This window comes from Trachypithecus francoisi, unplaced genomic scaffold (genome assembly GCF_009764315.1).
Source record: "Trachypithecus francoisi isolate TF-2019V2 unplaced genomic scaffold, Tfra_2.0 Lachesis_group4, whole genome shotgun sequence".
Lineage (NCBI taxonomy): Eukaryota > Metazoa > Chordata > Mammalia > Primates > Cercopithecidae > Trachypithecus > Trachypithecus francoisi.
In genome coordinates this window covers 145,228,169-145,804,884 of record NW_022681469.1, presented here as the reverse complement: position 1 = coordinate 145,804,884, position 576,716 = coordinate 145,228,169, and the positions used below count along the sequence as shown (strand labels likewise).

At 43.0% G+C, this 576,716-nt stretch overlaps 1 protein-coding gene, 2 long non-coding RNA genes and 2 pseudogenes across 11 annotated transcripts; 3 read left to right on the top strand and 2 right to left on the bottom strand.

Moving 5' to 3' along the window:
• Positions 1–46,134: 46,134 nt before the first annotated feature.
• Positions 46,135–47,992, bottom strand: LOC117073456 (annotated as a pseudogene).
• A 126,553-nt stretch (positions 47,993–174,545) lies between these two features.
• Positions 174,546–180,231, bottom strand: LOC117073455. Its single transcript, XR_004433240.1, has 4 exons — positions 180,109–180,231; positions 176,573–176,630; positions 175,234–175,321; positions 174,546–174,581 (listed from the first exon to the last, which is right to left on the bottom strand). It is a non-coding gene; the product is annotated as an uncharacterized LOC117073455 (long non-coding RNA).
• COBL (cordon-bleu WH2 repeat protein) lies at positions 180,216–503,490 on the top strand. Of its 9 annotated transcripts, none has more exons than XM_033194340.1 (16): positions 180,216–180,723; positions 286,067–286,270; positions 309,329–309,539; positions 311,823–312,051; positions 314,954–314,998; positions 325,061–325,158; positions 336,703–336,777; positions 379,653–379,826; positions 432,628–432,766; positions 434,680–434,850; positions 474,263–474,572; positions 488,044–488,141; positions 489,390–491,269; positions 492,364–492,483; positions 493,645–493,908; positions 502,112–503,490. In XM_033194340.1, exons 1-16 carry the CDS (start codon positions 180,683–180,685, stop codon positions 502,127–502,129), a joined length of 4,077 nt encoding a protein of 1,358 aa, XP_033050231.1. In that variant the 5' UTR covers positions 180,216–180,682; the 3' UTR covers positions 502,130–503,490. The 9 variants fall into 9 exon arrangements, with proteins under 9 accessions (XP_033050231.1, XP_033050232.1, XP_033050235.1 ...); XM_033194343.1 differs by lacking the exon at positions 180,216–180,723 and adding an exon at positions 220,484–220,645; XM_033194342.1 differs by lacking the exon at positions 180,216–180,723 and adding an exon at positions 225,178–225,234.
• On the top strand, positions 239,673–240,436 carry LOC117073454 (annotated as a pseudogene).
• Positions 503,491–535,612: 32,122 nt separating the features above from the next.
• On the top strand, positions 535,613–543,258 carry LOC117072457. Its single transcript, XR_004432802.1, has 3 exons — positions 535,613–535,623; positions 538,509–538,514; positions 543,140–543,258. It is a non-coding gene; the product is annotated as an uncharacterized LOC117072457 (long non-coding RNA).
• Positions 543,259–576,716: the final 33,458 nt, after the last annotated feature.

Genomic DNA, 576,716 nt, shown 5'->3' with positions numbered 1-576,716 from the left:
GCAGTCTATACTCAAAATGTTTCACAAATACTTGCACAAAAAAATAAATAAATTGAAGTCACTGTGGAAAGAACTCTCAACTAATGAGCTTGACATCAATTAATTCAGTCCATCATGTTCTTTCACCCACCATCCCCTGCCCTTTCCCTACTTTTTTTTTTTAATTTTTTAATTTTTTTTAACTTAGTCTTGCTCTGTCGCTCAGGCTGGAGTGCAGCGATGTGATCTCAACTCGCTGCAACCTCCGCCTCTCAGGTTCAAGCAATTCTTCTGCCTCGGCCTCCCTAGGAGCTAGGACTACAGGTGTGCGCCACCACGCCTGGCTAATTATTGTATTTTTCATAGAGATAGGGTTTCACCATATTGGCCAGATTGGTCTCGAACTCCTGACCTCACGATCTGCCCACCTCAGCCTCCCAAAGTGCTGGGATTGCAGGTGTGAGCCACCATGCCTGGCCTTATCTACATCTTTTTTAGTTTATCCTTAACCCCTGAAATAGCTGAAAGTCAGGGAATTTACAAACTAAATGCACTGCTTTAACTTAAGATGCTCTCATTAGGCAACTAACCTTTATAAGCAGGGCAGGGGCTGTGGAGGATGCAAATGTGAGCACATCACCACTGCCGGGAAAGGGCTTCCAGGTTGCTGTGTGGAGCGGTCCCATCTGCAGAAATGAGGGAAAGATTGTAGTGTGCCCTGAGCAATCTTAGAAATAGATCCTCATTTTCCTATCTCAAATTTGAAAATTTTTCATTTGAGACTCACGGCAGGGAGGGAGTTAAATTTGTACTTCCCAGCAATCTTTCTCTTGCAAAGAACGTGGAATGAACCTGGGAAGTTGGCAAGAATCATATTCATCCTATCAGAGTATGTTCTAACAAGTCCCTGAGAGGAAATGGTATTTTTCAGCAGATGAGCAGCAAATGAAATGTGGTTGACAGAAGGTCAGGAAAAGCTTCAGCATGGGGTGTCTCTCAGAAGGGCTGGAGCTGGGCGTGGTATTCGGGTAGTGAGGGCATGGACACTGCTGGAAAAGATGGGAGAAGAGCCCCCAGGGCCACTGAGCCTCCACCAAGGGAAATGGTACCACTGCCAAAGGCCGTTCCTACTGCATTTGCCAAAAAGTGTGGAGTGATGGAATGTTAGCAGCTCTGGAAGAAAAAGTAGAGACAATCTTGTCTAATTCTCTGCTTTGCAAACCAGAGAAGTGGCTTATTGCAGAGTACCCAGAAAGTTGACAGCTGATATGTGGCTAAAATCCAGGTTTATGGCTTTCCAGCCAATGATCCATCCACAAAAGCAGCAAAGAACTGCTCAGACACACCTCTCCTCAGCTTTGCAGCTGCTCCACAACAAATCTGCTGGGCCTTGGTAGCTTTGATCCCTACAAAGGGACCAAACTATCCGAGCTAGAAACTGACATAGAAACTCCCAAATACTGTTTTGATTAATGACCATTAAAAACAAACATAGAGTTCGTAAAGTGATGAAGATTACTGTGTAACCCATTAAGTGAGATCAGTAAAATTAGTATCAGAACCATGAGAAAAAATAATATTAATAATAACAAATCATCTAACCAACCTCTTTGAAAATGAGAAACCACTAACGCTGTAGGTTGACTCTTTCACTGTGTGGGTTAAACTGTCACCTACACCAAGTCCTTTGTGAAATTAATACATCCCCTACCAGCTTAGGATCTCCTCTTGTCCAGTCAGCTCCAGTGACTCCTTGACCCTGCACATCAAGAAACACATCTCAAATACTCACGTAACTTTTCCAAATTGCACAGAGGAAATAATCTCAAACTCCTAGAGTATAGAAAGCAATAATTCATGAAATTTCTTATTACTTATTTTATTGTTCTTTTATAAGCTTTTAGCAGAAATCCATGCAAGTAAATACTAAAATATTAAGTAAAAGCTCACAGCAAGTGGAAATGCAACAGAAAGTCCAGAGAAGAATGAAATAATACATTGCAGAAATAAAGCCCATTTGAGCCTGTGCCACTGGTACAGATGAGCCACTAGATTGGCTCTGAGGTTCCTAGTGGCCAAAGCAGAAACAGAAAGAGAGACAGAAAGATAGAGAGTGGGAGAGAGGGATACAGTATTAACTCTTACAATGAATGAGGTACTCTATATCTGTTTAAAATTTTTCATCAGCTCTGCTAGGGAAAACTATCATATCCCTTATCTCAAATGAGGAAGCAGGTTTAAGGAGTTAAGCTATTTATCTAAACTCAAAAACCTAAGGGGGTTGAAAGCTTTGATTCCAGCCTAGATCAGCCCAACCCCAAAGCCCATGATTGTGACACACACAGGGGTGGAGACAGAGCTGACTCCTGATCCTGTTATGTCATATTGAGAGCAAATAGAATGACTTCTTTATTGTGGTGTTCAAAGTCGTCTAAACAATGTGGACCCTGTGCCACAGGTCTGCTGTGTCCCAAAATTTTGTCCTGGCATGCAGTCCTGTGTAGACAAGTCTCACAGGTGGCATTACTGGAAACAAGGTAATGTGAATGAGTACAGGATTTGGAGACCCACAGCCTTGGGTTAGAATCTTGGCCTCATCTCTTGGGTAAGGCATGACCTCCAGTTCCCTCATCTATCAAGCAATAATATTGTAAGGAAGAAAAGAGATTTTCTCTACCTTATATTCTTTGACTAGGGCCTGGAAATTAAACTGACAAAAGCCAGGAGAAAAGTCAAACAAATTTTAGCTGATGTTAATATTTTAATTTTTATGTGCACAAAGGCCTTCAGAGGAAAGAAGTGAAGACCCTAAAGAAGTAGTGAAATTTGGTGGATTCATATACAATTTCAACAAAGAGTGATAAATTATGGAAAAGTAACAAGATAAAGGAAAAACGGCTTGGATTTCTAGGGGTGGTAAATTGTGAAAAGGTACATATATAAGAAAAACTAACAGAAAACAAGGGTGACTGCAGTTAGGTTTGTTTACACAAACCCATCTCCATGCTAACCTTCTCTCTCCAATGATAGATAATGGTTGTTTTTCCCCCTGCTGGTATGGAGTAGGAGGAGGGGAAGACCTTCACAAAGGAAAATTTATGTACTGCTTTTAGGAAGATACATGGAGAGTGTGCTGCTTCTTAATTGCCTTCAGCTCAAAACAACCCCCGTGCTAAAGTGGTATACTTCAAGGTGGCATGTTCCCACTCTCTCCAATATCAGCCCTGCTGATCAGAAATTCGGATTATAAGTGATTGTGTGTACAATATCTAATAAAGGGCAAGTGCTCATTTAATGCTGATGATGTCACTGTAGCCTCACCAGTTCTGCCATTCACTGTCAGAAATTGGTTTTTTTTTTTAAATATTGACATAGTTGCTAGAGGAAAATTATAGAATGTCCTCATAGGGTTTTCAGGTATTCTCTCACCAAATTCAATGTTAACCTCTTATTCAAATCATAACCCACAGTCTTGCTAAGTTTTGCTTAGAAATGAAAGACAGCCTGTGCCTCCCTGGAGGTGTACCTTCTCTTTTTTGTTCTGGCCTTGCCCTGAATCAAGCATGCTTGAATCGCCAATCTCTTCTCGCTCTCTTGTCATCTCAGCAGAGGCAGGCCAAGTCCCCAGCAAGACAACTTCTTTTTGCAAAAGTTCCACTCCTCAGGAAAACCTGGTTTCAAAAGAAAGCCATTTTCCAGTCCCCCAGAGGACATTTATAGACACAAACCTTCAAGAAATACATGAGAGGGAAAGGAGTCCTGCCTGGCACTTCCAAATCAAATGCTTATGCTCTTAAAGAGCAGTTGAAAGAAAACAGAGACTGCTGTCATTCCCATACCATATCTTGGATTCAACAAAAAAGTTGTATCTGATGAGTCAACAAAGGTGAGAAATTGGCCAAGAGGAGAGGAGATGAAACCTCTCAAACCTTAACCCAGCCCAGCTGAGGAGTGAGCACACAATGCAGCTGTCAGGTCCCATTCAGAACACATTCCAACACCCTTGTCAGCACAGTCCTCCAGGCCTCCCTCTGCTCTGCAACAGGGGCCAGGACCACAACAGGGCCATATCCAGGGATGCACTGAACAACCACAGCTGCACCACGCTCTGGCACAAACAAACAGAACGTGAAATAATTTTGGCTCAAGACTCAATTTAGTTCTCTCTCTCTCTCCATATATATATATATACACACACACACACACACACACATATATATACACACACACATATTTATATGTGTATCTCCATATGTATGTATATATATTTATATGAGATATGTGTATCTTCCCATATATATATATAATAATATACATATGTGTGTGTGTATATATATTTGTATCACAACATTAGCTCCACATCAGGCTCCAAAATACCCTTGAGTTCAAAAACATTTCCATGGAGAAAATTCCATCAGGAGAAAAACAAGGCAGTACAAGGCTTCTTCCTGCCTTGATTCAGAGGTCATATCTGTCAGAAATTGATATAGACCTAGTCTGTCACCCCAGTCACCATCTGTCCCTCACCCAACCTCCAATCATTCAGCTCAATGTTTGCATTCTAAGGCATTTGTTTGGAAAATCTCATGTTCTCTTAACAGATTTTAGTTGGTGGTAGCAGGTTGAAATTCCAATACTTGTGGTATAATGTTGGTGCATCATTTCCCCACACTCAAATATAGTCAAACAATTTTTTGAGGGAAAATGGCAGATAAGAGGCAGGACAAACTAGCAGCTCCCACTCAGATGGACAGAGCAGCATGTGGAGACCCATATCATTAACTTTTGCTCCAACACCTACCACAGGAACATGCCAGGAAAGTTGAGAGAATCCGTAGGCCCTTTGAAGTATGTGAATTGCTGCTTCAAGCTCTGTGGGACAGCTGAGGAACTGTTGAGTCAGCTTACTTTCTCAGCTGGGAGTCTGGTAGCCTGAGGCAAGTTCTCAGCCCTGCTCACTGGCTGCCTGGAAATAAACTTGGTGCTGTTGAGGGGCCACAGTGGGAGTAAGACTGGCTTTTCAGGCTGTGGGCTGTGTGGGAGCTGGGTGAGGCCCCTGTCTGCTGGTTTTCCCCCACTTCCCTCACGACCTGTGTGATACAGCAGAGGCAGTCTTAACCCTCCTGGGAACATAACTCCACTGGCCTGGAAACCACACCCCCATCCCCACAGCAGCCATAGCAAGCCCTGCCCAAGAGGAGTCTGAGCTCAGACATGCCTAACCCTGCTCCCACCTGGTGGTCTTTCTCTAGACCTGGTAGCTGAAGACAAAGGACATAATCTTTTGGGAGCTCTATGGCCCTGCCCACTGCCTGAGAAATTTAAATATCTAACCAGCCAACCCTAGGGCAAGTTTGCACCCTCCCTATAGAATTGCAGCTGATACACTCTTGAAAGTGCCACCTCCTGGCTGGAGGCCAACGAACACAAAACCAGCACACTAAACAAAAATACAACTAAAGATACTCACAGAGTCTATTTTACTCCCCTGCTACCTACACCAGAGCAAATGCTGGTATCCATCACTGGAAGATCTGAAGATAGATCACATCACAGGACTCTTTGCACACACTCCACAGTACCATCCTGGAGCCAGGTAGCGCCACTGGGTGGCTAGATCCAGAAAAAAACAAAAACAAAAACAATCACTGCAGTTCAGCTCTCAGGAAGCCCCATCCCTAGCGGAAAGGGGAGAGCACCATATCAAGGGAGCACCCTGTGGGACAAAAGAATCTGAACAGCAACCTTGAGTCCCAGAGCTTCCCTCTAACATAGTCTACTCAGATGAGAAGGAACCAGAAAAACAATTCTGGTACTATAACAAAACAAGATGATTTAATACTCCCAAAATATCACACTAGCTCACCAGCAATGGATCCAAACCAAGAAGAAATGTCTGAATTGTCAGAAAAAGAATTCAGAAGATTGGCTATTAAGCCAATCAACGAGGTACCAGAGAAAGTTGAAGTCCAACACAGAGAAATGAAATATATAATACAGGATACAAATGGAAAATTCTTCAGTGAAATAGACAGCGTGAATAAAAAACAATCACAACTTCCAGAAATGAAGAACACTTAGAGAATTGCAAAGTACATGGAAAGTCTCAGCAATAGAATTGAACAAGCAGAAGAAAGAATTTCAGAGATCAAAGATAAGGCTTTTAAATTAACCCAAGCTAACAAAGAAAAAGAATTTTTAAAAAATGAACAAAGCCTCTAAGAAGTTTGGGATTATGTTAAACAACCAAACCTAAGAATAATTGCTGTTGGCCGGATGCGGTGGCTCACGCCTGTAATCCCAGCACTTTGGGAGGCCGAGGCGGGCAGATCACGAGGTCAGGAGATCAAGACCATCCCATTCTGGCTCACACAGTGAAACCCCATCTCTACCAAAAATACAAAAAACTAGCCAGGCGTGGTGGCGGGAGCCTGTAGTCCCAGCTACTCTGGAGGCTGAAGCAGGAGAATGGCGTGAACCCGGGGGGCGGAGCTTGCAGTGAGCCGAGATCGCACCACTGTACTCCAGCCTGGGCGACAGAGCGAGACTCCGTCTCAAAAAAAAAAAAAGAACAATTGCTGTTCTCAAGGAGGAAGAGAAATCTAAAAGTTTGGAAAACATATTTGAGGGAATAACTGAGGACAACTTCCCCAGCCTTGCTAGAGATCTAGACGGTCATATACAAGAAGCTCAAAGAACACCTGGGAAATTCATCACAAAGAAAGATCATCACCTAGACATATAGTCATTAGATTTTCTAAAATCAAGACAAAGGAAAGGATTTAAAGAGCTGTGAGGCAAAAGCATCAGGTAACCTAAAAAGGAAAACCTATCACATTAACAGCAGATTTCTCAACAGAAACCCTACAAGATAGAAGGAATTGGAGTCCTATCTTTAGCCTCTTTAAACAAAACAACTAACAACCAAGAATTTTGTATCCAGTGAAACTAAACTTCATAAATAAAGGAAAGATACAGTCTTTTTCAAACAAATGTTGAGAGAATTTTCCAGTACCAAGCCAGCAGTACAACTACTGCTAAAAGGAGTTCTAAATCTTGAAACAGATCCTCATAATAGACGAAAATAGAATCTCCTTAAAGCATAAATCTCACAGGACCTATAAAATAATAACACAATGAAAAAAACACAAAGTATTCAGGCAACAAATACCATGATGAATAGAATAGTAACTCACATATCAATACTAACACTGAATATAAATGGCCTAAATGTTCCACTTAAAAGACACAGAATGGCAGAAAGGATAAGAATTCACCAATCAAGAATCTGCTGTCTTCAAGAGGCTCACATGACACATAAAGACTTACATAAACTTACAGTAAAAGCATGGGAAAATATACTCCAGCAAATGGAAACAATAAGTGAGCAGGAACAGCTATTCTTATATCAGACAAAACAAACTTTAAGGCACCTACAGTTAGAAAAGACAAAGAGGGACATTATACAATTACAAAATGACAGTCCAACAACAACAAAAAAATCACAATCCTAAATATACATGCACCTAACACTGGAGATCCCAAATTTATAAAACAATTACTACTAGACTTAAAAAATGAGATAGACAGCAACACAATAATAGTGGGGGACTGCAATACTCCACTGACAGCACTAGACAGGTCATCAAGATAGAAAGTCGACAAAGAAAAGGCCAAGCACGGTGGCTTCTGCCTGTAATCCAAACACTTTGGGAGGCCGAGTGGGGCAGATCGCAAGGTCAGGAGATAAAGACCATCCTGGCTAACACGGTGAAACCCTGTCTCTACTAAAAAGACAAAAAAATTAGCTGGGCGTGGTGGCGGCTGCTTGTAGTCCCAGCTACTTAGGAGGCTGAGGCAGGAGAACGGCATGAACCCAGGAGGCAGAGCTTGCAGTGGGCTGAGATCATGCCACTGCACTCAAGCCTGGGTGACAGAGCGAGACTCCATCTCAAAAAAAAAAAAAAGAAAGTCAACAAAGAAACAATGGATTTAAACTATACCCTGGAACACATGGACGGATTTAACAGGTATTTACAGAACATTCTACCCAACAACTACAGAATATACATTCAATTCATTAGGGCATGAAACTTTCTCCAAAACAGACCATATCCTAGGCCACAAAATAAGTCTCAATAAATTTAAGAACATTGAAAATTTAAAAATTTTTTGAACTGAATGACAATAGTGACACAACCTATCAAAACCTCTGGGATACAGCATAGGCGGTGCTAAGAGGAAAGTTTATAGCCCAAATGCCTACATCAAAAAGTCTAAAAGAGCACAAATAGACAATCTAAGGTCACACCTCAAAGAACTAGAAAGTTTATAGCCCTAAATGCCTACATCAAAAAGATGGAAAGAGCACAAAAGATAATCTAGGGTCACACCTCAAAGAACTAGAGAAACAAGAACAAACCAAACCCAAACTCAGCAGAAGAAAGCAAAAACCAAGATCAGAGCAGAACTAAATAAAATTGAAACAAAAAAATACAAAAGATAAATGAAACAAAAAGCTGGTTCTTTGAAAAGATAAATAAGATTGATAGACCAGTAGCAAGAGTAACCAAGGAAGAAAAAAAAGAGAAAATCCAAATAAGCCCAATTAAAAACAAAATGGGAAATACTACAACTGACACCACAGAAATACAAAAGATCATTCAAGACTACTATAAACACCTTTACTTGCATAAACTAGAAAATCTGGAAGAGATGGGAAAACCCCTGGAAAGATACAATCCTCCTACTTTAAATCAGGAAGAATTAGATACCTTGGACAGACCAATAACAAGCACTGAGATAGAAATGGTAATAAAAAAAATTACCAACAGAAAAAGTCCAGGACCAGATGGATTCACACCTGAATTCTATCAGACATTGAAAGAAGAACTGGTACCAATACCTTTGACACTATTCCACACGATAGAGACAGAGGAACTCTCCTTAAATCATTCCATGAAGCCAGTATCACCCTAATACCAAAACCAGGAAAGGACATCACACACACACACACACACACAAAAAAAAAAACTACATGTCAATCCTCAAGAAAATACTAGCTAACTAAATCCAACAGCATATCAAAATGATAATCCACCATGATCAAGTTGGTTTTATACCAGGTAAGCAAGGACAGTTTAACATCTACAAGTCAATAAACGTGATACACCACATAAACAGAATTAAAAACAAAAGTAACATGATCATCTCAATAGATGTAGTAAAAGCATTTGACAAAATCCAACATCCCTTTATGATTAAAACCCTCAGCAAAATCGGCATACAAGGGACATAATTCAAGGTAATCAAAGCCATCTATGACAACCAATAAAAGCCATCTACAGCCAACATTATGCTGAATGGGCAAAAGTTAAAAGCATTCCCCCTGAGAACTGGAACAAGACAAGGATGCCCATTTTCACTACTTATATTCAACATAGTACTGGAAGTCTTAGCCAGGGCAATCAGACAAGAGAAAAAACTCAAGGGTATCCAAATGAGAAAAGAGAAAGTCGAACTGTCAGTGTTTGCTGATGATATGATTGTATACCTAGAAAACTCTAAAGATTCATCCAGAAAACTCCTAGAACTGTTAAATAATTTCAGCAGTTTCAGAAAACAAAATTAACGTACACAAATCAGTAGATCTTCTATACTAACAGCCACCAAGTGTAGAACCAAATCAAGAACTCAATCCCTTTTACAATAGCTACAAAAAACAAAACAAACAAACAAAAAAAAAACCTTTAGGAATCTATTCAACCAAAAAGGTGAAAGACCTCTACAGGGAAAACTACAAAACACTGGTGAAACAAATTATAGATGATACAGACAAATGGAAACACATCCCAGGCTCATAGATAGGTAGAATCAATATTGTGAACATGATCATACTGCCAAAAGCAATCTAGAAATTCAATGCAATTCCCATCAAAATGTCATCATCATTCTTCACAGAACTAGAAAAAGAATTCTAAAATCCACATAAACTGAACCACAAAAGAGCCCACATAACCAAAGCAAGACTAAGCAAAAAGAATAAATCTGGAGGCATTACATTACCCAACTTCAAAATATACTATAAGGCCATAGTCACCAAAATGTACAGCATGGTTCTGGTATACAAATAGGCACGTAGACCAATAGAATAGAATAGAGAACCTAGAAATAATTTCGAATACTTACAGCTAGCTGATCTTCAACAAAGCAAACAAAAACATAAAGTGGGGAGAGGACACCCTATTCGACAAATGGTGCTAGGATAATTGGCAAGCCACATATGAAACTAGATCCTCATCTCTCACCTGATACAAAAAAAAAAAACTCAGTATGGATCAAAGACTTAAATCTAAAACCTGAACCCATAAAAAATCTAGGAGATAACATTGGAAAAACCCTGCAGACATTGGCTTAGGCAAAGACTTCATGACCAAGAACCCAAAAGCAAAGTCAACAAAAACAAAGACAAGTAGATATGAATTAATTAACCAAAAAGCTTATGCCAGCAAAAGAAATAATCAGCAGAGTAAACAGACAATCTACAGAGTGGGAGAAAATCTTCACAATCTATACTTTTGACAAAGGACTCATATCCAGAATCTACAATGAACACAAACAACTCAGCAAAAGAAAAAAAAAAACAATCCCATCAAAAAGTGGGCTAAGGACATGAATAGACAATTCTCAAAAGAAGATATGCAAATGACCAAAAAACATAAGAAAAAATGCTCAACTTCACTAATGATCAGGGAAATGAACATGAAAACCACAATGCACTATCACCTTACTCCTGCAAGAATGGCCATAGTAAAAAAAAAAATCCAAAAATAATAGATGTTGGTGTGGATGTTGGTGGGAATGTAAACTAGTACAACCACTATGGAAAATGATGTTGAGATTCCTTAAAGAACTAAAAGTAGATCTAATATTTGATCCAGCAATACCACTCCTGGGTATCTACCCAGAGAAAAATAAGTCATTATACAAAAAAGACATGTGCACTTGCATGTTGATATAGTGGTACAATTTGCAATTGCAAAAATATGGAACCAACCCAAATGCCCATCAAGCAAAAAGTGGATAAAGAAAACGTGGTATATATATACACACACATACATACTATGGAATACTACTCAGCCATAAAAATAAATGAAAAAATGGCATTTGCAGCAACCTAGGTGAAATTGGAGACCATTACTCTAAGTGAAGTAACTCAGGAATGGAAAACCAAACATTGTATATTCTTATTCATAAGTGGGAGCTAAGCTATGAGGATGCAGAGGAATAAGAATTACACAATGGACTTTGGGGACACAGGGGAAAGGGTAAGAGGGATATGAGGGATAAAAGACTGTACATTGGGAGCAATGTACACTGCACAGGTGACTGATGCACCAAAACCTCAGAAATCACCACTAAAGAACTTATTAATGTAACCAAACACCACCTGTTCCCCAAAAACCTATTGAAATAGATAAAAAATAAATAAAAATAATTTAAAAAAACAAATACAGTCATACATCACTTAACAACTAAGATGTGCTCTGAGAAATGTATCATTATGTGATTTAGTCATTGTGTGACACCATAGAGTGGACTTACACAAATCTAGGTGGTGTAGCCTACTACACGACTAGGTTACATGGTATAGCCTACTGCTCCTAGCCTAAAACATGTACAGCATATCACTGACTGAATACTATAGGCAGCTGTAATACAATGGTAAGCTTTTTTATATCTAAACATATCTAACCATAGAAAAGGCAGAATAAAATACAGTAATATCATCTTAGAGGACCACCATTATATATGCAGTTGGTTCGTCCTTGACTGAAATGTCATTATGTGGCAAATGACTATAATTTTACTGTCCATGTCTACATCAACTGTTCTTAAACTGTGTTGCTGAGAATACCAGTTTCAATAGATACTTCACAGAAAGGTACAGGGAGGGACAGAGAGATGAAAAGGAGGAGAGTTAGAATAGGAAGGAATTATATTCTATTTCTCAGAAATTCAATTTAACATTTGCATGGTAAAGGCACTGAGAAATCCTGTGCTAAAGAAATCTGTTTAACTCATCCGTACCTGATTATATTACACCAAAATACCCTTTTTTGTTTTCATACCACTCCCAAATATAGGAGCAACCACATACCAACTAAAACCAGGAAGTCAAGAGGGCTGGCAAGATGGCTGAATATGAACAGCTCCGGTCTGCAGCTCCCTGTGAGACCAACACAGAAGGTGGGTGATTTCTGTATTTCCATCTGAGGTACCCGGTTCATCTCATTGGGACTGGTTAGACAGTGGGTGCAGCCCACAGAGGGCGAGCAGAAGCAGGGTGGGACGTCACCTCATCTGGGAAGAACAAGGGGTCAGGAACTCCCTCCCCTAACCAAGGGAAGCTGTGAAGGACTGTGCCAAGAGGCGCTATGCCATGAGGGATGATGTTATCTAGCCCAGGTACTACACTTTTCCAATGGTCTTTGCAACCCACAGGCCAGGAGATCCCCTCAGGTGCCTACACCACCAGGCCCCTGAGTTTCAAGCACAAAACTGGGCAGCTGTTTGGGCAGACACTGAGCTAGCTGCAGGAGGTCTTTTTTCATACCCTAGTGGCACCTGGAACACCAGCATGACAGAACTGTTCATTCTCCCGGAAAGGGGGCTGAAGCCAGGGAGCCAAGTTGTCTTGCTCAGTGGATCCCACCCCCACAGAGCCCAACAAGCTAAGATCCACTGGCTTGATATCCTCACTGCCAGCACAGCAGTCTGAAGTCACCTGGGAAGCTGGAGCTTGGTTGGGGGAGGGGCATCTGCCATTATTGAGGTTTGAGTAGGCCGTTTTCTCCTCACAGTGTAACCAAAGCTGCTGGGAAGTTCAAACTGGGTATGGAAACCATCTCAGGGCTACAAAGCCGCTATAACCCGTCTGTCTCTCTGGGCAGGGCATCTCTGAAAGAAAGGCAGCAGCCCCATTCAGGAGATTATAGATAAAACTCCCATCTCCCTGAGACAGAGTACCTGGGGGAAGGGGCAGCTGTGGGTGCAACTTCAGCAGACTTAAATGTTCCTGCCTGCCAGCTCTGAAGATAGCAGCAGATCTCCCAGCACAGCACGTGAGCTCTGCTAAGGGACAGACTGCCTCCTCAAGTGTGTCCCTGACCCCCATGCCTCCTGACAGGGAGACACCTCTCAGCAGGGGTTGACAGACACTTAATACAGGAAAAATCCGGCTGGCATCTAGCAGGTGCCCCTTGGGGATGAAGCTTCCAGAGGAAGGAGCAGGCACAAATCATTGCTGTTCTGCAGTCTCCAGTGGTGATACCCAGGCAAACAGGGTCTGGAGTGGACCCCCAGCAAACTCCAGTAGACCTGCAGAAGAGGGCCCTAACTGTTAGAAGGAAAATTAACAAACAGAAAGCAATAGCATCAATGTCAACAAAAAGGACAGCCATACAAAAACTCCATCCGAAGGTCACCAATGGCAGAGACCAAAGGTAGATAAATCTATGAAGATGAGGAAAAACCAGTACAAAAAGGCTGAACATTCCAAAAAGCAGAACGCCCCTTCTCCTCCAAGGGATCACAACTCCTTACCACCAAGGGAACAAAACTGGATGGAGAATGAGTTTGATGAGTTGACAGAAGTAGGTTTCAGAAGGTGGGTAATAAGAAACTCCCATTAGCTGAAGGAGCATGTTCTAACCCAATGCATGGAAGCTAAAAACCTTCAAAAAAAGTTGGAGGAATTGCTAACTAGAATAACCAGTTTAGAGAAGAACGTAAATGAGCTGATGAAAGTGAAAAACATAGCAAGAGAACTTCATGAAGCATACACAAGTATCAGTAGCCGAATCAATCAAGCAGAAGAAAGGATATCAGAGATTGAAGATCAACTTAATGAAATAAAGCATGAAGATAAGATTAGAGAAAAAAGAAAGAAAAGGAACAAAAAAAGCCTCCAAGAAATATGGGACTATATGAAAAGACCAAACCTACATTTGATTGGTGTACATGAAAGTGATGGGGAGAATGGAACCAAGTTGGAAAACACTCTGCAGGATATTATCCAGGAGAACTTCCCCAACCTAGCAAGACAGGCCAACATTCAAATTCAGGAAATACAGAGAACACTAAGATACTCCTTGAGAAGAGCAATCCCAAGACACATAATTATCAGATTCACCAAGGTTGAAATGAAAGAAAAAATGTTAAGTGCAGCCAGAGAGAAAGGTCGGGTTACCCACAAAGGGAAGCCCATCAAACTAACAGTGGATCTCTGTGCAGAAACCTCACAAGGCAGAAGAGAGTGGGGGCCAATATTCAATATTCTTAAAGAAAACAATTTCCAACCCAGAATTTCATATCCAGCCAAACTAAGCTTCATAAGCGAAGGAGAAATAAAATCCTTTACAGACCAGCAAATGCTGAGGGATTTTGTCACCACCCGGCCTGCCTTACAAGAGCTCCTGAAGGCAGCACTAAACATGGAAAGGAACAACTGTACCAGCCACTGCAAAACCATACCAAAATGTAAAGACCATCAACACTGTGAAGAAACTGCATCAACTAACGGGCAAAATAACCAGCTACCATCATAATGACAGGATCAAATTCACACATATCAATACTAACCTTAAATGTAAATGGGCTAAAGGCCCCAGTTAAAAGACACAGACTGGCAAATTGTATAGAGTCAAGACCCATCTGTGTGCTGTATTTAGGAGACCCATCTCACGTGCAAAGACACACATAGGCTCAAAGTAAAGGGATGGAGAAATAATTACCAAGCAAATAGAAAGCAAAAATAAGCAGAGGTTGCAATCCTAGTTTCTGATAAAACAGACTTTAAACCAACAAAGATCAAAAAAGACAAAGAAGGGCATTATAAAATGATAAAGAGAACAATGCAACAAGAAGAGCTAACTATCCTAAATATATATGCACCCAATACATATGTACCCAGATTCATAAAGCAAGTTCTTAGAGACCTACAAATATTAGACAGATCAATGAGACAGAAAATTAACAAGGATATTCAGGACTTGAACTCAGCTCTGGACCAAGAAGACCTAATAGACATCTATGGAACTCTCCACTCCAAATCAACAGAATATACATTATTCTCAGCACCACATAGCACTTATTCTAAAACAGACCACATAATTGGAAGTAAAACACTCCTCAGCAAATGCACAAGAATGGAAACCATAACAAACAGCCTCTCAGACCACCGTGCAAACAAATTAGAACTCAGGATTAAGAAACTCACTCAAACTGCATAACTACATGGAAGCTGAACAACCTGCTCCTGAATTCTACTGGGTAAATAACAAAATTAAGGCAGAAATAAATAAGTTATTTGAAACAAATGAGAACAAAGATACAATGTACCAGAATCTCTGGGACACAACTAAAGCAGTGTTAAGAGGGAAATTTATAGCACTAAATGCCCACAGGAGAAAGCAGGGAAGATCTAAAATCGACACCCTAACATCAGAATTTAAAAAAAAAAAAAAAAAACTAGAGAAGCAAGAGCAAACAAATTCAAAAGCTAGAAGACAAGAAATAACTAAGATCAGAGCAGAACTGAAGGAGCTAGAGATATGAAAAACCCGTCAAAAAAATCAATGCATCCAGGAGCTGATTTTTTCTAAAGATCAACAAAATAGATAGGCCACTAGCCAGACTAATAAAGAAGAAAAGAGAGAAGAGTCAAATAGATGCAATTAAAAAATGATAAAGGGGATATATCATCACTAATCCCACAGAATACAAACTACCATCAGAGAATACTATAAACACTTCTGTGCAAATAAACTAGAAAATCTAGAAGAAATGGATAAATTCCTGGACACATACACCCTCCCAAGACTAAACTAGGAAGAAGTCGAACCCCTGAACAGGTCAATAACAAGTTCTGAAATTGAGGCAGTAATTAATAACCTACCAACAAAAAACGCTGCAGGACCAGATGGATTCACAGGAGAATTCTACCAGAGGCACAAAGAGGAGCTGGTCCATTCTTTCTGAAACTATTCCAAACAATAGAAAAAGAGGGACTCCTCCCGAACTCTTTTTTTATGAGGCCAGCATTATCCTGATACCAAAACCTGGCAGAGACACAATAAAAAAAGAAAATATCAGGCCAATATCCCTGATGAACGCTGATACAAAAATCCTCAATAAAATACTGGCAAACCGAATCCAGCAACACATTAAAAAACTTATCCACCGTCACCTGAGGTCAGGAGTTTGAGACCAGCCTGAACAATATGGTGAAATTCTGTCTCTACTAAAAATTACAAAATTAGCCAGGCATGGTGGTGGGTGCCTGTAGGCCCAGCTACTCAGGAGGCTGAGACAGAAGAATTGCTTGAACCTGGGAAGTGGAAGTTGCAGTGAGCTGAGATGGTGCCACTGCACTCCAGCTTGGGTGACAGAGCAAGACCCAGTCAAAAAAAAAAAAAAAAAAAAAAAGCATAAAATAAAAGGGAAAGAAAATAAAAGAAAAAGAAAAAAACAGCTTATCCATCACCATCAAGTCAGCTGCATCTCTGGGATGCAAGGCTGGTTCAACATTTGTGAATCAATAAATATAATCCATCACATAATAGAACCAATGACAAAAACCATATGATTATCTCAATAGATGCAGAAAAGGCCTTCAATAAAATTCAACACCTCCTCATGCTAAAAACACTCAATAAACTAGGTATTGATGGAATGTATCTCAAAATATTAAGAGCTATTTATGACAAACCCACAGTCAATATCATACTGAATGGGCAAAAACTGGAAGCATTCCCTTTGAAAACCAGCACAAGACAAAAATGCCTTCTCTCACCATGCCTATTCAACACAGTATTGGAAGTTCTGGCCAGGGCAATCAGACAAGAGAAAGAAATAAAGGGTATTCAAATAGGAAAATAGGAAATCAAATTGTCTCTGTTTGCAGATAACATGATTGTATATTTAGAAAACCCCATTGTCTCAGTCCAAAATCTCCTTAAACTGATAAGCAACTTCAGCAAAGTCTCAGGATACAAAATCAATGTGCAAAAATCACAAGCATTCCTATACACCAATAATAGACAAACAGAGAGTCAAATCATGAGTGAACTCCCACTCACAATTGCCACTAAGAGAATAAAATACCTAGTAATACAACTTACAAGGGATGTGAAGGACCTCTTCAAGGAGAACTACAAACCACTGCTTAAGGAAATAAAAGAGGACACAAACAAATGGAAGAATATTCCACACTCATGGATAGGAAGAATCAATATTGTGAAAATGGCCACACTGCCCAAAGTTATTTATAGATTCAATGCCATTCCCATCAAGCTACCAGTGACTTTCTTCACAGAATTGGAAAAAAAACTACTTTGAAGTCCATATGGAATCAAAAAAGAGCCCACATTGCCAAGACAATCCTAAGCAAAAAGAACAAAGCTGGAGACATCATGCTACCTGACTTCAAACTATACGACAAGGCTACAGTAACCAAAACAGCATGGTACTGGTACCACAACAGAGATATAGACCAATGGAACAGAACAGAGGACTCAGAAATAACACCACACATCTACAACTATCTGATCTTTGACAAACCTGACAAAAACAACAATGGGGAAAGGATTCCCTATTTAATAAATGGTGCTGGGAAAACTAGCCAGGCATATGTAGAAAATTGAAACTGAACCCCTTCCTTACACAAAAATTAACTCAAGAGGGATTAAAGACTTAAACATAAGACCTAAAACCATAAAAACCCTAAAAGAAAACCTAGGCAATGCGATTCAGGACATAGGCATGGGCAAAGACTTCATGACTAAAACACCAAAAGCAATGGCAACAAAAGCCAAAATTGACAAATGGGATCTAATTAAACTAAAGAGCTTCTGCACAGCAAAGGAAACTATCATCAGAGTGAATAGGCAACCTACAGAATGGGAGAAAAATTTTGCAATCTATCCATCTGACAAAGGGCCAATATCCAGAATCTACAAGGAACTTAGACAAAATTCACAAGAACAAAACAAACAACCTCATCAAAAAGTGGGCAAAGAATATAAACAGATACTTCTCAAAAGAAGACATTTATGCGGCCAACAAACATATTTTAAAAAGCTCATCATCACTGGTCATTAGAGAAATGCAAATCAAAATGACAATGAGATACCATCTCATGCCAGTTAGAATGGCAATCATTAAAAAGTCAGGAAGCAATAGATGCTGGGGAGAATGTGGAGAAATAGGAACACTTTTTACCTGTTAGTGGAAGTGTAAGGAGCTCTGGCCTGGGGGCAGCAGCCAAGTGAATTCCGGACCGGCAGGGGCTGAAAGCAGTGGAGAAGCTGCAGGAAACAGCAACAGTGCCTAGGAGATGAATGAGGAGGTGCTATGGAACCTAGTGCCAAAGGAATGCTGCACTGTGGAGGATGAAGGGTGGATCACATGCCAGTTAATATCTTGTGGAACTGGTGTTTCAAAGAAAGTACATTGGTAAACACCTACAAACTCACATATTAGGGCCTTTATGAAAGTGAGGTAGGATATAAAAATTTCTTTCTTCTGCTTGGTGTTAGAAACTCAAGTTCAAAGTAGGGACATAATATTTCCTGCTCCCTCTTCTCATTCTCTCTTTTTCCCCCTAGTTTCCTCCTTCAGGCAAAAAGAAGTAATTAGTTCATCTTTGCGAATTATAAAGCCAGTGAGATTTTCAGCATCTGGATACGACACATTTCTGATGTAAATCTGGGACTGTCCTCCTATTGTCCTCAGCAAAGGTTCTGGCTTGAGACATTCGCTTGAAGACCTCTTCTCTGCATCAAACACAAAGGCTGTGGCCTGAGTCCTGACTCCTCATGTATTCAATGAATGCTCTTTGCTTTAAAACAACCATCTTATCATGGCCTACTCTCCTTCCATTCTTATCCCACTAGCCCCAGATCTTAACCTTGGCTCTGCCTCCCAGCAATAAAAACACACCACTTCCTCTCCTAGATGACTCTGCTATCAAAACTCCATCTTCCTCCAACAAGCAAGATACTAGTTGCCCATGAACTAAACTCACAGGATCCCCACATGAGCAGACCCCACAACACATGCCAGTTGTAGGAGCCCATGCTGGGACTGGGATTGGGCCAGAACCCCCCAACCCAACCCCTCTTGAGAGAACGCCTTTCCAGAAAGCTAGAACTGAGCCCATCGTGCATTGGCAACACCTGGATTTCTCAAATGTTCTCTACTGTGCCGTGTACAAAAAGAGATGGTTCACTTCAAACCAATATTGACCCACTCATTAATTTGTCCAGCCGATACTTACAGCATGCTTTCTGGGGTCAGGCCCTGGGCATAGAGCAGTGAATAAAGGGGTGAACCCTGCCCACAGAGAGTGAACAAATAGGGAGGCACAATGCCGTGAGCCAAGGCTGACTGCAGTAGTCCATCTGGTGACAGATTTTTTGATAAAGAAGGCTAAAATCAAATATGTAAATGAAGCATCACGGTTATAATTAATTACAAATAACCTCTACTGAGAAAAAGGTACAGCTTGTTTTAGTTGACAGTCCTAAGTTCAAAGGCTGCCCACCGCATCACATAGTGTAATAATCAGGTTATTTACAAAAAATAGACACAGTCATCCTTCATTCAAAAAAACTGGTACAAACAGAAATAAGTCTTTACGATATATTTTCAAGTAATAAAAAATGAAAGAAAATTACCATATCTAAACCATTATGGTAATAATTGACCTAAGCAAAAAGCATTAACTGAAACTAAATCAAAATGAATGGGTAAAAGTTCAATGAGGAGAAGGATGTTTACATAATCTCAAAATACTTTTACCAATTAATTATATTTTTAACTTTATTTTTTATTGAGGTAAAATAATACTTATGAAATTTACCAGCTTTACCATTTTAAGTGTACAGTTCAGTGGTAATAAATACATTTATATTCTTTTTTTTCCCTTCATCCACCCCCACCTCTCCACCCTCCCCAGCCTTGGATAACTACCAATCTACTCTCTATCTTCATGAGATCCACTTTTTAAGCTCCTACATATGAGTGAGGACATACGACATTTGTCTTTTTGTGCTTGGCTTATTTCACTTAACATAATGACCTCCAGTTTCAGTAATGTTGCTGCAAATGACAGGATTCCATTCTTTTTATTACTGAACAATATTCCACTGTGTATATGCCACATTTTCCTTATCTATTTGTCTGTTGGTAGGCACTTAGGTTGATTTCATATTTTGGCTATTGTGAACAGTGCTCCAATGAACGTGAGAGCACGGTTGTCTTTTCCATAGATTAATTTCCTTTCTGTTGGGAATATATCCAACAGTGGGATTGCGGGATCATATGGTAGCTCTATTTTTAGTCTTTGGAGGAACCTCCAAACTGTTCTCCATAGTGGCCGCATTAATTTACATTCCCACTAACAGTATGCGAGGGCTGCTTTTCCTCCATATCCTCTCCAGCATCTGCTATTGCCTGTCTTTTTGATAAAAACCATTTTAACTGGGATGATATCTCATTAGCTCATCGTGGTTTTGATTTGCATTTCTAAAATCGGTAGTGATGTTGAGCAATTTTTAATATACCTGTTGGCCATTCGTATGTTCTGTTGAGAAATGTTCAGATCTTCTGCTCATTTTTTAATGGGATTATTATTATTGTTATTTTTGAGTTGTTTGAGCTCTTTATACATTCTGCTTATTTATTCCTTTTCAGATAGATAGTTTGCAAATATTTTCTCCCATTCTGTAGGCTGTCTCTTCACTTTGCTGATTACTATGCAGTAGCTTTTCAGATTGGTGTCATCCCATTTGTCTATTTTTGCTTTGATTACCTGTGCTTTTAAGGTCTTACACAAAAAATCTGTCCAGAGTAATGTCCTAGAGCATTCCCCTGACATTTTCTTTCAATGTTTTCATATAATCAGATCTTAGATTTATGTCTTTAATCTATTTTGATCTGATATTTGTATATGATGAGAGATGTGGGTCTAGTTTCATTCTTCTGGATATAGTTATCCAGTTTTCCCAGCACCATTTACTGTCCTTTCTCCATTGTATTTTCTTGGTGTCTTTGTTGAAGATGAGTTGGCTGTAAATGCGTGAATTTATATCTTGGATCTTTATGCTGTTCCATTGGTCTATGTGTCTGCTTGTATGGCAGCACCATGCCATACATATGATTTTTGTTCTTGTTTCTGTTAATGTATCACGTTGATTGATTTGCATATGTTGAACCATTCTTCATCCCTGGGATAAATCCCACTTGATGGGTAATGATATTTTTAATGCATTGTTGAATTTGGTTTGCCGGTATTCTGTTCAGGATTTTTGACTTTTTAGTATCTTTTGAAGTCAGGTAGCATGATGCCTCCAGCTTCCTTCTTTTAGCTCAGGATTGCTTTGAGTATCGGGAGTCTTTTTTGGCTACAAATAAATTTTAGAATGCTTTTGCTGTTTCTGAAAAAAATCACTGATATTTTCATAGGGATTGCATTACATCTATGAAGTGCTTTGAGTAGTATTGTCATTTTAAAAATATGAATTATTCCCATTTGTAAGCATGTAATATCTTTTCATTTCTTGTGTCTTCTTCAATTTCTTTTATCTGCATTTTATAGTTTTCCTTGTATTGACCTTTCATCTTTTGGTTTGATTAATTTCTAGGTATTTTGCATTTTTTAAGTTACTATAAATGGGATTACTTTGTTGATTTCTTTTTTTTTTTTTTGAGATGGAGTCTCGCTCTGTCGCCCAGGCTGGAGTGCAGTGGCCAGATCTCAGCTCACTGCAAGCTCCGCCTCCCGGGTTTATGCCATTCTCCTGCCTCAGCCTCCCGAGTAGCTGGGACTACAGGCACCCACCACCGGGCCTGGATAATTTTTTGTATTTTTTTAGTAGAGACGGGATTTCACCATGTTAGCCAGGATGGTCTCAATCTCCTGACCTCGTGATCTGCCCATCTTGGCCTCCCAAAGTGCTGGGATTACAGGCTTGAGCCACCGCGCCTGGCCACTGATATCTTTTTCAGATTGTTGGTATATACAAATGCTACTGATTTCATATGGTGATTTTACATTCTACAATTTTATGGAATTTATTTGTCGGTTCTAACAGTTTTTTGGTGGAGTCTTTAGGTTTTTCCGGGCATAAAATCATGTAGTCTGTGAATAACACTAATCTGACTTCTTCCTTTCCAATTAGGATGCACTTTATTTTTTTCTCTTGACTAATTCTTTGGCCAGAAATTCCAGCGTCATGTTAAATAAAAGTTGTGAAAGCGGGCATCTTTGTCCTCTTGCAGACCTTCAGTTTTTTCCCATTCAGTATGATGTTAGCTGTGGGTTTGTCATATATGGCCTTTATTATTTTGAGGTATGCTCCTTCTGTGCCCATTTTGATGAGAGTTTTATCATAAAGGTATGTCGAATTTTATCAAATGATTTTTAGGCATCTATTGAAATAATCATATGATTTTTGTTCTTGTTTCTGTTAATGTATCACGTTGATTGATTTGCGTATGTTGAACCATTCTTGCATCCCTGGGATACATCCCACTTTATTATGGGTAATGATATTTTTAATGTGTTGTTGAATTTGGTTTGCTAGTATTCTGTTCAGGATTTTTGCATCTATGTTTATCAGTAATGTTGACCTACACTTTTCCTTTTTTATTGTGTTCCTGTCTTGTTTTCATATCAGGGTAATGCTGGCCTCATGGAATGAGTTTGGATGTATTTTTTCCTCCTCAATTTTTTGAATAATTTGAAGAGGAATGATATTAGTTATTCTTTAAATTTTTGGTAGAATTTAGTAGTGAAGTCATCTGATCCAGGGCTCTTCTTTGATGAGATACTGTGTTATGGCTTTGATCTCATTACTCATGATCGGTTTTACCATTTAATTATTTTTAAAAAATAGTGACTTTAGAGTGGGGAAAAGGGATCAAAATTAACATCACCAATATTGGAAGTAACCACCTTCATGTGCCGCTTGATACTAAGAAGAACACAACATGGCTTACGAAATAATGCTGCCCAAACCTGCATTATCTGAGACATCAGACAAACCCAAACTGAGAGGATGCGCTAGAACGTAACTGGCCTGTAATGTTAATGATATAAAAGACAAAGGGCCAAGAGTCTTCTCCAGATGACAGAAGGCTAAAGAAACATGATTATAAAATGCAATGTGTGCAGCAGGACCAGACCCTAGACCAGAAGCTAAATAGCTATGAAAGACATTTCTGGAAACTAGAAAATTGAAATAAGAATTGTGATTTTGATCATCACACTGCATCAAGGTTAAAGTTCCTGAATTTGGTAACTATACTGTGGTTATGATAGAAAATGTTCTTGTTCTTAGAAAATACACACTGAAGAATCACAAAGTAAATGATAGAATATATGCAATTGACACTAAAAAGGGGTAGAAAACATTTGATATATAAAGGGAGAAAGAAAAAATGGCAAAATATTAACAATGGTGAATCTGTACGAAAAGTGTATAAGAGCTCTTTATTCATTCTTGCAACTTGTCTACAAGCAAAATTATTTCAAAATTTAAAAGGGGAAAAATAAAATATTATATGTCAAGACAGTACAGAATTGAAAAATAAAATTCAATATTTTTTCTTTCTATTCCAAGTCTCAGTTTCTTCATAAGCACAATGGGAAAATAATAATACCCCTCTCATAGGCTGCTAAGGAACATTAAATAAAATGTGAAAACTTCAATTACAGAACCTCACACATAATAATGGGCATTCAATGAATGCAAGTTCACTCTAAAATGTTGAGTAATTATCCTCAAAAAATAGATACAGGAAAACTGGTGGAGTACATGCTCCTTACCCTTTGTTTCTAAAAATAAATAATATTGTGCACTGAAACTGTGCTAACTGAAGTCAGTTATATACCTATTTGCTTTCCCTTGGTCAAGATGTTTTCTAACTTTGTTCAATTTTATTCTATGTGCAAATATGTTTCTGTACCTAATATTGACTCTACAATGTTTTCAGTATGTGAGCAGCCTCCGAATTAAAATTTTTTAAAAAACAGATTCATGTGCTGGGCTTGACACTTAATAATATCTGAATGAAAGCAGCAGCAGCAACCTAAACACCAGTGTCCTCACTAGATTTCGGTACCAATGTCTGGATAACATTTTTCACCTGGAAGGATTGAGAAAATTAAATGGAAAATGAGACATAATTTTTTCAAATTTGAAGGGGATCAAGTTCAACAAACACTAGCATTAACATGAGCCAATACAGGCAGAAGGAGTAAATGGGAAAGAAAATTACCTTAGAGAGTTTTGAATCCAGTGCTCTGAGAGTAACAACCATTTGCCTTGTATGTGTGAGGCACAGTGGATGCCCATCCTGTAAGTTACATATTATTATTCCCATTTTCTAGATGAGGAAAGTAAGGTCAAAGAGTTACGTATTTGCTCAAATCGCTATTCACTTAAATGGAGATCTCCTGGATCCTAGAAGAGTTTTCCTTTCTGGCCTCCAGATGAAGCCAGTAAAGGCAACATTCTATTTGCCTCTGAGCTCACACAGCCCCATCTCCTCCCACTGTGTCCCTTGACCCTCCTATGATGCTTTTTTATGCATATACTTCTGCTCCAAGGGAAAAGCAGAGGTTAGGAAGAATTATGGATCTATCTAATCCAGGTTGCTTTATTTACCCCCAGCAGCATCTCTAGGTTTTCCTGGAGGCAAAGACCCAAGGTAGTAAAAACAAGACTACAAAGAAATTAGGAAATTCGAGTTTAGCCCCAGCTGGTCCACCATACAGGGTTGCTTAATTCCTTTGACTTTGTTCCCCCTGAAGCATTGAGAAATTAAGTCCTATCATTAAGTCCTCCAGCTCAGCACTCCTGAGAGGTACACACTAGGGATCAGTCATACTAAGGATCCCCCAAATGCATGGTTCTGAGAAACCCTCTGAGAGGCAAGAAATCAAAAGGAGAATGGTCCTGGACCACGTGATCATGAGACAGACTAGAACGCCAGAGTCCAGCACCAGGCCCCTGAAGATTTCTCAGTTATCTGGGTGGCATTATCAGTTCTCATGAGATGTGGGGCTCTCAGCAGTGGACAGCGAGGGCTGGGCATAAAACAGATGGAGAATAGAAAATTAGCCCATGGAAAATACTGATTTGAATGTTTTGTCTTTTTTAACATTCAGCTTTTACCTATTTTTAGAGCTTAAAAAAACTTCAAAAACATTCAGGTGGATAAAGAACATGGTAGACACACATCTGTCTTCCTGAACAACACAACCCGCACAGCATGTTGCAGGTGTGCAAGAGCTTGATTAGACGTGGGCACACACGGTACTCCCAACAGGTAGAAAGGATTTCCTTTCGTGAGACAGCTCAGGTTAGAAGATCACACTCCAGGCCACCCAGCTAGCAAGCCAAAGCCTGTTTTCTGAGTCTATGTCTACTGCTTTCTCCAATATTCCATACTCCCTGGTTCTCTTCAAAGTACTTTTAACAAAGTCAAACTCAGTATCATTACAACATAATTTGTCCCCAAGGTTGCCTTCATGTTAAATCAAGACACACCTTAGGTTGCGGTTTACACACAGCAAGACGCTGCGGGGCTGCACACAGGCACACCACTCCCTCCCTCCCCAGGGAGGGTGGCAGGATCTGCTGAGAAACCTTGTCTCCCCTCCCTCCCACAACACCGTACATGGAAAACCTGATTACTCCTATACTCCTGTTCATTTAAATCCCCTGTGGCATCAAAGATTTTTTTTTTCTTTTTTTTTTTTACTGACAATGATTGCCCTTTCCATGATAAAGTAGCAGCCAGGAGGGAGGCAGTCCCATGTGTGTGCTCCTCGTGACTAATTAGCCGCTAGCAGAAGAGAGCAGCCCCACACAAGTGACTGATTTCCATGTGCTCCTCAAATGTGATTGAATGCAGAAGCGCATCTTTGAAATATCCATCTTGTTGTCAAAATGGTAATCATGACACAGGGCTGCTTTATTACACAGAACCAGAGTCAGGCAGTTACAGACGCAGCCAATGATGGGCTCTACAGATGCTCTCTAAAAATAAAAAGTAAAAGTCCACCTGCCAGCCCCACTTAGAGCCTGTTTCTAAATGTTCCTACAGTCTTCTCAAGACAAGTGGAATAAACTTTCTGAAGCAGTTATGCGACTCTGATTCTCAAACTCAGCTCCCAAATTCCAGATCCAGTGGTAAATTTGACAGCCATTTTCCTGACATAACACCACCTCTATCACCAACTCAAAGCATCAGGGAGTAAATGTTTAGAAGTTTTAGTTAAACAGAACTTAGTATTTCCCAATAGATGGAGAAAAGTCAGCTTGGTTCAACAGGCCACTGTCAGTGGAAGTCAACTAAGCAGCTACTGTGCAGCAACTTTTGCCCATCACATTCATGCCCTTTCCTCAGGGCTCCCTTAGCCCTGGAAAACCACAGCTGCCCAGTGAACTGCAGTGACCTAGCTGAAGGTCAGGACCTTAGCAGGAAGGACCTGAGGGTGGAGAGCAGTGTGGCATGCACAGGGCACGTGCCTCACACAGAAGGTGCCCCAAGCATGCGAGTGAGGAGGTTGGCAGGGTCACTCACAGCAGTGGTTCAGGCAGAGCATGTTACCACTCATCCAGCAATGGGGTTTTATCCAAAGGAAGAGGCACTCCTTAATTACCTGCCCAGCTCCAGAGATACAAAGCCTCCAGGTGAATATAGAAGCTCACGGTCAGCCCAAAATTGAAAGGAATACAAATGAAAAACAAGAAAGGGGGATGACCAAGGAGGTAGTTGGTGATGTTGTACTAGGAATGGAGACAGATGAGCCTGGAGTTTGGCCTGTAATCAACGTGCTACATTTTACATAAGAGAAAGCTGCTCTTATGCAAAGAGCTATGAGCTATGAAAATGAGCTAGGTCCTATGTAGTAGCCGATCTCCAAGAGCCTCCCCATGATCCCCACCTCCTGGCATTCAAAATCTTATGCAGCCCCTCCCACAATCAAGCATGGCAGAAGTGATCTCGTGCCACAGATTATAAAGACACTCCCCACGGCTTCTGTCTTGGGCACACCTTTGCTTGTGTGATGCTCTGTCTGGAACCACCTGCTCTGGGAAAGGCCATGTTGTGAGTAGCCCGATGGAAAGATCCATGGGGTAAAAACAGAAGCCTCCGCCCACAGCCACGTGAATGTATCCTCCAGCCCCAACCAATGTCCAGAGACTGCAGTGGCACCTGACAGCTAGCCTGCAGCCTCACAAGAGACCCAGAGCTAAAGCCATGCAGCCAAGCCACCTCTGGATTCCCGACCCTCAGAGTCGGAGTGAGATAACACATGCATGTTGTCTCCTGCCGAGTTTCAGGATAATCGTTGCACAGTGATAGGTAACCAACACAGCTGACAAGGAAGTGACAACTCTGCCAATGAAAACAACCCAGCAGGGGGGCGGAGCAAGATGGCCGAATAGGAACAGCTCCAGTCTCCAACTCCCAGCGCGAGCGACACAGAAGACCGGTGATTTCTGCATTTTCAACTGAGGCACTGGGGTCATCTCACTAGGGAGTGCCGGACAATCGGTGCTGGTCAGCTGCTGCAGCCTGACCAGCGAGAGCTGAAGCAGGGCGAAGCATCGCCTCACCTGGAAGTGCAAGGGGGAAGGAAATCCGTTTTCCTAGCCCGGGGAACTGAGACACACAACACCTGGAAAATCGGGTAACTCCCACCCCAATACTGCACTTTAAGGAAACAGGCACACCAGGAGAATATATCCCACACCTGGCCGGGAGGGTCCCACGTCCACGGAGCCTCCCTCACTGCTAACAGAGCAGTCTGCCGCAATCTATCCGCAAGGCAGCAGCGAGGCTGGGGGAGGGGCGCCCGCCATTGCTGAGGCTTAAGTAGGTAAACAAAGCCGCTGGGAAGCTCGAACTGGGTGGAGCTCACAGCAGCTCAAGGAAGCCTGCCTGTCTCTGTAGACTCCACCTCTGGGGAGAGCGCACAGCTGAAGTCCAATAGGGGAAGCAGCGGGGGCAGGTGCAGACGTGAATGACTCTGTCTGACAGCTTTGGGGAGAGCCGTGGATTTCCCAACGCAGAGGTTGAGATCTGAGAACGGACACACTGCCTGCTCAGGTGGGTCCCTGACCCCTGAGTAGCCTAGCTGGGAGACACCCCCCACTAGGGGCAGTCTGACACCCCACACCTCACAGGGTGGAGTCACCCCTGAGAGGAAACTTCCAAAGGAAGAATCAGACAGGTACACTCGCTGTTCAGCAATATTCTATCTTCGGCAACCTCTGCTGCTGATACCCAGGCAAACAGTCTGGAGTGGACCTCAAGCAATCTCCAACAGACCAACAGACAGTCCTTCTGACTGTCAGACGGAAAACTATCAAACAGGAAGGACACCTATACCAAAACCCCATCAGTACGTCACCATCATCAAAGACCAGAGACAGATAAAACCACAAAGATGGGGAAGAAGCAGGGCAGAAAAGCTGGAAATTCAAAAAATAAGAGCGCATCTCCCCCTGCAAAGGAGCGCAGCCATCGCCAGCAACGGATCAAAGCTGGTCAGAGAATGACTTTGATGAGATGAGAGAAGAAGGCTTCAGTCCATCAAACTTCTCAGAGCTAAAGGAGGAATTACGTACCCAGCGCAAAGAAACTAAAAATCTTGAAAAAAGAGTGGAAGAATTGACAGCTAGACTAATTAATGCAGAGAAGATCATAAACGAAAAGACAGAGATGAAAACCATGACATGAGAAATACGTGACAAATGCACAAGCTTCAGTAACCGACTCGATCAACTGGAAGAAAGAGTATCAGCGATTGAGGATCAAATGAATGAAATGAAGCGAGAAGAGAAACCAAAAGAAAAAGAAGAAAAAGAAATGAACAAAGCCTGCAAGAAGTATGGGATTATGTAAAAAGACCAAATCTACGTCTGATTGGGGTGCCTGAAAGTGAGGGGGAAAATGGAACCAAGTTGGAAAACACTCTTCAGGATATCATCCAGGAGAACTTCCCCAACCTAGTAGGGCAGGCCAACATTCAAATTCAGGAAAACAGAGAATGCCACAAAGATACTCCTCCAGAAGAGCAACTCCAGGACACATAATTGCCAGATTCACCAAAGTTGAAATGAAGGAAAAAATCTTAAGGGCAGCCAGAGAGAAAGGTCGGGTTACCCACAAAGGGAAGCCCATCAGACTAACAGCAGATCTCTCGGCAGAAACTCTACAAGCCAGAAGAGAGTGGGGGCCAATATTCAATGTTCTTAAAGAAAAGAATTTTCAACCCAGAATTTCATATCCAGCCAAACTAAGTTTCATCAGTGAAGGAGAAATAAAATCCTTTACAGATAAGCAAATGCTTAGAGATTTTGTCACCACCAGGCCTGCCTTACAAGAGACCCTGAAGGAAGCCCTAAACATGGAAAGGAACAACCGGTACCAGCCATTGCAAAAACATGCCAAAATGTAAAGACCATGGAGGCTAGGAAGAAACTGCATCAACTAACGAGCAAAATAACCAGTTAATATCATAATGGCAGGATCAAGTTCACACATAACAATATTAACCTTCAATGTCAATGGACTAAATGCTCCAATTAAAAGACACAGACTGGCAAACTGGATAAAGAGTCAAGACCCATCAGTCTGCTGTATTCAGGAGACCCATCTCACATGCAGAGACATACATAGGCTCAAAATAAAGGGGTGGAGGAAGATCTACCAAGCAAATGGAAAACAAAAAAAAGCAGGGGTTGCAATCCTAGTCTCTGATAAAACAGACTTTAAACCATCAAAGATCAAAAGAGACAAAGAAGGCCATTACATAATGGTAAAGGGATCAATTCAACAGGAAGAGCTAACTCTCCTAAATATATATGCACCCAATACAGGAGCACCCAGATTCATAAAGAAAGTCCTTAGAGACCTACAAAGAGACTTAGACTCCCATACAATAATAATGGGAGACTTCAAACCTCCACTGTCAACATTAGACAGATCAACGACACAGAAAGTTAACAAGGATATCCAGGAATTGAACTCATCTCTGCACCAAGCGGACCTAATAGACATCTATAGAACTCTCCACCCCAAATCAACAGAATATACATTCTTCTCAGCACCACATTGCACTTATTCCAAAATTGACCACATAATTGGAAGTAAAGCACTCCTCAGCAAATGTCAAAGAACAGAAATTATAACAAACTGTCTCTCAGACCACAGTGCAATCAAACTAGAACTCAGGACTAAGAAACTCAATCAAAACTGCTCAACTACATGGAAACTGAAAACCTGCTCCTCAATGACTACTGGGTACATAACGAAAAATGAAAGCAGAAATAAAGATGTTCTTTGAAACCAATGAGAACAAAGATACAACATACCAGAATCTCTGGGACACATTTAAAGCAGTGTGTAGAGGGAAATTTATAGCACTAAATGCCCACAAGAGAAAGCAGGAAAGATCTAAAATTGACACTTTAACATCACAATTAAAAGAACTAGAGAGGCAAGAGCAAACACATTCAAAAGCTAGCAGAAGGCAAGAAATAACTAAGATCAGAGCAGAACTGAAGGAGATAGAGTCACAAAAAACCCTCCAAAAAATCAATGAATCCAGGAGTTGGTTTTTTGAAAAGATCAACAAAATTGACAGACCACTAGCAAGACTAATAAAGAAGAAAAGAGAGAGGAATCAAATAGACGCAATAAAAAATGATAAAGGGGATATCACCACCGACCCCACAGAAATACAAACTACCATCAGAGAATACTATAAACGCCTCTATGCAAATCAACTAGAAAATCTAGAAGAAATGGATAATTTCCTGGACACTTACACTCTCCCAAGACTAAACCAGGAAGAAGTTGAATCCCTGAATAGACCAATAGCAGGCTCTGAAATTGAAGCAACAATTAATAGCCTACCCACCAAAAAAAGTCCAGGACCAGATGGATTCACAGCTGAATTCTACCAGAGGTACAAGGGGGAGCTGGTACCAGTCCTTCTGAAACTATTCCAATCAATAGAAAAAGAGGGAATCCTCCCTAACTCATTTTATGAGGCCAACATCATCCTGATACCAAAACCTGGCAGAGACACAACAAAAAAAGAGAATTTTAGACCATATCCCTGATGAACATCGATGCAAAAATTCTCAATAAAATACTGGCAAACCGGATTCAGCAGCACATCAAAAAGCTTATCCACCATGATCAAGTGGGCTTCATCCCTGGGATGAGCAAGGCTGGTTCAACATTCGCAAATCAATAAACATAATCCAGCATATAAACAGAACCAAAGACAAGAACCACATGATTATCTCAATAGATGCAGAAAAGGCTTTTGACAAAATTCAACAGCCCTTCATGCTAAAAACGCTCAATAAATTCGGTATTGATGGAACGTACCTCAAAATAATAAGAGCTATTTATGACAAACCCACAGCTAATATCATACTGAATGGGCAAAAACTGGAAAAATTCCCTTTGAAAACTGGCACAAGACAGGGATGCCCTCTCTCACCACTCCTATTCAATATAGTGTTGGAAGTTCTGGCTAGGGCAATCAGGCAAGAGAAAGAAATCAAGGGTATCCAGTTAGGAAAAGAAGAAGTCAAATTGTCCCTGTTTGCAGATGACATGATTGTATATTTAGAAAACCCCATCGTCCCAGCCCAAAATCTCCTTAAGCTGATAAGCAACTTCAGCAAAGTCTCAGGATACAAAATTAATGTGCAAAAATCACAAGCATTCTTATACACCAGTAACAGACAAGCAGAGAGCCAAATCAGGAATGAACTTCCATTCACAATTGCTTCAAAGAGAATAAAATACCTAGGAATCCAGCTTACAAGGGATGTAAAGGACCTCTTCAAGGAGAACTACAAACCACTGCTCAGTGAAATCAAAGAGGACACAAACAAATGGAAGAACATACCATGCTCATGGATAGGAAGAATCAATATCGTGAAAATGGCCATACTGCCCAAGGTGATTTATAGATTCAATGCCATCCCCATCAAGCTACCAATGACTTTCTTCACAGAATTGAAAAAAAACGGCTTTAAAGTTCATATGGAACCAAAAAAGAGCCCGCATTGCCAAGACAATCCTAAGTCAAAAGGACAAAGCTGGAGGTGTCACGCTACCTGACTTCAAACTATACTACAAGGCTACAGTAACCAAAACAGCATGGTACTGGTACCACAACAGAGATATAGACCAATGGAACAGAACAGAGTCCTCAGAAATAATACCACACACCTACAGCCATCTGATCTTTGACAAACCTGAGAGAAACAAGAAATGGGGAAAGGATTCCCTATTTAATAAATGGTGCTGGGAAAATTGGCTAGCCATAAGTAGAAAGCTGAAACTGGATCCTTTCCTTACCCCTTATATGAAGATTAATTCAAGATGGATTAGAGACTTAAATGTTAGACCTAATACCATGAAAACCCTAGAAGAAAATCTAGGTAGTATCATTCAGGACATAGGCATGGGCAAGGACTTCATGTCTAAAACACCAAAAGCAACGGCAGCAAAAGCCAAAATTGACAAATGGGATCTAATTAAACTAAAGAGCTTTTGCACAGCAAAAGAAACTACCATCAGAGTGAACAGGCAACCTACAGAATGGGAGAACATTTTTGCAACCTACTCATCTGACAAAGGGCTAATATCCAGAATCTACAAAGAACTCAAACAAATATACAAGAAAAAAACAAACAACCCCATCAAAAAGTGGGGAAAGGATATGAACAGACATTTCTCAAAAGAAGACATTCATACAGCCAACAGACACATGAAAAAATGCTCATCATCACTCGCCATCAGAGAAATGCAAATCAAAACCACAATGAGATACCATCTCACACCAGTTAGAATGGCAATCATTAAGAAGTCAGGAAACAACAGGTGTTGGAGAGGATGTGGAGAAATAGGAACACTTTTACACTGTTGGTGGGATTGTAAACTAGTTCAACCATTATGGAAAACAGTATGGCGATTCCTCAAGGATCTAGAACTAGATGTACCATATCACCCAGCCATCCCACTACTGGGTATATACCCAAAGGATTATAAATTACTCTACTACAAAGACACATGCACACGTATGTTTTTGCGGCACTATTCACAATAGCAAAGACTTGGAATCAACCCAAATGTCCATCAGTGACAGACTGGATTAAGAAAATGTGGCACATATACACCATGGAATACTATGCAGCCATAAAAAAGGATGAGTTTGCGCCCTTTGTAGGGACATGGATGCAGCTGGAAACCATCATTCTTAGCAAACTATCACAGGAACAGAAAACCAAACACCGCATGTTCTCACTCATAGGTGGGAACTGAACAATGAGATCACTTGGACTCGGGAAGGGGAACATCACACACTGGGGCCTATCATGGGGAGGGGGGAGGAGGGAGGGATTGCACTGGGGAGTTATACATGATATAAATGATGAATTGATGGGTGCTGACGAGTTGATGGGTGCAGCACACCAACATGGCATAAGTATACATATGTAACAAACCTGCACGTTATGCACATGTACCCTAGAACTTAAAGTATAATAAAAAGAAAGAAAAAAAAAAAAAAGAAAACAACCCAGCAGAGTGCGGCTGAGTCAGCAGTGTGGAGGAGATGCTTGCAGTGAAACTTTAAAAGTTTTCATTGAACAGGGGTGGAGGGAACAGCATTAGAGATGCCTCCCTATTAGTCTGCTGGGGCGCCATAGCAAAGTACCAAAAGCTGTGAGGCTTAAACCACAGAAATGTACTTGCTCCCAGTTCTGGAGGCTGGAAGTCTGAGATCGTGGTGCTGCACAGCCCTCCTTCTGAGAGGAGGCTGAGAGGGAAAGACATGCTCCAGGCCTCTCCTGGGCTTGTAGATGGTGTGTTCTTCCTGTGTGTTTACATCATCTTCCGTATGTGCATGTCTGTGTCCAAATGTTCCCTTGTAAGAACAACAGTCCTGTTGGATTGAGGCCCAACTTAATGACCTCATTTTAACTTGATTACCTCTGTAAAGATCCTGTCTCTGTGTAAGGTCACATTCTAGGTACTTGGGGATAGGGCTTCAACACAGGAATTTTGCGGAACACAATTCATCTCCTAACACGTCCTCATTCTGTAACCTCCAAAGCACCTGCCTCATTACTACGTGAGAAACAGGAGTCCCAGTTAGCAGGCAGCATTTCTTAGGAAGATAACTCACATCCAGTGTTTTGTTTTGTTTTTTTTTCACATGGAGTTTTGTTCTTGTTGACCCGGCTAGAGTGCAGTGGTGTGATCTCGGCCCACTGTAACCTCCACCTCCCGGGTTCAAGCAATTCTCCGGCCTCAGCCTACTGAGTAGCTGGAATTGCAGGCATGCACCACTATGCCCAGCTAATTTTTGTATTTTTAGTAGAGGATAGGGTTTCACCATGTTGGCTGGGCTGATCTTGAACTCCTGACCTCATGTGATCCACCCACCTTGGTCTCCCAAATTGCTGGGATTACAGGCATGAGCCACTGTGCCCAGTCGAGAACCTCCATTCAGTGTTCTAAATCCACAGCTCAAAGCCACCATGCTCAAAAAGGGCCTGCACAGGTGTTCTTTGTGACTTTGCCCAGCAAGAGGGAAAAACAGTAAAAATGAAGACAGTCTTTCTATTGTAATTTCTCCAGAGTTGCTTTTTAAACTAATGCCCTGTCAGCCACATAGAGGTGACATTCAAAACTGAAGTCAGTACTAGAGAGTGATCTATATGTATATGAAGCCGTTTTCCTGTTGTTGGTTAAAATGAAATCTGTAATACTCTTTCTTGTATCATTATTGCTCTTCTAAATGTGTACCCAGAGGCTATTCTGTGATGGCCACCTACAAAATTTAGAACAAATGTGTTTCTGTAGCTGTCACAATTATTCAAATGTAAGAGAAATGTACACTTTCCTGAAAGATTAAATTTGAAGTAGTTTTGTTTTAGTATTCAAAATTCACCTTTGAATGACAATAAAAGATACAAGTCTTTCCTTTCCCTAATGTCTAAGAGAAGTATGAAACTCTTTAATGCCTGTCATGATTAACTTTCTCTGCAGGTTGCCAGGATACCCTGAGAGTGTGTGCTTTACTGCCAGTGGTAAATGACCGTGTCCACCAATACTTGAGATTTAATATGCAGAGCTAGAGATGGAATAAGAAAGACGACGCCTCTGTCATTTTTCTGCATCCTTCCCACTGATGTGACTGGCAATGTGGGACTGGAATTAGAGGACAGTGAGATTAATTTCAAGCACTTTTAAGGAGCATGTAAAAACTGTTTCTTTATAAGAGGATATGATTGTTAACATAAATCTCAGAATAAATGATGTAGACCCTTCAAAAATCACAAGATTTGAAGTAACAAGTAAAACTCTAGTACAAATCAGAAAACACGCACTAGCAAAAAAAAAATGACTTATTGTAAACATAACTTATCCTAGCTAGGTTTCCAAAACCTAGACTAGAACTTAGGAAGAAGTGAGAATTAAGTCCCTTCTGGTTCTGGTACCTACTGGATGCTGAAACCTCTCTCCAACACACCTGAGCCCTGCTTTCATCCTCTGTAAGAGAGACATTTAAATTTTGTGTAAAAGGCATGTGTTGAGAACTAGAAATAAAACAATAAATGGCCATCTATCATTAAAGAAATTATAGATCAAAAAGATAAACATAAATTCAAACAAATTTAATAAATATTAAGTCAAATCTTGTTCTAGTCATTGGAATACATGGGGGAACAAAATGAAGATCTCATGAAGCTCATAAATGAATGTAATGCAGAATGAGCAGAGGGAAAGGCTCCAGAAGACCAGAGAATGGGCCCTGAAATGAGACTGGGAGCTGGAGATAGCCAGGCCATTTCTTCCTTTAACACATTGTACTGTGCCAGAATGCCTCATATATGTCCGAAATTCTGCCAAGTACCAGTGATATAATGAAGCGTAAGAAAGGCCCTGTTTCTGCCTTCTGGAATTTAAATTCTAGTTGGGAATACAGACAATTCAACAAGCAATTTAAACGCAGTACAATCACAATTAACTTTAGTTCTCATGTAAGAAGTCATGATTATGATACTTAAATTACAGGACAAAGTGCCTAGCACAGAGTAGGCACTCAAAAAATGCTTGGTATTTTTACAAACTAAACAGTTTACTTGCATGCAGAGAGAAGTTATAAACAATAGTACATTGTAACGATTTCAGGAGCAAAGAAGGTTAACACAGGAAGTTTTGATGGATCATATAACCTTGAATTAAGTGCAAGGTCTTTGTTCCCCATTTCTGTGGACTCCTATTTGTCCAGCCCAGACTAATTTTTCTCTCCTAATTTCACTGTCTAGGAGAGCTCATTAAGAGATTTATCTGATCAGACTAAACGTTTCTTTCCTTAATCCATCTCATTACACTTCCAACACCCCTGGTACTGGCCTAAACATTTGAATTTCATAGCTCCATTAATGCAAATAGAATCTCATCAAGGTCTAAAGATTCCTAGGAGAGCAGGCATTGAATGTCTTCATTTGAATGCATAAGGTAGCAGCATCCCCTTGCATATTTCCCTTGTTTACAATGATTCCTTTGGTCAGAGGTGAGATCATCAGTGCTATGCAAAGCGAATGAATACATTTCAGATTCTCTAAGTGCCTGAATGAACCCAGATCCCCTTATTCAATTTCAGACACATCCAATAAAGTGTTCGTGATCAGATGAAGTAGGATTGAGCAGCGACCTGTACAGAATTATTAACATTCAAAAGCAATTGATACTTATGACAAAATGAAGAACCACGAAAGACAAAAAAATAATAATAATAATAAAGGAGAGGTCACTGTCAAAGTATGCAACCAGTAAGAAACCGCTGCTGCTCTCTCAGAGGACCTGCACGATCTCGGCTCACTGCAACCACCACCTCCTGGGTTCAAGAAATTCTCCTGCCTCAGCCTCCCAAGTAGCTGGAAAGAGCAAATGTGAATTTGAATCTTTACCTCAGTTCTACCAGTTAAGAGACCTTGATGAAGTCAATAAACTGTCTTCGCCTACCTTCTCCATCTGAAAACAGGGATAATAATCTTCATCTCAGAGCTGCACTGAGGACTCAGACAACAGCAGAATAGAGGAATGATTTACATAGTACTTGGAAAATAGATAATGTACAAAGAACCAGAGATACAATAGGGATTAATTTCTTCAAAAGTCTATGTATACACACTTAAACACTCACACAAACATACAAGGAATCAGGAAAGAGTTCATTTCTTTCTTATTCAAACTAAAATAAGAGATTTTTCTAAAGGCTAAAAAACACCCAACTCATTATTTGGCTATTATGAGCTTGATATCAGAATTTAAAAAGGATAGTACAAGAGAACATAATTAGAAATCACTCTCATTAAGGAAAGTAAGCAATATTATATAAAAATACCTAGAAATTATTTTCCACAGGGTATAAGAATGCATAAAAACACAAAGATATTGCAACCTCAAAAATCAATGTTTTTCCTTTCTTGTTATTTATTTATTTAGAGACAGTGTCACTCCATTGCCCAGGCTGGAGTGCAGTAGCACGATCTCAGCTCACTGCAACCACCACCTCCTGGGTTCAAGAAATTCTCCTGCCTCAGCCTCCCAAGTAGCTGGGATTACAAGCGTGCACCAATATACTCGGCTAATTTTTGTATTTTTAGTAGAGACGGAGTTTCACCGTGTGGGCCAGGGTGGTCTTGAACTCCTGATCTTAAGTGATCTGCCCATCTCAGTCTCCCAAAGTTCTGTGATTATAGGCATGAGCAACCACGCCTGGCCAGAAATCAATTTTAATAATGTAAAATAATTATTTTAATAATGAAAATAATAAATCCATTTTCACAGAGCAATGAAAAAATGACCATTTTGAAATAGTAAAATTGAATATTTATGATTAAAAATACACTTAGCAAGCTGGAATAAAAGGGATTTTCATACTCTGATAAACAATAGCTTACAGGAATCCAGAGCAAACACGATAACTAATGCAGAAACAAAACAAGAAACAAAAACATATTACCACCTCCTTTTAACATTGTACAGAAGATCCTAGCCAGTGCAACAAGAAAAATGTCTTTAAAAGTTAAGACAAAAAGAAATAAATAAAAGTCTCTGTTCAAACAATATATTGAAAATAGTATGGCATCTCCAATAGCGTCAGTAATGATTCTACTAAAACTTTTTTATTTAAAAAAAAAAAAAAAAACTGCAAGGAGAGACATCAGCAAGATGACTGGCTAGAGGTGTGTAATGTTCACCCCTACAACAAAAAAGGATCAGAATAAGCAACAAAAATAAACTACATTTCAACTAGAGTGCCTAAAGAAGACACTGGAACACAGCAAAGGATGACAGAAACCCTGTGAAGCAGGGAAACTAGGGTGGCCCCATAAAGAGAGGAGTGATGTTTTCTGCCTCTGCAAAACCATGTTCCCAGCCAGGATCAGCTCAGAGCCAGCAGGGACTTCTCATTGTGGGAGAAAGGTAAGCAAAGGATTCCCAGAAGCCCCCATTAGCACTACAGACTCCTGCAGTCCTTGCTACAGGGGAGTTCACAATTCTCACAGGCCCTGAGTCTAGTTTACAGGTCTGCCTGGAGTCCACATGGCTGCATTGCTCTAAAGAAGGAACCCACGTGAACCAAGTTGTTTCAGAATAGCACTTCATGAACCAAACTGCTTCAAAACAGCACCATCTTGAGATGGAAGTCACTACAAGACTGCATTCTGCTCCAGGGTCCATCTGGAGGCAGGATGGGCCCTGCTGTTACTCCACCATGCTCACACAACTGGCTGCTACATCACAAACCTGGCTACTCAAAGCCTAGACCCAGCAGACCAGCCATGTCACTAACACGCAAGCCCAAGTGGACCTTTGCAACCCAAAGAACAGGAAATTCTTCACAGCAGGGTGGCTGCCCCTGTGACCAGCAGAATCACCATATTGTGTATCTCCTTAGGGACTGAGGCCTCCTCAGTGACCTCACTCCCAATACTGTCAACCCTGCAACTGGCAGAATCACTTAGCTTTGTGCTTGCCCTGCAAGGCCTCAGGACCAGCTTACCCAGCAGCACCACAACCAGCCAAACCTTGCCACTGGCTCCACAAATACTTGCAGCCTAAGCCACTGAGGCACTCAGAGAGACCGCTGACACTGATTATAGCTGAAGAAATTACATGAAGACTGCAATAATGTACCTACCTAGAAGCAAAGCCAAAATAGACTACCCAAACAACATTCTAGGACCCGTCTACCGAAAAAAGGTATTTCCTTACAAATCTACTCCACAAAATTGGAAGAGTCAATTGTCCCACCAAGATACAAAGATATCAGTATAGGAATATGAGAAACATGACAAAGCAAAAAAGCATGACCCCTTCAAAGGAAAACAATAATTCTCCAGTAACAGACCCTCTCAGAAGAGGAAATCTGTGAAATGCCTGACAAGAAATGAAAAATAATGATCTTAAGAAAACTCAATGAAATATAATACATATTAAAAGCTCAATAAAATCAGAAAAGTAACTCGTGGCTTTTAATGAGAAATTCGACAAAGATAAATATTATAAAAACTAAACCAAGCAAAAATGCTGGGGCTGAAGAACTCAATGAGCAGAATTAAAAACTATATTGAGTGTTTCAACAACAGACTAGATCAAGCAAAATAAATAATTTTTGAACTTGAAGTTGTTTGTTGTTTATTTTTTATTACAGAAGGAGTTTCCCTCTTATCACCCATGATGTTGTGCAATGGCATGATTTTGGCTCACTGTAACCTCCACCTCCCGGGTTCAAGTGATTCTCCTGCCTTAGCCTCCAGAGTAGCTCGGATTACAGGCGCCACCACCACACCCACTGATTTTTGTATTTTTAGTAGAGACAGGGTTTCACTATATTGGCCAGGCTAGTCCTCCTGACCTGAGGTGATCTGCCCACCTTGGTCTCCCAAAGTGCTGGGATTACAGGCGTGAGCCACCACACCTGGCTACATCTTTTGAAATAACTTAATCAGACAAGAAATGAGAAAAAAAAGAATAAAGAAAGTCTATGGGACTGATGGGGCACCATAAAGTGAACAAATGTTTGCATTATGGGACTATTAGAAAGAGAAGAAGCAAGAAAAAACCAATATATAACAAACACATAGTAAACATTATACTTATCAGAGAAAAACAGAAAGTTTTTTTCTAAGATCCAGAACAAGACAAGGATGCTCACTATTGCCATTTCCACCCAACATAGTACTAGAAGTTCTAGCCTGACGGATCAGGCAAGAGAAAGAAATAGAAGGCCTCCAGATTGAAAAAGAGAAAGTCAAATTGTCTCTCTTTGCAGATGACATGATACAGAAAACCCTAAGGACTACACACACACACACACACACACACACACACAAACTGTTAGTACTAATAAACAAACTCTGTAAAGTTGCAGGATACAAAATAAACATACAAAAATCAACAGTGTTTCTATATGCCAATAGCAAGCTGTTTGAAAAAGACATCAAGAAAGCAAGTCCAGTTACAATAGCTACGAATGATAAAATACTGAGGAATAAATTCAGCTGAGAAGGTAAAAGATCTTCACAACAAAAGCTATAAAATATTGATAAAATAAATTGAGGACACAAATAAATGGAATGATATTTATGTCTGTGGACTGAAAGAATTAACATTGTTTAAATGTTCACATTACACAAAGCAATCGACAGATTGAATGCAATCCATATGAAAATATCAGTGGCATTCTTCACAGAAATAGAAGAAGACAATCCTAAAATGTATTTGGAACGACAAACATTGCTGAAAGTCAAAGCAATCTTCAGCAAAAAGAACAAAGCTGGAAGCATCACTCTACCTGACTTCAAAATTTACTACAAAGATGTAGTAAATAAAACAACATGGTATTAGCATAAAAGTAGACACATAGGCCAATGGTACATAATAAAAACCCATAAATAAATCCATGCACTTACACCCAATTGTTTTTTACAAAGGCACTAAGAACATATATTGAGGAAAAAAAATAGTCTCTTCAATAAAGGGTGCTGGAAAACCTATATATCCATATGCAAAAAAAACTAGACACCTATCTCTCACCACATACAAAAATGAATTCAAAATGGATTAAAAATGTAAATGTAAGATTCAAAATTATAAAATTACTAAAAGAAAACATAGGGGAGGCCGGGCATGGTGGTTCATGCCTGCAACTCCAGCACTTTGGGAGGCCGAGGCAAGTGGATCACCTGAGGTCAGGAGTTCAAGACCAGCCTGACCAACATGATGAAGCTCCCTCTCTACTAAAAATATGAAAATTAGCCAGGTGTGGTGGCACACGCCTGTAATCCCAGCTACTTGGGAGGCTGAGGCAGGAGAATTGCTTGAACCCTGGAGGTGGAGGTTGCAGTGAGCTGAGATTGTGCCACTGCACTCCAGCCTGGGTGACACAGTGAGACTCCATCTCAAAAAAAAAAGAAAAGAAAAGAAAAAGAAAACATAGGGGAAATGCTTCCTAACATTGGTCTGTGCATGAATCATTTGGATAGGAACTCAAAAGCACGAGCAACAAAAGCAAATACAGACAAATGGATTATATCAAACTAAAATGCTTTTTTACAACAAAGGAAGTAACAAAGTGAAAAGACAACCTACAGTTTAGGAGGAAATATTTGCAAACTGCATCTGACAAGGGGTCAATATCCAGAATAATAAGTCACTCAAACAATGCAATAACAAAAAAGCAATAATCCAATTAAAAAATGGGCAAAGGATTGAAATAGATTTTTCTCAACATACAAAGAGGAGGAGACAGAGCAAGAGGACCAAAGAGAAGCCTCCACCAATCATCCTCACCACAAGAACACCAAACTTGACAACTATCTACACACACAAAAAGCACCTTCATAAGAACTAAAAACCAGGTAAGCGGCCGGGCGCGGTGGCTCAAGCCTGTAATCCCAGCACTTTGGGAGGCCGAGTCGGGCAGATCACAAGGTCAGGAGATCGAGACCATCCTGGCTAACACGGTGAAACCCCGTCTCTACTAAAAAATACAAAAAAAAACTAGCCGGGCGAGGTGGCGGGCACCTGTAGTCCCAGCTACTCGGGAGGCTGAGGCAGGAGAATGGCGTAAACCTGGGAGGCGGAGCTTGCAGTGAGCTGAGATCCGGCCACTGCACTCCAGCCTGGGTGACAGAGCCAGACTCCGTCTCAAAAAAAAAAAAAAAAAAACAGGTAAGCAATCACAGAACCTAGTTTTAACCTCATATCACCAAAAGAGGCACTGAAGAGGATAGGAAACAGTCTTGCATTGCTGACACCACCCCTCCCTCATCCCCCAACAGCACCTACATGGTGCATAGAGAGAATCTGTGAAATTCGGGGAGGGACAGTGCAGCAATTGTATGACATTGCATTGGAATGCAGTGCTGCAAACATCAGGCAAAACACAGCCAACACCCATGGAGGAAGCATTTAGACCAGACTTAGCTAGAGGAGAATCACCCATCCCAGTGGCTGGAAACTGAGTTTCAGCAAGCCTTCCCACTTTGGACTAATGTACTTTGGGATCCTAAATAAACTTGAAAGGCAGTCTAAGCCGAAAGGACTGCAAATCCTAGGCAAGTTCTGGTGCTGTGCTGAACTTGCAACAAGTGCACATGGGGAGCACATGATCTAGTGAAACACCAGCCAGTGCGGCTAAGGGAGTGACTTCCCCCAACCCCAAGCAACACATCTCACAGCTCCTAAAGAGGCTCATTCCTTCTGCTGAGGGGAGGAAAGGAGAAAGGAAAGAATACTTGGTCTTGCAAAGTGAATACTATTTAAGCCACAGGAGGATAGGGTACCAGGCAGATTCATGGAGCCCCATTCCAGGCTCTAGCTCCCAGATGACATTTCTAGACACACTCTGGGCTGGAAGGGAACCTGCTGCCTTGAAGGGAAGGACTTAGCACTGGTGAATTCATTACCTTCTGACTAAAGAGCCCTTGGGCCTTGAGTAATCTACAGCAGTGTCCAGGTAGTACATGCTATGGGCCTTGGGTGAGACTCTGAGACATGCTGGCTTAGGTTGTGACCCAGCATATTCACAACTGTGATGACTATGAGGAGAGACTCCTTCTATTTGAAAAAAGGAGAGGGAAAACAAAGGCAACTTTGTCTTGTGGCTTAGGTACCAGCTCAGTCACAGTGTAGAAGAGTACCAAGCAGGCTCTTAGGGTCCCCGATTCCAGGCCTTGGCTCTTGGACAGCGTTTCTGGACCTACCCTGGGCCATAAGGGAGCCCACTTTCCTGAATAATAAAATCCAGGCCTGGCAGCATTCACAAGCTGACTGAAGAGACTTCAAGCCTTAAGTGAACAGCAGCAGTAGTCTGACAGTACTCTTCTTAGGCCTGTGGTGGTGGTGGCCATGGGGAGAGGCTCCTCTGCCTGTGTAAAGGGGAGGGAAGAGTGGGAAGGACTGTGTCTCAAGGTCTGAGGGCCAGCTCAGCCTCTGCCAGTCTAGATTCTAAGGTTTCTAAGGTAGATTTCTAAGGTTTTTGTCTCTAGTACCTGGCTCCCAGGTGGCATCTCCTAACCCACCTGGGGCCTGGGGGAACTCACAACCCTAAATGGAAGGAAGCAAACATGGCTGGCTTTACCACCTGCTTAAGATCTTGTAGAGCCCCAAGGTCTTGAGCAAACATAGGCGGTAGCCAGGTAGTGATTTTAACATACCTTGAGCAAGACCCAGTGCTGTACTGGCTTAAACCTGACCCAGTGCAATTCCAGTGATGGTGGCCACAGGGGTTCTTGTGCGTCTTACCCCAAGCTCCAGGTGGCTCAGCACGGACAGAGAGACTTCATTTCTTTGGGAGAAAGTAAAGGAAAAGAACAGGCAGAGAGCGGTAATCCAGAAAATTTTTCTGGATCTTATCCAAGATCACCAATGCAGTACCTCTATGAATCTGCAAGATTCACAGCATGACTGAGTCTTGGGTGCCCCTTAATGCAGATATGGCTTAGATCACAGCACCCAAGTCCTTTCAAACACCTGGAGAGCCTTCCAAACAAGGACAGGTGCAAATAAGCCCAGACTGTGAAGACTACAATAAATACCTAATTCGTCAATGCCCAGACACTGACAAATATCAACAAGCATCATTACCATCCAGGAAAACATGACCTTACCAAAAGAACTAAGTATGGCACTGGGAAACAATGTTGAAGAAAGAGAGATAGATATGTGATTGTCAGATAGAGAATTCAAAATAGCTATGTTGAGGAACAAGTTCAAGATAACACAGAGAAAGAGTTGTGAATTATATCAGATAAATTTAACAAAGAGATTGGAATAATTAAAAAGAATCAAGCAGAAGTTCTAGAGTTAAAGAATGCAACTGGCATACTGAAAAATCTTTTGAAAGCAGAGTCTTTAAAAATCAGAGTCTTTTAAAAGCAGAAGTGATTAAGCAGAAGAAAGAATTAGTGAGTTTGAAGACAGGCTATTAGAAAATACACAGACAAGAGGAGATTAAAAAATAATAATAAAATGAAGGACACCTACAAGGTCTAGAAAACAGTCTCAAAAGGGCACATCTAAAAGGTTTCAGCCTGTAAGAGGAGGTAGAGAGAGAGATAGGGGTGGAAAGTTTATTCAAAGGGATAATAACAAAGAACTTTCCAAACCTAAAGAAAGATATCAATCCAAGTACAAGAAGGTTATAGAACACTAAGCAGATTTAAGCCAAAGAAGACTACCTCAGGCATTTAATAATCAAACTCCCAAAGGCCAAAGATAAAAAAGGATTCTAAAAGCAGCAAGAGAGAGGAAATAAATAACATTCAATGGAACTACGGTATGTTTAGAAGCAGACTTTTCAGTGGAAACTTTACAGACCAGAAGAGTGGCGTAACATATTTAAAGTGCTGAAGCAAAAACCTTGTACCCTAGAATAGTATATCTGGTGAAAATATCCTTCAAACATGAAGGAGAAATGAAGACATTTTAGGCAAACAAAAGCTGAAGAATTTCATCGACACTGAACCTGACCCACAAGAAATGTTAAAGGGAGTACTTCAATCAAAAAGAAAAGAAACTTAATCAGCTATCAGAAATCATCTGAAGATATAAAACTCACTGGCAATAGCGAGAACATAGAAGAACACAGAATATCATAACACTATAAGTGTGATGTGTAAACTACTATTATCTTATGTAGGAAGATTAAAAGGTGAACCACTCAAAAGCAGTAACTACAATAATTTTTAAAGACATAGTAAAATAAAACATAAAGAGAAACAACAAAAAGTTAAAAAGTTGTGGGATAAAGTTGAGGTGTAGAGTTTTCATTACTTTTTTTTTTTTTGCTTGTTTTTTAGTTTGTTTATGCAAACAGTGTTAACTTGTTGTCAACTTAATGGGTTACAAGATAGAATTTGCAAGCCACATGGTAATCTCAAATCAAAAAACCTACAATGGTACACAAAAAAAACAAAAAGTGAGAAGTTAAATTATACCATCAGAGAAAATTATCTTCAGTAAGAGAGAAAGGAAGGAAATAAGAAAGAAAAGATTTTTTTTTTCAGATTTGTTCTCTTTTATTCTTCTTTATTCAGCAGATTAGGGGCTGGGCATGGTGGCTCAGGCCTGTAATCCCAGCACTGTAGGAGGCCGAGTTGGGTGGATCACCTGAGGTCAGGAGTTCGAGACCAGCCAGGCCAATATGGTGAAACACCATCTCTACTAAAAATACAAAAATTAGCCAGGTGTGGTGGTGCATGCCTATAGTCCCAGCTACTCAGGAGGCTTAGGCAGGAGAATCTCTTGAACCCAGGAGGCGGAGGTTGCAGTAAGGTGAGACCATGCCACTGCACTCTAGTCTGAGTGACAGAGTGAGACTCCATCTCAAGGAAAAGAAAAAGGAATACAAAAGAGAAGGAGAAAGCAGTCAACAGTAGTATAATTTAAGAAGCTGACCCCAGAATATATTCCGTATTCCATGTTTCTTCTATGGGGTTTTATTTCCTTTCAGCAACTTCTTCAAAGAGGCAGTTTATTCTGCAGTACACTAGTTAAGTCTCCTCTGAACACCCTAGAAAGGTTTTTCCATCAGAGCCTCTATCCAACTGGTTCCGTTCATTAGTTTAGTGGTGGCAATGACGTATTCTGTACCTCCATCTTCCAACTAGGAGAGAAATCACAAGGCAGAATTTTCAGCAAAGGTTACGCCCCCGAGGAAAAATATCAGAGTCACTCGGTTTTCTCCCTGTTGACGTTTCTTCTGCAGTCCTGTAGAGAGTGGCTGCCGCTCCTCAAGGTGGGGCCCTGGGAGGATGCGGAGGACCTCATCAATGCTCCACCAGCCAGGCCGGGAAAGCAGCTGGACCAGCTGCACACTGAGCGGGGCATACCCACTGTACATATAGGATATGTCCGTGGGGTTTTGCTCCTTAACATCGTCTATCCAGAGGGCTAATGTTTTCCGTATAGTTGGGTAATTGTTTCTGCCCCCCATCTGCGGTTTCAGCAGGCCGGCCTTCTCCAGGTTGTGTAAGGTCAATAAGTGCTCATAGCCGTACGTTGGAGAATCTCTCTTTTGTATTAATCCAAAACTTTTTGTTTGAACCCACTATTACACACGGATTGGAGGCAAACTGGTCTTAACACCTTGATCAATGAGTGCTTTTGGGCGATACAATCCTCAATGTAATTGTTGACCTTATCAGTGTCTATTCCAGACATAAACTCCTGTTCCACGGTTAATTTATCAAAAAAGTCTTCAGAAGTAGTGACATCTCTGATCAATTCTGCAATTGAGGTATGGTTTGCAAGCGAGCCCCTTGCTGCCTGCATGTGGGGCAACTGGCAAACAAACTACTTGATCTCTCCCACGGTCTTAGCATTGTGTCTTTCCTCCAATGCTGCCAAGATGATCTTTGCTTTCTTGCTGAGCACAGAGCCCACAGCGTTGAAGTTCTTATCTCGGATCTCAGCGTAGAGCTCCTCTGCAGAATTCAGTTGCAGCTTCTTTGCTTCCGTGAGGAGGTCCTTACCACCACCGCCCTGTTTCTTAAGTGCAAATGTCTCTGGAGATAATTTCACATAACTGTTCTGAATGCCATAAATTTCATCAGTGAGTCCTTCACATGTCAGCTGAGTGGCAAGAGGTGTTAATAAATCCACATACCGATCAAGCAACAAGAGATTATCAAAAACAGGAAATATTGAATTCTGGCTTCCTGTAAACTCTCTCTTCATCCTGATCATCATATTGGCCACTTGCCTAGCGCATTCTCCTTTCCCAAAGATCTGGGGGATTGTTCCATACAGAGCGTGCACGGTCATCAGCCCCTTGGCTGCGTGGTACAGGCCCATCTGGTCGCCCTCCGGGTAGCACTCTTTGAACGTACCCTCTGATTCCACGGATAAGAGATTACCATAGAATGGAATGAGATCTAAGCTGTACTCCTCCCTATGAATAAAGGATCCCAAGACACCCAGATCCTTCAATGGCTGTTCACACAACAGGCTACAGCGTGGCACAAACAGAATATGAAAATCTCTCGTTGGGCCTCGTCTATCTTCACCGAGCACGTTTTCAGCAATTATATCCATCAATTATAGCCTGGGTCTGACAAAATAATAATAATAATAATATTCTTGACATCAGCTGCAGCAAACGATTTCCTTTAAGTGTGAACATTTTTTCCACTTCATGTCCCTTCAATAGTGAATACTGTGCAGTCAAGCCAAAGGGTCCAGTTAGGTATTCATCCCAAATTATTCCCTTGCTTCCTGCGCACTTGTCCAGGAACTCCCACAGCTCGCGATACACCGCCTGGCGCAGCACGTTTAGGTTCACTCACCAGTAGGACGGGTGCGCCGCCATCTTGCCCCACCACCCCCTGCCAGAAAAGATCTTAAAACAAGAAGAAAACAAATTTTAAAATGGCAGCAGTAAGTCCTTATCAATTATAACGTTGAATGTAAGTGTACTAAACTCTCCATTCAAAAGACATGGACTGGCTGAATAAATTTAAAAACCAAGATCCAATAATGTGTTGCATACAAAAAAACACACTTTACCTATAAAGACACATGTAGACTGAAAATAAAGGAATGGCAAAAGATATTCCATTCAAATAGAAACCAAGAAAGAGCAGAAGTAACTATACTTACATAAAAAAATAGATTTTAAGACAAAAACTATGAAAAGAGACAAAGAAGGTCATTATATAATGATACAAGGGTCAATTCAGCAAAAGGATATAACAATTTAAATACATATGCACCCAACATTGGAGCACCCAGATATATAAAGCAATTATTATTAGACCTAAAAAGATAGATAGATCCTAATACAATAATAGTTGATGACTTCAATATCCCAGTTTCTACATTAGACAGATCTTCCAGACAGAAAATCTACAAAGAAACATTGGATATAAGCTTTACTGTAGACCAAATGGATCTAATAGATAGTTACAGAACATTTCATCCAACAGCTGCAAACTATACATTCTTCTCCTCAGCACATAGATCATTCTCAAAGACAGGCCGTATGTTAGGCTCAAAAGCAAGTCTCAAAACATCTAAAAGATTGAAATAATAAGTAACTTCTATGACCACAATAGAATGAAACTAGAAATCAGTAACAAGAGGAATTTTGGAAACTACACAAACACATAGAAATTAAATAATATGTTCATGAATGACGAGTGGATCAATGAAAAGATTAAGAAGGAAGTAGAAAAATTTCTTGAAACAAACAATAATGGAAATACAACATACCAAAATCTATGGGATTCAGTAAAAGCAGTACTAACAGGGACGTTTATAGCTATAAGTGCCTACATCAAAAAATAAGAAAAACTTCAAATAAACCACATAATATGCATCTAAAAGAATTTGACAACCAAGAGAAAACCAAATTCAAAATTAGCAGAAAACAATAAATAATAAAGATCAGAACAGAAATAAACAAAATTGAAAAAAGAAATCAACATAAAAGACCAATGAAATAAACAGTTTCATTTTTAAAAGATAAATAAAATTGACAAATCTTTAGCCAGACTAAGTTAAATGGGATATCTCATTTACCCCGATTATTATATATTATATATTATTATTTATTATTATATATTACATATATTTACAAGGTATATGGGATATCTTTATATCGATGTAATTATTACACATTTTATAATTATGCATTGTAGGCCAGTATCAAAATATATCATATCCATATACTCTATAAATATATATACCTACTATGTACCCACAGAAATTAAAAATTGTAAAAATTATAAATAAAATCAGTTAAATTAACTTTAAATATTTAAGAAAAGAAGATATACAAACAGCCAACAGCTACATGAAAAAATATTCATCACTAATCATTAGAGAAATGAAAATCAAAACCACAATTAGAATAGTTATTACTAAAAAGATAAAAAAATAACTTTGGGAGGCCAATGTGGGCAGATGGCTTGAAGTCAGGAGTTTGAGACCAACCTGGCCAATATGGTGAAACCCTATCTCTATATTTATACAAAAATTAGCTGGATGTGGTGGCACATGCCTGTAATCCCAGTTACTCAGGAGGCTGAGTCAGGAGAATTGCTTGAACATGGGAGGTGGAGGTTGCAGTGAGCAGAGATGGAGCCACTGCTCTCCAGCTTGGGCAACAGAGCAAGACTCCATCTCAAAAAACAAAAAAAAATAATAATAAAGATAAAAATAAAATAAAAATAAAAAGACAAAGAATAAACATTGGCAAGGATGTGGAAAATGGATAACCTTACACACTGTTGGTAGCAATGTAAATTAATACTGCCATCATAAAAAAACAGTCTGAGCATGTCTCAAAATATTAAAAATAGATTTACTACTACATGATTCAGCAGTTTCACTGCTGATCATTTATCTAAAGAAAATGAAATCGGTATGTGAAAAAAGATGTCTGCACTCTCATATTTACCACAGCACGATTGACAATAGCCACGATGTGGAGTCAACCTAATTGTCCATCAGTGGACAAATGGATAAAGAAAATGCACTATGTATACACAAGGGAATACTACCCGGCCGTAAAAGAGAATAAAATTCTGTCATTTGTGGCAACATGAATGAACCTGGAGAACATTATGCTAAGTGAAATAAACCAGGCACAGAAAAACAAAAACCACATGATCTCCCTCAATTGTGGAATCTATAAAAGCTCATCTCAGAGAAGTACAGAGTCGAGTACTGGTTACCAGAGACCTGGGAGTGTAAGGGGAAGCAGGGGATGGAGAAAGATTAATCAGTGGGTACAAAATTACAGTTACATGCGATGAATAAGTTCTGATGTTCTGTATTACTGTAGGGTAACTATAGTAAGCAATATTACAGTGTATATTTTAAAATATCTAGAAGAGAGGATTCTGAATGTTCTTGCCACAAATAAATAATAAATGTTTGAGGTAATGAATATGCTAAATATAATAATTTGATCAATGACACAATGTATACATGTATCAAAACATCATTGTGTATCCCATAAATGTGTACAATTACTATGTGTCAATTAAAAACAAAATTTATTTAGTAAATAAAATATCATTGGATATAATATTTACATAAAAATAGCAGCAGTATCCCTGTACAGAAAACAATAATTAAACATAATAAAATTGTAAAATACCAATAATTTCACAATAGCAACAGGAAGCATAAGGCATTTGGAATAAATGTTTTTAAAGATGTTTAGATAATTGCAAATAATTTTTGAATAAAAAATAAAATCCTGTATAAAAGTAGATACATCTTTATAGCTATCAATATAATTACAGAGACAGACATAGATACAAGTATAGATACACATAGAATAGATGTGGGTACAGTTATAGACAGATATTGATATAGATATTATTAATGAAAACCCTGAAGATAATGAAGAAATAAAATATTTCCCCAATTTATCTATAAATTAATTGCAATTTGGTCATAATCCAATGAAGTAGTTTTTGGAATTTGACCAGCTGAAATTTATAAGGAGTAAAGAGCTAGGATTACTGAGACAATTTAGAAGAATAAGCATAAGGAAGTAGTATTTTTCTTATAAGATATTGTCTTAGCCTGTTTGTGTTGCTACAACAAAATACCTTAGACTAGATAATTTATAAACAAAATTTTACATTCTGACTGTTCTGGAGGCTGTGAAGTCCAAAATCAAGAAGTCAACAAATTTGGTGTCCCATGAGTGCTCCCTGCTTCAAAGATGGTGCCTTGTTGCTGCATCCTCCCATGGCAGAAAGCAGAAGGACCAAAGGCCTGTCTGGTTCTCTCCAGCCTTTTTATAAAGCACTAATCCCATTCAAGATTGGGGAGCCCTAATCACTTCCTAAAAGCCCCACCATTTAATACTGTTGCATTAGGGATTTTTCATCATGAATTTTGAAAACATCCAAATATTCAAACTGTAAGGAGAAAAAAATGAAAAATATCTTTAAGACTTCAAGTACATAAAGATTTCTTAAACAAGACGCAGAAAACACAAACCATTTTTTAAAAATGGTAAATGTGACTATTTTAAGTTTGAAAACTTCTGTTTAGCAAAAGACAAATATGAGTAGTTTTTAAAAACCACAAACAGGTTTTAAAAATGTTTAAATATATATAAAAGCAGAATAGTATGATGGATAGATAAATCACTATATAAAAGTTACATCAAAAAGAAAAACTGAATAAAAAATTGAACAAATGATATTAATATATAATAACAAAAGAAGAGTGCCAAATAGTGAATAAATATGAAAAGACACTCAAATTCAGGCAATGTAAATTGAAAGAATAAGATACTATTTCGGCCAGGTGCAGTGACTCATGCCTGAAATCCCAGCACTTTGGGAGGCTGAGATGGGCAGATCCCCTAAGGTCAGGAGTTTGAGACCAGCCTGGCCAACATGACAAAACCCCGTCTCTACTAAAAATACAAAAATTAGCCAGGAGTGGTGGTGCAGGTCTGTAATCCCAGCTACCGGAGAGGCTGAGGCAGGGAGAATTACTTGAACCCAGGAGGCAGAGGTTGCAGTGAGCCAAGATCACGCCACTGCACTCCAGCCTGGGCAACAGAGCAAGACTCCAACTCAAAAAAAGAAAAAAAGAAGGTAGTCTTTCACACCCAATTAATCTGGCAAAAATTTTAAAAGTCTTATAGCATGTGGAGAGAATGTGGAGAAGCAATACTGGTGGAATAATACATTGCTGTGAGTATTTTGAGCCAATTTTGAGTGATCTTACGAAGTTGAATATGCATAGGACTTTTACTTTATCATACCACTTCTGATGCTTCTGATGCTAGAATAACTTTCACCGATATGCATAAGGCAATATCAAGAATGAAATTTAGGCTTTAAAAAGTAGAAATAATCCAAATATCTCTTAATAAGGGACTGGATAAATTCATTTTTGTCCATTCATACAATTAAATGCTATACAGAAATTACATTGAATAAAATAGAGCTATGGTTACCAACATGCATAAATCACAAAAACATAATGAGCAAAAAAGAACAAGTTGCAGAAGCATATGTACAATATGCATATTATTCATCCTAGAAAATAGGTAAAACTATTATGTATATTGTTTATGGATACATACATATGAAGCAATGCAATATATATGTGCATTGGAAAGTTTGCCTCTGCTATGGCCAATTAGCTCCTATTGGAGAAAAATGTTCTGATAATAACAGCCAAATAATCTTTGAAAAAATATTTTAAAACAACTAACTGGAGGGACTAGATATTAAATAAAAGCAGGCATAAACTAGAGAAGAGTAGACACTTGAAAAAAAATGGAAAGGAAAAGGGTCATTGCTTTTGTTTTTAGAGTTTTTAGCCTCAGGTAGGCTCAAGACTATGCCATGAAATGTGGCTAACTCTCCAAAGGAAGGAAAAGCTATAGTCTTGCTAGCTAAAAGAACCACAGGGTATGGTTTCAGGCAACTATAGCTAACAGAAAAAAATAAGGGTGGAAATCTCGGAAAAGAAAAATCCAGAGAGGGAAAACCTTATATTTAACAACTATTGAATGAATGCTGATATAGTTTGGATCTGTGTTCCCAACAAATCTCATGTTGAATTGTAATCTCCAGTGTTAAAGGTAGGGCCTTGTGGGAAGTGATGGGATCATGGTGGTGGAATTCTCATGAATGGGTTAGCACCATTCTCTCAGTGCTATTATCTTGATAGTGACTGGGTGAGTTATCATGATATCCAGCTGTTTAAAAGTGTGTGGTGCCTCCCCGCTCGCTCTCTCCTTCCTGTTCCATCCATGTGAAGATGCCTGTTCCTGCTTTGCCTTCTGCCATGATTGAAAGTTTCCTGAGGCTTCCCCAGAAGCCGAGCAGATGCCAGCATCATGCTTCCTGCACAGCCTGTGAACCATGAGCCAATTAAACCTCTTTTCTCTACAAATTGCCCAGTCTCAGGTATTTCTTTATAGCAATGTGAGAACGGACTAATACAACTGCTGACTTCTCCTCAGAGAAATCGTGAAAGTCAAAAGACAGTGGAACAACTCTTTTAAAGAACTGATATTAGCAACGAAAGGGGGATATCATGAGGGCTTAGACTGAATTTGGAATAAAACCCAAAGCAAATTTGATCCTGTAAGTGGATCAAATATTCTTTTTCTAAAGAATATAACAGTGAGGGTCTTTCACTTCTTATGCTAACATTACATGGTCAAGGAAAAACTAACAAACACTCAAAACAAAACAAAAAGGAAAGACAAAATCAAACTCAAATGTCTACTTTTTTTTTTTAAAAAAAAGGGTAGAGATTAGAAGATATAAGGACAAATAAAAAATGATAGATTATTAATATTGATTAAAAGGAGAATCTACACTACAGAAGGAGGGAAATGTACTGTAATCACTAATGAAAGTAAATGAGTTCTTAGTAAACTAAGGAGAAAAAAAATGCATGCCAGCCAGAATTCTATGTGAAGTGGAAAAAAAAAAGAGAGACAGAGAGAGACTGACAAATGGATAGAGGGTGAATGGATGAGAAAGGTAGTGGAGTGAAATGTTAATTGAGGAAAACAGGTACTGGACATAAAAATGTATACTTCTAACTTTTCCATGTGTTTGAATTTCTTCATAATACAATTTTTAAAATAAAACAATGATAGAAATAGAGATAGAAATTCTAGAGTGTTTGCACTCTGGCTACATAAATGAAAGCAGCAAGAACAAAATTGCTTTTACAATATTGTTGAGACTGTCTAGAGGACTTCCCAGGGATTCCCTTCCCAGAGTGACTTGGTTCTTAGCCCAACAAAAATACTCTTGTCCATTGTCCCTAAGTGTGTTTTAAGCATTATGTACACCTGTGGTGTGGCTCAGTTTTCAAACTGAAGACTATTTTGTTCCAGTAATTACCTCTCCATGTTTCTTTTCTGACCTTTTGGTGACTTAGACCAGTCAAGGTCACCATCTGAAGCTGAGAAAAGAACCTGCCACATACGAAGTTGCTAAGCAAATAACAAGTGAATGAGAGAGTGAGAGCAAGAATGACAACTTAACCATTCTACCGTGGAAATCAGGAGGCAGAGAAAGGATTGCAACACGGAGTTAAATACAGTGCTTAATCATAAGAACCACATGAAACCAACTTTCTTTTTTGGCCACAGACCTCAGTAATTATAGATTCTATAATGGAGACAGTAGTATCTCAGGGACCTAAAGGCTACAATGCTCTTCCTTTATCTCCACTTCCCTAGGTTTAAGGGAAGGATCAGAAGTGTCCAAGGAAAAACAATAAATCAAGAGAGAAGAGAAATGATGTAAACCTAGGGAGGTGGAGATAAAGGAAGAGCATTGTAGCTTGGTCTACAATGCTCCCTAACATTTCTCATGCACCCGTCATCTACCTCCCCTCTCTCTTCTCCTCTCTCCTCTGCCTAGTACACTGTCTTCCCTCACCTCCTTTTAACCTCCTTTGTTGTGCATCATCTCCTTTTCACCTTGCTCATGAAATAATAATGAGAATGACAAATTGAAAATTGTGAAGGTCTCTAAGGAATTCACAATTCTGCCGAGTACACAGATATACGAGCAGGTTTGAAATACTGATGACTGAACCTTCATGTGAGCTTGATAGAAACCTTCTATTAACCAAACCCAGAGAAAGGGCAGGAGCCCGCAAGGTAATTTTTAATTACAGGTACTTTATCAAACTCGCTTTTTGAGATGACTCATTCTGTGCTAGAGGGAATTAAATGAACGAGGAAGGGAAAGCACAGTCACACATTAACCCCAGATTTGTCTCAGAAAAACTGGTCAGAGCTGTACATTTATAATCTGCTGGTGCCAGTGCTAACCATGAATGGGTGGCTGCCCACCCTCTGAGGCCTAAAGTAAACAAACAAAAAGTAAGGATGCACTTAATATGAAGCATGCTATGAGCCTGGTGGGAAATGTGATGTCTTCTAAATATTGCTCATGTTGTATGTGGGAATCTGGACTATAGGGAGAGTCAACTACAAACCTCAACCACAGGTTTCCCTAATGTAAAATGTGTATTCCTGTATCTGCAAGGATTTCTATCCCAGTCAATGTGAAATAATGGGTACTGTTTTGGGAGAGATGATTACAAGTTGAAGGGTGGGTTAGTGTGGACCTCAATGCTAGCCGCCACCACCACCATTACCAGGAAGGAGATGGTAACTTGGAAGGCAATATAGAAAAGTGGTTAAGAGCAAAGACAATAGGGACAGGAGAAAAGCCAAATTTAGGGGGAGTCCTGCCTTATCCTTTAGTAGCCAGATAATCTCAGGCTACTTGTTCTGTTTGTTCATTCATTTACTTTTAGCAAAGGTATACATATACATGTGTATGTGTGTATGAGTACATCCATATATATATGTATGTACATACATGAATATGTGTGTGCACGTATGTATGTCAAACAGGTTCCTGTCCATTATCACTGAAGACCAAAGGTAAAAACTTTAATTCCTTTAATTGATTATGCTAATATTTATATTTTCTGGTATTGTTTGCAACCAAATTTCTGAGGTTTCTTTCAATGCGTATACTGCTATTTTTTGACGTTTCTGTCTCAAATATTGTTATTGGATTCCACTAAGCTGATGAGGACTTAAATCTCTAATATTCTACCCCAGAAACCCTAACATAGCGTACCTTCCCCTAGTCCCCTAGTACAGTTATATCAGAAGTTGTAGTCAGCTCTGTATTTGTTGTTCACTTCCCTGTGAGTACATTGTTAGTCACAGCTGAGCCATGAAGTATTATTACATTTATTTTCCAGGGTCAACGTTGCGTTTTCCCTAGAGTAAGTAATCCCCTCTCCCAACCTTCCCCCTTCTTTCTCACCTTCTCTCTCAGGGAAGAAAGAAGATTTTTTAATTGTTGTCTACCTTTAAGTCATCCCCAAGATCTCACACATGAGGATAAGTCCCCTCTCAATATATCCAAGCACATCAAATCCTCCTGGATGTGACAAAACTACCGTCCTTGGGCTTCCTTCACCACCATGCTGAGGATTCCCTTTCCGTAGGGTGCCTGCTATGAAGTTAACATTTGCGTCCTCCCTAAAATATATGTATGTTGAGCCCTGACCCATCAGTGTGGCTGTATTTGAAGTAAGGAAACAGTTAATGTTTGATGAGGTCATAAGGGTGAAGTTTGACCCTACAAGTGCAGTGTCTATAGAAGAGGACACCAGTGACCACAAGCCAGGGGGAGAGCCCTCACCAGGAGCTCACCCTCCTTGATTTCAATCTGAAATTTCCAACCTGGAGAACGGTGAAAAAGTAAATTTTTGTGTCAGCCGCCCAGTCTAAGGTACTTTGTTACAGCAGCACCAGCAGATGAACACACCCTCCATCTATTTCTCTGGAGCCTATGCCTTCCTCACTACTGCTCACACCCCTAATAATGGCATGGAACACATTGGCTAGGAGCTTCTTGAGAAGAGGGGAAAGCTAAAATGTTTGAGATTTATAGACCTGGAAATATCTTTAATCTACTCCCGCACTTGGTTGAACATCAGATGGGGTATGAAACCCTAATTTTTAAGTCATTTTCCCTGAGAACATTGATGACATTTCTCATTGTTCCTAGTGCATATTTCCACTAGTTTCCCAGGCCATTCTGAAGGAGTATGGTCTCATTTCTACCTTGACTCTGAAAGTAACCTGCATGTCCGTTAGTGAGAACATTAATTTGTGTGTGTCTGGAGGTTTTTACAATCATTTTGTCTCCATTATTCTGAAATTTCACCATTTGCTACTTAGTAAAGATCTATTTTTGTCCACTTTGCTGGACACTCAAGCAGAGTATTCAACCTAGATACTCATGTATTTCAGCTTGGGAAATTTATTGAGTCATCTTTAAAATGAGTAGCTTTCTATTTTCTCTGCCCTTCCTTTTTGGAACCTTATTATTTGGATGTTGGATCTCCAGGACTGACACTCTTCTTGTTTTTATTTTTTCTTTCCTGTGTGATATCTCTTTTAGTTCTACTTTTCGGGGCAAAAGCCTATCTTCAATTCTATTGTCTAATTCTTATATTTAATTTTTCATTGTGTGATACATTTTAATTTCTGGAAGTTTTGTTTGGGTTCTCTATTTTTTAAATAACCTCCTGTTCATGTGTCATAGATGGCATTTGTTCTCTTATCTGTCTGAGGATTTTAAACATTTGTTTAAGTTTTCAATTTCCTGCATGTTTTCTGCATACTCCAAATTAGGTTCATTTGTTTTGTTATGTTTGCTATTTTTCTGATTTTTAAATCTGTCTTTCAAATTAGAGGTTTACTAAAACTATCTTGACATCTCTGGCCCTCTTTATTCACCAAAGAAAGGCCTGATGTGACTGCTTTAGGAATCACCTTCCTAGCCAACATCTACAGGATTTTCTCGTTGGTTGATCAATTTTTCAGAAGAGGACTTCTCCAGTCTTCTCCAGTCCTCTTCCTTATAAATCTAATGTTTTTCACAGTCTGGGACCATCACATTGGTCCATGTAGATTTCCACTTGACTCTCTGTTGTTCCAGAGCAGTACCTCTCCCATCAGCTGTGCCTGGGGACTCTATTCCCGAATTCCTCTGATTTAGCCTTTACAGCAAAAGTCCAGTGTTCTGCCAAGGTTAGAGAGAGGCAGTTGATGGGATCCTCAGGATCCCATGAGTAGGGTTCCAGGAGTTTAAACATCTATTATACATGATTCAGAAAACCATTTCAGCCTTATCTCTAGCCCTAGTCTTTCAAGTCCCTGTTTCCTCCACAGTCCTGAACTCTGGGTTGTGAAAACGGGCTAGCTTGCCGCTGGGCATCCCCCATCACTGACTCAATTTCCAATGTCTGCAAACAGCTAGGTTTGTTTCCTCTCACCCTTTACTACTACCTTAAAAATGTTACTGCTAAGGCTGGGTGCAGTGTCTCACACCTGTAATCCCAGCACTTTGGGAGGCCAAGGTGGGTGGACCACCTGAGGTCGGGAGTTCGAGACTAGCCTGACCAACATGGAGAAACCCTGTCTCTACTAAAAATACAAAAATTAGCCAGGCATGGTGATGCATGCTTGTAATCCCAGCCACTCAGGAGGCTGAGGTAGGAGAATTGCTTGAACCCAGGAGGCAGAAGTTGCAGTTAGCTGAGATCACGCCATTGCACTACAGCCTGCACAATAAGAGCGAAACTTCATCTCAAAAAAAAAAAAAAAAAAAAAAAATATATATATATATATATACACACACACACACACACATATATAACTGCTATTGCCTTCTCACCTATACTCTTGGCCCATGTGAGTATATAGCATTTAAAAAGTAATTTACCATCACTGTGGTGATACTTTAGGAGGAAACTGATAAACACATGGGTTCACTCTCTGTTCTGAAACCACTTCCTAGATATATGCCCTTAGTCAAGTGATTGATTTCCTGTAACTCAGTTTCCTTATTTCTCAAATGGGGATAATAATGGTTTTCAACTGCGTAAGGTTATTTTGAGGATTCAGTAGATAATACCTATGAAGAGCTTGAACAGGAAATTATATAACTAGCAGCAGCACCCAAATACTACATCAAGGGACTTGTGTGAGCCTCTGAGACTTGCTGGCTTCGGGTGAGACTCAGCAGATTACCAGCTGTGGTGGCTATGGGGCAAAATTCCTTCTACTCGAGAAAAGCAAAGGGAAAAATAAAGGGGACTTTGTCTTACAACTTAGGTTGAAAGACCAGCAGGGCCACGGGTGGGTAGAGCACCAAGTGGGCTTTTGGGGTCCTTGATTCCATGATTTGACTCTTGGATGGCATTTCTGGACCTTCCCTGGGCCAGAGGGAAGCCCATTGCCCTGAAGGATGAGTCCCAGGCCAAGCAGCATTCACAACAAGCTGACTTAAGAGCCTTCAGGCCATAAGGGAACATCAGTGGTAGTCTGGCAGTACTTCTCATGGCCTAGGGTGACAGTGGGTATGGGGTGAGGCTCCTCTGCCTTTGGAAAGGGGAGAGAAGAGTGGGAAGAGCTGCTTCTTATGGTTTGAGTGCCAGATTAGCTGCAGCACAATTGAACACCAAGCAGACTTCTAAGGTTTTTGACTCTAGTCCCTGACTCCTAGATGGCACCTCAAGACCCAGAGGCAAGGGGACCTCACTGTCCTGAAAGGAAGGACATAGATCTTGAGGGCTTTGCCACCAGATGACTGTACAGCCCCAGGACCTTGAGTAAGCACAGGCAGTAGCCAGGGAGTGGTTACAGCAAGACTTGGATGAGCCCCAATACTGGCTTCAGGCCTGACCCAGGACAGTCATAGCAGTGCTGGCTACAGGTGTGCTTGTGTCATTAAAGTTACATGTTTAGGTGGCTCAGAGCAAAGACAGAGAAACTCTGTTTGGGACAAAGTAAGGGAAGAGAGCAAGAGTCTCTACCTGGTAACCCAGAGAATTCTCCAGGATCTCCAAGACCATTAAGGTAGTACCTCTACAAGTCTGCAAGAATCAGTGTTACTGGGTGTGGAGTGCCCCTCTAAAGCAGACAGAGCTTAGGTCACAACACTCAAGTTCTTTCACGTATCTGGAAAACCTCCCAAGAAGGATAAGTACAAAAAGGCCCAAACTGTGAAGACTATAAGAAATACCTAACTCTTCAATGCCCAGACACCAAAGAACACTTACTAGCATCAGCAACATCCAGGAAAACATGACCTCCATAAGTAAATTATATAAGGCACCAGGGACCAATCCTGAAGAAGCAGAGACATGGGACCTTTCAGAGAATTTAAAATAGCCATGTTAACAAAACTCAAAAGAAATTCAAGATAACACAGAGCAGGAATTCAGAATTCTATGAGATATATTTAACAAAGAGATCGAAATAATTAAAAGGAATAAAGCAAAAATTCTGGAGCTGAAGAAGGCAATTGGCATACTAACGAATGCATCAGATTCCTTTACTAGCAGAATTGATCAAACAGAAGAAAGAATGACTTTGAAGACAGGCTATTTGAATCTACACAGTAAGGAGACAAAAGAAAAAAGAATTAAAAACAATGAAGCATGCCTATCGGATCTATAAAATAGCCACAAAATGGCCAATTTAAGAGTTATGGGCCTCAAAGAGGAGACAGAGAAAGAGATAGGGGTAGAAAGTTTATTGAAAGGGATGACAGAGAAATTCCCAAACCTAGAGAAGGACATCAACATCCAAGTGCAAGAAGGTTATAAAACATCAAACAGATTTAAGCCAAAGAAGACTACCTCAAGATGTTTAATAACCAAAATCCCAAAGGTCAAGGATAAAGAAAGGTTCCTAAAAGCAGCAAGAGAAAAGAAACAAACAACACGCAATGGAGCTCCAATATGTCTGGCAGCAGCCTTTTCAATGGAAACCTTACAGGCCAGGAGACTGAGGCATGACATATTTAAAGTGCTGAAGGAAAAAGTTTTTACCCTAGAATATTATAGTACATCTGGCAAGAATATATCCTTCAGACATAAAGGAGAAATAAGGACTTTCCCCGAGAAGCAAAAACTGAGGAATTTCATCAACACCAGGCCTGTCCTACAAGAAATGCTAAAGGGAGTACTTCAATCAGAAAGAAAAGGATGTTAATGAGTGATAAAAAAAAAACTCCTCTAAAGATACAAAAATCACAGATAATAGTAATTACAAAGAAAAACACAGAATATGATAACGCTGTAACTGTGCTGTGTAAACTACTCTCATCCTAAGCAGAAAGGCTAAATGATGAATGAGTCAAAAATAATAACTACAGTTTTCAAGGCATAGTCAGTATAATAAGATATAAATAGGAAAAAACAAAAACAAAAAGTTAAAAAGCAGGAGACAAAGTGAAGATGTAGAGTTTTTATTAGTTTTCTTTTTGTTTGTTTGTGCAAATAGTGTGAAGTTGTTATCAGGTTAAAATAATGGGTTATAAAACAGTATTTGCAAACCACATGTCAACCTCAAACCAAAAAAAATACAATGTACACAAAAAATAAAAAGCAAGAAACTAAATCATAGCACCAGAGAAAATCAGCTTTGCTAAAGGCAGACAGGAAGGAAAGAAGAAAGAAAAAGACACCATTAGACAACATAAAACAAATAATAAAATGGTAGTAGTAAGTCCTTACTTACCAATAATAACATTGAATATATATTGATTAAACTCGCCATTCAAAAGACATAAACTGGCTAAATGGATGAAAAAAACAAGACCCATTTACCTGTTGCCTACAAGAAATATACTTAACCAATAAAGACACACATAGACTGAAAATAAAAGGATAGAAAAAGTTATGTCATGCCTAAGGAAATCAAAAGAGCAAGAGTAACTATACTTATCTCTGACAAAATATATTACAAGACAAAAACTAAAAGAGAAAAATGTCACCATGTAATGATAAAGTGGTCAACTGAACAAAAGGATATAACAATTTTAAGTATATATGTACCCAGAACTACAGCACCAGATATATAAAGCAAATATTATTAAAGCTAAAGAGAGAGATAGGCCCCAATACAATAATAGTTGGAGACTTCAACACTCCACTTTCAGCATTAGGCAGATATTCTAGACAGAAAATCAACAAAGAAGCATCAGACTTAATCTGCACTATAGAACAAATGGATCTAATATACAGAACATTTTCATCCAACACCTGCAAACTACACATTATTTTCCTAAACACATGGATCATTCTCAAGGATAGGCTATATGTTCGGCTCAAAAGCAAGCCTTAAAACATAAAAAAGATTGAAATAATATCAAGCATCTTCTCTGACCACAATGGAACAAACTAGAAATTAATAACGGAGGAATTTTGGAAACAATACAAACACATGGAAATTAAACAATATGCTCCTGGGCTAGGCTCAGTGGCTCATACCTGTGATCCCAGCACTTTGAGAGGCCAAGATGGGTGGATCACCTGTGGTCAGGAGTTTGAGACCAGCCTGGCCAACATGGTGAAGCCCCATCTCTACTAAAATACAAAAATTAGCCTGGTGTGGTGGCACATGCCTGTAATCCCAGCTACTCAGGAGGCTGAAGCATGAAAATCGCTTGAACCTAGGAGGCGGAGGTTGCAGTGAGCTGAGATGGTGCCACTGCCCTCCAGCCTGGGTGACAGAGAAAGACTCTGTTTCAATTAAAAAATAATAATAAATAAAGAAATAAATAAAACCTCCTGAATGACAAGTGGGTCAATGAAAAAATTAAGGAAGACATTGAAAAATTTCTTGAAACATGTAATAATGGAAACACCACAAGAAAAAACTATGGAATAAGGCAAAAGCAGTACTGAAAGAAGCTTATAGCTCTAAGTACCTACATCAAAAAAGAGAAAAAACTCAAATAAACGATCTAATGATGCATCTTAAAGAACTAAAAAAGTAAGAGCAAACCAAATCCAAAATTAGTAGAAAAAATAATAATAAAGATTAGAGCAGAAATAAATGAAAATAAAATGATAACACAAAACAGGAAGAAAACAAAATGTTGCTTTTTTGAAAAGTTAAACAAAATTAACAAACCTTTAGCCAGACTAAGAAAAAAAGAGAAAAAATACCAATAAATAAAATCAGAAATGAAAAAAAAGATACATTACAACTGATACTGCAGAAATTCAAATGATAATTAGTGGCTACCATGAGCAACTACATGCCAAAAAATTGGAAAAATCTAGAAGAAATTCACCAATTCCTAGACACACACAACCTACCAAGACCTAACCAATAAAAAAATCCAAAACATGAACAGACCAATAATTAGTACAGAGATTGAAGCTGTAATAAAATGTCTCTCTCTAGAGAAAAGCCTGGGAACCTATGGCTTCACTGTTAAATTTTACCAAACATTTAAACAAGAACTAATACCAATCCTACCCAAACTATTCCAAAAAATAGAGGAGGAGAAAATACTTTCAAACTCATTCTATGAGGCTTGTTACCCAAACCAGAAAAAGACACATGAAAAAAAGAAAACTCTAGGCCAATATCTTAGAAGAATATGGATGCAAAAATCCTCAACAAAATACTAGCAAACTGAATTCAACAATACATTAGAAAGATCATTCATCATAACCAAGTGGGATTTACCCCTGGGATGCAAGGATGGTTCAACATATGCAAATCAATCAATGTGATACATCATATCAACAGAATGAAGGATGAAAACCATAAATCATTTCAATTGAAGCGGAAAAAGCATTTGATAGACTTTGATATCCCTTCATGATAAAAACCCTCAAAAAACTGAAGATAGAAGAAACATACCTCAATAAAAGCCATGTACAACAGACCCACAGCTAGTATCATACTGAATGGAGTAAAACCAAAAGCATTTCCCCTAACATCTGGAACACAACAGGATGCCCGCTGTCACCACTGTTATTCATTGTAGTAGTAGAAGTCCTGGCCAGAGCAATCATAAAAAAGAAAGATATAAAGGGCATTCAAATTGGAAAGAAGAAGGCAAATTATCCTTGTTTGCAGATGATGTAATTTTTTTTTTTTTTTTTGAGATGGAGTCTCGCTCTGCCGCCCAGGCTGGAGTGCAGTGGCCTGATCTCAGCTCACTGCAAGCTCCACCTCCCGGGTTCACGCCATTCTCCTGCCTCAGCCTTCCGAGTAGCTGGGACTACAGGCGCCCGCCATGTCGCCGGGCTAGTTTTTTGTATTTTTAGTAGAGACGGGGTTTCACCATGTTAGCCAGGATCGTCTCCATCTCCTGACCTCGTGATCCGCCCGTCTCGGCCTCCCAAAGTGCTGGGATTACAGGCTTGAGCCACCGCGCCCGGCCGATATAATCTTATATTTGGAACAATCTAAAGACTCCACAAGAAAACTATTAGAACAGATCAATAAATTCAGTAAAGTTGCAAGATACAAAATCAATATACAACATTCAGTAGCATTTATATGCCAACAGTGAACAATATGAAAAAGAAACAAAAAAAGTAATCCCATTAACAATAGCCACACATAAAATTAAAGACCTAGGAATTAACCAAAGAAGTGAAAAATCTCTATAATGAAAATATAAAACACTGATGAAATAAACTGAAGAGGACACCGAATAATGGAAAAATATTCCATGGTCATGGATTGGAAGAATCAATATTGTTAAAATGTTCATATTACCCCAAGCAATCTACAGATTCAATGCAATCTCTTTCAAAATACTCATACCATTCTTCACAGAAATAGAAAAAAAAAATCCTAAAGTTTATATGGAAACAGAAAAGGCCCAGAATAGCCAAAACTATCTGAAGCAAAAAAGAACAAAATTGGAGGAATCACATTACCTGACTTCAAATTATACAACAGAGCTATACTAACCAAAACAACATGGCACTGGTATAAAGACAGACACATCAACCAATGGAACAGAATAGAGAACCCAGAAATGAGTCCACATAGCTACAGTGAACTTATTTTCAACAAAGGTGCCAAGAACATGCACTGGGGGAAAGACTGTCTCTTCAATGAATGATGCTTGGAAAACTGGATATCAATATGCAGAGGAAGGTAGATCCCTATCTCCCACCAAATACAAAAATCAAACCAAAATAGATTAAACACTTAAATTTAAGGCCTCAAGCTATAAAACTAGTACAAGAAAACATTGGGGAAATCTCCAGGACTCTTGTCTGGGCAAAAATTTCTTGAGCAATGCCCCACAAGCTCAAGCAACCAAAGCAAAAATGGACACATGATATCACATGAAGTTAAAAAGCTTCTGCACAGCAAAGGAAACAACCCACAAAGTGAGGAGAAAACCCACAGAATGGGAGAAAATATTTGCAAACTACCCATCTGACAAAGGATTAATGACCAGAATATATAAGGATCTCAAACAACTCTAAATGAAAAAATCTAATAATCTGATCCAAAAATGGGCAAAAAATTTGAATAGACATTCCTTAAAAGAAGACATACAAATGGCAAACAGGCATATGAAAAAGTGTTCAATATCATTGATCATCAGAGAAATGCAAATCAAAACTACAGTGAGATATCATCTCACCCTAGTTAAAATGGCTTATATCCAAAAGACAGGAAATAACAAACACTGGCAAGGATGTGGAGAAAAGGAAATTCTCATACAGTGTTGGTGGGAATGTAAATTAGTAAACCCGCTATGGAGAACAGATTGGAGTCTCCTCAAAAATTACAAATAGAGCTACCATATGATCCAGCAATCCCATTGCTGGGTATATACCAAAAAGAAAGCAAATCAGTATGTCAAAGAGATATCTGCACTCCTATGTTCGTTGCAGCACTGTTTACAATAGCCAAGATTTGGAAGCAACCTAAGTGTTCATCAACAGATGAATGGATAAAGAAAATATGGTACATATACCCAATGGAGTATTATTCAGCCATAAAAATGAATGAGATCTTGTCATTTGCAACAACACGGATGGAACTGGAGAACATTATGTTAAGTTAAATAAACCAAACACAAAAAGACAAACATCACATGTTCTCACTCATTTGTGGGATCTAAAAACTAAAAAAAAAGCTCATGAACATAGAGAGTAGAAGGATGGTGACCAGAGGCTGGGCAGTGTAGTGGCGTGGGGGGAGGGCTCTGCTGATCAAGGTGGGGATGGTTAATGCGTACAAAAAAATAAAGAATGAATAAAACCTACTATTTGATAGCACAGCAAGATGACTATAGACAATAATAACTTAATTGTACATTTTTAAATAACTTGAAAAGTGTAATTGGATTATTTGTAACCCAAAGGATAAATGCTTGAGGGAATGTATACCCCATTCTCCAAGATGTACTTATTGCAAATTGCCTGCCAGTATCAAAACATCTCATGTACCCAATAAATACATACAACTACTACGTACCCACAACAATTTAAAATAAAAATAAAAATCTTTAAAAGAGCATGATTTTGATGGCACACAGCTGGGTTCAAATCTTAATTGTATTATTTACTAGCAAAGTGAATTTATGTAAGTTATTTACTAGTTCATGCCACCCCTTCTTCATGTGTGAAACAGAAAACACAGTAGCTCCTACCTTAGTGAGTACTTATAAGGGTTGCATGAGATAATCTTCAAAGTACTTAGAACTTGGCAAGCTCTCAATAAAAATTAAGCTATAGTGTCATTTTATTTTAGTGAACATAAATGTATTTCTAAAAGCTTATATAGTTTTCACTGAAAACTTGGTTTTTCTTGCTTATCTTCTCTAGAAAGTTCGTATCATGTCACAAGCAGAATTGTAGAAATATAACTAAGGTGATTTTGGAGGAAATACAGCATTTCCAGGAGACCAAATATTTTTCTCTGCAAATGTGCTAAACAATACTCGATGGTGTTCATAAAATAACTTGACAGTGATAAATGTGAATGGTCCCAATGTAAACGTTGCATTGAGCGAAAATTTTGGCAGGAGTGATGGGACTTGGAAACTCTTTCTAAGTTTTTCTTTATCATAAGAGTAGGCTAAGAGAGTTGGACAAGCAGGTAGGTAATTGCATGAATAAATAAGATTCCCAAAGATCCTTGAACTCAGAGACACCAACATAATCCATGAGCATAACTGAAAAATGAGGCAAAGAGATGCAGGAAGAAGAGATGGAGAAGACATGGCACAATAACAAGAATGCAGAAAACATCCAATTACAGAAGTGGTTGTCAAAGTTCATTCCCAGGAGCACAGTGTTGTCTGAGCTGCTCAGAAGTATCCCTCCCCACAGGATGCAATAGCAACATCCTTCTCATATAAAGTCATCATCACTCAGTTAATCAAGTTTTTCTTAAGTTGTTGTTGTTGTTGTTGTTGTTGTTTGTTGTTTGTTTTTGTTTTTGTTTTTTTGCGATGGAGTCTTACTCTGTCTCCCAGGCTGGAGTGCAGTGGCACTATCTCGGCTTACTGCAACCTCCACCTCCCAGGTTCAAGCGATTCTTCTCCCTCTGCCTCCCAAATAGCTGGGATTACAGGCACCTGCCACCATGTCCAGCTAATTTTTGTATTTTCAGCAGAGACAGGGTTTCACCATGTTGAAACCAGACTGGTGCTGAACTCCTGACCTCAAGTGATCCACCCGCCTTGGCTTCCCAAAGTGCTAGGATTACAGGCATGAGCCACTGCACCCTGCCAATATAAGTATTTCCTCCACTAAAATATTAAAACTTTTTATACCTTTTCCTGCCTCTAGACCTTTGTCTTCCTGAGTTTTGCAGCAGTATGGCTCTGAGACCAGCTTTTCCTCCTGCAGCCCAGGGCTAGAATCTTGGTAATGCCTTAGTTTCCAGTTCCCCTTAGTTTCCACTGCACCCAAGTGCTGAACCCTGCCTTACTCAAGAATCTGTTAGCTGGCTTGGTCATATTTTAAGCCAGTGGATTTCAACTTTAATGTTTTTCCTTATTTCTTATTATAAAAATAATACATTGTCATGGTTGAAAATCTGCAAAATACAGAGAAGCACAAAAAAGAAAATGTTTGAATCATCTCCAGGGAGAGCGACAGTAAATATTATCTAATTTTCCAGTAATTTTCTGTATATTTTTATAAAAATGAGAGCATGTATTGTGAACATACCATGTAATAAACATTTTTTTCTGTTCTCACTCTTCTGCCACAGAGCTTCATGGTTTCTAACTTTTATATATGTGCAAGATGTACTTAATGGATCCCTCTATGTGATAATTTAGTATGTTTCAGATATTTCACCATTACAGATCATGCTAAAAATACTCCTTTATCTCCTTTAATGTATCCAACATTCTCTGCTTTGGAGAATGTTTAAAAAGACATTCAGTACTTTAAAAAGACAGTCAACATCCTCTGCTTTGGAAGGCAGAGAACTGTTAGGAATATTTTTATACAAGAATTTGGGAAAGTTGTTAGTATAAATGAATAATGTTTTTAAAGATGTTGGAAGTAGAGTGTAAGTGTCAGTTTGTTTTGTGCTGCTATAACAGAATAGCATAGATTGGTTAATTAATAATGTACATATATTTATTTGAATTATGGTTCTGAGGCTGGGAAGTCCAAGATCAAGGGGCCCCATCTAGCGAGGGCCTTCCTGCTGCATCACAAACATGACAGAAGGCATCAGATGGTGAGAGAGGATGAGGGCTGAACCCATCCTTTTATGAGGAGCCCACTCCCACAACAATGGCATTAATCCATTCATGAAAGCAAAGCCCTCATGATCTAATCACTTCTTAAAGTCCCACTTCTCAACTCTGTTGCAATGGGGATTGATTTCCCAACATACAAACTTTGGGAGAGGCATTCAAACCATAGCAGCAAGCTTTATTCATTTACTTCTGTATCTCTTAAATGAACTGTCTCATTCCTCCAAAATGTTGAGAAATGTGAGAAACTTTTTACAATAGCCAATACAAATGCACTTAGTAACAGCCAATAGGTAACTTTTCTTTCCTTCTGCACTGGCTATTGCTTGTATCCTCCAGAAAAAGCCAGGGAACAAGAGAGGGTCAATACAGACAGAAGAACATACAGACAGTTGGAGGGGAAAGGCAATTTATTCCAACTTTCCTCATTATTCATAGAATGAGACTGAGGTTTGAAGAGAGAAAGTGACTTCCCCAAGATCAAGAGGGAATTCCAGCAGAAAGAGGAGCTTCAGACTCCGGTGTCCTGACCAAAATCTTTCCTTCTCTATAATGCTGGCTTTGTCAAAGCCATATTCACTGCTCACTCCCCAGAAAGACCATCAGCATGAGTTTTTCATGAAGTCAAGGGAAGTTTATTAGACCTACAGTAATGGAGAAGAATACCAGCTTGCCTGGGTCTTCGAGCTGTTGGAAGGAAACAGTCAAACAAGGGATTTTGACAGAGTCTGGGAGACTGGCCTCAAGGGGTCTTTCAAGGTGGAGGACAGATTGTAAATGGGTGCTATTCATGATTTAGGATTGGGGAACACAGTAAGAAGAGCATTTTAAGCCATTCTCTATAAGTAAACTACTCCTTGATAAGCAAACTGTTTGCTGACTAGACTTGACAGAATAGCTATTGTTCAGACGAGCAAAATCTTTTCCCATGGAAATTGGTTTACAGGAAGTTCCTAAGGCAAACATTGAATGATTGGTTGGTTTATAGACTGATGTTCTCAGAAAATAATTTCCTGCTACAAATAGTTACGTCATGGTGTCATACAGGGTGGTCTTGGTTCCCAATCCTGAGATTTCAGGTTTGCGAATGCCGGCATTCCATCACTTCATGAAGGCCCTGGCAGCGGGGATCCAGGCTGGCCATGTGGCCACCTGAGGAAAGCGGGCTACCTCTGACTGAGGGGTCTGGCCCAGATAACTGAGGAATGATCACAAAAACAGGGTGTCATTAAGAACCTGGTGAAGTTTCAGCTACCTACAGGAACTCCTGCTGAATCAAAGAATAGAAGCACAGAAAGCATGGGACTCCTGCTCTGAGCTGAGCTGCTCTTCAGCAGTTCTTCAGATCTGGAACAGTCATGTCCTGGCCATACTTCATCTAACCTCTTAAATCCAACCTCCATTAATTAAAAAAAAAATTGATTAAGTGTCCACTAAATGCCAAGGAACAAGCTAAGCATGAAGATGTATTTTACATACACAACCTATGTTTATTGCAGCACTATTCACAAAAACAAAGACTTGGAACCAACCCAAATGCCCATCAATGATAGACTGGATAAAGAAAATGTGGCACATATACACCATGGAATACTATGCAGCCATAAAAAAGGATGAGTTCATGTCCTTTGCAGGGACATGGATGAAGCTGGAAACCATCATTTTCAGCAAACTAACACAGGAACAGAAAACCAAACACCGCATGTTCTCACTCATAAGTGGGAGTGGAACAATGAGAACACACAGCCTGTAATCCCAGCACTTTGGGAGGCCGAGACGGGTGGATCACGAGGTCAGGAGATCGAGACCATCCTGGCTAACACGGTGAAACCCCGTCTCTACTAAAAATACAAAAAAAGAAACTAGCCGGGCGAGGTGGCGGGCGCCTGTAGTCCCAGCTACTCGGGGGGCTGAGGCAGGAGAATGGCTTAAACCCGGGAGGCGGAGCTTGCAGTGAGCTGAGATCCGGCCACTGCACTCCAGTCTGAGCGACAGAGTGAGACTCCGCCTCAAAAAAAAAAAAAAAAAAAAATGAGAACACACAGACACAGGGAGTGGAACATCACACACCGGGGCCTACTAGGCGATGGGGGGCAAGAGGAGGGAAAGCATTAGAAGAAATACCTAATGTAGATGACAGGTTGATGGGTGTGGCAAATCACCATGACATATGCATGCCTATGTAACAAACCTGCACATTCTGCACATGTATCCAAGAACTTAAAGTATTTTAAAAAAGAAAAAAAAAATGTGTCTTAGAGTGTGTGTGATCCAGTGAAGGATACAGCACAATATAGAAAAAGTTCCATTTAACGGAGTAAAGTAGTTAGAAAAAGTCTCACAAAGATGACATTCACAATGGGTCATAAAGGATGATGGATTCTGCAGGTAAAGATGGGAGGGAAGAGCATTTCACCAGAAGCATATGCAAGTGATCTTGAGAAATGGGGTCTTATGAGGACACAGGAAAGCACAGGCCCCGTGGCCAGGAGCAGAGCAAGATGCACTGGGAAGGGCAGGGAGGGGCTGTATCTTTGAGGGACTTTCATGCCATTCTAAGGAACTGACTCCTTAAGGAGATGTGAGATAGTGAAGATTCATCCATGAAGATTTGATCTTGGTCTTATTCAGATATTTCTGGCACTTTGGTGGAGGACAGGTTGAAGCAGGGGACAGAGGAGCTGCCCACTGACCAGGGAGCCTGGAAGCGTGGCAGGAGAAGGGCCCTGTAATGGATAAGAGAGGCAGCAGGACCACCCCAAACCCCCAGTCTCACTGCTTTGACTTATTTTGCTGGCACCACAGGAAGACCACCATAGTCCCCCCTTATCTGAGGTTTCATTTTCCACAGTTTCAGTTTCCTGCAGTCAACCTCAGTTCCATAATATTAAATGGAAAATTCCAGAAATAAGCAATTCACAAGTTTTAAATGGTACGCCATTCTGGGTAGCGTGATGGAATCTGGCGCTGTCCCCTCCACCTCACCCAGGAAGTGAGTCCTCCCTTTGTGCAGCATGTCCACACTGTAGATGCTAGAGGCCCCTTAGTCACTTAAGAGCAGCTCAATTAGCAGATCCACTGCCCAAAAATCGAAAATCAGTACTGCAGTGCTTGTGTTTAAGTAGCCCTTATTTTACTTATCAATGGCCCCAAAGCATGCAAGTGGTGATGTTGGCAATTCAGATGCAGCCAGTTCAGATGGTTTCTCAAAGAGAAGCCATAAAGTGTTTCCTTTAATGGAAAAGATTGGCCGGGAGCTGTGGCTCACACCTGTAATCTCAGCACTTTGGGAGGCCAAGGAGGGTGGATCACCCGAAGTCAGGAGTTCCAGACAACCCTGGCCAACATGGTAAAAGCCCCTCTCTACTAAAAATACAAAAAAAAATAAAAAATAGCCCAGCATGGTGGTGGGCACCTGTAATCCCAGCTACTCAGGAGGCTGAGGTGGGAGAATTGCTTGAACCCGGGAGGGCGGAGGTTGCAGTGAGCCGAGATGGCACAACTGCACTCCAGCCTGGGCAACAAGCACAAAACTCAGTCTCAAAAAAAAGAAAAGGGGAAAAGATAAAAATCCTCAACTTAATAAGGGAAGAAAAGAATTATATGCTGAGGTTGCTAAGATCTACTCTAATAATGACTCTTCCATCCACAAAACCGTGAAGAAGGCAAAAGAAATTCATGCTAGTTTTGCTGTCACACCTCTAACTGCAAAAGTTACAGTGATGGTGTGTAATAAGTGCTTTGTTAAGATGCAAAAGGCATTAAATTTGTGGGTAGAAGATATGAACAGAAATACGTTCCTACTGATGGCAGTGCATTTCACCAGAAAGCACTGAGCCTACAGGAAAACTTCAGTAAGGGATCTCTTGAAATAAGTGACACCATACCATTTACCGCAGATTCAGAGACACTAAAGGTCAGTGGGAGCCTAATGCCACATCACAATGCCTGCATACTTTATCTCATCACATAGGCATTGTATCATTCACTTCATTACAAGTGGAAAAGGGGTGTGTGTCTATAGTACAATAAGATATTTTGAGAGCGAGAGAGAAACCACATTCACATAACTCTATTTGTTATCATTGTCCTATTTTATTATTCATTTTTGTTGTTAATCTCTTACTGTGCCTAATTTTTTAAATTACATTTTATCATATGTATGTATGTATGTATATGGAAAAAAAGCATATATAGGGTTATGCGCTGTTTCAGGCATCCACTAGGGCAGTGGTCCCCAACCTTTCTGGCACCAGCGACCGGTTTCCTGGAAGATAATTTTTCCACAGACCGGCAGGGCGAATGATTAAAATGCATTACACATTCATTGTGTACTTATTTCTATTATTATTATATACTCACCATAATGTAGAATCAGTGGGAACCCTGAACTTGTTTTCCTGCAACTAGACAGTTCCATCCGGGGGTGATGGGAGAAGGTGACAGATCATCAAGCCTTAGATTCTCAGAAGGATCACACAACCTAGATCCCTCACATGCGCAGCTCCCAGGTTTGCGCCTCTATGAGAATCTAATGCCACCGCTGATCTGGCAGCAGGTCAAGCTCAGACGGTCATGCTCGCTGGCCGGCCACTCACCTGCTGTGTGGCCTGGTCCCTAACAGGCCACAGACCAGTACCAGTCCATGGCCTGTGAGTTGGGAACCCCTGCACTAGAAGAGTCTTGGGAGTATATCCTGAGAATAGAGGGGAACTACTCTCTATTAAAAGACCAAGTCCCAACTCATAGGAAAGGAAAGATTGACCTTTGAAAAATGCTCTTCAGCATGATAAGTGGAAAAATTAAGAATCAAAACAAACTTTTTCTTAAGTAATTTGTTTTTATTCTCAGTGAACTAGTGAACTGTTTGTAGTTCCCTACAGAATCACTCACCAAATTAGTATTTAGGTCAACCTGGCCTTGGATAAAGATGTTTCAAAAGGAGATTTGTATCTTGGTAATAGACAATGGTCCTTTGCATTCAGAGCTGGGAGCCATTAGTAATTGTTGAGGTTTAACTCTGGGAATGCGTTCAGTGCTTCTTCCAATCAGCGTGAGATCTACTCAGACTCCAGACTCAGCAGGGTGGCGGGAAGTATTGAGAAATTTTGAAGAACAGAGCTACTTAAACAGAATTAAGGCAGCTGGTCTGGGCAGCACACCTCAGGGAGAAAGTTGACATATAATCTTGCCTTTGTGTCAGCTGGCTCCTTTAATTTTGCTTCTGAATATGCGGCATGCTTTTCCCACTTTCCACTTGTGACTGGGCTCTAATAAATTCACAAGAAGACATTTAAGATTGCCATCATCAGCCAGGCGCAGTGGCTCATGCCTGTAATCCCAGCACTTTGGGAGGCAGAGGAGGGTGGATCATGAGGTCAGGAGATTGAGAACATCCTGGCCAACATGGTGAAACCCTGTCTCTATTAAAAATACAAAAAGAATTAGCTGGGCATGGTGGCACGCACCTGTAGTCCCAGCTACTCGGGAGGCTAAGGTAGGAGAATTGCCTGAACCTGGGAGGCAGAGGTTGCAGTGAGCCACGATAGCAATAGCACCACTGCACTCCAGCCTGGCAACAGAGCAAGACTCTGTCTCAAAATAAATAAATAAATAAATAAATAAAAGATTGCCATCATCTTAAAATCGTGCTGGATATTCACAAAGACACATTTGTAGATGTATCTCTTGAGAAATCTAGTATGAGTCTGATGTCTTCTACTAATTAGGAATCTGGTCTAATCAATGGCAGTGATAGGAAGCCCTATAGGATGCCCAGGTACATCAGATACTTCCACTGCTAATGGGCAGTTGCCATGCATCACAAAATGTGAAGGATCCACAAGGAGAAGACATACTCAACCAAGATGCCTGGGGACATATATATTCCCAGTGAAGGTGGGATCATGTTTATAGCCTCAGACCTTCCATTTGTAATAAAAGTGACCAGCTGAGTGCAGTTAGAGTAATGGAGCTGCTGTAGCAGAACTGAGAACTATGATATTGGGGTAAGGTGGAGGAAAGATGATTAAACTGTATAATCTTTTATGCAGTTTTTGCTCCTAGAGACTGGTCTTGATTTGTTCCTAACTTCACCCTTTGCTACTTCTGGGCATTATGAGGTGTATGACTTCTCCTCCAGCCCATGATTAGTTCATTACCTGAGATACAAGGGAGATCATACTACTAAGGGGAGTTGGAGCTGGTGTGGTGGTTTTGAAGTCAGACAGGCCTGGATTTTAATCCTTCCTGATAAAAGAATTAATTTTAACTCAGGAAATTTTACTGAAGACATGCCGGCCTCAGACTACTCATCTACAAAATGGGAATAATAATATCTACTTTGCAGAGGTCTTATAAAAATTGGTTGTAATGCAGGTAAAGTATCTCAAAAATAGTAAGAATTATATTTATTATATTAGTTCTGGGCCAAAGATGTTAGCTGAACAATCTTGAGAGATCAATTCATGGCTACTGTTTTTTGAAATGATTTTTTAAAATCTCTTTATAATTATCTGGCATTCTCAAAAACAATGCAATGAATTTCAACATACATAAAATGTTTCTTTGCAGAACACTCTGTGGTCATTTCCCCACCGAGATGACTCATTTTTTCTCTGGCCAGCATGTGATACAAATCAAAGTCCAATGGACAAATGCGCATGGCCAGGGTGGCTTCCAGGGTGCTCTGTGCTGCATATACTCTGGAGCGTTGCTACCAAATGTCAGTGTGAACACACAAGGGTATAACTTCCACAAGTCAGAAAAAAAAGGAACTATAAATCAGAGACTCTAGGGTAAAATTATTGAAATTGCTATGCCCTCAGCACATGGGAAATGGTCAACCATTGTGATAATAAATAGGTCCACCTGAAATCCCAAAGTAGGAAGGAGGTTTTAGCTCAAAGGAAATATATTCAGTTCTGCCTCTTAGCTTTCCAAATAGCATTCTATTGGAAATGTGCAAATAAACTTTTAGAAATTAGGCATTTGATGACTGAATTTAAATCAAGCTATAAGGTTCACATCCATTAGCTTCAATTCATCTTGAGAAATCTGAATTTAGAAACCCATAGCTGCAGCCTTCTCTGGCATACAAATAATTCAAATTTACATCTTTTTTGCACAGCTATAGCTGTATATATTTTCTGCCTATCACCAAGGAGAAGACACAGAGCTACAATTGAAGGGCAATTGCTTCTAACACTGGCACTGGACCGCAAGTCAGATCACCTGACAAACCACAATGCATTCCAAGTCGTAAAGTTCGCAAAGCACTCACATGTCTCGGCATGTGGTGTAGATGGACCTTTTGTGGCTAGTGCTCACAAGGGCAAACTGGTCCCCAGAAAGTTCAATGTCTTATCCAAGGTCACTAGAAACAGGAAACAAAGAAATGCATGCCTGTAGCAAGGTGAATCCTGAAACTTGAAATAAGAGATGGCTGAGGCTAAATAGTGAGTCAGGATTAAAAAATCCAAGGTGGTGACAGAGCTCTTTGCAAGTGAAGTTAAATTCAACAGCCTCACTCCACAGATGGAAGTGGCTGCATGTAGGAAACCTCCCCAGAGAGATCTCAGGTCTAGAACCAAGTGGATCCGACAGCAAACCCACACTTTCCACCACACCGAAACCCCAGGAGCAACACGTCCTCCTCCACACTCAACTTTCATTTGCGATGGGGGAACAGAAAGGAAAATAGCAACGTCCTTTCAACAATCTCAATAATGAGCTATCTGAGCAGCCATTTTAGAAATGACTGTATTAATTGGGCTTAATTAATCACCCTCTGGGTTATCTACAGATGGGAGAATGGAGCTTTCCAAGGAGGTCAGAGGGTATCAGCCGTTTAGAGGTTTTGCCAAGAAAAAAAAAATCAGAGTTTTTTTTCTTAATTACCAAAATTACTGTAATTCACAGAATAATCAGAAACAGCTGGTCATCTGTTTAGGAGACAATTTCACATCATCACATAAAATAAATGAGTGCCAGGATCACTGCATTTGCCTATTCTTGACTGTATTAACTCACAGTTGGAACAAACAGTATCAATAATAGATTACCTCCTATGTATGAGCTACAGCCTTCCTTTGCCATTTTGTGCATTTCACAGCATGAAATTTTTACAAACTTTTATCCAGCAAAATAGAAAAGTCATTTCAGAACCTTATATATGAAAATACCTAATTCTTCCTACAACTGAGACAGAAGACAATCAGCAATTCTCGCTTTCTTTATATCAAGGTATGGATGACTTTAAAATCTCAAATCAAGGGCAATTGTGAGTTTTTTATTTTTAAAAAATCCTTCATCCTGCAACTTCTGAGGCTCTCAGATGCTTCTCACACTTAGAGTAAGATGAGAATCATCACAAGTAAGAGGAGAATGCCTCTCGGACAGCAGCCGTCAGAGAGAAGACGAGCCTGTTGCACAAAGGGGACATCTGTTTTGCAGTTTCACAGTATTTACTTGGGGATTATAAAATAATCATAACTGTCTTAAATTTGCATGTGCCTTATAGCTTCAAAAATTGTCAGAATACAAAGAAAACTGGATGCATATACAATAACAGTGGGCAATGCAATACATTTTTTTGTAACTGGTAGAATGAGTAGAAATAAACGTTAAGTATGTTACTCAAGGATACTACATATCTGATTCATATGAGTAAAGTACTGTCATTTAGGAGTTCAACGACTTCTAAAACAATTTCTGCACAAAGTGCTTTGCTTATACTACTAGTAGAAAACATCAAGAAATATACTAGAAATTTCTGCCAACAGGCAGTCAGTGTGACCTCAGTCTGGCTGAGATGGAGCAGGGGAATTGCAGTTACAAATATCTCACCAAGATGAACATGACGTGCAGATGTGAAGCCTGTGTCACACAGGCCCTGGAGAGGTTGCAGGAAACGGCGAAAGAGGCAGAGAGGTCAGGAACTGAGGGTTTGGCAACCAAAGGGAGTACTGGGTTGCTCGTAGGTGAAATGTTTTCTACGCGATCCCAAGGCGACAAGAACAGGACTGAAACATAGAACAGCTTATCCGCTCACCTCCTCCCTCCAGAATACACCCGCCCGGCCCTGGCTCCTCGCCTGGTCATTTCCTACGTGTGGCACAGCCACCAGGGAGCCAGCTCCCACTCTGAACAGAAAGGGTTTTACTAAAATGTGTCTCTTGTTCAGGTACTGTCAGAATGGCTACAGTAATCACTGTGTTTATACTTGGCCCCATTAAATAACAAAAAATGTGTATTGCAAATATTAATGCTAACTCAATGAAAAGTACACTCCTACCTGACTTAGGTGATCCATCCTGCTGAGCCACTGCCGAACTGTGACATAATGGGGTCATTAAGTGGCTGCCATGAATAGGCAGCTGTGGAGACAAAGAACTGCTTGAAATCTAAGCTCGATAGTCATGGAAACAGCCCCTGGGTTCCCCCATAGAGTCAGAGCTAGGATGGCTGCAAGGTGGCATGACCAGCCTCAGCAAATAAAAACCCAGGGGCTGGGCGCGGTGGCTCACACCTGTAATCCTAGCACTTTGGGAGGCCGAGGCGGGAGGGGTCATGAGGTCAGGAGATTGAGACTATCCTGGCTGACATGGTGAAGTCCCGTCTATACTAAAAATACAAAAAATTAGCCGGGCGTGGTGGCGGGCGCCTGTAGTTCCAGCTACTCGGGAGGCTGAGGCGGGAGAATGGCCTGAACCTGGGAGGCGGAGCTTGCAGTGAGCCGAGATGGCGCCACTGCACTTCACCCTGGGCGACAGAGCCAGACTCCGTCTCAAATAAATAAATAAATAAATAAATAAATAAATAAAACGCGAGAGACTCTGGTCAAATTGAATTTCAGTAAAGAACAAATCATATTTAGTGTAAGTATGGCTCAAGTAGTCATGGAGCCAGGTGCAAGCACACAGTAGTATGGGGAACATCACACACTGGTATTTCACCTAGCCACCCTACTCCTAGGGAAAGTATTTGGAAACTAAGAACTTGCATCCCCTACCCCATGCCCTGCCAGTGCCCTGCACCACACAGCCTATCTGGTATCTGTGAATACCAGCAGCCGTGGAAGGGTCAGCATGGCCACATGTCTTCCACAGGACCCTCACTCGCGCATCACATCTAACAGCCAACTGTTCACGTCTCTCAGCAGCGGTTGCCAGCCTCGGCTGTCCAGCACGGCACAACGGCGCCTGCAGGGCCTGTGACCAGAAAGCATGCACGCACCTATCTTTGCATTCCCTTCAGGTTCCGTTTTAGCCAGCAAACCTCAAATATTGAAGGCGGAAAAAAAGCCTGCTAGGGACAGCTGCTGCTGAGAGGAGAGGCAGAGGCTGACTTTCCATTCTGAAGGCCCACCTGGTGGGGGCCAAGCCGCTGAGGACAGGAGAGCGGCACTCCACATACACCATCTCTGCCTCCTCAGAGATCCTGCAGGCTCACACAGGCGCGTGCACACACACTCACATACGCACAACACCCACACACACACTCACACACTCCGACACACACACACCCACACACACCCAGATGTGCCCTCACACACTCACACACCCACGTGCACCCACACACCCATAAACACACCAACACGCACACACCCACACACACTCACACACCCACACACACACTCTCACACACCCACACTCTCATACACACAGTCCACCCACACCATTCACATGCTCACAAACCCACACAAACCATTCACATGCTTATGCATTCACACATCCACACACACCGTACACAACAGTCACACACACCATTTACACACCCGCTCCCACATTCACATACCCACATACCATTCACACATTCACACACGTACCATACACACCATGCACTCACACACACACATCCATGCATCATACACACTGACACACACAAATACGCACACACTCATTCTCACGCAATCACACACGATACACATTTACACACACACTTTACACACATTTACTCACAAAATACACACACTTGCACACAAATACTGTCACACACATTCACACACACTGACACACACTGTCACACAAATGCATACACTATAACACACGAAACAAATTCAGTCTCACATTCTCTCACACACACATAATTATCTTGGTAGTGTTATGACATGGGCATCACAGGGCCCTCAGCTCTTTTTTCAAGGCAAATAGCTATATCCTATATTGTCAAAAGTTGTGTCATTTTTTTTAACATTCCATCAATAAACTGATGACTCTGGGGTTCACTGCGACATATCTAAAGTTTTAAGAAGGAAAATGCATCCTAGTTTGGGCTGAGAAAACGGTGCGTCCTCCAACAATCCTTTATGACTTCCTTTAATAACATGAGGGAGTCGCGCGCTCCTCTGCCTCCAGCCTCCCTGGCCTGCCGGGACCCACCTGCCTCTCCTCCACCGCAGCTCCCAAGGCCTCTCTCCCTTACCTCCTGTCTTCCCAAGGTAATGACTTCTTTTTTATAACTGGCCTCGAGTCTTTTGTTCAAGTAGGTATGGCATACTCATGGTCTTTTAAGAAGCCAGTTCTCTTTTTAAAGTACGCTCCCGATAAGCTAAGAGTTCTTCCAGGAGATCTTTAAATAAAGCAGCGGGTAATGATGGAGGCACCAACCGAGAGGCGGCCCCTTGGCTCCCTGTAGGAGCCATCCCAGGGCCGATGGCTAGCAAATTGTCAACCCAGAAGGGAATGAGAATTTGCAGAGAGGAGGGCGAACCTTGCAGCAGAAGCGCTGGACTGAGAAGTTTTATGAGCTGAGCTTTAAAGGAGGGCTTCGTTAACTAAGGATACTTTTCACTCGGCCCCTGTGCCAGCTGCTCTGAACTCCATGATCTGATTCCATCTCCTAGTGGAGCAGGGGTCTGAGTGCTAATGGAGCCGACCGCAGTGTGAATGTCGATCTGGCCTCCTGGGAAAGCACTTTAGAAAGGGCCCCTTGGCAGTTAGGGCTTAAAATAAGCACATGGCAAAATCAGAGCACGGGTGCCTCTGGGGTCTCAGAAAGGACGCGGTGCTCAGACTGTAGTCCCCTGTGGGGCAGAGCAGCCCCCAGGAATGACCCAGACCCAGCATCCAATCCTGAGAGAGGCCTGCAGACCTAGCGTCAAGCCGCCAGCAACCCCACTGTGGACATCCTAACCTACCCTCATACCCAGGGTTCAATCCAACATGGTGACCCTGGCCTGGTGAGAGATATACATTTTGCCAGAATTTTAAAGCATAACTGAGAGTGTAAATGAGAAAAAAAATGAAAAGATTCCCAGTTACAGCCCTCTTCACGCAAACATCCTTGAGTTTTAATAAATCGCTAAGTTGAATGTTCACACAATTCTCTGATTTTCTCTGTATTCATTCTTGGTCACTCTAGACATTGAGTCACTTGTGGTCTTGTGATTCTCTTCCTCCTCTTCTCTAGTGTGGTGGTTTGCAAAGTGCAGTCTCTGGACCACCGCCTGTTAACCATGCAAATTATCTACCTCATCCCAGACCTCCTGAATCCGCATCTCTGGGAGTTGAGTGCAGAAATCAGTTTGGGGGCTTTCCAGGAGATTCAGGGGTATTTCCCTAAGAGATCCACTGTTACAGGAAGACCTGTGCTCCCCACTCTCATCCCCAGACAACATCCAACACCATTTTAGAGGCACTGTGTCCCTCAATAGCACTGGCTCATCCCCAGGCTAGCCCATCGTGTCTCCTCTAGAATGTGGCCTGTGCTGCTCCTCAGAGGGGGTTGTTGTGGGGAGAACTCTGTGAGCCCTTGTCCAAATGGAGAGCAGCACCATGCTAGCTCAAGGACTTTGGCAACTCCTTCACCTCTCTGATAATCAGCTCCTCAGCTGTCCAATGGTGATAATAGGGCCATCATCATTGGATTAATGTGAAGAGACACCAAAGTAATACAAGCAAAGCAAATTGCATATAGTAGAGACCCAATAAATAATGATTATTTTCTTCCACCTAAAAGAGATACCCGTCTACTCTTCTATCTTAATTGTACTGTGCATCATCTAACACCTGCTGCTAATGCTATTTTCTCACTTATTGTTAAAGAAAAATTTATCCAAACACTTGTTAAAAAATGGTATGGCAGACTTTATTCAGGGGGTACATGGTGATCAGTGTAGGGACTACCGCAATGAGGGCTTGCTGTGGGGAGAGAGGCTTGGCTCATCTCTGAGCACAGCATGGGTGAGGGGATTTCCAGCCTAGAAGTAGGCAGTGGGTGGTGGTGGAAAATGACTAAGAGGAAATCACAGAGACAAAGGGACTGTTGTTAGACCCACTCAGGTGGGACTTGTGCTGAGAGCACACCAGGGTGACAAGACACAGAGGGTGGTCAGATCCCAAGGATGGGGCTGTGTTGATTAAAGACTCAGCAAGATTCTTGCTCAAGCTGGATTCCACAAGGAAAGAGGGAACACAAGGTCAGACCTAGTCTAAAAGGACTCAGAAAAGCCTGATAAAGTTCTGGTCAGAGTGCCTCTTTGTCACCATAAAGATTTTCTAATACTCCAAAGGGAAGCGATTTCTCCCCCTTTTGAGCCCACTGCCAGATTTCTTAACTCCTGTGACATCCTGCTTTGTTTCATTGTCTTGAGTAGAATTCTCTTTTTTCCCTATGGAACTTCAGTTGCTCCACAATGGGCATAAGTACACCTTACTCATCTCTTATCCACCCTGCACAAAGCCCACAGGTGTGTTTAACACCTGCTGGGATGTGACATCTGTGTTGTGACGGGACGTCCAGGCCAACACCTGATGCCTGCTTCCATTACCCTTGTTCTGTTCTACAGCAAGGAGAAGACCACACAGCTTCTCACACGAGACTATTTTCCGTGCCCTCCCCAAGACAAGGAAATTGTTTTCTGGTGGGCTCCTGCAGCTGTACTGAGTACTGCACGGCTGCAGGCTAAGTTGTGTTCTCAAAAATTTGTATGTTGAAGTCCTAACCCCAGCGCCTCAGAATGGGACTGTATTTGGAGATGGGGCTTTAAAGAGGTGATTACATTAAATTAAGGTCTTTACAGTGAGTCCTAATCTGAACAGTGTCCTTATAAGAAGAGATTAGGACACAGACACACACACAAGGGAAGACCATGTGAGGACACAGGGAGAAGACAGCATCTACAGGCCCAAGAGAGAGGCCGCAGGAGGAACCAACCCTGCCCACATCTTGATCTCAAAATTCCAACCCCCAGAATTGTAGGACAATGAATTTCTGTTGTTTGAGCTGCCCAGGTGTGGTGTTTGCCATGGTGGCCCCAGGACACCAACAAGCCTGACCAGGTGTTCAGTGGTGCCCTTTCTCCCACCCCTGGCCAAACACAGGAGACACAGGCCACGAGAGCTCACATCTTCCCGAGGGGACGGTGCAAGGCTAGGGGGTGGGCCTCACTCCTTTGCAAGGCATCTATGACTCCTCATCTTAATCTGATAGGAAGGATGAGGAGGAAGCTGAGAGCAAAACCACCTCTCTGGAGTGCTGGCAGTTGGCTCTGCACCCCAGGATCCTGGCAAGGAAGAGGGGCCACCAGACTGGCCAGGGACACCTTCCACCAGCCCTGACTGGCCTCCCCTCTCCCTTCAGCTCCCAGGGCCCATTTGGCCTCAGGAATTCCTTCCTCCCTCCAGAAGCGGACTCACCATCACAGAAGCTCGAGGAGCACTGACACCAGGTACCGAGTGCAGAGTCACGGTGCTCAGTGGGGCCCCTGAGCTGGTGAGGGCACCCTTCACAAGTGTGCATATGTAGTGTGCCGACAAGGTGTTCTTTTTTCTGATATCAAATACTTCTGTATTCGATGGGTAAAAGCACACTTCACTAGCTTGGTGAGGCACTCCACGTCCTTTCCACTTCCTCCAGCTCCTTCTAGGGGTCCTGTCCCCTGGCTTTCTCAGGCCATCTCCCTTCTCTCATCCCTGCAACTCCAAGGGGACTTCTCCAGGTCACCTGCTGTGGGAAGCCTGAGGCTGCTGGTTCCATTCCCCAGGCGCCCCTCGGCAGTGCTCAGGTTCACACGACACCCCAGTCTCCATTGCTAGCGCCAGAGAAAGAGGAAGTCCTCACCAGCTCGCTCTGGCTGTCATACAGACCCTCATGCAGCCTCTCCTTGTTCTGCCCCTGGGAGATGTCAGTAAGACACCATTCAGTGCTCACCCACCTTCCTGTACATGCTCCTGGTGGGGGCCGGGTGCAGACATCGGTCCTGGATAGAAGGGGCGGGCTACGTTCCATCACCCCATCCTACGCCCTCTTCTTTAGACCTGTGTGTCTGTCTCAACCTCATCTTTCCTGCCTTCTGTTCAGAGAGGTTCTTTCACTGCTACTTTAACTGGGCCCTTAGTGAGCCACCCTCATGTCCCCACTTTGGACAAACCTTGGCATATATCATTCCAGAAGGAGGAGACACTCAGCTGAGATGAAGAATGCCCCCATGTCACTCCTGTTGTCTGTAGCCCTTCCCTAGGCTGGCAACCAAGTTTGGAGGGGGTGGGGGGCCCATTTCACAAATGCTAAGGGAGACTACAGCTTCAGAAATAATCCTGCCAGTGAGACCCGGCCTTGCTGCTCTGGGCGCTGGTAAGAAACTGAAATGAACCACAAGGGCTTATGTTCAGAATCAAAAACTACCCCACATTTACCAATATTTTAATTCATGATGTTTATTTTCTCAGGATGGGAGAAAAACAAAGAATACATCTCATCTCTATACTGTAACCTACCCTTTTGGCCTATAAATCTTGAAAAGGTAACTACCAACTAAGGCATAGATCCTCCTCCCAGCACAGGGGCCTGCCTTTTCTAGCCTAAGCAGTGTTTCCAGATAAGATTTGACTGTCTTGTTCTTGAGTTTTCCGCTCAAGAACACAGTGCCACCGGCTCTCAGATTGACCTGTCAGGCCCATTAGGATTCAGAGGTGTCTGAGCGTGTCCTTTCCTTCCCGCCCTTCCAGGCCCTCATCCTGAGTCCTGCCTCCTGCCGCGCCTGCATTCCTTGTTGCTAGCACTGCTGACTTTACTGGAGATGAGTCTTTTCTCCTATCTAAATGTGCCCGCTCCGCTTGCCGTCCTGCCTGGGTCTCCTCCACCTGGTTTTTTGGACCATTCCCCCAGTGCAGGTGCAGATGCCCACATCTGTCTCCAGGGGGAGGCACTGAGCTTCCCAGGAGGTGTGATTCCCTTACCACACATGGGACATCAGACCCGCGAGATCCCCAGCAAAGCAAATTCAACGGGGATGGATACGACACGGCTGCGTCCAAGACAATTCACGTGGCCAACGCTGCTGCAAAGATATTTTTGTTGCTGCTGTTCTACAGAATTCTCAAGTCGTTAGTTTCTAGCTAGGAAAGAAAGATTTCTGGAGCACTTTACGCTGGGTGAGGTAGATATAGCAGCTCCTCCGCATGTCACCTTTGATAGTGAAACAGGTGATCCTCGTGGCTCAGCCAACCCCAGGCTCTGTGTTCCCCGAGAGACAGACCCCACCGCCCAGAGAAGAGCAAAGCCTGTCTGCCCAGGGCGACTCACTGACACTGTGGGAAACAGCGCAACCCTCTCCCCACCACAGGAAGGGAGCCCTGGGCAGTTCTCCTCAAACACGGCGCCAAGGGGATCCCGTTACCTGCCCTGGGAGCTGGAGCAGAAGCAGCATTGACGCCAGCGGAAGGCTGTATCAGAAAGGCCCTCAGCCTAGATGTGCGCAGCTCCCTCTCAGAACAGCAGGCGGCCCTGCGCCTCAGCCCCCAGTCTGCGCCTGTGAGGGAGGGGAAGGAGGGGCAGGAGTCGAAGGAGAGGGGCTCCTCTGCCAGCATCCACGCTCGGTTGCCAGGTTACTGCTTGCTGGTCTCTGCGTCGCCTGGGGTTGCGTTCCCGGCTTACAAATCCAGGGATTCTCTAAAAAGAAGAAAAGGAAGAAATGTTTTTACAAGATTTGATTGTCATGTTCTTGAGCTTTACCATTTAAGAAACAAGTGTCATTGCTTTTCAAATTAAGCCTAAGTTGCCTCATTAGGATTCAGCTGTATCTGGGCATAACCGCAAGGCTATTTACAGGGAGATTTTATATATACTCACATTGCATACACACACACAGAGGACGGAGACGTATACACATGCCTATGTATCTCTGTGTGTATATACATACATGGACATATATGAAATATACATTTGCCTAAAAACAATGGGGGAAGAAGCGTACAGCCTGAGAAGTCCCTGGGAAAGAGCTCATGAAACAGAAAACAGCAGAGCCCTGTGGGTGCCCTGGACACTCAGAAGTCTGGCTTCCTTCTCAGCTCCCTCTCTCAGCGCTTTAACTACCCTGAAAGACAATGTCCATTTGATTCATTTTTGGTTTATCTTTGACCTCCCGTCTAGCCGACTCGCATAGGCATTTGCCCTTTGACCAACCCCATCCGCCTTCTCGGGAGTTATCTCAAATAGGCCAAGTAAGAAGCAGCCTGTGCACAAAGCTGGGCATCACAGCATAGTGAGACAAATGGCTGGAGTCAACCCTCATGTCCATTGCCAGGGGATTACATGGGGCCATGTCCACCCCCATGCAGTCCTATGCAGTTATAAGCAAGAAGAGCACCCTCGCCATGTGCATCTGGAGTGTGGTTTTCCAGTCTGTGCTGTAAAGGAAAAGGAGAGTACAGAATGGTGTGTATGGCAGGCTGCCTCTGTGTTGACGATGTAAATATCCACATGAATGTGTTTGTATACACTATGTATTATATATCACATATATTATAAAGCACATGTGTATACTATATAAACTTAAAAACAGTGTAAACATAAACCAAAAACAAATCAAATGGACATTGTCTTTCAGGGCAGTGAAAGAACTGAGAGAGGCGACTGAGAAGGAAACCAGACTTTTGAGTGTGCCTTGTTTTAGTTTTGACTTTAGAACCATGTAAACATTTTACAAACACATACCAAAATAAACTAAATATATTTTCTAAAAATCCCTAAAAATTGGAAAACAATCCAAAACAGATAGAAGCTAACCATAATTCATGTTAGTGGTGCTACCATCCTGAGCGGAATTATCTCAAGGGGCTTGAAAATGCATTATTTTGACTCTGCAAGCTCAGCAGAATGTAGCATAAGAGTAAGAAGAACTCCACAGACAACCCTTAAACTGCAGTCACCAGCTTTATTGTTGTAGTAATGGTGGTGTGTTTACATTTATACTAATAAATGCATATATGTAGCAGGACAAAGCAAATAATTATATCAATTATCATTAAAAACAATATTCAAATAGAAGCAGATTCAAGTAAAAAATCAAAGAATTGAAGCATCATCCTGGCAATGCCAGGTCTGAATTGGAAATATTAGGATCAACTACTGCTTTATGTTTCTCCCTTACATATTTTTTAGCTTTTGGAAAGGCCTGAAAACAACAACAATCCAGCATTCATGAGCAGCCCCTGATGCCCAAATTGTCCATGAACACTTTTCCCACCCACAGAGACCAAGGGCCAGGGAGAAATGGATGAAGCAGGAAATGCAGAAAAAGAGCCTGCAAGATTTTGTTGTACCAGAAAGCAAAGAAATTGTCAAATACTACTGGGATCATCTCCAAAGGGGCGAGATGTCATCTTGAAGGGGCTCAGAAGAAACAGTTTGAGTCTTCCAAATGAATAATAATTATAATGTATTGAAATACATTAATTACATAAAAGTCATACTCAAAAACCCAAAAAAGCAACAAAATACAAATATAAAAACAAACAAAAACGCTTGTTTCTGATTGGAGATCACTGGAGCACTGATTATTATGTAAAAGGAATCAAGCAACTATCTTCTCTGTCTTGGACAAAGTGTTTTTTTTTTTTTTTTTTTTTTGAGATGAAGTTTCACTCTTGTTGCCCAGGCTGGAGTGCAGTGGCACAATCTCGACTCACCACAGCCTCTGCCTCCCGGGTCCAAGCAATTCTCCTGCCTCAGCCTCCCAAGTAGCTGGAATTACAAGTATTCACCACCACACTCAGCTAATTTTGCATTTTTAGTAGAGATGAGGTTGCTCCATGTTGGTCAGGCTGGTCTTGAACTCCCAACCTTAGGTGATCTGCCTGCCTCGGCCTCCCAAAATGCTGGGATTACAGGTGTGAGCCACCGCACCCGGCCAACAAACTGTTTTTCATGACAAATAATTGTTGAAGGAAATCATTTTATAGAAGAATTCACATCATAAATTCAGGCTGAAATTTAGAATTTGAAGTCTCATCATTTTGAAATCACATATGAGATGATAGGTCTAGGTGGCAGCCATCCATGACTGCTTAAACTATCATGTGAAAGGGAGATGGGGAACTTTAGTTTGGATAATCACACTGACACCACCTGAACCCACTGACCTGTGTCATCATTGGTAAAATGGACAAGCAGGCCATGTGTCTTCTAGTGGGACAGGGACATAGCGTATCCCATGTTCCTATGCTGATGGGATAGGGACACAGCCTAATGAAACTTTCTTGCCAAAAACAGAAAAAACAATCAGCATCTAAGCAAGCCTCTAGGTCCGACTACAGATTTACAAGAAATAAAGGGTTCCAACGAGTACATGAACAGTGAAGGATGGACTTAGTTTGGATCCTGATTTAAATAAACGAAATGTGAAAAAAACTTTTATGTGAAACAGTGAAAGAAAACTGAACACAGGGTGGGCATGAAATGATGTTAAGAAATTGTTATCAATACCACTGGAAGTGATCATAGTATTGAGAATAAAGCTTGTCTATCACAGAGTGCCACTAAAGTATTGATTAGTGACATGATATACATCTGGGATGTTCCAGCAAAAATGATAGGGATATCTGAAAGAAAAATAACAAATGGTTGCTACTGATTACTGCTGGATATGATTGAAATTTTCTGAAATAAAAATTAAACCAAAAGAACTGATGAGGCAGCGTCTGAGGGAAACAGGCCTCTCACTGACATTTCCTCTGGCAGATATGCTGGAATTGGGGCTGAGGCCTTCAGCTCAAGGACTGAAGGTCAGGGGAACAGAAAAGATGCCTTCCTCACCATCTCTGATGTTAGAAACTGCCCAAAGTGGGAAGATGAACAGGTTACGCTGCCATTTTGGAAATTCCTTTTGGAGCACTTAAAGCACATAGCAAAACCAGTGGCCTTAGCAGCAGACTAGGTGGGAAAACATCTGGGCCTGAACAAAACAGGCAAAAAGAGACCACAGACAGAACTTGGGCAGGAAGACAAACTTGGGGCAACGTCAAACACGTTCTGTGGTAGCATGAAGGTGGTGGTGGTAACCACAGCACAGATGTTGGAAACTTGGTGAGTATCAGGGATTTATGCTTGGGTCCCCCCAGATTCATTTGTTGAAACCTGATCTCCAATGTGGTGGTCTTAGGAGGTGGGGCCTCTGGGAGGCAATTAGATGATAAAGATCTCATGATAGGACTAATGTCCTTATCCAGGAGGCCCAAGGGGGCTCATTCACCCCTTCCGACACAAGAGGATGTGGCCAGAAGGCACCATCTGTGAGGCACAGGCCCTCAGCAGACACCAAGTCTGCTGTCATTTTGAACTTGGACTTCTCAGCCTCCAGAACTGTGAACAATAAATCTGTATGGTTTGTAAATTACTCAGTCTAAGGTATTTTGTCTTAGCAGCCCAAACAAGCTAAGTTCAGACTCATTCTGATGGAAGTTTCTGGGGAAGGTGTGCAAGAAGAGGTGGAGTTCACACAAAGCAGAAGATTGAAGAAGCAGAGAAATAAGGCCAAGGAAAATCTGAGATACAGAGAGGATATTAAAACATGTCTCGCAGGGCCTGCCTTGAAATCACAAGAAAGGCACTAGGGACTCACATAAGAAACATTCTCAGAACTGAGCCTGTGTCAGGCACTCCAGCATATGAATCCCCAAAGCACCCTATTGGGAGAAATACATGAAGGTCTTCTCCTTCCTTTTCCCTTTTTCAGTGAAGGGCAGGCTTCCAGCATCTGATGTCCTGTCTACAGAAGCACAGCCACTTCAGTTTTGAAGTGCTCCCTACAGAGGGGCTCTAAGGGTTGCTTTTATCCTGCCATGGGATCCAGCATTCCATGTGGTCATGCTCCTCTTTAGGATAGCCTGGTGCACAGGCAGCTGGGCTTATGCATGCTCAGGGATGCCCACCCCATTCCCCCAACACTGGCATCCTAATAACAGAGATTCATATTACATTGTTTCATTGATACAAGCTTTATAGGATGGAACCAAGGTCCTGGCTGCCAAGAGGCCCCCCCTACATGAGCCATGCAGGAATAGACCCCTAAAACTTAACTGAGAGCTTCTTAACCCAAACCCACTATGCTACCACGCCAGTAGGAGCAGCCCCTCCTCCTCTGCAGCTCCTCCTGACTTGATGGACAACCCTGCATATGCCTTGCTGTGGAAATTAGCTTGAAAGGGAAACCTGTAGTCCTCTACTCAACTCCCACCTGCTCTAGAGACCAAAGGCAAACCCCAAAAATGACTTACACCCTAAGACAATATGATTTTGCCATTAGATGTCTGTAAAAACCCATGACCTAGATGTGAAACTGGAATCTGAAGGCATTAGGCCAGGGAAGGAGTTACGCATTTTTAGATTAAGATAAATGCATTTGTAGAAATGCATTTGTTTGATATTTCAAACTCCAAGTCTGAGCTCTAGCAGCCTGGGCAGACAGTATGCTAATTGCTTGCTAGGTTAGTCAACTAAAATTTGAACTGAAGGATGGTCATACAAAACAATATGAGATACTAGAGATTCTTTAATGTAATATAAAAGATGAAATCTAAACATTTGGGAGACAGAAATGTTGGAGTATTTTTCATCATATCTGAGCATTTATTTTTCTCCAACTCTGCAACATGAAGAAAAGCATCAGAGAGGCCTCTCAGCACCAGTGTTTCTGAGGAACAGTGATGATGATCCTCCAGCAGTCAGGGATAAAAGTGGTAGACATCCCATTAGTGGACTGTCTGGTATCAGTGGTGATTACATGTTCTCTGGATGACAAGCTTAGAAACTAGAGACAAGAAAGCATTGTTACTGGAATAGGCAGTAGAGCTGGGAGGAAACTCAAAAGGGACTGACCCTAGGGAGCATTGGGGGTGGGAGTGAGGTTTCATTGAATAGAGTTCCTAGAGTGAAACAGGTGAGCAACCTAAGACTAAACCTGAAATCTCCCTTGACGTACATGGCAAGCTTGTTAAACAGAGACTGAAGTACCCATAGCCTTCCATCATCCTGCATCTCGTTCAGTTCATAGACTGTCTTAATTATGGTAGATTAGGCTGCAGTAATAACATAAAAACCCAAATTTCAGTGCTTTAACAAAATAAGGGAGGGATGAGTGTTCAAATATGATAAATCCACTCTAGCATCTCTTTCTCTCTAACATTTGAATTCCTTCACTCAAATAACATCAAATGACAGTGCCCTGGTTGGTGGGCAGCTCTCCCTCATGCCATAATTCAGCATTCTTCTATCTTTTGCCTCCACCATTCTCCAGGGCCTTGTCATTTTCATCCAGCTTCCAGGAGGAGAATAAGTGCATAGCGTAGGTATCATGCTTCTTGGAAGCCTTGATTTGGGATTACTACACAGCATTAGTTGAAATAGCTGCATGGCCTGAAGATATATTCCCTTGCTGGCCAGCCACTTCGCAGTTAGCACTGTAATGAATGTAAGGGATGAAAAAATATTGGTCAACAGCTCCCCAACTCTGTTAGAGAGGTCCAGAGCCACTTGGAAGGGAGGCCTGGCAAGGCTGAGGAAGGATGTGGAGTTCTTCCTGTAGAACATGTATTGCAAATACTCTCCCAAGCCTTTCCCAAAGGACTCATCTATTTTCCAAAGTATCTAAGTGCTGTGCGAAGGGATTGTTGGAAACTGGCTCTGAACTGATGCAACCACTAGGGACCCATATCCCTGTGGTTCATCCAATAGCACAGGGCTTTCTGTGTATCTTAAGTTGACCTTTTTCATCATAGAAGGGGTAGGAATTGCTGTTCCTCTCATAACCAAGAAACATGAGTCTAGCTTTCAGGAGGTGATGATGGGAGTACACTGTGCACACTCTTCTTGGTCTCCCCAACTCAGCCCCCATCTCTGCAGCCCTGAGTTCTGCTGAGTTAGACATTTTGGCACTCAGGGTAAAAATGTTTCAACCAGGTGATGCAAAACTGCTTCTACTGAGTTGAAAGCTGAGACCACTGGAGGCACTTTAGGTCCCTTGTGACAGTAGGAAGAAAAAGGTACCAAAGAGAGCCTACACTGTCAACTGGAGTAATTGGGCTTGATCATTAAGGGGGATATGAGGATATATAAAATGGAGAAGGGAAAGTGCATCTGGATCTGAGAGGTCCCGTATATTTTCCTAGTCCTACAATGGTGGACCCCCAGTGTTAACACTCAAAGAAAACTATAGCAATAGTGTACTTCCATGACTATCAAGGCACCAAACCCTTCAGAAAGCAAAGGGGTCGCCCCACCATAAAGAGCTCTAACCAGTCAAGATACTGCTGAGGGCAATGGAAACATGGGCTGTGCCAGAGGTTATCATGTGACCATGGCTTATAGCAGGTGCAGAAGCAAGGATGACTGTGCCCACCTCATCTTACCTCTTGCTTGGACACATACTTATTTGCATCTGTAAGTGGAGTTGGTTTTGCCCTCTCCCATGTCTCTAACACGTATGTAAATCATTTTGCCACTGTTATCTTTACTCATTAGTCTATAGGTACAAAATATCAAGCCAATTTCAGGATACCACCATAGAGGACAATCCTTGCTGAGTTTCCATGACATAACCCACTTCTCTCCATCTCCATCCCCTCGTGTATGCTCAACTCCCCCGCTTTTTTTTTTTTTTTTTTTTTTTTTTGAGAGGGAGTCTCACTGTGTTGCTCAGGCTGGAGTACAGTGGCGCGATCTCAGTTCACTGCAAGCTCTGCCTCCCAGGTTCACACCATTCTCCTGCCTCAGCCTCTAGAGTAGCTGGGACTACAGGTGCCCACCACCACGCCCAGCTAATTTTTTGTATTTTTAGTAGAGATGGGGTTTCACCATGTTAGCCAAGATGGTCTTGATCTCCTGACCTCATGATCTACCCACCTCAGTTTCCCAAAGTGCTGGGATTACAGATGTGAGCCACCACGCCCGGCCCCCTCTTTGTCTTTTTTACAACACTTCCTTGGATTGGCATTTTGGGGTATCTACAATGTCTCCTTACTTTTGATCCAAAATTCATGAAAATCACCCTATGGTTTGCATTTTGGTGAATCCCCCATCCCAAAATTCAAAAGTTGAAATCTAACCCACATTGCAATAGTATTATGAACCGAGGTCTTTAGGAAGTGATTAGTGGCCCCTTACGAAAGAGTTGGACAAGAGCAGCCTTGCCCCTTCCACCATGTGAAGATACGTAGAAGGCACCATCTTGGAAGCAGAGAGCAGCCTTACCAGACATCAAATCTGCCTGCATCTTGATCTTGGATTTCCCAACCTGCAGAACTGTGAGCAATAAACTTCTATTATTTATAAATTACCCAGTCTCTGGCAAGTTTTTATGGAAGCCCAAACAGATTAAGACAATCTATCTGCCCTTCGTAATGATAATTCCTTAATTTCCAATCCTACACCAGTCCTCAATAATCAGAATTCCCTCCAGATCATTCTACGGAAATGACTTTCACTGATGCCTCTAATTAAGAAGTGCAGTGGAGACTTTTCTGAATCTGTTCCTTGGCACAGGTCTTCTCTTCTGTTTAACACTGTTGATTATTCCCACCTTAAACCTCTCAACTCCATTCACTTATATTTAGGAGCACGGGTGACGCTGTGACCTGGGCTCTTCCAGTTCTCTTTGTACTTTGTTAAGTTTTTCATTCAGGAAATGTTTACTGGGCCCTGCACTATATTGCTGGGAAATGAGAGAGAGCTTTCTGAAAGGAGTGACAATTAAGCTAATAGCTGAAGGAGGAATGAGAATTAATCTAGAAAGGAACGAGGGGAAGAGCATAGAAGACACTGCAGACAGAAAGAAGGGCTTTCTTAAAGACGATAGGTACAATTAAAAAAAAAGGCATACTTAAGATATTACAACTAGTAGAGGCTAGGTAGAGCATCCACTTTGAGGCAGGAAATGGTAAAACACGAGTTCAAATATAAACCGTGAAGGGTTTTCCATGCCATTCTCCCAAAACATGGATTTCATAGAGAGGGCAATGGATGTTCATGGAAGGTTTGTTAGCAGGGGAAGATCAAAGGATTGCACTTCAGGAAGATCACGCTTGTAGAACTGCAGGAACAGGCAGTCTGACGACCACGACAGGGAGCACATTGGAAACTCATGCTGGTAATCTAGGTGGAAGATGATGGTGGCGGGAATTTCCACAAGAAACAAGCAGAAAAGTAGACATATTGGAGCCACAGAGTGTTTTATAGCACACAAATGTTCATCCCTTGAATTAGCTATAAATGATTACTTGGAGAACACACTTAGTGTTATATGATAACTGCCAGTTACAGCATCAAATAATGAGAGGTAACACTGTAGAAACTACAGACAACATTGTCTATAATAACAGAAAGCTTCCACACCAGCCACACAACTGCTTTCTTTGAGTGCCCTTGTTCTTCTTTTACCCTGATAAGAGTGGGTGAAAAGCCTCTGCTAACGATGATGCTGGTGGTTTCAGGAAAAGAGAAGCCGTTCTATTGCTCAAAAGCTAGATGGAATCAAATGCCATTAATTCAAGGACATTCTATTTCTATTGATATGCCTACAACAATTGAAAATGCACTTATTAAAGAAATCTGCAAGAGGTGCAGAAGCAAGGACAATTGTGCCTACCTCATCCTATCTCCTGCTTGGCCACACACTTACATCTGTCAGTGGGTTTGATTTTGCCCCGTCCCATGTCACTATCCTTTATATAAATCATGTTGCTACTGTTAGCTTTATTCATTAGTCTATAGGTACAAAATATCAAGCCAAGTTCAGGATAAAACCAGAGGAAGATTATAGTAGAAACATCTGTCCTTACATTCTCAAAAGCTTTAGCCCTGAATCATCTTTTCCCCCGGAGCCTTTTGTTTTTGAAATAGGAGTTCTGAGAAATGCCATGACTTTAATCTTTTTATAGAGCAGTGGTTCTCAACCAGGGACTATTTCGCTCACAACAAAGGACATTGACAATTTCTGGAGACATTTTTGGTTGTCACGACTGGGGAGTAGGTGCTACTGGCATCTAGAAACTTACATTCTAAATATTCTACAATGCACGTAACAGTCTTCCATAACAAAAAAGTATGTGACCCCAAAATGTTGACAGTGCTGACCCTGTACTTATACCTAGATTCCCTTCTGAGTTTCAGACTTATAAACTGAGGCAAAAACAGCTCTACCTTCAGGAAATTATCCCCATTTTACAGATAAAGGAACTAAGATTCAAAATCATTACTTAATTCATCCAGGGTTTCAAAGCTGGTAAATTCTGGAGTTGATACACAGTTGAGAGATAGTGGCCCCACTACAAAATATGGCCTCCCACATCCTTCTCCACAGGGGAGAAGGGGGCAGTGTCAGCTCTAAGCCACTCCTAGATCAGATCAATGCCATTGTTATCTAGGATACAGTAGCTCCATACAACTATTTATTTTATTTTATTTTATTTTTTCTGAGATGGAGTCTTTCTCGGTTGCTCAGGCTGCAGTGCAGTGGCACGATCTCGGCTCTCTACAACCTCCACCTCCCGGGTCCAAGCAATTATCTGCCTCAGCCTCCCAAGCAGTTGGGATTACAGGCACCCGCCACCACACCCAGCTAACTTTTGTATTTTTAGTAGAGACGGGGTTTCACCATCTTGGCCAGGCTGGTCTTGAAATCCTGACCTCGTGATCTACCCACCTTAGCCTCCCAAAGTGCTGGGATTACAGGCGTGAGCCATCATGCCCGGCCTATTTATTTTAATATTTGTTAAGTTATAGCAATTTAGTTTGGTTCTCAGATTCTTCTTCCCAGCTTTTCAAACTAGCAAAATACTTTTAGTTTCAGATTCAAGTCCTATGATGCATGTCAGGAAATCCAGGCTTCATCCATAACAGCAACCACAAGGCTCACATCTTCTTCCCTCACCTGTTCACATTGCTTTGTGGCTCTGGGAGAAGCAGTTGTCTTTTGGAGGTCAGTTCTTGCGGCAGCATGCTAGGTGTCGAGCCCAGATAATAACACCTTTCTGCATACATCTTTGTATTAAGAACTTATCTTTTTATTCCACCTAGTGCTGCCTGCCAGCTTACTTCAAATCTCCTTTAGAAACAAGCATCCCAGTATGCCTTCTGCAGTGTTAGTATTAGAAACGAGATGCAGTTTGCAGGCACACAATGCACTCTTAGTGAGTCTGTTCCTTCATTCTGTGGCTGCATTTCCTAAACGGTGTTCCTTGAAATGCTCTTTTGGGAGAGGTTAATAAATGTGGCAGGAAGGAAACGGAGGGGGGAAGTTGCAGTTCAAAAGTTTCCATGAAACTTCTTCATGGAAATTCAAAAAGCATATTTGCCAACAACGGTTTCTGAGAAGCCAAAGGGAAGGATAGATAAGCCTCTCTAATGTCATCTTACCCAGACTTTCCCAGGCTTCTTTGATTATCAAACCCATTTTTCATAACACGTATTAGCCAGCAGGCCATTGTTTCATACAGCATCAGAAATGCTACCCTGAAATGGAAGAAATTAAGGTGTGGTTATATCCATTTTACAAATGAGAAAACAGGTTCAAAGAAGCCACATGACCAAACTCAGTGTCACCCAATAAATGCAACTTGGCATCAAGGCTGAACTCAGGGTTTGTGAATCCAAAATTCTCTCTCCTCTATACCACAGTATTTTCATTATCATGCCTCACTTTTGCAAAATTTTCATACATGAGGAATTTCCACAAAACATAACACTACCAGGCCATGCCTGGTCTACTCAAAAAAGCCTTAAGCCTTCCACTTACACAACTGGAGACCTTTGACAGGCTGTCAGTCACCCAGGATAGTGGGATGCATCTTGGTTCATTCTTTAGGAGTCATCTGGAAACAGAGAAGTGGATTGAAGAATTGCTGGCTTCATATTCATATTCTGGGGCTCAACATTAAGTTAGCAGGGCTGTTGGCCGGGCCATGGACTTGTTTCCCAGTTATGACAACTGGTCTTCTGTCATATTCCTAACACAGGGCTCTTGCTTAGTGCCTGGTAAAGACCCCTAACCTAATTCCCCATCCAAATAGCCCAGGTGCTTCTGCAGAGAGGTACTGCCTTGCTCTTTCTGGGAATCCTGTTTTAGAGCTGGGATATGGCTTAAGCCCTCAAGGACTTCCTATGTTAATGACATGGCATGTCCATTGTTGCTCACCCCAAGGTATTTTCAGTCATCCTCTACCTGTCTGCAGAAGCAACCACCATTAGTTCAAGGAGCCTGATAGCCCCGTGCTATTCCTTACCACACTCTTCAGCTTAACATTCCTTCTGCTTCCTCCGGAATTATCTATTTCCTGACTCCCCTATGAAAACAAACCCAGTGCCTGCTCAAAAAAAAAAAAAAAAAAACCACAAAAAATCCATTCATCTTTTCAGTGAATGAAGCACATGGCACCCAGAAATAGTCATTCATTTAACAACTGCTGAGTGCCTCCTATGTCTCAGAGCTGGTGCTAGAGTCCAGCTGAGGACAAGACAAAGCTTCCGCCCCTGTGAATTAATACATAATGCAAGGTCAGATAGATACAAACGCCAGACAGGAAGCCCAAGCAGGGTGAGAACGGAGAGAGTAGCCAGGATGGAGGGCCATTGGATAGTCAGGCAAGGTGGGAGGATGGGGCGCTGCTACAGGATCTGAATGAACAAAGGCAGACGTAGGGAAGAGAGTTCCAGGCAGACAAAACACTAGCTGCAAAGATGCTGAGGTAGCAGGAATAGCAAGTAAGCTGCTGTGGTGAAGCTGTGCCCTGCAACCAGAGAGTGTAGACAGGAGGTCAGAAATACAGCTGGAGCCTGGGGCCTCCTAAGAGGGCAGGGGAGTCATGTTTTAGAAACACAAGTGTAACCTCAGCACTTCGGGAGGCCAAGGTGGGCACATCACTTGAGGTCAGGAGTTCGAGACCAGCCTGGCCAACAAGGTGAAACCCAGTCTCTACTAAAAATAGGAAAATCAGCTGGGCATGGTGGCAGTCTCCTGTAATCCCAGCTACTCGGGAGGCTGAGGCAGGAGAATCACTTGAACCCAGGAGGTGGAGATAGCAGTGAGCGGAGATCGTGCCATTGCACTCCAGTTGGGCAACAAGAGCGAAACTCTGTCACAAAAAAAAAAAAAAGAAAGAAAGAAAGAAAAAAGAAAAGAAAAAGAAACACAAGCAGATGTGGTGCTGTTCAGAGGCCACTTTGGTATGGATGGGCAGCCTGAGAGAGGAGATCTGTCCAAAGTCCAGGCAAGAGAAGAGAGTGGCTCAAGTGAGGGAGACACTGGTAGAGAAAATGAGTTGTCAGACCCAGGAAAATGACTCAGGTACAAAAGGCAGGACTTCCAATGAAAAAGGAGGGACAGATGTCTCGGGCCACCGTGCCTGGACTCAGAAGGAGTGTGCCTGGGGTGGGGAGTTCAAATATGGGCATGCTACACGTGGGGCCCTATAGAGGAGGAGGTTTCCCTCCTCACCTGCCCGAGGTTCAGGGCAGAGGCCCCTCTAACAAAAGACAGAGCAACAAGAGAAAAGCATGCACGTGGATTTGATGTCAGTTTTATATGACATGGAGCTTTCAAAAATGAAGACTCAAAGGAGCAGGAGAATCTGTGTTTTTTATGCATTTTTTAGATAGGTTTGAGGAAGAAGTGGATAGTTTTGGAGAAGTATGACTGAATAAATACCCATACCATTAGTATGAGCTAATGGCAATGAACTGGTTGGTCGGGGAGACTTAGCAAGGCCTGTGTGCTCACAGTCCCCTCTGTGTCCCTGTGTCCTCAAAGATAAGAACGTCCTTTCCTTATCTTGGAAGGGAAGCCATGTCTCATGTGAGGCTCTGATGTCCTGCTTCAGAGGAAGGCCAGAGCATCTGTCCTTCAGGTGAGAAGGGTGGGGAAAGGTCAGAGTGACATTCCTACTTTTGCCATTGTTTTCAAATTCCTTCAGCTTAGAATGCGCAACTGGACCTATTAGACATCCAGGTGGAAATAAGAAATATGTAAATATGGAGTTTAGGGTGGGAGTTGAGGCAAGAGACAGAATTTGGAGGCCCCCAGTGAGAGATGAGATGGAGATTGCATAAGAGTACCTAGGAGTGACTGAAGATTAAGAAGAGAACTGAGAAACAGGCCCTGAGACACTCGACTTTCTCAGTATTTAAAGGGGATCTGGAACATAAGGAACCAATCAAGGAGTTGGAAACAGAGTGGTCAGAGAAGTCAGAAGAAAGCTCACAGGGAGCCAAGCAAAGAAAATGAACCCAGAGGCTGAGGAGGACCACGAAGGAATTGCTGGATGAGGGTCCTGAGCTTACCTGGCGTCCTGGGCAATAGTGCGATGGGAACAGAGCAAGAGTGGAGAGGATTTGAGAGAGAATAGAGCTCAGACAGGACATGCAGAAAAGTTTTTTCTGGGAATTGCAGAAACTGAAAGGAAGCAAAAAAAAAAAAAAAGAGAGAGAGAGAGAAAGAGATTTTCTAGCTTGTTTGTGTGCCTCAGTGAAAAGGGAAAAGAGAGGGGATATTAGCACAGTCAAATTCTCTATTAGGCCGAAGGATTTGGGACCCAGCACATCAGGGCAGTGTTTGCCAAAGACAAGGAGGCACCTGTACGTTCCCTGTAACCACAGGGAGCAAACAAGAGGGCTCAGTCTCAGGGTGGACAGGCTCAATGGTGCAGAAATGAAAAGGGCCTCTTCCAATCAACTTTATTCTGTCATTGAAATAAGGAGTGAGGCTACTGAGTGAGGAGGGGTGGGCATGATGAAGTGGACAAGAAAATAGGTGTGAAGCAATAGAGAGGATCAGAGGCCAATGGAGGAGGGTCGCCTGCCCAGCAGACCTGGGCTCACTGACCAGTTTGGAAGAGAGAGAACTAGGCACATGCCTCTTCATGATCTCATGAGCATTTTTACACCAAAGACAGGAAAAGCAACAGGGAAAGATCTTAAGGTCAAAACGTTCGAACACGTGGCAGTGAATATAAACTCTCTCTAGATACATTTCAAATAGGTGCCAGCAGAGAAAATAGAAAGAAAACAAGAAGAGCAAATATTCGACATCTCAAAAGACAACCTAATCCTCTTTCTGTCGTAATAGCCACCTACTTATGCTGCATTCCTCTTTCTTTTTCAGACCTTTTGCAAAAGAAGACAAAAAGTCAGGCATTCTGTTACGTTATGACTAGAGCCATTCAAAGAAATTAGGGTACAAGATTACAAGACATTACAAACATTGAAAAATTTGCATTTGTACCAGATGAATAAAAATCATTTCATTCTGTCCTAGCCTCATAAAAAAAAAAAAAAAGGATAGGCTTGGTTAAAAGGAACCTTCAATTGCTAAGGGAATTGCTAAGGGAATAATAACCTCAGATTTACAGAATAAATAACATTTTAGTTCATGCTCCAATTCATAATATCAAGATCACCAATGTGATCTTCCTCTCTTCCCAGTAGCTTAAAGTGCTTACACACGTGGTCTAATTTATCAGTATAATAAGGCAGGAGTGGATATTTTAAAGTCTGTTTTGCAGATGGTGAAGGCATAATGTAAAAGCATTGGTATTATTCAAGGTCATATAATTCCTCAACACAGCTTCGACTAGACATAAATTTCTGCTATAGTGGAATTTTGAATGAAAAACAAAAACAAAATGAAATGGTTCTTTAGTTTGTAACCAATCTTTCACTACCCCTGTACAATGCGCATTTCTATTGTCTTTCTACCTAGGTAATTATTTATATTTATAAGGTAATTTTATTTTCTTATCAATCATAGTTCTCATACACATTTAAGAACTTCCTTGAAGTGATATTCCAACGTCATGGAGAAAAATTGGTTATGATATGTTGGAAAGAATTAGGTTCCCAATTTAAAAAGCAATTATTCTCATTGACATCTTATTTGGCAGGAAGCCAGGAGATGGGGCCCTGGGCTGTGTAAATAGCCACAGTAATGACAGGCAGACGCGGAGAGCTCTATGCCAGGAGGCAGCAGCACACTGAGTCCCTGGCCCAGGCTGCAACAGCCAGCGGGAAGTCAAACGAGCTTCATCTCCATGTCCCAGGCTCCTTGCCCTCAAATGAAACTTGCCTTCAAATCAGGTGTAGTCAGATCCTCTGATTTTTCGAGGAAAATAGCAAGTTAGGATTCTGAAATGTAATCTCCAAATGTTTTAGTGCTGTCAGTTACATCCATTCTTTTTCATCCCTTTATGTGGCCCAAACCAAGCACGTGTACAGGTCCAGTCTCATCAACCCTAGTTTGCAAACTCTGATCAATCCCCAACTCTGACAGTCTTTGATTCTTGGTGGTGGTAGAGGTTGCGTTCTAAGAAATCCAAGCCAGGGAAGTGAGCTGTTGCCTCATCCTCGTGTGACCTGCTTGGTTCTAGGACAACACTTGAACACAGATAAAACCACAGAGTCCCAGTCATTGTCCCTACCGGTGAGGCTAAGCTGCCCGTGCTACCAGCCACACTGCTGCCTGGATTCCAGTTAGCATCATGGTTTCCTCAACTGGCTCTGCCCCTTACTCTTAGGGAGGAGACAACTATTCTAACAAGGAGGCTTCTTTCGTAATATACGTCCTTTTTCTCTGTGGCTTTAGTTAGGCCTCCTGTAGCCAAGGTCAAACTATCTCCAGTTCAGTGGTTTACTACACTCTTCAACTCTGTCCCAAACCCATGTCACTTCAAGTGCAGAAATGCAAAAGGCATGCAACTCCTGCAGGAAACAAGAGTAGCCAAAGGCAGAAGATGGCAACATGGCAACCCCAACCTGTAACCATGTTCTGCCTCATGTTGTCAGGCAGTTGGCAGTAGTCAGAGATTCATCTTTTCAACGTAGATTAGGAGTAGACCATCCCTCTTAGGTTCAGTCCTGCCAACAGCCAGCTGGGCATGACTCCACGCACCTCTGTGGGTTCCCTGATTTTCTCAAGTTTTTCATCAGGCAACCAGGGCCAGCTTCCTGGGTCCCACACTCTGTTTAAAGCTCTGCCCTCATTATCTTGAAATTCCTAATAATTTTACCTTAGAACTGATGTTTTATCTAAGTGAGATATGCTGGGAAAATAAGATGTGCCCATGAGCAGAAGAGATATGTAAAAGAGAGGTAAACTTTTACATTTTAATATCTTTACAAGACAAATAAATTCTGTTTTCTCTACTCACAGCTCTTCTGACACCAAATGTGTGTGTTTTCCACACACTGCAATTCTATAATATCAGCAGACACCAATGGAGTGTCCTAAGACCTAATTTAATTCTGGCACTACCTGGAGTTAGCGCAGACCCCACAGGTTCAGGGCTCAGCCCCACAAGACTGCCCCCACATCAATGCCATCCCAAATTCAGGCCTCCCTTCTGACTTCTGACTGATGGGCTACAAATCAGGGGTCCCCATGACTACCTCCTTGGGTTCACTAACTTGTCTGCTCTTACAGCTCACAGGACTCAGGAAAACAGTTTACTTCCTATTACTGGTTTATTATAAAGGATGAGACTCAGGGATAGCCAGATGGAAGACATATGCAGGGCAAGGGCTGGGGGAGTGGGGGCAGCATGGCGCTTTCATGCACTCTCTGGGCGCACCACCCTCCCAGCACCTGTGTGTGTTCACCAACACAGAAACTCTCTGGACCCCATTGTTTGGGGGGTTTATGGCTTTTCCATAACGTAGGCACGAATGATGAAAGCACTGGCCATTGGGGCCCAAGCTCTATCTAAGCTGCTGCCCCTCCTGGGACGTTGGGGACGGGGCTGACAGTTCCAAGCCTCTAAGCCTGAGGTTGGTTCTGGTCACCAGCCCCCACGTGCAGGAGCCCCCTTGTTAGCACAAACTCAGATAGGGCTGAAAGGAGCTTGGTAGGAGTAATGACCGAAGTTCCTCTCACACCCAGCATTCTGGGAATTCCCAGGGTTTTCGAAGCAAATCAGGGGCAGAAACCAAGTGTGTATGTTCATACCTTCACAGCACGTGCTCCCTTCCCTCTAAATAGGAGGCCCCACATTTGCCTCTTTGCAGAGGTTCCCGCAGTTCGGTGACTAGGCTTGCCTGCAGGAATTGCCTTGTGACTGTGGCCTACATGGGAGGAGACTTCAGAAGGAAGACAGCTCTCCCCAGTGAACACAGACCGAAATTTTGGCCTGTGCCCACTGACAACTTTAATTTCCATCATCCTAACTGCAATGCCAAGACCCTGCTGCGGGCCATTTTAAGCCCTTTTTAAACTCCCTTAGAGTTTTTCTTCCATCCCACCTCAGAAGGTCCCTGTGCAAGCGCTAGTAATGGTGACACCTCTACCCTTGCGTCTCTCCCTCTCACTTGGGGTCTTCTCTCTCTGCACTGACCAGCAAAATCACACCACCCAGAGAAAAAGGATGCAGGAGAGAGGGCTGGATGGGGAGCCACTGGGGGAGGAGGGGACTTTGTAGTTGGGCGAGACTCAGTGGATGTCTGAAGCTGCCTCCCTTTTGAGCCCAAGTTCCAAGTCAACCAATGTTGACACCTCTCAGAATGAGTCACAATAAGCCTTTTTTTCCATACAAACCCCTCAGGAACCTATTAATGACACTTTCATGTGGTTTTGAGAGGGCTATTTCAAGGAATATGGAGTGATTAAGCTTGATTTCCTCCAGAACGCCCCTGCCCTGTACTCTGTGTTCAGAATGGCCTGAATTATTTTTATTTCCTTTGTATCTCTCATAATTTCTGTCTGTTGAGACAAATGTAAGTGGACAGCATTTGTGGGCTGAGGCCTTGGGGGCAGCTCTTTGGCTGTCTCTACTTTCATTATCCATAGTCAAGACTGACTCACCATTGGTTAAAAAAAAAAATCCAGTTCAACTATTGCAAAAAAGAAAAAGAAAAAAAAAAAAGCAAAATCCTAGAAGTAACCCCTATCACTACAGGCACAGCCATTGAGACCAGGAGTGCGTGTCCTGCAGTACGTGGACCTGCAAGTAGGCCTCATGAGAGACCCTCAGGAGTCTCAGGACCTCTGAATGTGTTTGTTCAATTCCTCGTGTATGTGGACATATGCGCTGTTATAGAATCAAATGTTCACTAAATATCAAAAATGTGCCAGGCACTGATCTGTGCATTTTCCACACAGAAAATAAAGTATGGCCTTAAGTCCTAGCAAATTTCAACAGACTGAGCTGGGAGGTAGAGAGAAATGGGCACAAGAATTTGTTACCACTTGCAAAGCCAAGTTATCCTCAGGAGTATTCTGACTCCTGGAGGTGTTTCAAGAAGACTCACATCTGCTGCCTGTGGTCACGGGAAAGTTGGATCAGCTGTCTTAGGCTGCTTCCACATCAGTCAAGTTGGGATATGAACACATTCGTAAGAACTGCTGTGAAAATTTAATGAGATAATATGTGCAAAGGAATAGCCATGGTCAGGACCACCAGGACCTTGACAAACGATAGCCCCTCTGACCTCTCTGGAGCCGCTTTCCTAGTTACACAGTCCTCACCACCTGTATTGTCCACACTCCTGAGCTTTGCAATTTCCAGCAATTCTAGCAGCACGACCCTGCAGCCCAGAGATAAGATGTGATGGAATTACCTCTGCTAGTCTGGTCTTTGGTCCCAATTTGATGTATAACCAATGCAGTCAGCCCTTTTATCAAGGTTAGGGTTTCTCTGCACACCCCTGCAGCATGCCACAGCTGCGAGAGCAGAGCATACATCTCCCTTCTCCTCTCGTAGCCTAGCTTGAGTCCATTGTGCCAGCCAGCGGGGACCCTGCACTGAGCCACTGAGCAATTAGCCAGCCCCCTGCCGGTTATCCTGCCTGCCTGCCCACAGGGCTGTGAAGCACTCCTGTCCTAAATACGAGGCTCTCAGCCCCTGGGCCACAGAGAACAGTAGCAGCCTCCCATGGGCAGTGTCTGGCTGGAGCTGTTCTGTGCAGCTGCACTGCGTTAGGGGGAGCGAGGGCTGCTCCAGGTGGGAGGTACATGCAAATGGGTCAATGGGAAAACCGTGAGGAATGAAAGCCTGAGATCAGCCCCAGCCTCATGTTAGCCGTTTAAGCAGGGCTCCTCTCACCAAGAACACAGGCAGAGCCGCTTTGTCTAAAACCCTAGTTTTAGTGTCACAATACCTGGAAAGCTGTTGGAAATACAGAATCATGGGCCCCATCCAGCCCTCCTGAATCCGAAGCCCAGGCTGGAGGCCCAGAAATCTTTGAGCAGGTCCTCTCGGGTGTGAGCATTTGAAGCTCAAGCTTGAGATTGGTGGGCTCAGGAATCTTTCCCTTCTCATCTGCCCACGCCCTGCTCTCCCTCCAGGGTCTGTCCCATTATTGTCTATTTGTCTGAGGCCTTCTGGACCTCCCCATCCTCACTACACTCAGAGAAATCAACCCCCCTTCAGAGCGTCATAGACCTTTTTATACCGAATTTGTGGCCCTTTTCCCAAATGGCTCACATCCTGCTTCAATATTTCCCACCGACATGTAGGGAGAACCACCAAGAGCCAGCACCCAGGAGAGCGTTCCAGGAAGTAGCTCACATAGTCCTCGCGCTCCACAGCCCCAGTGAGCACTGTCCTCTGGAGATTCATCTCACACACGAGAAACCAAAAGCTCAAAGAGGTTCAAGTGCCTGGGCAGGGCCAGCCCGCAGTACATGGCAGAGTGAGACCCAGTCTGTTGTTCACCACCTGTGCCCCTTCAGGGCGGGAACACGTCTCCTTTCTCCCAGTATCCCCAGTGCTGCAGCAAGACCTGGCACGAGGAAGCATGTTGTTAAATGGGATTGGATCACACCCCATATTAAACCCACAGATGATCCGCAAGTTAAACCAGTACCTTCAAGTCATCAAAACTAATTCTTGGCTGGGTGTGGTGGCTCACGCCTGTAATCCCAGCACTTTGGGAGTCTGAGGTGGACAGATCACTTGAGGTCAGGAGTTCCAGACCAGCCTGGCCAACATAGTGAAACCCCATCTCTACTAAAAATACAAAAATTAGCCATGTGTGGTGGCACGTGCCTATAATCCTAGCTACTTGAGAGGCTGGGGCAGGAGAATTGCTTGGACTCAGGAGGCGGAGGTTACAGTGAGCCAAAATTGTGCCACTGCACTCCAGCCTGGGTGACAGAGTAAGACTCTGTCTCAAAAAAAAAGAAAAAAAAAAAAAGACTAATTCTCAGCCACCACTGGCTGCTGCATGGGGCTCCTGTCTTCCCACACACAAGGTCTGGCCTCCTGTGATGCCCAGCACTGCCAGTTCTCTGGTAAGGTGAGCCACCTGATTCTCTCCCCACCCTGTGTTTCCTCTGCACTAAACATGCATCCGCTCAGGCACGCTCTTGTGAGTACGTGCACACTCTTTATCAGCCACACTCGGTCCCGGGTCACATTCTGCAGCTCCAGGAAGTAGAGGGCCTTCTAGCCCTCCTCTGACCTCCTGCCTCCCACACTTCCAAACTGATCTCTCTCCCACCACCCTTAAATGGATCGTTGCTCTTTTGAGGCTATAGTTTGTCCCTAACAAAAATGGCAACCTCTAAAGCCAGGTCTTTGGCTACATTCTTTGTACGCTCCACTTTCCTAGTTGGCATAGGGCAGATTGCATGGCTGCTCTCTGGCATGGTGACCCACATGCCAGCCTCCTGGGTCACAGATCATTTTTTAGGATGTTGCCATATAACATTACTGACCACGAGTTCTACCTACTTCATTCGTTCACTCTTACTCAGTGAACATTGAGTGCTTCCTGCTTTTCATGCATGCGATGGTTCAGTTCAAACTCCCACTGTGTAACATCTCCTCTTTGGACTTATTGTTATTAATCAGTCAGCTGGGCCAAATTTATTTCACTTATGTTTATTACAAAAACTTCCTGAATCAGATCCTTAACTGGTTACCTCAGAAAAGAAAGAAAAAGAGAGAGATTATTTGAGAATAGACTGTGTAAGACCAATGTTGAAATCAATCATTTGTAGTTACCATTTTAAATAATCCCACATAATCTAAATATAAGTGTTGGCCAGGGCTCATCAGCCAGTGAGGAATGACACATAGCGACATGTCAACCCTCAGTCCTGTCCCAAGTTCTTGGTGCGGTCACTAGACGTCTACTTCTTTACCCTTTGGGGTAGCAGGAGTGGTTTTTTGTTTTGTTTTGTTTTTTAATGTATCTTGCAACAGGCTGATAAAACCTCTCTGAATTTACCTGATGTCTCTTTCTGAATTTTTTTTTTTTTCTTTTTTTGAGACAAAGTCTCAGTCTGTCACCCAGGCTGGAGTGCAATGGCACGATCTTGGCTCACTGCAACCTCCACCTCCCTGATTCAAGCGATTCTTTGCCTCAGCCTCCCTAGTAGCTGGGATTAGAGGCACACGCCACCATACCCAGCTAATTTTTTTGTATTTTTTTGGTAGAGATGGAGTTTCACCATGTTGGCCAGGCTGGTCTGGAACTCCTGACCTCAGGTGATCCGCCTGTCTCGGCCTCCCACAGTGCTAAGATTACAGGTGTGAGCCACCCGTGCCCTGTCCTCTTCCTGATTTAACAAGGGTTTTGCTCCTGTAATAGCAGGATCATCATCCAGAGATGGTTTGGGGCTTTGTTGTGTACATGCTGTTTCCTCTTCTGTTAGGGTTCCAGCAGTCTGGGCTCAGCCTGATCCCTGGGCTCTTGCCTGCATCCACGCTCAGCGTTGCCTCCTTGTCTTCTTTTCAGCAGCATCTGACAGAGATAAAGGTCAAAGTGCCCAATGACTGCCAGCCTGTCTCCTAAACGACCTCCACCCCGGTGCAGCCGGCTGCTCTCATTCCCGTTACTTAGGCTCTCCACATCTGCCTACTTCCCAGGGCCTGCTGAGAGTTTTGCATGTTACAGTGTACAAAGTGACAATATCATCACAGCTACCCACAGGCTTCCTCAGGACAGGCCTAAGTTCTACAAAAGCGCTCTCAAGGTGGCCTGACGGAAGGGCAAATGAAGTCACCAGCCGCACTGCGCCAGCTGCACATCCTCACTTGGTAGCTGCATCAATTCTCACACAGTGATTTGGCAGTCCGCTCGCTCTGTGCCATTTGGATGGAAGATGCCATTCGTCTCCCCCTGCTTCAGGGCAAGACATGGTATCGCCCAGTCAGAGGGAACATTGTTCCCATCATACAAACAGACCTCCACACCCTCTGCTCCATTCTCTCCAGTCAAAGCGCTTCCTCGCCTGAGCTACAGAAGAAACTGCCCATAGGTACCCTGCAAAAGCTGCCACTTTGCTCTTGCAGGTAAGATGGAAGCGTTCCGAAGCTTTCAGCGCCTTTCAACTGTGTTGTACTCACTGACTGTGGACTGAATTTGCACCTTTACTCTTTTACTTTTATGTTCTTATTTATATATCTCACCTTTCACCTTAGCTCAGAAAAGAATTGAGGTGAGGTGTATAAATTAACACATATAGTCATTAGGCGGCACAGTTTCCAAGAACTTATTTAATAAGATAAAATAAAAATAGGAGTAAGGCCGGGCGCGGTGGCTCAAGCCTGTAATCCCAGCACTTTGGGAGGCCGAGACGGGCGGATCACGAGGTCAGGAGATCGAGACCATCCCGGCTAACACGGTGAAACCCCGTCTCTACTAAAAATACAAAAAAAAACTAGCCGGGCGAGGTGGCCGGCGCCTGTAGTCCCAGCTACTCGGGAGGCTGAGGCAGGAGAATGGCGTAAACCCGGGAGGCGGAGCTTGCAGTGAGCTGAGATCTGGCCACTGCACTCCAGTCCGGGCGACAGAGCGAGACTCTGCCTCAAAAAAAAAAAAAGAAAAAAAAAAAATAGGAGTAAAAGTGGGATTAAGAAAACGAGAGCAAGACAATAGAATTGAATACTTAGGCCAGGCACAGTGGCTCATGCCTGTAATCCCAGCACTTTGGGAGGCCGAGGCGGATGGATCACCTGAGGTCAGGAGTTCAAGACCAGCCTGGCCAACATAGTGAAACCCCGTTTCTACTAAAAATACAAAAATTAGTCGGGTGTGGTGGTGGGCGCCTGTAGTCCCAGCTACTGGGAGAAGCTGAGGCAGGAGAATGGCGTGAACCCGGGAGGCGGAGCTTGCAGTGAGCCGAGATTGCGCCACTGCACTCCATCCTGGGCGACAGAGCGAGACTCCGTCTCAAAAAAGAAAAAAAAAATTGAATGCTTAACTGGGGCTGTTTCTGTGAGTGAGCCACAAAAGGTTGGTTCTCATCTTCCAGCAAATATCTGGTTGTTTTTGTTTGGTGCAAAAAGGGAAACTATCAGCTATAGGATTCCAGGATCTACAAAATGAAAACTGGCTGATTCTGACCCTGAGACCTGGGAGGATGTCTTCTTTGGACCCTCGTGAGAGGATGCTGTGCAAAGTCGTGGATGGCTTCTGCCTCTGGGCGTGTATTCATTACAGATTTATTGATTTACAGTCTTTTTTTCCTTATCTGAAAATAATACAATGAGAATAATAAAGCAAGAGGGTTTTCTTTTCTCTGGGCTCTGCATAATCCTTTGTATCTTCTTTTAAAGGCTTTGTTCTTCAGTTTGAGTATTCTTTTTACACTTCTGCTAATATTGTCCACATTCAAGTCTAGAAAGCAAATGCATTGGCTTTTGATTAGATTTTCAGAATGTATGCTGTATAAGCAAGATGTTCTTTTATTTTTAATACATGTGGGTATTTTTCTCATGTATTATTTCAGGAAAATATGCTGTAAAGTGAACACAATGGAACCAACGAGATAAATATGCGTCTAAGAATGTGAATATTCAATTTGGATCTGTGCGCATTCTAATCTTCAGTTAAGTGGATTCTTTCAGAATGTTGCCATTTCCAAAACATCAGTGCCATCCTCTCTCTCATTTCCTTTGGGTTAGCTCACCCCAAGCATCATGAACCATATGCACAATTACCGCCTGGAGTGGGGTTATGCTGTTCACAGCAGGTTACAGAAAACAGGTAATGAATAATTTAAGTAATTCATTATTTAAAGATTATTAGTACATATCATTTGGAATCATTTCCTTTTACTTTTCATCGCTTAAGCTCATTATTTTTTAGCCTTCAGAGTTAAGTAGGGCCAGTACAATGTTTACGAAGGGTGAAAAATCACTTCAGTTCTCAATGTTTACCCACTCAAACAAAAAGCATACTCATCTTTTTTAAAGTCATGTCTGATTAACAGCATCCTTATGAAGATCCGCAGCCTGGGGACAGCCGTCAGCCACTGACGCACGCAAGTCCACCAGAGCTTCTTCACACACTCAGACTTTCCATCCTGGTGATTTGGAAAAGGTATTTTTGTTGAACAAGTGATTAAGTATTTTCGAGCAAAACGCTTTTGAAAACATAACCATGATGATTTCCACGTTGAAGCTGCTTTTCCAGAATTTCTGTGGGTCAGCAGTGACACCCAGTGGCTAGAGACACTTGCAAGCTACAGAAATGTCTCCTGTATCCCATGGTAGTGAAGTAAATTGTAGGCAAAAGCATCTTTGGGGCCCAGGTGCTGGAAACTACTCCATGGGGAGGCAAGTGTAAATGCAGGATGGACAGAAATGGGTGGAGGCAGCATTCTGACCTGATGCCACCACTCCATTGGCCTACACCAGAGTGATCCCGGAAACAAAAGACTTTTCTGGTACCACACAGTTGGTATCAGAGGGGAAAGAGGTACCAGTGCTATGACAGGGCCTATAGCACTGACAACTACCCCAGCTGGATCCAGAGAACATGGACCCATTGAATGATGCTTGTGAAGTAGAGGACAAATCAGACAGGAGACAGATATCACCAAGGCACCCTTTCCTTTTGCGGATGCAACCAAGGCAAATGCACGCGCAATTTCAGCCAACAACTTTGTAGCTTGAACAGAAACGTGGGTCACTTACCTCCTAGGCCATTACTTTTTATGTCATCATTTTATAACATCAAAACACATGGTGATGCATTTTGACAGACTACATAGCAGTGTCTGGAAAGCAGTAAGAATATGCTTCTGGTCTCTATAGGATTTTAAACTAATATTAAATTTTTTACATTGAGAATTAGTGCAGTTCCATATATTGAAAGAAGTTGGAGATAAAATCAAGTGCCAGGGATGACTTGTTCCTATACTGAAATGAAGTGGAAGCTGTGGATACGGGGCAAATCTAGGGATGTTCTGGAAGTTCTCAAATGCTAGTGCCTTGTTCGATGATAAGCTGTTCTTTCTGAAGGCAAACTGTACTCCTGACAGCATTAGCAACTTAAGGCTGATTTTTTCAATTGGTAGGACAAACGTGCCCCACCACCCCTCTCCTTAACTCTCAAAAGATGCTTTGTTTTTTAATTTGTTAAAAGCAAGGTATTGCAATAGAGAGACCATTAAACTTGGACCTAGGTAACATGGGTGTGAATGTGAATTCTACTGCCTACTAACTGTGTACACTCAGTCTACTTCCTTAAACATTCTAAAACTCTGCTGGGCACGGTGGCTCATGCCTGTAATCCCAACACTTTGGGAGGCTGAGGCAGCTGGATCACCTGAGGTCAGGAGTTCGAGACTAGCCTGCCCATCATGGCAAAATCCCATCTCTACTAAAAAAGTACAAAAAATTAGCCAGACGTGGTGGTGGGCGCCTATAATCCCAGCTACTCAGGAGGCTGAGGCAGGAGAATAGCTTGAACCCAGGAGGCAGAGGTGGCAGTGAGCCAAGATCGTGCCACTGCACCCCAGCCTGGGCAACAAGAGCGAAACTCCATCTCAAAAAGAGAAAAAAATTTTTGACACTCATTTCCTAATATATTGTAAAACAATAATGCTATTTATCTCAGAGAGTGATTGTAAAACTGATAGTATAAGCTAGTTCTAAGTGCCCCACATTTGATAAGAAACTATTTGTTTCCTCACATTTGATTATGAAACTTTTCAAACGTGTAGAAAAGTATAAAACATCTCCCAGTGAACGTTCCTATATCCCCCATCTCAACTGTACAATTAAGGTTTCACTATATTTTATTAATTACCCCCATCTATCATTCCTCCACCCCTTCATCAAACCATCAGATTATTTTTTATGCATTTCAAAGATGCAAACACCAATTCATTTCCACATGTCATTAACTTGACTTCAGTGTTTGTTTATGTTTTTTTTTTTTAATTTGGGGGATAATATTCACATACAATGAAGTGCACAAATCTTAAGTAAGCCATTAAATAAAGGGATTTCAGTAAATGCTCACACCCTACTACCCAAGTCTAATTATGATAAAGACATTTCTGTCACCCCAGGAAAACTCTCTCAGGATCCCTTCAGATAAATTCCTAACCCTCACCCCAGATGCAACCACTGCTCTGATTCTTTTTGTTGTACATTTGTTTTGTTCCCATCTAAAGCTGATCCAAAGGAAGCCAGAAACTACATGACTAGAGATTTTACCTCAAGGAAATTCTCATATATTAACCAACAAGTCAGTCCCCAAATAGGTGCTGTCTTCATTGTTGGTGGCATCTTGGTTTCTCGGAAGAATTGTATCTGTAAGCTGACAAAGTATTCGCATACGCAATCCAAGCTCCCCTCAAGACGCAGAATGTTACCAATAACTCAAGAATTATTTTTGCATAAACAATGAAATGTTTTACCAGCAGGTGGCAGTAATAACCCATCGTGTCACTGGGAGCCCTTTACTGGGATCCACCAGCTTTATGATTACATAATAGATGGCCCCCAGTTTAGGACGGTTGGACTTAAGATTTTTTACTTCAAGATGGTACAAAAACATAAACATTCTGTATGCCTCTCAACTTAGAATGAGGTTCAGATAAACCCATGGTAAGCTGAAAATATTGTAAGCCCAAAAATGTACTTTCAATTTGCAATATTTTCAGTGAAGATTAATTTATCTAGATGCAACCCCAGGGTAGGTCGATGAGCATCTGTATTAATTTTTGATTCCATATTCACAAAAGCACACTTTTTTAACAAACAAAGATTCAAGCAACCAAGAGTGCTTATTTTTAGGGATATAATTTCTCAACAGGTAAATGAGTGGGATCCTAGAGAAATGCACCAAGGAGGGTGACTGATGCATGAGAACTTCAGGTGTGTTTGGTCACGCTGCAGCTTGGGGAGCAGAACACGCTGTGGGTGACACACATCTGAGGGCTAATTACAGTCGCCAATTACAGAATTGGTTCCTGAACACTGGCAATATTTAGCATGGCTGAAAGAAAAGACCTTCCCTGAAACTTCACAAAGTAACTGAGATGGTGGTTCACTTACTGCCTGTCCATCCTGTCTCTCTGATCTGAGTGCACATAGGATGCCAAGAGGACAGAACATTTGCATGGAAACTGGGGAGGCAACGGTGGCAGGATCTACACAGAAACATTGAGGAATCGTTCAGAGCAGCCCGGGAGAAGCTGGGGATGGGGGCAATTCTAAGTGTCAACTCACTACTCACTCATATATATATATATTTGAGATGCAGTCTCGCTCTGTCACCAGACTGGAGTGCAGTGGTGCAATCTGGACTCACTGGAGCCTCTGCCTCCTGGGTTCAAGCAATTCTCCTGCCTCAGCCTCCCAAGTAGCTGGGACTACATGCACATGCCACATGCTCAGATAATTTTTGAATTTTTAGTAGAGACGGGATTTCACTATGTTGGCCAGGATGGTCTTGTAGCAGGACGAGCCGCAGAGAAAACTCCTCAGACACAGGATTAAAGAAGGAAGATGTTTTTTATTCCTCCGGGAGCGTCGGCAGACTTGCGTCTTAAGAACCGAGCTCCCCGAAAAAGAAATACTTGGCCTTTTTAAAGGCTTACAACTTTAAGGGGTCCACATAAAAGGGTCGTGATAAATCGAGCAAGCGTGGGAAACGTGACTGGGGGCTACATGCATCAGCTAACCGAACAAAAAGTTTTACAATGCTTTTTTCATACAGTGTCTGGAATTTACAGATAACACAAGTAGTTTAGGCCAGGGGTTGATGTTACTATTATTACTTTGTTTAACTCCTAGGGCCGGGTGGTGGTGCCAAGGTTGTCTGGCTATTTATCTTACTTTTGTTTCTTTTTCTCTTTACTCCTGTCTTGTGAACTAGTCAAGGTGGGGGGAGGAGGGCAGCAGGAGTAGTAGTGGTCTCCTTCCTTAGTCTCAATCTCTTGACCTGGTGATCACTCATATTTTTTAATAAAGTATGTAACGTCCTGGGAGCCGAGAAAAGGTCATGTCAGTAACCCCCTGCATAACTGCAGAGGAGAGAACTAGAAGAAGAAGAACAAAACCTGCAGGAGGCAAAGAGCTAGAAGCACCGCTTGAAAAGGCCTTCCAGCGCTGGGAGACCTTCAGCAGCGTGGTGACGGTTTTTTCCAGCACTGCATTCCCTTTCACTGAAATGTTCAAAGCAAAGGCAAACAACTGCACTTGGGGAATGTTAAGGAGGAAAATATATGTGTCAGCCGATGTTAGAACAGATCCGTGCTTTGAAAACTGGGATGTGCACCACGTGTAGAATATGCCATGACTGAGGAATAAAAAGATGATTTTAGGAGGTGCTTAGACATACATGAAATAAAACACATAACAAGCTAATTCTGAGAAGCCAGTGATGGGCCCTGTGACACATACAGTCATTAGGTGAGATCTTGGTTCCCATACCACAGCTACCACCCACAGCCAAGGAAAACCACAGAAAAGATTCTTCTGGCTACAAAGGGAATAGTCCCACAGTTAATGCATTTCCCACCTTGCCCAACCTACCTAAGCATCTCGCACATTGCAAGGCCCACCTAAAGCCACGCACACAAGCTAATCCTTACAAAAGGCCCCCTGGCATCCCCCTAGATGGAGATGCTCCAAGCTTCACCCATGATATGCCCCCAGGGACAGTAAGTTAAATCAACTCTCCTGGTGAGCACAGGCAGGCTGGTGGCTGTCTCGTGATGGGATTCACCAGGTCCCTTGTTCTTCGGCTTGATCTTTGATGATGCCAAAGAGAAAGACCTGGCTCAGTGGTAACGGGTGTCCCCACCTCTCCAGCCATCCCTCTCCAGGGCACAGAGAGCCATCTCGGGCTCCTCACTCCAAGGCAGCAACCATACCTGAGGAGAATGATCAACAACACTCGGTCACTGAAGCATGTAGGTTCACACCTCACAGATTGTTTATTTATGACAGGCAATGACGGATTCACATTCATACTAGTGCTAAAATCTTTCTTATCAAATAAATAATTTAAGTAAACAGTGTGAATCTGCTTAAAGAATATTAACAAAAATTAGCATAAGCAATATTCAGATATGGCAGAAACATGAAGGGAATATATGAATGACAGAAAGTTGAAGAAATACTGAATTAAATGAACTCTTCAATTAGTTTTTTAAATATATGGTCAATATTCTAAAGAAATAAACAGATAACAATAACCTAAGACCCTTCTAATCAATTTTGATTTTAAGTCAGTCCACTTGTCATTTATTTTTCCCCATTTTTTGAAAACCACTATATATAGATATATTTTTTTTGCTTGCTTGCAAAATGCATCACATGATGAAGTGTTACTTGCTGGAGTGCTCTTGCTCAGCCTCTCTTTAGAGAGGAGGCCCATTGGAATAGAAGGCCATTAAAATTACCTCACTCATCCAAAGTTCTACAGGTAGGTCTTGGGTGATACGCTGGATATCTCAGCACGTAAGTTCCTTTTCACTTATATATAAAAATGTTCATGATTTGCAACAAGAGTTAAGTTTACTTTAACATATTCCATAATGCTAAAATCACTTTGATTCCTGAGACTGACAAGAAGCACATACTAAAGAGTTCCCATGATGAAACACCTGTCTAGTCCTTAAGTAATTTAAATGAACAGAGTCGTTAAAGACCCATTTGCCTTCACCAAACACCTTCAAGTCAGACAGTTCACTCATGAAGACAATGAACAAAAGAATTCCAGGGTAGATAAATGAATATATCAGGTTTAGATCAGAAATTTTTGTAAATGTGTGTGTGTGTTCCCTTTGGCTAAAGTAAAATATTGTAGGCTGGGCGCGGGTGGCTCATGCCTGTAATCCCAGCACTTTGGGAGGTGGAGGCAGGTATGGATCACCTGAGGTCAGGAGTTCAAGACCAGCTTGACCAACCTGGCAAAGCCCCATCTCTACTAAAAATACAAAATTAGCCAGGCATGAAGGCACATACCTGTAATACCAGTTACTTGGGAGGCTGAGACAGAAGAATCACTTGAACCCAGGAAGCGGAGGTAGAGGTTGCAGTGAGCCGAGATCATGCCATTGCACTCCAGCCTGGACAACAAGAGTGAAACTCCGTCTCAAAAAAAAGAAAAATCTTTCTGTGTGTGTGTGTGTGTGTGTGTGTGTGTCAATTTGGCTAAAGTAAAATGTGGTAGGAAATATCTCTGACCCTTATTTCAATGTCAGCACAGTGTTCGTTCCTCAGAAAAGCTGCCTGGGTTTACTGTTCTCTCCTAGGAAAGGGATCTGACGTGAGCTGAGTGCTGATTCTCACTCCAGGTGTCACCTCACCTAACATCGCCCTGACGCCCCCGCTTAGCAGGGAGGTGAGCTGACCCCTGTGTGCAGAAGAAGACGCTAAGGCCGAGGAGGCTCAGTAACCTATCTGGGGCCACTCCACCTGCCATTGGCCCCATGACCTCCCTGGCTCCAGACACAGCACAATGTGTGACACTGGCCATTCTCCCCCTTCACAGATGGGAAAACTCAGGCTTAGAGAACAGCTTTCCTAAAACTACACAGCAGAAGTGCTGAGACCCTTCGTATTGACTCTTTTCTCGTGCCATAGAAACTTGTCAGCACCATTTTCATTCTCAGGTCCTCATTTTCCTCCCAAGTTTCTAACTCATTTTCTCCATTGCTACAGTGGGAAAAAAAAAATGTGTTAGGAAATAACCCCTACTGCCTACCTATTTCTATACGTCCATTCTTTTATTTTTCACTATCTGACTTCCATCCAACCCCTTGACGGAAATCCTGACAATTGCACTTTCAAAGGTCTTTGGTGAGCCAAGATTGTCTTCCAATTGCTGGTCTTCCCGGACAATATTGACCAATCTTCTCCTGAAACACACAAGGTATCTCAAACTTCACTGGCTCTTGATCCTCTTCCTCTCTCAATTACAGATCTCTCTCTCTCTCTCTCTTTCTCTCTCTCTCTATCTATCTTTCTCTCTCTCTCCCCCTCCCTCACTGGTTTCAGCTTTGATTTCAAACATACAGAATTCAAACCCTGGACCCACTAGAATTTGACCTCAAGCAAGGTATTTACATTCTCTGAGCTTCTGCATCCTCACCTGTAAACTGGGAAGGATAAGGAAATAATTATAGAGTTAAATGAGAAAAGAACCAAAATTAACAAGAGTAGATGTTATTAATTTCCTGCCCATCCTTTCCATTTTCACCTCCATACCCCATATGGAGTCCATCATAGTGAGCCCTCAGCAAACATCTGAACTTACATAAAAGCAGGAGTCATGCACACTAACCAGCTTCAGGCATGACCAGTGAAGTGAGCTAACACGAAGAGTACGAAGGACCACTGGAGAAGCAGGTTCTCACTAGGCGAATTCCTTGCAGACCTCTCATCCCTGGCCCTTTTCCCTTTGGGACATCACTCACCTCTCACTGCAGTCTCTAACACCCTGGGACAGTGTCTTCAAACCCATGTGTCAGCAGGCAGTGGAATCCAAAGATAAGAGAGGTTAAAATGTGAGTGTCAGGGCTAAGGAGGGAGCATATTTTTGTCCTGCTTGGAAAAAAAACATATATTTAATAAACATTTCACTCATCTATAAATGGTCTAAAGTTAACAACAGTATGTTCAATTCAGAATTTTTAAGTCATATTTCTTTGACACAGAGTTTATATTCCTATGTTTAAACCACGAATGGATAGCTTTGATAGTCTGTTCTGGCTCATAGCACATTCTTGGGATTAAGACAGCATTGTGAATTCTTAGAAATCATAGCACAAAAGCTCATTTTGGAAGGAGAAATTACTCATTCCAAGATCCAAGTTTCATGTTTCTATGTCTCAAAACTTGATGTTTAGGAGTGCTTTTAAAACAAGGAAAGAGCTATAAATTTCCAATAAATGTCAATATTCTTCATTGAAGGTGAACTTCACAATCTTTAAAACCCTTTCTAGTTTTTGAGGAACCTCTATAATGTTTTCCATAATGGCTGTGCTGATTTACATTTCTACCAGCAGTGTAGAAATGTAAATGTTTTTGCTTTTCTCCATATCCTCTCCAACACTTATCTTTTGTCTTTTTGATAACAGCCATTTTAACAGGTGTGTGGTGATGTCTCATCATGGTTTTGATTTGCATTTCCCTAATAATCAATGATGTCGGGCCTGGTGTGGTGGCTCACGCTGTAATCTCAGCACTTTGGGAGGCTGAGGCAGGTGTATCACCTGAGTTCAGCAGTTTGAGACCAGTCTGACCAACATGGTGAAACCCTGTCTCTATTAATAATACAAAAATTAGCAGGTGTGGTGGCACACACCTGTAATCCCAGCTACTCGGGAGGCTGAGGCAGGAAAATCACTTGAACCTGGGAGGCAGAGGTTGCAGTGAGCCAAGATCACACCATTGCATTCTAGCCTGGGCAATAAGAGCAAAACTCTATCTCTAATAATAATAATAATCTGTGATGTTGAGCTTTTTTTCATATACCTATTGGCCATTTGTGTGTATCCTTTTGAGAAATGTCTGTTCAGAACCTTTGCCCAATTTTTAACTGGGTTATTTGTTTTCTTACTATTGTGTTGGGTTCCTTATATATTGCGGATATGAGCCCCTTATGAGTCACATGATTTGCAAGTATTTTCTCCCATGCTGTAGGTTGTCTCTTCATTTCGTTTTGCAAGTATTTTCTCCCATGCTGTAGGTTGTCTCTTCATTTCGTCGATTGCTTTCTTTGCTGTGTAGAAACTTTTTATTTTGATGCACATCCCATTTGTCTGTTTTTGCTTTTGATGGTCATGGTTTGATGGTCATATCCAAAAAAGTCATTGCCCAAACAAATGTCATAAAGCATTTCCCCTATGTTTTCTTCCAACAGTTTTAGAGTTTCAGGTCTTATGTTTAAGTCTGTAATCATTTTGAGTTGATTTTTGTATATGGCATGAGATAAAGATCCAATTCCATTCTTTCAGAGATGTGTATTCAGTTTTCTCAATATCATTTATGGAAGAGACAGTCCTTTCCCAATTACGGGTTTTTGGCATCTTTGTCAAAAATCAATTGACCATAAATGTGTAGATTTAGTTTTGGCTTTTCTATTCATATACGTTCCATTGGTCAGAACCATGCTGTTTTGATTACTACAGCTTTGTAGTCTATTTTGAAATCCAGAAATATGATGTATCCAGATTTTTTCTATTTAGTTAAGTTTGCTTTGGCTATTCAGGGTATTTTGTAGTTCCATACAAATTTTTGAATTTTATTTTCTATTTCTGTGGGAAAAAAATCATTGAGATTTTGATACAATTGAAATAAATTTGTTGATTATTTTAACCCAGGAACACAGAATATCTTTCTATTTATTTATGTTCTCTTCAGTTTCTTTCAACACTGTTTTATAAAAAATATTTAGTGTTCAGGTCTTGCACCTCCTTGGTTAAATTTGTCTTTAAATATTATTTTTCTAGTTATTGTAAATTGATTTTTTAGGTTTCTTTTCTGGATAGTTTGTTGCTAACACATAGAAACACTACTAATTGTAATATGCTGATTTGTATCCTATACCTTTACTAAATTTGCTTATTAATTTTAACAATATTTGGAGTCTTTGGGGTTTTCCATATATAAGATTATGTCATCTGCAAACAGAGACAATTTAACTTCTTTCATTTTCCAATTTGGATATTTAAATGCCTTTTATTTCCTTTTTCTTTGTCTTTGTCTTTCTTTTCTTTTCTTTTCTTTTTCCTGCCTAATTGCTCTGGCCAGGACTTCCAGTACTGTGTGGAATAGAAGAAAAACACTAAAAGTAGAACTACCCTATGATGCAGCAATCCCACTACTGAATATATAGTCAAAGGAAGTCAAACCAGTACACAGCAGAGAGGGATCTGCATCTCCATGTTCATTGCAGCATCATTCACAATGGCCAGTATATGGGATTAATCTAAGTGGCCATCAGCAGATGAATGAATAAAGAAAATGTGGTATATATATACAATGGAATACTATCCAGCCTTTAAAAAGAAGAATCCTGTCATTTGCAGCACAACATAGATAAACCTGTTAAGTGAAATTTGACGGATTCATCTATTATGTTAAGTGAAATAAGCCAGCCAGAAAGGCAGATCTTGCATGATTTTATTTACATGTAGAATCTTAAAAAGTCACACTCACAGAAGCAGCGAGTAGAATCATTATGACCAAGAGCTGAGGGAATTGAGGCAGAATTGAGGAGATGTTGGTCAAAGGATACAAAATTTCAGTCAGACAGTGAGAATAAGTTCAAGAGATGTATTACACTAGGTTATGACTACAGTTAATAACAATGTATTGCCTACTTGAAAATCACTGAGAGCACATTTTAAGTGCTCTCACCACAAACAAAATTTTAAGTAAGTGAGTTAGTGCATATGGTAATTAGCTTGATTTTGCTTTCAATCAGGGCAAATGTATATCACAAGCTATATCTCTTGGAAAACATCATCTTGTAAAATAGAAATATAAACAATTTTGGTCAGTTAAAAATTTTAAAATAATAAAATTTTTTTTTTAAATCCTGCTAAGTTCATCACACAATAGAAGTAAAAGCACCCTGGGGCACTAAAAAAATAATTATTAACTGCTTTATTGATAGTTAATACATATACCATCGACTCCTAACTTAAAGTGTATAGTTCAGTGGTCTTTAGTATATCCTGAGTTGTACAACCTAATTTTAGAACATTTCATTCACTGCAAAATGAGAACCTATAACCATCAGCTTTCACTCTCTGTTATGGGTTGAATTACATCTTTCTAAAATTTACATGTGGCAATCCTAAATCCCAGTATCTTAGATTGTGACCTTATTTGGAAATACGGTCTGATATAGTTTGGATGTTGCCCTGCCCAAATCTCATGTTGAAATGTAATCCCCAGTGTTGGAGATGGGGCCTCGTAGAAGGTGATTGGGTCATGGGGGTGGATTTCTCATGAATGTTTTGCACCATCCCCTCAGTGCTGCCCTAGGAATAGTGAGTGAATTCTCAGAGATCTGGTTTTTTAAAACTGTGCGGCACTCTCTCTTGCTTTCTTGTTCCTGCTTTCATCATGTGATATGCCTGTTTCCCTTTGCCTTGTGCCATGATCAGAAGCTTTCTGAGGCCTTCCCAGAACCAGATGTCCCTATGCTCCCTGTATGGCCTACAGAACCATGAGCCTATTAAACTTCATTTCTTATAAATTATCCAGCCTCAGGTATTTCTTTACAGCAATGTAAGAATGGACTAATTCAGGACCACTGCTGTTGTAATTAGTTAAGATGAGGTCATTAGAGTGGCCCTAATCCAATATGACTGGTGACCTTATACAAAGGGGAAATTTGGACACAGACACATACAGGGAGAAGACTGTGTGAAGATGAAAGCAGAGACCGGAGTAATGAATGCCAGGGGTTGCCAGCAACCACGAGAAGCTAGGAGAGAGGTGTGGAACAGATTCTCCCTCACAGCCCTCAGTAGGAATCAATTCTGCCCACAGCTCGATCTCAGACTTCCAGCCTCCAGAACTTGGGAACAATACATTTCTGTTGTTTAGGCCATTCAATTTGTGAAACTTCATTATGGCTACCCTAGCAAACTAATATACATTCTGCCTGCACCTCTATTCCCATCCCAGCCTTAGGCAGCCACTCATCTACTTGCTGTCTCTACAGACTGGCCTCTTTTGGACATTTCATATAAATAGAATCATAAAATATGTGGTCTTTCATGACGGCTTCCTTAGCATAATGTTCTATATTATTTAGGATGATGTTTTCAATATTCACCCATGTTGCAACATATATCAATACTTCCTTCTTTTTATTATTAAATTATATTTCGTTGTATGAATAGATCCCATTTTGTTTATGCATGCATTGGTTGATGGACATTTGAGTCGTTTCTCTATTGTGACTGTTATCAACAATGCTACTATGACGGTTCATGTGCAAGTTGCTGTGTGACATTTTTTCATTTCTCTTCTCTACGAGTAAAATTGCGCAGTCATATTGTAACTCTAACATTTTGAGGAACTGCCAAACTATTTTCCAAAGTTGCTGCAACATTTTATACTTCCACCAGCAATGCACAAGGGTTTTGATTTCTCCACATTTTTGTCAGCCGTTGTTATTTTCTGTCTTTTATATTTTCAGGCATCCTAGTGCATGTGATAGTATCTTATGGTACTTTTAACTTGCATTTCCCAAATGACTAATGATAATGATCACCTTTTCATGTGCTTAGTGACCATTTGAATATTTTCTCCGGAATAATGCCCACTCAAATCCTCTGCTCAATGTTTTGACTAGGTTGTCATTTTATTTAGTCATAAACATTTTTTATATATTCTTGACACATGTACTTTGTCAGATGTATAATTTGCAAATATTTACTCATAGTCTATGGGCTGTCTTTTCACATTTTTTTTCTTTTTTTTTTTGAGACGGAGTCTCACTCTGTCACTAGGCTGGAGTGCAGTGGCGTGATCTCAGCGCACTGCAACTTCTGACTCCCTGGTTCAACCGATTCTCGTGCCTCAGCCTCCTGAGTAGCTGGGATTACAGGCATGCACCACCACGCCCAGCTAATTTTTGTATTTTTAGTAGATATGGGGTTTCATCATATTGGCCAGGATGGTCTTGATCTCCTGACCTCATGATCCGCCCGCCTCAGCCTCCCAAAGTACTGGGATTACAGATGTGAGTCACCACGCCCAGCCTTTTCACATTCTTAATTGTGTTCTTTGTCCACAAAAAATTTTAACTTTGATAAGATATTCCATTTCTCTATTTTTTCTTTTGTTGCTTTGCTTTTCATGTAGTATCTAAGAAACCATTGTCCAGATGAAAATCACAAAGATTTATTTCTAATTTTTTTAGGAGTTTTAATTGTAAAAAAGAAAAGTTCTTACATTTTGGTATATGATCTATTTAGAGTTAATGTTTGTGTGTGGTGTAAAAAACTAGTTGAACTTCATTCTTCTGCATGTGGATATCCAGTTGTCCCAACACTATTTGTCAAAACAAGCATCCTTTCCTCCAGTGAATTGTCCTGGCATGATGATGAATCAACTGACTATAAATGCAAGGATTGATTTCTGGATTCCCAATTCTATTCTATTGATCTATATGCCTATCCTTATGCTAGTAGCACATAGTCTTGATTACTGTAGCTTTGTAGTAAGTTGTGAAATTGAGAAGTATGAGTTATTTAACTTTATCCTTCAAGACTGTTTTCGCTATTTTTGGACCCTCACATTTTCATATGAATTTTAGGGTCAGCTTGTAAATTTCAAATAAAAACCTAGCTGAAATGTTTATTTGGAGTGCACAGAATCTATAGATTAATTTGAGAAGCATAGCAAGTGGGAGCTGAACTACCTGTACACATGGACACAGAGCATTGAATACCCATGGAAATTCAGGACAATGGGAAGGGGAGTAAGGGATGAAAAGTCACTTAATCGCTACAATCAAAAGCTCTGACTTTACCACCACACGCTATATCCATTTAACCTAACCACACTTGTAGCACCTAAATCAAAAAAACTAAAGAGAAAATGCATGTTCTATCCTCTTACTTTTGTAGATGCACCTTCATGATGACATGCAAGGTCTCACAGTTGGCTTATCAGCTGCCTTGACTCTTGACTGGACCATCTCCCTTCACTTCATCCCTGATGGAGTGTGCCTGGCTCCATCCCAGATGGTGAGGGGACTCGTGAACCTTTGTGTGGACAACACAGTTTGGAAGCCCAAGCGCTTGCCCCAGTCTCTGAAATCAACCTTTCTTTGGACAACTCTAAGGCCCAAGTGAGACAGTCAGGTTGGGGGGAGGGGTCCCTGGAGAAACTCCAACCAGCCTACCCACTGAAGTGGAGCCCCAGGAAGCTCACCACGTTTGTAGCAGGGAGGAGCCTGACCCCTTCTCTTCCTGTGTAAACTGGGATTCGAATGGCTAGGTGGGAAGCACTCTAGCAGGGACTCTGGCCTGGAGAGAGTTCCTGCTTCCCCCTTTTCTTTATTTTCACCCAATAAATCCCTGTCTTACTAACCATTCAAACTGTCTGCGAGCCTGAATTTTCGTGACTGTGGGAAGAACCCTGCCTTTAGCTGAACCAACGAAAAGTCCTGCAATATCGTTGATGCCTAATGTGGGACTCAAGACCCGTGAGTGAAATGGGAACTCAAAATCTCTCACTGTTGCTTCTAAGTTTGTCCATTCTTGGACTTCTGAGGGTGGGGGAAACCATGCCCCCACCGTGCCCTGTCGTTCCCGGGCCTTTTCATGGCCTTTTCCTTCCTTTTTCAGGACGACCAGTGAGCAGTAGCTCACTGCTGTCCCCTCCCAGCCGGGGCTGGGATGCATCCCCCACTGCTCTCCGCTCCCTGCTGGGGCTGGGATGCGTGGTCCAAGAGTCCCACACAACCAGCTGGCTGGCTTTTCCACCATGCACCTCTGGAGCCTTCCCGTTCCCCAGCCAAGGGCCTTTACTCCATCAGACAGTAATTAAGCTTTTCTCCAGGTGGAAGAACCAGTTGTATAAGAATAAGAGTTCTTCCTCCAATATTTTTAAACCTTTTTTCTTTCCTCTTCTCCGCCCCGTCAGCAGTTAACCTTTTATTTATTTATTTTTTTTTTAGAAGACATTTTTGTGAGGCCAATCCCCAAAACTATCACTGTTCATATTTTCTGCAGAGTTTTTGTTGGGAAATCAAGGCTCCATCCTCTTCTACATCCTGAGGGCATGGCTTATAACTCAGAGGCAAGGCTTTGTTTAGCAATCCTGCCTTAGGGTATGAACCCTCTCAGGTTGGGTATCTGCATGTTTTCCTAGCCCTGTCTCTTAAAGGGTCCCACACAGCAACTGGGTTTTCTTCTGCCTATTGTGTACTGTGTGTGATGTCTGTACAAAGAGCTCTAATTAATTTGGCCTAAAGAAAGACAAGCCCTTGGATCAAGTACTTTTTTTTTAAAGGAAGTTAAAAGCTGTGGTACCTTGGGGTTCACCTGACTCTAATCTTTGAGAAATAAAAACAGCCTTAAAGATTATGGGTAAAATGCAGGGGTCATTAAAATGTAAATAGATGAACTAAACTACGCAGGTCAGATGCAAGGTTTGCTAAGTGTTTTGAGGTTACAAACTGCTTTTTGGACTTTAGAACTGTGTGGCTGGGACTCCTTTAAAAGGCACCTTCTTTTTTCCTTTCTTCTCCATGGATCTCTCTTCACCGATAGGTAATTGTGTCTCGGTACTATGAGACACTTCCCTCAGATGCATCCTCCAAACTGGAAAGAGTTAGTTTCCCAAACCTTAAACTGGTTGGCTTAGGATTGGACTCAGAGGAAAGGAACCAAGAAGCCCAGCATAGTGGCAAAAGGGTAAAGCGTTTTTAACGAGTCAGGCTTTTGACCTCCCTCTCCCCATGCAAACTGGTAAAAGGTCTTGGAATTTTTGAGCTCTTCTTACCCCATTCCTTGTTTTGTTTTGATACATGTTTACTAATAACCTAGTTTGTCTGTTCTTGCCTTCAGGCCATCATACTCCCAACGGTCATGCAACTGGAGCCTCTGACGATGGCCCTTTCTTCTGGGAACCCTTAGATAGGCCTTTCAGGGAGATCTCACTGCTGTTTCCCCCAAAATAGAGCCCTCTGTCAGAGGAGGCAATTCAGTTCTGTCTTTGTCCTTATCCTTACTCTAATGGCAGCTAGATGTACTTCTTTAGAGGGGGTAATGAGACAGCCAGGTGGAAGGGAGTCCCTGGAGAAACTCCAACCAGTCTGCCCACTGAGATGGAGCCTCAGGAAGTTTGCCACGTCTGCAGCAGGGAGAAGCCTGGCCCCTCCTCTTCCTGTGTGGAACCTGGGATTCGAATGGCCAGGCAGGAAGTGCTCTAGCAGGGACTCTGGCCTTGCGAGAGTTCCTGTTTCCCCCTTTTCTTTATTTTCATCCAATAAAACCCCCTGTCTTATTCAAATTGTCTGAGAGCCTGAGTTTTCATGGCTGTGGGAAAAATAACCCTATCTTTAGCTGAACTGAGGAAAAGTACTGCAACGTAGGGGCACTCAAACAGGTGACATGTCCACCCTCAGGAGGACAGACCCGAACAGAAGCCCCCCACAGGCTCTGGAAATGGACTCAGAGGCATTTGGGAAGGGAAATACAAGATCCCAAACACAGACTGTGGCACAGAATAAGAATCTGGATTTCAAATGCTCATACTCCCTTGGTTCTGTGCATTCCTCACCCCTTGGTGGAGGAACACAGGCAGTGGAGGCCGGAGCTCTGTAAGGCACAGGACTCAGGAAGGGCACCTCTAGATCAGGTTTAAGGTGCATTCTGTCTGGAAGTCCTAACCAGCATCTTCTTGACCCTCACCGCCATCTCTAATCAGAAACGAAGTCCTGTAGAGTCTACTTTCTAAATAACTTTCCATTCTGTCCCAGGGACATCACTCTGTATCACCATAAGCTCCCACCTTCGCCATCTGATCAGCCTTCTCACAACCATCCTGATACCTTCCTCCAATCCATTCTCCATGCTCTAGCCACAGAGAGCTTTGTGGAATGCAAATGTAATCATTTCTTTGCTTAAATGCTTTTAATGATTTCTCATTGTCAATGGGTTGTACTCATCAGGAGAGATATTTATTGCAATAAAGTGGAAATAACCCATTAAGTTAAATAACACATATGGTGAACGTACCATTTAAGAGGTGTTTTGTTTTGTTTTGTTTTGTTTTTTGAGACTGAGTCTTGCTCTTGTCGCCCAGGCTGGAGTGCAGTGGCACTCAAAAATAAAAATAAAAAAAAAGAATGATAAGTCCCTCTGCCCTCTGCTCTCCCAACACAGGTGCATAGAGGACCTTTTCCTCCAGTTCTGTGAGCTGGTCTGTGTGGCTGGCAGATTTAGCTGCCTTGACTGCTCAGCTTGCTCCCTGCTTCTGCCAAGGAGGGTGTAGTTTGCCCTCAGGGAGCATGAAAATAGGGGATGAGCACCTGACCTCAGGACAAGGTCCCATGTGCTTTCATGACCTTTGCATCGCCTGGCCTTAGACCCTCTCCTCTCCAGCACCTGCCTCTCCACCTTGCTGTAGTCCCAGCTACTTGGGAGGCTGAGACAGGAGAATTGTTTGCGCCCTGGAGGTTGAGGCTGCAGTGAGCTGTGTCCTTACCACTGCACTCCAATCTGGGCAACAAAGTGAGACCCTGTTTCAAAAAAAAAAAGAGGAAGCAAACCATAAGAATTCAAAAATTTTGAAAAAGTAAAAAGTGTTTTTAGGAGAGCAATCAAAACAGGCTGTAGGGTAACCTGCTAGAGAGATTAGCATGACTAAAAGAGAGACAGATGCTAACTATCGGGATGGTGTGGGGAAAGGTCCTAAAGGCATTGTGGAAATCTTTTAGGCAGCCCCTCCCATTATAGGCCCAGAGGCCTGGCAGGACAGAATGGCTTTGGGGGCCAGGCCTGGGCTCCTCTGCCTTGCCCTGCCTTGAAATGCAGCCCCCTACCTGCATCCCCGCAGCTCTGGCTTCAGCTAAGGCTCAGATGGCCCCAGATACAGCAGGCTCAGTTTCAGAGGGTGCACATTTCAAGCCTTGGTGGCTTCCACATGATGTTAAGCTTGTGGGAGCATAGAATAAAAGGTGGCTAAGGTTTGGCAGCTTCCACCTAGATTTGAAGATGTGTGAGAAAGGCTGGGTGCCCAAGCAGAAGCCTGTTGCAGGGGCAGAGCCCCCACAGAGAGCTTCTACTAGGGTGGTGTTGAGGAGAAATGTGGGCTTGGAGCCCCCACACAGAATGCCCACCAGGGCATTGTCTATTGGAGCTGTAGGAAGAGGGCCACTGCCCTTGAGAGCCAAGAATGGTAGATCCACCAGCAGTGTTCACCCTCAGCCTGGAAAAGCCACAAGCACTCAACTCCAACATGTGAGAGGAGCCACAGTGTTGCACCCAGCACAGCCATGGGAAAAGGGCTGCCTAAAGCCTCAGGAACCCTGCCTTGTGCCAGTGTGCCCAGGGTGTGAGACATGGTGTCAAAGATTAATTTGGAGCTTTAAGGTTCAATATCTGCCTTGCTGAGTTTCATACCGCATGAGGCCTGTTACCCCTTTCTTTTGGCTGATTTATCTCTTTTGGAATGGGAATGTTTGCCTAATGGTACAGCACCATTATATTTTGGAAGGAAATAACTTGTTTTTCATTTTATAGGCTCACAGCTGTATGGACATTACCTGCAAGTCTCAGATGAGACTTAGGACTTTGGGCTTTAGAGTTGATGCTGGAACGAGTTAGGATTTTGGCGAGCTATTGGGAAGGGATGCTTGTATTTTGCAATGTGACAAGGACATGAGATTTCGGGGGGCCAAGGGGACCGTAACTGGACACATGGTTTCAATTTTTATCACATTATTTTATAAAACTACTCAGGATTTATTTATTCATTTGTCTATTGCTTATCCAATAGACAATTATTAATGTGGCTTCATGATCCTAGGGAAACATTAGACACTTAGCTTTGTTTCATGTCCAGAAAGTGCTCAATTCTATTTTGAGTCAGCGACCCCTAGAATCTGCATTGCCCTAAAGTTTTTTTGTGATGTAGATGGCAGGTGAATTTCTTCAGCAGACTAAGGCTGTTGATCTGGAAGGCAATTTAACATTGGGAAGTTGGGATGGATAAGATTTGCTGGCTTGCCTGGAAGGGTCTGCAAGGTTCAGTCCTGGGCCTGCTTAGGAGAGTGCTGCAGTTCAGGCCTGCATTTTCCCTCCGTTACCACTAGATGGAAGTGGTTTCTGCGATCTTTTCCCCCAGTGTTGGAAGCATATCTGGGGAGCTGCATGCAGCACTGCTTATTTCGGTAGAAGACGCCTGTCCTGGTGTCTGCATTCTGCAGAACAGCTGCTCTGCTGCTTTCCAGCTGGAGGTAGCTGCCCCCTGCAGCCCAACACACACGTCCATGCAGAGAACAGCAATCTGCCTTGTCCAGGCCTTGCTGCTTACCCAGTGCTGCCTATGCACAATTATATTCTGCCCTCACAGAACACCTCTGACACTGGTGTGGTGTTCTGTGCACTTTGCAGACCAGGAACTATTCAGTGGTGCTCAGGCCCTGGACCTGGCTGCAGTGCAGGACCCCCAGGGACATGGGCCACCTAAGCCAACGCAGGCAGGACTTGTCATCAAGGACTCTTTTCCCATGAGAGTCGTGCAGAGCCTCTGCCTGTGGAGTGGGACCCCTGCCCTCTGCTGCCAGCTTCAGGCTCCCTGCAATTTGTGGAGCCTGATGTTATCTGCTCCTCCAACCTCCAACTCCAATTCCCCTCCTGGCCACTAAATTACCTTCCCACCTGCTCATCATCTCTCCAGACTTTCCATCATCACCACCTCTCAGGTTTAACAAAGCTCTCTGGCCTCATGCCTGGCTTCCTGCTCCACTCACCGAATAGCTGTGCTCCTGGAGGGAAAGAGAGCCCACCACACACAACTGATAAAGGGCAGGGCTGAGATTTCAACCCAGGGCCTCTAACCCCGATTCTCACACTCTCATATACTGATTACACCTCTCCTGTTCTGTCCACACCTAAAAATGCTGCTCTAGTGCCTCTGTAGAAAAGTTTCTAATCAGCTATCAGATCAGACAGGAGTGGCACGTGCTGTGCCCACAGCAGACATGAGTAGCTGCTCACAGCGGTTGCTCTTCACCCTGCAGGGGGAGGCCTCATCATCCTCATCATCATGCCCAAGAGTGTACTTGGATGTATTTGATGTGACATGATATCACACTGACTGGTCATCCCTAGACTAAGGGCACTTCTCAACCCTAGAAGAATTCTTCTTGCTCCAAGTGTCCATCATCTGAAGTCAATTTAATTACCTCTTAGAAAATGCTGTTTCTTGGGCAGGTGCAGCAGCGTGCACACCTGTAATCCCAGCACTTTGGGAGGCCAAGGTGGGTGGATCACCTGAGGTCAAGTAAATTCACAGTCTAGACTTAGAGACAACAAGTCCGGGATACATGGGAGAAGGGACAAGTGTCAGAGCAGGAGTGCAGACAGGCGTCTGCCAGAAGCTCCTGGAAAGTTGAAGCAGGAGACACCAGGAGTCTTTGAAAGGAACGGGGCAGGGAGTCAAATCTTGCTTCCACATTTTTTTTTTTTTTTTTTTGAGACGGAGTCTCGCTCTGTCGCCCAGGCTGGAGTGCAGTGGCCGGATCTCAGCTCACTGCAAGCTCCGCCTCCCGGGTTTACGCCATTCTCCCGCCTCAGCCTACCGAGTAGCTGGGACTACAGGCGCCCGCCACCTCGCCCGGCTAGTTGCTTCCACATTTATAAGCCTATATAATAATCTTATATAATCTCATATAAATCCTATTGTTGCCAATACAAAGTTATGTAAGTCCTGCTATTGGTAAATGACATCAATATCTCATAAGTCATTTAGATTTTAATGTGAACACTTGTGTTGTTTATTGTGATCTGTCTTTAGTCCCTGAATTGTACGTCCCGTCCCAGTCAGGCTGTGACTGTGATCTTCATCAGCCTTTCTTTCTCTTTTGCCTGTTTTGCTTTTAATGTAGACATCTTTAAACAGAAAAACAGAGAAAGTTGAAAAATGAACTTCCATGTGCCCATTACCAACTTCAACAACTAACAGCAATAGGAATCTTTCCCACTCACTGCCATCCTTGCTCCAGATTATGCTGAAGTAATTCCCCAATAGCAGATCATTTGATCTGGAAATATTTTAGCAGCATATACCTTTATTTTTTTGAGACGGAGTTTCACTTTTGTTTCCCAGACTGGAATTCAATGGCATGATCTCGTCTCACTGTAACCTCCACCTCACTGGTTCAAACAATTCTCCTGCCTCAGCCTCCCGAGTAGCTGCGACTACAGGTATGTGCCACCATGTCTGGCTAATTTTTCTATTTTTAGTAGAGACGGGGTTATACCATGTTTGTCAGACTGGTCTCGAACTCCTGACCTCAGATGATCTACCCTCCTCGGCCTCCTACCAAAGTACTGGAATTACAGGCGTGAGCCACCACACCCAGTCTTAGAATATACTTCTAAAAGATTAGTTCCAAAAAAAAAACCTTAGAATCACTCCAAAAAAATTAACCATTATTTCTTAATACCAGCTCATATCCAAGCAGTGTTCAAATGTCCCTGAATGTCTCTTTTTTCCTCAGTTCTTTTTCAAATAAGCTCCAAAGAATGTCTGCCCATTGCAGCTGGTTGGTAGGACTCCTAAAGGTGTCTTGTAATCTATAGCTTTCCCTTGCATCTATCTTTTTTCCTGGAAATGAACTTGTGGAAAGAATGGGGTCATTTCTCTAGTAGTTTCTGAGAAATACACACTGCTGATGGAATGCATCTGCCGTGGTGTCCATTAGTACCCTCTGACCTTGTATTTCCCATGACTTGGTTATTGGATCTGAGGCTTGATTTAATTTAGAGTTTTTTGGTAAAAATACATAGATAGTTCTATTTCCACTCAGTGGTCCATCATCACTCCTTCTGTGATATTAATAGCCATTAAAGATTATTAACTATAAGATGGAGCACAATTGTTTCTTAAATCTTTTCTTCTTTTTTTTGAGAGACAGAGTTTCACTCTTGTTGCCCAGGCTGGAGTGCAGTGGCATGATCTCGGCTCACTGCAACCTCCACCTCCTGGGTCCAAGTGATTCTCCTGCCTTAGCCTCCAGAGTAGCTGGGACTAAAGGCACCCGCCACCATGCCTGGCTAATTTTGTATTTTTGGTAGAGACGGGGTTTCACCATGTTGGCCAGGTTGGTCTCGAACTCCTGAGCTCAGGTAATCCACCCACCTCGGCCTCCCAAAGTGTTGGGATTACAGGCGTGAGCCACCACACTCAGCCCTTAAATCTTAAATATTAAACATTAAGAATAGAATTGCATCAATGTATTTACATATGTACTCCAGGTTCAAAAAGGATTTCAGGCAAATAAAACACAAAACTACTCCCAGAAGCCCCATAGCCAACCCACAACCCTGGATCACCATTTCACCCTGTAAGCAGAAAGAAATGTCAGCCCAGAAAACCACCTGTTGACCCTCACAGGCTTTAGGTACTAGCACTTCCTCCCAGTTAGAAGGGCATCAACAGCTGTGGCCATACTTGGGTCTAGGGAGCAGGGGTTGGGGCGGAGGCAAACACAGCAGCACACACCTGTGGATAAGGAGCAAATGAGAAGAAGCAGAGGCAGCCAGGAAGAGACCTGGAGAAAGGAGAAGGAGGGGAAACAGTGAGCCTACAGAGCTGAGGAAGACTTGGATCTTCAAGTACTGCTCAGCCAGTGTGGAGAGGCAAAAGGTAAGGAAAGAGGTTTGTGATGCTGGGTGAAGGGAGTTCTTCGAGAACTCTGAGCAAAGGCTCTGTTGTAAGTCTGATAGGGGTACCTGAGTGGTTTGCACAGCCCCATCTCCCCTGTCCTTCCATGGCAGGGGCACAGAGGGTTGTTTTAGCTCACTCCATGGCAGTCCACAAGAGGGATGTGGATTTTTTCTATCTTCCCACCACTCCCCCAGCCACTGCAGGCTCTGCCTTCCCAATAGACTGTCTTGAAAGTTGATATAGCACCTCCTGCTTGTCATATTCCAATTTCCTACCACCACCCAGAGGCCACCGAAGCTGATTGGAATGTAGAGGCTCTGTATGTTAGATAAAGCATAGAAGAGCAAAAGGCAGACTGATTTTTAGAAGGGAAACAACTGAAAATAAAAGGTTAGTGTTAATGGCCTACAGCTTTGAAAGACCTGGTAGAATGGTCTCTCAGCTTCTGCTACCTGCAAGTGCTAGGTAGGTACAAGGAGCCACATGCCACATCCCAAAGAAAAGTGTTGTCCTATGGCTTAAGGCTGATTGGAATGATGATGGTGGTAGTGATGGTGATGGTGGTAGTGGTGATAGTAAAGATAGTCATGGTGGTGATATTGGTAGTGGTAATGATAGTGCTGGTAGTGGTGATGGTGATGATAGTAGTGGTAATAATGATAGTGATGGTGGTAATGGTGATGGTTGTGATGACGATAATGGTGGTGATGATAGTGGTGATGATGGTGGTGATGGTGGTTGTGGAGGTGGTGGTGGGAGTGATGGTGATGATGGGGTTAATGATGTTGATGATGGTGATGGTGATGATGATACTAGTGGTGGTGGTAATGGTGGTGATGGTAGTGATGCTGGTGATGATGATGGTGGTGGTGATGATGGTGGTGGCGGCAGTGGTTGTGGTGATGGTGGTGGTAGTGATGGTATTGTTGATGGTGATGGTAATGGTGGTGGTGATGGTAGTGATGGTGGTGATGATGGTGGTGGTAGTGGTTGTGGTGACGGTGGTGATAGTGATGGTATTGTTGATGGTGACGGTAATGGTGGTGGTGGTGGTGGTGGTGGTGGTGATAGTGTTGATGGTGATGGTAATGGTGGTGGTGATGGTGGTGATGGTGGTGGTGGTAGTGGTTGTGGTGATGGTGGTCATGGTGATGGTAGTGTTGATGGTGATGGTAATGGTGGTGGTGATGGTAGTGATGGTGGTGATGATGGTGGTGGTGGTAGTGGTTGTGATGGTGGTGGTAGTGATGGTATTGTTGATGGTGATGGTAATGGTGGTGGTGGTAATGGTGGTAACGATGATGGTGGTGGTAGTGGTTGTGGTAATGGTGGTGGTGGTGATGATGATGATGGTAGTGTTGGTGATGATGGTGGTGGTGATGGTGGTGGTGGTATTGATGATATTGATTGAGCAGTCACCATATATCAGGAACAGTTGATATACATGTCTGTCACTGAAACCTCATAATAACTCATTATTGAACTTGTCCCTATCTTCCAGTGAGTGTCCTACAGGGGTCCTGTGGACTCATTAACCAGGGCAGGATCCCAGTCAGGATCAGGAGATTTGGAAAAGAGACAAAGATGTTGAGGCTATAATTGCTATGGAGTAAGGTGTTACAACTAGTCTTACAACTAATTAAACAAGAACTTGGGCTGCTGGGTGAGGTGCTCTGATCACATTACCATGAACAGCAGTAAAGAGACATAGATGCTTTTCAGGTGCCTAGTTGACATGCTCCATTTGATATTTTGCCCACAGTTGGTGTGGAGTAGAAAAGCAAATGGGATTTCAAAAAGCCTTGATCACCAGTCCTGAAGACCAGGGGACTCACTGAGGGCCACATGGATGGGGTAAGAAGAGTTTGCTTTGCTCGGAACTGTATCGTTCAACAGTCTCTGACTTTCTCTGGAGAGTTTGTGCTTCTGTGAGTGCCTGCACCAGTGAAGATACATTCACTCTGGCAGCCTCACCAGGAAGTCCACGTTCTCAGTTGGGAAGGAAGACCTGCCTAAGACACAGACACCCTCAACATCATGTTCATACTGTACCCTCTCATTTGACCTATTAAGCCTCATTTCTTCTTGAAAAGCAGAGAAATCACCACTGGAGGGGTTGTTTGTATTTTTAGAAGTCCATTGAGATGAAAGTAACCTACAGAGTCCAAAGTGGAGAATCCATAACTCAGACTCCAAGCCTGGAAAAAAATCCTATCACCCTACCTGGCCAATCCCAGCCCAGACCCTAAAAAGACATAAAATTGGTGTTGAATCACATCTAATGCTGCAATATCCCAGGGAGGCTGCCAGTGTTCTAGGGGCTATGTAGTTCCTGCACATGAGAGGCAACATTGTTGTACAAGGATGCAATAATGATGCAGGTCATGTTGGGGAGACAGTAGGGTAAACAATTGTTGAAAGGTATCCTTTTGATATGGGGTCCACGAGAAAAAGGTGGAGTAGGAATGAACCCTAGAATCATAGAGAACCCTGGAGCAGGTACAGCGATCTCATGGTATCTCACCCCATCCTTATCCAGAATATAAATGTCAGAAATAGAGGAATGACTCAAGATCATTATCCCAAAATGGAGCCAGTGGAAACCCCTGTAGAGAAAATTTAGTGCTGTGATGAGGTAGCCAGGTCCAATTCCTTGCCTTGAGCCCCTGAGCAGGCTCACAGGTGCCCTCTCTCATAGCAGGTACCCTCTGGGATCCCTCATCCCAAAGTCACCCTCAGATTTGCCCCAACAGCAGAGTATTTGGTGTCCACAGCAACCACTGTGCTCAGCTGCAGGGGACTGAATGAACACAGCATTTTCCAAGTGTTAGATCTCCCCCAACCCTGGACACTGGGTAGGAAGACTTCCAGCGAAAGACTTCACCCTGATAATGAGGCTGCTGACACAAATGAATGTTTCAAAAAGAGCTTCTACCTGTCCTGTTGTGAACTGAGTTTCAGAGCTGGCTGCAGCTTCCCTGGGCTGGGGTCAGAGCACCCTGTCAACATATGTCAGCCTTTGGTGATGGGCAATTCCATTCTCAATGAGGTAGTTTAAAATTGACTTCTACTGTGGTGGAGTCCCCATGAAATAGGCACAAATGTAGCGTGCCCTACTCAGACAGCAGCATCCACCAATGAGCTGCAGGGGTCATTCCTCACTGCAAAAGCACAGACAGCATAGTCATTAATCAACTGCCAAAACACTGCAGGTTCTCCTGGGACCCAGATATTATTCTCTCCTTTTTAAAGAGATTGATATTCAAGACAGTTACCATAGAAAGGATAAGACTAAATCCAGGCCATAGAATATCTAAGATTTTCTGGAATTTTCTCAGAAAAGAGCATATGAGATGTCAAGTTGGGATGACATCCAAGCAGACCCTGAGGCCTTGGTTCAGGAGATTGTAAAGTTGCTGGTTAATCAAGTGCTAGAGATGGCCCTGGCACAGTATGGCCACTGTGTCAGGACAGACTGATATTAAGACAAGTCATGTCCAGAAGGATCTCCTGTACTCATCACTGTTGCAGATACAAGCGAGGTTGGAGGCACTTTGAAAGTTAAATTTTGTAAATGTGTGCATAGTAAGGAGATGGTGCAGGAATGAGGGAACCGAACCAGCCAGTCTCAGACAATGAACACAAACTTGAGGTTGTAATAATCCCTATTTAAAAAGTTAGACTTTTTTCATCATAAGCACATAAGATGTGAGGAGTACATCTAGCTAAGAGTTTGTTGGAGCCTTTTCCTCAGACTTTGACCTCATCCCAGGGGCTATGGTGGATATAAGGAATTAATCCTCAGCGTCCATCCCTAACATCCCCCAGTATGCCTGTATTCATCTCTTTGTGCAGCTATAACAAAATACCAGGCCGGGAGTTGTGGCTCATACCTGTAATCCCAGCACTTTGGGAGGCCAAGGTGGGTGGATCACAAGGTGAGGAGTTCGAGACCAGCCTGACCAACATGGTGAAACCCCGTCTCTACTAAAAATACAAATATTAGCTGGGTGTAGGGGCAGGCACCTGTAATCCCAGCTACTCAGGAGGCTGAGGCAGGAGAATCACTTGAACCCTGGGAGGTGGAAGTTGTAGTGAGCCAAGATCACACCACTGTACTCCAGCCTAGGCAACAGAGCAAGACTCCAAAAAAAAAAAAAAAAAAAAAAGTCTACTGGGTAGCTTATTAACAGAAAGTTGATAAGCCATTGTGCCTTTGGAGGTCAAACAGATTGGTGAATTTTTGACCTCCACAATGTCAGCGGTGGCCTTTGGACTAACAATCTTCCTGGCTGGCTGGAGTCTGTAGTTCTGTGGCAAATGCCAGGCCCCAGCTCTACAGGACTGCTTACAGGGTGCTCCCAGGGCCTAGAGCCTGCTCCTCCAGCCCTTCCTACAGTTTCATAAGCACTCCTTCACTGTCTTCATCTCTGTTCTTCTCAAAAGCTAGACTTGTTCAGAGAAGAAACACATCCATTCAGCAAGAATTCGGCTTGCTCTCTCTCTCAACATCCATTTCAAAGATGTTGGCTTCATTCTGAATGGGAAGAGTCCTTGAAAGACTTGGAGGAGAAAAGAGATGCTACTAGACTTATTTTTTATTTTATTTTATTTTATTTATTTTTATTTTTATTATTTTTCTTTGAGACGGAGTTTCACTCTTGTTGCCCAGGCTGGAGTGCAATGACACCATCTTGGCTCACTGCAATCTCCGCCACCAGGGTTCAAGTGATTCTCCTGCTTCAGCCTCCCAGGTAGCTAGGATTACAGGCACCTGCCACCATATCCAGCTATTTTTGTATTTTCATGTTTGTTTGTTTGTTTTGAGATGAAGTTTCACTCTGTCGCCCAGGCTGGAGTGCAGTGGCACGATCTAGTCTCACTGCAACCTCAGCCTCCCGGGTTCAAGTGATTCTCCTGCCTCAGCCTCCTGAGTAGCTGGGATTACAGGAGTGTGCCACCATGACTGGCTAATTTTTGTATTTTTAGTACAGATGGGGTTTCACCATGTTGGTCAGGCTGGTCTCGAACTCCTGACCTTGTGATCCATCTGCCTCAGCCTCCCAAAGTGCTGGGATTACAGGCCTGAGCCATCACGCCTGGCCTAATTTTGTATTTTTGGTAGAGATGGGTTTTCACCATGTTGGTCAGGCTGGTCTCAAACTCCTGACCTCAGGTGATCCGCCTGTCTGGGCCTTCCAAAGTCCTTGGGTTATAGGCGTGAGCCACTGTGCCTGGCTTTGGACTTACATTTTAAATGAATCATCCTGCAGCCATGTGGAGAATAGACTTATGTTTCATAAGGCTGGAATCAGGGAGGCCAGTAAGGAGGCTGTGGCCAGGATTTAGGTGAGAGATGATCGTATCTGGGATAGGCAGGATAGAATCAGTGCCTTGACAAAAGCCCAAATTCTCATGTGTTTGTTTTGAAAGGACCAGAGGCTGTGAGAGGCAGGGAGGACTCAAAGGTAACTTCAAGGATTTGGGTCTGAGGCACTTGTAAAAGGGGAAGATGAGGGCAGTATTGGAGGAGTAGGTTCAGGACAAGCTAAAGCTGGAGGTGCCTAACGGGGACCCACATGGACTTCCAGAGTAGTCATCTGGATAAAGGCATCTGAATATCAGAAGAGAGGTCCAGATATCCTTTACATTCCCAACACAAGTGTGCATTACTTGTATATGCAGAATAAAACAATGGGATTTTTAATACAATTGAATATTAGTAAATGTTTTGGTAGTTAAGTGTTTGTAATCATTAATCACTAGAGGGCAATATACATTAATTTTCTACTATCTAACAATCTCAAAAAGAGGGAATTGCTGGAAATGGTGGCTCACGACTGTTATCCCAGCACTTTGGGAGGCCAAAGCAGGGGGGGATCACGAGGTCAGGAGTTCGAGACCAGCCTGGCCAGCAAGGTAAAGCACCATCTCTACTAAAAAAAAGTACAAAAAATTAGCCACACATGGGGGCACAAGCCTGTAATCCCAGCTACTTGGGAGGCTGAGACAGGAGGATTGTTTGAACCCTGGAGACGGAGGTTGCAGTGAGCCAAGATCGTGCCACTGCGCTCCAGCCTGGGCAATAGAGCAAGACTCAGTCTCAGAAAAAAAATTATTTAATTAATTAATTTAAAAAGAGGGAATTAAAGCAAGTCTGATAAAATGATGAAGAAAACCGAGGTAAAGAGTCAAGTATTCCAGCCCAGAATGGCATTAGCTGTTTAGAGGCTGACTTTGATGGTGTTGGCGTCTCCACAATGGCAAGGTTTATGTCAGGTCACTGCACTTAGGGAGGCTGAAAGTTGGCACATTCAAAATGAGTGAGCAGGTCATCCTTTACTCAAGTTGGACCCACTCTTTACTTACTATATTTGCCAAAATGGCAGGCAAACTGTTCCCTCTCACCTCCGCATGAGGTAACGTGCATATCAGTCAACACTAAGGGAACTTGGCCAAGCATAGCCCTTTTGTCCTTGGGAAAAGGTGGGGTAAGGTCACGGCATTCCTAAGGGACCCTGGCTCCCTTTGGTGCTCTCTTCACCTAGTTACAATTTGCTAAAGAAAACAAGCAGAGCGTACCAAGGGCAACACATTTCTAAAGACAGTTTCCACCTCACAGGCCACAATGCCCAGGGAATGAGTAATGCAGTATGGCACATTAAGGGGCAGGTTTCACCTGAGTTAGCACAGGCGGCAAAGGGGAGAAACCTTGCCATCACAGTGTGATTTATTATGCATGGGGGCGAGAAGGGATGAGGGTGATTTAGGCAAGCCCCAGGTGGGAGCAACATCCTGAGTAGAGAGAAGGTCCAGCCTGGCTACTCAGCCCTGAGACACTGCTCTCCAGCTGTAAGTAGTAGCCTGTTCAGCCCTGCTCACCTGTCTCTGTTAAGAACTACACGTCCCACGGGGGTTACACAACCACTAATACCTTTAGACACCTTTGAAATGGAGGGAAAAGGGTGAATGTAGTCTCTGAACCTCACAGGATACCCATGCCCTCTCTCATGCACTCTCTCAGTAACCCGGAGAAAAGTTACCTTCATGAACAAGGAAGAGGACCAAGGCACGATGTATTTCATCCAGCAAGTGGCTCTGTGTGCCAGGATGCAGCATCTATGCTTACATAATGAGAAAAGGTGTGAGAGGAACTTTTGTTTCATGGAGCATTGCCCAGCCCACACCACAGTCCTGTAAGTGCCCATCCTGTTTACTTAGCTATTGCTGCACGGATGGACAGCCACCTATGGGGACAAAGCCAGAGCAAGGGGATGCGAAGCTGGGCTGGACCAGGAGAAGAGTTGCCTCAGCCATCTGGGGATGGGGAGGGGACATAAATCTCTGAATCATTCTCTAGGGGGTGAAGGTCACTGATGGGAAGAGGACACAATGAGCCACATCCAAGGGGTGGGAGGGAAACAGAAGAAGGGGTGAAAGCAGAGGCTGGGAGAGTCAAAGTGGATAGGTCAGGGTGGGGTGAGGAGCCCACAGAGGGGAGAGGTTTGGGATGGAGCTACACCTCTAAGAGTGTAGGGTCAGGCTGGTCCTAAGACTAGAAACAAAGCAGCTAAATAGAATCCAGCCACTACTGGGAACAGACATGATCCAAGGACTGAGATCTGGGAGCTTCATGGTAAAGAACTACTATGTGAATTAAATAAAGAAAATAAAGAAGTGGTCAGAGAGTGTGAAGATCAGGAAAACCTAGCTTCACAGAAGGAAATGGAGGAACCTGTTTCAATGAGTGGACCATTGACAATGGCCAATGCCAAAGAGAGATGAAGAACACTGAGAACCTAAACAAAAGGCCACTGGGCCTCATCTCCTTCAAGTTTTTGTTTCACATATGAAGTTCTGGTAGAATATAGGGGCCTACCTGATAGGGCTCCAAGGAGGGAAAGAGCCACAGAAGAACAAGTCAGTATCTATGATATGAGAGTGGGGCAGGAAAGTGCTGGGTAGAGAAGGGCAGGTCCCAGGCTAGGGCTCCACCCCCGGGCCTGTGCTCACAGACCTAGGTGAGGACAGGTATTTCTGTATTCATGCCCAAATGTTGTATTTGTTTCCCAAGACCATCCTGGCCCACCACGCCCCCATCCTGTGCCTATAAAAACCCTGAGACCCTAGTGGGCAGAGGCACAAGAGGCTGGACATCTAGAGGAACACACTGGAGAAACGGCACACCGAGAGGCACCAGCAGATGCCGGCAGGTTATTGACCACTGGGACAACATGGAGTTTGGCCAGGGTAGTCAGAGCAGAGCCCAGCCGCTGGGCAGCCTGACTCTAGGGGAAAACCACCACCTTCCCATTCCATCCCCCTTCTGGCCTCCCTGTCCACCTCGCTGAGAGCTACCACCACTCAATAAAAAATCTTGCACTCATTCTCCAAGCCCAAGTGTGATCCAATTTTTCTGGTACACTAAGGCAAGAACCCGGGATACAGAAAGCCCTCTGTCCTTTCAAGAAGGCAGAGGCTCTAATTGAGCTGATGAACACAAGTCCCCTATGGATGGCTAAACTGAAATATCGCCCTGTAACACACGCCCACTGGGGCCTCAGGAGCTGTAAACCTTCAACCCTAGAAGCTGCCATGGGGTTGATGCTCCACACTACCTGCCCGTCTGCATGCTCCCCCTAGAGGTTTGAGCAATGGGGCACAGAAGAAGCGAGTCACACCCCCCACTGCAAGTTCTACGAGGGGGATAAGGGAACTTTTCCTGTTTCATCTAGACCACAAGTTGAAGCATTTGAATAACAAAAGGAAGGAACTAAGAAGACAGATATCCAGTTGACTGAGCACAGCTCTGGCAAAAATAAAGAATTGTGTCTGGAGTGGAGGTGCATGGACATTTGTGTGTGGCTTCTCAAGGTTACTTTGCCATCATATCATCTCAGTTCAGGGTCTTAGCTTTTCAAGCAGAAATTCCGCTCTTTCTGTGAGCCTGGTACTGATTTGATCGCAGACAATGATTCACATTAACTAAATTCACACAATCCAGATAAAGAAACCAAAATATCAATTATGATGAACATGAGTCATCAGGTAAGTGCAATTCCCATATAAACACTTCAGAATGGCTAAAATGTAAAGGACTGCCAATACCAAGTGTTGGCAAGAATGTGGATCAAGTGGATCTCTTATACTCTGCTGGTGGGAATATAAATTGGCACATCCTCTTTGGAAAACAGCTTCGAAAGCTAAGCATATACCTGCTCTGTGATTCAGTCATTGTATTCCAAGATGTAACACTAACAACAACAAATGTTCACATTCACCAAACATGCATAATAGAATGGGCATAGCAGCTTTATTCATAATGGCCAAAACTAGAATCTACCCAAATGTGAATCAAGTATACTAGATAAATTGTAAAGCATTCATACAGTGGAATACTGTAGAGCAATGCAAAGAACAAACAGCCACTACCTGTAGTACAAGTACATGGAGGAACTCACGGCAAAAATAGGCTGGGTGTGGTGGCTCATACCTGTAATGCCAGCACTTTGGGAGATGGAGGTGGGGGGATCATCTGAGGTCAGGAGTTCAAGACCAGTCTGGTTAATGTGATGAAACCCCATTTCTACTAAAAATGCAAGAAATTGGCCAGGCGTGGTGGCATGTACCTGTAATCCCAGCTACTCGGGAGGCTGAGGCAGGAGAATCGCTGGAACCTGGGGGGTGGAGGTTGCAGTGAGCCGAGATCACACCATTGCATTCTGGCTTGGGCAAGAAGAGCAAAACTCCATTTCAAAAAAAAAAAAAAAAAAAAAAAAGCCACACACAAAAGAATGAAGTGTTTCCTCTGCTGTTTATGGGGATGGGGCACCAAGGGACCTTCCAGAGTGCTGAAAATGTTCCATGTTCAGTATCTAGCCCTACAGGGTGGTAATGCAGGTATACGCATTTCTAAAAACTCAAGCAGCTGTGTATTTACAAGAACTGTACACTTGACAATATGTATGACATAATAAAAATTAAAAGAAAAAGAGCTTACCTACATGATAAATGGAAGTTGTAGAGTTAAACAAAATTTTTATTACATGAAAAAAGTTGGTTTTCATCTAATAAATCTTTGTTTTATTCTACAACTGTGCTGGATTAGAAACAGCTTCTGCCAGCGAGGGCTTCTGATGTAGTGAGAAAATTCCATGATTTATCTCCATGAGGTTCTGTGATTCTGTTCTGTTTCTGGTACCTAGAAGAGCTCCTGGAACATATTAGGCACTCAATAAATATGTTGGTAATCAATAAATAGAATGAATACACCAGAGCTGTCCTAAAGGAATATCTCAGAAGAGCAAAACTTTGATATTAAGACTTTAGTTTAGGTCAGGTGCAGTGGCTCACACCTATAATCCCAGAACTTTGGGAGGCCGTGGTGGCAGATCACCTGAGGTCAGGAGTTTGGCCAACATGATTAAGCCCCGTCTTTACTAAAAAAGCAAAAATTAGCTTGGCATAGTGGTGCGTGCCTGTAATTTCAGCTACTAAGGAGGCTGAGGCAGGAGAATCACTTGAACCAGCGAGGCAGAGGTTGCAGTGAGCTGAGATTGTATCACTGCACTCCAGCCTGAGCAACAGAGTAAGACTCTGTCTAAAAAAAAAAACAAAAAAGACTTGAGTTTCAACAACAGTAGAAACAACAGCAAAATAGCACTTTTGTGGCTCTCTCTCTGTCTATTTCTTTATTGCTTAGTGACTATATCCTTTGTGGTAAAGTTAAGGCTCATATGTGTGCCCCAAATACAACTTGTTTCAAGTTGTATAAATCTGATACGTGTATACAACTTTATATGCTAAGTTTGAATTCAATTAGGAAATCCTGGATTTTTGCCAAAAATCAAGATACCAAAACGAACAACAGAAAATTGAAACTACTCTAAGTAATGGATAAAGGCTGCCATTGTCACACTTCTCCAACTTAGTGAAACTTGCCTAGCAGGAAAAGTGTGGAAACTTGGATAGCAAATCCTTGCAAGTTGCCAGTTTCTGTTTGTTACAGAAAATGTTTATTGAACATACAGTATAGGTGGAACAAAATCCAAAGTAAGTTTTCCCACATGCTGCTACTTGGAAAAACATCTCATCCAATGACACAGCACAGTCCAATAGGCTGTGAAATATTGCTTCATGAACTGTACCAGCATACTGTCACATCATAGGCAAAAGCCACTTCTACATATTATCTTTACTTGTCTATCTTCTCAGGCCCCACCATCCACTGTAAACACCCAGCATCCACACCTCTGCCGTCAGCTCAGGAACATCAGGGACACTGTCATCTGCAGCAGGGATGTAGGGTTGACAAATAGGTCTCATCTCATGGGACCCTTACGATGAGGAGCATGAGCATCCCACTGTTAGTGGCTCCGGAAGCGGGCCACATCCAAGTTCCATAGGAAGCATTGCATGATGAGTTAGTGCTGCCTGCAAGAGACATGGGAGAGAGGAGTGGGTCTATGAGCACCACTGCTGGTACTCCCTGGTAGTGCAAAGAGGACTACACTGGAATCACATGAGGTAACACTGATGACGTTACAGAATGATGCCACTCAGGGGGTGGATGGTTAGTTGTGTGTGGCCCCTTTACCATTTTAGAGTCCTCTCAGTTCAGGATCTTTTCACCAGCATTCAAGCGGAAGTTGTCACGTGTGTGTGTGTGAGCCCAACAGTTATTTGTTTAAGGAAACTAATTCCCATTAATCAAATTCACAAGAGGCCAGTGTAAAAACCAGATATTAACTTCTTAAATTATGTTGAGATATATCAATATTCAGGGAGATATAAATCATATCCAAGAAGACGTGTCTTTCCTTCTATTGGAACATTTATATGGAAAACAAATTATAGCAGAAAAAAAAAAGGGATCAGAGGCAGCTGATCAGTCTGAAGGCGAAGCCCATAGAGTTGGTACAGCCTGAAACCACCATTTCCCCTGGAGAGGTTGAGCTTGCTGATTGGAACGCTGTCTCCTCTGCACAGAGCTAGAGAGATCTTACCAATTCTGACCCCATGGCATTGCTTTGTAGACTCTGTGAAAGCACTCCAGCTGCTTCTATTAACCCTCTCTGCACAGAAGTTAATAGGCCCAAAATTTTTGTACATTCAGACGTGTCCATCCATCAGGGCAATTTCTGTAGTCATACAGGTTCATACATTATTTGCTGATTTTACTTGCCATACTATCAGGATATTACTTGCAAGTTCTTAGGAGCACCTCACAATAGCAACATCTTATACTGCCCACAATTTCTGGTTTAATCTGACACTAATTAGCTTTGTAACTTTGAGTAAGTCAATTCACCTTTTTGGACCAAAGCTATGGAATCCATAAAATTTTAGCATATAGGGCAGGACATAGACCAGATGGCTTCTTGAGGTTACTTCCAACCTAAGATCAATGATTTCAAGGAGAAAAGAGCCTAGAACTCGAGCATTCACATGGAGTACAGCTAGGATTTACACAGAGACTATTAGAGTTGTGGTTACTCCTCTTCTTGGAACAATTCCCTACGAGTTTTCTGTTCAAACTGTCTTAGGAGTCAGTTAAGTCAGTTAAGTCACACATGAGGAAATACACTTCTTGTCATACAATGGATTCTTTTTTTTTTTTTTTGGAGACAGTCTCACTCTGTCTCCCACGCTAGAGTTCAGTGGTGCAATCTAGGCTCACTGCAACCTCCGCCTCCCGGTTCAAGCAATTCTCCTGCCTCAGCCTCCCGAGTAACTGGGAGTACAGGCACACGCCACTATGCCAGACTAATTTTTGTATTTTTAGTAGAGACAGGGCTTCACCATGTTGGTCAGGCTGGTCTCGACCTCCTAACCTCGTGATCTGCCCGCCTCTGCCTCCCAAAGTGCTGGGATTACAGACGTGAGCCACCATGCCTGGCCCCATTCAATGGTTTCTCAGATCAGTTTGGCAACTTACAGTCTATAAAACTTTGCTGTTTCATAACAATTATATGAGGTATTCATTGTTGTTTATCCCTACTTTATAATTAAGAAAAATCACATCAGAAGTTTTAAGCGAGTGCCTTAGTTTCCATTCCTGAAAATTACAAGCTGTGTGTCAAACCATTCTGACCTCAACTCCATTGCTTCTACCAGTAAACAAGGTCCATACCCTTCAGTTCTATTTGCCTTTTCACAATTTACAGGCCATTGCAGCTCAATTTGTTCATGTAATACTCTTTTAATTCAGTATGGTCAGTATGTACAGCAAGCAAGATTTAAACACAAAAAGATGTAAACAAGAGTTTAGTATACATTCCACACATGCCGCTTAGAAGCGGGCCTCTCCATGACAGGAAAACATTCGCCAACGGAACATGCAATGGCTGCACAGGTCCTATGTATCTGGAGTTTCCGGAAGGGAAAGATGCCAAGGCAAACTTGACACCAGGGATCCCATACGTTCTTCCTTATGGACTGAAACTCAACACCTGCCTTCACAACGCACAGCCTGCCTATCCTTTTCCTTATTTGGAAGGTGCTATCACAGCTCATACTTGAAATACGAGCAGCCCTGCTACTGGACAAACAGTATTGTGTGTCATGGGAACATCAGATCCAGAGACACTGGGGGTGCTTATGTGATCATTATGCTGTAAGGCTAAACTTAAGAATCTCCAACTTGGAGACCACTGGGTGTTTCAATGCACATACTTAGTGTCAAAGAAAAGCCAAGCAGGAATTGTTGCCCAGCAGTTATAGCTGAATCAAGAAGCACAATAGGAAATATTTCCTCTTCTTCACATTTCATGAATGTTAATTAATGAAACGATTGGTTAATTAATAACTACTCCATCCAATCAAATCTATTTCTCTTTTCTTTGGAAATGTGCCTAAATTGCATCTGAGGAAGAGGAATGGAGTTTAATTACTCTATCTTGGATCACGGAAGTCAGATATCCTATGCCCTGTTATCTTCTCAAATTTTCTTCCACCAAAAGGAAAAGAGAAAGAATTTATAACATGTGCCTATTTACAAATACAAGTGAAAAACAAAATTGAATTTGAAAATGCATAATGGAGTGTCTTTTATAGTGATATGACCACCAGTGATGTGAATACCAGATTTGCTTAACCCTCTACATTTGATAAGAATTGGGAATTACCCCTCTGGTAACAATCCTAGCATACAATTTCTTCTTACATAGCAGGCAATAGTTGCCCAAACCAGGATTGGTCTGGGAATGAGTGAGGTCTGAGATCATAAAACCTTCCCCTGGGTTGGGCACAGTGGCTCACGCCTGTAATCCCAGCACTTTGGGCGGCCGAAGTGGGCGGATCACAAGGTCAGATGATGGAGACCATCCTGGCTAACACGGAGAAACCCCGTCTCTACTAAAAATACCAAAAAAAAAAAAAAAAAAAAAAAAAAAAAGGTCGCCTGTAGTCCCAGTTACTTGGGAGGCTGAGGCAAGAGAATGGCGTGAACCCGGGAGGCAGAGCTTGCAGTGAGCCGAGGTCGTGCCACTGCACTCTAGCCTGGGCGACAGAGTGAGACTCCATCTCAAAAAACAAACAAACAAAAACAAACAACAAAAAAAACTCCCACCATACTATGAGGAGCTGAGGACAAAGCTGTGAAAGGAGGTGGAGGCCAGCAACAATCACTTGCAAGATTTTTTTAAATCTTTTGCTTTCAAAGTAAAAAATCTGTCTAATTTTTCAATTATTTATATTCTCAGACAATATTTATTCACGTGAAAGATAATTCATCTAAAGGAGTATAAAGAAAACAAATATTATAACCAAGTTTTTGTTATAATCTTATTTTCAAATTATCCTGGACATTCAGAGTCTTTAACACAGGCTGTAAAAAATAAGCCAAACTATTTGTCTCAGATATATTTAGCATAAAACAAAGGTTTTAAAAATTTTTTGCACTTTTAATTCCTGATGTGGCTTTTTTTTTTTTTTTTGACAGAGTCTTGCGCTGCCACCCAGGCTGGAGGGCAGTGGCGTGATAGCTCACTGCAACCTCCGCCTCCTGGGTTCAAGCAAGTCTCATGCCTCAGCCTCCCAAGTAGCTGGGATTACAGGTGCCCACCACTACGCCCGGCTAATTTTTGTATTTTTAGTACAGACGGGGTTTCACCATGTTGGCCATGCTGGTCTCGAACTCTTGGCCTCAAGTGATCCACCTGCCTCAACCTCCCAAAGTGCTGGGATTACAGGCATCAGCCACCATGCCCAGCCTTAATTGCTGATTATTTCATATACCAAAATAGCCTTCAATATGAACAATTCATGTAATCCTTAGGATGGGTCTATGAGGCCAATATTTTGTTCTCCTATTTTATAGATGGGAATTGCGACTCCACTGGGGGCCTTTAGCACACACCCCCAGCCTGCATCAAGGGGCTAGTTCTCTGAGTAATAGCTTCACTCTGGAAGTTACACCCAATTATAAAATCATTTTAAGGCTGGGCACAGTGGCTCATGTCTGTAATCCCAGCACTTTGGGAGGCCAAGGTGGGTGAATCATTTGAGATCAGGATTTCGAGACCAGCCTGACCAACGTGGTGAAACCCTGTCTCTACTAAAAATACAAAAATTAGCCGGGCATGATGGCAGGCACTTGTAATCCCAGCTACTTGGGAGGCTGAGGCAGAAGAATTGCTTGAACCCAGGAGGTGGAGGTTGCAGTGAGCCGACATCGTGCCACTGTACTCCAGCCTGGGTGACAGAGTGAGACTCCACCTCAAATATATATATATATGTAAGATTAGTATTTTAAAAGAAAATCATTAATTTGGGGAGTCTGTTTATTGACTGAACCATAATCAAATTTCTGACATTTAGTAGGCACACTACATGGATGACTGAATGAATAAACTTCCAAACAACTAAAGGATTGATGAATGAATGAACTATGCCTATTTCCTCAATTTGATCACTTGAAAAAAGTCCCTGCAATATATTCATCAGCTTAGTTTCACCACTGAGAAGTGAAGAAAACTGAATCTTAGTTGATATTTTCAAGTAATTTTTAAATAACTTAATTTTGTAAGAGATACATATGCATTATAGATATCAAATGATGCAAAAATTTTAAAAGTTTAAAATCACCACAAATCCCATTATCGGAAATAAGCATTTTCAACATGTTGTTGAACTATTTTAAGTCTCTCCACATATTGTTGAACTATTTTAAGTTCAACATATGTGTATATACACAAATAGGATCATGCCTTCCAAGTTATAAAAGAGGCATAATGCATGTAATATCATTTCAAGAATTCAGTGAAAGAATTCCAGATGCAAAAAGCCTTATTAAATGACCAAGATACTTCAGGCCAGGTGAGGTGGCTCACACCTGTAATCCCAGAACTTAGGGAGGCCAAGGGGGGTGGATCACCTAAGGTCAGGAGTTCAAGATCAGCCTGGCCAACATGGTGAAACACTATCTCTACTAAAAATACAAAAATTAGCTGGGTATGTCGGTGCACACCTATAGTCCCAGCTACTCAGGAGGCTGAGGCAGGAGAATCACTTGAACCCAGGAGGCAGAGGCTGCAGTGAGCCGAGATCGCACCTCTGCACTCCAGCCTGGGCAAGACAGAGTGAGACTGTCTCAAAAAAAAAAAAAAAAGAAAGAAAGAAAGATACTTTGGCAGTGATCATATTTTGATCCTAACATATCATCTCAGCCTGAATCCTATCATATATGCAAATTCTCTAATGTGAATTTACTGTGAAAACTATAACAAAACACAACTGTTTCCAATATGCAGTTGTTTGTTAGAAGTTGTTTTGATGTTATATCAGATATTAAGATTGTAGCAAAGTGCAGATATTAAGTTGAAAGGAATAACCTGATATTCTTTGGAATTTCCAAATAAGCATTATTGACTAGTATTAACAAATTAAAAGTACCAACTGCTTAGCTGCAGATGAAAGATCTATACCAGGCTCCAAAGTTCAGTGCAGCTATTCTGTAGACAGCTTTGTTTTAGAAGTGGGTTGCAGTCGAAATCTTACGCAATGCCTCCTGACCCCTTTTCCAATTGTTCTCTCCTTCCTATGGGGTGGAGGCATCATAGCTTTCAATTCTATTAATTTTGGTTGATTTCTGTGGAATCTGTCTGGACAGGGAATTTGGCATGGTTCTTGCTTGGTGGATGCTGGTATTCTTTCAACTCAGTAGGTGCACAGAGCAATATAGGAAGACAGAGGCTTAAGGATTGATGATTGCAAATGTAATGAGAGAAATGCAAATTCTGCAAGGCTCATGTGTCAGCCTGCTGCATATTGACACTTTTTTGTATGATCTATCTAATAGCTAGAACGTGGGAATCACCTTTACATGTGAAACAAAGGTAAACTATGCATTCTGATCACCTTCGGTGGATGTCACCTTGAGGAGTTGTTCATCCCCCTGGGTGGAGCCTCACCCGCCTCAAATGAGCAGTCTTCTCCCTTGAGACAGATCAGTCTCCTTGTAACCTCACAGAGGATGGCAACCAGCACACAGCTCAATGAGTCCACCAGACCTTTAACACCTGTCAGATGGCAGAGTATCTGAGAACAAAGGGCTTTTGTGGGTTGGTTGGCACCATCTGTGAAATACTCCTCACAGCTACTGTCCACATTCTATTTTTCTCCTTCCATGGAAAGTGGGAGCAAAGGAGAGCTTCGCTGGCTATCGTATGACTGAGTAGCAGGGCTTTCTTTGCAAGGCAAGGAGGCAGCATCTCCATGGTCAGGCCTGGCATGAGGATCATCAGGATCACAAGCCCATGACAGAGGTGCAGGAGATCACCAGAAAATTTATCTTATCCATCTGGTTCACTTGAGATTGACAACAGCTCACTTCTCACCCTGCTGGCAGGAGAGTTGATATTTAGTGTTGCACCATTTCATGCCATCTGCTTTAATGATGACAGCTCATTTAAAAATCCATTGTGGAGCATTGCCATTCAATGATAAAAAACAGAAGATACACTCAGCTGCTTATTTGGCTATTTTATCGAAATCTGAGAAAATATTTTACATTGGCCCAAATGACTAATGATTATTTGTTTTCCTACTTGTGGGTTGTTTCTCTCTCTCTCTGAGTTTATAGCTTTTAACAAAACACAATTGGAGAACAGAGAAACATCGGAACCAAATTAACACATACACAAAGCCTTAAGATCTAAAGGCACAGTCTTACTGTCGTGTGAGACCACATTTACACCTTGCCCAAAAGATCAGATTTATCTTAATTTCAAAAATCTTTATCAAGGGGAACCTTCATTACCTCCTTTAACAATCTTTACAGTCAGGAAAACTTTGTTCTACTCTGAAAATACACTTTCCATCATTCTGGATCAATACTTCTCTACTCTCCAAGCTAAACAAATCCAGTTTGTTAATTATTTTAGTGGTTTTCTGCCAATTTGTACATAGGCTAAGACTTCAAAAGGCTGACTTTTATGATATGTGAATTGCATCTCTATTTTAAATGTACAGAAGGTGATCCCACCCTACACACATACTTTATTGATATAAGTATGAATGTATTTATTTGCATTTCCTGCCTGTTTAGCTTTCAAAGGAAATATAAGGCATAACATATAAAGATTGTCTCACACCAGTGATAAAACTTTCACCTCTCTTCCATTTCCTAATGTAGAATTTTGGGTTCTCCTACACATCATAACTCCTATCTGCGGCTTTTTCTCCTTTACTTACTTAGCTCAACATTTTCTATATTTATAATGTTACTTTTTATCTGTATTGGCGTTGCCTTTATGCAACCTTAAATAATTGAATGATTAATTTTTGCTTGCTTTTGTCATCTATTTTCCATGGTATTGACAAAATTATGCCATTTTTGCTGAGTATCCCTCTGTGCCATTCACTCCTCCCAGACTAACCTTAAGATGCTCATTTCCATTACTGAGCTGGCCACACCTTGCCCCACCTCCCTCCGTTAGCCCAGTCACTTCACGAATCTCTGAGCACTGTAAAGCCACCGGTAACAATCAGTGTCAGCTCTGCATACACAGATGTCACTTGCTTTCTTGGGCTACCATTTTTGCCTGTATTCTTGCCCATTGTTCCCAGTCAGTTGGCAAACTGCTGAAGAACAGAAAACTTTTTCTTTTATCATCATTCTCTCTTTCCCTTAAATTGTTCTCTACCCATGAATCTAGTCAATGTATGTTTCGGAATTGTGGGAGCCACATTTGCTGAAGTCGATTTGAATTATCTCTCTCCTGCAGCCCTATTTGTCTCCACCTGGCTCTGTGTCAGCTGCCAATGTACGAAGCATGCTTTCCATTCCATCTCACCCAGGTCATTGATAAAGCTGTTAAGCGATACTGGGCCCAGGTCCAACCACTGACGAACACCTGCTCTCTTATGCTAGGTATCTCAGATCTGTCGATAGCTACTCTTGGTATAGACCTCTGGCCAGTTGCACTTAATACTTGCAATTCATTTTCCCCCTTGAAACTTACTGTGTCTATCTGGAAACAATTGCTTGTTCAAAGATGTTTCATAATGGAAGTTACAAGCAAAATTATAATTATGGACCAACAGTTAATGAAGTGTTAAATCATTTTATATGTTAAACAAAAGGTACTATGAGGATTCATTAGTGTGTATTGCAGTAAGAGACAATAAGGCAAGGAATTGTTGCACCAGCGAACAGTGCTGGATAGCACAGCCTTCACTTTCCACTTGTTAACAGGCTTCAAGACTTCTTAACAAGGTATTTGTAACATTCTCATTATGATTAACTTCCAAGGATGGTATGGAATGGATAGCGTTCACTAACAGACTCTTTTTTCCTTTTTCTCTTTGTCCGTTTTACTTATTTAATATTGCTTTCCATTTAGCTGCTTATAATTCAAACTTTTTAATTCAGTGGCTTTTTTTAGGTGATAACTCCTACCTTAAAATAAATCTAGACAGAAATGGAACTGAAGGTTATATGAAGAGAACAAGTGTAGCCTAAATGATATCATCTAGAGTTGTTTTATTATTTTATTTTATTTTTTATTTATTTATTTTGAGATAGAGTTTCACTCTTGTCGCTCAGGCTGGAGTGCAGTGGCACGATCTCGGCTCACTGCAACCTCTGCTTCCCCGGTTCAAGCGATTCTCCTGCATCAGCCTTCCAAGTAGCTGGGATTACAGGCACCTGCCACCACATCCAGTTAATTTTTGTATTTTTAGTAGAGACAGGATTTCACCATGTTGGCCAGGCTGGTCTCAAACCCCTGACTTCAGGTGATCCACCCACCTCGGCCTCCCAAAGTGCTGGGATTATAGGCATTAGCCATTGTGTCCAGCCTCTTTGACCTCTTTTTAAAGAGCTTTGTCAAAGTTCTTCCTTCCTTCACCCAGAACTGCATCCTTGAGGTACCAGTAGTCTGCCCCAGCCTGACACAGTCACTGCTTGGAAAAAAATATGTGGGCTGCTAAGGTGGAGTGCTGGGGCTGAAGTGTCAACGCTGGGAATAATTGTGTGCACATTTACAATTATTGAACTTCCCAGTTTCTTCATGTGTAAAATAGAGGAGGAAATAATTACTTTGAAAATAATTGAGAATTTTAAGTAAGTCAATGTGTTTTTCAAAACATTTAGAATGTTGTCTGCTACAGTGTAAACAGCTTTAAAAATTCTATAAGTCTATGATATTTTGCTAAAAATGCTTTCATCTAATTGGGTGAAAACATCAGATAAACCTGAACTGAGAACATTCTATAAAAAACAACAGCAAAAGGCCGGGCACGGTGGCTCACGCCTATAATACCAGCATTTTGGGAGGCCAAGGCAGGTAGATCACCTGAAGCCGGGAGTTCAAGACCAGCCTGGCAAAAATGGTGAGACCCTATCTCTACTAAAAATACAAAAACAAACAAAAAAAAAGTAGCCGGGTGTGGTGGCTCATGCCTGTGATCCCAGCTACTCGGGAGGCTGAGGTACAAGAATCACTTGAACCCAGGAGGCGGAGGCTGCAGTGAACTGAGATCGTGCCAGTGCACTCCAGCCTGGGTAACAGAGTGAGACTCCATCTCAACAAAAACAAAAACAAAAACCAGCAAAAAAAACCCAAAAACCCACAGGAGCTGTCACTGACTGGAGGAGATACTGATGGCAGGACAACTAAGTCCATGAGGGACCCTGGTTTGGATTCTGGAACAGAGAAAGTACATCAACAGGAAAACTGGTGACTTTTCAGTAAATTCTGTCATTTGCTGGGCATGGTGGCTCACGCCTGTAATCCCAGCACTTTGGGAGGCCAAGGCGAGTGGATCACCTGAGGTCAGGGGTTCAAGACCAGCCTTGTCAACATGGTGAAACCCCATCTCTACTAAAAATACAAAAATTAGCTGGGCATGGTGTTGGGTGCCTGTAATTTCAGCTACTTGGGAGTCTGAGGCAGGAGAATCGCTTGAACCTGGGGGGCAGAGGTTGCAGTGAGCCAAGATCGTGCCACTGCACTCCAGCCCGGATGACAAGAGTGAGACTCCGTCTAGAAAAAAAAAAAAAAAATCTGTTGTTTAATTACTACTGTTGTGCCAATGTCAGTTTCCTGGTTTGATAATGGTGTCATTGTTTATGTAAGATATTAATATGAGAGGATGTTGGGTGAGGACTGCACAAGAACTCTCTATGCTTTTATTTTTTTATTTTTATTTTTTGCAATTTGTCTGTAAGCCTAAAACTATTTGAAAACATTTCAAAATGTTATTTTTTAATGTAAAAACAATCTTAAAGTTATATTTAGTTCTTTTAAAACTTTGCATTTTTAAATGTATTACTTCATATTATCCTTGATGCCCGAGTTACATGTGTGTCATTTTAAGCACATACCATTTAGAGAAGGCTGCAGGGAAGGAGAGGACCAAGCACTGACCAGCATTTGATTTGCTCACCTGCAGGACACTGGTGGTTGTGGTAGGGAGCCTGCCTGCAGAAGGCCCTAGAGAGAAGGGGAGGTGGGTGCTGGAAGCAGCAGGCACGGGCAGCTCTTTCGTGGAGGGTGGTTCTGGCAGACGCAGTGGGACTGGGGACCCCCAGTGGATAGTTAAGATAGAATCCATTCCAACATCTTGGTTTCCTGATGAGAGTGATCCAGTACAAGGAGAAAATATGTTGATGGGAGGGGGCATATTGGGGCAGAATTGGAGGAGCAAAGCCCTGGGTGGGAAGAGAGATGGGTCTTAGGAGCAGGAACCTGCTAACCTCTTACCCTCTTCAGCAAGGGGAAAGGCAGGTCATAGGTGCAGAGGCTGGGTGACTGAGAGCAAGCGACTGGGAGAGATGAGAAAAGGTTTTTCTGATTGCTTATGTGTCTTCATGAAGTGAAGGCCAAAGTCACCAGGTGTTTTAGAGTTCTCCAGAGAAACAGAGCTGATGTGTGTGTGTGTGTGTGTGTGTGTGTGTGCACGCGCACGTGTGTAGGAGAGATTGATTTATTATAGATATTGGCTCCTGTGGTTATGGAGGCTGAGAAGTGCTGTCTGTAAGCCAGAGATTCAGGAAAGCTGGCGTGTGCTTCAGTCCAAGTCCAAAGCCTTAGAAAAGGTAGAAGCGGGGGCAATGCATTAAGTCACAGTTTGAGTCCAAAGTCCCCAGAACCAGGATCTCTGATGTCCAAGGACAGGAGAATATGGGTGTCCCAGCTCAAGCAGAGAGAGAGATAATTTGCCCTCCCTCTGCCTTTTTGTTCATTAGGCCCCTCAGTGGAATGGATGGTGCCTACCGGCACTGACAGGCATTCTGAGGTGTGGGACACTGTGACAGACTGTACTCTCCAGACAGAACCCCTACAAGGTAGAGCCCAACAAGACAGGTAAGAAACATAGGTCAAGAGTTAGAGTGTGCCTCACCTTGGGGTGTCGCTAATTCCAAACCACTGAGTTGTTTTCCTCCATATCACCTAAGGTGCATGAACTTGGTTTTTATTTTGCCTTAAATTCATATGATTTTTTGTTGTTGTTGTTGTTAGGCAGGGCATTGCTCTGTCACCCAGGCTGGAGTGCAGTGGTGCGATCTCGGCTCACTGCAATCTCTACCTCCTGGGTTCAAGCAATTCTCCTATCTGAGCCTCCAGAGTAGGTGGGACCAAGGGCGTCTGCCACCATACCTGGCTAATTTTTGTATTTTTAGTAGGGAGGGGGTTTCATCATGTTGGCCAGGCTGGTTTCCAACTTCTGACTTCAGGTGAATCTCCCTGCCTCAGGCTCCCAAAGTGCTGGGATTGCAGACGTAAGCCACCACACCTGGCCTCATATGAAAATTTTAAACATAACAAGATTCTAAAACCACCAGGCATTCCACTTGTCCAACTAATCACTAAAGAACGCACACTCGCTGCCTGAAACTCTCCCCTTCGCACCTTGAATTTTTGTGGGCACTTTGAGTATCATTGTCCTCATCCTACGCTGAGGATGCTGGAGCTCAGGGACACTAAGAAGCTCACCTGGATCGAATCCCAGATCTGTTCAGTCTTAGTAAATAGCATGAAAAGAATAGCGTGATAAATACTAAGCACAGCATACCTGAAAAATCAAAAGGGAGTGTGAGCTTGGTACCAACTAAGAGATAAGGAATGGAACACTCTGAGCCCACAGGCGGTGTGTAGACCACAGAGGGCTGTTCGGACTTTGATAAGAACCTTAATAAAGAGTAAACAGTAGATTTCCTTAGTAAACAGTAGATATTTTAAAAAGTAGTTTAAACTTAACGCTTGTATTTAGCTAGGGTGTCAGTCCTGTACAGGGGATCAATGTTCAGGTGAGTCCAGGAATATGACGGGAGGTCAGATGGAGTGGAAGACCATGCTTTGGTTAGAGCCAGCCTTCCTGCATGTTCTTTCATTTGGGGGTTATGTGATTTGACTTATAGTTAAAGGAACAATAACTTCTAAACTGGACATCTTTGTCTCCAGCACCCTGCTCTCCCAGACATTGAAAACTGGTGGCTTGGTATATGTTTGGCCTGCAGATACATATGGTTTAGTTTATAGAGTGTCTTTAAAACAGTTTTACTTAAGTGTAATTGATATATAATGAACTGCATATATTTCAAGTGTGTACACTGGTAAGTTTTTTTTTTAATTAATTAATTTATTTATTTTTGAGACAGTATCTTGCTCTATCGCCCAGGCTGGAGTGCAGTGGCACTATCTCGACTCACTGCAACCTCTGCCTCCCGACTTCAAACAATTATCCTGTCTCAGCCTCCCGTAGCTGGGACTACAGGCACATGTCACCACACCTGCCTAATTTTTGTATTTTTAGCAGAGATGGGGTTTCACCATATTGGTCAGGCTGGTCTTGAACTCCTAACCTCAGGTGATCCACCTGCCTCAGCCTCCCAAAGTGCTGGGATTACAGGTGTGAACCACTGCTCCTAGCCCATGTCGGTAAGTTTTGATATACATTCACACCCATGAAACCATCACTCTAATTAAGATCATGCCCAATCCTTTGAATTGCTCCCTCCTCACCCTTTGCTACAATCCCCCCCCAACCTGCAGTGCCCCGGCAACCACTCATCTGCTTTCTGCCACTAGAGATTAATTTGTATTTTCTAGAGTTTTATAAAATGGGATTATCCAGCATGTACTCTCCACATCTGGTTACCTTCACTCAGTAGAACTATTTGGAGGGTCTTCTATGTTGCTGCATATATAAATAGTTAATTCTTGTTTATGTATTTTTACTGAGACAGCATCTCACTCTATCACCCATACTGGATTGCAGTGGCAAGATCACAGCTCACGGTAGCCTCTAACTCCTTGGCTCAAGTGATCCTCCTACCTCAGCCACCAAGTAGCTGGACCTACAGGGCTGCACTAGCATGCCTGGCTAACTTTTTTATTGTTTTGTGGAGACATAGTCTCACTATATTGCCCAGGCTGGTCTTTAACTCCTGGGATCAAGTGATCCCTTCACCTCAGCCTCCCAAAGTGCTGAGATTACAGGTGTGAGCCACTGTGCCTGGTCTAATTCTTGTGTATTGATAAGTAGTAGTCCATTGTATATACATACCATAATTAGTGTTGCCTTTACCCGCTGTATGCTTGTGTTGTTTCCAGTTTTGGGACATTACAAATAAGGCTGCTTTGAACATTGGTCTACAAGTCTGTGTATAGACATATACTTTCTTTTCTCATGGGTAGAGACCTAACAGTGGAATGGTTGGATCATATTGTAGGTACATATTGAACATATTGAAGTAACTTCCAAACTCTCCTCTGACTAGCATCATTTTACATTCTCAGAAGTAGTGAATGATAGTTGTAGTCCCTCCACATCCTCTCCAACACTTAATATGGTCAGTCTCACTATTTTTCGCTATTTTTTTTTTTTTTTTTTTGAGATGGAGTCTCGCTCTGTCGCCCAGGCTGGAGTGCAGTGGCACAATCTTGGCTCACTGCAATCTCCACCTCCTGGGTTCACGCCATTCTTCTGCCTCAGCCTCCTGAGTAGCTGGGACTACAGGCGCCCGCCACCATGCCCGGTTAATTTTTTGTATTTTTAGTAGAGACGGGGTTTCACCGTGTTAGCCAGGATGGTCTCGATCTCCTGACCTCATGATCCGCCCACCTCAGCCTCCCAAAGTGCTGGGATTACAGGCTTGAGCCACCACGCCCGGCCTATTTTTCGCTAGTCTAACAGGTGTGTGGTAGCATTTTGTTGTCTTTAATTTACTTCACCCTAACAACTAACAAGATTTTGAACATTATTTCATTGCTTATTATCAATCAATATATTGTTAAATGTCTCTTCAAATCTTTTACCTGCATTTTTTCTGGGTTGCATTTCTGCTCATTAAACAGTTTTAAGATTACCTATATAATATGATTACAAATATAAGATATATTTGTGTATATTACGTATATATATTCTGAATACAAGTCCTTTATCAGATATGTGAATTGCCAATATTTTCTCCCAGTCTGTGGCTTATCTTTTCATCCTCCAGGGTCTTTTCAATGAGCAGAATTTTTTAAATGTTGATAAAGTCCAATTTATAACTTTTTTATGGACTAGATTTTTGGTGTCATATCTAAGAAATATTTGCCTAACCCAAGGTGATAAAATTTTTCTTCTATGTTTTCTTCCAGAAACTTTATAATTTTAGGTCTATAATCTGTTTTGAATTAAATTTTATACAATGCACAAATTAGAATCAAAGCCAATCTTTTTTTTTCATTTGGAATGTTCACTTGTTCCAGCACCATTTGTTGAAAATCTATCCTTTCCCTACTGGATTGTCCATTTGTTGATCGGTTTTTTTATATAAGTGCAGGATTAATTCTGGATTCTTTATTTTGTGACATTGATCTATTTGTCTAGCTTAATGCTAATGTTAAACATTTCATGCAGTGTGCTAACCAAAATTTCTTGATAATTATAGCTTTAGGGTAAGTCTAGAGATCAGATAATGTCAACTCCAACATTATTCTGCTTCTTCTTTCCTTCTTTTTCTTTTCTTTCTTTCTTTCTTTTTTTTTTTTGAGACAGAGTTTTGCTCTTGTTGCCCAGACTGGAGTGCAGTGGCACAATCTTGGCTCACTGCAACCTCTGCCTCCCAGGATCAAGTGATTCTCCTGCCTCAGCCTCCCAAGTAGCTAGGATCACAGTCACGTGCCAACATGCCTGACTACTTTTGTATTTTTAGTAGAGATGGGGTTTTGCCATGTTGATCCGGCTGGTCTCGAACTCCTAACCTCGGGTGATCCACCCGCCTCGGCCTCCCAAAGTACTGGGATTACAGGTGTGAGCCACCGTGCCCGGCCTTCTTTTTCTTTTCTTTTCTTTTTTTTTTTTTTCTTGAGAGGGAATCTCACTCTTGTCGCCCAGGCTGAAGTCCAATGGTGTGATCGCAGCTCACTGCAACCTCCACCTCCCAGGTTCAAGCAATGCTCCTGCCTCTGCAACCTCCACCTCCCAGGTTCAAGCAATATTCCTGCCTCAACCTCCCGAGTAGCTGGGATTACAGGTGTGAGCCACCGCACCTGGCCAGATACAATTTCTACAAGAAAACCTATTGAAATTCCAAAGAAACTATACATAAATTGAGGGGAAATTGACATGTTGGTAATATTAGTCTTCTGACCTGAACATGGTGTGTGTCTCCATTTACTTGGCTCTTGCTTCATTTCCTCTTGAGACATGTTTTGTTGCCTTCAGTGTTCAAGTTGTGTACATCTTTTGTAAGATTTACTACCTCTTAATATATCATATCTTATACTATTTTAAATAGTACTGTCTTATGAATTTCAGTTTTCTCTTGTTTGTTGCTATATTATAGAAATAAAATTAAATTTTGATATTAATCTTGTTTGCTGCAATTTTGCTAAAACTGGCAGCTTTTCTTGTAGCTTATCAGATTTTTTTTTACATAAACAATTGTGTATACCCTGCGTATGAATAAAGGCAGTCTTATATTTTACTTTTCAATATGGATACCTTTTATGTCTTTTTACTGTCTTATTGGAGTGGCTATAATCTCCACCATACTGTTAAGTAGAAGTTGTTACAGCAAATATCCTTGCCTAGTTCATAATACTAGGGAGAAAGTATTCATTCTTTCCACCATTGAGTATGATGTGAACTGTAGGTTTTTCATCAATGTCCTTTATGAACTTGAGTAAGTAGACTTCTATTTCTGATTTGCCGAGTGTTTGTTTGATCAGCAATGGATGCTTGAATGTTATTGCATGTTTTTTGCATTGAGATGATCATATGGTTTTTAACATTTTATTAATATGGTGAAATGCATTGACTGCATTTTAAGTATTAAATCAACCTTTGATTTTCACTTATTTTCATTCACAGGATAAATCTGGAGCCCTTCAGTCAATTCTAAGACTTGATCCAGTTTACAGACCCAGAACTCCTTGAATGTAGGGGAAGCCACATGCACTTGAGGAAGGATCGTAGTTCACTACTGAAAATTTATACTGTTAATTTTTCTCTCAGTACCCAAAGAGACTAGCATCACCATACAATGGGGAAAAGGAAATAATTGGAGAATTTGGGAACTACTGGACACTGGCTCTGAACTAACATTAATGCTGAGAGACCCAAAATGTACCCCCGTGGCTGACCTGTCAGTGTAGAGACTTATGGAGGTCAGGTGATCAGTAGAGTTTTAGCTCAGGTCCATCTCATAGTGAACCCAGTTTTGTCCCTGGACCTATCCTATGGTTACTTTCCCAGTTCCAGATGGAGAATTGGAACAGATGTACTTAGCAGGTGGCAAAACCCCTGCATATGTCTCCTAACCTCTGGAGTGAGGGCTATTATAGTGGGAGAGGCCAAGTGAAGCCATTAAAACCACCTCTACCTAGGAAAATAATAAATCAAAAGCGTTAACACCCAGCCTGGGAAACATAGTGAGACCCCATCTCTACAGTAAAAATAAAAATAAATTAGCCGGCCAGGCGAGGTGGCTCATGCCTGTAATTCCAGCACTTTGGGGGGCCGAGGTGGGCAGATAACAAAGTCAGGAGATCAATACCATCCTAGCTAACACGGTGAAACCCCATCTCTACTAAAAATACAAAAAATTAGCTGGGCATGGTGGTGGGTGCCTGTAGTCCCAGCTACTTGGGAGGCTGAGGCAGGAGAATGGCATGGGAGGTGGAGCTTGCAGTGAGCCAAGATCACGCCACTGCACTCCAGCCTGGGTGACAGAGCAAGACTCCATCTCAAATAACAATAATAATAATGATAACAACAACAACAATAACTAAAAATAAATAAATAAATAAATAAATTAGCCAGGCTGGGTGGTACGCAACTGTAGACCCAGCTACTCGGGAGGCTGCTTGAGCCCAGCAGATGGAGGTTACAGTAAGCTATGACTGCACCACTGCACTCCAGCCTGGGTGACAGAGCAACACACTCTCTCTCTCTAAGAGCAATAACACATTCCTGCAAGGATTGCAGTAATTAGTGCCACCACCAAGAGCCTGAAAGATGCAGAGGTGGTGATTTCCACTTTATCCCCATTCACCTCTCCTACTTGGCTTATACAGAAGACAGATGGGCCTTGAAGAATGATAGTGGATTAATCATAAGCTTAACCAGGTGGTTAATCCAACTGCAGCTGCTCTACCAGATGTGGCTTCACTGCTTGAGCAAATTAAGACGTCTCCTGGTACTGGTATGGAGCTACTGATCTGACAGATTTTTCTCATTACCTGTTATTGAAGACCACCAGAAGCAGTTTGCTTACAGCTGGCAAGGCAGAAACACCTTCCCTGTCCTAGCTCAGCTCCCAGCCCTATGTCATAATTTAGTTTGCAGGGATCTTAATAGCCTTTCCCTTCTCCAAAATATGACCTGGTTCATTACCTTAATTATGTGTCAGAGGGTGGGAAACAAATCTGATGAATATTTATTTTGCAAGGAAGCCTTATGGTTAAAAAAGAGAGAGAGAGAAAGAAAATTTAGGGGCCTCTATGGGTCCTGTGGTGTGGAACATGCCAAGATATTTCTTCTGAAGTGAAGGATATGTTGTTGTATTTGGCCCCTCCTGCAACCAAGACTTTCTTTAGGTGGTAGAGGCCAAGTGAAACCATTAAAACTGCTTCTATCTAGGAATATAATAATCAAAAGCAGTAACATCCAGCTTGGGCAACATAATGAGTCCCCCTCTCTACAATAAAAATTAAAAAAAAAAAAAAAGGCTAGGTAGTGTGCAACTGTAGTCCCAGCTACTTTGGAGGCTGAGGTGGGAAAATTGCTTGAGCCTGGGAGATGAAGGTTGGAGTGAGCCTTCTTAAGGCACAATGTCTAAAGGGACTTCTTGGATTTTGGAGGCAAGACATTCTTCATTTGGATGTGTTACTCTGATTCATTTACAGAGTGACCCAAAAAGCTGCTAGTTTTTTGTTTTTTGTTTTTTGTTTTGGTGGGGGGTGCCCAGAACAAGAGAAGGTGCTGCAACAAATCCTTGCTGCTGTGCCATGTGGGCCACATGACCCAGCAGATCAGATGGTGCTTCAGGTGTCAGTGGCAGTTGGGAATGCTGGTTAGCCGTTGGCAGGCCCCCACAGGTAAACTGCAGTGCGGGTCCTTAGGATTTGGGAGCAAGGTCCTGTCATTGTCTACAGATAACTTCTCTCCTTTTGAGAGACAATTCTAGTCCTGCTGCAGGGTGTCCTTAGAAACTGAACACTTGACCATAGACCACTATGCAACCTATGCTGCCCACTGGGTGTTATCTGATAACTGGGTGTTATCTGACCCAATAAGATATACAGTTGGTTATGCCCAACACCACTCCATTATCAAATAGAAGTGGTTCATATGTGATTGGGCCCTGAAGGCACATGTCAGTTACATGACAAAGTTGCCCAAATGCCCATGGTCCTCACTCCTGCTACACTGCATTGCCTCTCCCAGCTTGCACCTATGGCTTCACGGAGAGTTGCCTACAATCAGCTGACAGAAGAAAAGAAGACTCAAACCTGGCTTACGGATGATACTGCCCAACATGCAGGCACCACCTGGGAGTGGGTAGCTGCAGCAGTACAGCCCTCTCTTGCACATCTCAAATATTTCAGATTGTCCAGATATTGATTTTGTTATTTTTTCTAATTTAATCCCATTGTGGCATCCCTAAAGGAGAGTGGTGTGGGAAAATCTTCCCAGTGGGAAGAGCTTCAGGCAATGCACCTCATTGTTCACTTTGCTTGGAAGGAGAAATGGACAGATGTGCAATTATAGCCAATTCATGGGCTGTGGCCAATAGTTTTGCTGGATAGTTAAGGACTTGGAAGAAAAATGATTGAAAAATTGATGACAAATATCTGTGGGAAAGAAGTATGTGGTAGGCTTCTCTGAATGAGAAAAAAGAGAATATCTTTGTACCCAATATGAATGCTCACCGAAGGGTAACCTCAGCCAAAGATGATTTTAATAATCAAGTGGATAGGATGAACTGTTCTGTGGATACCAGTCAGCTGCTTTCCCAGCCTCTCCTGTAATAAGCAAAGTGGCCATGGGAGTTATGCATAGGCTCCACAACATGGACTCCCACTCACCAAGATGACCTGGCCCTGGCCACTGCAGAGGGCCCAGTCTCCCAGCAGCAGACTAACACTGAGCCCCCAGTATGGCACCACCCCCAAGATAATCAACGGTACTTCTACTCATGTGAGTAGGCTCCATCCAATCCACTGAGGGACTGGATAGAACAAAAACAAGTCCTTGGCACGGTGGCCAAGGCGGGCAGATCACCCGAGATCAGGAGTTGGAGACCAACCTGACCAACATGGAGAAACCTCACTGCTACTAAAAGTACAAAAATTAGCTGGGCACGGTGGGGGCGGCGCCTGTAATCCCAGCTACTCAGGAGGCTGAGGCAGGAGAATAGCTTGAACCTGGGAGGCAGAGGTTGCAGTGAGCCGACATCTGGCCAGCCACCACATTCCAGCCTGAGAGACAAGAGCAAGACTCTGTCAAAAAAAAAAAAAAAAAAAAAAAGGTGGAAGGGCGAATTCCTCTCTCTGTTTAAGCTGGGAAATCCATCTTCTCCTGCCCTTGGACATTGACGTTCCTGGTTCTCAGGCCTTCGGGCTTGAACTAGAACTACACCACAGCTTTCCTGGGCTTCCAGCTTACAGACCAGCAGACTGTGGGACTTCTCAGCCTCCACAATACTGTGAACCAATCCCTCCTTACAAATCTCTTTCCATGTATCTATACACATCTTATTGATTCTGTTTCACTGGGGGACCTTCACTAATAGAGACATTTTACACTAATGTTCACAAAGGTCATTGATGGTAGAGTTTTGTTGTTTTCTTTCAATTCCCCTTGTAATATCTTTTTCTGCTTTTTGCATAAGGATAATGCCAACCTCAATAATAATTAGTTACAAACTGTTTCCTTCTCTTCAGCTTTTCAGAGGCGTTTCCGTAGAATCAATATTATATTTTTCTTTAAAGGTTTTGTTGAATTTATCAGTGAAATCATTCGGTCCTGGAATTTTTTTTTTGTTGGAAGGTGTTTTGTTTTGTTTTGTTTGAGAGGGAATCTTACTCTGTCTCCCAGGCTGGAGTGCAGTGGCACAATCTTGGCTCACTGCAACCTCCATCTCCCGGGTTCAAGCGATTTTCCTGCCTCAGCCTCCTGAGTAACTGGGATTATAAGCGCGCGCCACCATGTGTGGCTACTTTTTGTACTTTTAGTAGAGGTGGGGTTTCACCATGTTGGTCAGGCTGGTCTTGAACTCCTGACCTTGTGATCTGCCCGCCTCTGCCTCCCAAAGTGTTGGGATTACAGGCATCAGCCACCTTGCCTGGCCCATTGGAAGGTTTTTAGCTTCAAACTGAATGTTTTCAATAGATATCGTGTGTTTTTTCTTCCTAAGTATGCCTTGGCAATGTGTCTTTTATGAAATTCATCTACTTTATCTAAATTATCAATTTTATTGGCATGAAGTTATTGATGTTTATCTTTATCTCTTAATATCTGTGGAATCTGTAGTGATTGATCACTTTCATTCCTAATATTAGTAATCTGTGTCTTTTCTTTTCACCTGAGTAGTCTGCCTAGCAGTTTGCCAATTTTGTTGATATTCTCAAAGAAATAATGTTTGAGGTCATTGAGTTTTTTTCTGAAGTTTTCTCCATTTTCTATTTTATTTATTTCTGCTCTGATCTTTATTACCTTATGCTTAGGTTGGGATTAATTTGCCTTTCGTTTTTTTCTAGTTTCTTATGGTGGAAACTGAAGTCACTGGTTTAAGACTCTACTTCTTTTGTAATACAGGTCTTTAGTGCTAGGTGTTTCCCTCAAATACTGCCTTAACAGCATCCCACAAAATGCATACAGTGTGTTTTCATTCTCATTCAATCCAAAATAGTTTCTCATTTCCCTTTTGACTTCCTATTTGATCCCTGTGTCACAGGCATTGGAACCAGAGTGACTCCATCTTGAGTGAGGGCTAGGAAAATGAGGCTGGGACTCACAGGGCTGCATTCCCAGGAAGCTAGGTATTCCTAGCCTCTAGATGTATATGGTTAAGGGAACAGAATGATAATGTTTACCAAACAGACCCAGACTTGGGAGTGTCCTAATATCCTAATATCTTCACAACAAAGACATTCCTAATTTTGCTTTAAAGATAATAATATCAGGCTGGGGCACAGTGGCTCGTGCCTGTAATCCCAGCACTTTGGGAGGCTGAGGTGGGCAGATCATGAGGTCAGGAGATCGAGACCATCCCGGCTAACACAGTGAAACCCTGTCTCTACTGAAAATACAAAAAATTAGCTGGGTGTGGTGGCACGCACTTGTAGTCCCAGCTACTTGGGAGGCTGAGGCAGGAGAATCGCTTGAACCCAGGAGGCGGAGGTTGCAGTGAGCCGAGACCACGCCACTGCACTCCAGTCTGGGCAACAGAGCGAGACTCCATCTCAAAAAAAAAAAAAAAAGATAGTAATATCAATTCTTGCAAAATTAATCCTTTATCACAAACCCTTGAAGCAGAGCACATCTGCCTATAATATATATATTTTCTGTTTGTTGGCTCATTTGTTTGTTTGGGGCGAGTCTCCCTCTTTCACCCAAGCTGGAGTGCAATGGTACGATCTCGGCTCACTACAACCTCTGTCTCCTGGGTTCAAGTGATTCTCCTGCTCAGCCTCCCAAGTAGCTGGGTTTATAAGCACATGCCACCACGCCCGGCTAATTTTTGTATTTTTAGTAGAGATGGGGTTTCACCATGTTGGCCAGGCTGGTCTCGAACTCCCAACCTCAAGTGATCCGCCCGTCTCATCCTCCCAAAGTGCTGGGATTTACAGGGGTGAGCCACCGTGCCCGGCTTCCTTTTTTATCATATATATACGAGAATTGTACCTACGGTGGAAACGTTCCTTCTCTTACTCCTACTCTGTCTATGGAGTAGCTGTACTTTTACCACTTTACTTTCTTAAACCTTGCTTTTACTTTGCACTGCGGACTCACCCTAAATTCTTTCTTGCGTGAAATCCAAGAACCCTCTCTTGGGGTCTGGATTGGAATTCCTTTCCTGGAACACTTGGGTTTTTTAGATGTGTGATATTTTGTTTCCAAATATTTGGGATTTTCCAGATATTGATATTGCATTGATATGTAATTTAATTCCATTGTGGCCAGAGTGATACTTTTATGACTTTAATTTGTTTATGTTTTTTGAGACTTCTCTTATGGCCTATAATTTTTTTATCATGATAAATATTTTATGTGCACTTGAAAAAACACATATTCTTCTATTATTGGGATAGAGTGCTTTTTGACTTGTGTTTAGAAGAAAATAAACTCTTAATCAGGAAATGTTAGTCTTCAGCATGCTCCTCTTCTAGAGGATAAAAACTGGCAGCCTCTGTGCTTATTTGTCCTGCAGATATATTTGGTTTTGTTCACACGGAGCATTAAAACATTTAAATAATTTCAACAGGTAAAAATTGGAGTGGCTTTCCTGCTAAAATCCTGTCTCCTAAGACCCACATAAATCCTAGCACTTAATGACCAGGCTAGCTGAAATCTTTTTCTGGGCTATCCATTCTCCCCGAAAAACAGGAGGATAAAAGAAAAGCCAAATTTATAAAGGGTCAAAAATGTTATACACGTATGTTTAAACTTGACTTTTTCAAGCAGTGGGAGCCACTGAAGAATCCTAAGGCATGTGAGGATAGTGATGCTGGCTGGTAACAAAAGGTCAGACTTGTGTTTAGTAGGCCTATCATAGGCGTGTGAACCAGAGAGACACCATCTTGAATATGTCTGGGTAAAATAAGGCTAAGACCTGCTGGGCTGCATTTCCAGAAGGTTAAGGCATTCTTAGTCAGTGGATGAGATGGGAGGTCACCCGAGATACAGGTCATAAAGACCTTGCTAATGAAACAGGTTGCAGTAAAGAAGCGGGCTAAAACCCACCAAAAACCAAGATGGCGATGAGAGTAACCTCTGGTCATCCTCACTGCTACACTCCCACCAGCACCATGACAATTTACAAATGCCATGGCAACGTCAGGAAGTTACCTTATATGGTCTAAAAAGGGGCTGCATGAATAATCCACCCCTTGTTTAGCATATCATCATGAAATAACCCTAAAAATTGGCAACCAGCAGCCTTCGGGGCTGCCCTGCCTATGGAGTAGCCATTCTTTTATTCCTTTACTTTCTTGATAAATTTGCTTTCACTTTATGGACTCACCCTGAATTATTGCTCGCACGAGTTCCAAGAAACCTTCCCTGGGGTTTCAGGACCTCTTTCCAGTAACAGGCCCATCCTGAGGCAGATTGAATGGTGGTACAAGAGGCAGCGAGGCTGCCACCATCCTCCAGATGAGAAATGATGAGTGCCTGAAGTATTGGTCTAAATGTCGTGAAACTGCTGGGTCACTTTTTGGCCTGGCGTAGGGGATGCGAGAGACCGTTCTGTTCTATGGCCATAAGCTCATTGCTCCAGTTGCCTCTTTGGTATTAGGCAGGTCAGGCAGGTTAAATTAGGTGGCTTCGAATGGCCTCAGATTTTTTTCCTTGGGTCTCAAAGCATCATCCTTCTGTTTCTTCTCACCAACTAGAGCTGCTAAGTGAAAGGTGTCCAGAATGGATCCCTCACTGGTTGGGGATTCTGAAGTTTTAGATTATTTATTCTCTTTTGTATATGTAGTAACTAACCACAGTGAAATATCCCAGTATATTTCTTCAGCATATTTGTCTGCAGTTTGGGATGATAAATAATTGAACAGACTCATGTTTGTGTGTATTAGTTGCTGTTCTGAGCTAAGCCATCTTATAGTCAGCACAGGCCAGGGCAGCGGGGGGTGGGGGCGGGTGTGCTGGACACACTTTGTTTCATCCCTAGCTAGGTGTATCGTAACACTTACTGCCTATAGTGTGCAGAGGCCACATCTCCACCTAGGAGGTGAGCTTCCATTCCTCCTCGTTCTAGAACTCAGAACACGGCCTAGTGAGCTTTCCCTGTAATCTCTTCAAACTCTATACAGCAATTATATTTTGTAGAAGGGTAATCTATGTCTCACCGCCCTCTCAAGTCAACTCCTCAAGCTCCTGTGCAACATATATACACTCACACACACACACACACACACAATTTACCAGGTGTGACTAAAGTAGATAGATTGATCCTTTATATGTAGAAATAAACATTATTTAGTCACCTCCCATACTAATAGGCCAGTGCTGAACCTTTGTGTCACTTTGCTCTTTTTATCATTGATCTTGACCAATATCCACTCAAACCACTCCTCCTACTCCAACTACTTGCTGTGATGGGAACAACACACACACACACACACACACACCTCCCACATATCCACCCATACACACACAATCCCTTGGCAGTAAAGTAACTAGGATGACCCAGAAGACCCATCCCCCAACTGACAAGTGTAGAAGCCATGAGTTGCACCTTTTTTTTTGAAACATCTGCTGATTTACATTTGCTAAGATAGTTATGGATTAGCTAGCCATGTAATGTGAAAATAATGACATAGAAGGAAAGGGGAGAATAAGGCAAACTTATTCATTTTCCATCCAGTCCTTCCTTCCCCGCCTGTTGGTAGAATGTGTTTGTGTCAAGAACTGAAATAAAAACAGTTGAGTAGAGGCCAGGTGTGGTGGCTCACACCTGTAATCCTAGCACTTTGGGAGGCCGAGGCAGGTGGATCACTTGAGGTCAGGTGTTAGAGGCCAGCCTGGCCAACATGGTGAACCTCCATCTCTACTAAAAATACCAAAATTAGCTGAGTGTGGTGGCGGGCACCTGTAGTCCCAGATACTCAAGAGGCTGAGGCAGGAGAATCACTTGAACCCGGAGGCAGAGGTTACAGTGGGCCGAGATCATGCCACTGCACTCTAGCCTGGGCAGTGGAGCAACACTGCATCTCAAACACACACACACACACACACACACACACACACACAGAGTTGAGTACAGATAGAGTCAGTAAGTTCTCACCATTACCTCCTCTTCTTTTTAGTTTCTGGAGCTGGCAGCCTGGCTTCCCTCTCATCGCTAACCCTGCAGCTGTGCAGGCCCTGATCATCAGTCTTGAGGCCCTGGCACCACATTGCTCCCCTCATACCAGGTTAAGTCCTGCTGCCACCCTTATACTTAAGCAATGGAGGAAAGTCACTGCCCCTCTGGTGTGGCTGAGCCTCTGTCTACAAGCAGGTTTGCTATTTTCTTTTCTTTAGAGAGGGGGCCGGCTGCACTTGGGTTCAGGCAGAGGCACAGAGCCACTAGAACTGGATTCACCTCATTCTTCCCAGAATCACTTAAGTACTTTTGTTAGTTATGCAAATGTCGGACAAGCAGGTGGCCTTGGCCCCAAAGGGGTGACCATAGCAAGACTGGCTGTGCTTTGCACAGCTTCAATCCATCGCCTTGCCTTGGTGGGAGCAGAGCTGGGGGTAGAATGAGAGGTGGACTTGGACTCCTCCGCTTTAGAATCCAAGAATCTACCCAGTACCCTAACTATATCCCCTGATGCCCTGGGGTCTGGTATATGCCCTGGGAAGGGGCTCTGAAGGTTACTAGAAAGAGTTATTACCTGGGACGTGTAAAGGCAAGCACCCTCCCCAGGCATCCCCCAGAGAAGCCCTGCGGCCAGCTGGAATCAGCCTGCCTCTGGAGGCCCGGCACACATGGGCTCTGGAGCACCCCGACTTGTCCACAGTTGGCAGCAGTCAGTCACAGCACTGATGCGCGCAGCTCCCTCTGAGATTGGTGACGAGTGAGATCTGACCTCCTACCCCATTTAGTCCGTGGGATTCGTGGATCATTAAACAGCGGTGGAGTCCTCAAAATGGAGAGAGTTGACTTCTGCCAAAAGGCATGTGATGCTCAAGTGATTAATTTGAAAAACGAAAGTAATACCTACAGAGGAGTAAACATTCCAGAGGTGCCTGCATTTGAGAGCTCTGTTCCCTGGGGTGAATGTTTAATCTGGAGTGTGGGAAGGAGCTATTCCTCCAGAGTTTCAGCATTCCTCCTTACTTTGCTATGTCCTCCCTAACACTCATTCCCATCTTTGCTGTTGTTTCAATGAGTAAAACAAAAGAGGTCGGACGAGGTGGCTCCCGCCTCTAATCCCAGCACTTTGGAAGGTCGAGGCAGGCGGATCACCTCAGGTCAGGAGTTTGAGACCAGCCTGACCAACATGGCGAAACCCTGTCTCTACTAAAAATATAAAAATTAGCCAGGTGTGGTGGTGGGCACCTGTAATCCAAGCTACTCAGGAGACTGAGGTGGGAGAATGGCTTGAACCCAGGAGGCGGAGGTTGAAGTGAACTGAGATCATGCCACTGCACTCCAGCCTGGGGGACAGAGTGAGACTCTGTTTCAAAAAAAAAAGAAAAAGAAAAAGAAAAGAAAAAAAATCTTATAATCATATTAGAAAATGGAATACAGTACCCCTACAGCATTCACAGATCTGATATTTTGTTCTGCATTTTTATTTAAAAAATAGCCCAGGAGGCCGCAGCAAGAAGGAAGGTGTAATTCCACTGAGCACAGGTGATATGCACACCAGGGGAAGCTTTTGGCCGGAGAGTTCACACCATCACCTCCAGCAGCCCTATCTCCACTCTGCTAAGGTGTTTCTGACTCTACAGTAAACAGGATGCAGTTGCTCTTTGGAGTAAAAACAGTTGTGTTAGTGTCTGTTGTTTGTGGGTAATTTGCCAATTCAAGGGACAGTGAACTTTTGTTGTGAATGTTGTCATCAAGGTTGCAGAAGCCTCTCTCTTGAAATATTTATTCTAGAGAAATTGAGAAGCCTGTACCCAAATTTCCATCGTTGTGAATCTGCAGATTCTTGAAGGTCTCAGAAAATATTTCTGGAGAATATGTTTGTTACATAACTGAGGTTTCCTAGGCTACAGTAGCCTGTAAGTAAAAATAATGTCCAACTATAGTGGTGAGTGAGAATGCTTCTGCCTCTATCCCATTACCTTAAGGAACTCCAAGCCACTGATGGCTCTGGGACTCCCCTAAGGAAGTTCTTCCTGGACTGCACAAATTAGTGCTTCCTTCACACCTGGTGGCATCCCTAGGTCCCTTTTCTTCAGCTCGCTGTCCCTCGCGGCTGCCAGCGATACTACAATACTATGTCTGGCTGCTGGTGCGGACAGTTGCCCCTATGACTAAGGCCTTCCTTTACAACTTTAAAACCCATTGTAAATAAACTCCTCCCTGAGGCCTCAACTAGGAAAAGCCCAGGGTGATGTGGCTTAGTGCTGCTCCTTCTTAGACCTGCCGGAACCACAAGAGTTTCTGAAGGCCTGGAGGAGGTCACAACCTGCTTGATGCAGTGTGAGGCCACGAATTCCCCACCCATGATAATGAGAGACTTGTGGATCCTTGAGCTTCTCCTACGCATCCACCCTCAACGCCCAGGATGAGCTTCTTCTAGGAGGCACCACACTCTTCATGAGGTGTGAATCCTGGCAGCCTACATTCTCCGTCCATCCAACATGCCTGGACAAGCCTGATGCAGAAAGTAACATAGGATTGGTGTCAGCTGGGAGCCCTCCTAAATGCTAAATATTTGAGAAGCCAGGAATAGAGAACCTATTCCTTTTATTTCTTCTTGATAAATGTAGCCCATAAACTCACTAAAAAGATCAAATTATAATTCTGGGAAGGAGGCCATGGATTGGCACCAAAAGCCACCATATCCAAAAACATAAATCAAAAATTTAGAATTGTAGTTATATTCCATCAGCCAATCCCTCCACTCTCGAACCATGTTAAATAATAGAGAATTGTAATATATAGTGCAGCAAAAAAGAATATAAAATACTGCTAAAGCCATCTTTGATTTTTGGAATGACTTCAGAATTGAATAAAACTGAGTAAGTATGAACAATATAATCTTATTTGTAGACGAAGAAGATTATATTGCCCTTAACCTTTAGTTGACTTCGAATCAGGCAAGTTCTCCAAGGCAAAATTATATATAAAGACAGAACAATTGTCGGCTCAGGTCAGAAAAACCTCTTTCGTCAAAACTACGTGGATACATTTTCTGAAGAGGCTCATATTTCCAGAAAACACTGCAAGGAATCCTACATGCAATTGCATAATCCTTATGTGGGTTGAGGGCGTGGGTGCAATGTTACATAAGATCATGGACTGAACATCTCTGAAAAGAGGTGAACAAATGCCTCCCTACACAGTGCAGGACGGGAAGCACAGCTCTCAGTGTGCTTGCACTAGGAGGAAAATTATGACAGCTGGTGGCTTAAATAAGAGCTTCATGATAAAGTGGCAGGATAGCCAAACCTACAGATTCTCCTTCGTTTGCCACTTGGCAGAGAGCACAACACGCATGTGCTGACAAACGCTAGGTGCTGGGGCTGCTTCTGCATTGAATGTTTCACGGGAGGGCTGGGTGACAGGCATAGATTAAAGTGACGCATTTGTACAATGGCCAAGAATATAGGGTCTCAGGTAAGGTTGCCTGGTATGAATTTTTGCCCTGAGTAACACTGGGTGACTTAAGTTCCCTAATTCTGAATTTTTTTTCATTTATAAAATGGTGGCAACAAGACTTTTTATTATATAATTATAATAAATATATAATAAATATAAATAAAATAAATAAAAGTATATTTTATATTTTTATTATAAAATTATATAATTTTTATATAATTTTTTAAAAGAGACAACAATAGTACCTACCTTTCAGATCCTTTTAAATATAAAATTATTGGCCGGGCACAGCGGCTCATACCTATAATCCCAGCACTTTGGGAGGCTAAGGTGGGTGGATGATCTGAGGTCAAGAGTTCAGGACTAGCTTGGCCAAACATGGTGAAACCCCGTCTCTACTAAAAACACAAAAATTAGCTAGGCACGGTGGTGCGCTTGTAATCCCAGCTACCCAGGAGGGTGAGGTGGGAGAACAACTTGAACCTCGGAGGTGGAGGCCGCAGTGAGCTGAGATTGTGCCACTGCACTCCAGCCTGGCAACAGAGCAAGACCCCATCTCAAAAAATAATAATAAATAAATAAAATAAAAAAATATATATATACATACACACAGTGATTAGAGTTATTAATGAGTTTAGTATAGTGCACATATAGTATAGACCACATCTAGGAAGTGGTCCTTAAAAATTAACTATTAATAGGCTTGGCACGGTGGCTCACACCTGTAATACCAGCATTTTGGGAGGCTGAGGTGGATGGATCACCTGAGGTCAGGAGTTCATGACCAGCCTGGCCAACATGGCGAAAAATGCGTCTACTAAAAATACAAAAATTAACCAGGCGAGGTGGCGGGCACCTGTAGTCCCAACCACTCAGGAGGCTGAGGCAGGAGAATCACTTAACCCAGGTGGCGGAGGTTGCAGTGAGCTGAGATTGTGCCACTGCACTCCAGTCTGGGCAACAGAGCGACACTCTGTCTCAATTTAAAAGAAAAGAAAAAGAAAAAGAAAAGAAAAAAGAAAAAGCAGCCAGTCATAAAAGGCCACATATTGTGTGATTCCATTTATATGAAATGACCATAGTAGGTGAATCCATAGAGACGTAAAGCAAATCGTGGTTTCAGAGAGTGGAAGGATGGGGAGTGAATGCTAACGGATACAGGGTTTATGTTGGGGGTGATAAGGATGTTCTGAAACTAGATAATGGTAATGGTTGCACAACTCTATGTACTAAAAACCACTGAATTGAGAGAGGTGAATTTGATGGCACGTGAATTATATCTTGATAAAAAGGAAGCTCTCAGGCCGAGTGCAGTGGCTCACACCTGTAATCCCAGCACTTTGGGAGGCTGAGGTGGGCGAATTATGATGTCAGGAGTTGGAGACCAGCCTGGCCAACATGGTAAAAACCACATCTCTACTAAAAATACAAAAAATTAGCTGGGTGTCGTGGTGAGTGCTTGCAATCCCAGGTACTCAGGAGGCTGAGGTAGAGAACCGCTTGAGGAGGCAGAGGTTGCAGTGAGACAAGATCGCGCCACTGCACTCCAGGCTGGGCGACAGAGTGAGACTTGGTCTCAAGAAGGAAAAAAAAAAAAAAAAGCACTCTACACAAATAATTCTTTCAGTTACTATTGTTAATGACCCAATGTAAAATATGTCCTGTTTAATAACGTGCCATTCTGAAAAGAAAGTTATTCAATCCTCGCCTTAATGCAAACTTGAGAATGTAATGGGGAGAGTGGAAGGCTGGATTTGTGGGGCCCCAGACCTTTTCTCAAGGGTCTCCTTGGCCTAAATTCAACAGCTCCTCACTGCAGACCCAAGTTCTTTCGCTCGTCCACAGCCACAGCTCCACAAAATGCCAAGCACTGTCTTCTGCTGGAGAATTTACATTTTCCCCTGGGGTTTTAGGAAACAGAGGGAAGGGTTTCTAGAGCTGAGGGTGCCTTGAGTACTGCAGCACACTGGCTGGAAAAGAGGACTTTGGATGCATGACTGTTCCACTCCCAAAAACAGTACCCCTAGTCACCCCCCGGCACCACCTTCGCCCAGCTCAGGTGACATGTACACCTGCCAGAGCGCAATGACCGGTGTTTGGCTCTTGTTTCTGCTTTAAGTTCTTTACAAGGGGCCAGGACTCTAGCTGCATGGCTGTGCAAGGAACTATGCACCAAAAGCAAGTGAACAAGTCTGAATAGTAAGAGTTATGTGGATCAATTGCTTACCAGCACTAGGTACCACTGCAAGAAATTTGCACACTTTATCCCATGTAATCCTCCCCTTGGGCCTGGTGAGTAGGCACTCTTCTTACCCCTGGAAGGCAGAACTACTGTTATACCATCAGTTGCTCACTTGTTGTAGTAAAGTCAGCTTTGAAAAGTTGCAACCGGCCGGGCGCATTGGTTCACGCCTGTAATCCTAGCACTTTGGGAGGCCGAGGTGGGTGGATCATGAGGTCAGGAATTCGAGACCAGCCTGGCCAACATGGCAAAACCCTGTCTCTACCAAAAATACAAAAAAAAAAAAAAAATTAGCCAGTCATGGTGGTGGATGCCTGTAGTCCAAGCTACTCAGGAGGCTGAGGCAGGAGAATCGCTTGAACCTGGCGGGTGGAGGTTGCAGTGAGCCAAGATCATGCCACTTCACTCCAGCCTGGGCAAAAGAGTGAGACATCATCTCAAAAAAAAAAAAAAAAAAAAAAAGAGCCAAAAAGGTTGCATCCGTAATAGTTTAGTTTCTAAATCTGTGTTAGACTGCGTGGGCTGCCATAACAAAATATCACAGACTGGGTGGCTTAAACAACAAACATTCATGTTCTAACAATTCTAGAGGCTGGAAGTCCATGATCAAGGTGCCACCAGGGTTAGTGAAGAAAGACAGAGGACTCTGTTGTCTTTTCCTCTCCCAATAAGGACACCAGCCCTATAGGATCAGGGCCCCACCCTTATGACCTCACTTAACCTTACTCACTTTTCTAAAGTTTCTATCTCTAATTACCCTTACACTGGTTACAGTTACAGTTTCTACTCTAATTACAGTTACATTCAACCTATGAATTTTGAGGGGAAACAATTCAGTCCATAACACATTGAAAATAAAGATCCTTTCCGTATCTAAATTTGCATTAATCATATGGTACGCTTTATTTATTTAAAAGGTCCTTAGGATTTTGTAAGATTCAGGCCCTTTGAAATCTGGATCCACCCCTGAATATTCCCATTTTTAGAGAGGACGACACTAAAGCCTAGAGAGAAGTAACTTGCTCTCGGCAATACCACCAGTGAGTGGAGGATCAGACCCGAAGATGCTCAGGGTGTTTGACCCTAAACCCTCGCTACTCAAAGTGTGCTCCCTGGGCCAGCAGTCTCCACTTCCCTGGGAAGTGTTAGAAAGGTAGACTCTCAGGACCCAGCTGGACTCGCTGCATCAGGAACTAAATCTTAATAACATCCCAAGAAGTCTCCATGTTTATGAAGCTCTGCTTTAAACTGGACTGTCTCCATCTGTGTCTTTGATTTCATTTTCCCTCCAGAAAGAGCAGCTGGTGTAACTGCAGGCACCCACCTCGCGTCATGGAGAGTTGAGCATACACCGATGGGGGCTGTTGAGACCCCAGGTATGCCTGGGAGGAGAGGTAGGAGCAAAGAAGGGGGATGGGTTTAGACCAAGGAGAGAATGTCCTTCAAGTAGCCTTACACTCTGGTCTCAGGGCAGCTCCTACTGCTTAGGGCAAGAGCTGATGCCACTGTAGTCCAGAGCTGTAGCCTGGGGCACCCATTACAGCCCATACCAGGACACAAGCATGGTGCCCTGGGACAAAGAGCAGCACTCAGCCGTGCTCTGTGGATGAAGGCACAAAGGTTCTGCTTTCATGCATGTGGGAAGGCAAATCGTGGAGAGCTGCAGTCTTGCTGCATCTTCTGTAACTCCCTGTTCAGTGACTTTACAACACCCTAGCTTGAAATCTGCCAAGGTGCGTTTACACTAGGAAAACTAGCAAAAGCTACAAATAGGGGCTCTTTTTTAAAAAAATAAAAAATGCCATTTTTAAGCATTTATCAGCACATCCCTGGATGTTTGCCACACTATAAAATATAGATGATTTAGTGATGGTCGACATCTGAAAAAGTGGCCAGGTGTGGTTGCTCACGCCTGTAATCCCAGCACTTTGGGAGGCTGACGTGGGTGGATCACTTGAGTTTGAGATCAGCCTGGCCAACAGGGTGAAACCCCATCTCTAATAAAAATACAAAAAATTAGTCAGGAGTGGTGGCAGGCTCCTGTAATCCTGGCTACTTGAGAGGCTGAGGCAGGAGAATCGCTTGAACACAAGAGGTGGAGGTTGCAGTGAGCCAAGATTGCACTGTCACACTCCAGCCTGGGCGACAGAATGACTCTCTCTCAAAAAAAAAAAAAAAAGTGACAGTTTTAATAAGGACATTTAAAAGCACGTGCAGGAAAGAGTCCATAAAGAACATCTTTCTCTTTGAGTTTCCCTAGTATGTGATTGCGCCATTTGCTCGCTGAAGGTCAGTAAGCACAGGAAAGAGCGCATTCCGCTCAGAGACATGTGGTAGGCCGATCTCGGTGACCCATCTTTTACAAGGCCCCGCTCAGCCCTTTGCTTTCAGCCCATCACCTATTCCTCTTTCTCACTGTCTGTCTGGAAGAGCTCAGCCCTGTCTGTTACTTCTGATTTCCTCGCCTAGCCCTCCCTGTGAGGTGGCCACATCCACACCACAGACAAAGGCTGGCATATAGTAGATGCTCAAAAATATCTGTTGAACTATACAATTTTGGAAAACAACTCCCCACAGTTGCATCTCTAGGGGCCCTTATCAGTCAGGGAAGTGTGGGTGGCAATATGCACAGAATCTGAGTCTCAGGTGCCGCCTGCCCACCCTCCCCCCCCGGCGCTGTGGCCCTCCCCACAATTGACACAAGTGATTGGCAGTCCTGGCCCATGTAGTCTCCAGGCCCTCGGCCACAGCGTGCAGCTCCTCCCTCTGGCAGCAAGTCTGACCCTTACTCTCTGTCTCATCGTGACAGCTCTAACCAGGCTTAACCCTCCACCTCATTTCTAGAAACCAGTTTCTGTTGGGTTTCTGAATAGATGTTTGGGAGCCTTCCAAGGATCTGAGGTTGTCCAGGCCTAGGGTCACCTGGGCCTTCTTCCTAGAAGAACAAGTTGCATCTTGGCCTTGAGGTGGCACGTCACCTCCTTCTCATTGTTTTCCTGGATGTTGAGGAGCTTATTCTTCACCATCCACCTGCTTCGGGCTTCCTGTTGCCATCTGTGCTCAGCATCTGAGACACTGGGTCACTCTGGGCTTCTTTTGCTCCATGTCCCCACCATACTTCCTTCTGCTGCCTCTGCCAGGTGCTTGGGGTATGTGTCACCTGTGAGGTAGACTTCTCCTTGGGGACTTCAATGGGGTCTGGCTCACATTGCCTAGTCTAGCTTTCAGCTCTGGCCCCTCCTGGGTAGCCCTTCCCATGGTGGTGTCCAGAGCAAGGAGGGGCTCCCCAGATTTTGGGAGAGACTCTCTAATACCCACACCCAAGGTGCAAGAAGAGATTCATTCATTCAGTGCACCCTTTGTTTACTGAACACTGACTCCACCCTGCTAGGCACTGCCCTAGATGCTGGGGGTGATAATTCAGTCAAACGACCAGCACTTGCTAAGATCACATTCTAGGGAGGAGAGCAATAGCAAACACATGAGCAAAATATATGTGGCATAGGATATGTATTTATGTTTTTCTATTCCATTTACATATAATGTATCTACCATGTTTATTTATAAGTTTGCATAAATACAAATTTTATGCATTCGTATAAACAACATGTTTATAAATATAACACATTACATGCAAATATCTTTATAAACTTACATTTAAATATAGATAATACACACATATATATACACACACAGTGACAAATGCTCAGAAGAAAATTAGGACAAGGCAGCAGTCAAGAGCTTGAGTGAGAGCTGCTTTTATTTTGCATTATGCGACAGGACCTCACTCCATTGTCCAGCTTGCCCCCCTCACCGCCCTCCCATAGCTGGGACTACAGGTGTGTGCCACCACTCTCCGCTAATTTTTTTATTTTGTAGAGAGTTATCCTATGTTGCACAGGCTGGTCTCCAACTCCTGGGCTCAAGCGCTCCTCCGGCCTTGGCCTCCCTGAGTGCTGGGGTTACAGGTGTAAGCCACTGTGCCATGCAGGGCGCTTTTTGACAGAGAGGCCAGGAAAGGCTCCTTGGGGAGACCATGGAATGAGAAGGACTTGCAGAAAGAGAACTGTGGAGCAGCATCGCAACCAGAGGCCCTGAGTCGGGAAAGTGCTCCACTCATGGGAGACTGGACGGCAGGGCAGTGAGTCCCAGGGCCACCTGGGGACTTAGGAATCCTTCTAGGTGGGAGCTAGGGAGCACCCAAGATCTGCCATCGGTGGGCTAGGGCTCACATTTTGCATCTAGGCTGGTCTGCCTCCTCCTTCAGTTAATGAGAAAGCAGGGGATCAGAAGGAGGAAGGGAGGCGCCGCAGGCCTCTGGACACCTCATCCAATGACAACATCGCAAGGGGATCATCACCCCCAACGCTGATCGCCGTGCAGGCTCGCTCGATCTGGCCTCTTGTTGGTCTTTTATTCGAGTCATTGAAACCATATGAAACTGCCACTTTTATAGGTCAGCCCATCATACCAACCAAGATCTTAGAGAGTGGAGGTGAAGTTCGGCAGATCAGGGACCTCTGGCTGACTTGCTCTGGGCCTGCGTGTGGCCGGCAGGACCTGCAAATCTGCCCGCCGGCCCGCACTGGAGTGGCAGGTTGTGCTACAGTAGCGCCCAGTGAATCAGGTTGGCAAACTTAAGCGTGCATTCACCTAGAGCGAGTGAGTTGTTAGCAAAGCGAGGCCGCGCTCCAGCCCGCAGTTTCTGATTCCGTGGGACCCGGTGGACCCCCCAAATCTGCATTTCTAACAAATTCCCGGGTGTTGCTGACGCTCCTGGTCGGGACTCCCACTTTGCGACCCCACGCACTAGACATTTGCTGCACGGATAAAGGTCGGAGAGCGGCGCCGGACACTCACTTCTCACCCTCCAACGTCAGTCCTCCCGCGCAGTTCTGCTCACCTCGCCCTCGCACGCCCTCCAGGCTCCAGGTGGTTCCCCTCCCCCAGCTCCGCCAGGGAGGCGCCGGCCCCGAGATTTCCCCCACTCTGCCCAGAGAGGGGCGCGCTCCCCGCCAGGGAGAAGCCCTCTGCCGCAGCCGCGAGTGTCGGTGCACGGCCCAGGTGCCGGGGGAGTCCTTACCCGGACGCTCGCCGCGGGCCGGGTCGGGGCTCGGAGCAGGCGGGGCGGGGCGGGGGCGGTGCTCTGGTGGGCGCGGCGGAGCCAGCCGGGCGGGGGCGCGGCGCACCTTGCTCCCGCCGCCCCCGCCCCGCGCCGCCGCCAGCCCCTCCCCGCGCTCCCGGCGCCCCCGCCCGTCAGAGACGGTTCCAGCCCCTTCCGTCCGCCCCGCTCCGCCGCTGTCCTCCGCCGGCCCGCGTGGGAGGACGATGGGTCAGCGCGGAAAAAGTGAATGAGGGCGGCAGCGGTGGCGGCCGCAGCCAGCGCCTGACTCGGCGGGGCCCGAGCACCGCCCGCTTCCCGGCCCCCGGCACCATGGACGCGCCGCGCGCTTCGGCGGCCAAGCCCCCGACCGGGTAAGCTGCCCCGCGGTCCGGCGTGGTGGAGCGGGGTCTTCCCTGGGGTCGGACGCCCGCGTCCGCACCGCGCGCTCCCGGGCAGGGCGCCCTCTCTGCTGTCCCAGCGGATGCTGGTAGTAGTGGTGGAGCAGGTGGTGCGGTGCTGGTGTTCGGTGCTGGTGTTGGGTGGTGGTGCGTGCTGTGTACTTTAGGCGCCCGGGTCGTTGCCCAGGTAACCGTGTCCGGCCGGGACCGGAGCGCACTTTTCGCGCGGGGTGGTTTGTATGCAGGCGTCCTTATGGGGTCCCCGCCAGCACAGCCCCTACTCAGCTCAGAGCTTTCCTCAGGCCCCCGAAGTGTTTGCCATAGAGGTGGAGCGGGGAGCGAAGGGACGCCCGGCCTTTGACTCCAGCCTCGTCCCTGCGGGCTTGCCTCTTGCCAGTGTTCCGACCAAGTCTTCCCTCTCCCGGCCACGGCGGCAGCCCCAGGGTCGGCTCTCCGGGTAGCGTGGAGGGGAGGGCTCCCCGGCTTCGCAGCCGCCCGGGCCCCGCGTTCTCGAGAGGTGTTCGGATTGCCCGGAGGGTTTCATGGCAGCAGCTCTCCCTCCCTGCCTTTATTCCAGGGTCTCTCCTGGCAGTGGAAGGGACGCCCTAGTGGGGCCAGGCCTGAGGCGCAGACATCCGTAGCGGACCCGCGAGTCTGGGGGCCCATCCCTGTCTTCGCGATTCGGCTTCTGCCTAAACCTCTCCGGGTTTCTGTTTGCCATCCCCACACCTTGCGTGCAAAGATTACACGTCACGTTCAGGATTTGACTCGCATAAAGAGTAATTTCCCTCATGCAGGACTAGCAGCCCTGCTCATTATCCAGACCCCGAGCCAGGTGGGCCGTGCCCATCCCTGCCAGCCGCGCAGGCTGGGCCGCGGGGTCGCGCTCAGTCCCCGCGTACTTTGTAGATTTCAGCGCGGCGTGCTGGGGACCTTCGACCTCGCTCACTTGCGTGGAGCAAACGTGTATGAGTCTTGCAAATGGAATGAGGGTTGGGGTGAGCCCTGCACCTGCTTACCGAATGGGCCCACTTTCTGCTATGGCAACTGGACTTGAAGGAGGCAGCTTTGGGGACAACAAATGTTTTTTTCTTTTACAGTTGTGTCCCACTGACTCACCCTGCCCATGTGCCCATAGGCAGGCGTGTTGCCCAAGTGTGTAAAAGACTTTCAATTGGGCTGTTTTTAAAATTTTAAAGTTTTCCTTTAATGCCAGGAAAAAGTGAGCCAGATTAGCAAGTCAAATAATCCTGAAGCTGAGAAATGTTAAAAAAAAGTTTTCTTTCTCTCTCTCTCTCTCTCTTTTTTTTTTGCAGTGCACCTATTGGTGGTTATATAATTCTCTTTGAACAAACAAATTCCCCAGAAAGAAAATAAGTGTGGGAAATCCTTTTTCATGGTAATGGGCATCCCAAAATAACATAGGGAAATGTGAAACAGAGGTATCTTTAAATCTGTGGCTTTCATAGCCTATTAAATGAGCCTATTTAAAGACACTGAATTATTTTGTCACTATCACCTTATAAATAAATATGAAGACAGAGAGAACATTTAAAAGGCTGGCAAAACTGTATCTAAAGAGTATCTATAAGATCCTTGAAGGAAGTCTAATGATAGAAGTGAAAGGATGTACCCTAAGAGCGCGGCACTGTTTTTAGCCTGGTACTGTGTAGCAAGAGGTAGGCGAGGGCTGGCCTTGTCAGTGCTTGCCAAAGCTCTGATTGGCCTTCATATCTGAATGGCAAAGGAAAACTAAGGATTTTTGCTATGGAAAACATGAAATTATTATTCCTGATGCATTCAGTTCTTTCCCTCACTCGTATCCAGTGTCTAATTTACTTGTCCGAACGTCTTTGTCCAATAAATGTAGACCTATTATTTTTAACTTCTATTGTTCTCAATTACTTTGTCATTTGTTAATACTTTCTGCATTAACATTAAGCATCAATAAAATATTAATATCCTTAATAGTTTTTCAGACAAGAATTACGTGTTTAATAAGCAATTTTGTGTTCAAATCTGAAGAGATAAATGGTGTTAGGTCTTTCAATATTTTACATAATTTAGGTGTATGCTTGCTAATTATAAAGGTTAGATATTGCTGTGAAATTGCTGGCCTTAGTACATTGTTGGTGGCAGGCAGATTCTATTGGCTCTTCACTGAGATTACTCATCTGTTCCCTGACATTAAGGCAGTGTTTGCAGTGTTCTTGAGGAAAATTTGTTTTCCATCTGATTCTGCAACCGTTTATTATAAAATCAAACTTTCAGTAAGCCACTGTCTTCCCACATGATAACAAACTGATGAGGTGAAGCTTTTGCTGTTGCTGAAACTACCACTCCTCCTTGTGTTTTACAGAAACAAGCTAGACTGGGTGCAATGAATTAAGGAGATTTCACCCTGTGAAATACGGCCTACAAACGCTTTTCTAGAGGATTACTGAAGGGAGATGGGTTGGTGAATGTAAATTCCCTGACTCTATGTCTGGCTAAATTATTAATAGGTAGTTATTAGTTAATTTTGTGAAAAACACAAATACGCATTTTTACTTGGATTGAAATTGTATGGTTTTTACTAGGAATTTCATGAAAACAGTGATATATGACTTCCTTGACTCCTGGGGAAAGTGCTCTTTTAGGAAAGAGGCTGTGTGCAAAAACAAGTCAGACTTGATGTGACTTTTAGGGAGTTTTAGAGCTCAGTTGAAGTATAAGAATTGACAGAATACTCAGAACACAAATAAAGGCAAATTGCCTTTTGGTGAGGTTTTGAAGTATATTTAACTCCGTACTTTATCTGTTTACTTTATCTGTTTGTCTGAATATTTATGGGAGCCATCCCAGTAGTCGGCTGTTACAGAACACAGGGCTAAATTTCCCATTGGACCCTCTGTTAGTAAAGGACAGAAGAAGGCTTGCTGTTTGGCAGGACCATGCTTACTTTTTTTTTCCTATGGAGGAAAGACATGTTTCTGTAGAATACAATAATCTCCAATGACATGAAATGTCAAAACAGCTGGTGCATTTGATCAATGGCTGTATTCAAGCAGTTTGCTCATGTAAAAATCAGTGAAAGTTTTGCTAATCAGTTTCGTCAAAATGTGGACTTCATGTAAACATAGCTGTTATTTCTTTGCATAAATTTATATTTATTTAATCAAATTATTAGAACCAGAAGAAATTTGAAAACATTAGTCGAAGTGGGTAACTTGAGCTACTCTAGTCCCGTCGGTACTGCACATAGTATTAAGTGTAGAAGATCTGTGACAATTGATAGTGACCTGGGGCAACCACAGTGACATTTTGTATTAAACCCTCATAAGCATGCAAATATTATGGAAATATTAACTCTACACCATAATCGGTGGCTTAGGTTTCTAGGCCTTTGGCTTTTGGCTAACATGTTAGAGAATGTGTTTACATTCTTTCAAATGAGAGCATGTATAATGAACTGTTACATAAAACTTTTCCTGTTAGATTTGAGCAATATTTTTAAAAGATGTTACTTCTGAGCTACTCTTTATTTTGGCAATTCATTTAAGAAAGTAAAAGTTAAGGATTGCTTGATGTAATGTAGAGAGTAGGCCTAGGAATTTTAATGTTTTGTAATTAAAATATTTATGAATAAATTAGAAGAGTTGGACATTTCTGTGTTGCAATATCACCTAGTCTCAGAGCATTTTTATTATTTCTCAGTGGTCGTATAAAGGGGATAGAACTGAAGTATGAATATAGAACTGAAGTATGAATAAAATTTGTTACAAAGGTATTTGTTAAGTGTTGCGTTTCTTCTGCCCCCAGGAACTTTTGCCAGCAGTCCCTCCTGTGTTTTCTTGTGATCTCCAGTGCACAGGTGGAGTGGGTTATTGTTGGGTGGAACCTTGACCCAGGCAGAGCGATAGCCCCCACGTATATGCAGGCCTGGATTCTGTGGACTCCTTAATTTGGGATCCAGGGAATGAAGTCATAATCTGTGTGCACGCAAGTGCTCCTGTAATTATTAAGAAAACAATGATTATAGGATGCATCTATACACCATAATAAGTAGTTTAGGTTTCTAGGCCTTTGGCTTTTGGCTAACATGTTAGAGAATGTGTTTACATTCTTTCAAATGAGAGCATGTATAATGAACTGTTACATAAAACTTTTCCTGTTAGATTTGAGCAATATTTTTAAAAGATGTTACTTCTGAGCTACTCTTTATTTTGGCAATTCATTTAAGAAAGTAAAAGTTAAGGATTGCTTGATGTAATGTAGAGAGTAGGCCTAGGAATTTTAATGTTTTGTAATTAAAATATTTATGAATAAATTAGAAGAGTTGGACATTTCTGTGTTGCAATATCACCTAGTCTCAGAGCATTTTTATTATTTCTCAGTGGTCGTATAAAGGGGATAGAACTGAAGTATGAATATAGAACTGAAGTATGAATAAAATTGTTACAAAGGTATTTGTTAAGTGTTGCGTTTCTTCTGCCCCCAGGAACTTTTGCCAGCAGTCCCTCCTGTGTTTTCTTGTGATCTCCAGTGCACAGGTGGAGTGGGTTATTGTTGGGTGGAACCTTGACCCAGGCAGAGCGATAGCCCCCACGTATATGCAGGCCTGGATTCTGTGGACTCCTTAATTGGGATCCAGGGAATGAAGTCATAATCTGTGTGCACGCAAGTGCTCCTGTAATTATTAAGAAAACAATGATTATAGGATGCATCTATACACCATAATAAGTAGTTTAGGTTTCTAGGCCTTTTGTGCTTTGTTACAAATTTATGATTGAATTTAATTTTGTAATTGATCTACAGTTTTGAAAAGTGAGCATCAATATTTGATACCAAAGTAGTAGTAATATTTAGATCAAGGACATGCAAATCTTAAATATGCTAATAACACTTGGTTCTGATTTAGACTTAAACTTTGTAAATACACTAACAGAGAGTTCCTGTATTTATTTACTTTTTTGGTGGGGGGACATAATCTCACCATGTCACCCGGGCTGGAGTGCAATGGTGCAATCTCAGTTTACTGCAACCTCCGCCTCTTGGGTTCAAGTGATTCTCCTGCCTCAGCCTCCTGAGTAGCTGGGATTACAGGTGTGTGCCACCACACCCAGTTAATTTTTGCATTTTTTTTTTTTTTTAAGTAGAGATGAGGTTTCACCATGTTGGCCAGGCTGGTCTTGAACTCCTGACCTCGTGATCTGACCGCCTCGGCCTCCCAAAGTGCTGGGATTACAGGTGTGAGCCACTGCAGCTGGCTGAGGTCCTGTATTTATTATATGGTGTCTTCTTACATCCCTTCATTCTCTCCCCATCCACATTTAATTATGAAGATTTTATGTGTTGGTTAATTTTAGTTATGTGATTTTTTTCAGTTACCTTATACTATAGCTGAAAAAAAGTTGATATTTTATGACCCACTGAAAGCTTTTACATATCTTCATCTTTGTACTTTTTCTCTATTTAAAATACTGTACTTGATGCTGGTTTATATTACTACATAGAGATGTATTGATAATATGCCTTTTTATACTTTTATGATTTTCATTTATTTGAGTTGTAAATTTTAGTTTCCACCTCCCCCATTTTGTACTTCGCTTTCTCACTTCCACCTTGTCACCTGAGTGTTTCTGTATTTTTCAGGGTCACTTCCTGGCTTTCTGCCCCTGAATTGATGGGTAGCCTATGTCAGTTTTCTTTCATGGTTCCATAATTCCGTATTTTTCATCTGTCTCTTCCTGGAATAGAATTAAACTTTTTTTCCTCATGTATACTTTATATGATTTTAGTTGCCTCTTGCAAAGCTAAAGATGGTCAATACTTTCAAGTCCTAGTGCTATTTATTCTAGACTAGAGTTTGCTGTCTCCTCCGGTGTGACAATAGACAATGGGTCTCCAACAGTGTGTATATTTCCTGCTGCCTGTCTCAGGGCCATCCCTGTGCTTCTGAGCCAGCCCCTCCAGAGAAGGATGGCTTTCCCCAGCTGGGAGAAACTCTGTGGCCTCTTGGGGTGTTAGCACACTCCCTCTGCTCTCCTCATCAGGTGGCGAGCTGCTCCCTGCCAGGGCCTTGTCTTCTACAGGCCAAGTCCAGTTAGAGTAATGCCCCAGCTAAAAACATTTCTATTAAGGAAAAAGCTTTTTAAGCAACTGCCAGAGTATATTTTTCTTGGATACATTTGATTAGACAGATTCCCAGACCACAAATACTTTTGTACAAATACTTTTGTAGATCTAGTTCCCATCTGCACCACACCACGTGATGCCTGTAAAAAAGACACCAATAGATTTAGAGAAGCCAGTAAAGTCCTTATCCCTTAAAAAAAAAAAAGAAAAAAGAAAAGAAAAAAATACAACCGGCCAGGCTCGGTGGCTCACGCCTGTAATCCCAGCACTTTGGGAGGCCGAGGTGGGCAGATCACGAGGTCAAGAGATCGAGACCATTCTGGCCAACATGGTGAAACCACGTCTCTACTAAAAATACAAAAATTAGCCGGGTGTGATGGCGGGCGCCTGTAATCCCAGCTACTCAGGAGGCTGACGCGGGAGAATCGCTTGAACCCAGGAGGCAGAGGTTGTGGTGAGCCGAGATTGTGCCACTGCATTCCACCTGATAACAGAAAGAGACTCTGTCTCAACAAAACAAAACAAAAACAATCCTCTAAAGATAAACCAGGTAAGTCAGGAGTCCTGGCTGGTCGATCCCATCTCTTGTCTCCCAGGTGCCCCTCTAGCATTCACTGCCCAAGAACCTGAATCCCCATGGGGAGCCATTGCCTTAGGGATGCTCCCACCTCCCTCCAGACAGAGGCTGGCAAGGGCCAGACAGGGCATCCTTCCCTGATTCAGAATGCCCTCTGCTTATTTGTTAATCCTGTTGACTTTCTTCTACCAAAGGCAGACAGCGGGAGGATTAGTGGAAAGAAAATTATCTCAGGAACAAGAGCTTTGGACCCTGGTGCCAGTTGTCCAAGGTGAAATTGCTCCTTCTCCACGCAATCTGCAGACCCATCCTGTTGGGGCCTCTCCACACTTGCTCAGCTCAGGGCTGTCTGATGATGTTTCTGCCAGGCACCAGTGTTCTCCACCAGTGCTGCCACAGGTGCTTCTGAACACTTGACTGGTGAATACTGCAACTAGGAGCTGAGTCTTTCACCTTTTAAAATTTCAATTCATTTAAACGTAAATAGCTGTGTGCAGCTAGTGCCAGTGGACAGCGAGGCTCCAGCCTTTGGATTTGCCACTCTTTGTTTGCCACTGCAGCTTCCCAGGCCTCGCCCGGGGTCTCAGGCTTTCTCTCTGCCTTGGCCTGGAGGGCCTTCTTGCCCCTTTCTCAGAATGCCACCTGCTTATTGTTTAAGCTGCGGCTGGTGCTCCCCCAGGAGGCCTCCTGAGAGTAGACCTCTCACACCCCACGCCCTCCCCTGTCCGAAAACCTCCTATGGGATTATGATTGTCCCTTTACTTGCCCCTCTGACCCACTGAATTCTGAGCAGCTGCTTGGAGCCAGGACTATCACTTTGTAAGCTTTTGTGTCATCGGTTTGTGGCCTGTGATGCACAGAACAACCCCTGCTTCCCTCTTGCTCGTGGAAGGAATTAGATAACATGATCGTAGACTCATGTGAGCTCTGAAATCATATGATTCAGTGTTCCCAGAATATTCTAGAGTCCTCGTTCAAAAAAACTGTTTCTGAAATTGCTGCTTAAATCTTGTTTTTGCCAGCCTGTATGAGAACAGACCGATCTACTGGCACTAACATATTTGGAACTGATGTGCTTGGACTGTGCTTGCCAGTCATGCAGCCTGTTCGGTGCAGATTTGGGAGGTGTTAAGAGGTCTTATTTTGAGGAACATAAAGTGGTAGTGGCTTAAAGAGGAGATAATTCTCTCTCTTAACTAAAAGTCCACCGTAGGGGTCCTGGGCTGATGTTGGGGTGCAGTGCTCCCAGAGACCTGCTGATTTTTATTTGGTGCTCGACTGTAGCTAGTGTGCAGTCTCCATCTGTTCCAGCCTGGCCTGAAGAGGGGGAGATGCACCCTGTCCTTTCATATTTCACCTGCCAGCCATACAAGTCCCTTTGCTCATGTCCCCTTGCCCCAACCATAATCACATGGTCCTTAAAAGAGCAGCTTGGAGGCAGGGGGAACAGAGATCTTAGCCATCATGATTGCATTTATGACTCCTGTGAGGGCCAGGGGAACGTAGGTGTTAAAGTGTACAGATGGGTAGGTGGCTCCAGTGAGCATATGGCTCCTCTTCTCCCCACCGGGGTCTTGAGAAGGGGTTGACAGTTTCTGGCCTTTCTGAAAAACATGTCCTTAGTTTGCTGTGACACACACCCACATCCTGTAGAGCCATGACCTACAAAGCCCATGCCTTCCAGTCATCTAAGGGGAGGAAGTGACGTTTATGCTGTAATTTTAAAGGCCAGTGGTAAACAGGACTTTGCATTTGCAACACATCAGGGTGCTGACGTCCTTTGCTTTTTATGATGTCTCTGTTCTCCTTGTCCATGCTATAGCCAGCCACTTCCACTTATTCATACTGGGCCCTAACCTGGAGGAATGGGGGAAAGAGGATCCCCCAGCCCCAGCCCTTAGGGTAGTTGCACCTGGGAAAGTCAGAGCTTCCTGCTGGTTTGGAGGAGGTAGGCAGGTTGGAGAGAGTCCTTGTTAGAATGAGGAGTATTGGCAAAGCATTGTCTTATCATAAGTTCTCTGTGTGGCTTAAGGACTCTTGAGAGCTGGAAGAGGAGAAATACCGAATGGATTAACTTTGCAATTACATGTGGATGGCTTGAGCAGTTAAGTAAGTAGCAAACTAAGGCTAAGGAACATAATGGGAAAACCGGCTGTGTGTGTGAGTGTATGTATGAGTGTGTGTGTGTCTGTCCGTGTGAGAGTGGGCATGAAGTTAAAGCTAACTTCCAGCACTTGGCAAAGCAGCAGATTACCAAATCAGTTCTGGCAGTTTTCAAACTTAATGACTTGGGAGTTGTATTTAAAAATAGTCTTGGGGAAGAGTGTTAATGCAGCCAAAGTGTATACTTTCGTTCATTTGGCTAATTTTTTAGTCTCTAAATACAGTTTGGTTGGCTAGAACCCTCTTAATTAAGTGCAAAATCCACTAATGTTCAATGCACAAACTATTAGCCTGGAAGGAGACTGATCGACAGCAGCCAGAGTCTGAACATTTGCCATGCAGGGCAGGTCCTTGCCAGGCTTTCCCATCCGTCCACCTGTCCATCTGTCTTGTTGTCTATAGCTACCAGGTAGAATTAGTTTTGGGTGGAACTGAGAACTTTCTTCCTCCTACTCCTGCCTAAACCACTTATTACATGATAATGGTTATCTGCGCTCTAACAACATCACACATAGAAAGGGTGAATTGCAGATCATTCACAAGAGCCAAGCCACCCAATTGGATTTAAAAAGTGTGAATTGGGGTCATGAAGTCTGAATGTTTCTCATGCTGGGACAACACCCTAAATCGCTACACTTTACCACTTCTCAGAAATATTTGATTGGTTTCAGTTGGTTTCAATGGCACAAGCCATAATCAAAGACTGTGTTCTGAATGCAGTTAATTTGTGAATTTCACAATAAACGGAAAAGTAAGGAAAACTAGTTTGGAAGCTAGACTAAACTGAAAAATATTTCAGTTTGGAATATTTCCTTATTATTTGTCCATTTATTTTTACTTACCATCATGTTTCACATTTTTAGAATGATAGGTTTTTCTAAAGGAGGACACAAAAATGTTCTTCACAAGGACTTGCCATATTTCTGCATTTGAGCCACTTGTCTGCTGCCATTGTCCAGCTGACAGAGGTAGGAGATGGTCAGAGCCTGCTCCTTGTGCGTGGGAGGTCTGGCTCTCCCCATCACAGCCCTCTAATGTTGGTAGGACAATACTGTCCTCTGTGTTTTTTGTTTTTGTTTTTGTTTTGAGATGGAGTCTTGCTCTGTCACCCAGGCTGGAGTGCAGTGGCGTGATCTCAGCTCACTGCAACCTCTACCTCGTTCAAGCAATTCTTCTGCCTTAGCCTCCTGAGTAGCTGGGATCACAGGCCTGCGCCACCATGCCTGGCTAATATTTTTTGTAGTTTTAGTAGAGATGGGATTTCACCATATTGGTCAGACTGGTCTTGAACTCCTGACCTCAAGTGATCCACATGCCTTGGCCTCCCAAAGCGTTGGGATTACCGGCTTGAGCCACCGCACCCAGTCTATCCTCTTGGTTGTGTAGGTGAGATTGCCATGTGACTCTGAAGTCTCTTGTCAGTGTCCATGTCCTCATTCTTGGCCACTCTGCTAGGCCACATTGAAGCACGGAACTCATTTCCAAAGCTGCTTTATGAAAGCTGCTGCCCTGGCTCCCTGCAGGGTGAAGGACAATGTTGCTCTACTCTATTTCTGAAGCCCTGGAGTGTCTCAGCAGCATTTTGCCATGAAAAGCCAGTCTGCCTGCAGACATCCTTATGACTTATTCCTGGTATAGGAGCCTCATGATTACCTGTTTGATTGTGACAGAACTCATGCGTTTCTAGCATGTGTGACTCCTGAGGCTCTTAGGTGGGATTTTACTTTTTCAAAGAAATATGTGGGGTGTGATGGGAGAGGACCAAACTCAGCTGTTGTAGAGCACAGAGCAGTTATGAATTAGTGTAAGGAGTCGAATCCAGACTCCCCCTCGTCAAAGCAAGATGTTCTGCCTTGATACTGGCTGATTAATTAATAGACATTGAAAAGTCTTCTCTTTTGTACAGGATGTTGGCCCAGCTCAGTGTCTTGGGCTGATAAATTTAATGAAAACACAGAGCTCTGCTCTGTTCAATACATGAGCTTCCTTCAAAGTAGAAGCTATACAGAACCCAGACCCACAAATTCACTAATTGTGTTTTCTTTAGGTAACTTTATGCAGCCCTTGCTCCAGGCTGCAAGAGCCTCAGTGATGAGCTGGGTGATGCTTTTAGGGCCTCTTCTCTGCAGGTGAGTTGGGCCCTGTTGGCCTGGGCGTGCTAGGCAGTGTCGGGGCTTCTAGAGGCCAACACCCTCCAGCAGGGATGAGCTGAGCGTGGGGAGAAAATAGCCCTGGTGTGTGGCACTTCCAAGCCCCTCTAGATTCATGGTGCCTAGTGTCACTGTGCTTGTGGGATCCCACTCATCTGCATTACAGCTCACACCTGAAGACACTTGGGAAGCAAGAGCCATCTTCATTCATCAAGTATAATGTTTTTGTTTTTTTTTTTTCCCCAAGACAGAGTCTTGCTCTGTCGCCTGGACTGGAGTACAGTGATGTGATCTCAGATCTCAGCTCACTGCAACCTCCATCTCCTGGGTTCAAGCACTTCTCCTGCCTCATCCTCCCGAGTAACTGGGATTACAGGCATGTGCCACCATGCCCGGCTAATTTTTTTTGTATTTTAGTAGTGACAGGGCTTCACCATGTTGGCTGGGCTGGTCTTGAACTCCTGACCTCAAGTGATCCACCTGCCTTGGCCTCCCAAAGTTCTGGGATTACAGGCATGAGACACCACGCCCGGCCATCATTCAGTACAGTATTTTAAGTGCATTCCTGGTACCTGGTTTAGGGGCTTTTTAGTGCCATGAATGAGCTGTGTGTTCTTGGCTCTCCTGGGGCCTATGCAAGCAGAATGTCCCTCAATCTATTTTTTTTTTAATTTAGTTTTAGTCACTTTCACAAAAGTAATTTATCCTTCTTACAATGTTTCACTTACCTGTGCAGAATCCTCCTTCTGTTAGAACTGATTGTTCTAATGACATGCATCAAGCTGGAAGATTATATCTTTTGTCTTTTTATTTCAACTGTTGATCTGTAGAAAATATTGCTTTTTAGATGAGGTATCTAGACGGCAACCTCAGAGGAAAATTATGTGTTAGAAATGTTTTCTTGATGTTTGCTTTTCATTTTCCGAGTTTAAAATTATACAGTATTCTTACAGTCAGGGATAAGACTGGCTGCAGAGCCTGATGGGAAGTAATATACAACTTGTATTTACACTGGGCTGGCTTTCATGATTTACCCATGTGCCTGGGAGGGGGATGCCCTTCATTTGTGTAACATTTTTTACTTAGGGTGGTGTTTTTATAATGCTAAATATTTGTTATCATGAAAAGATGTTCTTATTTATTTTAAACAAATGAAAGTGACATATAACTGAAACAGATTTTCCACAAGGCTCAGCTTGTGTCCTTCTTTGTTGTGTCACAGTGACGTAGGGACCAGTCCTTGCGCTACCTAATGGTGCTGGCATTTGGAGGGGCGGGGGCTGTGCTCTGGGGAGCACGGCTGGTTTGCAGCTCTCTGGTAACTTCTTGGTGAGGGTGTCAACCTACAGAATGTGAGTGGAAGGACAAGGCCCACACATCCATCCTCCCCCTGAAAGCTGTGTCACTCTGAGGGACTGTTTAACCTCCTTATCCCTCAAGACTAAGGCGGAGATGATTAGATTGCAGGGTTTTATGAGATGATTAGAGACCAGGAGTAACAGCATCAGTGGAGGGCCTGTCACAGGACAGTTCCCATTTTTTTTTCAATTCTTTTCTCTTTATAAAGTATTGTTATTTTCCCATTATTGTTTTTCTGCCAGTATTCCATCATTCTGGACCAAGAACATATAATAGATGTGAAACTCTATCCAAACACCTGTTTTTACAAAGTCTTGCACTGCCTTTCCAGTAGGAAATATTACTGCTACCATTCTGTTTTCTTATGGTAAAAATGTGGCCGGTGCCATCTTGATAGGAAACTAATGATTCTAATAATCAGAAGGAATCTGTTGGTTTAGAACAGAAAAATAGCACTAGAAATACAATAAAAATCATAGCTTGTATTCATAAATTGTTTTTCAGTGGATGTTGTAAGCCAGGTTTGTACCAGGACCAGGTGGGTCACACCGATGAGGAAGTCATGGGCTGGACAGGGTGGGTTGGGGACTGTGTGGAGAATGAATGGTGACTCCTGTCCCACTGGAAGAACTTTGTTAGAAGGCTGGACCCTCCTGTGACCTCTGCCTCACCACTTCTGAATAGAGGTCATTGTGCTGTGCCCTTTGTTTTGCTCTCCTAGCAGTTCTTGGATGCTGTGAGGGCGAGACCATGATTCCTCTGTCATGCAGGTGTGGCTGCCTCTCTCACACCATCGCTTTCTAAGCTGACCTTGGTGCTGGTGACAACCTGAGACCGGATTCTGGTCTCTTGACTATTGGACCAGTGAGTGATTTTGGGGGAGCACTAGCGTCTGGGGACTTCCCTCTGAACTTCAGGATGCCACCAGCATTATTCCATGAAACCCTTTACCCATTAAAAAAAATATAAAAATAAATGTCTGAGTTTAGTGTTGGTGTGCATGTAGTCAGCAGCCTGTCCCATATGTTCTGTCGGCAGCTCTGCAGACCACTCAGAGAAAAATAATAACAAATGATGACCACCTTTAAAAGTGATGTTTGGATATTAGATAAAATCCTCAGCCAGTCTGTAGACCCACTGGGAAAAGTGTAAGGAAAGGATCCATACAGAACAGATCAGAATACATTTGTACCTTTCCTGTTTGGAGTTGGATCAGCAGATAAGCTGAATTTTGATACATGTCTGTGTTTGTCACATGTAACATCTAAGAGCTTGGTAAAATCCCTCTCTCAGGCACATTAACTTCATATAAATAAATAGGTGCTCATGAACACCAGTTGCTTTGATACACTTCCTTGTGGAATGAGTCTGTTTTTGCTAGAGGAAAGTAATGATAAGTGATGTCTCTGTTTCTGTGGCTGCCTCCATCTGGGAGGGCTGGGGATGCCACCCTATCACCTCTCACCTCCAGTGGAATCGCCTCTGCATGCGTGGTCAAGTCAGGTGCGCACAGAGACAGGATTACTGGTTTTGTATTTTTGTTTGTTTGTTTGTTTGTAGAGATGGGTTTTGCTGGTCTTCAACTCCTGAGTCAGACAATCTGGCTGCCTTGGCCTCCCAAAGTGCTGGGATTACAGGTGTGAGCCACCACGCCTGGCCCGGGATTGCTGGTTTTGGATGATGGGCTTTCCTGTCCACCATTCGATTAGGTTTTGTGTCCCCAGATTTTATAAAAGGGTATAAAGCGTTTGTGTCTATCTCTGCATCCAAATGTAAAAGCATAAATGTGAAATTATGATCTATTGTGTTAACTTTGTCATGAGGCTTGGGAAAACATCAATGTATTGTATTTTAAAACAATCTAATTTGTGAAGTACAGGTTTCTATTGCAGTGATAAAACAGTAGCTTGTTTCTGAGCCGGCAGCCCTGTGAGTGGGTTATTGTTGTCATAGTTTCAGCATTACGTTGGGAAGACTGAGCTGGTGATTTAGCACATGCCAAAAACTGAGTCACCACAGCCGTTTGGTTGGGGGTGAGGGGTGAGGCGTCTGTAACACTCTCTGATAACAGTGCTTGGTGCCCTGTATAGCATTGTCTTTTAAAGTGGTAATTTATTACCAACGAGTAAAACTGATCTCAGTTAAGTTCCAGTATTTTGAAAGCATAATTATTACCAGAATTGTGAATTATTATTATTTTTTTCTTAGAAATAGAGTCTTGCTACATTGACCAGGCCAGTCTTGAACTCCTGGCCTCAAGCAATCCTCCCTGCCTTGGCTCCCCAAAGTGTTGGGATTACAGGCCTGAGCGACCACACCCAGCCCAGAATTGTGACTCTTTTTTTTTTTTTTTTTTTTTTATTTGAGACGGAGTTTCACTCTTGTTGCCCAGGCTGGAGTGCAATGGCATGATATCGACTCACCGCAACCTCCGCCTCCTGGGTTCAAGCGATTCTCCTGCCTCAGCCTCCTGAGTAGCTGGGATTACAGGCCTGTACCACCACACCTAGCTAATTTTATATTTTTAGTAGAGACAGGGTTTCTCCATGTTGGCTAGGTTGGTCTCGAACTCCCGACCTCAGGCAATCCACCCACCTCGGCCTCCCAAAGTGCTGGGATTACAGGTGTGAGCCACCACACCTGGTCCAGAATTGTGAATCTTTAGGAAAAAAATTAATGGTCTTATCAATTTACTTTAGCAATAGAATTTCTTATAAAACTTAACTGCTAGGAAATGATGGCATCATTGCTTTATTTATGTGACCCCCTCCAAATTTATTATGGTGGGAGTGAGGCCAGGCCTTCGCCCTTGTTAGCCGAGCAGTCTTCACCTATTTTGTAAGCACCTCCTAGGATGGGGCCAGGCTGCGGAGACATGCAGCTGGGTGGCTGCCCTCCAGGAGGGCCATGACACTGAAGACCCGTCAGAGCCAACCAGGGGAGAGGCCCCTGGCTCTGACTGTTTAGGAGCCATGCCTCTTTGAAGCTGGGAGAGGCAAAGCTTCCAGGTTTTGAACTGGGGGTTGAAAACTAGATAAAATGCGGCTGGGCAGAGAGGCAGGCATGGACCAACTGCCAGGAATAGAAGCCCAAGGATGGAGGAACATACAGGGGTTCCCAGCACAGTGGGACCCCACAGAGCAGAGGAATCTGCAGTCCACTGGAGGGGACACTGAGGATGGCAGATGACTTAGATGCCTGGATCCGCAGCTGGAATCTGTGACTTGGAACCACGTAGCAGTGGACAGGCAATGTGGGGGTTTGGATTTTCTCTGGAAGAGCTGGGGGATTGGTCGGAGGCCTTAAGCAGAGGAGCAGCTTGCTTGCAGATAAAGGTTGTTCTTCGAATATTAGATTGACACCCAGGTATGAGAGAAGCCCCGGAGGAAAGAAGAGAGGGTGGAGCCCGGCAGGGACAGCCTGCAGAACACGGCCCAGTCCTGAGAGACAAGGGCTTGGCCTTGCCACCCGCAGCACCGCTGTTAAGGAAGGGGCAGTGCTGCCGTGTTGTGAGCTCCCCGCTGAGGTACAGGTGATGGGGGCCCAGGCAGTTCCCCATCACAGAGCCCAGACCTCCGACTGTGAGGCCCCTGGCCAGATAGGAAGGAGGTGCCAGGCGCGGTAGTTGAAGTTCCCTCACTCACTCTTCTCTGGCCATATTAGTGCTGAGGGTGCTGCCTGCCCAGAAGAGGATAAAGGGTGAGTGTCCTCCAGAGGCTCCAGTCTCAGAGGAAAGACACATCTACCAGGAAGCCCCAGAGAAGGGGAGAGTGGTCCAGGGAGCAGGGGAGGGTCCGCTTCAGAGCAGCAGCCTGCGCAGTGGGCGGTGCGTGTATTCCACCGCACTCACTCCTCATCTCAGCGTGCGGGGTGAGGGTGCTCTTCCCATTTTAACAGTGAGGCACGTGGGACACAAGATAGTAACATGGTGACCAAGGGCAGCCGATGGAGCGGTTAACCCCACATCTGGACCCCGCAGTCCCACAGCCCAGCGCACACTGCTAACCCAGTCACATGCACCTCAGATATCCCTGGAAAGGATCCCAGGGCCCCTGATGACAGTTGTGAGTCTGAGCTAGAAGTGGGGAGAGGGGTGGGGAGGGTTTTCCAGGAACTGTGAATGGCAGGAACAAGTCAGGTTCTTGGGAGGGTGTGAGTGTCCCGAGAGGAAGTGAGAGTTCCCCAGAGAAGGCATTCTCCCATTTTACCCACGAGTACAGTGAGCCCCAGACTGTGTTCCTGCCTCACTTGGGCAGTGGTGACAGGATGCAGACCCAGGCCTGTAGGAGCACGCACCTCCTTCTAACATACCGCGTAGCTCCTTCTAACACATCAGGTGACACTCTGGGTAAGAAGAGTCCAGACCCAGGCCAGTTGTGAGAGCCTTACACGGTTTAATAACCTCTGTTTTGGCCAGGTGCGGTGGCTCACGCCTGTAATCCCAGCACTTTGGGAGGCTAAGGCAGGCAGATCACCTGAGGTAAGGAGTTTGAGACCAGCCTGGCCAACATGGTGAAACCCCCGTCTCTACTAAAAATACAAAAATTAGCTGGGCGTGGTGGGGGGGTGCCTGTAATCCCAGCTACTCAGGAGGCTGAGACAGGAGAATTGCTTGAACCCAGGAGACAGGGGTTGCAGTGAGCTGACATGGTGCCACTGCACTCCAGCCTGGGCAACAGAGTAAGACTCTATCTATCTCAAAAAAACAAAACAAAACAATAAAGCAAATCTCAGTTTTGATTCTGAAATCTAAGGCAAGCATGAGCATGTGTAATAGGGAAGTAAGGAAGGCACAAGGGCAATAGACTGGGTCGTTGGGGTCAGAGATGCATGGCCTATTTGCAGGGCCTTGAGGCCTGCGCTAGTCCAGGTGTGGTCTGTGAACTGGTCTGCAGTGAGATGAATGCGCCACTAAGAGTGAGCATCAGCAGACTTTCATAGCAGCTTGATGTTGTTGCAATATTTAAGCGCGTGGTCATTGACGGTGCCTCAAGTAGGGTACAGATGACCTGTCTTGTGGAGTCATGGGTCACCTGTGGCATGGAGAGCTTTTCCTGTATTATGGTCCTCATCCCCCAGTAGACCTGTACGTAGGTGCCATTACTGTCACTTTCTTGAAGAGGAGGACACTGAGTCTCAGAGAGGTTAAGCAGCTTGCTCAGGGTGACAGCCCGCCCTTGTAGCCATGAAGCCTTGCAGCGGCCTCTCCCTTGGCGCCATTTCAGCTCTTCATATGTTTTGTTTTTCTCAGAGCAGGACTGCCAGCCTCTTCCTGGGCCCAGGGCTGCAGCACCCATCCTCCTTAGAAAGCGCCAACTGGGTTTGAGGAGTGCCAGCAAGCTATGGGTCAGTCACCCTGGAACCTGGACTCATATGCTAGGAATTATTAACCATTCGGTCCCTTTGAAACTTGTGACTTTAGGGAAGAAAGAGAAACAGATAGGAGAAGATAGGTAAAATCTAGATGTCTATAGTCTCTATTGATTTACCTTATTTTCTGTTCTAGCAATATCGAAGCAAAGGATATGCACAAGTTCTTTGGAATATAATACTTTCTAAATAGCCAATGCTGCACCTCCTGGGCAGACAGGCAGTGGACGCCACTGTGTGTGACTGTTGCTGGCTTATGCATTCGTTAGTGTCTTAAGGATGTCCAGCCCTGGAGGAGGGGTGTCTGTGTGTGTGTGTGTGTGTGTGTGTGTGTATGTGTATGTGTGTGTGTATTTGTATGTGTATGTGTATATGTGTGTATGCATGCTCATAGACCTGGAAGGTTGTGTGGCTCATCTTTGGGAGGTGTGCTGTGCAGCCTGTCCGGCCTCAGGGACAGAAAGATATGAGGTGGCCACCAGCAACACCTCCCTTTGGCTTTCCTGGCCTATGCCCTTCGTGGTTGAGGAAAGCTGTTCAGGTGGTGCCTTCCTGACTCCATGAAGATTGATTGTACTGGGGAGAATCTGGGTGGAGAGTATCTTGGGGTAGAGAGGAAGAAGAGAGCTGAGATATGAGAAAGGGCTGATTTGCTGGGACAAGTGGGTTTGACCTCAGAACTTTGATGTCATCTGTGCTCAAACAAAGCCACTGTAGTCTTGTTTGTGGTTTTGGATCGTACAGTATCATGTTAGTGGTGCAGTTGTTGTTACTAACTACTGAGGTAGGATGAGACTTACGCAGCATGTGAAGTGACAGGGTCAACAGTGAAAATTTACACATTTGCACCATTTTGCAGCTTTCAAAGTCCCAACATCTGCCTATTCTTTTGACACAAAACATACTCATGAGCCTGGTGGGCAAGCATTTCTTTCCCTACTTTTCGGATGGTGAATGGGTCATGAGCTAAGCAAGAGCAATGAAGTGGCCTGCCTTGCTCACATTTGCTTTCTTGCTGGGGTGGGGGGTGCCCTGTGTGGCCCCAGCCCATGTGTTAGGTGGTCAGAGCTCAGAAGTGATGGAGAATGTCATTGCAGGAGCATACACAGGCAGCAAGCTGCACAATTAGCCCTGAATAGCAGGCCACCTCTTAAAGCATGGCCTGACCACAAAGGTGACTGGGTTGAAGCCTGTAGGTGTATAGTTACCTATTGCTACATAGCAAATCACCCTAATCTTAGCAGCTTAGCAGTGGGAATGGCTTTACTGGGTGGTTCTGATGAGAATTTTAGGTTGTAAGTATGCTTAGAGTCATACGTGGTGGCTGGACAGTGGCTCAGTTTTTGCCAACTTTTGTCAGGATGCCTCAGCTTTTTGCCATGTGGCTTCTCTGTATGCCTGAGTGTCCTCACAACATGGCGACTGACTTCCTCTAGAGCATGTGATTTAAGAGGGGATACAAGGAGCAATTTGCAAGGCCTTTTATGACCTATCCTTAGAAGTGATATACTGTCACTGGCTTCATACTTTATTTGTCAGAAGCAAGTCACTAAGTCCAGCCCACACTCAGGGGTGGGAAATTAGGTCCCATCTTTGGAAGAGATTGGTGTGAAACATTTGTGGTCATATTTTGACCTACCCTAGGGCAATATGGTCTTGATTGTCTTTTCCCAAAGCAACGTGGCTGAACTCCTAGTGAAGATGCGTTAAAAACATACATCGAGTGGCCTCTGAAGAGGAGACTTTTATAACCAAATCCCACTGATACAAACCTTTCTAATGGTTGGCTTTTTCATGTATCAAGGGCTTGCATGGACAGTTTTCTTTATAGAAATATGTATCGTTGTTTATATAAAGATTTTCAAGGCCAGGCATGGTGGCTCAAGCCTGTAATCCCAGCATTTTGGGAGGCTGAGGCGGGCAGATCACCTGAGGTGAGGAGTTCGAGACAAGTCTGGCCAACATGGCAAAACCACATCTCTACTAAAAATACAAAAAATTAGCTGGGCCTGGTGGCAGGCGCCTGTAATCCTAGCTACTTGGGAGGCTGAGGCAGGAGAATTGCTTGAACCCGGGAGACGGAGGTTGCAGTGAGCTGAGATAGCACCATTGCACTCCAGCCTGCGTGACAGAGTGAGACTCCATCTCAAAAAAAAAAAAAAAAAGAAGCTTATCAAAATGATGAAACTTAGCTTACCATGTTAAAAACAACAGAAAACCTCAGGTACTGAAAAGTGACCACATGCCACAATTGGGACAGTCCCAGTTAACACCTGCTGTGATTCCTAATAATGCCCATTTCACTTATCAAATTGCCCTGTCTGGACTATCAATGTTATGATTGCTCAGCCATGATGCTGAGGCTACCTACGTAAAGATGAGGACGGGATTCTGCCCTGGTGGGTATTAACCAGGGATGTGCATCCCAGTCACCCTGGAGCTTTGGATTAGAAGCATACCTCAGCTCTTCCCAGGGGGATGCTGCCTGGGCCAGCAGGGAGGGGACTCACAAGACGGTCTGAAGGCGCTCCCTGGTGATTCAGACATCCAGCCTTGGCTAAAGATGATCCTTTTATTCATCATTCAGTATTACACCCAGCCATCAATTCCTTAAATGTGTATTAGTTGAAATATTGTTCCAGCTGCCAAGGTGGCCAGCCTGGGAGTTCTATCTGGTGGAAAAGACCTGAATACATACAGCGTGGTCGTTTTCCAGAACAAGCATTTCCTCTTCATGAAATATGTGTTTGTAATGCACTTCACATGGTTTAACCAAGTTACTTTGGAAAAAGGTGGTCCAGCCCAGATTGCAAGCGAGTTCTCGTGCTATTCTTAGCACCTCCCTGTGAGTAATCAGCAATATTAAAATGCCCATAAATCCTCGCAAGCAAACATCTACCATGAAACAAGAACTATTCTGTAAAATACTTTCTTTCTTCCTTTTTTTTTTTTTTTTGATAGTAACAATAGCATAGGGTTGTATTGTGAATTAAATGAACAGAATAACTAACAGCTCTTTAGAATGACTGTAATCCAGTAAGTAGAATTCGGTAAACTGGCTATTTTTACTATTCTGAAAATCAGTCTGTTATCGTTTTTATGAATTGGAACTGGCTGGAGAGTGGGGTCCAAAAGTATGGGTTTTCTAACCTAAACACCCAATTTTGGTTACTACGGATTGAAAGCCTAGAAAGAATTAGAAAGCACATCTGGCAAATGTAGATTACTCAGAGATGCCTGTACCGAATAAAACATTAGTAATAAGTATTAGAACTTGAAACAGCTAAACAAAAAGAGCTCACAGATGCCATTCACCAACATCATATGTCAATTTTTTTTCTTAAACCAAAGAAACATCATTTGCCTACCAGCTGCCTCAAAAATGTAATTTAGAAGCAAACATACATACATACCGTAAAATGCTTTCAGAGTCATTTATCTAATTGATTTCCTGCGGTATTATTTGCCCCCCCAAAAAGTTATCTTAAGTTGTTGATGAAAAAAGAAATGAAATATTTAACTTGTGTAAAATAATGCTTTGGTAAAAAAGCAAAACCAAAAACAAAAGAATAAAAAAGAAAAAGAAAGTAAAGCCAAGCTTAATTAAACAAAAATATTGAATGCCTTCATTTAATCAAACGTCTCCCATGTTAGGACAAACTTTACATTAAAATGATATGTGTATGATTGTCTCTGTGTTGTTTGTCATATTGCCCTACGTATTATGAAAGTTTGAACATGAAATGATCCATTTTTCTGATGTAGGATCATTTTTAAATGGATTTATTTAATTGGCTCATGATTTTAAAAAACTATTAATTAAAATTCACCTGTGTGCTGATGTCATGGGTGTCCCTGCCCTGATCCCACAGTGAAGAAGAGAGGACTGATCTTTAAAGGCCATTGCAACAAGTATTATCATAGAGACGTGTGCAAAGTGCTTCATGAACACCCAGAAAAGGAGGAGCGGAGCAGTTAGTTCCACTTGTAGGGTGGGGCTAAGATAAGTCAGGTTTATTTTTATGAAAGGCTTCTCAGAAAATTATTTTGCTGAAGCAGTTCTTAAATATAACACTGCTTCCAGACCTAAGCCACAGCCAGGCCAGACGAGCTGTAAATATCCCCCAAGATTAGCTTATGTAAATAGTAGCTTAGGGATTACTCAGGGAGGATTTTTAAATTTTCATTGATCACTTAGGGGAGGGTACAGAGGTATGGAGAAGTTCAGACTTCTGTGAGGCTGCCAGGATTTGAAATTTTTCAGAAGGGTTAACAAGAAAGTTGAGATTAGGTTGGCCACAGTTTCTTGGACTTTGATGGCAGTTGTTGGACACATCATCTATAGGGACCTACGGAATGCCAGAGGCACAGGACAGTTAACACAGAATGTGAACTGATGGCCCTGGGAGGGTGTCGTACATATCCTTGTCTCCAGGATGTCCTGTTTGCTTTGCTGGGTGTGTCCCAACACTTGCAAAGTAGTTGCTGTCAGTGACAGTCTGAAAGGACAGGCCTGTATCAGTGACTGTGTATATATCTAGGCATTTGCAAGATTATTTCATTGGTTCCAGTTAATTGGGCAATATTTTCTTAGAAAAAAATGTTTTTTAATATATATATTTTCAATTATTATTCTTTTTACCCTAAGTTCTGGATACATGTGCAGAATTTGCAGGTTTTTTACATAGGTATACATGTGCCATGGTGGTTTGCTACACCTATCAACCTGTCATGTAGGGTTTTTTTTTTTTTTTGAGCCAGAGTCTTGCCCTGTCACCCGGGCTGGAGTATAGTGGTGCGATCTCTGCTCACTGCAACTTCCGCCTCGTGGGTTCAAGCGATTCTCCCTCCTCAGCCTCCTGAGTAGCTGGGATTACAGGCACCTGCCATCATGCGTGGCTAATTTTTATATTTTTGTAGAGATGGGGTTTCAACATGTTGGCCAGGCTGGTCTTGAATTCCTGACCTCAGGTGATCTGCCCGGCTCGGTCTCCCAAAGTGCTGGGATTATGGTTGAGAGCCACTGTGCCCAGCCTATCATTTAGGTTTTAAGCCCCTCATGCATTGGGTATTTGTCCTAATGCTCTCCCTCCCGTTGCCCCCACTCTCCAACGGGCCCCGGTGTGTGCTTTTCCCTAATTGGGCAATATTTTTAAAAATAAACAATTTTGATAACTTTGAATAAGTGATACCAGTAAAACTTTAAATTCTATATAAATAAAGCATAGATCATGTGCAAGGACAGTGCTAGGTCTACAGGGGGTACAAAAACATGCTTATATTGCTGGACCTCAAGGATGACATGGTTTAGTTAGAGGCTAGTGATGTCAAGTACAGAAAAATATTAAACTTTTACTTGGAATTAAGAGTAAAATAGTTCTTTTTTTTGAAATGGAGTTTCACTCTTGTCGCCCAAGCTGGAGTGCAGTGGTGCAATCTCAGCTCACTGCAACCTCCACCTCTCGGGCTCAAGTGATTCTCCCACCTCAGCCTCCTGAGTAGCTGGGATTATAGGCCTGTGCCACCACGACCAGCAAATTTTTTTTTTTTTTTTTTTTTTTGCACTTTTAGTAGAAATGGGGTTTCACCATGTGGGCCAGGCTGGTCTTTAACTTCTGACCTCAGGTGATCTGCCTGCCTTGGCCTTCCAAAGTGTTGGGATTACAGGTGCGAGCCCTGCGCCTCTGCCTTTTTTTTTTGAACGGAGTCTCACTGTGTTGCCCAGGCTGGAGTGCAGTGGCATATCTCCACTCACTGCAGCCTCCATCTCCCAGGTTCAAGTGATTCTCCTGCCTCAGCCTCCTGAGTAGCTGGGACTACAGGCATGTGCCACCATGCCTGGCTAATTTTTGTATTTTTAGTAGAGATGTGGTTTCACCATGTTGGCCAGGCTGGTCTTGAACTCCTGACCTCAAGTGATCCGCCTGCCTTGGCCTCCCAAAGTGCTGAGATTATAGGCATGAACCACCAAGCCCAGCCTAAAGTAAAGTAGTTCTTGACTGTTGAAAAACTTAGGCAAGTAGCTACAGACTGAGTGCCTGTCACTGACATACTGGGAGCATTGTGCATGATCCAGCACCCCTTACTAAGCCTGGGACAACCTGGGAGCACTGTGCGTGACCTAGGACCTCTTACGAAGCATAGAATGACCTGGGAACACTATGCATGATCCAGCACCCCTTACTGAGCATGGGACAACCTGCCTTATAGCCAGTGTCTGTTGGTTCTCAGTTACGGATGAATTTCTTCCTTTTCCTCTTTGTGATTGAGAAGGTGTACTGTATTTTGGAGCTACCTTAGTGAGGTATATTTATGTACAGTAAACTGTACATATTAAGGCATACAGCTTTATGAATTTTGATGTGTGTGACACCCTTGAAACAGTTACCACAACTGAGATAGAGAAGTTTTTCTGTTGCTGCTCAAAGGTTTCTTGTGCTTCTTTACAATCCATTCCTCCCTCTTCTGTGCTCCTCGACCACCATTGATCTATTTTATTTATGTAGGTGGCGTCTTTTTGTCTAGTTCTTTCACTTGGCGTGATGATTTCATGGTGTCTCTATTGTTCATCCCTCTTTATTGATGAACAGTGTACCATCATTAATTTACAACAATTTGTTCTCCCATTGATTGACATTTAGGTTGTTTTGGGGTTTTAGCTATTACAAATAAAGCTATTATGAACATTCATTTATAGGTTTTGTAAGGACGTATATTCCTTTTCTTTGAGGTAATTACCTAGGAGTGGAATGGCTAAGTCACACTCTAAATGTTTGTTTAATGTTTTACAAAACTGCCAGGGTTTTTTAGCTGAGAAGTAGTTTGGCGAAAACGAAACGAAGCAAACAAACAACCACAAAAATGCCAGGCTGTTTTCCAAAGTAATTGTTTCTTCTTCTTCTAGCAGTGGATGGGAATTACAGTTGTTGGGTCAGTCTTTAATTTTCACCATTCTAGTGTGTGTGAAGTTTATTGAATTTTAAATCTAAACTTTTTGATTTGGGGCATCACATGTGTTTAGTAACTTATTCCTTCACTTCTGTCATTGTCTTACTCAAGGGAAAGTGGAATCCTGGCCCCAGGGTAGCAGCAGCCTTGGCTGCGGGGTGCATGGAACCTGTGTGCCCAGGCCTGGGATACGTGGGCATCCCTGAAAGGCCCCGCTCCTCTTTACTCAGGGCTACTCGGGGCCTGCAGGGGCTGCAAAGAGTTGGGCTTGGGCAAGCCACAGGCCTTGGAAGGAGCTTTGCTTTCCAAGCTTGGGAGTGTGGAGGGAGGAGGGGACAGAATGAGGTCCCAGACAGGAGGGACCCTCCACACAGGGGAGTGCTCAGCCAGGTCTCCCTCAGAGCTGGCAGCAGGTCTCACAGATGTGTGCTGGAGAGGCTGAAGGAGAATGGCTACCTAGAAATGCGCAAGAATGCCTTTTGTGTCAGCAAATAGAATGTGTCACTTTCTAATACCTGGCTTCAGGAAATAAGGGGGCCATTTAAAGAATACAATTAGATTAGGTTGGCTGAATTATGTTTTTCCAGCTTTTGATGAATTTTTTAAAATGTCTTTATCAGTCATATTTAAATAGTACTCATTCTAAATAATCAGATTCTTTAAAACAATACTCTTGGAATGGATGACTTTTTATGGGATTTCCTCAAATATAATAATCAACAGTCATTGATTTGAAGATTCATTTAATTCCATTCAGTGGGTGCCTTAAAATGACAAAATGGACATGGAAACTTTCAAATGTAAATAAAAGCAGAGAACATAGTAAAGAAACCTTGTGGGTCCATTCATGAGCTTTGGCAATTTTTAACATTTTGCCAATTCTCCCACTGTTTTTTTTTTTTTTGAGACGAAGTCTCATTCTGTTGCCCAGGCTGGAGTGCAGTGGCACAATCTCAGCTCGCTAAAGCCTCCACCTCCTGGGTTCAAGAGATTCTCCTGCCTCAGCCTTCCAAATAGCGCCCTCCACTACGCCCAGCTAATTTTGTATTTTCAGTAGAGATGGGGTTTCACCATGTTGGTCAGGCTGGTCCAGAACTCCTGACCTCAGGTGATCTACCTGTCTCAGCTTCCCAGAATGCTGGGATTACAGGTGTGAGCCACTGTGCCTGCCCCCACTTCTTATTTTTTATTTTTGGCTTGAATATTTTAAGGCAAAAGTCCCCCCATTCTATCTTTTCATTTGTAAATACTTCGTGCTCATTGTGCACTGATAAAGCTTACTTTTTGTTTTTTTGAGATGGAGTCTCACTCTGTCACCCTGGCTGGAGTGCAATGGTGTGATGTCGGCTCACTGCAACCTCCACTTCCTGGGTTCAAGTGATTCTCCTTCCTTAGCCTCCTGAGTAGCTGGGATTACAGGCGCCCACCACCACACCTGGCTAATTTTTGTATTTTTAGTAGAGACGGGGTTTCACCATGTTGGCCAGGCTGGTCTCAAACTCCTGACCTCAGGTGATCCACCCACCTCAGCCTCCCAAAGTGTTAGGATTATAGGCATGAGCCGCCATACCTGGCCTGAGAAAGCTTACTTTTTTATGACCATCACCTCATTACCCTGCCTGATAATGATTCCTTAATGACAGCTGATTTCCTGTTCATACTTAAATTGCCCAGATTGTGTTCAAGGTAACTTTTTACAGTTGTGTATGATCCTTGTGCTGGAACTCCTGGCTAGGACTTTGGAAGACACAGAGGTTGGCCCCAGCGATCTCCTTTCTGGTGAGTCTGTGACTCACAGTTCGTGTCTGTATCTTCTGGTCACTCAGACATTCCTTATGTGTCTGTGTGCCCCAGCCTTGCTTGTGGTCCCTGAGATGCCTGTTCCCCCCCGGTGCCCCTCAGTCCTTCTTCACTGCCTCGCGATGGCTCACTGGCTCTAACTGGGGTTTCTGCTTTCCTTGCTTTGGTGCTCCATGTAGCTAGCTATTCATCTGTTCATTCAATCATACCCCAAGGGTTGTGAGCCCCTGGCAGGAACAGGCACTGTGCTAGATGCTGGAGACCTAAAGAAGACATGGCCTTTGCTCTTGGGGCGGAGCGCGAGGGACAGAGGCAGATTCCATGCAGTACAGTGTGGTGTTGCTATGCAGACACCAGTCCGGAGGGAAGGGCACACGCCTGTGGAGGTCCCCTGCTTCAGGGAGTGGCACCGGAGCTCCCACCTGAGGTCAAGGTGTTCACATGGAGAGGGGAGTATGCATGGTGCCAGAAAGGGTGCTGGCCTGGGTGTCTGGGAGAAGTGGGATTTTGCATATTAGTATTCAGGGTTATTATTGAGCAGTTTAATTTTCCTGAAACTCACAAAGAGGGGCCGAGGCTGAGGTTGTGAGGGAAGATGGAGAGAAAGTCAGGGAAGTAGGAAGCCCAAGAAGGTTAAAGCAGGGTGGGGCGAGCCTAAATTTGAGTTTAGAAAGATAGCACACATCTTTCACGCACCCTTTGTTCTGATATCTGTGTTTATTTAGGGGTAAACTAACTTCTGATTAAGACAAGATTTAAAGGAGGCTGAGCGCAAATCACTTTACATTGTGGACAAGCTTTTTCCAAGCCAGCAACCTGAGTTGTGACGTTGCAGGTTTCACATTATCTCTGCTGGAAGGACCCTGCTGATCAGCCAGCCAGGCATTCTAGTTTGCCTGTTCCTTCAGAACCCATGTTCCTCAATGATTAGCAGTCAGATTTCCAAATAAGGCAAATTAGATGTGCTAGTGGCACACATTGTCCTCTGGTAACCAGTAGCACATAATTTATGCCACTGGCATTGTGACTTGCCTTTTCTATTGAGTCTGTGATTGGTGTATGCATTTGATTGTGTTTGCTCAAGTCCAAGTGTTGATCTTGAGCAATCACCACCTTTCATTCAGGTTGCAAATATGACCACCCTAAGGTTACTGCTACTTACATGGAACATTTTGCTTTGCAGCATCTTGGGGGATTTCTCTTTTCCTGAACTGCTGTTTTTCTCTGTATCTCATTTGTTTTCCCAAGGCCCTGGTATGGGGCTGGCATGCTGGAGGATGAATAAAAATAGAAACAGGAAACCAGGCCAAAGAAAGGCAGAGAGGGGAGAGATATCAACCATGAAAGCAAATCTGTGTCTTGCAATTGAACATCAGTTCGGTCTTTATGTTTCTGACAAGCTGGGCAACAGGGAAACAATAATTTCCATAGTTCTCATTATTGAAAGTAGGACAAGTTGCATTTCCTCAAAGGAGGCGTCATTGTTTTTGGCACTGAAAGGTAATTACTTGTAGTTGTTTGTTCTGATCGCTGCTGTTCACTTCCATTCTGTGGCTTGCTGGGAGTGTTCACATAAAATTTGCAGATGTTGTTAGCATACCTACTGTGTGCAAGGCACAGAAGTGTTTGAGACTGAGTCTTATTTCTGGAATAAGGAGAAGTGGCCCTCCAGGAGAGGAGGTAAGCAGGAGAGCAGATGGGCAGGGTCAGCACATGAAGGTCCTCTGAGCCCTGCTGCCCAGCGGAACTCCATTGTAGACAGTGGAGGAGCCATGGAAGATCATCAGCTCCTGTTTTAGGAAACAAGCTCTGACCACTTTGCGGAGGGCCATGCCCGAATGCAGTGACACGGGATCCAGGGAGGGCTGAGAGGAAGTGTCAGCAGGAGGGCAGTGAGGTCTATGGCCCTGGGAGCCTAGAGTCACTTGGGAGGTGGGTTAGGAGAGCAGACAATGAGAACACGGAGAGAGAAGGATACAAGTAGGTAGAATGACTTGCAAAATAATCAAATGATAGGCTTCTTCCCAATTGTTTAACACCATTTGTTGAATAGACTATTTGGGACAGAATAACAATTTAAAAAGGAAACTGTTACGAGCAAATCAGTTGCTGTCCATTGTTCACTGGGCCCTGAGCACCAGTGTGGCCAGCCTGCTGGGAAGAGATGCTGCTAACCTTAGACTGTGCAGGGCTCTGTTCCGCTGTTTCTGTGCCATCATTATGCACAAGTGGAAACCAGACATTTTGGCCCTGCTCTCGTGAGCACTATTTTATATTGTTCTTTACAGTTTTAGCCCTGATGATTCCTCATATTGTTCTTGTTCATATTTTAACAAGGACAGGTTGAGTAAATGAATTAGTTGCATGCAATTAATTGAGTAGATAGAAGAGTATTTTCATAGGTATCCATCTTGAAGACTGGCATTTGCATTCAATTCTTATTTCCCATTTGTATTTTCTAAAAGTATTTATTTATGTATGTATGTATTTATTTATTTATTTATTGAGACTGAGTTTCGCTTTTGTTGCCCAGGCTGGGGTGCAATAGCGTGATCTCGGCTCACCGCAACCTCCACTTCCTGGGTTTAAGTGATTCTCCTGCCTCAGCCTTCTGAGTTGCTGGGATTACAGGCACCTGCCACCACGCCCGGCTAATTACTGTATTTTTAGTGGAGACAGGGTTTCACCATGTTGGCCAGGCTGGTATCAAACTCCTGACCTCGAGTAGTCCACCCGCCTCAGTCTCCCAAAGTGCTGGGATTACAGGTGTGAGTCATCGTGCCCAGCCCAATTTGCATTTTCTGTTCTGTTCTTTTCTTTTCTTTCTTTCTTTCTTTTTTTTTTTCCAAGACTGCTGCCAAGACGATCTCGGCTCACTGCAGCCTCCGCCTCCTGGGTTCAAGCAATTCTCCTGTTTCAGCCTCCCGAATAGGTGGGACTACAGGCGCCTGCTACCATGCTGGCTAATTTTTGTATTTTTAGTAGAGACATGGTTTCATCTTGTTGGTCAGGCTGGTCTCAAACTCCTGACCTCAGGTGATCCCCCCACCTTGGCCTCCCAAAGTGCTGGGATTACAGGCATGAGCCACTGTGCCCAGCCCCCATTTATGTTTTTTAAATTTTACTTTTTAAACCAAAATGGAATCCAGTTGACTTCTTTCATAGTTCTGTGAATTTTAACATGTGCATAGATACCACAGTTAGGACACAGACCACTTTCATCACCCCAAAATTTTCTTTTGTTCTCTTCCTGGCAACCACTGATTTGTTCTCCATCACTATAATTCTTTTTTGAGAATGCCCTATAAATGGAATTGTAGGGTATATATCATTTTGAGCCTAACCTCTTCTGCACAGCATACTACCTTTGAGATTCAACTCCTTTCAATCGACTGTCAGTAGTTCATTCATTTTTTTCTTTTTTTGAGATAGATTCTCGCTCTGTAGCCCCATTTTTATGCAGAGTCATCTTCCATCATATGGGTCCACCACTGTTTGTTTACACATCCACTCATTGAGGGACATCTGGGTTTTCTCCAGTGTTTTGTGAGTGTGAATAGAGCTGCTATAAACATTCATGTACAGGTGTTGGTGTGAACCTAAAGTTTCATTTCTTTAGGGTAAATACCCAAGAGTGGGAGTGCTGCATCATAACTATATGCCTAAAGTGTTTACCATTTTAGGAAACTGCCAAGTGGTTTTCCAGAGTATCTGTACCATTTTGCATTCCCACCAGCAATGCATGAGAGCTCCAATTGCTTTGTATCCTCGCCAGCACTTGATATTTTCAAGATTGTTTTATTTTAGCTATTCTTATATCACATCATGGTTTTACCTTGCAATTATCTAAAGTCTAATGATGGGGAAGAATTACATGTTTATTTACCATCCATATGTCTTTTTGGGTGAAATCTCTTGCCTGTCTTTTAAGTCTTTTGCCTATTTTTTAAAGAGTTGTTTGTTTTCTTATGTTGTGGGATTGTTTTTATTTTTTGATTTTTCGACTTTTATTTTGGAATAAGAGGGTTCATATGCAGTTTTGTTACATGGGTATATTGCGGGATGCTGAGGTTTGGGGAATGGTTGATCCCATCACCCAGGTAGTGAGCATGGTACCCAGGAGGTAGTTTTTCAGCCCATGCTGCCCTCCCTTTCTCCCCACCTCCAGCATCCTCAGTGTCTGTTGTTCCCGTCTTTATGTCCATGTGTATTCAGTGTTTGGCTCCTACTTATAAGTAACAATATGCGGTATTTGGTTTTCTGTTCCTGCATTAATTCACGTAGGATAGTGGCATCCAGCTGCATCCATGTCGCTGCAAAGGACATGATTTAATTCTTTTTTATGGCTGTGTAGTATTCGATGGTGTATATGTACCATATTTTTTAAATCCAGTCCACCATTGATGGGCACTTAGGTTGATTCCATGTCTTTGCTATTGTGAATAGTATTGCAGTGAACATATGAGTGGCATGTGTCTTTTTGGCACAATGGTTTCTTTTCCTTTGGATATATATCCAGTAATAGGATTACTTCATTGAATGGTAGTTCTGCTTAAGTTCTTGGAGAAACCTCTAAACTACTTTCCACAGTGGTTGAACTAATTTGCATTCCTATCAACGGTGTATGTATTCCCCTTTCTCTGCAGCCTCACCAGCATCTGTTATTTTTTGACTTTTTGATAATCACCATCCTGACTAGTGTGAGATGGCATCTCATTGTGGTTTTGATTTGCATTTCTTTGATGATTAATGATGATGAACATTTTTTTCATATGTTTCTTGGCTGTTTGGATATTTTATTTTAAGAAGTGTCTGTTCATGTCCTTTGCCCATTTTAAAATTTGATTATTTTTTGCTTTTTTTTTTTTTTAAGTTACTTGAAGTTTCTTTATATAATGTGGATATAGCTCCTAGGTCATATGTGATTTGCAGATTTTTTTTTTTCACTCAGTATCTTGTGTTTTTGTTCTTTAGCAGTGTCTTTAGAAGAGTAGAAAACTTTAATTATGAAGAAGTATAGCTTGTTTTTAAAAAAAAAAAAAAAACTTTACGCTCTAGACATGATTTGGGCACTGTATCTAGGAACTCTTGCCTAACCCAGGCCATGAATATTTTCTTGTATGTTTCTTCTAAAGGTTTTATACCTTTACTTTTCCATTTAGATCATGGTCCATTTTGAGTTAATTGTTGTGTAAGGCATGTGACTTAGGTCAGAGTTCTGCTGCTGCTACTTCTTTTTGTTTGACATAGGGTATCCAATTGTTATAATACCATTTGTCAAAAAGACTTTCTTCTATTTAATTGCCTTTACACCTTCATAAAAAATCACTTGACTGTATTTATGTGGATCTATTTCTTGATTGTCAGTCTTGTTTAATTGATTTATAACTGTTGCTTTACCAATATCACACTGTCTTGAATACTGTAGCTTGGTAGTAAGTCTTAAGGCTATGTAGTGTGATGCTTCCAACATTCTTATTTTTCAAAATTAGTTTGGCTCTTCTCATTTCTTTGCCTTTCCATATAAATTTTCAGATCAGTTTGTCTATGTCTACAAAAGCAGTCATGCTGAGAATTTGAAATTTTGTTAAATTTGTAAATCAGTTTGAGTCATCCAACCAATGAATATATGTCTCTCCATTTTTCTAGGTTTTCTTTGATTTCATTAACCAGTGTTTTGTAGTTCTCAGCATACAAATCTTATGCATGTCTTCTAGACTTATACCTAAATAAGTTTTGGTAGATGTTTGTAAATGGCATTTAAAAATTTTAATTCCTAATTATGGATTGTTAGTATAGAAATATATTGATTTTTGTGTGTTGACTTTGTATTCCACAAACTTGCTTAAACTCTGTTAATTCTGTGAGGATTTTTTGCTTTTTTTTGTTTGCAGATTCTTTGGGATTTGTTATGTATGTCTAGAGGAAAGGTGTGGTTTATTTCTTTCTGTCCAAATTTGATGCCTTTTATTTGTTTTTCTCTTCTTATTGTACAGTGTAGATTTCCAGTAAGAAGTTGAATAGCTGGGCATGGTGGCTTATGCCTCTAATCCCAGCACCTTGGGAGGCTGAGGTGGGTGGATCATGAGGTCAGGAGTTCAAGACCAGCCTGGCCAAGATGGTGAAAACCTACCTCTACAAAATACAAAAATTAGCCAGGCATGCTGGCACGCTCCTGTTATCCCAGCTACTTGGGAGGCTGAGGCAGAGAATTGCTTAAAACTGGGAGGTGGAGGTGGCAGTGAGCCAAGATTGTACCACTGCACTCTAACCTGGGTGACAGAGCAAGACTCTGTCTCAAAAAAAAAAAAAGTTGAATAGAAGTAGTGAGAATACGCACTCTTACCTTGTTCCTGATCTTAGGGGAAAACATTCAGTCTTTCTTTGTGAAGCTTGATCTTAGAGGCAGGTTTTTTTTATAGCTTTTTTTTTTTTTTGAGATGGAGTCTTGCTTTGTTGTCCAGGCTGGAGTGCAGTGGTGCAATCTTGGCTCACTGCAACCTCTGCCTCCTGGGTTCAAATGATTCTCCTGCCTCAGCCTCCTGAGTAGTTGGGACTACAGGTGTGCACCACCATGCCCAGCTAATTTTTGTATTTTTAGTGGTGACACAGGTTCACTGTATTGGCCAGGCTGGTCTCAAACTCCTGACCTCATGATCCATCTGCTTCGGCCTCCCAAAGTGCTGGCATTACAGGCATGAGCCACCGTGCCTGGCCTTATAGCTCTATTTTAATAGGCTTAGGAAGTTTTTTTTTTTATTTCTAATTTGCTAAGACTTGTTAATATTGAATTACGTCAAATGCTTTTCTTTGCTTTGATTGATACACTCATGGTTTTTCTTCTTTAAACTGTCAGTATGGTGAATTACGTTAATTGATTTTCAAATATCGAACCAGCCTTGCATTCCTGAGATTAAACCTCCTTGACTGTGGTGTATTACTCTTTTTTTTTCTTGAGATAGAGTCTTGCTCTGTCACCTGGGCTGGAATGCAGTGGCACAATCTCAGCTCACTGCGAACTCTGCCTCCTGGGTTCACACCATTCTCCTGCCTCAGCCTCCAAAGTAGCTGGGACTACAGGCATCTGCCACCATGCCTGTTTTTTTTGTTTTTTTGTTTTTTTGTTTTTTTTGATTTTTAGTAGAGATGGGGTTTCACTGTGTTAGCCGGGATGATCTCAAGCTCCTGACTTTGTGATCTGCCTGCCTCGACCTCCCAAAGTGCTGGGATTACAGGCATGAGCCACTGTGCCCGGCCTATTCTTTTTATATATTGCTAGATTCTATTTTTTTTTTTTGAGGAATTTTGCATCTGTATTCATGAGGGATATTTGTCTGTAGTTTTCTTATTTTTATTTTTATTTTTTGAGACAGAGTCTCGCTCTGTCGCCCAGGCTGGAGTGCAGTGGCGCGATCTCAGCTCACTGCAAGCTCCGCCTCCCGGGTTTACGCCATTCTCCTGCCTCAGCCTCCCGAGTATCTGGGACTACAGGCGCCCGCCATCTCGCCCGGCTAATTTTTTTGTATTTTTTAGTAGAGACGGGGTTTCACCGTGTAGACCAGGATGGTCTCGATCTCCTGACCTCGTGATCCACCCATCTCGGCCTCCCAAAGTACTGGGATTACAGGCTTGAGCCACCGCGCCCGGCCTGTCTGTAGTTTTCTTGTGATGTGTCTGTCTCATGTTATTGGTGTTTTTTCATTTTATGTTTTTCATCTTAAATGCTTAATAAAATTGGCCAGTGAAACCATCTGGGTCAAAAAATTTCTTTTTCATAATCTTCTTAAACTGCGGATTTGGCTGGACGTGGTGGCTCAAGCCTGTAATCCCAGCACTCTGGGAGGCCAAGGCAGGCGGATCATCTGAGGTCAGGAGTTCAAGACACGCCTGGCCAGCATGGTGAAACCCTGTCTCTACTAAAAATACAAAAATTAGCTGGGTGTGGTGGTGCATGCCTGTAATCACAACTACTCAGGAGGCTGAGGCAGTAGAATCGCTTGAACCCGGGATGCAGAGGTGACAGTGAGCCAAGATCGCACCACTGCACTCCAGCCTGGGCAACAAGAGTGAAACTCCATCTCACAAAAAAACATACAAACAAAAACTACAGATTCAAATTTTTAAATGAGTACATTTGAATTATCTATTTAATCTTTAATGAGTGTGTGTTGGTAGTGATTTTTGATAAATTGATCTGTTTCATGTAAAGTTGCTGAATTTATGTGTGTAGATATGTTCACAGCATTCCCTTATTATTCCTGTATTGTCGGTAGTCTCTGTAGTGATGTCTTCTTTTTCATTCCTCGTTAGTAATTAGTGTCTTCTCTCTTCTTTGTCATTCTTTTTATAGGCTTCTCAGATTTATTATAAAGTATCTTTTGTGGTCATTGTTTTCTATTGACTTTTATCTGTTTCACCAATTTCCTTGTGTATAATTTGGGTTTGTTTTGCTCTACTTTTTCAAATTTGATTTAAATGGAGGTTTAAATGAGTAGTTTGAGAACTTTTCTCTCTAATATGAGCAGTTAATGCTCTGCATTTCCTTCTAAGCACTTCTTTATCATCATGCCACCAGTGATGATTTTTAAAAACTGTATGCTCAAGTCCCTCAGAGTTCTCTTTCTCCATGCATTCTGTAGTCGTATATTATTACATTTCTAAGTGCTTATAGATTTTATGGTTATCTTTGTTATTGATTTCAGGTCTAATTTCAGTATGTTAGAGAACATACTTTTGTATGCCTTTAATTTTTTTTTTTATATTTGGTAAAATTTGTTTTATGTCCCAGGAGATTGTCTTTCTTGATTAGTGTTCTATTTACTGTAGAAAACAGTGTATTTTCTGAAGTTGGGTAAAATTCTAGTGATGTCAATTAAATCAAGTTGGTTGATTGTATTTGTGAGTTCTTCTGTATTCTTGTTGATTTTCTGTGTATGAGTTGTATTGATTTCTAAGAGAGTATTGTCTCAAAAGTTAATTGTGGGTTAATCTATTTCATTGTTGTTGTATCTATTTCAAAGCTTCATTGTCAGGTGTATTGAAGTTTAGGATTATTATATCTTCCTGTTGAATTGACTGTTTTATGTAATGTCCCTCTTTATCCCTGATGTCTTTGATTTGTCTGATGTCTGTACTTTGATATTAATATAACCGTCCCAGCTTTCTTTTGACTAATATTTCCATCATGTGGTTTTTCCATCAGTTTACCTCTAACCACCTACATAATCGTATTTAAAGCGAGTTTTATGAAGATAGCATGGAGTTAAATAATATCTGTTTTTAGTTGGATTGTTTAGGCCATTTACATTAAAGAACTATATTAAACTATTACATTACATCAAATCATTTGCATTAATGAAGGATAATGGCCTATCGTCTCACTCATATTTTTGGATTTAGATCAACCATTTAATGATTTATTTTTTTCTTTTTGCCTGACTTGCATTCTTGTTTCTGCTTTCCAATCTTTCTTTATTTGAAATTTTTTAGTATCTTATTTTAATGTACCTACAGGGATTGTTAGTATATCCCTTTGTGTATTTTCATGAGTTTTCTAGGGATTAAAGTAATCCAACTTCTCACAGTCTCCTTAGAATGAGTATTTTACCATTTATGTGGAATGTAACTTACTATTACATAGGTATCCTCCATGGTTATGTGTTACATCTGCATTTTAAAGAACTCAAAAAAGAAGAATCATGTATTGGCCTAGATGTTTAACATGTCTGTTCCTCCTCATGTTCCAAGTTTTCTTTCTGTACTGTTTCTATTTATCTGAATAACTTACTTTAACAATTATTCTAGAACAGTCCTGCTGGCAGTGAATTCTCTTTGCCTTCATTTGAGAATATCTTTGTTTCACCGTCATACTTGAAGGAGATATTTACTGGATATAGTAACATGGTTTACAGTTGTTTTTTTTAATCTCAGTACTTTAAAAGTCTTTTCGACTTCATTCTAGCCATTGTAATTTCTGTAGTCATTCAAATTATTTCCATTTAAGAAATGTGGCTTTGTTTTGGTGATTCTCAAGGTTTTTTCCTTGTTTTTAGTTTTAAGCACTTTGATAGTGATGTCCCAGAGTGTGGGCTTTTTCTTGTACTCATCCTGTATAGAGATTGCTGAGCTACTTGAATCTGTTTTCTTTCATGAAGTTTTGTGGAATTTGAAAAGTTTTCTGTTAATTCGTGAAATATTTTTTGTGTACCACATTATTGTTCCTTTCTTTCTAGGATCCCATTGACATGAAAATTAGACCTGTTGGTATTGCCCCACTTAGTCCTTTCTCTTTACGTTGTTCAGATTAGATGATTTCTGTTGACCTGTATGCAAAGTCAGTGAGTCTGATGTTGAGCCCATCCCTTGAGTTTTTCATTTTAGTTATTGTGTATTCAAATCTAAACTTTTCTTTTGTTTCTTCTTTATATCTTCTATTTCTTTGCCAAGACTTACTAAGTTTTCATTCATTTCAAGAGTTCTTGCCCTTACTTAGAGCATTTTTATAACGGTTGTTTAAACTCTTTGTCAGACAGTAGTATGTGGGTCATTTTGTTACAATAGCCATGGATTGTCTCTCCCAAGGAGTTGAAATTTTCCTGGTTCTTTATATGATGAATTATTATTGTATTATTTCCTAGACATTTTGACTATTTCATTATGATACTCTGGCTCTTATTTAAAACTTATGGAGAATGTTGACATATATATTTTTTAAATCTGGCAATTGACCTTGTTGGGTTCATGTTTAAATTTCTTCTGAGCCCTTTGTGCTTGTCATTTCAATGGTAGGTAAGTTTGAAAAGTCTGTACAGTGTTATTCAGATCTTCTCATGTTTGTGCTACCAGTGGCCAGTCTGGGGGATGTGGGGTGGTGGTCTGTTCAGTTCTTAAAGCCACCAAGGGTCAGATCCATACATGTGCAGTTTGGGGACGCACCCAGGAGTTCACAAATGACTTTGTGTTGTTCCTCCCTCTCCAAAGTGTCTCAGTGGTTTCTACTTCCCTTTCCTTTTTGTACTCCAGCCAGAAAACTAGGCTCTATTTTCCCTGCTTTGCTGCACATATCCTGTGACTGCACCCACATATGGGGCAAAGCAGCAGCAGAAGAGAGAAAGGAGAAAAAAGCAGTGGAATTTAGTCCACCTTCTTGGGACCACAGCTCCTCTGATCCGAGAGAAGAGTTTTCCTCTTTTTGTGTTTGCGAGTCCCTGTGCTACCACTGTTACTGTCACCCACTCTGCCACCTCAGAACTGCTTGTGGACTGGGGCTCATAGGAGCAGGGAGATGAGCATAGCAGAGAATTCTCCCTCCTCATTAAACATTAGGGGACCCATTTCCTTCTTTTTAACCCAGCACTAGGGAGTTTCTCTTGTAGCACTCTCTGTCCAAGCCATTGCCCACTGCCCAGGCTTCAGGCTGCATTGAATCCAGGATTGGGAAAAAAAATCTTAAACTGAGCGCTGGTTTGGTGGTACTTCGAATTCTGGTCTCTAGTTCCAACTTCTGAGTCATCAAATAGCTGTTCCTTGCATTCTGGCCGGATTTTTTTGCTGCTCTGTGTCAGGGAGAGAGGGCACAATATGTTATTCCATCTAAATGATTTTTCTTATAAAATCGATGTGCCTGTTATATTCAGGCAATGGAATGTTATTTAATGCTAAAAAGAAAGGAGCCACCAAGCAATAGAAAGACATGGAAAAACCTTAAATACATATTATCAAGTGAAAGAAGCCAATCTGAAAAGGCTACATGCTGTATGATTTCAACTCTGTGACATTCTGGAATAGGCAAGATAAGATCAGTGTTTGCTGTTGCCAGGGGTCGGGAGGGGGAAAGGGTGGGAACAGAAGATTTTAGGGAAATGAAAATACTCTGTGTGATACTATGATGGATACATGTCATTGTACATTTGTCCTAGCCCACAGAATGTGCGACACCACAGGTGAACCTTAATGTAGGTTGTGGACTCTGGGTGATAATGATGTGTCCACGGAGGTTCATCAGCAGCAACAGATGTGCCAGTCTGGTGGGGTGTGGGTTGTAGGGGAGGCTCTGCATGTGTAAGGTCAGAGGGAATATGGGCAATCTCTGCACCTCCCTCTCAACTTTGCTGTGAACTTTAAAACTGCTGAAAGAAAAAAGTCTGTTTTAGAAAAATGTGCCAGTGATTTCATATTAAAATAATTAGAGAACCTGGTGAATGTAGTTGAAAATTTCAGGTGATTTATTTAATAACAAAGAGGAAACAGAATTATCAAAGAAAGTATAATGCATGTTGGAAGTACATGGGGTAAATGCCACCCATTCCGTTTACTCTTTAGTAGTTAGGCATGGCTCTTAATTAGCTTCTTCCATACATTTTTGGGATTATATCCCTTATGACCAGGGATTTAGTAGCTACTTTGAAAGATGTTGAAACTTCATGATGAATTTAAAATGTGTGCCACGCCTTTCCCATACATTTGTCAGGCAGCCTCTCTGTATATCACTGGGTTTTTAGAAAGCCAAGCCTTAGGATTAGTCACTGTCAGTGCGGGACTAGTACACAGGGCAGGCCCTGATGGTAATTTGAGTATGACAACAGCTGTATCACTCCTTACAGGACCACAAGTGTCTTGGGAGAAAAGCATTTCCCCGGCCGCCTGCCGCCTGCTGCGTGGGTGCTGTGATTAGTCATAATGTGCATCGTGCTGGGTGTGTTTTGTAGTTTTGCTGTTCCTGTAATTGACAGTTATCTCCAAATTGAAATCGTCTGGAAAAGCAGATGCTGCATGTTGGGGGATTTTAATTTTCCTGTGCTCTAGATGATGGGTGTCATTTTCATATTGTTAAAAAGTTTGTTGTTATTTTTGCTTTTGGTAGAAGGGCACATGGAGGGGCTGGTCTATCACTGCCTGGATTTGGAGACTTGAGTCAAGAACCTGTCTAGGCCGGGTGCAGTGGCTCGCGCTTGTAATCCTAGCATTTTGGGAGGCTAAGGCGGGCGGATCACCTGAGGTCAGGAGTTCGAGACCAGCCTGGCCAACATGGTGAAACCCCAGCTCTACTAAAAATACAAGAGTAGCTAGGCATGGTGGTGCATGCCTGTAATCCCAGCTACTCGGGAGGCTGAGGCAGGAGAATTGCTTAGAACGCGGGAGGCAGAGGTTGCAGTGAGCTGAGATCATGCTATTGCACTCCAGCCTGGTGAAAGAGTGAGACTCTGTCTCAAAAAAAAAAAAAAAGGAAAAGAAAAAAAAAGAACCTGTCTAAATATAGCATGCTTGTCTCCCCAGGCAGCTGGGAGGAGGGGCCTGCGTGATCGTAGTTGAGGGTGCCTTGTCCACCTGGCTCTGGGCTGTCACTGAGCATACTCTTCCTCAGGACGGCGTCTCAATTCAGCTAATCTCCGGATCAGATTCGCCCTGTTTGGTGTGCATGTGTGTGGGAGTCTCTGTGAATGTGGAGCTTCTAAATTTATTTATCATTTGATATGGGTATTGAGTTCTAGTATTTGCAGAGCTGGCACCCAAGGCTGGCCACTATGTTTTTAGTTTAGAGATATGATTCAGAGATATGATTGTAGTTGAGACGTCCCCAGAGGCCAGCTGCTGATTTGATGTGTCTCTCTGTTGTGCTTCACGCAGGCACAGAGAAGAGATCAGTAAATAGCGAAATGAATCTGCCCCGTGATGTTGACAGATATATCCTCGCTTACTTCCTAGTTCCTCAGAGCCAGCTTGGGAATATTGCTGGGTGTTCAGAGAAAGTATTTAGAGAGCCTGGGCTACAAATGGCATTACCTGTCTGCCCATCTGCTGTGTCTCTTGAGTGTTCTTACCTAGCTGTGTGTCCCCTGCTCTCACAGTGCCCTGCTGTGCTGGATCCCTGTAGCAACACTGTAGGGGCAGCATTGTTACCACCTCCATTTGGCAGTGTAGAAACTGCAATGCGCAGGGTGTTCCACCATTGTATCTCTATAGCACCCTGTCCATCCCTGCGTCTAGCCCTCCGTCCAACTTGCTATTTGTTAGTATTTAATATACACACCATGAATTAGCCCAAAGTCGGGTGGGCGGGACGAGGGCACTGACTCTTGCTGCATTTGAGCTGAAGTATCAGAGAGAAATTACCCCATCATCACTGTGTGCTCAACAGTCCTGTCTTCAGTTTTTAAAGATACATTTTTTAACTTTTTATTTTGGAATAATGAAAAATTCCCACATCATCTTCATCTAGATGCCACAGATGTTAACAGGTGTGTTTGCTCTATTCTCTCTCTCCTTCCCTCCCTCGCAAGCACATATGTGTGTTTACACTTGTGCACGCACACACACAGAGATGCGCACACATACATTCTCTCTCAGAGCAAGGCACACGTATTCATGAACTTGCCCTCAGGCTTCTGTGAGAGCAGCCTAGCCCATTTTCACTTAGTTGGTCATTGGCTTGGGTCCCTGCGCATGTGTGGCCGTCATGGAAACAGAGAAGGCCTTGTCCTGTGCCTTGGCAATGAGTGTCCCCGGCCTGGCTCTGGGAAGGATGGCTGGCCTGTGATCCTGCCCTCCAGGTGCTGCTTTGGCAGAGGTTGATGATGGGGCCTCAGTGGGGCTGGTGTGAGGACAGGAGGGCTGTATCATTGTCTCCTGGCCCTCACCATCTATGTGTTCGCTGCTCCCAGATGCATCTCCTCTTCTGTGGTGCCCTCTCCTACATTTCACAGCTCGTATCCGGTCAAATCTTATGATCCTCAGCTGACTCCTCTCCCTTGTATGGTAAAAGCCACCTCTGAACCCTTCCCTTTCTGGCCCCAGGCACCCTTAAGGGCCAGCCAATACCAGCGTCCAGCTTTCCAGAATGCCGTTGGGTTTTCTTCCTGTCTCCTAGAGGTGTCTTCCTTCTTACCTGCCTGCTCACTCTGCAAGGCCTGCTCACATCTCCCCTTTGTCCTACACAGCTGCAGCTCCCAGCCCACCCCAGCTCAGACCTGGCAGTGTTTACTGTGGAGAGTGACTTGTGTCTGTGTCTCCTTTCATCTCCCACACCTTGCGCAGTCCCTGGTGGGTTGGAGGTGTTCCTTAAAGCTTGTGGAAGGTTTGAACGATAAATGACAAGGACTGGTGTTAGCAAGAGGGGAAGGAAAAGCCTGAAAAGCAAGAAAGCCCACAGTAGATAGGGCCTGTGGCAGGCAAGACCATCTGCATGCAGTCCCTGGGTATGGCCTGTCCCTACCCTGAGGAGCTTCCACAGGGTGACCCCTTTCCTAGAAGCTCAGGTCCCATTCGCCTTTCCCAGAAGGAAGAAACCCCAGGGCAGGACTCCCAGGAAGCCACAGCAGAACCAAAGTTCATAGTTCTTGGTGCTGCCGCTTTTTATTGCCACGACAGTCCCCAGCCTCCCTGGAACAGTTACTCATGGATTAAGGAATGTCTGAGAACAGCTTCAAACTGTGCTGTGCATGAGTGCTGTCACCCAGCCCAGATCTGTGAATGCCAATTAAAATGGGTTCCTTCGAATTCCTGTGTTATTGTAAACAGAAGTTGCATGGTCCCAGAGCCTAAGTGCACATCTTCATTTATGAGCTTGATATTTATTTCTTCAAACAATTCTTCCCACAATGTTTATCATTTGGAAAAGCCAAAGGACGTTTGTGGGAAAAAGGAGGAGGCTCATTTCCATTGAAAGTAAATATAAGGAAGATAAGGGCTGCTTTATTAAAACAGACAACCTCACAAAACCCTAGCAGAGCAGGTCAGAGGAAAAGAAAAAAGTAGGGGAGAGAGAGGCCCTACAGCCCCTAGTCAGGCTGTGGAAACATTCTCACCAAGCAGCATGGAGACAGGGGCCTTGATTTTCCACCGTGAGGGGAAGGTGGAATCGCCAGCCTTCTGGGCTCTGTGTTTTCACCTTCCTTGGGACAGGCCTGCTGGGTGGGCTGTGTGCAGAGCTCACAGAACACTCACAGCTTTTGGTGGCTGGTGGTGGCTGGTGGTGGTTGGTGGCGGCTGGTGGCAGCTGATACCAGTGGCAGTGGTGGTGGTGGCAGATGGAGCTGGAGTGCACTGTTGCTGGGGGCGCCTTGAGGGAGACCCAGGGGAGAATTCCCCCCAGACCTGCTCTGCATGGGCTGCGGTGGCCACACATGGCTAAGGAGCTGGGACCTCAGAACAGCCAGGCCCTGTCAGACAGAACTGGAGGCAGTGGTTTCCCAGCAATCAAAAACAAATCCTAATTGTAAAAAGGGAGTGCTGAACCTTGCATTACTGGCAGAGGGGAAAAAAAGCAGGAGGATGGAGGGGACTTGTGTCTCAAAACTTGAATACAGATTCAGCCTTGTTCTTGCCTCTCCCTCGGGTCCTTTGCAGGAGGGCAGCCTGGATACTGTGCAGCTGGCCCCTCCGCAGCCAGCCCTTGGGCTTCTCCCCTCCAGCCTGCAGGGGCGACCCCTTTCTCTTATGTGCAGAGCAAAACAAACATGGAACTGCTCCGTGTGCGTCCCTCACCTGTCTTGAGCCTCTCCTGTCCTCTTCAGCCCTGTCTTTGTTGCTTCTCACTGCTGTCTCCCTGGAAGGTGGGGATTCAGGCTGCGAGGAGTTGAAATGCACGGCCAGATGATTTGTATTTTCATTTGTTGATTTTAGTGTTTCCCACTTTAGACAGAGCCTTGTACGTAAAAACGCAGGCCTAAAAATCAGGTCAAATGATTGCTATCAGAGAATTCTTTTTACTGAAAGTATCTCAGAAATCCCTGAAAATATCTCGGATTCCCAAATGCTGATCTTCTATCTTATATTTTAAAACATGACTGGTTTGCAAAAATTAACACTTACACTGGTGTTTTCTAGAATACATCTGTTGTACAAGGCATCCCTGAACTTGGAGTTTTCATGTGAAAGTCATTTGTTGAATGAAAATCCTCCACCGCACAAATAGGAAAGGACATTTTGAGCCTACACACAAAAGTGTGCTTAATGATGGGCTAGAGTATTTCAGCTGAGCTCCTGAGGCTCAGCCTTCCATAGTAAAGTCACTGCATCTATGAAAAAGTGGTCTTCTCTGCCCAGCGCCGGACATCCACTCTGTGTGGTACAATTCTTTCCTTCTTTCATGGATAATGAGTGGTCAGCTTGGCTGGTTTGTTTGAAAGTGAAGACTAAGAAGTGGAACGCAGTCAGGAGCCTGTTGTGGAGATGGAGCAAACAGATAAAGGGGAGCTCACCTACAGCTGCCGCAGGACCATGCCCAGGAGGACGCATTCAAGATTCTGGCAGTGTATAGTCAGCACTGGGGGACAACGGACAGGGTGCTCTTCTCCTGCGAGCAGGGAGGGTTGTGTGTAGTGTGTTTGGGAGGGAAGGCGTTTCAGCAAGGCTGGCTGTGAGTTTGAAGTGCTGTGCGTGCACAGTGCAGGGAGTGAAACGGGAGGTGGCCTGTGTGATGCATGGCTGGCAGCTGCAGGTCCTGTGCTGGGGAAGGGGAGTGAGGGCCTCGCTCAAGGCATGGACTGAGGGGAACTGAGCATGCTAGTATTTGAGGCTACGATGTTCTGTGGTCTAAGGAGAGCATTACAGGGAAGGGAGGAGAGCCCAGAACAGATGACTGAGGAAGATCGCATTTGATGGATGAGGGGGACCCAACTGCTACAAGGGGAGTTGGTGTCACCAGAGAAAACAGCACCGGGTACATGGACTGTGGCAGTTTGATGACACTTCAAAATACAAACACCTAAAATAGGTTTTATGAGGTGTTGGCATTCCCAAAACACTGAAGTGTTTAAGTATTTTGGGAATTGTATTTAATTATTGAACAACTTAGGCAAGTTAGCTATTTTCAAATAGGTAAAATTAGTTTGTCTCTCTGGTAGAACTTGTCATTCATTTTTAGATTCTTGAGTTTTAAATGCCAGATAGATCCAGCTGCTATAAATATGCTGCAGATGTAGCTGCCCAGTCACTCAGATAGGCAAGAGCTGATCATTGAGGGTGAATTTTCAGTCTAACAGCAGAAGCAAGTGTCACAAGGTAAGTCAGCTTCAAGCCTTCATTCCGTGATGTCAGTGATGATTTCCTTAGGAATGTCACTGCAGATATGGGTTTGTTTTTTTGTTTGTTTGTTTGTTTTTGGTAAATGAGGAATTTTAGATAGTGGTAGCTGATGTTTGCCCCACGTACCTTTGTAACAAGCTAGAATATACATTAAAAATTCACAAAGTATGCAGCTTCGTATTTTGAGATAACTTTCTTTCCTTTTTTTTTGGGAAATGGAGTCTTGTTCTGTTGCTCAGGCTGGAGTGCAGTGGCACGATCTCAGCTCACTGCAACCTCTCTGCCTCTGGGTTCAAGCGATTCTCCTGCCTCAGCCTCCCAAGTTGCTGGGATTACAGGCGCACACTACCATGCCCGGCTGATTTTTGTATTTTTAGCAGAGATGGGGTTTCACCATATTGTCCAGGCTGATCCCGAACTCAAGTGATCCTCTCACCTTGGCCTCCCAAAGTGCTGGGATTACAGGCGTGAGCCACCACGCCTGGCTTTGAGGTAACTTTTCAATGGCCTATTATTTGACTTTTATTCCTAAAGAAGAGAATGATGTTTTTGTTGTTGTTGTTGGTATTGTGTTCCATAGATTAAAACTCAGACGTAAAGAAGGGGAGAAATGACTGGACCTCTATACTATTAAATTGTCTTTACCTGCAGATAAGAGCAGAATTGTGACCCTAGAATCGTGAATTACATGTCTTAGCCCACTGGCTTCCCTTGGGCTTTAATTCAGACATGGGGAGACTCCCAAAGTACAGGCGTTGGTGTGGAAATGCCAGAAAAACATCATTTGAAGAAATGCCTCAGGCCCTGTGTGTCCAATTTGTGCAGCCCTTTGCCTCTTTGAGTGTTTTAGAGGTCCGAGCACAATTTCACTGTTATTTTCAGACCTAGATTGGAACATGAAGAGCCGTGGATTAGTTTCTTTCCTGAGTGTGCATGTTCCAATATTCTGGATTTTCCTTTTTAAAGCTCCAAATTTAAATGATTTTTTTCTTGCATTGCCCATGATGGAGTGTTAAATAGGGAGATAAATATTGACGATTCTTTTAATTTTAACTGTTTTGTAGTTCTGGCTTCCCTGGAGTGAGAATAATAGAGTAGTTGATGAGGATTGCCTCTTGGAATCAGACTGCCTGGGGTGAAATATACACTATGAGTTGAGAGACCTTGCCAAGTTACTAAAACCCAAACTCAGTATTATAATCTGCAAAATGGGGATAAAATCCAGCCTACCGGAAAAAAAAATCATACTTTGAGTGGGGTGTACTTGCATGAAACAACAGGGAACAGAGGGAACTGAAACTTGCAATGGTAGAAACCATTTATGTGCCCTGATTGGCACTGAGGATTGCTCACTTAGTTAAATGAGTGAATTTAAAATGTTAAATGCTTTAAAAATATGCATTTACATGTATTGAGCAATCTTTTGATAGAGGGCCATGTCCAGAATCCATTGTTTCAGTTTGTTTGTTTGTTTGTTTGTTTATTTATTTTGAGACAGAGTCTTGCTGTGTCACCCAGACTGGAGTGCAGTGACACGATCTCGGCTCAATGCAGCCTCTGCCTCCCGGGTTCAAGCGATTCTCCTGCCTCAGCCTCCCGAGTAGCTGGGATTACAGGCACATGCTACCATGCCCATAATTTTTGTATTTTTTGTAGAGATGGAGTTTCACCATGTTGGCCAGGCTGGTCTAGAACTCCTAACCTCAAGTGATCCTCCTGCCTCGGTCTCCCAAAGTGTTGGGATTACAGGTGTGAGCCACTGTGTCTGACCGGTTTCAGTTTCTTTAAAGCCGACTAAGAGCATACAAATAATTGTAATTAAAATCTGAGTACAGAATCCTGGAACTGATGATTTTTTTCCCCTCTCCTCAGTCTTTTTCAGTTTCCTCTCCATCACCTAAGTAAACTTTTATCGATTTACTCATTTTTTAAAGCAACTCACCTTTGTTTTTCTTAAATATTTAATGTAGATTTCATGAGACTCATGCTGTGCTTTTTCTGTGCACCCATTACCTTCTGTAAAATTAACTAGTGGGATTAAAGCAGTTAACCATGACTGACATAAGCAGTTTGGGGATAATGCAGTTGCCTCCTAGTGAGAATATCCCCAAACTGGTGAGAACAGAAGTGATGGGGCTTACTAAGGAGTAGCCCACCAGCTCCAAGAACCAGCCAGTGGGTTTACAAAGAGCAATGAGGAAAGCATGGAATGAAGTGGTACATTGAGCAGGAGCCAATCTAGGTTCAGGTTCAGGAGAGTATGGTGTGCCCTGCAAACGTTCCTGCTTTATCCTGTGGGTCAGGAGTCAGCAGATGTTTTCAGCTTTGCGGTCGCTGTGTCTCTGGTGATGCCTCAACCCTGCTGTTATGTGGAGGAAGCAGCCATGGATAGCTGACACGCACTGAGGCTGGTGAAACAGTGCACAGACTCCCCAGCATGGAGATGCACCAGGCCTGGCGGCCCGTCCCAAGCATTCCTGGGAGTAGCAGGGCCTGTGCAGACCCTAAAGGATGAAGAGGATTTAGGTTGATGCGGAGGAGAAAGACTGGCTTGTCCACACTCCTTAGCTCATGGGCCCCCTACTGTCTGTATAGGAATAATTAAATTGAACAAAAATAAGTTAATATTTCAGTACTATGTGCTGGGAACAAACATACATACTTGTAGATTTCTAAAATCTGATTTCTTGGTTTTTTTTTTTGGTTTTGATTTTTTTTTAAGTCGAATAATAAAATGTATTTTAGGCACATAGTAATTATTGAGTAAATTACCATCAAGTCAATTTTGACAAAAAAAAGACCTTTGGGTCTTTCAGAACTCTTTTTGCATAACTTTAGTTTCCATATTTATTATTTCCCCTTTTAGCACCTCTGTTTTCTCTAGAAATATTCTGCCTTTAAACTCCAATCTCAAGGTAGTATCTGATGATGGTGATTAAATTTATGTTATCTCTCCCAGGAATATTTGTATTTGCATTATCTGTTTATCCAGTGAAAAGCATTGTCTCTTTTAAAAATGATTTAAGTGTAAGGAAGCCGGATGTTTTTGTCTTCTGCCAAAATTCACCCTACGTTCCCTTACCCTCTCTTCCCCACGAGACTTCTGAGAACACTGACTGGCGTGTAGTAGGCACATCATAAATATGTGAATGAATGAGCATATTGAGGAAATTCAGGACTGTAACCAAGAATTTGCGTCTTTGGAGGAGATCTTGTTTTGAAATCTTTCTTGAACGGAACTACCACTATTCAGCACCTCAGAGTCAGTCTTGGCTCTGAGTTTTGCTATATTTGGGCCGTAGAAAGAAATCTTCCTAGAGTAAACATCTTCTATTCCCTTCTAAAAAGGGTGCATTTTATTTTGCTCCAGCCAAGCCCTGTGTGCTCAGACAGGTGTCCAGATTCAGCTCCTGTCACAGGTTATATCTGGCAAAAGTGCTCGTGCAACAACACAGGTGCTTTAGAACCCGAGTCCATTTCAGGGCATGTAATAGACTGCAGATGAAAACATGTCCGTTGGGAACTTTTCAGAGCCTCTGTATTTTCTTAACTTGCTGACTTGATGAAGTTCAGCTAGAGGGAAGGAGAGACTGTGCACAGGTGGGGGTGTTATTCCCTGTGTCAGTACGGCCGCCAGCAGGCTCAGGATTTTCTTTGGTGCTTTCTCCTGCCACGTCCTCAGTCAGGGAGACAGAGCACCTCTTGTCTCTTGACCAGGGATTCTTGGATGGGGAGCATTGGTGTAACAGTGAACATCCATTTTCCAATTGAGGCTGAGCAAACTAATAGAAAGGATCTATAAAGAACCTCTAGAAAAGCGGTTTCCCTCTCTTCACTCTGGCCTTCATAAAGTAAAGGGTCCTTATGGTGAAACCAAGTGGCTGTGGCTTTTGCTGTCCTCTGGTTTAAGCCGAGTATATCTTGTGTGTTTACCTGGAAGCAGCCACTGGCAAGGAGAGCAGTGGCCGGAGCAGGGGCAGGGCTGTGACATGGAGCCCACGCTCCTGAGCACACCTCTGCCCCCCACATCCTGCTGATGCACCACGCAGACCTGCCTAGTGCTCGACTCTGGAGGTGAGAGACGTTGCGTGGCAGCTGTGTCTAGGCCCTGTGTCGCTCACCAGCAGCACGGCATGACAAGCGCTGGCCTCCCATCTCCTTCTTTCCTGGGTCACTGATGCATGATGTGACTTAGGACCCCACTGCCATGCAGTTTTCTGTCCCCTGTGTGGCTGCATCCTGGCTTATTCAGCCAGGCCTCTAAAGGAAGAATGTTTGAGCCACTTCTGCCCTGCCATTGTAAGGAATAGATTCCCAACACATGGGCTTTTGTACCTATCCTTCCTTCCCTGCAGTTTTGATCCAGCAATTCTGAGGCTTGGTAGAGGACTGCGATTTGGACACAGAAGCACTCCCCACCCCAGGAGTGTGTGGGGACACAGCGGCTATACAGAGCCTGCTGCAGCGGGTGGCTGGGTGCTGGTGCCTTCTGGCTGGCCTCCCTCCATCACCCTCACTTCCCTGGAGTGCACTCCGTTTTAAAGGGCTGGCACAGCTACTCCAGCTCCAACTGTGTCTTCTGAGGAGCCTGAGTTTTTTTTTTTTTTTTGAGACGGAGTCTCACTCTGTTGCCCAGGCTGGAGTACAGTGGCGTGATCTTGGCTCACTGCAACCTCAGCCTCCCGGGTTCAAGTGATTCTCCTGCCTCAGCCTCCTGGGTAGCTGGGACTACAGGAACCTTCTACCACGCCCGGCTAATTTTTATATTTTTAGTCAAGGCGAGATTTCACCATATTGGCCAGGCTGGTCCTAAACTCCTGACCTTGTGATCCACCTGCCTTGGCCTCCGAAAATGCGGGGGTTACAGGCATGACCCACTGCGCCCAGCTGGGGAGCCTGATTAAGACACCTGTGTTCTGGGCCGGGCGCGGTGGCTCAAGCCTGTAATCCCAGCACTTTGGGAGGCCGAGGCGGGCGGATCACGAGGTCAGGAGATCGAGACCCTCCTGGCTAACACGGTGAAACCCCGTCTCTACTAAAAATACAAAAAACTAGCCGGGCGCGGTGGCGGGCGCCTGTAGTCCCAGCTGCTCGGAGGCTGAGGCGGGAGAATGGCGGGAACCCGGGAGGCGGAGCTTGCAGTGAGCCGAGATCGCGCCACTGCACTCCAGCCTGGGCGACACAGCGAGACTCCGTCTCAAAAAAAAATAAATAAATAAAAATAAAAAAAAAAAGACACCTGTGTTCTTATTTCCACATCTGCAAAAGGGAATTACTCTATGATCCACCTGCTTCACAGGGCTGTGAAGATCACATGCCTTAAACATATCTAACACTGCCTCGCACAGAGTGAATGCTTAGTAGCGCTTCTGCTCAGCGTTCATCAGCATCACAGGAAGGGTGGTGGGAAAGACTTTTTGAGGAGGAATTAAGTGTCCAGTGGGTGGAAGTGTCCAGGGGGTGGATGGTGAGGCTGTTAGTGTAGGAGCTTGAGGGTCCAGAGGGCAGAACTTTGGCAGAGGCAATTTTTCCCACAGTGAAGGGTTACCATGGTACAGGGTGCATTGATTGCATTTTCCTTTTAGACAAATGACTGGGAGTATTGACGATGCTGTCTCCCAGTCCTGGATCTGTTGTAGCACTCATTCGTAATAAAATTCCTGGTTACGTATTTGCCTTCCTGGAGTGCTGAGGAAGAGGTTTCTTTATTGAGAGTGGGCAAGAACAGTGCCCCAGATGGCACGTGGAACTGAGGACACCCGCAGCGGACACAGCGCCTGCAGGGTAGGAGGGAGAAAGGCTGTCCAGTCCTCATCTCTACCACCAATACCATATACCAGGGCAGGGATCTTCCACTTGGTGAGGTATTAGAGTTGTGATCTCCAAAGTGGAGGCATGGGCCCCCATGTGTGCTTCATGATGCATTTGGGATAAGGAGGAAATGAATACATTTGGGAAGATAATATTTATTGTATTCTTTCCAAAGTTCTTTTTGTGGTCGGGTGTGGTGGCTCACACCTGTAATCCCAGCACTTTGGGAGGCCGAGGCAGGCAGATCACTTGTGGTCAGGAGTTCGAGACCAACCTGAGCAACATGGTGAAACCCCGCCTCTACTAAAAATACAAAACTTAGCTGGGCATGTGGCAGGTGCCTGTAATCCCAGCTGCTTGGAGGCTGAGGCATGAGAATCACTTGAACCCTGGAGGTGGAGGCTGCAGTGAGCCGAGATCACACTACTGTACTCCACGCTGGGTGACAGAACGCAACCCTGTCTCAAGAACAAACAAACAATGACAAAAAAGCAAAGTTCTTTTTTTGTGTGTAGTGTCTGTAGTGTTCTCAATATACTAGTAACATGTATAATATACTCTCGATATACTAGTTATATATATATGTATAAAAAAATACAAATAAATGAATGTACGAAATCGGAAGTAGAGGTCTCAAGTCTTTGTGGAATGGGGCTGTGCTGTGGAGGTTCTCTTGAGCCCCTGCTCACCAGTGCAGGTGGTTGTGAGTCAGGCCCCGCGCTGGTTTTGTTCTGGCTCATCTGCATGCCTGAATAGAGGAACATCTTTCATGAAGGTTTTCACAGCAGGGGGTTGGGAAAGGGTCCCAGGTTTGGCGTTGTTAAAAATGTAGAAATAGCAAGGGTTTCAGATTTTTATTTACTGAAAAATCAAAGTAAATTAGATACTTATTTTTGTTCGAGGTTTTTCTTCCAGCGCGGGCCTTTGTGTGGCCTCTGTATTTATGTGGTGGGAGAGTGGTGGTGAGTGGAGATTTCGAAAAATTGGGAGGGTATCTTTGATACCTTTTGGGTTTATCGCAAAGCCCTGTGGAAATCCTGGCCATGATACAATTTTATATGGTTTTCATTTGTAATCATATGTTATTAAGAAGCAGAGGGGCATTGATGTCGAAATGTAAGTTAATAGGGATTGTAAAGATGGGATTCATTTTGCAAATTTGCCTTGGGACTCCTCCCAAGGGCAACTCCTCCAAACCATGAATTGGGTTATCTTAATAAAAATGTTAGGTTTCTTGATCTCGGTGTCCGTAGCACTCAAAAAACATGTCGGAAAAGAACTATGTGTGGGTGCTTGTGTTCTAGAGTCCTTTCCTTCCGTCCATTTGTGGGAAACAGAGTCAGCCCTTGCACATGCCATGTTATTTGTGTAGAAGGACTTGCAAGCAGCAGCCAGAAAAGCCGTTTCTCACTTTGTCATTTAAAATAACAATCAGTTAGGCCGGGCGCGGTGGCTGAAGCCTGTAATCCCAGCACTTTGGGAGGCCGAGACGGGCGGATCACCAGGTCAGGAGATCGAGACCATCCTGGCTAAGAGTGAAACCCCGTCTCTACTAAAAAAATACAAAAAAACGAGCCGGGCGAGGTGGCGGGCGCCTGTAGTCCCAGCTACTCGGGAGGCTGAGGCAGGAGAATGGCGTAAACCTGGGAGGCGGAGCTTGCAGTGAGCTGAGATCCGGCCACTGCACTCCAGCCTGGGCGACAGAGCGAGACTCCGTCTCAAAAAAAAAAAAAAAAAAAATAACAATCAGTTGATCTTTCTTTTTGTTTTGTTTTGAGATGGAGTCTCGCTCTTGTTGCCCAGGCTGGAGTGCAATGGTCCAATCTCGGCTCACCGCAACCTCTGCCTCCCGGGTTCAAGCGATTCTTCTGCCTCAGCCTCTTGAATAGCTGGGATTACAGGAACGCACCACCATGCCCAGCTAATTTTGTATTTTTAGTAGAGATGCGGTTTCACCATGTTGGTCAGGATGGTCTCAAACTCCTGACCTCAGGTGATCTACCTGCCTCGGCCTCCCAAAATGTTGGGATCATGGGTTTGAGCCATTGCACCTGGAAATCCGTTGATCTTTAAAGCAAAACTAAAAAGTCAGAAATTACGTTAATGACAGCAGCTTTTGCCTATAAGACAGTTAGATTTCAATCTATATTTTACTATATATTTAGTGTCCATGCAGAAGATGAAATAATTTATTGTTTTGTGATTAATTTGCCCACATGTGATTGTTTCTTACAAAATTAAAATGTTTTAGCAGCATGTGTCACTAATTACTTTAAAACATCAAAATTTGCCTTTCTGTGTAATGAATATTATTAAATATTATGTTAATCCTAGGGGGCTTTTAAAGTTGTATATTACTGTGAAAGGAATTGTGAATTGAAAAAAAAATGGTAGGGAAACATCAACCCACAGGATCACATCTGGCTGTAACTTTTGTTATAAATTCGGTGGTGTAATGGAAATCACACATGGCTGTTTCTTTAGAATGTGAGTTTATGTACACTTTATGTGGCAAAACATCTGTCAGTCCACGGGGACAGTTGATCCACATGGACTTTGAGCCTGTCATAGAAGCCTGAGAGCCAGGGCAGGGAGGGAGGGTTTGCAGAGGAACAGGCACAGGCCGCCCTGGCAGGGACAGGTGTCCGGAGAAGCCAGCCCACCCACCCACCCCTTCTTTCCCTCTGGGAACCTCAGGTATCTCGTCATCCAGGGCTTTCTCCTGGTTGGGGTTCTGCGGGTGGCCCTGGCTGAGGGGCATGCTCTCCCTTTCACTGTCCTCTGTGCATGTGTGTTTTGGATCTTTGGACTGAGATAAGTTCTGTTCCCAGGGCTGCAAAGAACCTGCCTCACCTCCACCTGTGACCTTGCTAGAGCAGAGGTACAGCCTATCCGCATCCAGCCTGGGGAGCCTTCTGCCCTAAGCCTGGTGGCAGTTTGCCTGGTGGGTGTGGCTGGATGTGCTGGGGTCAGTAACTGGGGAACAGCCCCTGCCCTGGGTTTCTCTGGAACCCAGTTCTTCTGGTTCTCCCCTCTCCAGAGCTATTTAACTCCCAACCCCGACCTGCTTTCCCAGGTCTTTGAAAGCAGGTGTGGATGCAGATGCGACACTAGCCTTGTAAAGCTACAGTGAGGCTGAAACAGAGGAGCACACGGTTAAAGGACTGGGAACACACAGAGAAAGCGATCAGAAATGCCCCCGGGGTTCTGCTGTGTAGACTTTCTTGAGTGGGGCATCAGAAGTGCTGCCACTGGTTGTCGGGCATTGGGCTGCTGTTGCATGCCTCTTTAGGAGGCCTTCACGTTGGAAACGTGAGCATGAGTGACTTACTGAGGGCCAGAGGCCTCTGGGCGTTCTGGGATGAGAAGGAAACTGCACTTGACATCTAAGGCCTCTTCCGTCCCACAGTTCAAAATGGAATACATTTATGGGATATTTCCTATAGATATGAAATCTAATTTTATATGCACATATGTATGAGAGAGAACAATATAATTAACCTGTGGTGTACACTTTAACATGGTGTATTTTGTTTCATCATAAAACCCACTTGCCCTCTACCTCAGCTGGTGGGTTTTGATGTTATCAATGTGCATTTAAAAACATTTAGTTCATTTTTCTTCAAACGTTAGGGGTTGCTTTTTTTTTCTTTTTTTTTGAGATGGAGTCTTGCTCTGTCGCCTAGGCTAGAGTGCAATGGTGCAATCTTGGCTCGCTGCAACCTCCACCTCCCGGGTTCAAGTGATTCTCCTTCCTCAGCCTCCCGAGTAGCTGGGATTACAGGCGTGCGCCACCATGCCCGGCTCATTTTTGGATTTTTAGTAGAGACAGGGTTTCGCCATGTTGACCAGGCTGATCTCGAACTCCTACCTCAGGTGATCCACCTGTGTTGACTTCCCAAATCGGTAGGATTACAGGCATGAGCCACCACATCTGGCCAGGGGTTGCTTTTTAATTATATTTTGTTTTGCAATTATGTAAAACATCTAACTGTTACATAGAGGTGTCCTCATTCTCTGTGCCCTGTATGGCTGCATCCTGGCTTATTCAGCCAGGCCCCTAAAGGAAGAACGTTTGAGCCCCTTCTGCCCTGCCATTGTGAGGAACAGATCCCCGACACATGGGCTTTTGCACCCACTCTTCCTTGCCTGCAGTTTTGATCCAGCAGTTCTGAGGCTTGGGGGCTGCGATTGGGACACAGAAAGCATCTCAGAGGGACCAAGCTCAGATAGACCTGGGCTGGCATCCTGGCACTCTTCCTCACTGGTTTTGTTGTCTTTTGACAGCGACATAATCTAGGTTTCAGTTACATCTTCTATAAAAGTGGAGTAACAGCACCTCCCTTGTGAGCTGTCATGAAAACTGGTTGGGACACTATGAACCTACCACAGTGCCAAACTCATGGTTAGCATTCCATCAACTTTAGTTATCTCCTGGCCTTATTTGAAATGGGGATCATACTCCTTATGTAAACTGTTTTTGTATAGGAATCATATCAAAATATTTGCTAGTTGCCAAGAAAGTGTTAGTGACATTGTGTCATTATCGGCAGCACAATCCAATAAAACCAGTCTGGCTGGTTCTCTCTCCCAGGCCTTGCTGGGCAGCCCTTGAACTTATGGTCAGGACTGCTGGTGCTGAAACCAGTGAGCTGGACAGCCACTCCTGGGAGCTCTTCATCCTCCCAGGTACTAAAGCTTCAGCTGAAAGCACTCAGGTGTGGGCTCCATAATTCCCCACCAAAGTGGGGACCTCCACCTACTGTGGGGAAAAAAAAAGAGCTTTTTTTAAAAACTGTTTTATGGTCTTGGTTCTTGGCTCAGGCCCTTGCCAGCACTTTCCGGGGCTCCTGAAATGCTCTTCTGATTTCCTTCCTCCAGCCTCCTACTTTCCTTATCCACCCCCCATATTGCTGCCAAAAGCGATTTGTGAAACATATCCCACTGACCATTTATCTTCCTGCTTAAAACAATCCATTTGCTCCCTCCTTCTCATACGTGGGAGTGAGTGTGAGACCTTGTGGGCCCTCCTGGCCCGCGTGCTCTCGCTCACAGAAGCCTGGGGCTGGAGGGTGTCTCTTGCACCTTCCCCAGTACAGTGTAGATGACAGGTGCTGTTCACAGGCAGGACCCGCTCCCAGGGCCGCCCTCGGCTTTGGGGGGGCTTCCGGTGAGCTGGGGGGAACTCCCCAACTCCACACACCACACCACTTTGCTATTAATGAGAATGTGACCGGCGACACCTCCATGTCTCCTGACATCACGTCGGGGCTCCACTGATTTCAGTTCTACCCACCCTGGCATGGAGACGAGGCTGGTCAGTGCCTCACCTTGCCCAACTCACCTGCTGGACACTGACTCCTTTTTCCAGACGCAGCTCAGGGCTGCTGCCGGTTCCGGTTCCCAGGCTCCTGGCAAGGTGAGTCTCGCTGCCTCCGGGCCCTGCCTTGCCTCCTGCCAGGGGTTGCTGGTAGGGGTGGGCAGTGAGGGAAGGACAGCTTCTTCATTATTGCCCTCTTCATCCTTGTATCCCAGCACTCACTCCACAGCCACTGAGACTGCCCTGGGACCAACTTCCTGGCCCCTGGTTCGTGCTTTAATACTGGCATGTCTTCACACACATCTGTCATGTAAATCACTTTGATTGTTTGCCCCAGACGTCCATGTGATGATGACTACATGGCACATGTCGCCATCAGCGCCCTGTTGGTTTGCAGGCATGGCGACTTGGTGCTGCCTGTTGTGATTTCCGGGTGCAGTCTTCCTGTGTGCTCTTGCTCGGCTGTCGTCCTAACAGGGCCATTTTCTCTGAGGGTCTCAGACCCAGTCCTGAGTCACAGGAGTCCTTTCCCACGGCCACCTCACTGTGGAACTGTTCGTCTTGTCCTACTGACTTCCTCTCTTCAGTTTCTGACTCTGACATGGTTTCTTCTGGAAACTTCGTTTTCTGACCTTCTCAGCCAGGGGTTCCCTCCTCACTTTCCTGTCACCTCCTGGGGCTTCTTTGAAGACTCTGCCCCTGCTTGAGACATTTGGGTTCCCAAGTGTGCCCCTGTCCTGCACCTCTTCTGCCTTATGTTCTCCTCGAGGATGTGGCCTCCTGGGGCTGGGCCACTGTCAGACTCCACTTTGGCTTTGTGCCCGGAGCCAGCCATGGCTGCTGTGTGGTGAGTGCGGTGAGCCTGGCAGGAGCGCTGCCACTGGCCACGTTCTTCCTGCACTATCAGCACGGGCTCACCCCTGTGCAGCTCCATCCCAGCCCCTCTCCCGAGCAGCTTTGGACTTGCCTGCCCAGAGGATGTCTCACAGAGCCTGCAACTCAGCATTCCTCAGGCTGCCTTCTTCTTCTTCTTTTTTTTTTTTTTTTTTTTGAGATGGAGTTTTGCTCTTGTTGCCCAGGCTGGAGTGCAGTGGTGCGATCTTGGCTTGCTGCAACCTCCACCTCCCGGGTTCAAGTGATTCTCCTGTCTCAGCCTCCCTAGTAAGGCAGATGCCACAATTCCCAGCTAATTTTTGTATTTTTAGTACAGCAGGGATTTCACCATGTTGGTCAAGGCTGGTTTCAAACTCCTGACCTTAGGTGATCTGCCTACCTCAGCCTCCCAAAGTGCTGGGATTACAGGCATGAGCCACCACGCCTGGCCCCTCAGACTGCCTTCTTTCGACACCTCCAGGGCCCGTACAACTGGGCTTGGTGCATGCTCCCTGTCAGGCATCACCTCCGGTTCCTCCATTCCCTCCCTGCTGCATCAACTCTCCACCAAACATCTCATCACACTGCTGTGTTCTTAGCTCAGCTGAAATCACCATTGATATTTTGTGTTTTGCAGTAACTTTCGACTCTATTCTCACCTTCGTTCATTCATTGCACAGATATTTACTGTGGGCCTTCTACTCACCAGCATTTTATGCCCTGGGAACCCAGTCATAAATATGACAGGTGAGGTCTCCCTGCAACTCTAATACATTATGTTCTAGTGGGGGAGATAAAGATTAAATAAATAAATATAAAGTAAAATTTCAGGAAGTGATAATGAGTTGAAAGAGAGTTACAAAGGGTTGCAGTTTTTCTTTTTCTTTTTTTTTTTTGAGATGGAGTGTTGCTCTGTCGCCCAGGCTGGAGTGCAGTGGCGCACGATCTTGGCTCACTGCAACCTCCACCTCCTGGGTTCAAGCGATTCTCTTGCCTCAGCCTCCCAAGTAGCTGGGATTACAGGTGCGTGCCACCATGCCCGGCCAAGGGCTGCGGTTTTGGATGGGCTGTCAGGAGAGCTTCTTTGAGGAGGTTTTGCTGTACATGGACCTCAGTGAAGAGAGGAGTAAGCCGTCTACAGTGTACAGCAGCATGTGCACATCTCCTGAAGTGGGACTGAGCTTGGTGTGTGTGAGCAGCAGGAATCAGGCAGTGTGGCAGGAGTAGTGGGGCACTAAGGAGAACGGCTGGAGGGGAAGCAGGAGAAGTGGGCAATGGAGAAGGGGTGTGGAGATTTATAAAGTTCATGAGATGCCCTCAGAATGTTTTGGGGAAAGGCAGGATGTGATCTGAGCCCACCTTCCTTATCCCTCCAGAGAAGTCATGGCTAAATGTAAGTACGATCTTGTTATTGCCCTGCCTGGAGTCCTCTGTGGGTTTCTGCCACCTGTGGGATAAGATCCAGGCTCTGCTGCCTGGTCCCTGCACCCTTTACATGGCTGCCCTGCTGTATACTGTCAGGCCCCAGCTGCAGCTTACCTGCAATCTCAGTTCTTCACACATCCCACAACCTTTCCTATCTTCTCCTGTAGAGACCCTTCCTTCTGCTAGATATGTCCTTATCCCATTCTGCAACACTTAGCTCAACCAGTGCCTCAGGATTGTCCCCTCAGGCCACCACCCTCTTTCCTAGAAAGAGCATCTGCTCTTATCTGGAGCTCCACGAGCATTGTATGTGAGCCTTTCTCATGGCACAAGCCTTGGTGTCTTGTGTTTGTTTATCTGTGTTTCCTACCAGTGGTGGACTTGCATCAGGGAGGGATCCTGTCATCCACATTTGTGGATGTTCAGAATCTATCCCAGATACTGACCCATGGAAGAGAAATAGTAAGTATCTTTTGAGTGAATGAAAGGATGAATTCAAGTCATGTGATCTTTCTCCCTTTTTATTTTCAATGCAAACTTTACATATTATCCTGTTCTATAAATGAGATAGACAAGAGCCACTTCATAATTTATTTTAGATCTTTAGAAATAGTATACGGTCTTGGCTGGGTGCGGTGGCTCAAGCCTGTAATCCCAGCACTTTGGGAGGCCGAGACGGGCGGATCACGAGGTCAGGAGATCGAGACCATCCTGGCTAACATGGTGAAACCCCATCTCTACTAAAAAATACAAAAAACTAGCTGGGCGAGGTGGTGGGCGCCTGTAGTCCCAGCTACTCGGGAGGCTGAGGCAGGAGAATGGCGTAAACCCGGGAGGCGGAGCTTGCAGTGAGCTGAGATCCGGCCACTGCACTCCAGCCCAGGCGACAGAGCGAGACTCTGTCTCAAAAAAAAAAAAAAAAAAAAAAAATAGTATACGGTCTTGATAGAGCGAGCACCATCTTCCCCATGTGGTAGGGTTGCACATGATCAGTAGCTACAACTCGAGAAAGATGACGGAGCAAAAGCAAAGAAAAATCCCTTTGGTTCCAGAAAATCTCCTGAAAAAGAGGAAGGCTTATCAAGTCCTCAGAGCCACCCAGGCAAAGCAGGCACCTTTGGCAAAGAAGGAGCAGAGGAAAGGAAAAGGGCTCACATTAAGTGACTGGAATCATTCTTATATGATTCCTGGCGGCAGAAATGTGACAAGATGCGTCTCAGACAACTAGAAGTGAGACCTCATGCCTTGGAATTGCCAGATAACTTTCCTTGGCCTTCATTGTACGCATTGAAAGGATGAATGGCGTGAGTTTACTGGTGCAGAGAACCGTGGCAAGACTTTGCCCAAAGAAAATTTTTAGTGGTGTCTTTGTAAAAGTCACCCCCCAGAACCTAAAAATGCTGCGTATAGTGGAAACTTATATGACCTGGGGTTTTCCACATCTGAAGTCTGCCTGTACACTCATTTTGAAAGGTGGACGAACCAAAGTCAAGAAGAAGACTGTTTCTCAGATGACACAGTGATGAGGAGCACTTGGGGAGGTTTGGTGTCATTGGCTTGGAAGACCTCATTCGTGAAATTGCCTTCCTGGGGAAGCATTTCCAGGAGATCTCATGGTTTTTGCGCCTTTCCACCTCTCAGTGGCCCATCATGCTACCACAAATAGAGTGGGCTTCCTCAAGGAGATGGGCTCACCTGGCTGGCTGTTGGGGTGAACACATCAATCCGCTCATCCACCAGCTGAACTAGACCCAGGTGAGGCAGGGCTGAAAACTGCCCTTGGGCTGATTTTTGATGGGCCATGCCTTGCCACTTAAAAGTTCTTTTTGCAGTTACTAGTATTCCTACCGGTAACCTTGAGATTGGGTTACTCTTTTTTTATTTTTTTTGAGCTGGAGTCTCACTCTGTCGCCCAGGCTGGAGTGCAGTGGCGTGATCTTGGCTCACTGCAACCTCCACGTCCCAGGTTCAAGTGATTCTTCTGCCTCAGCCTCCCAAGTAGCTGGGATTACAGGCACCCACCACTGTACCTGGCTAATTTTGTATTTTTAGTAGAGGCAGGGTTTCACCATGTTGGTCAGGCTGGTCTTGAACTCCTGACCTCAAGTGATCCACCCGCCTGGGCCTCCCAAAGTGCTGGTATTACAGGCATGAGCCACCGCGCTCGGCCGAGATTGGGTTACTATTAAGAGTAACCTTGAGATTGGAAGGAAAGAGGAGGCTGGTTCTAACACATGGAGACCTGCTGGGAGCAATGAATGCCTGATTAGGACATCGGGCTATGCATAGCCTAAGAGTTATAGGCTTAAAGATGTTGAGTAGCAAAAAACTGTGTTGCTGTGGTCATTTAGCTGGAAATGAGGAAGGAATAATATTAATAACTGATTTCAAAAAGGACTTGAAAATGTGAATCATTTATTTTGCTGAAGAAATCTTAACTTTTTTTGAAATTACTTTTTATTGCTGTTGTTATTACTTTTAGGTGCCACACTGCAGTAAATTTTTATCAGTGCAGTAGAAGCATATGTTTTTGCTTTTTGGGGGGAATTTTTATCAAGTATCTTCAGAGAAGATTATTTCCTGCTTGATCTTCAAAAACTGAAAGGAAGGGTCAAAGAAAAGACAGTAGGTGACGTTCATGGCAAGCACCTCTCATCACAGTCCAGTTCTAAGGAAAAATTCCAGTGTTTTCTACATTGGCTGCCGCCTCATCTGAAATCAGCACATTCCATGGAGGAAGGAGTCCTGCTTTGTTGTGTGGTCTGTCCTAGGGTTTAATGTTGGTAAATGAGTAACTCTAGCATTTGTATAAGGCTCCCTAAGATTCCTGCAGCAATCAGCCAAGCCCAGGGACATAATTGAATCTGGAGATTCCTGGGGCTTTGTTTTGAAAAAGACTTGAAATATACATAGGAAGAAAAGCACAAAAATAAATGTTCACTTGTCTCTTCGAAAAGCAAAAAAAGTATATGTTTTTAACCATTCATTGAAGAGTTATACACTTTTAAATAATAACAGTTTCTTTTAATTTGTTTATGGTAGTCAGTTATAACTGTCTTCACTAATTAAGTGTTGCTTCTAGTTATAAAAAAGTATATTTTGAAAAGAGCTATCTTATTTCCAGGAAAGTAATTTAAAAATTAGCAAACAAATACACTATATTACAGGTAAATGAATAATGAATTTTCTTTGTTACAGCAAATACACAGTGTCCTAAAGCTTAGCTTTAAAGTTTAATTTCGTTAATCAAAACATTTCCTCATTGATTATCAATACCTAATTGCAGGTCTTACAGGAATAGACAGGGAAGATTTCATCAAAATCTGAGTGAGATTTTAGTGTTTTTGTGAATCTGTTTTTTTAAAGATCAGATTATTTTACTAAACATTAAAATGGCTCTAGTGTGTAAATTCTTTCATATTTTGTGTGATGAATGCCAAATATTAGCAATATTTTTAGAAAACAATTTTAACTGAAATATATTTTATGTATACATCTTATAAAATTATGTATATTTATATATAGGTTTATCTGTAAATGTACATAATCCCAGAATAAGTAACTTGTTCTCAAATGAAAGCATATTCAACTTAAACATTGAAGTGTATAAGCCTACCTTTCTTACGCAGAATGAACCTTTGCATATTGCTTAACAGTATTCTGGATATACCAAATTAATTCCATGATTTGTAAAATCGTGGTGGTGCCCGACACAGTTCAGTGTATGTGTCCACTGTGTTCTCTTCCTCTACTTTCTTTAGATATGCTGTCGTTTTATCCTCAATCAAGACAAAACAAAAGAATGGCATATTTGCATTGTTTGGTCTCTGTATTTAAAGACTTCTACTGAATGGAGCCTTGGTGTGATGTAGGTTTGATTGAGGGGAGAAGCAACTGTTGGAAAACCATGTTTGTATTTTTTGGTTTTGGCACGTTGTTAGGGACATAATTCAGTATTGCACACCTCGTCTTCAGCATGAGGGCTGCAGGGCACTGGTTCTCTGGATCTGTCTTCTTTTATCTTGTGACTTGGGAGCTTTAAATCTGGCTTTGCATCTCATCTTTGCCATGACCACTAGGAAGCTCAGAGCCTTGTCTTGCTAGTCTGGAATGCAGGCTATGCAACAACATACATGACACTTCCACTGGACTGGTTTAGTTTCTGCTCTTCTGGGCTTCCTCATTCCCTGTTCAAGTCTTGTGTCTATTTTATATAATAAATGAGTAAGGAAAATTAGTAAAGGAATCCTTAACTGTGCTCTGGTGCTATATGTAAAATTCCATGTCTAAGAAGAGTGGAATTACTCACTTTAAACAGTAAATCCGGGAAGCAGCTGTCAGACAGGAAATATTTTTGAGTAAAACAATATAGTGAGGTAATAAAACTTCTCATTAGAGCACCTGTCATCATTTAGCCAGTTGGTGACCTTCATCAAGTCTCACAGCTTCTCCGGGCTTTCATTTCCTCACTGGTGGTGGTAGTAACACTGGCCCTGCTTCTGCCTGGGATCTGTGAAACCACGTGAGGCTTGCAGGAGTGCCCTGGAGGCCTTGCTAGGGTGGGTGGATGTGGATCCCGGTAGTGGTGCTGCCCCTGGGCATCTTCCATGGTGCTTTTTCATGAGGAACTCCTGAGTGAAAGCCCAGGCCCATGTGGGTGTGGTCATTGCCTCTTTGTTGTGTTCTGAAATTGGACACAGCCTGTGAGTTATTGTGTGCCCTGAAAGCCCCAGCAGTGGGCCCTCCTGACACACAAAGACTTGCTTGTGGCCCTGGGCGTCAGCTTTCCAAAGAGCCTGAGAGTAGAATGGTGGGACCCAGGCTCCTGCAGGGAATTTCATGGCCCGACCTTTTGTGCCTCGGCTCCAGCCCTTTATTTAGTGTGCTACAGTATATATAGATTGAGAATGCTAATTTGTTCTTTGCCAGCTAAAGTACCCAGGGCAATATGACGAGGAGTCAATTTAAAGGACTGCTGTCTTGGGTGGGCCGCCTGGAAACACTCTTGTCTTTGTGCTTGGGCTTGATAGTGCAGCTGCTAGGAAAGTGTGACATGGAATCCAGGGTCTCAGCTGAGCCACACGGCATTCCAGAACACATTTCAGAAATCCTTTAACCATGGGTGTGTTAGAGCAAGGAGTAAAAATAGAGGCCAAGCTTTTGGTGGAGAGATGGCTACATGCTGGCCCAGGTCCCCAGAACCCTGGTTGTGAGATCTGGCCTTGCCCTCAGGAGCTGGGCTTCTCAAACTCTGCACAATCTAGGGGACAGAGCAGGGGCTGGGCTGGAGTCTCGTTGGTCAGCTGAGTGGCCGTGTTGGGTGGGGCAACCTTCAAGGCTTGCATTGCTCCTGCATCGGCACACCACCTTGATGTGAGGTCATTGGAACCTCCTGAGGTGACACCACCGAGTGCCTGGCTCACCACAGCCCATGATTCATCCTGAGTCTCTGTTCTCCACCCTAAGCCCTGTGGAGCCCTTGTTTTTGCCAGGAGGAAGTGATCTCGGCAGAGAACTTTCCTAGTCGAGCCACTGGTCATTGCTAGAGTATGCTCAGTCCCCTTCTTTGTCCTCTTCCATGGATGAACCCAGGCCTGGCCAAACTTCTGAGCATGTTCCTCCAGCCTCTCAAATATGCAGACCCTCCCTCATGGGATGGGCACGATGCGGGAATGAAAGGCAAGTGGTCTCACTGCAAATGAAGGAAGCCTTGGAGGATACTGTTCCACACTGTTTCTCTAGTTTGGTCCCTAATAATTTTATAAAGAGGAAATATAGGAAGGGCTGCATTGTGGTGGTTAATGAGTTTCCCAGAGAATGAATCTTTAGAGTCACACAATGGGTTGGATGTTACTGTCTCTGACGCTAACACTGATGATGTTGCCCAGCAGTGTCTTGGGCAGCAGTTCCTCATTTTATCCTCATAACAGCTGAAGGAGGTTGCTACGATTATTCTTCTCTTAATTACATCATGTATTTTAAACGTTTGTTTATACTCAAGCGAAACTTGCATATTCTACATAGCAGGGTCAGAAATAGTGTAAAATATTCAGATTGATTCACTCTTCACATGGATCCTGTGATTTAGGGTTTAGTGTGACTTAGCTTTCAGAAATATATGTTTGGGTAGCAGCTTGAACTATCCGCAACGTACTTTTTAATTAAGTGAGAAGGGATACATAGAGATTGAAGTATGGTATAAGATGTAACTTTTTAAATGCTGTTAGAGCTTTTAAATAGTAATCAACTGAGAAACCAATACAGCAACCACATTTATTCAGCCCTGTGATAAGGTCTGAGGAAGATCACGAGAAAATGTAACACAAATTGAAATCGACTGCCCAAGGGTTGGTGTTTTTCACCTTCTGCAGTCCCATTCATGAGGTCAGATGGTGGCTGTGGAGCTTATGAAAAAGCCGGCATTCACAGAGATCAGTGCATCTTGGTTGCTGAACTCACAAGAACTGAGTAGGCCACTTTCTAGAGAATTCTAGTAGTCAACCATTCTAGAATCTGATTGAGTGGTGGAGAGGATTGGGGGGCCACCTGTACCTCAAAGAAGATGGAAAAATGGGGGATGGAAAGAGAAGGAAGGAAGACAGATACAGGGGTATATGTGCATGTTACCAGGATGTTGTTTGAACATTGGCCAGTTTGTTTTGGTTTGGTTTAGTTCAGTTCTAAATTTGATGTTGAAGGTAGTTTATATTTGTCTATTTGTTGCAAGTGAATAATGTGTTTTCCCTTATATACAAGTTTATATGTAGGACTCAATTTAGCACAAATAATACTTCTATACTGGAAGGACTACAGTGTAATCATTGGAGATCAGACGCCTCTTATCCTTCCATTTTTTTTCAAAAACGCTTGAAACACAGTCTCGCCTCATCTGTGAACGTCACTTTACGTCAGCCATAAAAGTGAAAGTGAAAAATCATTATGAACTGACATGGAGTGATTTGCAGTAATCATTGTCAACGAAGAGGGCACATGGAAATTATTTATAGTATATCTTTTTGCAAGAAAGAAGAGAAAACAAGAGTAAACACATATTTGCTTTCTTTTGACAGAGAAAAACAACTCAAAAAAAAAAAAAAAGGAAGAATGAGGATGTGTGGGAATGCGGTATCCAACATAAAAATAGGAATTAGATTTCTTTGAATATGGGTTGGTTATATAATTTTGATTTTGAACTACACAAGTGTTTATATATTCAGAAAACAGAATACCATCAAAATTGAAAAAAGGAAATTTTAAAGTGGAAAAACAGAAACAAAGGAATCTGTCTAAAGTTGATAACACAACTGCCCGGAATAAAGACTTAATTCTGATAATTTTGAACGGTTTTCTGAGATCATATATCTTTATTGGAACATATTTTAAGAACAAAAGAAATGGCAAAGAACTGTTGAGATTTACCTGGTGCAATTATAGTTGGTAATGGTGTTGTGTTGTAATGCTTCAATTATTTTGTAGGTATTGTAGGTGGTACAAAAAAATAAAATACATTGATGTTATTGGGAATGAAAGTTCTAATTGTGGAAGAAGGGCTACAAGCAGTAAGAATTCTCTCACCTTTTCACTCTATGGATATAAATATAAATATAAAATAAATAGCAATGATACCTTTCCAACAGTTACACTAATTACAGTTTCCCACATGGATCCTTGGAGAAATGGCAGATTACAGATCTTGACAAGGTTGTGCCTGGGGCATCTTGTGCTGGAAAGCAAGAAGGTGTTCAAAGGCCTGTGGAGTAAGTCAAAAAAAGAAACCCAGGAGTAGGCTACAGGACCTCCTGCTGGCAAGAATAATCGTACTAATAGATTGTAATATATTAAATTAAAAGATTCAGGAGTCTGAAGTGTTACTCAAATAGAGAGAATGTCAGCTTAATAAATTCTGAAGAAATCATGCATTTTATATATTTATTTATTTATTATTTTTTTGAGATGGAGTCTGTTGCCCAGACTGGAATGCCGTGACTCCATCTTGGCTTACTGAAACCTCCGCCTCCCAGGTTCAAATGGTTCCCCTGCCTCAACCTCTCGAGTAGCTGGGAACACAGGTGCCCACCACCACACCCGGGTAATTTTTGTATTTTTTAGTAGAGACTGGGTTTCGCCATGTTGAGCAGTCTGGTCTTGAACCCCTGACCTCAGGTGATCTGCCCGCCTCGGCCTTCCAAAGTGCTGCAATTACAGGTGTGAACCACTGTGCCTGGCTAAAATTATGCATTTTAAAAATCATCGTTTTGCAACCTTGACCTAGGCAAGAATTAGGTTTGAGTGATAAAATCACTGGGTTTTGAAAGATTGTTGGAGAATTAGATATTTATGTGTTCTCAGGTATTATCTCACAGATTACCTACTACTTATAAAAGGGAAAACAACCATTACAATGGAATAATCTAGAGGCTAGCCTCTTAAGCTATTGCTTAAATTCAACCCCTCCTGCTGGGGACAACCTGATAATATGTGCCAATATTATGCCCTTATATAATGCTAGGAGAAATCACCTATACTCCTCTGTAGTGTTCTTGCCCCAGAAAGCTTTTAATCTGGATTATGAAGAAACAATTGAACAAATTGAGAGTATTCTTCAAAACAGCTGCAGTGGAGTCTCCTCACAGAACTCAGTGTCATGATCCTAAAAGTCACGTGGAAATTCAGGAGACCCAGAAGGGCTAAAACAATCTTGGAGGACTCATACTTCCTGATTTCAAAACTTACTACAAAGCTACGGTAATTAAGAAGGTGTGGTACAGGCACAAGGATAGACAGGACAATGGAGCAGAACAGACAGTTCAGAAATACACCCTTAACTTACACTTATGGTCAGTTGATGATTTTCATCAAGAGCACCAACCACATTCAAGAGCACCAACCACATTCAGTGGTTTTTTAACACATGGTGCTAGGACAACTGGACATTCACATGCAGAACAATAAAGTTGGACTCCTTGTTGATACTATACACAAAAATTAACTTTAAATGGATTATAGATCAAAATATAAGAGCTAAAACAATAAAAGTCTTAGAAGAAAACACAGTAATAAATCTTTATGATGTTGGGGTTAGGCAAGGCCTTTTTAGAAATGACACCAAAAGCACATGGGACAAAAGAAAACGGATAAATTGGACTTCGTAAAAATTTTTTTTTTTTTTTTTTTGAGGCGGAGTCTCGCTCTGTCGCCCGGACTGGAGTGCAGTGGCCGGATCTCAGCTCACTGCAAGCTCCGTCTCCCAGGTTTACGCCATTCTCCTGCCTCAGCCTCCTGAGTAGCTGGGACTACAGGCGCCCGCCACCTCGCCCAGCTAGTTTTTTTTTTTTTTTTTTTTGTATTTTTAGTAGAGACGGGGTTTCACCGTGTTAGCCAGGATGGTCTCGATCTCCTGACCTCGTGATCCGCCCGTCTCGGCCTCGCAAAGTGCTGGGATTACAGGCTTGAGCCACCGCGGACTTCGTAAAAATTAAAGACACTTTTGTGCTTCAGAGAACACCATCAGGAAAGTGAAAACGCCTATAGAATGGGATAGAATATTTGCAAATCATGTATCTCTTAAGGACTTGTATCCAAAATATTTGCAAATCACTTATCTCTTAAGGACTTATATCCAGAATGTGTTCTGAAGTTGTGAACTCTTACAACTCAACTTTAAATAGATGAATAACCCAATTGGAAAATGGCCAAAGTATTTCTGCTGACGTTTCTCCAAAAAAGATATTCAAATGACCAATAAGCTCATGAAAAGATGTTTAATATCATTAGTTATTAGGTAAATCCAAGTCAAAAACACTGTGACATACCACTTCAAACCCACTAGGATGGCTGTAATCAAAGACAGTAACAAGCATTGGCAAGGATATGGAGAAATTGAAACCCTCATCCGTTGCTTATGGAAATGGTGAAAGGGTGCAGTCACTTTGAAAAACTGTTTGGCAGCTTCTCAAAATGTTAAACATGACTTCTGGCATATGACACAGGAATTTTACTTCTCAGTGGAAACGTGAAAACATATGTCTGCACAAAAACTTGTACATAAATGTTAATGGCAGCATTGCTTATAATGAAAAAATGGAAATAATTAAAATGTCTATCAGCTGCTGAATGCATAAATAAAATGTGATATATTAATACAATTATTAGGTAGCAGTAAAAGCAATGAAGTACTGACACATGGATGAACCTTCAAAACAGTAGGCTACATGGAAGAAGCCAGTCACAGAGCATACATATTGTATGATTTCACTTATGTGAAATGTCCAGAACAGGCCAATCCATAGAGATGCAAAGTATTAATAGTGGATCAGTGGTTGTCTAGGGCTGGGGAGATTGGAAGAAAAAAGGTGGGAAGGGGGGGTGACTGCTAATGCTAATGGGTTTGGGATTTCCTTTGGGGATGATAAAAAGAGTCTAAAATTGTGGTGATGGTCCCGCAACACAGTGAATATATGACAAACTATTGAATTGTACGACGTAAATGGGTGAATTATATGGTGTGTGAATTATATCTCAATAAGGCTGTTTTTAAAAAGCCAATGTCATGAAAAACAAAACAGAACAAAAACTCAGGGGAGAGTGTTCTAAAGAGATCTAAAATGCAGTGCATGAACCCTGATTGTATCTTGGATTAAAAGAAAAAGCTGTAAAAGATCACATAAGGACATCGAGGAAGTTTGTGTTTGGATTATATGTGGGATCCTGTTTTCTTAGGTGTGATAAAGGTATTGAGCTTACATAGAGACTGCTGTTACTCTTAGGAGACGTGCTAAAGGACTTTAGAGTGCAGTACTGTTTTTTCAGCAACTTTCAAATGATTCAGAAAGGAAAAATGGTGTGTGTGTGTGTGTGTGTGTGTATATACATGCAAGTATGCATAGAAAGGGAAAATGGATCATGGAGTAGTTTGAGGGTAGTTTATTGTACCAATCTTTCAACATCTTTTAGGCTTCAAAATTTCAGTTGCTTCTCATCACTGTGTGTTCCATCTGACAGATACTGGTTGAGTGTACACTGTGTGTCTGGTACTGTGATCTGGGTGTGCAGTGGGGACAGTACAATTAACGATGATGTCCATGTCAGCCAATAATCTATGAAGGACAGAGAATGCAATACAACTTAGAGATATGATCCTTGCCTTCAAGGATCTTGATATGGATCTAAATCTTGATAACTAGTGTTAGAAATAAATTCTAAGTGAATCTCAACTATTGTAAGCTAGGGCAGCTTTGTGTGAGTCATTTGGCAGAGGTCACTTGAGAATGATCACACATGGGTGGTTTAAGTTGTCACACCTTTGTGTAGCTGGCAGTGTCCTGAAACAAGGGCACAGAATCCTCTCTTACCAGCAGTTTCCTGTAACACAAAGTTGTTAACATTCAGCCTTCTCCCCTGGAATATTATGAGCCAATATTGTATTGGATATATTTTGTTCTTTGAGCTCCTAGAGTTAATAGCTATGTAGTTTGCAGGAAGCAAAATACCTGGCATGTCATACACATTCTCTTGGTGTCCTTTTCTTAGTATATTTTATGTGTTCTAATTTGCAGGTTTGACCCCAGTCCTCTGCCACTCAGGTGACCTTTAACAGTTGCTGCTCGAGATGTTATTGATTATTTAAAATTTAGAATGTATACTGTTACCTATTATTAGAATATGATCATCATTAAGTAGATTTAATAGCACTGTAAAAATCATCATAAATAGGTCAATTATTTTCAATAGTAATTTAAAGCAGGAAGCCATAAAATATAACACATAATACCTTAGTTATTTTAATGAAAAGGTATGTTAGAGGTATGTTTATTGGCCAATTCTTTGATGTGGCTGAGGCCCCTCTTTTGTGTGAGGGCAGAGCTGCTCTATCAGTCTTTTGGGCTTTCCAGCATCAGGGTTTCGAGTCAAGGCGGCAAGAGGGGCTGAAATCCAGCCCATCTCTACTCAGCAAGCTGTGCATCTGTAGCTTTGTGTGTGAAGGACTGCCACCTTTCTCCAGCTTACATTCAGCTTATATAATACCTTAGTTATTTTATTTATGATGGCTTGGCCATATGGGTCCAGTGTTTAAGGTTCAAGGACAACTTTGTAAACCATCTTAGTAATATATGAACTAAAAATTTCAGTTTGTTTTTTAAAAGTACCTGGACAATAAAAGATACTTGCACAAAAATTTGGGAAGTAAATGCTTCTGTATTTTTATAATTCCTCCCACTCTTGTCATTTTCAGTTTTCTTGCCCACACTCAATTAAATAATATTTTTAAAAAGTAAAGATAGCCTTTATAAAATTTGTCCACAGCATTTTACAAAGTTTTCTTGAAACTGTCAACTATTTTTATTTTCAAACTTTAATTTCATCAGTTTACGTAATATTTAATTAAATTTTATAATTACAATAGCATAGTCAACTGACAGTAATAAATTGGTGAGCAAAATTTCTCTGCTTTGGCAATTGTAAAGTCCACCTTATAGGATGAGTTCTCTGAGTGTGTACCATCACTTTCTGGCTGCAAGGCTATTTGGTGTGGGGTGGACACAGGCCCATCAGAAAGAGGACAGAGCCGTGATTACCAGGCTGGCCAGCTGGTGGAGGTTTGTCAACTCTGTATTTTCTTTCTTTTTCTTCTTCTTTTTTTTTTTTTTTTAATGGAGTCTCACTGTGTTGCCCAAGCTGGAGTACAGTGGCACGATCCTGGCTTACTGTAACCTCTGCCACCTGGGTTCTAGTAATTCTCCTGCGTCAGCCTCCTGAGTAGCTGGGATTACAAACATACGCCACCGCACCCAGCTAATTTTTGTATTTTTAGTTAGAGACGGGGTTTCACCACATTGGCCAGGCTGGTCTCGAACTCCTGGCCCCAAACGATCTGCCTGCCTCAGCTCTCAAGAAAAATTTTCTTCTTTAAGGCAGTTCCTGGTAGAGTTTTCACAGCCAGCTCTGCAGAGGGTTTGAATGTGAGCCTCTGTGCCCAGTTTAGGTCTGGTGGCTCCTGGCAGCATTGTCTGGTAATCCAGTTGTTATTCTGATCAACAAAAGAATTATAGCGTGGTGAAAATGCAAAAATAAAGCTTTCATTGAGGAGCAAAAGTAAAAGGAAAGTGTCAAGTAGGAACAAAGATGATTACAAAGAAATGTGGATATTCTCTGCTTGGAGAAGAGAAGTTACAAAATTTATTACACTAATAAAAATGTGATTAAAAGGAGTGACATTGGAATCTTTCCTTGTCTAATCTATCTTTGAAGGATTTAAGACATGTTCACTTCTGGATTCCATGCTCTGCCCTCATCTCAAACATGACTCATCCTGCGAGAATGGTTTCATGCTCACCTTTCCAGGCACATGTTCTGTGGGAAGGATGAGAGATTTCCAGGAATGTTTCATGCTTAGGGTTAAGCAATGGATTTTCTGTGTCTGTTGCGTTCACTCCATTGCCTTCGCTTTCAAAAATTCAGTTTTGGGGTTACATGTCCTCATGTCACCCAATGGATGGTTCCCTGGCTGGGGTCCCCTTCACTCACCAGGGTTCACAAATAGCCTTGCCTTGAACACCGTTCATCTGGATCCCATACACAGGAGTTCTGAGAGACAGATTCACAAATGGATTCAAAAGTTCCATCATTTAAACATATTGAATAGGTATAAATGCAGACTTGGGTAAATAAACTGTACTATGTCTATTTTAGAAAAAGATATGTTCAGAATGGGTCTTAACCTGGTTTATCCCAGTATATCTTCCAAATCTTAATTACATAATGGGCTTAGAAAAAGTAAATTTTTGTTCAGATGATAAAGATTGTAAAGTTATCCCTGAATACATTTGTATCTGAGGTGCTTCTGTAGCTTTGGGGATGACTGAATAATTTTCTCCTTAAAAATTTAACCACTAGGTGACATTGTTGTGCCTATGCCCATTATTCTGTCTGAGGCATCTTTCATTTTTATTTTTTAAAATTTTGTTGTTAAAATCTATTTCCTAGTTCTTTTAAATTTAAACGATTTGTATTTAGGTATTTACAAAGACTGGGTAGATTGAGGAGTGTTAAAGCTGATATAAACAAAAGATATTTTGTGCCATTAGAAAATAATCTCCAAAGAATCATTTGTGTCCTATTTGTAAAATGGGGAGTAATTTACCACTTGTGTAATGTACATGCACTCAAAATACACATTTTTAGACCCCTGCCCTCCATCTTGTACCATCCAACTGAATGTGAGGTTGAATAACAAGAACCAATGGATCATCTGACAGTTTTTTTTTTAGGGGGTGGCTGTGGTTCCTGGGGTCCTCTGAAGTGTCTTGCTGGTGTCTCCTTGAGGAACTGCAAAGCCCATGGTTGGGACATGTTGCTCTTCTTCTCTTCCCTTCCAATTAAGTGTAGTCTTCCCCATAAAATCATATCTCTTATTTCATATTCTAAAGCAATGGAATAGAGCAGTATTATTTTATATGTAAGTTTTATGACATGAATCATTTCATAACCACAGATGCACAGTAGGAGGAGAATTCTTTATATTAAACTCATATCTTTATCTTTTGATGTGCCTCAAAGTGGTAGACTCTGTGTTACAATTCTGTATGCAAAGCCTGTTTTGTTGTGTCGCCCAGGCTTGAGTGTAGTGGCATGATCTCGGCTCACTGCAGCCTCCCCTTCCCCGACTCAGACGATTCTCCCACCTTAGCCTCCTGAGTACCTGGGATTATAGGCATGCACCACCATGCCTAGCTAACTTTTGTATTTTTAGTACAGATGGAGGTTTCACCATGTTGGCCAGGCTGGTCTTGAACTCCTGACCTCAAGTGATCTACCCATCTTGGCCTCCCAAAGTGCTGGGATTACAGTGCTGGAATTACAGACATGAGCCATTGCGCCTGGCCTTGTGTTTGTTTGTTTATTTTTAATTTAAGTAGAATAACCCTTCCAGGTTTTCTTTCAGCAGTAACTCAGCTGACGGGTCTGCCTTAGGATAATTTCAATAGGGTTGAATATGGCAAGAACCAACCTGGACGCTGTTTGCTGGAGTGATGCAGACCTTCTAAAGATCACTTTGAATAGGTGGAGGAGAAAGACTCCCCACCCCCTGCCATGAATGCCTTTATGTTATGGGAGATGGGAGCAAGCTTCAGCTATGAGATGCTTCCATAGTCACCTTGCCTCTACCTGTCCAGTGTCCACCTTTGTATACTTTCTTCAAAAGAAAAATAAAGCCACCATCTCCCCCATTCATCCAACCAGTTGTCTTGAAGTGGAAGATTTTAAAATTTCCTATTTCCTTTCCAATTTTCAACCCTTCCAGGGAATCTGTTATTTATACCTTACTAGCAGAAACCTCAGGAGATCCTGTCCGAAAGGCTGGTTCTGATAGTTGAGAGGGAACAGAGAACATGATCCCACTGGCTGTGGGTAACATGAAGAGACAGTACCACTGAGAAAGCCGAGCAGCCCCGAAAGAAGAGAGACTTCAAGTTCACGGTGTTTGTTGGGGCCATTCCCAGTTGGGAGTTGTTTGGGAGGGTCCTCTCTGTGGATGGCCTCCAGCCTTTAAGGTGCACGGCCTGTGACTTAACATGGCAGGTGGGAGGTAGAAAGGAGCTGAAGCTTCTGCCTTGGGAATGGAAGGGTGCGGGGTCACCGCACGATTCTGGCAATGACCACAGGTATCCACTGGTTCTGTGAGGCACTGAGTCCTGCAGGCCCGCACTGCTTGGTGTTTGCAGGGAGGCTGCATCTGTGTTGGCTGTAATGACTTATTGGGGGCATGCTGGGTTCTAATGCTTAGGACTTGGCAGGGAGAGGGGTCCACCCTGGGCTATTTTGGGAACACACTCTAATTTTTCTTTGAATCGTTCAGTGTAGTCATTTATTTTTCATGTAGTTTAAAAATAATTAAAAATGTAAATGAGTCATCTGCACAAAAAAAGCCCATTTGTTCTTGCCAAACTTTGGAAGAAGTCTGCAAGTATGACAATCTGTGTAACTGATAGAATCTACAAGTCAAGAACACCATAGAATTGCAACCACAATAACTCTTTCTTCGTAAACATTACAATACTTCCTTAATCAGCATTTTGTGCATTTTATTTGAATGCGGTAGAAGTTATATGGCCCAGGTCTAATAGCATGGCCTGTGCTACACTGTATGGTGTACAGGCATGGTTCTCTCTCCACCCCACCAGGGCTGACAGCCAGACCAGCAGGGACGCTGTGGCTGGGACAAGGTCAGGGCTGGATTGGGTGCCAGGGGAGAGTTTCTCCTGGAGCTTTGGGGAATGAGCCATGATTGGAAGTGGGATGAGAGGATGGGCAGGAGGCTCAGGGTAGGGGAATTACTTGGTGCATGTGTCCTGCTGACAACAAACAGCATTTACCACGGGCTTCTGAGCTGTTAGGGATAGAGGAGGCGGCCCCTGCTGATGGAGATAGAGCTCCTGCCTGGATAGACTTGCTGCAGGCCTTTTGTCTCCCTGGTCCAAATTATACAGGAAAATGCCATCTTCTTCTTAGAGTCTTTTTTTTTTTATTTCAAGTAGGAAACTTAGATACTTGCTTTTCTGCATTAAGGCTAGGATATTTATTTTTTTAGTTTTAAATTCATGGAGTGATAAAAAGAAGTGTGAAATATTTTCTAAATGCTACTAGATATTTTTAGGCCTTTCTGCTTAAAAATAAATGACATATACATACCACATGGTGTAATTCATAGATATCATCCTTGCATTTGCAGAGATCTTTGCCATAATGAAAACTAAGTCTTTGGATGATGTATTATTTTTGCTAAAATCATTTCCTCACAAAATTTCAAGTTACTCTGCAGGCAGGATTTGTCCTTTACCTAAACTTTGTTTTGCATAATTTAATAATATCAATAAGAAAACTTTAAAAGTGCCCCAATGTTTGAATAGTGCCATATGGTTTGCGAGGTGCCTTTTGCTTATTTCACATCAGTTAATCCCAGGCTTGCTTTTAGCTAAACAGTTGTGTCGGTCTTATTGCCCTGGAACCTTCTTGTGATCTGAGACCATACACTGTACTGTAGTATCATTTATGTTATAGACTCCCTAGGAAATACCCTGTAAATGGTAGGTCCTGATACATGTTTGCAGAATACATGAAACTGTATTTCTCATTTTATATTTATTAATATATTATTTCTTCTATGGGATGTAATTCATTCATTGGACTCACATTTCAGCAGGCTGCTATTAGCTACTCTGGTGGTTGAGTTTGGTAAGAGGACAGAATTGTCCACTCCAAGGGAGGAAGGGAATCAGTACAAATGTTATAGAGTTGTGGAGAAAGTATTTAGTACCACAGAATTGAAATCTTAGCTTTTGCAGAAAATACTTCTAATTTCAGCAGGAGTGGGTAGGGATGAGGAGAAAGTGAAGATGAAAGAGTATGAGCTGGATTTTAGAAGGGGCTGGTGTTTTGTTGGACTTTGAAGGCATTCCAGGCAGAAGAACAGCATCCACAAGACTCTGGAGATGTGAAAGCAGGGGTTTCAGGGAGCTGTGGACTTGCAGGAGAAGGGTGTGTGGGAGGCAGGGAGGGTCATCATGGGAAAAGGCAACTGATCAGGTCGGTTAGAGCGTGGAGGAAGCCTGGCTGTAAAGACATGGGTTTCGGAAACTATGAGGAAATTGGGACATTTGGTATAGGGCTACTCTTTGGAAAGGTTTCCTCTTTTGAATGGAAGGAGGTGTGGAAAGAGGAAGGAAAGAACAGTCTCAGCTAGCGAGCCAAGACAGGGACAAACTAAAGATAGGGGAACAGAGAAAAAAATGGGTGAAGCCTTAGAAGAGATGTGAGCTTAGCCCTTTTCTGAAACCGCGTTCCTTGCAGGAACTCCTTGGGGTCTCTGCGGACAGAAGCATGGTGAGGGTGGAGCCCAGGACAGGAACATGTTGGGCGAGGTCTTCCGGGACTTGAAATGGCTGCAGCAATGATATAATGGGGCTGAGAGCAGTGAGGAGGAACATCTACTTGGGGGCCCTATTGGGGTCACCACATGTGACTTTGTGGGGAGGGCCAGTTTCCTCTGGCAGTGTCTTGCAGCCTGGGAGAAAGCGGAGGGACTTAGGGGTTGGAACTGGAACACACTGTGGGTGACAGTGAGTGGCCGTAGGAGAGGCTGGGCCCCATGAGACCCTATTGGTTTGGTGTGAAAAGGAGGAAGTACCTCTGTATTGTCAAAAGCAGCATCCACACAACTCTCTATCTGTGGCCAGAATATAGAGTTCCCTAACTGAAGGTTTTGGACATGTGAGTGGCTATTACAGTAGCCTGGCAAAGAAGGCCATGTGATTGAACAAGTCAAGAAACCATGAAGTGTTTGAAAAGTCAGTGTCTCTGTTTATGCCTTGGTGGACAACAGCAGATGTATAGGAAGGAGGACAGCAAATATCTACTGCAGTCATGGGGCACCAGGGCATGCTGGGCCAGGCCTCTGTAGAGGACTTAGACATTCTCCTTGGAGTGTGGCTTATTCCTGTGTTTCCATTTTGCACTGGAACATGGTTTGCAGCCTCAGTTCTCATTGGCAGGTTGTGCACTGGGTTTTATCTTGGAGCCTTGAGGGTGGGAGCTGAGCACACATGTGTGTGCAGAAAACTATGCTGGAGAGGAGGGTGTGGGCAGAGTCACCTTGCAGGGACCGACATGGGGAAAGCATTTTCACACGATGGTTTATCTTTCCTTAGCTGATATATTTTTTAATTTTTAATTTTGAAGATTCACAGGAGGTTGGAAAGGTAGCACAGAGGTCCTGGTACCCTCCCCAGTTTCCCCATGGTTTTGTCATCTGTAGTGTAGGACAATACCAAAACCAAGAAGAGGACACTGGCGCAGGTGCCCGCCACATGCACATCCTCACACCTGGAGGTCCATGCAGGCCAGACATGGTGCCCCTCCTTCACCCGAAGACCTCCTTCTACCCCCTTTCAGTCACAACCACCACCTCCTGCTGTCCCCAACTCCGGCAATCACCAGTGTGTTCTCCATTGCTATGATTTTTGTCATTTTGAGGATTTTGTATCAGTAGGATCATAACATATGTGACCTTCTGAGACTTTGCTTTTTTTCACCCAGCATAACGTCCTAGGGCCCCACTCAGCTTGCTGTGTTGCCTCCTTTTCCCTGCTGAAGGGTAGCCTGTGGTATGGGTGCACCAGAATTTAACTGTTCACCACAAGCCCCGTACCATGTTTTCATAGATATATACAAGATTATGCCTTAGCTCATTTTTAATTCTGTGGTGAGTATATAATTTTAAATTTCCAATAGATCCCATAGTAGCAGCTGGTATTGAGTGCTTTGCAGTATCCCACGAGGGGCAGTGACATGACTGTCACCCCTGTGTCACCACTGGAACCTGAGGCACAGAGGGGTGAGATGACCCGAACATTAGGGGGACAGGGAGTCACACCGCAGCATCAGCTCCAGCACTTGTGCTCCCTGCATGCAGCTGCCTTCACATCAGTGCATTGAGGCCACAACATTATTTCAGCTTCATGGAATAGTGTCCAGAATAGTCCCCACCTCAGCACGTTGGCTTGAACGCATTCTCTTACATCAGTTCATGCCATGTTTTGCCCATCCGTCCTTAGTGGTACAACAGGACTGGCTCACTCATCCAAGCAGTGCCACCACGGCAAGTTTAACAAGCGTAGAAAATTGGTCTGGTCCTAGCTCCATGTCCCTTCATACCTGGTCAGCCCCTCCTGGGTGCCTGGTGACCTTGGGCAGCTCCCCAAGGGAGCAGCCAGCCCTCCTCCTTTGGGGCCTGGACTTCCCTTGGTAGCGGTTACCCTCGGCTTTGCTCTGCGTTGGGCACCTTGTTGGATGAACCAGCTGTGCGGAGGTGATAATGTTGGCATCCGACAGGGCCTCGCAGAGAGGAAGCACCTGGGCAGGTGGGCCTCTTCTACCCAGGGATTGGGCTCAGCTCTGTCTCCAGCTCTTCCAGGGCCCAGTTCTCAGAACAGAGCAGATGGTGGGTATCTAGCTGTGTTCAGATCCTAAGTTAACATTTTCTGTTTGTGGATTTTTTTTTTTTTTTTTTTTTCAGAGAATTAGGCCACTATTTTATTTTATTTTTTATTTTTTTTCTTTTTTTTTATTTTTTATTATACTTTAAGTTCTAGGGTACATGTGCATAACGTTTATATCATGTATAACTCCCCAATGCAATCCCTCCCTCCTCCCCCCTCCCCATGATAGGCCCCAGTGTGTGATGTTCCCCTTCCCGAGTCCAAGTGATCTCATTGTTCAGTTCCCACCTATGAGTGAGAACATGCGGTGTTTGGTTTCTCTTCTTGTGATAGTTTGCTAAGAATGATGGTTTCCAGCTGCATCCATGTCCCTACAAAGGACGCAAACTCATCCTTTTTGATGGCTGCATAGTATTCCATGGTGTATATGTGCCACATTTTCTTAATCCAGTCTGTCACAGATGGACATTTGGGTTGATTCCAAGTCTTTGCTATTGTGAATAGTGCCGCAATAAACATACGTGTGCATGTGTCTTTGTAGTAGAGTAATTTATAATCCTTTGGGTATATACCCAGTAGTGGGATGGCTGGGTCATATGGTACATCTAGTTCTAGATCCTTGAGGAATCGCCATACTGTTTTCCATAATGGTTGAACTAGTTTACAATCCCACCAACAGTGTAAAAGTGTTCCTATTTCTCCACATCCTCTCCAACATCTATTGTTTCCTGACTTCTTAATGATTGCCATTCTAACTGGTGTGAGATGGTATCTCATTGTGGTTTTGATTTGCATTTCTCTGATGGCGAGTGATGACGAGCATTTTTTCATGTGTCTGTTGGCTGTATGGATGTCTTCTTTTGAGAAATGTCTGTTCATATCCTTTCCCCACTTTTTGATGGGGTTGTTTGTTTTTTTCTTGTATATTTGTTTGAGTTCTTTGTAGATTCTGGATATTAGCCCTTTGTCAGATGAGTAGGTTGCAAAAATTTTCTCCCATTCTGTAGGTTGCCTGTTCACTCTGATGGTAGTTTCTTTTGCTGTGCAAAAGCTCTTTAGTTTAATGAGATCCCATTTGTCAATTTTGGCTTTTGCTGCCGTTGCTTTTGGTGTTTTAGACATGAAGTCCTTGCCCATGCCTATGTCCTGAATGGTACTACCTAGATTTTCTTCTAGGGTTTTTATGGTATTAGGTCTAACATTTAAGTCTCTAATCCATCTTGAATTAATTTTCGTATAAGGGGTAAGGAAAGGATCCAGTTTCAGCTTTCTACTTGTGGCTAGCCAATTTTCCCAGCACCATTTATTAAATAGGGAATCCTTTCCCCATTTCTTGTTTTTGTCAGGTTTGTCAAAGATCAGATGGCTGTAGATGTGTGGTATTATTTCTGAGGACTCTGTTCTGTTCCACTGGTCTATTTCTCTGTTGTGGTACCAGTACCATGCTGTTTTGGTTACTGTAGCCTTGTAGTATAGTTTGAAGTCAGGTAGCGTGACGCCTCCAGCTTTGTCCTTTTGACCTAGGATTGTCTTGGCAATGCGGGCTCTTTTTTGGTTCCATATGAACTTTAAAGCAGTTTTTTCCAATTCTGTGAAGAAACTCATTGGTAGCTTGATGGGGATGGCATTGAATCTATAAATCACCTTGGGCAGTATGGCCATTTTCACGATATTGATTCTTCCTATCCATGAGCATGGTATGTTCTTCCATTTGTTTGTGTCCTCTTTGATTTCACTGAGCAGTGGTTTGTAGTTCTCCTTGAAGAGGTCCTTTACATCCCTTGTAAGCTGGATTCCTAGGTATTTGATTCTCTTTGAAGCAATTGTGAATGGAAGTTCATTCCTGATTTGGCTCTCTGCTTGTCTGTTACTGGTGTATAAGAATGCTTGTGATTTTTGCACATTATTTTGTATCCTGAGACTTTGCTGAAGTTGCTTATCAGCTTAAGCAGATTTTGGGCTGAGACGATGGGTTTTTCTAAATATACAATCATGTCATCTGCAAACAGGGACAATTTGACTTCTTCTTTTCCTAACTGGATACCCTTGATTTCTTTCTCTTGCCTGATTGCCCTAGCCAGAACTTCCAACACTATGTTGAATAGGAGTGGTGAGAGAGGGCATCCCTGTCTTGTGCCAGTTTTCAAAGGGAATTTTTCCAGTTTTTGCCCATTCAGTATGATATTAGCTGTGGGTTTGTCGTAAATAGCTCTTATTATTTTGAGGTACGTTCCATCAATACCGAATTTATTGAGCGTTTTTAGCATAAAGGGCTGTTGAATTTTGTCAAAAGCCTTTTCTGCATCTATTGAGATAATCATGTGGTTCTTGTCTTTGGTTCTGTTTATATGCTGGATTACGTTTATTGATTTGCGAATGTTGAACCAGCCTTGCATCCCAGGGATGAAGCCCACTTGATCATGGTGGATAAGCTTTTTGATGTGCTGCTGAATCCGGTTTGCCAGTATTTTATTGAGAATTTTTGCATCGATGTTCATCAGGGATATTGGTCTAAAATTCTCTCTTTTTGTTGTGTCTCTGCCAGGCTTTGGTATCAGGATGATGTTGGCCTCATAAAATGAGTTAGGGAGGATTCCCTCTTTTTCTATTGATTGGAATAGTTTCAGAAGGAATGGTACCAGCTCCTCCTTGTACCTCTGGTAGAATTCAGCTGTGAATCCATCTGGTCCTGGACTTTTTTTCGTGGGCAGGCTATTAATTGTTGCCTCAATTTCAGAGCCTGTTATTGGTCTATTCAGGGATTCAACTTCTTCCTGGTTCAGTCTTGGGAGAGTGTAAGTGTCCAGGAAATTATCCATTTCTTCTAGATTTTCTAGTCGATTTGCGTAGAGGCATTTATAGTATTCTCTGATGGTTGTTTGTATTTCTGTGGGGTCGGTGGTGATATCCCCTTTATCATTTTTTATTGCGTCTATTTGATTCCTCTCTCTTTTCTTCTTTATTAGTCTTGCTAGCGGTCTGTCAATTTTGTTGATCTTTTCAAAAAACCAACTCCTGGATTCATTGATTTTTTGGAGGGTTTTTTGTGACTCTATCTCCTTCAGTTCTGCTCTGATCTTAGTTATTTCTTGCCTTCTGCTAGCTTTTGAATGTGTTTGCTCTTGCCTCTCTAGTTCTTTTAATTGTGATGTTAAAGTGTCAATTTTAGATCTTTCCTGCTTTCTCTTGTGGGCATTTAGTGCTATAAATTTCCCTCTACACACTGCTTTAAATGTGTCCCAGAGATTCTGGTATGTTGTATCTTTGTTCTCATTGGTTTCAAAGAACATCTTTATTTCTGCTTTCATTTCGTTATGTACCCAGTAGTCATTCAGGAGCAGGTTATTCAGTTTCCATGTAGTTGAGCGTTTTGATTGAGTTTCTTAGTCCTGAGTTCTAGTTTGATTGCACTGTGGTCTGAGAGACAGTTTGTTATAATTTCTGTTCTTGTACATTTGCTGAGGAGTGCTTTACTTCCAATTATGTGGTCAATTTTGGAATAAGTGCGATGTGGTGCTGAGAAGAATGTATATTCTGTTGATTTGGGGTGGAGAGTTCTATAGATGTCTATTAGGTCCGCTTGGTGCAGAGATGAGTTCAATTCCTGGATATCCTTGTTAACTTTCTGTCTCGTTGATCTGTCTAATGTTGACAGTGGAGTGTTGAAATCTCCCATTATTATTGTATGGGAGTCTAAGTCTCTTTGTAGGTCTCTAAGGACTTGCTTTATGAATCTGGGTGCTCCTGTATTGGGTGCATATATATTTAGGAGAGTTAGCTCTTCCTGTTGAATTGATCCCTTTACCATTATGTAATGGCCTTCTTTGTCTCTTTTGATCTTTGATGGTTTAAAGTCTGTTTTATCAGAGACTAGGATTGCAACCCCTGCTTTTTTTTGTTCTCCATTTGCTTGGTAGATCTTCCTCCATCCCTTTATTTTGAGCCTATGTATGTCTCTGCATGTGAGATGGGTCTCCTGAATACAGCAGACTGATGGGTCTTGACTCTTTATCCAGTTTGCCAGTCTGTGTCTTTTAATTGGAGCATTTAGTCCATTTACATTAAGGTTAATATTGTTATGTGTGAACTTGATCCTGTCATTATGATATTAACTGGTTATTTTGCTCATTAGTTGATGCAGTTTCTTCCTAGCCTCGATGGTCTTTACATTTTGGCATGTTTTTGCAATGGCTGGTACCGGTTGTTCCTTTCCATGTTTAGGGCTTCCTTCAGGGTCTCTTGTAAGGCAGGCCTGGTGGTGACAAAATCTCTAAGCATTTGCTTATCTGTAAAGGATTTTATTTCTCCTTCACTGATGAAACTTAGTTTGGCTGGATATGAAATTCTGGGTTGAAAATTCTTTTCTTTAAGAACGTTGAATATTGGCCCCCACTCTCTTCTGGCTTGTAGAGTTTCTGCCGAGAGATCTGCTGTTAGTCTGATGGGCTTCCCTTTGTGGGTAACCCGACCTTTCTCTCTGGCTGCCCTTAAGATTTTTTCCTTCATTTCAACTTTGGTGAATCTGGCAATTATGTGTCTTGGAGTTGCTCTTCTGGAGGAGTATCTTTGTGGCGTTCTCTGTATTTCCTGAATTTGAATGTTGGCCTGCCCTACTAGGTTGGGGAAGTTCTCCTGGATGATATCCTGAAGAGTGTTTTCCAACTTGGTTCCATTTTCCCCCTCACTTTCAGGCACCCCAATCAGACGTAGATTTGGTCTTTTTACATAATCCCATACTTCTTGCAGGCTTTGTTCATTTCTTTTTCTTCTTTTTTCTTTTGGTTTCTCTTCTCGCTTCATTTCATTCATTTGATCCTCAATCGCTGATACTCTTTCTTCCAGTTGATCGAGTCGGTTACTGAAGCTTGTGCATTTGTCACGTATTTCTCGTGTCATGGTTTTCATCTCTGTCATTTCGTTTATGATCTTCTCTGCATTAATTAGTCTAGCTGTCAATTCTTCCACTTTTTTTTCAAGATTTTTAGTTTCTTTGCGCTGGGTACGTAATTCCTCCTTTAGCTCTGAGAGGTTTGATGGACTGAAGCCTTCTTCTCTCATCTCGTCAAAGTCATTCTCTGACCAGCTTTGATCCGTTGCTGGCGATGGGCTGCGCTCCTTTGCAGGGGGAGATGCGCTCTTATTTTTTGAATTTCCAGCTTTTCTGCCCTGCTTTTTCCCCATCTTTGTGGTTTTATCTGTCTCTGGTCTTTGATGATGGTGACGTACTGATGGGGTTTTGGTATAGGTGTCCTTCCTGTTTGATAGTTTTCCGTCTGACAGTCAGAAGGACTGTCTGTTGGTCTGTTGGAGATTGCTTGAGGTCCACTCCAGACCCTGTTTGCCTGGGTATCAGCAGCAGAGGTTGCCAAAGATAGAATATTGCTGAGCAGCGAGTGTACCTGTCTGATTCTTCCTTTGGAAGTTTCCTCTCAGGGATGACTCCACCCTGTGAGGTGTGGGGTGTCAGACTGCCCCTAGTGGGGGATGTCTCCCAGCTAGGCTACTCAGGGGTCAGGGACCCACCTGAGCAGGCAGTCTGTCCCTTCTCGGATCTCAACCTCCGCGTTGGGAGATCCACGGCTCTCCCCAAAGCTGTCAGACAGAGTCGTTCGCCTCTGCACCGCCCCCGCTGCTTTCCCTATTGGACCTCAGCTGTGGGCTGTCCCCAGAGGTGGAGTCTACAGAGACAGGCAGGTTTCCTTGAGCTGCTGTGAGCTCCACCCAGTTCGAGCTTCCCAGCGGCTTTGTTTACCTACTTAAGCCTCAGCAATGGCGGGCGCCCCTCCCCCAGCCTCGCTGCTGCCTTGCGGATAGATCGCCGCAGAGGGCTGTGTTAGCAGTGAGGGAGGCTCCGTGGGCGTGGGACCCTCCCGGCCAGGTGTGGGATATATTCTCCTGGTGTGCCTGTTTCCTTAAAGCGCAGTATTGGGGTGGGAGTTACGCGATTTTCCAGGTGTTATGTGTCTCAGTTCCCCTGGCTAGGAAAACGGATTTCCTTCCCCCTTGCGCTTCCAGGTGAGGCGATGCCTCGCCCTGCTTCAGCTCACGCTGGTCAGGCTGCAGCAGCTGACCAGCACCGATTGTCCGGCACTCCCTAGAGAGATGACCCCAGTACCTCAGTTGAAAATGCAGAAATCACCGGTCTTCTGTGTTACTCGCGCTGGGAGTTGGAGACTGGAGCTGTTCCTATTCGGCCATCTTGCTCCGCCCCCTGTTTGTGGATCTTATGAACCTGAAGATCATAATATTCAACAGCATCAAGTAGGTGACCTCAGAGATCAAAGAGTCAATTTATGGGTGAGGAATTGGAGTACAGCAGGGTTGGCGGACAGCTCAGGTTGATTGACACTCTGGAACTTTCTGGCACCTTTTTTATACTGTACAACTTGAAGCTGAGTCCAGCCAGGGCAGCCTGTGGTACCAGCAGAGGGTATCCAGGTTCCTGTGTCTTGAACAAAGAATTGGACAAAATGTGCAAACAAAGCAAGGAAAGAATGAAGCAATGAAAGGCAAGATTTATTGAAAATGAAAGTACATTCCACAGGGTGCGAGTGGGCCCGAGCAAGTGGCTCAAGAGCCTGGTTACAGAATTTTCTGGGGTTTAAATACCCTCTAAAGATTTCCCATTGGTTACTTGGTGTACATCCTATGTAAATGAAGTAGTGGCCCACAGTCAGTCCGATTGGTTGTGGGAGGGGACCCATCAGAGGCTTAAGCGAAGTTATAAAGTTACACCCTATGCAAACATCTGCTTGATTGCAGAAAGTGACCAATCAGAAGCTGAAGTGAAGTTACAAAGTTATACTGTTATGCAAATGAGGACTTGGCCTGAGACCAGACTGGTTGTGAGAGGGGACCAATCAGAGGTGCTTTCAGTTTTTCATCTGTATGCTGGAAAGGGGAGTAGCCTCTGGTCCTTTTGTTACTTGGGAATGCAAAGTTGGGGTTTTCCTTTTGATTTAGGTCTAGGAAGTCAGCGTGAATTGGCCTTAGGGTCCCTGTCTTCAGACATTACCCTCCTGCCTCACCTGTGTTATCCCGTGTGAGAGGACTCCTCCCTGAAGGAGCTAGCACTTCTCTGCAGGATGGACCTTGTGAGCAGCTGAGGAATGAGGATCATGAGTCTGGAAAAGGCTTTATTACCTTTTTAAAACCATATGAAGTGAGGAAATACTGACACGGCAGTGTTTGGCTGCCGGAGTTGTCAGCCTCCATCTCTCCTTGCCATATGTGTTAGTTTGTCACGTGTACACGACTTCCATTTCATCAAACTGCTCTTCCAATGACAATGACTTTTACTTTTTTAAAAAATATGAGATTAATTTGTGTCTCTTCCTGTGGAGCCGGAGCTACATCACTAAAATGTTAATCAGTGATCATGGGAACGGCCAAGGAACATTGGTTTCTTAATGGAATCTGCGCAGGGGAGCACCCAGGCCTTCTAAGGGGACCAGCTCTGCCCAGCATGGAGCGCCTGTGGGGAGACATGTTCTCACTGGCATTTGGTTCATTTATGTTCTAAAATGAGTTTAGACACTGAATTGTTGTCATGAATAACATGCAAAATAGTGTGTATTGGGCTGAAAATGGAGACTTACTAAGGACCAGTTAAGTAAAAGAATGTTTAAAAGTTTGTGTGTAATCTTTTGTTATTGGAGGGACACGTTGAGACTTCATTGAAGTGTTTTCCACATTGTGATCAAAACTGGAATTTGCTCTAATAATCCTTAAAAAAAAAAAAAAAAACCAGAGATGGTGCAGGACCAAGGTGCTATGCCCACTCATGTGTTCGTTTACTTAGCCTGAACACCGGCAGGGTTACCAGGTCCTATTCTGGGGCAGGGAAAGGCTGGATCAGATGCAGCCCTGCCTTTAAGGCACTCACTGCCTGGAATTGGGTGGGTGGCAAGGCCCACTGCTCACCAGTCACCATCAGGACCCCTGGGATAGGCCGTGTGCTGGGTTAGGAATTGTTGAACAGCCAACTTTCCGAGGAAACGGTGGTCTTATGAAATTTCACTTATGAAAAGGATGTGTAGTACATAATTTAAAATAATACTAGGCTGGGCACGGTGGCTTGTTGGATGAACCAGCTGTGCGGAGGTGATAAAATCCCAGCATTTTGGGAGGCCGAGGCGCACAGATCACCTGAGGTCAGGAGTTTAAGACCAGCCTGGCCAACATGCTGAAACCCCGTATTACTAAAAATACAAAAAGTTAGCCAGGAGTGGTGGTGCATGCCTGTAATCCCAGCTACTCGGGAGGCTGAGGCAGGAGAATCACTTGAACCCAGGAGGTGGAGGTTGCAATGAGCCGAGGTCTCACCACTGCACTCCAGCCTGGGCAACAAGAGTGAAACTCCACCTCAAAAAAATAAAAAATAAAAAAATAAAATATGTTCAGTACTCTTTAATGCAAATTCCATAGAGCCAGTTGCTGATCAGATGCTTTTGTTTACTTGAGCCACACTTATGTCCATGGGCCATGCTTGGCTGCACTGATGGAACCCAGTTCCGTAATGAATGTTGATGGATATTTCATTTACAGTGAGTAAAGTGAGAGAGTGAATGTTGGAATGTCCTCTTTCCTTCACTGATATGAGACTTTGCTGAACTGGATTAAGTGTATGAATACTCACAGTGTTTCCTTAAATTATTATGCAATTCACAATGTGGAAGCGACAGACAGGACCACTTGTGAATGTGTTCTGCATTGTCAAGATTTCCTCATCACCATCCTAGGTCTGGACCAAGGCTTGGCAGGCTGTGGTCAACAGACCAGATCCTGTTTTGGTACAGCCTGCAGTCTTAAGAGTGGTTCTTACATGTTTAAAGGTATTTTTTTAAAAAACAGGAAAATAATATTTTGTAATATATAAAAAATTATATGAGATTCAAAGTTGTGTCCATAAGTGAGATTGTATTGGAACACAGCCAAGTTCATTCATTTATATATTGCTTTTTTGCCACAGTGGCTAAGCTGAGTAGCTGTGACAGAGATCATATGGCTTACAAAGCCTAAAATGTTTACTATGTAGCTATTTATGGAAAATGTTGCTGATCCCTGATCTAGACAATCAATAAAACAGTAACGTGTGCCTTGATTTGTCACATTTGCTCATTTCCATGGCATAATACCATGACTGATAACCAGCCACTAAAGTGAGACATGAGTGTGGAGCTGGGCAGAGGCTGTGGCAACTCCCATCAAGTAGTATTCTTACCAGAAAGGGGTCCGATCCAGACCCCAAGAGAAGGTTCTTGGATCTCATGCAAGGAAAGAATTGGAGGCAAATCTATAGAGTAAGGTGAAAGCAAGTTTATTAGAGAAGTAAATAAACAAAAGAATGGCTACTCCATAGGCAGAGCAGCGCCTGAGGTCCTGGTTGGCAACTTTTATCATTATTTCTTGATTATATGCTGAACAAGGTGTGGATTATTCATGAGTTTTCCTGGAAAGAGGTTGACAGTTCCTGGAACTGAGGATTCATCCCCTTTTTAGACCATATAGCGTAACTTCTGGGCCTTGCCATGGCATTTGTAAACTGTCATGGCACTGGTGGGAGTGTAGGAGTAAGGACAAACAGAGGTCACTCTTGTGGCCATCTTGGCTTTGGTGGGATTTAGCCAGCTTCTTTACTGCACCCTGTAATCAACAAGGTCTTTATGACTTCTATTTTGTGCAGACCTCCTATCTCATCCTGTGACTAAGAATGTCTAACCTCCTGGGAATTCAGCCCAGCAGGTCTCAGCCTAATTTTACCCAGCCCCTATTCAAGATGGAGTCGCTCTGGGTCAGATGCCTCTGACAGTATTTCTACCCCCGTACAGAATGGATTTTAATAACCCCAAAGGTACAGATAACAGTGAAATGAGTAGGAAGTGATAAGGGCTGCATATTTATTACCCTTATTTTTAATATATTTTATTTAACCATAAGTTTATATAATTTACTTTTTAATAATTAATATGCTACCAGCACTCCAGAAAATTTAACAGTTGGCTCTCGAGAGCCCTGTGAGCTGGTTTTAGGGCATCTGTGGCTGGGTCGGGGGGAGGCTTCTTCACCTGGGACTCCTGGGAAAAAGGATTTCCTGACCAGTATATTTAGGGATGAGGCAGGGTTGCCAGGGAAATAAGAGGTAAGACTTCTCTGCAGAGGAGAGAGCAGTCAGGGTCACAGGGGGATAGAGGAGCACAGGGTCAGGGGCCATGAGCATTGCGGTGGGGGCCAGGAGGCTGCTGGATACACCCTGCACTGAAGCCTTGAAAACACGAAAAAGACTGTGGCTAGTGTGTATTCAAAACCAAAATTTGTTCCCCTTTGCTTTAACATAAGAAAAGACACAGCCTTATTTTACCCATCCCCTGTTCAAGATGGAGTTGCTCTGGTTCAGAGGCCTTTGACACTTCTCTTAGGGCTGGTGGGCAAAGAGTAACTTCAGTATAGGTTACAACTGCTCTACCCTGTGTTGCTGCATTCAAACTGAAGAGAGGTTTTCAAGGGGAAACGAGAACTCTGCCCCGCTACTGTCGTTTACTGAGGGCTTCACGCGGAAAGCCCAGGGAAGGGCAGGGGTCTCCTCCGCATGAAACCCAGTATGTGGAGGGAACTACAGGGAAGGGACCCCAGAGTGGCCCAGCCATCCTTGCTCCAAAGAACAGCACTTCTGTTGTTCTCTAAGGTACTCAGGTGTGGAAGTCACGTGGCTTCCTTCCTTCAGGATACATAACTGGTAGTCGAACAAATCTACCATGGCAAATCCAAACCAGGAGAGTGGAAGGCCTGGAGGCAGCCAAGGGAGACCCCCAAAGCTGCTTGGTCCCAGCATCCTCTCTGGTCACTGCTGGCTGTCAGCATGGTGGCTGGCATGGGCCACCTTGGTCAGACTGGGCTCAGGTAGAACTTCCTTTTCCTTCTTCATTCCCCTCTGGTACCAGAGGGGCATGCCATGGAGGGTGTAGCCCTGGCAGGTTGTGAGGATGTCAGCAGAGCCACCTGTGACATCAGCAGTTACTTCATGGGCTGGACTTCCAGGTGTAAGCAGACGGCTCCCAGCCTTCAGAGGGAAGAACCCCAAAGCTTCAGGAACAGAAATCCCATCACACTCTCTTGGGGACCTCGTCACTGTATAAAACACCATGTAAATATTGCTGTATTCTAATACACATTTTGTTTTCATTACTAAACACGTTCATGTTTCAGAAATAGAGGCAGCCCTTGGATTTTTTTGTTTTTAACAGACCATGACATGGCCCAAGGCACCCTAGCATGGGGAAAATATGACGAGCATTCTATGTTTTTAATAATACTACATTAAGCTTTCAAAAGCTAGTGGCAAAAATGTGTAGACATGTGGCATATGTATTACTACACCCTCTCCTATTTTGGAAGTTTTTTCTTTCTTTTTTTTTTTTTTTAAAAAAAAAAACAAAGGTTAAGGGACTCACAGTTTATGTAGATCAACAAACCCTAAAAGTAAATTCAGCTATTACATCTTAGTGAACTTACTTTTCAATATTATTGTCATTTGTGTTTTAAAATTTAGCAAAGTTACAATGTAATATTATTTTCAACATAGAAAGAAAAGTGTTGTCTATGGACAAATTATTATGAGGGTGCAGAGAAGTAAACTCCTTTATTTGCTTAAAATCCTTTTTTTTTTCTAATAGGCTAGAATTAAGATAAAAAAATTAACTTTTAGCTCTTGAGAGTTATTAAAGAATTCGTTTACTTTGTGAGTGAGTGCTAAGTCAAAGCAAATGAGGGACAGGGTGGCAGATCTGGAGTCTGGGGAGGGGCACCATTGAACTCATGCACATTGAGGACTAACTTGGGCCAGGCCCAGAGCTGGGCATTTTGCTTCATCATTTCTGTTTTGATTTGAAAGAAGCAGTCAGAAACTGCAAGGAAGGAAATATTCCCTGGGTTTTCCTCAGGCCAGTCCAGTGCATACTGGAACCAGGGCACACAGAACCAAATGAGGTGGTTCCTTCCCCACACAGCCCTGTTAAGCTCAGCTGTGAAGAGGCGAGACTGTTGCCCCCCTGAGTCCCTGCTAGAGAGGGAGGGCAGTGGAGGATGGAGACAGGGCAGAGATGGGTTTAGGACACTGACCCTGCTGCATTCATCACAGACATGCCTTGTTTTTTGAGTGCATCGTGTACCAGATGCCTTGACCACATTAGTTTATATAGTACGCATTGCACCTGGGAAGTAGGTAGTCCCATTACCCTTTACAGGTGAGGAATGTGAGCTGCAGAGGGACAGCTGGGAGTATCAGATCCAGGATTTCAACCCAAGCCCCTCCCACTTAGCACCCAGGCTCTTTCCCAAGGCACTACCCTAAATTTCAGCTCAAGCCGGGGACTTTGAGTTTGGCTTTGGCTGGTGAGAACACCGAGCAATAAAAAGTGTAAATTGCCAGTCATGAGCTGTTTCGTTCAAAAGGGGACGGATCCCTAAATTTTCTTGTGGTCTCCTTCACCAGAAGTGAATGGGTGCATCCTCCTGCCGAGCCCCAAGCCTCCTCCCCGCGGCCCAGAGCCCTGCCCTGTCCTCTCCTCTGTGAGGCCTTCCTGCATCTCTCCTGGAAAAATTGTCTCTTCCTCTGCGTGGCTCATAAGATTTCTCATTTCTGCCCAGTGCCTATTGCACTATAACCTCCACCTCTGAATCTCCCTCTATGTTTTAAGTCACTTGCAAACAGGAACTGGGTTTTCCCCTTTCTTAGATCTTCCCAGTACTCCTTGTGAGGGCTCTGGGCCTGTTTTCTGTCTGTTAAGTGGGATGACCATTCCTGGCTAGGTTGCCGTCAAAGGCCTGGTATGTTGGTACATTTGAGTGTTGGTCAGCATTAGTTTCCTTCTACGTGAGGACACACTGAGTGAGCCCAGGCCCCTACTTATGTAAAAGGGGAAGGATTTATCTGAAAATGTATTGTCATTTTTTTCAAGGGGATGTCGGGGTTTCTGTTATGTTTTTCTCGTTTCTTTAGCCAAGTTGAAGAAGTGTTCTGCCTTGGCGGGGAGTAGAAGGTGGACTGTGTGACTGGTGGGGGCCTCCTCGGCTCAGGAAGAGTGCAGGAGGGGATGGGGAGTCAGCTGGAAAAGTGGCCTGTGTTTTTGCTGAGGTTGGACAGTTAGGGCCTCCCGTGTTGGGCCAAGCTCACCGCCTGACTTCTAATGTTTGTTGTGCTTTTTGTGTTCTTTATCTTAAAGAGGCTTCTCAGACTGTTAACTTCAGGCCCCTCCAAACCAGTACGTGCCCCGTGGTGTGGGTTTTGTCCAGCCAGTGGGAAGCTGTGGGTGGAGGACAAAGGGAAGCCTTCTCAAGGTCAGGGGGTGTCCGTGGCTGTTTCCGGTGCTTGGCTTTAGGCTGAGGTGATATAATTGTTCTCTGGAAATCATGCACTTGCAGTAAAAGTTCTGGTTATAAAAGTTCTGCAATAAAAACTCCCACCACAGTTTTGTGTCTGGTTGTTAAAGGCAACTGGGGGCTAAAGAAAGGGCCCAAGAGGTTCTTGGACATAGGAAGAGATGCGGGGCGGCTGCACTTCCTTAGCCACAGCACACAGTCCCTTCAGATCCCTGCCCTGTCACCCGTCAGAGCACAGCAGACCTAACATTGGATTCCCTCAATCCAGTCAAGACAGCCTGGATACATCAAGGAATCACCCGTCCTCCAAATCTGGGGGCCGCGATAGAAAACTGAGAGGAGTTCACTTGGAGAATTGTGGTGTTAGGGCACGTACGAAGATGGCGTGTTTCTTCGTGGGCTGTCAACAGGTTGGGCTGCTTGACTTCAGAGCATGGTGGACATTGGAAGTGCAGATTAGCAGAGGATAAAATGCCAGGCCAAGGCTGGAGACATCCATAGGAGCAGGCATGAGCGTTGTGAGGTCTGCAGACTGTCCCTCGGGACCCCCAGAGACAGGTTGTGGAGGGGACAGAACTTCTGGAGTGGAATAGCCTCAAATATAAAGTCTTCTCTTTCTCTCTCCATCCTTTTCTCCCTCTATTCTCTCTCCCTCCCTCACCTCCTCTCGTGCTCTTTGTCTTTGTCTCTCTTTTTCCAAAGGTAACTGAGGTTCAGGTGGTAAACCCAAGCGACATGTGCCACAGCATGTGCCCTGGCCTAGTCCAGCCTGCTGTTTACCAGTGGCCCTTCAGTCAGGGTTCTGTGTTCTGAACTTTCTTTTCTTTTTCTTTCTTTTCTTTCTTTTTTAAACAGGGCCTTGATCTGTCACCCAGGCTAGGGTGGAGTGGTGCCATCTCTGCTCACTTCAGCCTCCACCTCCTGGGCCCAAGCAATTCTCCACCTTAGCCACCAGAATAGTTGTGGCTACAGGCACACACCAACACGCCCGGCTAGTTTTTGTATTTTTCGTAGAGAGGGAGTTTTGCTGCGTTGCCCAGGCTGGTCTCGAACTCCTAAGCTCAAGTGATTTGCCCTCCTAGGCCTCCCAACGTGCTGGGATTACAGACGTGAGTCACTGCGCCCGGCTTTTTCAGAACTCCTGATGCTGGTGGTATTTGGGAAGTGGGCGAGCCCGATGCCAGGTCTGGCCTTGCCAGGCAGGGCTGTGCCCAAGGGTGGGTGGCCACAGGTCTAACAGTGGACGAGAAGTGCCCGGAGGCCACACGGCTGCTCAGCAATGCCTGTCAGAGCCTCTCAGCTCAGGTTTCGCCAGCCCAGGGATCCTCTGGGAGGCCCAGTCTCTATTTTGAGAAACGGTTCACGATGAGGTGATCAAGTGTCATATTTTCAACGGAGAATTAAAGGTACCCAGCACTTAGCTCTTAGCTCAGAAAACACCAGTATCAAAACAGGCCGGCTCTGGGCCTCTATTTCTGCATATTTTCACATCTCCTTCTTTTCTGCTTTTCTTACTGGACAGTATCTTTCAGTATAGAGTAATACCATCCTAAGTAAAATGCTTTTGCCATTTATTTTAAGCAGTGAAACTTCTACTTATTAATAGAGGTAGAAATAAGATTGTAAGGTGATTACATTTGAGGTAATAAATACCACGGTCTGGTTGTTTTTATAGCAAATATGCACAAGTTTGTTAGCCGGATTGCAATAAAGTAGTCAAAAACAAGGACTGGAAATCAAGCACTCTCCATTAGACACTGGTGTGTGCGCATCCTGCAGACGTCCATTTCCTTGAACTGGGGTGTCATGTGAGTCTGTGGCCCCAAGTGAAGGGAGTTGGGTTCATTTTCCTGAGAAATTCTCACAGCTCTGTTGAGTTCCAATCAGTTATGGGCTGTGTGGAGAGCAGGCTAGTCAGATTTCACTGCTTTTCTGTTATTGACAGAAGCACACAGAAATGGATGGGGCTTTTCAGCAGGCAGCAGAGATACCTTTCAGAGTGCACGGCCTCCTGTCTCACGTCTCGCTCTGCAGTTTTTGTCTTACGATTTCCACTCGGTTTGGTTCTCTTTTCCACACTTTGCTGGAAGGAACTCAATACAGCTCTGCTCCTTTTTTTCCCCCCCACTGAAGGAAAAAACAAACATTTTGAGTGGCTTGGTGAAAGCAAATCACTATCCTTAATATGTTCTTGCCTTCTAGGTCTGGCGTTTCTGTTCTTTTGACTTTCCTTGTCTCTTGCCGGTTCTGTGAGTAGAATCCAGAAGAAAACTGTCGGTTTTGCTATGGGTCTTCTGAGCTGAAGGCAGCGCTGATTTGGCCAGCCTGTCTCTACAGATGCTCATGGAAAACCAAGGTGTTTTCTGTCACTATACATAATTAGATGCCTGTTATGCCCCAAATACATGATGAAGCCATTGAATGATTTTTAAAATTAGTATTTGTAAAAATTCATTCTGACATATTCAAGAGCTTAATGGCTGTTTGTATTTATTTTCTCTTACACTTCTTGTGGACTATTTGTCATTTCCATGGTTATGTGTGGTCAAATTTACTCCTGGTCACTTGCGTAATTATCTACGATTTAATGCCTTAATCATTAAACTCACACATAGCGTCTCTGATACTCTTCATGCAATGTGGATGTTCATGGCCAAACAGCCCAGGAAGAAACTAAATAAATATTCAGGAGAAAGTCATAAAAATATCTGATTGTTCTTTCTTTCTTTTTTTTTTTTTTTTGTGATGGAGTCTCTCTGTCTTCCAGGCTGCAGTGCAATGGCACGATCTCGGCTCACTGCAACTTCTGCCTTTCAAGCGATTCTGCTGCCTCAGCCAGTTCAAGCAATTCTCCTGCCTCAGCCTCCCAAGTAGCTGGGACTACTTGGAGGCACCCGCCACCTCGCCCGGCTAATTTTTTGTGTATTTAGTAGAGGCGGGGTTTCACTGTGTTAGCCAGGTTGGTCTCAGTCTCCTGACCTCGTGATCCGCCCGCCTTGGCCTTCCAAAGTGCTGGGATTACAGGTGTAAGCCACCGTGCCTGGCCCTGATAGTTATTTCTTAAGAAAATAAGAATCCCCCTGCTGGCCGAATCTCAATGTAGGGGTGCACTGGTGTGAGCCTCTCCGTGGCTCTGCTTTCTAGGTCATCAGTGTGGTTCCATTTCCACCCCTTCTGGAGTCCATAGCCAGATGGGTTGTGGGAACTCTCAACTCTGCCTTCCTCTCATGGTGCCCCAGAAAAGGCAAAAGGAAGAGACTGATATTGTATGGTGATTCTGTGCTTTTCCTTTTTTATTATTTTCTTCTTCGTTTTTTGGGGGGATGAGGGGAGACTTCCATTTTTGACTAAGAAAATAATGATGACAAAGGTGACCATGTGTAGCAGTTTGTGGAATGGATTAACTCAACAGATTATAGTCTTTCTCTCCTGATTCTCTATCCGGGAAGGTGTCTCGGTAGCCCATAGCACTCAGCTCTGCATCATCTACCAGAACGGTCCCATTTCTCAGAGGTTAGGAAGTTCAGCCTCTTCTGAATGACAGCGTCAATCCCACATCCAGCTGAAGCTCTCCCCATCCCACCCTCCACCGCACTCAGGTCCGACCATGGCAGGATCCCAGGCCTGGGTGGCTGCTGTCAGACTTGGGTCTCCTCCCCCTGGGGTGCTGCTTCCATGGCTGGGTGGGGATGAGGGGCAGGAGCTCTTCTTCGCTGGTGGTCAGCATACTTTCTGGTGCTACAGGTCTGGTGCCACGTGCTCTTGTGGGGTTTATCTGCGGGTGTGTGGGGTTCCCACCCTTGGCTTCTGCCCTGTGAGCCCACAGCCTCTCCTGGCTCGGCCCACCCTGCACCCAGCCCTCTGGTTCAGGCTCCTTCTGAGTCCTCTTGGGTCACCTGATCCCTGCAGCAGCCACCTGCTTCCAGGCACCACCTTCTGACCTCTCTGTCACATGCTGCTGTGGACAGCCCTGGCCAGCCACCGTCTGGTCCTCCTTAGGACACAGGCATTTGTTTCAAGCTCCTGCACTTCCCTGATCCAAAAACTCACATCACAGTGCTCCCGAGCAGCTTCAGGCCTGCAGTTCTGCAGCTCCATGTCTGTGGCCCTTGACCCAGCCCTGCATATGGCTCCCCAGGACCCTCTGTTTGGTTTGGTAGAGGATGGAGGGGCACCACGTGAGGGGAGGAAGCCACTGTGATGTCCTTACTAGACAGACCTGCTGGCCATGGAGACACTTCTTCTTTTTGCTGATCTCTCATCTTCTCTTTAGCATGTTAGATGGGGAAGGGAAGCACACTGGGGTTTCCTCTGCACTAGAGCAAATAGGTAAGAACAGATGGGTTCGATTTGACACTGGGTTACAATAGTTACACTAACAGAAGGTTTAGATCCCAGCCACTGTGGCACAGGTTTTGCAAGAATGAAGTCACTTAATTTTTGCCTAATCCTGTGGAGAAGGTATAGTTATCCCATTATACAGATGAGGAAATACAGCCCAAAGGAAGTTAAATACATTGTGTTAGTTCACTCGCTAGTCAGTGGTGGTGCTGAGATTTGAACCCAGGCAGTGTTAACGCCTCTTCCAGTCAATTCCCTAAGGTCCTCTCTCCCATAGTACCCCTTTGATCTCCACCGCCATTATGGGACACTTCTAGAGTCAAGTCTTGTGTGTCTTCCTCTTTTGTGACTTTACTCCATTCATTCACTCCCTGAAGACTGGTGAGGGTTGATGGAGACAGGATGGCAGGAGGTCTGCCCCACATGCAGAAACACCAAGGTTCAAGTAACCATGGTGTGGGCAATGAGGGGTGTGGGGAAACAGCCTTGAAGTCCAAGGCAGATCAGACAGAGGAGTTTGGGCTTGACCCAGTGGGCAGTGGGACCACTAAAGTATTTGCATTAGGAAGAATGGCCAGATGGACCATGCTTGAGGAATATTCATCTTCAGTGTGTGGAAATAGGACTAGAGAAGGGGAGGCAGGTGATGCAGGAGATTCCTTCGGAGTCCACTGTGAGTCTAGGGGAGAGAAGGCAACACCCCGAGTAACAGTGGAGCAGAGATGGTAGGAAAGGGTCAGCAGAAAGTCAGATAGAATCCCATGTGCAGGGAAAGGAGCAACAGTGGAGCAGGAGCAGGGGAAAGGAGGGGCTGGGGTTGAGTCTTGGCAGAGCTGGAATCAACTTGGCAGTCTTTGGCCTCGGGAGGAAGAAGAGACGGAGATGACAATGAGGTAGAAACCTTGGCACATAATGAAGCCATGACTGAAATGGAGAGGCAGGAGAGGCAGTGGTGCCCCGGAGAGCTCTTCACTGGGTGTCGTTAGGCCTGGAAACCAGCAGACTGGTGCAGTCTCCTCAGGTTGTGGCAGCGAAATGGCAGTGTGCTGCGTGTGTGGTGTCCACGTAGGAGAGAAGCTTGGAGGAGGTGTGTGTATGATGGGGCCAGCCAGCGGCACACTCCTTGCTTCTCAGGGCTGTGCTGGCCTGGCCATGCCTCCTCCCTGGTCGGGGAGGGAGGTCAATCAGAACTCTGGGGGCTGCCAGTCAGGGACACGGTTATATTCAGGTGATACTGCAGCCTGCACAGATAAGGCAGCAGGGGCTAAAGGTGGGGGTGTGATCTGGAGCCATGGTCAGATCCCTCCATCCCCAAACCTGCTGTGCCCTTGTTGGGACCTTCGGGCCCTTGCTGGGACCTTCGGGCCCTTGCTTGGACAGGAGCTGAGAGCCCGTCAAGCTCAGGACGTTGAGCATCTGCACACGTTGAGCAGTTTAGCCATGTCTTTGTAGTCCTGGGACAGTGGTGTTTGGTAGAAACCAAATACGGCTTTCAAGCTTGACAATCCACGCTGCCCATAGAGACTGGCTGCAAGAAAGCAATGAGCTTCTGGTTGCATAGTTTTAGGGGAGAAGAAAAGAAAAAAATCAGAACTCCTTTAGGAAAAGAGTGTACTAAATCATGCCTGAGAGGTGGCAAAAAGAATTGCTTTATACAAATTCAACAAATGCTGAGGTTGGTCAGCTAAGATACAGAGCTGTCATGTCTCTCTGGGAATAATTAGGCTTTCTCCTGAAGGGATCACCTGGGCTGACTGCCCTGGAAAACTGCTAGAAGGTGGTGGACGAATGCACCTTGGGAAAAGGAAGCAAAGTTGCTGCCAGGCATCCCGATGAAAGGCGAGCTCTGCCCTTCCTCCCTCACAACTCTTGCGATCTCATTCTCATTTTCCAGGCTTGGAGGGTTTGTGAACAAGTGAACCAAGACAATTCACTCGCTGTCTTTCTGCAGAATGACTTGAGATTTCCATTGCCGGGAGTATAGGCGCCGGCACCGCAGGCTTGCTTGGGAAAAGCTGCATCAGGTGGCACATTTATGAATAAGTCACTAGCTGGATTGGATCAGATGCCTCTGCTAGTTCTCAGGGCACTGCTTCATTCTGCACTCCTCTTCCAGGGAAGCCCAAGGAGCGGTTTCTGTCTGTTAGCTCCTGGAATGGCATTGGCTGTGCGGTAGAAAGCCCTTTGTACTCCTTTTGGGGGCAAAGCAAACCTACTCCAGGCGAGAGGGCAGGGGACAGCTTGGGATGTGTGCAAACATTGCCTGGTGGTTTGGGAATCAGTAAGTTTTCTCTGATCTGTTCCATTTCAGTTGTTAAGAATGTTCAAACTTCACTGTAAACTAGCACTGCTTTTTTTTTTTTTTTTGAAGGAGATACCCTTTTTCTATGATATTGAACAATGTAGTAACTCTTGTTTTTATCTGAAACTTGGAGCAGGGGTTGCTCTGCTCAGCATGAGCATGGAGTATTTGCTGATAGTTAAGTGATCCTCACCGACAGGCTCTTTCCTCACTTGCTGGTAGTTGAGTAATAGCTGTGGGACTGGGCTCTCAAATGTTCCTCTTTGAATATTTACTTGATGTGTTGTGAGATATCAGTGTTCCCATATCTACAGGCCCTGAAGTTTAGTTTGGTGAGTGTTATGGATATGTTTTGTTATTATGTGTTAGAGAATCCTATCTAGAAAGCTAATCTTTTTATGTTGAATTACTGAAAGCTTCCCCCACCCCCGGGTCAAAACTGTGAAATTCTATTGTGTAGGATTTCTTAGGCAGTTATGAATGCATTTGCTGCATAAATGAGCTTTTATTAGGCATTTTAAGGAGCCAACTTCTACTCTACCCTTGCAGAGACAAGAGGCTTGCTGCTTTTCTTTTTTTTTTAATAGAAAGAGTAAGCATGCTAATAATAATAGTAAAAAAAATTGTAATTACCACCAGTCATTGAGTGCTACCTGTGTCTCGGTGTCTTACCAGAAACTTTACAAGAGTCATCTCATTTAATCCTCACATAAACTCAGCTAATAAAAGCTGAAATCTCTCTCTGTTCAGCTCTTGGGGAAACTAAGGCCTACAGATTCTAGGAGCTTATCTGGGGGAGATGCACAGCCTGGCCACATCATGGCTGGATTTGACCTCATGTTTTTCCAGCTCTAGAGCATGTCACCAGGATGCGGTGGATGGTGTTGAGCTGTGGAGAGTGTCCTGGGGCAGACTTTCAGCAGGCAGTGCCTTTGTGTGCCCTGAAATGTGGTGTTTTGATGGGTAAAGTCATTTCTTCCTGGCTTATTGCACCAGTGTGATATTTATTGTTTTTATGCCACAATTCTGCAGGCTGCAGTGTGATTGTTTCATACACACACATTTCAGCCCTTACTTATCTGGATCTTCTGTTGACTGTTTTTCTGGCTTTCCGTTTTGTTTGCAGGGGCCAAGAAAGTAGGGAAAGCTTTGATGGGACTTTCCTCTGATAGCTCTTCTCCTCTGTTAGAAGGAATTCTTGTCTTCACAGGAACATTGCCCTGAGTTTTGGAGGTGCCGAACTCCAAGAGAAGATATTACATGGATTCTTAATCTGTAGTCCCTGGTCATCAGGATGGTTTACAGACATAATGTACAAGGAAGAGGCTTAGGAGTCTGAGACTCAGGGGCATGTAGCAGTTTAAAAAGAGCAGGGTCTCTGCACAAGTCTAAGGAAGTCATCAGAGCTGGGACCTCGCCCAGCTCCTGCTGGGCACACCCATCGCAGGTGCTCCTGGCTGGTGGCAGGCAGGCTGGAGTGCATCTTGCTTAGAAGAAGGTCCATGGCCTTCATCAGATACTCAAAGAAGTACTTGACCCTAAAGGTATTCAGGGATGCTCGAAACTGACCTGGGGCCTGTCCCAGCTCTGCCACCTACCTCATGTCACGCCTGGGCACATCCTTCCATCTCGCTTTGACTCCTCTGTCTCCTGAGGCAGTTGAACACAGTCCCTATGAGTTCATCTGAGCCTCGTGGAACCTTGAGCACTGAAGGAAGTTCTTGGAGGCCCAACTGAATTTGCAAAGAAGGCTTGTCCAGATCCCACATCAGAGTAAAGGGGGTGTCTCTGCAATTATGTGCTGGAAACCTTCACTGCAGAGTATTCTCTAACCTGACCCCTCTCATCAGCCAGCACTGCAGGACGCCAGCGTTCTAGTATGTGTCTAGGAGTCCAGGCATCCTAACATCAGTCTGCCAGGAGCCCTGGTGTCTTCTGTTTTCAGGAAGTAATTATGGATGGAGGCAGTGGTGCAAAATGTGTAGGTGGTGTCCTAGGCTCCGAAAGACCTGGGCTAGAATTCCAGTCTTTTCCAGCTATGTGATTGTGAGAAGGTTACTTAACTGGTCGGATCCTCAGCCACCCTGTCTGTAAAATGGGGAGAATACGCTTGTCATATGAAGTTGCTGGGGGTGTTGAACATACACAGCGTGGCATGGTGGCTGGATCATGGCCTGTTTAGAAAATGAGGGCTTAAATGAGATTAGTGTGGGACCCAGGGATGTGGGAGCTGGTACAGGATGCGAGGATTCCTCATTCCCCTCTGGTAACCAGTTCTGCAGGCTGCGGTAGCACTCAGTTGTTTTATGGGCATTTGTTTCTGGACATCTTTCTGACTTTTTATTATTACTATGAAAGCTGGGCACTGACTCGGCAGCTGAATCCCAACTCACTCACTCACTCACTCACTCACTCAGTCACTCACGCACTCATGCACTCATGCACTCACGCACTCATGCACTCACGCACTCACGCACACACTGGTGACCGAATTCCTTCCCTGGGCCCAGCACTTCACTTACCAATGATGAACAAGAAAGTCATGGTTCCTCTTCCCTTGGTAGAGGGAAATCTACAACCGTGGCTGCAAATAAAGAGCCAGACACAAACCAGACGCATCTTATGTACAGCTTGTAAACAGGTTGAAGCAAACATCCTATTGCTGAAGAATCTCATGGAAAGAGAATGGCAACTCCCTTCTGCCTGCGGCATAAACAGACTCTCTGAGCCAGGAGAGCCGGGTGTGCCTGGTTTCTCTCTGAAATTCCATTTAAGCACATGCGGGTTGCCAGCAGCCAGCCAGTGTAGCCAACATGGTAAACAGGCACCCATGCTGTAGGCGTGCCATTCAGGTCAGCTGGCCTCAGGATCACTGTGGATTTCCCAGTCCACTTTTCTTGGACAGTAAGAAATTGTTATACTTTCATGTCCACAGATGACATTTCCAGCTGGAAAGATGGAAGAAACCTAAAGCATAGTGCTTTTGAACTCGGGGTCTGGGAAAGTACAGAGATGCGTGAATTTTCCCTTTTCAGCATGCGGTCCCTGTCTACCTCAGCCTGACCAGCCTGGCTGGGCAGTAGCTGTCACCTATAGACTTAGGTTTTAATTCAGCTACCTGGGCCCCACACCTGCGATTCGCATTCACTGCACCATGTCACCTAAGATCCTCTGACTTTCAGTGAGTGGATTTCAAGCCTTCTGCTGCATGTTGAAGAGCTCTCAGAATAAAAACCCAGCTGGGAGCTTCCAGCTGATGTGGGGATTAACAAGTGTCATCCTGAAACTTAGTAAATATGTGATGGTTTTAATCTAAAATCATTTGGAGCTATGGTTGATGACCTTGGAAATGGCAGAAATGTTTTCATATATATATTTTTTCATTTTATAAACAGTTCTTGCCAGGGCACGTGTAGCTTTTTCAACCTGGAGGGATCAAAGGAAGCTTGAGTTGTGTGCGCTGTGATTCATTCCCTGCTGAGTCCCAAGGACTCACCCTGCCTCCTGCTGGAGGGGGTGAGAGGACGGAAAGCTGGATTACCCAAGGCTGCATGCACTGCCAGCCAGGAGCACCTGCTATGGGTGTGCCCAGCGGGAGCTGGGCAAGTTCCCAGCTCTGATGGCCTCTTTAGACTTGTGCAGAAGCCCTGCTCTTTTTAAACTGCCACATGCACCTGAGTCTCAGACTCAACCACATGACATCTGCACAGATGTTTGAGAAAGGCATCCCCTGGTTGGTAAGCTAATGACTTTTCACAACCGAGTACAGATGCACAGGAGTCCCCGTGTAAATAGCAACGATTCTTTCCCAGGCTGAGCCACTCACAGACACAGGAAGCCAGGCGTTTTCTGTTTCGTGCTGTGACTGTGTTAGCTGGAGGGATGGTGCTTGCATTCAACAGAAGCCACACTGAAAGGCACAAAATAGACAATGGGGAACAAGCCTGGTCTAAGCCTGTGCAGGCCATCCACACGCACAGGCCATCCACACGCACAGCCCACCCACACACACAGCCCACCTACACGCACAGGCCACCCACACCCACAGGCCATCCACACACACAGCCCACCCATATGCACAGTCCACCCACACGCACAGGCCACTCACACGCACAGCCCACCCACACGCACACAGTCCACCCACACGCACAGGTTGCCCACATGCACAGTCCACCTACACGCACAGCCCACCCACACGCACAGGCCACCCACACGCACAGCCCACACACACGCACAGCCCACCCACACGCCCAGCCCACCCACACGCACAGGCCACCCGCACCCACAGGCCATCCACACACACAGCCCACCCATACACATAGTCCACCCACACACACAGGCCACTCACACGCACAGCCCACCCACACGCACATAGTCCACCCACACGCACAGGTTGCCCACACGCACAGCCCACCCACACACACAGCCCACCCACACGCACAGGCCACCCACACGCACAGCCCACCCACACACGCAGGCCACCCACACGCCCAGCCCACCCACACGCACAGGCCACCCGCACCCACAGGCCATCCACACACACAGCCCACCCACACACATAGTCCACCCACACACACAGGCCACTCACACGCACAGGCCACCCACACGCACAGCCCACCCACACGCACAGCCCACCCACACGCACAGGCCACCCACACGCACAGCCCACCCACACACGCAGGCCACCCACACGCACAGCCCACCCACAGGCACAGCCCACCCACACGCACAGACCATCCACATGCAGGCGGATCACCTGTGGTCAGGAGTAGCCTGACCAACATGGTGAAACCCCATCTCTACTACAAATACCAAATTAGCCGGGTGTGGTGGCACATTCCTATAATCCCAGCTACTTGGGAGGCTGAGTCAGGAGAATCACTTGAACCTGGGAGGCGGAGGTTACAGTGGGCCAAGATTGTTCCATTGCAGTCCAACCTGGGCAATACAATGCGATTCCATCTCAGAAAAGAAAAAATAATAAAATAAAAATTCCAAACACCCTGGAGTGCTGTCTGGCAGGTGTCCCTAGCCTGGGCATGCTGTTTTAGCATCTTCTCCTGTGATGTGCAGTACAGCATTTTCTTGTTTTTTCTTTTTCCCTTTGGGGACTTCTCCTCCTGCCCCAGGCTTTGTCTCTTTTTCTCATATCTGAAATTTCTGCTCATCTTTAAGACTGTTCAGGGCCTCCTTGGCTAGGGTGTTAGGGTAGACACCCCACTAATGCGGTCTACACAGGTATTTTCTCCCTCAGAAAGCTTGGCTCTTTGAAACATTTCTTATTCTGCAATCTCTTTTTCATTCCTATCTCAGGCTTTTGTAAGTCTGCAGTGTTTCTTGTAGGCAGGAACTACGTATAATTTTCAGCCGTGTCAATATCATCATCATCAATAAGCATTTTTAAGCACAGTCATACATAGCTTAATGATGGGGTGCACGCTGAGAAATGTATCCTTAAGCGATTTCGTCATTGTGTGAACATCACAGAATGTACCCAACACAAACCTACATGGTACAGCCTACTACACACCTAGCTGTATGCTATAGCCTATTGTTCCTGGGCTGCAAACCTTTGCAGCATGTTACTGTGCTGAACACTGTAGGCAACAGTAACACAGTAGTAAGCATTTGTATGTTTCAGCATATCTCACCATAGAAAAGGTATTACGGTCTTATGGGACCACCTTTGTATATGTGATCCTTCAGTGACTGAAGCACTGTTATGTGGTAGATGACTGCACCCGCAAATATGAACTACATCATGCTACATATTGAAAATACAAATGGCCTTGCTGCCTTCTAGAGTTGTTAAATAATAATAGAGTTGGTATTCAGATTTAACTGGTCCATGATAGGACCTGGGCATGTTTTAAGCTTCCCAAGTGCTTCCAGCCACAGTGCGGCCAATATATATATCACCGATTCAGCTATGTGTGTGCCCAGGCCTGGAGCACCCAGAAATGGGTTCTCTGATGACATTGTTTTGAGCCATATATTTGAGAACAGAACAAGTGAGGCAGAGAGTACAGTGAGGCCAAGACGGTTGGGGATTGGTTGGGCAACAAGAGTGAAACTCCATCTCAAAAAAAAAAAAAAAAAGAAAAAAAAAGAAAAGGAAAGAAAATGGCATTGTGGATCATGTCTTAATTCTGCAGTCCATGGATCCAGTTTTACAAATGCATGAGGAAAGAACAGAATGCCTATTCTAAAAGTGAACAGCTTCTGGAAACTGGAGCTGTAGGCCAATTTCCAGAAGAGTGGAGGACATTGAAGAATGGTTCAGGTCTAGGGCTGGTGGAGATCTTCAGACTCTCTGGAAGTTTGGGTATGTGTTTACAGCCCTCCAGGGCACAGATGTATGATATCACTGAGTGAACAGGTCCCGCGGTCAATAGGTCCAGATGGAAACACACAGCCTTTTTTTTATTGTGAAGATGTCTAGGCTTCATCAAATATTTTCTCCCAAAAGCAGGCCAAAATTCATTTTGTTAGTGTGACATATTCCAATTTTTTAAATGTTGGCTAACTTTAATGCGTACACATGCACATGCAGGCACACACACATGCATGCACACACTAATGCACACAGCACTCTGCTGGGCAAACAAACTTCCCTGGGGCCCTTGCAGCCTGCTGGTTGCAGCTTAGGCCGCAGCCAGTGGGCCCTGCCAGGCGTGTAAGCAGTGCATGCCCAGAGCAAAGTCAGGCCTGAGAAGACAACAGTCCTTGCAGGCTGCTTCCAGTGACACTGTGGAGGGAAGGGTGGAGTGTGTACCATATGTGATTCATGTGACTCCACCTTTGTGTGTGCCATAGAGATGAGGGCTTGGACCAGGGTGGTGACACTGGACGTGGGGAGGGCGGTTGGATGAAATTCTATTACAAGGGTGCCTCTGAGTAGCTGGGGACAGATTATTTGTTGGGGATAAGTGCGGGCTGGCCATAGATTTGGAGCTGGGGCAGGATTTAATAGAGTGTTGCACGTGTCAACGAGCCCACCTGATTCATTGTGATCATTAATTCGTGTGATATGTCATCCCCGTGACAATTCAGAAGGGTCAGTCCAAACCCCGCTGCACCCACCCTCCCCTGGACCAGATCCTGTGAAAACAGGCTTGTGTACCTCCCCAACAGCTAGCACATTTCTAAGGTGTTTCTTTCTGGGAATGCTTCCTTTCAATAGCCCTTTCTCTATTTTGTTTACTTTATTAGTTTTTACTTGTTTGGGGGACACTGATTTTAAAAAGGCCATAGCACTTGGAAGGCACTCCTGAAGACAGACCTGAGTATGTATAAAAATGAATTATTCCTAGGCAGGTAGGAACATTGCCACTCACTCTGTGCCTCTGTGTTGTGGTTTTTAAGGAGGAAGATGAAGGCTCGTGCTCCCCCACCTCCTGGAAAGGCTGCCACTCTGCACGTGCACAGCGACCAGAAGCCCCCCCACGATGGGGCCCTTGGGTCACAGCAGAACTTGGTTCGCATGAAGGAGGCGCTGAGGGCCAGCACCGTGGACGTCACCGTGGTCCTGCCCAGTGGGCTGGAGAAGAGGAGCATGCTCAATGGGAGGTGAGAGCCAGTGCTGCGGGAAGAGTCGCTGTACTCACTTTGCGAGTATAGCGGGGAGAATGGAAAGGCAGATATTGACGTATTGCGTTTTCTCCCTCGTCGGGTCTGACCTCAGGGACCTCATGGATATAAATCGGGCCTAGTGACCACTTAGAGCAGCCTAGACTGTCTCACCTGGGGTGGGCTTATGCTAACTGGCCCAGCCATGATGGCTCACCAGATGCTTAGGAGAGCTGGGGCTCCAGGGCTGCCTCCTATGAGGAGGCAGGCTCAGAAAGGAGGGCAGGTGCAACGGTGACCTACACCCCCGGGTGGGACAGCAGCCACAGTGTGTCTCAGGCATCCTCGGCTCTGAAGGGACCCAGCCAGGAGGGCAGCCTCCTGAATTAGCCATTCCCACACCTACTTGCAGCAACCTGTGGCGGTGTGCGTACAACTGGCAATCAGCTTTCTAAAGTGAAAATATTTCAGGTTTAGATGAAAGAATAAACCAACCCAATCACGGATTTCCAATTTAAGGGCTTGAATTTGAGACCCTCAGTTCCCGCATGCACTCTTCTCAGGACTGACCTGCCCGTGGCTGAGTGTCCCATGCCACTTCACTCACGAAAGGTGCAGCTGAAACACTGACAGAGCCTCCTTCATCATAGCATTTCAAGTTTATGACCGATAGACTTGCACATTTTATGTTTGACATTGATCCAAATATATCGTAATTTTGTCTGAATAGTTTTGTGCTATTCTTACTGATGCTTTTAGTGATAGCCCAATGTATAATAAAAACTAACGAAGTCACAGAAAAAAGTTAACTATAATTTATACGTGTTTTTACTGTAGAGAAGTATGATAGAATGATTAATTACAACAACTTTCAGGCATACATGTATATTTGTGTAATTCTGATGCAGCAGTGAATTGAAGCAGCTTTTCTAAGAAAACGGGGAGAATAAGAAATGATATAAAATGGACTGGGCATGGTGGCCCGTAGTCCCATCGCTTTGGGAGGCCGAGGCAGGCAGATCACTTGAGGTCAGAGGTGTGAGACCAACCTGGCCAAAATGATGAAACCCTATCTCTACTAAAAATACAAAATAATTAGCCAGGCATAGTGGTGCATGTAGTCCCAGCTACTCGGGAGGCTGAGGCAGGAGAATTGCTTGAACACAGGAGACAGAGGTTGCAGTGAACCGAGATCGTGCCATTGCACTCCAGCCTGGACAACAAGAGCAAAACTTAATCTCCAGAAAAAAAGAAATGATACAAAATGTTTTATTCTTATGAAGCAGTTTGCTTAAGTAATTTTAATGGATAATGGGGAAAATTAAATCACCCTGGGTGTTTTTATTCTCACAGATGCCTTTTAAAAAGTGATGTAAGCATTGTATTTTAAAATACCAGTATTTAGATTATAGTTGAAATTACCTAATCCTTTGCAACTATTTTGTTACTTTTTCAAATTAACCAGTTTATAATCAAAATTCCAGGTGATAGTTTAATTGGCAAAGGGGTACATACGTTTTTCAAAAGTATTTTATGAGATAAGTGAATAAAAATTTGGGGAGCATTGCTCGAGGCCTCGGAATATGCCTAGGATTGGAACTGTTGAGTCATGGGATACAGTATTGCAGCTGCACCAGGTGAGGCCAACCTGCTCTCCAGTGTGATGCCACTGGGCTGGAACCAGAGGTTGCTCCTCAGTGGGGGTCCTGTGGCTGCGGTCATAGCAGGAGGGCTCAGGTGCAATTAGCTATCTACAGTGGATCAAGGTGGGAGGTGCCTGGGCTCAACGCCTGGTCTACCGGAAGCCACTATCTCTTGCAGCAGTTCGATAGGCTTTCCCTCCAGGGTTCATGCACAGTGGAGTGACAGGAGTTTCTGTGAGTTTCTTTGTTTTATAAAGTAGTCGTAGGCCACGGTACACTTTTCCTATACGACTTTGTAACTTAAGAAATTAGTCACATTATTATAGTTTTAAAAGACACTTTAGCATATGCATGAAATTTTCTGTGAGTATATTAGGGTTTACTCGCTGTTCTTATATTTTAGCCCAATTCCTAGGTACATATTTTGTTTAGAAAATGGCATTGTGGCCCAGGCGCAATGGTTCACACCTGTAATCCCAGCACTTTGGGAGACTGAGGTGGGCGGATCACCTGATGTCAGGAGTTCAAGACCAGCCTGGCCAACATGGCAAAACCCCGTCTCTACTAAAAATACAAAAAAATTAGCTGGATGTAGTGGCAGATAATCTGTAATCCCAGCTACTCGGGAGGCTGAGGCAGGGGAATCGCTTGAACCCAGGCGGTGGAGATTGTGGTGAGCCGAGATCATGCCATTACACTACAGCCTGGGCAACAAGAGTGAAACTCCATCTCAGAAAAAAAAAAAAAAAAGAAAGAAAGAAAAGGAAATAAAATGTCATTGTGGATCATGTCTTAATTCTGCAGTTCATGGATCCAGTTTTACAAATCCATGAGGAAAGAATAGAGTGCCCATTCCAAAAGTAAAAATATTATTTTAAAAAAATGCTTTCATTTATTTTATTTCCCTTATAAAGTAGAGGTTGCCACCATGTAGTTTTGTAATGTAGTGACTGAGAATAGGTGCAGCCTTAGAGATGGAGTATTAAAATAATGTTATATTTCTTAAGTAGTGAATTATTATCCCCTCTCATGGTTTCCTGAAGCATCAGTGAGTTATAGCAGCAGCTGTGAGCTGCCTCCAGTGGGTCTTTGGTGGGATAACTATTGTGGATGCAGCAGCTCCTTGCTTTGGGAATTGGTTTTATGTTATGCTCTTTAGTAATGTAAGAGTGGGCTGCAGTTAAATTCCTGATCCTTGCTTAAAATAGATCTACTTACTTTTTGTCGTTGTGGTTTCTCTCTTCTGCCTTAAAAAGTGGGTTTAGTAAAGAACATGCCACCTTTTCATAGGGTAAGCAAGGAGTTTGTAATTTATAGTCAGCCCCTTAACTGTGTTATTCCCTGACATGAAATATTCCGCAAAAGAAACACATTAGTAATTGGATGCTGAGAATCCCATTTGGAAAATCAGTGATTTTTTTTTTTAAGCTTCCCTTGAATTTAGAAACATAAATAAAAGTTGCAGTCTGTTCTTACAGATTAAAACATGAGAATTGGTGCTCTGGGCCGTTCACAGGGGAAATGTTCTGGCCTACCTTAAGGATGGTATTACCAGCAACCCACACAGCTGCTGGACAGAGGCCACCATCACATCACTTTAATTGAGGCACAAGAAAAGAAAAGATCTTTCAGTCAGGTGCAGTGGCTCATGCCTGTAATCCCAGCACTTTGGGAGGCTGAGGTGGGCAGATCACCTGAGGTCAGGAGTTCGAGACCAGCCTGGCCAACCTGTCTCTACTAAAAGTAAAAAAAAATTAGCTGGGCATGGTGGTGCTTGCCTATAATCCCAGCTACTCAGGAAGTTGAGGCAGGAGAGTCACTTGAACCCAGGAGGCAGAGGTTGCAATGAGCCAAGATTGTGCCTGTGCACTCCGGCCTGGGCAAGAGTGAGACTCCTTCTAAAAAAAAAAAAGAAAAGATCTTTGAAGAGCCCTTTACAAAAGGGTGTCAGGTATTTAGTGTGTTGGGCTGTATCATTGTGATGTGGTCAGTGCCTTGCAGCCAAGCTGGTGTTCAAGGCCAAGGGCTGGGGCAGAAGAAGGCAAGCCTTCCTTTTGCAGAAGAGAGGAAATCTGCCTCATTTTCAGTCCTGTGATTCTGCCTCTACAGGGCATTACACCCCCTTTACAACAGACAAACTTAGACCTGTGCAGGGAGTTTTAGGTCCCTGTCCTTGTGAAACAGCATAGGACTCTTGCAGCAGCAGGTGTTGGGCCTCCATGTTCCTTCTGTAGAGGGCTCACCTGTTCTCAGGTGCAAGGGAAGGGAGGCTGGGAGGGACCTTCAGCCCTCTCTGTCCTGTGAAAGTATTGATGGAGCACATGTGTGGTATCCTGGAGGACTCTGAAGGGCTGTGGTCTTGGCCTTGCACTCTTAGGTATGAGGTCCTGGCCCTGGAGTCTGAAGGAAGTAACCTTTGAGAGGACAGCTTTGCTGCCATGCACTGTTGAGTAGGCCCCAAGAAGGCTGTTCTGAAAGTTACAAGGTTACAAGTCAGGTGCACCTTGGTGTGATTATGCTTCTATTGGAAGACTACCCTTTTCAATAGAGTAAATTCCTGGGAGCCAGAGCCCACTTTGGTAACCTGGACCTTTTTTTTTTTTGAGATGGAGTCTTGCTCTGCCACCCAGGCTGGAGTGCAATGGCACAATCTCGGCTCACTGCAACTTCCGCCTCTCAAGTTCAAGCAGTTCTCCTGCCTCAGTCTCCTGAGTAGCTGGGATTACAAGCGCCTGCCACTACGCCCGGCTAATTTTTGTATTTTTAGTAGAGGTGGGGTTTTGCCATGTTGGCCAGGGTGGTCTCAAACTCCTGACCTCAAGTGATCTGCCTGCCTCAGCCTCCCAAAGTGCTGGGATTACAGACGTGAGCCACTGCACCTGGCCAGCGTTGTCTTTTAACAGTTTTGAAATGCGGATGCCTTTACAGAAGGCATTCCCTCTCCGGTTAGCGACAACCCCCATCTGTCCCTAAACTCACATCATGAGAGCCCTCAAAGACTGGTAGCAGCTGCTTGGCCTCAGGAGGTGTTTCGGTTTGTGAGGGCTTGGCCAACTCTCGGAGGTCTGACAGCATCCTCCTCACTGTGGCTCTGGTGTTAGTTATGGGTTCCGTTTCTGGTGATGTGGCATCTGATTTGCATCTGTGAGGTAGGCCCCTGCCCACCTCAGTTGACAGGCCTGGGACCCAGGCCTCTGTGAAACTGCATCCTTACAGAGATCTCAGCCTCACACCTAGGGTCCTGCCTCTCTAGCCAACAGACTTCCCGGTTCTGGGCTTCCTCAGGTCACCTGTCTCCACATTGACCCTTTTTGTATTCTGCTGACGTGTTCCTTTGTGTAGAGCCTCATTGGCATGAACTGCCTGTAGTGCAGCAGGCCACAAGCTTTTTGGCATCAGGGACTGGTTTTGTGGAAGACAGTTTTTCCACAGACCAGGCCAGGGATGGCTTTGGGATGATTCAAGCGCATTATGTGTATCATTAGGTTCTCATAAGGAGCACATACACAGTTCACAATAGGGTTGACACTCCTGTGAGAATCGAATGCCGCTGTGGTCGCACAGGAGATGGTGCTCAGGGGGAAATGCTTGCTTCTTCACTGCTCACCTGTTGTGCGACCCGGCTTCTAACACACCATTGACCAGTCCTCGTCTGTGGCGGGGGGCTGGGGACCGCTGCTGTAGAAGACCCACATTAAGCCGTCAGACTGGACTCTCTCCCAGGGCTTGACTCTGTTACTCCAGAGTCTGCCTCATCCAGAGCTTAGGTCCCACACAAGAAACTAGGCCACTCTGGATCAGTTTCAGATTTGACAGTTCATGCAAATTAAATTTGTTTTAACTTTGTGTTGGGAAGTAGCTACAGCTACCTTAAAGTGATTTGTAAACTTGGCACTGAGTGACCTGTTTACTTAACACATACGTGCTAAGTGTGCATGTCCTGGGTACTTAGAGTCTAGTAATTCTTAAAGTAGGGTTCCAGACCAGCAGCAATGGCTTCACTTGAGAACTTGTTAGAAATGCAAATTCCCAGCCCCTCCCCAGACCCCCTGAGTAGAAATACTGGGGAGGAGCCCAGCAACCTGTGTTTCAGCAAGCCCTGAAGGTTCAGATTGCATATTAAAGTTGCAGTCTCCTGCTATGGTTCAGATTGCATATTAAAGTTGCAGTCCCCTGCTATGGTGCATGCCACTGGCTCTGCTAGATGTCAGGGATATTTGATGAGTATGCGGTCCTAAGAGTGAGCCCAAGGTCTCACTGGTGGCATGAACAGGGGGACTATAGGAATGATTTGTGTCAGTGGCTCAAGAACGACCCTTGGCAGCCTTATCACAGAGTATTTTTAGTCCATTTCCACACTGAATGGGGTCTGAGGATCTGGTAGGACAGCTGGCTTGTAATGTAGATAGAAGTCCCCTCAATTAGAGAAGAGTAATTCATTAATTGGCCAGGGTGTGATGGAAATGGAAGTAGGACTTGGCCTCTCTGACATCCAAGTCCCAATTGTGTGTTCCCCAAGCAATCTTTCGCTGTTGCCTGCTTTCTGAGGGACAGTGGCCCCTCTGCACTAGGATGGGTATTGGGACAGGCTGTCCGTTTCTCATCTAGGGCTCTGCTAAGATTTCAAAAAGAACCACCTACAAAAGAAAACCAGTTGTTTTTCTAATTGAAGTCACTGACTCAAACAAAAAAAAATTTTTGACATCTGTACACATTTGGAAAATATTATTTTTAAAGAAGTATAATAATTATGCTCACTTGTTAAGTTTAAAATCAGAGACCACAACAAATACAAAAAAAAAAAGTAACATTTACCTCTACCTTGTTAACACTTAAAAGGCCTTTGGGGGAACAGAGGTAAAGAAGTTAGAGGTAAAAACGATGTTGAGGAGGAAGGGGAGAGAAACCTGAAAGGCTTGTTCTTATAACCCCCACTACCCCTGCTATCTTAATTTTATGGTAATCATTCCATTTTGTTACTGTCTTTTATCTTTCCATTGAACCTGGGATTTAACCTGAATATAGATAGATGAGAGAAAGAGAAGGAGAGGCAGAGAGAGAAGGAAAGAGATTGAGGTTTTCTTGATGTCTGTGTAGTCAATGAAAATAGCGATCCTATGGGATCATCCCTGAGGCCAGGGAGAGCCATAGCCCTAGTCCCTTTCCTGAAATACCTGTCTCTGTTTGACATTCTAAGAGGGTCTAACTCTCTTAGTTTTATTCTTTGTACAATCAGAGAAACTATTGTGCATTGCTTCAAAGATGCTGCTTTGAAAGGGTCTAATATCTTGGTAAGAGAAGGATGGCATTTGGCAACATACAGACAGGCGATCCTTTGCCCTGCACTAGGTGAATGCCTTACTATGTAGAATCCAAAATAGAAAAGGTGGGAACAAATTAACTCATTTATTTAGCAAGCACTGACCTTGTGCCTACTATATGCCTGGCACTGTGCTTGATGCCTTAAAAATGTTACTTCACGTAAAACTGTATCCACCCTGTGAGGTGGGCACTGTCATTCTGCTCTCACCAGTAATAAAACTGAGGCACAAAGGATGCAGTCAGCGCCACCCAGGTCAGAGAGGCAGTGAGCAGTGGTACCAGGATTCCATCCCAGGCAGGCTGCTCCGAGCACCATCACTGCACCCAGTGCTGATGTGGGAAATCATGCCCAATTCCTAATCAGTGGGCAAAGCTGCAGATCAGGGTGGGGCTGCTCTATCAGAGGTAGTGAGGAGGGGAGGCCAGACCCAGGAGGTGGCGAGAATGTGTGAGTAGCCAGGGAGCCTCTTCCACTTGCCCGTGGTCCAGTGGCCCAGTGACCTACTGAGGTCTTGTGAAGGGATGCACTTGTAACACCCAATTAGAGAATCATTAATCCTTTGTCCTCAGGAGATGAGAGGCAGGTTGGGATCTGATGAGCGTGTAAGGAAAACCCACAGGGAGTAGGCTGCAGCTCTGCTTCTCTGTCCATTGTTGGGCACTGCCGTTGTCCCAAGGGTGGCCTCTCTCTGGGTGAATTCTCCAGTAGCATCAAAGGAGGCTTGAAAGAACTGGCGGACTGTTTGGAGTTTGGCATTTGAAAATGTCAGCCAGTAGCAACTTAAAGGGCGTGGTGCAGAGTACCAGAAATGGCATCCCCTCACACCTTGCTAGGCAAAGACATGATCCAGAAAAGTGTATAGTGGAAAAGTAGTCAATCAAGCTGCATTTTACATGAGCCTGGGAAGGGTCACACGGAGTGTCAGACGTCATAAAACAAGTTCCTGCTATTGGACCCATGTCCTCACAGGGTCGAGCTTGTGTGTGTCCAGGTTTTTTATGCTGCCAAGTCAGGTCTTCCTTAGAAAGCTGTGTTTACCTGGCACAAATAGAGGCAGCCCCAGAGAGAGCAAAGCAGCAGCCAAAGCTGGAGCTCCTGGCAGCCCCCAAACCTCCCACTTTCATGTGGAAGACCCGCTGTCCTGGGTGCAGGTTCCAGCCCTGGGAAGGGATGGTGTCTGAGGTCTCCTCCAGGTTGAGAGGGTGACTGTGCCCTGCAAGTAACTGAAGCACGTCTGATAACCCATGTCTGTGGGGACTGGGTTTTATTATCATGTTCTTACAGTGTTTGGGGGCAGAGTTTTGCCTCCCCGCAATTTATATTTGGGCAGGTGGGTTGTTGATGATCTACTCCCACCCTCAACTGCTGAAGGTGTCATGGCAGCTTTCACATGAGGAGCACTCGCCAGGCAGAGCTGCCTTCACAGGGTGGGGCATGGATGCAAAGGCCCACATTGTGGAGGACTGACCAGCAGAGTGTGGAGATCCATTTAGCGCACAAGGTGGAGATTTGGGCACTCAACTATTTATTTGACTGGAATTAATATACTCCTCTGTGAGCACACCACATACTGGCTTCTGTTGTGGCCAGGTGGGGTTATTCTCTGTGCGGGGGAAAAGCTGTGGAGCCCCGGGACTGTCTATTCCCTTTCACCTCTCTAGATGCTCCAAACCTGTCTTCAGTTGTTGGACTAAAAGAACAGAGGATCACAGTAGTAGCATTTGTGCAATTTTTTGTGTTCTTTGACAACTGATTTGTATCTGTTTACTGGGTAGAAACAGCCTCTTGATGGGGATTAGAGGGAAAGCGAGTCAGGTCAGATGGAGTGAGAGTGGACCCCAGCTCCCCTGCCTCATGGAAACCCAGGGACCAGCTCCCCATCCTCAGACCGCAAGAGGACTGGAGGACACCATGGGCGGTGCACGATGTGGCCACAGGCTCATCACAGATACACAGGATGTGATCAGGAGCCTGTGGTATTCGTATATTTAAGAAGTCTATTCCCTATGCTGAGGGTTCTCTGTGGACTGCCGTGTCTGCAGGTTCATGGTGATGTTCTCCCTGTTTTGTTTCCTGGAGCTCTTCATTGATGTGAAGGTTTTTACCCAGGATCTGAAAGAATCAGAACTCATGGTAGTTATTAGCCTGCAAGCCCTGCTGTGAGGTTCTGGAGGGTTGGGGCTGCCCGGGCTCCACCAGGTGCTCCTGCTGCCACCAGCACCCATTTCCTAGGGGTGTCTAGTATCTTCCTCATTGGCACCTGCTGTTCCTTAATCACTTCCTGGAGAGTGGATGAGGGTAAATATTGTCATGGAGATAGCTTTGAGCATTGCTTGTGTCAATGAGAACATTATCGATGCTCTTGTAGCAGTGGGATGAGAAAGAAGGCACTTTGGGGATTCTTGCAGGATTGGGTTTGCCTGTGGGTTTATGGCTCAGTGTTAGGGCCCCACAGCTCATGCTCAGGGTCACGGAGGAATGAATGAGAATCTTTGGCTGGTCAGGCGCCTAGGGCTTTGCAAGTGTTTTGAGTTCAGAGACAAAATTTTATTTATTTTAGAGTTTTCCAATTGGCCTAGTAACACACTGCACCCACTAGGTGATCTGTAATCACTTGTTAAATTAAATATGTACTTTTATTTATGTACAGTTTCCTTCCATTTCCTTAACCAAAAAATAAATGTTCACTGTCCCAAGTATCTATTGGGAAAAGTAATTTTTTTTCTTGTGTTTTATTTTCAGCTTTATTGGGAGTGTAATCGACAAATAGAAATGGTACATATTGAAGGTGTACACATGATGTTGATTTACATGTGTATTTGTGAAATCGCCACGAAGTAGTTAACACATCCATCACACGTTTGTGTGTGTGTGTGTGTGTGTAGTGAGAACACTGAAGGTCAACTCTTGTAGCACATTTCAAGTATACAGTGCAGTATTGTCAGCTGCAGTCCTCATGGTGGACATTAGACACCAGATCTCCAGAGCTTAGTTGTCCTTTGTAACAGAAACTGTGTGTCTTTGACCACCTCCCTATTGCCCAGCCTCTGTAACCACCATTCTACTCTCTGCTTCTAGGAGTTCAACTGTTTTAGATTCCACATATAAGTGAATCAGGTGGTGTTTGTCTTTCTCTCTGGCTTTTACTTAGTATAGTGTCCTCCAGCTTAATCCATGTTGTCACATGTGGCAGGATTTCCTTCTCTAAATTTTAAGGCTGTATGATACTTCATTGTATATACATGCCAGATTTTCTTTATCCATTCATCCATTAACAGTCATTTAGGTTACTTCCACTTCTTGGCTGTTGTGAATACTGCTGCAATAGATATTGTGAATAGTGCTGCAATAGATATGGGAGTGCAGATATCTCTTAAAAGTTCTGATATCATTTTCTTCTTCTTCTTTTTTTTTTTTTTTGAGACAGAGCCTCACGCTGTCAACCAGGCTGGAATACAGTGGTGTGATCTCGGCTCAATGCAATCTCTGCCTCCTGGGTTCAAGCAGTTCTCCTGCCTCAGCCTTCCAAGTAACTGGGATTACAGGAATGTGCTGCCACGCCTGGCTAATTTTTGTATTTGTAGTGGAGACGGGGTTTCGCCATGTTGCCCAGGCTGATCTTGAACTCTTGACCTCAGGTGATCCGCCCGCCTCAGCCTCCCAAAGCGCTAGGATTACAAGCTTGAACCACTGTGCCTGGCCCATTTTCTTTAGAAATATATACCCAGAACTGGGATTGGTGGATTATATGGTAATTCTATTTTTAATTTTTTGAAGAACCATCAGACAGTTTTCCGTAATGGCTGTACCAATTTACATTCCTGCCAGCAGTGTTCAAGGTTTTCCTTTTCTCTGCGTTGTCATCAACAATTGTTATTTTTTGTGTTTTTGGTAAAATTGCCATTCTAACAGGTGTGAGATGATATTGTGGTTTTGAATTGCACTTTCCTGATGGTGATGTTCAATATACCTGTTGATAATTTGTATGTCTTATTTTGAGAAATATCTATTCAGGTCCTTGGCCCATTTTAAGAGGGTTATTTGCTATTGAGTTGTTTGAGTTCTTTATCTATTTTGGATATTAACCCTTTAATTGGATATGTGGCTGTCAAGTATTTTCTCCCATTCCATAAATTACCCTTCTCTCTGTTGACTGTTCCTTTGCTGGACAGAAGCCTTTTAGCTCAATGCAGTCCCATTTGTCTATTTTTGCTTTCGCTTTCTATGCTTTTAGTGTCTTATCTACCAAAAAAAAAAAAAAAAAGAAAAACAAAAACAAACAAAAAACTGCCCAGACCAGTGTCATGAAATGAAGCTTTTTTTATGTTTTCTTCTCATAGTTTTATGGCTTCAAATCCTATATTTAAGTGTTTATAATCTATTTTGAGTTTTTTTTTTTTTTGTATATAGAGTGAGATAAGGGTCGGATTTCATTTTCTACATGTGGATATTCAGTTTTCCTGGCACTGTTTATTGAAGAGATGGTCCTTTCCCCATTGTGTCTTCTTGGCATCCTTGGCAAAGATCTGCTGGCTCTTAATGCATGGATTTATTTTTGGGCCCTCTATTTTGTTCCATTAGACTACATGTTTGATTTTCTGCAAGTACCATACCGTTTTGTGTACTATAGCTATGTAACATATTTTGAAATCAGGATGTTTGATACCTCCAGGTTTGTTCTTCTTTCTTAAGATATCTTTGAGTATTCAAGATCTTTTGTTGTTCTATATGAATTTTTGGATTGTTTCTTTTCTATTTCTGTGAAGAATGCCAATGGGATTTTGATAGGGATTGCATTGAACCTGTAGATATTTTTGTGAGGTATGGAAATTTTGACAATATTAATTATTCTAATCCATAAACACAGAACGTCTTTACATTTATCTGTGTCTCTTTTGATTTCTTTCATCAATGTATTATAATATTCAGTGTACCAATCTTTCATCTGTTTGGTTAAGTTTATTCCCAAGTATTGTATTATTTATTGTTGCTATTTTCCTACTTTCTTAATTTCCTTTTTAAATAGATCACTGTTTATGTGTAGAAATGCCACTGATTTTTTTTTTGGCCAGGTGTGGTGGCTCACGCCTGTAATCCCAGCACTTTCAGAGGCGGGGGTGGGTGGATCATGAGGTCAAGAGATCGACACCATCCTGGCCAACATGGTGAATCCCTGTCTTTACTAAAAATACAAAAATTAGCTGGGTGTGGTGGTACACGCCTGTAGTCCCAGCAGCTCGGGAGGCTGAGGCAGGAGAATCACTTGAACCCAAGAGGTGGAGATTGCAGTGAGCTGAGATAGTGCCACTGCGCTCCGGCCTGGTGATGGAGTGAGACTCTGTCTAAAAAAAAAAAAAAAAAAAAAGTCACTGATTTTTGTATTGGTTTTATATTAAGCAACTTTCGTAAAATTGTTTATTACTTTTAACAGTTTTTTCTTGTTGAGTTTTCAGAGCTTTCTATGTATATGATCATACCACTTGTAAACAGGGATAATTTCAGTTATTTTTTGATGTATGTGCGTTTTATTTATTTTTCTTGTCCAATGCCTCTGGTTAGGACTGCCAGTACTGTAGTGAATAGAAGTTGTAAGAGCGGACATCCTTGCTTTGTATGGACCTTAAAAGCTTTCAGTTTTTCTTGATTATAATGTTAGCTGTGAGCTTTTTGTAATGGTTTTTGTAATGTTGAAGTAAATTCCTTCTCTGCCTTTTTTTGGTGAGAGTTTTAGCATGCATGGATATTGAGTTTTGTCAGATGCTTTTTCTGTATCCATTGAGACAATTATGTAGTTCCTGTGTTTCCTTCTGTTGATGTGTTGTATCACATTGATTAATTTGCAAATGTTGAACCATCCTTGCATTTCAGGGAGAAATCCTACTTAGTTTTGGAGTATAATCCATTAAATGTGCTGTTGAATTTTGTATCTAGTATTTTATTTAGGATTTCTGCTTCCATGTTCATCAGGGTTATTAGCCTTTAGTATTCTTTTATTTTGGAGTCTTTGTCTGACTTGGGTGTCAGCATGATTCTAGCCTCATAAAATTTGTTTGGAAATATGTCCTCTTTTTCTGTTATTTTTTGTAAGAGTTTAAAAAGCACTAGTATCAATTATTCCTTGACTATTTGATAGTGTTCTTCATTGAATCGATTTGGTCCTGGACTTTTCTGTGTGTGATGAGATTTAATTGCTAATTTAATCTCTTTATTTGTTATTGGTCTCTTCAGGATTTCTGTTTCTCCTTGATTCAATTTTGGTAGGTTATACATGTCAAGGAATTTATCCTTTTTTTTTTTTTTTTTTTTTTTTTTTTTTTTAGGGATTATGTGATTTGTTAGTGTATTTTTGTAATACTACCTAGTAATCTTTTTTATTCATATTTCTAAGATATTTGTTATAATATCTCCTCTTTCAGTTTTTAAGTCTTCTCTCTTCTTTTAATACAGCCAAGAGTGTTTTTTTTTTAATTTTTCTGTTCTCTATTTCAATTATCTTTGCTGTAATCTTTATTATTAACTTCCTTATGCTAACTTTGGACTCAGTTTGTTTTTATTGTTGTTCCCTGAAGTGTAAAGTTAGGTTGTTTATTTGAGATCTTCCTTCTCCTCCTCTTCCTCCTCTTCCTCACTATGATTATTATTATTATTATTATTATTATCATTATTATTATTTTTCCAGATGGAATCTCGCTCTGTCACCCAGGCTGGAGTGCAGTGGTGTGATCTCGGATTACTGCAAGCTCTGCCCTCTAGGTTCAAGCAATTCTCCTGACTCAGCCTCCCAAGTAGCTGGGATTACAAGCCTGTGCCACCACGCCTGGCTAATTTTTATATTTTTGATAGAGATGGGGTTTTACTGTGTTGGCCAGGCTGGTCTCGAACTCCTGACCTCAAGTGATCCACCTGCCTCGGCCTCCCAAAGTGCTGTGATTACAGATGTGAGCCACTGCGCCCGGCCGTTCCTTCTTTTTAAATGTAGGATCTTACTGCTATAAACTTCCCTATTAGTGTTAGTTTTGTTCCATCCCGTAAGTTTTGATAACTTTTGTTTTCATGTTCATTTGTCTCAAGATATTTCCTAAATTCCCTTTTGATGTCTCCTTTGACTCAGTGGCTGCTCAAGATTGTATTGTGTAGTTTCCATGTACTGTAGTTCTCCCTATCTGTGGGGGATTTGTTCTTAAACCTCTGGTGAATGCTTGAAATCACAGATAGTACTAAAGTTTATATATACTGTGTTTTTTCCTATACATACACATCTATAATAAAATTTAATTATAAATTGGATATAGTAAGAGATTGACAATGAATCAATTTAAAAATAAAATATAACAATTGTAACCATATAGTTATAATAGTTATCATACACTGTGGCTATAACTTTTGCAGATTGAGGCACAACAGCAAAACTAGCATGAATTTCTTTTTTCTTCTTCACAATTTTAGGGATAGAAGATTCATTTTTACCATAGATCTTAGCAACCTCAGCCTACTTTTTTCTTCTTTCCTTATTAAGTCAAGAACTTTTACCTTTTCACTTAATGGATGCACTTTATGGCTTTTCTTTGGCATCTAAATAGCCAGCATCACTACTCTTGAGGTTTGAGGCCATTATTGAGTAAAGTAAGGATGACTGAAACACAAGCAGTGCAATACCATGACAAGTGATCTGATAACGGAGATGGCTATGAAGTGACTAGTGGTCGAGTAGAGTATACAGTGTGAATACATTGGACAAAGGGATGGTTGATGTCCCAGGCAGGATGAGGCAGGATGGTGCAAGATTTCATCACACTGATTAAATTTGTGAGTTGCTTATTTATGAAATTTTCCATTTAATATCTTCAGTCTGTGGGTAAAATGATATTACAGAAGGTGAATGCCATGTTTGTATTTTTTTTGTTCTTAAAAATACTGTTATTGATTGCTAATGTCATTCCATTATGGCTGGAAAAGGCACTTAGAAGATTTTTGTCTTACTAAAATTTTCAGACCTCTTTTGACACCGAACTTGTTATATACCTTGAAGAATGTTCCATATGCTCTTGAGAAGAATCTGTATTTTTCTGATATTAGATGGCAGTTATGTATCTTAGGTCAATTTAGTCTATAGTGTTGTTCAGTTATTCTATTTTCTTATTGACTGATTTTCTACCAGAATGATCTATCCATTTTAGAGAGTAAAGTTTTGAAGTCTCTTCCTATTATTGTATTATTACAGTATTGCTGTCTCTTTCTCCCTTCAGATTTATCAATGTAATACTTTACATATTTAGGTGCTTTCGTGTTGGTGGTATAAGTATTAATATTTATAACTATTGAGTCTTTCTGTTGAATTGTCCCTTATATCATTATATAATGACATTTGTCACATGACAGTTTGGACTTAAACCCTATTTTATTTAATGACAGTATAGCTACCCCTGCTCTCCTTTCTTTCTTCCTTTCTTCCTTTTCTTCCCCTTCCTCCCTCCCTTCCCTCCCTCCCTCCCTCCCTCCCTCTTTCCCTCCCTCTCTCCCTCCCTCCCTCCCTCCTTCCTGCCTTCCTGCCTTCCTGCCTTCCTGCCTTCCTTCCTTCTTTCCTTCCCACTCTGTCACCCAGGCTGGAGTACAGTGGCACCATCTTGGCTAACTGCAATCTCTGTCTCCTGGGTTCAAGCAATTCTCCTGCCTCAGCCTCCTGAGTAGCAGGGATTTAAGGCACCCGCCACCATGCCCACCTAATTTTTGGTATTTTTAGTAGAGATTGGGTTTCACCATGTTGGCCAGGCTGGTCTCGAACTCCTGACCTCGTGATCCACCCCTCTCGGTCTCCCAAAGTGCTGGGATTAGAGGTGTGAGCCACCGCACCCGACTCCTTTCTTTAACCTTTCTCATGAAATATCATTCTTCATTCTTTATTTTCAACCTCTGTGTCCTCAAATCTAAAATGAGTCTCTTGTAGACAGCATATAGTTGATTATTATTATTTATTTGTTCATCTACAGTATTTCTTTTGATTGGACAGTTTAGTATATTTGAATTTTAAATAATTATTAATAGGTAAGGACTTACTCTTGCCATTTTGTCATTTGTTTTCTACCTTTTTTATAGTTCTCTTATATGTCTTGGTGTCTTCCTTTGTGGTTTGACTATTGTAGCAGTGTACTTTGATTCTTCTCTCTTAATCTTTTTTGCATCTACTATACATTGTGTGTGTGTATTTGTGTGTGGTTACCATGGAGTTTACACTGAAGAATTTATAGTTACAGCAATCTGTTTGAAGCTGATATCCACTTCACTTCAGTCTTATACAGGCGCTCTATGCTTTACTTCCCCCTCCCCCACACACTTTATGTAACTGATGTCAGATTTTATTTTTCTGTATTGTATTTCCATTATTAAATTTGTGTAGCTATATTTATTCTGACAACTTACCTTCTAATTTATATACTAGTGTTTAAAGTGATTTGTGTGTACCATTTCAGTATTAAAATATTCTGTGTTTAGCAACAAGATTTATATTTTCATATGCTTTAATGATGCTGTTTATTGTCTTTTCATTTCAGCTGGAAAAACTAACTTTAGCAGGTCTAGTGGTGACAAACTTCCTAGTTTTGACAGGGAAAGACTTATCTCTCCTTCATCCTTAAACTACAGTTTTTCTGGATAAAGTATTCTTGGTTGGCATTTTTTCTTCCAGTACTTTGCTATATCATCCCATTGTCTCCTGGTCTGCAAGGTTTTTGCTGATAAATCTTATGATGTTTCCCTTGTGTGTGACAAGGTACCTTTCTCTTGCTGCTTTAAGAATTGTCTCTTTGTCTTTTACTTCTGAAAAACTCTAATATTTGAGACAAACTATAATGTGCTTCAGAGTAATGCTCTTTTTGTTTAATATATTTGAAGATCTTAGGACTTTATGTCAACTTCCCTCTGTAGAGTTGGGAAGATTTTTGCCATTATTTCTTTAAATAGGCTTTCCACCACTTTGATGGTGTTCTGTAAGTTTCATAGGCTTTCTTCACTTTTCATTTTTTTTTCCTTCTAACTGGTTAATTTCAAATGGCCAGGCTTCCAATTTACTGATTCTTTTTCCTACATGATCAGGTTTTCTGTTGAAGCTCTGTCTATTGGGTTTTTCAGTTCAATCCTTGTATTCTTCAGCTCCAAGATTTCTGTTTGGTTTCTTCTTAATGCTTCTGTTTCATTATTAAATTTCTCATTTTGTTCATGTATTGATTTCCTAATTTCATTTAGTTTTAAAATCTGTATTCTCCTGAAGCTCATTAAGCTTCTTTAAGATGGCTATTTTGGATTCCTTTTCAGGTGATTTATGGATCTCCACCTTTCTGGGATTGGTTACTGGGATTTTGTTAGTTAACTTTGGTGGTGGTGTGTTTACCTTATGCTTTGTGATCCATGTAAACTTGTGTGTGTCTGTGCATTTGAAGGAGCAGACACCTCTAGTCTTTAGACTGGTTTTGGCAGATAAGGATCTACTCCTAGCTCACCAGACTGATGTTTTTGCCTCTGGTATCTCAGTCACGCTGAGTTTGGAGCCAGGTAAAATGACTGTTTCAGGGAATGCAGTTGGGACTGAGCTTGGGAAACCTGTCACCAAGGGTATGAATAGACATGTCTCCCAGCAGGCCACAGTCGAGAGGGGCTGGAGCCAGGGCACATGACTACTTCAGTATCTGCAGTTGGGTCTGAGGTCAGCAAGCATGTTACTGGGGGGATAGGTTGGGTATGGCCCCTCTCAGGAAATAGAAGATGGGACTTTTGGAAGCACCACAGCTCTTTGTGGTTGGAGCTGAGTTCATAGGAGGACAGGGATGCTTTCAGTCCATAGCTGGTACCAAAGCCTATGAACCTGCCAGCAGACTGTGGGCCTCATTTCTCAGTGTATCCCTCCTCAGTCTGGGGCTCTACCAGGGTCTCACAATCTTCTTTCTGGATCCCAAAGCTCTTACAAAGGAACTTCTGTGCATGGCAGGCTGCCAAATCATTTTTTCTGTTGGGGTACATGAGCCAGAGACCCCCTGTTCTACTGTCTTACTGATGTCACTCGCATCTGTGTGTTTACCAGTGCCCTATGAGTTCCCAATCTTCAATTTATTTGGTAACATCTGGAAACCATAATTATGTCCTGCAAGAATTATGCAAGTTACTTACTAAGGAGTAGATCAGAGGAAAAAAAACCTGTGCCCATCTTCTTGGGAAATTCATAGGAAAAGAGAGTTTAGCTTTAAATAAATAAAAATATTCTGCTAGAAAAATGTAAAAGATATAAATGCAGATATAAATCCCAACAAGACACTTCACAAGAAGATCCCTCCTAAGACACATAATCATCAGATTCTCCAAGGTCAAAATGAAAGAAAAAATGTTAAAGGCAGCTAGAGAGAATAGTCAGGTCATCTGTAAAGGGAAGCCCATCAGACTAAAAATGGACCTCTTAGCAGAAACCCTACAAGCCAAAAGAGCATCGGGGGCCAATATTCAACATCCTTAAAAGAAATTCCAACCCAGAATTTCATATCTGCACAGACTAAGCTTCATAAACAAAGGAGAAATAAGATCCTTTTCAAATAAGCAAATGCTGAAGGAATTCCTTACCTCCAGACCTGCCTTACAAGAGCTCCTGAAGGAAGCACTAAATATGGAAAGGAAACACCATTACTAGCTACTAACACTAAAGTACACAGACTACTGACACTGTAAAGCAACCACTAAACAAGTCTGCAAAATAACCAGCTAACATCATGATAACAGGATCAAATCCACATATATCAATACTAACCTTGAATGTAAATGAGCTAAATGCCCCAATTAAAAGGCACAGAGTGGCAAGCTGGATGAAGAACCAAGACCCATTGGTATGCTGTCTTCAAGAAACCTATCTTACCTGCAGTGACACACATAAGCTCAAAACAAAAGGGATTGAGAAAAATCTACCAAGCAAATGGAAAATAGAAGAAAGCAGGAGTTGTAATACTAATTTCAGACAGAACAGATTTTAATTCAACAAAGATCAAAAAAGACAAGGGCATTACATAATGGTAAAGGGTTAAATTCAACAAGAAGACATAACTGTTTTAAATATATATGCATGTAACACAGAAGCACTCAGACTCATCAAGCAGTTTCTTAATGACCTTCAAAGAAACTTAGACCCCCACATATTAATAGTGGGAGACTTTAACATCCCACTGACAACATTAGACCATAAAGACAAAAAATTAACAAAGATATTCAGGACCTGAACTCAGCACTGGATCAAATGGACCTGATAGACATCTACAGAACTTTTCACCCTAAAACAACAGAATATGCATTTTTTCATTGCCATGTGTCATGTACTCCAAAATCGATCACATAATCAGAAATAAAAGACTCCTCAGCAAATGCAGAAGAAATTAAATAGTAACAACCAATCTCTCAGACCAGAGAGCAATCAAATTAGAAATCAAGACTAATAAATTCACTCAAAACAATACAATTACATGGAAATGGAATAATCGGCTCCTGAATTACTTTTGGGTAAATAATGAAATGAAGGGGGAAATCAAGAAGTTCTTTTAAACTAATGAGAGCAAAGATACAGCATACCAGAATCTCGGGGACACAGCTAAGGCAGTTTTAAGAGAGAAATTTATAGCAGCAAATGCCTACATCAAAAAGTTAGATCTCAGTTTAACAACCTAACACTACAATTAAAAGAGCTAGAGAACCAAGAGAAAACCAACACTAAAGCTAGCAGAAGACAAGAAATAACCAAAATCAGAGCTGAACTGAAGGAGATTGAGACATGAAAATCTATTCAAAAGATCAATGAATCCTGGAGCTGTTTTTTTTTTTTTTAATTAATAGACTGCTAGCTAAGCTAATAAAGAAGAAAAGAGAGAAGATGTACATAAACACAATCAGAAACAGCAAGTGGGGTGTCACCACTGACCCCATAGAAATACAACTAATCATCAGAATATTATGAACACTTCTATGCACATAAACTAGAAAATCTAGAAGAAATGGATAAATTCCTGGATACACACACACTCTCCCAAGACTGAAACAGGAAGAAATTGAATCTCTGAACAGACCAGTAACAAGCTCTGAAATAGAATCAGTAATAAATATTCTACCAACCAAAAAGAAAAGAAAAAGTCCAGGAGCAAACGGATTCACAGCTGAATTCTACCAGATATACAAAGAAAAACTGGTACTATTACTGCTGAAACTGTTCCCATAAATAACTAAATAAGTAAGTAAGGATGAAGGATTCCTCTCTAACTCATTCTATGAAGCCAACATTATCCTGATACCAAAAACTGACAGGGACACCACACAAAAAAAGAAAACTTCAGGCCACTATCCTTGATAAACATCAGTGGAGAAATCCTCAACAAAATACTGGCAAACTGAATCCAGCAGCACATCAGAAATCTTATCCACCACGATCAAGTAGGCTTTATCCCTGGGATGCAAGGTTGGTTCAACATATTCGTATCAGTAAATGTATTTCATCACGTAAACAGAACAAAAGACAGACACCACACGATTATTTCAAACGATGCAGAAGAGGCTTTTGATAAAATTCAGCATCCTTTCAGGTTAAAACCTCTGAATAAACTAGGTGTTGAAGGAATATACCTCAAAATAATAATAAGAGCCATATATGACAAACCCACAGCCAAGATCATATTGAATGGGCAAAAGCTGGAAGCATTTCCCTTGAAAACCAGCATAAGACAAGGATGCCTCCTCTCACCACTCCTATTCAACATAGTACTGGAAATTCTGGCCAGGACAATCAGGCAAAAGAAAAAAATAAAGGGCATCCAGATCGGAAGAGAGGAAGTCAAACTATCTCTATTTGCAGACGACATGATCCTGTATATAGAACACCCCATAGTCTTGACCCTAAATCTTCTTAAGCTGATAAACAATTTCAGCAAAGTCTCAGGATACAAAATTGATGTACAAAAATCCCTAGCATTCCTATACATCAACACAGTTAAGCTGAGAGCCAAATCAGGAATGCAGTCTCATTCACAATTGCCACAAAAAAGTTATAAAATACCTAGGAATGAAGGTAACCAGCAAGGTGAAAGATCACTACAAGGAGAACTATAAAACACTGCTCAAAGAAATCAGAGATGATACAAACAGATGGAAAGGACAGACCAGTATATATGCTGTGCCTATTAAACTATCAATGACATTCTTCACAGAACTAGAAAAAACTATTTTAAAATTCACAGAGAACCAAAAAATAAACCCAAATAGCCAAGGCAATCCTAAGCAAAAGAACAAAGCTGGAGGCATCATGCTACTTGACTTAAAACTATACTATAGGGAGTAACCAAAACAGCATGCTACTGGTATAAAAACAGACACATAGGGCAATGGAACAGAATGGAGAACCCAAAAATAAGATCACACACCTATAACTATCTGATCTTTGATGAAGCTGACAAAAACAAGCAATGGGGAAAGAATTCCCTATTTAGTAAATGGTGATGGGAAAACTGACTAGCTATGTGCAGAAGATTGAAACTAGACCCCTTCCGTATACCATGTACAAAAGATAACTCAAGATGGATTAAAGACTTAAATTTAAAACCTAAACTATAAAAACCTTGGAAGACAACCAAGGCAATACCATTCTGGACATAGAACAGTCAAAGATTTTATGATGAAGTCTCCAAAACCAATTGCAACAAAAGCAAAACTTGACAAATGGAATCTAATTAAACTACAGAGCTTCTGCACAGCGAAAGAAACTATAACAGAGTAAACAGATAACCTACAAAATAGGAGAAAATACTTTCCAACTATGCATCTGACAAAAGTCTAATATCCAGCATCTAAAAGGAACTTAAATTTACAAGAAAAAAAACAAACCCCATTAAGAAGTGGGCAAAGGACATGAACAGCCACTTTTCAAGAGAAGACATACATGAGGCCAACAAACATGAAAAAAAGCTCAACATCACTGATCATTAGAGAAATACAAATCAAAACCACAATGAAATACCATCTCACACCAGTCAGAAGGGCTACTATGAAAAAGTCAAAAAACAACAGATACTGGTAAGGTTGCAGAGAAAAAGGAGCACTTATACACTGTTGGTGTATAAGGTGGAATTGTAAATTAGTTCAACCATTGTGGAAGACAGTGTGGCAATTCCTCCAAGACCTAAAAACAGAACTACCATTCAACCCAGCAATCCCATTACTTTATACCGAAAGGAATATAAATCATTCTGTCATATGCACATGTACGTTCATTGCAGCACTATTCACAATAGCAAAGACATGGAATCAATGTAAAGGCCCATCGTTAGTATGTTGGATAAAGAAAATGTAGTACAGATACACCATGGACTACTATGCATCCATTAAAAAAAAGAATAGGATCATGTCCTTTGTAGAAACATGGGTGGAGCTAGAGGTCATTATCCTTAGCAAACTAATGCAGCAACAGAGAACCAAATACTGCATGTTCTGACTTATAGGTGGAAGCTAAATGATGAGAACACATGGACACATCGAGGGGAACAACAACAACAAACACTGGGGTCTCTCAGAGGATGGAGGGTGGAAGGAGGGAAAGGATCAGAAAAAATAACTAATGGGTACTAGGATTAATACCTGGGTGATAAAATAATCTATACAACAAACCCAAGTTTAACTATGTAACAAACCTGCACATATACCCCGAACTTAAAAGTTAAATCAAAAAGATACATTATATTTATGAATAACTGAAAATTTAGTTTCTTGTATGCATGAAAAATATTTGTGCTAACAGACCTTAGATGATTCAACTCAACATACCCTTGGATTTAACTAAAAATATAACGATTTTCCAAGCTATTAATTATGATTTTTCTCTTTCAATAGTGTTGTTTGTTAGTGCTGAAAATGTTAACATATTGCTCTACAACCATGCAGAAGGAATTAATGAGCTGCTGTTGTCTTTTTTCATAAGCACATCTAATTTGCTCATTCATCCACTTGTTCATTTGTTCTACCCTTATTTAGCCAGGCAAAAGAGAGAGGGCAGTCATTCCTAATAATCATGATTTGTTTTCCTTTTTTCAGCCATGCAATGATGGACCTACTGGTTGAACTTTGCCTTCAGAACCACCTGAATCCATCCCACCACGCCCTTGAAATTCGGTCTTCAGAAACCCAACAGCCTTTGAGTTTTAAGCCAAATACTTTGATTGGGACCCTGAATGCGCATACTGTGTTTGTGAAAGAAAAAGTTCCTGAAGAGAAGGTTAAGCCTGGTCCCCCTAAGGTGCCTGAGGTTAGTAGGTACCTACATGGAGATACTTGTGTGTGAATGTGTGGCAGGTCCTGAGTAGAGGCCAGTGTGGCTCTTCTTATCTAAATACAATGCAGAGATTTGTGGCTGAGGCTGCTACTTTCATGCCAGACAAAGCTAGGCACTGAACAGAGTTTGTTTTAGGAGACAAAATATATAGAATTGAATAATGTTCATCGTTGTAACATTGCTCCTTTATATATTATAGAAGAGGAATTGATCTACAGTGAGCTATCCATTAGACCTTCATTCAAAGAGGGACATAGTCTCTAATTCTGTACTTTCTAATATGATAGTCACTGGCCACATGCAGCTTTTTTTAAAATTTGGTATGTTTATTATTGTTATTGTTGCTCATGTAGATTTTTCTTTTTTCATTTTAATTGACACATACAGCTTTTGAACACTTGAAATGTGGCTGGTGTGATTGAGAAACTGAATTTTTTATTTAATTTTAATTTTAAATTTAAATTACCACTAGCTAATGGCTACCTGATTGGACAGTGTAGTTCTAGAATTCTTCCTGACTCAGGAAGCAGTTGGCATCTATAGAGGATTTAAACATCTTCCCAGAGGAAGAGAATAAAAAGGGAAAAATTTTTTTTCCAAAAAATGATGTCAGAAATATTTATTCATTGCATTTGGAAAATGTCTTATATACATAGCTGTATTCCAGGCTTTCATTAATTAAAATTAATTCTGGTAGCTTATTATATACTTTTATTGTTTTTGTTGTTATTTTGAGATAGACCTTCACTCTTGTTGCCCAGGCTGGAGTGCAGTGGTGTGATCTTGGCTCATTGCTACCTCTACCTCCCAGGTTCAAGCAGTTCTCCTGCCTCAGTCTCTGGAGTAACTGGGACTACAGTTGCATGCCACCATGCCTGGCTAATTTGTGTATTTAGTAGAGACAGGGTTTCACCATGTTGGCCAGTCTGGTCTTGAACTCCTGACCTCAGGTGAGCCACCTGCCTCAGCATCTCAAAGTGCTGGGATTACAGGCCTGAGCCACCATACCCAGCCTTATTGTGCTTTTAAATAAGTCTTTGATACTAATCTTTTAGCTCAAATTAAAAGCAATGTTACTTTCAGATTCTTAGCAAATCTTCTAAATTTTCCTGCTTTTAAAAATGGCAGTGCAGCCAACATTAATCTCCTATTAATTTCTAGGATTGATTGGTTAGTGCATTCTCATTGTTGCTCTAGAACACTCTGACCAGAGATTTCCCCTTATTCCTCAAGTAAACAGTGTTTGAGGCAGAGCATCTCTGTATATACCCTGCGTCTTCCCTTGACTTCCTGCTTCTCAGGGCAGGTAAGCCCAGGCGTATGCATGATTCCACTTGTTAGGACAGGAGAGGACCAGTAAAAGAGCAGTAGGTTCCATATTTTCTCCCAAAATTCATCGTTATCCCAGCCACTGGGTCCTGGTACGCAGGCTGGAAGAGAGTGTGAGGCCTTCCTTTGCTGCTCTTTTGTTCAATCTACATTTACTGTGTCCAGCTCTGCAGTGTGTTAGCACAATTAGGATGATCAGTAAAAGCGCAAGAAAAATGATCAGTAAAAGTGGAAGAAAAATGACTACCACTTTATCTGCAGTCATTTAGAATTAGTATTAGTCAATTGAGTGTTTTTCTTCCTATTATACGCCTGGTATTTTTTTAAATAAAATATATTTCTAGCCTACATACATATATGTAGTGTGTATACATAAATACATGTAAGTCTGTGTACACACTGTATGTGTTTCATATATGTGTATATAGTATGTATGTACACTATATATATATTATATATACATCTATGTACATACATAGGTGTTCCTATATTTATGTGGATATTTTAACTCCTTAAAACTTTGACGTCATGTTTTTGGGGGGTTTTTCTTTAAATTATTCATACTACTTCCAAACTATTTCCTTTAGAAAATGCATATAAGTGCCATGTGTTCACATCTGGCCAGAACCCTTGGAAGACAGTAAAGTATATGTGTTGGATTTTAAATGTAGAGTCCTCCCTGATGTTTATTTCACTGTGTTGTTAGCAGCTTGTTCACTAGTAAGAGATTCTAAACCAAATTTATTATTCTAGACATTTGTTTTTCAATATTCATTATGCCATTTTCCCCCATGACTCACTCAATTTGTGGAAGAAAGATTTGGGCTACACACAATCCTGTCACACCCAACTGTCAGACTGACACAGGAGTTGAAGCTTTGTGGGAGGATGTCTTACCAAATTCTTTTTGCCTGTGTGTTCTTCCAGAAATCTGTGCGTTTGGTCGTGAATTACCTGCGGACACAAAAAGCTGTTGTGCGTGTGAGCCCTGAGGTTCCTCTCCAGAATATTCTCCCAGTCATTTGTGCAAAGTGTGAGGTCAGCCCAGAGCATGTGGTTCTCCTCAGGGACAACATTGCCGGAGAGGAGCTGGAGCTGTCCAAGTCCCTGAACGAGCTTGGGATAAAGGAGCTCTACGCGTGGGACAACAGAAGAGGTGAGGCCCCGCTGCGTCTTATGCATATCCCCGTAATCACACAGATGCGCGGCTTGCACATGTCCTCTGTTGGCTCTCCTCAGCACTCTCGGTAGTGCCAGGGAGAGATGGGTACATGAAGTTCCAGGCAAGTCAAGTTGAAGTAGGCAAAAAAGAAATTTGGCCTGTTTTCCTTCCTCTGGATTGAACTGTGCCTCCTTTCTCCCAGCCCTGAACATATCCTTTATCCTTTGTCTCCCTGCAAACTTCCATGACATAAGTAAAAGGGGAAAAGGTGAGGCGAGGTTAGAGCTTATGCTCTGAAGTAACTACTCCAAACCATCTATAATACTTTATTGTGGGTTGGTGGCTCACACTTGTAATCCTGGCACTTTGAGAGGCCGAGGCAGGAGGATGACTGGAGCTCAGGAGTTCAAGACCAACCTGGACAAAATAGTGAGAACCTATCTCTACAAAAAATTTTAAACTTAGCCAGACGCAGTGGTGTATCCCCATTCCTGTAGTACCATCTACTTGAGAGGCTGAGGCTGGAGGATCGCCTGAACCGAGGAGGCTGAAGCTGTACTGAGCTGTGATCACACTATTGCCCTCAGCCTACGTGACAGAGTGAGACCCTGTCTCTTAAAAAAAAAAATTATCTTGATTTTCTTTTTCAGTTGCCATTAGCTGCTGTTCCCAGGTTTCAAACATTACATCTAAAACCAGTGGCAGAAATGCATTTAGCTTTCTCTAAAACTGAACAGTTACAGTGCATGAGATCCATTCCTGAAGATAACTTTAGGGACACCTTAGGCCTCCTTACTGTGTTGCCAGTGTCATCCTGCTCATCGTGTGAATCTGGCTCTTAGTATGAGGCCACTGTTAGAGCCACTGGTGAGAGTGGCAGCCCAGAGGCTTGCTGGTGCAGAAACTGATATGTTGTATAAGCACATGTTTCTGACTGATATAGAGTGCTAACTGCATATTTTAACTACTGTCAGACCACAGGAAATGTTATATTCCTTGACCTTAGAATGATCAAAATGGACTTTGTAAAAGTTTCTCTTCTAATGAGCCTCTTTTGATGTCTCTTGTCTCTGATTCATTATTCCACAAATATTGAATAGGTTGAGTTTTAAAAATATATACATATTCAAGTTTTTCCTGTTTTTCTATGGCTTGTTTTCTAATTTTTTCCAACAAAAATGTATTTTTTCTTTTCTTTTTCTTTTTCTTTTCTCTTTTTTTTTTTGAGATGGAGTTTCACTATTATACCCCAGGCTGGAGTGCAATGGTATGATACTGGCTCACTGCAACCTCCATCTCCCAGGTTCAAGTGATTCTCCTGCCTCAGCCTCCTGAGTAGCTGAGATTATAGGCACCCGCCACCGTGCTCGGCTAATTTTTGTATTCTTAGTAGAGACAGGGTTTCACCACATTGGCCAGGCTGGTCTCGAACTCCTGACCTCAGGTGCTCCGCCCACCTTGGCCTCCCAAAGTGCTGGGATTACAGGCGTGAGCCATTGCGCCTGGCCATATTTTTTCTTAATACCAAGTTTATTGTGAAATCCATGATCATAGTGGAATCTCTGTCCAGTCTGTCCTTTCCCCCCCCAAGTCAGCCCTTGTCTTCCTGGGTATCTGGCATCTAGATCTGATTTGACATTCAAGAGAGGATTTTGGCTCAATTGAGTATAAGATACATGGACTATTTATTCCTTTAAAAAAAGTACTTTGACATTTGAGAATAATGCTTCTTGTGTTTTATCCAGTGTCTTTTTAAAACACAGACAGAAATACTCTCAGCATCGCTGCACAGGCCTGGTGGCACTGAGTGTATCAGCGCTATTGAAATTTGCTTTACATGACTCTTTGGAAACAGCTTCCATTTGTTAAGATAAAAAGAAAAATGAAAGGAAAACTGTTCCACATTCAGGTGTCTGTAATAAAAAGGCTTACAAGTGTTTCTGTTACATGCCACCACTTGAACGTGTCTTGAAAGGTAGATGTTGAACCTGGCACTTGAGAGAAGTCATATAAAACCTGCCTGTCTGTGAAGGAGAGGACCCAGTCTAGCCCATGGTCATTGGAAATGCAGGAACTGAAGTATTCATGTGATCAGGGGCCCAGAGCATTTCTTCTGATCCTCATACGGGGCAGAGCAGAACATACTGGTGCGGTCAGCTTGGCCGTTCAGATTTTGAAGCACTTCTGCCCTTGGTGGGAACTAGCTGCTTCCAAACGCCCAAGTCCCCCTCTCTACTGTCTTGGACATTTTGGCCCTTTCCACCCCACCCCCAAGGCACCACGAGCTTCCCCACCGTGGGAACTGTGCTCCAGCCCTGTGGCCAGCACCCCTCTCATCTGGACTATGCCTGTGCCATACCAGCTGTGACATTTGATTACCATCCCTGCCAAGTGCCTGCCTCCTGCTCACTGTCAAATATTTGAAAAGACACTTGTCTAGAGACCATCCCCGAGGCTCCCTTTCTCCCCTACAACTGCCCTGGGCAGGCCTGCTGGGTGCTGCTGGAGGAGCCCTTGCTTTCACTCCTCTTGGTATTCACTTGGAGGGGAAAGGCTTCCACTCCTGAGCCCTACCACTGCTGGAGAACAGAAGGGCAGCTGGCAGGAGGCAAGGCATTGCTAGGCAGAGGCCCGCCCTCCCCTGGAATCCCTGGTGGGGGCATCTTGAAAAAGCCAAGGGCTCTGCTGCCACCTGCGTCCACAGAGGCACTTAGCAGGCTGTGCAGCTGCAGCCCCGAGAGGGCTAGCCCAGAGAGGCAAGCTGACCCAGCAGGAGGCCTTCTCACTGCTGCAGCAGGACAGCCCCCTCTGAGCCTTGTGAGAGCCAAGACCTGGGTCAGGGGCTCCCACACATCTTGAAACTGGACTTCACTCTCTCATTACCTGCCTTTTTCAGTTCGTCTGACCAAAACTCAGTCTGAGCCTTCCCTGAGCTGTCAAGGTACAGTGAACCTGGGGCTTCCCGCTCACCCTGTGAGGCTGCACTTTGCATGGCTCTGGGGTCAGAGCTGCACGGAGGTGATGTTTTTGTGCCAGACTCCAAGGAATGGAAGTTTGGCTTGGGGCCCTTCTGAAGGTGCATGCCAGGCCGACATGAGATTTTGGTTTGGTTTCTTGATTACCTGGTTGGTTTAGAGAAGAATGCTTCTTATGAGAATTTGCCAAGAGAATTTGCCATGATGAGAAAATGCTTCTTATGAGAATTTCTCATCTAATTGGTGAGAAATGAGGGAGGCAGTCACAGAAAACAAATTCTGTTGCCCAGTAATTCAAGACAGAGCAGATGTGGTGCACACGGGAAAGGCACCCTTTCCTTTTCACCTGTGCCTGCCCGTGCTTACCTGCCCCTGAAGGCCATCCTGCATGCTACAGAATTTGGGACAGTATGGATTTTAAAATTTAACCTTTTCTGTTATAGACAAGTATGCAAATGATTAGTCCAGATTTTGCATTTATTCCGACATCTATTTAAAAGTTTCTCTCATAGAGATATTTCTGTACAGAAAGAGATATTTCTCTACAGAAAGAGATGTTCATATGTATATATAGACAGATACAGAGATACATATGTGTGTATGTGTGTATATATATACTTAATCATATACACATATGCATATGCATATATAGAATGCCCATTGTACATTTGCAGATGTTCACCTGGTCCCCTCCTTCCATTTACTGCTTGCTGGCCTTGTCCTGGTCACTGAGTCTCCTCCTGTAGACAAGTGAGTGGTTTGGACTCATTGGTCTTTAAGGGTCCTTCATCCTTCATCCTTCTCTGCCCCTCTGTAATTCATCTTTAACATTTTTCAAATCATTGTAATGCTCCAGAAAGTAAAACTTTCTTGCAGATTAAGTGTGAGTTTCCAGATTTTTCTTAATATTTAATTACTTGTAAATTAGAGTAAATTCAAACAAAATAAATGCCACCCTCAGCTTATCATACCATAGGCACTGTGGGTTCTAGAGCTCACTTGCGTATGTTCGAGGGCTGGCTACGCATCAGTTGTTCATGGTTACTCCGCTTTATAGCCAGGCAGCCTCTGGACATTTTGGCTGATGGCAACACCGAATTCTACTTTTCTCCCAAACCAATTCTTCTTCAGTGTCTGCCAAGCCTCAGAGGCCTCGTAGGAGGCCCCTATCAGTCAGTGACTGAGACCAAAGCCTCACCTCTAAAAATAGACCATCTGCGTTAGGCCCAGCTCAGCATTGTGAGTCTCAGGGCCCTGGTGCCTCTACACAGCCGCGGGCTGTAGCTGCATGAGAAAAGTGTCACTACTGTTGAGGGGCAGTTCTGGTGCTGGGGCTGTCCTGGAGCCTTCATCAGGGAGCCGACCTCAGTCCTTAGGGGTGATGATCAGCCACTGTGTCATTCAAGAAGAGAAACAACAGGCTAGATTTCATTGCAGTTTTCTGATGCAGTCTGTCCTTTCTGTGGTCAGTGTAATACAGCTTGTGTACCAGGAACATGTTCTACTTCTCGATTATCAGTAGGATACTATGATGCCATCTGTTTTAACATTGACAGTTTCTCAACTTACGATTTTTCAACTTTACCGTGGTGTGAAAGTGCTATGCATTCAGTATGCTCCTGGACTTACGATGGGGTCACGTCTGGATAAAGCCACCGTGAACTGACAATATAACCCCATCATCAGTTCGCGAGCATCCATTGGTCCATGTCACATACCACTCAAGTCTAGAAACATCCTTGGTTATAAACATACATATTAAAGCATATAATAGTTTAGATGTAGTCTTAACTGTGTGCTGTTTTCCTCTTTATAGCTCTGTAGCTAATAGAGGGCTTGGTGCAACTAACTTTGCGGCATGTTTGCACACATGCGTTGGTGCTGCTGTACCATGTTGCAGCAGGCCCTCTGGTTTGGGTACTGTGCGATGTGGAGCCTGCTTGATGCCTCCGCTGGAGCCTCCTGCATGTAACTGAGTGTCCTGGCCCTGTCCTGGTAGCTAGGACGTGTACCTCTGCTCCTACAGAGTGATTTCGGGAGCGTGTATGCTGGGTTTTTGCTTTGCTGTGTGGACACTATCAGTGTTCATGCCTGTGTTATTAATGTACTGACTGCTGTGTGTGTTCTCTGACTCAAATATGAAATCATATATTAGCAGATCAAGAAGTTAATTGAGGGTTACCTTATTTGCATTAATAGTCTTATGGCAGAATTTGTAAAATCCCAGCCCATGATTCTGTCACCAGTGGTCTAGAGCTCTTGCTCTTGTCTAGAGCAGTTGACAGTGATATGGGAAAAATAATTTTTCTATCCTCCAGGAACACCTCCACTTTCTTCCTCTTGTCATATCTATATGCCCTGGCAGAGAAGAATGGAATGAAGTAATGACAAAGGCTTTTCCTGAACAAATAAATGTATGATACTAGTGAGCAGTGTGCTGAGCTCGGTGAGTGCCATCATGTGCGCTTACTGCACTCACCCTCAACCTGCACATGAAGCTGCTGAGACTTGGAGAAGCTAAGTGGTTTTCCCAAATGTGCCTCACACATGGGCGCTCTTAATCTCTTCACACCACTCCCCAAGCATGTTCTCCAGACCCTCAGCTTAAGCCTCCTTAGGGGCTAGTTTGACTGTGTAGTGCTGGGCACTGCACCCAGGGTTTCTTATTCTGGGGGTCTGGAGTGGGCCCAAGGATTCTTCTCTCTCACAAGTTCCCAGTGATGCTGATGCTGCAGGTTCCGTCTCGCTTTGGGAACCACGACCTGTGGCTCTCTTGTCAGCTGGCAGACACATCTGGGCTTCAGTGTGCTTGTCTGGAATTCGAAAGTGTCCAACTTGGCTCTAGAATCCTGATGAAGAAAAATTCAAGAGGGCTTGAGGATTTTGAGCTTCAGAAAAAAGGAAGAAGAGAACACTTGCCCCCCTAGAGAATGTAATTTGAAAGGAAAACATTCTGGATGCAGTAGAAGGAAAATCTGGAAATGTGGTTCCTGGGAGATTTGATGAGGTTGTTTCAAATACCACCTGGGGAGCCCATACTGTTACTCCATTTTCTGGAAATGAGCAGGAAGGCTGCTGATTTAGTTAAAGTTTGTACCTCACTCATAATTCTTAAAGCAGGTGTATTGCACTGATGTCACAGTCTTAGAGCTGTGCTCATGTGGCAGCCACAGCCTCATGTGGCTCTTGCATGTGCCCAGTCCATACTGAGATGTGCTGTAAGCCTAAAGGCCTGCTGGATTTTGAAGACTTAGCACCAAAACCAATGTAAAATATCTCATCAATACTTTTTATATTGACTGAATGATAGAATGACAATATTTTAGATATATTGGATTAAATGAAATTATTACAATTAATTTTACTTGGTTCTTTTTAATGTAGCTACTAGAAGATGTAAAATTACATATGTGGTCTGGTTGAGCTTTCTTTTGGACAGCTCTGCCCTAGAACTTTATTAATTTTGTCATTCTCCAAAAGGACACAACCACACCCAGAGAAAATGCCTCCATCATCCCTAAAAGACTGTGTAAGAACCTGTAGTGATTTCCCAAATGGGCCTGAGGCCTTGAGGACAGCTTTGAAAGAAATAGTTGATGGTTTTCCGTCTCTTACAAGAACTAAAAGTTTAAGAGTAGATGATTCATTTATTAAGATTTTTGGAGGGTGGAGCAAGATGGCCGAATAGGAACAGCTCCAGTCTCCAACTCCCAGCGCGAGCGACACAGAAGACCGGTGATTTCTGCATTTTCAACTGAGGTACTGGGGTCATCTCACTAGGGAGTACCGGACAATCGGTGCTGGTCAGCTGCTGCAGCCCGACCAGCGAGAGCTGAAGCAGGGCGAGGCACTGCCTCACCTGGGAAGCGCAAGGGGGAAGGGAATCCCTTTTCCTAGCCAGGGGAACTGAGACACACAACACCTGGAAAATCGGGTAACTCCCACCCCAATATTGCGCTTTAAGCAAACGGGCACACCAGGAGAATATATCCCACACCTGGCCGGGAGGGTCCCACGCCCATGGAGCCTCCCTCATTGCTAACACAGCAGTCTGCGATCTGACCACAAGGCAGGAGCAAGGCTGGGGGAGGGGCGCCCGCCATTGGTGAGGCTTAAGTAGGTAAACAAAGCCGCTGGGAAGCTCGAACTGGGCGGAGCTCACAGCAGCTCAAGGAAACCTGCCTGTCTCTGTAGACTCCACCTCTGGGGACAGGGCACAGATAAAAAACAACAACAACAACAAAAAGGCAGCAGAACCTCTGCAGACGCAAACAACTCTGTCTGACAGCTTTGAAGAGAGCAGTGGATCTCCCAACACGGAGGTTGAGATCTGAGAACGGACAGACTGCCTGCTCAAGTGGGTCCATGACCCCGAGTAGCCTAACTGGGAGACATCCCCCACTAGGGGCAGTCTGACACCCGACACCTCACAGGGTGGAGTACACCCCTGAGAGGAAGCTTCCAAAGTAAGAATCAGACAGGTACACTCGCTGTTCAGCAATATTCTATCTTCGGCAACCTCTGCTGCTGATACCCAGGCAAACAAGGTCTGGAGTGGACCTCAAGCAATCTCCAACAGACCTACAGCTGAGGGTCCTGACTGTCAGAAGGAAAACTATCAAAAAGGAAGGACACCTATACCAAAACCCCATCAGTACATCACCATCATCAAAGACCAGAGACAGATAAAACCACAAAGATGGGGAAGAATCAGGGCAGAAAAGCTGGAAATTCAAAAAATAAGAGCGCATCTCCCCCTGCAAAGGAGCGCAGCCCATCGCCAGCAACGGATCAAAGCTGGTCAGAGAATGACTTTGACGAGATGAGAGAAGAAGGCTTCAGTCCATCAAACTTCTCAGAGCTAAAGGAGGAATTACGTACCCAGCGCAAAGAAACTAAAAAAATCTTGAAAAAAGAGTGGAAGAATTGACAGCTAGACTAAATAATGCAATTGATTGAGATCAAATGAATGAAATGAAGCGAGAGAGAACAAAAAAGAAAAAAGAAGAAAAAGAAATGAACAAAGCCTGCAAGAAGTATGGGATTATGTAAAAAGACCAAATCTACGTCTGATTGGGGTGCCTGAAAGTGAGGGGGAAAGTGGAACCAAGTTGGAAAACACTCTTCAGGTTATCATCCAGGAGAACTTCCCCAACCTAGTAGGGCAGGCCAACATTCAAATTCAGGAAATACAGAGAACGCCACAAAGATACTCCTCCAGAAGAGCAACTCCAAGACACATAATTGCCAGATTCACCAAAGTTGAAATGAAGGAAAAAATCTTAGGGCAGCCAGAGAGAAAGGTCGGGTTACCCACAAAGGGAAGCCCATCAGACTAACAGCAGATCTTCGGCAGAAACTCTACAAGCCAGAAGAGAGTGGGGGCAATATTCAACGTTCTTAAAGAAAAGAATTTTCAACCCAGAATTTCATATCCAGCCAAACTAAGTTTCATCAGTGAAGGAGAAATAAAATCCTTTACAGATAAGCAAATGCTTAGAGATTTTGTCACCACCAGGCCTGCCTTACAAGAGACCCTGAAGGAAGCCCTAAACATGGAAAGGAACAACCGGTACCAACCATTGCAAAAACATGCCAAAATGTAAAGACCATCGAGGCTAGGAAGAAACTGCATCAACTAACGAGGAAAATAACCAGTTAATATCATAATGGCAGGATCAAGTTCACACATAACAATATTAACCTTAAATGTAAATGGACTAAATGCTCCAATTAAAAGACACAGACTGGCAAACTGGATAAAGAGTCAAGACCCATCAGTCTGCTGTATTCAGGAGACCCATCTCACATGCAGAGTCATACATAGGCTCAAAATAAAGGGATGGAGGAAGATCTACCAAGCAAATGGAGAACAAAAAAAAGCAGGGGTTGCAATCCTAGTCTCTGATAAAAAGACTTTAAACCATCAAAGATCAAAAAGACAAAGAAGGCCATTACATAATGGGAAAGGGATCAATTCAACAGGAAGAGCTAACTCTCCTAAATATATATGCACCCAATACAGGAGCACCCAGATTCATAAAGCAAGTCCTTAGAGACTTACAAGGAGACTTAGACTCCTATACAATAATAATGGGAGATTTCAACACTCCACTGTCAACATTAGACAGATCAACGAGACAGAAAGTTAACAAGGATATCCAGGAATGGAACTCATCTCTGCACCAAGTGGACCTAATAGACATCTATAGAACTCTCCACCCCACATCAACAGAATATACATTCTTCGCAGCACCACATCGCACTTATTCCAAAATTGACCACATAATTGGAAGTAAAGCACTCCTCAGCAAATGTACAAGAACAGAAATTATAACAAACTGTCTCTCAGACCACAGTGCAATCAAACTAGAACTCAGGACTGAGAAACTCTATCAAAACCACTCAACTACATGGAAACTGAACACCTGCTCCTGAATGACTACTGGGTACATAACGAAATGAAAGCAGAAATAAAGATGTTCTTTGAAACCAATGAGACAAAGATACAACATACCAGAATCTCTGGGACACATTTAAAGCAGTGTGTAGAGGGAAATTTATAGCACTAAATGCCCACAAGAGAAAGCAGGAAAGATCTAAAATTGACACTCTAACATCACAATTAAAAGAACTAGAGTGGCAAGAGCAAATACATTCAAAAGCTAGCAGAAGGCAAGAAATAACTAAGATCAGAGCAGAACTGAAGGAGATAGAATCACAAAAAACCCTCCAAAAAATCAATGAATCCAGGAGTTGGTTTTTTGAAAAGATCAACAAAATTGACAGACCGCTAGCAAGACTAATAAAGAAGAAAAGAGAGAGGAATCAAATAGATGCAATAAAAAATGATAAAGGGGATATCACCACCGACCCCACAGAAATACAAACTACCATCAGAGAATACTATAAACACCTCTATGCAAATCAACTAGAAAATCTAGAAGAAATGGATAATTTCCTGGACACTTACACTCTCCCGAGACTAAACCAGGAAGAAGTTGAATCCCTGAATAGACCAATAGCAGGCTCTGAAATTGAGGCAATAATTAATAGCCTACCAACCAAAAAAGTCCAGGACCAGATGGATTCACAGCTGAATTCTACCAGAGGTACAAGGAGGAGCTGGTACCATTCCTTCTGAAACTATTCCAATCAATAGAAAAAGAGGGAATCCTCCCTAACTCATTTTATGAGGCCAACATCATCCTGATACCAAAGCCTGGCAGAGACACAACAAAAAAAGAGAATTTTAGACCAATATCCCTCATGAACATCAATGCAAAAATCCTCGATAAAATACTGGCAAACCGGATTCAGCAGCACATCAAAAAGCTTATCCACCATGATCAAGTGGGCTTCATCCCTGGGATACAAGGCTGGTTCAACATTCGCAAATCAATAAACGTAATCCAGCATATAAACAGAACCAAGGACAAGAACCACATGATTATCTCAATAGATGCAGAAAAGGCTTTTGACAAAATTCAACAGCCCTTCATGCTAAAAACTCTCAATAAATTCGGTATTGATGGAATGTACCTCAAAATAATAAGAGCTATTTATGACAAACCCACAGCTAATATCATACTGAATGGGCAAAAACTGGAAAAATTCCCTTTGAAAACTGGCACAAGACAGGGATGCCCTCTCTCACTACTCCTATTCAACATAGTGTTGGAAGTTCTGGCTAGGGCAATCAGGCAAGAGAAAGAAATCAAGGGTATTCAGTTAGGAAAAGAAGTCAAATTGTCCCTGTTTGCAGATGACATGATTGTATATTTAGAAAACCCCATTGTCTCAGCCCAAAATCTCCTTAAGCTGATAAGCAACTTCAGCAAAGTCTCAGGATACAAAATTAATGTGAAAAATCACAAGCATTCTTATACACCAGTAACAGACAAACAGCCAAATCATGAATGAACTTCCATTCACAATTGCTTCAAAGAGAATAAAATACCTAGGAATCCAACTTACAAGGGATGTCAAGGACCTCTTCAAGGAGAACTACAAACCACTGCTCAGTGAAATCAAAGAGGACACAAACAAATGGAAGAACATACCATGCTCATGGATAGGAAGAATCAATATCGTGAAAATGGCCATACTGCCCAAGGTGATTTATAGATTCAATGCCATCCCCATCAAGCTACCAATGGGTTTCTTCACAGAATTGGAAAAAACTGCTTTAAAGTTCATATGGAACCAAAAAAGAGCCCGCATTGCCAAGACAATCCTAAGTCAAAAGGACAAAGCTGGAGGTGTCACGCTACCTGACTTCAAACTATACTACAAGGCTACAATAACCAAAACAGCATGGTACTGATACCAAAACAGAGATATAGACCAATGGAACAGAACAGAGTCCTCTGAAATAATACCACACGTCTACAGCCATCTGATCTTTGACAAACCTGAGAGAAACAAGAAATGGGGAAAGGATTCCCTATTTAATAAATGGTGCTGGGAAAATTGGCTAGCCGTAAGTAGAAAGCTGAAACTGGATCCTTTCCTTACTCCTTATAGGAAGATTAATTCAAGGTGGATTAGAGACTTAAATGTTAGACCTAATACCATAAAAACCCTAGAAGAAAATCTAGGTAGTACCATTCAGGACATAGGCATGGGCAAGGACTTCATGTCTAAAACACCAAAAGCAACAGCAGCAAAAGCCAAAATTGACAAATGGGATCTAATTAAACTAAAGAGCTTCTGCACAGCAAAAGAAACTACCACCAGAGTGAACAGGCAACCTACAGAATGGGAGAAAATTTTTGCAATCTACTCATCTGACAAAGGGCTAATATCCAGAATCTACAAAGAACTCAAACAAATATACAAGAAAAAAAAACAAGCCCATCAAAAAGTGGGGAAAGGATATGAACAGACATTTCTCAAAAGAAGACATTCATACAGCCAACAGATACATGAAAAAATGCTCATCATCACTGGCCATCGGAGAAATGCAAATCAAAACCACAATGAGATACCATCTCACACCAGTTAGAATGGCAATCATTACAAAGTCAGGAAACAACAGATGTTGGAGAGGATGTGGAGAAATAGGAACACTTTTACACTGTTGGTGGGATTGTAAACTAGTTCAACCATTATGGAAAAGAGTATGGCAATTCCTCAAGGATCTAGAACTAGATGTACCATATGACCCAGCCATCCCACTACTGGGTATATACCCAAAGGATTATAAATTATTCTACTACAAAGACACATGCACACATATGTTTATTGCGGCACTATTCACAATAGCAAAGACTTGGAATCAACCCAAATGTCCATCTGTGACAGACTGGATTAAGAAAATGTGGCACATATACACCATGGAATACTATGCAGGCATAAAAAAGGATGAGTTTGCGTCCTTTGTAGGGACGTGGATGCAGCTGGAAACCATCATTCTTAGCAAACTATCACAAGAACAGAAAACCAAACACCGCATGTTCTCACTCATAGGTAGGAACTGAACAATGAGATCACTTGGACTTGGGAAGGGGAACATCACACACTGGGGCCTATCATGGGGAGGGGGGAGGGGGGAGGGGTTGCATTGGGAGTTATACATGATATAAATGATGAATTGATGGGTGGTGACGAGTTGATGGGTGCAGCACACCAACATGGCACAAGTATACATATGTAACAAACCTGCCCGTTATGCACATGTACCCTAGAACTTAAAGTATAATAAAAAAAAAATACAAACCTTAAAAATAAATAAATAAATAAATAAAAACAAAATCTGTTATTTAAATTAATCTGAATAAAAAAAGATAAATTGATTTCCATGTAATATCCATGAAGGCAGGAATGTTTTGCCTATGTCATGGTAAGCTGAGAATATGTGCCTTTTGAATGAATAAGTATATGTGGCAAATGAATGTGGCATTAAAAAGTCTAAGTAGTTTTTGGATTATTAAATTAATCTCCAAAAACAAAAAAGATTTTTAAAGTGAAGTATTTAATCTCTTGTTTCAGATTCTGAAAAATAACTTAGTGCTTTTTTTTTCCAGAAACCTTTAGGAAATCATCACTTGGCAATGATGAGACAGATAAAGAGAAGAAAAAATTTCTGGGATTTTTCAAAGTTAATAAAAGAAGCAATAGTAAGGTAATGGATTAAATACACATATGATTTTGTATAATGTAAAAAAAATAGTCTCTTAAGATATATGCATTCAACCTGTCCTGGAACTTCTCTAAATAATTCTATTTAGGAATACTAATTCCTTCAGGTAAAACAGCTTATTAGCATGCACTGGAATGACGGGCTGTGCTTCCACACTTGATCCCAAAAGGAATCATTTGGGATGATGGTGTTTTATTCACTGGGGAACAGGAAGCCTGTAGGCTCCTAATGACCAGGGCCATGAGCCCTTCTGCCTGCGGGTGTTCTGGTGCATCCGCAGACCTCTGCCTGTGGCTGAAACTCAGGAAATCTTGTTGAGATTCATGAATGACTGAATGGATGTTATAATTAAGTGTAAACAGTCAATATTGCTATCAGTGAACTGTAGCTTATGCCTTGTGGCAGAGAAGAGTATCAGTCATTGAACTTGTCTGCTTGCTAGTAATTTTTAGTTGTTCTTCGGTACTCCTGATATGATCTGGGAATATACCATGTGATAAGTTAATTTTATTGATCTTGTTGGTGTTTATGAAACACATCTTAAAGTCATATTTTGGACACAATATTCTAGAGTAGTTAAGTCATAGTACCCAGAATAAAAATGAAGATTTTTATAATTAATTATAAGATTATCAAACCCATAAATGCCTTCTGATTACCAAGAAAAGAAAATGCTCATTATCCCTATTTATATTTGTTTCACAAGTATATTTTACGAATATCTAGTATTTTATCCTTACTAATAAATGAGACTAAAAAAGGCAAAACTGTTCCAGTGAATGTTAGGTGTTAATTCCACTAGCTGAGTTTGGAAGCGTGCTCCATCTGTAGATTTCTAGAAGAGATGTGAAGACTGGGGACTCAAGTTTGTATGCAGACCTTCTCAGTGCCATGGTGCAGATAGGTGCATGTAGCCCAAGGCTGGACACCTGATTTCCTGCCCTTCAGTGGCCTGTGGTGCAGCCTCTGCTGTTAAAATTGTGTTTCACCAGGTTTGTTGATATGGATACCAGAGCTCAGAGAAATAAAGTAACCTTCTTAGTGTCCCAGGCTTAGACACAGATGTGTCTGCGTGCAGAGCCAGCATGTCCCTGTAGCCCTGTGGTGTTTGGGAAGGGAAGAGGAGAATGAGAGCCAGATGAGAATAGAAGGTCCAGTGGAGCTCAGCTGAACTGGCAGAGACTTCTTGTCTTTAAGAGTTTTTCACAAACCTCAGATTATTTTTGTTTTTTACCACTGCTGAAGCTTCGGTAATGGTTTTGTGATTCTCTTATACTTAAGAGATTGTGCTTTCCCCATGTTTCTGCATATCGTTTGAAAATCTGTATTCCATGCATGTCTATGTAAGACCTTTGGATCCCTGACATTTTCTGTCCCCTCCCTCTCTCCAACGATCCCTTCCTCTCCTCTTCTCTTCCCCCCTACTCTCCCGACTTCCTTTCCTATCAGAATTATTTGAAATTACAGAATTAGAATTTTGTGACTGGGTGCAGTGGCTCGCAAATGTAATCCCAGCACTTTGGGAGGCTGAGGTGGGCAGGTCACCTGAGGTCAGGAGTTCAAGACCAGCCTGGCCAATGCAGTGAAACCCTGTCTCTATTAAAAATACAAAAATTAGCCAGGCGTGGTGGCAGGTGCCTGTAACCCGAGCTACTCAAGAGATTGAGGCAGGAGAATCGCTTGAACACGGGAGGCAGAGGTTGCAGTGAGCTGAGATCATGCCATCACACTCCAGCCTAGGCAACAGAGCAAGACTCTGTCTCAAAAAAAAAAAAAAGAGAATCAGAATTTTTTATTTGAATTTTTGCTCACTCTATGAATGTTGTTTTCTTGCTTTTGTTCCTGACATTTTTGAGATAAGTTGGTTGGGACCATGTTCACCCTTGTCCTCCTTGATCCTGATGACACCAATTCACAGTAAAATCCACCATTCCTCACCCTTAGACCTCTAGTAGTTGTTCCCTTTGTGTCTTCTTCTTTGTAAAAGATGAAATGGCCAGAAAAACCAAGTGAAAGATCTAGAAAGACTTTCGTTTTTAGTGAAATAAGGTCACCTAAAAAGCTGGAGATGTGGAGACTGTGACTCAGCTTCTGATAGTTCAGGGGGTGGGGAGATACCACAACTGTCAACACAGCAGTGAAGGCCCAGTCAGTGATCCAGTCCCATCTGTGGATTGCAAGGGGCTTTCTGTTTTTCACCATTGTCAACCTAAAGAAAGAAACGGACTCAAAATTAATATAGATAGTTTATTTGGGCCAAGGTTGAGGACTGTAGCCTGGTACACACTTCGTTTTCCTTGGGGAATGCTCCATTCAGCCGTAGTTACAAGAAGGTTTTTTAGGGCAAAAAGGAAGAAGGTGTGGCTGACACAAAGTTGTTTGACAAGGATTCTCACTAGTTTACAGAAATAACGCTGATTGGTGATTGACTATACACTCCTGAACTGTGGCAAATGAGTTATGGTGTCCAGTGTATGGCATTTTATAGCTACTTGGCATAAAATTCACTCAGTGTTAGAGCTCAAGTAGCAATTGGCTTTAAGAGGTAATTATTTAGCTCAAGTGAGGTGTGGGACATGACCACCGCCGCATTTCAATGCCTCCCTGGGCCTGATAATTAAAAGGGGCTCACATTCTGTAGATAAAAAGTGTATTTATTTCTTCATTTCCCCCTTTTGATACAAAATATTTCTTCTTGAAAGCATTGATGATTAAAGGCTGAGTGTCAAGGGGTCCCTTGTCACTGGGAAGGGTCGTCCTCAGATAGCCCTATAACATGTTAGGGAGGAAAGAAAAGATGTTGTAGTGAAGAATTTTAAGAGAACCCAAAAGCCAAATTAGGATGGCATTACAGAGTGGCAAGAATGAAACCTCAGTCGCGTCAGTAATTTATTAGCTGCTGTTGCTTGTTGAATCATCTCTAGTCTTTGGAGTGCCGTTTTAGTTTTCTCAGAAGAAATAAAACCACAAGAGATATATAGCATTAATAATCTGAACAGTGAAAGCATAATGCACACAGGACTGGATTATAGTCAGAAAAATAATTTATATGCCAGATCAAACAAACCTGAATTCCATTAGGGAACAACTAAAAATGTCAGGCAGAACATTAAATCCTGCTTCTTCTTTAGAGACTTGTAGCCAGGAGATAATTCAGGATTCAGTCCAAATTGTAGGCAAATAATAATATCACAAAAACAATAGTCTGTGCTAGAACTGAATAACAGGTAGGGTATTGAAAAATAATTTTTCTCTCTCCGGTTCCTCCAGTTTTACCAAAGATAAATCATAGTGGAATCAGTTTATTTGTAAAATAAGTTTTACACTTATTATACTTGGCATGATTATTTGCATAAGATGCAGCAAGAAGAGTGGCCATAATGACTCATTTTATTTGGCTTTGCTGGAACTTTTGGATAAGGAATCTCAGATTAGACTTTTAAACGCCTCTTGTGGCTAGGAAGCCAAGTTAAGGATTCACCACCTAACTGTGCTGGTAATACCTGTATCAATTGGGTGAATTTCTTTCTTCTGGAGATCTCAGAATATCTTGAGATTACTGGGCCTTGCAGAAAGTGACATGCTTTTACTTACCGCAAAGTCAGCAACCTTGTAAGGGAACTATGTTGACAAGGAACCAGGCCAGCCATTTGCCAAGTCCACTGGCTATAAAGTCAACTTCAGCCCTTCAAACCAGTCTGGTCATATCTGAAAATCTATCATTCCAGTCGAAGCCTTGGTAAAATAACCAGTGCTTTCAGTGTGTCCTGTTACAAAAGAAAACAGATCCTATTGAACTTATGCAAGTAAGTATATTGCCATAAAATGAAAATACAAATAGTTTCTGAATTTTGGAGAAATCAGGTAGAATGAAAGATAAATGTCTCAGTGTGCCCACAATAGTATACTTTACCCAATTGCTATAAGCTATAAATAGCTCAGAAAGAAAAGTTTTCTTGATGCTAAAAAACAAAACATGAAAAGAACCTACTGTGTTTCAAACAAAAAGAAGTCACAAAAATTATTTCAGTGCTCTGTCACTTCAGTGCCATGTACTTAACTTTTATTCTGCTTGAAGTTGGGTTAGCAATCTTTATGAACTCATCAGGTTTTAAATTAGATTACCGGATTTTTTTTTTGTCTTGTTCAATGGCATGGTCTCCAAAATGATCAGAAACTTGTATTCACTGTGCTTGTTGTGATCTTCTCCATAAGGTTACTTGAAGATGCAATGCTTTGGCATTTACAAAGAACTTTTAGGAAAAGAGAGCATCAGAATAAAGCAATTTACTGTTTATGTCAAGACACATCAAATTTTTCGGTATGTTTTACAATTATAGAATGCATATTAGTAGCATATTCATATAAAAATAACCTGAAGAAAGTTAAACGCCATCTCTTGGCTGGGCGCGGTGGCTCACACCTGTATTTCCAGCACTTTGGGAGCCTGAGGCGGGTGGATCACCTGAGGTCAGGAGTTTGAGACCAGTCTGGCCAACATGGTGAAACCCCATCTCTACTAAAATACAAAAATTGCTTGAACCTGGGAGGCAAATGTTGCAGTGAGCCAAGATTGTGCCACTGCACTCCAGCCTGGAGTAAGACTCTGTCTCCAAAAAAACCAACCAAACAAAACAAACAAAACAGAAAGTTAAACACCACACCATCTCTTATGTAACAATGCGTCTAGTATGATTTTCACATACCAAATATGTGTAATATGCCTCTCTTGGAGTTCCAGGGTCCCTGTCTGGATTTCCAGGAGCCCTAATCTCCAAAAGTTAGTTCAATGTGAAAAAGACTCAATTAGAATTTGAAGTTTCATTTTAGGAAGTTTGTCAAATGTCAAAGGCTTGAAACACTTGATTTCAAAATGGGATCACAGTAAAATAATATTCATTTAGTCAAAGTGATTTTTTTCAAAGATTTCAAAAAGCAAAAATATTTACTCTTTGATTAAGAAGAGACTTAGCCGGGCACAGTAGATCATGCCTGTAATCCCAGCACTTTGGGAGGCCGAGGCGAGTGGATCGCCTGAAGTTGGGAGTTGGAGACCAGCCTGACCAGCACGGAGAAACCCCGTCTCTACTAAAAATACAAAAATTAGCTGGGCATGGTGGCAGGCACCTGTAATCCCAGCTACTCGGGAAACGGAGGCAGGAGAATTGCTTGAACCCAGGAGGCAGAGGTTGCAGTGAGCCAAGATAGCACCATTGCACTCCAGCCTGGGCAACAGAGTGAGCCTGTCTCAAAAAAAAAAAAAAAAAAAGAGGAGGCTCAGTTTTCAGACCTAATAAAGACATGGCAAATGTGTCTTCCTTTCTCCTCTTTTTTAATTGCAGCTTACTCAAGAGGTAAATAAAAACCTTCATTATTTTTTATCAATACTTTATGAAAAGCTTGTTCACAAGAGAAAACCAAGTTTTACCTTTGTATTAATGTATTTTTAATAATAAACCTAATTTTAATAAAACCTTATAAACAAATCCATCCAACCTCATTCAGCTTTAACCGCACAGATAAGTTTCTATAAATGTTTTATAACCTTTTACAATGTTTTTCATTTTTTTCTAACTTCCTATACCCATTTAGTTTTATCTATCATTTTTGTATTTCATTGATTTAAAACAACTTTTAAATAACCTTTAAGCCATGCAAAATTGTTGTTCCTTTAACAAAAACCACATACACACACACACGTGGGTGTGTGTATGTATGTGTATATATATATATACACAGAGAGAGAGAGAGAGAGAGTGTTTTTTGCCCTTGTTGCCCAGCCTGGAATGCATGATCTCGGCTCACCGCAACCCGCAACTTCCACCTCCTGGGTTCAAGTGATTCTTCTGCCCCAGCCTCCACAGTAGCTGAGATTATAGGCATGAGCCACCATGCCCAGCTAAGTTTTGTATTTTCAGTAAAGACGGGGGTTTCACCATCTTGGCCAGGCTGGTCTCAAACTCCTGACTCTCATGTGATCCATCCACTTCGGCCTCTCAAAGTGCTGGGATTACAGGCATGAGTCACCATGCCCGGCCAACAAAAACCATATTTTTATGTCTTTTTTATAACCTTTTTAATTTTTATTTATTTATTGTATTTATTTTTATTTTTTTTGAGACACAGTCCTCTCTGTCGCCCAGACTGGAGTGCAGAGGCACGATCTCGGCTCACTGCAACCTTTGCCTCCTGAGTTCAAGCGATTATCTTGCCTCCGCCTCTCAAGTAGCTGAGATCACAGGCGCCTGCCGCCATGCCTGGCTAATTTTTGTATTTTTAGTAGAGATGGGATTTCACATGTCAGCCAGGCCGGTCTCAAACTCCTGACCTCAGGTGATCCGCCCGCCTCAGCCTCCCAGAATGCTGTGACTACAGGCATGAGCCACCACACCTGGCCTATAACTTTTTTAAAACCAAAAATGCATTTTACTTTTCTTGTGTTCTTTGGATACAAGTTGCTTGTCTTTTATCTACTAGATTTAATTACATATATTAATTTCAGTGTTAACTCTTAGTATCCCAAATATTTGTGAAAAGTCTTGAGAAATAAGCAATTTTAATTGTGTACCTTGATACAGAGCCCAGAAAAAAGGACAGAGTTATGAAGGCAATGCCTGGAGAACCAGCCCCTCCCAGCATTTTCAGGAGGCACAAGTGAGCCAGGGAAGACATGTAGTGTAGCTCCGCCCCGCAGCTCTTGGCCTAGGTGCTGCAGACATCCACGTGTCCCCAGGCCTTCCCGTGGCCACTTGTCTGTACCCCAGAATCAAACAAGTATCAACAATATCACAGAAGCAATAGTTTTATGACCTTAAACACCTAGCAGAAATAGCCTAAACCTATTTGACTAGTAGACCCAGGCAAAAATGTCTAAATTAAATTCTGAAAATAATTCTGTTTTATTTTACCAACAATTTTAAAACTAGCCTCATTTACCAAAGATTACTAAAGTCACATGAACTTGAAAAGCATTTGGACTTATTTACTAAATTTATGAGAACTGATTTACTTATAAGTTTGGTACCATGTAGACAGTATACAAACTCAGACGTGTACACGTAAACATACAAACATAGTCAGAAATAGAGATTTCATAGCTTTGATTTTAAAATTTTAGCCATGAGTCAGGTAAAATTCACTAGTTCAAAAGGACATTTGGATTCAAACTGTGCTTTTGTAAATGGAACAAGTTAAAGTTTTTCTGTCTCACATGCCTAAAGCCCTCACAAAATTTTAGAGAACAAGGTAGCAAATTTACATTTCAAAGCAGAGAGAGAATTTAGCTTTTGTAAAGACCAATGAATTTTACATTATCTTTGACAAAAATCTTGTCCTCAAAAGGGAAGCAGACCAAGGGAGTATATATGGTCAGCAGGGGTTTAAGAAGAAAGAGATTCAATCAACTGAGAAACTCTTATAGAGAGAACAGACGACTCAAAAAATATGCATGTATGTGTATGTGTGTGTGTGTGTATATATATATCCCAAATATCAGTTATTCATTAAGTTACCTTTTGACTAAATCTTTTCAGTCTCTTATCAGATTTTAGCCAGGATGAATCAGCCAATATCCCTGCTTTTGCACTTTTTAATTTTTTCCTCTTTTAAACCAAAGATACATTTCCAAGTGACTCACCAAAACCAACATGCCTTAACCAAGGTTGTGATTTAACCAGAGACTCGACAGGTATCTCCAAAGAGGTGCAACACAGTCCTCACAAGACCCAGAGCCACCAGAAAAACTTCAAAGGAAGGAAGGTTTTGCTAGCTGCAAATGGGGTACAAGCCCCATCTGTCCTGTCTAGCCATGTTCCCTAAGATCTCAGCTTCTCAGCTGACCGTCTATATACAAGGTCCAGACTGAGGATTTAAAGAGACAGTGGGAAAGACAGGAAAAAAAAAAAAAAAAGCTGCCTGTGGGGGTAGTGCCCAAAGGCAGGAAAATGTGGGAAGGTAAACCTATGGGATGAATAAAGACTGCACCTAGATTCCCTGGCACTGCTGTCCTGAGTCCATGAGCAAGTCTTATAATGGAGCCTATCTTTAGGTGGGAGTGGCAGGCAGGAAAACCTTTGTCTTTCTAAATTGCTGTTCTATTATCAGGCAAGCCAGGGGAAGGGGCAGTGTCTCCCTGGATGTTAACCTTCTTCAGCTCCCAATCCCCAGTACTTAGGAGAGGAATATTTTGGTTTCCTTCAGTAGATAGGATTAGAAATGAGTATCCGAGACAAAGAATTCAAATTCATTTCTGATAAATGTTTCTTTCCTGAGCAAAAGATATCCACTGAGGAAATAAATGTTGTGGTATGTCCCAAGAACGTTAACTATGTGTCAAACCTATTCTCAGCTGGAATGCTGCTTAGCTAATACAACGCATGTTAACATTTCCAAGACATGGTAAGATTTACATCTCCAAGGGACTGAGAAAGGTCTACAGGCAGTTTAGGCATTTAAAGAGTTTTTCTGGGGAGTTTAAGGAACACTCTTTAAAAAAAACTCTCAAATCTCTTAATTTGGGGGTGAGATAACTCACTTTCATGCACCTTTTGGTATAAAACTAATAGGAATTGGTCACAAATATTTTAAAGTCCAAATTATAAACAGTAGAAAACAGCTGCAGTTTTAAAAGCATGCTATATAAAGTGATGTCACCAGTGCCAAACTGCCAGTACCTTGACCTACCTGCCCCAAGGTGGAAAAGGTAGTTTTCCTTTTTAATCACTGATGCCTGAATCACTTGCCTGCAAGGCAAAGATAGAGCCTCCATTCCAGAAAGTGCGCAGTGGAAAGAGCAGCCCAGGTGAAAATCATAGGGCGGTCCGGATTCAGGAAGTCTTGCCCTTTGCACTGCGCGATCCTCTGGAGCTGGGGACCCAATGTGTTGCTGGTACCAAGAGCTGGGTCTGAGAGAAAACACGGAGTCTGAGAGATAACGCTGAGTCTGAGAGAAAACGCTGGGTGCTGGTGTGAGCATCACTCTGAAGCCTGCCGACTTAGACCAGATATGGTGGCCTAAAAAATGAAACTGAGGCAAGATTAATGTAGAGAGTTTTTTGGGCAAAAGGTGAGCCTAACTGCCTAGGACACACTTCCAGGTTGCCTTGGAGAGTTTCAGCCATAGTTATAAGAAGGTTTTTAAAGGGAGAGGGGGACAAGGAGTGGGCTGATACAAAGTCATTCCACAGGAATTGTCACTGGTTTACAGAGATGACATTGGTTAGTGATTGGCTATCCCTTGCTGAGCTACAGGGCGGGAGTTAATGGTGTCCAGTGTGTGGCATTTTATGGCTCCTTGGTGCCAGTTAGACTGGAGCCCACAAAGCAGGTGGCCTCAAGAAGTCACCATTTGATTCAAGGGTGGAGTGAGATATGACTGCTGTGCATTTCACTGCTTCTCTGGTTCTGATCATTAAAGGGACTTATATTCCTCAGATACAAAGCCTGTTTTCTTTCTCACTGTCCTGAACTTGCTAGAAATATTTTTCATTTCTCTATACCTTATCTTTCATTTGTCACTTTCCTTCTCATTTATTTTACTGTATTTTGCTCTAGACATCCCTTCTTCAGTCTTATCTTTATTGGATAATTTGTTATTGTTGTTTTGTGTTAAATTTTAGCTTCTTGTTTCTCTTGATTTTTATTGTTTGAGATACTGTGCTAAATGCAGCCTAATGGAGTTTGTCCTCACGTAGCCCCATTTTACAGGGAAGAAACTTGGGCTGAGCAAGTCCAAGCCCAGCATAGTGCAGGTAAATGCCGGAATTCATAAACACCAGAAATCAAACCCAAGCCTGTCTTTCCAGAGTCCTTGCTGTTAATCACTGGTTTACATTGTATAGTGTGGTATCAATTTCTTTATCAAGAAAAAGGATTGGAAACAAATAATTTTAAAAAATAATTTGTAAAATCCTGTGATGTCAGACAGTCTGCAGAGTCTCAGTGGACAGATGCTAAGAATGGAGAATTACTGAGGCATTTAAAACTTAAGGTGACTCTTTATCACCTTAAAGGAAAAAAAATTATAGGCATATGTGTATATGTGTATGTGTTGTATGTGTGTCAATGTGTGTATAAAATATCAATAGGAAATATACTTAAAGAAATGTGATACCAGCTAAAATAAATGATAGCAAATCTCTTTTTTGTTTTCAAGCTTTTGTGTTTTAAAGTTTTTAAAGCATTATAGTTTTATATCATCTTGACATTATTTATTCTCCTAACACAGCAGTTCTCAAAGTCCCTAAGAAACACCTTGAGACCTAGTTTAAACATTGGATTCTTGGGTCATGTACCCAAAGATTCTCATTTGGGAGGCCAGGTTGGGGTCTGGAAATTGAATTTTCCAGTTGCACCAGATGATTTTGGTGCAATAGAAAGAAATATTATCATTTTTCTTTTCTGGATCATAGGGAGTGAGATACTGAAATTTTTCTCTGCACACCCAATAAATTAGCTGTGCAGTGATTAAAACTTTGAAGTCCTTGGGCTGGGAGCAGTGGCTCACACCTGTAATCCTAGCATTTTGGGGGGCCAACTTGGGCAGATTGCCTGAGCTCAGGCGTTTGAGACCAGCCTGGGAAACAAGGTAAAACCCTGTCTCTACTAAAATGCAAAAGAATTATCCTGGCATGGCAGCGTGCGCCTGTAGTCCCAGCTACTCGGAGGCTGAGGCAGGAGAATTGCTTGAACCCAGGGGGAGACGGAGGTTGCAGTGAGCCAAGATAGCACCACTGCACTCCAGCCTGGGCAACAGAGCAAGACTCTGCTCAAAAACAAAACAAAACAAAACAAAAACTTTGAAGTCTTCAAAACCTAATTAATTTGCTTGCTGACCTAACTCCATCACTTCAGGCCCACTACTGTTTGAAAATTGCGTATTTTCTCTGGGCGAGGTGGCTCACGCCTGTAATCCCAGCATTTTGGAAGGCCAAGGCAGGCACATCACCTGAGGTCAGGAGTTCGAGACCAGCCTGGCCGATATGGTGAAACCCTGTCTGTACTAAAAATACAAAAATTATCTGGGTGTGGTAATGCACGCTTGTAATCCCAGCTACTTGGGAAGCCGAGGCAGGAGAATCACTCAAACCCGGGAGGTGAAGGTTGCAGTGAGCTGAGATCATGCCAATGCACTCCAGCCTGCACACAGCAAGACACTGTCAAGAGAGAAAGAGAGAAGGGGGGGGGGAGGGAGAGAAAGGAAGGAAGGAAGGAAGGAAGGAAAAAAAAGAAAGAGAGAAAAAGAAAAAGAAAGGAAGGAAGGAAAGGAAAAAGAAAGGAAAGAAAAAGAGAAAGAAAGAAAACTCATTCCTGTGAGTGTGGATTTCAAAATTGTGATTCCCAAATCAGGGAGCACTTTGGTTCAGGTCTGTTTATAAACTGGCAGAAGCGGCAAAGATTACACCTATTAAGTGAAGGGTTTGCTGCCTTGTGGCCACACTGGCATTTTTGCCTTAATGAACGCTAAGGGCTATGTTTTCTGTCTGAACTTTCACCTGGAGATGACATGGCCTGGTGCTTGTGTTCCAGGCTGAGCAGCCCGTGCTGTCAGGTGCAGACAGTGATGAGGACACCTCCAGGGCTGTCCCAGGAAGGGGTTTGAACGTGAGTACTAATGCCCCAGCAGGTGCTTCTGCTAATTGCTTGGAACTTCTTGCTTTGCACGACCTTCCAGATAGTGAAATCACAGACCGGTTTAGTTTGGTGGTTTGTTTTTTGTAGTCTAGATAGAGTCGAAAGCTGCCTATTGATATTTTTTTAGTTACCCATGCTACTTTTGGAATACGTGGAATATTTTAGTTTCTGTTTTTCTATTTGCCAGTCAGCGTGATCAGGAGAAGCCTTTATTAGGGTAATTGAATTCATGCTTCCCGAAATTACCGTCATGCATCATAAGGAGTAGCCTGGTGCTTTTGGAGCTACTCAGTCCTGTTTTCCAGCCCTGTAGCTCTGAGCTGCTAAACTCTGAGCCTACGCGCTGTTCATGGAGCCTTTGAAAGGATTTGAAACTACCTGTGCCCTTACATTGCGCAGTTGGCATCTATAAAGTTTCTTCATAGTTTTAAATACTCAAGAGAATGTAATTCATGACATCTTATAAATATTGACATTTTAAATATATCTAATAAAAGTTGGATGTTTACTATCACCTATTAAAAATTACATGGGACGACTCTTCTGTATTAGTAAGAAAGTTTATATTATCACTTTTTCTTGATTTCACATTTCCAGGTCAGTCCCCACGTAAAATTTTATTCTATTCAAATCATATTTTATGCCTCAGAGTCTTTAATAAGGACTTTAAGTAAAACATATTATAAAATTAAAATATCTCTCTAAGTTATATTTTTTATTTGATGTGATCATAAAACTGTCAGTAGAAAAATATTTTTCTGGGATGAGTTCTCATAAAAATTACAAAATAAATCAAAACAGTATAAATATATTACAGCTGTTGACATATAATTGTTAAACATGGAAAGTAAATTTTTCTTGAAAAGACATTTATTAATAAGATGAAAGACAATTTAAAAATTTTATGTATCTATCGTGTTTGAACATGATTTACTGATAAGAAAAGCTTCAACATTAATTCTGTGTCTCTTCATTTTTATGGAAGTAAGCCCCCAGGAAACACTTTACATAGATAGCATATAAGGATGAAAAGTTCTGTTACAGCAGTGCCTTTCAATTCCTGAAGTCCTCAGAATCTAACATGCCAAAAATCACAGAGATCTGTTCTCAGAAATTATCTTGAATGATCCTTTTATGATCCTTGAATGATACCTAATTAGATTATCTTTCAAATTTGTCAATAGCTAAAATTTGGAAGCCATCTGACTTGCAAAGTGATTTGTTATTCATGCACACTGGATATTGACTTCTGGCAGGTATAAGAAAAAAATGCCTTGTTAAGACTCATCAAATGACAATTATACTTAATGTGCTTTTGCTCATAGGCACTCTTGGAGGAAAGAGGATGTGGCAATGGCTCTTTAAAATTTTCTTAAATTTGATTTTATTTTTAATTGATTCATAATCATTGTACATATTTATGGGGTACAGTATGATGGTTTTGATACATGATTACGTTGTGTAGTCATCATCAGGATAAGTAGGAAATCCGTTACCTCAAACATCAATTATTTCCTTGTGGTAAGAACATTCAGAACCCTTTCTTCTAGCTGTTTTGAAATGTGTAATACATTATTATTAACTGTAGTCACACAACTGTATGATAGAAAGCCAGAGAGTATTCCTCTTGTCTAACTGTTACATTGTACCTGTTGACCAACCTCTTCCCATCCTTCTTCTCTGCTCTCCGGCTTCTCTCTACTTCCATGAGATCAACTTTTTAGATTCCACATATGGTAGCATGGACTATTTTTCTTTCTATGTCTGGATAATTTCACTTAACATAATGTCCTCCAGTTTCATCCACGTTGACACAAATGACAGGATTGTCTTTTTTAAGACTAAATAATATTTTGTTATATATATGTATATATATACATCTCACAGTGTCAGGTTTTGTTTCAGAGCTAAGTTAATTATCAAGTTTTCTTAGAAAAATAAGCAAGGATAGGGAAAACTCTGAAAAGCATGAGCGATGGGTAAGCCTTACCAGTTTTAAAAATAGGTTTTAACACCTTTAAAATTACAATAATTATTACAATTACACTAGCTCAGTGAAGCAGAATAGAACATATAGGGCCAATCGTATAACGAAGCATGGTATACAATAGAGTCAACACATCAAATCTGGAGGGGGAAGTAAACTGGTAAGTAGAACTGTGATCATCGAGTAGCCATAGGAAAAAGAAAATTGTACATGTTTTCATTGTATACAGTAGGAAAAAAAATCAAATGATTCAGAAATCTAAGTGTGCAAATGGAAACCATATAAATACTAGCAGAAGATATAGTGAATTCATCTATAAAATGAGAGTAGGTAATGCTTTTCCAATTATGACTAAAAATCCAGATGTGATAATGGAAAATATTGATGTTTGTTTCCTTAAATCCATTTTTAATTGTGGGTATAGAGTGGGTATATATATTTATGGGGTACACGAGGTAACTTTGATGCACCATGCCATGTGAAATAATCACATCATGGAGAATGGAGTATCCATCCCCTCAAGCATTTGTATTTTGTGTTACAAACAATTCATTTACACTTAGTTATTTAAAAATGTACAAAAAAGTAATTATTGACTATAGACACCCTACCTTGTTGTGCTATTACATAGTAGGCCTTATTCATTCTTTATGTATATTTTTGGTACCCATTCACCATCCCTACCTCCACAGTGAGTTCCCCACTACCTGTTCCATCCTTCTACTCTCTATCCATGAGTCTGTCATTTGGACTTTCAGGTCTCAGAAATAAGTGAGAACATGCGGGATTTGTCTTTCTTTGTCTGCCTTATTTCGCTTAACAGGATGAGCTCTGGTTCCACTCCTGCTGTTGCAAATGACACGATCTCATTCTTTTTCATAAGCGACTAGCACTCCATTGTAAACCACAAAGTAACTGAAACAAGTCTCCATCAATTTAGAAAGTTTATTTTGCTAAGATTAAGGATGCACTCATGACACGGCCTCAGGAGGTCCTGACGACATGTGCCTGAGGGGGATGGGGTATAGCTTGCTTTTATACATTTTGGGGAGGCATAATGCATCAGTCAGTACATGTAGGATTCACATTGGTTCTATCTGGAAGGGCAGAACTCCTCGAACCAGGGTGTTGGGGGACTTCCAGGTCATAGGTAGATTTCAATATATTCTGATTGGCAGTTCGTTGAAAGTGTTATTATCAGTAGAAAGGAATGTCTGGATTAAAATAAGGGGTTGTGGAGACCAGGGTTTTATGCAGATGAAGCCTCCAGGTAGCAGGCTTCAGAGAGAATACATTGTAAATATTTCCTATCAGACTTGAGGTCTGAGTTGATGTTAATGCTGGAGGGTGTAATGAGGCATGTCCAATCCCCTCTTCCGTCACCACCTGAACTAGACTTTTAAGTTAATTCTGGAATCCCCTCGGCTGAGAAGAGGGGTCCATTCAGATGGTTAGGGAGCCTTAGAATTTCATTTTTGGTTTACAGTACGTACCACATTTTCTTTATCCATTCATCTGCTGATGGACACTTAGGTCTTAGCTATTGTGAACAGTTCTGCAACAAACATGGGAGTGCAGATATCTTCAATATACTGATTTCCTTTCTTTTGGGTATGTACCCAGTAGTGGGATTGCTAGATCATATGCTAGCTCTATTGTAGGTTTTTGAGGAACCACCAAACTGTTCTCCATAATAGTTATGCCAATTTACATTCTCACCAGCAGTGTATGAGGGTTCCCTTTCTCCATATCCTCACCAGCATTTGCTTTTGCCTGTCTTTTGGATATAAGCCATTTTAACTGAGGTGAAAGGATATCTCATTGTAATTTTGATTTGCGTTTCTCTGATGATCAGTGATGTTGACCATCTTTTCATATGCCTGTTTGCCATTTGTATGTCTTCTTTTGAGAAATGTTTGTTTACATCTTTTGCCCTTTTTTTTTTTTTTTTGAGACAGAGTCTTCCTCTGTCACCAGGCTGGAATGCAGTGGCACGATCTCGGCTCACTGCAACTTCCACCTCCCGGGTTCAAGTGATTCTCCTGCCTCAGCCTCTCAGGGAGCTGGGACTATAGGCATGTACCAGCACACCCAAAGCGCTGGGATTACAGGCGTGAGCCACTGCGCCCAGACTTTTGCCCATTTTTTGATAGGATTATTAGACTTTTTCCTGTGGAGTTGTTTGAGCTCCTTATACATTCTGGTTATTAATCCCTTGTCAGATGAGTAGTTTGCAAGTGTTTTCTCCTATTATGTGGGTTATCTCTTCGTTTTGTGGGTTGTTTCCTTTGCTGTGTAGAAGCTTTTAAACTTGATGTGATCCCAGTTGTTCATGTTTGCTTTGGTTCCCTGTACTTGTGGGGTACTGCCCAAGAAATTTTTGCCCAGACCAATATCCTGGAGATTTTCCCCAAATTTTTTTGTAGTAGTTTCATAGTTTCAGGTCTTAGATTTAAGTCTTGAATCAATTTTGATTTGATTTTTGTTTATGGCAAGAGGTAGGAGTCTAGTTTTATTCTTCTGCATATGAATATCCAGTTTTCCTAGCACCGTTTATTAAAGAGACCAGTGTATGTTCTTGGCACCTTTGTTGAAAATGACTTCACTATAAGTATGTGGATTTGTTTCTGGGTTCTCTATTCTGTTGGTCTGTATGTCTGTTTTTATGCCAGTACCATGCTGTTTTGGTTATAATAATTCTGTAGTATAATTTGAAGTCAGGTAATGTGATTCCTCCAGTTTTGTTATTTTTGCTTAGGATAGCTTTGACTATTCTGGCCCTTTTATGGTTCCATATAAATTTTAGGATTTTTTTCTATTTCTGTGAAGAATGTCATTGGTATTTTGATAGAGATTGCATTGAATTTGTAGATTGCTTAGTGTAGTATGGAAATTTTAGCAATACATAAACCTGGAATATTTTTCAATTTTTTAGTATCCTCTTTAATTTCTTTCATCAGTATTTTATAGTTTAAATTATAGAGCTCTTTCACTTCTTTAGTTAATTCCTAAGTATTTAATATTTTTTATGACTACCATAAATGGGATTATTTTTAAGTTTCTTTTTCAAATTGTTTACTGTTGGCATATAGAAATGCTACTGATTTTTGCATGTTGATTTTGTATCCTGCAACATTACTGAATTTATTAGTTCTAATAGATTTTTTGTGAAACTTTAGGTTTTTCCAAGTATAAGATCCTATCATCTGCAAACAAGGATACTTTGACTTCTTCCTTTCCAGTTTGAATGCCCTTTATATCTTTCTCTTGTCTGATTGCCTAGCCAGGACTTCCAGTACTATGTTGAATTACGGTGGTGAAAGTGGGCATCCTTGTCATGTTCCAGATCTTAGGGGGAAGGCTTTCAGTTTTTCTCCATTCAGTGTGATACTGGCTGTGGGTCTATTGTATATGGCTTTTATTATGTTAAGGTAAGTTCCTTCTATCCCCAATTTTTTGAGAATTTTTATCAAAATGGGATGTTGAATGTTATCAAATACTTTTTGATATCAATTGAAGTGATCATCTGGTTTTTGTCCTTCATTCTGTTGATGTAATGTATCACATTGATTGATTTGCATATGTTGAACTCTCCTTGCATCCCCAGGGATAAATGTCTCTTCTTTCTAATGTTTTGTTGAATTCAGTTTGCTAGTATTTTGTTGAGGATTTTTACATTTTTATTCATCAAGATATTGGCCTGTAGTTTTCTTTTGTTGATATGTCATTGTCTGGTTTTGGTATCAGGGTAATACTGGCCTCATAGAATGAGTTTGGAAGTATTCCCTCCTCCCCTGTTTTTTGGAATAGTTTGAGTAGGATTGGTAATAGTTCTTGTTTAAATGTTTGGTAGAATTGAGCAGTGAAGACATCAGGCCTTGGACTTTTCTTTACTGGGAGACTTTTTATTATGGCTTCAATATTGTTACTTGTTATTAAGTTGTTTTAGTTTTAGATTTCTCCCTGGTTCAATCTTGGTACACTGTATATGTCTAAGAATTTGTCCATTTCTTCTAGATTTTTCAATTATTGGCATATTGTTGCTCATAGTAGCCACCAATGATCCTTTAAATTTCTGCAGTATTAGTTGTAATGTCTCCCTTTTCATTTCTGATTTTATTTGTATCTTCTCTTTTTTCTTCATCTGGCTGAAGGCTTGTCAATTTTGTTTAACTTTTAAAAAATCAACGTTTTGTTTCATTGATCTTTTATATTGTCTTCATTTTTATTTCATTTATTTCTGCTCTGATATTTATTATTTCTTTTTCCTCCTAATTTTGGGTTTGGTTTGCTCTTGCTTTTCTAGTTCTTTAAGATGCGTAGTTAGATTGTTTGTTTGATTTTTTTTTTTTGACATAGGCACATATTACTATAAACTTCCTTCTTAGTACTCCTTTTGCTGTATCCCATAGGTTTTGGTATGTTGTGTTTTCATTATTATTTGTTTCAGGAAGATTTTTAATTTCCTTCTTAATTTCTTCCTTGACCCAATGGTAATTTGGGAGCATGTTGTTTAATTCCCATTATTTGTATAGTTTCCAAAATTCCTCTTATTATTGTAGTTTTATTCCATTGTGGTCAGAGAAGATACTTGATATTATTTCAATTTTTAAAACTGTTTTTTTTTTCTTTTTTTTTTAATACTTTAAGTTCTAGGGTACATGTGCATAACGTTTATATCATGTATAACTCCCCAATGCAATCCCTCCCTCCTCTCCCCTCCCCCTGATAGGCCCCAGTGTGTGATGTTCCCCTTCCTGAGTCCAAGTGATCTCATTGTTCAGTTCCCATCTATGAGTGAGAACATGCGGTGTTTGGTTTTCTCTTCTTGTGATAGTTTGCTAAGAATGATGGTTTCCAGCTGCATCCATGTCCCTACAAAGGATGCAAACTCATCCTTTTTGATGGCTGCATAGTATTCCATGGTGTATATGTGCCACATTTTCTTAATCCAGTCTGTCACAGATGGACATTTGGGTTGATTCCAAGTCTTTGCTATTGTGAATAGTGCCGCAATAAACATACGTGTGCATGTGTCTTTGTAGTAGAGTAATTTATAATCCTTTGGGTATATACCCAGTAGTGGGATGGCTGGGTCATATGGTACATCTAGTTCTAGATCCCTGAGGAATCGCCATACTGTTTTCCATAATGGTTGAACTAGTTTACAATCCCACCAACAGTGTAAAAGTGTTCCTATTTCTCCACATCCTCTCCAACATCTATTGTTTCCTGACTTCTTAATGATTGCCATTCTAACTGGTGTGAGATGGTATCTCATTGTGGTTTTGATTTGCATTTCTCTGATGGCGAGTGATGATGAGCATTTTTTCATGTGTCTGTTGGCTGTATGGATGTCTTCTTTTGAGAAATGTCTGTTCATATCCTTTCCCCACTTTTTGATGGGGTTGTTTGTTTTTTTCTTGTATATTTGTTTGAGTTCTTTGTAGATTCTGGATATTAGCCCTTTGTCAGATGAGTAGGTTGCAAAAATTTTCTCCCATTCTGTAGGTTGCCTGTTCACTCTGATGGTAGTTTCTTTTGCTGTGCAAAAGCTCTTTAGTTTAATGAGATCCCATTTGTCAATTTTGGCTTTTGCTGCCGTTGCTTTTGGTGTTTTAGACATGAAGTCCTTGCCCATGCCTATGTCCTAATGGTACTACCTAGATTTTCTTCTAGGGTTTTTATGGTATTAGGTCTAACATTTAAGTCTCTAATCCATCTTGAATTAATTTTCGTATAAGGGGTAAGGAAAGGATCCAGTTTCAGCTTTCTACTTATGGCTAGCCAATTTTCCCAGCACCATTTATTAAATAGGGAATCCTTTCCCCATTTCTTGTTTCTCTCAGGTTTGTCAAAGATCAGATGGCTGTAGATGTGTGGTATTATTTCTGAGGACTCTGTTTTGTTCCATTGGTCTATATCTCTGTTTTGGTACCAGTACCATGCTGTTTTGGTTACTGTAGCCTTGTAGTATAGTTTGAAGTCAGGTAGCGTGACGCCTCCAGCTTTGTCCTTTTGACCTAGGATTGTCTTGGCAATGCGGGCTCTTTTTTGGTTCCATATGAACTTTAAAGCAGTTTTTTCCAATTCTGTGAAGAAAGTCATTGGTAGCTTGATGGGGATGGCATTGAATCTATAAATAACCTTGGGCAGTATGGCCATTTTCACGATATTGATTCTTCCTATCCATGAGCATGGTATGTTCTTCCATTTGTTTGTGTCCTCTTTGATTTCACTGAGCAGTGGTTTGTAGTTCTCCTTGAAGAGGTCCTTTACATCCCTTGTAAGCTGGATTCCTAGGTATTTTATTCTCTTTGAAGCAATTGTGAATGGAAGTTCATTCCTGATTTGGCTCTCTGCTTGTCTGTTACTGGTGTATAAGAATGCTTGTGATTTTTCACATTAATTTTGTATCCTGAGACTTTGCTGAAGTTGCTTATCAGCTTAAGGAGATTTTGGACTGAGACGATGGGGTTTTCTAAATATACAATCATGTCATCTGCAAACAGGGACAATTTGACTTCTTCTTTTCCTAACTGGATACCCTTGATTTCTTTCTCTTGCCTGATTGCCCTAGCCAGAACTTCCAACACTATGTTGAATAGGAGTGGTGAGAGAGGGCATCCCTGTCTTGTGCCAGTTTTCAAAGGGAATTTTTCCAGTTTTTGCCCATTCAGTATGATATTAGCTGTGGGTTTGTCATAAATAGCTCTTATTATTTTGAGGTACGTTCCATCAATACCGAATTTATTGAGCGTTTTTAGCATAAAGGGCTGTTGAATTTTGTCAAAAGCCTTTTCTGCATCTATTGAGATAATCATGTGGTTCTTGTCTTTGGTTCTGTTTATATGCTGGATTACGTTATTGATTTGCGAATATTGAACCAGCCTTGCATCCCAGGGATGAAGCCCACTTGATCATGGTGGATAAGCCTTTTGATGTGCTGCTGAATCCGGTTTGCCAGCATTTTATTGAGAATTTTTGCATCGATGTTCATCAGGGATATTGGTCTAAAATTCTCTTTTTTGTTGTGTCTCTGCCAGGCTTTGGTATCAGGATGATGTTGGCCTCATAAAATGAGTTAGGGAGGATTCCCTCTTTTTCTATTGATTGGAATAGTTTCAGAAGGAATGGTACCAGCTCCTCCTTGTACCTCTGGTAGAATTCAGCTGTGAATCCATCTGGTTCTGGACTTTTTTTCGTGGGTAGGCTATTAATTGTTGCCTCAATTTCAGAGCCTGTTATTGGTCTATTCAGGGATTCAACTTCTTCCTGGTTCAGTCTTGGGAGAGTGTAAGTGTCCAGGAATTATCCATTTCTTCTAGATTTTCTAGTTGATTTGCGTAGAGGCATTTATAGTATTCTCTGATGGTTGTTTGTATTTCTGTGGGGTCGGTGGTGATATCCCCTTTATCATTTTTTATTGCGTCTATTTGATTCCTCTCTCTTTTCTTCTTTATTAGTCTTGCTAGCGGTCTGTCAATTTTGTTGATCTTTTCAAAAAACCAACTCCTGGATTCATTGATTTTTTGGAGGGTTTTTTGTGATTCTATCTCCTTCATTTCTGCTCTGATCTTAGTTATTTCTTGCCTTCTGCTAGCTTTTGAATGTGTTTGCTCTTGCCTCTCTAGTTCTTTTAATTGTGATGTTAAAGTGTCAATTTTAGATCTTTCCTGCTTTCTCTTGTGGGCATTTAGTGCTATAAATTTCCCTCTACACACTGCTTTAAATGTGTCCCAGAGATTCTGGTATGTTGTATCTTTGTTCTCATTGGTTTCAAAGAACATCTTTATTTCTGCTTTCATTTCGTTATGTACCCAGTAGTCATTCAGGAGCAGGTTGTTCAGTTTCCATGTAGTTGAGCGGTTTTGATTGAGTTTCTCAGTCCTGAGTTCTAGTTTGATTGCACTGTGGTCTGAGAGACAGTTTGTTATAATTTCTGTTCTTGTACATTTGCTGAGGAGTGCTTTACTTCCAATTATGTGGTCAATTTTGGAATAAGTGCGATGTGGTGCTGAGAAGAATGTATATTCTGTTGATGTGGGGTGGAGAGTTCTATAGATGTCTATTAGGTCCGCTTGGTGCAGAGATGAGTTCCATTCCTGGATATCCTTGTTAACTTTCTGTCTCGTTGATCTGTCTAATGTTGACAGTGGAGTGTTGAAATCTCCCATTATTATTGTATGGGAGTCTAAGTCTCTTTGTAGGTCTCTAAGGACTTGCTTTATGAATCTGGGTGCTCCTGTATTGGGTGCATATATATTTAGGAGAGTTAGCTCTTCCTGTTGAATTGATCCCTTTCCCATTATGTAATGGCCTTCTTTGTCTCTTTTGATCTTTGATGGTTTAAAGTCTGTTTTATCAGAGACTAGGATTGCAACCCCTGCTTTTTTTTGTTCTCCATTTGCTTGGTAGATCTTCCTCCATCCCTTTATTTTGAGCCTATGTATGTCTCTGCATGTGAGATGGGTCTCCTGAATACAGCAGACTGATGGGTCTTGACTCTTTATCCAGTTTGCCAGTCTGTGTCTTTTAATTGGAGCATTTAGTCCATTTACATTTAAGGTTAATATTGTTATGTGTGAACTTGATCCTGTCATTATGATATTAACTGGTTATTTTGCTCATTAGTTGATGCAGTTTCTTCCTAGCCTCGATGGTCTTTACATTTTGGCATGTTTTTGCAATGGCTGGTACCGGTTGTTCCTTTCCATGTTTAGGGCTTCCTTCAGGGTCTCTTGTAAGGCAGGCCTGGTGGTGACAAAATCTCTAAGCATTTGCTTATCTGTAAAGGATTTTATTTCTCCTTCACTGATGAAACTTAGTTTGGCTGGATATGAAATTCTGGGTTGAAAATTCTTTTCTTTAAGAACGTTGAATATTGGCCCCCACTCTCTTCTGGCTTGTAGAGTTTCTGCCGAGAGATCTGCTGTTAGTCTGATGGGCTTCCCTTTGTGGGTAACCCGACCTTTCTCTCTGGCTGCCCTTAAGATTTTTTCCTTCATTTCAACTTTGGTGAATCTGGCAATTATGTGTCTTGGAGTTGCTCTTCTGGAGGAGTATCTTTGTGGCGTTCTCTGTATTTCCTGAATTTGAATGTTGGCCTGCCCTACTAGGTTGGGGAAGTTCTCCTGGATGATATCCTGAAGAGTGTTTTCCAACTTGGTTCCATTTTCCCCCTCACTTTCAGGCACCCCCATCAGACGTAGATTTGGTCTTTTTACATAATCCCATACTTCTTGCAGGCTTTGTTCATTTCTTTTTCTTCTTTTTTCTTTTGGTTTCTCTTCTCGCTTCATTTCATTCATTTGATCCTCAATCGCTGATACTCTTTCTTCCAGTTGATCGAGTCGGTTACTGAAGCTTGTGCATTTGTCACGTATTTCTCGTGTCATGGTTTTCATCTCTGTCATTTCGTTTATGATCTTCTCTGCATTAATTAGTCTAGCTGTCAATTCTTCCACTCTTTTTTCAAGATTTTTAGTTTCTTTGCGCTGGGTATGTAATTCCTCCTTTAGCTCTGAGAAGTTTGATGGACTGAAGCCTTCTTCTCTCATCTCGTCAAAGTCATTCTCTGACCAGCTTTGATCCGTTGCTGGCGATGGGCTGCGCTCCTTTGCAGGGGGAGATGCGCTCTTATTTTTTGAATTTCCAGCTTTTCTGCCCTGCTTTTTCCCCATCTTTGTGGTTTTATCTGTCTCTGGTCTTTGATGACGGTGACGTACTGATGGGGTTTTGGTATAGGTGTCCTTCCTGTTTGATAGTTTTCCGTCTGACAGTCAGAAGGACTGTCTGTTGGTCTGTTGGAGATTGCTTGAGGTCCACTCCAGACCCTGTTTGCCTGGGTATCAGCAGCAGAGGTTGCCGAAGATAGAATATTGCTGAACAGCGAGTGTACCTGTCCGATTCTTCCTTTGGAAGTTTCCTCTCAGGGATGACTCCACCCTGTGAGGTGTGGGGTGTCAGACTGCCCCTAGTGGGGGATGTCTCCCAGCTAGGCTACTCAGGGGTCAGGGACCCACCTGAGCAGGCAGTCTGTCCGTTCTCGTATCTCAACCTCTGCGTTGGGAGATCCACGGCTCTCCCCAAAGCTGTCAGACAGAGTCGTTCGCCTCTGCACCGGCCCCCGCTGCTTTCCCTATTGGACCTCAGCTGTGGGCTGTCCCCAGAGGTGGAGTCTACAGAGACAGGCAGGTTTCCTTGAGCTGCTGTGAGCTCCACCCAGTTCGAGCTTCCCAGCGGCTTTGTTTACCTACTTAAGCCTCAGCAATGGCGGGCGCCCCTCCCCCAGCCTCGCTGTTACCTTGCGGATAGATCGCCGCAGACGGCTGTGTTAGCAGTGAGGGAGGCTCCGTGGGCGTGGGACCCTCCCGGCCAGGTATGGGATATATTCTCCTGGTGTGCCTGTTTCCTTAAAGCGCAGTATTGGGGTGGGAGTTACGCGATTTTCCAGGTGTTATGTGTCTCAGTTCCCCTGGCTAGGAAAACGGATTTCCTTCCCCCTTGCGCTTCCAGGTGAGGCGATGCCTCGCCCTGCTTCAGCTCACGCTGGTCAGGCTGCAGCAGCTGACCAGCACCGATTGTCCGGCACTCCCTAGAGAGATGACCCCAGTACCTCAGTTGAAAATGCAGAAATCACCGGTCTTCTGTGTCACTCGCGCTGGGAGCTGGAGACTGGAGCTGTTCCTATTCGGCCATCTTGCTCCGCCCCCTTAAAACTGTTTTAAGTCTTGTTTTGTGACCTAACATATGGTCTGTCCTTAATGATCCATGTACTGAGGAAAAGAATGTGTATTCTGAAGCCATTAGATGAAATATTCTGCGCATATTTATTAGATCCATTTGATCTATACTGTAGTTTAAGTCTTACGTTTCTTTGTTGCTTTTCATTTGGAAGACCTGTCCAGTGCTGAAATTGGGTGTTGAAATCTCTGGATATTATTTTATTGGGTCCTATCTCTCTCTTTAGCTCTAATATTTGCTTCATATATCTGGATGCTTCAGTGTTTGGTGCATGCATATTTAAAATTGTTATATGCTTTTGCTGAATTAACCCCTTTATCATTATATAATGACCTTCTTTGTCTCTTCTTACAGTTTTTGTCTTGAAATCTATTTTGTCTAAGTATAGCTACTTCTGCTCTTTTTTTGGTTTCCATTGGCATGGAATATCTTTTTCCATCCCTTTGTTTTCAGTTGAGGTGTGTTTTTATAGGTGAAGTGTGTTTCTTGTAGGCAACAGATCAGTGGGTCTTGTTTTTTCGTTCATTCAGGCAGTCTATGTTCTTTTGAGAGTTTAGTATATTTACATTCAATGTTATTGATAAGTAAGGACTCAATCCCGTTATTGTGTTACCAGTTTTCTCGTTCTTCCCCCCGCCCCCTTGCTTTCTTCCTTCCTGTCTTCCTTTAGTGAAGGTGTTTTTCTCTGGCGGTATAATTCAGTTTCTTCCATTTTATTTTTGTGTAACCATTGTATGTTATTTGGTTGGAAGTTACCATGAGGCTTGCAAATACTATTTCAGAACTGAACGCTGCGTAAACAAATAAATAAGCAAAAAGAAAATGAATAAAAATTATGCTTTAACTTCATCTCCCCACTTTTTAAGTTTTTGTTGTTTTTGTTTATATCTTATTGTACTGTCTATGTCTTTAAAAGTTGCTGTAGTTATCATTTTTGATTGATTCATTGTTTAGTCTTTCTACTTAGGATAAGAGTAGTTTATACACCACAGTTACAGTGTTATCATATTCTGTGTTCTTACTATTACCCGTGACTTTTTGTACCTTCAAGTAATTACTTATTGCTCATTAGTTTCGTTTTTTTCTGATTAAAGTATTCCCTTTAGCATTTCTTGTAGGTCAGATTTAAGAAATTCCCCAGCTTTTGTTTGAGGGAAGTCTTTATTTCTCCTTTATATCTGAAGGATATTTCTGCTGAATATACTATTCTCAGGTAAAAGTATGTTTTTCAATCAGCACTTTAAATATGTCACTCTCTCCTGGCCTGTAAGGTTTTCCATTGGAAAGTCTGCTGCTAGACATATTGGAGCTTCATTGTATACTATTCGTTCCTTTTCTCTTCCTGCTTTTAGGATCCTTTCTTTATCCTTGACTTTTGGGAGTTTGATTAGTAAATGCCTTACGGTAGTATTTGGGTTAAATCTACTTGGTGTTTTATAACCTTCTTTGGATATTGATAACTTTCTCTAGGTTTAAGATGTTCTCTTATTATCCCTCTCAATACATTGATAAATTTGACCTCAGAGAAAATATTAATAAATTTGATTTTAGGGAAAACAAACAGAAAACCCTCTTGAATGACAAAAAGAGAAAATGAAAATAAAGGAAAGAAATAAAACTCTTACTCAAAATGAGCAATGTAAATGAACTACAGTGAACATTGTATGAGCTTGGCAAAAGCCCAAAAGTTTGTTACTATACCTTTTTCACTAAACTGTGGGGCCCTTAAATGCGTTGCTGAGCAAAATGCAAAGTGCCAGCTTTATGGTGGTGAATTTGGCAGTATCTAGCCAAGTTACACATACATTTAGTTTTTGACACAGAAATCCTACTTTTGGAATACCTGAAGACTCACTGACAAAAATCTAGAATGATTATTGCGTAAGGCTGTTTATTGTGGCATTATTTGTAGCAACAGGAGATGAAAGCAATGCTTGTGCCCATCAGGAAGGGATTGGTAGATGAAGCTATGGTATATGAAGATGTGGTATATCTACGTGATTGAATACTATGAATCTGTGAAAGAAGGAAGAAATTTGTTATTGATATGAGGTGTTTTCTGGGACATATTTTTTCCATTTTTAAAAATCAAGGGTGACTTTTCCTATGAATCAAACTAATAAGGCTTCAATATGATAGATTAGTATTAACTCATAAATAAGAATATACTGGGTTTCAAGCCCTAGGACAGTACAGCACTTAAAATAATAATGGTTACCAGTGATGACCATGCCTGCTGCTTCAGTCCTGTCTGTTCTAGGCACTGTGCTTAGTTATGTGGGCTCATTTGATCTTCCTTACATAGACACAGAAAATGTCCAAATGCCAGAGGTGAATTGGTTGATCAGATTTATTGATATCTACTTATTTATGTTGGCTCTGATGCTCTCTTCAGTTAAGGATGTTAGTGATGCAGTATTTCTTAAGAGCGCTCAGCCGTTGTTTTTACCTATTTCTTCCAAGCCATTGATCCTAGTCTGCATGTTTTGATGCCAGTGCTTGCTTAATCTTACCAGAAGAGAGGATCAAAGGGAGGCATGAGTCACATCATCCTTTCGCTGCTTTGAATGTCCTCTATTTTAAGGGATTTTGCAACTCTTCCTTCCCTTAGTTCACTGTCTAGACTGTGAGAGGCACTCTTTTTGTGTATATCCCATGATAAAATGTAACACTGATCCATCTCCTTGTGAATTCCTTCCTTCCTTAGCTTAGCACTTAGCTTAGCACTTCTTGCTTTACAAAATAAAATTGCAATGAGTATTGGCTTTATTGGTGCTCCCCCTGCTGGCTGTTTCTATGTCTTTGTGCAAACAGGGTAACTGCTTCAACTCCATGTAATAGTCAATCTCTAGCCTGGTGGAGGCGGAAGGCAAGCCTACATCATTGGGGTGTTAAAGCCCAGCTTTCAATTCTGGCCCAGCATGCAGAACCTATCTTCACTTCCCTCATCTGTTAAACTTTGTAGGTTCATTGTAGCGATTAGAAACTATATAGCTCATCTGACACTCATAGGAAATGTTCTGAAATGGTGAGTAAACCTGACTGGAGCCCTCCAGAAAGTTTGCAGATACTATTATGTATTATTTTTTCTTGAGAAAATGTAAGTGGTTTGTTATGTCTATAACTTGAAGACTCTATGATAATAGATTTGCATTAAAAAAAAATCCTAATGTTGATGGTCAAAGAAATTTGATCTTCTCTGGAAAAGTTAGTGAATATCTTAGAAATTGAAGTTTACTCTGTTCCAAGATATATCTTCACTGTCTTAATCAAAGGGTGCTTGAATCATAGTAAATATTCTCATCTTTCAACTAACTTTAAGTAGTTTTCCTAGAATTTTACATTTTCCAGAAAACACTCCTTTCTGTATCTGTGAAAGAAAGTGTGCCTCAGGCTGTAAACTGGGCTGCACTGGACACCTGCAGGGGACTCTGGCTTAGTGGGGACATGGTCAATATTGGTTTTCCTCAAACTCAGCCTGTGTAGCTGTGAAGGCATGAAACAGATTACACTGCAGTTAATGTCATCCCACACATCTGGACCCCAAGACGCAGGTAGGTCACATAGCTGGTTGTGGATGCTGATTAATGATAAGGTGTGAGTTAGCTCTCGGGTCTGCTTCCTAAGTCACGCAAACAGCAGTGATTAACTGTCCTCACAAATGAGACCAGGTACCTGAGTTAATTTGTAATTCAGCACACAAAAATGCAAAGGAAATTATTATATCAGTCTGATAAAGTGCAAATGTTCTGATGTAGGAGTAAAGTGATGTGGGTTCTAATCCCGGTTCTGTTATTCACCAGGATAACAGACCAGTCATAGCAGGCCTTTCTGTGAAGAATGAACTTTTGAAAGTAACTTGCCTTTTATGGGCCCTGCTTCTTGGTTTCTTGGTTTTTTTAAAAATCCAAATTCTATATATTTGATCAATCTAAAGGTATTACTATGTGCTGCTTCATCAGCTATCTCTGCATTTCTTGATATCATAAAGTTGAAGTTCTTCTAGTAAAAAGAGTTTTAAAAATCACTGCCTTAGAAAACAAACAAGCAAACAACAGAATAAACCTGTCTGGAGACATTTTGCCCATTTGCCCTGTTCAGGCAGCAACAGAAATAGGGTGTCATTATAGTGTTTCGCAGATGGAAGGAGCCTACATTTGAAGTGATTTCCATAGCAAAAGCCCTTAAAAAGTTTCCAGAATTCTTCTTGAGTGGCATTGGTTTTGATGGAAGCCTCTGCAGTGTTGGGGACAGGCATTTACAGGGAAGCCCACCAGTAAAATAAGATTTTCAGAAAATGTTACTAAGCTACGTTGTAAAGAAAACTTCACAATTTCAGCTGCCCTGAATCCTATCCTTACAGAGAGCCTGCATTTCCACCCAGCCGATCCAGGTCTCCAGGGGGATTACAGAGAACTTTTAAACGTGGCTCGAAGCATATGTGAAGCTGTGCTGCCACAGGGTGGCAGTGTTGTCACACACACAGCAAATCACCACACAAGCTTTTCTGGGCCTGGAAAAGCTCAAATCTGTTCTGTTTTTGGAGTGTTCACCAATTGAGAACAGGAAAATGTGTTCAGAGGACTGAGCCACATGTTTATGAGGTAGAACTAATTTTTGTTATACATCAATTGTGTAGAGATTTTTTTAAAATTTAGCTTGTACCTTTAGAAAGTGCTTTATAAAGCAGAGGTTGCAGTGAGCCTAGATCGTGCCACTGCACTCCAACCTGGGTGACAGAGCGAGACTCCATCTCAAAAAAAAAAAAAAAAACAACTTTATATTCAAAATAAAATAAATTGCATATGGCGGGTTTTAAGAGTGGAGTAGGAGAATCATGTCCGGTGCCTACAAGTCTAACAGAGTTTCTTGTTGCATGTTCTCCTGAGCCTTTCTCAGTATCTGCATAGTTCTTTTAAAGGCTGTATGATCTTCTGTGTAAAGGGAAAAGCATGGCTTTTGTTTTTGTTTGCTTGAATTTGGATTCTGACTCATATACAGTTCTTTGACCTCTTAGAGTCTTGTCTTCCCGTGTGTACAGTGAGCTCATAGTCATCAGCACCTGGCATTCTTACGAGGATTAAATGAGACTGAATGAGTGCCAAGCACAGGAAGGAGCTCACAGCTAGCACTCGATGAAGGTTGGCTCAGCCCTGTTGCTCATTGCTTCTTTTATTCTGGTATAAATAATGTGAAAGTCACCTTTATCCCAAAAGCCTTTTTTCGTTTAGAGGTTTTCTTTATGAAAGAGACCTGCAAAGGTATTAGTGAATCAAAGGATATGACAACTTTATGGCATTACTGCATTGTTTCCCTCGATGACTGTGTCATCAACAACAAATAACAGTACGTTATTATGGCCACTCAACTCTCCATTTCTGATTCAGAGCCTTGTATATATAAAACGGCTATCAACTATTGGAAAGTAAATGGACCTTAATATGTAATCTAGAAAAATCATTCTAAGGTTCTTTACGTACCTATTTGACCATTAAAAATAGGCCAGGCGTGGTGACTCATGCCTGTAATCCCAACTTTGGGAGGCCAAGGTGGGTGGATCACCTGAGGTCAGGAGTTTGAGACCAGCCTGACCAACATGGCAAAAACCCGTCTCTACTAAAAATACAAAATTAGCTGGGCGTGGTGTCACGTGCCTGTAATCCCAGCTACTCAGGAGACTGAGGCAGGAGAATCACTTGAACTCGGGAGGCAGAGGTTGCCGTGAGCCGAGATCATGCCATTGCACTCCAGCCTGGGCAATGAGCTAAATGTCTCAAAACAACAACAACAACAACAAATAGTTTTAAAAATATTCTTATCATATGATCTCTAATGCAAACCTGGAAACTATCAGAGGAGGATTTTGGTTTTAAAGCTTTGATGAATTTTTTTTTTCCCAGAGCATTCGGTTCTTACGCTGGGAGTAGCATACAAATAGATCCTGAAGAGTTGATAACGGCCTAATGCCAGTACCAGTTCTCAGAGGGAAAAACAGAAATGTAGATTTTTCACCACTTGGCTGAAAATGTGATGTTTGTAAGGATACTGAGGTAGAAAATGTCCCTTTCAAATACTGATTTTCCTTATGTTCCCCTAAAACATGACTATTATTTCCACTGTCTATGTTTCCTTTCTGGCCTTCCCCTGCTCTTTGTCAGACAAGTATAAAACTAGAATCTCACTTGCCTGCACATGGATTTAAGTTGCTTCAGAGACCAGAGAAGGTGAGAAGCATCTGTCGCTCAGTACCCTGTCCTGTCTAGGAGGTGACGTATCTGCCATCACAGTGCCTCAGGCCAGAACCTGGGGAGGCCCCCTTTGCTCTCCCACTCCACCTCCTTTGCTCTCCTACTCTGAGTTTCGCTCATTGCCCAGGCTGGAGTGCAATGGCACGATCTCTGCCCCCTTTGCTCTCCCACTCCACCTCCAGTGCAACCCTCATAGCATCTGCCGCCTTCAGGATACATCCAGAATCTCACCACTTTGCACAACCTGCCCTTGTCACCTGGCCCGGACCTCCTGGCGCTCCACTTCCCAGCACCTGTGGTCTCCAAAGCCTCCTCCGCATCTCCTTGCTTTGCGCCTTGGGTTTCAGGGGGCAGCCAGGGAGCATGGCCGCCAGGTGCGGGCGGCCACCAGGTGCGCGGCTCGGGGCTGCAGAGAGCCCGCAACGCCGCCTGCGCTGCCCTGCTGCAAGCTCCTGGCCAGCCAGCTCTTCTTGTGTCTTGATCCAGATTCTTAAAAAAAGGAAGTCGACTATAGACAGGACGTCCCGCACACTGGCAATTCACACGGTCGGCCCTTGGGGCGCTGTTTCTCAGCTCGCCTTCCTGCCCACACAATCCCTGCACCCCCACCGCGCTGCGCCTTCCCTGTCCCCCGCGCCATCCCTGTCTCCCATCCCGTGCCTCGCCTTCCCTGTCCCCCGCCCCATGGACACCCCTGGCTTGAGAGGGCAGGGGGCGCACAGGCCAATGTGCTTGTCCCCAGCATCACACTCATCTTCTGTTTTTATCTGATGTTACAGATTTCATTTCATTAGAAATGAGTGTTTCCTCCCCGACTTTTGCCAGCTTTCTTTTCCAACTCCTCCCTGGGAAAGGGCAGGGGCGGACACTTTCCGAGCCTCCTGCACTGCTCTGTTCGGAGTGGCACCTGCCCCAGGGGGTCTGGGCCCCCCGGGGATGCGTCCTCCACCCTGGAGACTGGGATCTTCTTAAATTCCCACTGCTCCCTTATTGTCTCCTCAGCTAGCGCCACTATTGCTTCCTCTACCAGGGTTGTCACATTTTCTTGATTTCTGCATCTTAAATATGACCCACGTGGACCAATAGTCCTTCCCTTTTCTTCCTGTTGAGCGATGATTACAGACTGTGGACGCGTGTGAGTGCGGAGGCTGCTGGGCTGCACCTCCTCCCCCACCCTGCCCTTCCGCCATCCCATGGGTTCGGGTCCATTCTTTCAACATACACTACACCTTGATGGTCTCTTCTCCTTTTTGAAATTTGCATAGTACCAATTCATAGATTACAGAGTAAAATAAATAGAATAAACAGAAATAGAAAAACAAATAGAAATAGCAAAATAAATGTAATAAATAATAAATAAAACAGTCCCATACCAATCATCCACCATTAACAAATGTTAATGTGTGTTTAACTACATTTGCTGCATTATCTTTTTGTTAACAACTAAGAAACACAGCAGACGCAGTGACACTGCCTCCCTAACACAACTGGTTCTTTCTTCCTTCCTTCCCCAGGAGCAGCAACCCTTTTAAAAGTTTTATATTTTTAGAAATATAGTGAAAGGGTGTCTGTCCATAAACAATGCAGAGCATATTTTGTATGTTTTAACAGTGTGTGTGATGATTGTCTGTATTTTGCTTATTTCCATTGACAAATAAAAATTATTTATCAAGGCATTGTGCAACAGCTAAATCAAGCTAATTACCATATCCATGACCTCACATACTTATATTTTTGTGGTGACAACCTTTGAAGTCTACTGTTTCAGTAATTTTCAAGTATATAATACATTCTTATTAATTATAGTCACCATGTTGTACGATAAATAGACTTCCTGAAGTGATTATTTATTTTCCGAAGTCTGAATTTTGACTTAGAGAATAAGAACAATGAATGTTGAGGGAAAAAATAAGGAAAGAAAGAAGGAGAAAAGAAAAGGGAGAAGAGAGCAGAGTGCCTCCTCTAAAATCCCTCCCCACATAGACACTCGCCTTCCCAACCACTTGCCCTGGGCACACTCTGAGTCTGTCCCATAGGAGACACAGCAGACCAGGGGGCACTGGGGACACACAGAGGAGCCAGGCCAACCCCCTGCCCTCAGAAGACACCAAGGAACCCCTTGCCAGTGCTACTCAAACTCCAAATGCTCTGGCATTGCCGGGGGCCTTGTTTATTTTTTTTGAGGCAGAGTCTTGCTATGTTGCCCAGGCTGGAGTGCAGTGGTGCGATCTTGGCTTACTGCAACCTCTGCCTCCTGGGTTCAAGCAGTTCTCCTGCCTCAGCTCCCAGGTAGCTGGAATTACGGCCCGCACCACCACACCCAGCTATTTTTTTTGTATTTTTAGTAGAGACGGGGGTTTCACCATATTGGCCAGACTGGTTTTGAACTCCTGACCTTAAGTGATCTGCTCACCTTGACTTCCCAAAGTGCTGGGATTACAGGTGTGAGCCACCGTGTCTGGCCAGCCCAGGCCTTGTTAAACCCCTGATTCGAGGTATGGGGGCAGATGAGGCAATAGGAGAACTAAGCCTGAGGCCCTGGTGAGGAGCTAGAGTCAGAGGGCTCGGCTCTCCTTTGAGAAGGGTGAAGGAAGGTCTGTAAAGAGAAGGCAAAGCCTCAGCTAAGCTGCTGATGCTGCTGCGTGGCTCCCTCTCTGAGAGGGGAATCCAGCTTAGGGGCATCTGTGTTTCTGTGTTAAGTACAGAATACTTTAAGGGGGAGAGGGAGGAGAAGGGTTGAGAAATGAAAGTTCCCACTCTTCAGCAGTTCCATTTAGTGATTTGAAAGTGCACCCTTAACTACAGTTCATTGTGTATGTCTGTGTGTGTGTGTGTGTGTGTGTGTGTGTATGTGTGTGTGAAGGGTGGTTTTTTTTATTGACTGTACATTGGAAACGTGTGTTTAAAAATAGACTGAACAAATGACTAGCTATTTCTCAATATTTGACCCTTCATCTGGGGTAAGAAAGATCAGAGAATTCTTTTATTTGCTTGGCTAAGAATATTTGCCGTGCCAGATGATATATTCTGGATCTATAATTATATGGTGAGTGTAATTCCTTCGAATGACAGCCTCCAATAAAGCTGAAAAATTCTGGGTGATGCTTTTTGCTGGGTGATTCCTGGGGAACCTGATGTCTCCTTCAGAGGAGACACTCAGGTGAGCTTTCAGAAAGGGACATTTCAGAAGTATTGGCCCTGAGCTTCAAACTGAGGTAATTTGATAAACTTGGACAAGAATAACTACTGTCTGGACATCATGGGGAGATAAAAAAGGGGAAAAAACAAGAAAAATGAAAGGGTAAGAAAGGAATTAGTTTGCCTTCTTGGCTTGTAAATTTTGTGTGTATGTGTCTGTGTGTGCAGAGTATTTTGGTTGAAATACAAAAATAGACTTTTAGTCATATATCCTAAGTGGATTGTCTTTGATATTTGTTTTCTTTTAGCACAATGAATTTCTGTCCTATATTCTGGATGATTTCCTAGTTTTATAGCAAAAAGTGTAAGCAAATTATAAATACAGGTGTTTGTGAAGCTTATTTCTTTGAAAATACAATAGTTTACAGAGAAACTATGATTCCCAGTTGCATTTGAATTTCCTTGATCTCTCTGTGTTTTGCTTGGTTGCATGGAGAGTGGCAGAAGTGAATGTTGATATTTTCATTACTGATGATGCAGGCTTCCTTCCATAAGAACCGTCAGAATGGGACCTAGAGTCCATGCTTCAGGTCACTTCTAAGCAATTCACACAGTAGGGCTTAAATAGTCCTGAGCAGATAACGTTTCTCTGTTTAAGTTCCATTAAGTTAAAGGTTTACTGACTTGGATACCACTCTGTTTAACACACACTACTCCGTAGGTGTGGAGCTTCTGAGTGTTCCTTCATTTATGGTCAGGGGAGTTGAAATCTGTAGAAATGAAACCAAGGGTATATAGGAACTGTGCAGTCTTTCTTTCTTTCCTTTCTTTCTGTTCTTTCCTTCCTTTTTTTTTTTTTTTTTTTGAGACGGAGTCTCGCTCTGTCACCCAGGCTGGAGTGCTGTGGCCGGATCTCAGCTCACTGCAAGCTCCGCCTCCCGGGTTCACGCCATTCTCCTGCCTCAGCCTCCCGGGTAGCTGGGACTACAGGCGCCGCCACGTCGTCCGGCTAGTTTTTTTTGTCTTTTTTTTTTTAGTAGAGACGGGGTTTCACCGTGTTAGCCAGGATGGTCTCGATCTCCTGACCTCGTGATCCGCCCGTCTCGGCCTCCCAAAGTGCTGGGATTACAGGCTTGAGCCACCGCGCCCGGCCTCTTTCCTTCCTTTCCTTCTTTTCTTTTCTCTTTTCTTTTCTTTCTTTTTGAGATGGAGTCTCACTCTGTCACCTAGGCTGGAGTGCAGTGGCATGATCTCAGCTCACTACAACCTCCACCTCCCAGATTCAAGCAATTCTCCTGCCTCAAGCCTCCTGAGTAGCTGGGATTACAGGCGTGTGCCACCAGGCCCAGCTAAATTTTTTTGTATTTTTAGTAGAGACAGGATTTCACAATGTTGTTCAGGCTGGTCTTGAACCCCTGACCTCGTGATCCACCCACCTCAGCCTCCCAAAGTGCTGGGATTACAGGCGTGAGCCACTGCGCCCGGCTGGGACTGTACAGTCTCTCTATTACCAAGTGAAACTCTTTATTGTCCTAAATATTGCATATTTTATGACCCAGGCAAAGAGTGGCTTCTGACTCTGTCTTTGCAGCCATCTATTGATAATTAGTTTGACTGTGTCCAAAATCATCTCTGCCCCTTCTTCCAGAGGTTATCTTCTGACCTCAATAACCATTTGTAGCTGAATTTTATTAAATGTTGGAGTTAGTTGGGAGCAAACAGGTAAAGTGACTTTAAGCTCTATGAGGACAGAGCCACTTATTATTATTATTGCTATTATTTCTGATTGTTCAACTAGTGCAGTGCTTGGAAACAAGAGTAGGAACTTAGATATGTTCATTGAACGCATGCCTGCCTTGGTCAGAGGTGTAGCTGATGAGAATTGATCTTTGGCGCAGTTTGTTAATATTTATATCCCGTGTTAGAGACAGTCTCCAGTAGTGTAAGCAAAAGTTACACACATAAAAAGGAAAAAGATTGGGGAATGCTGAAGCAGATGACCCGGTTGCCCAGAACTCTCAATTTTGATGCAGAGATTTTGAATGATATTTTCCCCAGTGGAAATGGAAGAGGATATAGTGAATTTTCTCGAGTGTTTTGTGAAAATTGCCCATGCCCATTCCTCTCCTCTTACCTGCTGGCTCCACACCTATAGGTTGGGATTGGGATGTGTGCCAGTGACGCAGACCCTAATGTTACCCATGGCCCAGCCACAGATTCTCAGAGAGGAGGGGAGGTGCCCACATCGTACCAGGAGTTATTCGTACAGAGGTTGATGAAAAGAGAAGCCTCATTTTAATGCTTTTGCTGGGACATAATGACATCTATTGTTTTACTGAAGTACAGTCATGCCCCAGATCAGGATTTGCTGCCTCCATTAGAATCCTATTCGCTCCCCTGGCACTGTGAGTGATGTCAGTTCTATGGCACCCTTCCTGTAAACCTCTCAAAGCCCCTTTGTGCCTTGGCCCTCCGTGCCCTGCCCATGTTCTCTGCTTCAGTTTGTGCTCATAGCACATTGGTCTGTGCCTGTTCTTATGAGGTCCAGCAGTCAACCTTAGGGCTGTAGCTTAAAACCGCCCTCATGGTTTGTCCTCTGGCTTCCTTCTATGTGTGGAGAATATGCATGGAACTCTGACTCCCTTGGCTGTGGCCAGCATGTTAGTAAGGCGGGGCTAAGCTGCTCTCACAAGGAAATCCCCAGAATTCAGCAGCTTTGGATTCAGAGGCTCTTGGTGACTCTCAGGGGACTTGGGAGGTTGCAGCTGCCAAGGTTGGAGGCACTCACCTTTCAGCAACACAGGCCTTCATGACGACCATGGCCATCTGCTTCTCTGTCAGTTGGAGGGGACGCCATGGAAGGACACATTTGTGAGGTCTCTACAGGCCAGTCTGGAAGTCACATGCACCTCCCATCCATTCCCATTTTATTGGCGAGAACTTAAGGACATGGCTCTATATTGCTGCAAAGGAGTCTGGGAAATAAAAACGTTAGCTGGCCGCCGTGTGACAGCACTGATATTGGAATCACTGAAAGGGAGAGTAGAGGTACTACTCAGCTGGCTGTCCTGACGTTACCCACCAAGCAGGGCCAGAGACCCTGTGGCCTCCTTACCATAGCAGCTTCCGTGGTCTTTTGTCCCCATTTCCTTGATGACAGGGAAGGGAAGGATGTAAAGAAGTCATGTGAGTTCACTGGCTGTCAGCAATCATATTGCCCATCTACTGTGTAAGAGAAGAGAAGCCGATCTATGAGACTGTAGGTCACGGAGCATGCTGTTAACAGCAGACAGCAGTCACAATGAAATCTTCAGCAATGTTATTTAAATAACACATACTTGCAGGCAGCTTCTCAGTAATGAAACATTAATATACAAGTGCATTAGGAATGATTACATTTATGGTTGCTTTTTAGTATAGAATAGGGATGGCTTCTTGTTTTTAGTTATTTTAAAATTATTTGCTAACCATCTTAATTATTAGCTAGATATCTTTAATTATCAGTAATAATTAATTGGTAGCAATAAAGCAAAATTAACAGTACTGTATTATTGAGAAATAAGAGTGAGTCATAGCATTTTAAACCTAAGACCAACTTTTGTATGGTGCCAGTGATGTGCTAATAAAAAAGCATCTTTCTTTATGCTGTGAGCTTCTCACCAGGGTGGGCACGCATTTGATAAGATCTTTACAATCCCCCGTAGCACCTGGGACCCACAGAAGAGGACAAAATTAGAATCCAGAGTAAATTCTAACTATGTATTAATTTAACCTTACAATATACAATAGTAGGCTAGTGATAAGTAGCTCTTAGCCATATGTGAAAGTGAAAATCTTCGTAACAAAGGATTGTGGTTTGGTTCAGTTCATTGCTTGCCCTTTTAGAGGATTCTTGATTTGCCTCCCCCGCCCTCCGTGGATGGCAGATCTGAGTTAGAGAATGCCTGGGCTGAACCACTGGAGCATTCCCATTCAGGCACGAGGAGCAGAAATGTCCCCAAGATCATCGCCAGCCTCTGCCCCAACATGGCCTTGAATGCACCAGACAAATCATATAACAAGGATAAGAAAAGATGCTGCTTTCCAGCCTGTTTATATTGTCAATTAACTTGTATATGAAACCACTTTTAGTTTTGGAATAATTTTCTACCTTTGCCAACTCTTAGCAACAGAAAACATAGGTAGGTTTGTAGGAAGCAACAGAGAAAACTCATGGCAGTGGATTTAGCTGAAGGAGAGGAATACTTGGGAAACCTTGAAAATATTAATTAATAGCTTATTGCCATTTTTTTCTCTTGCTTTAGGTCTGGCAAACGTGCTAACAGAAGGGGCTGGACAGAGATGGTTTCTATAAAAATGCAAGTCAGCCTCCTGAACCCCCCAGGGAGTAGGCAGCCTCGGGGGTTCAAGAGGCTTAGGAGGATGGGACAAAAGTGAATCATGGTACCAACTAAATTTGACTGGGGTGGGAGTCAGGGTAGCTAAGAAACAAGCTACAGATGTGAGAGCTTTCCTGGTATTGCAAAGTAATTGATTTTTATTTGACTTACGGTTAAATGGCCCCCTCTTCCTGTTTTGTCTTACCTTAAATCAAAATTGAACAGCTGTCTCTGGAGCACTTGTCATCTCTGCATATTTGTCTTGGGCCTGTCCCTTGTGCCTAGCCAGAGTGTTCCTTTTCTGGTCTTGGAGTAGTAGTCTATCTTGGCATTTTCCTGTAATGCCATAGTCCTTAAACCTTCAAGGCATTGTTATGGAATGTGTGCATCACAAAGTATGACTTTTTGAGTAAGAGCAGAGTTTGTCCTGAGATCATAGGATTTGTGAGCAGGAAATGGCTAGTAAGCCAAAATCAGATCATTAAAGAGATGTTTTGCTAATACGCCTGAGTTAAGGAATGGCCACAGGCCACTGAGGGTGCTGACCATTGGTGAACAGCAGGTGGGCGACCCTGGCTTGTCCATGGGGTCTCCGAGGTGGAGGCTCTGTGTCCAGCCTGCACCAGGCACACAGGTCCCTTTCTGCTCTTGAAGAAATGATTCAAAGCTCTGTCCTAACCAAGGAAGCTGGGAAATACTCCTTTTAGCATCTGCTGGTATGATTATTTTTCAGTTTGTCCTAAAGCCTGAGCTTCCTCTTGACCAGGAAATTACAGGGCTTACTGGACTTTGCTGCAGGCCAGCTGTAATTATCCTAAATGTTTATTCTGCCTCTCTTTGTATGCTTTTATGAAGCTGCCAGGTCATGAAGGGTATACTCTGAATGGTTAACAAGGCTCAAATCTCTTTTTTAAAAAACCAGAACCTTTAGTTTTTCACCTTCTTTTACATTCTTAGCCATACCAGTCACTTGTTAATATCTCATTGAGAGACCCTGGAAGGGCAGGTGCAACGCCAGAGTGGGGGACAGATTTCCTCCAGTGGGCATTTTCTCTTGATCTGTGAGAGCCTAGAGGAGCGATGTCCACCTGCATCCCAGGGCATGGGAACTCAACATACTTACAGGCCGCAGGTTGTAGATGAAGCAGAACCGGGTGGGATAGCAGCAGAGGTGACACACAGCATTTATACAGATCTTAGTTGCCTGTGATGCAAGGCCAGAGGACTTGAACATAAAACAGTGCATTAAGCCTGGAAATGTTTGCCTATGTACAGCAGCTGAACCGAGATAGGATTTTACAATAGTGTGGGAAAGAGCCGAGGATTTTCATTGGCAGAAAGATCCACATCTGAAAAGAGCTGTGTTTTTGTCTGCTTCATGCAAGCACAGGGGACTTACTGACTCATTTTCTTGCCCTGACCATGGTCAGAGGTCAGATCAATATTGGGAGGAGTCGTCAGTGCCGATTTGGGGTGGGGAGGGGAGCAGGTGACTCTTGCTCCTGAAGAAGGGGCTCTGTGCGACCAGAAAGAACCAATTGAGCATCTGAAAAGAGTTGAAGTGTGGGCCCATATCTGGGTAAGAACATGACATCCCAGCTATAATTTTGTGCTAAGAAAAATAGAGCAGTCTCCCCAAGATCTAGTACCTCTTGGCCAGAAGCAGACATTTCCCTTTGAGTTATGCAGCCTGTGGTCCCTCCCCAACCTTGAGCAGCCATAGGTGGTCTTCATCTGGGCAATGAACTCAACCAGAATTATCTACTGGAAGTGGCCAAGTAGTTGTGTCAACCTGGTCTCATTGTTTTGGCTGAAAGAAGGTCAGTTATAGTTTCTATTTTCTCCTGGAGGATTGGAGGATTGCCTGACTCCCACAGTTTCTCCAGGAAACCAAGAGAAATGTTAACATTTATGTTGAGGACAATGAAAATGTAAGAAGATGAGTATAGCCATTTAATAGTAATGATGATGATCCACGGCAGCTCTGTGTATTGGGGGAGCTTCCTGAAACGCTGAATGGAGAAGGTTACTGGGGTTGACTAATGATGTCTCTCTTAGTGTGGGATGAGTATGAAAGGTATGCCGAGTGACTTCTCTTCCTTTCCTAACACCTATGTTCAATCGTAAACGCTATCAGAAGTGTAGGAAGCTGTCTAGGCTACAGGCCTTGTGAGTAAGAGCAGTAGACACTGGCCTGTCAGAGACTGTGCTTGGCGAGAAGGTTGGGCTACTCTGCTAAGGCACTTCTGGAATACACAGGTCACTTAGCTGATGAGTGAGCCCAAGGTGTACCCATCGTTCTGCAGCTCAGAGGGGCTCGGCTCCTCTCCCTTCGCCCTGCAGTGTTTTCTGTGGAAGCGACACATGCCTTGTTTTCTGTGTGAGAGCATGTGCTTGCATGCCTGGAAGTATCTCCCCGGAGAATGCCACCTTCCAGTGTTTTAATGGAAGTAAAGAAAACATAAGAAGTTCCAGAGGAAGTGATCACTTTTGTATTATTATTTTAGACATTCTGGGCTGGCTGCAGTGGCTCACGCCTGTAATCGCAGCACTTTGGGAGGCTGAGGCAGGCGGATCACCTGAGGTCAGGAGTTCGAGACCAGCCTGGCCAGCAAAGTTGTGGTTTACAAAGATGCTGAAACCGTGGCTCTACGAAAAATACAGTAATTAGGTGGGCACCTGTAATCCCAGCTACTCGGAGGCTGAGGCAGGAGAATCTCTTGAACTTGGGAGGAGGAGGTAGCAGTGAGCTGAGGTTGTACCACTGCACTCCAGCCTGGGCGACACAGTGAGACTCCATCTCAAAAACAAAAAACAATACAAAACAAAAACACATTCTGGGACAAATAGTGAAATAATAAATTTGGAATTGGGTTAAATCTATTAAGAGTAAGTTCACCAAACACTCTAAAAGCAATGAGAAAATCAGTTTATTTGCTTATTCTTGCAAGTGTACCAGCCAGTTTAAAAGTTGCTCAGAAAGTGGGAGATAAAATTGTAGACAAAGTGGGGATGGTGTCTTACTTGTAGTGCGAAGATAGGTTCAGGAACACATGACCCTTGAAGAAAGTGTGACTGGGGAGGAAGCCTGGAGCCTGGACAGACCTGTCTTTGACCGCAGGTGGGGAAGGCACCACAGATGCCAGTTCCTGCCCTTTCAGGAGAAGTGATGTGCTCCCGTGGTATTCAGAAAATGGATGTCTGCAGCCCTGTGGCAATCATCAGGAGATGACTCTGTTCATGAGAAGTGACGGACACTTGCACTTTACATTGCCTCACAGAAATGGAGACAAAATCAAGCCAAGCAGCAGAACAGTGTAGCTGTGGGGCCATATGGAGAAAATAAATGCCCCTGCAGGCTTGGCGTTTATAGCAAACCTTGACATAGAGCATAGAGGATGTCTCAGGAACTTGGAAAACCACACCACCCAGAAATAGGGAGGTGTGGTTCCTGTATTAAAATTGGAATTGTGGGCTTGAGTGTTTACAAAGATAAGAGATTTTTTTGTGGTGGGGTGAAGTTATGTATGTGTATGCATGTTTACACACACACAGAGTAAATGATAAAGGGGTTGGGGATGCCTAGAGTAGTGGTTCTCCACAGGGGGTGTCTGAACGGCCAGCCCTGGCTTGCCTCTGCTACACCCCCCCTGGCTGCACCCCACCTCCTTTCCCACACCTTGACCTGGCTCTGAAGGGGTATTCAGGGGAGTGGATCTCAGACAGGTGAGGCCAGAACGCCGAGAACCATGGTCGTGGAGGGATATGCATTTCCAGTTGGCAGGATTCCCAGGAAAGGGAGCTAAGGAAATTCAGGAGTGAGCCACAGCAAGTCAGGAAAATTTGGGAGTAAGTCAAGGGCGTTTATGGGCAGCCAGGCAGGAGAGGGGCCAGGATAAGACCTTAGTGGCATGGACAGCATCCATGGGCCAAGGCCTTGGAAGCCGCTGTGTCAGAGAAAAGATGGAGGGCAACAGGACCCAGTGGGCCGTTGAGGGGTACCTGCAACTTGGGGAGAGGGAGACATTGAATAGCACGTATAGTTTTGCTTAAAAGCCAGTAGAGTTGTACCTTAGAAACCAACCAAAATAGAATCTAACAGGAGCTGAGGTGGAGCGTGAGCTATGAGAAGAAGACAAAGCGAGGGAAGATGAGGGGAAATGGGTCCGCTTCCCTTTGTAGCCCCCCCCCCCCGCCCCCGTCACTCCGGCTGCCTCCCACCTGCCCTGTAAACAGTAAAATAGAGGTTCCTCTTCAAAGAGACTCTCCTCTCCGTCTAATTAGGAATAAATCATAACTTCTCTTAGAAGCAAAATTTATTCAAAGACCTGTGCTAACATTCTTAAATATCTGCTAGCCATAATAAAGAAATCAATGTGGCTGGGCACGGTGGCTCACGCCTGTAATCCCAGCACTTTGGGAGGCCGAGGCGGGTAGATCACGAAGTCAGGAGATTGAGACCATCCTGGCTAACACAGTAAAACCCCATCTCTACTAAAAATAAAATAAAAATGCAAAAAACTTGCCGGGCGTGGTGGCAGGCACGACAAGAAAATGGTGTGAACCCAAGAGGCAGAGCTTGCAGTGAGCCGAGAGCGCGCCACTGCACTACAGCCTGGGTGACAGAGTGAGACTCTGTCTCAAAAAAAAAAAAAAAGAAAAGAAAAAAGAAATCAATGTCCTTTATGTTATTAGCTCTTAGCTCCCACAATTTAGCCTAAGTATTTGCCCTGGCATGCTTATACTAACCCAAGCGGGCATTAGGTCATAGCCTGTTCCTCTTCCTTATTTGAAGGTGTTTTTACCTTTCTCAGCATTCCACAAGTTACTTACTCCTTCCTTTGTTCTTTGCCTTTGCCTCTTTTAAAAAGTTCTAAGTTGCTAGCCAAACAGGACAAATACAGCATGTGAGGTCCTGTTCCAGCCAGTGGAAACCGGACACAGCAGTAAGGTGGATGCATCAGATTATAAATGACCCTGTCTCCTTTGTTTGGTGTCCTCTCGTGGCAAAACTGCTGGCGAGTATACCCTTTCTGCAGAAAGTAAAAATGACCTTGCTGAGGAAATTAAATTTATGTTCAAGTGCTATATCTTTATGGCAGCGAGGAACAAGCATTTCTAACAAATGTGACCCATGTAAGGCTGAGGGACCTTTTTGTGAGCCAGGACAAGGAAGGGCTTAGTGGATGGCCATGGGCAGGTTCTCAGCATGCTGGCTCCCAGCTGTTCTCTAGAGAGGGGAGGCCATACCCAGCCACCTGCAAGTGCAGGACTGACACAGCCTGGAGGTCACAGCTGCCCCAGGGCTGCAGAGTTCTGACTGGACTCTGAGAGGCAAGCCTTTCCCCTCCCCTCTGCAGTGCCTTCTCCTGTCCCTGTGCAGGGACCCTGGTCTGTAGAACACTTCCTGCCGGTTAATGAGGAGCCCCCTGCTGGCTCCCCATCACTATGCCCAAGGTGGGGAACTAAGAGTGTCACACCCCTCCTGGGGCTGCCAGGGGATCAGCGGCCGTATCTGCTCTCCAACTTTCCAGTGGACCACAGCCCTCCTATTAGGTAACTTTTGTAGCTCTTGGGTTTTCCTCCTGACTGCTCTGACCTGCTCACCTGAGTTGGAAAGAAGCAAGGGAATACCCTGTATCCCTCACGACTCCTGCTCTGCACCACCTGCCTTTACATGAGAAAATGCACAGCTCTTCACCAGACCTTCTTTTTAACTCTCCCCGCTTCCCAAAAATCTGGGCTATTGCCCTCCTCCCCACCCCGCATTCCTGCACTAGCGGCTTCATGGCAGTCGCCTTCCTCTGTCCCCTCTTTTTATTTCCAACAAGAGATAATATCTTAATGGGAGAACAGAGGGGGGCATGGCAGAAGAGCTACAGAATCTGAGTCCTACAGGTCATGCCAGAAAATAGGAAAGGACTGTGGCTAAATGACAAGATTACCAGGAGAACCTCAAGGAAACCGCCAGTTGCTTTGAAGGTGAACTTCATGGGTGACCTTGAGATGCGTATGCTTGGCAGCCCTTCCCTGCAGTCATGGGGATGTGCACTTGACCAGCTGTTATGCTTTGCATCAATTCTAAAAGGAGGTGGCAGGGGAGCCCCAAGGAGGGGCTGATTAATTATTTGTTAATTAACAATAGAGTACCAAAATTTGTGAGTGATTTAAACAGACAAAAGCCATCCAGTTTCACCTGGAAAAATGTGATTATTCCCTCTCTGATACACTTTTTGAAGAAGACAGAAGGATGGCGTTGCAGCTCTGGCACAGATGCTGCTCACAGAGGCTGGCACCTTGCATGTGAAACCCATGCATATGAAATCATGGGGCTTGGGACCAGTAATATGATGGCTGATGCTCTAAGGCACTGTTCCTTAAGAGAGAATAAAAGTGAGCCACCTCCAGCCTGGGCAGTGTGCTGTGATAGTCAGGAGCAAAGGTAAGAGCAGTGGGGCCCAATCTTGATTCCCAGACACAGATGCCTAGTGGAAGCAAACACACGGAAAGATGCCTCCACCTCATTAGTAGTGGGGGAAGTGCAGTTCAAAACCATAGGGAGACACTGCTTCACACACACGAAAGACGGCTGTTCAAACAAAAGGAAAACAAATGTTGGTCAGGACATGAATAAACTGAAACCCTTGTTCATTGCTGATGAGAAAGTAAAATGGTACAGCCACTGTGGAAAACATTTTGGCTGTTCCTCAGTAAGTTAAACATTGGAATAACAGGCCGGGTGCAGTGGCTCAATCCTGTTATCCCAGCACTTTGGGAGGCCGAGGTGGATGGATCACCTGAGGTCAGGAGTTCGAGACCAGCCAACATGGCGAAACCCCATCTCTACTAAAAGTACAAAAATTAGCCGGGCGTGGTGGCGGGTGCCTGTAATCCCAGCTACTCAGGAGGCTGAGGCAGGAGAAGCTTGAACCCAGGAGGTAGAGGTTACAGTGAGCTGAGTTTGCGCCACTGCACTCCAGCCTGGGCAACAAAAGCGACACTCCATCTCAAAAAAAAAAAAAAAAAAAAGGAATAACTTATGAGCCACAATTCTGCTCCTAGGAATATACCCAAAAGAATTAAAAACAGGCTGGGCACGGTGGCTCACACCTGTAATCCTAGCACTTTGGGAGGCTGAGGCAGGCTGATAATTTGAGGTCAAGAGTTCAAGACCAGCCTTGCCAACATGGTAAAACCCTGTCTCTACTAAATATACAAAAAATTAGTCGGGCATAGTGGTGGACGCCTGTAATCCCAGCTACTCAGGAGGCTGAGGCAGGAAAATCGCTTGAACATGGGAGGCAGAGGTTGCAGTGAGCTGAGATTGCACCACTGCACTCCAGCCTGGGCGACAAGAGCGAGATTCTGTCTCAGAAAAAAAAAAAAAAGGAAAAAAAAAACAAAACAAATTAAAAACAAGTAAAACAGTACACAAATGCTTATAGCAGCTCTGTCCACAGTAGCCAAAAAGTAGAAACAACACTAATGCTCATGAATAGATGAGTGGATAAGAATGTGGTATATACATCCAAACATTCAGCCTTAACAAGGAATGAAATACTGATACATGCTGCATTGTGAGCAAACGTTGAAAACATTATGCTAAGTGAAAGAAGCCCAACACAAAGACCATATGTTGTTTGATTTCATTTATATGAAACATTTGGAACAGGTAAATCCATAGAGTCCAAAAGCAAACTGGGGTTTGTCCGGGACTGGGGTGGGAAAGGAGATTGGGGAGTGTCTGCTTAATGGGTACAAGGTCTCCTTTTGGGATGATGAAAACATTCTGAAATAGATAGTGGTGATGTCTGGATGAGTGTCAGTGTACTTAACACCAGGGATTGTATGCCTTCAAATGGCTAACATAGTTACTTTTATGTTCTTACACACATTTTGTTATCATAATTTAAAAAAGGAAAACAGCCGGTGCCTGGTCCGGCTCCAGGGTTTCGGATATGCTTGGATTGGGGGTGCAGCCTGGGTGTGCACATCGTTAATGCTCCAGGGAATTCCATGCAACTGAGTTTGCGAACCTTTACCCCAGAGCCAGCCTGTCTGGCTCCACCACTTCCTAGTGTGTGACTTTGGGCAACCACTCACTCACTGTACCTGAGTTTCCTTAGCTGTGAAAAGAGGATCATATAATTACCTTCCTCATAGAGCTGGTATGAGGGTCAAGTGGGTTAATATGTGTAAAATACATGCCTGCACACGAATCTATCACCATTTTCTGAGCCTGGAGTTTAGATTTCCTCCCTAACCGGCTGAGTTGTTCTCTTTGCACCTGTCAGGTGTCAGCTCATGTGCTACCCAGGTGGAGAGAGCACACTTCTGCTAGCCTGGGACAGTCCCAACAATGCTGATGTCACTGCGTTCTTTCCCATTAGGCTTCCTTTAGATCACTTGAAAACTAGTTCTAATTTGAATAATAAATTATGTGGTCACCCTCTGAACCCTCTTCTACAGCATGCTACATGCAGGTAGTGATGAGTGGTAAGTCCCTTAGCAGATTACACAGGGCGACATTATAAACAGTGCATCAGAGAATTAGTCTACTCCCCGAGAAGAGAGGCTCTGGAACCACGCAGCTACTTTTCCTGCTTCTTAAAAAATAAATCCTACTTTTCTTGAAAAGAAATTTTTGCCAAGGGGGAAATCTGATCAGCTTATTTCCTCCACCTCATGACTCAGTGACCTGGAGTTACAGGGAAGCCTTCCTGATTTGGTGCACGTTTTAGAAACAATCCTACTTACTGCACAGGAATTGTTTCCTTTTTTGCTTTGTTTCCGTATCCTTTAGTGGTACCCTTTCAGTCGGCACCCAGACCTGCCCCGTGCACGTCTACAGCCGAGCTTCTCGTTCCTTTCCTGGTCTAGTCCATAGTATTATTAAAATGCTCTTTAACAAAACGCCCACTTAAAATGAAATACTTGGTTTCATTTGGAGAAATCCATTAATCTGGAGGAGGGCTACACATAAAGTATCACTCTTGATGAAGTGTAGAAAACTGAACTTATAAGTCAGTTATTCAAAATGTGTCACCACATAAATTATGGGAAATTTTACATGCACATTTGGGAGGGAAAAACCTTCCCCTTTTCATTAGGATTGTATTATTTATATAAATTGGAAGCTCATTTTTCCCTGAAACTGTACCTAATTGAGTTTGCCTCAGCTGAAATCTGACCACAAGCAGTCACCACACATACTCACACACACACGCATGCAGATTGAGGCATGCCCTGTGAACATCCTTTCCCTGACGCTCTTCTCTGCTGCTGCCAAGCCCCCACTCCTTGCCTTGTAATTCTGGTCAGTCACTACACTGCACATCATGACTTAACCTTTCATAACCTTCTCTTGCCTTATCCTTCCCCTTGGATGCCCTTCCTCTTACTTTTCCTCCTCCACCTGCCCTGATGAAGTTTGTACCATGCCCTGCATCTGCTCCCTCCCCCTGGCTTGGCTGGAGATGAGCTTCTATGGTCTGCTGTGGCCACTGTCACAAGATCCTGCCTGCCTGAGGACACACATCACGTGTCATCCATCTTTGAAGCACCCCAGGGCTCATTTCCTTTTAATTTACAAGCTTTTCAGAAACCTCTGCCTTTCTGAAATTGTTATTATTAAGCATTCTAAACATTCAGATGCCTCACAGATGGTCCTGCTTCATAAGACTGAAATACTGTCTGATAGCTCACCTTCAATCGTATCTTCCAGTTTTGTTAAGAGAAAATAAAATATCAGGTCTGGCGCGGTAGCTCATGCCTTTAATCCCAGCACTTTGGGAGGCCGAGGCGGGTGGATCACTTGAGGTCAGGAGTTCAAGACCAGCCTGGCCAAGATGACAAAACCCTGTCTCTAGTAAAAATACAAAAATTAGCTGGATGTGGTGGCATGCTCCTGTAATCCCAGTTACTTAGGAGGCTAAGGCAGGAGAATCCCTTGAACCAGGAAGGCAGAGGTTGCAGTGAGCCGAGACCACACCATTGCACTCCAGCCTGGGTGACAGAGTAAGACTCTGTCTCAAAAAAAAAAATCAAATACCAGTTGGATACTCTTTGTTTGCTCATTTTAAGAAAATGTCTTGCCAGCCAAGAAATTATCAGAGAGCTTACGTGACATGGTATTTTGTTGGCTGAAATGTGCATCCAGACCAAGTAGCTTCTGCCACTTTTCTTCTTCTGAATACTTTTTTTTTTTTTTTTTTTTTTTTTGAGACAGAGTCTCGCTCTGTCGCCCAGGCTGGAGTGCAGTGGCCGGATCTCAGCTCACTGCAAGCTCCGCCTCCCGGGTTTACGCCATTCTCCTGCCTCAGCCTCCCGAGTAGCTGGGATTACAGGCGCCCGCCACCTCGCCCGGCTAGTTTTTTGTATTTTTTTAGTAGAGACGGGGTTTCACCATGTTCGCCAGGATGGTCTCGATCTCCTGACCTCGTGATCCGCCCGTCTCAAAATGCCATCCCCCAGGCATTCCATGGGGGAACTTGGCCAAGAAAGAGCAATCGTTTCCTACTCGCCTCACCCTGTAGAAAGGAGATTCCTGAGTTCCATTTTCCTGCCCATTCCTGGTGATTAGTTCACATGAAGCTGGCAAGCTTCATGGTTCTTGGTTTGCCACTTCCTCAGAATCAGTGCAGGATTTCCAGGATGCCAGAAGACAGCTCGGGATTTAGCTCAGGGATTCAGCTTAAGGAGTGTCTGTCAGGAAGGCTGTGCCCTGAGGATAAGGAAATGCAGAGACAGCGAACACCCTCTTTGGAAGGAAAGTTGGCCTTGTCCTTACCCAGGACTGTGCCAGCCACCACAGATGAGAAGCAGCGTTCTCCCCATTCTCACCTTACCAGGAACTTTGACAGACCTGAGCTGCTCTGCCAAACAGACCCCAGGGAGTGTCCATTCGCCTCATCTGGTTTATGTCGCATTGTTCTGCCTTGAGTCCTGTCGACACCTGTATCCGAAGAAAAGCCAATGTGGATAACAGGTTCTGAGTTGAATCTTCCCTCCCACTTGATTCTGTAACAAAGCATTAAAAAAAAAAAAAAAAAGTTGTAAAGCCTTTCAAAAGGGGGCAGCATCGTCTAAGGAGAGGAGGCTGCTGGCAACAACAGGAACGTATTTCTAGTTTCATCTTTCTAGTTGATTCTGTTACTAAGGAACTGAGCCATCCTGAGTAGCTCCATCAGTCTCCTGGGCCTCAGTTACTCTCACCATCAAAACAGCAAGCATCATGCCATTCTAAGAGGATCTGATCCCATTTAGAAGAGCCTCTGCTGAGAGGATTGCTGATTGCCAGCTCAGAGTATACTTACTGTAGCCAAAAGATATCCCTTAACCTTGACACAGAAATCAACATCTGAATTCCTCAATAGCCATGTCAAAAGATCTAATCAGACTTTTGGTAGACTTGATTAAATGAGTCAAGATATAATTGTATTTGTAGGATAGACACCTTTGAGAAATGGAAACAAAATGACTATTCATCTCTTTAAAAAAAAAATCAATTTAAACAGAAAGATTTCAGGTACAGCGTCTCCTGTTTGTCCCTGGAAGTGTATTGTGCAGTACAGTAAGGGACTGAAGTCCATCAAGCCCCTTTTTGTTGTATGAACAGATGGATCCATCTTAGGCTGTGTGATGTGGGTGTGCTTGTGAGGCAGCTCTGTGAGGATCTCTTCGAGAATTTTGGCAAAGGGAAATGAACCATGGCAGTTTGTACTGACTCGAAATAGGAATGTTTACCTTGAACATGCTCAGCTTCCTGTCTGGTACTGATCACTGATCAATTATAAGTCAATGAGCGAGGGAGACAACGTGTTTTCTGTGGTACTTGTGAGCCCTAAAAGTGTTCCAGGGACAACCTGCATTCTCAGGGCCCTATCAGGTTCTATGGGGCCCTTGTGCTGTTGGGGCCATGCCCCTGCTGCCCAGTGCTAGCTCTGCATAGCTTCTTGTCCCTGTCAGTGGAATAGTATTTTGTGGTCACAATAAAAGTCAAATAAAAGGAAAATAAGCTTTGCTGAGACGAGTACATTTTAAACAGAAGCAATCAAATATGTACATATATATATACGCGCAAACACACCCATGCATACATAAATGTGTGTGTGTGTGTGTGTGTAAATTTAAAATTAGGACCCATGTCAAATATACTTGCTGCAGATGATACTGGTTTTATTTTGAGCCGACACTCAGATCTGGAAATGGTTCGTTTCCTCTTCTTCCTGTCCTCTCTTCCCAGATGTGCGTATGAGGGTCAAATCACTGATATTTTATACTGAATGTGATGAGTTAATTGGCTATCAGTGGTGTGATGACATGGACACAGAGAGTTTTGCATTGTCTTTGGTGGGTGCAGTGGAATTTGACTATCCATCAAATGACAGCAGCTGGCCTGGAAGAAGTTTAAATCCCACCAACCAAAGTCCCATGAAGCCTGAGACAGAAGGTTCTATTTGCTTAGTTTTCTTTTCTCTGTTATTCATTGCTTTTTCTTAATGATTTATCTGGTTGCACTTGCAACTCCTGAGAAAATTTGATAAGATCATGACTGCCAAAATCTGTGGATTTTGGTGCCAACCTTTGGTGAGAGCTATGACTCACTTCCCTACAAAAAAAGTTGATATTAAAAACATGTATATATTGACAAGCTTGGACAGGAAACCAAACCTCTCTTGCAGGCAAGCAGTGGCCTGTCCCTCATGAACTTTGCCACTTTGTAGCAGGAGACAACCAAGGAAACTGGGATAATAGTGGGGGCCAAGCGTTTTGACTCCAGACTGCATACATTAAGCTCTTGGTTTTCCCTTTCACTTCCTGTTGATATGAGTCAGGACTTGAAAGGATTCAATACTTCACAATGTTTTCCTCCCATATTATTCTGTGGATTGTTTTCTAAATTCTGTGCACAAATTCCAAAAGTAGGGAAAGAAGGAAGATAGAAATGAAACACAGGTATTCTCTGGACAGCACAAAGTTTTTGTCTTCCCTTGGGTTAAAGGGAAGACACTGTTGAGTAGCAGAACTGAGGAGTGGGTCTGGTGGCTCAGGACAATTGGACCCTGCAATCGACCTCCTTAGGAGTGTTGCGGGAGGTGGGAAGAGACATTTGTTAATTGTGAGAACAAATTAGGGGAGAAAAATCACCTGTTGTATTGAAATTCAGTTAAGTTCCAGAGTCTCAGATGATGGCATCATGAGGAGCCCATTGTGTGAAGATAATCAACATCAGAACTTCTAGGAGGACTTGGGATGGGGTGCACTTTCGCCTTCTGACTTTCCACCATTCAAGGTCATCTCACTGTGGCCCTCATGAGGTCATTGTCATTCAAAATAGATACCAGAGAAGAAGGAAACGACATACATAGGACACTTCTAATGTGCTTTATCTAAATTACCTCGTTTAATGCTTGTAATAACTTTGAAGGAAATGGAATTTTCCCCATTTTAAAGATGGGGATGTACCTACTATATGGGGTCTATTCCCATTCGTTACCTTAAAAAGTAGATAATCCAAAATGTCCAGGATGCTTATGAGAGCAAAAAAAAAGTTACGAATTAAAACCTGAAATCAATGTGAAATGGGAGGGGGCTGTAAAGTTCTTTTAAGGGAGTATTCTGCACAGACCTTCCTTAAGTGCTCAGGGCATTTACAGGACAGAGGTGGATTCACAGCAGTGTTGAGTGATCAGTCAGGCAGGCATAGTTGTGGTGAGGACCAAGGACAAGAGGAACTGGGAGTTCCATGTCTAGACAGGGTGGAGTAAAGACAAGCAATTAGATATGTAGTTGTGGAATGCACTACCATGGACATTGTGTTTCTGGGATGCCAGATGGGGCATGTGTGCTTTAGAGATATCAGGTGGCATGGGTGGAGGTGTGTAGTTCTTCATCGACTACCACAGCTTTAAGCATCCTCCAAAACGTGCGTTCACGTGTGAGTGCACGTCTGTGAGCGTGCATGTGAGAGTGTGTGCACATGTGCCTGAGTGTGTGCATGTGCAGTCACTGTCAGCAGAGACGTTGTGGATGAGGAAACACAACAATGTGGAAGGTCCCATTGTCCATGCTTTGGCCATATGCTAAGTGACTACTGATGAGGAAAGATGGGGTTTGCAATCCCCCTGAATCTGGGGGCATTTGCACAAACCAGCCATCCAGCAAAACACCTTTCCAGCTCCAGAACTGTGAAGAGCAAAATCCCTTCTCTGGTTTGCTTCCTGTGCTTCATTTAGTCTTCTAGATCCTGCAGGGTTAAGTAAATCTGAGTTGCGTCTCCCTGAGTCCTCACTGTTGCCATGGAGGGGGATGGAAGGCAGAGTTTATTTTGCGTGGCTTATTTGCTTAGTAATGACTATGATGGCTGCAGAACTCAAGGACTCAAGGGAGCAACTTACATTTTTCTGTGGGAGCCTAAATAGGCATTGATGAGTTTTCTGGGTGTTAGTTTCTTTTCTGTTATACCACCCTCACCTGTTTCCTATGGAAACTCTGTACCTGATGGCCAAAGCATGGGGCATCAGTGATGTTCAGTGTCTGCAGGGAAGCACTAATGGCATGAAAAGCAGCTTTCATGGAGTGTTTTGTCCTTTGGCTTTAATATTTAAGCACAAGAAAATCTGTGATTCAAATTTTTTTCAGGAAAACAAATGATCGTATAACTGGCAGAGCAACAGCATTTGCATCTGAGTACAAATAATACTGGGCCATTGTTTAATATGATGGATTTCCTTTATATCTTCATTTTAAATATGGAGAACCAGTTGTTCAAATGAAATCTTACCCACAAGCTTATTATGTAAAACATGAAATCATAGTGACCCAGAGGGTCATCTGTCTTTTCATTCATTCTCAGGAAGGTTGACTGAAGGGCCCTCCACCTACTAGGAACTGTTTGGAGCTGGGATTACATACAGTTTTCAGTAAAAATGAGTGATAATTAGTGTGTTCATTGAGTTCACATCTTAATGGGAGAGAAAGATACAAACAAGCAAGTATAATAATCATAATAGCTAACACTTATTGGGCACTTACTTTGTACCAAGAACTCTTTTTTTTTTTTTTTTTTTTAAAGTGGGATCTCACTCTGTCTTCCAGTGACACCAGCATGGCTCACTACAGCCTCAAACTCGGGCTCAAGAGATCCTCCCACCTTAACCTCCCAAGTAGCTGGTACTATAGGTGTGCATCACCACACCCAGCCAATGTGCCAAGAACTCTTTCAAACTCTTTTACATCCAGTCACTCATTTGATTCACATGATAGCTTTGTAATGCGGGAACTATTATTTACCCCACTTTTACAGGAGATAAACTGGGATAGGGAGAAATTAAAAATTTGCCCAAGATTTGTATCTTACTCATGTATCTTACACACACACCAAAAAAACCTCATCTAAGGTCAAAAGAAGGAATCAAACCCAGGCAGTGTCTCCAAGGTCTGTGGGCTTAACGCTTTACTGCATTGACTCTCAGTGTTGACTGTGTCCATGGTAACAGGTGCTGTGAAAGAGCTGTCGTGGCTAGGAGAGAAGAAGCACCAGGACACAGCATGGTACCATCTTGTTTTCAATTTGAAGTTAGAGTGCTGGCTCTGCTGGTTCCCCAGATGCTCTTTCTGCACTAGCACTTACATGATTCTATTAACAGACCTTAGGGAGAAAAAAGATTCAAAAAGTTTGTGTGTCCTGTAGCCTGCTCCCCCTGGTATAGAAATTGCCCCTTGAGAGCAGTTAATTAGTGTATTGGTTTGTATTTCTTTCAGCTTATTAGGTATCCATCCCTAAGTACTGTACTGATGGTTCTAGACAGTCTTCATAGCATATTGCTTATACCACATTGTCAGTTTTCCTGACTTCTGAAAATTAGAAGAAACATAAGCCCCCTCCTGGCAACAAGTGGAGTACTTCCCAAGATGACCAAGATTGTTGGTGTCTTCCCCATGGACATGTATTTCTTGATCAGTTCCTTCCTCTTTTCAGTGTCTAAGAGCTCATTCTGACAACAGGTTAAAGTTTTAAGGAGGCCAGTTCACACCTGCAGGTTGGTCAAGAAGTGTAAATGATTCTAGCTGCTAAGTGTTCTCTTAGTGGCCTAAAGAGTCTGCCATCGCCTTCATAATTAAGAAAGTGAGCCTCATAGCATGAGTCTGTTCTGCAGCACCTTCTCCAGCTTTCCCTGGAAAGCTACAGGCGGGGCTTGCTAAAGCCTTTCAAGCTGCCCGCAGAGACAGCTGCCGTGCAAGCTCAGGTGGACGGATTGGAACTTTGTCTTCACATGTGAGCATTCATACAGGGAGAAGTCATCTCACACTGATTTGGTTTTCTGTTTGTCTCTTCCCCAACAGGGCTGTTTAACGACACCCAACTCCCCATCCATGCACTCACGTTCCCTTACGCTGGGTCCATCCCTCTCGCTGGGCAGCATCTCAGGGGTGTCCGTGAAGTCAGAGATGAAGAAGCGCCGAGCCCCTCCTCCTCCAGGTTCAGGTCCACCTGTGCAAGACAAGGCATCGGAAAAGGTAGGGCAGTGGGCCTTTCTAGCAACCAAAGCATCTTTTCAATGGCACAGTTGATTCTTCCAAAGCTCCCTGGGAACACAGTAATCCTTCATGTTTGTGGCTTTAGCGACTGGAGTGTTGAGGGCAAATATTTAAGCTTTATTTAGAAGTAAAGGCAAGATGCCAGGAAGGGCTCGTGTTTTTAACTCGGAGAAGCTGAGTTCCCCAAGGCAGTCAGGATGCACCTAGCAGCCCAGTCCTGCTCCCCACACACCCTAAGATGTCAGATCCACCATGCAGGTGTAAAGATAAGGATGCAGTCTTTTTCCCTGGGCTGAGATGTTTCTGACTGACTGCATCCCAGCTTCCTGTGGAGGCAGTATGCCACAAATGCCAACATTTACAGAAAGCACATTCAGAGTCCATTCATTCTGTGGCAGGACTTTATTTCCTAATTCTTGCCGCTTGTGTCATGTGGCCTAGCCCAGTTGCATAGAGAGTGTCACACCCCTGCTAGTCTTTAGGTTCAAGGCCCCTTTTTGCTCATTTGCTCTCAAAATACCCTAAAAACTGTCTGTGCCTCCTGAATGTGAGGCTTGGCCCCTGGATCTTGATTAAAAGTCATAGCAGCAGAAACGAAATAGCAGGGTCCTGACATGTCATGTAATTTCCTTATCAGCCTGCTTGTCGGTCTGTCCAGGTATGTCCATCGGTCCGTCTATTTTTGCAAGTCGGTCCTCTGGTCATCCATCTCTGTTCCTTCATGGGTGTTATTTATCCCTGGGTCTCAGAGACCATCTTGCTCCTATCCTTAATCCTTCATATCCCTAAAAACCTATCTGAAAAGCCTGTAGTGCAACACATTTTCAAAGAAAATATTTTTATTTTTGTGTCTCTTAAATATATTTTAGGCTGGGCGCAGTAGCTCACGCCTGTAATCCCAGCACTTTGGGAGCCTGAGGCAGGAGGATCACCTGAGGTCAGGAGTTCAAGACCAACCATGGCCAACATGGTGAAACCCCGTCTCTACTGAAAATACAAAATTAGCCGGGCATGGTGGTGCACGCCTGTAGTTCCAACTACTCAGAAGGCTGAGGCAGGAGAATCGCTTGAACCCAGGAGGCAGAGGTTGCAGCGAGCCGAGATCATGCCACGGCACTTTAGCCTGTGCAACAAGAGCAAAACTCCGTCTCAAAAAATATATATATAAAATAAATATATTCTATATAAAATATAGAATATATATATATTCTAATGTGACTGACTTATTTTGAGTTCTTCATGATATATTAGCTGTGTTTTCCTAAAAGAAATTTAGGCACAAATGGTACCTTTTTGTTGTACGCATCCATGATAAGATGATGCAAATGGAAAACACAAAGCTGTTTCTTCTGATTATCTATAGTGTGTCTCATTAATTTGCTTGGATGTAGATTCTGAACTTTTTTATAACATGCAGACCATATTGATAGCATTGGCCTTTCCCAGCTACATGCCCCTGGGAATGTCTTTTTGCTTTGGCTTAGGATAGGTATTTCTTTAGCAGTAATAAAAAGTATGACTTCCAGGATCAATATTATGTCAGCTTTTTTCTTTTAATAAGAACTATATTTTCTTAATGTGATAAAACGTAGATGCTGAACTGTACCAGCATTTTAAAAATTTCTTCCACCCAGAAAAGATGTTGTATTTTTCTGCATTTAATGTGCTTACCCACAGTGGATAAAGTCTGCTTGAGTGGGAAAATGTGCAGTAAGTAGAGAATTGGGAATTCTGAATGAAAAATAAATAGTACTTTATACCCTGTAGAATGAACAGAGTTTCCTCTGAGGCAGTAAAAGCTTTTTGCTGAAATCTGTTTTATTTGGCACAGAATGCGTGGAGAAATTGGCTCATGGAAACCATCTTCCTTTTTAAGCACATGAGTGGCATATGGATTAGATTTAAGCATTTGCTCTGAACATGCTTTTTTAAACTGAAAGGTATTTTGTTATTTACTAATTTCTGGGAAAGGAACCCAAAAATGTATTGTCGTTGTTGTTAGGGAAGAACGTCAATTCCTTCTTCATGAACTTCCTTCCATATAAAGATAAGATGTTTGTTTGGGAAGCCTTATTTATATGCAACTGTTACTAACACCAGTGTCCTGAACAAGGAGGAAAGGTTCATTTTCAGGGACATGACTAGTTTGTAAGAAAACGAGAATGCCTAAATTTGTATATTTTAAAATATTATTTTGTATCAACTAGTTTAAAAAATTCAGTATTTGCTTCTTCAAGTTCTAATGGTGGGATAATTTTAGCCATCCTCCAGTTCATTTGAAAAGTTTCTAAAAATTATAATCATTATGTTAGTATTTGTCACCTGCTTATGTATTCATAATTTGATCATGTGTGTTTATTATTTCTAATTTTGAAGAGGTTTTCCCAGAAGTTTTAGAGCCTGGAGGTGACCAAATGCTCTCCTCAGACCTCATGCCTCTTCCCACAGTACTGTGAATGCAACTTTTATTATGTGGAAACTTCAGACCAGAATGATTGATTGTACACATTAAGGCACCTTATGCTCTCAGGATTTCTCAGATTTGAGCGGGCATCAGTTCACCCAAAGGGCTTGTTAAAACACATTTTTCTGGGCCCCACCTGAGTGCTAATTCAGTAGGTCTGGATGGGGCCTGAACGTTTGCATCTTAAGTGCTGCCACTCTGGCAAACCCCACTTTAAGAACCACCCCTCCATAGCAAACTACCTCGTTCAGCTGCTGGCTCTGAATTTTAACTACTCAAAGGCAACAGATCTGCTAAGAGATTCTTCAGTAGGAAAGTTACCTGAAAATGAGTCCATCTATACTGTAGAATAATAATTATATGCAGTTTTCCATGAAGTTAGCTCAGGCCTAAAGTTATGTGTTAAAACACATCAGTAGTCCTCACTCCTTCTCACTGGGACCCAGGGAACCCTCATCCAGGAGGACAGAGGAATTGACTGTTCTGCACAGGATTTTCTTCCTGCTTCATCTGGGGCCCACACTGTCCTCTCACCATCATGCCATGTACAGAGGGTGAACTCTCCCTTTGTCCCGGACCCTAGGCAGCTGCTGGAATTCTTGCTCGCTACTCTTGCATTTGGGTTAGAACCACTTTCCTATACTGTGTGATATGGTTTGGATGTTTGTCCCCTCCAAATCTCATGTTGAAATGTGATCCCAGTTGGAGGTGGGGCCTGGTGGAAGGTGTTTGGGTCATGGAGATGGATCCCTCATGAATGGCTTGGTGCCATTCCCATGGGGATGAGTGAGTTCTCGCTCTGGTAGTTTACCTGAGATCTGGTTGTTTAAAAGTGTGTGGCAGCCCCACAGACCCTGCTCCCTCTGTCACTATGTGATCTGCCTGATCCGCCTTTGCCTTTCACCATGAGTAAAAGCTTCCTGAGGCCTCACCAGAAGCCGAGAAGATGCTGGTGCCATGCTTCCTGTAGTCTGTGGGACCATGAGCCAATTAAACCCTTTTTCTTTGTAAATGACCCAGTCTCAGGTGTTTCTTTAGAGCAACACAGACTAACATACCAAGTCTTTAGCAACCCATCCTGAAGGAGAGTTTGTTTTCCTCTTTTTTGCTCATGGTTTCCTCACTTGTTCTGCTCTTAGGCCAGGATTAAGATTGTGAGTAGGGGCTGTCAACACAGATGCCTGGGTGGGCATCCCTCTGCTCATCTCCAGTCCTCAGTTTCCTCTGTAAAATGGGAACATTAAGAACAGCACTGGCCAGTGATCGCTGTAGTGGTCAGACATAGATCTCATGGCACTTGCCTGGGTTCTGATCCCAGCTTGACCAGCACTAGAAATGGGAGCTTGGATGAGATCACCCTTCTCTATGCCTTGTGTCCTTAGGTGTGTGCTCTGCATAAAGGTGGGAGATGAGAGCTGGCCACAGTGCAGTGGGGGACAGAAGTAGCCAGGATGCCTAAAGCAGGGAGGGCTGGGCAGAGGGAGTGAAGGGTTCATGGCCGCAGCCAGAGTTCTGTATTAACCAAGTAGCAGATTATATTTAAAAATCAAATTTGCTATTGCTGCAAATACCAAATGTACAATTAAAAAATCACCAAGGCCCTGCAGCAGACTCATTCTGTTAAACAATACCAGCATCCTCTCCTCGCTTGGTGGTATTTTCCCTTCTCAGCCACAAACCACAAACACCCTACTCACTATTCCATACCTTCTCAGGATTCTGGAGAAGAGAGTTGTTCATCCCTTTCAGTCCTGATAGCTTCTGTTTAAGAAGAAGAAAAATCACCGGGCATGGTGGCTCACACCTATAATCCCAGCACTTTGGGAGGCCAAGGTGGGCGGATCACAAGGTCAAGAGAACCCCATCCCTACTAAAAATACAAAAATTAGCTGGGCGTGGTGGCAGATGCCTGTAATCCCAGCTACTTGGGAGGCTGAGGCAGGAAAATCGCTTGAAACCGGAAGGCTGAGATTGTGCCACTGCACTCCAGCCTGGGTAAAAGAGTGAAACTCCATCTCAAAAAAAAAAAAAGAAAAAGAAAAAGAATCAATTACTGTCAAGACACCCTTTCATAGGAGACTCAGTTTATCTATTAAAGATTGACACAATACTCTAAATTATTCCTGTTGGCATCTTTCTTTGTATAATACTTGGCATTTTACAGAGCAAGTTTTTAAAACTTTTTTGGTATTGCATTTAAGTGATTAAAAATAAGTAACTTGTGGAAGTTTACTTATCTGTGTTATTTAATTTTAGTTTTCATTATCCACAAGTATATAATGCGTAGTTACTCATTTTTTTCAGTCAGTATACAGTTATATGCTTACTTTTATGCAGATAAAACTATAAATCCATTTTTATTGTAATTGACAAGTAATTCAAAAATATTTTAAAGTAATTATTCCAGCTTTCTTTTTTTGCTAGTATTTGAATTATTGCATTTATTATGTTCAACACTATAAAATTCCAACTTGACAAGTCTGTTTCTGCATGATCTCAAGATTATTGCATTGGGACTGAAATTGCTAGTGATGCTGGCCATTAAAATAAGTGATGGTGGAGGCTATGTTATGATCAGTTATTAGTATAACCCAAAACAGACTTTTCTATGAAAAATTTGCTTATGTATTAGTGAATATTTGTTGAATAACTGCTGTGCACAAGGTCTTGCACTTGAAAGCATGAATTGGTATTTATTACTCTAATATCTCAGCACAGTGTATACATAAAAAGATAGTATTTCACACTGTGTGAAGACTGAGGATGATCTGTGTATGTTAGACATTTAATGGAAAGCATTATTACTTGAAGTTCTATTTCCTGGATCTGGTAACTAGCATATTACAGGAAGTGATAAAACTATGCTGACCAGACTCCCAAAGACACGTTTCATCAAGAACTGAAGTGTCCATTTGATCATCCTCAGTCGCTCTGGTGTGTTCTTGATCCTGTTCTGCAGAGAGGATACCCAGGGGCAGGCAGGCCCTGGCAGCCCCTGTACTGGGAAGGACCTGAGAGCTGGGCTACAGACCACTTGGCCAGCGGATGCCAGACTGAAGTGTCCTGTCTCCATTTAGGCCTGATTTTTTTTGCTTATTAAAATGAGCATGCATATGTCCCATCTCTCCGAGCTGGGATGTTGAGATCATTGCAATACTCATCTTTGCAGACTTCTTCCTGCTGTCCTTCTCCTGGAGTGAAGTCTGCCTCCTGTTTCTTATCACATGCCTTGTGGTGGTGGTTAATTGGTTACTGATAAAGTGGATGATGCCCGGAGACATTGAAAAATTGCTTTTCACACTAATTAGAGGGCTCTGATCTTTGCCAGGTGTATCTCATGGCCACTCCTCAGCCACTTGGCCTCCTGGAGTGCTTTGTTTGGAAGGAAGAACTCTGAGGTCGGCTGAGGCTCAGCAGACAGGAGAGAGTCCTTCAGTTTACCATGAGCTCAGGAGGGGAGGACCATCTCGGCCCACCCAGAGTATGAGATGATGAGGACAGAATCTTTAGACCCACCTTGATGGCCTCTCTTCTTGCACACATCAACCACATCGACCTGTCAGGGAATCCTGCCTGTTTTCCTTTGAGGTGTATCCTTCCAGCCACTTCCCTCTGCTCCCACCTGCACTCCTGGGCTCAAGCACTCCCATGCCCCACTGAGATGTTTCCTGGTGCACTGGCTTCCTAACTAGACCCTGCTTCTGCTCATGCCCCTCTCCCCTGCAGAATCTTCTTTACACCATTGCTAGAGCGACAGGTATCTAAACAGAAACGGGGTCATGTCATGCCTTAAATCCTCTGCTGGCCTCACGTCACAGTTGACTGTGCCAGCTGCGTCTCTCCTGCTTCTCCCCACACCCGGCAGAGCCTATCACCTGCCTCTCCCTAGCGTCCCATTCACCTCCTCACTGCACCAGACCTCGCTTGGCAGTCACTGCATCCATGAAGTCTCGCTGGCCACCTCCACCCTCTGGTAACTCTCTGCCCCCTTCCCCGGTTTCAGGTTTCTTTCAGCCCCTGCCAGACAGCTCAGGAAGCTGGGAATTCTGTGTTCCCTGACACACCTCCAGTGTCTAACACTGTGCTCATTAAACCAGTAAATATTTATATAAACTTACTTTATGTGTACATGATTTATTTACCAAACATATGTATGGATCATCTCTGCTGTGCTCTAAATGTTGGCATCCTCCAAAACTCAGATGTCAGAATCCTAACTCCAAACATTATCATGTTTGGGGAGTGATGAGGTCATGAGGGTGGAACCTCATGATGGGATTAGTGTCCTTGTAAAAGAGAGCCCAGAGAGCTCCTCCGCCCCTTCCACCATGTGAGCACACAGCAAGAAGGCGCCCTCCAGACACAAGTCGGTCCACACCATGATCTTGGACTTCAGCCTCCAGAACTGTGAGAAATCAGTATCTGTTGTTTATAAGCCTCCCAATCTATGGTATTTTGTTATGGCAGCCTGAAGGGTTTCTCAGTGAAAAAAATCTGATTTCAAAATGTGCGCAAATAGTGAAGGAATTGCTTTCCTCAAGGAGCTGACTTAGCGTTTAAGGAATAAATGATGCCAGCTTTGGCCAGGACTTGCAATATTTACTCCTCACTAAGAAAAAGAGTTGTAAATGGGCCATGAAAAGTGCAGGTGCCAGAGTTAGAGAACGATCTTACTGCCTCAGTGCGAGTTGGGGCAGGGACAGTCTGTCTGGGCACAAGTAGGAGTAAGGGCACAGGCAGGCCTGTTTGCAGTTTGCATGCCACCTGGCAGACCAGAGCCGCTGTTGCTGCCCGCCTGCCACAGTGCCAAGGGAACCTGCTTGTTCATCTTCCATCCACAGCACAGCACTAATGGAGCCTCCATGAGGGGCTTGAGGGGCGCAGGGCCCTGGCAGCAAAGGGGAGGCCATAGGAGCAGCCGTGTGGGCTGGAGGCTGACATTGCCGCTTATCACACAGTGAGCGACCGAGCTTCTGCTTTCTGTAAATGGGTACGATGGCCACACACAATGTGAAGATAAGATGGGAGGGTTCTTCAGCACTTGCTCCCCACCCCTCCCTCTTATTTATCTCCCCTCCCCACTCTGTGTTTGGCGCTTTTCTGCATCTGGGATTTTTTTTCTCTTAGCTATCTCGCTGTCTTTTTAAATTCCCTTCACTCAGTTTGGTCTTCCAATGTCTCTTAACCATATCTCTTTAAAATACACACACACACACACACATACACATACAGACACACATGTTCCACTTACTTTGCTGTACATAAAATGTCTCCTCATGACTTGTTAGATCTAACCCTCACAGCCATCCTGGTAACCTTGCTAATTATGATGTCTGTTGTCACCTGAGTTGTAGAAACTGAGTCTCAGACCAGGATGAGCTGCATGTCAGAGATGCCTGCAAAAGAAGAGCAAAGAAGTAAATCTGGGTTTAGAGCAGGGACACTTTCCCTCTGCAACTTTGTATGAGATGAATAAAAACCTTAGAGAGGAAGAGGGTGTCGCCATCAAAGTGGGGTTTCTGTGTATCCAGGGACCCATCTTAGAGTTTAAGATACTTCAGATCGTATACATGAACCAGCTGCCCAGACTTTCTTTGAGATGTGGCAGAAGTTTTCCCACTTCCTGCGCTGTGAACTGAATAACACAACTTCATATTCTGGAATACTGTGGGAGTGCTGTGTTTCCCTTTCATGTTACAGTGTGCATCCTCCGGTGAAGGTCAAGAACAATGAGTGGTGTTACCGTTTTGTGTTTTGCCAGCGGTTGGTAACTCAGTGGCACATTGTTATGTCCCCCAAAAGAGCTGAGGTTGTTCGGATCACCCCTTTGCTCTCTGGGGCTGCTCTTCAGTAAAACGCCCCTAGCCTTCGCACACCCAGCCTTCAGGCCGGAAGGGAGGTTTCCTTTATAGCCACACCCCCCAGACCTTTCAGCTTCTTTTGTGTGTTTGTTCCTGTGTCTTTTTGGACTTATTGTGAATGCTTTAGTCTTTCAGAAATTCAGAAGTCTGCCTTGAACACAAGGCCGCCGAACACTCTGTTCCCACAACAACATCCTCTCCCCGACCTTATACTTTTTTGTCCAAAGCAAAATGCAGCCGGTGACTTCCTGGACAAGGAACCTGCACCCTCCCCAGTTGCGTCTGTCCCTGTAGCAGAGTGAAAAATACTCTTGGTTTGTTCCCTGTTCTTCTGGGTGCCAGAATTCTTTCCAAAGGCATAATCATGCTCCGCTGTTTAGTTGTGGGCAGCAGCCTAACAAGCTGAGGACTTGGGCATCTGTCGCATCAGTGGCCCCATCCCCCCTGCTGGCTTGATATACTCTTTCAAGAAACCAGACTCTGGGTGTAGCCCACGTTTGTGACTTTCCAGTTCGGTGTCTTTGTAGCAGCCGCCCATGTTGTCACTCATCTCGTAGTACTCCTTGGTGAGGGTAGTGATAGACCAATATGAAGTGGGACCACAAGCAACAAGGTTGAGACAGATCCAGGGCCCTCCACGTCCCACAGTCTCAAGCACACAACTTGTATTTGCCATCAGCTTGGCTGACTCCCCAGCTTGGGACCATGACTTGTTCCCCGTGGTGGCCCCAGCCATAAGCATATGCCTGATGTGTGGCGGACCCTCAGTAGACATTTATGAGCAGGTGAACATGGCCTCAATGTCAGACAGCTAAGGAGGCTCATGGGAGACGAATGGGCCATTGTCTTTCTGGAGGGAGGTCTCTAGTAACACTGAAGAGGGGGAGCACCTTGAATTAACCAGCAACTTGGATATGTTCTGCTCCAGCTGCAGGGTTTGGTGAATGGAGGGCAAATAGACAGGGCAGCATTAGGGTTCAGAGTGGTTCCCTAAGCCAGGCAGATCCTCCAGGAGATGACATTTGGGAGGGGTGAGTGACTCACACTCTCAGGGTCTCTGATGACGTCCAGATCAGTCACTTCCTTGCTACACATGCCATGGACTGTGAACGAGAGGAGCTCCACGTCCAGGTCCAATCCAGGCTCCTCTGTGTACCTCAGTCCAAGGCCCACCCCAGAGGCCCTTCAATTTCAGGTATGAGAATTAGGGTGCCCTGATAAAAATGGCACACCCAAGAAAGCCACTCAGGCAGTTTGGTGGGGCTAGGAGCCAGTGAAGGCTGTGAAAGGGATACATTGGCCTAGCCTGTCCTAACAGAAGCATGATGATTAGGATGAGTGTGGGGTGGTGCCAATCTATTCTGTGCTGGCAACATCTGTTCCTTCAGTGAGTAGGTCTCTGAACACTTTTTTTTTTTGAGACAGAGTCTCACTCTGTCACCCAGGCTGGAGTGCAGTAGCACTGTCCTGGCTCATTGCAACCTCCACCTACCAGGTTCAAGCGATTCTCCTGCCTCAGCCTGTATAGCTGGGACTGCAGGTGCACGCCACCCATGCCTGGCTAATTTTTATATTTCTAGTAGAGATGGGGTTTCGCCGTGTTGGCAAAGCTGGTCTTGAATTCCTGACCTCAAGTGATCTGTTCACCTCGGCCTCCCATAGTGCTGGGATTACAGCGTGAGCCACTACACTCAGCCTGAACACTATATTTTAAGAGAAAAAAACTAAAAGGTGTTCAGAGGAGAACATTCTTGGAATTGAAGCGTCTAGAAGTTACCATCCCTTACTTAAATGATACAGAAATTAGAAAATGTTAGCTGAAAAATGGAAAGTTTCACTGGTAAACAATCACTACATCCAGATGTTTAATTTCTGTCCCAAGACAGTAGGGCGACATCTCATTGCCCCAGAAGACAAGACCTGAGCGAGTATGTGGATGTTCTGAAAACATTTGTTTTAGATGAATGTAGGAAAAAAATTTCTGTCAGGCCAAATTGGGGCAAGAGAGCTATGAATATATGGGGAAAGTGCCACATGGCAGTATATTTAGTGTTTACCTATATTATCTTATTTAATCCTTCTCAAATCCCCACAAGATACAGACTGTCATCTCCGTTTTATAGGTGATGGGGCACAGAGAGGCTGAGTGATTGCCCGGCACCATGACAGTTTGTAAAACGGAAGACCAAGTATAAAACATAGTCTGGAGGAGTAGATCATAGTTTAAATTTTTGCAAGCATAATTATTGCCTTAACATTTAAGTGAAAGGGTGTGTAAGTTTTCTAGGGCTGCCAAAACCAAAATGCCACCGACCGGGTGGTTTCAACAACAGAAATTTATTTCTCACAGTCCTAGAGGCTGGAAGTTCAAGACCAAGGTGTCAGCAAGGTTGGTTGCTCCTGAGGCTCTTCCTTGGCTTGCAGACAGCTGTCTTGCTGCTGTGGCCTTGCAGGGCCTTTGTGGTACCTGTGCATCCCAGGTGTCCTGTCTTCTTCTTATAAGTACAGTCATATTGGATTAGAGCCTACCTTAATGACCTCATTTTAGTTTAGTTACTTCTTTAGAGGCCCCATGTCCAAATATAGTCACGTTGGACAAATTTTGGTGGGAGAGGCCAGGCACGGTGACTCACGCCTGTAATCCCAGCACTTTGGGAGGCTGAGGCTGATGGATCACTTAAGGTCAGAAGTTCAAGACCAGCCTGGCCAAATGGCAAAACCTTGTCTCTACTAAAAATATGAAGAAATTAGCTGGGTGTGGTGGCATATGCCTGTAATCCCAGCTACTCAGGAAGCTGAGGCACAAGAATTGCCTGAACTTGGGAGGCAGAGGTTGCAATGAGCTGAGATCACACCACTGCACTCTAGCCTAGGCAACAGAGTGAGACTCTATCAAAAGAAAAAAATTGGAGGGGAAACAAGTTCAGATCATAATAAAGGAAAATGGGGTTCCTGTCTACAGGCAGAACAGTTTCCATGAGGAACTGAAGGGTGTGTAAGGCTCAGCCCTTTAAAGGCTCTCAGCACTGAATTGGAGCAGTTTATGTCCCTAAAATGCAGAGAATGCTTGTCTCTTGGGTAGATTATGACATAGGGGTCCAGGACAGTGGCAGCAGCCAACCCCATGGGAAGCTCCCACTTGCAACTTTAGTTTGTATGGTTCCAGTCTAATTCCCATCCAAGAGAAGCCATCAGTGTTGGAAAGGCCATCTCATTTCAGTTGGGGGCCAGAGATACACTGGGTGAAGGTGTCACTTCCAAATTCTTTCTTGGTAAGTGACATGCAAGTCATGGAAGAAATCCAAGCAGACAGAGGTTATTCATCTCTGCTGGTCACATTTTAATTGCTAAATCTATTGGAGATTGCTAGATCAATGAAAGACCATTGTGCCCGATAAATTGCATGTGGAAGTACACTGGCCAGCAGGAAGACAGCAAAGGCACCATCATCCAGTCCTCAGCCAGCTGGTCCCATGAAACGTGTCCCAAGTTAAGCGCAACAGCAATTAGAGAGACCCAGCAACAGTTCAGTTCTTGTTGGATCCCAGGTACTCTGCTAGAACTTTTATGCACATCATCTCATATAACTTCATCTTTACAATATCCTTATAAGGCAGGTTCTGTTATCTTCATTTTACCAGTGAGGACACTGAGGTTTACAAAGGGAAAGTGAGGTCCCAGGGCTGCTACTACTGCCAGTAAGCAACAGAATATGGGCCTGTCTGATGTCTTTTCTGCATGAAGCCATCATGCATTGATGCTGATTCAATCAAAGAGAGTTGTGTAATGCTTGGCAGAGGGGGTGCAGGGTGACTCTGGCTCTGCAGCCTCTGCCAGGGATGATGTGGGTGAGGAGGTGGCATGGTGCTGTCACATGGTGTAGCACTGCAGTGAGTCACTTCAGCACGATCTTGTTAGAGATTCTGGAATGGAGAAAATGTTTGACTCATTTACTCATCATTGACAGGGAAGTCATGCATTTGCTGCTTGAGAATCAAAACTCAAAGACTTAAAAACAGTTGTATGCATCTTCTTGAAGGAAGAATGTATCCCTGCTCCATCATTGGCAGCCTCCTTGGATTTTTCACTGGAGTGCTTCCTTAGCACTGTCTGTTCATGGCACTCTTTCTCAGCAGCCTGTTCTGCTCGTGCAGAAAGTCCTACTACAGTTGAAACATCCTGGCAGAAAATGATAGAATTGGTTCGTCTCCACACATGGTCTCTTGTCAAAAAAATTAAGCAAAACTGGCAAGGTAGTGACAAGCGATACAAGGCTCTTGTTCTGTAGAACTCTGTTCTCTTGGTGGAACTGCTTAGTAAATGGGATTAACTTCATCAGGCTAGCTAGCTCCGAATATATATAAACTCAAGAAGTCTGGAACCCATGTCAAACTTATGTTAAAAGGTGTGAACTGCCAACCATTACTGTAGGCATAGCCAAATGTATTATAAATATATCAGTTTTGCTCAGATACGGACATCTGCCTATTTTTTGAGATGCTTCCTTTTGTTTTGGCTTTACCCAACTTCCAAAAATCTATCTGTCTCCTCATACAGTATGTTATGAGACTTTAAAAGTCTTGATAGGGACAACAAATAAAACAAGTAGGTTTCTTTCAGGCCTAACTAAACTGTTTTTGAGTCTACATTTTGCAAAAATAATTTTGCCATTTAATTTTTTTTTTTTTTTTTTTTTTTTTTTTTTTGAGAGAGAGTCTTGCTCTGTCGCCCAGGCTGGAGTTCAGTCAGTGATACGATCTCAGCTTACTGCAGCCTCCTCCTCCTGGGTTCGAGCAATTCTCGTGCCTCAGCCTCCTGAGTCACTGGCATTATAGCCATGTGCCTCCACGCCCTGCTAATTTTTGTGTTTGTAGTAGAGACAGGGTTTTGTCATGTTAGCCAGACTGGTCTTGGACTCCTCACCTCAGGTAATCCACCCACCTCGGCTTCCCAAAGGGCTGGGATTACAAGCGTGAGCCACCGCGCCTGGCCGGACATCTAAATTTTAAATGTTCCAGGTATAAAACATATCTGCCATTTTAGTAAATTAACAAAACTAGCAAAGAGCTAAATAACTGAATTTATACTAATGCATTTTGTAATACACAGCCAAGTATCGGTTTTATTTATATTCTACAATGTAGAAACACAAAAACAACATTTATGATGGTACAAAACAACCTTTCTAAAAATGCTGGGAAAATAGAAGTGCTGCAGAGATCATCTTTGGCATCCAGGCTGTCTCCTCCCATCCTGGAGATGATGAAGATGAGGACAGCATTGTGCTCAGAGGCACGAAGGAAGCCGAGTTCCTGTCTGACACAAACATCCCTGGGAACCTGTGGCATCTCCCACTGCAGAGCCTGTGAAAACAGCCAGGCTGCAAGGATACTCCTTGCTGGAAATAGCCAGGCAGCTAACACTGGTGTGCAGAGAAAGGAAACTGGAGCTATTTTAGTTGCTTAACGTCTACCTTTTGTTTGTGGATCGTTTCCTCTCTGACACTTGTGGCTAAAGAAGCAAGTGTTGTTTGAAGGAGATTAGAGTCTTAAGTATTTTTAGTGCTCACTAGAGTGTGACATTGTATGGGGGCTGTCTGTGATAAAATCAAAGTGAAAGGTGAGCTCGCCACTCACCTGCACGTTGACATTTTAGCAACACGGAGGAAATGGGAAGCTGGCTTTGTGTTAGAGAGTTACGCTGTTCAAATATCCACCATTTAAGTATGCTGTTCTTATTCTTGTACTTCATCATACTTTGTCACTTTGGTTTTGCCTGTCAGTCACATCAATAGTCAGTATGTTTTTCACTATGAAGGGAAACTGCTGAAAGGGGGAGTTAATTATTTCTCTCACTTTTACATTTTGCAACTTTTTACATATATTCATGATTCTCTCCAGTCACCTTGATAATCCACAATCAGAAAAGCAGGTTGTCAAATATAAATCAGGATTTTAAATTTGCAGTGTAAAAGATCCTAATTCCTGTCTTTGAGGCACTGTTCAGGATTTGGAAACTGAAGCTCCGTGCAGAGCCTCCTAGGCACCATCTCGTCTTGAACTTCCATTCTGAACTCAGCCTTGACTGCTCTGGGTTCATTGCGGAACTTCCATTCTGAACTCAGCCTTGACTGCTCTGGGTTCATTGCGGAACTTCCATTCTGAACTCAGCCTTGACTGCTCTGGGTTCATTGTGGAACTTCCATTCTGAACTCAGCCTTGACTGCTCTGGGTTCAGAGAACTAACCTTCTTTCAGAGACATTTGATTTACTCCTCAACCAAGCTCACAAAATTTTAGTATCTGCAAAGCTTTTGCTTTTGTGCAACAAAGGACACAGTCAGCAGATTAAAAAGACAACACGCGGAATGGGAGAAAATATTTGCAAACTATGTATATGATAAGGGATTTATATCCGGAATGTATGGAGACTCCAACTTCAACTCAACAACAAAAAACAAACAACTCAATTAAAAAATGAGCAAAGGGCTTAAATAGACATTTCTCCAAAGAAGATATACAAGTCAGCAAGCACATGAAAAGATGCTCAGCAGCACTAATCATAAGAGAAATGCAAATCAAAACCATAATGAGATACCACCTCATACCCATTAGGATGGCTGCTATGAGAAAAAACCCAAAAGAAAAGATGCATTGGCGGGGACATAGAGAAATTGGAAGCCTTGTGCATTGTTGGTGGGAGTGTAAAATGATGCAGCCACTATGGAAAACAGTATGACAGGTCCTCAGAAAATCCAAAATGGAACTCCCATAGGATCTAGCAATTTCACTTCCGGGTATATATCCAAAATAATTGAAAGCAGGGCCTGAGAGAGATACCTGTACACCCATGTTCATCGCAGCATGATTTATAATAGCTGAAACATGGAAGTAACACAGATGTCCATCAATGGATGAATAGGTAAACTGTGGCTTGTTTATTTGTTTACAATGAAATATTATTCTGTAATAATACAAAAATAAATATTTAAACATTTAAAAGGAAGGAAATTTTGATACATGCATCATCATGGATGTACCTTGAGGACATCATGCTAAGTGAAACAAGCCAGTCATAAACAGACAAATACACAAATGCCATGTGATTCCACATACATGAGGTACCTACACTAGTCAGATTCATGGACACAAAAAGTAGGATGATGCTTGCCAGGACCTGGGGGGTGGGATTTGGGGAGTTATTGTGGGATGGGTACAGAGTTTCAGTGTTACAAGATGAAAAGAGTTTTGGAGATTGGTGGCACAACAATGTGAATGTACTTAACACTACTGAACTGTACAATGAAAACTGGTTAAGATGGTAAATTTTATGGTATGTGTATTTACCACAATTAATAATAAAATTTTAAAAATTATTTAACCACTTCCTTTAAAAGGTATAATCTTAAGTAAGATCTTTTTACTTAAATATGGTAAATATAGTTTCGCCGAATGCCTTACTTGTGTTATATTTTTGAGTAAAATATTTTCAACCTAAAAAGGTTCACTGATGCCTGAAACATTTTCAGTGGGTAAATTTATTTGACAGTGAAATAACTTATATTTTAGGCCATTTACCCTCCCTCTGCATGTATTTTCTTTCTCCTTTTTATGTCATACCATTTGACTGCACTGTTTTGACCCCGTTTTTAGATCCTTGCGAGCTGGAGTTATAAAGGATTCTGTTGTTTTCTATTTTTTCTATACTACCATATTTATTATATTTACTTACTTCAATACATTAAGATTGCCAAACAGGACTCCAGCCAAAACTCTGAAAGCAGGTAGCGTGTCTTTGCTGAGGGAGCCAACAATTAAGAACAGACATCTTGTATTTAATGAGATCTACTGGTTTAGAGGCTGTGTGGTCTTTCTCATCCATTTACAACTTCTGTACAACTGTGGGCAAGTCACACAAAAGGACCTGCCAATCAACTTTTCTGTTTCCTTAGAAATCAAATAATATCCTTACCTATCTACTTAACTAAGGTTTTGAAGAGTTAGTGTATTAATAGAATTAGTAATAGTACTTAAAAAAATAGTAAGGATTTTCAAATATTTTAAGTCCTATATAGATGAATATTTTTAAGTGAATGGTTTTGTCATGGGAATAATTCGGTAAACATCTAAATAATACCTGACCCGTTGATGTGGAGGACCACACAGGCTTACTACAAAGACTTGAATTTAACAGACAATTGACCTGTATTTGTGATACAAAAATCTTGTTTTTCCCCTTAAAAATTTTACTTACTACCCAGTTGCCATATTAGAGAAGCTTATGGTGCAATGTCTGATTTTAGAGGAAAAGGGCGTTGAATCATGAACACAGCTTAGCTCCCTCCTCCTTTTACTTTACAAACATGGACCCAAGGTAAATGGACTTCCCTCACAAGCCAGCTGTGAGTTTGTCTGTCAAGAATAATTGGGTTCTCTGGGTTCTTAGAGAATGATGGTTTTATAGCTGTTACTTACAAAACCAATGTTTTTCTTAGTTTTGAGCTACCTCTTTATTTAAACTATTAGAAAGTGTGTCACCATATATATATATATATATCACTAGGACATACATGGTAATGAGAGAGCCTAGATTAGGTGGCTTAAATACTATGATACCTTAGAAGAGGTAATAATATCACCAAGGAAACTTAGTTTATAACCAAACTGACAGAATCTCTGTATTTGTCAGATAGTGTCCCTGTAACTTTGGTAGGTATGTTTTAACTGTTTTATGTGTCTGAATTAAACTGTGTCATTTGTAAAACTTTCCTATGTGACGTAATCTCTGGTGACTTTAATTATATATTAGAAAATAAGATGTTTTCAAGTGACTCTGGGACTGAGGAAACTAATTTTGTATTTGGGTATTTTGAGCTGCAGACATGGGTCTGACATCCCACATGGCTGCAGGAAAGCTGGACAGCATTGATTTGCAGATACTGTGCTCCTTCTGTGGACTCCTCTCTCTGTGGCTGGGTCCAGCCTGCTCCAGCAGTGTAGAGCATAGTTTGCTTGTTGAATGTAGGAGGGATATTAGGAGGACATAGGCTTTGCCTGGATTTGAATCCATCCCTGACTCCACCAACACTAACCTGTACAACCTTGGGGAAGTTATTGAACCTCCAGGGGCCCCAGATTATAGGAGCATAAAACATACTTTTGATCTTTGTGACCAACATACCCTAATGTGACACCCCCCACCACCCCCAGTGATTCACATCCTTGTATGAGCCCTTCTCCTTGAGTGAATTGGAACTTGGAACTTGCTTCTAACTTGCAAGATGTGGCAAAGATGATGGGATGTCACTCCCTGTGATTATAAAAGATTGTGAAATGCAGGTGGCCCCTAGGATGCGAGGATTATCTCTGCTCAACAGTCAGTAAAAGGCCAGGTCTCTCAGTCATGAACCTGCCAGAGAAGCAATTTTCAACAACTCCACTGAGCCTTCCCAGTCAAACCTCTGGATAGAAACACAGCCTGCTGACACCTTGATTGCAGCCTTGTGAGACCCTGAGCAGAGGACCCAGCTAAGCTATGCTTGGACTCCCAAACCATGGAAACTGTGAGATAACGAATGTATGTGTTTGTGTTTAAACTACAAAGTTAATGGTAATGTGATATGCAGCAACAGAAAATTAATACACTACTCAATAGATTATATGTAAACTCAAGAAGGTAACTTGTGGTCCCCATGTGTTCTGGCCTAATTCAGAACCATGTGGCCAGAATTTAGGACAGCCACCAGCCTCTGGAAAGTGAGGAAAGAATACTAGAAAGGAGAAAGCCAGAGAGGGACAGCCATAAATTTTGTGAATAAATTCTGGCTAAATCTCTGGCTCAGCCTTGAACCATGCATGAAAAGGATAGATACCAAGCAGCCTGGCTAAGAACTAAAGAGCTGAACTGAGATTTGATTGCTGCTGAAGAAACAGGACTTCAAGTAAATCCAGTCAGCTTATTGCCCGAGCAAAGTAACTTACAGTCTCCTGAGGAATATGAGGGAATCTAGAACCTCCTAAGCATAACACTCACAATGTCGAGGATGCCCAGACAAAATTATTTAACATATGAAGAACCAGGAAAATGTGACCTATTCTCAAGGAAAAAGACAGTCAATAGAAACCAATCTGTAGATGACTGAGATGTTGGAATTAGCAGATAAGAATTTTACCACTGCTCATAACTATGGTAACAACATAATGGGAAATATGCTCATAATGAATGAAAAAATGGAAAAATCTCATATGGTTAATAAGAACTATAAATAAGAACCAAGTAGAAGTTCTAGAATGGAAGAACACAATAGCCAATATAAAAATTTCACTGATGGGCCCAACAGTGGAGTGAAGGTAACAAAAGAAAAAGGCAGTGAAGTTGAAAATAAATCGATTTGAAATACCCAGTTTCAAGAAGAAGAGAAAAATTTTGGAAGAAAAAAGTAGATCCCCAAAGATTTATTTTTTCTATTTTTTTTTTCTTTTTATTCTGGGACTTTATTGACTCCAGAATAAGAGAGAAAAGTATTTGAAAAAACAAGGGCCAAAAGGTTTTCAAATTTTGTCAGACAAAATTTACAAATTAAAAAAGTTTGGTGAATCCAAATCAAAGTAAATAAAAAGAAAACTATGCATAGGTACATAGGTGCATTATAATGAAATTACTTAAAAATAGGCTTCATGAGAAAATCTTATACACAAGTAGAGAAAAATGCCATATTTTCTGCAGGGTAGCAACAGTTTGAAAGTGAATCACTTTATCATCAGAAGCAGTAGAATTTGGGTAACAATGGAACAGCTTTAAAGTGCTAAAAGAGACAAAACAACTGTTAATTCAGAATTACCTACCCAGCAAAAATATCCTTCAAGGATAAGGCAAAATAAAGACAATTTCAAACAAAATATAAAGAATTGCCATTAGACCTCCACAAAAGAAACACTAACAGAAATTCTTCAGGCTGAAGATGAGTGATACCAGATGGAAAGTTGGACTCTTAGAAAGACATAAAGAGTAGCAGAAATAGTACATAGCTAGATAAACATAAAAAACTATTTTTTCTCTCAATTTGTTTCCGATATATGTGATATATTTCTTTCCAATATATGAGACTACTTCCAATATATGTGATTGCTTAAAAATTATAGTATTGTCTTTGGGGTTTATAATCTCTATAAATGTAATACATAAGACAACTATAGCATAAAGCATGGAAGGGCTGGGTAAATGGACCTATGTGATTGTAAGGTATCCCCACATTTGATGTGAAGGGTTATAATACTTAATCTAATTTGACTGTAAAAGTTAAGCTCACATATTATAATTGTTAGAACAGCCATTAAACCAAATAATGCAAACAGGTACAGATAATCCAGTGGTTAAAATTTTAAAACCCAAAAGTAAAGTAAGAACAGAGAAACAATAAACAGAAGCAACAACAGGAAACAAACTGGTTTATCTAAGTTCGGCCATATCAATAATTACATTAAATGTTAACAGACTAAACACTCCAGTTAAAAGGTAGAGATTGTCAGAATGGATAAGAATGTTGTCTATAAGAACCTATTTTAAATAAAAAGACAGATACTGATTAAAAGTGAATGGGTAGAAAAGGATACCATTTAAACAGTAAGCATGAGAAAACTGGAGTGACTGTATGGGTAGCGGATAAAATAGCCTTAAGTATTACTAGAGTTTAAGATGGACATTTCATAATGATTAAAAAATCAATACATCAGGAAGATTTCATACTCATGTATATGTGTATGTATCTAATAACAGAACTTCAAAATACATGAAGATTTGACAAAATTAGGAGAGATAGACACATCCATCAGCATATTGGAGAACAGCATGACTGAGAACAATCTCTCAGAACAACTAGACAAAAAAATCAGTAAAGAGATAGAGGATCTGACCGACACTACCAACCACCCATATAAATGATACTTATAGAACACTGTATCCAACCACTACAAAGTACACATTGTTTTCTAGTACAGTGTGGTATGTTTACCAACACATCTCAATATACTTAAAAGGATTTATATCATGTGTATATAATGTGTTACATTAGAAATCAACAATAATAACATGTCTAGGATAACCCTCAAATATTTGGTAAACAACATACTTTTAAGTAATCTAAGTCAAAAAAGAAATCACAAAGGAAATTAGAAACTATTTTGAATTGAAGGAAAACAATATACAATATATTAAAATTTGTGGGATGCATCTACAGCAGTCCTTAGAGGAAAATTTGTAACTTTAAATGTCATATTAGAAAAAACTAAAGTTTGAGAATCAAAGACTTAAGATTCCATCTTAAGATGCTAAAAAAAAAAAGAATAAAATAAATCCAAGAGAGATATAATAAAAATAAAAGCAGAGATCAGTGAAATCGAAAGCAGAAAGATAGTAGAGAAAATGGATAAAATCAAAGCTCTGTCTTTTACATGATCAACCACATGATCCCCTTATATCTAGATTGATCCAGGGAAAAGAGAACATAAATTAATAATCAATTTAAAAAGATGGCTTATTAATATGATTCTATAGATATTAAGATAATGAGGAAATGTGAACTTTTTACCAACAATTTTGAAAACTTAGATGAATGGAGAAATTCCTTGAAAAATACAACTTACCATTTGACACAAGCAGAAACAAAAATCTGCATCACACATTTATTGTGGTGGTGATGTTAATTACAGTGAATATTTATCATTAGTGTATGCATTCATCCATTCAGCTGAATAATTTAAGTGCCTGCTGTGTGCTACAGGAATAGTTAAAATCGGAGCTAGTATTGGGATGTAGAAAATAAACAAGTAAATTCATACAATATTTCAGATATCAGTAAGTTATCATAAGGAATATTTTGGGGACATGATTAAGAGTGATGTAACAGGGCAGTTAGTTTCGATTCCGACTTGAGGAACTCCGCTCTGTGCTAAGGAATAAATGCTCAGGAGGATTTGGCCTTGTGACAATCTGGGGGAAGAAAATCCCAAACAAGGGACCCCTATTGCAAAGGCCTGAGGTCAGGACAAACTTGTGATCAAGGACAGAGAATGGCAGATACATCATTTCTGTAAGAAAACTTCCCGGTTAGTCTTCTCTCTGGTCTCTCTCCAGATTTACTGTCTTACAGAAACAGTATTAGGGTGAGGTTCTGGCTAACTGATTTCTTTCCTTTTTTAAAGTTTTATTCTAAGTGTGAGATTTTTGTTGTGGTAAATGTTTCTTAAGTTAAATACCCAATTTGAAACACTTATTATCTCTGGATTTTTTTTTTTTTTTTCCTGTAGTACGTGAGAACCAGCCCTCAGAATGTGACCGTGTATACCAGTGAGGAAGGGACAGCACAGTAGGGAGACAGGGGTCTACTCACACTGATTTGCCTTTGATGGGTGGAGCTGAGACAAAAGTCATCCCTGGGGGTTCTGCTGTTGTTAGAAGTCACCTGCTCCTGACTGTGTTGGAGGGGCTGCTCCTGCTTCCAGCCTCGTGGCAAGTACAGACTTGTGTTAGACCTCCCCAGCAGGCTCCCTGCACATATGAAGGTGGAGATCATTTATGTAGACCCAGAGTCTAGGTTTTGGATCTTTCACAACAGTTCAGAGTGTTGGCCACATTTTAAAATATCTAATTGTCAGTACTGAGAGGATCACATAGAATAACCTAGAAAACACGCACATTTCCCAAGGCCACTGTTTGGCCTGTAACTATAGAGGGCAATGAGTGATTTGTGTCTGCAGATTGAGGTCAGTTGGAAATCTTTCAGCCCAGTCATAGGCCTTGATTATTTTTAGTCAATGAATATAAAACAGACAACCTTAGATTATGTGAAGAAAACCACACTTAATTCCATCAAATTCAAGTTTGTTTCATATTTCTCGTAAACTAAATCAGTAAGTGCTAAGAACAGCAAATAACACATTTCTGATATGGAAGAGAAATTTATTCCAAATAATATTGAAAAGGAATGATTTCTTTAAAAAGGACTCATTCAAACATATAATTTTTTTCCAAAATCTATTGTTTTGGTAGAAATAATTTTAATAAAAGAAGCACAATATTTTTTGTGTTTTTCTATTTAGCACTCTACATTTGCCAAGGAACACATGTTAAGGAACCACTGTAGTAATTTTAAGCTGTGGAATTGGGTGACAGTAAAAGCTTCCAGTGACTAAAAAATTTCTTAACAATGTTTTTTTAAGAGAGGATAGAATATCATTGGAGAGAGAGTAGACAAAATAAGAGTCTGATTTCTTAATGAAAACTTTATAAACAATAGCAATGATAACTCATAAAAGCTTTTACTTTTCATTACACAGTTTTAATAGTTGATAGACCAATAAGCCTAGTAAGTCTTCCTTATTTATGTGGTTTGTATTTTATTTCCTTCGTATATTCTGAGTAGTACTTTGCACTTGATGCATCTGCGTTTGCTATTCTCTTAAGAATATTGCCAGAATCCTGCTAGAAACTTGTAATGAAGCATAGACGCTACAAATGAGCTGTCATCCTGAGTGGAAGTGTATTCTCTGGATGTGTGGGACCAGTACCTCTCCAAGAGATGTTACTGTGCAGAGGGAATGCATTTCACACCCTAGACCTGTGCCAAAGGATTTTTATCATTTCCAGAAGGTTAAGATGTCTGCAGCTTCCACGTCTCATGGGAGCACATCACCATTAATTCATTTTCGGTTGTAGGAGTTTTTATATTTTGTTTGTGGTTGTCACATATGGGAAGAAGATGATGCTTGAGTATGCTTGTCTAAGAAGTGTCTGAAGCTGTTGGCATCAAGAGCACAATTATTTTGTTCAAAACAGATCTAGATAGGGCAACTGAAGCTAATGAGAAATCTGATTGTGCCTTCCTGCCGGCAGCATTGACCCGAGTCCTAGGCACCAGCATTCTTATGCAAGAACCCCAAGGGCCCCTCCTCTGTGGGCTGCAAAGCAGGGCCAGATTAGTTTTACTTCTGATGAGACCCAAAGGTGCAAAGGACAGCCGTCTCCATGCAAGGCCTAAAAGAGGGGGATATTTCAGTCATTAGTCAAATGCCGGTGCTCAGGGAAGCAATCTGTAGAAACTCCCTGAAAGATCCGTGTACAGAAGTGAATATTGTAACCTATGCATCTGCAGGGAGACCCCAACATGAATGGGAGCTAGAAAGGAAACAGTGCTCATTGGTCATGAAGCACTGCTTGCTTCTGGAGATAATATTGTGTTAATAAGTAGTTTTTAAGTTACATATTAATCATAAACTATATATTTTTAAATGGTCCATATCTTAGAAGTTCTCTGTGGTCCTTTGCTTCCAACTTTCTTTTAGGGGCAAAAAATAAAAATAATCCACAGAACACTGAAGAAAGCAACACAATTTCCATGATGAATTGGAATAGAAATATTGATGCATAGCAAAGATAATTACTCTGTGTACAGAATCTACCTTGTAATCCCACCTCATGGCATTCTAGTTTCTCCTTCTCCCTTATGCTTTTGCAACCATTAAATTGTTTCCAGGCGTTATACAGTTGACTGTTACGTGTGTGGGAGTCTTTAGTGAAAATGGAAATAGACATCCACCTGAAAATTGCCTGGACCTGTTCATAGTGGTCTCCGTGCCATGCAAGTGAACTGTATTTCTTTGACGATATTGATGAGAATATTACCTAATCTTCACCTCTTCCTAGGAACACACTTTACCATATGTCCCTGTGAAATAAATGTTGAGTGAAATAAATAAATCGCATTATGTACACAGGCCCTTTCTGCCCAGTCTCGCCATTCAGAAATGCACTCATTTAGTCTCCTAGTTGTGAACACTTGCTGGGGCCCATCACGTGCCCTGGCTGGCACTGCGCAGTGCTGAGCAGCACAGATGGATACAGCTTCCCCTGGTATTGAGGAGGCCTCATCTAAGAAGATACGCAGATGTTACCATGAAGCCAAGAAGCATGCCGGGGCCCAGGCACAGGGGGAGAGGCAGCCGTTTCTTTTCTGTGAGATGTAGTATTAAAATGGGCCTTGAAAGATGGATGGGTCATGAGGACAGGACAATTCAGTGAGAGAGGACACTCCGTGCTGAGGCTGAGGTGGGGCCGGCGGGGAGAATCGGGGCCACTGGAAGAGCAGGATGCCACACTGCACACACCATTTGAGTAGGATCCTGCTTACAATTATGCAGCAAGTGACAGTGAATACAAACCAAGCTTCTTTCCAATGCCAGTAATGCCATACTGGCCTCCGCATCAGTTCCTCTTGTGGCATGCAAAAGGCCGAGTTAGAAGGGCTTGTTATCAAAGAGACAAAAAGCAAAAGCTGGCGAAGATGTGGAGAAAGGGGACGCTTATGCACGCTTGGTGGGCATGTAAATTAGTATAGCCATTATGGAAAAGAGCATGGAGGTTCCTCAAAAACCTAAAAATAGAACTACCATATGATGCAGCAATCCCACAGCTAGGTATTTATCCAAAGGAAATGAAATTAGTATATTGGAGAGATGTCTGCACCCCCATGTTTATTGCAGCATTATTCACAATGGTCAAGATATGGCATCACCTTAAAGAAATAAAAGTAGAACTACCATTTGATCCAGCAATCCCACTACTGGGGATCTACCCAGAGGAAAAGAAGCGTTATCCAAAAAGGATACTTGCACACACATGTTTATAGCAGCACAATTCACAATTGCAAAATCATGGAACCAACCCAAATGCCCATCAGTCAACGAGTGGATAAAGAAACTGTGCTATATACATATGATGGAATACTATGCAGTCATAAAAAGGAATAAATTAACAGCATTTGCAGTGACCTAGATGAGATTGGAGACTATGATTGTAAGTGATGTAACTCAGGAATGGAAAACCAAACATCGTATGTTCTCACTGATATGTAGGAGCTAAGCTATGAGGATATAAAGGCATAAAAATGATACAATGGACTTTGGGGACTTGGGGGGAAGAGTGGGAGGGGGTTGAGGGATTAAAACAACAAATATGGTGCAGTATATACCGCTCGGGTGATGGGTGAACCAAAATCTCACAAATCACAACTGAAGAACTTATGTAACCAAATACCACCTGTACCCTGATAACTTATTGGAAAATAAAGATATGGAATCAGCCTAAGCATCCATCAATGGATGAATGGATAGAGAAAATGTGGTGTATATACACAATGGAGTACTATTCAGCCATAAAGGAAAAAATGAAATCCTGTCATTTACAGCAACATGGATGGAACTGGAGGCCATTGCGTTAAGTGAAATAAACCAGGCACAGAAAGAGAAATAATGCAGGTTCTCACTGTTATATGGGAGCTAAAAAAGTGGATCTCACGGAGGTAGACAGTAGATTGGTGGTTACCAGAGGCTGGGCAGGGTGGAGGGGAGAGGGAGGAAGAGGGAATGCCTAATGGATATAAAAGTTCAATTAGGTCAAAGGAATAAGTTCTAGTGTTTGGTAGCATAGTAGGGTGACTATTGTTAACAATAACTATTGTATAGTTTGAAATAGAAAATATTTTAAATGTTCACAATACAAAGAAATGATGTTTGAGGTTAAAGATATCCCAAATATCCTGATTTGATTATTATACATTGTAAGCTTTTATCAAAATACAACATGTACCCCATAAATATGTGTAATTATATGCGTCAATTTTTTTAAAGAAAAAGGAAGAGGCCAGTTTGCATCCCTTTGCTCTCGCCTGTGTCATTCTTCCTCGTACCTTTGCACCGGTGTCCTGTTTCTCTCACCGCCTCAGCGCTCCGTCCTCAGCCATGGGAACATGTGACTGCCTTTTGTTTCTGTGGAAGGTGACACTACTAACATGATGCAGTGGTTTATTTCTGTCTTCCCTCACTGAGACATACATTCTGTGAGTGCAGGGAAGGAGTTGGCTGTCTTTTTTGAGGCTCCCCTTCCTTTGTGGAGAACAATGCCTGGCGTGTAGTCAGTTTTTAGTAACATTTTTGACAAACAAATGAGTGATAGAGCCTGGTAGCACAGTGGAAACTGACTCAGAGACAGCACAGCAGAGAGGGAAGAAGCATTTGAGATAATTCAGACAGGAAATGCAAGGGGCCTGAATAAAAGCAGGGGTAGCCAGGTGTGGGAGGCAAGGAGGGAGATGCGATTTTAGGACTGTCATAGCAAAAACTGAAGTGCTTCAGGAGCAGTGCAGTGAAGGCGGCAAGTGAGATGGAAGTGGCAAAGGATCCAACCTTTAAAGAATATCCAGAAGGGTCTGCAGATGCAGATGACGACGCAGAACCAGTTGGAGCTGAAGTGTGTGCAGGAACCGCACTGGCAGTTGTCTGGAGCTCACAGGGTGGTGCAGTCACACGGATGGTTTGAAAATGACCACCAGTAGGTAGTAGTTGGGGAAATAGGAGTGGATGAAAAGCAGAGATGAAGAGGAGAGGCAGAGCACCACGCCCAGGATGGGAAGCAGCCCGCGAGTGTGCAGAAACTTGCATAGCACAAGGAGGGAGGAGTCTGCCTGGTGGAAACTCATGGGACCTTTGGACGTGACCATCAGAACACCAGGCGATTCACACAGGTGCCACATTAGGCAGAAGGCCTGTGGCAAGGAAGGTGGGGTGACTGAGACTAGGCAAAAGGAAGTTGAAGTGGAACCTATTCTTTCAGTAAACTTGATGGGGCAGGGTGTGTGTGTGTGTGTGTGTGTGTGTGTGTGTGTCTGTGTCTGTGTGTCAGTGTGGCATCTTTGTGTGATGGCTCCATGATGGGAGAGGTAGGCAGGTGTCTTTGATAAGGAGGTGCTGGAGATCTATACAGGAGCTCAGGATGACCTCCCCAAGGCTGGCTGCAGCACTCCAGGGAGGGCTGAGTTTGGGGGAAGCAGCTTTCCTTTGGAGAGTGAGGCCCAGTGTCTGAGGGCTGGCTCCTGCCTGGGACCTCCACTTTTTCTGAGTTATGGAGTAAGATCATTGCTAACAGGGAAGGGAGTGAAGATGGAGCAACCCAGGAGGCCACAGGATGGGAATACATGTTTGGCATTTGCAGATGGGAAAAGCAAACAGAAGGAATGAGAATAAGGATTTCTAAACAATCACTTTGCAAAACTGTTTGCCAGCGACTTCAATAGATAGACACACACCCCATGACCCAAGCACCTCCAACTGTGGGCACTTCCAACAGGGGCACCAAGTCGTGCACATGAGTATTCACAGCAATGCTGTTAACAGCATCCCCAGGCTCACCCCAGCCAAATCCCTTTCCACAGTCGAACACATAAAGCGTGGTGTATTCACACCGAGTGCCACTGCATAGCAGCGGGCTACACACAGCAGCGGATGAGTCTCCAAGCAAAAGAAGCCAGATACCATGATACGAAACCCCAAAACAGGCAGAGCCAGCCTCCGCTCATGCCACCAGGAGAGTGGCTGCTGTCAGGAGAGGATAGGGAATCAGAACGTTGGCCCGAGGATCCTTGGTGGGCTTGGCCACAGTGGCAGGGAAGAGGAACAGAGTTAGGAGTGCCAGAAGCTGGAAGCGTGGGCTCTGGGTGAGCCCTGGATCTGACTTAGAGGCACTGGGCAGGATGGAAGCATGTAGGCAGAGGAATATTCTCTTTTCCTCTGAAGACATACTCCCAGTTTCTGCTAAGGGAGAGGATGGGCTGCAGGAAGGATGACACTGCAGGAGGAGGAAGAATCAGTGGAAAGTGGTGGCAGCTAGCAGGACACCCATTCTCTTGGACTGGGGGATATTCTGCTGCAAGTAGGAGATGCTATTAAATCTCTTGGTTGATTTGCATGTCATCCTTCCTGTTTGTTAAGGAGATTCCCTGCTGCTTTGGCATCTTGGATTCCCCAGGGGACTGTGGGGTGGATCCTGTCCTGTGCCTCTAAGGGCCTCTTTGAACTGTGCTCCCTCTGGATCCTGAGCGCAGCAGGGGTACGGAGAGGTGAGAGGTTTGCCCATGATGTGTCAGTACTGGTGATTGGCAACTTGTATACATGCACCAGTGTACAATTTTAAAAGAAGCAGTATCTTCCTGCATTATTTTAAAAAACTAAAAAGAGTATAAACCTCCGCACATATTTCTAGCTAAAACAATTTTAGCAGAAAAATTAATCCTTAACAAATATTGATATTTACTGAAGTGGGAATATGAAACCGTAATGGACTGGGATATACATATTGGAAAATATGAAGAGATCTCCATGTAAAAACCTCTATTTAAAAATACTAGGACTGGGGGTGGTGGCTCACACCTGTAATCCCAGCACTCTGGGAGGCGGGCAAATCACGAGGTCAGGAGTTCAAGACCAGCCTGACCAATATGGTGAAACCCCGTCTCTACTAAAAATACAAAAATTAGCTGAACATGGTGGTGTGCACCTGTAGTCCCAGCTACTTGGGAGGCTGAGGTAGGAGAATCGCTTGAACCTGGGAGGTGGAGGTTGCCATGAGCCAAGATCACACCACTGCACTCCAGCCTGGGCGACAGAGCGAGAGTCTGTCTCAAAAAAAAAAAACAAAAAATGAAAACTAGGATCACAAAAAAAGTATTAAGTATTTGAGGTGAGGGATATGTAAGCTTGCTTGATTTAATTATTCTACATTGTATTTACAGATCATAACATCACTTTGTATCTCATAAATTTATACGATTATAAGCTGTCAATTTGTAATGAAAATGAACTAGGAACACATTAGTATTGTTTCAAGGCATTTTGTTCTCAGGTAGAAAAAAAAGGACTTGAACAGCAACTTTTGTTTCTCCTCATAACTTTCCATGAAGCATGCCCAGTGTTTTCCTTTCTGTAATTAACAAGAATGATAATGATAGAAACTGTTTTCCCTGCCAGCATGCCTGTGCCCACCTGTGAAGAGGCCTTTAATTTTACCAAGTGGAACATCAACAACCGCAGGGAATCATTTGATTGACCTAAGGCACTAGCATTTGATGGGAGTCATTTCAACCTTGCTTAGGAGCCTCAAGAATAAAGCAGAATTGATGGCAGAAAATACAGTGATTTTATATTTACCTAACAGCAAATAGCAAGTAAAAACTTCCCATACCTTGGGTACAGGCCTATGATGTGTGGTTTGTGTAGTCCCTGGGAGAACTCTTTTTTTCTTGTTTTGGATTTGGGATTGAAATGGCAACATATCACTTAAATTCGAATTTTCCTCCTCCATCTGCCAGGATGACATGAGCCGGGATACTGGTTCCAGCAAACATGCTCCTTACACACAGGGGTCGGCACTGCCTTATTACAGTGACCATATAAAAGCATAGCTTGTTCTCGACAGGAAGATTCACTTTTGAAATTAAGATGATACAGGAACATCTAAGGTTCAGAATCCCCACGTTTCATATTTCATGGATAACTGGGATGGATGTATTTTTTTTTTTTTTTTTTTGAGACAGAGTCTCACTCTGTCACCCAGGCTGGAGTGCAATGGCATGATCTCGGCTCACTGCAACCTCCACCTCCCTGATTCAAGCAATTCCCCTGCCTCAGCCTCCTAAGTAGCTGGGATTACAGGTGCACGCCACCACCCATGGCTAATTTTTTTTTTTCTATAGAGGCAGGGTTTCACCGTGTTAGCCAGATTGGTCTTGAACTCCTGACCTCAGGCAATGGGGTGGATATATTCTTTCTGGTGTGATTTAGCAAACCTTACAAGGTGCCAGGTGCTCCCAAATTATTCCTGTAAGATCAGGATGTCATCATCTCCTTCAACCCCTCCTGAAATTCCCCGGAATTAAAGTCGTTCTTTTGTATTAGTATTTGAGCCTTATTTCTCCAGGCCTCTCTCAGCCTAGGAGGGAACTCAGGAGCACAGAGGGTGGATGTGAGATGGAGTCTTGTTCTGTTGCCCAGGCTAGAGTGCAGCTCACTGCAGCCTCGAACTCCTGGGCTCAATCAGTCCTCCCATCTCAGCCTCCTGTGTAGCTGGCACCACAGGTGCACATCACCACACCAGCTAATTTGTTTGTATTTTTAGTAGAGATGGGGTTTTGCTGTGTTTCCCAGGCTGGTCTCAAACTCCTGGGCTCAAGTTATTTGCTTGCTTCAGCCTCCCAAAGTGCTGGGGTTACAGGTGTGAGCCACTGCACCCAGCCAACTCATTTAATTCTTTTTTTTTTTTTTTTTTTTTGAGACGGAGTCTCGCTCTGTCGCCCAGGCTGGAGTGCAGTGGCCGGATCTCAGCTCACTGCAAGCTCCGCCTCCCGGGTTTACGCCATTCTCTCGCCTCAGCCTCCGGAGTAGCTGGGACTACAGGCGCCCGCCATCTCGCCCGGCTAATTTTTTTGTATTTTTTTAGTAGAGACGGGGTTTCACCGTGTTAGCCAGGATGGTCTCGATCTCCTGACCTCGTGATCCGCCCGTCTCGGCCTCCCAAAGTGCTGGGATTACAGGCTTGAGCCACCGCGCCCGGCCCCATTTAATTCTTATACCAACCCTGCAGTAGGCATGCTATCATTATCCCATTTAAAATGAGGGAACCAAGGCACAGAGAGGTTTGGTATTTGAGCAAGTTCACACAGCAAGTGGTAGGTAGCAGGGCAGGCAGGCCACCGCAGAGCCTGTGCATCCCTGTCTTTCTGTAGGGTGGTACTGACTGTGAGAAACACACATTCACCTGTCTAAACCCAAAGAATGGACTTGGAGACACAAAAAACAGCGGAAGCGAGACTTGTAATGGCGGTCTTGCAAGATCAGGCGTCTGGTAGGCAGAAACATCCGGGGCAGGTACAGCAAGTAATTTGTCTCCTAGCACGGAAGTCCCTCCCCTGTTTCTCAGTGGTTGAGGAATATGGGGTTACAATCTTCCCCAAGGTCACCTAAGGTTCATTATCTCCCTTTAAGGTTATACCCTGTCCCCTTCCCTGCTTAAGTTTCAATTTCTCAATAACAAAATTTTCTTCCCTTTTATGGGCTGACCCCTACTCTACATTGTGTTTGCTTATCGTGACTTTCTAGATGCATGAGCCATGCGGTTTGTTCCATTCTCAGGCTGGCTGCCTGTACTTAGATTTATCATGCCTTGAAAATGGACCATTTAAAATGTTTTCTTACACGTCAACACATTTAGCCTCAAGAAACCTAACCAGGTGACAGGATAACTAAATTCTCTCAGGACCCTGGCGTGCCCTACAGGAGTGAGACCAAGATCTAGGTAGTTCAGATCTGGTTCTCAGGGTGATGTCAGGGTCTCCAGGCTCCTCTTAGGCTGCCGACTGTTGGTTAGGGGAGTGATTAGAATGATGATGAGAAGAAAACTTCAGAATAACCTGCCCACCAGTGAGGGCACTGGGTTTTGTACTTTTCATGTTACTACTCATTTAATCCTAACAGTAAACAAGAGAGGCAGGTAATATTTTTCTCCCTGTTTTACAGATGGAGAAATTGAGGCACAGAGAGGTTAAGCAACTTATCCACTATCACGCAGTTAATGGTGGACACCAAACTCTAAGCCCTGCAGTCTGGCTCCAGGGTGTGAGTGGGGCCACCACGCTGTGCTCTCATCTCTTGCTCTACTTTTCTAAGCTGTTCTGGCTCATGATCTTTTTGGTCATCATCTTAAAAATACAAGTATATTTAGAGGAAATTACATGTAGTCATCATGTAAAAGATTAATAGGTTAAAATGTAAGTTTAAAAATTTAATTCAGAGTAGCCTCATTATACTAAAATGTTAGCCTCCTGGTGTCCCTGGAAAATGAGAATATGATAAAGAAATAACTACATTAGGTGACTGAGGATTTATCCCATCACATACAAATCTCTTAAGAAATTACTTAAGCACTTTAGAGGGAAATCTTTCTAGAATGAATCACAAACTTTTCTGAATTCTCAGACTTGACCCTGACTCTTTCAGGAAACTTTGGGCTTATTGATTAGTGGAAAGGGAATCAGATAACTTTGGTGACAAAGTTAGGCAGGCTCTGCAAAGTGGCCGCCAGGGCCTGGGTTGAGGCTGGGGCCCAGGCCAGGCCCAGGCAAGCATGTCGGGAAGGGCACCCCTCTGACTTGAGTTAGATATTCCAGCTCTGCATGGTTTGAGTCTGTGTTCTGAATGGGTAAGATTTCCAGCAAGCCACATTCTCCATGGATGAGATGCCACTTTATACTTCAGTTAGTGAAGGAAATGTCAAAAGTTGTAATATTATTGTAATGTGTTTTATTGTTGTACAGATTCCTGCAGGTTTATAAAATAAACATCATCTCCATTGTAAGCTAATCATTTAGCGGAAATGTAGAGCACATAGCAAAATTAAATCCAGGTTTATTTGAAGTAAAATTGTAAAAAATTAAACCATAAAGCCACTTTAAAAACTTCGAATCGAATCCCTTTCTTAGTATGCCACATGGTGAGAAACCAAAAAAGGGCAGAGAGAACCCTGGCAGATTGAATCAGATAAAATTTTACCTTCTGAAAAAGTAAAATTTAGAAAATTCAAGGCCATGACAAACTAGGGGAAATACTTACTATATATATGCTATATAGAGGATATTGCTAAGAGCACATGGACGCCTCAATAGGAAAAAAAATGGATGTGAACAACCAATTCTCTCTTTCTCTCTCTCTCACACATACAAACACATAAATAAATAATAACCATTAAACGTTGCTAATCCTAATATGTGAAAAATTATAGATTTTTAAAGTATTCAGAACACTTTCACTTTGATAAAAAACAAGCATGGTCATTGACACTCCCTGTTGTTGAATGGGGGAGAGGGGCTGCTGAGCACTTAAACTAATAGCCTTTCTGAAAGCCTGTTTACAGCATGAATCACAGTTTTTAAGAATGTATTTTTTTGTGGTAGGAACACTGAACGTGAGATCTTCCCTCTGAACAAGGTGTGAAATGCACAAGAGTGTTGTCACTCTGAGTACAGCCTGTGCAGCAGATCTCTAGAGCTTATTCATTCTGCATCAATGGAAATTTGTACCCCTTCAGCAGCAACTCCTATTTCCCTCTCCTCTCATCCCCTGGCAGCCACCTTTCCACTCTTTGGTTCTATAATTTGACTATATTAGAAGAAATCCACGTGGTTTTCCTTCGCTTGTTTGTATTATTTGCCCATGGACCTTGGCACTGAGGAGACCCACGTGTGAATGAATGAACAAATCACCACGTGTGAATGAATGAAGAAATCAAACAGGTGAACAAATGAATGTGTAAATGGATGCAAGGTGCTGAATCCTGCTCATTTTCTTCACAACTATACAGACCGAGGCTCTGTTAATGTCTGTCTTCTTGAACTAAACAAGTGAGGCCTTGAGGAATGTCTTCACTTCCCCTAAGAATAATGTGAACCTAATGTATGTGTGTAGATGAAAGGCATAAAGTGACATGGAAGATAAACACACCAACATTTAATCACCTTTTACTAAGTTCCTATGAAGTGCCACTCCCAGAGTGAGGTGCAGGACCAAGGTCCGGAGCAGGAGCATGAGGCTGTGTCTGGTGATGAGAGTTCTTATCTGTCCTCTTTAAGGTAGAACTTCCCTCCCCCTTAAACACTTCTGACCTTGAGGATGATGTACATAATTGGCACAATGAGATTAAGAGACCAAAGAGACCAAAGTGGAGCAAATGCTTTTAAAAATGACCCAGAAATCCATCACCCTGTTTCGGCTATTGGGGAAAGTTTCCTTGCTACCGTATGCCAGATGGGAGGCATTTAACAATCAGTCCTGACTGAGCAAGAGGTGTCTTGGCTCACACTGCTATAGAAAATATAAAGTGGATGGGTTAAACAACAATTATTTCTCACAGTTCTGGAGGCTAGAAAGTCCAAGATCTTGGCACCAGAAGACTCGGTGACTGATGAGTGGTCTCTTCCTGGTTTTCTGACAGCTGTCTTTTTGCTGTGTCCTCATATGGCAGAAAGAGAGCTGGAGAGCTTTTTGTGGTCCTTTATAAGGACACTAATGCCATTCATGAAGGCTTCACCCACTTACCACTTCCCAAAGGCTCCACCTTCTAATATCACCTTGGATGTTAGGATTTCCACACTTGAATTTTGGGGGAACACACACATTCAGTCCATAAGAAGGTGCTAGATGTCCTGGTTCCGGGAAGGAAAAGGGCTACCTGCATGCTCTGGAAATCAGGCAGGACTGGATATTAAGTGTTCCTCATAGAATGTACTAAAGATAGGCTTTTAAAGTATTTTCTAAAACAACACTTTGAAGTGCAAACTGGTTTCTAATATGCCCAGTAGGTGGGTGCTTTACTAGGTGAGAAATTCATGGGCTTTAGTCACTATGGTATCATAAAAATAGACATTTCCATTCAAAACTGCAGCAGTTATTTCTTCCTGACCTATCCGCCTGAGGCTGAGACAGCAAGGTAAGGACAGTGGTTAAAGACGATGGGCTTAGAGTCAAACGTGCTGAACCAGCTGTGTCCGGAAGACCCTAACCCAGCGGCGCTAGAGGAATTAAAGACACATACACAGAAATATAGAGGTGTAAATTGGGAAATCAGGGGTCTCACAGCCTTCGGAGCTGAGAGCCCCGAACAGAGCTTTACCCATGTATTTATTAACAATAAGCCAGTCATTAGCATTGTTTCTATAGATATTAAATTAACTAAAAGTATCCCTTATGGGAAACGAAGGGATGGGCCGAATTAAAGGAACAGGTTGGGCTAACTAGCAGCATGTCCTTAAGGCACAGATCGCTCATGCTATTGTTTGCGACTTAAGAATGCCTTTAAGTGGTTTTCCCCCTTGAGTGGGCCAGGTGTTCCTTGCCCTCATTTCCATAAATCCACAATCTTCCAGCTTGGGTGTTACGGCCATCATGAACTTGTCACAGTGCTGCAGAGATTCTGTTTATGGCCAGTTTTGGGGCCAGTTTATGGTCAGATTTTGGGGGGCCTGCTCCCAACACAAACCAAAGCTAAATCCTCACTCTGCTCACTTATTACTTGTATGACCTTGGACAAGTTATCTTTCGTAATCTTCAGTTTCTTCCTTTATAAAATAGAAACAGTAAATTACCTCCCTTTGGGGGGATTTGAGTCATATGAGATACAGTTAACACCCTGAGTAAACGTTTAATAAATATTTATGGCTGACAGCATTAATATTTGTTTGAAGTCTCTAAATACATCTACCAGAATCCTTTTTTTGAAGCACCTTAAACCAACACAAACTCCCATTAGACCTTGTCTCTATTGAAGGGTCTCTGACTTTGCCAGACATTCTTCAAGCATGTTATCTTAATTTACCAGGAGTAGCACCATGACTGGGAAATACATGGTATTCAATAATTGTTTGTTGAATAGATGTTATTAACTTTGGGAGAGAACTTCCAGAGGCAAAGGTAGGCAATTTTGGCAAAGCCTCAAGGAGTTTAATGCTTCTCCAAATCATGTAACAATGAGTGAGCCAAAACCGTCTTTCAACAGGTGAAATTGCTTTTTCAAGTTGGGTAAACAATTTGAAAAAGAGCTGCTTTTTTTTTTTTTTTTTTTTTTTTTTTTAGTTATTGAAAACGGAGTCTCACTGTGTCACCCAGGCTGGAGTGCAGTGGTAGGATCTCAGCTCACTGCAACCTCTGCTGCCCGCGTTCAAGTGATTCTTGTGCCTCAGCCTCTCATGTAGCTGGGACTACAGGTGTGAGCCATCATGCCTGGCAAATTTTTTTTGTTTTTTTTGTTTTTTTGTTTTTTGTTTTTTGTTTTTTTTGAGCCAGAGTCTGGCTCTGTCGCCCAGGCTGGAGTGCAGTGGCCGGATCTCAGCTCACTGCAAGCTCCGCCTCCCGGGTTTACGCCATTCTCCTGCCTCAGCCTCCGGAGTAGCTGGGACTACAGGTGCCTGCCACCTCGCCTGGCTAGTTTTTTGTATTTTTTAGTAGAGACGGGGTTTCACCGTGTTAGCCAGGATGGTCTCGATCTCCTGACCTCGTGATCCGCCCGTCTCGGCCTCCCAAAGTGCTGGGATTACAGGCTTGAGCCACCGCGCCCGGCCAAATTTTTTTTGTATTTTTAGTAGAGATGGGGTTTCACCATGTTGGTCAGGCTGGTCTCAAACTCCTGACCTCAGGTGATCCGCCTGCCTCGGCCTCACAAAGTGCTGGGATTACCGATGTGAGCCACTGCACCCGGCAATGAAACAGAACCTGCACCTCTTCTAATTAATTACCTTCAGCTTAATGTGGACCCTTAAGAGAATTCTGGAATATGTCATTATTACACAGCCATCAGTGAGAGCGTAGAGGGCTTCAGCTAACCAATGTGGATTCATAGAACAAAGCAAGTCCCCAAGTAGGATGCAAATGATAGTTTTTGGTAGTGTTTCCAACCTAGTAGATTGTGTGAATGCTATAGAATTATCTCTCATACATTAGACTTTGAACAGCTTGAGGTCAGGAACATTTTACATCTTTGAATCCACTATAGTTCCTATCACAAAGTAAGGATTTAGCAGCTCCTTGCTAGTTAACTGAAGGAGTAAGTGAAATCATGGCATTTAACAAAGTCTCTCAATATTTTAAGGAGAGAATGAGAAATAGAGACTAGAAAATAATGTGTGTGCAAACCTATAACATTTGAACTATCACCATTAGTTAATAGATTGATGTCAACTCTGAAGGAAGAAGTCTAGTAACCAAAGCCAAGGTGTTATGGCTTTCAGTGTTATCAACAGATAGGATGGAAATTGTAGGCAGGTTTATCACAGTAGAGGTGGTGGCAAGGCCAGACATCTCATCTCTTCCTAAGAACACTTCAATACTCAGGTATAAGGTCGAGCCAGGGCTTCTAAAACACTAGAACACCACATCACACCAGCCTCTAGGCCTAGAAAATGTTACAAGTTAGAACATTGGACTAAAGTGATAAGTAGATATTAACAGAAAAATGGAAAGGTTTTGTATCCATTTATTTGAAAGAATCCTAGTGATATTATCACAAACCAAATGTGAACTAACCAGATGACAAGGACTCTTTATTATTATTGTGGTTAAAAAAAAAAACCACATAGCACGAAATGTATAATCTTAATCATTTTTAAGTGTAATATTTAGTATAGGCACCTTGTTGTGCAACAGATCACTAGAACTTTTTCATATTGCATAACTGAAATTTTATACCCATTGAAAAATAAATCATCTTTTCCCCCTCACTCAAGCTCCTGGCAACCACCATTCTACTTTCTAAAGTTTGACTACTTTATATAGCTCATGTAAATGTAATTATGCATTATTTGTCTTTTTGTGACTGGCTTATTTCACTTAGCATAATCTTTTCAAAGTTTCTCTAAGTTACAGCATGTGTCAGAATTTCCTTGATAATGTTCCATTCTGTGTGTAGACCACATTTTCTTTATGCATTCATCCATCAATAGATATGTATGTTGCTTCCACCTCTTGATTATTGTGAACTGTGCTGCAGTGAACAAGAACATATCTCTGAAATTCTGTTTGCTGTTCTTTTGGATGTATACCCAGAAGTGGGATTGCTAGATTATGTGGTAATTCTATTTTTAAGTTTTTGAGAAACTTTATACTTATTCCATAGTACTTGTATCATTCCACATTGCTACCAACAATGCATAAGAATTCCAATTTATCTGCATCCTCACCAACACTTGTTTTCTTTTCTCTCTCTCTCTTTTTTTTTTTTTTGATAGTGGCCATCCTAATGGAAGTAAGGTGATGTCTTATTGTGGTTTTGATTTGCATTTCCCAGATGATTAGTGATGTTGAGCATCTTTTCATGTGCTTTGTGGCCATTTGTATATCTTCCTTGGATAAACGTCTCTTCAAATTATTTGCCTGTTTGTAAATTGGATTATTTGCTTGTTGTCATTGTTGAGTTGATGTTCTTTATATATTCTATACATTAACCCCTTTTCAGACATAGTTTACAGATATTTTCTCTCATTCTGTAGGTTCCCTGTTCACTCTGTTGATTGTTTCCTTTGTTGCACAATAACTTTTAAGTATGATATAGTTCCATTTGTCTATTGTTGCTTTTGTTGTCTGTACTTTTCATGCAATATCTAAGAAACCATTGCCAAATAGAATGTCATAAATATTTCCCTCTATGTTTTCTTCTAGGAACTTTATAATTTCAGGTCTTACATTTGGATGTTTAATCCATTTTGAGTTAATTTTTTTTATATGGTTAAAGGTAAGGGCCCATCTTCATTCTTTTGTATTTGAATATTTGGCATTTTCCAAACACCATTTGTTCAAGAAACTATCTTTTCCACATTGTGTTAACACCTTTATCAAAGATCTTTTGATTATATACATGAAAGTTTATTTTTGAGCTCCTTATTCTGTTTCATTGGTGTATACATTGTGCTCTATGTCAGTACCATACTGTTTTGATTATAGTAGCTTTGTAATATGTTTTGAAACCAGAAAGTGTGAGGCTTCCAGCTCTTTTATTTTTTTCTTGCCCTCAGAATTGCTTTGTTTATTTGGAGTACTGAGATTCCATCATGCCCATTACGATTTGTTTTTCCTATTTCTTAGAAAATAAAAGAAAATGCTATTGGGATTTTGAGAGTGATTGCTTTGAATCTGTAGATTGCTTTGGGTAGTATGGACATTTTAACATTATTAAATCTTACATGAAAATATTTATTGTGTCTTCTCTAATTTCAGCAATGTTTTGTAGTTTTCAGTGTGCAAGCCTCTTTTATCTCCTTGATTAAGCTTATTGCTTTTTTTTTTTTCTTTGAGACAGAGTCTCACTCTGTCACCCAGGCTGGAGTGCAGTGACACAATCTCAGCTCACTGCAAGCTCCACCACCCGGGTTCACACCATTCTCCTGCCTCAGCCTCCCAAGTAGCTGGGACTACAGTTGCCCGCCACCATGTCCCGCTAATTTTTTTGTATTTTTAGTAGAGATGGGATTTCACTGTGTTAGCCAGGATGGTCTCGATCTCCTGACCTCGTGATCCACCCACCTCAGCCTCCCAAAGTGCTGGGATTACAGGTATGAGCCACTGCACCCCGTCCTGATTAAGCTTATTTCTAAGTATTTTATTATTTTTAATGCAACTGCAAATTAGATTATTTTCTTAATTTCCTTTTTAGATTGTTTATTGTTAGTGTATAAAAACAAAACTGATTTTTTGGAATTTATTTTGTATCCTGCAACTTTGCTAGCTTATGTATTAGTTCTAACAGCATTTTTGTCAAATCTTTAGGATTTTCTACATATAAAATTATATATATGCAAAAGAAATAATTTCACTTCTTCCTTTTTCAATTTAGATGCCTTATATTTCTTTTTCTTGCCTAATTGTTATGGCTAGGACTCCCAGCACTATTTTCAATAAAAATGTGAAAAGAGAGTATCCTTTCCTTCTTCCTCATCTTAAAGGGAAAGCTTTCAGTTTTTCACAATTGAGTATGATATCAGCTGTGGGATTTTTATGTGTGGACTTTGTTAAGTTTAGGTAATTTCCTTTGCTTCCTAGTTGTTGAGTGTTTTTTTAATCATAAAAGGGTATTGAGTTTTGTATGGTTTTTGTCTTTCACTGTGGTATATTACATTAATTGATGTTTTTATATTGAAGCATTCTTACCTTCCAGGAATAAAATCTGTGTGGCTGTAGTGTGTAATCCTTTTATTGTGATGTTGAATTCTGTTTGCTAGTACTTGGTTGAGAATTTTTATACCAATGTTTCATCAGGGATACTGGTCTGTAATTTTCTTGTACTATCTTTGTCTTATTTTTGGTGTCAGGGTCCTGCTGCATCATAAAATGAGTCTAGAAGTCTTCTTCCTCATCAATGTTTGGAAAGATTTTGAAAAGAATTTGTATTTGTTCTTTAAGTATTTGGTAGAATTCTCCATTGAAGCCATCTGGTTGTGGGCTTTTCTTTGTTGGAAGGTTTTTGGTTACTGATTCAATTTCCTTACTACTTATAGGTTATGTCCAGAATTTTTATTTCTTTATAATTCAGTCTTAGTAGGATATATGTTTGTAAAAATCTATCCATTTCTTCCAGATTATCCAATTGGTTGGTGTGTAATTATTCACAATAGCCTCCTATGATCCTTTTTGTTTCTGTGGCATCACTTGTAATGTCTCTTCTTTTGTTTCTAATTTTTGAAATACGAGTCTTCTCTTATTTTTTACTTAGTGTAGCTAAGGGTTGTAAATTTTGTTGATCTTTTAAAAAAAACTGAAATTCTGTTAATATTTTAACCAAAGTTCTGTTATGTTGTTCTTTTTCTATTTTCTATTTCATTTATTTCTGCTTTAATCTTTCTATTAAATTTTAGTTTAATTTGTTCTTTTAGTTTCCTGAGGTGTAAAGTCATATTGCTGATGAGCTCTTTCTTTGTTTTTCATATAGGTGTTTATTATTACAAGCTTTCCTCTTAGAATTGCTTTGCCTGAATCCCATGAGTTTTGGTATATTATGGTTTTATTTTCATTTGTCTCAATATATTTTCGGACTACCCTTGTGATTTCTTATTTGAACCCTTGGTTGTTCAAGATTGTATTACTGAGTTTGCACATATTTGTGACTTTTTCAGTTTTCCTTTTACTATTGATTTCTAGCTTCATTCCTTTATTTATAGTCAGAAAACATACTTGATATGATTTTAATCTTTTTAATTTTGTTAAGACTTCTTTTGTGACTTTAAATGTAATCTATCTTAGAGAATGTTCTATATAACATAGAGATAGAGAAAGAGACAGAGATCGGTATCTGTAAGATCCCACTGGTCTATATTGTTGTTCAAGTCCTCTGTTACCTATGGATCTTCTCTCTAGTTAATCTATTCATTATTGAAAGTGGAGCATTGAAATATCCTACTTTAATTGTGTTTCTGTCTATTTCTACTTTCAGTTATGTCAATGTTTGCTTTGTATATTTGAATACACTGCTGGTAGATGCACATATATTTATAGTTGTTATACCTTCCTAGTGAGTAGATCATTTATCACTATATAAGCTCCTTCTTTGTTTCATGACAGTTTTTGACTTGAAGTCTATTTTATCTAATGTAATTATGGCCATATTCACTCTTTTAGTTACTATTTGTAAGGAATATCTTTTTCCCTCCTTTTACTTCCAGCCTATTTATGTCCTTATATCCACAGTGAATCTTTTGTAGACAATGTATAGTTGGATCTTGTGTTTTAGTCCATCCAGCCATTAATGGATTAAATATTTTGATTATATATTTTGATTGGGGAGTTTAATCCATTTACATTTAATAAGTTACTAATGGAGAAGGACTTGTTACTATTTCATTAATTGATTTCTGTATATCTTGTAGTTTTGTTTTTCTTTTATTCTGTTGGCAATCTCCTTTGTATTTTGTTGACATTTGTAGTTACATACTAATATGGTTTGGCTGTGTGCCCCACTCAAATCTCATCTTCAATTTTAGCTCCCATAATTCCCACATGTCATGAAAGGGACCCAATGGGAAGTCATTGAATCATGGTGGTGGATCTTTCCCTTGCTGTTCTCATGATAGTGAATAAGTCTTGTGAGATCTGATGGTTTTAGGAAGGGGAGTTCCCCTGCACATGCTGTCTTTGCCTGCCGCCATGTAAGACGTGATCTTACTCCTCATTCACCTTCCACCATGATTGTGAGGCCTCCCCACCCATGTGGAACTGTGAGTTAATTAAACCTCCTTCCTTTATAAATTGGCAATTCTTTGGTATGCCTTTATTAATTAGCAGCAGCATGAGAACAGACACTTTGATTCCTTTTCATTTCTTCTGTGCATCTTTTGTAGGTATTTTCTTTGTGTTTATAAGGAGGATTACATAAAAATCTTATAACAGTCTATTTTAAATTGATAACAATTTAACTTCAGGAACATACAAAAGCTGTTTTCCTTTGCATTTCACCCTATACACATCATATTTTGATGCCACAAAGTACATATTTTCATACTTTGTATTTATTAACATAGTTTTATACTTATATTTTTACGCATTTTTTTAATTCTCTATCAGAATTAGAAATTATTTACACACTATTGTAAGCATATTATATTCCAGGATTATGTATTTGTCTATATAGTTACTCCATCAGAGGGTAACTTTATTCATATGCTTTCATGTTGCTAACTAGCGTCCTTTCGTTTCAACTTGATGGACTTCCTTTACCAATTCCTGTAATACAGGCCTGGAAGTGATCAGCTTCATCAGTTTTTATTTATCTAGCATGGTCTTTATTTCTCCTTTATTTTTAAAATTTATTTACTTTTAATTGATAAATAATAATTGTATATATTTATGGGGTACAATGTGATTTTTAATCTATGTACTCATTGTCAAAATATTCAGTCAAGCTAATTATGGTATACATATTACCTCACTAACTTATTTTTTGTGGTGAGATTATTAAAATTATATTCTTTAAGCAATTATGGGATATACAACACATTGTTATTAACTGCTCACCATGCAGGGCACTGAAACTTATTCCTCCATTTTAACTGAAACTTGGCACCCTTTAACCAATGTCTCCTCTTTTCCTATCCCTCCCTCTACTCCTTAGCTTCTGGTTACCCCCTTTCTGTTATGTTTCTATGAGATCAACTGTTTTATATTCCACATATAAGAACATACAGTATTTGTCTTTTTGTACTGTCTTATTTTACTTAGCATAATGTCCTCCAGTTCCATCCATGATGTCACAAATCACAGAATTTTCTTCTTTTAAAGGCTGTGTAGTATTACATATATATGTAATATAAATATATAAGTAATAGATATATGTTATATATATATTTTCATATATATATATAAAACAATTTCTTTATCCATTTATCTGTTGATTGCCACAGGGTCATTCCATATCTTGACTATACTTTTTTTTTTTTTTTTTTTTTGGTGACAGGGCCTCTTGCCATCGTCCAGGCTGAAATGCAGTGATGTCATCATGGCTTACTGCAGCCTTCAGTCCCTGAGCTCAGGCAATCCTCCTGACTCAATCTCCTGAGTAGCTGAAATTACAGGCACATGCCACCATACCTGGCTAAACTTTAAAAAACATTTCGTAGTGACAGGGTCTTGCAGTGTTGCCCAGGCTGGTCTCAAACTGCTGGCTTCAAGAGATCCCAAAGTGCTGGGATTGCAGGTGTGAGCCACTGTGCCCTGCTGTGGGGATAGTTGGCTCATACAGCCCTGCTGTGGCTATTGGTAATAATGTTGAAATGAACATAGAAGTGCAGATGTCTTTTGATGTATTGATTTCAATTTTTTTGGATAGTAGAGGTGGGGATGGTTGGATCCCATGGTAGATCTATTTTTAGTTTTTTGGGGAACTTTCAACTTATTTTCCAAAATGGCTGGTACTAATTTACATTTTCACCAACAATACACAAGGGTTCATTCATCTTTTTTTTTTATCATAGCCATTCTAACAAGTGTGAAGTGATACTTCACTGTAGATTTTACTTTGCATTTCTCATATGATTAGAGATGTTGAGCATTTTTTCATATGTATGTTGGTCATTTGTATCCCTTTTTTTTCACAAAATGTCTGTTCACATTGTTTGCCCACTTTTTAAGTCAGTTATTTAGATTTTTGCTATTGAGTTACAGTTGCTTACATATTTTGGATATTAGCCTTTTATCAGCTATATGGTTTGCAAATATTTTCTAACAAATCCAAGGATTGTCTCTTCACTGTGTTCATTGTTTACTTTGCTATGCAGGAGCTAGTTAGTTTAATGCATTCCTATTTATGACTTTTTGTATTTGTTAATTGAAACAAGGAGGTGAAAGATCTGTACACTGAAAACTATACAGCATTGCTGAAAAATTGGAAAGGGCACAAAAAATGGGAAGATATTTCATGTTCATGGATTAAAATAATTAGTATTATTAAAATGTCCATACTACCCAAAGTGATCCTACAAATTTATTGCAATTTTTATCAAAATTCCAATGTCTTTTTTCAGAGAAATGGAAAAAACAATTCTTAAATTACTATGGAACCAGAAAAGACTCCAAATCTTGAGCAAAACGAACAAAGGTGAAGGCGTCACACTCCCTGATTTCGAAATGTAAAGCTGTTGTAGTCAATAGCTTTGACTACAGCATGGTACTGGCTAAAAAACAGACATATCAACCAATGGAACAGTACAGAAAGCCCAGAAATAAACCCAAGTGTTTCTGGTCAATTGATTTTTGACAAAGGTATCAAGAACCGACAATGGGGAAAGAACAGTCTCTTCAATAAATGATGTTAGGAAAGTTTGATATCCACATATGGAAGAATGAAATTGGAGCCTTATTTCATGCCATATACAAAAATCTACTTAAAATGGTTTTTAAAAAGTTAAATGTAAGGCCTGCGACTATAAAGCTACTAGAAGGAAACATATGGGGAAGCTCTATGACATTGGCCTGGACATTGATTTCTTGAATGAGTCGACTTCACTTTTGAAATATAGTTTTGCCAGATTAAAGCAGTAGTCCCCACCGTTTTTGGCACCAGGGACCAGTTTTGTGGAAGACAGTTTTTCCATGGACCAGTGGGGCAGGGATGGTTTTGGGATAAAACTGTTCCACCTCAGATCATCAGACATTAGATTCCCATAAGGAGTGCACAATCTAGATCCTATACATGCGCAGTTCACAATAGGGTTTTTGCTCTTAAGAGAATCTAACATGGCCGTTCATCTGATGTGAGGCGAACCTTGGGCAGTAATGCTTGTTCACTTACCACTCACCTTTTGCTGTGCAGCCTGGTTCCTAACAAGCTACGGATTGGTACTGGTCTGTGGCCCCAGGGTTGGAGACCCCTGAGATAAACTATTCTTGGTTGGAAGATTTTAAGTATTCTTGGTTGGCAGGTGGGGTTTTTTTTCTCCGTTTTTAGCACTTTGAATATGTCATTCCACCCCCTTCTGGCTTGCAAAGTTTTTACTGAGAAGCCTACTGATAATATTATAAGACTCCCTTGCATGTGATGAACCAATTTCTCTTGCTGTTTTCCAGTTTCTCTTTTTGTCTTTGACTATTGATAGCTTGATTTTCATGAACTGTGGTATGGTCCTCTTTGGGTTTATTCTAGTTGGAGTCCTTTGAGCCTTTAAAATTGTGTATGTCTATTTCCTTCCTCCAATTTGGAGAATTGTCAGATATTATTTCTCCAGATCAGCTATCCGCCCCTTTCTCTCTGTCTTCTTCTCTGATCCCCATATTGCATATTTTCATCCCCTTGGCATTGTCCCATAAAGTCCCTAAGGCTCTGTTCCCTTTTTGAATTTTTTTTTATTCCTTTACTCAATAATTTCAAGTGACCTGTCTTTTAGTTCATTGATTATTTCCTCTTCTTCTTAATACAGCCTGCTACTGGACTCCTCCAGTGAACTTTTTAGTTCGGTTATTTAATTTTTCAGCTTCAGAACTTCTGTTTTTTATGGTTTCTATCTCTTTATTGATATGATTCTGTTCATGCATAGCTTTACTGATTTTGTTTAGCCGTCTCTCTTGTAGTATTCTCTTGTAGTGCACTGAACTTTAATTTTTTTAAGTCTTTTCTGGCCATAGATTTCCATTTATTTGTTATTTCTGTCTCTAGATGTTTATTTTGTTCCTTCAATTGGACCATGTTTCCCTGTTTCTTCATGTACCTTGTTATTTTTTAATGTAATTTGTGCATTTGAAAAAATAGCCACCTCTTCCAGCCTTTACAGACTGGTTTCTTACAGTGTAATACCACATCAGTCAGCTCAGCTAGAGATTCTTGGGGCCTCTCAACCCTTTTCTGGATATCCATCTTCCCTGGGCTTGTTGGTATATTTTCCAATTAGAAAGTTTGCTGATTTCTTCTTTTTTTTTTTTTTTTTTTTTGAGGCAGAGTCTCGCTCTGTTGCCCGGACTGGAGTGCAGTGGCCAGATCTCAGCTCACTGCAAGCTCCGCCTCCCGGGTTTCCGCCATTCTCCTGCCTCAGCCTCCCGAGTACCTGGGACTACAGGCGCCCGCCACCTCGCCCGGCTAGTTTTTGTATTTTTAGTAGAGACGGGGTTTCACCGTATTAGCCAGGATGGTCTCGATCTCCCGACCTCGTGATCCGCCCGTCTCGGCCTCCCAAAGTGCTGGGATTACAGGCTTGAGCCACCGCGCCCGGCCTACTGATTTCTTCTTTATGAGCTTGTAATCTCTCGCTCTCTCTTGCATCTGTCTATGGTACTGCAGATTTTCTGGCACTGCGGCCAGCCTCTGAGCTCTCTAGTTTTCTAAAACCTTCAGCCATCCAAAGTGTTTCAGTTTTGTCTGTATTCCTAGTCAACTGAGACAGAAACCAATCCCTTGAATAAGCCTCCCCACAAATCCAGAACATTGCATGTACTTTTTTACTTATTTCTTCCCGAGGGATAAGCAGTGAGCTGGGTGCTTTCTCTTGATTGCACTGAGCTGTGCTGGCCTCTGCCTGTGGCACTGGCAGATCTCCACTGTTGCAACCAGCCTCTGAGCTCCTTTTTTCTCAGTGGCTCCCAGGCATTCAGAGTGTGCCAGTTTCCCGTCAGTGCTCCCAGTCAGTCGAGACATAAACTAGTCCCTCAGGCAGCCCCCCTGAAAAGCTGGAATGTTAGACGTACATTCCATTCTTCTCTTTTCTTCCCAAAGGAAAAGCCATGAATTGGGCTCTTTCTCCTACACACACTGAGCCATACTGGCTTAGGGGAAGGGCTGTCACAGTTGAGGTGAAGTGGCTTTTCTTACCCATTTCAGCATAGCCATTCTTGGCATTAAACTTGCCTGTGGTCCTGCGCCTTCTTAACTGGTTTCTGGAGTTCTCGTAAAAGCTTCTGGATTACAAATTGCTGTTAAGTTGATGTCTTTGTGGGGAAACTGAGGTGTGGGGCTTCCTTTTCTGCTATCTAGTCAATATCACTTCTTCATGACAAGAAGTCTTAAAATTGGGATAGCAATTTTAGAATCTTGTCTCTTCACTGAATTTTATGTGCTCTGTACCTGAGGAGTTTTAGTAAATGGATTTATTAAAAACTCTTAAGGAGAGAAAAAGAAATGTGGGGAAAAGATAAAATTACAGAGCGTTTTAAGAAGTTTCATTTGTTATTGCCAAAACCAAATAATTTCAATATTTAGCTAAAGGCAAAGGGGCTAATTTAGTTAATTATGGCTCATCAATTCTGTGGAGTACTAGGCAGCCATTAAAAAACACTTGAAATTCTGCTAAGAGGGTTGATATTAAGTGTTTTTACCACAAAGAAAAAAAAAGAAAATGGTAATTATGTGAAGTGATAGATATGTTAATTAGCTGATGTGATTATTTCACTCTAGATATGTATATCAGATCAATTGTATACCATACACACACAATGTTTACTTGTTTGTTTCTTAATAAAGCTGAAAAACTATGGGAAAATATATGGCTAACAAAACAAATCTATGTCTCTCCCTCTGAAACTCCACTAAAAAAAAAGTATTACTTCACTGTGACAGAGGAGAGAAGCATTGGCAGCTGATGACAGTTTTCAGTAGACACTTTGGGACTGCAGTGTTGTGTTTTTGTTGTTGTTGTTGTTGTTGTTGCAGTGTTGTGTTGTTGTTGTTGTTGTTGTTGTTGTTGTTGTTTTTGATACGGAGTCTCTGTTGCCCAGGCTGGAATGCAGTGGCATGATCTCAGCTCACTGCAGCCTCCACCTCCCAGGTTCAAATGATTCTCCTGCCTCAGCCTCCTGGGTACTGGGATTATAGGCGCCCACCACCACACCTGACTAATTTTTATATATTCAGTAGAGACGAGGTTTTGCCATGTTGGCCAGACTGGTCTCAAACTCCTCACCTCAAGCGATCCACCCGCCTCGTCCTCCCAGAGGGCTGGGATTACAGGCGTGGGTCACTGCGCCCAGCCTGCAGTGTATTCTGATTGTGGTAAATACCTAGCAAAGCAGAAGAACCTAAAACTTGACTGCTGGGTGAAAGAGGCCCAGCAGAAGATGCCAGATCCTAGGACAACTCAGGAGTTTGGGGCACATGTTTCTCCGCACATGACCATAGAACGAGCTGATGAGGAAGGAATGGCTGAACACCTGCATGTGAAACAGTAAGACCTCCATACCACTCCCTGCCCACCACAACCAGATGTCTGCACTGCCACCCCCTGCAGTGGTAGAACTAAGAGACTCAGACTCCAGGACATCAGGCACAACAGAGTCTGCACCGACACAGGGATGAGCGAAAACCCACATGCCACAGGAGAGCTTCAAGGCCTTCTCACCAGGGCACTCAGGAAGGCCTAACTTCCCTCAGGCAGGAACTGGGTTTCCCCTGTGTGGATGATGGCCGAGCTAGCAGACAGTCCTGCACGTATGAATATCTGGGGATCTCTCAGCTACTGCATTTCTGCCCAGATCCCCACTGAGAATCCCAGACCCTAGTGTATGAACAGACCCTAGACACAGAAACACACATATTATAAACAATCAGCCACGAATTTGAGGAAGAGTCAAAATATGATAAACAGAGGCCAAGACAGAGAGCCGAAAGGACCCTGGAGAAAAGTGTGATGCATATGGCTGAAGAAAATGGAAATTAAAATGTGTTCTTGAAAAAGATATAAAGCATCGTTTCCAAGAGGAAAGAGAAGCTATGGTATCCAGGAAACAAGACCATGATGCTATATTTTAAATCCATAACAAGAAGGTGCTCTTGGAAATTTAAAAGAAAAAAAAAAAACAGTAACAGAAATTAAAAAACTCATGGGTCTTACAATGGAGAAAATTTCTAAGAAAAGGGGGAAAATCAGAAAAAATTTAGGCAAGAGTACTCAAGAAAAAAAAAAAGACAATTGAATTAGAATCCTTAGTGTTCAATTAATTGAAATCCCAGAGAAAAAGAAACACAGGAAAGGAAAAGTTGAAAAGAATAACAGTAACAGATTCTGCAGAATTAAGGATATTCAGATTGCAGGGGTCAGTGAATGCCCCAGACAATGAATGAAAAGAGCCCCACCGGCCGGGCGCGGTGGCCCAAGCCTGTAATCCCAGCACTTTGGGAGGCCGAGACGGGCGGATCACGAGGTCAGGAGATCGAGACCATCCTGGCTAACACGGTGAAACCCCGTCTCTACTAAAAAAAAAATACAAAAAAAACTAGCCGGACGACGTGGCGGCGCCTGTAGTCCCAGCTACCCGGGAGGCTGAGGCAGGAGAATGGCGTGAACCCGGGAGGCGGAGCTTGCAGTGAGCTGAGATCCGGCCACTGCACTCCAGCCTGGGCGACAGAGCGAGACTCTGTCTCAAAAAAAGAAAAAAAAAAAAAAAAAAAAAAGAAAAGAGCCCTACCTAGCACTTGCCATCATGAAACTTCCGAGCAGGAAGGAGTAAGAAAGAATCCCCTAAGCCTGCAGAGGAAAAGCAGATACCATGCAGAAGACTGAGCCCCACTCTGGATCCAGGAGTCTCAGCTGAGCAGTTCCAAACTAGGAGACAGTGGCGTAATGGCTTAGCATTTTGAGGGACAGTTCTTTTCATCGTAGGTTCCTGTAGGCGCCTATACTGACTGTCCAGTATAGTAGAATAAAAACATTCTTACATTTTGAAGGTCTCAAAAATCTTCCTCATATGCATCTTGTGTCAGAAAGTTTCTGGAAACTGGGTGCCACTAAGATACAGTGAATTAAAAACAAAAACAAACAAACACACAAAAACAGGCAGGGCCCGACACAGTGGCTCGCGTCTGTAATCCCATCAATTTGGGAGGCTGAGGCGGGCAGATCCCTGGAGCCCAGGAGTTCAAGACCAGCCTGGCCAACATGGCAAAACCCCATCTCCACTAAAAATACAAAAATTAGCCTGGCATGGTGGCAGTGCCTGTACTCCCAGCTACTTAGGAGGCTGAGGCAGGAAAATCACTGGAGCCCGAGATCACACCACTGCACTTCAACCTGGGCGACAGAGTGAGACTCTGACTCAAAAAAAAAAAAAAAAAGAAAGAAAACCCCACACAAAACAGGCGGAATATCCAGGAAACAAGGATCAGAACTGAATAGAGGGAAAGGGAATTTCCAGGAAATGCAATTAAGATATACACATGTACCCTAGAACTTAAAGTATAATAATAAAAAAAAAGAAAAGAAGCTAGAAAACAAATCAGGGAAAGCAAAAAGGTAGTTTAGAAATTTTAATTATGATATACATTATACATCTCAGCAGGAGAAAATTCCTGCTGAAGAGAACTTCTGTTTTTCATAATTTTGATGTCTACTATAGCTAAATGTGTATAACTAAATAGTAAATATTAATTTAAATCTTTTGCTATAATTTTTTGGAAAATGGAGAGGAGAAGTATGAGTCTGTGTGTGTATATGTGTCTCTCAAAGAATCACATCCTCGTCTTCTGGAGTAGGACGCTAATACCTAACATGGAAAAATCAAGAAACAGTACAATAAGCTTCTTATTTAGAAAAATGGAATAAATACCAAAAAAAAAAAAAGTGTGAAGTGGTTACTGCTGGAGAGAGGGTGGTGGACAAGAAATTGCTTGTTTTTTGACTCAGCTTTGTGGGGTTATTTACTTTCTGTTATGTCCATGTTTTATGTAAAATTTATTACAGAATTTTAGAGGTATAGGAGGTTATACTGTAACAGAAAAGAAAAAATTATTTTTAGAAGAAAAAGACTAGAAAAGCATGCCAATTGTTAGTAGTTTGAGTATTAATAAAGTGATTATGTTCTTCCTTTTATATGTATTTTTTAACTTTTTTTTGCAATACATGTGTATGTGTATTACTGATAAAAACTAAAAGGAGACTTTTTTTTTTTTTTGAGACGGAGTCTTGCTTAGTCGCCCAGGCTGCAGTGCGGTGGCGCGATCTTGGCTCGCTGCAACCTCTGCCTCCTGGGTTCACGCCATTCTCCTGCCTCAGCCTCCCGAATAACTGAGACTATAGGTGCCCGCCACCATGCCCGGCTAATTTTTTTTCTTTTTTTTTTTGTATTTTTAGTAGAGACGGGGTTTCACCGTGTTGGCCAGGATGGTCTTGATCTCCTGACCTCGTGAGCCACCCGCCTCAGCCTCCCAAAGTGCTGGGATTACAGGCATGAGCCAGCGCACCCAGCCTAAAAGGATACTTTTTACACACACACACACACATACACACACACACTCTCTCTCTCTCTCTCTCTCTCTCTCTCTCTCTCTTTCTCTCTCTCTCTCTCTCTCCCCCCGCCCTCATTGTCTCTCTCCCTCTTTCTGTCTCCTGTATACATGGTATACATGGTGCAAGCATGAGTTAATAAACCAGAGAGCACCAAGATCAGAGTTGCAGTGGCAGACACGGGGTGTTGCAGGCACCATTCCTGTGACAGGCCCTTGGAAGGCCAGGAAGTACTTGGACTGGAGGTACAGACTTGGCTCTGAGCTGCTCCAGAGCAGGACAGCTCTCATCATATGATAGTCATCATATTCATTCTTTTTTTTTGTTTTCTTTTCTTTTTTCTGAGACACAGTTTCGCTCCATCACCCAGGCTGGAGTGCAGTGGTGTGATCTCGACTCACTGCAATCTCCGCTTCCCGGGTTCAAGCAACTCTCCCGCATCAGCCTCCTGAGTAGCTGGGACTACAAGTGTCCACCACCATGCTCAGCCCATTCTTTGCATATACTCAGCACTGCTCTACACACAATGTCCTTTAAATGAATTTTAATCAATGAGAGTGAATGAATAAAAACTTTCACCCTAATGAGGAGAGGAGGGTAGGATTATGTAGTCCTGTGGAAACAAAGAAATGGAATTAGTGGGTTCAATTTTACAGACAAAACAGATTTCACGTTCAGCAATTAGACCTGCCCAGTATTCATGAGCTGGCTTTAGAAGCTGTGTGTCTTTCACTGTTGAAGGCTGTGAGCAGGAGATGGATTTCTGCTGTGGTTGGGGGGCTAATGTCCATACACTGATCTAATGTTCCATATACTAAGAAACTTCATTGCGATTCTGGATCAAGATGTGTCCACCTGTGGACCATTAGATAGTCTTGGCTGTGGCTGCTCTGGAACATGAACATGCAGTCAGGGAAGCAAACCTAAGTCAGGTCAGGGTGAAGTCTGAGCTGAACCCATCAGCTCTTCCTCTGTGTGATCACAATTCACGGCAGCCCATCCTGTTCCGGAGGGAATTGTTCTCCTTACGTTTAATGAAGGGCTGTGGGTCTCCTTCTCATGTGTGACAGGGAAGTTTACCAACTCTCCAGACTTGCCTGGAGTCCCTGGAAAATATGAGCTCCCTGCTCATAAGGGTCTTTGGGGTGTCTATGAGCAACACTGTGCTACCTCCAGGCCACTCCTTGGACATCCGCTGGTCTCTCACCTCACGACCTCCCCTGCCTGCATGGGAGGACCTGGAAAGGGAACTGGCCATCTAACAACCTTCTTGGAGCACCACCTTCCGCGTGCAGGTCCTGCCCCAGCACAGTCACCCTGACACTGCCTGCCTTTCTTTCTTTATACTTTGTAGGTATCTCTAGGGTCACAGATTGATTTACAGAAGAAGAAGCGGCGAGCGCCAGCTCCCCCTCCACCACAGCCACCACCACCAAGTCCCCTGATCCCCAGCCGCACTGAGGATAAGGAGGAGAACAGGAAGAGCACAATGGGTGAGTGAGGCTTGGCCTGCCGTCTGCATGCGGGGATGCTTGCTGTGTCCTGGAATGTCACCTCTGATGTGAATTCCTGCAGTGGCCTCATCCATAATGGCATTAACCCAAAAAATATTAATGCTAAAGAAAGAAGGGCTGGAAAGAAATAATTGCAAGTTCACTTCATATCTTACTAGCAGTATTTCGTGGACATTATGTGAGTATTTAGGAGGTGGGGGACGGTGGAAGCGGGGAAACGGTTGTAGGAGCCCGGAGAGGGTGAAAATGGAAAGCCTGTGAGTGTGAGTGTGTGATGTGTCTCTGATGACAAAAGGAGAAGTTCCTAAGGTGACATCGTGGAAGCTGCTTTGAAGGACATCTGGCATTTCAAAGAGATCTGAGGCCACAGGTGATATATAGACAAGTTGACATCAGCTCAGTAATTCTTAGGCCATCCTGTTTGAAATTGATATCCACTTATATTTCCTGATACACATTTAGCAAAGACCCTGATCTTCTTTGAGAAAAAGAGAGCCCAGAGGAAAGAAGATGGACTCATACTATCTGTGGGCAGAAAGAGACCTATTAGATCATCATCGCCCACCCCTCGTGCTACAGGCGAGGTGGAGAGAAGCTGAATGATGGCACTCTCCAGGTCCAGGGGAGTCAGGGGTTCATTTTATTTTTAAATCATTCAGCATTTGTTACTTCACTTATGTAGGAACAAAAATGGCTCTTTCAGAGAGTGGCTGGAAAATGGCAGCCTAGGAGTCACACCCTCCTGAGCTGAGAGCCCCGAGAATGGCATGTGTCAGTGCTCATGCCGACGCCACCAGCACTCACAGGCCACTCACCATGCCCTTTAACTCACCCAGGCAGCCCCGCGTTGTGCCTTTGCCCTAAGGTCTGCAGCTGCAGGAGGGAGAGTCCGCCCAGGATAAGTGACTGCCTTGGCAGTTTCTGGACCTTTAGTGAGAGCTCCATGGCAGTTTGTCAGCGTCTTTCCCCTTAGTCAATTCCCCGCTTTTAATGTGTTAGCATTTCAGCCTGGGAGTCAATTACCCTAAGAAGCAATAACCTGTATTGCATGTCACCTCATCCCCTTTCCCAAAGGATTGAAAGAAAACATTGTCAGTGGCTCGTTAAAATAAACCGGTTTTCTCCTATTTCATGAAGAGCCCCCCTTCTCCCTTCCAAGCTCTCTCCCCATTTTTTGTAAAGGGACAAAAGCCCCTGGTTTAAATCTTAAATGGCATCCACTGTAAATGGCTGTATGTGTTTGGGTCATGCTGATCCCTAGGCCAGTCACTTCAACCCAGGGCAGGACCCCCTGACTCCGTCCTGGAGGCCTGAGTCCTTGTGTCCCATGTGCTTGGGACACAACATCCCCACCCTCTCTACAACTTAGGACATTCTTCTAAACAAACTTGGAGAACTGTTACCCTAAACAACCAAAGGGGTTGAAAAGTATAAATGGACTCAGGAGATAAGTTAAATGAATGCTTCATCTAGCCAGAATAGGTCAGTGACTCTAGAAAAGCAACAAGAATAGGCTAAAAACAGATCTATGAACCTGAAAAAGACTAACATGAATAAAAGGAGTTCCTTTAAACTTGACAAAGCTCTGTAGGGGGTGTTGAAGGATCGTTTTCAAGCCCAGCATTTATGTAGCTGTGTCTGTTAAAAAGAAATTGCAACCAGGCATGTCTTTCCAAACTGCTCCAATGATAGAACACCATGTATGTAAAATGTTAAAGTGTGAGTGTGGCTGGATGTGGTTGGTGCCAGATGAGAATGGATTAGGTGCTGGATAAGACTGGATCCGGTGTTAGGTGTGGCTGGATCTGGTGCCCAGTGAGGTTGGATTTGGTGCCTGGTGAGTGATGGCTTAGCTTAACCTGCTGAAGTAACTCCCTATTGATTCCGTATAGGTGGTGGACGGCAGGTGCCACAAAAGCCTCCCAGAGGCACTGCTCGGGGTCCACCCCAGTTAGTGCTCCCCCCACCCCCGCCCTACCCACCTCCTGACCCAGATGTGGTGGAGCCTCTCAGCTTTCCCGGGGAAGGCACTGGTTCCGAGGCCTCAGACCAGAGACCCAAACGTATGTTCCTCTTGCTTCATTCTGACTGTGTTGACTGTTCATTTCTCTGGGCACTGTGATGTCAGGGCTGGGTTTCCAGATTTTCCATTCTTGTCTTTGGATGTGTGTGCCTTTCCTTCTCAGCTCTTGTTTCCCAATGCTGAATGCAGTGTGTCTGATTTCACAGAACACGCACTCTGGAGAATTTAACCAGGAAATCATGCCTATCTGTGGTCAGACTTCAGCTAAACACACATCTTGTGGTTGTAGGGACGTCAGCTAGGAGCCAGTGTTCTGATACTAGAATGAACCTCAGAGTGTCTGTAGAGAGAGACAGCTGTCCGGCACAGCCATCATGTGATCTGGATGGTGGGCTGACTCAGGCAGGCTGTGGGCACACCTGCAGAGGTCGCACTCGAGAGCTGGGGAGACGTCCTTCGTAAGGTAGCCTTGGAACTCTGTGGCCAGCGGCCAAGCATGAGTACTGCTTGTCTATGGAAAAGGAAACTGAGGTATGAGAAGGGGAAGCAGGTCACTTTGAGTGTACTAATAGCCAGAATGAAAGTCCTGTTTTGCTTCTGTTTCCTGGCACACCCTGTTTGAGATGAGGCTCTCCTTGTTGTTTCCTGGGGTTCTTTTGGACTTTAAAAAGTAGGGATAGCATTCCCACCTCCAGACAGGCATAGTTTTATACACTTACTCTTTATACTCCATGGCATTGTGGTCATATTGGGCCTGCGTTTGGACCGCTTCAGTATGTCTTAGCTGTGCGGTGACACTTTCTGATAAAGCAAGCGCCATCCTGGGCTGTGTACACGGAGCAGCACAATGTCACTGTGCATGCAGCCGGGAGCCCTGCTGGTGCCCACATGAGTGTGCACAGCCTTCTGGTTAGGAAGTTCATACTTTTTTTGCCACTGGACGACTTTATCTTTTTCTGTCTTCTTTCGAAATGATGATTAGCTGCCTGCCAGCTTCTGGGTAAAGAAGATAATTGTTGGATTACTTATCGAATTTCTCTAGGCAAAATAATCCTGATTCATTTTGTCTTTCTTCACAAGTACCTCTTTTCCACCCTTAAAATATGTTTGATCATCTTGACATTCGACATGCTTCTGAATGCAAATGAATTTTTTACGGCATTCAGAAAGGAAGGGTTAGGCTTATCAATCAGAAAGACAGCAGCCGTGGCGTGGATGGCTCCAGAGCCATTTCATCTCCGAAGACAGTGGGTTTTAAGCCCCACACACCAAGGCCGTGAGAGTCGGTGCTCTCTCCTGTGGCCGATGCCCTCACCTACAGAATCTCCTCCCTGTGGGAAAAAGTGAGGGAAAAATAGCTGGATGAAAGCTATAAAGCCAAGTACAGCCCGTTGACAATCACAGAATGGGCCCAGCACCAGGGCTCTGTGGCAGCCTACACAGGATGGGAGAGCTGGGTGCAAACTTGCAGACCCTCGTTTCCTCCTGGGTTCCCTGTGTGTTGGGGGCACTCACTGTGCAGGTGCAGCATCTGCTGGGGCAATGTGCCGACAAGATGTGGGAGGGGTACTGACCAAGGCTGCAGCAGGCTTGAGGCATCAGGCTTCATCCTGCATCTCTGCAGAGCTGTGGAACCTCCCCACCCGCTGCCCTTAGACCTTCAGACAGGTCTGAGCCGGAAGGAGAGCGAAGTGGCAAAGAGAAGACCAGACTCACCTTCAGCTTGCCTTGTGGCTCTATTTCCTCCCTGTGCCCTCTGCCAGCTCCATACTAGTTCATTCCCACAGGTCCATGCACCTGGGGCTTCCTTTGCCCTCAGCATCATAATTCACCTTCTCCCTCCTCTTCCCCTGTCACACCCACAGCAATGGAGTACGGGGAAGAGGAGTTTGGGACAGGGAGGCCGAAGGAGGCGTCAGATGGAGTACACCAATTTCATCTCCCCCTCCCCTGCAGACCAGCCGGGCGCCTTGCCCTTCTTGGGACTCAGAGTCTCCCCTCCTTCTCCTGCCCCGCTCCAGCCCGCGCTCTTGGCTTCCGGCGCACCACAAGTTCCAGCATCCACCTCCGAGCTTTTATGTTGCTAATTAGCAGAACCAGCCTGCTCATTGTTTATGGCTTTACAAACCAGGATTCCCCGCCCAAGCAGGCAGAATGCAACTTGCCTTCAGGACTTAAAAAAGTTAAGGAAAATGAATCTTTTCTTTTCATTTGTTGTATCTTTTTACCAAATGTTGAAATCTGGGTGATCCTTCCACCCATCCCCAGCGAGGCACAGGCTGTGGGCACCTGAGTGCTGGGTGTGAATGTGCGTCCCTGTGGCCCATGTTCACCCCTGCGCTCCTGAGCAAACTTCTGGCTGTTTTTGGCTGTGTGGAAGCTCAGTGGAGACGTTTTAATGCCAGCTATAAGCACTTGCCTATCTCCTCTTGAGTTCAGTTTTAAAACTATGTTCCTCACATAACAAACACTGTGTTTATAGGGGAGCTTACCCTGAGTACCTATGAGGCCTAGTCGGTCCACCAGGCGTCTCACAGAAGCTCTCTCACTGCTTCGTAGGGTATGCACAGTCACCATAGGGAAACTGAGGCAGGAGACCTTACCACCATAAGCAGTATAGAGAGGTTTCTCTTTATGGGATCTCGGACTCTCAATGTGTAGCTTCATCCATCACCCTGTACTTCTCTCCTGCCGCTGCAGAGACTCCCAGGGGACACTGTGGCTTTCACCTCCATTGTGATTTCTACAGCAGATGGTATATTCCTCTTAGGCTGTTAAAAAGGAGAAATACACTTTTTTGAAAACTAGTGTCCACTAACCTTCATAAGATAAAAAGATTCAAAAAGCTAATGGATAATGGATTTGTGTGCAGATTTAAGAAGGCGAGGAGAAGACATAAATAGGTCCTATACAACTTCACCCTTTATTTTATCTCTTCAACTCTGAGCCATTCTGTTCCAGCCATTCCCCTGTCTCCTCCCTGACCTCTGTAAGATCTTGACCCACTCACAGGCCTGATGACTTTGCTGGGGTCTCAATAGGCTACTGCCAGCCTCTCTTCCACAGCCAGCCTCCTGCCAGCCTGCCTGGAACTCAGCCCAAGCACGAAGCCCTCACTCCCATTTTGATGCTGAAACTGTTGTTAGTACTTGATACTCGGTCATGAAAACCACATTTACCTGGAACAAAGGCCAAATGGAGAAGACTGTGTGCTCAGATGTTCAGTGCCACTTATGTGTGGGGCTTCTGAACTCTTGTGAACAAATACATGGTTTGTATCAAGAGTTCAGAAGAGGTGGAGCAACCACCTGTCCGGGTGTATGTGGCTGTAAGAGGCCACCTCTTGGCAGCCAGCTCTGCAGCTCACTGAGCCCGTGTGCAGATTGCTCTCAGCTCCCTACCTGCTCAAGCCACAGCTGCACAGGGCAAGTTCTCTGTGCACGCCCTGTGGCCATCTCAGGTACCTATCTCTGGCAAGCCTCTCACTCCCTCCAGTGGGAATTCCTCCCACTACCCTCTAGGCATTTATCCTTTACTGTACTCACCATACCATATTACACACACCTGTTATGTGCCTCCTCTACTAGTTCGAGCTGTTGATACTTGGAGGCTTAACTGTTTTATCCATATTTGTATCCATCCTTCAGATTGGTGCCTGACACATAGCATAAATTTACTAAAGAAATATACCAGAATTTATCTCACCATGTGAATTGTAAGTATCAAATTATGGTGGAATATGCTATTCTGTTCAGCTTCATTAAACATGTTTTCCAGGCTAAAGAGCATCTAGTACCCATCATTTTAGGTCTGTCTATAGGACACCCCTCAAAAGAGTTAACACTGCATCAAAGGCCTGTTGCAGTTATACTTGAGAAAGATATGAAGATCTCTGTGGATTTCAGCATCCAGCCTTGGTTTCTTCTTGAGTGGTTTCTTGGTCTGGCCTTGCCTCTGGGATGCCTTCAGTTGTGTGTTGGCCTCTCTGAAGTGGCTCTCAGTGATTCCCACCTCCTGTGTTCACCCTCTAGCCTCTTGTAGTCTCTTGCCATGAATGTGCACTCTATTTAGTGACTCCTATCTAAGGAATCGAATATGGCAAAGGTAGTGGGATGTCACTTCTTACATCCAAGTTTAGGGTTGAAAGGGACTGTGGTCTCCATCTTGGGCACCCTCTCTCACTTGCTTACTCTGAGGAAAGCCAGCCACCATGCTGTGAGCTGCTCTGTGGAGACCCATATGGCAAGGAGTTGATGGAGACTTCAGCCAACAGCCAGTGAGGAACTGAGGCCCTTTGTCCACTGATGGTGAGCCTAGAAACCTGCCAACAGCCACTTGAGTGAATTGGGGGCAGATCTTTCCCCAGTAGAGCCTACAGATGAGACCATAGCCCTGATTGACACCTGGATTGTAGCCTGGTGAGAGGCCATGAGTCAGAGGTACCCAGCAAAGCCATGCTCAGATTCTAGACTCACAGAAACTATGGAATAGTCGATGCTTATTGTTTTAAGCCTCTAAATTTTGGGATAATTTGTTCTGCAGCAATAGATAACTCAAACAAGTGTCAAGTAAGCAAAACCCATCTCAAACCTACTTCAACAGTTAAGGAATGTGTTATCTCATGGAACAGGAACCCCAGAGTGGAGTAGCATTCAATGTTAGTTGAATCTGAAGCCCAAGTTGTCATCAAGGATCTTGGTTCTTCCCAATTCTTCTCTATATCATATTTGGGGTCAGCTTTCCCCTAAGACTGGGAGCAACGGGTCTCTGGCTGTTCCAAGTATCATATCTAGACACTACAATTTTCATAAGAGGAAGACAGACTATAACTCTTTTAATAGTTTTGTAGGAGAAAGGAAACCTTTCCCAGAACACCCCCCCACACACACTAAAGAGTTCCTCTCGTGTTTCATTGACTACAGTTGAGTAATACACTGAGCCAATTCTTTGGCAAGAATGGAATGACCTTAGATGAGCCAGGCCCATCTGGCAGATGTGGATGGGGTCAGCTTTCTCTGAGGTAAGTGGAAGTCACTGGTCAATGCTGGAGTTCTGTTAACTTGGAAGTATGGGTGATGTATGCTATGTGAACAGCCAGCAGTGTGCACTACACATGGGTTGCAGCCTTCAGTTTGATTTTAGTCTGGAGCATGGAGGATGTGTGATGAGTAGGTACAGAGAGGATGGTGAGCCAATGTTGAAGAGCAAGTGAGTGATTTGGCTCAAAAACAGTAAGGCCAAGCATCAGAAAGTCAAAAGTCACCAAAGAACCGTCCTCCTGGAGGGATGATTTCAGTGCAGAACTGGCCACTTCAAATCTAGCCTCCACCTACACTTCTCATTTTCTGCTTTTCCAGAGCAGAGGAGCTATTGTAAATGCTCCTAGCAGTAGATTATGCCTATTCAGTGTTCAGGAACTAAGGCATCTGCTTTCTTGATAATCTTTGTAGTAAGAGGTGTGTTCATCACACGAATCTGAAGAATACTGGATCTCACTTGAAATTACTTCCAGCTGTAGAAAGCATAATCTTGTCTCTTCCAGAGTTAGTTTACAGTGGACAAAGTGCAGCCTTTTTAAAGGCAACATAGGGCAAGTGTGAAGGTGTGTGTGGCCAAAAAACAAACTCGTGCTCCCTGCTGTCACCTTGTATAGAACTGAGATTTCTGTTGCCTGATCCAGGCTGTCCATGTCTTCCTGGCTGTCATGGTCAGGACAACTTGCAGAGTCTGAGTTGATAAATACCACACATATAGGAGAAGGGCTATTAAGGTATGTAACCTCTCAAAGCCGCATGTCACAAAGGGCATCACTAGTAGGATTTTGGTGTGTGCTTGATGTTTCCCAGCATGGTTTTAAGAACAATGGAAGAATGGCTCCCTGGTATGTGGTCTTTAATCATGTTTTTTCTTGTTAATAAGAATTTGCATTACACTTTAGATATCTAATTATGTACACAGATGCTTTATGTGCATGTCTAAACCAATACAGTTGTGTGCATATGGATTTTTCCTCATAACTTTCTAATCAGCTTGCTTTCTGCCGACATTTGATTTCAGTTGAACCTTCGTTGTGAATCACCATAATGGAGCCTATTCCCTTAGTGAATTGTTTATTTACAAGATTTGCAGTGCGGATTATAATTAGGCTATTAACAAGTTATGAATTATCTATTTCAATTAGCAGACCTTGGAGATTTAAAGATCAATGCATATGGAGCTCAAATTACAGATTCTCTGTTTACTTTATATTTTTAAAATGAAAATATTCAGTGACTGTCATTTTCTTACACATTTTTCTGCAACAGGCTTGAGCAAATAAACCTTTCCTTGGGCATACATTTACAGGGTAATTGACAAAAGATCAAAAGGTATGAAGGAAAGATAGGTCATTGTCTCCTGTTCTAAGTGACCCCCCCACAAGGGATACTATTTCTAGCTAATTGATTTTAAATTTGTGACCAAGTGTCCAATTCTAAAGAACTTTAAGGAAACTCTGAAACAGGGAAATAAAATGAGAGGAATGAACTATCTATTTTGAATTAGAAGAGAGTATCTTGAGTTTGATGAATGCAAAAATAATAATAAGAATGGTTTATATTGTAAGCAAGTGATCCAGCAGAGGAGCTACGAATCTAGAAATACTTGTGGCACAGCTTGAAATATTTGGTGGCTATAATCCTATCTCTACATTTGGGGACCAGATGCTCACTAAGGGCTGCTGGCTTGGTGAACAGCCATGTGCTGCTTGAGCAGAGGGCATGGAACTGGAGAAGGCAGGACAGGAATTTGGCTGATGCCCCTTAGGTTGGGACTAGTCCTCATTAGAGTCTCCTAATGCCTTATTCTCAAATTTGAGCCCAAACTAAGTACTTTTCCTATTTCAAAACAAAGCAGTTAATTCTAAAACTTGTGACACAACCACAGTTCTGTGCGTCCTGTTTGTCGTGGGAATCACCTGTGAAACAATACAGGTGTGGAGCTCAGAGCAAGCCCTGGGAAGCATTCTTGCCCTTGGCTGGTGTTTATTTGCCACTTTCCTTCCCTGGCAGGAGAGCCAGCCACACAGCTGTTCCTGCTGCCACGGGACAGGCATGGCATCCAGGAAAACAGGAAGTGGGTCGGGAGCAAATGGGCCTTTTCATAAAATGGAAGGAAATCGTCAACTGTGGGAGCAGAATCTGTCCCTACTCAAAAGTACATTAGAAAAATATGGAACTGAACTTTTAGCCTGTTATTATTGTACCTTGAAAACCATTAAATCAACCCAACGTAGACTACAGATTGGACGCAGCTTAGAAGTAGTGAGAATCACAATAGCTCTATATATAGCTTTTTTAAAAAAACCTTATGAGCCTATTTCTTTTTGCTAATTACTTCTTAGTCTTTTATTTACAAGGTACAATGTCCCTAACTTGAGAGATAATTAAAAAACTTAGTGACAACTCAATAGAACAGAACAGCACTTTGCCAGCTCATAAAAGCAGATTGTTAAAATTTCAGGAATTTTGCAAACCAATGGCTGAACAGACCCGCTATTAAAAAGTAAATTATACAGACATACAATTAAATAAATAATATTAAAAACAGAGGTATCAAATACTAAAAACTCATCACTTCCTAATTATTTTAGTACATTTCATTACTATTTTGATGTTGTTGAGGTTGTTTACATATATCAGATCTGTAGGATTCAATGCTATAGAATAGTAAAAATATGTCACAGTGCACTACTGCACATCTCTTCCCAGCACCGCATTCAGTGACTGATGTCAATAGCGGAAATCAACCATCGAGAAACTATTTATAGCATAGGAATTAGCAAATGTTATAAATCAGGTATTGATTGGTCTTGTTAATTGTCTAGATGTAAGACAGTGATTGGGAAATGTAATAATGCAGATTAAATAGAAAAGTATGTCATATCTGTAGCCAATACATTGTGAATAGCAGAAAAAATTGAATTGTACCTCCATTTTCCAAAAACCATGATCAATTCAGCCAAGTCATTCATGGGATTGACAGATGAGTAAAATTCCAACATACATCTTTCTGGTTTTATTTTCATCTTACTGTCTGATGCCATCATGTTGAAGTTATACTTGTTTGTTAACAGTAATAATTGACTGGCTACAGATTAAAGAATCTGGGAAAAATTAATGAAAGCATTCTATGAGAATCAACTGGTAATACAGAATTCATAAAAAATAGTTTTGTGCATTTTATTACTTATAAATTTTGTGCTACTTATCCTTTATATAAGTAAAACTGATTATAACTATTTATAACTTTTTCCTCCAAAGAGCTGGTTAGTAACCATTTACCAACATACTACTCCAAAGTAGTAACAAATATGAATAGAAATGGTGAAAAGAAATAAAATTATTTAGTTAAGAAACCTGAGAACAGATTTCTTTGATTTTCATGAGTCAGTGCTCAAGCCCTAAGCTGATGCAAATAAACACAACTGTATCGTGTTTCCTGGAGCTTTAACTTGTAGCATGAACTCAGGTTAGGCATAAAAACCATGTTTAAGAACTTCTTTTTGGGTTTATGTAAATTTAAGTCCTTCCCAGAAATAAGGCATAAACATCTTGATATTTCAAGAATGGTTTGAAGTTGTTATTAAATATCATTACCTTGTTTTACTAGTTAAGAAGTAAATAGGGATTCTGACTCAGGCATTCCCTTATGACAATAGTCTTCTAAACTGTTTGTCTTAGGAGGTTTTGGGTGATAATGTGCACTCAGGCATGGCCCTTCTTTATTTTAATCCCTCTCTCCCAAGGCCTTCCGAGATTTAAAGCTACTCTCATGTAATAGCCCTTTGCACCGCAGGTCAGTCTCCCAGTAGAAAAAACAGCAGCACTCAGGAGTTTGCTCCACAGGTACTTGCAGTAGATGTCCATCTCCAATTCAGTAAGTCAACCAGTATTCTCTAAGTTTATATGTGGGGCCTGCCCAGTGTCACCGTTATCAGGATGGGATATACTGATCTGAAACTGAGTGCATCACAAAGCCATATTGTCTATTTTCCTCTGGAGTTTTACAAGTAACTTAGACTTTTTTTCAAGAGGTAAGAAATACATGAGTTTTGCCTACCAGCTGCTTCGTGTCTCTGCTTGTAAGGACCTTAGGTTTCATATCAGATGCAAATCATTTTATGTGGCAACCTGAAAGACCAACCATAAGGGAAGTAATGCTTATGATATGGTTCTTACAGGAGACAGAATCGTATCTGTTGGATCAATAAGCCCTTTCCACAACTGGCATACAAAAAGACTAAATGGAAAGGAAGAAAACAATAACAATATGCTTTGGCTGATAGAACGCTTGCTATGCAGTGTTAAATCTCCAGGGGCTGGAAGATGAATGATAATGGCAAATATTTATTTCACCGCAAGTGTGCGTTCACATTTTGCCATTTATTTTCCCCCGCAGTTTATTGCTGTGCGTCATTCCCTACTCAGGCCAAGCACTTCTGATGGACGGGCCTCCTCCTGACCTCGGACCTTTCCCAGTGTTTCTTCTGCCCTGGGTCTGATTTTCCTGTTGTTCTTCCTCCTTTCAGGATGAAAGGGCTCATTGTACACCCACAATTTTCTTCCTTTGGGATTTACATATAAATGCATAATAACAGAGATTTGTTTGACTGAGGTTTATGTTTTTTTGAAGGAGGTGAAGACTTTTATATGCAAATTTTAGGTTGATAATATTCCCCTGTCTGAAATTCACTGATACTTGGAAATGTTCCTGTGAAGAACTCTGCTTTATTTTAATTCATTATTAACTCATATTTTTCTTATTGGATATTCAATTCCAGATTTTATTGCCCATTTTTCGTAAAACTAGATTGTGTCCATAAATTGACCAGTATAGTCAATTTGGATAGAACTGAAACTTTCTGTCTACCTGATAAAACTAAGTGCCTAAAAACATGAACTATAAAATAGTAGGAACTCACAACTTATATATACTATCCATTCAATGATACATAGGACCCAATGTTTTTGTGTTTTTGAGGTTTTCTCATTACTGTGTACTTCGCCATTTTACATAGTTCACTAAAAAGAAAAAAGCGGGAGAAGAAGAGTGTTCTATTCATTATTCTATATTATGATTCTCTTCATTATTCTATTCTATGCATTATTCTGTTCATTTCTTCACCCATTTATTCGCTAAACAGTGACACAATACTTACCGGATGCTAGGTATTACACCAGTTTTGTGGGCTATAAGAGTGAATAACAAGCACATGACCTCTGGCCTTAGATTTTACTACCTGTGGTTCCCCAGGCACATGAAAAGAAGTAAAGATGGTTCCATTTGATAAGTACTAGTCCCAAGGGTTGTACATGTGATAAAGATGCCAGAGGGTGTGACCACCACATCTGTGCAGAAGTGTTGCCGGCTCCTCTTTGAATGTGAGATCCCTCTGCAGTGGCACAAACTCAACCAGTTACGAAGAGCTAGTCACCTCAGCTGCATTGTCCCAAGACAGGCAGAGTAGGTAAAAATAGTCATATGTTAAAATTCAAGGTTTAGATAAAAAGACAACTAGTTCTTGCTTGCTTTGATTAAGTTTTATTATGCAGACGCATTTGAAGCTTGTCATGTTTCTCTCTAAAAGATGTTTTTAAATGTTATTGCTCAAAGTTAAAAAAAAAAAAAAGAATCAGTAAGTATTCCTGACATGTAGGACTGTTGCCAGGCTGATCCCAATGAAAATGTTAGCTATGACTAATGAAGGAATTACCACAGCTTACATTGGTATTAATAATAAAGAAATATAAGTCAAAGCTATATGTAAGTGCTGTGTATTGGTGAAAAAAAACAGAAAGTTACAGAAATTACTCACAATGAAGCATAGAACAAGTTAGAAAGGGCCTTTTTTTTTAAAATTGAAATAAAGGACTTTTGTCTGATAAGTAGCAGTCATTTGACCTCAAATCATTAAGTGGGGAAAGTCTAAACAAGAAAAGGTAATGTTTACCTGAATGTTGGGGAAAGCATTAGGATTTATGTCCCAGACTTAAAGATTGTAGAAGATTGTATATAATTACAGCAATAAGCATTTGTGTAAGAAGTAGCTATTATGCTGAAGAAAGATGGGCACAGAAAATCTCTAGGCAAATCCTTGGAACAGGGGAAAGTGATACTGCTCATAGAATTATTCGTTCAAGAGGCAGAAAATATGATGCATAGCCGGGCATGGTGGCGCATGCCTGTAATCCCAGCTACTTGGGAGGCTGAGGCAGGAGAATCGCTCGAACCTGGGAGGCAGAGGTTGCAGTGAGCTGAGATCGTGCCACTGCACTCAAGCCTGGGTGACAGAGCGAGACTCCTTCTCCAAAAAAACAAAAAAACAAGACAAAAAAAAAGTTTCTTCCTTATTTTCCTTACATGTATGTTTCTACTGGTTTTTTTCTTGTTCTTTCTCATTTAGTCTTGTCTTTTCTTATGGCATTCCTAGTAAACTTTTATCTGCCTCCAAAAAAAAAAAAAAAATAGAAAATATGATGCAGTAAGTGTATCAAACTCGATTTAAAATAGGGGACAGAGGTATGTGGTGGGGGAAAACAAAGGCAGTAGGGCTAAGTCAGCTTACATGGGGTGAATAGAATTTGAACATGGCACTCCCAATTTACTTGATCATAAAGTTAGCCAAAGATGTGAGTGGTCAATCTTTGATGATACTCTAGTGATCTCCATGAGAGATGGCCTGATAGATGTTGGATAGAATCAAGGGCCATTTGATGAACAAGTTTTGTAGATTTACATGTAACTTGTCACTGTGCTGGCATTAGAGCCTTCTAAGAATCAGACAAATTAATTAGGTGAAACATTTTTTCCCAAAGCACTTGCATTTCAGAAAGTTTCTCATTTCTGACTCAGCTCAGAACCCATCCCTTATTGCAGGTCATTTCTTCTCCTTATGAGCCATGTCTGTTTCTTTTTTCCATCATGTCATACACCCTATCCACAAAAGATGGTAGCTCACGTTTTCTAACTAGAGACATGCAGACAAGTTGATAGCATGAATAATCCCTTGGGAATACCAATTCTGTAGCAAATGCTAAGGTAAAAGAAAAACTGTGCATTATTTTTCAACTATACTTGGCTTAAATTCTTAGTTTCACCCTGGAGACTGTGTTGCCAGTGGACAATTGAGCATGCTGTGATTTCTAAAATGCAAGCTAGTTTATATGATAATGTTTGCCATCTCACTTCACCAGTACTTTTGACCTTTTCATATGATTCTAAAATCACTTACTTGTAAATAAATGCTCCTAGTTCTACAGATGAAACAATTTGGAAAAATCTTAAAACTGTTTACTCACTGACATTTTATTTTAGCACCCATTATAATCAATCACACATCGCATCTGTGTTTGTGATGCTTATCAACTGCTAATTTTCACAGTTTTCATGCTAATTTGGATCCATAATATGATACAGTTTGTTCACAACTTCCATAGCTCATGTAATGTGAATCAAAACGTTTCCACGTGCAGACTAACATTTCCCATAACAAAACAAACTTTTCTGCCATAGGCATAAGGGTATATCTTCCAAAAATTACAAGAGAAAGTGAGGGCCTTTCAAAAAAGTATTCAAGATGTCTGGAATCATCACAACCAATTACAGATTATCCAGACCCAGAAATTAATCCACATACAGAGCACTTGCTTCCTCCAGCTTCTTTGAAGTGTGTGTGTGTGTGTGTGTGTGTGTGTATGTGTGTGTTAACTGTTTCATCCTTCATACCCAAGGAATGTGGAGCAGGAGAAAAACCCAAAATAGCTTTTGCACCTTATTAGTCACCATGGTAAAATGACAACAAGCAAACTTCAAACACTTCAGTGAAGACAGAGGTTCAAGTATTAAATAAAATGAAGCTCAGGAGTTATCTGTATATTTTTGGTTTCTTTGCTTTATTTGTCACCAATAGCAACACATAATTGGTAACCCTTTTGTCAAATAACTCCCTTTGCTGGAAGCTTTGTGATTTAAATTTACTGTTACTTCTGTGTTGATTTTACCTTTAAAGGCTTTGTATTATAACCCTTCTTTTTCCTTCTTATTAAGAAAATGACAAATTTTTGTTACTGTGAACAAAGCTGCATAAAAGAAGGCTCTGAGTGTATTTTTCAGTAAAGGGAAAAAAGAACCCCCCCCAAAAGAGATTAGATCTATTGAGATTATTTAGACTGGACACACTGTTTCCTGGTTGATAAATCCGCTACAGGGCTTCAGGGTAGGAAGTGAAGAGAAAAAATAACCAAAACATAAAACCCGAACACAAATAGAATAGCCAATATCTATCATACTTTCTTCTTTGGCCCAAGGGACAAGATTTAAAGAGCGGATGCATCCTTTCCCTGTATGTTTTGTGTGAATAAGAAGTGGTAGGGAGGAATATAAAGACATCCTGAATCATACAAATCATCAGCCACAGGATGGAAATGGATGGCAGATTGCCATGTCTAGCCCACACACGCATCCTCTCTGCCAGGTAAAGTTGCCAGTATTAAAAGTCAGATTTGGCTTGAAATTCTGGTTCTTCCTGGAATGTCTAAAGAGCCTTCCCAAAGGACTCACATCCTTCAAGTAAGCCATGAGCATAGCTTGGCAGCAGGTGCTCCCTGAGCACAGGCCGGCACTTGCCATGCGCCACGGAGCCCACCAGTCCCACAGCTGACACCCAGGCTGAGAATCCAGTATTTTCAGGCTCGTGTTTTTGCAACAAGAAATTTAAAGGAGAAGTGATTATGTCCTTTTGTCAGGGGCCTGAGAGGACCAGAGAGGCAGATGCACAAACTTACAGAGCTGCTGTTCCAACAAGAGAAGTGTAGTTGGTGGTGGAAGGAAGCATATTTGTATCACTTGCCTGTTTCTGCCTCATCCCTGCACCCCTCACTTGGCCCTTCTCTCTCAATCGTTTCTCTCTCACCTGGTCTTTCATATGGGCAAACCCCAATCTGCCCCCACAGTGGTGTATTGACAGGGCTGTGCAGGAAATGCCCTGGAAGGCAGATTCCCTTTCATGTCTGCTGGCTCCATTCTGCCCCTTTACATTGTCATTGTCATATTAGTGAGGACTGGGTGCGATCAGGCCGAGGGCGACATTTTGCTGAGCTGGAACTGTCACTCACTGCACACGTGGCCTACATTTGGAGTCTTCAGGCTCCATAGCAGAAACCTTACATGTGAAGACTGAGTTACTTAAGTTCAATAAATATAAAATAATAGGAAATGGTTATAAATTGAGACGAGCTTCTAGTAGGAAAATTACAAGTCTCCATTTAATATTGCAAGGTGAAGTGTAGAAAGAACATTGATGGGGATTTCTGGGTTTTAAGCTGTTTTTTATATTTCACAACTTTATAGGAGTATAACTCACACAAAACAAACTGCATATGTACAAAGAAAGTATATAATATAATCAGTTTTGACACTTGTATTCACCATGAAACCATCACTCACCATTGAGAGAATAAACACATCCATCACCCTCAAGTTTCCTTCCATCCCTTTGTCATCATTTTTAACCTGTGCAAGTATGTGTATGTATATGTGTATATATGCATAAGACATGCACACAACTGTATGTATTACTTTATGACTACTGTAAATCGAATGGGAAAGTTAGCAAAATATAGGTTTTAATAACAAATCCTAATTAATTGAGAAGTAAAACTCCGTTCTAGCTAATTGGGAAATTGTTTAAATGGAGAACATTAAGTGTTAAAATTGATGACCCTAATGATAAAGCTTTGTATTGATCTGAGGAGAAAGAAAGCTGGTCACAGCATTTTAATAGTCATCTGAATGCATCCTTTGTGAAGTGAAAATGTGGGGATGTGAGTGCACATACAACCTTTGGAACTATTTCTCCCCCATCCAAGTTTTCAAGAGGAAACAAAGGTAATTTCTCCACTTAATTTTCTTCTGCCAGAGAAGCATGAGTGTGTTATTTAAACCATGTTTACCAAAAGTAGCTGAGATGGGGTCAGCCCACCTCCTCTGCCACGCCAGGCTGGCTTAAGAACTGCCAACCAGGATTGCTGGCTGTAGTCAGGAGCCCAGCTGCCTGGCTGGGGCTAGGCAGTGGCAGGCACCAGGGCAGCATCTGTCCTGGGCTCCACTGCAATGGCCAGCTGCCCACTGACCCTCACTCCCTCTCTGCCAGGTTAGAGAGCAGCCGAAGGGACTGCTTATTTAAGACAAGAGCTTCTTGGATGACTTTACCTGCACATTTCAGCCACCAGGGGGAACCCTGATTATCCCCATTGATGGACAAAGTTGAAGGGAATGGAAAGAAACATACAAGAAGTTAACAATGAGGCTTTGCTGCATTTATGCCAATATTATGTTGCAGCTAGTGATACAACAATTTAGCGACTGTAATTATAGGATTGAGTTCTCTCATTTACAAAGAGAGGAAAGTGAGTCAGGAGTCCAGTGACTTGCCTAAGATAACGTAGCTAAGAAGGGTCTGTGCTCAGATGGCTGACTCCCCTTCTGCTGTTACAGTGTGACTAGTAGGTATAAAAAGGGATGTGTGTGTATGTGTATACATGCACACATACATGTGCATACATGGATGTGCAACCATGGTGCATGCATATATAGACTCATGTACATGTGCATATACAGTGCATGTATGCATACCCACACAATACATGTGCACACATAGTGTATCTTAAACATTTATACAAAATATGTATGTATATATACAGATGCATGCATATATGCCTACACATGGTATACATATTCATGTATGTATATATTCATGCATACAGCACATCTATATACATTTGTAACTTGTGTGCAAATATACATACATAACATGTGTGCACTCGTACATCCATGTGTATAAATTGTGTGTGTGTGTGCCTGCACGTGTATTAAGATATGAGGCTAAGAACAGTATGCGCCTTTGTTAGCTTGTTGCTGCCAGTATGCTCCCTCACCCCCACCCCACCCCAGGCACAATTTATCTCTGAACCTGGTTCTTCGGTCACTGGTAGGCTTTGCAAGAATTCTGAACTTGTCCACTTTGCCCTCCCAGAAATTATTGTCAGGCTTCTTCTTTGGTGCCTAATTTATGACTTGGAAGAGATTTAAAGATTAAAGCGAATATGGCCAGTTAATTGTTTAAATGGATAGTCTTCCATAGTTAGATAGGGCAGAAATCCAAATCAACCATGTTAGTAAACTCAAACCTCATCTTTCATCTCTGCCCTTGCACTTATGTCTGCCTCCATCTGGCTATTTATTAGCCAGGAGGCACCTTGCCATGAAGGAGGCGGCCTCTGCTTGGGTGCAGGCTGCATAGTGGGACTACAGGAAGGCTCAGCCCATGGAGGGGCAGGGGTCTTAGTCTTCTTAGATGCGCTGCCAGTAGGGTTGGGGCAGGAAGTGATGAGGATAAAGCAGCACCCCCTTCCCATGCACTTTTCCTGGAGTAACCCTTTAATCTGTACCACAGCCCTATGAGGTCACTGCTATTGTTATCATCCTCATTTTACAAATAAGAAAACGGCAGCACAGAGACAATAAGAAACTTGTCTGCGACCAAAAGCAAGTTAATATTTAAGCCAGGACTTGAACCTTGCCAGTCTGGTCCCAAGCACCTGCTTAACTTCACTATCCCTCCTCCCTACTCTGTGTCCTGTTAGTCTGTGGAGAGGGCTACAAGGCTCTAACCCTGCTCGGATCTCCCCAGGAAGCCATTCCCTGTGTCCACAGAGGAAGGAGAAAGTGGAGGAGGTGGCGCGTGCCTTTTGAGCTTTGTGGGAGGATCTGTCATGTGCAAGCCCACCTGAACCCACAGCCAACAGCAAGTATGGGGCTGCACAAAAATACCAGGAAGGAGGGGCTTGACTCCAGAGGAAGGGAGATCAGAGGACCTCACAGAGACTGAGACAGTCACCATGTGTGGGCCTCTCAAGCCGCAGACACTGTCCTGGACTTCAATTACTTTAATATTTTCTTCACAGCAACACAGTGCACTGATGTGTTAGTCTGCTAGAGCTGCCATGATATCATACCACAGACTGGGTGGAAATGTATCCTCTCACTGTCCTGGAGGCTGTAAGTCTGAGATCAAAGCGTCAGCAGGGTTGGTTTCTCCTGAGGCCTCTCTCCTTGACTTGCAGATGGCTGCCTTATCCCCAGGTCTTCTCTTGTGTGTCTGTGTCCTAACATTCTCTTCTTATAAGGACACCAGTCCTGTTGGATGAGACCTCCACCCTAATGGCTTCATTTTAACTTAAACATCATTTAAAAGACCTTATCCTAATAAGGGTACATTCCGAAGTACTGGAGGTTCTGACTTCAACATATGAATTTTTAGGGAACACAGTTCAGCCCATAGCACTTGATATGCATTCATTAGCCTGTGTGCTGATGACGACAGAGGCTGGAGAGCTTCTGTTGTACCCAGGCGGATGCACAGGGGAGACCCGGACTCTGACTCCAGGGCTTGGCCCTGTTGGATGCCTGGGCCCTGCCACCTTTCTGGCCAACTGTGCTGATTTTGCCCAAAGCTGGCCGCAGCCCACACCAGCCCAACACGGTATGTGAACCACCATTCTTGAGTGCATTCGGCCTCTGCCCTGACTTTGAATTTCCTCCTTGCCCCCACAGTTTATGGAGCAGCTGAAGCTCTGATAAGACTTCTGAGCTTGCTTCTGAATACCACAGCCCCAGGCACAGCAAAGCCAAGAACCCTGTGGATGAGTGAGGACCGCAATTCTCTGCACAATCCTGAAATCAACTGTTGCTGTTTCTCTTCCTCCTCCCCATTTCCCCGGGCACTGTTCAGCCTTCACTTAGGTCTTTCAAGCATTTGTGAATGCATGTGCACACTTAGACACACACACACACACACAAAACCTATCTCGTGTCTTACCTACCTCTGAAATATTGGCACTTAGAAGACAATCCATAATCAGCTAACACTTGTTTTTTTCTGTCCTCTGTGTGCTTGTTAGAATACTGTGAAGGTGTTTTCTATGGACCGACTTCTAAATGTTCCTCCTGAAATCAGTGTTATTCACACAGTTGTAATGTAATGAATTCTATCTGTCTGAAAGCTTGCCATATTGTCCCTGGTTTCTCCCAGCTAATAGAAAAATGAGGAAAATGAGCCTGAGTACGAACCCGTCACCACAGACCGCGCTGCATCCTTTCCAGGCAGCAGGGCCCAGGAGACCGTGCTCAGGCCTGGCAGCCTCTCTGTTTCACTTAGGCTTGTTTTGCTCAACCCAGGCAAGACTTTTAAAATTGTTTGAATAAGCTGCTGCATCAGTATGTTTTTTTAAATTGTGATTTTTAAAAAATAATATGAGATGTCCCATTCCTTCCATTTTCAAATGCATACTTCAGTAGATTTAAGTATATTCACAATGCTGTGAAACAGATCTTCAGGACCTCATCGTCCTGCAAATCGCATACTCTCTACTCACTGAACAGCAACTCCCCTTTGCCTGCTTGTCTTTTTGCAGCTGGCTTATTTCACTTAGCACAATTTCCTCGAAGTTCATCCATATCGTAGCATATAACAGAATTCCCTTCCCCTTTAAGGCTAAATATCTTCCAAGTATATGTATAGACCACATTTTCTTCATCCATCCATTGTCAATGGACATTTAAGTTGTTTCCACCTTGTAGTTATTGTGAATGATGCTGCAGTGAACACGGGTATGTAATTATCTGAGACTCTGCTTTCATTTTCTTGGGGATATATACCTAGAAGTGGGATTGCTGGTGAATCAGCATATCTTTGCCTGAAAAAAAAAGCCACTCAAGCTGAGTTAATGCACAGAGATATATATGGGATCCTATACTGCACCTATAGGGGTTGGTTCAGCTCACTTACCCCAAATCAGCCGTATGTGAGTTCCTGAACCAATCACAGTAGCTGAGGGAGTGCCACACACCTATTGACCTAGGCCAGAATGCACTGATCAATCATCAGGGAGGAGGACAGGATTACCATGTTTGATTGGATAATCAGGGTTCATCTCCCAGACAACCAGGTTGCTCCACAAAGGGGATGGGGCAGAAAGGGTGCTGACTGTCCTGCACTGTCCAGAGAAGTACATAGCATGGAGCTAAAGCTAGGTTGCATGGACTCAGGGCTTGGGTCTGTTACTGGGTGATTTCAGGCAACTTGCTTAACTTCTCTGTGCCTGAGTTTCTTCATATTGAAAGAAAAAGTGCTTTTGAGAATCACACATGCAAATACACATAGAATATTTAGAACTGTTTCGGGGGCTGCTGGGTTGGAGTCAGCAGATCCTAATTATTATGAAAATAGCCACAATTTAAAATGTAGAAGATTGTGCATTAAAATCTTGATTTCTTCTTTTTTAAAAAAGTTAGAGATAAGGCAACACCAGTTTTACTGCATGAAAGGAAGTGTGGGATGCATACTAGCTACTTCTTATAGACACGTGTAGCGCCGGGTTTCCTCAGGGTCCTCATGGGGCCACACCTGGCCCTCGGTCTGCCTCCTGCTGCTGTCTGCAGACCTCTGTAGATGGATCGGTGCAGGTTCCCTGATTCAGTCAAACTGGAGAAATGAAGTCATTCAAACCCTCATTTTTAAAAAGTCAGAAAAATATAAGGATTGTGTTGTCAAATACACAACCCTTAAAGAAAATGTTAGGCCGGACGCAGTGGCTTATGCCTGTAATCCCAGCACTTTGGGAGGCCTAGGCGGGTGGATCACCTGAGGTCAGGAGTTCAAAACCAGCCTGGCCAACATGGCAAAACCCCGTCTCTACTAAAAATACAAAAATTAGCCGGCCGCGGTGGTGGGTGCCTGTAATCCCAGCTACTCGGGAGGCTGAGGCAGGAGAAATGCTTGAACCCGGGAGGTGGAGGTTGCAGTGAGCCAAGATTGCGCCACTGCACTCCATCCTGAGTAACAGTGAGACTCCATCTTAAAAAAAAAAGTGAGAAAGAAAATGTTTAATTTTCTACCTTATACACTCACATAAGTGATGCAGAGCAATTTCTGTCTTCTTCCTTTTTCTGAGGAAATTTAAGAACTGTGTGTATTGCCTTTGAGAGAGTGCTGAAAATGTGCTCCCTACAGCTTGTAAAAATGAAGTGCCTGTCCTGTAGCACAGAGCGCCTCTCACTGTTTCGGGGGCTGCTCGGTTGGAGTCCTGAGCAAATGCATGTCAAAGACTCAGGACTTCACTGTGCTTGCTCCTGTGTGTGCCCCAGCTCTCTCCACAGGTGTCTCAGGGCCTCTTCCAGGATAGCCGAGCCGGGACCAGTAGGCTTGCTCATGCCACCCCCTGCAGACGCAGTCCCTAATGCTGGCAGGCACGACTCCTGAGACGGCAGGCTGAGAACTGCCTCAGATGGCACGTTGAGCCATGCCCCTGGCTGACAAGGGAAAGATCATTTTCTCCTCCAGCCCCTGCAGATCAGCAAGTGCCCACGTTTCCATGTGATGATGAAACACATAAGTAAATAAGCCGTGATGTTGTCTGGGAATGCTTCAGCCAGTGTGGCTGGTCTTAAACTGGTCCAGTTTAGTTGAGACACTTGGAGTGGCCACTCGTTGGCTGCTTCAGAGAAACCAGCAGTGTTAATTGGAAGCCTCTCTCCAAGTCTCAGCAGGCCAGCTGAGCGCCGGGACATCATGGCTCGGACTTAAGCCTTTGCCCTGCAGTCGTGCTGTGACTCAGGGGATGACCCAGAGCTTGGGATTGTGGAGGCTTTGGGGAAGCAGCTGCACCTTCAAACAAGTTTCCTTGGATGTATCTCCTGCCACCTCTCACAGACACAGATTAAAAAGAGAGAGAGAGAGAGAGAGAGAGAGAGAGAGCCATGAACTGTGTTTTACTGCAGCAAACATCCACACTGGATCTGCTATCAGGGTTGCATCCTGGGAAAGCTAATTTTGTAGACTTAAAGTAATGAATAATTAGACCATGGCTAAATGTATGTTTTATTTTCTGAACAAATTCAAAGCATTAGAAAGATAATGAAGATTATCTTAAAATTAGGCCTAGTTTAACCCTCCCTACTGTTTAGCCCTAATGTAGTATTTATTCCAAAATCTCTGTTAGTCAGGCTTCTCCAGAGATACAGACCAATAGGATATATTTATGAGTGTGTGTGTGTGTGTGTCTATGGCAGGGAGAGATTTTTTTTATAGGGATGGCCTTGTGTAATTATAGAAACCAAGAAGTTTGACCGTTTGCCATCTGTAAGCTGGAGACCCCGGAAAGCTGGTGATGAAATTATATCCAAGTCTCAAGGCCCTAGAACCAGGAGCTCTGATGCTCAAGCACAGGAGGAGATGGGTGTCCCAGCTCAAACACAGAGAACACATTCACCCTTCCCTGCCTTTTTATTCTGTTCAGACCCTCAGCAGATAGGATGCCTACCCACAGTGATGAGGGCACATCTTCCTTACTGTCTGTCAATTCAAATGCTGATCTCTCTGGTAAACAGCCTCACAGACACACCCAGAAATAATGCTTCACCAGGTATCCGAACACCCCTTGCTTAGCCATTGCAGGTTAACCCCTTGCCAACTTGCCACCTATGTGCACATCTTTAAATCATAATTTCCAGAGAAAGGCAAAACTAGGTCACAATTCCAACTGGCATGACACCGCTGTCCTGTGTACAACTGAAAATGCACTCATGCCTTCCCAGAAGAGAAGGTAAAGTCCTTGAGTTGATGTTTACTCTCTCCTGATATCCTGTAACTTAAAATACTATGGTGTAAAATTATCAATAATTAGACACTGCTATACAAGTTGCTTATGTCCCATGTTAAGGGAATAAGAGGAAAGGAAACAAAGGTATTTATGTATATACATATATGTACACACACACACATACAAACATATTCTTAACAAAATGAGAAGGAAATACTCATTGACAATTACTGTTTTCATTTCTGTAACGGGTCACATCACAGCTGATATTTATAATATCTTCTACCCATTCTGTATTCCCCTTGCCTTCAGCAAGCACCTCAGCTGGTTGTGGTTCTTTACCTGGTGGTGTGATGCAAACCATCATTCCTGCAGGGTCTGGGCCATTAGTGGTACTAGCTGGACTGGGTCGGGGTAGTTTCCATTGACCTTCATCGCAGGGCTTACTAAGGGAAGTCCAAAGAGATCTCCTGCATCCCATACTGTTCCTTACCTCCATTCTAGAGCAGTAGTCTATTTTCCCCTGGGTAGTCTGGGTCAGTCACCCAGCCAACACCATAAATCCCTTCCTCACCTGTTGACTCAAAAGCCTGAGGAACCCAAACTGACCATGTGGCATCTTAACTTCCAGTTCAGTGAAATCATTGTTGTGCCTCCTGGTGGAATCATTTGTTCCTCTGGACCTAAGATCCCTCAGCCAGCAGAACATAAAAGTCATGAGGAAAACACTTTACTAGTAGGTCACTAGGGATAATGACGGTGCCACTCCCCTTTTAGCCTCTTGATTACTGGACCCTGTGGGAGAAACAGCACCATATATTGGACGTCATTCAGAGCATACACACCTTCTGGAGAACATTGCCCCAGCCCTACAAGGTATTGCTACCTCTCTGACCCTGTAACTGAGTTTTCAAAAGTCTACTCTACTGTTCTATCAAACCAGCTGCTTCAAGGTAGTGGGGAACGTGGTAAAACCAGTGAGTTACATGCACGGGCTCATTGTTGCACTTCTTTGTGTCTGATCAAGCGAGTTCCTTGATCAGAAGGAATGCTCTGTGGAATACCATGACAGTGGATAAGGCCTTCTGTGAATCAAGCTACACATAGTAACTTTGGCAGAACTTACATTCTGTAAGCTACTGATGGAGAAGCCAGTGGGAACCTGTGCTTCCCAAGAAGTAGTTTCCTGCAGAGGTTGCTTTGATAACCGTGAAGAAAATGCAACCTGTTAAGACCGTTCGTTGTGAGATCTGGGCTGGTGTTCGTGTGCTCAGGGACCTGTGGAGTGCTGGAAAACACCTGGAGGAGGCACTGCTGTCAGACAGCCAGAGTGAACTGTGTGCACTGAAGATGAGATCAGATCGACTCGTGGAGGCATCCGGCAGAGCTTACGGCAGGACCCATCATGAAGGGAGGGCCTGTGGAGGGTTTAGTCAAGACAAATTGGGAGCAGATGCCTCCATTTCAATCCTACACAGGCATGGAGGGCCACATGCTCCCTGTGAGGGGTGCGATGAGGATTGAACAGTTAGCAAAAAACAGACCACAGTGGGTAATGCTAAGAAGTAGAAAAACCTTCAGATCCCACTGGGACTGGAGAATATCACGTAGAAGGCAATCATCTTGGCTGTATTTCTGGGTGGAGTTAGTGCAGACAGCAGGATGAGGGAACAGTGGCAGGGTAACTGGGAGACGGTACCCTTACTAACTCCTCCCTGCCTGGCTCGGACTCGCTTATGTTAACAGGGCCAGCCCTCACCCTCCCACCCACCCCCACCTGACCAGGCTTGTTTGATCTACAAACAACCCCACGACTCCCTCCTAGAAACCCATGTGTTTCAGGCCCCCTCACCCCGTCCCCGTTCTGTCCTATTCCTGGGAAGGTTCCCCAAAGCCTTAAGATTGCAGTTTCTGCAGCCCCCACATAATCACATTTGTTCTTTAATTTCCAGTGTTTCGAAAGATCATGGCCACTAATGAATGATTATATAGTAAGTCCTCCTCGCTTAACATCATTGATAGGTTTTTGGAAACCGCAGCTCTATGCAGAATAACAGATAATGAAACCAATTTTACCATAGGCCAACTGATAAAAACGAGTTAAGTTCTTAGCACATATTTCTGGTCACCAAGACATCACAAAACTTCTAAATAAAGACCAAAGCACTTCTAAATAAAAACCAAACACTACTAATATTAAACACTGAAATAAGTATGAGCTGTATGTACATTTAAGAAAGATTAATTAAAGCAAGTAATGTGATGATTTACCCAGTTTTTCCAGTTCAGGGTCACAGGTGGCCGCAGCCTACCATGGCAGCACGGGGGTTAAGGTAGAAACCAGCCCTGGGCTGGCCCCCATCCCATTGCAGGTGTACTTGTACTCACCCACATGGGGACAATTTGGACACCCCAGTGACCCTAACGTGCTCAGTGTGGGGACATGGGAGGAGAGAAGTGCATCCGGAGAAAACCCATGCAGACCTGCCGAGAAGGTGCAGTCTGCACAGACAGCGGCCCCAGCCTGGGATAATAAGATGATGTTGAATGAAAGATGTTGGAGGACCTGCCGTATCAGCCTGTAGGCTGAAAACAGATGGGAATCACAGCAATCAGACTCATTCTAACAGCCCACATTCACAGGCTCCGGCTGTCCAGGCTCTGTCAGGCTTTCCCTGCCTCATCACGCCTCTCCGTGAAGCTCCTGAGTGAATGAATACTGTTATTCTTATCCCCCTTTTACAGATAAGAAGCCATAGCCTGTAAGCACTGATTTGCTGGAGACCACAGTCGAATCCATACAGTGTTATGTAATTGTTTTGGGGGGTTGTATTGTTGTTTTTGTTGTTGTTTATTTGTTTTGAGACAGGGTCTCGCTCTGTCACCCAGGTTGGAGTGCATTCATGCAATCGTAGCTCCCTGCAGCCTCGATTTCCCACGCTCAAGCAATCCTTCTGCCTCAGCCTCCCAAGTAGCTAGGACTACAGGAATGCTCTGCCCTGCCTGGATAATTTGATCCTCCCACCTCAGCATCACAAAGTGCTGGGATTACAGATGCGAGTCACCGTACCCATAATTGTTCAAATTGACACAAAAGATGGAGAAAAGTGTGTCTTTAATCTGTTGAGTACAAAGTGCATACATAAACATAGAAAGGCAGTGTATCTGATTTTCTTCAAACATTTGAGAAATTTTGTTACATTTATCCAAAAAGCTTCTTTTAAAAAAGACTACCAAAAAAACCAACCTAATATAAACCATGGTTATCTTGGAGATAAGTGATTATTTTCTTTCCAAATGTTTGTGTTTTCCTTTACTTTCTATATGAAAGAAAAAGAAAACAAACTTCATTTTAAAAACCAAAATAATCCTAATTTTTTTTTTTTTTTTTTTTTTTTTTTTTTTTGAGACGGAGTCTCGCTCTGTCGCCCAGGCTGGAGTGCTGTGGCCGGATCTCGGCTCACTGCAAGCTCCGCCTCCCGGTTCACGCCATTCTCCTGCCTCAGCCTCCCGAGCAGCTGGGACTACAGGCGCCCACCACCTCGCCCGGCTAGTTTTTTGTATTTTTTAGTAGAGACGGGGTTTCACCGTGTTAGCCAGGATGGTCTCGATCTCCTGACCTCGTGATCCACCCAACTCGGCCCTGGTAGAATGTGATTGTAGGAGGGTATCTGTAATAAGAGGAGTGGAAGAGGTGGGGTGTGGCTGTCTATCCTTTCAGGACATGGAGGGGAAAATGGGGTCCCTGCCTCGTAAGGGGACAGCACCCAACTTCCAGTCCCTGGGACAGACCCTGAAACCCTAAGGCTGGAGCCCCAGCATCTCATGTAGGTTATTTTGAGTGTTGGTGGGTTTTGCTGAGGTGAGTGTTTTCTGGCCAATAAAGCCGAGTTATTTTGGGCCACCATAATTGTGAGTTAGACAGGTGGTTTGTGTGTGAAACATTTAATTTGCTGGCTGTGTAGTCTGTTGACTTTGGATAAGGCTAGAAACAATTCTATACAAGTTTCCCAAAATGATGGGCCCTGATGCTGATCTTATCACTGTTACAAGCCAATGTACATTGCCAAGGCAGGCTGCACTACGGGAGGGGAGCTGTAGGGGAAAGTCATCGTGTTACTTTTCATTGCTTTTATGCTGACTACTCTACTGTATTTGAGTACCTTTTAGGTATAGTAGTCCCCCGCTTATTCACGGGGGCATATGTTTCAAGACCCTCCGTAGATGCCTAAAACCTCAGCACTGAATATATGTGTGTGTGTATGTGTGTGTGTGTGTATACACATATATACATATATATACACATACATTCACATATATATACGTGTGTGTGTGTATATATATATGCACTGTTTTTTTCCTATGCATACATACCTGTGATAAAGTTTAATATCTACATTAGGCACAATGAGCAACAATGACTAGCAATGAAATAGGACAATTATAACAATATGCCAACAGCAGTACTCTTGTGCTTTGGGGCCATTATTAAGTACGATAAGGGCCCCTGAACACAATTTCTGCAACACTGAGACAGTCCATCTGAGAACCACGACCACTGCTCAGTGACTCACAGGCAGGGGAGGAGACAGTGTGGATCCGCTGGACAAAGGGAGGATTCCCGTCCGTGGCGGGACAGCACAGGATGGCAGATTTCACCAGGCTGCTCAGAAGGACACAACGATTCAAAACTAACCAAGAGTTTGTTTCTGGAATTGTTCATTTAATATCTTCAGACCTTGGTTGATCACAGGTAACAAACTGCAGAAAGCAAAACCTCCAACAAGGTGGGACTACTATAATGGTTTTTGCTGTGTGTGTGTGTGTGTGTGTTGGGAGAGCACTGTATACAAGCATAGTTATTAGTCATTTCGCTTTTCTCCACTCACTTTTAATGGTATGTTAGCGTTGTGTGATTTCTAAAAATACTCAGAAGAGAACTCATCTTGGAACAAGCCTGTATTAGAGTATCTTTTCAATATTAAAAGATATGTTTTATTCCTTAGTCCAGAACTCCAGGTAACAGTTTAAATTAGTTGTCTTCACAGTCTTTGCTATTTAATCTGACCGAAACTTCAGGCAATTGGTACAAATAACTAATAAGGCAAAAATAACCCAACTGGCCAGGAAACTAATGTCCTGAGGTTGCAGATGGAGGCACTGGTGCAGAGACACCAGACAGGTGATCCTTGGAGACCCAGGCTTCAATGCTGCCATTGATGAGGGCTCATTTCCCCTGGTGACATTACAGGCAACTCTCACTAGCCTTTTGACAGCCCTTTTACACCTGGAACATGGAGGCTCTTTGCTGCCTCTCCTCTGTTTTCTCCAGCATCTCAGGATCCCATTTGCTTACACTCAGGCTGTACCACCCCTACCCTGCTCAGCTTTCCTACCCCTGCTCTTCCTCCTGCCCCCAACTTCATCATGCACCACACCCATATTGTTTCTTTGCTCTTTGTTTTTGACATAGTTTACAAACATTTGGAATGTGTTTTATTTTTGTAAGTAGTTTCCTCATTCTGTCTTTGTGAAACTATTCTATTATAGCTTCCACAAGTAATTATTTCAGCTCCACTTCTGTCTGAAGGAAAATGTCACTTGTAACTTTGTTGAGGGCATTTTGGGACAAGTTCCCATGAAACAGGAGACATGTGAAGAGCACTGAGATGGAAAATGGAATCTGCTAATTTTAGAAAAAGGCAAATACTCCTGCCTTTTGAGAGCAGGGACTGAATGTGACTTTTTGAGACTGGTTGTCCATTAACTCCAGCGCCTGTTGTTGGAGACAGCTGTCTTTGAATTATTGCAGGCAATAGGTTTCAGTAAGATGACGACAGAAAGCTACATGGAGTACGAAGCTTAAATGTAGGTGGTTCTCACCTGCAGCCCAGCAAGGGGAGCAAGCCGGCTGGCCAGGAACCCTGGGGGAGGTACGAAGGAAGCCCTCCCACGTGTGGCCCAGGCTGACCGGCAGCAGCACCTGGGAACATGCACCCCTGGGCCCACCCCAGCCCCACTGAATCAGAAACTCATGGGGGTATGGGGTCTGGACAATCTCTATTTTAACAAGCCCTCCAGAGGATTCTGACATGGGCCAAGTATTAGACCATCATCTTCTCAGAGAACTTAGGATGTTTATGGCCAGCCAGGCAGCTAGGCCCAGCACTTGTGATAATTTTAGCTACCATTACTGAGCATTGACCCTGTGCCCTGCTAGGTCCTTCATAAGTGCTGTCTCGTTTAATCTTCACTGAGTCCTTAGAGAGAGGAATTCGGCCTTGTGGATGAGGACATTAAGAGATGAGTTTGAGTTTCCTGCAGCCCTTGAGGGGCTGAGCACCGAGCTGGAAGGACACACTATTAGTGCAACAGAAAAGAGTGGCAGTGGCATGGGCATTGCAAGTCCAAGAAGGATGCGGGCTGGGGCCCCTGGAGATGCTAACTTCATGGAGGAGGGAGGGCCTGAGCCATCCTTGCAGGAAGATGAGGACTTTCAAGAGGAAAGAGAAGGACATGTTCTGAGAACTCCAGCTGGAGATGGGTACAGTAGCCAACCCTGGGGTCATATCTGCAAGTCCTCTTCTCTCTGAACCTGTGCCCTTGACCCCCTCTCTCCTGGCTTCCCATCTGTCCCCTCAACTCTCCAGGCTGCTCCAGGGAAGAAAGGTTTGGATCCTGGATAGCGGACAACCTTCTCTGCTGAAACAAGGAAGGCTGTGGAAAGGAAACAGATATTTTACATTAAAAGCAAGTTCCATTTTCTTATATTTCCAGCCATATCATGGGTGATATGCCCCGAAAACCCCTTCTGCTATCAAGCATCTTGAAAGCCTGGGTTTCTGTGATGGACATCATTGTAAATGCATAGCCGAGCTTTATGTTGCACAGAAAATGAGAAGGAAATCATAAAACAGAAGCATGAGGGAGAGCTGAGATGCTGGGGGCTTCTGAGGAGGCTGGGGCTGGTCTTAGTCATCTGGGGCCTGCCTTGTCCCGAACAGGCACAAGGCCCCTGGCCAAGCGGCAGAGGGGAATGGGGCCCACAGCAGTCCCCAGTGCAGGGAGATACCATGGAGGAAACAAAACATCAGAAAGTCACTCCTCTCCAGGCCAGGCAGGCAGAAGAGAAAAAACGTTACAGTAGCTTCAATTCTTCAGAAACATGGCCATCTCCCAACAAGCCCAGCACCCATATGAGGAAGGCCCATGAAGAGTCCTTTGCCCCCAAGGAGCGTGAAGAGGCCTGGCCAGCAAGACGGAACTGTGGGGCCAACCCAGTGCAAATCTCACAAACTCAATAGATTTTTATAGATGACAAAATTTAAGAAGTCATCCGTAAGGAAGTAAAAGAACTGGCCAAAAAAGAAGTTTGTAATTTATGTGAAAAGAAAAGAAAAGAAAAAAAAAACGCAGAGTTTCCTTTTTGTGTGTTCTTTGTTGGTCTGAGACAGAGTCTCACTCTGTCGCCCAGGCTGGAGTGCAGTTGCGGCACGATCCCAGCTCACTGCAACCTCTGTTTCCTGGTTCAAGCGATTCTCCTGCCTCAGCCTCCCGAGTAGCTGGGATTATAGGCACACGCCACCACTTCCAGCTAATTTTTGTATTTTTAGTAGAGACAGGGTTTCACTATGTTGGCCAGGCTGGTCTCAAAATCCTGACCTCAAGTCATCCACCCACCTTGGCCTCCCAAAGTGCTGGGATTACAGGTGTAAGCCACTGTGCCCAGCCCTTTTTATGTTGTAATTTTTCTTTAAGACACCTAATAAAATGTTGCATTGCAGAGGAACAGTGACAATTTTGTCTGTCACCACCAACCTCCACTTTTAGGTACAAGGGAAGGAGGAGCAGGGACATGAAGACGAGAAGCTAAGATTGGTTGGGCCCGGCCGAGGGGCCCTGTGCCAGGTGGGGAGGCACCTCTTGGGGGCAGGTGAGGCACAGGGACGGGCAGTTGGAATGACTGGCATTACAGGGTGGCATTACAGCGCACCCGGACATCTTTTCTGAGTTACAGAAAGTGACCTGTAATGTTGTCTGTTCTTCAGCATGCAAGAGGTGAGGCATCTGGATTCTTAGCTTTTGTCAAAGAATGCTCTTTTCTGTTATTGCATACTAAATATTGATTATATTATCAAGAATTTACATTGCACAGTGTGCCAGCTTAAGGAAGCCTTCCTGACTGGGTGAGATGCCCTGAACTCCAAGTGCCCATTTGAACAGCGTCAGCCTGGGTCCCTGAGGGCAGCACAGGACAGGGCACACAGCTTGCCCAGAAGATGCCATCTGCCTGTCAGGCAAGAGGATGGTCTGACTCCTTTCCTCTCTTATATCCATAGAGATCTATTTTATTTCTTAGTTAAATCACAGTGAATTTCAAAGGGGATTGGAGGCAGCTTTTTGTGTCAATATTATTCAAATTAGAAAAGTCTAGAAAAAGGAGTAATTTTTATTTTAAATGATTGGAAATAAAAATATATTAATTAATGCTATTTTTGAAACCTACATTTTCCTTAAGTGGCTAGAAGTAAACACTAGGAGAGCTCAGAAATGTGTGTGCTGGGAAGGGAAAGGGAGGAGGAAATGTAGTTAAAGGCAGCCACAAAGGCACAACTCGGTCCTGCCTTCTTGGGAAACAAGGCTAAAGGGATCAGAGAGGATGCTGCATCAAACAGCACTCATTTATTTAATAATTTGGTCATTTTTGTATGAAATTTACATCCAGAGTGATGGATGAACAGTGTGTTATGGAAAGCTAAGTAAAAGTAGGCCACAGACTTTATTCTCTAGGGTTCTGATGATAAAAGGATAGAAGTTGGAAGAAAGCAGCAGAAGGAGGGATGGCATTTTTCTTAGGTTGCCCATCTCAGACGGTGGCTGACTCACCTTTGCTTCATAATAGACCCAAAGCATAGTCAATTTGAGATTGAGTCCCTTGGCACCTTGGCAGGTCCCTGAACCTCTCTTTCTGAGGCATTGGTTAAATAAAATTTATGTGTTTTAATAGACTAGACAACCTGGAGACAGTTTCTATTTTGACAGTGAAAACTAAGACACCAGTTTTGTTCTTGCCAGCGGGGATGGCCATCCACTGCCCCACACTTCCCTCAAAGGTGAGGCCCCAGAAATGTGTAAAAAAGGACTGAAGGTTTTTTCCTCAAGAAATGGTTTCAAATATGTTGAGATTCCCAGATAAATGGATCCAAGATTTGTTACATAGAACATGGTAGCAAATCTTTCGGCTTAGAAAAGTCTAAATGCAGATACACTCAGTAAGATTCATGTAACACGTTGGTTAAAGAACCTAAATTTGACTCCTGCCTACCATATGGGTTTTTTGTGATGTTTGAATGAACTTGCCCCTTTTATAAGCTGAGCAGAGTGTTTCTGCAACACGTACCCTCAGGGAGAGGTGACATAATTTGTTGGTTGGGGCTTCTTTTATAATTTGCAAAATAGGAATAATAATATCCACACTTCAGGGGGCATGTGGATTAAATAAGGAGGTAGATAAATATTATCCATTTGAACACTGCAGAATGTCAAAACCCAACTACCATTATTTGGTTTGCAAATATCAGTGTTGAGCTATACTATCTGATAGTAAATTAGCCAATAGTGTAATATTTTAGACTACTCCTAAAGTCCATGACAGTGGCGTAGAGGAGGAATCCTGTTTAACTATTTGCTTAGAAACAAAAAAAGCACATTAAAACAAAATGAAACTTCAGTTTCAGGGTGGCTGAACTGATTCTCAGCACCATCAGCCAAAGCCAGCATTGTGGCTACAGAGAAAAACTGACCACCCTATCCGAATTGAATCCTCACCCCAGCATGCAAGCGTCTGTCTCTGTCCCTGTGGAATTTCACTTAGTCCAGTCCTGGTTCATGTACCGCATCCATGACTGCTGTTGATAGACTTTCTGATCCATAGTAAGGAAACAGCAATATTCACATGTGGCAAAGAAATTCACTCCATACCATTGCTGACACCCCCATTTAAACACAGGAAAGATGCCACGACTCGGTAGACAATTGTGTTTTTAATGCATGAGAGGACAAGGTGATCAGAGAAATTTACTCCAAAGGAAGTAGAGTTAAGTTAGGAAATAGAACAAAACTTTAAAATAAATACTTTTAGTCATTGCCTCCGAAAATTTCAGTAGATCATCACATACATAAAATAAAGGCAGGCTATTATTGAAAAACAAATAAGCATCAAAACATTCTTGGAAATTAAATACACATCTTTAGAAATGTGCACATTTAGACACATTCAGGTAAAAATTTTAAAACTCCACATATAAAATTTTACTAGCTTCTAGAGAGGGGTATGTATAGCTGTAAACAAATCATGAGAACATATGCCTTCTCATCTGTGACACAAGATGCTAGAAAACAGAGGAGCTGAGAAGACAGTCTTCAAGAAGGATTTTCATCTGAACCTTCCTTTGGTTTAGCCATATACTGGTATTCAAGGATGAGAATTAAATTGAGCCAGCCTTCAGATACAAGAGAACTTTAAGAGTATACCCTCCTAAGTTAGATTATACTAAAGTATATAATCCAAACAATGGAAAATAAATCTAGGAAAAGGAAAGACATGTATGTAGCTGTCCAATTTAATATGTAATATAAAATAAAGGTTCCTATAATAGAAATACCATAATGTTACATAGATATATGTGCAAAATCAAAGAAATTTAGACATTTATTAGACAGGACTCCTCAGTTCTCATAAATATGTCTTGAATAGTTATGCATAATTGGGTTTTGTGGTGATTTTTAGCTCACATAACTGGCACTTCCAAGAGACTCATCTTTATTATGGGCATGGTTGGGTCCAGGAGCTGAAACATTGTCTTAGAAGTATGTTCTTCTCCAATCTGTGGATAAGTTCTTCCCTGTGCTGGTTAAAATGGCTGCCATTTATCCAAAACTTATAACCAATCCATTTATTCCAGCCCAATTGGACCATCTTCCTGGTGGTGCTGAGAAGGACTTTGATTGGTCCAGCATGTGACACATACTCATCTTTGGACATAACATTGTCCTAGGGGAATAGTTAAGGGCAGATAGTCTCACCCAGATATGATAAATTGGTTACCTGCAAGAGTGAGAGTGACAAACAGAGTGAGAGTAGTGGGCAGAGAAAAACAACAGCTGTTTATTATATGTTTTTAAAAGAACAGCAGTTGTGTCCTACAGTGGAATAACTTGGAACTTTCTCTGCCCAGGGACTCTAATAGGCACGTTAGGATTCTAGGACTAGAGATTGATTCAGATAGTGAAGAAATAGGAGCTGACTGATACCAAGAATACATCACTTGACTCTTAAGAGAATCCAGGTCTAATTTTAGATCCATAAATGTTTTTCAAACCTTCATTATCTTGCCTTCTTGAAAAGATAAAAATGTGTATGTGTATATTGCAGTGTTCTGGAGTCAACTGTTTACCTTCATCATAGAATGTCTTTGAGGAGCCCAGGTCTGTGGCATTTTTGACTAGGGCCTTAATATAAAATGTTAGGAAATGGTGCCCATCAAAGTAAAGAGGCTGTGATTTTGACAAGGAATGAACAGGCAGACTTCACTTGGAGGAAACTGTGCCTAGGGAATCAGTTAGAGAAAAAGAGGGGAACGAAGTTTGAGGTGCATACTCACAGCAGAATCTATATAATGCTGGTGGCAGAGGGTCTCTCAAAGGCACGTCCTAAACCCAGCGCCTCCAAACCATGCCTCCTGAGCATGTGCACCCTGTGTGTGCACACAGACACTAGGGATTTCATCCACTCAACAGTATTTGATGTTTCCCATGCAGCCTGGCATTTCTCTGCTTTTTCCCATCTTTTGACCCAACTGTCCTCTGCCTGCCAAAATCATGCTTGTGTTCAGACACAGTCCAGTGGTCGCTTTCCTGTCTCCTCTAATTAGAATGAGCGACCACTTCTATATTCCTGTGGTATTGTCCATGAACCCCACCATCTCAACTCTTAAATTGACTGAAATGTATTGTGTACGTTGGTGGGTTTGAACTAGGGTATACATTCTTCTGGGAGAACACCAGGACTCTCCAAGGGAATCCACTTCCACATGTTATACTTCCACATGTATTCTTTCCTGGAATTCATGTGCCTGAGAATTCACCCATGACCAGCATCATTCCAAGTCTTTTTCCCCAATGCCAGTTTTACAGATACCTGCCTTCTCCCTCATAAAAGACAGACATACCCCTCACCTATCAGGAATCTCACTGGGATGCACTTTCCTGAGATGGGGAAACCTTATTCCCGACCTCAAACAAGAGAGCAAATGGAAATATTGGTATAAGATCGAGCAGATAAATAACTTTAATGAGTTGGTGGCGAATCTTTTTGAACATCAGGTGGTTTCCCAATTTTTCTTTCCAACCAAATTGACAAAGGATCTAATTGAGTTATCAGATTATAGATCATTAAGAATAATTTTTGTGACAGACTAATTAAGTGATTATTGACATATGTTAGAGGAAAAGTTTTAAAAACCTAATGGAATGATGTAACTATAACAAAAGTCCCTTAATTTACCTTCGTATGTGACAAGCTTTGCCTAGTGCTCATATCTGTAAGATGAAAAATAGACTTGAATTTATGCCAAACCCTGCCTCATGCTAGCAATAAGTAATCCAGTCATTTTTAAGGAATTAATTGGAAAAGCCTCACTCACTTATGAAATGCATTTCCAAATGATATTTTACCTTTTTGCTTAACAAATGTCAAAGTTTCTAGAACATTTACGTAATTTTGGTTTGCTGTTTTCTATTAGTGCAAGGATAACAGTATACAAAGGAATTTAATACAACTGCCTTATGGTTAGGGGAAATAAAAATTACATTTTAACTTATATACATATTTTATACAAAGAGGCTTGATGAATGAAAAAAAACTCAAGCATAAAGTACATTCAATTAGGATGAGATTTTGTTAGGTATTGAAATGGAAATAAGTTCAAGGAAAAAGAGACATGCTCTAAAACTCTGCCTATTAAAGGAAGAACTCATTTACTCATTTTTATGTGGAGGGGGCTGGGCATGAAAATACTGTGATATCCAGATTCATTTGTTTATATTTTTAAATGGCAAAATATTTATTTGTAAAATATGAATACTTACAACACAATTAAAATGTACATCTCTTGCAACCAACTGAACTCGTGATGGAAATTTTCAGATATCAGTGAAAAATGGAAGGAGATGCATGATTGTTCAAAATTATTTGGAGGGATATGCAAAACAAAAATTTCCATTTATTTATTTATTTTTAAGATGGAGTCTTGCTCTGTTACCCAGGCTGGAGTTCAGTGGTGAGATCTCAGCTCACTGCGGCCTCTGCCTCCCAGCTTCAAGAGATTCTCTGCCTCAACCTCCTGAGTAGCTGGGACTACAGGTGCCCACCACCACACCTGTCTAATTTTTGTATTTTTAGTAGAGATGGGGTTTTGCCATATTGGCCAGGCTGGTCTCAAACTCCTGGCCTCAGTGATCTGCCAACCTCAGCCTCCCAAAATGCTGGGATTACAGATATGAGCCACTGCACGTGCCCCCCCACCCCCAAATTATTGAAATGCTTTATGTCCGTTTGTATCACCAGTTCAGAAGCACTTCATGTTATTTTTCCCTTTCTTCCAAGTGCCTAAAACATGGAGAACAAAGCACAGGTTAAGATGAAGTGCAGCATTGCTTATTGGTTGTGAGTGGCTGTGGAACCCACAGGCAGCAGTGTGAGGTGGCAAGGTAGCTTTTCTTTCTTTGAAACATTTTCTCTGGGCCATATACATTTGGTGAAACTGGCTCTTGAGAAATCTTCTTTCTTAATGAACCACAAAAAAGCAATATCATAGGACACAAGATCTTTAATTTGCATTTAATAAAACAATAAAAACGAATCCATTCCAAAATTATTTGGAAGATACTTAGATTTAGTGATGGAATTATCTTTGCTGACTCTGTAAAAGAAAAACTAGTACCGAACTGAGAATAATTGTGTTCAACGTGAGGAACTGCTAGCCCTAAGTTAGCATTTTCTTCTTTATGCTTGAGCTGAAGAATTTACCAAAGCTCATTCAGAGATACGTAATGGCCTCTGATTGTATAATTTAGGTGGAGGACAATAGAAGGGTTAATACTCCTTACTTAGACTCTGTGGCTATTCATTTAGAAGAGAATTAAATCATGAATTTATATGAGGCTTCTGCTAAAGACAAAGTAAGTGTGTTTTTTCACATTTGCAAAAATCCTGCAGTAATAACTTTTTAGTTCAAAAAGGTTGTTCATGCCTTAAGAGAATAGCAAAGCTGCCAGTGCATTAATTAACTCAAAAATAATGACTTACCCTCTCAGGGACGACAGAATATAGCAGAAAGGACAAAGCCAATGTTGTATTCCTTTTAAAGATTCCTAATTAGTCACTGGTCAGTTGTAAAAATGGGTGTTTACATCCTATATTTTGATTTGGCATTTCAAAGACTGCAGTTCTAGAAGGGATTTTAGAGCCCGTCAGAACCAACTGCTTATTTTACAGAGAGGGGAAAGGGGATTGTTCAGAGCACAATTTGGGCTCTTAATTCAGCCCTCCTCCTGCTGACCCTGGGTTTCAGGCTGGGGTCCCTGGACCGCTGGCTCTAGGCAAGCCCCTCAGGGGCTGAAGAGAGGGTGGGAAATGGGACACACACAGGATCTGGAGGACAGGACCTGGGCCCCCAACCTCGATGCAGCCCAAGCAGCTCCACGTTTTCCTTTTATGTTCTGAGTTTCCGTTTAGCATTGATGAAGAAAAAAAAATAAAAAAGTCTCCTGCACCATTATCTCATTCAGAAATTGTCAAAACATGTTACAGTTAATGGGGTTAATCATCGGAACCAGCCAAAGGAAGAAAAGAGATGTGGGGTGGGGGCAGGATGAGTGAGATGGGCGTGTCTGATTCCAAACAAAAGATGCCCAGGACAGAGCAGACCTCAGAAAGGAGTGATCAGAAATTGCCTGAAAACTCACGCCAACCCAGGTTGGGGCTTCACAGAAATATCTCCCCTTCTCTTCAGATCTGTGCTCTTTCTGACAGCTCACCAGGAAGCTTCTCCAGGAAGTTCCCCACGCAGCCACCATCACCCTCCTCAAAGCCTTTGCAGGTGCTCCCCCTTGGCCACAGCCTGCCCCACCCTATACTCCGAGCAGGTGCCAGCATCACTGTGGGGAGGTCTGCCTGGTCGGGTCCCACCCCTTTGGCAGAAGGCCTTGCACCCATGTTCCCTCTCCTCCCAGCATTTAGACAGTTATCTTTTCAATTCCTGTGCCACTCTTCTCCCTAGACGCAGGTAAACCTCCTGAGAGCAGAGCCCCCCTGCCTGCTTCTGCACCAATGGCATGAATGGTGTCACAGGGCTGTGGCCAGGCCACACAGGCCATGGGAAGATTATCCACATGGAGAGCAGGAGAGTTGGCCTGGGCAAAAGGGGAGCTCTGGTAATAGCACTCGCATTAGTCATTTTGTAAATGGTTTAACACATGTGTGCACCAAATATGTGACCTCTCACTCCATGTTGATTTAAGGCTTTGCAGGTGGCTTAATTTAGACCACAGGCTCTCAACTTTTTTTTTCTTTTGCCTCAAAACTTCTGAGGAATATATATGTATGACCAGACAAGCATTCCTGATCTTTATAACTGGCTAGAGAAGGGATGGAGGCGGGTTAGAGTCCCTCTGCCCTGCAATGTGTTCTGTGCCTCCAGAGTGCATGTACCAGGTGCTCTGAGGGCCCCCTCCAAGGGGCCTGGCAGCAGAGGGCTAGCAGGGACACATTTGTTCAGGCCACTTCACACCTGAGTGATAATCCCTGGAGAGGGAAGAGGATAAGGCAGGCTAAACCAGCATTTGTGTGGCCCCTATTGTGTGCCACCACCTCGCTCAGTCTGGCGTGCCACACTCCACCTATGGGAGCACACCGAGAGTTGGTGTGACCATACAGCATTGTCATTCTTTGTGTACGTGTCTGTCCCTTCAGAAGCTGTGAGTGCCAGAGAGCCCACATGTTTGGATTGGAAATCTGTGTCCCCAGGCCCTGTCATGGGGCCCTTCACATTCAGGCACCCACTCAGCAATAGGGACCCTGTGGGCAGCAGCATGACTTTACTCTGTTAGGGTGTGAATCCAGGCCTCTGTGACCTGAGAGTTTTGTTCTTGTCATACTTTTTATATACAACATAGACAGAAAAAACGTGCTGGTTTTATTGTTCAGTGATGGCGGCAAAAGGGAAGGCAAGAGAGGAGTGAGGGGAAACAGGGAGCTACTGTGACATTTCTTCTCAGTATTTGTCTTGAATTAAGAGTCTGGCCACAAAAGCTGGGGAGAGAACTAGAAGAGCGAGGTCGCAGCAGACCAGCATCACTGCATTCAGCATATCTCCTTGTGCATTTGCGCTGCTCTAAACTATTCCTTTTTTTTTTTTTTTTCATTCTATTTACTTTGGAGCTCTTTAGTGAAATGTATATTCCTTTAAACTTTTGTTCTTTCGTTTGTTTTATTGTTTGGAATCTCAAACCAACACCTGATGGGATTTTATTTTGGTTGTGTTGCTGATAAGTTGTTCGTCTCCTGTCTAGTTAAAATATTGGTGATGTTGAGTGCAATTGTGATGTCACTTCACCTCAGTGCGTGATTTTGTAGAGTGAGCATTCCTAGAGGAGTCTTAATTCACTTTGGGCATCCAGTGGCTATTTAGGGGAAGAATGACTTTAAAACAAAATACACTGGGACTGCAACAAAACACAGTCCTTGTTTCCTGGACTGACTGTCATAAATAGTGCTGAGATCATATATCCTGAAGTGTCTTGAAGTTTAAAATCTGTTTTTATTAAAAAACAGTAACAACTCTAATATACATCGGGCTAGAGTTGTGTGTTTTTGTCCTTCAAACTTCATCTGTATGCATAGAGCCTTCTGTGATTTTAGGGAATCTAGAAGCTCAGGAAGAGAAAAATAATGACCTCTCATTATTTACACTTAATGTGTGGCTATCTACAAATAGCTAGGTAGTTGTGCAGAATGGCCATAGTGCTACCCATCATTAGTATTAGTGCTTGACAGAACTTGGCGTGGAGAGCAAGTTGCCACTCTGTGCATCTCACCAAACTGCTGCAGCAAATCACATTTAGTGCGTAGGAGCCAGGTAACCACAACCACAGAAACTGGCCTCACATGTAAAAATTAAGGGAGAGCCAAAAGCTGGGGAGTAGGGCCATGAATCTTCTAGGCCAGATTTCAAATATGAAATACACGTGAGATGTTTTCAAACTGATATTTATGTCTGCGTATTTATATTTCCAAAAACTCTAATTGTTGTTAATGTTTTTCTAAAGATCTCAGGTTAAACAAGTTCCATTAAACCAAAGGTCAGACTAGAAACAATTGTATTCAACATGTCATTAGTTTGAATTTTTAAATGTGCTTGCCCATAGCCATAGAGAGGAGACCAATGTAAAAGGCTAATTAATCAAATACTGATTTTTAAGGGAAAATTTTGCTCTCAATCTTACACAAATGACTCCCTCTGAGTTAAAATGTTTCAAGAGTATTCAGCAGCATTTGAATGAGGGTCTTCCTTTATTTTGAGCACCCTGAATCCGAAATTTTAGAGTGGGGCCAACACACTGATGTCACACTTGTTAGGCAGTATGGACCCCGGAGTGGTTTGGGCTGACCTGTCCTTACCGTGTCTTGTCCAGTAAGCCTGCCCCTGGGGTCTGGCAGCCACTGCAGCCCAGATGGAGTCCCACAGGTGCTGTCAGAGGCGGAGGAGACCGTGTCAGTTGGCAGCTGTTTTGCGTCGGAGGACACGACCGAGGACTCGGGAGTGATGAGTTCCCCCTCAGACATCGTCTCTCTGGACTCACAGCAGGACAGCATGAAATACAAAGACAAGTGGGCCACAGACCAGGAAGACTGCAGTGACCAGGACCTCGCTGGAACCCCAGACCTGGGTCCCCAGAAGAGCCCCTTGTGGGAGAAGAATGGCTTTGAGAACTCACATCTGAGGTGAGTCATGGGAAGGACGGGTGGGGATGGAAGTCACAGCCACATCTGTGTCTCTAAAGAGTGTCTTTTGTCACGGGATCCAACACGTGCTATCACAATCTGCTCTGCACCAGGGCCCCGACCCTGATTCACGGCAGCTGCTCTCAGGCATGTCTCTGTGCTGTCCGTACATCTGCAGTAACTTACAAAGACTGTGTAAGAGTGACTTGTTTGCTTTGGCACCATACCCTTAAGTATATTTTTCTACTCAACATCGTGTTTGTAAGATTTATCCGTGACGATATCTGTGTTGTTCATTCATTTATTTACCCATTTTCCTGATAATGAGCACTTAGATTGTTCTAGTTTTTCAGGGCTAGAAACGATGAACAAGAAACATATGTCTCCATTTACATGTAGAGACTTTTCTAGAAGAGGAAACTGACAGGAAAGAGACTCATCTTCAGCTTTATGGGATACCTGAAATGCTCATGCAGTTGGCAGGCCCCCCAGTGTCTGCAGGGTCCCCTTGTTGCACACCGATGCCAGTATTTAAGATCAGTAGACATCTTGAGCTTTGCCAACGTGTAGGCGTCAGATGGCTTCTCGTGTAGCTTTCATTTACAGTTCTCTGATTAGGAAGGATGAGCATCTTGTCATTTGTTCATTAGCAATTTGGGTCTTGTATTAATTGCCTTTTCATAGCCTTTGCCCTTTTAAAAAACATGCTACATTTGGCCTGGCATGGTGGCTCATGCCCATAATCCCAGCATTTTGAGAGGCTGAAACAGGAGGATTGCTTGAGCCCAGGAGTTCAAGACCAGCATGGTCAATATAGTGAGACCTTTTCTCTACAAAAAAAATTTTAAACTTAGCTGGGCGTGGTAGCACGTGCCTGTAGTCCCAGCTACTCTGGAGACTGAGATGGGAGGATCACTTGAGCCCAGGTGGTAAAGGTTGCAGTGAGTTGAGATTGTACCACTGCACTCCAGCCTAGGCAGTAGAGCAAGACTCTGTCTCAAAATAAATTGAATTAAATTAAAAATTGTTATGTTTACTTTTTTTGGTTATTAAATTCTCCTTTGTCAGTTATTTGCACATGGAACATTTCTAAGTCTGTGGCTCCAACCTAACTGTGTTTTCTTTTCTTATACAATGATTGTCTTCACATTTTAGTATTCGTTTTTCCTTTTTCTCTCAGATGTATATAATCTTTGCCTATTTAAGAGATCCTTCCTGTACCCTAAAAGACTAAAGATAGTCTGAATTTCTTGTAAAACTACATTCTCACATTTGGGCTCTCCTATACCTGGGGTTTATTTTGGGGTGTGATGTGAAGAAGGATCTATTTTTTCCCACTGATTCCTATCCCCACTGTGGTCAGACATCAAGTGTCCATGTGCACGTTGTTCTGTTCCAGCGCTCTTTCCGTAGCACTGGTGTGTTTGTCCATCTCTGTACCAACACCACACTGTCAGGATTCCTTTCTTTATTCTTATATAGAAAGGCATGTTGATTCTCTTCAGCCCGCCAATGTTTTTCGTCTTTTAGATAACTTCAAGAATTCATCAAATAAATACTATGGAAATGTTAACAGAAAGAAGGTAAAATGGGCTGGATGCAGTGGCTCAAGCCTATAATCCCAGCACTTTGGGAGGCTAAGGTGGGTGGATCACCTGAGGTCAGGAGTTCAAGACCCACCTGGCCAACATGGTGAAACCCCATCTCTACTAAAAATACAAAAATTTGCTGGGTATGGTGGCACTTGCCTGTAGTCCCAGCTACTCAGGAGGCTGAGGCAAGATAATCACTTGAACTCTAGAGGCAGAGGTTGCGGTGAGCCGAGATCACGCCATTGCATTCCTGTCTAGGTGACAGAGTGAGACTCCATCCCAGAAAAAGAAAAAAAAAAAGGAAAGAAGGTAAAATGATTTAAAGAAATAGTTCATAAGCCAGTCACCAAAATGAATGAATACTTTTATAATATGTTTTTCAGGTTTTGTTCCAACCCTATTCATATGAACACACAAATCTGTATCTGGTTAGTGTAATTGTCTTATCAATAATACTTTATATATCTTTGTACCTAACAGTTTGTCATGACCAGTTCCCCATGTTGTTATACACACTCCCTAATAACGTTAAAGTATAGCTCTTCAATTCTAAGGGTGACTCCAAGACCAAGTTTATATTTCATCAGAAAGGAAATTTGAAGGCAGCAATTGGTTCCTTCCTGCCTACCCCACACAAGATGCATTTTGCTGAGGTTGGCCTGTGTTGTTTACATCTGTGAGAACAGAGGAAAATTATGGCATTTTCCTTTTAGTCATTTAACATAAAGGAAAATCACTTTCTACTGTAATCTCCACGTCTTTTCTGCAGTTTGCATGGGGATTGCACAGGTTTGCATTCCACATCTGAAACTAATCAGACATGCGTTACTCTGAACCCCGAGGGATGCTGCGCATAGGACTCATTGTTTGCTTTGCTGGTGCTGACCGTTGATATAAAATCTTGCTGATTTCTATCCAAATAATGAGGGTTAATATTGACTATGGCCACAGCCAGGATAATCATTGAGTCTTTGGAACCTGATGCTTTATGCAAACAGGGAACACGGCATGTTTTCCTGCCCTCATCTCTGGGGTGCCACTGAATTTGAGAGTACTGTGGTGGGGAGGGAGGGAGTTTGGCAATCAGATAGACCTACAATGGAATCTCACCACCACTAACTAGCTGTTTGGCCTTTAAGAGTCCACTTAATTTTGCCAAGCATTACCTTTTGATCATACACAGTGCGGATATGCCACCTGTCTATCACAGTTGTCATGAGCCTGTGAAAAGCCCAGCACAGGTGACACCATGCACGTTGCATATATCATAAGTAGTACCCATTGTCAGAACTACTGCCCTTAGTTTAGGAAATGGGGGCACCATGAATTGCCCTGGACAATCACTTTCCTTTGCCGGGTTGTGGTCAGCTCATCAGTCGGATGAGGATGAAGATGCTCTCTGAGCCCCTCAGCCCTGGCTGTGATGCTGGGTTATTTGCCCAAGAGTTGGGATTGACTCTGCCCTTGCATGGAATGACTATAGTCTTTTTGCTTTTTGGTTTTTGTTTTCTGTTTTTGGAGGGTAGGGGGAATTTCATAGAATGAATCTAGTTTTTTGGGGCACCATTTTGAGTTTTTTTGGGTTTTCTTACAGGAATTATCTTAACTGACAAATCAGACATATTTAGAGATTTCAGCATGGTATATCACTTTTTTTCCCAAATACATGATTTTCAATAAATTTCAGGATTACTTCAAAGCAGTGCCTCCCATGCAATGCAAGGGTTGCAAATGTGGATGCCTTAGAGGCAAGGCAGTGGTTAGGCAAGGTTGAGGGAGGCTCAGCAGATGAGAGACCACAGGCAGTGTGGAAAACACATGCTTTCTCTAAAGAGAGCAGCCCTGCTCCCTCTGTCCAACTGTTGCCCTGGGGGTTACAGACCCAGTGTGGCCAGTTTTTGAAGAGAAGCCAGAAATCTGGATTTTTATGTAACGTCTCCCAAATTGTAAATGTTGGCAACCAATTCAAGCACTCAGGGTGAAACGGAACACATATGCAAGCTGGATGTGGCCTGTTCCCAGACTTACACCCTTCTGAAGACTGAAGGCTGCATCGATTGTTCCACTTCTTTTTGGGACAAACAAGATTACTTTCCTTGCCTATTCGCCAACTTTGGAATATAGTTGCAGCTACTCAGGTATTTCCTGTGCTTGAAAAATATCGATTCACACATAAAGTTGGGAATGAAGAGAGAATCTGCCTGTTTTGATGAAAATAGTGTGTTCCAGGGACAGGCTTGGCATTCATATCTGGAGTGAACCCTGTCGAAAGCCGAGGCAGCACAGGGGTGGTAAAGGCAGGGCTGGCGGGGGCTGCCCCGGCAGCAGAACTCAGGTGTGGCCTGATGGAGCAGACTGGTCGGGTGGTCACGATCCCTACAGTGAGGACCCATGCCTCAGGACTGACAGCCCAGACTCAAGGTGAACTCGTGAGAGTGCAGAAACCACCACTGTTGACAGGGGTGTGGCCCTCACCTTGGCCACCTGCACAGAAGAACCCTATCAGAACACTATAAACAGCAGCATCCATGTTCACACTCTGGCGGTCGAGAGAAACGATAGCAAAGAGGTGGTTTTCTGACAGGCAGTGTGAGCAAAAGCCTGGCAGAGCGTCCCTAGTTGGCACCTCAAGCTCCTTTTTCACTGTGTACCTGAAACACGTACCCAACCTTGATCAAGAGGAGGCTGCCCAGAGAGGGCATGACCACCATTCCTGGTGCCCTGTGCCTGGTCCCCGAGCCCAGCCTCCTGGCCGTACCCTGGATGACCCCCATACCTGGTTTCCACAACTCATCCTGAGCTGTCCATTTGTACTCCCAGAACCCGTGTTCATCTTACATGGCAAACGATGAAGATGTAGGACCTGGCTGTGACATGAGCCCTCTCCATCCCCTCTGAATGCCAGGCCTTAGGGGCTCAGGCAAAGCAGAAGTCACCTTCTGGCTGGCTGGCAAGGCCAGGCCTCTAGGCTGGGAGTGGAGTTGGATAGGTTGTGAAGCTGTCCCTGATAGCCCCAGACATCTTCAGCTTGCAGAAAGTCTCTGCTGTAGTCCCAGTCATCAGGAAAATGAGGATTGCTCATGGTTTATCAACTTGGCCAAAGTAGTGTCTTCTGTTGCCACCCCTCTGTTATTTGGGTATTCACTAAACACTGTTTGGGAACAGCCTTAAGACCCATCATCACCTGGGAAGACCCAAGTGTGTAAGGTCTACATCGCTGTGTTCTAGTTTTCTTAGCTATTTCTCCTTTCTCTGCACCCTACGAAGGTCAGAATCATTTAGACTCCTTTGGCTAGGGATGCCTGGGTTCGTACATTGACAAGCTGGAGGCAAACACCATTTCCTCAAGAGCTCTGTCACCTGTCCAAGGAGAGAGCCATATTGGGCTGGCCACAGCTAAAAACTGTCCTGGTTCAGTGGCATCTTCACTGCTTGGGTTGTGTGCAGTTGTATTTAGGGGCTCGACTGGCCTCACTGCTGCTGCAGCCCTTGCTTCATACATGGCAGCATTGGTGGGCTCCATTTGGTGTCCTTGGAGCCAAGGCATTAAATTGAAGAGTCTAAGGAATACCGTGCTTCTAAGAAGAGCAAGTGTGAATGCTTGGTAATAATTGGAATATGTTGCACGTTGGCTCACGCCTGTACTCCCAGCACTTTGGGAGGCCGAGGCAGGCAGATCTCCTAAGGTCAGGAGTTCAGGACAAGCCTGGCCAACGTGGTGAAACCCCATCTCTACTAAAATTACAAAAAATAGCCAAGCATGCTGGCGGATGCCTGTAATCCCAGCTACTAGGGAGGCTGAGGCAGGAGAATCACTTGAACCCAGGAGGCAGAGGTTGCAGTGAGCCGAGATCACACCACTACACTCCAGCCTGGGTGACAAGAGCAAAACTCCATCTCAAAAAATAAATAAATAAATAATAATAATAATAATAATAATAATTGGAATATGTTATATGTGCTACTGCAATTTGAAAAGAATATGTTTTTCAAGTCATTTGATTGTATCCGATTATAATTTTTCACTGCAAAATAAATCTCAGTTGAAATTTGATCTTGTAAAGGGAAAATCAGACTCCCAGAGTCTTCCTCTCAACATAGTACAGCCAATGAAGAAACTCCTAAGGAAGAGCTCAGCCCAAGAGCTGAACAGGAATAACAGAAGTGTGCATGTGGTGGTTGCATTTCATTCTGGGGACACCTGGGCATGGCCCTCAGGAAAGGACCTGTGTGCCTCACACACAGCTCTGCCATGGTCTACATTCCCACAGACTCTTATGACAGGCATCTGTCCCTTATGTATGAGCCCAGCCAATGCTCTTAATACTTAAGGAGTCACTTAATGTGAAGATTGAAGAGTCTGCACTTAGACTGCTTAGGGAAGGAACTGCCCATGGCTGGCAGTGGTTTGCCCAGTGGCTTCACCTCTTGGTTCAGTTTCCTGGTCAGTAAAATTGAGATATGCACTACTTCCCCTTACAATAGTGCCTGATACGTTGCTAGCCTTCAACGATTGGTACCTGGTGTTATTGTTGCAGGTATTGTTATGTACAACTGACTGAGGAAGGGGAGAAATTTGATTTGTTAGGTAATCTTTGTAACTTGTATCTAGCTCTGATCATCTTCCTCTTTATTTATAACATGTTTGAAAAAGATAAATAGACACATATATATGTGTGCATGCATATGTGTGCATGTATTTGTGTATATATATATGTGTGTATGTATATGAGAGAGAGGGAGAAACAGAGAGAGAGAGATGGATGGGGAAGTAGAGGAGACTGTTATCTCCTCCTACCTGCAGGGAAGGAACAGTGGAACTAGCACTGATTATAAACTCTTGAATTCTGAAAGCAGCCTTGCTGTAATCAGGCAGTATCTAACTGTGTATAACTATTGTGAAAATCTGAGTTCTAGGGTTCCTTTTGGGAACATCAATTCCACAGGAATGCTGTGAGGAGTAAAAGAAAGAGATTGAATAAGTGGGTGTCAGGCCTTTTTTTTTTTTTTTTTTTTTTTTAAACGGTAAGGCCAAACTGTAATCATGTGCAGAGCCACCAAAGGTAGAGAGCGTAGTTTCTCCAGTTGAAGGGAGCCTCCCTGGAGTGCCTGATGTCCCATTTCAGCCTGGAAGCCTGTACATTCCTTCTCAGCTCCCACTTTTCGGTGCATGCTGGGGATGATGGCTGCAGAAGCACTTGATGAGGAGCTGTGCCGTTACCTGCAGGCTTGTGGCTATGAGGGGCCTTATGGGACTGAGGGCCTGTAGTGAGAGGTGCAGAGGGACCCAGATCACACCAACCAACCTCTGAAACTTGGTGGGTGCAGAAACGTTGTGACACAGGAGCATTCAGAAACATTTGGCACCACCTAGAACCTTGAAACTTCATTGTGGACTGAAAGGTGAGTATGCAGCTCGTGACTGTGTGAGAGTGCATAGATTAATTATGTGCAAATAGTATGCCTTCTTTTTTTTTTTTTTTTTTTTTTTTTTTTGAGATGGAGTCTCACTCTGTCACCCGGGCTGTAGTGCAGTGGTGTGATCTTGGCTCACTGCATCCTCCCCCTCCTGGGTTCAGGCGATTCTTCTGCCCCAGCTTCCCAAGTAGCTGGGATTACAGGTGCATGCCACCATGCTACTTTTTGTACTTTTAGTAGAGACGGGGTTTCTCCCTGTTGGCCAGACTGGTCTCAAACTCCTGACCTCAAGAGATCTGCCCACCTTGGCCTCCCAAAATGCTGGGATTACAGGCATGAGCCACCACACCAAGCTACTATGCCATTTTATTTTATTTTATTTTATTTTATTTTTTTTGTCTGTCTCCTCTTAACTTTATTTATTTATTTTTTTATTTTTTTTTTATTATACTTTAAGTTCTAGGGTACATGTGCATAACGCTTATATCATGTATAACTCCCCAATGCAATCCCTCCCTCCTCCCCCCTCCCCCTGATAGGCCCCAGTGTGTGATGTTCCCCTTCCCGAGTCCAAGTGATCTCATTGTTCAGTTCCCACCTATGAGTGAGAACATGCGGTGTTTGGTTTTCTCTTCTTGTGATAGTTTGCTAAGAATGATGGTTTCCAGCTGCATCCATGTCCCTACAAAGGATGCAAACTCATCCTTTTTGATGGCTGCATAGTATTCCATGGTGTATATGTGCCACATTTTCTTAATCCAGTCTGTCACAGATGGACATTTGGGTTGATTCCAAGTCTTTGCTATTGTGAATAGTGCCGCAATAAACATACGTGTGCCTGTGTCTTTGTAGTAGAGTAATTTATAATCCTTTGGGTATATACCCAGTAGTGGGATGGCTGGGTCATATGGTACATCTAGTTCTAGATCCTTGAGGAATCGCCATACTGTTTTCCATAATGGTTGAACTAGTTTACAATCCCACCAACAGTGTAAAAGTGTTCCTATTTCTCCACATCCTCTCCAACATCTATTGTTTCCTGACTTCTTAATGATTGCCATTCTAACTGGTGTGAGATGGTATCTCATTGTGGTTTTGATTTGCATTTCTCTGATGGCGAGTGATGATGAGCATTTTTTCATGTGTCTATTGGCTGTATGGATGTCTTCTTTTGAGAAATGTCTGTTCATATCCTTTCCCCACTTTTTGATGGGGTTGTTTGTTTTTTTCTTGTATATTTGTTTGAGTTCTTTGTAGATTCTGTGCCATTTTATACAAAGGAGTTGAGCATCCACAGAATTTGGTATCTATGGGGGATCCTAGAACCAATGCCCCTTTCCTCAGATACAGAGAGAGGGTTGCATAACAACTTCGTGGCTACGGGATCATTTAGAAACATTTTCTACACTTCAGACCCCTTCTAGAACCCTGAAACTTTGTGACTGCATTTACAAAGGAGTGTTTAAAACATGTGTGAGACCTTGGAGAGCTGCACCATCCAGTATGTGTGTGGCTGCTGAGTGCTTGCCAAGTGTCTGATCCAAACTGACATGTGCTGTAAGTGTAAAATATACATCAAATCTGGTACAGAAATAAAATAATCTTATATTAATTATTTGCAGAAATCACTAGAGTATTAAAATTAATTCTACCTATTTCTTTATACATTTTAAATATTATTATAAAAAGATTTTAAATTATACATGTGGCTTATGTTGTATTGGGCACCATTGTTCCAGGACTCTGAAGCTTTGCTAATACAGGAACATTTACAAATGGAGCGGGAAGGTTAAGCACATATGACTATCATCAACTGCATATTTTCCCAGGCTTCTTGCCTTTAGTTTATCAAGTAATCATTTTGAAATCACAGGGGTTGGTTTGGTTGTCATTAGCAAATTGGATTGCTACCTAAAAGCAACGTCTTTCTCCTCTTAGACTTGTTTTTATTTCATTAATTCTGCCATTGTACTAAATTGCTTAAGGAAACTCTTCTAGCCTCATCAAAAAGAAAAAGTGACTTCATGTGCAATGAACCCATCTTGTACATTTCAGATTGGTCAGATTCAGCCCATTCTCACTCATAGCAAATGAAAACAACAAATCAAAAAGCGATTTTGGCTCCTGGCACTAACTGAATGTGACTGCCCCTAGTTCTTGTTTTTGCTGGAGGCTGAGGTGTGAATGCAGAGGCTCAGCAAGCCCTGCACACACCCGGCTGGGTGGATCGGTCAGCCTGCCACCCTCCGACCACCCCAAGAGGCTGGGCCCAAGGACGCAGGTCCACTTCCTGGGCAGACTCTGGTTTGAAACTTGCCGGTGCTGAGCTGTATCCGCCATATCGCATGCCGCAATAGCCTAAACATTCATGTTCCCTGCAGAGTGCCCACCTCCGTGTAAGAAAATAACTCTGCCATACTTACTCAACACATGCAGCCTGGTATCAAAATGTCTGCCCTGTGTTTGTTTGCATTTTATTTTCTTGGTCTTAAGCCAGAACAAACTGTCAATAAGGAACATGTCTAAAGATTGGGGTATGTGTTGGGGGGAAAGGAAGCCCAGGAAAAAAGCATCTGGGCAGGTTTACTTTAAGCTAACAGAGGCTGATGTTTCTTGCTGACTGCTAAGTCTTTAGGGACACATACCTAGGGCTCCCCTGCTAAGCCCACACAGAGCTGGCCTCCAAGCCCAGTGACTAAGGGCATAAATCTGGTGATTTTGCAAAGAGAGAGGAATGTTTATAATCCATTAGTAACCCTTTGGAGAGAAGTAGATGGGAGCTAGTAAGGAAGGAAAATACTGCTGTCTCTCCCTCCTGCTTTTTTACACTGGAAAATAAAATCACTACATTGCCATTGGCTCTGGCTTTTGCTCGATAATCCATTCATACATGCTCAGAACGCAGCCGCCCTGTATTGCATCAAGAGAAGAGCAGGCTGCTCCTCTTTCGTCTCTCAGAGATGCCAAGAGCTTGGCAGCCTCAGGAGAAACACCAAACAAGGTCCTTGGCTGCCTGGTGGCCAGACCTTCCCTCACTCCACGGTGCACACGGGCTGAAAGCTCCTAGCTCATGTCCACTCTTTCTTTTCAGGGCAAGCAGGGCCCCAAGGAGCCAGCCCCACACTGAAGTGTCGGGGAGCAAAGCTGGAGCAGAGGTGGGATGCAAGGTACCAGCAGAGCCTGGAACCAAGCAGCAGCATCCAGGGCAACCTTTAGAGTGTCAAGTGAGGCCAGTGGTGGGAGGGAGCTGGACAGGAAAGAACACAGGGATGAAGGACTAGGGCTGAGCACAGGGTCCCCAGACTCCAGAAAGGCAGCTGTAACTGGTGGATAGGGGAGAAACCAGCTGAGAAGCAGCTCCAAGTGCCTGGAACTGGGCTCCTGCTGTTTCTAAAGGGCAGGGAGCCCAGAGCCTGGGAGGAGGAAGGTGTTGAAGGGCTGAGACTGTTCAGACCTTGTACATCCTCTCTGTTACAGTTTCAGGCTGACAGCCACACACTAGGATTGCTAGGCACTCAGTAACAAAATAAAAGTACTTAACTGTGTGCAGTGTAAGAAGAATGCAAACTCTTTTGCAGGAAAGAATTCTTGTTCACTAAAGGACAAAATTATCCTTTTAAATTTTGCTGGCTAAAAATTTGCTCTATCACCCAAGCTGCTTTGAATTCAACCAAGCACAGTTCTAAAGAAAAAAGGCAAAATATTCATCCTAATTCAACCTTTTCCTTCAGTCACGCTGGTTGGTTTCTTGTCTAGATTTCTATCTCCCCCTTGTCCAAAGGTATTTGCTATTTTTATATTATCACAGTGTTTCTATATATGTGTGTACTGATTTCTTCACATAACATGCTAGCATAAGCATGGATCTGTGTTTCTGCATAGACTTGATGATCATCATATTTACTGATTTTAATGCCCTTTGAAATGTATATGTAATAATTTAGGTAACTGCCTACTGCTGGACATTCTAGAATTCTAACATGAACATTGTTGTATTTGTATTTTTCCTTCTATTGGGTTTCCTTAAGGCAGATTATTAAAAGAGAGATTAATGGGCCAAAGTTCTTACAAAGATAAAGTGATTTTTGTTTGTGTGTTTTTTGATATATATTTCCACATTGCTTTCCAGTTAAAACCTGTAGCAACAAGTGTGGGTCTCTCAGATTTCATCACATCTTCATCAGTTTGGGGGTGGGTTTTTGTTTTGTTTTGTTTTGCTATTTTGCAAAATGGTAGAATCAGTGGAGTTTTTATCTTACATTTGTTTTAATTCTTATTGATAGCATTATGTGATATCATTATGTTCCGTGTCTCATAGTGAGTGACGTGGTCAAGCATACTTTAAAATGAAGGCAAATACTTTGAAATAAAAGTATGTCTGTAATTTTGTTTGGCTGGGCTTTAAGCATCCTAAACTAAGAGCAAGCATTTAAAAAGTTTTCCATCTTTCCAAGCATTTAAATCTGTTTTCCGTTTCAGATTGTTCTTTTATATAGCAATTTCCATTTTTCTCTGCCATGTATTTTATTAAAAATTTAAATATATTTAAACCATCACATTTCATGAAAGAGAAAAGCACAACTTTAGTAAAGTGCATTCAAATAATTAAAATCCGTGGCAAAAGTAATAGGGAAGACAGTCATGCACCTCTTGTGGTCCTTATTAATGGGTCCACATGCACACACATCTCCAACCAGCCCCCTTTGTGTAGCTTGTCAGAGGACATTAGCTGAGACTAATCTGGAAGCCACTTCCTGGCTCCCAAATGGACATAGTCACCAAATAAGAAAGACTCATTTATCAGAATAAAAACTTTGCTACGTGAGGGTTGTGCAAAGCTTATTTCATGCATCATTATCTGGGCCTGATTAGCAATGATGGAAATTGGTCCTCAATGCAATGATGGAAATTGGTCCTCAATTTTTAACAATCAGCGGGAAACAAACCTTCAGCTTTCACTGAGGATAGACAATTGCCATAGACATGTCTCTGTATTTTCTGCACAATAGGAAAATAGAGGCAAGAGCCCTTGCAAAGACAGTTTTTAAATTGTTTTGGCAGCAGTTGTCTCACAGATGCCATTGTCCCTGTGACGCAAATAAAGCCAGATCCGGCTCTCTGAGCAGACGGGTTGACATCTTCCTGGCGGCCCCGTGCCACAGGGGCCACATTATTATGTGTTGTGGCCCCAGATGCAGCTGGTCGTTCTTGGGCTTTGGGGCAGGAGGCCTGGTTCTGGATGCCAGTGTGACCTGGGCAGCTCTGTAGTCTCTCTGTACCTAGTTTCATCTCTCTACAATAGTGACAGCAACACTACCTACTTGAAAAACTGTTTATGAGGGTTATAATAAGATAATTTGTGCAAAAGAGCTGTGTTCGGGGGCTGGCACAAAGGCATGCAGGCAGGCCTCACGCTGCTAGGAGCTTCCTCCTGTTGAGTCTGAGAGGGGACCTTGGGAAGGGGCTTGCAGGGTCAAGGGTGGAGCGGTTATTCCTGTTACTGTTGCTGTGAGGCTTTTTGGCCATCCTCATTGTCTTTATGTCCCAGTTCAAGATCCCAGGGAGTACAGCTCTTCAAGTGGCATTATCAAGCCCCCAAGCCCTGCCCCTGCAAGTGGCATTATCAGGCTTCCTGTCACCTACCCAGGGTAGAAATTAAGCCAAAGTAAACATAGAGTCTGTAAAAGTCATTTATAGTCCAGGGAGTGAAATTTCTCATTTTCTGAGTATGGCAGGTTGGGCCACTGCTAGGGTGGACACAAATGGAGGCTGAGCTTATGAAGTTAGTGGGACTTCTGGAAACCCTCCTCCATGCAGCCCTCCCCACAGGCCTCCTAACAGCAGGCAGATCCTGCGCCAGAGGTATGTAGCCTTTATCACTGGGACCTCGAACGATGTTGCACTTAAATGCACAAGTGCCGAGGAACAGCCAGGCTGTGCAGTGTCGAGGTGAGGTGGACCAGCCCCCAGCCACGTGCACATGCTTGGCCTCCAGATGGCTTCACTCCTTCTTGCCAGGTGCCAGGTGCAAGGAACTTGCTGTGGTGCAAGGCAGAGATGCCAGCAAATCCTGGATCACATGAACCCGTCTTTTGTGCAGTGGAATTAAAACTTTGACTTCAGTCTGCAGAGTGAATGAAAGCTGTGTGTGGTTTGGTTACTTTTAACACTTTGGGGCCACACACACACCATATATCACATGCACACCACATACAAGACATATACTCCACACATGCACACATGGCACCTGCATCCCACACACACCTGTGCACACGCATGGGGGACACACACACCCATGAACAATCTGCATCTCCGTAGTTCTGAGGACAGCAGCAGTACAGTGAGTATGTGACTGCTTGAATTTGAGTATGAGCTGTTCTATCCGCAGATATTCCTGGAAAGGAGTACATGAAATCAATAGTAAGAGAAATGAGTGCTCCTTTCTCTTTGGTCTTCCCCAGAACTGAAAAAGCTGCCACAGCCTCAAATGATGAAGAAGACCTATTAATTGCTGGACAGTTCCATAAAACCCTTGCAGAACTTGATGAAGACCTGGAAGGTAAGAACCACCTGATGTACTACTTTGATATTATGCTGCATGAAAGTAGGTGCCAACAGTAACTTCCTCTGAGCATACTTTGATGTATCTATGTGAGGAAACAGCCTTGGAAAGGAATGCCAGGCCAGTTTGGTGAAAGCCTGGATGTGAGGCACACACAGTGTTCCAGTAGACTGCTTTTTATCTGGGCCGCCAAGCAGTACCTGGAAACATCCAGACAGCTGCTTACAGTGTGCTCTGAATAATACTAATTCTGCGCATTAAAAAGTATGCTGCACATGTTAAAGAATAAAAAGGGTGGTGCAAAACATAAACAGATTTCCTCCTTAAGACTTCTCTTGATTTGCTAATATATGGCATCTCTCTCAATGAGAAATACTCAGCCTTTTGACCACAATGAAGCCATCTCATGGCACTGCTATTTTATTAATATATTTTGGGGAAATAATACTGGAAGGCCAAAGCAGATGGCAAATAATTGCAGTAAACAGCTAGGGAATCTTTCAAACAAAGCAGCTATGTTATTTTCTCCAATGCATATGTTGAAAATAAACTAAAAATTAGATATTTATCATGCCTTAAAAAGAGAGAGAAGATAACAGACTGCAAAACTGACAAGTTGTTTTTGTCCGACTCACTTTTCAGTTTCCTGTCCTGAGAATGTATAGTTGACAGAGCTAAAAATCTGAATCAGCCATGGTGTGTCCCGCAGGTTCTGACCCCATGACCGTTGCATCATTTGGTGCTTGGAAGAGCCATGGTAATTCTGAGATACTCAAGACTTAGTCATCTGCTTCCTTAAGAGGTTAAAGCTAGAGCCCGTGGTCCTCTGGATTCTGTTGTGCTTCTAGTGGACATGAGAAACATGGAGGTCAAAACCCAGAACTCACTTTCATGTTTCTATGTTGAGACAGTGTTTCCAGAGGCTTGGATCTAGAAATCAACTTTTTTTTTTTTTTTGAGACGGAGTCTCGCTCTGTTGCCCAGGAGTGAAGGATGTTGGCAGCACGTTGTAACTGAATACCTTGCCTTGAAACATCATGGATCTGCAGACAGCTGTGTTGAGTAATGAAAGTTGAGATTCTGGCCCCAGGCATATTATGTAGATTATAAACCCAAATAATATTTTAAAACATATGTAAATAATGTATTCAAAAGTAACCTCAGGGAAATCAAAGTCATGGCTGCAATTACACTAAGTAATTGGCGTGGGAAACATCTGTGATTTGTGTTTGTCCCTCTTTGCAGAAATGGAAGACAGCTATGAAACCGACACCAGCTCCCTTACCAGCTCCATCCATGGTACATCCAACCACTGCCCACAGGATGCCATGGTCCCTCATGGCGACACAGATGCAATCCCAGTAACATTCATAGGGGAAGTTTCAGATGATCCTGTGGATTCGGGGTTGTTTTCCAATAGAAACAACAATGCTGGGTCTTTCGACTTGGAGGGTGTTACCAGCAGGAGAGCCTCCCTGGCGCCACTTCAGGCTGAGCACAGCCAGCCCCCTGGAAAGGCAAGGGAGGAAGTACCTGCCCTGCACCCCGCTTCCCATGACACGGGAAAAGGAATCCGTGTGGCCTTATGCAACATCTGTAAAGATGGAAATCTAATGGAAATGGTGCCTAGGGTGACTTCTTTGGCTGCGAATCTTCACACAGACAACCTAAATGCAAAAGCGAAAGACAAAGTGCATGGCTGTGCTGACGGGGAGAGGACTCAGGCCACAGAGACAGTGAATTCCCAACCAGTGAATGAAAAGGAGGGCAATGATAAAAACGCTGCCCTGGCACCAGCATCATGGCACCAACGAGGCCAAAACCCAGGGAAAAGCTACAGACTGAAGCACGGCCTCACAACATATAAAATCATTCCTCCAAAGTCAGAGATGCGCTGTTACAACAGAGACGTGTCCCTCTCCACCGGCGCCATTAAGATTGACGAGCTGGGGAACTTGGTGAATCCCCACACCACCGGCATCAGGATCATTTCCCTGTCTTCGTCTGTGCCTGAAGCAGAATCTCAGCCCATTGGGAAAGTCAAAGAGTTCTGGAGGTGCAACTCTGTGGAAAAGCACCTGGGTCGGCCCTCGGAGAACTCTGCCAGGGGACCCTCTTCCCTGCCTGTGCGCACCCAGACACAGCATCCAGAGAGCAGACTCCAAGCAGACCCCAAGCCAATATTGCCCCAGCAGCAGTCTGCCCACCATGAGGGCCGGAACCCCCTCAAGGAGGGGAGAAGCCAGCCCTCCACCATGGGCATGGGTCACGTGAAGGTGCCAGCAACTCACAACACAGAAGTCACATTTCTCAAGCCTCAGAGAAAAACATCCAGCCAGTATGTGGCCTCTGCCATTGCCAAGCGCATAGGACCCCCGAAAGTCCATGCTGACATGGTAAGGCCGCACGGTCATGCCGAGAAGGGTTATGCAGGCAGGGTGCCAGTGCTGGCTGCACCACCTGTAACTGTGAAAGATGACAGGACCTCCAGCCCACACTCAGAGACACAAGGTTGGAAGGACGGTGCCCAGCGGCCCTGTGTCACTCCTCCTGACAACCATGGGGAAGACTCAGCAGTGGGAGCCCCTCCTGGCAGGGAGGTCAGCAGCCCATACAGCAAGTTGTATACTCAGGATGGACCTGCTGCTATCCACAGAAGCTCCTGTTTTTCACTGGTTCAGTCTTCCCAGAGGGATGGTGTTTCTGTGGGACAGAGCTGTGGTTTCAGTGGAAAGCAAAGCACAAGTAACCAGGAGGCCAACTCAGCATCTGAACCCAGACACGCACCTGATGGTACAGACCCACCCCCTCCACACATGTCCAATGCCCAGGCCTGCAGCAGGGAGCTGGCCAATGGCTCTGTGCATGTCCCAGGCCGCGGCGAGCCTTCCCATCCTCCAGAAGGGTCTGGCACAGAAAGCCACATTCTCCTAGAAAGAGAGGAAAAGCCCAGTATGTTCTCTACAGATGGAAATGAAACAGACAGTATTTCGCCACCCAGTATTTTTGGGCCGAAGAAAAAATTCAAACCTGTTGTCCAGAGACCAGTCCCAAAAGACACATCCCTGCACTCTGCCCTGATGGAAGCCATCCACTCTGCAGGAGGGAAGGACAGGCTACGCAAGGTGAGGATGGCAGCCTCCAGGGCAGGCTGCAGAGAGGTCTTGGGCAGGCCTTCCACACCTGCCCACTTCAGTGCACTGGTCTCAGTCTCAGAATAAAGCGGAGAGAGAGAGATGGGATGAGGATAACACTGAGGCGTTACCACACAGGTTTCATTTTAACTAGAATTCCCTGCCTCCAGATATTTGTACTGAACTACTAAAGGGACAAAATGGATGGGTGTGAGACTAGTCCACACTGACTTCAGGCCCTTGGCTGCCCTGTGGGAAAGGTAACAGCTGGTGATGTCCATCTACAGGGCCAGAGGAGTGGAGAGGCCAGGGGCAGGACCATCCGTATGCTCATCCTTGAACAATGAAACGGGGGAGAAAGTTCAGGCAGGGCCACTTCTTTCCCATATGCATTTGTAGCAACAGCAAACTGTCATTCTTCAGTAACACAGGAGTAATTTTAGGACACGACTTGCCCACTGTCTAGGCACTTAACATACCACAAGTATTATCTCATTTGCATGCTACACCAAGGCTGATAATAAGGAGATATTTCTTCCATTTTGCAGATGAGGAAACTGAGGCACAGTGAGGCCAAGGGGCCTAGTCCAAAGTCAGGCACTAGCTAGTGGGGGCATGGATTCTCTTCTGGGTCTGCAAGATGTAAACACACACATCAGCTCTGTAACGCTAGGATGGATAACAGTAATGATCTGCCATTCAGAGGCAGTTTGAAACTACCCCAGATGCGCTGAAACTACCCCAGATAGGCAGCCTTTGATTCTTATGTGTGCCTTCTCATAGACAGGGGTGTAAAACTGACCCTATAGGTCTCAGCTGACGTAGGTGGATTTTCTTTCTTTTTTTTTTTCCTGAGACAGAGTCTCACTCTATGGCCCAGGCTGGAGTGCACTGGCACGATCATGGCTCACTGCAACCTCTGCCTCCTGGGTTCAAACAATTCTCCTGCCTCAGCCTCCCGAGTAGATGGGATTACAGGCATGAGCCACCGTGCCTGTCCCATGAGTGGGTTTTCTCATGAGCTGCCTTACAGTTCGCATTTCTCCATGTTCTCAGTGAAATATGTGACACTGTTAATATTCTAGACGGCAGAACACACCGGGGAGGGCAGGCCAGTGAAACTGTCCTACGCGGAGGCAGAGGGCGAGCGATCTGCACTGCTGGCAGCTATCCGCGGGCACAGCGGCACCTGCAGCCTGAGGAAGGTAAGAGGTGAAGGGCCTTCCATGGTGCCAGGAGGTCAAACCCACTCACCCCTTCTCCCCAGGCACCTGGGTGGTGGCTGCAGAAGCTTCTGTTCTTCCGAGTGGATAGCGAACCATCCGTCTTTAGAGTGGCCAACCCAGCCTGCCTGAGACACTGGAGTGGAAACCCTGCTCCAAGAGCCTGGGGCAGCCATGGCAAGGAGCAGTGAGAGCTTCCAGACACTCTCTGAGCCTGTGCTGAAGCACAATTCCTTCCTATGCCTAGAACGGAGTCACTTGGACAGCTGGCATGGCTTCCAGGCTTCACTAACTGGACAACCAGAACTGGAGCCACTGCACACCCTGAAAAAAGTTGTTGCATGAATATAGCGCTGGTTTTGGCACAACCTCGGGAGCCAGTATGGACTTGAGTTTAGGGCAGAATGGTCTCGTCTTAGTTTCCAGGGACAGAAATTGAGGAACAATGCTACTTGTACATCACTCATTAGGTTCTGAGTGCATGTCTTGTCCCCATTCATGGATTGGATATATGTGTCCAGCCTCTATGTTTACTCTTACGTGCCAAGAAGAGTCATGAGGCCAGAGAGTTCTCAGTAAGGCAGGACTGCCAACTTCTGGTCTCTCCGATCAGCTGCTTGGCTGCCGACAGAGCATGGGGGCAGATGTCTCAGCCATGAAGTGGACAAACTTCCTGGGATTATTGCAAAAGAACTGTCTCAGGTCCAAGGGTAAGATAATCAGCCGTGTGCTGCTCTCTCAGAACCTTTGGAGACAGTGTCACTGCCTTAGTCTGTTTGGGCTGCTATACCAGAATCCGACAGACTGGGTGGCTTATAAATGACAAAATTTTATTGCTCACAGTTCTGGAGGCTCAAAGTCTTAAGATCAAGGCACCAGCAGATTCAGTATCTTGTGAGGGCCCACGTTCTGGTTCATAGACAGTGCCTTCTCTCTGCGTCCTCATATAGTAGCAGGGGTGAGAGATCTCCCTGGAGCCTTTTTTGTATAAGAGCGCTAATCCTATTCATGAGGGCTCCACCTCATGGCCTAGCCACCCCCAATCCTCCTCTCCTCATGCCACTACCTTGGGCGTTGGGATTTCACACCTGAATTTTGGGAGACATTCACTGTATAATAGTCATTTAATCATCTCATTGCCAGGTGGCATCCTCTGCCTCTGAGGAGCTCCGGAGCCTCCGAGACGCCGCACACTCTGCACAGGGCTCAGAACGTCCTCTGCTGGAAGATCTTGGCCTTCCGCCCCCTCCAGCTGTGCCCCCACCACCTCCTCCACCCTCCCAGGCTCTCTCTGCACCAAGGACGGCCTCCAGGTCCAGCACAGGCACCCCCAGCAACACCATAGACGCAAGGCAAGCCTTGATGGATGCCATCCGCTCCGGCACAGGGGCTGCGAGACTGAGAAAGGTGATGGCGACTGTGCATGTACATTTCTGTGGGGCCAGAGGGATGGAAGTGCGGCTCAGATCCAGGGACACACTTGCCTGTGGGCAGGAGCCGTGGGGTGGTCACATGGGAGTGGGGTGGGAGAGAGCCGGCATTGCTGTGTCGCTCACATGTACTGACCAGAGTGGCAGGTGAAGGCTCCCGTCTGCGGGTGAGGAAGTCAGCCTCCTGCATGGTAGGTGCGGGCTCCAGTCCTCAGTTCCTTGGTGATGGTGACAAGTGGAATCTAAACCCCACTGTAACCCCAGCGCAGTCCCACCCTAACCCACAGTTTCTACTGGTCCATAGAGAGGATGGAAGGTCATCCATTTGGGGCCCCACAGAGCACACATCACAAATTCATGGCCCTCAGCCTGCATGGAAGCCTCCAGCCTTATTCATTCATTCATTCATTCACTCACTCACTCACTCACTCGTACATGCTTGCATTCCAGCCTAATGTTGGACAATTATGGAATCTGAAGTCCCTTGGGCAGAGCATGCACTTTCTGGATCTCCCCGGCTTTCTCCCCAGCTTCTCACAGTTTGGTCTTGTGCTGGTCTGCACATTACTGCCCACCTGGCCCCTGCAATAGAATTCCCAGATTAAAGGGCTGCCTGGGCCAGATGGCTTCTGAGACCTGTTTCAATTCTGACATGATTCAGTAAATGGATTGATCCTCTGTCCCTGCCCATTCCTAGTGAGTGTGGGGAGTTATGCTAATAATTGGGAGGCTGGAGAAAGATTTTACTTTCTGAGTGATTATTTCCAGATCCTAAGCTTACGTTTTCACTTGTATCCAAGGGGTTAGTGCTAAAGATTATCCTCACTTTCTATATAAAGTAGGCCAGGCTCAGAGGAGTGAGTCGCTTGGCTTGGTCACACAGGGCCTGGACTTAGATGTGGATCAGTTTGGGCACAAGAAGTGCTCATCCCCAGGTCACAAGCTATGTGCTCTGTAGAGAGCAGGTAACCCAGGAGACTCTGGGTAAGCCACTCTCACGTAGGACTGCTGGCACCATGAAGAGAGACAGCTGTCCAGATCTCCCACTCAGAAGCCTCAGGGCACTGAGAACAGAGGAGGCCCCACACCCCGCAGGCAGCCCTGCTGTGAAAGGTACTGCCTCGAGGGATGGGTCTCCGCGGACACCCAGACGTTACAACTTTGTTTCCCTGTGCAAGAACAGCCTGAGCACCCACGGATTCAGTGGCTCTCTGAGCTCCCCAGGGGCCGTTTGTGATGGCTCTCGGGGCAGCTCCCCAGAGCTTGTCCCGGTGTGAGGGTGAGGCATTCATAACTGTGTGATGTGGCCCTGAGACCTCAGCCAGCAAGGATGCTAGCCACTCATCACTGAATGCACAGCCCACCCACAGATACTGGGGAGAAAAATCTCCTTACCCAGATGGCAAGGGATGTGGCAAGTTTTATGCCATCTCCTCAGGATGGGGGGCTATTAAAAATTACTTAAGGCTCTTTGGTTTTCTTTATGCTTTTTTATTCCTATGAAATTTATGTGTTGATGAATGTAAGTACTTATGTAAAATGAGGGAAAAGTGAAGAAATTGGGTTGAATGGCTAAATAGGGGTCATAAAAATGAGCACAAATTCTGTTGAAGATGGCTCTTGAGGTGCAGCCCCGAGGCACCCTCTCTGCCCCACACACATGACAGCCACCGATTTCAAGGGCTGGTCATTGGTAGGCTCTCTGAAGGAGTCTGAAGCCGTGCGGCTGGGATCAGCTGTCACTCTACTGATCCCAGGGTACGTTTCTGAGCTACTAAAACTGTTTCTCAATGTAAGTCCATAGGACATCTGCATCTTGAATCATATTTTTCAGCCTACAAATCTGCAATTTTCCAATGCTTTCCAAGTGACTTTACATTAAGGTTGGAGACAATTGTCTATCTCATTTGAGCCTTTCATGCATTTTGAATTGCACCGACTAGGATCCCGTGAAGGCCATGACTACACACTGTACTCACTGCTTTATAAAACTCATCTCAGTGACTGGTTTCTACATCTTTTTCTTTTACCCTATCCATCTTGTGCAGAGTCATGAAGGGCCTGGGGCCCTGAGAAGCTGAAAGCTGGTCCAAGGTCCACAGCCAGCAAGTGGAGGAGATAAATTTAACACCAGGACTTCTGGCTTCTGAGAATGCGTTCTTCTGCCTTACAGAAAGGAAAAAAAAAAATAAGTTTGGGACTAGCCCAAAAGAACAGAGGAAGCTGTGCTGTGAGACAGAAAACGAGGAGAAATGCACAGGCCACAGAGAGAGAGAGGCCAGGCCTGGACGAGGCCGTGGCGTTGGTGCCGCGCGAGGCCCAGGCATGCTTGGAGGGAAAGGTCACCGCAGCTATAAAGTGCTGGCCAGGGCGGGAGCTGGGCTTGTGTTTCTCGCACAGTCTCAGCCATCTGTCAGCTGCTTCAAAGGGCATTCAAAAGTCCAGGTTTTGATTGTTTCTTGGATTAGTCTGAGTCGTGTGGTCTGCCTTATCCACCCTGGAAAGTTCTAGGCAATTAATATTTATGTGGCATTTCTGAGGTTTTGATGCCCCGCGCCATTTACAAGATGCTCCCGGGCTGAAAGCTGGGCCCTGAGTTCCTCGGCTGAGTCCTGCGCTGGAAACCACGTTCCCCTCAGTCTCATTATTACTACCATGCCCGGTGATCCCAGAGCCTTCCTGCACTTGACTCTTTATCACAGAACCACAAAAAAATCTGCTGAAGAAGCCTGCCCTAGGAGGACAGGAATTGGGTGATCGACCTGCATTCATCAGTGAGACTCAGGTGCAGGGGGCCAAGGTGGCCTCACCTGGACCAATGATTCATTCTCTTGAAGGTATTAACCAACTGCATTTCCTAGCAGTTTGCCCTGTCTGCTCATTTGTGTTGAGAGTAGACCTGTGGTCATGGGAAACATTTGCGATTCGGGAAATGAATTACAATTTTTTTAACAAGCCTGGTTAGATGACACTTTTCTGCTATGCATGGATCCTGGAGATTATATTGTCTTTGTAGTAAATACACTTTGGTGTATGTCATGGCATGCGAACATCAAATTATATGGACTTTGCCTCTTATGATTTAGTTTTATTTCACCTTTTGGACTTTTAAAGCTGTGCTGGTTGGGCATAGTGGCTCACACCTGTAATCCCAGCACTTTGGGAGGCTGAGGCGAGAGAATTGCTTGAAGCTAGGAGTTTGAGACTAGTCTGGGCAACATAACAAGACCCGCATCTCTACAAAATATAGAAATGAGCCAGGTGTGGTGGCATGGGCCTGTAGTTCCAGCTCCCTGGGAGGTGAAGGTATGAGGATTGTTTGAGCTCAGGAGTTCAAGGCTATAGTGAGCTATGATCATACCACTGAACTTGCATCAGCCTGGGTGACAGAGCAAGATCCTTTCTCTTTAAAAAATAATCAATGAAATTTTTTTAAAAAAGAAAAATGTTAGAAGCTATGCTAACCTTGAGGAAAATACAGTAAATTCAGGGGCTCCCACTGTGTGCAGTGTTCATCGGTTCTCCATAGGTTCTCAGTAGATGTAGAGTTTCCTGGGTCTTCTTCTGGGTGTTCAGCGAGGGCTCCAGAACAGCATTGCTGGGAGCATATCCTGGAATGGAGGGGTGTCCCTGGCTTTCCCAGCGCTGCAGTACATGAATCTGCAGGCTCTCCTCCTCCCCATAGCAGTGCAGCCTCCTCCTTTTAATGAGGGTGCCCAGCTATGCTGGGAAGGTATTCTGGGACAGTCGCAGGCAAACTGGGTGATTGGTCACCCAACCTGTAATACACAAGGTTCACATTGGCAGTAATGCTGCCCATGATCAAATACAAAAGGGTAAATTTGATGTAGGAGAAATAATTACCTTAACAGTGACTTTGCCATTTTTCAAGGCAATTGAAATTACACTTGCCTTCATGGTGTGAATCCAGTAATGTCTCTGCCTCTGTATTTGTGGCTGCCAGAGAAACTTCCAGCTGTGTTTCTCCTCCAGCTCCAAATAAGAGCATTTGCAGCTCGGCTGCATGTGTACCCACTTCCTCAGTGGAACACCCACTCCTCCTGAAGGCAGTGTTCAGATCTGCCCCTACCCCACCCCACACTCAGTACTTGCTTCCACTCAGCCCTGCGTTCATATTAAAGGCAAAGCTGTATGCGTCTGACTGTCTTTGTCGATCTGTTTTAAATGCATTATTTCAGAAGGCCTGGAATGTACAACAAGTACCCTCCTAATCCATGTGTATATTTAAAACATTCATGTCTAGTGCTTCATTCCACAAGCATTTCCGGAGAACCTACCAGGGTCCGGGCACTGTCGGAGCTGCTTGTGATAGACGAAAGAAGCATCATCTGTGCCCTCAGGAGCTCTCAGCCAGAGGAAGGGGGCGGGGTGCGGAGTCTTTTATTGACCTTAGAAACTTTTCAAAAGAAGCTGGGACAGGCTAATCCCAATGACCTGTGGATCTTTCCTCCCAGGAGGGTAGCAGGGCAAGCATCTACCCCAACACCTTCCTGGAAGTCAAGGTCATAGCTCCCCTTTGACAGGTGCGAAAATGGGGCACAGACATCATAAGTGACTTCTCCCAGCCCTTCCGTAGGTCCTGCTGCTGCTGGGCCCAGACACCTTATCAGCTCCTGGCTGCTTTGGGAAACGTCCCACTGAACTGAGTTCCAGTCTCTTGTCTGGGCCCTCAGGTGCCTGTTTTCCCATGGCAGGAATTAATTGACGCAGGCCACACGCGTCATGACACTTGGCCTTGACCATAGACCTTGTGAGAAATGATTAGACATGTAAAAGTAACAGGAGGCCCCAAACCAGGAAAGAGAAAAAACATAGCAACTCTCCTTTCGTCTAAGCCCCAGGTCCTCACATGTGCATTGGAGAACTCCAACTTGCTGTGACTAGGGAATAGCAGTTTCTATCAGTAGGTGAATGCGACTCAAAGTACAGTTGCATGACCCCTGGGTTTGGTTGCTCCTAATGTAAACCTCTGGTATGCTTTGGTTAATGTGAAATTGTCCTGAGACCCAGGGGTCAGTTCTGTCTTTGCAGACTCTTTGCATGTGACTGTTCTGCTTGTTGCGGCTCTACTGAGTCAGCTGCCTCTTCTGCAAGTAGAATGGGGAGGAACATGTTGGGAGAAGCACACCTACCGCAGTGACCACCCTCAGGACCAGCAAATGCTGTTCTCTTCTCCTCCAGAGCTGTTCCCCACATTTGGCCAGCTCATTCCTGACTTATCCCTTTGTTCCTTGATTAATCTCACATCTTCAGAAGGAAAGCCTCCCTCGGTCTAGATTAGGTTCCCAATACAGCATCCCATAATTTTTCCTTCATAATGCAAACCACAGCTCTAATTTCTCTAGCAATTGGTGTGGCTTTTGTTGCGTGCTTGCCTCTCCTTCCACATCATGAGTTCCATGAGTCTTGCCCGTCATATCACGTGATGGAAGGGCAGACACGCTCCCTGGTGCCTCCTTGATAAGGACACCAATCCCTTCATGAGGTTCAACCCCCATGACCTCATCAAATTCCAGAGTCCCACCTCCTAATACCACCATCTTGGAGGTTAGGATTTCAGCACGGAAATTTGGGAGCATACAAGCATTCAGACTGTAACACTCCCCCTATTAATAAGTGGGGCCCTCAGGAAGCATCTGACTAAGTGGAGCACTGTGTTTGTACAAGTAGATCAGAGGTGTCTAATCTTTTGGCTTCCCTAGGCCACACTGGAAGACAAATTGTGTTGTACAACATATAAAGTATACTAACGATAGCTGATGAGCTTTAAAAAAATTACAAAACAAATCTTATATATATATATATATATAGTTTTTGAGATGGAGTTTCTCTCTTGTTGCCCAGGCTGGAGTGCAGTGGCGCGATCTCAGCTCACCGCAACCTCCACCTCCCGGGTTCAAGCTATTCTCCTTCCTTAGCCTTCCGAGTAGCTGGGATCACAGGCATGAGCCACCACGCCCAGCTAATTTTTTATTTTTAGTAGGGATGGGGTTTCTCCATGTTGGTCAGGCTGGTTTCGAACTCCCAACCTCAGGTGATCCGCCCACCTCGGCCTCCCAAAGTGCTGGGATTTCAGGTGTGAGCCACTGCGCCCACCCTCATAATGTTTTAAGAAAGTTGATGAATTTGTGTTGGGATACATTTAAAGTGGTCCCAGGCCAAGGGTTGGACAGGCTTGAAGTAGATGTTAAATCCCTGCCATGGGAGTTCAGGAAGAGGGCCCGAGGGAACCTAGAGAAGAGAGGGATATGGAGGAGCATCGGGAAAAGGGCAAGTGTGCCCAGTGTCAGACAGACCCGAGTTGTGTCGACACTCCCAGTTCTTCTGGGCCTTGGAGCTTCACTTTCTCATCAGTAAGATTGATGCAAGGGAGGCGTGAGAGAGCATGCACAGAGCAAGGTCTGCATCACCACCACCGTCATCATCACCATCACCACCACTATCACTAGCACCACCGCCACCACCACCGCCATCATCACCACCATCACTGCCATCACCACCACGATTACCACCATCATCACTGCCACCACCAGGATTACCATCACCACCATGATTACCACCACCATCACCACTGCCGCCGCCACCACCATCACCACCACGATTACATCACCACCATCATCACCACCATTACCAGCACAATTACCACCATCACCACCACCACCACCACCATTACCACCATCACCACTGCCACCACCACTACCACTACAATTACCATCACCACCATCATCACCACCATCACCAGCACAGTTACCACCACCACTGCCACCACCACCATCACCACCACGATTACCATCACCACCATCATCACCGCCATCACCACCATCACCACGATTACCATCACCACTGCCACCACCACCACCACCACGATTACCATCACCACCATCATCGCCACCACCACCATCACGATTACCACCATCACCACCGCCACCACCACCATCACGATTACCACCATCACCACTGCCACCACCACCGTCACCACCACGATTACCATCACTATCATCACCATCACCAGCACAATTGCCACCATCACCACCACCACCACCATCACCACTGCCACCACCACCACCACCACCACAATTACCATCACCACCATCACCAGCACAATTACCACCATCATCACTGCCACCACCACCATCACCACCACCACCACTACCACGATTACCACCGCCATCACCACTGCCACCGCCGCCACCACCACCATAATTGCCATCATCACCATCACCAGCACAATTACCACCATCATCACTGCCACCACCACCACTATCACCACCACAATTACCACCACCATCACCACTGCCACCACCACCACCACGATTACCACCACCATCACCAGCGCCACCACCACCACCATGATTACCATCACCACCACGATTACTACCACCATCATCACTGCCACCACCACCACAATTACCATCACCACCACGATTACCACCACTGCCACCACCACCACCACCAACATCACGATTACCATCACCACCACGATTACCACCACCATCACCACTGCCGCCACCACCATCGCCACCACAGTTACCACCATCACTGCCACCACCACCACCGTCACCACCACCACCACCACAGTTACCACCATCACCACATGGAAGGTACCTAGAATGCTTCCTGTGTGCTTACCATGTGCCAGACGCCATTTCAAGCGTGACACAAGTCCACTGATTAAAACATCAGCTTAACCAAACAAGCAATTTATTATTGTCATTATTATGGGTGTGTCTCCAATATAAAGATGAAGAAACTGAAGTTACAGAGGGTAACTCGCCCCACATCAAATGTTAGTCACGATCTTCTCAGGCCCACCTGAGCAGAGGGCAAGTCTTCAGACACACACCCACACAACCCAAGAGGCAGTGTCCTCTGTCTGGACCAGAACCCCAGGGCCCACCTCCCAGTTCCCTTGACCTTGGGCCTCTGCATCCTGCTAGTCATCCTTCCCTGGCAGCCTTTACGAGGAAGCTGGAGCATGAGAAGGTCTATGAGGACAGCCCTGCTCACAGCCGCCTTTCTGCAGGTCAAAGGAACTGGGAGGGGGGTTCCAGGAGTACTGTTGCAAGAGTGGCTGTGCACAGAGCTCTCTAGCACTGGAAGATCTGCATCCTGGGCTTATTGACAGATACCAAATAACCGTGAGTCTCTCTTCCCTGCAGGTGCCCTTGCTCGTGTGAATGAACAGAGGCCAGAGAATTGCAGAAACCCACCTGTAAGACGCCCACAGGCATCACTCAAGGAGTCTGCATAGCCAGGAACATCAAGTTTTGGTGTTACTTTCTTGTCTACAGGCCAAAATGTGCACAGTTGATTTTCGGTGTGTTCCTGTATAACAGCTCGAAAGGAAAGGAGAAGATGCTGCGTTGCTGCGCAGCTCATGTGCCAAGGAAATGTGTTTTGCCTCTGAATATCTTAAGTTGCTAATAAATGATTCTTGTTGGCAGGTTAATGGGACTATAAATGCTGGAGCCCAGCACTCACACTTAATTATATTTATGGGCAAAGTGAAAAGAATCATGCCTTAGACTGATTTTGGACCTTTGAGACTTTTACCACATGCAGATGGATGAAACCACTTACTGATTTAAGATCTTTTGAATTTTAGAAAAAAAATATGAATCAGTTGGAACAATCTGAATGTGATATGCTCCGTGATGCTGTGTGTGAATGTCTTGGTAGTAAGGAAAAAAAGAAAACATTGGGAGGCTTTTCAAAGGTAGCTTTGATAGGTAGTAAAACTACTGGGTTCTTCTTCCTCAAATATTTGGGGCTAACACTTCACAGAGGGTCATAGTCCATGATCTGACCAACTGAGCTTCTTAAAATCAACTATTACCACCCAGAAAACAATCCTACATGATCATGTGGCCAGGGCATGCCTGAGTCCTCCAAGGGTGGTGGGTGGCTGAGGTCACAAAACCACTGGAGTGGATGGCAAGTGCCCCACATGGACATCTGTTCCCCAGGCTATGAAGTGACAGGCCTCCTCCATGGTGTCTGTGTACAGAGCCTGGTAACTTCTCTAGGAGCCTTCTGGAATCCTGCAGAGGGTCAAGGAGCAGGGATGTTGGATGCCCGCCTATCACAGAGTTCAGATCAAAGTTGCGCTGAGAGCGTCACAATTTTGGTTCAGACTTGACACATTTGCCAACAGCTCGTTGGCTCCCTTTGTATGATATCGTGGTCTTCTAGCACATGGTGCCCAGTCACCAATATTTGTAATGAGGTTTAACTACAGCAGTAGTTTTTCATATCTATATCTCTAAAACATTTTGTTATATTGAAAAAAACAGTAGTAGAAATCAAGATGTGTTGATGAAATAAAATCTGTATCTGAGTGAGAAAACAAGTATGGGTCACTTGAATGTCTCACAGCAATCTCAGATCTGGGCCTCAGGTAGAATGGAAGCTGTTTTGCATTCACTGATGAACGTTGCTAAACTCTTGGTGAGGCACGAGCTGCCAGCCAATTGGTTTTCGTCACAGCTGTCTACTACTTGTCTTTTAGTGTCACAAATAAAAGGAAAGCAAATCTCAGCTGTTGTGTGAATTTCATACTACAGTTGGTTTGGATACCCCTCTTCCAGAATGGGAAGGACGGATTCGTTTATTCAACCAACAATGTTTCTGGCTCCCTCCTGCACTCCTCCATTCCCTGGGTTACATGCAGCTGACAAACAGGCAAAAATCCCCACACTTGTGAAATTCATGTTATGTTACTATAAAGGAGACAGATCATAGATGTGATATAAGTAAGCAAAATGTTGAATATAGTTAGATGCTGATAAGTGTAAAGAAGAAAAACCATCAGGAAAGGGGGATGAAGGAGACAGGGTGATGAAGAAAGGCCCAGTGAGAAGGTAACCATTGAGTAAAAACCTGAAGGAAGTGAGGGAGCAAACTCCAGATGGACACATGACTGGCAGCGAGAAGAGTGAGTGCAAAGGCCCAGGGGCAGGACACTGCCTGGGTGTTAGGGGCATAAGGAGGCCACTGTCAGGAATGGGAGGTCAAGCAGAAACAGTGTTGCTGGCCTCTGCCCCTGGTCTTCACATAGTACATGGTGTGCCCCTTCTCAGAGCAGCCCTGCTCCCCGGCCAGACCAAGGGGGCAGCAGACAGAAGGGGCCCAGAGGTGGGCCTCGGAAGGGGCAAGAGGATACCCACCTCCCTAGTTCATTTTCCTTGGAAGGGGAGGGGTCCCTTTAGGCTAAATCTACTTTTGAAACTGTGTTGCCCTCTGCGTCTCTAGCGGCACAGAAGCCTGAGTTTTGAAGTGTGGAATATGGAATAATGACAGCCTCTGGCCTTACTTTGGTCTTTTTGCAGAGTGTTTCATGATTATTCTTGGTTCATCTTCTCAGTGAACCCAGGTGGTATGAAGGCAACGTCTTCCAGATGAGCACACTGAAGGCCCAGACGACTGAGTGCCTCAGTCATGTTCTTAGTGTTGAAACCTGCTTCTGCAGCCCTGGATTGCCTAGAGTTAAGTGTGCACCACCCATCTACAGGACCCTTAGTGCCTAGATCCTCACTGCCCACATACACAGACACGGCCCACATCCCACGTCCCTGGCCTTGACGTCCGCCCCCATGTCCTGCATCAACATCAAGCCACCAACAAGTTCCTGAATGCACCCAGGAGCTCCTGTGTGCCTCCCTCGCATTAACCTGTCAGAGATGCCAGTACCACCGCTGCGCACTCACATAGACCGGAGGGGCCAACCCTGTCCTTGAGATGCAGCCCTCTGTGTATCTCCGCCACAGTCAAGGTCAAGCCCTCCTCGGTGCTCCCTCTGTGCCCACATCTGCCTCTGTTCCCTCTGCCTGACCCCCACGTCACCTTCCCCTCTGGGGCTCACACCTGCCTATCTGATTATAGCCAGGAGATGGGGCAACATGCAGCTCTGAATGAACTTTCCAGGCCAAGACCCCAGGAAAAGGCCTGGTCACATTGGTTATCCCAACATATTATTACTGGCATTCTCTCTCCTTCCCAAAATGTCCCAGTTTAGGTCATAAATCCTATGGTATTTTTACTGTCTGGCTCAGGTGAGGTATTCAGTAAGTGTTCAAGGAAAGAGTGAATATCCAAGGGGAAGCAGCAGGCAGAATCTGGCCTGGTCCGGACTTCACATTGTCTCCCTGCTTCTATATTACACATTACACCCAGAAGGGAGCCCATGTGGGTCCTTCCAGGCCTCCCGCCAGGCTGTGGAGAACCTCCCCAATGGGTCTAGCTTCTGAACCTGCTGATTGTCCTGAGGCAGGACCTGGATCATGCCTCCTGCCCTGGTCTAGGCAGGGTAGGTGCATGTGCAGTCTGCCTGAGAATCCCACACTGCCTCTTGGACACTGGTGCTGTAACGTCCTGCTCTGGGCATCTGTGCGTCACCTCAGACTGTCCTTTCTGTGCTGACAGTCCCCACACTTAGCCCTGGGCAACCTTTCACTGAAGCTCCTCATCTCAAATTTTAGTTACCTACAAAATCTCTCCCTCGCATGCCCGGCCAACTCACAGTGCCTTGCCTGAGCAGCTGTCGCACACTGCCCCACTGCCCGCTCCAGTGGAGACGACCTTGCCCTGTGGTCATCCAGTCAGGAGGACAGAGGAAGCAGCTCCCCCATCTCCACAGGCATCTCCTGCAGTCATCCGTTGTCTGCTTTCACTCCATGGCCTCTCTGGTCACTGTCCTAACAGTGTGGGGCCTCTGACCTGTTCCCCTCTTCCTTACATTGATCTCAGAGCTAACCAAGCGCTGGAGCCTTCCCAGACCCGAGCTCACTGAGGGCAGGTCACTGTGTTCAGGTGGGCAGTGGGGGAGCGATAGTGAACCCAGCGCTGAGCCGTGGGGCAAGTTGACCTTTATCATCCTGACTTCAGCGTCAGATTTCTCAACTAGTTTGGAACTTAAATGGAACACAAGTGTCATCACATCCATTAACAAAGGAGAAAGAAAAAACGTGCAAAGAGAAAGACCAATACGACCGCCGAACCCAAAGCCCAGCAGGGCCGTCCTCCCAGCCCACAAGTCCACGACTCTGTTCACAAACCCTTCTTATCTCGACCCTGTGGGTGACGAGGGGAGGAGGCAGAGTGAGTACATGACGCTGAGTCGGCCCTGGGCAGGTCCCCCGGCAGCTCTCACTCACTCCTTTCGGGAGCCTTTGGGCACACAGCGACATCACCAGAGTGCAGTTCTGAAATCTGACCAATCAGGAAGCTTCCTCCGGGATGGCGGCGCGGGGAGAGCAAGGAGAGGGAGGGGAGAGGGATATCCAGGAAGGCTGCCTTTCCCTGCTTCACTCCCCACATCTTCCTGACTCCTGTGCTGTGTAAGGGAGCTTTTCAGGGCCCAAACACCTTCGCGGTTGGGTTGCAGCCATGGTTGCTCCTGGTCTGATGCACTGTGTCCGGATGTGGCACCTGGGCACAGGTGTGCCTGCTCCTGTGGACTCGATTCAGAGCTACTGACTGATCCCAGCTTTCGCCCTAGACCAAGGGGCTTTATGGAGTAGAGATCTATGCATGCTTTTCTTACTCTTAAGAATTTTATTTTTTCCTATCACAAAGAACCATACTGTCACTGGGGAGGGGACTGGACTGGCTTCTGGGAGGCAGGAGGGAGGGCTGGGAAGATCCAGGCAGAGGACAGCGATGCCGGATTTGGACAGCGGCTATCTAGGAAACGAGGGAAAGCTGATCCCTGTCTGAGCATGGCAAGGTGTGGTGTTCACTTGATTGATTGGGAAGGAAGGGGAGGGGGCCAATGGGAGGTTTCCAGCAGCCTGAGGCACCAGGCTGTACTGCTGGCCCTGACGGGCATGGAGGCTGGGGCTGCAGTTGTCTTTGTTGTGCTGGTCTCAGGCAGATCCTCCCCAGCTCCCAGAGGCACCTCCCAAGGGGCTGAACATCAAGCATAGCAAAGTCTCCCTCTGCCACCCATCTCCTAACAGGTGCCATGGAACTCTCCATGGGGCATCTATGGCACCAGGTCTTACAAATGGGACCAACATCACCACCCCCTTCTCTGTAGTCCAGTGCCAGGAGGCAGCCACTGGGCCCTGGCCTGATGGTGATGCCAGGAGCCAGCAGATCCAAATAAGAGATGTGGACCTGTTGGGGATGTCCCAGTAGGAGGCCACCAGCAGCCTTGGGGTAAAGTGCTTCAGGCACTGAAGCAGCCTTGCCTTTCTGTTGTCACCAAAGGTCTCCTTCCTTTCCTTTCTTCCTTTCTCTTCCTGTCTTTTTTCTGCTCCCTCCTTTGCTTCCTCTCTTTCCCTTCTTTCCCTTCCCTTCTTTGCTTCTGTTCCTCCTCCCATCCTTACTTCCTCCCTTCCTTCCCTCCTTCCTTCCTTTTGTTTTTTCTTCCAACCCACACTGAGAGAGCTTCTCTAAGCCAGACTGATGCTAGGAATAAATTACAAATTAATTTAGTCCCTGCCTTCCAATAAGCCCACTAGTAGAGGGACCACATGGCCTTGGCCAATCACCATGAGTGAGTCTGGTGTCCCAAGGGAGGGGAAACACAGGGGAGAGATAGGGAATTCTTCCAGAGGAGAGGCTGGGCAGAAGCTCTGAGCTGACGAGCATGGAACAGTCCAGTCATTGTCAGCAGGGTGAAAGAGCAGCAGTAGCCAGCCAGGCAGAGGAGCAACACCTGAAAATGTCCAGAGGCCAAGAACACACACTAGGGCCTCGCAGGGGTAGGCTCCTGGGGGAAGGCAGGGTGATTCCATGCCATGTTATTTCCACCACTGAGATAGGCCCAGGATGGATGTTGTTGCCTGCAAATCCAGAAGTTTCACTGAAGAAGCAAATATGTTAAAAGCTGAAGAGTCAAGAAGTGATGAACTTGGCTCCTGCTCATGAGTGATTAGGCCAAGTGCTCAACTGGGGCTCCGGTTAAGTAAGAACAGAGGCAGTAGCTCCTGCAGAGCTGACTGGAGCCCACTCTCATTCCTAATGGAAAAAGCCATGTGTTACAGTGGTTGGACTCAATTTCCAGACCCTTCATATAGATGCAGAGACCTTGAGGAGCATAAGCAAGGTAGAAAGGTGAACTTCTCAGCCCGTTTCTGTCCATGCATTGCTGTCCCACCCGTGTCCTCAGCAAGGGCTCTCTAGATCTCCTGAGGACAGGGTCGGTGGTTTCTGCCCAATCCCCCCTGCCTCACACACAGACCCCCTGCTTCCTCCCTTGGTGTCTGAGTGCTCCACACTGCAGACTGTGTAGTGGGTCAGCCCTGATGAAGAGACCCGCTCAGGAAAGCAAAGGGCCAGCAAGACATGCGGTGAGTTGGTGGTAAGACTGTGGCTCCAGCTGGTGCCCCTTCACTCAACTTGAAAAACATCAAGCTATGTGTGTTTCCCCAGACATACCATGTGGACTCTTCCATGCCTAGCTTTAGAACTCCTATTCATCCTCCAAAGCCCAGCCACCTCCCATGGGAGACCCAGCATCCTTATGCCGCTGCCCTATGGAAGGTGGCACCTCAGGTTGCTATGGCCACTGCACACTAGAATCCACGGGCTTCTGTGACTGGGCACTCTGGGGCCAGGTCTCACTCACGTGGGGCCTTTAGGCCTAGGAACACAGTGCTAGCACTATACGTGTTTTATGAAGGGAACTGAGCAGCCTACAACAAGATCTGATGCAGATTCTGATGGAGCAGAGGGCAGATGGTTCCAGACCATGGAGCGTGGCATGATGTGATTGGAGGGGAGGGCGGATGCGCAGCACCAGACTAGGCGAGGGGCAGAGAGAAGATGGCCTTGGGCTGTCAGAACTCAGCAGAAGGACCAAAGTGTCAAGGACCAACTGCCAGGGTTCCAGGAGGCTGAGAAGGGTTCAAAGAGGATGTACAAGATGGGCTCCAAGTCAAGCATCCCGACTCCAGTCCTGTCCTAAAGCCTCTGATGGGCTTGGGAAGTCAAGGCTCCTTCCTCCCATCTGACAGCATCATTACTAGGAAAGGACAGGACTGATTTCTCTATCTTCCTGCACTACACCCATTTCCTAATCTACAGCTGGACCCTGTGGCCAGGGCAGTGGCAGTTTGGTCTCTGCTGTGGATTTCTAAAGCAGCACCTCATTCCTAAGAAGTCGGCTTGGAAAGGAGTTTCCCGGAACAGGTTGTCATCATGCAGCTTGCTCCCATGCCTCTAAGGGGGACTGCGGGAGAAGCTGCATCCCCAGGCTGCCGCTCACCCTCCTGACCAAAGCCCAGGTGGGTCTGCCCAGCAGTGGCCCTCCCCATGCCTTGCCAAGCCTTGAGGCAGCAAAACAGATCAACGCCACAGCCCCTGCCTCGGATAGAAAGCTCCAAAATGACCCGCTCATCCCATGACTAATGAGCACATGCACGATTGTGGGGAGAAACAGAGCCCTCCTATGAGGCATCTCAGAGGACCTGGACAGACTCCAAATTGCAGTGAAGCGGGGTGGCTGGGGCGGGAGAGTGGAGTCATTGGTGGGTGTCCAGTCAAAGGGCACATGAGGTGGGCACTCGGAGTGAGGGAGCAGACAAGCAGCTCAGAAGGAAGGACCTGTGAGGCTGTCGGACCTCCAGGACACCCACAGCATGGCCGGAGAGTCACGGGTGCGCCAGAAAGGCTCTGGCCTGGAAATCCAAGTTGGGAGTTTTCTTTTTTCTTTTTTTTTTTTTTTTGAGACGGAGTCTCGCTCTGTCGCCCAGGCTGGAGTGCAGTGGCCGGATCTCAGCTCACTGCAAGCTCCACCTCCCAGGTTCACACCATTCTCCTGCCTCAGCCTCCCGAGTAGCTGGGACTACAGGCACCCGCCACCACGCCCGGCTAGTTTTTTGTATTTTTTTTAGTAGAGACGGGGTTTCACTGTGTTAGCCAGGATGGTCTCGATCTCCTGACCTCGTGATCCGCCCGTCTCAGCCTCCCAAAGTGCTGGGATTACAGGCTTGAGCCACCGCGCCCGGCCCAAGTTGGGAGTTTTCATCCCAAATAGTGCATGTCCTACAGCAAACGAGCCTCCCATGAAAAGCTCCTGTCCCCACACTGTGATGTAGGCAGGACGTTGACCACCCCAGATTGCCCAGTGACTGGCTAGATCCTGGATGTCAGAGCAAAGCAAGGCCAAAGGCAGAGTGGCTGCTCGCTGAAGGCTTGTTTTCCAAGTGCTGAGACAGTGGAATTTTATGGCTCCTTCCTGCCCCGAGGGTCTACCTGCCCATGTGGCATCCTTGTGCATACTAGGGCAAGAAGGCAGGTAGCAGGAGCCACCTCTTTTTTCCTCTTCTGAGTTTGCTTTGCCTTTTTTTTTTTTTTTTTTTTTTTGAGACAGAGCCTTGCTCTGTCACCCGGGCTGGAGTGCAGTGGTGCAATCTCCTGCCTCAGCCTCCCGAGTAGCTGTCATTTTTATCTTCCCTTATGTAAATCAGAACCACATGAGTAGTTAACCTCAACAGGCCAGACAACTGGGATTCCTAAAAGTTCAGATGATTCAGCCAAGTAGAGTTCACAAGCCATCCCTGAGACAATGCCAAGACACTGGTCCACATGCTCACATATGTGGTCTCCTAAAATCTGCTTTCCCCATTTTATAGCTGAGCAAGAGGCCCCAAGACATGTAGTGACTTATCTGTGGTCACACAGCTGTGTTCACCCTCACGCTGGTGTGGCCCCAAATCTCACTCTCCCCTCATAGTACCCCAGGAAGTGTTCCTGTCTCAGGAGACAGAGGCAAGAGGCATTTTGTTTTTGTTTTTGTTTTTTTTGAGACAGTGTCTTGTGCTGTAGTCCAGGCTGGAGCACAGTGACGCAGTCTTGGCTCACTGTAACCTCCGCCTCCCGAGCTCAAGAGATCTTCCCACTTCAGCCTCCCAAGTAGCTAGGACCACAGGTGTGTGCCACCACACCCAGCTAATTTTTGTATTTTTTGTAAACATAAGGTCTCGCTATGTTTCCCAGGTTGGTCTGGAACTCCTGAGCTCAAGTGATCCACCCACCTCAGCCTCCCAAAGTGCTGGGATTACAGGTGTGTAATCGTGCCCAGCCCAGCCCATGAAGCATTTTTAAAGCAGTGGAAAGGAAATGCCCACCTTCTTTTTGTTCATGGGATCTAGGGTCGGGAAGGGCTCCTGTCCTGAGCATTGTCTTATGGGCTCGAAATGGACCTGTGTATCAAAGGCATGTCTAGGTGGGGGAAGCGGAGTCTCTACTACTGACATTCCACCACCAGGGACCTCGCAGAAGCTTGAGTTCCTCACTTGAGGATCACAGCTGTCCCCCTGTCCCCCAGGAGGGACTACATCAACATTGTCAGGACTACTGGGGTCCTGTGGGAGATCTCATCATGCTTGTGTTTTGGAGCCAGCTGAGCAGTAAGGGCCTCACTTCTAAGAAATATGGTTTTAGTGAACCAGCGAGGACACATTCAGCTTCCTTGAGCAGGTGCATGACCTAATCTAAACATCCCCTGGCACCACGGATTGGTGCTAAGAGAATCCACCAAGAAGCCTCACAAAGAAGGCAGCATCGGAATCTGACTTGGGAAGGCGACCACCAGGAAACCCGGGATCCACGGGTCCTACCAGGGTTGCAGCTTCCCTGGTGTGTGGGAGGTCCTGGCCAAGAGAATTGGGTAAAGATGAGATGAGGGGAGCCCTGGTGAGCAGCGAGAGGGGAGCCCAGTGTGCTGGCTCTGCAGGATTCCCTAGCTGGGACATGCTTTCCAGCAAAAATGCAGCTGGAGGACAGGGTGCTGTGAGATGGTGAGACCTGCACAGGCTCAGCTGACCACGCTCCTCTTAACAGTTACAGAAACTGAAGCTCAGAAAAGGGTCATGGCTTGCTCAAGGTGGCACTGCTGGCACGGATCCTGAGTGTCCCATTCCCTGCTGCTTCCAAAGTTCTTGGGGAGCCACAGGGCAGCAGGCCCAGGTGTGGGGCCCAGAAGGGACTTGGCAGTGCACTCCTTGGTAGCTTCTCTGCCACACCCCACATCTGAGATATCCCCTTTTCCCCGCCAGACATGAATGTCCCAAACCACGGGCTCTTGTGGCAAACATGGTGACATTCCTGAGCTGAAAAAGTTTATTTTCTTTTCTCCACTTCCTCATTTCTACCAGATTTTCTTTATTAAGCAAATACTGATTTAATCATGTGGAAAATAGCTATGGACAGTGGCTGTGTGTAATTCTTTAAGATTCCTTGAGTGAAAGAGACAGCTTTTGGTGGAATCATGTCCAAGTACTTCCCAGATCCCTGGTTCCCATGATTGGGACAGTTTCCCGGTTCTGACTCTGGACTCCAGCTTGGCTCCCAACCTTGGGCCACTCCCTGTGCATCTCCCAGGGGCTTTTGTCAGCCCCTGTTTTCCCAGGGGCTTCTGCCTGAGGAGGGTAAGCTTTCTGGCATGGTCCGTCCCATTGGAACCACCATTTTCACTGGGGCAAGCCACTGAATGGTGAGAGAAGCATGGGAACCAACTCCACACCTGCCAGTTGACCATATGGCCCCACAACTTTTCCATGCTCTCGGCAGCTCTCTTGGCTTAAACATCATTTGACCTTTATTCTGGCCTCTTCGATATTATTCGGTTTCAGATTCAGCCCACATCATGGGTCTTAGCCAAAGGTACGTTACAGGGTGGTCTAAACATGACTTTCTTGTCAGAAAGATGCAGGTGGGAATCCTGGGCTGTCACACATTACCCCAAGCTGTGTGACTGGGGACACACAATTTAGCTCGAGTTTCCCGATCAACAACATTGGCAAACATGCAGGAACTGCATCACACAGTCGGGAGAGCTGAAGCTGATAAACAAATACACTTAGCACAGTGCCCACCGCCTAGGAAGCCCTCAGTAAAAGCTAACTAATATAATAGTGGTAATTGTTGCTATTAATAAGGAAGCTTAATTATTTGATTCATGCCATTTGGCACCAAAGTAGGAATGCTAGTCTGAAAATATGAGAGCTGTGGGTTCCAGTCTTGGCTATGCTGTCAATAGCTACATGGCAGGTGGCAAGCCATCCTTTCTCTGTGAGCTTCAGTCTCTTCCTTTGCAAAGTGAGGAACTTGGAGGAAGTGATCTGTAAACACCTGGTGTTCTGGAATTGAATTTTTTGATGTGAATGTTGGCCAGAGTCCCAGGAAACAAATGGCTCTCTGAAATGGGTGATTCTGGGGAAACTTAATGCTGGGATTATGTACCAAGGTGAGAACAGAGTTCAAGAAAACCAGCAAAGGCTGGCAACTGGGAGGTTCTTTACCACTCCTTAGTCTGAAAGGGCAAGGTGAGGCACAGTTCCACAGCCTGGCCACCATTCTGTCCATAGCGGGGGGCTGCTAGACAGGACATGGCCTTTGAGGGAGAAACATAGCCATCACCTTGGACTGGCTGTGACAGTAAACATCCCAACCTCTCTCTTCTCCTGCCTCCCATCTTGTCCAGTGTTTCCCATTGTCCAGAGCAAACAGAATTCTCAAAGCAAGGGAAGTTGTTGAGGCAGTCCATACAGGGCAGCTTCTCAGGGCAGAGAGCAAGGTAGGGAGAGGGAGAAAGACATTCTGGGAGGGTCAGTGGAGGCTCTTCCCCACGCCTAAGGAGGGAGAGGCAAAGCAAACCAAACCTCAATACGTCATCAGAATGGAGGTGTGTTAAGCTGCAAAAGATGACTTTGAATTAACAACACAAGTGAATATCTGAATTCCATTTGACTTTGTAATTCTTCCAAGTAAAACAGAGTTTAATCTTTCTTTATACCAACTAGAGGTCTGTAGTTTTCTTTTTCCTCTCACAATATTGCAACAGTGGAAATGTGCCTCCACTTCTCTTATTTACCAAAAGTTAATCATTCATTCATTTTCCTTCCTAAATATTGCATGTGGCCAAGAAGTTTAAAGCTGCTCCAACCTTACCTTGCAATTAGCAAGCTTGTCTGAGTGTGAAGATAAAAAGACAGTCTCATATTTTAATCGTTATGTTTCAACAATCCACTTTATTTCTCTCTCATAATGGCCTTAAGTGACCCAACACCAAAGAAAAAAAGAAGTGTTTAAAAAATTAGACCATATTGATGACTTGCAGATTTATTGCAAAGGGTGGTGGTTCATTAGTAATGTGGAATTTCCAGGGACTGAGATGGGACAAGCGGGGAAGATGCCAGCAGGATGAATTGGGCACCAGCATTTCCAATTAGTAATTTTATGGCCATGTGACAAATAAATCAGCTTGGGAACGCTTAGGAGATTTTGAGAATGAAGGGAGGAGAGGACGGGTTTTGAACAAAGACAGAAATGAACGGGGCCTAAATAGGACTGTACTCTTCCTCCTCCTTAAATTCAACAACTGCTGAGGGCCCTTCTGTGCCAGGCCCTGGGCTGCATGCTGAGGAACAGGAGTGTCAGAGTCACCGCCCTTCTCAGAAGGAGCTCAGCCTCGCAGGGGAGGGAAGACGAGTAGCAAAGATGTTATGATAGTGTGCACAGAGTGCTAGTGACACCGGGGAATAGAGGTCCCAAATCCCAGCTAGGGTGTCAAGAAAGCTGCTGGAGAAGGAGACACCTGAGTGGAGAGCCAAAAAATGAGAAGGAATTAGCTAGTCATTCTAGACAGAGAGATAGTGTTCAGCAGAGTCAGGGCACCATGGGCAAGGTACAAAGTTTCAGAAAATGACCTTCGGAGATGACTGAATGCTTTGGAGCCTTCTAAGCCACAGCTTGGATTTTATCCTGAAGGCATGAGGAATCACTGAAGTCTTTGAGGAGGGCGTAGCAAGATTAATTTAGAAACATCGCTCTGACTACAGAATGCTTGATGGAGCAGACAGGAGCAAGAGTGGAGAAAGGAAAGCAACTATGAAGTGATGGCTAGCAACTCAAGCAAGTGAGGAGGGAGATAAGAACCACAATTTGTCTGGTGCGAAGGAAAGAGGGTTTTCCTGGCTACCTACAAGATCGCACTCATGCAGTCGAGTCCTGGAAAGTACCAGAAGCTGAAAATTGACACAAGCTCTCTGAGAGATCCCATACAAGACTAAAAAAGAAATCAAGCACGAGCGACCATAGATAAGATGGAATAAAGTATGGATAACGTATAATAAACTGAGAAGCCACAAGATTTCCCATCATGAAGCCAGCACATGTGAAATCAGCACAAGTGATTGTCCATATGAAATCAACACAATAATCATTATAGATGACATTGTGTTTTCGTTTATTACATTTTTTTGCAACTACAAGGGAGCTTCTGTTGCACTCCCAATATTCCAAAGGTAACTAAGAATGGGCACTAGGTAGTACCTTTTGCCACCTCACCCCACCACATGAGCCAGAAACCCGAGAAACACTCTCGACACCTCCCTCTTTCTCATCTCCATAGCCAGTCCATCACCAAAATGCTCCATCTTGTTTTGTAAAACCCAAGAGTAACTTCATCCTGTCTACTTTTCTCCTCCTCAACCGCCAACTCTCTACTTGTCCGTATACAGTTGTATCTATTTACTTCTGAGTTTCCTCTTCTGTTTCATTGTCTGTCTGCCTATGCATAAATAGCACGGTTTTATTCATAAAGACTTGCTATTATTATGTTTTCATGTATCAAAGGGCTAGCCCTCCACGAAAGCTCTTCGTTTTCGGGATTTTCTGGCTATGCTAGATCATTTAATCTTCCAAATCAATGTTTAAATCTACTTGCTTAACTTCAGGGAAAAAAATGGTATTTTTATTGCGATAGTAATAAATTATAAATTAAATTTAAGAAAATAGACATACTATCCATACAAGTAGATACAATGTACACGGATATACATTTGTCCATGTACATTTCTGTTTTATTTACAGATTTCTTCATAAAGGTTTTGTATGTTATTTTGCTAGCTTTATTCTTATTTTATTTTATTAAATTTTTGCTGTTGTAATTATATTTACTATTCCATATATCTGCTAAGAGTTTTGTTTGTATATATAAAGATTACTGATATTACCTTATAAATCATTCTATTGTTTGCAGTGCTGTTTTCTACAGTTTTGCAGGTAAACAATGCTGTCACAGAGATGGTTTCATCTTTTTCTTTCCAATTCCTATGTGTCTAATTGCATCGCTTTAATGCCACCAATATGCTGTTAAATAGTAGTGCAAATTGTAGGCATCCTTGCCTCTTTTATTTTTTTCTGGAACTGCCTCTAAGTTTCCCCCATTATAAGAAACTGGCTTTTGATAGGAGTTATGTAATTTTTCTTAAAGAATCTATCCATATTCTTTCATTAACTTTAAAAAAATCATGAATGAGCATTGAATTTTATTAAATGCTCTTTTGACATCTATTGAGATGATAGAAATTTTCTCAGACTTTTAATATACTGAATGATATTAATAGAGCACCAGTATTGAATCATTTTTTTGTTTCTAGCACAAGCATCATGTGGTCAGAATGAATTCATATTTAAATGAGATGTTGGATTCTACTTATCATTATTTCATTCAACATTTTTGCACTGATATTAATATGTGAGATTGGCCTATAATTACATTTTCATATTACATTTGTTAAGTTTTGATATCCATGTCATACTCACATCATGTCACTGTTTTTTAAAGTTTTGTAATATTTTCTGCTGGGCGCAGTGGCTCACGCCTGCAATCCCAGTGCTCTGGGAGGCCAATGCGGGTGGATCACCTGAGGTCAGAAGTTTGAGACCAGCCTGGCCAACAAGGTGAAACCTCGTCTCTGCTAAAAACACAAAAATTAGCTGGGCGTGGTGGTGCACACCTGTAGTCCCTGCTACTTGGGTGGCTGAGGCCCGAGAATCACTTGAACCCAGGAGGTGGAGATTGCAGTGAGCTGAGATCACACCACTGCACTCCGCCCTGGGCAACAGAGCAAGACTTCATCCCCCCCAAAAAAAAGCTCTGGAATATTTTGAGTAGCACTGCAATTTTCTGATTTTTCATGATATGGTAAAATTTTTTTATTAAATTACCTGGTCATGGTGCTTATTTGTAAAGGAACATTTTTACAACTTTCTCTATTTATTGTGTGGGAATTGGTCCTGATTAAACTTTTTATCTGTACTGGGGCCAGCTTCAATAAATTATATTTTACAGAAAGTAACCCATTTTATTTAAGTTGTCAAATTTATTTGCAGAACATTCTGCTCAATGTATAATCTCATTTTATCTCCTCTCTTTTGATAGTTATTTTGTATCATCTCTTACTTTGCATACTCGTACTTCATTTATTGTATTAATCTGGGTGATAGCTTGTCAGCTTTGTTGCTGTTGTTTCCTAAGAACAAGATTTATATTTTCCTATTAACTCTGCTGTGGGTTTTTTCCCTACATTTTAATCTGCTTTTATTGTTATTGATATTTTTTTCTTTTTTCTATCAGTTTACTTTGTTGGTCTTTTTTCTAGGTTTTTGCCTGGGCGATATATTTTCATTTGTACTGTAATAAGTATTTACTGCTATGAATTTTAGATTTGGATGTATTGTGTTTTCATTTTTGCTATTTTCTAGAAGTTTTAATATTTAACTTTATATTTCCCCATTGAGCCAAGATTGTTTAATAGCCAACCATTGCTTAATGAAATGATCCCTGATAGAAAGAAAAGTAAGGTGACTTCTACAACTGCCTGGCCTGTTTAGAGAAAGTTTAACTGCTTTGAGCTTGTTTTCAAATTGTTGGAGGGCCTTTAAAAATTGTTAGTATATAATTTTTATTTTACTGTATTATGATCATAAATGCTGTTAGTGTTATTTTACTTTTTAGAGCTACTCAAGATTTTTGGGAGATGTTCTAAAACAGGGTCAACTTTTAAAGAAGCTCCATCTGTACTTGAAAGGAAGTATATTCTTGATAGCCTGGTTCAGAGTACCAGGTATATCTATAAAAGTTAACCTACTGAACTTGTTAACTAGGTATTTTATATCCTTGTTAAATGTTTATCTACTTGATCTGTCTTAGATTGAGAAGACGTTTCCTACTATGAATGTGTTTTAGTCTACTTTTATTTACATCTTCTCTAGTTTCATAGAAGTGATTGATCTGACATTGAATACATAGACATTTATAACTTCCTTACAAATTTAAATCTTTAGCATTATTGATATTTGTGTTTATTGTGTTTTGGTTTGTTTTGTGGGGGCTGAATTTTGCGTTTTCTGTTATCTTCTTGGTTTGGGTTCCCTTTAAGTAGATCCCGAGACAAGGATTCAATGCAAGTGATTTATTTGGGAAGTGCAGAAAACATTGATAAGCGAAGGGGAAAGTGAGTCAGGAAAGGGTGGCAAGGTAAATGATGCATTCTAAAGCCATTTACTACTGTGGATAGCTTGTGATGGTTAGTATTGAGTGTCAACTTAACTGAATTGAAGAAGGCAAAGTACTGTTCCTGGGTGTGTCTGTGATGGTGTTGCCAAAGGAGATTAACATTTGAGTCAGTGGACTGGGAAAGGCAGACCCATCCTCAATATGGGTGGGCACAGTCTAATCCAATGCCAGTGCTGCCAGAATAAAAGCAGACAGAAGAACATGGAAAGACTAGACTGGTTTAGTCTTCCGGCCTACATCTTTCACCTATGCTGAATGCTTCCTGCCTTTGAACATGGGACTCCAAGTTCTTAAGCATTGGGACTCAGATTGGCTTCCTTGCTCTTCAGCTTGCAGATGGCCTATTGTGGGACTTCATTTTGTGATCCTGTGAGTTAATACTCCTTAATAAACTCCTCTTTATATTACTTCTGTTCTATTAGTCCTGTCCCGCTAGACAACTCTAATACACAGATGGAGATTTATTCCACTTGGAAACTCTAGGTGTCAGTGTAATACACATGCCTCAGAGCTATTCCATCCAAAGGAGAGGGAGCTGGGGTATTTATATATCAACTAACCATCACTGATTGATTGGGAACTGCTCTCAGAGGATACTGATTCTTCAGCACCTCTGATCAGCCCATGGGGAACAAAGAAGACTCTGGAGGCGAGGCCAGAGAAAGTCACCATGCAAAGAATGAGGGGCTGGAAAGTGGAATTTGGAGCTGATGCGCAGCACAGTAGAAAGAATAAAGAGATACGAGCAGGGCCCTGACACATCTGCTGTAGCTACCAAGAACATAAATTCTGCTTTCTTGCTATTTATGTTTACCTAGTATATCATTGTCTATCACTTTTATATTGAACCTTCTGAATCTCTTTGTTTTAGCTGTATCTTATAAACAGCAGAGAGCTGAATTTTGCTTTGTTGGTCCATCCAGTAATCTTTTCCTGTTATTATGTAAGTTAAGCCACTTTTATACTTATTAATCCAACCAATATTTTTGACCTTTAATACTATTTGTTATATTTCAATATGTATTTTATATTTAAATATAATATCTTATAAATTTCTACTTCTAATCAAAATGGAATTACAGGAAATAGATTTTACCTCCTAGATGAAACAATGAAAAAACAGACAAAATACATGAAACAATTTTTTTTAGAGATTGAATGCCTGGCAATTAAATGATTCTCTGACAGAAAGAAAACACATAGATGAGCCTGCAACTTCCTGGCTTCTTGCTTTGGGAGAGTTTCCAGGACTAGATGCAAGCAAAGCCTGGTGGACTTCTTGAATAGAAGAGATGGAGCTGAGAGTCCAAGGAGAACAGAAGGGAAGGAGAGCTGCACAAAGTGAAAACCACAGTTCTGTAGAGGACCCCTCTTGAATACTCAGCTGAGTCATAATCATTGAATGCACACGAGGAAATTACCTGAGGCCAGAGCAAGAACCACTCCCAAGGATTCAAGAGAAAAGAACTGGACCCTTATCCAAGGCTGAGAATAGCATCCTGTCTCCATGAGCTAGGCTGGAAAATCTTAGGTCTCATGGGACATTGGGTAGCGTATGCGAAAGGGTCTTGCCTCAGTTGTGTAGAACGATTAATCTGAAAGTTACAAACTAAGCTATAGTGAAGCATTAACTCAAAATGAATCACCAACCTAAATGTAAGATTTTTATGGAAACTTTCAGCATAATGACTTTAATAGTCATCTTTGATATCACATGTACAAATAGTTCATTGTTTTTTATTACTAAATAGTATTCCACTATATAGACATATTGGTGGTTTATCCTATCATCTGTTGATGGCCATTGGGTTGCTTCCACTTGCTGATTATTGCAGTCAGAGCTGCTGTGGACATTTGTGTGCAAGTCCTTGCATGGAATATGCTTTCATTTCTCCTGGGAAAAATTCCAGGAGTGGAACGGCTGGAACATACAGTAGGCATACATTTAACTTTTTTTTTTTTTTTTGAGACAGGGTCTCTGTCGCCCAGGCTTGAGTACAGTGGCACCATCTCGGCTCACTGCAACCTCCACTTCCCAAGTTCAATCAATCCTCCAGCCTCAGCCTCCTGAGTAGCTGGGGCCACAGGCACAAGCCACCATTCCTGGCTAATTTTTGTATTTTTTTTTGTAGGGACAGGGTTTCGCTATGTTGTCCAGGCTGGTCTCAAATTCTTGAGCTCAAAGTGATCCATCTGCATTGGCATCCCAAAGTGCTGGGATAACAGGCATGAGCCACTGTGCCCGGCCACATTTAACTTTTGAAGACACTGTCAGACTGTCTTCCTAAGTGGTTATACTATTTTACATTCTCACCAGCAGTGTTTGAGAGTTCCAGTTCCACCAAATCCTCATCAATATTTGGTATTGTTATCTTTTTAATTTTAGTCACTTTCATAGGTATGTTTACTAATACTTCTAAAATGTATTTTTAGTATTTGAGAAAGTTTTTCACTTTCATGATCATTTTATACTAATACTTTTATATAAGACACCTATGTTCCCCATTTTTGACACTATTCATTCTGAATAGTCACAATAGTAAAATTAAATTGACCCATGTATTTCCCCCCTTTACTTTCTCTCAGTGTGTAATTGAATGTGATAAGCTTTTATTCCCAGTTTATCCCTATGAAGCAGTCAGCAAGCTTGTTCTATAAATTTCCCCATTCTTGATGTATCTTTGTTAGCTGTAACATTCATTGAATCAGAACAGGCAATACTTAAATTCCATTCTGTCACCTGTATCACAATTACTTAACCTGTAGTCCAGTAAACCAATGCCTACCACCAGAACATATGCTGATGCTTCAGTGATCTCTTGGTTATCTGAAGCTCAACAAGTTGGTTCCTCAGGAATAACTTATGGGAAAGGCAATATGTCCTGAGTCCTTGAATGCTCATAGTTGTTTTTCTAGTGACTTTAAAATAGAAGGGAAGTTTGGCTAGGGTTTTAGACGCCTTCCACTTGCCCTTCCACAGCCTCCTTGCCGTGCTTTATAATGTGGGATGCTGACCTCAATGGACAGTGTCCCCTGGTCCCATTGTCTTGACTTCGATTAGGTCCAACCAAGGGAAGGCACCAGAAAGAGATTCAAGAGTGAAAATGTAGCAAGATTCAGACATTTCTTCCCTGGCCCCGTGAGACTATAGTTTGATTAAGGGCTGTCTTCACATACGCCCTTTGAAACAGCTTTCCAATCTTTCATAGCTGTGCACCTTATCTCCTATTAGACTATACTTTCCCTGAAAGCAAGGATTCCATTTAGCGTCTCCCACCCAACACACACACGTGCACATGCACTCTTGCTCATGTATTAGGAATTACATTGATTAGGTGTTAGTGATGCTTCAAAGCTCATAAGCCATAACTGATAAACTTTATAAACTCCGTCTGAAAAAGCAAAAAGAAAAAGGAGATATAAGAGAGACTTCTTACTAATTAGCCCCATGGAATAAGAAATAGTCAACTATAAAATAGTCAACTCTTATTCATCCTCACTAAATGTAAACTGAACAGTGGTAATAAAAATGTACAATACATCACATAATATTCAGGTTGGAGAGGAGCAGGTGGACAAGAGGCCCCTATCATAAATCTATTAACATCGAGAACACTTTAAGAACCATCAAAGCCAAACTGTGGATGCTCTCCCCAGTGATGCCTATGCTTTATGTCATCCATTTATTCGACAAACACATTCCGAGTATCCACTCTCCTTCACTGGAACAAAGAAGAGAAACACAGCCTTCTGGAACACGGGCACACAGGGCATAGCTCTGTTCTCTGCAAGACCCCTCATTCTGTCCTCCCTGGCAAGAGCAGGTTGCCACTGTAAGCAACCTTGGAGCTTCAAGGACAAAGTCATCCTTTGTTTCCTTGGTTGGTGTCATTTCCCTTTCCCAGTTGAACATGGGAGACACGATTTTTAAAAGGTGACCAAGAGGCTGTCAATAATGCTAGGAAAAAAATGTGGCCTCTGTTGTTAAAAGGAGAACTGAAACTCAGCAAGCATCCTGAAGGCAGTTTCATGCCCCACAGAAGGGAGGGTGCAGGTTGTAGAAGGAAGGCCAGGCTCAGCAGGCAAACAGGCAGATGACCCTAGGGAGGCAGGAGCTAGGATGCCAGCCCAAGCCAGCCTCCATGGGAGCAGTGGGAGGGACAGGGCAGAGGACTCAAGTCACTGTTGAAGGATGTGGCTCCTTTCTCACTGGACCGCAAGCTCTTTGTGGACAGGATTGTCACTTCTGCACCCCCAAGCTCCATGCAAAGGGATGCAGGAGAGTGGCCTAAGAAAGCTGTGCCGTGATGTGGATATCTACGCTTCAAATGGCTTCTCTGCCCTAGACATCATGAATTTGTGGAAATGGGTGATTGTGAGAAATCTCAGAGCAAATAAAACCTTTCCTTCATTCATTATTTTTTAAAAATCTTTTTATTATTTTAATTTTACTTTTGGGATACAAGTACAGAATGCACAGGTCTGTTACATAGGTATACATGTGCCATGGTGGCTGTGCGTTTATTCTATGCACACTGATTGAGCACCTTCTCTTGGCTAAGTATTGGGCTGTACTGGATTATATCCCTTCTGGTGGAAAATCTGTAATGCAGATGAATAGGAAGGTAAGAAAAGGACTAAAGGCAGCTTGAGTATGTTGTGTTTTAAATATTTGCAGAGAAAAAAGGCTTGGGAAGGACAGACGAAGGCATGGTCCCTGTTGGCTGCAGGACTGAAGAGGGCTCACGTAAAAGGATCCACCCACAATACACTGAGAGGTGAGGGGCTCAGGCAGAGGAGGAAGATTTCAGGAGTGTGGGCCACAAGCAAGTCAGAGTTCCACATCAGGCACGGGTGGGAAGAGGCCAGAGGCTAGGGGCCCGCATGCTTGGCTAGGGAGTCTCACCCACTGTGGCTCCTTAACTCCGTCTACATTCTCACTCAATTCTTAGCTCCATCTTCTACAGTCTCACCCTAAAGTTGACTCTGGTCCAGTTCGTGTTTCAATCTAACATTTTCCTCAAATTGTTGACTTTGCTCTAGATTTGCCTGGATTTTTTTTATAAATAGTAATTTAATCTTCAGCAACAGCTATTTTTTAAAAAATTAAAGGATGGGCTGGGTGCTGTGGCTCCCTCCTGTAATTCCAGCAGTTTGGGAGGCTGAGGTGGGTGGATCACCTGAGGTTAGGAGGTCAAGATCTGCCTGTCCAACATGGTGAAACCCCGTCTCTACTAAAAATACAAAAATTAGCCAGGCAAGGTGGTGGCGTGCCTGTAATACCAGCTACTCAGGAGGCTGAGGCAGGAGGATCACTTGAATCTGGGAGGTGGAGGTTGCAGTGAGCTGAGATCACACCACTGTACTCCAGTCTGGGCAATGGAGCGAGATGCCATTTTAAAAAAAATAAAATAAATAAAAATTAAAAATGGAAGGGTGTATTGTTGTATTTGTAATACCTTTATTTAGATGTGATTAAGGTGATAAATTTAACTTAAAATATAGAATTGGATGAGTTTTGACCTATGTATATATCCACGAAATGTTCACCAGAATCAAGACAGCAAACATATCTACCAGCGCCAATGTTTCCTCATGTTTCTTCATAATCTCTCCTTTTCCCTCCTCAGCCCCACCCACATTTCAAGTTATTGCTCTACATAAGCTTGCAACTTCTAGAATATCAGATAAATTAATCATACAGTATCTTTTATCTGTCTTCTTTCACTCACAATTAAGTTGAAATTTATCCATTTTGAATAATCAATAGTGCATCCCTTTCTTGCTGTATAATTCATTGTGTGGATATAGTACTACAGTTTGTTTATGCATTCACCTGTTGATGGACATTTAGGTTGTTTTGAGAGATTACATTTGTTTGGGAGATTACAAATAACAAGGCTATAAACACTTGTGTACAAGTCTTTGAATGAATGTATGCTTGCTTTACTCTTGGATAAGTACCTAGGAGTAGAAAGGTTGGATCATATGATAGATGTAGGTTTATCTTTTTAAGAAACTTACAAACTTTTCCAAAATTCTTGCACCAGTTACATTTTCATCAGTAGTATATGAGAGTTTCACTTGTTCCACATCCTTGCAAACACATGGTATAGCTAGCTATTAATCAGGGTTCTCCAGAGAAACAGAACCCATGGGACATGTATATAAATGTAAAAAGATTTATTTTAAGAGTTGGCTCATGTGATTGTGGAGGCTGCCAAGTCCGAAATTTGCAGGATGGGCCAGCAGGCTGGAGACCCAGGAGGCGCCAATGCTCAGTGCATGTATAAAGACAGCCTGCTGTGGGATTCTGTCTGGGTGGGAAGAGGTCAGGCCCTCAGCTGGTTGAATGAAGCCAACGCACTTTATAGAAGGCAATCTTCTTGACTCAGTGTCTACTAGTGTAATGTTAATCTCACCCAAAAACACCCTCAGAGAAGCATGCAGAATATTTGACCACATAACTGGGCACTGTGGCGTAGACAAGTTGACAAATAAAATTAATCATCACAGTTAGACTTTTAAAATTTTAGCCACTCTAATAGGTGTTTATCCCATTTTTGTTTTAATTTGCATTTTCTTAACTAATAATGTGGAGTATTTTTTGAAATGCTCATGTACCGCTTGCATATCTTCTTTGAAGAAGTGTATGTTCAAATGTTTTGCCTACTTTTAACTGGATTTTCTTATTAGTGAGCTTGAGAGTTATTTCTATATTCTATATTATTTATATATTCTATATTCTAATTTCTATATTCTTGAGAATTATTTCTATTATTCTATATTCTGGATATAAGTCTTTTACCATACAGGGGACTGGCACAGCCTGTGTCTTGTGTTTTCATTCTCTTCTGAAAGGCATACATTTTTAATTTTGATGAAGTTCAATTTATCAATTTTCTATTTTTTAGGTCATGTTTCTGGTGCCATAGCTAACGTATCTTTACTTAACCCAAGTCACAAACGTTTTCTTCTATTTTTTTTATCTAGAACTTTTATACTTTTAGATTTTACATTTAGATTTATGATCCACTTTGTATTGAATGCTGTCTATGATTCAAGGTGCGGCTTGAAGTTGCCTTTTTTCTTTGATCTGCCATATAAATGTTAGAGTGAGCTTGGTCAACTTTTACAAAATCTGTCTGCTAAGATTATGATTGGCATTGTTTTGAAACTATTCATCAATCTTAACAATATCAAGTGTCCCAAACTATAAGCATGATATATTTTTCCATTTATTTAAGTATTCTTTAATTTTTCTCAACAGTTTTTGTAGATTTCAAAGTATGTGTCTTTACTTCTCCTGTCAGACTTGTTCATAAGTATGACATATTTTAGGTGCTATTGTAAATAATATTTCCATTTCTAATTCTTCATTGCTAGTCATAGGAAGACAATTGATTGTTGTATATTGCTATTGTGTCCTGAAACATTTCTAAATTCAGTTACCAGCTCTGTCAGCTTTTTTGTTGATTCCATCTGACTTTCTACATAGATAATCCTGTCATCTATGGATAAACGCATGTTTTATTTCTCTGTTTCCAATCTAGTTGACTTTTATTTACTTATTTTGGCTTATCGTACAGGCTATTCCCTGAGTTCAGTGTTGAATCGTAGCAGTGGACATTCTTATTCCTTATCTTAGGGGAAAAGTATACAATCTTTAATAATAAGTATAATGTTATCTGTAGGCTTTTTATAGATGCTTTTTATCAAGTTGGGGAATTTTCTTCTATTACCACATTGCTGAGAGATGTCATCAGGAATGAATGTCTATATCTACTAAGATGATTATGTGGTTTTTCTTTTTTAACTTGTTAAGATGATGAATTATATTGATTACTTGGCAAATATTAAAACAATCTTGCATTCTGGAGATAAAACCCACTTGGTTATAGTGTATGATACTTTTTAATGTATTGCTAGATTCAATTTCTGAAAACTGGTTTTAGAATTTTATGTCCATGTTCATGAGTGATATGAGTTTTTAGTTTTCTTTTCTTAAAATGTCTTTGTCTGGTTTTCATCTCAGGGTAATACTGACTTCATGGGATCAGTTGGAAAGTACACCTTCTTTAAATTTCTTGAAGAGTTGATGTAGAATTTTTATTATATCTTCCCTGAAAGATTGATAGATTTCACCAGTGAAGCCATTGAGGCCCATAGTTTTCTTTGAGGGAAAGTTTTTATTTTTAAATTTAATTTCTTTAATATATAAAGGGTTATGTAGGTTAGGTATTTTTCTCTTGTGTAAACTTTGACACTTTGTGTGTATTTCAAGGTGTTGGTCAATTTCATCTACATTGGCATAAAGTTGCCCATGAAATTCTTTTACTATTCCTTTCATATCTGTAGAATCTACAGTGATGCTACCACACTCATTTCTGATATTTGTAATCTGTGTTTCCTCTCTCTTTCTTGATCAACCTGGCTAAAAGTTTATCAATTTTATTGGCCTTCTCAAAAACCAGCTTTGGATTCATTGATTTCTTCTATTGTTTTATTTCTTTCTTTTTTTTTCACTCATTTATTGTTTCCTTTCTTCTTTTTACTTTGGGCTTATTTCTCTAAGGTGGAAGCTGAGGTCAATGATTTGAAACCTTTCTTCTTTTTAACTAGTTTAGTGTTATAAATTTCCCTTTTGAGTCATCTCACAAATTTTTTGTTGTTTTCATTTTCATTCAGTTCACAATACTTTCTAGTTTCACTTTTGATTTCATCTTGCCCCACATTTTATTCAGAAGTGTGTTGCCATATACACAATGGAATACTATGCAGCCATAAAAAAGGATGAGTTCATGTCCTTTGCAGGGACCTGGATGAAGCTGGAAACCATCATTCTCAGCAAACTATCACAAGGACAGAAAACCAAACACTGCATATTCTCACTCACAGGTGGGAGTTGAACAATGAGATCACTTGGTCACAGGGCGGGGAACATCACAAACCAGGGCCTGTTGGGGGGTGGGGGGCTGGGGGAGGGATAGCTCTAGGAGAAATACCTAATGTAAATGATGAGTTGATGGATGCAGCAAACCAACATGGCATATGTATACCTATGTATCAAACGTGTACGTTGTGCACATGTATCCTAGAACTTAAAGTATAATGAATGAATGAATAAATAAATAAATAAGAAATGTGTTGCATCATTTAAAAATATTTGGAGATTTATCTTTAATCATTTCTAAGTTAATTCCATTATGATCAGAAAATATAAGTTATATGACTTGAATCATTTCAGACATATTAAGGCTTGTTTTCTAACTCAGAATATTGTCTATCTTGGTAAATGTTCCACAGGCGCTTAAGGGGAAGGTGTATTCTATTGTTATGTGGAATGTTCTATAAGTGTCAATTAGGTCAATTTAGTTGACAGTGCTGTTAAATATTCTATATTCGTTACTCTCTCTTTTTCTCCTTTTTTTTTTTTTTTTTTTACTATTTTTTCTATCAAGTTTTGAGAAAGGGATATTAAAATTTCTTTTATAATTGTGGACTTGTCTATCTCTCCATGGAGTTATTAGTTATACCAGTTTTTGCTTCAGGTATTTTGAAGCTCTGTTATTAGGTCCATATACATGTTTAAGATTTCTGTGTCCTCTTGATAAACTTACCCTTTTATTGTTATGAAATGACTTTCTTTGTCCCTATAAATATTCTTTGCTCTGAAATCCACTTTGTCCAATATCAATATAGCCATTGCAGGTTTGTTTTGTTTTCTTTTTTTTTTTTTTAGTATTAACATTATACAACTTTTTCCATCTTTTTACTTTTGACCCACCTGTGTATTTATATTTGACATGAATTTCTTATAGGCAACTCTCAAGTTCTTTCTGACACCAAAGAGGTGTTATCTTTTCCAACACCAATTCTCCAGCTTGCTGATCCCCAACACAAACTGGGTGTCATACAATTCAGTCCTATTCTGACACTGGCCACCTAGAGTTGGCATCAGGCTCCACAGATTTAAGGGAGACTTCCCTCACTTCAGATGCCAACCACAAGTACTTGGTTTCCAGGTTATCAGCACTTCTGTCTGACTTGGCTAAAAGTTTGGGAGTCCTCACAATCTCCTCCCTGCACTCCTTACCAGGTTTTATGACTTACTAGAGTCAAAGAATTCAGGAAAATTCTGTACTTGCTATTATAGTTGATTATAAATGATACATATGAACAACCAGGTGAGGAGGCTCACAGAGCAACGTCAGAGCTAAGGAGCCTCTGTCCTGGTGAAGTTGTGAGCCACCCTCCCAACACACAAATTTGTTGGAAGCTCCTGGGACCCTGCCTTTTAGAGTTTCTATGGAGGTTTCATTATATAAGCGTGATTGATCAAATTACTGGCCATTGGTGATTGAACTTAACCCCCACCCCACCATCACCACCACCGATTCCTCCCTCCTCCATGGAGATTGGAGAGGGGGCTAGAATTTCCAGCCATCTAATCAAGGTTTGGTTTTTCTGGTGACCAGCCCCCATCCTGAAGCTACCTAGGGACTCTCCAGTAGTCCTCAATTAGCATAGTGCCAAGCATGGTGGAAAGGGTCTCATTATGAATAACAAAAGTGGTATCAACCCCTTCAGTCAGGAAATTCCAAAGGTTTTAGGAGCTCTCTGCCAGGGACTGAGGACAAAGACCAAATAGAGTTAGTCCCCACATCTATGGGTTTCAAATCCATGGGTTCAACCAACTATGGATCAAAAACATTCAGGGGGAAAAGAAAGGATGGTTGTGTCTGTGCTGAACATGTACAGACTGATTTTCTTGTCATGATTCCCTAAACAGTACAGTATAACAACTATTTACACAGCATTGACCTTTTATTAGGTATTATAAGCAATCTAGAGATGATTTGGTATCCATAAGGAGTCCTGGAACCAATCCGTCGGGAATACTGAGGGATGACTATATATATTTCCTATTGTACCACAGCAGCATAGAGTTGGTCTTGCTTTTCTATGTGATCTGCAATCTCTGCTTTTTCCTCTGCTTCCTTTTGGATTAATAGGTAATATTGATTAATACTTTTATGAATATCTGTTACTCTTTTTTTTCTTTTTACTTATTAGCTATAACACTTTGCTTTGTTATTTTAGTGGTTCCATTAGGGTTTATAATATATATATATGTTTACATATAAACATATATATATGTTTAACTTACCACAATCTACTTTTGATAGCTACTACCCCCTTTACCTGTAATAAAATGTTAAGTTAGTACACTTTCGTTTTTCCTCTCCCATTCTTTTTTTCTGTTCTTGTCATATGTTTTAGTTTTACATATGTTATAAACCCTATATTACATTGTTATTATTTTTGTTTGAACAATCAGTTAACTTTTCAAGAAATTTAAATAATGGGGAAAAAATCTTATTTATTTAGACGTCATTACCAGAGCTCTTCACTCATTTCTGTGGATCTGTATTACCCTCCAGTATTAACTTCCCTTTGACTGAAGGACTTCCTTTAACATTTCTCACAGCACAGGTCTGCTGGGGATGCATTCTTTCAGCTTTGGTATCCTTGAAAAAAGATTTCCTTGTGCTTTAGTTTTTGAAGACATTTTCATTGAGTATAAAAGTCTAGGTTACCAGATTTTTTTCCTTTCCATACTTCCCTACATTGTCTTCTTGTTCATAGTTTCTGATGAGACATCCGCTTGTTATCCATATATTTGTTCTGCTATACAAATGTCTTTTTTCTCTGCCATAATAGATATATAATATATTATGTATATAATATAATACTACTATAATATAGTAACATATAATATAATATATACATATGTATATGTATATTGTGCTTCTTGAAACTATACCACAATTCACTGATGGCTACATTCATTTTATTTATTATTTATTTATTACCTTTTCTTTCTGTATTTCTTTGTGCATCTAATTTTGAATAGTTTCTAGTCTTCAAGTTCATTAAAATGTTCTTCTGCAATGTCTAATCTACCATTAATTCTACCTAATGTATGTTTTCATCCCACCTATTCCAATTTTTGACTCTAGAATTTTAATTTGGGCATTTTTTTAATACTTTTCATGTTTCTACTTAATTTTTTAAAACATATAAAGTTATCATCCTGTCTTAGTATTCTTGTCTGCTAATCCAAGCATCTGTGTCAGTTCTGGGTTACTTTTCACTGATGGATTTATATCCTCATTATGAGATACAGAAGCCACTTAAAACTGTTTAGGAGCTGGGTGCAGTGGCTCACGCCTGTAATCCCAGCACTTTGGGGGGCCGAGGCAGGTGGGTCACCTGAGGTCAGGAGTTTGAGACCACCCTGGCCAACATAGTGAAACCCTATCTCTACTAAAAATACAAAAATTAGCCAGGTGTGGTGGCATGCACCTGCAGTCCCAGCTACTTGGGAGGCTGAGGCAGGACAATTGCTTGAACCTGGGAGCAGAGGTTTCAGTGAGTCGAGATAGCACCACTGCACTCCAGCCTGGGCGACAGAGTGGGATTCCATCACAAACCAACAAACAAAAAACTGGTTAGTTTGAACTGAGAGTGCTCAGCCTAGCACAAATAATTTTCTTCCTACGTAGTCAAGACCTTTCTGCTCATTTTACCTAGTTCCACATGGACATAGAGGTTTTCCAGTTTGGCTGGTCAATGTTATTCCTTGACCTGGGTAAGTGCTTGATATTGCTACTCAAATCCTTCTGGGTGGCTCTTTCCTAGCCTCAGAGACCTTCCTCATGCATCGGATTCAGCTGAATGCTCAAGGGGGACTCTCTGCAGATATCAGGAAGGCTCTGTCCCTGCAGCTTTCCTTCTTGGCCTTCTCTTACTCTCTTTGTCTCCTCACCTCAGGGTATCCTGGCCTGTCTCTGAACATCCTTGAGAGATCAGTTGAGGCCTGGAAATTCTCAAGGCAGGAAGATTAGGAAATTGTAGGACTCACTTGGTTTGTTTCCCATCTTTCACAGACCACTATCCTTCATTGCTGAATGCCCAGTGTCTTGCAAACTATACATTTTGCCTTATGTTTGGTAGCTTCATAAAGGAAGGTAAATCCAGTTCTTGTTTCTCCATCTTGAAATTAAATGCAAGTCTCAGATAATATTTTTAACAAAAAGCCACAATAAGGTAACCAAGGATTTGAAGGGAAAAATTAAAAGTTTGAAACCTGAACAATCCAAGTGTAAGAGGTTCCCAAATTGAATGCCATCATAATGACCAGTAGGTTATGCAGCCTGGGGAAAGAGAATCAGGAGGAGCACCAAGAATGGAGGCAGCTATCAGAAGAAGGATTCGATTTAGAGCTCAAGATTTCATCTTTCCTTGTGCCTCCTTTCTGATCCCTTTCTATTCCACTTCACCCTGGCTCCAGCCTATGGACAGCTACAATCATGTCACAAAAAGCCGAGTGCTCTCCTCTCTCTTCCAAACTCTAATCTAAGTAAATGTGTCCTTTTCCCATTCTTAAAGAGGCTTGTGTGGTGATTTACTTATTTAACGAAGATGATGAGCTGAAAAGTGCAAAGCAAGTCATGGAGCACAATAGCTTATGACGTTCTGCCCTCCAGGAAACTCTGCTGCCTTCTTGAGGGCCAAAGCCCCCGGCTCACAATAGGATGATAATGTTACCAGAAAGGGGTCCCAGTTCAGACCCCAAGAGAGGGTTCTTGAACTGCGTGCAAGATACAATTCAGGGGTAGTCCGTAGAGTAAAATGAAAGCAAGTTTATTAGGAAAGTAAAGGAGTAAAAGAATGGCTATTCCATAGGCAGAGCGGTGGCATGGGCTGCTGGACTGAGTATACTTATAATTGTTTCTTGATTATATGCTAAACAGGGATGGATTATTCATGAGTTTTCCAAGAAAGGGGTAGGTAATTCCCGGAACTGAGGGTTCCTCCCCTTTTTAGACCATATAGGGTAACTTTCTGACGTTTCCATGGCATCTGTCAACTGTCATGTCATGGGTGGGAGTGTCTTTCAGCATGTGAATGTATTATAATTAGCATATAATGAACAGTGAGGACGACCAGAAGTCACTTTCCTCACCGTCTTGGTCTTGGTGGGTTTTGGCCGGCTTCTTTGCTGCAACATGTTTTATCACCAAGGTCTTCATGACCTGCATCTTGTGCCAACCTCCTATCTCATCCTGTTACTTAGAATGCCTAACCTCCTGGGAATGCAACCCAGCAGGTCTCAGCCTTATTTTAACCCAGCCCCTATTCAAGATGGAGTCACTCTGGTTCAAACCCCTCTGACAATAATGGTGGGATAGTTAAGTAGGGACTGGCTGGTGGTGGCAAGTCTGCACAAACAACTGGTTATTTCACTTCTGGAGAAGACCAGCTCCTGCTTCAGGACTTTTCAGAGCAGGACCCAAGGAGCCCAGTTTTCTGCCTTCATGCCCCTTGCTCAGTCAGGCCTCAAAGACTGGAGAGAATATGAGCAGACACTTGACAATAATGGAGATGAAGGAGGAACAGTAGAGGCCCAGTTGGTCCTGCAGTCGGAATTAAAAATCTGGATGTCAGTGCTGACACTATCAAAAGGTCAACTCACTCCCTCTGCGTCTCCATTTCCACACCAGTAAAACAAAGATGATAACAATTCCCCACAACTGTGAGCTAGAAATGAATGATGGTAGCATTAGCCTTACTCTGGGGGGACGGTTCCTATAGATTTAGTGGTCAGACTAGCCTATGGGTAGGAATGTGAGAAGACAACAGGATTCTAGGGTTACCTCTGTAGGTACCTGATTTGTTTTTCTAAGACCACCAGAGCAGGCACAAAAGAACCAGCGAGTAGGCAAGGCTAGGAGCAAAACTGCAAATTTATTTTTGGTCACTTAAGGTGTGGGGGAGAGGTCTGTCGGCCTCCCGGCAAAGGAGGCCAACAGAGTCCCCCCGGTGGGGCTCTCGGGCGGAGTTCCTGACACAGTCCCGACATTCCGACAGGAGTGGGGCTGGGAAGTCTGCGCGTGGCGTCCCTCCCGAGCGGCTTTTCTAGGAGTGGGAGGGCAATCGGCGGGGCACGGGCGTGTCGGGGGGCGTTCCGCAGGTGCGACCAGGTAAATCTTAGTCTCTTGGGATTGACGTCACCTGGCGCACGCCCGGTTGGTCTGCACCTTCCCAGGTCGCCGGCTGCATTTTCGCGTGCGCGGGAAAAGTTGGTGAAGAAGAACCCGGAAGTGGACCATCTTGCCTCCGTTCGTCCAAACAGTACCCAAATAGATACCATTTCAGGGACAAGTTGCCCCTTTTCATTTGGGAAAATCTGCAAATTTAATAAGCATCTGCTTATGAAGTCACTTAGGGTTATGCAGAATCATCACCATGAACCCCATTACACTAACACTAATGCCACCATAGGATAGAGAGGGTTGCTCAGAATGACCACAGTATTGTCACAAAGAAACCTCCAGTTACACCAGGAGATGGCTACCATCACTGATGTTCAAATCTTGCCTTCATTTTGAATAAAAACCAAACTATCTCATGCCTCTTATTGTCAATCAGTGTTCTCAGATAATTAAGACTCTATTAATTCATGACAAAAAGTGTAATTAAGAGGCTTAATTATGTCTGTGTGGAGTAAGGGGACTCAGCAGGGCATAAGGCAGAGGCTCTCAAATTTTAATTGCATTAGAATCACCCGGGGAGCTTGTTAAAAATGCAAATTCCTTGGCTCTTTGCCAAAGTATTCTGATTCAGTGGGTCTGGGTGGGATTCAAGAATGTGCATATTTCTTCCGCATGTAAATTGACAGGTAATTCTAGCGCATTTGTGTGGGGACACAACTTTGAAAAACACTGGTCTAATAAAAAGAAAAACAATATTTGTAGACAGAAAAGATCTGTGTGTTAGAGATTCAGCGACGCAGTTCGGTCAGTGTTTATAAGAGGAATGCAGACGATTTCCTGCAGTAAGAATCCAAATGTCTTTGGGAATGCAATATACATTTTAATGTGCCTTGTACACCTCCTCCCCAAAGCCACGGTCTATTGAACTCTTACCATGAACCCAACACAAAGTGCTAAGTGGCCCCTTAATCCTTTAATACTTTTACATGTGAGATCAATATTATTACTCCTGTTGTACAAAAGAGGAAACTAGAGAGGACAAATGGCTTTCATGCAGTCACCTGGATCTTCCATTACTAAGGAGAAAAGTATTAATATTAGTCAGAATTCTCCAGAAAAACAGAGCCAATAGGATATGAATGTGTATGTGTGATATATATATATATATGGATATCAATATAAAGAGGTTTATTATAAGGAATATGTTCATGTTATTGTGGAAATAAGTACAGACCCAGAAGAGCCAAAGATACCATTCCAGGTCAGGTTTGAGTCTGAAGGCAGGAGAAGACTAATGTCCCAAAGAGGACAGTCAGGCAGAGAGGAAGGTTCTGTCCTACTTAGCTGTTTATTCTTTTTTTGTTTTGTTTTGTTTGAGAAAGAGTTTTGCTCTGCCACCCAGGTTGGAATGCAGTGGCGCTATCTTGGCTCACTGCAACCTCCGCCTCCTGAGTTCAAGCAATTCTCCTGCCTCAGCCTCCCAAGTAGCTGGGACTACAGGTGCTGTTCATTCAGGCCCTAAATGGACAGGATGAGTCCCCACATGCTGGGGAGGGCCATCTGCTTTACTCAGTTGGTCAATTCAGATATTAATCCAGAAATGCCCTCACAGAGATGCCCAGAAATAATGTTTCACCAAACATCTGGGCACCTTGTGACTCAGTCAACTTGACAGCTACCATCCACCAGCACAGTCCCTGCACGGGGTCTTTGTTATTCAGCATCTCCACACTGGGGGCAGCAGAAGCAAGGGCAGGCTCCCTATTTTCTGATCTCTGCCTTATTACCTACTGCTTTTGGACAGCAGGCTGTCACAGAGCAGGATGCCTTTGGAGGGGACAGGCATTGTGCCATGGGAGTGGAAGTCCCGTCCTCACCACGGGCCGCGTCCTCTGAGCTGAGCTTGGGGAGGCACACCCTTCCCCACCACCCCTCACGCTCTGTGAGGCAGATGTACCATGTCCCCATGGTGTTGCTCTGGCAATTCCAGAGGCTATGACCCCTGCAGGAGATCCCGGTTCAGGTAACAGCTTTGGGGAAGATGAAAGGGAGCAGGAACAATACATTCAGATATTCCCCTACTGAACAATACATTCAGTCCATCCCCTACTCCTGGGGAGGAAATAAATTCCAGGACTGTTCAGAGAACAATGTGCTATGAAAACAGGAGACAAAGAAGGTGGCAGACCAGCAGGTGACCTCTCTGATCTTCTGCTACTGTTGCTGACAACATTACACACTCCACGGGATGCAATCATGAAGTGCCAGCATTTCATGCCCACAAAAACGCAGAGTGGTGAGCATTCTCACCCATCGTCTTTTACAGATGAGGAAACTGAGGTGGGGGGAAGGTAAGTGATGCAGCCAGTAAATGGCGAAGGCAGAACATACATTTGCATCTGCCCCACCCCAGATCGCATCCTCTCTTATTGAAGCTGAACACTGAAAAGTCCCAAGAATCACTATAAGAGAGGTCTGTGTCGAGTTCAAATGCCTGGGATGGATCAGCGGAATGTCACTTTCAGAATTCAGCAACTTTAAGATTTAAGTTCATAGAAAATCTGCAGAACAATGGGGCTATTGGTTGGACCTTAAAGTGATACTGTCCAACAGGCAAAGAATGGTGACACTTCACAGTGAGTGTTTGGACTCCACAACTGTGAAGACAGGGGTGTGGTGCCCTTGTGGGGACGTTCTCCTGGGTGGGGCAGCAGACAGGGAGACGGCGTGTGGGGAGACGCAGAGGTCAGAGCAGGGGAAAGCTGGAGCAAACACAAGCCTGAAAGCCTGGCCCCATTATGGATCCCTACCATGAAGTCAACAAGTTAACACCATTCTCAGGTCTGAGTTGGGTCAGGAATGCGGGCGTAGCTGAAGGTGCCTGAACATTGAAATTGCACACTGAGAGGAGGCAGGACGATTAGGGAAAGCAGATCAAAGCTGACACAATCTTGTAAGCTGCTGAGGAAATCTTACATGGCCTATGACTGCAGGTTTTAATAGTGAAAAATTGGTTATCTAGAGTTTACAGAAAGTGCAAATTGAAACAACAGTGAAGGAATAGAATCACCTTCAAAGTTACTTGAAGCAAAAAATTATATTGTTGAGGGTGTTGGGAAATGAATATTATCTCATGTAGCTACTGGTGAAAATATAAATTATTACAATGCTTCTGTCACACGATTTGAAACTATACTTCAAGCTTAAAAAGGGCATATCTTTGGTTTGGTGTTTATTTTCAAAATTTAGCACAAGTGAAGAGAAAAGAGCATGAAGATGTACATACAAAGAAATGTTCAATCATAGGGAATTGGTATAATAAATTATGGTTTAATTATACAAAAGACAACTCCGAAGCCATTGAAAATGGTGTTGTTGAAACGTTTATTTAAATGGAAAGGTATTTAAAAATATTAAGTGAAAAGGAAAAATTAGGAAACCTCATATATTACTTTACAATTCTATCTATCTGAGAAAAATATTTTCCCCAGTAAATTTGTTTGAACCAATTAACAGTAGCCAAAAATGGCAATCACGTCTGCTACAGTTTTAGGTCTTCAACAGAATAGTGATATCCGTTGACAACACACAGCCTGGCAGAATGTGTGCATGATGCCAGGAGCTCTTTCTTGGTCATGGAAAGGTCAATGTGAGGAGAGGCCTGTGGTTGTGTCCCTTCAAATTCCAGGAGGTGACATAGGATTTGATTCTGGACACAGACTCAGCCACACTCCTAAGTCTTTCCCACCCTTGACTTTTATCTCACATTACGTCTGACAATGAGTGGGTTGAACATGGGGCACTGGTGACTACTTGTGTGTGGCCACTTCACCAAATCAGAACTCCTGGCTCATGAGGGATATATGTGAATGGGACATTTCAGCAGTACTGACCACAGCCATAGAAGAGATTTTAGTCAACAGTCAACCCACTGAAAGCAATCCATTTCAAAAGAACCCAACTTTGCTGAATTTTCCTTAAAACCTGGCTACACTGTAATTAAACAGAATGCTGTATTTCATTATGGCAATGGGCCACCAAAACAATCATGCAGGTAAAATCCCAAAAATATTTAAACATACGTACACTAGGAGAAATGAGTAATTCATTCTGTCACCTGCATAACATTTAAGTCCCTTTCTAATCCCTATTTGGCTCAGCCTTTGTGACTACTAATTACATAGTAGTGAAGAAAATATGAACATAATCAAGGAGTAATATCACAATCCATTACTTTTTAAATTTCTCTTTCTGTCCAAAGAACATGCTTATTACTCTGTAGGACACTGGAGTAAAGTACAGAGTGCCTGGATTATTATAATGTGCAAAGAGCAAGGGTGAGTGCATTTGCAAGTGTCACTACTGTGCATGGATTCCTTTTGAAAGCTCTTTGATCTCAGCAGGATTTTGAACCAAAAGACTTCAAAAAACCTCATCAGCATCAGCGAACACAAACAGGAGTTGTGGAGGTGGACAGACCCTTGTTATTATTTTTTTTAACTGGAAGTGTGCAGAAATTTTAGTGAAATAATATTTATCATATACTGGTCAAAGTTACTGATTTCAAGACAAAGTAGAAATGGGTTTCAGATTTTTAATGTTATCTTTAAATTGTAGTATTGTCTTCTGTGTCTTGTTGGAGTGCTAAGAACAAGTATGGGAGCCCTTTGATTTTCCACATGCTTTTAGGTAGCTTAAGGAATGCCGTGGGACTATAGTATTTATCATAGATAAAACGATTAAGTCTGAAAGCCCAGGCAATTGAAAACTGAAAAGTTCTCTGTGTGTTTACCAATGTCAAGGCACAAATCCATTCCATTTGCTTCCAATTTAAAGACTTAGCTGTACTGCTAATATACATTTCTATTAAGAATTAAAGACACATGTACTTGTATGTTCATCACAACACTATTCACAATAGCAAAGACATGGAATCAGCCTAGGTGCCCATCAACAGTGGATTGGATAAAGAAAATGTTGTGCATATACACCATGGAATACCATGCAGCCATACAAAAGAACAAAGTCCTGTCCTTTACAGCAACATAGATGCAACTGGACCCTGCTATCCTAAGCAAATTAATGCAGAAACAGATACCACATGTTCTCATGTGTGGGAGCTAAATATTGGATACTCATAGACATTAAGATGGGAACAACAGACACTGGGGACTATTAGAGCGGGAGGTAGAGAGTGGGGCAAAAACTACCTATTGGGTACTATGCTCACTACCTGGGTGACGGGATCTATTATACCACAAACCTCAACATCACACAATATGCCCTCATAACAAACCTGTGCATGCACCCTCTGAATCTAAAATAAAAGCTGAAAAAAAAAAAGAATATATTTGTATCCAATTTTTGTTTGATTATTCTTTCATTTAGTTTTCTATTGTTTTAAAAACAGATATTGCAATGTTCTTTTGTTCTTCCTTGCCCTATATCTTTTCCTCTTTCTGCTAACAGCACTCTTTTTCCCTTTAGGAAACCACAAGCTTCCTAGTTCAAATGGTCCTGTTCAGACTGTTAATAACCTGCTTTATCCTCTATCTTGCTCTATGCTCTCACCACAGAAGCCTTCAAGTGCCCCAGCTGGTCACTTGGTGAACCACATCCCTGGACAGGCTGCAGTTGAGCCCTGATTATCATGGTTACTCATAAGTTTATCTGTTCATTGAGCTCAATAATTAGAGGAAAGTTGGCAAGCTTTTTCTGTAAAGCACCAAATAGTAAATATTTTAGTTTTGTGGGCCATATGGTCTGTTGTGATGACTCGATGCTTCCATTGTACCAAGAAAGCTGCAGACAATATGTAAACATATGGGCACAGCTGAGTTCCCATAAAACTTTATTGATAAATTCAGGCAGTGGACTGGGTTTGGCTCACAGGCCATGTTTGCCAACCCTAGTTTGAGGGTATTACTTTTAAAACTATGTTCTGAAGAGATTCCTCAAGTGAAAGAAGGAATTGGGGTTAGTATCTCCCACTCCAACTCACTTTACCCTTGGGGAATCAGAGCAGCTTCTCTTTCCTCTGTTTATGTATTGATATCCATTTTCAATCTTCAATTTTTAAAAATGACATTGTTTAGCTCATAACAGTTTTGAAAATCAATGACAAGATGATTCATGATATGTGTTATAATCATTTAACTTTGATTCAGGGTTCTGAGAGGGAAGGAGTAATATTTAGAGAGTTTTCTGTGGTCAGGCACAGTGTGTTGGAGACTATTACACATGATATCTCATGTATTTCTGATAGAACAGCTTATAGATGAGTGAGCTAGAATATCCGGCATGTACACACATCACAGCATGACTTGTCTTCACCACCAACTGTAGCAACTTTTGTTAACATGATCTAAAGGAATCATTTGAATTTTTTTTTTACTGGATATAGTTGGGAAATTGATATATTAGGATGGCAAAGCAGGACAAATATTAATGAAATATACAATTTATGGTCTTATTGTTGAAAAAGAAAGTAGAAGAAAATCATCTCATTGGAAAAATATGGAGATAATCATTCGTACTTTTTTATTTTTTTTTTGAGACCGAGTCTCACATGCTGTTGCTGTGAGGGCAGTGGCATGATCATGGCTCACTGCAATCTCTGTCTCCCAGGCTCAAGCTAGAATCCTGCCTTAGCCTTCTGAGTCCAGCTATTTTTTAATCTTTTTGTAGTGATGGAGTTTCTCCCTGTTGCTCAGGCTGGTCTTGAACTCCTGGACTCAAGCGATCCACCTGCCTCCACCTCTCAAAGCACTGAGACTACAGGCATGAGCCACTGTGCCTGGCCTGTTTGCATTTTTAAAAAAGTCTTTTATGGGAAGAAATTGGAATTCTTCTGCACTGCTAGAGGGAATGTGAAATGGCACAGCCACTATGGAAACCAGCCACTATGGAAAACAGCATGATAGTTCCTTAAAAAATTAAAAATAGTATTACCATATGATCCAGCCATTTCACTTCTGGGTATATCTCCAAAGGAACTGAAAACAGAAACTTGAACAGATATTTGTACACCCATGTTCATAGCAACATTATTCACAATAGCCAAAAAATGGAAGCAATTCAAGTGTCCATCTGTGAATGAGTGGATAAACAAAATGTGGTATAAACATATAATGTAATATTGTTCAACCTTAGAAAGGAAAGAAATTCTGCCACATTCTACAACATGGATAAACCTTGAAGACATTATGTTAAATGAAAGAAGCCAGTCACAAATACTGAATGATTCCCCACATGGGAGGTATTCTATAGTAGTTAAATACATTGTGAAAGGAAAATAAATCTTGGGTCCCTCAAATCACTAAGCAAAATGAAAACGTCAAGCTGGGCACTGCTTAGGGCAAACCTGCTTCCCATTCTATTCAAAGTCACCCCTCTATTCACTGAGATAAATGCATATCTGATTGCCTCCTTTGGACAGGCTAATTAGAAACTCAAAAGAATGCAACTATTTGTTTCTTATCTACTTATGACCTGGAAGCCCCCTCCCGGCTTTGAGTTGTCCCACCTTTCCGGACCAAACCAATGTTCATCTTACAAATGCTGACTGATGTCTCATGTCTCCCTAAAATGTATAAAACCAACCTGTGCTCTGACCACCTTGGGCACATGTCGTCAGGACCTCCTGAGGTTGTGTCACGGGTGCGTGTCCTCAATCTCAGCAAAATAAACTTTCTAAATTAACTGAGACCTGTCTCAGATATTCGGGGTTCACAAAGTAAAGAGAGAAAGTGTAAAGGTGGTTTCCAGAGGCTCAGGGATGGGAGACTAAGGAGTAGTTTTTTGTTGTTGTTGTTGTTTGTTTTGTTGTTGTTGTTGTTGTTGTTTTGAGAGGGAGTCTCGCTCTATTGCCCAGGCTGGAGTGCAGTGGCGCCATCTCAGCTCACGGTAACTTTCACTTCCCAGGTTCAAGCTGTTCTCCTGCCTCGGCCTACTGAGTAGCTGGGACTACAGACACACACCACCATGCCTGGCTAATTTTTGTATTTTTAGTAGAGATGGGTTTCACTATGTTGGCCAGGCTGGTCTTGAACTCCTGACCTCAAGTGATCCAACCCATCTTAGTCTCTCAAAGTGCTGGGATTACAGGCGTGAGCCACCGAACCAGGCCAGGAGTTGTTTTTAATGGATATGGAGTTTCCACTTAAGATAAAAAAAGTTCTGGAGATGGATGGTTGTAATAGTTATACAACAAGATGAGTGTATTTAGTTCCACTGCGCAATACACTTATAGTTAAAATGGTAAATTTTATGTTATGTTTATTTTACCATAATTTTTAAAAATAAAAGTTTTTCATGATGTATTTAATGAACTGGCAATCTGTGTCTGGTGGATTTCAGAATTGCTGTGGGCCAGTGACAGTGTGTGTTTTCCTTCCCCACAGCCCCCAGTGGAACAGGACTCTTAATTGCAGTCCATTAGTCTCCTAGGCTGCTATAACAAATTACCACACACAGGTGGCTTAAAACAATGGAAATTCATTTTCTCACAGTTTGGGAGACCAGAAGTACAAAATCAATGTTGTACAAGTACAAAATCAGTGTTGGTAGGGATGGACTCTCTCTGAAGGTGCTAGAAGAGAACTCTTCCTTGTCTCTTCTGGCTTCTTGTGGCACCAAATGGTCCTTGGCTTAGAGATGGATGACGTTAAGCTCTACCTCCGTCATCATATGGCCTTCTTCTCTGGGTCTCTGGATCCCAAATATTCCTCTTCCTTCCTCTTATAAGGATGCTTATAATCAGATATAGGAACATCCCTAAATCCAGGATGATCTCATCTCAAGATCCTTAACTTGCATCTGCAAAGACTTTTTTTTTCTTTTTTTTCTTTCTTTTTTTTTTTTTTGAGGTGGAGTCTTGCTCTGTCGCCCAGGCTGGAGTGCAGTGGCCGGAACTCAGCTCACTGCAAGCTCCTCCTCCCGGGTTCCCGCCATTCTCCTGCCTCAGCCTCCGTAGTAGCTGGGACTACAGGCGCCCGCCACCTCGCCCGGCTAGTTTTTTGTATTTTTTTTTAGTAGAGACGGGGTTTCACCATGTTAGCCAGGATGACTTTTTTTTTCCAAATAAGATTGTAATCACAGATTCCCGGGTGAGGACTTGGACATATCTTTTTCAGCAGAGTGTGTTGGGGGCAGTCACCATTTGACCCACTACAAGGAGTTATCCTATACCTGTCCCACGAGTACGTGTTGGTTAAATGGGATGCAGATGACTTGTGTCTTTAGATTTCCTGGAGCATCAGACCAGAAAGAACAGCACTCAAGGTATTTCATGCAAGGTGTCTCCAACACACCTGAACCTAACTTAGATAATGAGCTTTTGGACTTTGAAGCTGGGCCTGATGCTGTAATGGAACAAGACATTGAGGAGCTCTTGGGAAGGGTAGGTGTGTTTTTCATATGGTTGGGATATAAATAATGTTTAGTCAGAGGGCACAGAGGGCCAGAAGGCAGTCTGAAAACATGTCTGCTTAAGGCTTTGATCCTCCAATATAGAGAGGTAGGACCTACATCCTCTCCCCTTGAACCTTGGTGGGTTTGTGGTTGTTCCATCAAATAGAATAGGGTGGACGTGCCATGTGACTTCAGAGGCTAAGTCATAAAGAACATTAAAGCTGCCACCCAATTTTGGGGGACCTTCTCTCTGAGAAAAGTCAGCCACCATGTGAGAAGTTCAACCATGGCAACAGCATTCCACTGAAGAGGTAACATGCAGCCGTCCCTGCTGACTTCTTAGCTAACAGAGTTCAAAAATCGTGAGCCATGGTGGACATCCCCACCAGTCAGACCTTCAGAAGCCAGCATCCACAGCCAACATTGGGCCACAACAGCATGAGAGGCTCCAAGAAAAACCTTTATGGACAGAGATGTTCATTACAATGTGATTTAGAGAAGTAAAATTGTAGAACTTGCCTAACCATCCAACAACAACAACAACAAAAAAACAGCTATGAAACTGAAGTACCTCACTTTAATGCTTAGTCTACAGCCATTAACGATTCTCATTGTGAAGACATGGAAAATTCTTCTATGATAAAACTACTATGCAAAATGTAAACATGGTAGAATCCACTTGTTGATATAGCACAAATGCATTGTAGTTGATCATTTCAGAATAAAATCTGAAAAATAATACACCAAAATGTTCCGAGGTTAACTACCAGAGATGGAAATCTTGGTTATTTTTTCCTGACTAAAATTCTGTATTTCTTTAAATTCTAAGCATTCACAGCAAGATCAGCTTAATGTGAGATGCTGCAATGAATCATTAGACATACTTCACATTTTCACTCTATTGTATAAATAAGTATTGTGTCCCTATTTGCAGAGGAAAGAGTTCAGTGGTTTCTCCCACTTCCTCTGCCACCACTTTTGTCCAAACCATCATCAGAATGCAGAGAACTGTCATGGTCCCCACTCAGTCTTCCTGTTTCCATTCCCTGCCATGCTCCACCCACATCAACCTGCTGTCCACGCAGCAACTGAGAGATCACCACAGTTCCCTGCTTATAATCTCTCAACAGTTTCCCCTTGATGTTAGGATAAGGAAGAATACATTAGAAACCACACTTTGCTGTGGTTCTGCCCACTAGGAACCTCCCCTGGCCCCTCACCTCATCTCATACTTCTCCTTCTGGATTGCAAGACTTCACCCCACCGCCCTACATGGCTGTCCTCCAGTTCCTGCCCTCCTTGGGGTGCACTTTTCCTGCTCCTCAACTGAGTGTCCTCCATGCAATCCTGCTGACATGGTTTACACATGGCCCCCTCCAGAGTGCTTTCCCCTCCCAGGCTCAGACCCAGTGGCTGGCAGTGCTCCCCACCATGCTGTCTCCTAGTGCTCAACCCCTGCCCCTCAGCACCTGGCAGGTGGCCAGGTCCTTGCAGACCCCAGTTGGATGTGTCTTGAGTGAACGAGTATGTGGACAGCTGCAGGCGGGAGCAAGGCCTGAGCAGTGGGTCCCAAAGCTTTCTGCTAGAGAAATCTCTCAGGCATCCCACTGCAACCCACTGTACTCCTTACATAGGGACAAGAGGCCACCTCTCAACTAAAATGCAGGGCCTCACCATGGAAAACTGGCCTGCTCAGACAAACCAGGTTCAAGAATGTGTGCAATACGAGTTTTGTTCTCTGAAGGAAATGACTGCGTAGTTGACAAGTCTGAGAGATTCCCGAAGTACTTTTGACCGTGCTGTTCCAATGGAATCTAACAGTGTTTTCGAATGTTTGATAGAGCCACAGAGGCACGGATGAGGCTGGACATATTGAGACAATAGCAAACCTCAAGTCATCTCATAGACTTGACAACTGTGCACAGGTAGTGATAAAAAGGAAACAAGGTCTGTGTTGACAGTATAGACTTTAGCAAGAATTGTCTTCACACAACCTTGTTCCCATGGTGAATTTGATTGGTAGAGCTGAGACCAGTAACTTGTATGTGTTCCTGGACAAATTCAACTAAAATAGTTCACTTGAGCACCAAGTTTTTTACTGCATAGCAAAGCTCAGTTATTTTTCTGTAAAGAAAAACGTGACTGCCCTCTCCATGAGGCACTCACCTATCCTAGCTGCAGTGTAAGCCTCTTGCCCATCACCATGAGGGAGCAGGCCTGTTATTAAACCAATCTCCATGATCCTCCTGTCGTTGTCCAGTTTGGTTGCTTACTTTCTCTGCAAACTGGCATCAAACTAGAAATAACTGTGGAACAATGCTCATATTTCGCTTCTATCTTATTTCCTGCTCTGACTATTTAGTTTGTTGTTAAATGTCTCCCTGTCTGGATGGGGTCTGGGGGCACAGACAAGAGGGAAGGGGAATGAGGACTTACAAATTCATCCTGAACTCTTGTTAGCTGCAGCAGTGGCATGAGTTAAGCAGGTCTGAAACCATATTAGATGTGTTTCTAGGAGTGAGCAAATGAATGAATGTGTTGGATTGATAAGAGCCAGGGTTCTCACTGTGCAAGAAGAGACACAGGAATTTGAAATGGGGAGAGGCAAGAAAGACCCCAGCCAATGGACTGGAATCAGAGGCTCTAGCTCTGTCCACACAAATGTCAAGAGCATGGAGCACACTTAAGGCTCAAGTTTAGTCTCTAAGAGGACCAGGGCTAGTTGGGGAAACGGTGGCCTCCAGGTTGGAGAAAAGCATCTGGGTCTGGAACAGCTTGTTAGGCTGGAAAGTAAGGAGGAGCTCGCTCTTCCTCACTTCCTTAGGTGAAACATGCCACGAGGATGCGTGAGTACCTGGGTCACTGATTTGATTATAAAAATAATCAGGTGCAGTAATGAATTATAAAACACTGGGGAAATGAGAATGCAGAGGAATACAATAATAGACGGATTGATTAAGTAATTTTTGTTTGTTTGTTTGAGACAGAGTCTCCTTCTGTCTCCCAGGCTGGAGTGCAGTGGCATAATCTCTGCTCACTGCAAGCTCCGCCTCCTGGGTTCAAGCCATTCTCCTGCCTCAGCCTCCCTAGTAACTGGGACTACAGGCACCTGCCACCATGCCTGGCTAACTTTTTTTGTATTTTTAGTAGAGACAGGGTTTCACCGTGTTAGCCAGGATGATCTCGATCTCCTGACTTCGTGATCCGCCCGCCTTGGCCTCCCAAAGTGCTAGGATTACAGGCGTGAGCCACCGCGCATGGCCATGATTAAGTAATTAGTGGAGGAGGAAAGAGAGCTCTTGCTTACTGTTGAGGGCCAGAGGTAAGGGTTAAGAGATGCATAATTTCAATCTATCTCAAGGAAACATCAGATGAAACCAAAATGAGGACTATCCTATTAAAAAGGAAAGGAAATGTTGGGACCTCTGTTCTTCAAAAATGTCAAAGTTAATCCCAGCTACTTGGGAGGCAGAGGCGAGAGGATCGTTTGAGCCCAGGAGACTGAGGTTGCAGTGAGCCATGAGTGCACCACTGCACTCCAGCTTGGGCAACAGAGCAAGACCCTGTTTCAAAAAAATTATTTTAAAATGTCAAAATTACAGAAGAGGAGGGAAGATTGGAAATGTTCTGGATTAAGCGAGACTAAAGAGACATGACAAGAAAAAAATGTAATCCCCGCCCTTCGACTCTACTGGAAGGGAAAACGTTCAAGCAGACAATGCTGGGTTAAGTGGCATAGAAACGGTGGATAACAGTTTTGTCTCAGTTTAAACACACTCACGTTGGCACTGTGGCCAGGTAGGAGAGCACCCCAGCTCCTGGGAAGCACGCACTGAAGTATTTAGGACCAAAATGTATGTAACTTACAAAATGAACAGAGAGAGAGTAGACAATAAAGCAAAGAGAAAAATACAGTAGCTGGTACACTGATGATTTACATTACATCTATAACATTATACATGATATTATTTACATCATGCATACTACATTTGTATTACAAATGTCAGAGTAGAAATCCAGGCAAAGATATTCAAGTATTTTTTATGCTACTTTTATTTTTGCAAATGTTTTATAATTCTTAAATTAAGTATTTTATTTCCTCTCTTGTCTTCCTAAACTGATTCCCTTTTGATGATTGAGGGAGAGTTTCTGCCACACAGCGTCACACAAACTGCCCACAGTTGTCACAGTGAGTAATTAGAAACAGAAGACAGAGCACTTTGCTCACCCACGTGAAGGGCCCTAGCCAGGGCACCCTCCGGGCTTGTGTGACTGGGAGAAAATCCCAATTCTGAAGAATATCTGTGGCCTTCCACCCACGCTTACCTTGGCTGAACCTTGTTCAAGAAAAAAATCAATACTTTCATTGGTGCTAAGACATGAATAGCTGAAGAGAACTCACTGGATTACTCCATCCAGACATCTACACTTCATGGGGATGTTTTAAGGCAAATATATTTTATCTCCAAGGATTTCATGTCCAAGGGAGGACCCTTTGGGGTTTGCTCAAGTCCTACCACGGAAGTCACACATGCCAGTCACCTCAGCCTGGGGATGGAGCAGCAGCCACCTGCACCTGTACACAAACTCAGCTTCTTCTTGGGTCTGTTTGCCCTTGACTTTATGCCCCTCACTCCTGCTGCAAATACCCTCCCAATGTCACTGGAAAAGCTTTGTTTCTCCCGTCAATAACATCCCTTCATTAAATTAGGAGTAGATGCTTTGTTCATACTAGACCAGCTCCCATCAACTACAAGGCCCTTCTGCAGTAATAACCTTTATTTTTTATTTTACTTTATTTTGTTTTTGAGACAGGGCTTCACTCTTTCGCCTAGACCGGAGTCCTGTGGCATTATCTCAGCTCACCATAACCTTCGCCTTCCAGGCTCAAGCGATTTTACTGCCTAACTCTCCCGAGTAGTTGGGATTATAGTTGACTGCCACTACCACTCAGCTAATTTTTGTGTTTGTAGTAGAAACAGGGTTTCACCATGTTGGCCAGGCTGGTCTCAAACTCCTGACCTCAAATGATCCACCCGCCTTGGCCTCCCAAAGTGCTGGGATTACAGGTGTGATCTACTGCACCAGGCCTTATTTTTATACAGTTAAAATATATACATGCTCATTAGGGAAAACAGAAAATACAAAATGTATATAGAAAAAAAAATTCCTCATGATCCTGTGATTAGGGATAATCTGGGGCTTTTTCCTTTTACTCTTTTTTCCTATGCATGAAGGAAGGGGGAAAAGTGATACTTGCTATTTAAAGTTTCCAGTGGCTTCTGAAGGGCACTTTGAATTAAATCACAGCATTCCTTTCCAGTCCTCTGTGCAGCTAAGAACCTGGAAAGGTGGTGGGTTCCCAAAGGCAGACTGGAACTTGGCTTTCCTAGAAGCTGCTCAAGAGCAGGAGGTGCATGTGAGCTTGTGAGAGAATCTGAGTTTCGTGGGAGGGAGGAGCAGGAAGCAAGAGGAGAAGACCGAGGCGGAGTCTGAGCTGCTCCGTTGGAGCAGGTAACAGCTAAATGTTGCGCGGTCAGGCGCCCTGGAACGGCAGGCCCCAGTGCAGGCGGCAAGCCCAGCTAGAATTCCTTCCTTGGCGCCTTGCCCTGCCCACCTGACACCCCACATCAGCCAGTCCTCTGTTCCTGAAGCCTGAACTTGCCTCCCCACAGGAAGCCACTGCCCTGACCACAGCCACCTGTGCCCCTGCCCAGGCTTAGAGGATCACACCAGCGTGTACCCACTTCCAGGGACAGAACCCAGAGGGGGAACCACAGAGTCACCTGTGCAGGACCCAAATCTCCTGGGAGAAGAAGCCTTTTCCCATTTGGCCCCAAACAACAGTCTTCCTGGCCCCATCTCCAAACTTTCCCCACCCTGCTATCTCCTTGTCCCAGCCCCCTCACCAGCCAGTCCGAAGGTATCTCAGGGCCCCGTTTCCCCTGGGGAGGAAAACACGGGGAGGCCATGAGTACAGGAGAAAATAGGAAGTGAATCAAGTGACTGCAAATTTCAATAAGTGCCTGGAATGAAACGTGAGGGCATGATGGGAGATTGGAAATGTTCATCGGGTGGTCAGGGAAGAAAGTCCTTTGAGGAGGTGACATTAAGGCGGAGAACAAGACAACCATGAGAAGACTGGGGAGGTAGAAGAAAGCTCAGAGGTGGGGAGAGCTCTGTGTGTTCTAGAACTGACCAACACCTTTATGTCACCTCCTCAAAGGACTTTCTTCCCTGACCGCCCGATGAACATTTCTCATCTCCAGGATACCATCCTCTTGTTGGGAGAAAATTCCCTGGTTAGTTTTACCTCAGGTTCCAATGGGTGCACAGTTCCAAAAGTGTGGAGACCCTTCTCAGTTGCGAGACCATAAACCCAAAGCGCAAAGTCCTGAAGTTTTGTTGTAGCGTGGATGGCAAGGACAGCCTTTCTTCAATGTTGTCGGAAGATCCAAACCATAAAAACCTTCTTTTTTACCTCCTGAAAATACAATGTAACTTAATAATCTACTGTTATAACATCAGCCCTCTTGCCTGGGAAAGCTTTTACACAACCAGAAAACATGCAATGAAAATAACAATTGAATGAAATCCCTTCATAACATGTTTAAATGGCCAACCAGGTGATTAAATGTACCTGAAGCTTTGTTATTCTAAGAATACGGGATCGAGCACTGGCCATAAACTATTTTAACAATTTCAGCATTAGCTGGTTTAACATGAAAGTATTTTCTTGATATTTAATTAATTTTTTGGTCTTACTTGGGTCCGTGGCTTTATGCAAGGAAATTTGGTTATTTCTTTGGTTTATGATAACTTAGCATAATAACTATAATTGTGATTGGTAGCATATATTTAGACAGTAGATTTTTAGAAATCCCACACAGTTTTGGAATATATGTTAGTATTATTCACAAAAATATAACCTAAAGAAGATTGAACATCATTTTGGCAATCCCATGTACCTAAATATGTTAAATAATCCTGTTTACCTCTTTTCTGGATGTTTTCAGGGGCTCTCTGAACCATCCAGAAATCCAGGCATTAGGAAAGACAATTTTGAAACTGAAGTTTAATCTTGGAATTTCAGATTACCATAAATTACTTATTTTGCCAAAATGATGATTCAAATTTTAAAGAAGCAAAAACCTTTTATAACCTTTAATTTAAAAAAAAAAAACAACACATTCTACTGTTTTTATACACCTTGCATGTAAAATTGTTTCTAATAGTGTTGATTGCATGTTACAATGGCGACTCTTAGCAATTTCAATTTTAATGTAACACCTGGTAAGTTATGGTCTGATAAGGTTTGATTATTTCCAGCATAGCTAGGGGTGTGGCCAACTCCACCTGTCCCCAGGTCTTACCTAGCTGGAAAGCAGGCAAGTTAAACAATTTTCAAAAGACAAAGAAGCAGCATATGACCTTAAAGCATACAGTGAACCTAATATTTGAACGTAATTTAGACCACATGTTTACATTTTTAAGACAATTGTATTTTGCCAATAATCTTTAAAACTGTCCTTATTTCTCAAAGATTGCTAAAGTAATGTGAACTAAAAGGCATTATATGTCCTACTTTTCTGACAAAATATTTGATTTAAGCTCTTATTATTATTAAACCAATTAATTTAAAACTTTACAGATGGGATAAACAGTGACTTTTTCTTTATATTTAACCAGTTTGCACAGAGAGAAAGAGGCCAGAGACTGACTGGTAAGAAATTCTTACCCTTTTGCCAGCATGCCAGGTTTCTGGGTTCTCCCTCCCTGAGCCACCCTGGCAGCCCTGCTTGACTGTATGCAAACAAACACATGGCCATGATTAGGAATATTCACAAATAGTTTACAAACTTCGGAGAAACTAGGCAGAGAGAGAAATATGACTCAAATTCCATTTGTGAGAGTATACTAAACACAAAGTATCAGGAAGGCTAAAATCCAAAAAATCAGTTTAAGGGAAAAAAAGCTAGTGTGCTTCATTAATTCCTGCAGGCCCGGCAAAAGTAGCTTAGGAATTCCAGAAAAATGGAACGAATCATGACTTGCTAGAAATGTGTAGGAACACAGAACTAAATGAAAGCATTCCACCAGGAACTAAAAAACATCATAGTTTTACACATATGCATACACAAGCAAAGCCAGAAGAAAAATAAACAACAAACGAATGAAAACTAGAAGCAAAAACAAATAAGCAGGAAACCAACCCTAAATTTTCCTACTCAATTTACCCTGGTGGCTACAGCATTACGTAGGGCCCCAGAAAACCCACATAATGAATATTTTATTCCTGATACACAATTCAACATCCCCAAGTTCATCATACATCCTGTGCAATCAAGAAATCCACTTTAGGCACATGAGCAATAAGTACTCCAGCACTATCCATACAAAACCGTCAACACAGTGTGACACAATGCAAGCATATATGTAAAATTTGGCTTTACACTAAATCCAGCTTCATGCTTAGCTATATTAAAAAAGAATTGCCAAACTACTGATGCATTTTTACAATACTTCTTACTTTAATCAAGACTAAGAGCTTTAACTATGAAAATGTTAATTAGCCAAATGTTTCCAATTCTTTACCAGGTTTTAAAGAATATTTTATTATTTAAACTTTTTCCACATCTTTCTCCCCTACTTAATGATTCCTTACTACCCTTACTACATTGTTTCATAAATAACCTTTCCAAATCTGTAATTTGAACTTTTAGATAACTTCTGAATTCAACAAAAATACTTTTTTTTCCCCCCACCAATAGCATAACCCTTTCTGGTACATTTTGTATACAGAATTATGTCTTAACTAGAATTTTATCCTTAGTAACCTAAAACTTTAGTGAAACCCTAAAAAGCAAGAAATCCTGAAATCTTAAATATGGGCATTTATATATAAGAACAATTCCACAATTTTAGAAACATATTTCTACATATTATAACCATTTCTTAATTGGAAATGAACTAGATATTAAGTGAGCATTAAAAATAACCTTAAGATTTTAATTTACACAAAAAGTTTACCTAAAACATTTACCCCATTCACTGTACTTAATTTTTACTTTTAACAAGTGGTACATGAGACATCAATTAACATATGTAAAATGAACATTGGTTTTGTCTGGGACAACTCAAAGTGGAGAGGGGGCTTGGGGGCTTTCAAATCATAAACTGTTGCATTCTTTTGAGTTTCTGAGGAGTCTTTCCAAAGGAAGTGACCAGATATACATTTATCTCAGTGAGACTTTGAATAGAATGGGGGGCAGGCTCACCCTAAGCAGCTCCCAGCTTGAATTAACAGACATTTTAAAATATCTAGCAAAGACAAACATAAAATTCAGACAAAATGTATGCTGACAATTCTGAAGGCATTTCTATTTTTATTCCACCAATAATTTTAAAGCTAGCTTGTTTAGTAAAGTAATACTTTAAGTCACGTGAACTTGAAAATTGCTTAGACTTAACCAAAATTTTGGGTAAAGCAGTCTCCATGGCAGTTTGGTTTTTAAAGGCCAAACCTCCCCAGACTCCAACAGGCACTGAGCCAAACCGTACCAAAGGAGGGCGTCACGCATTTACCAGGTCCCCTGCTTGGAAATGTTGCACGGAAGCCTGGATGCATGCAATGCCATTCCACTTTCCATTCAACAGTAAATTCAAGATTCCAAACAATATTAGGGCCAACCAGCATTGCAACTGGAGAGAAAATTCTAAGGAGGGTTAAAACTAGACCTCAGAACCTCTGCCGAGAGTGTCCTCTTTGGAGCGGCTGGGGGTCCTCAGAACCCCCACAGCATCCTCCTGTAGGGTCCAATCTTAGAGTTCCAGATGTCTCTGGCCTCAGGTGGGTGCCACATGCATGTTTTCCCCTCCAGAGCTTACTATGAGCTTTATAGGAATAGTCATGAACTATAATGACAAGAACAGGATGCTGGGTGAGCCTTTTTGTTCCTTAGCCAGTTGAATACGATATGTAAAGAATTTAGCATAAGAAAAGAAGATTTCTATCCCCTGAAACACAAGTGAGTTTGCTCTGAGCTGCGGCGCATGTAGGGATCAGGGACTACACTCGAAAAAGATTAAAAAAAAAAAAAAAAAAGACTCCTTCCCCCTTTGGGGCAGGGCAATTATTCCCATTCATTCCTAGGCCTTCAGGCAGCACCAGGGAGTGACCCCAGCCAATTGCCAAGGAGCTACTAGGAAACAGCCACAGAAGGACTGAAAAAGAAAGTGTCAGGGAGGGAAATGAAAAAGACCCAGATTCCTTAAGTGAACCAAGAGGTGGTGGTCAGGCTTCTCCACATGGAAAGCCCTTAGTTTCACTGGCCACAGCCAGAAACCTGCAGTTGCTTCCATGTTTACGTGCTGCCCACCAAGCATCCCAAGTTGGAAAGGAAAAGAGAGAGAGGGAGAGAGAGAGGGACAGGGAGAGAGAGAGAGAGAAAAGGAGGGAGAGCGCCCCTGTATGGAGCAGAAAGGAAAGGGAGAAAAATGAATCCCAGACTTTGGGCTTACCTCTTCCTCCTGGCTGGTTCAGCAAAATACGTTAATGGTGGAAGGTGTCCAGGCTCTTGACGTCCTTGACAAAGAATTGGACAAAATGCACAAACAAAGCAAGGAAGGAAGGAAGGGTTTTATTGAAAATGAAAGTCCACTCCACATTGTGGGAGTGGGCCTAAGCATAGGGGTTCAAAGGCCCTGTAACAGAGGTTTTTTGGGTTTAAATACCCGCTAGAGGATTCCACTGGTGACTTGGTGTACACCCCGTGTAAATGGAGAGGATGAAATAAAGCTACAAAGTCATTTACAGTGTATGCCCAATGGAGAGGATATTTCCTGTTATAGTTGAAGTATGAATTGGCCTCATATTCTCTGCCTCCAGACCCTATTTTCCTGCCTCAATAGGACAGCTATGTTGTTGTGGCCGGGTCAGAACTTCCTGCTAGGCCCTCACTGTGGTGTAAATGCTGCAACATCCTTCCCACTTCACAGATGAGCAAAGGCAGGCTCAGACACATTAAGAGACAGGCCTGGGTTCACACTGTAAAGTTTTCGCAACACAAATAGCTTAAACATTAAACATATCAATTTAACACAGTTGCCATTTCTTATGTCAGCAATAAGGGGGATTTGCGTAAAGGAGACAGATCCGATGTTCCTTATGCTAGCTTTCTGTTTGTAATTTTTGCAGCTTTGACATTATCTCCAAATTAAAGTTTACAAAAAAAAGTGATCATGTTTTTGACTCCCACTAAAGCCAGCCCTTGAGCTCCATGCTTTTCATGCATTGTCTGCAATTCTCCTATGGCCTGCATGTGGACATCAGTTCATTCTGCAGGTGGGGAAACTAAGGCTTGGTGTAGGTGGCCAACCTGCCACAGGTCCTGATGGAACTGATTAGGCACCTGCACCCGGGTGCCTGTGCCTCTTAAGCCCATATTCTTTCCAACCCCTTGAGCGGCCTCTATAGTCAGTCCTCAAAGACCTGTCCTTTAGGATTTAAAGAAAGTGTTCACAATTTGGGACTCAGTTGTCCCGTGTCCCCAGAATTGGAAACCTCTCCCTGTCTGGTGCCTTCCACCCTTCAGAAGTCAGCTCAGCCTCTCTCTTCAGAAACAAGATCTGAAGTCCTCATAATCCACCAAAGAGGAGGAGAAGGAGGAGGAGGAGGGGGAGAGCCAAGAGGAGGGCTCAGTGGCTTCACTGATGACAAAGAGGCAGCTGGAGGCTCCCTGAAGAGACCAAAGCCCAGGAGCAAAGGCTGGAAACCTTCCAGAAGCGGAACCAGAGCCAACAATAGAGGAGCAGCAATTAAAACTCCATTGGCCTGGGCCCAAGGGGCAGCATCTCCCAGAGCCTTGTGCCTGCCTGGGGAGGTCCTGCCTGGGGAGATGACTCAGCACAGCCCAGGGGCAGGGCTGCAGTGACCTGTAGGGCAAAACCCAGAGCAGGGGTGGGGCCACTCAGCACCACTTTCCCACCCAGCTGGGAGTTGGCAGACCACACCAGGCACCACCACTGGGCTTCCTGCAGGGCAATGCAGGCACCAAGGGAAGAACCCCAGCAGTGGACACATCTCACTCATTTAAAAGCTCTAAACAGAAGTCGTTGTTTAATCTCCCATTGAAGTTGGATTATCTCTGCTTCTGCTAATAAAAGCTGTCATTTGTGGAGCACTTATACCAGCAACTTTTATCAAAGAGAATGTGGTGTTCCTCATGTTGAAGGTAAGGCTCAGGTCATTTAAATAATTTTCTCAAATCATGTAGCTAACAGGAACAGAAACTAATGCTTACACAAAAATCTCCTTAATACCAAATCTCATGCTTTTGACCACTGGTCAGACTGCTGGTGTTGGTCTCAGTTTCCCCATCTGCAGAGTGGACTGATGTCCTTGGTGCTCTGGCTCACTTGGACCCATAGCTCTATGGACCGTCTCCCTCAGCCTCCCAGTCTCCCTCTCCAACCTGCACTCAAGACTGGAATCTGCCAGGACATCTTGTAAAATCTCAGACCTCTTTTTTTCTTCTTCTTTTTTTTTTTTTTTTTTTTGAGCGTCTCACTGTGTTGTGCAGGCTGGAGTGCAGTGGCATGATTTTGGCCCACTGCAACCTCTGCCTCCCAGGTTCAAGAGATTCTCCTGTTTTAGCCTCCTGAGTAGCTGGGACTACAGGTGTGTATCACCACACCCGGCTAATTTATTTTATTTTATTTTTTGTATTTTTAGTAGAGATGGGGTTTCACCACATTGCCCAGGCTAGTCTTGAACTCCTGGCCTCAAGTGATCCACTTGCCTCAGCCTCCCAAAGTGCTGGGATTACAGGCATGAGCTGCCACACCCAGCCTCTGACCTCTTACAGTATCTCAGACCTCATGTGCCCAAGCCAGAAGTCTCCACTTTCTCCTCCACACCTGTTTTTATGTCAGTCTTTCCCATTGCAGTTAACAGCGTCAACCTTCACTCAGATGCCCAAGTCCTGACCTAGGACATACCCTTAATTTCTAGTTTTTCTTCACCTGCCTCCTCCAGCCAGGGAACCAGCAAGCCATTGAGCCTCTGTCTTCCAAACATACCTCAACTCTATCCACTTCTCCCACAACTTCTCCACCACCTGGTCAGGCTTCAGCCTTGCAGCCAGGACCCCTTGCCTCAGTTTCCCACCTGGACTCCCTTGTCGCCTATGAGCCTTTCTCTATAGGGCACTGACATGTGGCTCTGTGAAATGCACTCCCTGGTCCTCCCCTCCCATGGTTTCCACCCTCTGAGGAACATCCAGACCCTCACCTTTGCCACAGGACCCTGCCAAGTCTGCCTTCTCCTCCTGTCCCGAGCCATATCCTTCCTTATCTCCCAGGGCGCTCTCTGCTGCTGCCTCTGTTGCCTTCCTAGAAACTTTAAAATATTTCTCAAGCTGGGATCCCTGAATGAGCAGCAACAGCATCCCCTGGGACCCTGCTAGAAATGCAAATACTCGGATCTCATCCCAGACCTACTGCCTCAGAAGTTCTGGGGATGTACCTGGCAACGTGCATTTAACAACGCTAAGTGGACTCAATTGTGTCCCCCAAAATTCATATGTTGAAGCCCTAAGCCCAGTGTGACTGTGTTGGAGACAGGCCTTTAAAGAGGTAATTAAGGTTAAATGATGTCATTAGGTCAGGTCCTAATCTGGTAGCACCGGTGTCCTTTTAAAGAGAAGAAGACACATACACACATGGAGGGAAGTCTACGTGAGGATGCAGGGAGAAGATGGCAGTCTGCAAGCCAAGGAGAGAGGCCTCGGGAGAAATACCCCCGCCCACACCTTGATCTTGGACTTCCAGCCTCCAGGACCATGAGAGAATGCATTCCTACTGTTTCAGCCTCCCAGTCTGTGTCTTTGTCACAGTGGCCTGAACAGGCTAAGATGGGGTGGCTCTGGGAAGCTCCGCCGTAGCATGCCATGCTGGATCCTGCCTGGGCATCTTCACTGGAGCTTTGCCTCTGCTGGGCGCAGCTGCCTCCACTCTCCTATGGCTGGGTCCTTCTCTGCAGAGAGGCCTGCACTGGGATGTTGTTTCCTTGGAGGGCCCCTCCCTGATACCTAAGGACAGTGACCCTGCCACAGCCCTGCTCAGTCCCCCACCTCCCCTGCTTTACAGTAATGGCCCTGTGTCCCCTCCAGCAGACAGTCTATCACTATGGACCCTCTTACTTCTTTGTGGCTATTTGTTTGCCCTGTGTATCCTGCACACTATGACATGAGATCCTTAAAAGCAGGATTCTCATTTCTTGTTCAACATTTAATTTCCAGCACCAAAGATAGTTCCTTCAATAGACAGTATGTGCTCGACAGTTGGTGAATGGACAGGAAATCTCCCTCTTGATATCACAGAGATGGGAAAGGTCAGGGAGGCCTGGGAGTACATTTTGAATGGCTTCTAGCCTTGGTCACACACACTTTCAAGGACCCAACCTACAAGGGTAGGTGCATGAACTCTGCAGCTGGACTTCTAGGATCCAGATCTGGGCTCCGCCACTGACCAGTCTCATGACCTCAGTTATGTGACCTCAACTATCTAATAATAGAAAATGGTTCTATTGCTGTTACCGTAATGATGATGATTGCACAGAAAGAAAAGCCAAATGCCATGAACTCTTGTTCCTCTGAATGTCTGAGCAAGTGAGGATCAGAGGAGGACAGTGGAGGGAACCACTCCTTTAATAAAAATTCTGTGGCCCTTCCTCTGAAAGCCACTCCAGACCCCACTGAGTCCTGGCTATCATGCTGCACAGCACAGGGGCCAGCATCCACACTACACCTGTGTGGCCCTCCTTGAGCGTACAGACCACCTGCCAGACCCCCAATTTGCAGCACTGAGTCCCAGGGCTATGGAGACTCGGAGCCTCTTCTGCATGCAAGGACAGGCTTAGTGTTGATGAGCCTGGGGAAACATCTTTGCTGTCAAGTCTTCCATTTCTGCAGAAGGGATTCAGCCATGAAACCTTGACAGGAAAATCATGACTTCCAAATTACATATGAAAATTCCTTCCCTTTCTAGAGGTTGATGTCTCTCCAAATCTCTCGCGGCTCATGCATTGAATACCTCGCCTGACCCAGCAGGCTGCAGGACGAGGAGCACAGTGAGGAGCTGGGGTCTCCCACAGGTGGGCCCCAGAAGCTCAGAGCAGGGGGCAGGAGCAGACTGGATGATGAATGGCCCAGGGTCCCGCCGGGGTCAGAGGTTTCCTTTTGGCCTGGCAGCAGAGGTGGCTATCCCAAGACTAGCTCATCTCTTGTTGTGGCACCCGCTTCCACATTCTGGAGAATTCAAGGTGAGAATATACATGTAGTGAGAATATGTGAATTACAGATTTTTTAACTTCCATGAACTTTTTGGCTCTAGGCTCCTTACTGACTGCTTTTTATTGCTGTCATCTTTAGTATTTATGACTGGATTTTGTCATTTTAAAATATGAGATGATAAACCACTACAATTGATTTTGGTTTTGGTTAAATTTGGAGTAACATGGTCCTATCAGTGAGGATTAAATATGGAATGTAGGCTGGCATGAAACTCAGCCAACTGCTATTTGTGGGATAGTAACAGAAAGTATTTCTCCCCTTAGTAAGACACATCTATGGCTAAAGCATCGCCTGCATACTCTTGTTCATCCCACACCTGACCGTCCCCTGAAAATACATCTTCTTAGCTAAATATGGCCTCCTGGATGAACCGTTTATGGATAGGTTCATTGATGGATGCATGGATGGATGGATGGATGGATGGATGGATGGATGGAGATTTTAGAGGATAATGCTATTGGGGGATAAATTCACACATGAGCTGCAAAAGTCAGATAAGATTCAAAGTGTTCTGAGTTCTTGTGAAGTGAGACTTTTCCCACTAAAAGTGCACTTGAAGAATGAGCAGAATTTGCAGAGCAACAACTTGTACTCTGGATGCCCTGTGTATAATGAGGCAAGAGAAAACGATGCCTGTTCCCAACAGGACAGAGTTCTGTCCAGTGAAAAGACATTCTATTTTCTATTCAAAGATATGTTTTAAAGCTCCAGATGGGTGAATCTACATTGTATATACCTGGATGGTTTCTGATATCATAAGTTTATGTCTGTAAGAAGCTAGTATTGGCTGACAGAAGGAAGCACTATTTGGAAGATATCTTTGCAGAAAGGGGTGTCCTATGACCCAGGATTCTTTTTTTGAGTTTCAGAGAAAAAAAAAATTATCTCCCCTAAGCCTTGCTGAATATTATGTCTTTTAAAGATTTTTTTTAGCCTGAAGGCTTAGATAGTAACTACTATATGGCAGAAATTCTGCTAAACACTTTCCCTGAAATGTAAGCGCAACGAGTAATTCCCATTTTACAGACAAGGAGAGGAAGGTTTAAGGAAGATTCCAATGTAGATCTAATTCCAAAACTTGTGTTCTTAACAGCAAACTCTACAGAATGTATCACTTTTTTCTGCCTTAATTGTGGCAGCCCAGTGAAATACATGTGAATCCTCTTAGAAGCAGGGAAGAGCTAGTCGATAGTGAAGAATTGCCAAATCTGAAGAGCAGCCTGAAGACATTTCCCACGTAGGGATTCAAACATTTGTTTTGGAAGGTCTCATGGAACACAGGTACAAACATCAAAGTCCAAGGCTCATACCAGGCAAAAAGTCCAACAGATTTCCCACAATGAGCCAGGACCTCAGGGCGTGGCCCTGAGGGTGAGGGTAAACCAGAAGAAGGCCAGGCCTTCAGGAAGTATAGTCCCTCTCAAAATAAAAAATGCAAAACCAAATTTAAAACTCAGTGGATAGGTGTGACAGAAGATTAGACACAGCTAAAGACAGAATTTATGATCTGGTGAGGAAGAGATTGTATAGACTCTATACATTTCACATGCAAATGAGAGGAGGGGGCGGGGGAGAGAGAGAGAGAGAGACAGAGAGACTGGGATAAGTAAAAAGAACTCGCATACATCTACTCTACTCAGAGTCCCAGCAGGAAAGGAGAGGAAATGAGGCTGAACAAATATTTAAAGAGGTAATGGCTGAGACGTTTCCTGAGCCACTGGAAGGCATTGTCTTAGCCCGCTAGGGTTGCCATAACAAATTACTACAAGCTTGGTGGCTTAAAACAACAGAAATGTCTTATCTCACATTTCTGGGGGCTGAGGTCCACACTCAAGGGGCCAGCAGGTCTGCACTCCTCTGAAGCCTCTAGGGAAGGACCCTTCCAGGCCTCTTCCAGCTTCTGATGGCTTCTGGCAATTCCTTTTCTTATAGGTTCCTTCTCAGATCTGAGTCTTTCCTCCCACATTTTACTCTAAGCACCAAGGAGAAACCAGGACATGCCTTCAACACTTTGCTTGGAAATCTCCTCAGTCCATGTTCGTCAGCGACAAGCTTTACTTTCCATAAAAAGTTGAGGGCTCACCGAAAGAGGATCTCATCTTAATTAATTACAGCTGCAAAGACCCTGTTTTCAAATAAGGTCATGAGCTCTGAAGTTCCAGGCAGACTCGTATTTTGGTGGAGGAACACCAGTCTACCCAGTATAGACATTAATCCACCCGTTTCAGAAGCCCAGTGCATCCCTAGAAGGAAAATTAAAGAAGTCCACACCTAAACAAATCACAGTGCAACTGCACAAGGCCAAAGATAGAGTGTCTCAGAAGCCGCAAGAGAAAGAGGTCAGAAGTCATCAAGTGAAGTGTGAAGTTTTTGCAGACATGTCAAGCATGATTGAAAATACCCAATTATAACACGTACCAAGTTTTTCACTGCTTGAGGTGGAAAAAAATGCTCTGGGGCTGGGAGAGTAGAAAAGAGGGTCACTCTGACTCTGTGAATCCTTGGACAAGTTGGAAGTCCTTTGTCTTCTTATTTGTAAAGTACAGAGTTGGGCAAAATGGTCTCACATTGCCTAAAGCTAAAAGCCCTACCATCACTCCTAGAATGACTGTTGCGCAACTTTACTTTTGCCAGGTGCGATAGGGATGAGGAGCAGGTGTTCCCTCTCACTTGACAAGAGGAAAGGCTGAAATGTGCATGGTCAAGATTTAAAAACACTAGGAAAGACAATCCCACAAGGTGCACCTGTGCCCTTGTGCTGTCTGCATGCAGCTCAGAGCGTGCACTCTTTCATGGGTTCTAGACTCCTTGACTATAGTGACCGTTTGTTGATATTTTCTCTCTCTGGCTTCTGATCTCCTCAGATCTTCCTCCAGAGGGAAGTTTGCTACCTCCTGTGGTATTGGACACAGTAGTATTTCACACATTCAAAGCCAGGGAAGAGGAGTGTTTCTGCCTTCTCCATGACCCGCTTCCAGGGTATGGACGCCTCCCCAGGTCAGCGGGATGGACATCTCCCGACTTGCCACCCCACAGGGCTCTGAAGCCAGAACAGCAGGAGGAGGGGCATCTCGCAGCAGTACGAGCAGCCTCCTACCTCTGTCCTGCCTGCTGCTGCACCCCCAGCACTCCTGCAGCCCCCAGCAGCACACCCTTCCCCTCCCTCTGTGTCCTGTCCCATAGTAAAAGATAGATGGCTGCTCCTGCTCTCAGACCCCAGGACAGTTTCCATCCCCACCTTCTCTCCGAGACTGGCTCTCCCAAGAGTGTCCTCACACCAGCTCTTTTTCTGCCTTGAGGTTTGTCACTACATCCTGCAACCAGGAATCTCACAAGGTGGCACTTCTGCGAGGTCAGACCCAGCGCCTGGCAGTGAGGGCCCACTGGAAGGGCAATTGCCATACAAAGGGACCCTTCTGGGAACAAACTCTTTACTCTGCTGATATAGTTTGAATATATGTCCCCACCAAATTTCATATTGAAATGTAATCCCCAGTGTCAGAGATGGGACCTGGCCGGAGGTGTTTGGCTCATAGGGATGGACTCCCCATTGCTTGGTAGTGAGTCCTCAGGAGATCTGGCTAAGTGTGCGGCATCTCCCTACTCGCGCTCTCTCTCTCTCTCTCTCGCTCCTGCTCTGCCATATGAGGTGCCTGCTCCCCCTTCACCTTCTGCCATGAGTAAAATCTCCCTGAGGCCTTCCCAGAAGCTGAGTGGATGTCCCTGCCATGCTTTCTGTACAGCCTGCAGAACCATCAGCCAATGAAGCCTCTTATCTTTATAAATTACCTAGGCTCAGGTATTTCTTTTTGTTGTTGTTGTTTCTTTTTTGAGGTGGAGTTTCACTCTTGTCACCCAGGCTGGAGTGTAGTGGTGCAATCTCTGCTCACTGCAACCTCTGCCTCCAGGGTTCAAGCAATTCTCCTGCCTCAGCCTCCTGAGTAGCTGGGATTACAGGTGCCCACCACCATGCCTGGCTAATTTTTGTATTTTTAGTAGAGACGGGGTTTCGTCATGTTGGCCAGGTTGGTCTCGAACTCCTGACCTCAGGTGATCCATCCACCTTGGCCTCTCAAAGTGCTGGGATTACGTGAACTATAATCGAGGTATATACACCACATACAAACACCACTAGTTAGATCTTCCTGCTGCTCCCTTTTTCCTACAGAAAATCATTCTTCTGCACCACTCTGCAGTGCTCACTGTTCCAGCCTCAGCCCCGCCCTCTTGTGTGGGCCTCACAGGGCTAGGCAGAGGAACCTGGGATCGGGGTTCTCCCTGGACTCGATGCAGACGTCTGCCCATCAGGTGTGCTGACAATGCCTGGAACAAGCTGGCTCATCTGCCTGGCCTTCTTAGCAAGTCGTACAGGCATTCGTGACATAGGTAGAAGCAGATTCATAGAAGTTCCTGCTTCCCCCAGAGCTGGGCATGAGTCCCAATGGGGCCATTTGGTCTTCCTGTTGCATCCTTGTCCTGCCCGTGGGCCAGACTTCCTTCTCCTGTGACCATTGGACAGACCCTCACAGAGAAGCTTCCTGGGTGGTCTTATTCTCAGAATTGGGGATTTGCTGCTATCAAATACCTCCAGTCATGCAAATGCTAATACTTGTATGATCACCAATACTAATAGTAGAGCTCGCTCACACCCAGGCACGGGCTAAGGGCAAAAATTAGACATAGCTCTATCACTGTTAACTCTCCCAATAACCCTGTGCAATAGGTACTATTACTACAGTTTGCATTCTGTAAATTAGGAAAGGAAGACTCAGAAAGGTCAGACAACATCCCCTAGGTTGCCCCAGCCAGTGCGTGGGTCGCTGCAAGTGTCTGCCTCCGAGGCCTGGGTCTTTACTGCTGAAACACGGCTCCCACACAGCCTCCCTGCTCCCCTGAAGCCACCTGTGGCATTCACCAGATGGGTATGAACCGACCATCAGTACTCACAGGAGGTGCTGCAGAGGTTTTAAGACTGAAATGCGTTTTCTATTGCGCCTGTCTCTTTCCATTAAGAAAGCAAAAAATCAGTTTTCTACCTAATCTCAAAGTAAAAATCACTAAGATACTGTTCAAAGGGAACGGCCCAGATATACACCTTTAGCCCCAACACAAAACTTACCAGAAAAGTGTAAGGGAGAATTTACTTAATCATTCAGGAGTTGCCATCTACATTGCAGGGCCAGGAAACGTGAAATAAGGCACAGTGACTGGGCCCTAATTTCACTGCCTGACCCAGCCTGGTGAGTGAGAAAGGCCCGCGGGGGTTAGACTGACCTTGGTCTGTCCTGTAGCTCCATCAGTCTCACTCACAATAGGGGCCCAGACCAGTCCCTCGAGCCACTGAAACCAGCTTCCTGACCTACATGAGTCACCCCTCTCTCTCTCTGGGTGCTCATTCAGTCTAGCTTTGCAGCACACAAGGGAAACTGAGGAAAAGACTCAGGAAGTCTTCATAGCACTTTCAGCCAAGCTCTTTCCCACATCTATGCCATCGATTAGGGGACTGGAGGGCAATAATGTAGGTTTATTCCTGATTTTTAAAAGATCATCGAGTTCAATACTCAATTCTTTCCTCTTCCCTTAAAGGAGCTGGGGTGTCCCCCTGGTTTATTGGCCTCCAAAGCACTCCAAGTGTCTTAGGAGCATGCATGGCAGGACAGAGACGTACGCATGGAGCACTTCTCTCCCTCCACAGTGGAGCCCTCCACAGTGGAGTCCTCCACAGGTTGACAGTGACCTGTGGCCATTGGTTGGCCATGGCTGTTCTGCCATTTACTAATCTGCCTAAACTTGCTCTTGTACTTTTCTTTTAAAGTTTTCCCTCGTGCCCTGCACCATTCTTCTCCACTGATGTAATAATTTACTGGAACGTCATGAACTAAGTGTTCCAAAAGAATTACCCAAGTGTCTGTCTGCTTTGGAAAACATTTTATTTATGTTATCTGCATAAGGCAAGTGACAAAACTCTCCCACACTCTGGGAGTCCAGACTGCCCCAGGTGGTGTGGAGAGACGGAATCCAGCCAAGAAGTGCTTGGCAGAGAAAGGTGGAGAAGGACAAACCCCTGTCCATGTTACTAGCACAGGAGCCTGGGAAAAGGGAATCAGTGCAAACTATGGTCATCTCAAGGTTTTCCTTCAGGCCCAAGGATGTAATCTCAAATTACTCCCCGCTGCGAAAGTTTCGTTCTCATGTGTGCCTTGAATTTCCCAGTGCTTTGTGGAGCACAAAGTAGCATGGAGAAATGTCTTTCTCTGTGCAACATGGAGCCCCGTGGCAAGCTTAAAATGTCATTTTCCTCTGGGCACCATAAAGTCTCTTTTTCAAAGAAGAATTTAACCACCAGTCTGCCTTCCAGTTTGCAAAATTATTTTTTTCACATGTTGCCAAGAAAGGCTTCATTGCCAAGTAAACTTGGTGATAATTAAAATGCGATGGCACCTGTCACAGAGAAGTCCTCAAACCCTTCTCATAGAACTGTGCATGGACCAGCCCTGCTCCCCCTGGGCAGGTACCTGCTTCCACATCTACACTGCCAATGCCAGCACCCACAGCCAACTCTCAGTTTCAAAAATCAGCTCTCTAAGGTGCATGTGACTTCTCATTGCTTAACAGAGCACTTTTTAAATAGTGAAAGTTTGTAGTGAGCTTGTGGGATTATCAAAATACAAACAACAGGAAACAGTGAAGGGGATGGTGAGGGCTTTATTCAGCTGGCATCTTCTCAGGCGGGTTTGGCTGCATCTACCTAGGGAGTCCTTGACAGGCCTGGATTAAGTAGCAAGTAAAAGAGGTAAATGAACAATGCTGGCATCAGTTCCTGTCACACAAAAGGCTCAAGCAGGTAGCAATGCCCAAGGCATTCCAGCTTGACCCTGAGTAAGAGAGTTTCTGCCTACACTGAAAGCAAGTTTGTAAAAAGAAGACTTCCCATGCATTACTTCTTTAGTCCTCAGTGTCTCCACAAGCTAAGTGGTAGTCAATGTCCCCACTTAACAGATAATGAAATACAGAGCACACAAATACTGCCCACAACCTCATGTTGAGTAAAAGGCAAAGCCGGAAGCAAACCCAGGTCTACCCAGCCCCAAAGCCTGTGTTTTTAATTGTGAAGGACACTATTTAGACATTACAGAGCCTTTCACTTGCAAAAAAAGGACTGTTTGTCATTAGACACAATTTCTAACTCGGGAAAATTGTTTGCTATGGTAGAAATTCGAAATATTCACATCCAGGAATAATTTCATAGTAAAGGGCAAGGTTTCATGCCAATTCTCTTTTTAGTAGATTTTTCTAGGAAAATTAGGCAGGGGAGTCTTTGAGGAGGATGTTCTCCCTTGCTCTCTTTATTTCTGTCTGCTCTCACCAGGTGGAACTTGGCAAATTGTCAGAAGCTGTAGAAAAGTCAGAAAATGTTTTCAGAACTGGTGTCTCTTGTCAGCACAGGCATTCCTGTGACCACATTTTTCAATTAAGGATGTCTAATTAGTACTTTTTTGCATGCAAAATTATATTTATAATTTCTATCTGGTTTTAGTCATAGTTTGATTACGTGTATCTACAGTTATAACTCTAAGCAATTCCAAAAACTCACGTTGAGGTCTTTGTCAGATTATTCTTTTTATTTCACCAAAACTAATTTTACCAAGTTGAGCTGATTATCAGAATTTTCTATTGTGAAATTTGCCCAAGAGTTTCTAAACTTTTATTTCATATTCATTTTGAGTTGGAAAGGTTTTCTGTCTCTTTTCCTCTCTCCTCCCCACCTCTTCCTGTTTAATAAATTTGTCATTGTCCTCTTCTTGCCCCTTGATGGTCCCAGTCCAAGATCCCATATCATACTAATGGTACAAGACTTCTGCTGGTATTGATAATGGAGAAATCTCTGATTCAGGAGCTAGATGACAAGTTTCTTGGTTATTCCCATGTGTGTGCTTTATGTGTGTGTTCTTCATTATTAATAGGCATACAGTTTTATGAGTCAGTTTTCTCAAACCTATCACATAAACCATCCCATTGTTAAATAACTATTTTAAATTGCCACTCTATTGTCCTAAAATATAATTCATCAGCAATGCAATTTACAAATAAATATAATTTTAAAAACATGTACATGCAGCTTTATTTCTGAGTTTTCTATTCTGTTCCATTGGCTTATATGTCTGTTTTTGTACCAATACCATGCTGTTTTGGTTACTACAGCCTTACAATATAGTTTAAAGTCAGAAAGTGCAACGTCCCCACTCCTGGACTTTTTTTTTTAACGTGAGACTTTATGTTATATATTCTCTCTCATTACTCATAATTGGTCTGTTTAAGTTCTTTATTTCTTCTTGGTTCAATCTTGGCAGGTTGTATGTAACCAGACATTTATCCATTTCCTCTAGGTTTTTAAATTCATTAGCAAATAATTGTTCATAACAGTCTCTAATGATCCTTTATATTTCTGTGGTATCAGTTTTAATTGCTCTTTTTTCATTTCTAGTTTTATTTATTTGGGAATTTGCTCTTTTTTCTTGGTTATTCTAGCTAATTATTTGTTGGTTTTATTTTTTCAAAAAAAAAAACACAACTTTTTGTGTCATTGATCTTTTGTTTTGCTTTTAGTCTCAATTTCATTTATTTCTTCTCTGATCTGTATTATTTCTTCCCTTCTACTAATTTGGGGTTTAGTTTGTTCTTGCTTTCTCTAGTTTCTTGAGATGTATCACTAGGTTGTTTATTTGAAATCATTCTACTTTTGTTGATGTAGGAGTTTATTATTCTAATCTTCCCTCTTAATACTGCTTCTGTTGTATCTCCAAAGTTTTGGTAAATTGTGTTTCTATTTTCATTTATAAGAATTTTAAAAAATTTCTTTCTTAATTTCTTCACTGACCTATTTGGTGTTCAGGAACATGTTGTTTAAATTCCATATATTTGTACATTTCCAAAGTACTTCTCATTGATTTCTAGTTTTAGTCCATTGTAGTCAGAAAAGATACTCGATATGATTTCAATTCTCTCAAATGTGTTGAGACTTCTTTTGTGGCCTACCATGAGGTCTATCCTAATGAAAGATAGACCACATTCTGCAGTTGTTGAATGAAATGTGCGTAATTGTCTGTTCGGTCCATTTTGTCTACAGTGCAGTTTAAATCCAATGTTTCTTTGTTGACTTTCTGTCACCTGTCTGATGCTGAGACTGGGGTGTTCAAGTCTCCAACTCTCATTTTATTGGAGTATATCTCTGCCTTTAGATCTAGCAATATTTGCTTTATATATCTGGGTGCACTGCTATTAGGTGCATATATATTTACAGTTGTTGTAGCCTCTTGCTGAATGAATCTTGATCATAGTGCAATGACCATCTTTGTCTTTTTTTTACAGTTTTTAATTTAAAGTGTTTTATTTGATGTATGTATAGCTACTCCTGCTTGCTATTGGCTTCTGTTTGCATGAAATATCCTTTTGCATCTCTTCACTTTTAGTCTATGTGTCTTTTCAGGTGATGTTTCTTTTAGGCAGCATATAGTCGGGTAATTTTTAAAAATTCATTCCTCTACTCTGTATCTTCTAAGTAAGGAATTTATCCATTTATATTCAAGGTTATTATTGATAGATGAGGACCTAATACTGTCATTTTGTTAATTATTTTCTGCTTGTTTTGTATATCCTTTGTTTCTTTCTTATTCTCTTAATGTTTATCATTGTGGTTTGGTAGTTTTACAGGAGTAATATGGCTTGATGGTAGAAATATGTGGCTTGATTCTTTTTCTCTTTGTGTATCTGCTCTACCAGTGAGTTTTATACTTCTGTATGTTTTCATGATAATGATTATCATCTTTTCACTTCTAGTTGTAGGATTCTCTTGAGAATTTCTTGTAAGTCCTGTTTAGTGCTGATGAATTCCTTCAGTTTTTGTCTGTGAAAAACTATTTCTTCCTCATTTCTGAAGCATAGCTTTGCAAAGTATAGCAGTATCCTTGGCTGACAATTTTTTTTCTTTCATCACTTTGAATATATTATCTCATTTTCTCCTGGCTTGTAAGGTTTCTGCAAAGAACTCTTCTGTTAGTCTAACAATTATTTCCTTCTATATGACTTGACACTTTTCGCTTGCTATTTTTAGAATTCTCTTGTTGTCTTTGACTTGACCATAACATGCCTCAGGAAGGACATTTTTGGGTTGATCTACTTGAGGATTTTTCTTTTTACTGGATCTAGACCACATCTCTCCTAGCTACTACTTTATTAAATAGGTTTTCTATGTCTTTGTTCTTGTTTTATCTTTCTGAAACTCCCATATCATATTTTGTTTTTTTCAATGTTTATTTAGTGGTATCTTATAAGTCTTGTACGCTTTCTTAACTGTTTTGCTTTTTCACCTTACTAAGCACTTTCAAACTACCTATCTTCAAGTTCAGAGATTATGTCTTCTGTTTGATCAAGTATGCTATTGGAGTACTCTTTTGTATTTTTTTTATTTCATTAATTGAATTCTTCAGTTGCAAGATTTCTGTTTGGTGCTTTTCTATGATTTCTATTTGTTTGTTGAATTTCTCATTCATATCATAAATTGTCTTCCTGATTTCATTATCTATCTGTATTGTTTTGCATCTTGTTGAGTTTCCTTAAGATAAGTATTTTGAATTTCTTTTCTGGAAATGCACTGATTTCCTTTTAATTGGAGTTTGCTACTGGAGAGTTATTATTCCTTTGGTGATGTCATATTTCCTTGCCTTTTCTACATCCCTTCATTGATGTCCGTGCACCTGGTGAAATAACTGAAATTGTAAAATTTCTAGAGTGGCTTTCATAGAGAAACACTTTCAGCTGCAATTAGGTCTTAGTGTGCCAACTGGGAAGGTTGTGGTGACCCTATTTTCAAGTAGGTGCAGTGGTATAGTATTTGTGCAGCTTTGTTGGCTATGCTCAAGGTCAACAATAACTGTGGGTGCCTCAGTGGCCTAGGCTGTAGAGGTTTGTGGTAGCAGTGATGGTAGCATAGGTTGTTAAGGTTCTTAATGTCAGGGCTTTTGTGGTCCTCCTATTCTTATTTTTCCCACAGTGGGGACTTGGCCAAGGAGATCCATCTTTGTATCAAATCTAACTTGTCCTACAAGCAGCTGTAGTGGCACTGAGTTCCAGGTGCAGGTACGTGAAGTGATTGTGGCATCAGCATCCTATGCTCTGGGTTTTGTGAATCTATTGTGGCACCTGAGTCTTGGAGTGTAGGTTTACTCTCTATGGCAAAGTTGGATGTGGGTTGCCTAGAAGATCATAGAATCTGTGACGTGGAGGCACCCCCTAACAGCTCAGGACCAGGAAGCTCAGTTGGATTAGCTCGGACTCTGACCCTGAGGGCAGGACAAAGCACTGACATGGCTCTGAGGAGGAAGAGGTGCTCTGGAGATTTAGGCCCAAAGAGCAGAGGATGGTTGCAATTTAGGAACCTGAGCCCATAGAAGTCAGTGGCAACTTGGGTCACAGGAAATGAGGCTTCCTGGAGTGGCAATGGTAGACTCTGTGATAATGAGACTTGGCAGTGACCCAGACTCTTTGAGACCAGGTGCGGCAGTAGCAAGGACCCCAAAATGAGAGCACAGCTGTTGTCTGGGCCCTGCAGAGAAGTGACTAACACAGTTATGACTACTCCCCAGGAAGCGGAGTGTCTCAGCAGCTCAGACTTTAGGGGGTGAGTCCAGCTCCAGGGAAGTAGGGTACTTGAGTATTTTGGCTATAGGACAAGGGTCTCAGTTGAGCCACTGCTCTGTTTCTCTGGGACATAGGGTACTCCATCAGCTCAGTGCTGGGAAGTGTAGCTGCTTAGCTCGGCCAAGGGAACCAGTTCCTATGGGGCAATGCACTGTTTCAGCTGAAGCCTGCGGGGTATGACTGCTCTGGGATGCCCAAGCCCATTTCCCTGGGTTGTAGTGCACTGATTCGGCTTTGGTACTGTGGTGCATAACCACTTTGGGTGGCCAAGACACCATTTCCTGAGAGGCAGAGCACTGCTTCAACCTAGGCTCCAGGGAGGCATGACTGCTTTGGGTCCCCAAGCTATTTTCCCTGGAGGCAGTGTACCACTTCAGCTCAGGCACAGCAGGGTGTAGGCAGCCACAGCACTGTCACCCCAGGACACCAAGTATCACTTCAGCTCGAGTACAGGAGGGCAAGGTACAGCAGTGTCTGCTAGGAGTATGTGGGGATCACCAAATGGTACCCTGGGAGGTTTCAGCTTGAGTCCCATGGGGCAGGACACAGCTGCAACTAGGGGAGGTTTTTGGAGCAGCTCCGGGAGGGCACTGTTTCCTCTGGAGGCAGTGCTCAGCTTTAGCTCCAGTGCCCAGGTGCAATGGGAATGTGCACCTTCAGCTCCAGCCTGAGGGGTTAGGGTGCATTCATGACTGGGAGGGTGAGGTGGAGCAGCTCTACCACTACTTGGTCTCACAAGGAAGGGTGTAATCGCTGCTTGTAGCTCAGCTTGGGGATGTTGGGCCACCAACAGAGGTGCTTCAGTGGCACTTTGGCCTCAGGGATGAAAGGGTGCCGTGGTCAGTCGCAGCTGGGGCAAGATATCCTCCAGCAGCAGTTGCATTGCTAAGATGGTGTAGCACAGTAACCACATGGGACACAGGAGATGGGCAGTGCTGGCTCCTTCTCTGGGAGGAACACAGCTGTGTGGACTCCAGGCAGCTCCCTCAGCTGAGCTTAGTGCCCATAGTGGTGAGAGCTGTAGATATCTGATACAGTTTGCATGTTGTCCCTGCCCAAATCTCATGTGGAAATACAAGCCCTGATGTTGGAGGTGGGGCCTCGGGGGAGGCATTTGAGTCGTGAGGACAGATCCCTCATGGCTTGGTACTGTCCTCATGATAGTGAGTTCTCACAAGATCTGGTTGTTAAAAAGCATGGCACCTCCCCACCACCTCTCTTTTGCTCCTTCTTTCGCCATGTGACATACAAGCTCCAGCCTCACCTTCAGCCATGAGTAAAAGCTCCCTGACGCCTTCCCAGAAGTTGAGCAGATGCTGGCACCATGCTTGTGTAGCCTGCAGAACCATGAGCTAATTAAACCTCTTTTCTTGTAAATGACCCAGTGTCAGGTATTTCTTTATAGTAATGCAAGAACAAACTAATATAATGTTCAGGGTGTTGACGGGGTTTGCGGGGATCCTCTTGCTTACCTTTTCCCCTCAGGCAGAAGTTCCTTCTGGGTCCCAGATGATCCCGGATGGGGCATGGGTGCTGAAGGCTGGGAGTGTCCTTCCATTCTCCATTCTGAGTTTCTGTGCTCACCAGGGTTTCTGTTACTCCTTTGATGCACTCTGGTGCTCTCCCTCAGTAATTTTCATCAGAAAGTAATTGTTCATTGTTTTAGTTGTTTTTGTGCACAAGACAAGCAGTAGGGCTTTCCAGTCTGCCATCTTGCTCTCATAATCTGAATGTCTTATTTTCACAACTTCTAGCCTGAGGGCAGCTCCTGTCTACATGCCACAGAATGGCTAAAACTCCAGTAGAAAACTTTCACGCCAACTTTCCTTGTTTTTTTGTTCTGTTTTATTTCGTTTTGAGATGGAGTCTCGCCCTGTTGCCCAGGCTGAAGTACAATGGTGTGATCTCGGCTCACTGAAACCTCCGACTCCTGGATTCAAGCTATTCTCCTGCCGCAGCCTCCAGAGTAGCTGGGATTACAGGCATGCACCACCACACTCAGATAATTTTTTTGTATCTTTAGTAGAAACAGGATTTCAACATGTTGGCCAGGCTGGTCTTGCACTCCTGACCTCATGATCTGCCCTCCTCGGCCTCCCAAAGTGCTGGGATTATAGGTGAGAGTCACCAGGCCCAGCCTGTGCCAGCTTTCTAAGGAAGAACCAGAGGGTAAAATTCAGGACAACCAGGGCGTTTGGAAAGTGAGAGGGTATCTCAGAAAGGAGAGAGCCAGAGAAAGGGAGCTACAAACCCTGTTCTGGCCAAGTCTCTGGCTGGCCCTTAAAGCACATGTTCAGGACAAACTTCAAGGAGTTCAGCCAGGTCTGAAAGAACAGACCTGAGATGTGAGTTGCTTCCCAAGAGATAGTTTGCAGGTTGAATCTAACCAAGTTATTTACCTTCTAAACAAATTCAAGTCTTTGCAGGGATATAAGAAAATTCAGGGTCTTACATGTAATAAAATTCAATATAACATTCACAATGTCCAGGCTACAATACAAAATTACTCAACATCTAAAGAATAAGAGAGAAAAGACAATCAGCAGAGAGCAGCTCAGGATGACCTAGATACTGGAATAAGTGGGTGAAGGTATTAGTTATTATAACTCTCCTCAATAACTTAAATGAAAATATGATTGTAATTAATTAACTGATAGGACATCACAGCAGAGAAATAGAAATTAATTGTAAGAATAGAAATTCTAAAATGAAAAAGTATATAATATTTGGAATAAAAGTAAACATGGGATAAACTTTATAGCAGAATAAGAAATTACCCAAAAAAGTCATGTAACTTTTAAATAGATTAATAGAAATTATTCAGTCTGAACATCAGAGAGGAAAAAAGATTGAAAAGAAAATGAACACAGCCTTACGGACTTCTGGAACAATATCAAAAGTTATAATATGCATATAATTGGAGTCTTGAAGAAAAGAAGTGAAAGGATGGGCAGAACAAAATGTTCAAGAAAAAGTTCAAAAAGTACAAGCCATTTCTGCACAAGAAGCACAAGAAAAGGAAACAGTGGAGATAGGATGGACACAGATTAAAAATAATTGACAGGATAAGTAATAACAGAGCACATTTGTTTGTATGGATGGAGAAAAGGAGGAAATTACTTTAATTATAGTGGTGAGAACACATCAAGACAAACTACGGACTGTCAAAGTGAAAAAGAAAGGAGCACCATGATATTCTCGTGAATGGGCTGGGCCTTGTTAGGAGAAAGTGTCGAAGTCACTCCCTAAGGGACGGCATGGCATGGAACAGGAAGAAGGGTGAGCACACATGCTATTTTCCTTCCATAGCTGAAAGCAAATAGACAACACATTTATTTTTAAAAAATGAATAGATGGAAAGATACTTTTGCAGGTCTTGAAGAACTAAGCTGTCATGTTGTGAGTGAGTGAGGATATAGCCAACCTCTACAAGTCAAGAGCAGCCCCTGGCTAACATTGAGCAAGAAAACAGGGACCTCAGTCCTACAACAGGAAGAAACTGAATTTGAATTTTTCCAATGACCATATGAGCTAGGAAGAGGACCACAGGCTCTGGAAACGAATGCAGTCCAACCACTACCTAGACTGCTGTCTAATTAGATGGTGAGCAGAAGACTCAGCCACATGGTACCTGGACTCTTGACCCACGGAAAATAGGAGAAAATAACTGTGTAGTTTTAAGCCACTTAACAAAAAAAGATTGACAATACTTTTTTGTTCCCACATAAGCTTCTCTTTTCCTAACAATCTTCTACAACATCGATGGAAATTTTATCTTATAAAAACTTTTCTGTATTATCATATTCTAAAATATCATGAATTTCTAGGTATAATAAATATAGTCTGTTGGGACATTCAGAACAGATCAATTTTGCAGATCTGTGGGTGGCAGAAGGTCTAGTATTACTTGCTCCTCTGCTTAAAGACTAGAGGGGCTTCCCCAATCATGACAACCAAAAATAGCCCCAATTTTCAAGAAGGCCCTGGCATGTGTTAACCTCTTTGAGAAGCAACAACAGTCCAGAATGTAGCAGAGGTCTCATAATTTTCTCCTTAATAAGAGAGGTCACTTCAGAGCTCATCTCTGGTGGAGCAAGTCTAGCTCCCTGCAGGGATTCCCTGAATTTCCAGCCACATCAGCCCACTCTCAGACCCAACAAGCTGTCCACTCTCCACCACAGCCCTGCTCAGCACTGCCATGCTTTGCAATTCTCTGTCTGGGGTTTTGTCTATTTTTCTGGTTCATGAAAATATTTATCTTGTTTTGAATTTGAATGTTTTTGTTTTCTCTTTTTACGTTTCATCTATCATTACTAGAAATTTGCAACACAATGGGTTGTGTCAAAGTGTATATTTTACTGAGCCATCTTGACCAGATGCTCCCATGCCTCAAACCCAAAAAAAAAGGATCAGCAAACTATGGCCCTCACACCAAATCTAGTAGATCGTCTGCTTTTGTAAATAAAGTTTTATTGGAATATAGCCACACCCATGCATTTACTAATGATTATGGTAGTTCTTGAGCTACACTGGCAGAGTTCAGTAGTTGAAACATTGACTGTATGTGGCCCACAAACCCAGATATGTTTACTCTGGTTGTTCACAAAAAATTTTTGCTGCCCCCTGACCTAAAACTCCTTTCTTATACCTGATATTCACTATTTGTGGTTCTATCTGTGTCTCTCTCTTTTTCTTTCTCTCTCCCTCTGTTTCTCTTTCTCTCCCTCCTTCCTTCAATTTTATTATTAGACTTCTCAAGGATTTTTTTATTTTGTTGATCTTTTCAAAGAACCTAATTATGGCTTTCTTGATCAAGCCTACCATAATTTTACTGTTCCATTTCATTACATATGTACTTTTGGCTTTGTTTTATTTTGTTGTTTATTTTCATAGCTTCTTTAGTTAAACCACTGGCTAACTTGTCTTCGTTCTTTTACTGTTTTGATTTCTGCCCTTTGGAGTGTATATTGAGCTTTTCTTTGTAACATCGTAAGTTTCTATAAATATCCCATGGGTATACTCTTTCTCCTGTTGTATTATGTTCTAAAAATGCATGTAATATAAATATAAAATGTTTATTTTTTCCTGATTAGATAGTTCAGATTGTAGACATAAAATTTTAAATTCTGTATTTTTACTTATTTTTGTCTAACAGCTTTTGAGTTACATAGATTTCAATGTCATTGTGTTGGGTGATTATTAAAGTTTTATATATTTGGAGGAATATCACTTTCATCAATGGAAAATATACCTCTTTGATCCATGTAATGTTTTTTGCCTAGATTCTACTTTTATGATCATATAACTTTAAGCTTCATTTTCTAAAACATTTGCTTTTATATCTTTGCCCATCTCCATTTTTAACCTTTCTGTGTAATTTAATTTTGGTATTTGTCTTATAAAGAACACATCATTAGGTTGTTTTCAAACCATGCTTGTGTCTCCCTTTGTTTTAAGTTTACTTTTAATATTTTCACAAACCTAAGACCATACTTTTTGTTCCACACTGAGAACTGATCATTGTTGAATATTTCCAGTACTCTCTAAGAAACATAAGAATCTTATCACACTTTTCCCTTTTCCCACCCCACTTAGCTTGGGAGTATTGCTGAAATTGTCTACAATTTTAGTGCTCACATTTTCCTACATTATGCCTTTTTCCTCCTAAGAATAATTTCTTAATAATTTTTCATCAGTCAGTGTCGTGTGTTGCCAAATACAGACACATACTACTCTGGCTAGCCTAAGCCTAAGCTCCCAGGGAGCTCCCATTGCATTCAGGAAAGCTGGAGAATAAGGTTTGGGGTTCCCCTCATTTCCAAACATAATTTCCTAACTGCTGTTCCTTCCACAGTCAAATCCTCATCAGGAGAACCTGACTGGCCAATCCCCTGTCACGTGACCATACCCTGGCTGGCATTCTAGGATTTTTCCTACATTAGATGATGGGGAAGATGTGAGTGTAGATGGGACCTCTTCTCCAGTCCCACTGAGAAGGGGAGGTCCCACTGCCCTCCCCAAGGTCATCCGGGTGGCCCACACCCCAGCCCAGCCACTCTTATCCCATCCCCCTGTGTTGTGTTCTTTGTAGAACTCATCACCCCTGAAATGCCTCACGGGTCTGTTTGTTGATTGTCTCTCTTCCTCTGTGAGGAACAGGAGACTGTTGGCTCATTGTTGTCTTCCTGGTGCCTGACCCAGAATAAGCACAAAATGGTAGCTGCTGAATAAATCAGAGCAGGCGAACCAACAGCTAATCAGTACCCTCACCTGCCAGTTACCTGGCCAAGCATCTAGATCCAACTATGGCCCATTTAAACACCATCGACATCCTTGCTCTACAGAAGGGGAGGTTGCACCTTGCGGAAGCCAGGTGTGTGGAACAGCCCCCAAGGCTCAGCCTCTCCTCTATCGCACCAGCTATGCCCTGTGCAGAGGAGGCTTGAACATCATCTCTCTGCTTTCCTGGTGAAGGCACCAGGACCCAGTACCATGCCTTCTTATCTGTGAATGAAGAGAGGGAATAGGGTGGCGAGGTGGATGGCCCCTGGCATCGTGGTCAGCACATCTTTCTGAGGCCTGACACTGCTAGGCTTCACAGTAAGTCCAGAAAGAAGAATGTGGCGGGCCCATAACTAAAGTCAAAGCAAAAAGGCCCAGACTCTAGGTGCAGCAGAGCCAGAAGGCACAGCCACGTGCCTCCCTCTCTCTGTCCCCTACTTGAAGACAGGGAGCTGCAGTCCCCATAATTCAAACCTTCCCCTTGCGTGTGCCAGAGTTCACAGCTGCAAAACACGTGCCCACATTCTTGACTCCAAAGATAAAATAACAGCCGAACATTTTGTGTCTTTGCCATTTCAAAGGCCGCAAGTGCCTTGAAGGCTTCTCTTTGTCAGGAGAGGAAGCAGGCATCCCTGAACTCGTTACT

Coding starts and splice junctions, on each gene's coding strand:
- COBL (XM_033194340.1), top strand. CDS start 180,683: ATGGACGCGCCGCGCGCTTCGGCGGCCAAGCCCCCGACCGG. Junction 309,540..311,822: donor GTCCCCCTAAGGTGCCTGAG/GTTAGTAGGTAC, acceptor GTGTTCTTCCAG/AAATCTGTGCGTTTGGTCGT. Junction 491,270..492,363: donor GGAAGGACAGGCTACGCAAG/GTGAGGATGGCA, acceptor TTAATATTCTAG/ACGGCAGAACACACCGGGGA.